The sequence below is a fragment of the Stenella coeruleoalba genome, assembly GCF_951394435.1.
Source record: "Stenella coeruleoalba genome assembly, contig: scaffold_96, whole genome shotgun sequence".
NCBI classification, from domain to species: Eukaryota; Metazoa; Chordata; class Mammalia; order Artiodactyla; family Delphinidae; genus Stenella; species Stenella coeruleoalba.
In genome coordinates this window covers 171,302-748,017 of record NW_027646469.1, presented here as the reverse complement: position 1 = coordinate 748,017, position 576,716 = coordinate 171,302, and the positions used below count along the sequence as shown (strand labels likewise).

At 43.9% G+C, this 576,716-nt stretch overlaps 2 long non-coding RNA genes across 2 annotated transcripts; both read left to right on the top strand.

Moving 5' to 3' along the window:
* The first annotated feature begins 130,124 nt into the window (after positions 1-130,124).
* Positions 130,125-530,892, top strand: LOC307181086. The gene is made up of 3 exons (XR_013825859.1): positions 130,125-130,162; positions 392,839-392,920; positions 530,830-530,892. It is a non-coding gene; the product is annotated as an uncharacterized lncRNA (long non-coding RNA).
* LOC307181085 lies at positions 513,483-519,850 on the top strand. The gene is made up of 3 exons (XR_013825858.1): positions 513,483-513,546; positions 516,622-516,707; positions 519,782-519,850. It is a non-coding gene; the product is annotated as an uncharacterized lncRNA (long non-coding RNA).
* Positions 530,893-576,716: the final 45,824 nt, after the last annotated feature.

Below are 576,716 nucleotides of genomic sequence, written 5' to 3'. Positions count from 1 at the left end.
AGGCCCTAATCTGGTTCCGGGACGGCACCCTGAGCCTTGTGTTATTTCCACTTCCTGGTGGGAAATGAGAGTTAAATTTGCACGTCCAGACACCTCCAGCTAGTCTCTCATTGGTTCTCGCTATTCCTGTTCATCTTCCGCAGAAATTGCAAACTGGGCAAAACAGGAGGTTAAAGGCGCTGACTCTCCAAGTGGGGAGAGTGTTAGTAAAGCGTCTGGAATGTTGCACCCGAGTTCCAGGGGAGGAAAACTGAGACATATTTGAACACGTCTCCCGTTCACACGGTTGATCATACTCTGGGTTCCACATGCATGTTTTAGCTGAAGGAAGAATACCTTAAACCTGGAGAGTTGAGACCCGTGTAATGGGTACCATGCAATATGACTTCAAAGGGTCTTCATTTGCTCACCGAACCTCTCCAATCCTATCACTGCTGCGTTTATGTCCCTGTACACACGCTTGATTCTCTTTTGGAGACATAGCAATCCATAGGTTTTAAGATACTTACTAGTCAGGTACATTCTGAGGCGTTTAATATGGGGTGTTGAGTCCATTTCGTTGAGCAAGGAGTAGCTCTTGTCTATTCCATATTTGGCTTAAGGAACTTTATCTGTGCTCATTTCAATCTCTGGTTTTATGCAGCACCCCAACTCACCTTTCCCCTTAAGCAAGCATAAGTTGGTTTTCTAAATTTGAGACCCTGTTCTGTTCTGTAATTCAGTTCCTGTGTAGCCAAGTTTACATTCCGTGTATTACTGATATCTTATGATGTTTCTTTTTCTGTGTGATTTATTTCAGTTAGAATCATCATACCTGAATCCACTCATTGTGCTGCTAACGGCCTGATGACATAGATTTCATTGCTGAGTGATATTGCTTTGTAAGTAAATACCACAACTTCTTTATTCATTTTTCACTTTCTGTGATATTGAACTTGTACGGTAAACGAGGTTCTTGTAAACAGAGGCGTCCCAAACTTTGGGGTGGCTGTGTCTTTTTGATTTTAATTTCCCTAAGCTATAGGACCATAAGTGGAAGTGCCCTAGGCTCTGTTGCTTTGTTTTTTAGATGTTTCAGGAAACACCATACACTTCTCCCGAGTGTCTGTTGGCAATTTACATCCCGCCCATCAGCATAACAAGGCTCCCCGTTCTCAATGGCCTGTCCTGCCTTTCTGGATTTTACACTTTTTTCAGATGGCCCTTTTGACCTGGGGGAAGTGAGACTTCATTGTAGTGCAGATTTCCTTTGCAAGCTTGCTTGGTTGGCCAAAAAGGGCGTATGCGTTTTTTCCTGAATATATTCAGGAAAATACGCATACGCTCTTTTTGGCCAAGTGCATCATTGTGGACGTTCTGCCTCTTTTCCTATGCTTTCAATGCAATTCCAGTCTACCTCCTGAAATCGGTTTCCTGCAATTCTGCCCCGCTTTCAAGTCCTCTTGGCAGCCTTACTTCAGTATATTTTTGGACGATAGCTGTCATTTATAACTCTGCAGGTTTGTGAATTACAGTGCCCCTGAGCTCCTTTCTTCAACTCGCTTTCTTTTGAGCTGGCTACAACACCGCAGGATGGCTTCAGGCCCTAATCTGGTTCTGGCACGGCACCCTGAGCCTTGTGTTATTTCCTCTTCCTGGTGGGAAATAAGAGTTAAATTTGCACGTCCAGACACCTCCAGCTAGTCTCTCATTGATTCTCCCTATTCCTGTTCATGTTCCGCAGAAATTGCAAACTGGGCCAAACAGGAGGTTAAAGGCGCTGACTCTCCAAGTGGGGAGAGTGTTAGTAAAGCGTCTGGAATGTTGCACCCGAGTACCAGGGGAGGAAAACTGAGACATATTTAAACACGTCTCCCGTTCACACGGTTGATCATACTCTGGGTTCCTCATGCATGTTTTAGCTGAAGGAAGAATACCTTAAAACTGGAGAGTTGAGACCCGTGTAATGGGTACCATGCAATATGACTTCAAAGGGTCTTCATTTGCTCACCGAACCTCTCCAATCCTATCACTGCTGCGTTTATGTCCCTGTACGCACGCTTGATTCTCTTTTGGAGACATAGCAATCCATAGGTTTTAAGATACTTACTAGTCAGGTACATTCTTAGGCGTTTAATATGGGGTGTTGAGTCCATTTCGTTGAGCAAGGAGTACCTCTTGTCTATTCCATATTTGGCTTAAGGAACTTTATCTGTGCTCATTTCAATCTCTGGTTTTATGCAGCATCCCAACTCACCTTTACCCTTAAGGAAGCATAAGTTGGTTTTCTAAATTTGAGACACTTTTCTGTTCTGTAATTCAGTCCCTGTGTATCCAAGTTTACATTCCGTGTATTACTGATATCGTATGATGTTTCTTTTTCTGTGTGACTTATTTCAGTTAGAATCATCATACCTGAATCCACTCATTGTGCTACTAACGGCCTGATGACATAGATTTCATTGCTGAGTGATACTGCATTGTACGTATGTAGCACAAGTTCTTTATCCATTTTTCACTTTCTGTGATATTGAACTTGTACGGTAAACGAGGTTCTTGTAAACAGAGGCGTCCCAAACTTTGGGGTGGCTGTGTCTTTTTGATTTTAATTTCCCTAAGCTATAGGACCATAAGTGGAAGTGTCCTAGGCTCTGTTGCTTTGTTTTTTAGATGTTTCAGGAAACACCATACACTTCTCCGGAGTGTCTGTTGGCAATTAACATCCCGCCCATCAGCATAACAAGGCTCCCAGTTCTCCATGGCCTGTCCTGCCTTTCTGGATTTTACACTTTTTTCAGATGGCCCTTTTGACCGGGGGGAAGTGAGACTTCATTGTAGTGCAGATTTCCTTTGCAAGCTTGCTTGGTTGGCCAAAAAGGGCGTATGCGTTTTTTCCTGAATATATTCAGGAAAAAACACATACGCCCTTTTAGGCCAAGTACATCATTGTGGACGTTCTGCCTCTTTTCCTATGCTTTCAATGCAATTCCAGTCTACCTCCTGAAATCGGTTTCCTGCAATTCTGCCCCGCTTTCAAGTCCTCTTGGCAGCCTTACTTCAGTCTATTTTTGGACGATAGCTGTCATTTATAACTCTGCAGGTTTGTGAATTACAGTGCCGCTGAGCTCCTTTCTTCAACTCGCTTGCTTGTGACCTGGCCGCAACACCGCAGGATGGCTTCAGGCCCTAATCTGGTTCCAGTACGGCACGCTCAGCATTTGGTTAATTCCTCTTCCTGGTGGGAAATGAGAGTTAAATTTGCCCGTCCAGACACCTCCAGCTAGTCTCTCATTGGTTCTCGCTATTCCTGTTCATCTTCCGCAGAAATTGCAAACTGGGACAAACAGGAGGTTAAAGGGACTGACTCTCCAAGTCGGGAGAGTGTTAGTAAAGCGTCTGGAATGTTGCACCCGAGTACCGGGGTATGAAAGCTGAGACATATTTGAACACGTCTCCTGATCACATGGTTGATCATACTCTAGGTTCCACATGCATGTTTTAGCTGAAGGAAGAATACCTTAAACCTGGGTAGTTGAAACCCGTGGAATGGGTCCCATGCAATATGACTTCAAAGGGTCTTCATTTGCTCACCGAACCTCTGCAATCCTATCACTGCTGCGTTTATGCCCCTGTACACATGCTTGATTCTCTTTTGGAGACATAGCAATCCATAGGTTTTAAGATACTTACTAGTCAGGTACATTCTTAGGCGTTTAATATGGGGTGTTGAGTCCATTTCATTGAGCAAGGAGTAGCTCTTGTCTATTCCATATTTGGCTTAAGGAACTTTATCTGTGCTCATTTCAATCTCTGGTTTTATGCAGCACCCCAACTCACCTTTCCCCTTAAGCAAGCATAAGTTGGTTTTCTAAATTTGAGACCCTGTTCTGTTTTGGAATTCAGTTCCTGTGTAGCCAAGTTTACATGCCGTGTATTAGTGATATCTTATGATGTTTCTTTTTCTGTGTGACTTATTTCAGTTAGAATCATCGTACCTGAATCCACTCATTATGCTGCTAGGGGCCTGATGACATAGATTTCATTGCTGAGTGATACTGCATTGTACGTAAGTACCACAAGTTCTTTATCCATTTTTCACTTTCTGTGATATTGAACTTGTACGGTAAACGAGTTTCTTGTAAACAGAGGCGTCCCAAACTTTGGGGTGGCTGTGTCTTTTTGATTTTAATTTCCCTAAGCTATAGGACCATAAGTGGAAGTTTCCTAGGCTCTGTTGCTTTGTTTTTTAGATGTTTCAGGAAACACCATACACTTCTCCCGAGTGTCTGTTGGCAATTTACATCCCGCCCATCAGCATAACAAGGCTCCCAGTTCTCCATGGCCTATCCTGCCTTTCTGGATTTTACACTTTTTTCAGATGGCCCTTTTGACCGGGGGGAAGTGAGACTTCATTGTAGTGCAGATTTCCTTTGCAAGCTTGCTTGGTTGGCCAAAAAGGGCGTATGCGTTTTTTCCTGAATATATTCAGGAAAAAACGCATACGCCCTTTTTGGCCAAGTGCATCATTGTGGACGTTCTGCCTCTTTTCCTATGCTTTCAATGCAATTCCAGTCTACCTCCTGAAATCGGTTTCCTGCAATTCTGCCCCGCTTTCAAGTCCTCTTGGCAGCCTTACTTCAGTCTATTTTTGGACGATAGCTGTCATTTATAACTCTGCAGGTTTGTGAATTACAGTGCCCCTGAGCTCCTTTCTTCAACTCGCTTGCTTGTGACCTGGCCGCAACACCGCAGGATGGCTTCAGGCCCTAATCTGGTTCCAGTACGGCACGCTGAGCCTTTGGTAAATTCCTCTTCCTGGTGGGAAATGAGAGTTAAATTTGCCCGTCCAGACACCTCCAGCTAGTCTCTCATTGGTTCTCCCTATTCCTGTTCATCTTCCGCAGAAATTGCAAACTGGGCCAAACAGGAGGTTAAAGGGACTGACTCTCCAAGTCGGGAGAGTGTTAGTAAAGCGTCTGGAATGTTGCACCCGAGTACCGGGGTACGAAAGCTGAGACATATTTGAACACGTCTCCCGATCACATGGTTGATCATACTCTAGGTTCCACATGCATGTTTTAGCTGAAGGAAGAATACCTTAAACCTGGGTAGTTGAAACCCGTGGAAAGGGTACCATGCAATATGACTTCAAAGGGTCTTCATTTGCTCACCGAACCTCTGCAATCCTATCACTGCTGCGTTTATGCCCCTGTACACATGCTTGATTCTCTTTTGGAGACATAGCAATCCATAGGTTTTAAGATACTTACTAGTCAGGTACATTCTTAGGCGTTTAATATGGGGTGTTGAGTCCATTTCATTGAGCAAGGAGTAGCTCTTGTCTATTCCATATTTGGCTTAAGGAACTTTATCTGTGCTCATTTCAATCTCTGGTTTTATGCAGCACCCCAACTCACCTTTCCCCTTAAGCAAGCATAAGTTGGTTTTCTAAATTTGAGACCCTGTTCTGTTTTGGAATTCAGTTCCTGTGTAGCCAAGTTTACATTCCGTGTATTAGTGATATCTTATGATGTTTCTTTTTCTGTGTGACTTATTTCAGTTAGAATCATCATACCTGAATCCACTCATTATGCTGCTACGGGCCTGATGACATAGATTTCATTGCTGAGTGATACTGCATTGTACGTATGTAGCACAAGTTCTTTATCCATTTTTCACTTTCTGTGATATTGAACTTGTACGGTAAACGAGGTTCTTGTAAACAGAGGCGTCCCAAACTTTGGGGTGGCTGTGTCTTTTTGATTTTAATTTCCCTAAGCTATAGGACCATAAGTGGAAGTGTCCTAGGCTCTGTTGCTTTGTTTTTTAGATGTTTCAGGAAACACCATACACTTCTCCGGAGTGTCTGTTGGCAATTAACATCCCGCCCATCAGCATAACAAGGCTCCCAGTTCTCCATGGCCTGTCCTGCCTTTCTGGATTTTACACTTTTTTCAGATGGCCCTTTTGACCGGGGGGAAGTGAGACTTCATTGTAGTGCAGATTTCCTTTGCAAGCTTGCTTGGTTGGCCAAAAAGGGCGTATGCGTTTTTTCCTGAATATATTCAGGAAAAAACGCATACGCCCTTTTTGGCCAAGTGCATCATTGTGGACGTTCTGCCTCTTTTCCTATGCTTTCAATGCAATTCCAGTCTACCTCCTGAAATCGGTTTCCTGCAATTCTGCCCCGCTTTCAAGTCCTCTTGGCAGCCTTACTTCAGTCTATTTTTGGACGATAGCTGTCATTTATAACTCTGCAGGTTTGTGAATTACAGTGCCCCTGAGCTCCTTTCTTCAACTCGCTTTCTTGTGACCTGGCCGCAACACCGCAGGATGGCTATAGGCTCTAATCTGGTTCCGGCTCGGCACACTGAGCCTTTGGTTAATTCCTCTTCCTGGTGGGAAATGAGAGTTAAATTTGCCCGTCCAGACACCTCCAGCTAGTCTCTCATTGGTTCTCCCTATTCCTGTTCATCTTCCGCAGAAATTGCAAACTGGGGCCAAACAGGAGGTTAAAGGGACTGACTCTCCAAGTCGGGAGAGTGTTAGTAAAGCGTCTGGAATGTTGCACCCGAGTACCAGGGGAGGAAAACTGAGACATATTTGAACACGTATCCCGTTCACATGGTTGATCATACTCTGGGTTCCACATGCATGTTTTAGCTGAAGGAAGAATACCTTAATCCTGGAGAGTTGAGACCCGTGTAATGGGTACCATGCAATATGACTTCAAAGGGTCTTCATTTGCTCACCGAACCTCTCCAATCCTATCACTGCTGCGTTTATGTCCCTGTACACACGCTTGATTCTCTTTTGGAGACATAGCAATCCATAGGTTTTAAGATACTTACTAGTCAGGTACATTCTTAGGCGTTTAATATGGGGTGTTGAGTCCATTTCGTTGAGCAAGGAGTAGCTCTTGTCTATTCCATATTTGGCTTAAGGAATTTTATCTGTTCTCATTTCAATCTCTGGTTTTATGCAACACCCCAACTCACCTTTCCCCTTAAGCAAGCATAAGTTGGTTTTCTAAATTTGAGACCCTGTTCTGTTCTGTAATTCAGTTCCTGTGTAGCCAAGTTTACATTCCGTGTATTACTGATATCTTATGATGTTTCTTTTTCTGTGTGACTTATTTCAGTTAGAATCATCGTACCTGAATCCACTCATTGTGCTGCTAAGGGCCTGATGACATTGATTTCATTGCTGAGTGATATTGCTTTGTAAGTAAATACCACAACTTCTTTATCCATTTTTCACTTTCTACGATGTTGAACTTGTACTGTAAACGAGGTTCTTGTAAACAGAGGCGTCCCAAACATTGGGGTGGCTGTGTCTTTTTGATTTTAATTTCCCTAAGCTATAGGACCATAAGTGGAAGTGCCCTAGGCTCTGTTGCTTTGTTTTTTAGATGTTTCAGGAAACACCATACACTTCTCCCGAGTGTCTGTTGGCAATTTACATCCCGCCCATCAGCATAAAAAGGCTCCCAGTTCTCCATGGCCTGTCCTGCCTTTCTGGATTTTACACTTTTTTCAGATGGCCCTTTTGACCGGGGGGAAGTGAGACTTCATTGTTGTGCAGATTTCCTTTGCAAGCTTGCTTGGTTGGCCAAAAAGGGCGTATGCGTTTTTTCTGAATATATTCAGGAAAAAACGCATACGCCCTTTTTGGCCAAGTGCATCACTGTGGACGTTCTGCCTCTTTTCCTATGCTTTCAATGCAATTCCAGTCTACCTCCTGAAATCGGTTTCCTGCAATTGTGCCCCGCTTTCAAGTCCTCTTGGCAGCCTTACTTCAGTATATTTTTGGACGATAGCTGTCATTTATAACTCTGCAGGCTTGTGAATTACAGTGCCTCTGAGCTCCTTTCTTCAACTCGCCTTCTTGTGACCTGGCCGCAACACCGCAGGATGGTTTCAGGCCCTAATCTGGTTCCGGCACGGCACGCTGAGCCTTTGATTATTTCCTTTCCCTGGTGGGAAATGAGAGTTACATTTGCCCGTCCAGACACCTCCAGCTAGTCTCTCATTGGTTCTCCCTATTCCTGTTCATCTTCCGCAGAAATTGCAAACTGGGCCAAACAGGAGTTTAAAGGCGCTGACTCTCCAAGTGGGGAGAGTGTTAGTAAAGCATCTGGAATGTTTCACCCGAGTACCAGGGGAGGAAAACTGAGACATATTTGAACACGTCTCCCGTTCACACAGTTGATCATACTCTGGGTTCCACATGCATGTTTTAGCTGAAGGAAGAATACCTTAAACCTGGAGAGTTGAGTCCTCTGTAATGGGTACCATGCAATATGACTTCAAAGGGTCTTCATTTGTTCACTGAACCTCTGCAATCCTATCACTGCTGCGTTTATGCCCCTGTACACATGCTTGATTCTCTTTCGGAAACATAGCAATCCATAGGTTTTAAGATACTTACTAGTCAGGTACATTCTTAGGCGTTTAATATGGGGTGTTGTGTCCATTTCGTTGAGCAAGGAGTAGCTCTGGTCTATTCCATATTTGGCTTAAGGAACTTTATCTGTGCTCATTTCAATCTCTGGTTCTATGCAGCACCCCAACTCACCTTTCCCCTTAAGCAAGCATAAGTTGGTTTTCTAAATTTGAGACCCTGTTCTGTTCTGTAATTCAGTTCCTGTGTAGCCAAGTTTACATTCCGTGTATTAGTGATATCTTATGATGTTTCTTTTTCTGTGTGACTTATTTCAGTTAGAATCATCGTACCTGAATCCACTCATTATGCTGCTATGGGCCTGATGACATAGATTTCATTGCTGAGTGATACTGCATTGTACGTAAGTAGCACAAGTTCTTTATCCATTTTTCCCTTTCTGCGATATTGAACTTGTACTGTAAACGAGGTTCTTGTAAACAGAGGCATCCCAATCTTTGGGTGGCTGTGTCTTTTTGATTTTAATTTCCCTAAGCTATAGGACCATAAGTGGAAGTGCCCTTGGCTCTGTTGCTTTGTTTTTTAGATGTTTCAGGAAACACCATACACTTCTCCCGAGTGTCTGTTTGCAATGTACATCCCGCCCATCAGCATAACAAGGCTCCCAGTTCTCCATGGCCTGTCCTGCCTTTCTGGATTTTACACTTTTTTCAGATGGCCCTTTTGACCGGGGGGAAGTGAGACTTCATTGTAGTGCAGATTTCCTTTGCAAGCTTGCTTGGTTGGCCAAAAAGGGCGTATGCGTTTTTTCCTGAATATATTCAGGAAAAAACGCATACGCCCTTTTTGGCCAAGTGCATCATTGTGGACGTTCTGCCTCTTTTCCTATGCTTTCAATGCAATTCCAGTCTACCTCCTGAAATCGGTTTCCTGCAATTCTGCCCCGCTTTCAAGTCCTCTTGGCAGCCTTACTTCAGTATATTTTTGGACGATAGCTGTCATTTATAACTCTGCAGGTTTGTGAATTACAGTGCCCCTGAGCTCCTTTCTTCAACTCGCTTTCTTGTGAGCTGGCCGCAAACCGCAGGATGGCTTCAGGCCCTAATCTGGTTCCGGCACGGCACGCTGAGCCTTTGGTTAATTCCTCTTCCTGGTGGGAAATGAGAGTTAAATTTGCCCGTCCAGACACCTCCAGCTAGTCTCTCATTGGTTCTCGTTATTCCTGTTCATCTTCCGCAGAAATTGCAAACTGGGCCAAACAGGAGGTTAAAGGGACTGACTCTCCAAGTGGGGAGAGTGTTAGTAAAGCGTCTGGAATGTTGCACCCGAGTACCAGGGTACGAAAACTGAGACATATTTGAACACGTCTCCCGATCACATGGTTGATCATACTCTAGGTTCCACATGCATGTTTTAGCTGAAGGAAGAATACCTTAAACATGGGTAGTTGAAACCCGTGGAATGGGTACCATGCAATATGACTTCAAAGGGTCTTCATTTGCTCACCGAACCTCTGCAATCCTATCACTGCTGCGTTTATGCCCCTGTACACATGCTTGATTCTCTTTTGGAGACATAGCAATCCATAGGTTTTAAGATACTTACTAGTCAGGTACATTCTTAGGCGTTTAATATGGGGTGTTGAGTCCATTTCATTGAGCAAGGAGTAGCTCTTGTCTATTCCATATTTGGCTTAAGGAACTTTATCTGTGCTCATTTCAATCTCTGGTTTTATGCAGCACCCCAACTCACCTTTACCCTTAAGCAAGCATAAGTTGGTTTTCTAAATTTGAGACCCTGTTCTGTTTTGGAATTCAGTTCCTGTGTAGCCAAGTTTACATTCCGTGTATTAGTGATATCTTATGATGTTTCTTTTTCTGTGTGACTTATTTCAGTTAGAATCATCGTACCTGAATCCACTCATTATGCTGCTACGGGCCTGATGACATAGATTTCATTGCTGAGTGATACTGCATTGTACGTATGTAGCACAAGTTCTTTATCCATTTTTCACTTTCTGTGATATTGAACTTGTACGGTAAACGAGGTTCTTGTAAACAGAGGCGTCCCAAACTTTGGGGTGGCTGTGTCTTTTTGATTTTAATTTCCCTAAGCTATAGGACCATAAGTGGAAGTGCCCTAGGCTCTGTTGCTTTGTTTTTTAGATGTTTCAGGAAACACCATACACTTCTCCGGAGTGTCTGTTGGCAATTAACATCCCGCCCATCAGCATAACAAGGCTCCCAGTTCTCCATGGCCTGTCCTGCCTTTCTGGATTTTACACTTTTTTCAGATGGCCCTTTTGACCGGGGGGAAGTGAGACTTCATTGTAGTGCAGATTTCCTTTGCAAGCTTGCTTGGTTGGCCAAAAAGGGCGTATGCGTTTTTTCCTGAATATATTCAGGAAAAAACACATACGCCCTTTTAGGCCAAGTACATCATTGTGGACGTTCTGCCTCTTTTCCTATGCTTTCAATGCAATTCCAGTCTACCTCCTGAAATCGGTTTCCTGCAATTCTGCCCCGCTTTCAAGTCCTCTTGGCAGCCTTACTTCAGTCTATTTTTGGACGATAGCTGTCATTTATAACTCTGCAGGTTTGTGAATTACAGTGCCGCTGAGCTCCTTTCTTCAACTCGCTTGCTTGTGACCTGGCCGCAACACCGCAGGATGGCTTCAGGCCCTAATCTGGTTCCAGTACGGCACGCTCAGCCTTTGGTTAATTCCTCTTCCTGGTGGGAAATGAGAGTTAAATTTGCCCGTCCAGACACCTCCAGCTAGTCTCTCATTGGTTCTCGCTATTCCTGTTCATCTTCCGCAGAAATTGCAAACTGGGACAAACAGGAGGTTAAAGGGACTGACTCTCCAAGTCGGGAGAGTGTTAGTAAAGCGTCTGGAATGTTGCACCCGAGTACCGGGGTATGAAAGCTGAGACATATTTGAACACGTCTCCTTATCACATGGTTGATCATACTCTAGGTTCCACATGCATGTTTTAGCTGAAGGAAGAATACCTTAAACCTGGGTAGTTGAAACCCGTGGAATGGGTCCCATGCAATATGACTTCAAAGGGTCTTCATTTGCTCACCGAACCTCTGCAATCCTATCACTGCTGCGTTTATGCCCCTGTACACATGCTTGATTCTCTTTTGGAGACATAGCAATCCATAGGTTTTAAGATACTTACTAGTCAGGTACATTCTTAGGCGTTTAATATGGGGTGTTGAGTCCATTTCATTGAGCAAGGAGTAGCTCTTGTCTATTCCATATTTGGCTTAAGGAACTTTATCTGTGCTCATTTCAATCTCTGGTTTTATGCAGCACCCCAACTCACCTTTCCCCTTAAGCAAGCATAAGTTGGTTTTCTAAATTTGAGACCCTGTTCTGTTTTGGAATTCAGTTCCTGTGTAGCCAAGTTTACATTCCGTGTATTAGTGATATCTTATGATGTTTCTTTTTCTGTGTGACTTATTTCAGTTAGAATCATCGTACCTGAATCCACTCATTATGCTGCTAGGGGTCTGATGACATAGATTTCATTGCTGAGTGATACTGCATTGTACGTAAGTACCACAAGTTCTTTATCCATTTTTCACTTTCTGTGATATTGAACTTGTACGGTAAACGAGGTTCTTGTAAACAGAGGCGTCCCAAACTTTGGGGTGGCTGTGTCTTTTTGATTTTAATTTCCCTAAGCTATAGGACCATAAGTGGAAGTTTCCTAGGCTCTGTTGCTTTGTTTTTTAGATGTTTCAGGAAACACCATACACTTCTCCCGAGTGTCTGTTGGCAATTTACATCCCGCCCATCAGCATAACAAGGCTCCCAGTTCTCCATGGCCTATCCTGCCTTTCTGGATTTTACACTTTTTTCAGATGGCCCTTTTGACCGGGGGGAAGTGAGACTTCATTGTAGTGCAGATTTCCTTTGCAAGCTTGCTTGGTTGGCCAAAAAGGGCGTATGCGTTTTTTCCTGAATATATTCAGGAAAAAACGCATACGCCCTTTTTGGCCAAGTGCATCATTGTGGACGTTCTGCCTCTTTTCCTATGCTTTCAATGCAATTCCAATCTACCTCCTGAAATCGGTTTCTTGCAGTTCTGCCCCGCTTTCAAGTCCTCTTGGCAGCCTTACCTCAGTATATTTTTGGACGATAGCTGTCATTTATAACTCTGCAGGTTTGTGAATTACAGTGCCCCTGAGCTCCTTTCTTCAACTCGCTTTCTTGTGAGCTGGCCGCAAACCGCAGGATGGCTTCAGGCCCTAATCTGGTTCCGGCACGGCACGCTGAGCCTTTGGTTAATTCCTCTTCCTGGTGGGAAATGAGAGTTAAATTTGCCCGTCCAGACACCTCCAGCTAGTCTCTCATTGGTTCTCGTTATTCCTGTTCATCTTCCGCAGAAATTGCAAACTGGGCCAAACAGGAGGTTAAAGGGACTGACTCTCCAAGTCGGGAGAGTGTTAGTAAAGCGTCTGGAATGTTGCACCCGAGTACCAGGGTACGAAAACTGAGACATATTTGAACACGTCTCCCGATCACATGGTTGATCATACTCTAGGTTCCACATGCATGTTTTAGCTGAAGGAAGAATACCTTAAACATGGGTAGTTGAAACCCGTGGAATGGGTACCATGCAATATGACTTCAAAGGGTCTTCATTTGCTCACCGAACCTCTGCAATCCTATCACTGCTGCGTTTATGCCCCTGTACACATGCTTGATTCTCTTTTGGAGACATAGCAATCCATAGGTTTTAAGATACTTACTAGTCAGGTACATTCTTAGGCGTTTAATATGGGGTGTTGAGTCCATTTCATTGAGCAAGGAGTAGCTCTTGTCTATTCCATATTTGGCTTAAGGAACTTTATCTGTGCTCATTTCAATCTCTGGTTTTATGCAGCACCCCAACTCACCTTTCCCCTTAAGCAAGCATAAGTTGGTTTTCTAAATTTGAGACCCTGTTCTGTTTTGGAATTCAGTTCCTGTGTAGCCAAGTTTACATTCCGTGTATTAGTGATATCTTATGATGTTTCTTTTTCTGTGTGACTTATTTCAGTTAGAATCATCATACCTGAATCCACTCATTATGCTGCTACGGGCCTGATGACATAGATTTCATTGCTGAGTGATACTGCATTGTACGTATGTAGCACAAGTTCTTTAACCATTTTTCACTTTCTGTGATATTGAACTTGTACGGTAAACGAGGTTCTTGTAAACAGAGGCGTCCCAAACTTTGGGGTGGCTGTGTCTTTTTGATTTTAATTTCCCTAAGCTATAGGACCATAAGTGGAAGTGCCCTAGGCTCTGTTGCTTTGTTTTTTAGATGTTTCAGGAAACACCATACACTTCTCCCGAGTGTCTGTTGGCAATTTACATCCCGCCCATCAGCATAACAAGGCTCCCCGTTCTCCATGGCCTGTCCTGCCTTTCTGGATTTTACACTTTTTTCAGATGGCCCTTTTGACCGGGGGGAAGTGAGACTTCATTGTAGTGCAGATTTCCTTTGCAAGCTTGCTTGGTTGGCCAAAAAGGGCGTATGCGTTTTTTCCTGAATATATTCAGGAAAAAACGCATACGCCCTTTTTGGCCAAGTGCATCATTGTGGACGTTCTGCCTCTTTTCCTATGCTTTCAATGCAATTCCAGTCTACCTCCTGAAATCGGTTTCCTGCAATTCTGCCCCGCTTTCAAGTCCTCTTGGCAGCCTTACTTCAGTCTATTTTTGGACGATAGCTGTCATTTATAACTCTGCAGGTTTGTGAATTACAGTGCCCCTGAGCTCCTTTCTTCAACTCGCTTTCTTGTGACCTGGCCGCAACACCGCAGGATGGCTATAGGCTCTAATCTGGTTCCGGCTCGGCACACTGAGCCTTTGGTTAATTCCTCTTCCTGGTGGGAAATGAGAGTTAAATTTGCCCGTCCAGACACCTCCAGCTAGTCTCTCATTGGTTCTCCCTATTCCTGTTCATCTTCCGCAGAAATTGCAAACTGGGGCCAAACAGGAGGTTAAAGGGACTGACTCTCCCAGTCGGGAGAGTGTTAGTAAAGCGTCTGGAATGTTGCACCCGAGTACCAGGGGAGGAAAACTGAGACATATTTGAACACGTATCCCGTTCACATGGTTGATCATACTCTGGGTTCCACATGCATGTTTTAGCTGAAGGAAGAATACCTTAATCCTGGAGAGTTGAGACCCGTGTAATGGGTACCATGCAATATGACTTCAAAGGGTCTTCATTTGCTCACCGAACCTCTCCAATCCTATCACTGCTGCGTTTATGTCCCTGTACACACGCTTGATTCTCTTTTGGAGACATAGCAATCCATAGGTTTTAAGATACTTACTAGTCAGGTACATTCTTAGGCGTTTAATATGGGGTGTTGAGTCCATTTCGTTGAGCAAGGAGTAGCTCTTGTCTATTCCATATTTGGCTTAAGGAATTTTATCTGTGCTCATTTCAATCTCTGGTTTTATGCAACACCCCAACTCACCTTTCCCCTTAAGCAAGCATAAGTTGGTTTTCTAAATTTGAGACCCTGTTCTGTTCTGTAATTCAGTTCCTGTGTAGCCAAGTTTACATTCCGTGTATTACTGATATCTTATGATGTTTCTTTTTCTGTGTGACTTATTTCAGTTAGAATCATCGTACCTGAATCCACTCATTGTGCTGCTAAGGGCCTGATGACATTGATTTCATTGCTGAGTGATATTGCTTTGTAAGTAAATACCACAACTTCTTTATCCATTTTTCACTTTCTACGATGTTGAACTTGTACTGTAAACGAGGTTCTTGTAAACAGAGGCGTCCCAAACATTGGGGTGGCTGTGTCTTTTTGATTTTAATTTCCCTAAGCTATAGGACCATAAGTGGAAGTGCCCTAGGCTCTGTTGCTTTGTTTTTTAGATGTTTCAGGAAACACCATACACTTCTCCCGAGTGTCTGTTGGCAATTTACATCCCGCCCATCAGCATAAAAAGGCTCCCAGTTCTCCATGGCCTGTCCTGCCTTTCTGGATTTTACACTTTTTTCAGATGGCCCTTTTGACCGGGGGGAAGTGAGACTTCATTGTTGTGCAGATTTCCTTTGCAAGCTTGCTTGGTTGGCCAAAAAGGGCGTATGCGTTTTTTCTGAATATATTCAGGAAAAAACGCATACGCCCTTTTTGGCCAAGTGCATCACTGTGGACGTTCTGCCTCTTTTCCTATGCTTTCAATGCAATTCCAGTCTACCTCCTGAAATCGGTTTCCTGCAATTGTGCCCCGCTTTCAAGTCCTCTTGGCAGCCTTACTTCAGTATATTTTTGGACGATAGCTGTCATTTATAACTCTGCAGGCTTGTGAATTACAGTGCCTCTGAGCTCCTTTCTTCAACTCGCCTTCTTGTGACCTGGCCGCAACACCGCAGGATGGTTTCAGGCCCTAATCTGGTTCCGGCACGGCACGCTGAGCCTTTGGTTATTTCCTTTTCCTGGTGGGAAATGAGAGTTAAATTTGCCCGTCCAGACACCTCCAGCTAGTCTCTCATTGGTTCTCCCTATTCCTGTTCATCTTCCGCAGAAATTGCAAACTGGGCCAAACAGGAGTTTAAAGGCGCTGACTCTCCAAGTGGGGAGAGTGTTAGTAAAGCATCTGGAATGTTTCACCCGAGTACCAGGGGAGGAAAACTGAGACATATTTGAACACGTCTCCCGTTCACACAGTTGATCATACTCTGGGTTCCACATGCATGTTTTAGCTGAAGGAAGAATACCTTAAGCCTGGAGAGTTGAGACCTCTGTAATGGGTACCATGCAATATGACTTCAAAGGGTCTTCATTTGTTCACTGAACCTCTGCAATCCTATCACTGCTGCGTTTATGCCCCTGTACACATGCTTGATTCTCTTTCGGAAACATAGCAATCCATAGGTTTTAAGATACTTACTAGTCAGGTACATTCTTAGGCGTTTAATATGGGGTGTTGTGTCCATTTCGTTGAGCAAGGAGTAGCTCTGGTCTATTCCATATTTGGCTTAAGGAACTTTATCTGTGCTCATTTCAATCTCTGGTTCTATGCAGCACCCCAACTCACCTTTCCCCTTAAGCAAGCATAAGTTGGTTTTCTAAATTTGAGACCCTGTTCTGTTCTGTAATTCAGTTCCTGTGTAGCCAAGTTTACATTCCGTGTATTAGTGATATCTTATGATGTTTCTTTTTCTGTGTGACTTATTTCAGTTAGAATCATCGTACCTGAATCCACTCATTATGCTGCTATGGGCCTGATGACATAGATTTCATTGCTGAGTGATCCTGCATTGTACGTAAGTAGCACAAGTTCTTTATCCATTTTTCCCTTTCTGCGATATTGAACTTGTACTGTAAACGAGGTTCTTGTAAACAGAGGCATCCCAATCTTTGGGTGGCTGTGTCTTTTTGATTTTAATTTCCCTAAGCTATAGGACCATAAGTGGAAGTGCCCTTGGCTCTGTTGCTTTGTTTTTTAGATGTTTCAGGAAACACCATACACTTCTCCCGAGTGTCTGTTTGCAATGTACATCCCGCCCATCAGCATAACAAGGCTCCCAGTTCTCCATGGCCTGTCCTGCCTTTCTGGATTTTACACTTTTTTCAGATGGCCCTTTTGACCGGGGGGAAGTGAGACTTCATTGTAGTGCAGATTTCCTTTGCAAGCTTGCTTGGTTGGCCAAAAAGGGCGTAAGCGTTTTTTCCTGAATATATTCAGGAAAAAACGCATACGCCCTTTTTGGCCAAGTGCATCATTGTGGACGTTCTGCCTCTTTTCCTATGCTTTCAATGCAATTCCAGTCTACCTCCTGAAATCGGTTTCCTGCAATTCTGCCCCGCTTTCAAGTCCTCTTGGCAGCCTTACTTCAGTATATTTTTGGACGATAGCTGTCATTTATAACTCTGCAGGTTTGTGAATTACAGTGCCCCTGAGCTCCTTTCTTCAACTCGCTTTCTTGTGAGCTGGCCGCAAACCGCAGGATGGCTTCAGGCCCTAATCTGGTTCCGGCACGGCACGCTGAGCCTTTGGTTAATTCCTCTTCCTGGTGGGAAATGAGAGTTAAATTTCCCGTCCAGACACCTCCAGCTAGTCTCTCATTGGTTCTCGTTATTCCTGTTCATCTTCCGCAGAAATTGCAAACTGGGCCAAACAGGAGGTTAAAGGGACTGACTCTCCAAGTGGGGAGAGTGTTAGTAAAGCGTCTGGAATGTTGCACCCGAGTACCAGGGTACGAAAACTGAGACATATTTGAACACGTCTCCCGATCACATGGTTGATCATACTCTAGGTTCCACATGCATGTTTTAGCTGAAGGAAGAATACCTTAAACATGGGTAGTTGAAACCCGTGGAATGGGTACCATGCAATATGACTTCAAAGGGTCTTCATTTGCTCACCGAACCTCTGCAATCCTATCACTGCTGCGTTTATGCCCCTGTACACATGCTTGATTCCATTTTGGAGACATAGCAATCCATAGGTTTTAAGATACTTACTAGTCAGGTACATTCTTAGGCGTTTAATATGGGGTGTTGAGTCCATTTCATTGAGCAAGGAGTAGCTCTTGTCTATTCCATATTTGGCTTAAGGAACTTTATCTGTGCTCATTTCAATCTCTGGTTTTATGCAGCACCCCAACTCACCTTTACCCTTAAGCAAGCATAAGTTGGTTTTCTAAATTTGAGACCCTGTTCTGTTTTGGAATTCAGTTCCTGTGTAGCCAAGTTTACATTCCGTGTATTAGTGATATCTTATGATGTTTCTTTTTCTGTGTGACTTATTTCAGTTAGAATCATCGTACCTGAATCCACTCATTATGCTGCTACGGGCCTGATGACATAGATTTCATTGCTGAGTGATACTGCATTGTACGTATGTAGCACAAGTTCTTTATCCATTTTTCACTTTCTGTGATATTGAACTTGTACGGTAAACGAGGTTCTTGTAAACAGAGGCGTCCCAAACTTTGGGGTGGCTGTGTCTTTTTGATTTTAATTTCCCTAAGCTATAGGACCATAAGTGGAAGTGCCCTAGGCTCTGTTGCTTTGTTTTTTAGATGTTTCAGGAAACACCATACACTTCTCCGGAGTGTCTGTTGGCAATTAACATCCCGCCCATCAGCATAACAAGGCTCCCAGTTCTCCATGGCCTGTCCTGCCTTTCTGGATTTTACACTTTTTTCAGATGGCCCTTTTGACCGGGGGGAAGTGAGACTTCATTGTAGTGCAGATTTCCTTTGCAAGCTTGCTTGGTTGGCCAAAAAGGGCGTATGCGTTTTTTCCTGAATATATTCAGGAAAAAACACATACGCACTTTTAGGCCAAGTACATCATTGTGGACGTTCTGCCTCTTTTCCTATGCTTTCAATGCAATTCCAGTCTACCTCCTGAAATCGGTTTCCTGCAATTCTGCCCCGCTTTCAAGTCCTCTTGGCAGCCTTACTTCAGTCTATTTTTGGACGATAGCTGTCATTTATAACTCTGCAGGTTTGTGAATTACAGTGCCGCTGAGCTCCTTTCTTCAACTCGCTTGCTTGTGACCTGGCCGCAACACCGCAGGATGGCTTCAGGCCCTAATCTGGTTCCAGTACGGCACGCTCAGCCTTTGGTTAATTCCTCTTCCTGGTGGGAAATGAGAGTTAAATTTGCCCGTCCAGACACCTCCAGCTAGTCTCTCATTGGTTCTCGCTATTCCTGTTCATCTTCCGCAGAAATTGCAAACTGGGACAAACAGGAGGTTAAAGGGACTGACTCTCCAAGTCGGGAGAGTGTTAGTAAAGCGTCTGGAATGTTGCACCCGAGTACCGGGGTATGAAAGCTGAGACATATTTGAACACGTCTCCTGATCACATGGTTGATCATACTCTAGGTTCCACATGCATGTTTTAGCTGAAGGAAGAATACCTTAAACCTGGGTAGTTGAAACCCGTGGAATGGGTCCCATGCAATATGACTTCAAAGGGTCTTCATTTGCTCACCGAACCTCTGCAATCCTATCACTGCTGCGTTTATGCCCCTGTACACATGCTTGATTCTCTTTTGGAGACATAGCAATCCATAGGTTTTAAGATACTTACTAGTCAGGTACATTCTTAGGCGTTTAATATGGGGTGTTGAGTCCATTTCATTGAGCAAGGAGTAGCTCTTGTCTATTCCATATTTGGCTTAAGGAACTTTATCTGTGCTCATTTCAATCTCTGGTTTTATGCAGCACCCCAACTCACCTTTACCCTTAAGCAAGCATAAGTTGGTTTTCTAAATTTGAGACCCTGTTCTGTTTTGGAATTCAGTTCCTGTGTAGCCAAGTTTACATTCCGTGTATTAGTGATATCTTATGATGTTTCTTTTTCTGTGTGACTTATTTCAGTTAGAATCATCGTACCTGAATCCACTCATTATGCTGCTAGGGGTCTGATGACATAGATTTCATTGCTGAGTGATACTGCATTGTACGTAAGTACCACAAGTTCTTTATCCATTTTTCACTTTCTGTGATATTGAACTTGTACGGTAAACGAGGTTCTTGTAAACAGAGGCGTCCCAAACTTTGGGGTGGCTGTGTCTTTTTGATTTTAATTTCCCTAAGCTATAGGACCATAAGTGGAAGTTTCCTAGGCTCTGTTGCTTTGTTTTTTAGATGTTTCAGGAAACACCATACACTTCTCCCGAGTGTCTGTTGGCAATTTACATCCCGCCCATCAGCATAACAAGGCTCCCAGTTCTCCATGGCCTATCCTGCCTTTCTGGATTTTACACTTTTTTCAGATGGCCCTTTTGACCGGGGGGAAGTGAGACTTCATTGTAGTGCAGATTTCCTTTGCAAGCTTGCTTGGTTGGCCAAAAAGGGCGTATGCGTTTTTTCCTGAATATATTCAGGAAAAAACGCATACGCCCTTTTTGGCCAAGTGCATCATTGTGGACGTTCTGCCTCTTTTCCTATGCTTTCAATGCAATTCCAATCTACCTCCTGAAATCGGTTTCTTGCAATTCTGCCCCGCTTTCAAGTCCTCTTGGCAGCCTTACTTCAGTATATTTTTGGACAATAGCTGTCATTTATAACTCTGCAAGTTTGTGAATTACAGTGCCCCTGAGCTCCGTTCTTTAACTCGCTTTCTTTTGAGCTGGCTGCAACACCGCAGGATGGCTTCAGGCCCTAATCTGGTTCCGGGACGGCACCCTGAGCCTTGTGTTATTTCCACTTCCTGGTGGGAAATGAGAGTTAAATTTGCACGTCCAGACACCTCCAGCTAGTCTCTCATTGGTTCTCGCTATTCCTGTTCATCTTCCGCAGAAATTGCAAACTGGGCAAAACAGGAGGTTAAAGGCGCTGACTCTCCAAGTGGGGAGAGTGTTAGTAAAGCGTCTGGAATGTTGCACCCGAGTTCCAGGGGAGGAAAACTGAGACATATTTGAACACGTCTCCCGTTCACACGGTTGATCATACTCTGGGTTCCACATGCATGTTTTAGCTGAAGGAAGAATACCTTAAACCTGGAGAGTTGAGACCCGTGTAATGGGTACCATGCAATATGACTTCAAAGGGTCTTCATTTGCTCACCGAACCTCTCCAATCCTATCACTGCTGCGTTTATGTCCCTGTACACACGCTTGATTCTCTTTTGGAGACATAGCAATCCATAGGTTTTAAGATACTTACTAGTCAGGTACATTCTGAGGCGTTTAATATGGGGTGTTGAGTCCATTTCGTTGAGCAAGGAGTAGCTCTTGTCTATTCCATATTTGGCTTAAGGAACTTTATCTGTGCTCATTTCAATCTCTGGTTTTATGCAGCACCCCAACTCACCTTTCCCCTTAAGCAAGCATAAGTTGGTTTTCTAAATTTGAGACCCTGTTCTGTTCTGTAATTCAGTTCCTGTGTAGCCAAGTTTACATTCCGTGTATTACTGATATCTTATGATGTTTCTTTTTCTGTGTGATTTATTTCAGTTAGAATCATCATACCTGAATCCACTCATTGTGCTGCTAACGGCCTGATGACATAGATTTCATTGCTGAGTGATATTGCTTTGTAAGTAAATACCACAACTTCTTTATTCATTTTTCACTTTCTGTGATATTGAACTTGTACGGTAAACGAGGTTCTTGTAAACAGAGGCGTCCCAAACTTTGGGGTGGCTGTGTCTTTTTGATTTTAATTTCCCTAAGCTATAGGACCATAAGTGGAAGTGCCCTAGGCTCTGTTGCTTTGTTTTTTAGATGTTTCAGGAAACACCATACACTTCTCCCGAGTGTCTGTTGGCAATTTACATCCCGCCCATCAGCATAACAAGGCTCCCCGTTCTCAATGGCCTGTCCTGCCTTTCTGGATTTTACACTTTTTTCAGATGGCCCTTTTGACCTGGGGGAAGTGAGACTTCATTGTAGTGCAGATTTCCTTTGCAAGCTTGCTTGGTTGGCCAAAAAGGGCGTATGCGTTTTTTCCTGAATATATTCAGGAAAATACGCATACGCTCTTTTTGGCCAAGTGCATCATTGTGGACGTTCTGCCTCTTTTCCTATGCTTTCAATGCAATTCCAGTCTACCTCCTGAAATCGGTTTCCTGCAATTCTGCCCCGCTTTCAAGTCCTCTTGGCAGCCTTACTTCAGTATATTTTTGGACGATAGCTGTCATTTATAACTCTGCAGGTTTGTGAATTACAGTGCCCCTGAGCTCCTTTCTTCAACTCGCTTTCTTTTGAGCTGGCTACAACACCGCAGGATGGCTTCAGGCCCTAATCTGGTTCTGGCACGGCACCCTGAGCCTTGTGTTATTTCCTCTTCCTGGTGGGAAATAAGAGTTAAATTTGCACGTCCAGACACCTCCAGCTAGTCTCTCATTGATTCTCCCTATTCCTGTTCATGTTCCGCAGAAATTGCAAACTGGGCCAAACAGGAGGTTAAAGGCGCTGACTCTCCAAGTGGGGAGAGTGTTAGTAAAGCGTCTGGAATGTTGCACCCGAGTACCAGGGGAGGAAAACTGAGACATATTTAAACACGTCTCCCGTTCACACGGTTGATCATACTCTGGGTTCCTCATGCATGTTTTAGCTGAAGGAAGAATACCTTAAAACTGGAGAGTTGAGACCCGTGTAATGGGTACCATGCAATATGACTTCAAAGGGTCTTCATTTGCTCACCGAACCTCTCCAATCCTATCACTGCTGCGTTTATGTCCCTGTACGCACGCTTGATTCTCTTTTGGAGACATAGCAATCCATAGGTTTTAAGATACTTACTAGTCAGGTACATTCTTAGGCGTTTAATATGGGGTGTTGAGTCCATTTCGTTGAGCAAGGAGTAGCTCTTGTCTATTCCATATTTGGCTTAAGGAACTTTATCTGTGCTCATTTCAATCTCTGGTTTTATGCAGCACCCCAACTCACCTTTCCCCTTAAGCAAGCATAAGTTGGTTTTCTAAATTTGAGACCCTGTTCTGTTCTGTAATTCAGTTCCTGTGTAGCCAAGTTTACATTCCGTGTATTACTGATATCTAATGATGTTTCTTTTTCTGTGTGACTTATTTCAGTTAGAATCATCATACCTGAATCCACTCATTGTGCTGCTAAGGGCCTGATGACATAGATTTCATTGCTGAGTGATATTGCTTTGTAAGTAAATACCACACACTCTTTATCCATTTTTCACTTTCTGCGATGTTGAACTTGTACTGTAAACGAGGTTCTTGTAAACAGAGGCGTTCCAAACTTTGGGGTGGCTGTGTCTTTTTTATTTTAATTTCCCTAAGCTATAGGACCATAAGTGGAAGTGCCCTAGGCTCTGTTGCTTTGTTTTTTAGATGTTTCAGGAAACACCATACACTTCTCCCGAGTGTCTGTTGGCAATTTACATCCCGCCCATCAGCATAACAAGGCTCCCAGTTCTCCATGGCCTGTCCTGCCTTTCTGGATTTTACACTTTTTTCAGATGGCCCTTTTGACCGGGGGGAAGTGAGACTTCATTGTAGTGCAGATTTCCTTTGCAAGCTTGCTTGGTTGGCCAAAAAGGGCGTATGCGTTTTTTCCTGAATATATTCAGGAAAAAACGCATACGCCCTTTTTGGCCAAGTGCATCATTGTGGACGTTCTGCCTCTTTTCCTATGCTTTCAATGCAATTCCAGTCTACCTCCTGAAATCGGTTTCCTGCAATTCTGCCCCGCTTTCAAGTCCTCTTGGTAGCCTTACTTCAGTATATTTTTGGACGATAGCTGTCATTTATAACTCTGCAGGTTTGTGAATTACAGTGCCCCTGAGCTCCTTTCTTCTACTCGCTTTTTTGTGAGCTGGCCGCAACACCGCAGGATGGCTTCAGGCCCTAATCTGGTTCCGGCACGGCATGCTGAGCCTTTGGTTAATTCCTCTTCCTGGTGGGAAATGAGAGTTAAATTGGCCCGTCCAGACACCTCCAGTTAGTCTCTCATTGGTTCTCGCTATTCCTGTTCATCTTCCGCAGAAATTGCAAACTGGGCCAAACAGGAGGTTAAAGGGACTGACTCTCCAAGTGGGGAGAGTGTTAGTAAAGCGTCTGGAATGTTGCACACGAGTACCAGGGTACGAATACTGAGACATATTTGAACACGTGTCCCGATCACACGGTTAATCATACTCTAAGTTCCACATGCATGTTTTAGCTGAAGGAAGAATACCTTAAACCTTGGTAGTTGAAACCCGTGGAATGGGTACCATGCAATATGACTTCAAAGGGTCTTCATTTGCTCACCGAACCTCTCCAATCCTATCACTGCTGCGTTTATGTCCCTGTACACACGCTTGATTCTCTTTCGGAGACATAGCAATCCATAGGTTTTAAGATACTTACTAGTCAGGTACATTCTTAGGCGTTTAATATGGGGTGTTGAGTCCATTTCGTTGAGCAAGGAGTAGCTCTTGTCTATTCCATATTTGGCTTAAGGAACTTTATCTGTGCTCATTTCAATCTCTGGTTTTATGCAGCACCCCAACTCCCCTTTCCCCTTAAGAAAGCATAAGTTGATTTTCTAAATTTGAGACTCTGTTCTGTTTTGGAATTCAGTTCCTGTGTAGCCTAGTTTACATTCCGTGTATTAGTGATATCTTATGATGTTTCTTTTTCTGTGTGACTTATTTCAGTTAGAATCATTGTACCTGAATCCACTCATTATGCTGCTAAGGGCCTCATGACGTAGATTTCATTGCTGAGTGATACTGCATTGTACGTAAGTAGCACAAGTTCTTTATCCATTTTTCACTTTCTGTGATATTGAACTTGTACGGTAAACGAGGTTCTTGTAAACAGAGGCGTCCCAAACTTTGGGGTGGCTGTGTCTTTTTGATTTTAATTTCCCTAAGCTATAGGACCATAAGTGGAAGTGCCCTAGGCTCTGTTGCTTTGTTTTTTAGATGTTTCAGGAAACACCATACACTTCTCCCGAGTGTCTGTGGGCAATTTACATCCCACCCATCAGCATAACAAGGCTCCCAGTTCTCCATGGCCTGTCCTGCCTTTCTGGATTTTACACTTTTTTCAGATGGCCCTTTTGACCGGGGGGAAGTGAGACTTCATTGTAGTGCAGATTTCCTTTGCAAGCTTGCTTGCTTGGCCAAAAAGGGCGTATGCGTTTTTTCCTGAATATATTCAGGAAAAAACGCATACGCCCTTTTTGGCCAAGTGCATCATTGTGGACGTTCTGCCTCTTTTCCTATGCTTTCAATGCAATTCCAGTTTACCTCCTGAAATCGGTTTCCTGCAATTCTGCCCCGCTTTCAAGTCCTCTTGGCAGCCTTACTTCAGTCTATTTTTGGACGATAGCTGTCATTTATAACTCTGCATGTTTGTCAATTACAGTGCCCCTGAGCTCCTTTCTTCAACTCGCTTTTTTTGAGCTGGCCGCAACACCGCAGGATGGCTTCAGGCCCTAATCTGGTTCCGGCACGGCACGCTGAGCCTTTGGTTATTTCCTCTTCCTGGTGGGAAATGAGAGTTAAATTTGCCCGTCCAGACACCTCCAGCTAGTCTCTCATTGGTTCTCCCTATTCCTGTTCATCTTCTGCAGAAATTGCAAACTGGGCAAAACAGGAGGTTTAAGGCGCTGACTCTCCAAGTGGGGAGAGTGTTAGTAAAGCGTCTGGAATGTTGCACCCGAGTACCAGGGGAGGAAAACTGAGACATATTTGAACACGTCTCCCGTTCACACGGTTGATCATACTCTGGGTTCCACATGCATGTTTTAGCTGAAGGAAGAATACCTTAAACATGGAGAGTTGAGACCCGTGTAATGGGTACCATGCAATATGACTTCAAAGGGTCTTCATTTGCTCACCGAACCTCTCCAATCCTATCACTGCTGCGTTTATGTCCCTGTACACACGCTTGATTCTCTTTTGGAGACATAGCAATCCATAGGTTTTAAGATACTTACTAGTCAGGTACATTCTTAGGCGTTTAATATGGGGTGTTGAGTCCATTTCGTTGAGCAAGGAGTAGCTCTTGTCTATTCCATATTTGGCTTAAGGAACTTTATCTGTGCTCATTTCAACCTCTGGTTTTATGCAGCACCCCAACTCCCCTTTCCCCTTTAGCAAGCATAAGTTGGTTTTCTAAATTTGAGACCCTGTTCTGTTCTGTAATTCAGTTCCTGTGTAGCCAAGTTTACATTCCGTGTATTACTGATATCTTATGATGTTTCTTTTTCTGTGTGACTTATTTCAGTTAGAATCATCATACCTGAATCCACTCATTGTGCTGCTAAGGGCCTGATGACATAGATTTCATTGCTGAGTGATATTGCTTTGTAAGTAAATACCACAAACTCTTTATCCATTTTTCACTTTCTGCGATGTTGAACTTGTACTGTAAACGAGGTTCTTGTAAACAGAGCCGTTCCAAACTTTGGGGTGGCTGTGTCTTTTTGATTTTAATTTCCCTAAGCTATAGGACCATAAGTGGAAGTGCCCTAGGCTCTGTTGCTTTGTTTTTTAGATGTTTCAGGAAACACCATACACTTCTCCCGAGTGTCTGTTGGCAATTTACATCCCGCCCATCAGCATAACAAGGCTTCCAGTTCTCCATGGCGTGTCCTGCCTTTCTGGATTTTACACTTTTTTCAGATGGCCCTTTTGACCGGGGGGAAGTGAGACTTCATTGTAGTGCAGATTTCCTTTGCAAGCTTGCTTGGTTGGCCAAAAAGGGCGTATGCGTTTTTTCCTGAATATATTCAGGAAAAAACGCATACGCCCTTTTTGGCCAAGTGCATCATTGTGGACGTTCTGCCTCTTTTCCTATGCTTTCAATGCAATTCCAGTCTACCTCCTGAAATCGGTTTCCTGCAATTCTGCCCCGCTTTCAAGTCCTCTTGGCAGCCTTACTTCAGTCTATTTTTGGACGATAGCTGTCATTTATAACTCTGCATGTTTGTGAATTACAGTGCCCCTGAGCTCCTTTCTTCTACTCGCTTTCTTTTGAGCTGGCCGCAACACCGCAGGATGGCTTCAGGCCCTAATCTGGTTCCGGCACGGCACGCTGAGCCTTTGGTTAATTCCTCTTCCTGGTGGGAAATGAGAGTTAAATTTGCCCGTCCAGACACCTCCAGTTAGTCTCTCATTGGTTCTCGCTATTCCTGTTCATCTTCCGCAGAAATTGCAAACTGGGCAAAACAGGAGGTTAAAGGCGCTGACTCTCCAAGTGGGGAGAGTGTTAGTAAAGCGTCTGGAATGTTGCACCCGAGTACCAGGGGAGGAAAACTGAGACATATTTGAACTCGTCTCCCGTTCACATGGTTGATCATACTCTGGGTTCCACATGCATGTTTTAGCTGAAGGAAGAATACCTTAAACCTGGAGAGTTGAGACCCGTGTAATGGGTACCATGCAATATGACTTCAAAGGGTCTTCATTTGCTCACCGAACCTCTCCAATCCTATCACTGCTGCGTTTATGCCCCTGTACACACGCTTGATTCTCTTTTGGAGACATAGCAATCCATAGGTTTTAAGATACTTACTAGTCAGGTACATTCTTAGGCGTTTAATATGCGGTGTTGAGTCCATTTCGTTGAGCAAGGAGTAGCTCTTGTCTATTCTATATTTGGCTTAAGGAACTTTATCTGTGCTCATTTCAATCTCTGGTTTTATGCAGCACCCCAACTCACCTTTCCCCTTAAGCAAGCATAAGTTGGTTTTCTAAATTTGAGACCCTGTTCTGTTTTGGAATTCAGTTCCTGTGTAGCCAAGTTTACATTCCGTGTATTAGTGATATCTTATGATGTTTCTTTTTCTGTGTGATTTATTTCAGTTAGAATCATCGTACCTGAATCCACTCATTATGCTGCTACGGGCCTGATGACATAGATTTCATTGCTGAGTGATACTGCATTGTACGTAAGTAGCACAAGTTCTTTATCCATTTTTCACTTTCTGTGATATTGAACTTGTACGGTAAACGAGGTTCTTGTAAACAGAGGCGTCCCAAACTTTGGGGTGGCTGTGTCTTTTTGATTTTAATTTCCCTAAGCTATAGGACCATAAGTGGAAGTGCCCTAGGCTCTGTTGCTTTGTTTTTTAGATGTTTCAGGAAACACCATACACTTCTCCCGAGTGTCTGTTGGCAATTTACATCCCGCCCATCAGCATAACAAGGCTCCCAGTTCTCCATGGCCTGTCCTGCCTTTCTGGATTTTACACTTTTTTCAGATGGCCCTTTTGACCGGGGGGAAGTGAGAGTTCATTGTAGTGCAGATTTCCTTTGCAAGTTTGCTTGGTTGGCCAAAAAGGGCGTATGCGTTTTTTCCTGAATATATTCAGGAAAAAACGCATACGCCCTTTTTGGCCAAGTGCATCATTGTGGACGTTCAGCCTCTTTTCCTATGCTTTCAATGCAATTCCAGTCTACCTCCTGAAATCGGTTTCCTGCAATTCTGCCCTGCTTTCAAGTCCTCTTGGCAGCCTTACTTCAGTCTATTTTTGGACGATAGCTGTCATTTATAACTCTGCATATTTGTGAATTACAGTGCCCCTGAGCTCCTTTCTTCAACTCGCTTTCTTTTGAGCTGGCCGCAACACCGCAGGATGGCTTCAGGCCCTAATCTGGTTCCGGCATGGCACGCTGAGCCTTTGGTTATTTCCTCTTCCTGGTGGGAAATGAGAGTTAAATTTGCCCGTCCAGACACCTCCAGCTAGTCTCTCATTGGTTCTCCTATTCCTGTTCATCTTCCGCAGAAATTGCAAACTGGGCAAAACAGGAGGTTAAAGGCCCTGACTCTCCAAGTGGGGAGAGTGTTAGTAAAGCGTCTGGAATGTTGCACCCGAGTACCAGGGGAGGAAAACTGAGACATATTTGAACACGTCTCCCGTTCACACGGTTGATCATACTCTGGGTTCCACATGCATGTTTTAGCTGAAGGAAGAATACCTTAAACATGGAGAGTTGAGACCCGTGTAATGGGTACCATGCAATATGACTTCAAAGGGTCTTCATTTGCTCACCGAACCTCTCCAATCCTATCACTGCTGCGTTTATGTCCCTGTACGCACGCTTGATTCTCTTTTGGAGACATAGCAATCCATAGGTTTTAAGATACTCACTAGTCAGGTACATTCTTAGGCGTTTAATATGGGGTGTTGAGTCCATTTCGTTGAGCAAGGAGTAGCTCTTGTCTATTCCATATTTGGCTTAAGGAATTTTATCTGTGCTCATTTCAATCTCTGGTTTTATGCAGCACCCCAACTCACCTTTCCCCTTAAGCAAGCATAAGTTGGTTATCTAAATTTGAGACCCTGTTCTGTTCTGTAATTCAGTTCCTATGTAGCCAAGTTTACATTCCGTCTATTACTGATATCTTATGATGTTTCTTTTTCTGTGTGACTTATTTCAGTTAGAATCATCATACCTGAATCCACTCATTGTGCTGCTAAGGGCCTGATGACATAGATTTCATTGCTGAGTGATATTGCTTTGTAAGTAAATACCACAACTTCTTTATCCATTTTTCACTTTCTGCGATGTTGAACTTGTACTGTAAACGAGGTTCTTGTAAACAGAGCCGTTTCAAAGTTTGGGGTGGCTGTGTCTTTTTGATTTTAATTTCCCTAAGCTATAGGACCATAAGTGGAAGTGCCCTAGGCTCTGTTGCTTTGTTTTTTAGATGTTTCAGGAAACACCATACACTTCTCCCGAGTGTCTGTTGGCAATTTACATCCCGCCCATCAGCATAACAAGGCTTCCAGTTCTCCATGGCGTGTCCTGCCTTTCTGGATTTTACACTTTTTTCACATGGCCCTTTTGACCGGGGGGAAGTGAGACTTCATTGTAGTGCAGATTTCCTTTGCAAGCTTGCTTGGTTGGCCAAAAAGGGCGTATGCGTTTTTTCCTGAATATATTCAGGAAAAAACGCATACGCCCTTTTTGGCCAAGTGCATCATTGTGGACGTTCTGCCTCTTTTCCTATGCTTTCAATGCAATTCCAGTCTACCTCCTGAAATCGGTTTCCTGCAATTCTGCCCCGCTTTCAAGTCCTCTTGGCAGCCTTACTTCAGTCTATTTTTGGACGATAGCTGTCATTTATAACTCTGCAGGTTTGTGAATTACAGTGCCCCTGAGCTCCTTTCTTCTACTCGCTTTCTTTTGAGCTGGCCGCAACACCGCAGGATGGCTTCAGGCCCTAATCTGGTTCCGGCACGGCACGCTGAGCCTTTGGTTAATTCCTCTTCCTGGTGGGAAATGAGAGTTAAATTTGTCCGTCCAGACACCTCCAGTTAGTCTCTCATTGGTTCTCGCTATTCTTGTTCGTCTTCCGCAGAAATTGCAAACTGGGCAAAACAGGAGGTTAAAGGGACTGACTCTCCAAGTCGGGAGAGTGTTAGTAAAGCGTCTGGAATGTTGCACCCGAGTACCAGGGGAGGAAAACTGAGACATATTTGAACACGTCTCCCGTTCACACGGTTGATCATACTCTGGGTTCCACATGCATGTTTTAGCTGAAGGAAGAATACCTTAAACCTGGAGAGTTGAGACCTGTGGAATGGGTACCATGCAATATGACTTCAAAGGGTCTTCATTTGCTCACCGAACCTCTCCAATCCTATCACTGCTGCGTTTATGTCCCTGTTCGCACGTTTGATTCTCTTTTGGAGACATAGCAATCCATAGGTTTTAAGATACTCAGTAGTCAGGTACATTATTAGGCGTTTAATATGCAGTGTTGAGTCCATTTCGTTGAGCAAGGAGTAGCTCTTGTCTATTCCATATTTGGCTTAAGGAACTTTATCTGTGCTCATTTCAATCTCTGGTTTTATGCAGCACCCCAACTCAACTTTCCCCTTAAGCAAGCATAAGTTGGTTTTCTAAATTTGAGACCCTGTTCTGTTTTGGAATTCAGTTCCTGTGTAGCCAAGTTTACATTCCGTGTATTACTGATATCTTATGATGTTTCTTTTTCTGTGTGACTTATTTCAGTTAGAATCATCATACCTGAATCCACTCATTGTGCTGCTAAGGGCCTGATGACATAGATTTCATTGCTGAGTGATATTGCTTTGTAAGTAAATACCACAAACTCTTTATGCATTTTTCACTTTCTGCGATGTTGAACTTGTACTGTAAACGAGGTTCTTGTAAACAGAGCCGTTCCAAACTTTGGGTTGGCTGTGTCTTTTTGATTTTAATTTCCCTAAGCTATAGGACCATAAGTGGAAGTGCCCTAGGCTCTGTTGCTTTGTTTTTTAGATGTTTCAGGAAACACCATACACTTCTCCCGAGTGTCTGTTGGCAATTTACATCCCGCCCATCAGCATAAGAAGGCTACCAGTTCTCCATGGCCTGTCCTGCCTTTCTGGATTTTACACTTTTTTCAGATGGCCCTTTTGACCGGGGGGAAGTGAGACTTCATTGTAGTGCAGATTTCCTTTGCAAGCTTGCTTGTTTGGCCAAAAAGGGCGTATGCGTTTTTTCCTGAATATATTCAGGAAAAAACGCATACGCCCTTTTTGGCCAAGTGCATCATTGTGGACGTTCTGCCTCTTTTCCTATGCTTTCAATGCAATTCCAGTCTACCTCCTGAAATCGGTTTCCTGCAATTCTGTCCCGCTTTCAAGTCCTCTTGGTAGCCTTACTTCAGTATATTTTTGTACGATAGCTGTCATTTATAACTCTGCATGTTTGTGAATTACAGTGCCCCTGAGCTCCTTTCTTCAACTCGCTTTCTTTTGAGCTGGCCGCAACACCGCAGGATGGCTTCAGGCCCTAATCTGGTTCCGGCACGGCACGCTGAGCCTTTGGTTATTTCCTCTTCCTGGTGGGAAATGAGAGTTAAATTTGCACGTCCAGACACCTCCAGCTAGTCTCTCATTGGTTCTCCCTATTCCTGTTCATCTTCCGCAGAAATTGCAAACTGGGCAAAACAGGAGGTTAAAGGCACTGACTCTCCAAGTGGGGAGAGTGTTAGTAAAGCGTCTGGAATGTTGCACCCGAGTACCAGGGGAGGAAAACTGAGACATATTTGAACACGTCTCCCGTTCACACGGTTGATCATACTCTGGGTTCCACATGCATGTTTTAGCTGAAGGAAGAATACCTTAAACCTGGAGAGTTGAGACCTGTGGAATGGGTACCATGCAATATGACTTCAAAGGGTCTTCATTTGCTCACCGAACCTCTCCAATCCTATCACTGCTGCGTTTATGTCCCTGTACACACGCTTGATTCTCTTTTGGAGACGTAGCAATCCATAGGTTTTAAGATACTTACTAGTCAGGTACATTCTTAGGCGTTTAATATGGGGTGTTGAGTCCATTTCATTGAGCAAGGAGTAGCTCTTGTCTATTCCATATTTGGCTTAAGGAACTTTATCTGTGCTCATTTCAATCTCTGGTTTTATGCAGCACCCCAACTCACCTTTCCCCTTAAGCAAGCATAAGTTGGTTTTCTAAATTTGAGACTCTGTTCTGTTTTGGAATTCAGTTCCTGTGTAGCCTAGTTTACATTCCGTGTATTAGTGATATCTTATGATGTTTCTTTTTCTGTGTGACTTATTTCAGTTAGAATCATCGTACCTGAATCCACTCATTATGCTGCTACGGGCCTGATGACATAGATTTCATTGCTGAGTGATACTGCATTGTACGTAAGTAGCACAAGTTCTTTATCCATTTTTCACTTTCTGTGATATTGAACTTGTACGGTAAACGAGGTTCTTGTAAACAGAGGCGTCCCAAACTTTGGGGTGGCTGTGTCTTTTTGATTTTAATTTCCCTAAGCTATAGGACCATAAGTGGAAGTGCCCTAGGCTCTGTTGCTTTGCTTTTTAGATGTTTCAGGAAACACCATACACTTCTCCCGAGTGTCTGTTGGCAATTTACATCCCGCCCATCAGCATAACAAGGCTCCCCGTTCTCCATGGCCTGTCCTGCCTTTCTGGATTTTACACTTTTTTCAGATGGCCCTTTTGACCGGGGGGAAGTGAGACTTCATTGTAGTGCAGATTTCCTTTGCAAGCTTGCTTGGTTGGCCAAAAAGGGCGTATGCGTTTTTTCCTGAATATATTCAGGAAGAAACGCATACGCCCTTTTTGGGCAAGTGCATCATTGTGGACGTTCTGCCTCTTTTCCTATGCTTTCAATGCAATTCCAGTCTACCTCCTGAAATCGGTTTCCTGCAATTCTGCCCCGCTTTCAAGTCCTCTTGGCAGCCTTACTTCAGTCTATTTTTGGACGATAGCTGTCATTTATAACTCTGCAGGTTTGTGAATTACAGTGCCCCTGAGCTCCTTTCTTCTACTCGCTTTTTTGTGAGCTGGCCGCAACACCGCAGGATGGCTTCAGGCCCTAATCTGGTTCCGGCACGGCACGCTGAGCCTTTGGTTATTTCCTCTTCCTGGTGGGAAATGAGAGTTAAATTTGCCCGTCCAGACACCTCCAGCTAGTCTCTCATTGGTTCTCGCTATTCCTGTTCATCTTCCGCAGAAATTGCAAACTGGGCAAAACAGGAGGTTAAAGGCGCTGACTCTCCAAGTGGGGAGAGTGTTAGTAAAGCGTCTGGAATGTTGCACCCGAGTACCAGGGGAGGAAAACTGAGACATATTTGAACACGTCTCCCGTTCACACGGTTGATCATACTCTGGGTCCACATGCATGTTTTAGCTGAAGGAAGAATACCTTAAACCTGGAGAGTTGAGACCTGTGGAATGGGTACCATGCAATATGACTTCAAAGGGTCTTCATTTGCTCACCGAACCTCTCCAATCCTATCACTGCTGCGTTTATGTCCCTGTACGCACGCTTGATTCTCTTTTGGAGACATAGCAATCCATAGGTTTTAAGATACTTACTAGTCAGGTACATTCTTAGGCGTTTAATATGGGGTGTTGAGTCCATTTCGTTGAGCAAGGAGTAGCTCTTGTCTATTCCATATTTGGCTTAAGGAATTTTATCTGTGCTCATTTCAATCTCGGGTTGTATGCAGCACCCCAACTCACCTTTCCCCTTAAGCAAGCATAAGTTGGTTTTCTAAATTTGAGACCCTGTTCTGTTCTGTAATTCAGTTCCTGTGTAGCCAAGTTTACATTCCGTGTATTACTGATATCTTATGATGTTTCTTTTTCTGTGTGACTTATTTCAGTTAGAATCATCATACCTGAATCCACTCATTGTGCTGCTAACGGCCTGATGACATAGATTTCATTGCTGAGTGATATTGCTTTGTAAGTAAATACCACAACTTCTTTATCCATTTTTCACTTTCTGCGATGTTGAACTTGTACTGTAAACGAGGTTCTTGTAAACAGAGCCGTTCCAAACTTTGGGGTGGCTGTGTCTTTTTGATTTTAATTTCCCTAAGCTATAGGACCATAAGTGGAAGTGCCCTAGGCTCTGTTGCTTTGTATTTTAGATGTTTCAGGAAACACCATACACTTCTCCCGAGTGTCTGTTGGCAATTTACATCCCGCCCATCAGCATAACAAGGCTCCCAGTTCTCCATGGCCTGTCCTGCCTTTCTGGATTTTACACTTTTTTCAGATGGCCCTTTTGACCGGGGGGAAGTGAGACTTCATTGTAGTGCAGATTTCCTTTGCAAGCTTGCTTGCTTGGCCAAAAAGGGCGTATGCGTTTTTTCCTGAATATATTCAGGAAAAAACGCATACGCCCTTTTTGGCCAAGTGCATCATTGTGGACGTTCTGCCTCTTTTCCTATGCTTTCAATGCAATTCCAGTCTACCTCCTGAAATCGGTTTCCTGCAATTCTGCCCCGTTTTCAAGTCCTCTTGGCAGCCTTACTTCAGTATATTTTTGGACGATAGCTGTCATTTATAACTCTGCAGGTTTGTGAATTACAGTGCCCCTGATCTCCTTTCTTCAACTCGCCTTCTTGTGAGCTGGCCGCAACACCGCAGGATGGCTTCAGGCCCTAATCTGGTTCCGGCACAGCACGCTGAGCCATTGGTTATTTCCTCTTCCTGGTGGGAAATGAGAGTTAAATTTGCCCGTCCAGACACCTCCAGCTAGTCTCTCATTGGTTCTCCCTATCCCTGTTCATCTTCTGCAGAAATTGCAAACTGGGCCAAACAGGAGGTTAAAGGCGCTGACTCTCCAAGTGGGGAGAGTGTTAGTAAAGCGTCTGGAATGTTGCACCCGAGTACCAGGGGAGGAAAACTGAGACATATTTGAACACGTCTCCCGTTCACACGGTTGATCATACTCTGGGTTCCACATGCATGTTTTAGCTGAAGGAAGAATACCTTAAACCTTGGTAGTTGACACCCGTGGAATGGGTACCATGCAATATGACTTCAAAGGGTCTTCATTTGCTCACCGAACCTCTCCAATCCTATCACTGCTGCGTTTATGCCCCTGTACACATGCTTGATTCTCTTTCGGAGACATAGCAATCCATAGGTTTTAAGATACTTACTAGTCAGGTACATTCTTAGGCGTTTAATATGGGGTGTTGAGTCCATTTCGTTGAGCAAGGAGTAGCTCTTGTCTATTCCATATTTGGCTTAAGGAACTTTATCTGTGCTCATTTCAATCTCTGGTTTTATGCAGCACCCCAACTCACCTTTCCCCTTAAGCAAGCATAAGTTGGTTTTCTAAATTTGAGACTCTGTTCTGTTCTGTAATTCAGTTCCTGTGTAGCCTAGTTTACATTCCGTGTATTAGTGATATCTTATGATGTTTCTTTTTCTGTGTGACTTATTTCAGTTAGAATCATCGTACCTGAATCCACTCATTATGCTGCTACGGGCCTGATGACATAGATTTCATTGCTGAGTGATACTGCATTGTACGTAAGTAGCACAAGTTCTTTATCCATTTTTCACTTTCTGTGATATTGAACTTGTACGGTAAACGAGGTTCTTGTAAACAGAGGCGTCCCAAACTTTGGGGTGGCTGTGTCTTTTTGATTTTAATTTCCCTAAGCTATAGGACCATAAGTGGAAGTGCCCTAGGCTCTGTTGCTTTGTTTTTTAGATGTTTCAGGAAACACCATACACTTCTCCCGAGTGTCTGTTGGCAATTTACATCCCGCCCATCAGCATAACAAGGCTCCCCGTTCTCCATGGCCTGTCCTGCCTTTCTGGATTTTACACTTTTTTCAGATGGCCCTTTTGACCGGGGGGAAGTGAGACTTCATTGTAGTGCAGATTTCCTTTGCAAGCTTGCTTGGTTGGCCAAAAAGGGCGTATGCGTTTTTTCCTGAATATATTCAGGAAAAAACGCATACGCCCTTTTTGGCCAAGTGCATCATTGTGGACGTTCTGCCTCTTTTCCTATGCTTTCAATGCAATTCCAGTCTACCTCCTGAAATCGGTTTCCTGCAATTCTGCCCCGCTTTCAAGTCCTCTTGGCAGCCTTACTTCAGTATATTTTTGGACGATAGCTGTCATTTATAACTCTGCATGTTTGTCAATTACAGTGCCCCTGAGCTCCTTTCTTCAACTCGCTTTTTTTGAGCTGGCCGCAACACCGCAGGATGGCTTCAGGCCCTAATCTGGTTCCGGCACGGCACGCTGAGCCTTTGGTTATTTCCTCTTCCTGGTGGGAAATGAGAGTTAAATTTGCCCGTCCAGACACCTCCAGCTAGTCTCTCATTGGTTCTCCCTATTCCTGTTCATCTTCCGCAGAAATTGCAAACTGGGCAAAACAGGAGGTTAAAGGCGCTGACTCTCCAAGTGGGGAGAGTGTTAGTAAAGCGTCTGGAATGTTGCACCCGAGTACCAGGGGAGGAAAACTGAGACATATTTGAACACGTCTCCCGTTCACACGGTTGATCATACTCTGGGTTCCACATGCATGTTTTAGCTGAAGGAAGAATACCTTAAACCTGGAGAGTTGAGACCCGTGTAATGGGTACCATGCAATATGACTTCAAAGGGTCTTCATTTGCTCACCGAACCTCTCCAATCCTATCACTGCTGCGTTTATGCCCCTGTACACATGCTTGATTCTCTTTCGGAGACATAGCAATCGATAGGTTTTAAGATACTTACTAGTCAGGTACATTCTTAGGCGTTTAATATGGGGTGTTGAGTCCATTTCGTTGAGCAAGGAGTAGCTCTTGTCTATTCCATATTTGGCTTAAGGAACTTTATCTGTGCTCATTTCAATCTCTGGTTTTATGCAGCACCCCAACTCACCTTTCCCCTTAAGCAAGCATAAGTTGGTTTTCTAAATTTGAGACTCTGTTCTGTTTTGGAATTCAGTTCCTGTGTAGCCTAGTTTACATTCCGTGGATTAGTGATATCTTATGATGTTTCTTTTTCTGTGTGACTTATTTCAGTTAGAATCATCATACCTGAATCCACTCATTGTGCTGCTAAGGGCCTGATGACATAGATTTCATTGCTGAGTGATATTGCTTTGTAAGTAAATACCACAAACTCTTTATCCATTTTTCACTTTCTGCGATGTTGAACTTGTACTGTAAACGAGGTTCTTGTAAACAGAGCCGTTCCAAACTTTGGGGTGGCTGTGTCTTTTTGATTTTAATTTCCCTAAGCTATAGGACCATAAGTGGAAGTGCCCTAGGCTCTGTTGCTTTGTTTTTTAGATGTTTCAGGAAACACCATACACTTCTCCCGAGTGTCTGTTGGCAATTTACATCCCGCCCATCAGCATAACAAGGCTCCCAGTTCTCCATGGCCTGTCCTGCCTTTCTGGATTTTACACTTTTTTCAGATGGCCCTTTTGACCGGGGGGAAGTGAGACTTCATTGTAGTGCAGATTTCCTTTGCAAGCTTGCTTGGTTGGCCAAAAAGGGCGTATGCGTTTTTTCCTGAATATATTCAGGAAAAAACGCATACGCCCTTTTTGGCCAAGTGCATCATTGTGGACGTTCTGCCTCTTTTCCTATGCTTTCAATGCAATTCCAGTCTACCTCCTGAAATCGGTTTCCTGCAATTCTGCCCCGCTTTCAAGTCCTCTTGGTAGCCTGACTTCAGTCTATTTTTGGACGATAGCTGTCATTTATAACTCTGCAGGTTTGTGAATTACAGTGCCCCTGAGCTCCTTTCTTCTACTCGCTTTTTTGTGAGCTGGCCGCAACACCGCAGGATGGCTTCAGGCCCTAATCTGGTTCCGGCACGGCACGCTGAGCCTTTGGTTATTTCCTCTTCCTGGTGGGAAATGAGAGTTAAATTTGCCCGTCCAGACACCTCCAGCTAGTCTCTCATTGGTTCTCGCTATTCCTGTTCATCTTCCGCAGAAATTGCAAACTGGGCCAAACAGGAGGTTAAAGGCGCTGACTCTCCAAGTGGGGAGAGTGTTAGTAAAGAGTCTGGAATGTTGCACCCGAGTACCAGGGGAGGAAAACTGAGACATATTTGAACACGTCTCCCGTTCACACGGTTGATCATACTCTCGGTTCCACATGCATGTTTTAGCTGAAGGAAGAATACCTTAAACCTGGAGAGTTGAGACCCGTGTAATGGGTACCATGCAATATGACTTCAAAGGGTCTTCATTTGCTCACCGAACCTCTCCAATCCTATCACTGCTGCGTTTATGCCCCTGTACACACGCTTGATTCTGTTTTGGAGACGTAGCAATCCATAGGTTTTAAGATACTTACTAGTCAGGTACATTCTTAGGCGTTTAATATGGGGTGTTGAGTCCATTTCGTTGAGCAAGGAGTAGCTCTTGTCTATTCCATATTTGGCTTAAGGAACTTTATCTGTGCTCATTTCAATCTCGGGTTGTATGCAGCACCCCAACTCACCTTTCCCCTTTAGCAAGCATAAGTTGGTTTTCTAAATTTGAGACCCTGTTCTGTTCTGTAATTCAGTTCCTGTGTAGCCAAGTTTACATTCCGTGTATTACTGATATCTTATGATGTTTCATTTTCTGTGTGACTTATTTCAGTTAGAATCATCATACCTGAATCCACTCATTGTGCTGCTAACGGCCTGATGACATAGATTTCATTGCTGAGTGATATTGCTTTGTAAGTAAATACCACAACTTCTTTATCCATTTTTCACTTTCTGCGATGTTGAACTTGTACTGTAAACGAGGTTCTTGTAAACAGAGCCGTTCCAAACTTTGGGGTGGCTGTGTCTTTTTGATTTTAATTTCCCTAAGCTATAGGACCATAAGTGGAAGTGCCCTAGGCTCTGTTGCTTTGTATTTTAGATGTTTCAGGAAACACCATACACTTCTCCCGAGTGTCTGTTGGCAATTTACATCCCGCCCATCAGCATAACAAGGCTCCCAGTTCTCCATGGCCTGTCCTGCCTTTCTGGATTTTACACTTTTTTCAGATGGCCCTTTTGACCGGGGGGAAGTGAGACTTCATTGTAGTGCAGATTTCCTTTGCAAGCTTGCTTGGTTGGCCAAAAAGGGCGTATGCGTTTTTTCCTGAATATATTCAGGAAAAAACGCATACGCCCTTTTTGGCCAAGTGCATCATTGTGGACGTTCTGCCTCTTTTCCTATGCTTTCAATGCAATTCCAGTCTACCTCCTGAAATCGGTTTCCTGCAATTCTGCCCCGTTTTCAAGTCCTCTTGGCAGCCTTACTTCAGTATATTTTTGGACGATAGCTGTCATTTATAACTCTGCAGGTTTGTGAATTACAGTGCCCCTGATCTCCTTTCTTCAACTCGCCTTCTTGTGAGCTGGCCGCAACACCGCAGGATGGCTTCAGGCCCTAATCTGGTTCCGGCACGGCACGCTGAGCCATTGGTTATTTCCTCTTCCTGGTGGGAAATGAGAGTTAAATTTGCCCGTCCAGACACCTCCAGCTAGTCTCTCATTGGTTCTCCCTATCCCTGTTCATCTTCCGCAGAAATTGCAAACTGGGCCAAACAGGAGGTTAAAGGCGCTGACTCTCCAAGTGGGGAGAGTGTTAGTAAAGCGTCTGGAATGTTGCACCCGAGTACCAGGGGAGGAAAACTGAGACATATTTGAACACGTCTCCCGTTCACACGGTTGATCATACTCTGGGTTCCACATGCATGTTTTAGCTGAAGGAAGAATACCTTAAACCTTGGTAGTTGACACCCGTGGAATGGGTACCATGCAATATGACTTCAAAGGGTCTTCATTTGCTCACCGAACCTCTCCAATCCTATCACTGCTGCGTTTATGCCCCTGTACACATGCTTGATTCTCTTTCGGAGACATAGCAATCCATAGGTTTTAAGATACTTACTAGTCAGGTACATTCTTAGGCGTTTAATATGGGGTGTTGAGTCCATTTCGTTGAGCAAGGAGTAGCTCTTGTCTATTCCATATTTGGCTTAAGGAACTTTATCTGTGCTCATTTCAATCTCTGGTTTTATGCAGCACCCCAACTCACCTTTCCCCTTAAGCAAGCATAAGTTGGTTTTCTAAATTTGAGACTCTGTTCTGTTTTGGAATTCAGTTCCTGTGTAGCCAAGTTTACATTCCGTGTATTACTGATATCTTATGATGTTTCTTTTTCTGTGTGACTTATTTCAGTTAGAATCATTGTACCTGAATCCACTCATTATGCTGCTAAGGGCCTGATGACGTAGATTTCATTGCTGAGTGATACTGCATTGTACGTAAGTAGCACAAGTTCTTTATCCATTTTTCACTTTCTGTGATATTGAACTTGTACGGTAAACGAGGTTCTTGTAAACAGAGGCGTCCCAAACTTTGGGGTGGCTGTGTCTTTTTGATTTTAATTTCCCTAAGCTATAGGACCATAAGTGGAAGTGCCCTAGGCTCTGTTGCTTTGTTTTTTAGATGTTTCAGGAAACACCATACACTTCTCCCGAGTGTCTGTGGGCAATTTACATCCCGCCCATCAGCATAACAAGGCTCCCAGTTCTCCATGGCCTGTCCTGCCTTTCTGGATTTTACACTTTTTTCAGATGGCCCTTTTGACCGGGGGGAAGTGAGACTTCATTGTAGTGCAGATTTCCTTTGCAAGCTTGCTTGCTTGGCCAAAAAGGGCGTATGCGTTTTTTCCTGAATATATTCAGGAAAAAACGCATACGCCCTTTTTGGCCAAGTGCATCATTGTGGACGTTCTGCCTCTTTTCCTATGCTTTCAATGCAATTCCAGTTTACCTCCTGAAATCGGTTTCCTGCAATTCTGCCCCGCTTTCAAGTCCTCTTGGCAGCCTTACTTCAGTCTATTTTTGGACGATAGCTGTCATTTATAACTCTGCATGTTTGTCAATTACAGTGCCCCTGAGCTCCTTTCTTCAACTCGCTTTTTTTGAGCTGGCCGCAACACCGCAGGATGGCTTCAGGCCCTAATCTGGTTCCGGCACGGCACGCTGAGCCTTTGGTTATTTCCTCTTCCTGGTGGGAAATGAGAGTTAAATTTGCCCGTCCAGACACCTCCAGCTAGTCTCTCATTGGTTCTCCCTATTCCTGTTCATCTTCTGCAGAAATTGCAAACTGGGCAAAACAGGAGGTTTAAGGCGCTGACTCTCCAAGTGGGGAGAGTGTTAGTAAAGCGTCTGGAATGTTGCACCCGAGTACCAGGGGAGGAAAACTGAGACATATTTGAACACGTCTCCCGTTCACACGGTTGATCATACTCTGGGTTCCACATGCATGTTTTAGCTGAAGGAAGAATACCTTAAACCTGGAGAGTTGAGACCCGTGTAATGGGTACCATGCAATATGACTTCAAAGGGTCTTCATTTGCTCACCGAACCTCTCCAATCCTATCACTGCTGCGTTTATGTCCCTGTACACACGCTTGATTCTCTTTTGAAGACATAGCAATCCATAGGTTTTAAGATACTTACTAGTCAGGTACATTCTTAGGCGTTTAATATGGGGTGTTGAGTCCATTTCGTTGAGCAAGGAGTAGCTCTTGTCTATTCCATATTTGGCTTAAGGAACTTTATCTGTGCTCATTTCAATCTCTGGTTTTATGCAGCACCCCAACTCACCTTTCCCCTTAAGCAAGCATAAGTTGGTTTTCTAAATTTGAGACTCTGTTCTGTTTTGGAATTCAGTTCCTGTGTAGCCTAGTTTACATTCCGTGTATTAGTGATATCTTATGATGTTTCTTTTTCTGTGTGACTTATTTCAGTTAGAATCATCATACCTGAATCCACTCATTGTGCTGCTAACGGCCTGATGACATAGATTTCATTGCTGAGTGATATTGCTTTGTAAGTAAATACCACAAACTCTTTATCCATTTTTCACTTTCTGCGATGTTGAACTTGTACTGTAAACGAGGTTCTTGTAAACAGAGCCGTTCCAAACTTTGGGGTGGCTGTGTCTTTTTGATTTTAATTTCCCTAAGCTATAGGACCATAAGTGGAAGTGCCCTAGGCTCTGTTGCTTTGTTTTTTAGATGTTTCAGGAAACACCATACACTTCTCCCGAGTGTCTGTTGGCAATTTACATCCCGCCCATCAGCATAACAAGGCTCCCAGTTCTCCATGGCCTGTCCTGCCTTTCTGGATTTTACACTTTTTTCAGATGGCCCTTTTGACCGGGGGGAAGTGAGACTTCATTGTAGTGCAGATTTCCTTTGCAAGCTTGCTTGGTTGGCCAAAAAGGGCGTATGCGTTTTTTCCTGAATATATTCAGGAAAAAACGCATACGCCCTTTTTGGCCAAGTGCATCATTGTGGACGTTCTGCCTCTTTTCCTATGCTTTCAATGCAATTCCAGTCTACCTCCTGAAATCGGTTTCCTGCAATTCTGCCCCGTTTTCAAGTCCTCTTGGCAGCCTTACTTCAGTATATTTTTGGACGATAGCTGTCATTTATAACTCTGCAGGTTTGTGAATTACAGTGCCCCTGATCTCCTTTCTTCAACTCGCCTTCTTGTGAGCTGGCCGCAACACCGCAGGATGGCTTCAGGCCCTAATCTGGTTCCGGCACGGCACGCTGAGCCATTGGTTATTTCCTCTTCCTGGTGGGAAATGAGAGTTAAATTTGCCCGTCCAGACACCTCCAGCTAGTCTCTCATTGGTTCTCCCTATCCCTGTTCATCTTCCGCAGAAATTGCAAACTGGGCCAAACAGGAGGTTAAAGGCGCTGACTCTCCAAGTGGGGAGAGTGTTAGTAAAGCGTCTGGAATGTTGCACCCGAGTACCAGGGGAGGAAAACTGAGACATATTTGAACACGTCTCCCGTTCACACGGTTGATCATACTCTGGGTTCCACATGCATGTTTTAGCTGAAGGAAGAATACCTTAAACCTTGGTAGTTGACACCCGTGGAATGGGTACCATGCAATATGACTTCAAAGGGTCTTCATTTGCTCACCGAACCTCTCCAATCCTATCACTGCTGCGTTTATGCCCCTGTACACATGCTTGATTCTCTTTCGGAGACATAGCAATCCATAGGTTTTAAGATACTTACTAGTCAGGTACATTCTTAGGCGTTTAATATGGGGTGTTGAGTCCATTTCGTTGAGCAAGGAGTAGCTCTTGTCTATTCCATATTTGGCTTAAGGAACTTTATCTGTGCTCATTTCAATCTCTGGTTTTATGCAGCACCCCAACTCACCTTTCCCCTTAAGCAAGCATAAGTTGGTTTTCTAAATTTGAGACTCTGTTCTGTTTTGGAATTCAGTTCCTGTGTAGCCTAGTTTACATTCCGTGTATTAGTGATATCTTATGATGTTTCTTTTTCTGTGTGACTTATTTCAGTTAGAATCATCGTACCTGAATCCACTCATTATGCTGCTACAGGCCTGATGACATAGATTTCATTGCTGAGTGATACTGCATTGTACGTAAGTAGCACAAGTTCTTTATCCATTTTTCACTTTCTGTGATATTGAACTTGTACGGTAAACGAGGTTCTTGTAAACAGAGGCGTCCCAAACTTTGGGGTGGCTGTGTCTTTTTGATTTTAATTTCCCTAAGCTATAGGACCATAAGTGGAAGTGCCCTAGGCTCTGTTGCTTTGTTTTCTAGATGTTTCAGGAAACACCATACACTTCTCCCGAGTGTCTGTTGGCAATTTACATCCCGCCCATCAGCATAACAAGGCTCCCCGTTCTCCATGGCCTGTCCTGCCTTTCTGGATTTTACACTTTTTTCAGATGACCCTTTTGACCGGGGGGAAGTGAGACTTCATTGTAGTGCAGATTTCCTTTGCAAGCTTGCTTGGTTGGCCAAAAAGGGCGTATGCGTTTTTTCCTGAATATATTCAGGAAAAAACGCATACGCCCTTTTTGGCCAAGTGCATCATTGTGGACGTTCTGCCTCTTTTCCTATGCTTTCAATGCAATTCCAGTTTACCTCCTGAAATCGGTTTCCTGCAATTCTGCCCCGCTTTCAAGTCCTCTTGGCAGCCTTACTTCAGTATATTTTTGGACGATAGCTGTCATTTATAACTCTGCATGTTTGTCAATTACAGTGCCCCTGAGCTCCTTTCTTCAACTCGCTTTTTTTGAGCTGGCCGCAACACCGCAGGATGGCTTCAGGCCCTAATCTGGTTCCGGCACGGCACGCTGAGCCTTTGGTTATTTCCTCTTCCTGGTGGGAAATGAGAGTTAAATTTGCCCGTCCAGAAACCTCCAGCTAGTCTCTCATTGGTTCTCGCTATTCCTGTTCATCTTCCGCAGAAATTGCAAACTGGGCAAAACAGGAGGTTAAAGGCGCTGACTCTCCAAGTGGGGAGAGTGTTAGTAAAGCGTCTGGAATGTTGCACCCGAGTACCAGGGGAGGAAAACTGAGACATATTTGAACACGTCTCCCGTTCACACGGTTGATCATACTCTGGGTTCCACATGCATGTTTTAGCTGAAGGAAGAATACCTTAAACCTGGAGAGTTGAGACCCGTGTAATGGGTACCATGCAATATGACTTCAAAGGGTCTTCATTTGCTCACCGAACCTCTCCAATCCTATCACTGCTGCGTTTATGCCCCTGTACACATGCTTGATTCTCTTTCGGAGACATAGCAATCCATAGGTTTTAAGATACTTACTAGTCAGGTACATTCTTAGGCGTTTAATATGGGGTGTTGAGTCCATTTCGTTGAGCAAGGAGTAGCTCTTGTCTATTCCATATTTGGCTTAAGGAACTTTATCTGTGCTCATTTCAATCTCTGGTTTTATGCAGCACCCCAACTCACCTTTCCCCTTAAGCAAGCATAAGTTGGTTTTCTAAATTTGAGACTCTGTTCTGTTTTGGAATTCAGTTCCTGTGTAGCCTAGTTTACATTCCGTGTATTAGTGATATCTTATGATGTTTCTTTTTCTGTGTGACTTATTTCAGTTAGAATCATCGTACCTGAATCCACTCATTATGCTGCTAAGGGCCTGATGACATAGATTTCATTGCTGAGTGATACTGCATTGTACGTAAGTAGCACAAGTTCTTTATCCATTTTTCACTTTCTGTGATATTGAACTTGTACGGTAAACGAGGTTCTTGTAAACAGAGGCGTCCCAAACTTTGGGGTGGCTGTGTCTTTTTGATTTTAATTTCCCTAAGCTATAGGACCATAAGTGGAAGTGCCCTAGGCTCTGTTGCTTTGTTTTTTAGATGTTTCAGGAAACACCATACACTTCTCCCGAGTGTCTGTTGGCAATTTACATCCCGCCCATCAGCATAACAAGGCTCCCCGTTCTCCATGGCCTGTCCTGCCTTTCTGGATTTTACACTTTTTTCAGATGGCCCTTTTGACCGGGGGGAAGTGAGACTTCATTGTAGTGCAGATTTCCTTTGCAAGCTTGCTTGGTTGGCCAAAAAGGGCGTATGCGTTTTTTCCTGAATATATTCAGGAAAAAACGCATACGCCCTTTTTGGCCAAGTGCATCATTGTGGACGTTCTGCCTCTTTTCCTATGCTTTCAATGCAATTCCAGTCTACCTCCTGAAATCGGTTTCCTGCAATTCTGCCCCGCTTTCAAGTCCTCTTGGCAGCCTTACTTCAGTCTATTTTTGGACGATAGCTGTCATTTATAACTCTGCAGGTTTGTGAATTACAGTGCCCCTGAGCTCCTTTCTTCAACTCGCTTTCTTTTGAGCTGGCCGCAACACCGCAGGATGGCTTCAGGCCCTAATCTGGTTCCGGCACGGCACGCTGAGCCTTTGGTTATTTCCTCTTCCTGGTGGGAAATGAGAGTTAAATTTGCCCGTCCAGACACCTCCAGCTAGTCTCTCATTGGTTCTCCCTATTCCTGTTCATCTTCCGCAGAAATTGCAAACTGGGCCAAACAGGAGGTTAAAGGCGCTGACTCTCCAAGTGGGGAGAGTGTTAGTAAAGCGTCTGGAATGTTGCACCCGAGTACCAGGGGAGGAAAACTGAGACATATTTGAACTCGTCTCCCGTTCACATGGTTGATCATACTCTGGGTTCCACATGCATGTTTTAGCTGAAGGAAGAATACCTTAAACCTGGAGAGTTGAGACCCGTGGAATGGGTACCATGCAATATGACTTCAAAGGGTCTTCATTTGCTCACCGAACCTCTCCAATCCTATCACTGCTGCGTTTATGTCCCTGTACGCACGCTTGATTCTCTTTTGGAGACATAGCAATCCATAGGTTTTAAGATACTTACTAGTCAGGTACATTCTTAGGCGTTTAATATGGGGTGTTGAGTCCATTTCGTTGAGCAAGGAGTAGCTCTTGTCTATTCCATATTTGGCTTAAGGAATTTTATCTGTGCTCATTTCAATCTCGGGTTGTATGCAGCACCCCAACTCACCTTTCCCCTTAAGCAAGCATAAGTTGGTTTTCTAAATTTGAGACCCTGTTCTGTTCTGTAATTCAGTTCCTGTGTAGCCAAGTTTACATTCCGTGTATTACTGATATCTTATGATGTTTCTTTTTCTGTGTGACTTATTTCAGTTAGAATCATCATACCTGAATCCACTCATTGTGCTGCTAACGGCCTGATGACATAGATTTCATTGCTGAGTGATATTGCTTTGTAAGTAAATACCACAACTTCTTTATCCATTTTTCACTTTCTGCGATGTTGAACTTGTACTGTAAACGAGGTTCTTGTAAACAGAGCCGTTCCAAACTTTGGGGTGGCTGTGTCTTTTTGATTTTAATTTCCCTAAGCTATAGGACCATAAGTGGAAGTGCCCTAGGCTCTGTTGCTTTGTATTTTAGATGTTTCAGGAAACACCATACACTTCTCCCGAGTGTCTGTTGGCAATTTACATCCCGCCCATCAGCATAACAAGGCTCCCAGTTCTCCATGGCCTGTCCTGCCTTTCTGGATTTTACACTTTTTTCAGATGGCCCTTTTGACCGGGGGAAGTGAGACTTCATTGTAGTGCAGATTTCCTTTGCAAGCTTGCTTGGTTGGCCAAAAAGGGCGTATGCGTTTTTTCCTGAATATATTCAGGAAAAAACGCATACGCCCTTTTTGGCCAAGTGCATCATTGTGGACGTTCTGCCTCTTTTCCTATGCTTTCAATGCAATTCCAGTCTACCTCCTGAAATCGGTTTCCTGCAATTCTGCCCCGCTTTCAAGTCCTCTTGGCAGCCTTACTTCAGTCTATTTTTGGACGATAGCTGTCATTTATAACTCTGCATGTTTGTCAATTACAGTGCCCCTGAGCTCCTTTCTTCAACTCGCTTTTTTTGAGCTGGCCGCAACACCGCAGGATGGCTTCAGGCCCTAATCTGGTTCCGGCACGGCACGCTGAGCCTTTGGTTATTTCCTCTTCCTGGTGGGAAATGAGAGTTAAATTTGCCCGTCCAGACACCTCCAGCTAGTCTCTCATTGGTTCTCGCTATTCCTGTTCATCTTCTGCAGAAATTGCAAACTGGGCAAAACAGGAGGTTAAAGGCGCTGACTCTCCAAGTGGGGAGAGTGTTAGTAAAGCGTCTGGAATGTTGCACCCGAGTACCAGGGGAGGAAAACTGAGACATATTTGAACACGTCTCCCGTTCACACGGTTGATCATACTCTGGGTTCCACATGCATGTTTTAGCTGAAGGAAGAATACCTTAAACCTGGAGAGTTGAGACCCGTGTAATGGGTACCATGCAATATGACTTCAAAGGGTCTTCATTTGCTCACCGAACCTCTCCAATCCTATCACTGCTGCGTTTATGCCCCTGTACACATGCTTCATTCTCTTTCGGAGACATAGCAATCCATAGGTTTTAAGATACTTACTAGTCAGGTACATTCTTAGGCGTTTAATATGGGGTGTTGAGTCCATTTCGTTGAGCAAGGAGTAGCTCTTGTCTATTCCATATTTGGCTTAAGGAACTTTATCTGTGCTCATTTCAATCTCTGGTTTTATGCAGCACCCCAACTCACCTTTCCCCTTAAGCAAGCATAAGTTGGTTTTCTAAATTTGAGACTCTGTTCTGTTTTGGAATTCAGTTCCTGTGTAGCCTAGTTTACATTCCGTGTATTAGTGATATCTTATGATGTTTCTTTTTCTGTGTGACTTATTTCAGTTAGAATCATCGTACCTGAATCCACTCATTATGCTGCTAAGGGCCTGATGACATAGATTTCATTGCTGAGTGATACTGCATTGTACGTAAGTAGCACAAGTTCTTTATCCATTTTTCACTTTCTGTGATATTGAACTTGTACGGTAAACGAGGTTCTTGTAAACAGAGGCGTCCCAAACTTTGGGGTGGCTGTGTCTTTTTGATTTTAATTTCCCTAAGCTATAGGACCATAAGTGGAAGTGCCCTAGGCTCTGTTGCTTTGTTTTTTAGATGTTTCAGGAAACACCATACACTTCTCCCGAGTGTCTGTTGGCAATTTACATCCCGCCCATCAGCATAACAAGGCTCCCCGTTCTCCATGGCCTGTCCTGCCTTTCTGGATTTTACACTTTTTTCAGATGGCCCTTTTGACCGGGGGGAAGTGAGACTTCATTGTAGTGCAGATTTCCTTTGCAAGCTTGCTTGGTTGGCCAAAAAGGGCGTATGCGTTTTTTCCTGAATATATTCAGGAAAAAACGCATACGCCCTTTTTGGCCAAGTGCATCATTGTGGACGTTCTGCCTCTTTTCCTATGCTTTCAATGCAATTCCAGTCTACCTCCTGAAATCGGTTTCCTGCAATTCTGCCCTGCTTTCAAGTCCTCTTGGCAGCCTTACTTCAGTCTATTTTTGGACGATAGCTGTCATTTATAACTCTGCAGGTTTGTGAATTACAGTGCCCCTGAGCTCCTTTCTTCAACTCGCTTTCTTTTGAGCTGGCCGCAACACCGCAGGATGGCTTCAGGCCCTAATCTGGTTCCGGCACGGCACGCTGAGCCTTTGGTTATTTCCTCTTCCTGGTGGGAAATGAGAGTTAAATTTGCCCGTCCAGACACCTCCAGCTAGTCTCTCATTGGTTCTCCCTATTCCTGTTCATCTTCCGCAGAAATTGCAAACTGGGCCAAACAGGAGGTTAAAGGCGCTGACTCTCCAAGTGGGGAGAGTGTTAGTAAAGCGTCTGGAATGTTGCACCCGAGTACCAGGGGAGGAAAACTGAGACATATTTGAACTCGTCTCCCGTTCACATGGTTGATCATACTCTGGGTTCCACATGCATGTTTTAGCTGAAGGAAGAATACCTTAAACCTGGAGAGTTGAGACCCGTGTAATGGGTACCATGCAATATGACTTCAAAGGGTCTTCATTTGCTCACCGAACCTCTCCAATCCTATCACTGCTGCGTTTATGTCCCTGTACGCACGCTTGATTCTCTTTTGGAGACATAGCAATCCATAGGTTTTAAGATACTTACTAGTCAGGTACATTCTTAGGCGTTTAATATGGGGTGTTGAGTCCATTTCGTTGAGCAAGGAGTAGCTCTTGTCTATTCCATATTTGGCTTAAGGAATTTTATCTGTGCTCATTTCAATCTCGGGTTGTATGCAGCACCCCAACTCACCTTTCCCCTTAAGCAAGCATAAGTTGGTTTTCTAAATTTGAGACCCTGTTCTGTTCTGTAATTCAGTTCCTGTGTAGCCAAGTTTACATTCCGTGTATTACTGATATCTTATGATGTTTCTTTTTCTGTGTGACTTATTTCAGTTAGAATCATCATACCTGAATCCACTCATTGTGCTGCTAACGGCCTGATGACATAGATTTCATTGCTGAGTGACATTGCTTTGTAAGTAAATACCACAACTTCTTTATCCATTTTTCACTTTCTGCGATGTTGAACTTGTACTGTAAACGAGGTTCTTGTAAACAGAGCCGTTCCAAACTTTGGGGTGGCTGTGTCTTTTTGATTTTAATTTCCCTAAGCTATAGGACCATAAGTGGAAGTGCCCTAGGCTCTGTTGCTTTGTATTTTAGATGTTTCAGGAAACACCATACACTTCTCCCGAGTGTCTGTTGGCAATTTACATCCCGCCCATCAGCATAACAAGGCTCCCAGTTCTCCATGGCCTGTCCTGCCTTTCTGGATTTTACACTTTTTTCAGATGGCCCTTTTGACCTGGGGGAAGTGAGACTTCATTGTAGTGCAGATTTCTTTTGCAAGCTTGCTTGGTTGGCCAAAAAGTGCGTATGCGTTTTTTCCTGAATATATTCAGGAAAAAACGCATACGCCCTTTTTGGCCAAGTGCATCATTGTGGACGTTCTGCCTCTTTTCCTATGCTTTCAATGCAATTCCAGTCTACCTCCTGAAATCGGTTTCCTGCAATTCTGCCCTGCTTTCAAGTCCTCTTGGCAGCCTTACTTCAGTATATTTTTGGACGATAGCTGTCATTTATAACTCTGCAGGTTTGTGAATTACAGTGCCCCTGAGCTCCTTTCTTCAACTCCCTTTCTTTTGAGCTGGCCGCAACACCGCAGGATGGCTTCAGGCCCTAATCTGGTTCCGACACGGCACGCTGAGCCATTGGTTATTTCCTCTTCCTGGTGGGAAATGAGAGTTAAATTTGCCCGTCCAGACACCTCTAGCTAGTCTCTCATTGGTTCTCCCTATCCCTGTTCATCTTCCGCAGAAATTGCAAACTGGGCCAAACAGGAGGTTAAAGGCGCTGACTCTCCAAGTGGGGAGAGTGTTAGTAAAGCGTCTGGAATGTTGCACCCGAGTACCAGGGGAGGAAAACTGAGACATATTTGAACACGTCTCCCGTTCACACGGTTGATCATACTCTGGGTTCCACATGCATGTTTTAGCTGAAGGAAGAATACCTTAAACCTGGAGAGTTGAGACCCGTGTAATGGGTACCATGCAATATGACTTCAAAGGGTCTTCATTTGCTCACCGAACCTCTCCAATCCTATCACTGCTGCGTTTATGTCCCTGTACACACGCTTGATTCTCTTTTGGAGACATAGCAATCCATAGGTTTTAAGATACTTACTAGTCAGGTACATTCTTAGGCGTTTAATATGGGGTGTTGAGTCCATTTCGTTGAGCAAGGAGTAGCTCTTGTCTATTCCATATTTGGCTTAAGGAACTTTATCTGTGCTCATTTCAATCTCTGGTTTTATGCAGCACCCCAACTCACCTTTCCCCTTAAGCAAGCATAAGTTGGTTTTCTAAATTTGAGACTCTGTTCTGTTTTGGAATTCAGTTCCTGTGTAGCCTAGTTTACATTCCGTGTATTAGTGATATCTTATGATGTTTCTTTTTCTGTGTGACTTATTTCAGTTAGAATCATCATACCTGAATCCACTCATTGTGCTGCTAAGGGCCTGATGACATAGATTTCATTGCTGAGTGATATTGCTTTGTAAGTAAATACCACAAACTCTTTATCCATTTTTCACTTTCTGCGATGTTGAACTTCTACTGTAAACGAGGTTCTTGTAAACAGAGCCGTTCCAAACTTTGGGGTGGCTGTGTCTTTTTGATTTTAATTTCCCTAAGCTATAGGACCATAAGTGGAAGTGCCCTAGGCTCTGTTGCTTTGTTTTTTAGATGTTTCAGGAAACACCATACACTTCTCCCGAGTGTCTGTTGGCAATTTACATCCCGCCCATCAGCATAACAAGGCTCCCAGTTCTCCATGGCCTGTCCTGCCTTTCTGGATTTTACACTTTTTTCAGATGGCCCTTTTGACCGGGGGGAAGTGAGACTTCATTGTAGTGCAGATTTCCTTTGCAAGCTTGCTTGGTTGGCCAAAAAGGGCGTATGCGTTTTTTCCTGTATATATTCAGGAAAAAACGCATACGCCCTTTTTGGCCAAGTGCATCATTGTGGACGTTCTGCCTCTTTTCCTATGCTTTCAATGCAATTCCAGTCTACCTCCTGAAATCGGTTTCCTGCAATTCTGCCCCGCTTTCAAGTCCTCTTGGTAGCCTGACTTCAGTCTATTTTTGGACGATAGCTGTCATTTATAACTCTGCAGGTTTGTGAATTACAGTGCCCCTGAGCTCCTTTCTTCTACTCGTTTTTTTGTGAGCTGGCCGCAACACCGCAGGATGGCTTCAGGCCCTAATCTGGTTCCGGCACGGCACGCTGAGCCTTTGGTTATTTCCTCTTCCTGGTGGGAAATGAGAGTTAAATTTGCCCGTCCAGACACCTCCAGCTAGTCTCTCATTGGTTCTCGCTATTCCTGTTCATCTTCCGCAGAAATTGCAAACTGGGCCAAACAGGAGGTTAAAGGCGCTGACTCTCCAAGTGGGGAGAGTGTTAGTAAAGAGTCTGGAATGTTGCACCCGAGTACCAGGGGAGGAAAACTGAGACATATTTGAACACGTCTCCCGTTCACACGGTTGATCATACTCTCGGTTCCACATGCATGTTTTAGCTGAAGGAAGAATACCTTAAACCTGGAGAGTTGAGACCTGTGGAATGGGTACCATGCAATATGACTTCAAAGGGTCTTCATTTGCTCACCGAACCTCTCCAATCCTATCACTGCTGCGTTTATGCCCCTGTACACACGCTTGATTCTCTTTTGGAGACGTAGCAATCCATAGGTTTTAAGATACTTACTAGTCAGGTACATTCTTAGGCGTTTAATATGGGGTGTTGAGTCCATTTCGTTGAGCAAGGAGTAGCTCTTGTCTATTCCATATTTGGCTTAAGGAACTTTATCTGTGCTCATTTCAATCTCTGGTTTTATGCAGCACCCCAACTCCCCTTTCCCCTTAAGCAAGCATAAGTTGGTTTTCTAAATTTGAGACCCTGTTCTGTTCTGTAATTCAGTTCCTGTGTAGCCAAGTTTACATTCCGTGTATTACTGATATCTTATGATGTTTCTTTTTCTGTGTGACTTATTTCAGTTAGAATCATCATACCTGAATCCACTCATTGTGCTGCTAAGGGCCTGATGACATAGATTTCACTGCTGAGTGATATTGCTTTGTAAGTAAATACCACCACTTCTTTATCCATTTTTCACTTTCTGCGATGTTGAACTTGTACTGTAAACGAGGTTCTTGTAAACAGAGGCATCCCAAACTTTGGGGTGGCTGTGTCTTTTTGATTTTAATTTCCCTAAGCTATAGGACCATAAGTGGAAGTGCCCTAGGCTCTGTTGCTTTGTTTTTTAGATGTTTCAGGAAACACCATACACTTCTCCCGAGTGTCTGTTGGCAATTTACATCCCGCCCATCAGCATAACAAGGCTCCCAGTTCTCCATGGCCTGTCCTGCCTTTCTGGATTTTACACTTTTTTCACATGGCCCTTTTGACCAGGGGGAAGTGAGAATTCATTGTAGTGCAGATTTCCTTTGCAAGCTTGCTTGGTTGTCCAAAAAGGGCGTATGCGTTTTTTCCTGAATATATTCAGGAAGAAACGCATACGCCCTTTTTGGCCAAGTGCATCATTGTGGACGTTCTGCCTCTTTTCCTATGCTTTCAATGCAATTCCAGTCTACCTCCTGAAATCGGTTTCCTGCAATTCTGCCCCGCTTTCAAGTCCTCTTGGCAGCCTTACTTCAGTCTATTTTTGGACGATAGCTGTCATTTATAACTCTGCAGGTTTGTGAATTACAGTGCCCCTGAGCTCCTTTCTTCTACTCGCTTTTTTGTGAGCTGGCCGCAACACCGCAGGATGGCTTCAGGCCCTAATCTGGTTCCGGCACGGCACGCTGAGCCTTTGGTTATTTCCTCTTCCTGGTGGGAAATGAGAGTTAAATTTGCCCGTCCAGACACCTCCAGCTAGTCTCTCATTGGTTCTCGCTATTCCTGTTCATCTTCCGCAGAAATTGCAAACTGGGCAAAACAGGAGGTTAAAGGCGCTGACTCTCCAAGTGGGGAGAGTGTTAGTAAAGCATCTGGAATGTTGCACCCGAGTACCAGGGGAGGAAAACTGAGACATATTTGAACACGTCTCCCGTTCACACGGTTGATCATACTCGGGTTCCACATGCATGTTTTACCTGAAGGAAGAATACCTTAAACCTGGAGGGTTGAGACCCGTGTAATGGGTACCATGCAATATGACTTCAAAGGGTCTTCATTTGCTCACCGAACCTCTCCAATCCTATCACTGCTGCGTTTATGCCCCTGTACACACGCTTGATTCTCTTTTGGAGACATAGCAATCCATAGGTTTTAAGATACTTACTAGTCAGGTACATTCTTAGGCGTTTAATATGCGGTGTTGAGTCCATTTCGTTGAGCAAGGAGTAGCTCTTGTCTATTCCATATTTGGCTTAAGGAACTTTATCTGTGCTCATTTCAATCTCTGGTTTTATGCAGCACCCCAACTCACCTTTTCCCTTAAGCAAGCATAAGTTGGTTTTCTAAATTTGAGACCCTGTTCTGTTCTGTAATTCAGTTCCTGTGTAGCCAAGTTTACATTCCGTGTATTACTGATATCTTATGATGTTTCTTTTTCTGTGTGACTTATTTCAGTTAGAATCATCATACCTGAATCCACTCATTGTGCTGCTAAGGGCCTGATGACATAGATTTCATTGCTGAGTGATATTGCTTTGTAAGTAAATACCACCACTTCTTTATCCATTTTTCACTTTCTGCGATGTTGAACTTGTACTGTAAACGAGGTTCTTGTAAACAGAGGCATCCCAAACTTTGGGGTGGCTGTGTTTTTTTGATTTTAATTTCCCTAAGCTTTAGGACCATAAGTGGAAGTGCCCTAGGCTCTGTTGCTTTGTTTTTTAGATGTTTCAGGAAACACCATACACTTCTCCCGAGTGTCTGTTGGCAATTTACATCCCGCCCATCAGCATAACAAGGCTCCCAGTTCTCCATGGCCTGTCCTGCCTTTCTGGATTTTACACTTTTTTCAGATGGCCCTTTTGACTGTGGGGAAGTGAGACTTCATTGTAGTGCAGATTTCCTTTGCAAGCTTGCTTGGTTGGCCAAAAAGGGCGTATGCGTTTTTTCCTGAATATATTCAGGAAAAAACGCATACGCCCTTTTTGGCCAAGTGCATCATTGTGGACGTTCTGCCTCTTTTCCTATGCTTTCAATGCAATTCCAGTCTACCTCCTGAAATCGGTTTCCTGCAATTCTGCCCCGCTTTCAAGTCCTCTTGGCAGCCTTACTTCAGTATATTTTTGGACGATAGCTGTCATTTATAACTCTGCAGGTTTGTGAATTACAGTGCCCCTGAGCTCCTTTCTTCAACTCGCTTTCTTTTGAGCTGGCTACAACACCGCAGGATGGCTTCAGGCCCTAATCTGGTTCCGGGACGGCACCCTGAGCCTTGTGTTATTTCCTCTTCCTGGTGGGAAATGAGAGTTAAATTTGCCCGTCCAGACACCTCCAGCTAGTCTCTCATTGGTTCTCCCTATTCCTGTTCATCTTCCGCAGAAATTGCAAACTGGGCCAAACAGGAGGTTAAAGGCGCTGACTCTCCAAGTGGGGAGAGTGTTAGTAAAGCGTCTGGAATGTTGCACCCGAGTACCAGGGGAGGAAAACTGAGACATATTTGAACACGTCTCCCGTTCACACGGTTGATCATACTCGGGTTCCACATGCATGTTTTACCTGAAGGAAGAATACCTTAAACCTGGAGGGTTGAGACCCGTGGAATGGGTACCATGCAATATGACTTCAAAGGGTCTTCATTTGCTCACCGAACCTCTCCAATCCTATCACTGCTGCGTTTATGCCCCTGTACACACGCTTGATTCTCTTTTGGAGACATAGCAATCCATAGGTTTTAAGATACTTACTAGTCAGGTACATTCTTAGGCGTTTAATATGCGGTGTTGAGTCCATTTCGTTGAGCAAGGAGTAGCTCTTGTCTATTCCATATTTGGCTTAAGGAACTTTATCTGTGCTCATTTCAATCTCTGGTTTTATGCAGCACCCCAACTCACCTTTTCCCTTAAGCAAGCATAAGTTGGTTTTCTAAATTTGAGACCCTGTTCTGTTCTGTAATTCAGTTCCTGTGTAGCCAAGTTTACATTCCGTGTATTACTGATATCTTATGATGTTTCTTTTTCTGTGTGACTTATTTCAGTTAGAATCATCATACCTGAATCCACTCATTGTGCTGCTAAGGGCCTGATGACATAGATTTCATTGCTGAGTGATATTGCTTTGTAAGTAAATACCACCACTTCTTTATCCATTTTTCACTTTCTGCGATGTTGAACTTGTACTGTAAACGAGGTTCTTGTAAACAGAGGCATCCCAAACTTTGGGGTGGCTGTGTTTTTTTGATTTTAATTTCCCTAAGCTATAGGACCATAAGTGGAAGTGCCCTAGGCTCTGTTGCTTTGTTTTTTAGATGTTTCAGGAAACACCATACACTTCTCCCGAGTGTCTGTTGGCAATTTACATCCCGCCCATCAGCATAACAAGGCTCCCAGTTCTCCATGGCCTGTCCTGCCTTTCTGGATTTTACACTTTTTTCAGATGGCCCTTTTGACTGGGGGGAAGTGAGACTTCATTGTAGTGCAGATTTCCTTTGCAAGCTTGCTTGGTTGGCCAAAAAGGGCGTATGCGTTTTTTCCTGAATATATTCAGGAAAAAACGCATACGCCCTTTTTGGCCAAGTGCATCATTGTGGACGTTCTGCCTCTTTTCCTATGCTTTCAATGCAATTCCAATCTACCTCCTGAAATCGGTTTCCTGCAATTCTGCCCCGCTTTCAAGTCCTCTTGGCAGCCTTACTTCAGTCTATTTTTGGACGATAGCTGTCATTTATAACTCTGCAGGTTTGTGAATTACAGTGCCCCTGAGCTCCTTTCTTCTACTCGCTTTTTTGTGAGCTGGCCGCAACACCGCAGGATGGCTTCAGGCCCTAATCTTGTTCCGGGACGGCACCCTGAGCCTTGTGTTATTTCCTCTTCCTGGTGGGAAATGAGAGTTAAATTTGCCCGTCCAGACACCTCCAGCTAGTCTCTCATTGGTTCTCCCTATTCCTGTTCATCTTCCGCAGAAATTGCAAACTGGGTCAAACAGGAGGTTAAAGGCACTGACTCTCCAAGTGGGGAGAGTGTTAGTAAAGCGTCTGGAATGTTGCACCCGAGTACCAGGGGAGGAAAACTGAGACATATTTGAACACGTCTCCCGTTCACACGGTTGATCATACTCTGGGTTCCACATGCATGTTTTAGCTGAAGGAAGAATACCTTAAACCTGGAGAGTTGAGACCCGTGGAATGGGTACCATGCAATATGACTTCAAAGGGTCTTCATTTGCTCACCGAACCTCTCCAGTCCTATCACTGCTGCGTTTATGTCCCTGTACGCACGCTTGATTCTCTTTTGGAGACATAGCAATCCATAGGTTTTAAGATACTTACTAGTCAGGTACATTCTTAGGCGTTTAATATGGGGTGTTGAGTCCATTTCGTTGAGCAAGGAGTAGCTCTTGTCTATTCCATATTTGGCTTAAGTAATTTTATCTGTGCTCATTTCAATCTCTGGTTTTATGCAGCACCCCAACTCACCTTTTCCCTTAAGCAAGCATAAGTTGGTTTTCTAAATTTGAGACCCTGTTCTGTTTTGGAATTCAGTTCCTGTGTAGCCAAGTTTACATTCCGTGTATTACTGATATCTTATGATGTTTCTTTTTCTGTGTGACTTATTTCAGGTAGAATCATCATACCTGAATCCACTCATTGTGCTGCTACGGGCCTGATGACATAGATTTCATTGCTGAGTGATATTGCTTTGTAAGTAAATACCACAACTTCTTTATCCATTTTTCACTTTCTGCGATGTTGAACTTGTACTGTAAACGAGGTTCTTGTAAACAGAGCCGTTCCAAACTTTGGGGTGGCTGTGTCTTTTTGATTTTAATTTCCCTAAGCTATAGGACTATAAGTGGAAGTGCCCTAGGCTCTGTTGCTTTGTTTTTTAGATGTTTCAGGAAACACCATACACTTCTCCCGAGTGTCTGTTGGCAATTTACATCCCGCCCATCAGCATAACAAGGCTCCCAGTTCTCCATGGCCTGTCCTGCCTTTCTGGATTTTACACTTTTTTCAGATGGCCCTTTTGACCGGGGGGAAGTGAGACTTCATTGTAGTGCAGATTTCCTTTGCAAGCTTGCTTGGTTGGCCAAAAAGGGCGTATGCGTTTTTTCCTGAATATATTCAGGAAAAAACGCATACGCCCTTTTTGGCCAAGTGCATCATTGTGGACGTTCTGCCTCTTTTCCTATGCTTTCAATGCAATTCCAGTCTACCTCCTGAAATCGGTTTCCTGCAATTCTGCCCCGCTTTCAAGTCCTCTTGGCAGCCTTACTTCAGTCTATTTTTGGACGATAGCTGTCATTTATAACTCTGCAGGTTTGTGAATTACAGTGCCCCTGAGCTCCTTTCTTCAACTCGCTTTCTTGTAAGCTGGCCGCAACACCGCAGGATGGCTTCAGGCCCTAATCTGGTTCCGGCACGGCACGCTGAGCCTTTGGTTATTTCCTCTTCCTGGTGGGAAATGAGAGTTAAATTTGCCCGTCCAGACACCTCCAGCTAGTCTCTCATTGGTTCTCCCTATTCCTGTTCATCTTCCGCAGAAATTGCAAACTGGGCCAAACAGGAGGTTAAAGGCGCTGACTCTCCAAGTGGGGAGAGTGGTAGTAAAGCGTCTGGAATGTTGCACCCGAGTACCAGGGGTGGAAAACTGAGACATATTTGAACTCGTCTCCCGTTCACATGGTTGATCATACTCTGGGTTCCACATGCATGTTTTAGCTGAAGGAAGAATACCTTAAACCTGGAGATTTGAGACCCGTGGAATGGCTACCATGCAATATGACTTCAAAGGGTCTTCATTTGCTCACCGAACCTCTCCAATCCTATCACTGCTGCGTTTATGTCCCTGTACGCACGCTTGATTCTCTTTTGGAGACATAGCAATCCATAGGTTTTAAGATACTTACTAGTCAGGTACATTCTTAGGCGTTTAATATGCGGTGTTGAGTCCATTTCGTTGAGCAAGGAGTAGCTCTTGTCTATTCCATATTTGGCTTAAGGAATTTTATCTGTGCTCATTTCAATCTCTGGTTTTATGCAGCACCCCAACTCACCTTTCCCCTTAAGCAAGCATAAGTTGGTTTTCTAAATTTGAGACCCTGTTCTGTTCTGTAATTCAGTTCCTGTGTAGCCAAGTTTACATTCCGTGTATTACTGATATCTTATGATGTTTCTTTTTCTGTGTGACTTATTTCAGTTAGAATCATCATACCCGAATCCACTCATTGTGCTGCTAAGGGCCTGATGACATAGATTTCATTGCTGAGTGATATTGCTTTGTAAGTAAATACCACAACTTCTTTATCAATTTTTCACTTTCTGCGATGTTGAACTTGTACTGTAAACGAGGTTCTTGTAAACAGAGCCGTTCCAAACTTTGGGGTGGCTGTGTCTTTTTGATTTTAATTTCCCTAAGCTATAGGACCATAAGTGGAAGTGCCCTAGGCTCTGTTGCTTTCTTTTTTAGATGTTTCAGGAAACACCATACACTTCTCCCGAGTGTCTGTTGGCAATTTACATCCCGCCCATCAGCATAACAAGGCTCCCAGTTCTCCATGGCCTGTCCTGCCTTTCTGGATTTTACACTTTTTTCAGATGGCCCTTTTGACCGGGGGGAAGTGAGACTTCATTGTAGTGCAGATTTCCTTTGCAAGCTTGCTTGGTTGGCCAAAAAGGGCGTATGCGTTTTTTCCTGAATATATTCAGGAAAAAACGCATACGCCCTTTTTGGCCAAGTGCATCATTGTGGACGTTCTTCCTCTTTTCCTATGCTTTCAATGCAATTCCAGTCTACCTCCTGAAATCGGTTTCTTGCAATTCTGCCCCGCTTTCAAGTCCTCTTGGCAGCCTTACTTCAGTCTATTTTTGGACGATAGCTGTCATTTATAACTCTGCAGGTTTGTGAATTACAGTGCCCCTGAGCTCCTTTCTTCTACTCGCTTTTTTGTGAGCTGGCCGCAACACCGCAGGATGGCTTCAGGCCCTAATCTGGTTCCGGCACGGCACGCTGAGCCTTTGGTTATTTCCTCTTCCTGGTGGGAAATGAGAGTTAAATTTGCCCGTCCAGACACCTCCAGCTAGTCTCTCATTGGTTCTCGCTATTCCTGTTCATCTTCCACAGAAATTGCAAACTGGGCAAAACAGGAGGTTAAAGGCGCTGACTCTCCAAGTGGGGAGAGTGTTAGTAAAGCGTCTGGAATGTTGCACCCGAGTACCAGGGGAGGAAAACTGAAACATATTTGAACACGTCTCCCGTTCACACGGTTGATCATACTCTGGGTTCCACATGCATGTTTTAGCTGAAGGAAGAATACCTTAAACCTGGAGGGTTCAGACCCGTGTAATGGGTACCATGCAATATGACTTCAAAGGGTCTTCATTTGCTCACCGAACCTCTCCAATCCTATCACTGCTGCGTTTATGCCCCTGTACACACGCTTGATTCTCTTTTGGAGACATAGCAATCCATAGGTTTTAAGATACTTACTAGTCAGGTACATTCTTAGGCGTTTAATATGCGGTGTTGAGTCCATTTCGTTGAGCAAGGAGTAGCTCTTGTCTATTCCATATTTGGCTTAAGGAACTTTATCTGTGCTCATTTCAATCTCTGGTTTTATGCAGCACCCCAACTCACCTTTTCCCTTAAGCAAGCATAAGTTGGTTTTCTAAATTTGAGACCCTGTTCTGTTCTGTAATTCAGTTCCTGTGTAGCCAAGTTTACATTCCGTGTATTACTGATATCTTATGATGTTTCTTTTTCTGTGTGACTTATTTCAGTTAGAATCATCATACCTGAATCCACTCATTGTGCTGCTAAGGGCCTGATGACATAGATTTCATTGCTGAGTGATATTGCTTTGTAAGTAAATACCACCACTTCTTTATCCATTTTTCACTTTCTGCGATGTTGAACTTGTACTGTAAACGAGGTTCTTGTAAACAGAGGCATCCCAAACTTTGGGGTGGCTGTGTTTTTTTGATTTTAATTTCCCTAAGCTTTAGGACCATAAGTGGAAGTGCCCTAGGCTCTGTTGCTTTGTTTTTTAGATGTTTCAGGAAACACCATACACTTCTCCCGAGTGTCTGTTGGCAATTTACATCCCGCCCATCAGCATAACAAGGCTCCCAGTTCTCCATGGCCTGTCCTGCCTTTCTGGATTTTACACTTTTTTCAGATGGCCCTTTTGACTGTGGGGAAGTGAGACTTCATTGTAGTGCAGATTTCCTTTGCAAGCTTGCTTGGTTGGCCAAAAAGGGCGTATGCGTTTTTTCCTGAATATATTCAGGAAAAAACGCATACGCCCTTTTTGGCCAAGTGCATCATTGTGGACGTTCTGCCTCTTTTCCTATGCTTTCAATGCAATTCCAGTCTACCTCCTGAAATCGGTTTCCTGCAATTCTGCCCCGCTTTCAAGTCCTCTTGGCAGCCTTACTTCAGTATATTTTTGGACGATAGCTGTCATTTATAACTCTGCAGGTTTGTGAATTACAGTGCCCCTGAGCTCCTTTCTTCAACTCGCTTTCTTTTGAGCTGGCTACAACACCGCAGGATGGCTTCAGGCCCTAATCTGGTTCCGGGACGGCACCCTGAGCCTTGTGTTATTTCCTCTTCCTGGTGGGAAATGAGAGTTAAATTTGCCCGTCCAGACACCTCCAGCTAGTCTCTCATTGGTTCTCCCTATTCCTGTTCATCTTCCGCAGAAATTGCAAACTGGGCCAAACAGGAGGTTAAAGGCGCTGACTCTCCAAGTGGGGAGAGTGTTAGTAAAGCGTCTGGAATGTTGCACCCGAGTACCAGGGGAGGAAAACTGAGACATATTTGAACACGTCTCCCGTTCACACGGTTGATCATACTCGGGTTCCACATGCATGTTTTACCTGAAGGAAGAATACCTTAAACCTGGAGGGTTGAGACCCGTGGAATGGGTACCATGCAATATGACTTCAAAGGGTCTTCATTTGCTCACCGAACCTCTCCAATCCTATCACTGCTGCGTTTATGCCCCTGTACACACGCTTGATTCTCTTTTGGAGACATAGCAATCCATAGGTTTTAAGATACTTACTAGTCAGGTACATTCTTAGGCGTTTAATATGCGGTGTTGAGTCCATTTCGTTGAGCAAGGAGTAGCTCTTGTCTATTCCATATTTGGCTTAAGGAACTTTATCTGTGCTCATTTCAATCTCTGGTTTTATGCAGCACCCCAACTCACCTTTTCCCTTAAGCAAGCATAAGTTGGTTTTCTAAATTTGAGACCCTGTTCTGTTCTGTAATTCAGTTCCTGTGTAGCCAAGTTTACATTCCGTGTATTACTGATATCTTATGATGTTTCTTTTTCTGTGTGACTTATTTCAGTTAGAATCATCATACCTGAATCCACTCATTGTGCTGCTAAGGGCCTGATGACATAGATTTCATTGCTGAGTGATATTGCTTTGTAAGTAAATACCACCACTTCTTTATCCATTTTTCACTTTCTGCGATGTTGAACTTGTACTGTAAACGAGGTTCTTGTAAACAGAGGCATCCCAAACTTTGGGGTGGCTGTGTTTTTTTGATTTTAATTTCCCTAAGCTATAGGACCATAAGTGGAAGTGCCCTAGGCTCTGTTGCTTTGTTTTTTAGATGTTTCAGGAAACACCATACACTTCTCCCGAGTGTCTGTTGGCAATTTACATCCCGCCCATCAGCATAACAAGGCTCCCAGTTCTCCATGGCCTGTCCTGCCTTTCTGGATTTTACACTTTTTTCAGATGGCCCTTTTGACTGGGGGGAAGTGAGACTTCATTGTAGTGCAGATTTCCTTTGCAAGCTTGCTTGGTTGGCCAAAAAGGGCGTATGCGTTTTTTCCTGAATATATTCAGGAAAAAACGCATACGCCCTTTTTGGCCAAGTGCATCATTGTGGACGTTCTGCCTCTTTTCCTATGCTTTCAATGCAATTCCAATCTACCTCCTGAAATCGGTTTCCTGCAATTCTGCCCCGCTTTCAAGTCCTCTTGGCAGCCTTACTTCAGTCTATTTTTGGACGATAGCTGTCATTTATAACTCTGCAGGTTTGTGAATTACAGTGCCCCTGAGCTCCTTTCTTCTACTCGCTTTTTTGTGAGCTGGCCGCAACACCGCAGGATGGCTTCAGGCCCTAATCTTGTTCCGGGACGGCACCCTGAGCCTTGTGTTATTTCCTCTTCCTGGTGGGAAATGAGAGTTAAATTTGCCCGTCCAGACACCTCCAGCTAGTCTCTCATTGGTTCTCCCTATTCCTGTTCATCTTCCGCAGAAATTGCAAACTGGGTCAAACAGGAGGTTAAAGGCACTGACTCTCCAAGTGGGGAGAGTGTTAGTAAAGCGTCTGGAATGTTGCACCCGAGTACCAGGGGAGGAAAACTGAGACATATTTGAACACGTCTCCCGTTCACACGGTTGATCATACTCTGGGTTCCACATGCATGTTTTAGCTGAAGGAAGAATACCTTAAACCTGGAGAGTTGAGACCCGTGGAATGGGTACCATGCAATATGACTTCAAAGGGTCTTCATTTGCTCACCGAACCTCTCCAGTCCTATCACTGCTGCGTTTATGTCCCTGTACGCACGCTTGATTCTCTTTTGGAGACATAGCAATCCATAGGTTTTAAGATACTTACTAGTCAGGTACATTCTTAGGCGTTTAATATGGGGTGTTGAGTCCATTTCGTTGAGCAAGGAGTAGCTCTTGTCTATTCCATATTTGGCTTAAGTAATTTTATCTGTGCTCATTTCAATCTCTGGTTTTATGCAGCACCCCAACTCACCTTTTCCCTTAAGCAAGCATAAGTTGGTTTTCTAAATTTGAGACCCTGTTCTGTTTTGGAATTCAGTTCCTGTGTAGCCAAGTTTACATTCCGTGTATTACTGATATCTTATGATGTTTCTTTTTCTGTGTGACTTATTTCAGGTAGAATCATCATACCTGAATCCACTCATTGTGCTGCTACGGGCCTGATGACATAGATTTCATTGCTGAGTGATATTGCTTTGTAAGTAAATACCACAACTTCTTTATCCATTTTTCACTTTCTGCGATGTTGAACTTGTACTGTAAACGAGGTTCTTGTAAACAGAGCCGTTCCAAACTTTGGGGTGGCTGTGTCTTTTTGATTTTAATTTCCCTAAGCTATAGGACTATAAGTGGAAGTGCCCTAGGCTCTGTTGCTTTGTTTTTTAGATGTTTCAGGAAACACCATACACTTCTCCCGAGTGTCTGTTGGCAATTTACATCCCGCCCATCAGCATAACAAGGCTCCCAGTTCTCCATGGCCTGTCCTGCCTTTCTGGATTTTACACTTTTTTCAGATGGCCCTTTTGACCGGGGGGAAGTGAGACTTCATTGTAGTGCAGATTTCCTTTGCAAGCTTGCTTGGTTGGCCAAAAAGGGCGTATGCGTTTTTTCCTGAATATATTCAGGAAAAAACGCATACGCCCTTTTTGGCCAAGTGCATCATTGTGGACGTTCTGCCTCTTTTCCTATGCTTTCAATGCAATTCCAGTCTACCTCCTGAAATCGGTTTCCTGCAATTCTGCCCCGCTTTCAAGTCCTCTTGGCAGCCTTACTTCAGTCTATTTTTGGACGATAGCTGTCATTTATAACTCTGCAGGTTTGTGAATTACAGTGCCCCTGAGCTCCTTTCTTCAACTCGCTTTCTTGTAAGCTGGCCGCAACACCGCAGGATGGCTTCAGGCCCTAATCTGGTTCCGGCACGGCACGCTGAGCCTTTGGTTATTTCCTCTTCCTGGTGGGAAATGAGAGTTAAATTTGCCCGTCCAGACACCTCCAGCTAGTCTCTCATTGGTTCTCCCTATTCCTGTTCATCTTCCGCAGAAATTGCAAACTGGGCCAAACAGGAGGTTAAAGGCGCTGACTCTCCAAGTGGGGAGAGTGGTAGTAAAGCGTCTGGAATGTTGCACCCGAGTACCAGGGGTGGAAAACTGAGACATATTTGAACTCGTCTCCCGTTCACATGGTTGATCATACTCTGGGTTCCACATGCATGTTTTAGCTGAAGGAAGAATACCTTAAACCTGGAGATTTGAGACCCGTGGAATGGCTACCATGCAATATGACTTCAAAGGGTCTTCATTTGCTCACCGAACCTCTCCAATCCTATCACTGCTGCGTTTATGTCCCTGTACGCACGCTTGATTCTCTTTTGGAGACATAGCAATCCATAGGTTTTAAGATACTTACTAGTCAGGTACATTCTTAGGCGTTTAATATGCGGTGTTGAGTCCATTTCGTTGAGCAAGGAGTAGCTCTTGTCTATTCCATATTTGGCTTAAGGAATTTTATCTGTGCTCATTTCAATCTCTGGTTTTATGCAGCACCCCAACTCACCTTTCCCCTTAAGCAAGCATAAGTTGGTTTTCTAAATTTGAGACCCTGTTCTGTTCTGTAATTCAGTTCCTGTGTAGCCAAGTTTACATTCCGTGTATTACTGATATCTTATGATGTTTCTTTTTCTGTGTGACTTATTTCAGTTAGAATCATCATACCCGAATCCACTCATTGTGCTGCTAAGGGCCTGATGACATAGATTTCATTGCTGAGTGATATTGCTTTGTAAGTAAATACCACAACTTCTTTATCAATTTTTCACTTTCTGCGATGTTGAACTTGTACTGTAAACGAGGTTCTTGTAAACAGAGCCGTTCCAAACTTTGGGGTGGCTGTGTCTTTTTGATTTTAATTTCCCTAAGCTATAGGACCATAAGTGGAAGTGCCCTAGGCTCTGTTGCTTTCTTTTTTAGATGTTTCAGGAAACACCATACACTTCTCCCGAGTGTCTGTTGGCAATTTACATCCCGCCCATCAGCATAACAAGGCTCCCAGTTCTCCATGGCCTGTCCTGCCTTTCTGGATTTTACACTTTTTTCAGATGGCCCTTTTGACCGGGGGGAAGTGAGACTTCATTGTAGTGCAGATTTCCTTTGCAAGCTTGCTTGGTTGGCCAAAAAGGGCGTATGCGTTTTTTCCTGAATATATTCAGGAAAAAACGCATACGCCCTTTTTGGCCAAGTGCATCATTGTGGACGTTCTTCCTCTTTTCCTATGCTTTCAATGCAATTCCAGTCTACCTCCTGAAATCGGTTTCTTGCAATTCTGCCCCGCTTTCAAGTCCTCTTGGCAGCCTTACTTCAGTCTATTTTTGGACGATAGCTGTCATTTATAACTCTGCAGGTTTGTGAATTACAGTGCCCCTGAGCTCCTTTCTTCTACTCGCTTTTTTGTGAGCTGGCCGCAACACCGCAGGATGGCTTCAGGCCCTAATCTGGTTCCGGCACGGCACGCTGAGCCTTTGGTTATTTCCTCTTCCTGGTGGGAAATGAGAGTTAAATTTGCCCGTCCAGACACCTCCAGCTAGTCTCTCATTGGTTCTCGCTATTCCTGTTCATCTTCCACAGAAATTGCAAACTGGGCAAAACAGGAGGTTAAAGGCGCTGACTCTCCAAGTGGGGAGAGTGTTAGTAAAGCGTCTGGAATGTTGCACCCGAGTACCAGGGGAGGAAAACTGAAACATATTTGAACACGTCTCCCGTTCACACGGTTGATCATACTCTGGGTTCCACATGCATGTTTTAGCTGAAGGAAGAATACCTTAAACCTGGAGGGTTCAGACCCGTGTAATGGGTACCATGCAATATGACTTCAAAGGGTCTTCATTTGCTCACCGAACCTCTCCAATCCTATCACTGCTGCGTTTATGCCCCTGTACACACGCTTGATTCTCTTTTGGAGACATAGCAATCCATAGGTTTTAAGATACTTACTAGTCAGGTACATTCTTAGGCGTTTAATATGCGGTGTTGAGTCCATTTCGTTGAGCAAGGAGTAGCTCTTGTCTATTCCATATTTGGCTTAAGGAACTTTATCTGTGCTCATTTCAATCTCTGGTTTTATGCAGCACCCCAACTCACCTTTTCCCTTAAGCAAGCATAAGTTGGTTTTCTAAATTTGAGACCCTGTTCTGTTCTGTAATTCAGTTCCTGTGTAGCCAAGTTTACATTCCGTGTATTACTGATATCTTATGATGTTTCTTTTTCTGTGTGACTTATTTCAGTTAGAATCATCATACCTGAATCCACTCATTGTGCTGCTAAGGGCCTGATGACATAGATTTCATTGCTGAGTGATATTGCTTTGTAAGTAAATACCACAAACTCTTTATCCATTTTTCACTTTCTGCGATGTTGAACTTGTACTGTAAACGAGGTTCTTGTAAACAGAGGCATCCCAAACTTTGGGGTGGGTGTGTTTTTTTGATTTTAATTTCCCTAAGCTATAGGACCATAAGTGGAAGTGCCCTAGGCTCTGTTGCTTTGTTTTTTAGATGTTTCAGGAAACACCATACACTTCTCCCGAGTGTCTGTTGGCAATTTACATCCCGCCCATCAGCATAACAAGGCTCCCAGTTCTCCATGGCCTGTCCTGCCTTTCTGGATTTTACACTTTTTTCAGATGGCCCTTTTGACTGGGGGGAAGTGAGACTTCATTGTTGTGCAGATTTCCTTTGCAAGCTTGCTTGGTTGGCCAAAAAGGGCGTATGCATTTTTTCCTGAATATATTCAGGAAAAAACGCATACGCCCTTTTTGGCCAAGTGCATCATTGTGGACGTTCTGCCTCTTTTCCTATGCTTTCAATGCAATTCCAGTCTACCTCCTGAAATCGGTTTCCTGCAATTCTGCCCCGCTTTCAAGTCCTCTTGGCAGCCTTACTTCAGTATATTTTTGGACGATAGCTGTCATTTATAACTCTGCAGGTTTGTGAATTACAGTGCCCCTGAGCTCCTTTCTTCAACTCGCTTTCTTTTGAGCTGGCTACAACACCGCAGGATGGCTTCAGGCCCTAATCTGGTTCCGGGACGGCACCCTGAGCCTTGTGTTATTTCCTCTTCCTGGTGGGAAATGAGAGTTAAATTTGCCCGTCCAGACACCTCCAGCTAGTCTCTCATTGGTTCTCCCTATTCCTGTTCATCTTCCGCCTAAATTGCAAACTGGGTCAAACAGGAGGTTAAAGGCGCTGACTCTCCAAGTGGGGAGAGTGTTAGTAAAGCGTCTGGAATGTTGCACCCGAGTACCAGGGGAGGAAAACTGAGACATATTTGAACACGTCTCCCGTTCACACGGTTGATCATACTCTGGGTTCCACATGCATGTTTTAGCTGAAGGAAGAATACCTTAAACCTGGAGAGTTGAGACCCGTGGAATGGGTACCATGCAATATGACTTCAAAGGGTCTTCATTTGCTCACCGAACCTCTCCAGTCCTATCACTGCTGCGTTTATGTCCCTGTACGCACGCTTGATTCTCTTTTGGAGACATAGCAATCCATAGGTTTTAAGATACTTACTAGTCAGGTACATTCTTAGGCGTTTAATATGGGGTGTTGAGTCCATTTCGTTGAGCAAGGAGTAGCTCTTGTCTATTCCATATTTGGCTTAAGTAATTTTATCTGTGCTCATTTCAATCTCTGGTTTTATGCAGCACCCCAACTCACCTTTTCCCTTAAGCAAGCATAAGTTGGTTTTCTAAATTTGAGACCCTGTTCTGTTTTGGAATTCAGTTCCTGTGTAGCCAAGTTTACATTCCGTGTATTACTGATATCTTATGATGTTTCTTTTTCTGTGTGACTTATTTCAGGTAGAATCATCATACCTGAATCCACTCATTGTGCTGCTACGGGCCTGATGACATAGATTTCATTGCTGAGTGATATTGCTTTGTAAGTAAATACCACAACTTCTTTATCCATTTTCACTTTCTGCGATGTTGAACTTGTACTGTAAACAAGGTTCTTGTAAACAGAGCCGTTCCAAACTTTGGGGTGGCTGTGTCTTTTTGATTTTAATTTCCCTAAGCTATAGGACCATAAGTGGAAGTGCCCTAGGCTCTGTTGCTTTGTTTTTTAGATGTTTCAGGAAACACCATACACTTCTCCCGAGTGTCTGTTGGCAATTTACATCCCGCCCATCAGCATAACAAGGCTCCCAGTTCTCCATGGCCTGTCCTGCCTTTCTGGATTTTACACTTTTTTCAGATGGCCCTTTTGACCAGGGGGAAGTGAGACTTCATTGTAGTGCAGATTTCCTTTGCAAGCTTGCTTGGTTGGCCAAAAAGGGCGTATGCGTTTTTTCCTGAATATATTCAGGAAAAAACGCATACGCCCTTTTTGGCCAAGTGCATCATTGTGGACGTTCTGCCTCTTTTCCTATGCTTTCAATGCAATTCCAGTCTACCTCCTGAAATCGGTTTCCTGCAATTCTGCCCCGCTTTCAAGTCCTCTTGGCAGCCTTACTTCAGTCTATTTTTGGACGATAGCTGTCATTTATAACTCTGCAGGTTTGTGAATTACAGTGCCCCTGAGCTCCTTTCTTCTACTCGCTTTTTTGTGAGCTGGCCGCAACACCGCAGGATGGCTTCAGGCCCTAATCTGGTTCCGGCACGGCACGCTGAGCCTTTGGTTATTTCCTCTTCCTGGTGGGAAATGAGAGTTAAATTTGCCCGTCCAGACACCTCCAGCTAGTCTCTCATTGGTTCTCCCTATTCCTGTTCATCTTCCGCAGAAATTGCAAACTGGGCCAAACAGGAGGTTAAAGGCGCTGACTCTCCAAGTGGGGAGAGTGTTAGTAAAGAGTCTGGAATGTTGCACCCGAGTACCAGGGGTGGAAAACTGAGACATATTTGAACTCGTCTCCCGTTCACATGGTTGATCATACTCTGGGTTCCACATGCATGTTTTAGCTGAAGGAAGAATACCTTAAACCTGGAGATTTGAGACCCGTGGAATGGCTACCATGCAATATGACTTCAAAGGGTCTTCATTTGCTCACCGAACCTCTCCAATCCTATCACTGCTGCGTTTATGTCCCTGTACGCACGCTTGATTCTCTTTTGGAGACATAGCAATCCATAGGTTTTAAGATACTTACTAGTCAGGTACATTCTTAGGCGTTTAATATGGGGTGTTGAGTCCATTTCGTTGAGCAAGGAGTAGCTCTTGTCTATTCCATATTTGGCTTAAGGAATTTTATCTGTGCTCATTTCAATCTCTGGTTTTATGCAGCACCCCAACTCACCTTTCCCCTTAAGCAAGCATAAGTTGGTTTTCTAAATTTGAGACCCTGTTCTGTTCTGTAATTCAGTTCCTGTGTAGCCAAGTTTACATTCCATGTATTACTGATATCTTATGATGTTTCTTTTTCTGTGTGACTTATTTCAGTTAGAATCATCATAGCCGAATCCACTCATTGTGCTGCTAAGGGCCTGATGACATAGATTTCATTGCTGAGTGATATTGCTTTGTAAGTAAATACCACAACTACTTTATCAATTTTTCACTTTCTGCGATGTTGAACTTGTACTGTAAACGAGGTTCTTGTAAACAGAGCCGTTCCAAACTTTGGGGTGGCTGTGTCTTTTTGATTTTAATTTCCCTAAGCTATAGGACCATAAGTGGAAGTGCCCTAGGCTCTGTTGCTTTCTTTTTTAGATGTTTCAGGAAACACCATACACTTCTCCCGAGTGTCTGTTGGCAATTTACATCCCGCCCATCAGCATAACAAGGCTCCCAGTTCTCCATGGCCTGTCCTGCCTTTCTGGATTTTACACTTTTTTCAGATGGCCCTTTTGACCGGGGGCAAGTGAGACTTCATTGTAGTGCAGATTTCCTTTGCAAGCTTGCTTGGTTGGCCAAAAAGGGCGTATGCGTTTTTTCCTGAATATATTCAGGAAAAAACGCATACGCCCTTTTTGGCCAAGTGCATCATTGTGGACGTTCTTCCTCTTTTCCTATGCTTTCAATGCAATTCCAGTCTACCTCCTGAAATCGGTTTCCTGCAATTCTGCCCCGCTTTCAAGTCCTCTTGGCAGCCTTACTTCAGTCTATTTTTGGACGATAGCTGTCATTTATAACTCTGCAGGTTTGTGAATTACAGTGCCCCTGAGCTCCTTTCTTCTACTCGCTTTTTTGTGAGCTGGCCGCAACACCGCAGGATGGCTTCAGGCCCTAATCTGGTTCCGGCACGGCACGCTGAGCCTTTGGTTATTTCCTCTTCCTGGTGGGAAATGAGAGTTAAATTTGCCCGTCCAGACACCTCCAGCTAGTCTCTCATTGGTTCTCGCTATTCCTGTTCATCTTCCACAGAAATTGCAAACTGGGCAAAACAGGAGGTTAAAGGCGCTGACTCTCCAAGTGGGGAGAGTGTTAGTAAAGCGTCTGGAATGTTGCACCCGAGTACCAGGGGAGGAAAACTGAAACATATTTGAACACGTCTCCCGTTCACACGGTTGATCATACTCTGGGTTCCACATGCATGTTTTAGCTGAAGGAAGAATACCTTAAACCTGGAGGGTTCAGACCCGTGTAATGGGTACCATGCAATATGACTTCAAAGGGTCTTCATTTGCTCACCGAACCTCTCCAATCCTATCACTGCTGCGTTTATGCCCCTGTACACACGCTTGATTCTCTTTTGGAGACATAGCAATCCATAGGTTTTAAGATACTTACTAGTCAGGTACATTCTTAGGCGTTTAATATGCGGTGTTGAGTCCATTTCGTTGAGCAAGGAGTAGCTCTTGTCTATTCCATATTTGGCTTAAGGAACTTTATCTGTGCTCATTTCAATCTCTGGTTTTATGCAGCACCCCAACTCACCTTTTCCCTTAAGCAAGCATAAGTTGGTTTTCTAAATTTGAGACCCTGTTCTGTTCTGTAATTCAGTTCCTGTGTAGCCAAGTTTACATTCCGTGTATTACTGATATCTTATGATGTTTCTTTTTCTGTGTGACTTATTTCAGTTAGAATCATCATACCTGAATCCACTCATTGTGCTGCTAAGGGCCTGATGACATAGATTTCATTGCTGAGTGATATTGCTTTGTAAGTAAATACCACAAACTCTTTATCCATTTTTCACTTTCTGCGATGTTGAACTTGTACTGTAAACGAGGTTCTTGTAAACAGAGGCATCCCAAACTTTGGGGTGGGTGTGTTTTTTTGATTTTAATTTCCCTAAGCTATAGGACCATAAGTGGAAGTGCCCTAGGCTCTGTTGCTTTGTTTTTTAGATGTTTCAGGAAACACCATACACTTCTCCCGAGTGTCTGTTGGCAATTTACATCCCGCCCATCAGCATAACAAGGCTCCCAGTTCTCCATGGCCTGTCCTGCCTTTCTGGATTTTACACTTTTTTCAGATGGCCCTTTTGACTGGGGGGAAGTGAGACTTCATTGTAGTGCAGATTTCCTTTGCAAGCTTGCTTGGTTGGCCAAAAAGGGCGTATGCGTTTTTTCCTGAATATATTCAGGAAAAAACGCATACGCCCTTTTTGGCCAAGTGCATCATTGTGGACGTTCTGCCTCTTTTCCTATGCTTTCAATGCAATTCCAGTCTACCTCCTGAAATCGGTTTCCTGCAATTCTGCCCCGCTTTCAAGTCCTCTTGGCAGCCTTACTTCAGTATATTTTTGGACGATAGCTGTCATTTATAACTCTGCAGGTTTGTGAATTACAGTGCCCCTGAGCTCCTTTCTTCAACTCGCTTTCTTTTGAGCTGGCTACAACACCGCAGGATGGCTTCAGGCCCTAATCTGGTTCCGGGACGGCACCCTGAGCCTTGTGTTATTTCCTCTTCCTGGTGGGAAATGAGAGTTAAATTTGCCCGTCCAGACACCTCCAGCTAGTCTCTCATTGGTTCTCCCTATTCCTGTTCATCTTCCGCCTAAATTGCAAACTGGGTCAAACAGGAGGTTAAAGGCGCTGACTCTCCAAGTGGGGAGAGTGTTAGTAAAGCGTCTGGAATGTTGCACCCGAGTACCAGGGGAGGAAAACTGAGACATATTTGAACACGTCTCCCGTTCCCACGGTTGATCATACTCTGGGTTCCACATGCATGTTTTAGCTGAAGGAAGAATACCTTAAACCTGGAGAGTTGAGACCCGTGGAATGGGTACCATGCAATATGACTTCAAAGGGTCTTCATTTGCTCACCGAACCTCTCCAGTCCTATCACTGCTGCGTTTATGTCCCTGTACGCACGCTTGATTCTCTTTTGGAGACATAGCAATCCATAGGTTTTAAGATACTTACTAGTCAGGTACATTCTTAGGCGTTTAATATGGGGTGTTGAGTCCATTTCGTTGAGCAAGGAGTAGCTCTTGTCTATTCCATATTTGGCTTAAGTAATTTTATCTGTGCTCATTTCAATCTCTGGTTTTATGCAGCACCCCAACTCACCTTTTCCCTTAAGCAAGCATAAGTTGGTTTTCTAAATTTGAGACCCTGTTCTGTTTTGGAATTCAGTTCCTGTGTAGCCAAGTTTACATTCCGTGTATTACTGATATCTTATGATGTTTCTTTTTCTGTGTGACTTATTTCAGGTAGAATCATCATACCTGAATCCACTCATTGTGCTGCTACGGGCCTGATGACATAGATTTCATTGCTGAGTGATATTGCTTTGTAAGTAAATACCACAACTTCTTTATCCATTTTTCACTTTCTGCGATGTTGAACTTGTACTGTAAACGAGGTTCTTGTAAACAGAGCCGTTCCAAACTTTGGGGTGGCTGTGTCTTTTTGATTTTAATTTCCCTAAGCTATAGGACCATAAGTGGAAGTGCCCTAGGCTCTGTTGCTTTGTTTTTTAGATGTTTCAGGAAACACCATACACTTCTCCCGAGTGTCTGTTGGCAATTTACATCCCGCCCATCAGCATAACAAGGCTCCCAGTTCTCCATGGCCTGTCCTGCCTTTCTGGATTTTACACTTTTTTCAGATGGCCCTTTTGACCAGGGGGAAGTGAGACTTCATTGTAGTGCAGATTTCCTTTGCAAGCTTGCTTGGTTGGCCAAAAAGGGCGTATGCGTTTTTTCCTGAATATATTCAGGAAAAAACGCATACGCCCTTTTTGGCCAAGTGCATCATTGTGGACGTTCTGCCTCTTTTCCTATGCTTTCAATGCAATTCCAGTCTACCTCCTGAAATCGGTTTCCTGCAATTCTGCCCCGCTTTCAAGTCCTCTTGGCAGCCTTACTTCAGTCTATTTTTGGACGATAGCTGTCATTTATAACTCTGCAGGTTTGTGAATTACAGTGCCCCTGAGCTCCTTTCTTCTACTCGCTTTTTTGTGAGCTGGCCGCAACACCGCAGGATGGCTTCAGGCCCTAATCTGGTTCCGGCACGGCACGCTGAGCCTTTGGTTATTTCCTCTTCCTGGTGGGAAATGAGAGTTAAATTTGCCCGTCCAGACACCTCCAGCTAGTCTCTCATTGGTTCTCCCTATTCCTGTTCATCTTCCGCAGAAATTGCAAAGTGGGCCAAACAGGAGGTTAAAGGCGCTGACTCTCCAAGTGGGGAGAGTGTTAGTAAAGAGTCTGGAATGTTGCACCCGAGTACCAGGGGTGGAAAACTGAGACATATTTGAACTCGTCTCCCGTTCACATGGTTGATCATACTCTGGGTTCCACATGCATGTTTTAGCTGAAGGAAGAATACCTTAAACCTGGAGATTTGAGACCCGTGGAATGGCTACCATGCAATATGACTTCAAAGGGTCTTCATTTGCTCACCGAACCTCTCCAATCCTATCACTGCTGCGTTTATGTCCCTGTACGCACGCTTGATTCTCTTTTGGAGACATAGCAATCCATAGGTTTTAAGATACTTACTAGTCAGGTACATTCTTAGGCGTTTAATATGGGGTGTTGAGTCCATTTCGTTGAGCAAGGAGTAGCTCTTGTCTATTCCATATTTGGCTTAAGGAATTTTATCTGTGCTCATTTCAATCTCTGGTTTTATGCAGCACCCCAACTCACCTTTCCCCTTAAGCAAGCATAAGTTGGTTTTCTAAATTTGAGACCCTGTTCTGTTCTGTAATTCAGTTCCTGTGTAGCCAAGTTTACATTCCATGTATTACTGATATCTTATGATGTTTCTTTTTCTGTGTGACTTATTTCAGTTAGAATCATCATAGCCGAATCCACTCATTGTGCTGCTAAGGGCCTGATGACATAGATTTCATTGCTGAGTGATATTGCTTTGTAAGTAAATACCACAACTTCTTTATCAATTTTTCACTTTCTGCGATGTTGAACTTGTACTGTAAACGAGGTTCTTGTAAACAGAGCCGTTCCAAACTTTGGGGTGGCTGTGTCTTTTTGATTTTAATTTCCCTAAGCTATAGGACCATAAGTGGAAGTGCCCTAGGCTCTGTTGCTTTCTTTTTTAGATGTTTCAGGAAACACCATACACTTCTCCCGAGTGTCTGTTGGCAATTTACATCCCGCCCATCAGCATAACAAGGCTCCCAGTTCTCCATGGCCTGTCCTGCCTTTCTGGATTTTACACTTTTTTCAGATGGCCCTTTTGACCGGGGGCAAGTGAGACTTCATTGTAGTGCAGATTTCCTTTGCAAGCTTGCTTGGTTGGCCAAAAAGGGCGTATGCGTTTTTTCCTGAATATATTCAGGAAAAAACGCATACGCCCTTTTTGGCCAAGTGCATCATTGTGGACGTTCTTCCTCTTTTCCTATGCTTTCAATGCAATTCCAGTCTACCTCCTGAAATCGGTTTCCTGCAATTCTGCCCCGCTTTCAAGTCCTCTTGGCAGCCTTACTTCAGTCTATTTTTGGACGATAGCTGTCATTTATAACTCTGCAGGTTTGTGAATTACAGTGCCCCTGAGCTCCTTTCTTCTACTCGCTTTTTTGTGAGCTGGCCGCAACACCGCAGGATGGCTTCAGGCCCTAATCTGGTGCCGGCACGGCACGCTGAGCCTTTGGTTATTTCCTCTTCCTGGTGGGAAATGAGAGTTAAATTTGCCCGTCCAGACACCTCCAGCTAGTCTCTCATTGGTTCTCCCTATTCCTGTTCATCTTCCACAGAAATTGCAAACTGGGTCAAACAGGAGGTTAAAGGCGCTGACTCTCCAAGTGGGGAGAGTGTTAGTAAAGCGTCTGGAATGTTGCACCCGAGTACCAGGGGAGGAAAACTGAGACATATTTGAACACGTCTCCCGTTCACACGGTTGATCATACTCTGGGTTCCACATGCATGTTTTAGCTGAAGGAAGAATACCTTAAACCTGGAGAGTTGAGACCCGTGGAATGGGTACCATGCAATATGACTTCAAAGGGTCTTCATTTGCTCACCGAACCTCTCCAGTCCTATCACTGCTGCGTTTATGTCCCTGTACGCACGCTTGATTCTCTTTTGGAGACATAGCAATCCATAGGTTTTAAGATACTTACTAGTCAGGTACATTCTTAGGCGTTTAATATGGGGTGTTGAGTCCATTTCGTTGAGCAAGGAGTAGCTCTTGTCTATTCCATATTTGGCTTAAGTAATTTTATCTGTGCTCATTTCAATCTCTGGTTTTATGCAGCACCCCAACTCACCTTTTCCCTTAAGCAAGCATAAGTTGGTTTTCTAAATTTGAGACCCTGTTCTGTTTTGGAATTCAGTTCCTGTGTAGCCAAGTTTACATTCCGTGTATTACTGATATCTTATGATGTTTCTTTTTCTGTGTGACTTATTTCAGGTAGAATCATCATACCTGAATCCACTCATTGTGCTGCTACGGGCCTGATGACATAGATTTCATTGCTGAGTGATATTGCTTTGTAAGTAAATACCACAACTTCTTTATCCATTTTTCACTTTCTGCGATGTTGAACTTGTACTGTAAACGAGGTTCTTGTAAACAGAGCCGTTCCAAACTTTGGGGTGGCTGTGTCTTTTTGATTTTAATTTCCCTAAGCTATAGGACCATAAGTGGAAGTGCCCTAGGCTCTGTTGCTTTGTTTTTTAGATGTTTCAGGAAACACCATACACTTCTCCCGAGTGTCTGTTGGCAATTTACATCCCGCCCATCAGCATAACAAGGCTCCCAGTTCTCCATGGCCTGTCCTGCCTTTCTGGATTTTACACTTTTTTCAGATGGCCCTTTTGACCGGGGGGAAGTGAGACTTCATTGTAGTGCAGATTTCCTTTGCAAGCTTGCTTGGTTGGCCAAAAAGGGCGTATGCGTTTTTTCCTGAATATATTCAGGAAAAAACGCATACGCCCTTTTTGGCCAAGTGCATCATTGTGGACGTTCTGCCTCTTTTCCTATGCTCTCAATGCAATTCCAGTCTACCTCCTGAAATCGGTTTCCTGCAATTCTGCCCCGCTTTCAAGTCCTCTTGGCAGCCTTACTTCAGTCTATTTTTGGACGATAGCTGTCATTTATAACTCTGCAGGTTTGTGAATTACAGTGCCCCTGAGCTCGTTTCTTCAACTCGCTTTTTTGTGAGCTGGCCGCAACACCGCAGGATGGCTTCAGGCCCTAATCTGGTTCCGGCACGGCACGCTGAGCCTTTGGTTATTTCCTCTTCCTGGTGGGAAATGAGAGTTAAATTTGCCCGTCCAGACACCTCCGGCTAGTCTCTCATTGGTTCTCGCTATTCCTGTTCATCTTCCGCAGAAATTGCAAACTGGGCCAAACAGGAGGTTAAAGGCGCTGACTCTCCAAGTGGGGAGAGTGTTAGTAAAGCATCTGGAATGTTGCACCCGAGTACCAGGGGAGGAAAACTGAGACATATTTGAACTCGTCTCCCGTTCACATGGTTGATCATACTCTGGGTTCCACATGCATGTTTTAGCTGAAGGAAGAATACCTTAAACCTGGAGAGTTGAGACCCGTGGAATGGGTACCATGCAATATGACTTCAAAGGGTCTTCATTTGCTCACCGAACCTCTCCAATCCTATCACTGCTGCGTTTATGCCCCTGTACACACGCTTGATTCTCTTTTGGAGACATAGCAATCCATAGGTTTTAAGATACTTACTAGTCAGGTACATTCTTAGGCGTTTAATATGCTGTGTTGAGTCCATTTCGTTGAGCAAGGAGTAGCTCTTGTGTATTCCATATTTGGCTTAAGGAACTTTATCTGTGCTCATTTCAATCTCTGGTTTTATGCAGCACCCCAACTCACCTTTCCCCTTAAGCAAGCATAAGTTGGTTTTCTAAATTTGAGACCCTGTTCTGTTCTGTAATTCAGTTCCTGTGTAGCCAAGTTTACATTCCGTGTATTACTGATATCTTATGATGTTTCTTTTTCTGTGTGACTTATTTCAGTTAGAATCATCATACCTGAATCCACTCATTGTGCTGCTAAGGGCCTGATGACATAGATTTCATTGCTGAGTGATACTGCATTGTACGTAAGTAGCACAAGTTCTTTATCCATTTTTCACTTTCTGTGATGTTGAACTTGTACGGTAAACGAGGTTCTAGTAAACAGAGCGGTTCCAAACTTTGGGGTGGCTGTGTCTTTTTGATTTTAATTTCCCTAAGCTATAGGACCATAAGTGGAAGTGCCCTAGGCTCTGTTGCTTTGTTTTTTAGATGTTTCAGGAAACACCATACACTTCTCCGGAGTGTCTGTTGGCAATTTACATCCCGCCCATCAGCATAACAAGGCTCCCAGTTCTCCATGGCCTGTCCTGCCTTTCTGGATTTTACACTTTTTTCAGATGGCCCTTTTGACTGGGGGGAAGTGAGACTTCATTGTAGTGCAGGTTTCCTTTGCAAGCTTGCTTGGTTGGCCAAAAAGGGCGTATGCGTTTTTTCCTGAATATATTCAGGAAAAAACGCATACGCCCTTTTTGGCCAAGTGCATCATTGTGGACGTTCTGCCTCTTTTCCTATGCTTTCAATGCAATTCCAGTCTACCTCCTGAAATCGGTTTCCTGCAATTCTGCCCCGCTTTCAAGTCCTCTTGGCAGCCTTACTTCAGTATATTTTTGGACGATAGCTGTCATTTATAACTCTGCATGTTTGTGAATTACAGTGCCCCTGAGCTCCTTTCTTCAACTCGCTTTCTTTTCAGCTGTCTGCAACACCACAGGATGGCTTCAGGCCCTAATCTGGTTCCAGGATGGCACCCTGAGCCTTGTGTTATTTCCTCTTCCTGGTGGGAAATGAGAGTTAAATTTGCCCGTCCAGACACCTCCAGCTAGTCTCTCATTGGTTCTCCCTATTCCTGTTCATCTTCCGCAGAAATTGCAAACTGGGCCAAACAGGAGGTTAAAGGCGCTGACTCTCCAAGTGGGGAGAGTGTTAGTAAAGCGTCTGGAATGTTGCACCCGAGTACCAGGGGAGGAAAGCTGAGACATATTTGAACACGTCTCCCGTTCACACGGTTGATCATACTCTGGGTTCCACATGCATGTTTTAGCTGAAGGAAGAATACCTTAAACCTGGAGAGTTGAGACCCGTGGAATGGGTACGATGCAATATGACTTCAAAGGGTCTTCATTTGCTCACCGAACCTCTCCAATCCTATCACTGCTGCGTTTATGCCCCTGTACACACGCTTGATTCTCTTTTGGAGACATAGCAATCCATAGGTTTTAAGATACTTACTAGTCAGGTACATTCTTAGGCGTTTAATATGCGGTGTTGAGTCCATTTCGTTGAGCAAGGAGTAGCTCTTGTCTATTCCATATTTGGCTTAAGGAACGTTATCTGTGCTCATTTCAATCTCTGGTTTTATGCAGCACCCCAACTCACCTTTCCCCTTAAGCAAGCATAAGTTGGTTTTCTAAATTTGAGACCCTGTTCTGTTCTGTAATTCAGTTCCTGTGTAGCCAAGTTTACATTCCGTGTATTACTGATATCTTATGATGTTTCTTTTTCTGTGTGACTTATTTCAGTTAGAATCATCATACCTGAATCCACTCATTGTGCTGCTAAGGGCCTGATGACATAGATTTCATTGCTGAGTGATATTGCTTTGTAAGTAAATACCACAAACTCTTTATCCATTTTTCACTTTCTGCGATGTTGAACTTGTACTGTAAACGAGGTTCTTGTAAACAGAGGCATCCCAAACTTTGGGGTGGGTGTGTTTTTTTGATTTTAATTTACCTAAGCTATAGGACCATAAGTGGAAGTGCCCTAGGCTCTGTTGCTTTGTTTTTTAGATGTTTCAGGAAACACCATACACTTCTCCCGAGTGTCTGTTGGCAATTTACATCCCGCCCATCAGCATAACAAGGCTCCCAGTTCTCCATGGCCTGTCCTGCCTTTCTGGATTTTACACTTTTTTCAGATGGCCCTTTTGACTGGGGGGAAGTGAGACTTCATTGTAGTGCAGATTTCCTTTGCAAGCTTGCTTGGTTGGCCAAAAAGGGCGTATGCGTTTTTTCCTGAATATATTCAGGAAAAAACGCATACGCCCTTTTTGGCCAAGTGCATCATTGTGGACGTTCTGCCTCTTTTCCTATGCTTTCAATGCAATTCCAGTCTACCTCCTGAAATCGGTTTCCTGCAATTCTGCCCCGCTTTCAAGTCCTCTTGGCAGCCTTACTTCAGTATATTTTTGGACGATAGCTGTCATTTATAACTCTGCAGGTTTGTGAATTACAGTGCCCCTGAGCTCCTTTCTTCAACTCGCTTTCTTTTGAGCTGGCTACAACACCGCAGGATGGCTTCAGGCCCTAATCTGGTTCCGGGACGGCACCCTGAGCCTTGTGTTATTTCCTCTTCCTGGTGGGAAATGAGAGTTAAATTTGCCCGTCCAGACACCTCCAGCTAGTCTCTCATTGGTTCTCCCTATTCCTGTTCATCTTCCGCCTAAATTGCAAACTGGGTCAAACAGGAGGTTAAAGGCGCTGACTCTCCAAGTGGGGAGAGTGTTAGTAAAGCATCTGGAATGTTGCACCCGAGTACCAGGGGAGGAAAACTGAGACATATTTGAACACGTCTCCCGTTCACACGGTTGATCATACTCTGGGTTCCACATGCATGTTTTAGCTGAAGGAAGAATACCTTAAACCTGGAGAGTTGAGACCCGTGGAATGGGTACCATGCAATATGACTTCAAAGGGTCTTCATTTGCTCACCGAACCTCTCCAGTCCTATCACTGCTGCGTTTATGTCCCTGTACGCACGCTTGATTCTCTTTTGGAGACATAGCAATCCATAGGTTTTAAGATACTTACTAGTCAGGTACATTCTTAGGCGTTTAATATGGGGTGTTGAGTCCATTTCGTTGAGCAAGGAGTAGCTCTTGTCTATTCCATATTTGGCTTAGGTAATTTTATCTGTGCTCATTTCAATCTCTGGTTTTATGCAGCACCCCAACTCACCTTTTCCCTTAAGCAAGCATAAGTTGGTTTTCTAAATTTGAGACCCTGTTCTGTTTTGGAATTCAGTTCCTGTGTAGCCAAGTTTACATTCCGTGTATTACTGATATCTTATGATGTTTCTTTTTCTGTGTGACTTATTTCAGGTAGAATCATCATACCTGAATCCACTCATTGTGCTGCTACGGGCCTGATGACATAGATTTCATTGCTGAGTGATATTGCTTTGTAAGTAAATACCACAACTTCTTTATCCATTTTTCACTTTCTGCGATGTTGAACTTGTACTGTAAACGAGGTTCTTGTAAACAGAGCCGTTCCAAACTTTGGGGTGGCTGTGTCTTTTTGATTTTAATTTCCCTAAGCTATAGGACCATAAGTGGAAGTGCCCTAGGCTCTGTTGCTTTGTTTTTTAGATGTTTCAGGAAACACCATACACTTCTCCCGAGTGTCTGTTGGCAATTTACATCCCGCCCATCAGCATAACAAGGCTCCCAGTTCTCCATGGCCTGTCCTGCCTTTCTGGATTTTACACTTTTTTCAGATGGCCCTTTTGACCGGGGGGAAGTGAGACTTCATTGTAGTGCAGATTTCCTTTGCAAGCTTGCTTGGTTGGCCAAAAAGGGCGTATGCGTTTTTTCCTGAATATATTCAGGAAAAAACGCATACGCCCTTTTTGGCCAAGTGCATCATTGTGGACGTTCTGCCTCTTTTCCTATGCTCTCAATGCAATTCCAGTCTACCTCCTGAAATCGGTTTCCTGCAATTCTGCCCCGCTTTCAAGTCCTCTTGGCAGCCTTACTTCAGTCTATTTTTGGACGATAGCTGTCATTTATAACTCTGCAGGTTTGTGAATTACAGTGCCCCTGAGCTCGTTTCTTCAACTCGCTTTTTTGTGAGCTGGCCGCAACACCGCAGGATGGCTTCAGGCCCTAATCTGGTTCCGGCACGGCACGCTGAGCCTTTGGTTATTTCCTCTTCCTGGTGGGAAATGAGAGTTAAATTTGCCCGTCCAGACACCTCCGGCTAGTCTCTCATTGGTTCTCGCTATTCCTGTTCATCTTCCGCAGAAATTGCAAACTGGGCCAAACAGGAGGTTAAAGGCGCTGACTCTCCAAGTGGGGAGAGTGTTAGTAAAGCATCTGGAATGTTGCACCCGAGTACCAGGGGAGGAAAACTGAGACATATTTGAACTCGTCTCCCGTTCACATGGTTGATCATACTCTGGGTTCCACATGCATGTTTTAGCTGAAGGAAGAATACCTTAAACCTGGAGAGTTGAGACCCGTGGAATGGGTACCATGCAATATGACTTCAAAGGGTCTTCATTTGCTCACCGAACCTCTCCAATCCTATCACTGCTGCGTTTATGCCCCTGTACACACGCTTGATTCTCTTTTGGAGACATAGCAATCCATAGGTTTTAAGATACTTACTAGTCAGGTACATTCTTAGGCGTTTAATATGCTGTGTTGAGTCCATTTCGTTGAGCAAGGAGTAGCTCTTGTGTATTCCATATTTGGCTTAAGGAACTTTATCTGTGCTCATTTCAATCTCTGGTTTTATGCAGCACCCCAACTCACCTTTCCCCTTAAGCAAGCATAAGTTGGTTTTCTAAATTTGAGACCCTGTTCTGTTCTGTAATTCAGTTCCTGTGTAGCCAAGTTTACATTCCGTGTATTACTGATATCTTATGATGTTTCTTTTTCTGTGTGACTTATTTCAGTTAGAATCATCATACCTGAATCCACTCATTGTGCTGCTAAGGGCCTGATGACATAGATTTCATTGCTGAGTGATACTGCATTGTACGTAAGTAGCACAAGTTCTTTATCCATTTTTCACTTTCTGTGATGTTGAACTTGTACGGTAAACGAGGTTCTTGTAAACAGAGCGGTTCCAAACTTTGGGGTGGCTGTGTCTTTTTGATTTTAATTTCCCTAAGCTATAGGACCATAAGTGGAAGTGCCCTAGGCTCTGTTGCTTTGTTTTTTAGATGTTTCAGGAAACACCATACACTTCTCCGGAGTGTCTGTTGGCAATTTACATCCCGCCCATCAGCATAACAAGGCTCCCAGTTCTCCATGGCCTGTCCTGCCTTTCTGGATTTTACACTTTTTTCAGATGGCCCTTTTGACTGGGGGGAAGTGAGACTTCATTGTAGTGCAGGTTTCCTTTGCAAGCTTGCTTGGTTGGCCAAAAAGGGCGTATGCGTTTTTTCCTGAATATATTCAGGAAAAAACGCATACGCCCTTTTTGGCCAAGTGCATCATTGTGGACGTTCTGCCTCTTTTCCTATGCTTTCAATGCAATTCCAGTCTACCTCCTGAAATCGGTTTCCTGCAATTCTGCCCCGCTTTCAAGTCCTCTTGGCAGCCTTACTTCAGTATATTTTTGGACGATAGCTGTCATTTATAACTCTGCATGTTTGTGAATTACAGTGCCCCTGAGCTCCTTTCTTCAACTCGCTTTCTTTTCAGCTGGCTGCAACACCACAGGATGGCTTCAGGCCCTAATCTGGTTCCAGGATGGCACCCTGAGCCTTGTGTTATTTCCTCTTCCTGGTGGGAAATGAGAGTTAAATTTGCCCGTCCAGACACCTCCAGCTAGTCTCTCATTGGTTCTCCCTATTCCTGTTCATCTTCCGCAGAAATTGCAAACTGGGCCAAACAGGAGGTTAAAGGCGCTGACTCTCCAAGTGGGGAGAGTGTTAGTAAAGCGTCTGGAATGTTGCACCCGAGTACCAGGGGAGGAAAGCTGAGACATATTTGAACACGTCTCCCGTTCACACGGTTGATCATACTCTGGGTTCCACATGCATGTTTTAGCTGAAGGAAGAATACCTTAAACCTGGAGAGTTGAGACCCGTGGAATGGGTACGATGCAATATGACTTCAAAGGGTCTTCATTTGCTCACCGAACCTCTCCAATCCTATCACTGCTGCGTTTATGCCCCTGTACACACGCTTGATTCTCTTTTGGAGACATAGCAATCCATAGGTTTTAAGATACTTACTAGTCAGGTACATTCTTAGGCGTTTAATATGCGGTGTTGAGTCCATTTCGTTGAGCAAGGAGTAGCTCTTGTCTATTCCATATTTGGCTTAAGGAACGTTATCTGTGCTCATTTCAATCTCTGGTTTTATGCAGCACCCCAACTCACCTTTCCCCTTAAGCAAGCATAAGTTGGTTTTCTAAATTTGAGACCCTGTTCTGTTCTGTAATTCAGTTCCTGTGTAGCCAAGTTTACATTCCGTGTATTACTGATATCTTATGATGTTTCTTTTTCTGTGTGACTTATTTCAGTTAGAATCATCATACCTGAATCCACTCATTGTGCTGCTAAGGGCCTGATGACATAGATTTCATTGCTGAGTGATACTGCATTGTACGTAAGTAGCACAAGTTCTTTATCCATTTTTCACTTTCTGTGATGTTGAACTTGTACGGTAAACGAGGTTCTTGTAAACAGAGCGGTTCCAAACTTTGGGGTGGCTGTGTCTTTTTGATTTTAATTTCCCTAAGCTATAGGACCATAAGTGGAAGTGCCCTAGGCTCTGTTGCTTTGTTTTTTAGATGTTTCAGGAAACACCATACACTTCTCCAGAGTGTCTGTTGGCAATTTACATCCCACCCATCAGCATAACAAGGCTCCCCGTTCTCCATGGCCTGTCCTGCCTTTCTGGATTTTACACTTTTTTCAGATGGCCCTTTTGACCGGGGGGAAGTGAGACTTCATTGTAGTGCAGATTTCCTTTGCAAGCTTGCTTGGTTGGCCAAAAAGGGCGTATGCGTTTTTTCCTGAATATATTCAGGAAAAAACGCATACGCCCTTTTTGGCCAAGTGCATCATTGTGGACGTTCTGCCTCTTTTCCTATGCTTTCAATGCAATTCCAGTCTACCTCCTGAAATCGGTTTCCTGCAATTCTGCCCCGCTTTCAAGTCCTCTTGGCAGCCTTACTTCAGTCTATTTTTGGACGATAGCTGTCATTTATAACTCTGCAGGTTTGTGAATTACAGTGCCCCTGAGCTCCTTTCTTCAACTCGCTTTCTTTTGAGCTGGCTGCAACACCGCAGGATGGCTTCAGGCCCTAATCTGGTTCCGGGATGGCACCCTGAGCCTTGTGTTATTTCCTCTTCCTGGTGGGAAATGAAAGTTAAATTTGCACGTCCAGACACCTCCAGCTAGTCTCTCATTGGTTCTCCCTATTCCTGTTCATCTTCCGCAGAAATTGCAAACTGGGCCAAACAGGAGGTTAAAGGCGCTGACTCTCCAAGTGGGGAGAGTGTTAGTAAAGCGTCTGGAATGTTGCACCCGAGTACCAGGGGAGGAAAACTGAGACATATTTGAACACGTCTCCCGTTCACATGGTTGATCATACTCTGGGTTCCACATGCATGTTTTAGCTGAAGGAAGAATACCTTAAACCTGGAGAGTTGAGACCCGTGTAATGGGTACCATGCAATATGACTTCAAAGGGTTTTCATTTGCTCACCGAACCTCTCCAATCCTATCACTGCTGCGTTTATGCCCCTGTACACACGCTTGATTCTCTTTTGGAGACATAGCAATCCATAGGTTTTAAGATACTTACTAGTCAGGTACATTCTTAGGCGTTTAATATGCGGTGTTGAGTCCATTTCGTTGAGCAAGGAGTAGCTCTTGTCTATTCCATATTTGGCTTAAGGAACGTTATCTGTGCTCATTTCAATCTCTGGTTTTATGCAGCACCCCAACTCACCTTTCCCCTTAAGCAAGCATAAGTTGGTTTTCTAAATTTGAGACCCTGTTCTGTTCTGTAATTCAGTTCCTGTGTAGCCAAGTTTACATTCCGTGTATTACTGATATCTTATGATGTTTCTTTTTCTGTGTGACTTATTTCAGTTAGAATCATCATACCTGAATCCACTCATTGTGCTGCTAAGGGCCTGATGACATAGATTTCATTGCTGAGTGATACTGCATTGTACGTAAGTAGCACAAGTTCTTTATCCATTTTTCACTTTCTGTGATGTTGAACTTGTACGGTAAACGAGGTTCTTGTAAACAGAGCGGTTCCAAACTTTGGGGTGGCTGTGTCTTTTTGATTTTAATTTCCCTAAGCTATAGGACCATAAGTGGAAGTGCCCTAGGCTCTGTTGCTTTGTTTTTTAGATGTTTCAGGAAACACCATACACTTCTCCAGAGTGTCTGTTGGCAATTTACAACCCACCCATCAGCATAACAAGGCTCCCAGTTCTCCATGGCCTGTCCTGCCTTTCTGGATTTTACACTTTTTTCAGATGGCCCTTTTGACCGGGGGGAAGTGAGACTTCATTGTAGTGCAGATTTCCTTTGCAAGCTTGCTTGGTTGGCCAAAAAGGGCGTATGCGTTTTTTCCTGAATATATTCAGGAAAAAACGCATACGCCCTTTTTGGCCAAGTGCATCATTGTGGACGTTCTGCCTCTTTTCCTATGCTTTCAATGCAATTCCAGTCTACCTCCTGAAATCGGTTTCATGCAATTCTGCCCCGCTTTCAAGTCCTCTTGGCAGCCTTACTTCAGTCTATTTTTGGACGATAGCTGTCATTTATAACTCTGCAGGTTTGTGAATTACAGTGCCCCTGAGCTCCTTTCTTCAACTCGCTTTCTTTTGAGCTGGCTGCAACACCGCAGGATGGCTTCAGGCCCTAATCTGGTTCCGGGATGGCACCCTGAGCCTTGTGTTATTTCCTCTTCCTGGTGGGAAATGAGAGTTAAATTTGCACGTCCAGACACCTCCAGCTAGTCTCTCATTGGTTCTCCCTATTCCTGTTCATCTACCGCAGAAATTGCAAACTGGGCCAAACAGGAGGTTAAAGGCGCTGACTCTCCAAGTGGGGAGAGTGTTAGTAAAGCGTCTGGAATGTTGCACCCGAGTACCAGGGGAGGAAAACTGAGACATATTTGAACACATCTCCCGTTCACATGGTTGATCATACTCTGGGTTCCACATGCATGTTTTAGCTGAAGGAAGAATACCTTAAACCTGGAGAGTTGAGACCCGTGTAATGGGTACCATGCAATATGACTTTAAAGGGTCTTCATTTGCTCACCGAACCTCTCCAATCCTATCACTGCTGCGTTTATGTCCCTGTACGCATGCTTGATTCTCTTTTGGAGACATAGCAATCCATAGGTTTTAAGATACTTACTAGTCAGGTACATTCTTAGGCGTTTAATATGGGGTGTTGAGTCCATTTCGTTGAGCAAGGAGTAGCTCTTGTCTATTCCATATTTGGCTTAAGGAATTTTATCTGTGCTCATTTCAATCTCTGGTTTTATGCAGCACCCCAACTCACCTTTACCCTTAAGCAAGCATAAGTTGGTTTTCTACATTTGAGACCCTGTTCTGTTCTGTAATTCAGTTCCTGTGTAGCCAAGTTTACATTCCATGTATTACTGATATCTTATGATGTTTCTTTTTCTGTGTGACTTATTTCAGTTACAATCAGCATACCTGAATCCACTCATTGTGCTGCTACGGGCCTGATGACATAGATTTCATTGCTGAGTGATATTGCTTTGTAAGTAAATACCACAACTTCTTTATCCATTTTTCACTTTCTGCGATGTTGAACTTGTACTGTAAACGAGGTTCTTGTAAACAGAGCCGTTCCAAACTTTGGGGTGGCTGTGTCTTTTTGATTTTAATTTCCCTAAGCTATAGGACCATAAGTGGAAGTGCCCTAGGCTCTGTTGCTTTGTGTTTTAGATGTTTCAGGAAACACCATACACTTCTCCCGAGTGTCTGTTGGCAATTTACATCCCGCCCATCAGCATAACAAGGCTCCCAGTTCTCCATGGCCTGTCCTGCCTTTCTGGATTTTACACTTTTTTCAGATGGCCCTTTTGACCGGGGGGAAGTGAGACTTCATTGTAGTGCAGATTTCCTTTGCAAGCTTGCTTGGTTGGCCAAAAAGGGCGTATGCGTTTTTTCCTGAATATATTCAGGAAAAAACGCATACGCCCTTTTTGGCCAAGTGCATCATTGTGGACGTTCTGCCTCTTTTCCTATGCTTTCAATGCAATTCCAGTCTACCTCCTGAAATCGGTTTCCTGCAATTCTGCCCCGCTTTCAAGTCCTCTTGGCAGCCTTACTTCAGTCTATTTTTGGACGATAGCTGTCATTTATAACTCTTCAGGTTTGTGAATTACAGTGCCCCTGAGCTCCTTTCTTCTACTCGCTTTTTTGTGAGCTGGCCGCAACACCGCTGGATGCCTTCAGGCCCTAATCTGGTTCCGGCACGGCACGCTGAGCCTTTGGTTATTTCCTCTTCCTGGTGGGAAATGAGAGTTAAATTTGCCCGTCCAGACACCTCCAGCTAGTCTCTCATTGGTTCTCCCTATTCCTGTTCATCTTCCGCAGAAATTGCAAACTGGGCCAAACAGGAGGTTAAAGGCGCTGACTCTCCAAGTGGAGAGAGTGTTAGTAAAGCGACTGGAATGTTGCACCCGAGTACCAGGGGAGGAAAACTGAGACATATTTGAACTCGTCTCCCGTTCACATGGTTGATCATACTCTGGGTTCCACATGCATGTTTTAGCTGAAGGAAGAATACCTTAAACCTGGAGAGTTGAGACCCGTGGAATGGGTACGATGCAATATGACTTCAAAGGGTCTTCATTTGCTCACCGAACCTCTCCAATCCTATCACTGCTGCGTTTATGCCCCTGTACACACGCTTGATTCTCTTTTGGAGACATAGCAATCCATAGGTTTTAAGATACTTACTAGTCAGGTACATTCTTAGGCGTTTAATATGCGGTGTTGAGTCCATTTCGTTGAGCAAGGAGTAGCTCTTGTCTATTCCATATTTGGCTTAAGGAACGTTATCTGTGCTCATTTCAATCTCTGGTTTTATGCAGCACCCCAACTCACCTTTCCCCTTAAGCAAGCATAAGTTGGTTTTCTAAATTTGAGACCCTGTTCTGTTCTGTAATTCAGTTCCTGTGTAGCCAAGTTTACATTCCGTGTATTACTGATATCTTATGATGTTTCTTTTTCTGTGTGACTTATTTCAGTTAGAATCATCATACCTGAATCCACTCATTGTGCTGCTAAGGGCCTGATGACATAGATTTCATTGCTGAGTGATACTGCATTGTACGTAAGTAGCACAAGTTCTTTATCCATTTTTCACTTTCTGTGATGTTGAACTTGTACGGTAAACGAGGTTCTTGTAAACAGAGCGGTTCCAAACTTTGGGGTGGCTGTGTCTTTTTGATTTTAATTTCCCTAAGCTATAGGACCATAAGTGGAAGTGCCCTAGGCTCTGTTGCTTTGTTTTTTAGATGTTTCAGGAAACACCATACACTTCTCCCGAGTGTCTGTTGGCAATTTACATCCCGCCCATCAGCATAACAAGGCTCCCAGTTCTCCATGGCCTGTCCTGCCTTTCTGGATTTTACACTTTTTTCAGATTGCCCTTTTGACCGGGGGGAAGTGAGACTTCATTGTAGTGCAGATTTCCTTTGCAAGCTTGCTTGGTTGGCCAAAAAGGGCGTATGCGTTTTTTCCTGAATATATTCAGGAAAAAACGCATATGCCCTTTTTGGCCAAGTGCATCATTTTGGACGTTCTGCCTCTTTTCCTATGCTTTCAATGCAATTCCAGTCTACCTCCTGAAATCGGTTTCCTGCAATTCTGCCCCGCTTTCAAGTCTTCTTGGCAGCCTTACTTCAGTCTATTTTTGGATGATAGCTGTCATTTATAACTCTGCATGTTTGTGAATTACAGTGCCCCTGAGCTCTTTCTTCAACTCGCTTTCTTTTGAGCTGGCTGCAACACCGCAGGATGGCTTCAGGCCCTAATCTGGTTCCGGGATGGCACCCTGAGCCTTGTGTTATTTCCTCTTCCTGGTGGGAAATGAGAGTTAAATTTGCACGTCCAGACACCTCCAGCTAGTCTCTCATTGGCTCTCCCTATTCCTGTTCATCTTCCGCAGAAATTGCAAACTGGGCCAAACAGGAGGTTAAAGGCTCTGACTCTCCAAGTGGGGAGAGTGTTAGTAAAGCGTCTGGAATGTTGCACCCGAGTACCAGGGGAGGAAAACTGAGACATATTTGAACACGTCTCCCGTTCACACGGTTGATCATACTCTGGGATCCACATGCATGTTTTAGCTGAAGGAAGAATACCTTAAACCTGGAGAGTTGAGACCCGTGTAATGGGTACCATGCAATATGACTTCAAAGGGTCTTCATTTGCTCACCGAACCTCTCCAATCCTATTACTGCGGCGTTTATGTCCCTGTACGCACGCTTGATTCTCTTTTGGAGACATAGCAATCCATAGGTTTTAAGATACTTACTAGTCAGGTACATTCTTAGGCGTTTAATATGGGGTGTTGAGTCCATTTCGTTGAGCAAGGAGTAGCTCTTGTCTATTCCATATTTGGCTTAAGGAATTTTATCTGTGCTCATTTCAATCTCTGGTTTTATGCAGCACCCCAACTCACCTTTACCCTTAAGCAAGCATAAGTTGGTTTTCTAAATTTGAGACCCTGTTCTGTTCTGTAATTCAGTTCCTGTGTAGCCAAGTTTACATTCCGTGTATTACTGATATCTTATGATGTTTCTTTTTCTGTGTGACTTATTTCAGTTAGAATCATCATACCTGAATTCACTCATTGTGCTGCTACGGTCCTGATGACATAGATTTCATTGCTGAGTGATATTGCTTTGTAAGTAAATACCACAACTTCTTTATCCATTTTTCACTTTCTGCGATGTTGAAGTTGTACGGTAAACGAGGTTCTTGTAAACAGAGCCGTTCCAAACTTTGGGGTGGCTGTGTCTTTTTGATTATAATTTCCCTAAGCTATAGGACCATAAGTGGAAGTGCCCTAGGCTCTGTTCCTTTGTTTTTTAGATGTTTCAGGAAACACCATACACTTCTCCCGAGTGTCTGTTGGCAATTTACATCCCGCCCATCAGCATAACAAGGCTTCCAGTTCTCCATGGCCTGTCCTGCCTTTCTGGATTTTACACTTTTTTCAGATGGCCCTTTTGACCGGGGGGAAGTGAGACTTCATTGTAGTGCAGATTTCCTTTGCAAGCTTGCTTGGTTGGCCAAAAAGGGCGTATGCGTTTTTTCCTGAATATATTCAGGAAAAAACGCATACGCCCTTTTTGGCCAAGTGCATCATTGTGGACGTTCTGCCTCTTTTCCTATGCTTTCAATGCAATTCCAGTCTACCTCCTGAAATCGGTTTCCTGCAATTCTGCCCCGCTTTCAAGTCCTCTTGGCAGCCTTACTTCAGTCTATTTTTGGACGATAGCTGTCATTTATAACTCTGCAGGTTTGTGAATTACAGTGTCCCTGAGCTCCTTTCTTCAACTCGCTTTCTTTTGAGCTGGCTGCAACACCGCAGGATGGCTTCAGGCCCTAATCTGGTTCCGGGATGGCACCCTGAGCCTTGTGTTATTTCCTCTTCCTGGTGGGAAATGAGAGTTAAATTTGCACGTCCAGACACCTCCAGCTAGTCTCTCATTGGTTCTCCCTATTCCTGTTCATCTTCCGCAGAAATTGCAAACTGGGCCAAACAGGAGGTTAAAGGCGCTGACTCTCCAAGTGGAGAGAGTGTTAGTAAAGCGACTGGAATGTTGCACCCGAGTACCAGGGGAGGAAAACTGAGACATATTTGAACTCGTCTCCCGTTCACATGGTTGATCATACTCTGGGTTCCACATGCATGTTTTAGCTGAAGGAAGAATACCTTAAACCTGGAGAGTTGAGACCCGTGGAATGGGTACCATGCAATATGACTTCAAAGGGTCTTCATTTGCTCACCGAACCTCTCCAATCCTATCACTGCTGCGTTTATGCCCCTGTACACACGCTTGATTCTCTTTTGGAGACATAGCAATCCATAGGTTTTAAGATACTTACTAGTCAGGTACATTCTTAGGCGTTTAATATGCGGTGTTGAGTCCATTTCGTTGAGCAAGGAGTAGCTCTTGTCTATTCCATATTTGGCTTAAGGAACTTTATCTGTGCTCATTTCAATCTCTGGTTTTATGCAGCACCCCAACTCACCTTTACCCGTAAGCAAGCATAAGTTGGTTTTCTAAATTTGAGACCCTGTTCTGTTCTGTAATTCAGTTCCTGTGTAGCCAAGTTTACATTCCGTGTATTACTGATATCTTATGATGTTTCTTTTTCTGTGTGACTTATTTCAGTTAGAATCATCATACCTGAATCCACTCATTGTGCTGCTACGGGCCTGATGACATAGATTTCATTGCTGAGTGATATTGCTTTGTAAGTAAATACCACAACTTCTTTATCCATTTTTCACTTTCTGCGATGTTGAACTTGTACTGTAAACGAGGTTCTTGTAAACAGAGCCGTTCCAAACTTTGGGGTGGCTGTGTCTTTTTGATTTTAATTTCCCTAAGCTATAGGACCATAAGTGGAAGTGCCCTAGGCTCTGTTGCTTTGTTTTTTAGATGTTTCAGGAAACACCATACACTTCTCCCGAGTGTCTGTTGGCAATTTACATCCCGCCCATCAGCATAACAAGGCTCCCAGTTCTCCATGGCCTGTCCTGCCTTTCTGGATTTTACACTTTTTTCAGATGGCCCTTTTGACCAGGGGGAAGTGAGACTTCATTGTAGTGCAGATTTCCTTTGCAAGCTTGCTTGGTTGGCCAAAAAGGGCGTATGCGTTTTTTCCTGAATATATTCAGGAAAAAACGCATACGCCCTTTTTGGCCAAGTGCATCATTGTGGACGTTCTGCCTCTTTTCCTATGCTTTCAATGAAATTCCAGTCTACCTCCTGAAATCGGTTTCCTGCAATTCTGCCCCGCTTTCAAGTCCTCTTGGCAGCTTTACTTCAGTATATTTTTGGACGATAGCTGTCATTTATAACTCTGCAGGTTTGTGAATTACAGTGCCCCTGAGCTCCTTTCTTCTACTCGCTTTTTAGTGAGCTGGCCGCAACACCGCAGGATGGCTTCAGGCCCTAATCTGGTTCCGGCACGGCACGTTGAGCCTTTGGTTAATTCCTCTTCCTGGTGGGAAATGAGAGTTAAAATTGCCCGTCCAGACACCTCCAGCTAGTCTCTCATTGGTTCTCCCTATTCCTGTTCATCTTCCGCAGAAATTGCAAACTGGGCAAAACAGGAGGTTAAAGGGACTGACTCTCCAAGTGGGGAGAGTGTTAGTAAAGCATCTGGAATGTTGCACCCGAGTACCAGGGTACGAAAACTAAGACATATTTGAACTCGTCTCCCGTTCACATGGTTGATCATACTCTGGGTTCCACATGCATGTTTTAACTGAAGGAAGAATACCTTAAACCTGGGTAGTTGAAACCCGTGGAATGGGTACCATGAAATATGACTTCAAAGGGTCTTCATTTGCTCACCGAACCTCTCCAATCCTATCACTGCTGCATTTATGCCCGTGTACACACGCTTGATTCTCTTTTGGAGACATAGCAATCCATGGGTTTTAAGATACTTACTAGTCAGGTACCTTCTTAGGCGTTTAATATGGGGTGTTGAGTCCATTTCGTTGAGCAAGGAGTAGCTCTTGTCTATTCCATATTTGGCTTAAGGAACTTTATCTGTGCTCATTTCAATCTCTGGTTTTATGCAGCACCCCAACTCACCTTTCCCCTTAAGCAAGCATAAGTTGGTTTTCTAAGTTTGAGACCCTGTTCTGTTCTGTAATTCAGTTCCTGTGTAGCCAAGTTTACATTCCGTGTATTAGTGATATCTTATGATGTTTCTTTTTCTGTGTGACTTATTTCAGTTAGAATCATCGTACATGAATCCACTCATTATGCTGCTACGGGCCTGAGGACATAGATTTCATTGCTGAGTGATACTGCATTGTACGTAAGTACCACAAGTTATTTATCCATTTTTCACTTTCTGTGATATTGAACTTGTACGGTAAACAAGGTTCTTGTAAACAGAGGCGTCCCAAACTTTGGGGTGGCTGTGTCTTTTTGATGTTAATTTCCCTAAGCTATAGGACCATAAGTGGAAGTGCCCTAGGCTCTGTTGCTTTGTTGTTTAGATGTTTCAGGAAACACCATACACTTCTCCTGAGTGTCTGTTGGCAATTTACATCCCGCCCATCAGCATAACAACGCTCCCAGTTCTCCATGGCCTGTCCTGCCTTCCTGGATTTTACACATTTTCCAGATGGCCCTTTTGACCGGGGGGAAGTGAGACTTCATTGTAGTGCAGATTTCCTTTGCAAGTTTTCTTGTTTGGCCAAAAAGTACGTATGCGTTTTTTCCTGAATATATTCAGGAAAAAACGCATACGCCCTTTTTGGCCAAGTGCATCATTGTGGACGTTCTGCCTCTTTTCCTATGCTTTCAATGCAATTCCAGTCTACCTCCTGAAATCGGTTTCCTGCAATTCTGCCCCGCTTTCAAGTCCTCTTGGCAGCCTTACTTCAGTATATTTTTGGACGATAGCTGTCATTTATAACTCTGCATGTTTGTGAATTACAGTGCCCCTGAGCTCCTTTCTTCAACTCGCTTTCTTGTGACCTGGCCGCAACACCGCAGGATGCCTTCAGGCCCTAATCTGGTTCTGGCACGGCACGCTGAGCCTTTGGTTAATTCCTCTTCCTGGTGGGAAATGAGAGTTAAATTTGCCCGTCCAGACACCTCCAGCTAGTCTCTCATTGGTTCTCGCTATTCCTGTTCATCTTTCGCAGAAATTGCAAACTGGGCCAAACAGGAGGTTAAAGGGACTGACTCTCCAAGTCGGGAGAGTGTTAGTAAAGCGTCTGGAATGTTGCACCCGAGTACCAGGGGAGGAAAACTGAGACGTATTTGAACTCGTCTCCCGTTCACATGGTTGATCATACTCTGGGTTCCACATGCATGTTTTAGCTGAAGGAACAATACCTTAAACCTGGAGAGTTGAGACCCGTGTAATGGGTACCATGCAATATGACTTCAAAGGGTCTTCATTTGCTCACCGAACCTCTCCAATCCTATCACTGCTGCGTTTATGACCCTGTACACACGCTTGATTCTCTTTTGGAGACATAGCAATCCATAGGTTTTAAGATACTTACTAGTCAGGTACATTCTTAGGCGTCTAATATGCGGTGTTGAGTCCATTTCGTTGAGCAAGGAGTAGATCTTGTCTATTCCATATTTGGCTTAAGGAACTTTATCTGTGCTCATTACAATCTCTGGTTTTATGCAGCACCCCAACTCACCTTTCCCCTTAAGCAAGCATAAGTTGGTTTTCTAAATTTGAGACCCTGTTCTGTTTTGGAATTCAGTTCCTGTGTAGCCAAGTTTACATTCCGTGTATGACTGATATCTTATGATGTTTCTTTTTCTGTGTGACTTATTTCAGTTAGAATCATCATACCTGAATCCACTCATTGTGCTGCTAAGGGCCTGATGACATAGATTTCATTGCTGAGTGATATTGCTTTGTAAGTAAATACCACAACTTCTTTATCCATTTTTCACTTTCTGCGATGTTGAACTTGTACTGTAAACGAGGTTCTTGTAAACAGAGCCGTTCCAAACTTTGGGGTGGCTGTGTCTTTTTGATTTTAATTTCCCTAAGCTATAGGACCATAAGTGGAAGTGCCCTAGGCTCTGTTGCTTTGTTTTTTAGATGTTTCAGGAAACACCATACACTTCTCCCAAGTGTCTGTTGGCAATTTACATCCTGCCCATCAGCATAACAAGGCTCCCAGTTCTCCATGGCCTGTCCTGCCCTTCTGGATTTTACACTTTTTTCAGATGGCCCTTTTGACCGGGGGGAAGTGAGACTTCATTGTAGTGCAGATTTCCTTTGCAAGCTTGCTTGGTTGGCCAAAAAGTGCGTATGCGTTTTTTCCTGAATATATTCAGGAAAAAACGCATACGCCCTTTTTGGCCAAGTGCATCATTGTGGACGTTCTGCCTCTTTTCCTATGCTTTCAATGCAATTCCAGTCTACCTCCTGAAATCGGTTTCCTGCAATTCTGCCCCGCTTTCAAGTCCTCTTGGCAGCCTTACTTCAGTATATTTTTGGACGATAGCTGTCATTTATAACTCTGCAGGTTTGTGAATTACAGTGCCCCTGAGCTCTTTTCTTCAACTCGCTTTCTTTTGTGCTGGCCGCAGCACCGCAGGATGTCTTCAGGCCCTAATCTGGTTTCGGCACGGCACGCTGAGCCTTTGGTTATTTCCTCTTCCTGGTGGGAAATGAGAGTTAAATTTGCCCGTCCAGACACCTCCAGCTAGTCTCTCATTGGTTCTCCCTATTCCTGTTCATCTTCCGCAGAAATTGCAAACTGGGCCAAACAGGAGGTTAAAGGCGCTGACTGTCCAAGTGGGGAGAGTGTTAGTAAAGCGTCTGGAATGTTGCACCCGAGTACCAGGGGAGGAAAACTGAGACATATTTGAACACGTCTCCCGTTCACACGGTTGATCATACTCTGGGTTCCACATGCATGTTCTAGCTGAAGGAAGAATACCTTAAACCTGGAGAGTTGAGACCCGTGTAATGGGTACCATGCAGTATGACTTCAAAGGGTCTTCATTTGCTCACCGAACCTCTCCAATCCTATCACTGCTGCGTTTATGCCCCTGTACACAAGCTTGATTCTCTTTCGGAGACATAGCAATCCCTAGGTTTTAAGATACTTACTAGTCAGGTACATTCTTAGGCGTTAAATATGGGGTGTTGAGTCCATTTCGTTGAGCAAGGAGTAGCTCTTGTCTATTCCATATTTGGCTTAAGGAACTTTATCTGTGCTCATTTCAATCTCTGGTTTTATGCAGCACCCCAACTCACCTTTCCCCTTAAGCAAACATAAGTTGGTTTTCTAAATTTGAGACCCTGTTCTGTTTTGGAATTCAGTTCCTGTGTAGCCAAGTTTACATTCCGTGTATTAGTGATATCTTATGATGTTTCTTTTTCTGTGTGACTTATTTCAGTTAGAATCATCGTACGTGAATCCACTCACTATGTTGCTACGGGCCTGATGACATAGATTTCATTGCTGAGTGATACTGCATTGTACGTAAGTACCACAAGTTCTTTATCCATTTTTCACTTTCTGTGATATTGAACTTGTACGGTAAACGAGGTTCTTGTAAACAGAGGCGTCCCAAACTTTGGGGTGGCTGTGTCTTTTTGATTTTAATTTCCCTAAGCTATAGGACCATAAGTGGAAGTGCCCTAGGCTCTGTTGCTTCGTTTTTTAGATGTTTCAGGAAACACCATACACTTCTCCCGAGTGTCTGTTGTCAATTTACATCCCGCCCATCAGCATAACAAGTCTCACAGTTCCATGGCCTGTCCTGCCTTTCTGGATTGTACACTTTTTTCAGATGGCCCTTTTGACCGGGGGGAAGTGAGACTTCATTGTAGTGCAGATTTCCTTTGCAAGCTTGCTTGCTTGGCCAAAAAGTGCGTATGCGTTTTTTCCTGAATATATTCAGGAAAAAACGCATACGCCCTTTTTGGCCAAGTGCATCATTGTGGACGTTGTGCCTCTTTTCCTATGATTTCAATGCAATTCCAGTCTACCACCTGAAATCGGTTTCCTGTAATTCTGCCCCGCTTTCAAGTCCTCTTGGCAGCCTTACTTCAGTATATTTTTGGACGATAGCTGTCATTTATAACTCTGCAGGTTTGTGAATTACAGTGCCCCTGAGCTCCTTTCTTCAACTCGCTTTCTTTTGAGCTGGCCGCAACACCACAGGATGGCTTCAGGCCCTAATCTGGTTCCGGCACGGCACGCTGAGCCTTTGGTTATTTCCTCTTCCTGGTGGGAAATGAGAGTTAAATTTGCCCGTCCAGACACCTCCAGCTAGTCTCTCATTGGTTGTCCCTATTCCTGTTCATCTTCCGCAGAAATTGCAAACTGGGCCAAACAGGAGGTTAAAGGGACTGACTCTCCAAGTCGGGAGAGTGTTAGTAAAGCGTCTGGAATGTTGCACCCGAGTACCAGGGGAGGAAAACTGAGACGTATTTGAACTCGTCTCCCGTTCACATGGTTGATCATACTCTGGGTTCCACATGCATGTTTTAGCTGAAGGAACAATACCTTAAACCTGGAGAGTTGAGACCCGTGTAATGGGTACCATGCAATATGACTTCAAAGGGTCTTCATTTGCTCACCGAACCTCTCCAATCCTATCACTGCTGCGTTTATGACCCTGTACACACGCTTGATTCTCTTTTGGAGACATAGCAATCCATAGGTTTTAAGATACTTACTAGTCAGGTACATTCTTAGGCGTCTAATATGCGGTGTTGAGTCCATTTCGTTGAGCAAGGAGTAGATCTTGTCTATTCCATATTTGGCTTAAGGAACTTATCTGTGCTCATTACAATCTCTGGTTTTATGCAGCACCCCAACTCACCTTTCCCCTTAAGCAAGCATAAGTTGGTTTTCTAAATTTGAGACCCTGTTCTGTTTTGGAATTCAGTTCCTGTGTAGCCAAGTTTACATTCCGTGTATGACTGATATCTTATGATGTTTCTTTTTCTGTGTGACTTATTTCAGTTAGAATCATCATACCTGAATCCACTCATTGTGCTGCTAAGGGCCTGATGACATAGATTTCATTGCTGAGTGATATTGCTTTGTAAGTAAATACCACAACTTCTTTATCCATTTTTCACTTTCTGCGATGTTGAACTTGTGCTGTAAACGAGGTTCTTGTAAACAGAGGCGTCCCAAACTTTGTGGTGGCTGAGTCTTTTTGATTTTAATTTCCCTAAGCTATAGGACCATAAGTGGAAGTGCCCTAGGCTCTGTTGCTTTGTTTTTTAGATGTTTCAGGAAACACCATACACTTCTCCCGAGTGTCTGTTGGCAATTTACATCCCGCCCATCAGCATAACAAGGCTCCCAGTTCTCCATGGCCTGTCCTGCCTTTCTGGATTTTACACTTTTTTCAGATGGCCCTTTTGACCAGGGGGAAGTGAGACTTCATTGTAGTGCAGATTTCCTTTGCAAGCTTGCTTGGTTGGCCAAAAAGTGCGTATGCGTTTTTTCCTGAATATATTCAGGAAAAAACGCATACGCCCTTTTTGGCCAAGTGCATCATTGTGGACGTTCTGCCTCTTTTCCTATGCTTTCAATGCAATTCCAGTCTACCTCCTGAAATCGGTTTCCTGCAATTCTGCCCCGCTTTCAAGTCCTCTTGGCAGCCTTACTTCAGTATATTTTTGGACGATAGCTGTCATTTATAACTCTGCAGGTTTGTGAATTACAGTGCCCCTGAGCTCTTTTCTTCAACTCGCTTTCTTTTGTGCTGGCCGCAGCACCGCAGGATGTCTTCAGGCCCTAATCTGGTTTCGGCACGGCACGCTGAGCCTTTGGTTATTTCCTCTTCCTGGTGGGAAATGAGAGTTAAATTTGCCCGTCCAGACACCTCCAGCTAGTCTCTCATTGGTTCTCCCTATTCCTGTTCATCTTCCGCAGAAATTGCAAACTGGGCCAAACAGGAGGTTAAAGGCGCTGACTGTCCAAGTGGGGAGAGTGTTAGTAAAGCGTCTGGAATGTTGCACCCGAGTACCAGGGGAGGAAAACTGAGACATATTTGAACACGTCTCCCGTTCACACGGTTGATCATACTCTGGGTTCCACATGCATGTTCTAGCTGAAGGAAGAATACCTTAAACCTGGAGAGTTGAGACCCGTGTAATGGGTACCATGCAGTATGACTTCAAAGGGTCTTCATTTGCTCACCGAACCTCTCCAATCCTATCACTGCTGCGTTTATGCCCCTGTACACAAGCTTGATTCTCTTTCGGAGACATAGCAATCCCTAGGTTTTAAGATACTTACTAGTCAGGTACATTCTTAGGCGTTAAATATGGGGTGTTGAGTCCATTTCGTTGAGCAAGGAGTAGCTCTTGTCTATTCCATATTTGGCTTAAGGAACTTTATCTGTGCTCATTTCAATCTCTGGTTTTATGCAGCACCCCAACTCACCTTTCCCCTTAAGCAAACATAAGTTGGTTTTCTAAATTTGAGACCCTGTTCTGTTTTGGAATTCAGTTCCTGTGTAGCCAAGTTTACATTCCGTGTATTAGTGATATCTTATGATGTTTCTTTTTCTGTGTGACTTATTTCAGTTAGAATCATCGTACGTGAATCCACTCACTATGTTGCTACGGGCCTGATGACATAGATTTCATTGCTGAGTGATACTGCATTGTACGTAAGTACCACAAGTTCTTTATCCATTTTTCACTTTCTGTGATATTGAACTTGTACGGTAAACGAGGTTCTTGTAAACAGAGGCGTCCCAAACTTTGGGGTGGCTGTGTCTTTTTGATTTTAATTTCCCTAAGCTATAGGACCATAAGTGGAAGTGCCCTAGGCTCTGTTGCTTCGTTTTTTAGATGTTTCAGGAAACACCATACACTTCTCCCGAGTGTCTGTTGTCAATTTACATCCCGCCCATCAGCATAACAAGTCTCACAGTTCCATGGCCTGTCCTGCCTTTCTGGATTGTACACTTTTTTCAGATGGCCCTTTTGACCGGGGGGAAGTGAGACTTCATTGTAGTGCAGATTTCCTTTGCAAGCTTGCTTGCTTGGCCAAAAAGGGCGTATGCGTTTTTTCCTGAATATATTCAGGAAAAAACGCATACGCCCTTTTTGGCCAAGTGCATCATTGTGGACGTTGTGCCTCTTTTCCTATGATTTCAATGCAATTCCAGTCTACCACCTGAAATCGGTTTCCTGTAATTCTGCCCCGCTTTCAAGTCCTCTTGGCAGCCTTACTTCAGTATATTTTTGGACGATAGCTGTCATTTATAACTCTGCAGGTTTGTGAATTACAGTGCCCCTGAGCTCCTTTCTTCAACTCGCTTTCTTTTGAGCTGGCCGCAACACCACAGGATGGCTTCAGGCCCTAATCTGGTTCCGGCACGGCACGCTGAGCCTTTGGTTATTTCCTCTTCCTGGTGGGAAATGAGAGTTAAATTTGCCCGTCCAGACACCTCCAGCTAGTCTCTCATTGGTTGTCCCTATTCCTGTTCATCTTCCGCAGAAATTGCAAACTGGGCCAAACAGGAGGTTAAAGGCACTGACTCTCCAACTGGGGAGAGTGTTAGTAAAGCGTCTGGAATGTTGCACCCGAGTACCAGGGGAGGAAAACTGAGACATATTTGAACACGTCTCCCGTTCACACGGTTGATCATACTCTGGGTTCCACATGCATGTTTTAGCTGAAGGAAGAATACCTGAAACCTGGAGAGTTGAGACCCGTGTAATGGGTACCATGCAATATGACTTCAAAGGGTCTTCATTTGCTCACCGAACCTCTCCAATCCTATCTCTGCTGCGTTTATGCCCCTGTACTCACGCTTGATTCTCTTTTGGAGACATAGCAATCCATAGGTTTTAAGATATTTACTAGTCAGGTACATTCTTAGGCGTTTAATATGGGGTGTTGAGTCCATTTCGTTGAGCAAGGAGTAGTTCTTGTCTATTCTATATTTGGCTTAAGGAACTTTATCTGTGCTCATTTCAATCTCGGGTTTTATGCAGCACCCCAACTCACCTTTACCTTTAAGCAAGCATAAGTTGGTTTTCTAAATTTGAGACCCTGTTCTGTTCTGTAATTCAGTTCCTGTGTAGCCAAGTTTACATTCCGTGTATTACTGATATCTTATGATGTTTCTTTTTCTGTGTGACTTATTTCAGTTAGAATCATCATACCTGAATCCACTCATTGTGCTGCTAAGGGCCTGATGACATAGATTTCATTGCTGAGTGATATTGCTTTGTAAGTAAATACCACAACTTCTTTATCCATTTTTCACTTTCTGCGATGTTGAACTTGTACTGTAAACGAGGTTCTTGTAAACAGAGGCGTCCCAAACTTTGTGGTGGCTGAGTCTTTTTGATTTTAATTTCCCTAAGCTATAGGACCATAAGTGGAAGTGCCCTAGGCTCTGTTGCTTTGTTTTTTAGATGTTTCAGGAAACACCATACACTTCTCCCGAGTGTCTGTTGGCAATTTACATCCCGCCCATCAGCATAACAAGGCTCCCAGTTCTCCATGGCCTGTCCTGCCTTTCTGGATTTTACACTTTTTTCAGATGGCCCTTTTGACCAGGGGGAAGTGAGACTTCATTGTAGTGCAGATTTCCTTTGCAAGCTTGCTTGCTTGGCCAAAAAGTGCGTATGCGTTTTTTCCTGAATATATTCAGGAAAAAACGCATACGCCCTTTTTGGCCAAGTGCATCATTGTGGACGTTCTGCCTCTTTTCCTATGCTTTCAATGCAATTCCAGTCTACCTCCTGAAATCGGTTTCCTGCAATTCTGCCCCGCTTTCAAGTCCTCTTGGCAGCCTTACTTCAGTATATTTTTGGACGATAGCTGTCATTTATAACTCTGCAGGTTTGTGAATTACAGTGCCCCTGAGCTCCTTTCTTCAACTCGCTTTCTTTTGAGCTGGCCGCAACACCACAGGATGGCTTCAGGCCCTAATCTGGTTCCGGCACGGCACGCTGAGCCTTTGGTTATTTCCTCTTCCTGGTGGGAAATGAGAGTTAAATTTGCCCGTCCAGACACCTCCAGCTAGTCTCTCATTGGTTCTCCCTATTCCTGTTCATCTTCCGCAGAAATTGCAAACTGGGCCAAACAGGAGGTTAAAGGCACTGACTCTCCAACTGGGGAGAGTGTTAGTAAAGCGTCTGGAATGTTGCACCCGAGTACCAGGGGAGGAAAACTGAGACATATTTGAACACGTCTCCCGTTCACACGGTTGATCATACTCTGGGTTCCACATGCATGTTTTAGCTGAAGGAAGAATACCTGAAACCTGGAGAGTTGAGACCCGTGTAATGGGTACCATGCAATATGACTTCAAAGGGTCTTCATTTGCTCACCGAACCTCTCCAATCCTATCACTGCTGCGTTTATGCCCCTGTACTCACGCTTGATTCTCTTTTGGAGACATAGCAATCCATAGGTTTTAAGATATTTACTAGTCAGGTACATTCTTAGGCGTTTAATATACGGTGTTGAGTCCATTTCGTTGAGCAAGGAGTAGCTCTTGTCTATTCTATATTTGGCTTAAGGAACTTTATCTGTGCTCATTTCAATCTCTGGTTTTATGCAGCACCCCAACTCACCTTTACCTTTAAGCAAGCATAAGTTGGTTTTCTAAATTTGAGACCCTGTTCTGTTCTGTAATTCAGTTCCTGTGTAGCCAAGTTTACATTCTGTGTATTAGTGATATCTTATGATGTTTCTTTTTCTGTGTGACTTATTTCAGTTAGAATCATCGTACCTGAATCCACTAATTATGCTGCTACGGGCCTGAGGACATAGATTTCATTGCTGAGTGATACTGCATTGTACATAAGTACCACAAGTCCTTTATCCATTTTTCACTTTCTGTGATATTGAACTTGTACGGTAAACGAGGTTCTTGTAAACAGAGGCGTCCCAAACTTTGGGGTGGCTGTGTCTTTTTGATTTTAATTTCCCTAAGCTATAGGACCATAAGTGGAAGTGCCCTAGGCTCTGTTGCTTTGTTTTTTAGATGTTTCAGGAAACACCATACACTTCTCCCGAGTGTCTGTTGGCAATTTACATCCCGCCCATCAGCATAACAAGGCTCCCAGTTCTCCATGGCCTGTCCGGACTTTCTGGATTTTACACTTTTTTCAGATGGCCCTTTTGACCGGGGGGAAGTGAGACTTCATTGTAGTGCAGATTTCCTTTGCAAGTTTGCTTGTTTGGCCAAAAAGGGCGTATGCGTTTTTTCCTGAATATATTCAGGAAAAAACGCATACGCCCTTTTTGGCCAAGTGCATCATTGTGGACGTTCTGCCTCTTTTCCTATGCTTTCAATGCAATTCCAGTCTACCTCCTGAAATCGGTTTCCTGCAATTCTGCCCCGCTTTCAAGTCCTCTTGGCAGCCTTACTTCAGTATATTTTTGGACGATAGCTGTCATTTATAACTCTGCAGGTTTCTGAATTACAGTGCCCCTGAGCTCCTTTCTTCAACTCGCTTTCTTGTGACCTGGCCGCAACACCGCAGGATGGCTTCAGGCCCTAATCTGGTTTCGGCACGGCACGTTGAGCCTTTGGTTATTCCTCTTCCTGGTGGGAAATGAGAGTTAAATTTGCCCGTCCAGACACCTCCAGATAGTCTCTAATTGGTTCTCGCTATTCCTGTTCATCTTCCGCAGAAATTGCAAACTGCGCCAAACAGGAGGTTAAAGGGACTGACTCTCCAAGTCGGGAGAGTGTTAGTAAAGCGTCTGGAATGTTGAACCCGAGTACCAGGGTACGAAAACTGAGACATATTTGAACACGTCTCCCGATCACATGGTTGATCATACTCTAGGTTCCACATGCATGTTTTAGCTGAAGGAAGAATACCTTAAACCTGGGTAGTTGAAACCCGTGGAATGGGTACCATGCAATATGACTTCAAAGGGTCTTCATTTGCTCACCGAACCTCTCCAATTCTATCACTGCTGCGTTTATGCCCCTGTACACACGCTTGATTCTCTTTTGGAGACATAGCAATCCATAGGTTTTAAGATATTTACTAGTCAGGTACATTCTTAGGCGTTTAATATGCGGTGTTGAGTCCATTTCGTCGAGCAAGGTGTAGCTCCTGTCTATTCTATATTTGGCTTAAGGAACTTTATCTGTGCTCATTTCAATCTCTGGTTTTATGCAGCACCCCAACTCACCTTTACCTTTAAGCAAGCATAAGATGGTTTTCTAAATTTGAGACCCTGTTCTGTTCTGTAATTCAGTTCCTGTGTAGCCAAGTTTACATTCCGTGTATTAGTGATATCTTATGATGTTTCTTTTTCTGTGTGACTTATTTCAGTTAGAATCATCGTACCTGAATCCACTCATTATGCTGCTACGGGCCTGATGACATAGATTTCATTTCTGAGTGATACTGCGTTGTACGTAAGTACCACAAGTTCTTTATCCATTTTTCACTTTCTGTGATATTGAACTTGTACGGTAAACGAGGTTCTTGTAAACAGAGGCGTCCCAAACATTGGGGTGGCTGTGTCTTTTTGATTTTAATTTCCCTAAGCTATAGGACCATAAGTGGAAGTGCCCTAGGCTCTGTTGCTTTGTTTTCTAGATGTTTCAGGAAACACCATACACTTCTCCTGAGTGTCTGTTGGCAATTTACATCCTGCCCATCAGCATAACAAGGCTCCCAGTTCTCCATGGCCTGTCCTGCCTTTCTGGATTTTACACTTTTTTCAGATGGCCCTTTTGACCGGGGGGATGTGAGACTTCATTGTAGTGCACATTTCCACTGCAAGCTTGCTTGGTTGGCCAAAAAGGGCGTATGCGTTGTTTCCTGAATATATTCAGGAAAAAACGCATACGCCCTTTTTGGCCAAGTGCATCATTGTGGACGTTCTGCCTCTTTTCCTATGCTTTCAATGCAATTCCAGTCTACCTCCTGAAATCGGTTTCCTGCAATTCTGCCCCGCTTTCAAGTCCTCTTGGCAGCCTTACTTTAGTATATTTTTGGACGATAGCTGTCATTTATAACTCTACAGGTTTGTGAATTACAGTGCCCCTGAGCTCCTTTCTTCAACTCCCTTTCTTTTGAGCTGGCCGCAACACCGAAGGATGGCTTCAGGCCCTAATCTGGTTCCGGCACGGCACGCTGAGCCTTTGGTTATTTCCTCTTCCTGGTGGGAAATGAGAGTTAAATTTGCCCGTCCAGACACCTCCAGCTAGTCTCTCATTGGTTCTCGCTATTCCTGTTCATGTTCCGCAGAAATTGCAAACTGGGCCAAACAGGAGGTTAAAGGCGCTGACTCTCCAAGTGGGGAGAGTGTTAGTAAAGCGTCTGGAATGTTGCACCCGAGTACCAGAGGGGGAAAACTGAGACATATTTGAACACGTCTCCCGTTCACATGGTTGATCATACTCTGGGTTCCACATGCATGTTTTTGCTGAAGGAAGAATACCTTAAACCTGGAGACTTGAGACCCGTGTAATGGGTACCATGCAGTATGACTTCAAAGGGTCTTCATTTGCTCACCGAACCTCTCCAATCCTATCACTGCTGCGTTTATGCCCCTGTACACACGCTTGATTCTCTTTTGGAGACATAGCAATCCATAGGTTTTAAGATACATACTAGTCAGGTACGTTCTTAGGCGTTTAATATGGGGTGTTGAGTCCATTTCGTTGAGCAAGGAGTAGCTCTCGTCTATTCCATATTTGGCTTAAGGAACTTTATCTGTGCTCATTTCAATCTCTGGTTTTATGCAGCACCCCAACTCACCTTTCCCCTTAAGCAAGCATAAGTTGGTTTTCTAAATTTGAGACACTGTTCTGTTCTGTAGTTCAGTTCCTGTGTAGCCAAGTTTACATTCCGTGTATTAGTGATATCTTATGATGTTTCTTTTTCTGTGTGACTTATTTCAGTTACAATCAGCATACCTGAATCCACTCATTATGCTGCTATGGGCCTGATGACATAGATTTCATTGCTGAGTGATACTGCATTGTACGTAAGTACCACAAGTTCCTTATCCATTTTTCACTTTCTGTGATATTGAAGTTGTACGGTAAACGAGGTTCTTGTAAACAGAGGCATCCCAAACTTTGGGGTGGGTGTGTTTTTTTGATTTTAATTTCCCTAAGCTATAGGACCATAAGTGGAAGTGCCCTAGGCTCTGTTGCTTTGTTTTTTAGATGTTTCAGGAAACACCATACACTTCTCCCGAGTGTCTGTTGGCAATTTACATCCCGCCCATCAGCATAACAAGGCTCCCAGTTCTCCATGGCCTGTCCTGCCTTTCTGGATTTTACACTTTTTTCAGATGGCCCTTTTGACCTGGGGGAAGTGAGACTTCATTGTAGTGCAGATTTCCTTTGCAAGCTTCCTTGGTTGGCCAAAAAGTGCGTATGCGTTTTTTCCTGAATATATTCAGGAAAAAACGCATACGCCCTTTTTGGCCAAGTGCATCATTGTGGACGTTCTGCCTCTTTTCCTATGCTTTCAATGCAATTCCAGTCTACCTCCTGAAATCGGTTTCCTGCAATTCTGACCCGCTTTCAAGTCCTCTTGGCAGCCTTACTTCAGTCTATTTTTGGACGATAGCTGTCATTTATAACTCTGCAGGTTTTATAACTCTGCTGTCATTTATAACTCGCTTTCTTTTGAGCTGGCCGCAACACCGCATGATGGCTTCAGGCCCTAATCTGGTTCCGGCACGGCACGCTGAGCCTTTGGTTATTTCCTCTTCCTGGTGGGAAATGAGAGTTAAATTTGCCCGTCCAGACACCTCCAGCTAGTCTCTCATTGGTTCTCGCTATTCCTGTTCATGTTCCGCAGAAATTGCAAACTGGGCCAAACAGGAGGTTAAAGGCGCTGACTCTCCAAGTGGGGAGAGTGTTAGTAAAGCGTCTGGAATGTTGCACCCGAGTACCAGGGGAGGAAAACTGAGACATATTTGAACACGTCTCCCGTTCACATGCTTAAGCAAGCATAAGTTGGTTTTCTCAATTTGAGATCCTGTTCTGTTTTGGAATTCAGTTCCTGTGTAGCCAAGTTTACATTCCGTTTATTAGTGATATCTTATGATGTTTCTTTTTCTGTGTGACTTATTTCAGTTAGAATCATCATACCTGAATCCACTCATTATGCTGCTATGGGCCTGATGACATAGATTTCATTGCTGAGTGATACTGCATTGTACGTAAGTACCACAAGTTCTTTATCCATTTTTCACTTTCTGTGATATTGAAGTTGTACGGTAAATGAGGTTCTTGTAAACAGAGGCGTCCCAAACTTTGGGTTGGCTGTGTCTTTTTGATTTTAATTTCCCTAAGCTATAGGACCATAAGTGGAAGTGCCCTAGGCTCTGTTGCTTTGTTTTTTAGATGTTTCAGGAAACACCATACACTTCTCCGGAGTGTCTGTTGGCAATTTACATCCCGCCCATCAGCATAACAAGGCTCCCAGTTCTCCATGGCCTGTCCTGCCTTTCTGGATTTTACACTTTTTTCAGATGGCCCTTTTGACCAGGGGGAAGTGAGACTTCATTGTAGTGCAGATTTCCTTTGCAAGCTTGCTTGCTTGGCCAAAAAGTGCGTAAGCGTTTTTTCCTGAATATATTCAGGAAAAAACGCATACGCCCTTTTTGGCCAAGTGCATCATTGTGGACGTTCTGCCTCTTTTCCTATGCTTTCAATGCAATTCCAGTCTACCTCCTGAAATCGGTTTCCTGCAATTCTGCCCCGCTTTCAAGTCCTCTTGGCAGCCTTACTTCAGTCTATTTTTGGACGATAGCTGTCATTTATAACTCTGCAGGTTTGTGAATTACAGTGCCCCTGAGCTCCTTTCTTCAACTCGCTTTCTTTTGTGCTGGCCGCAGCACCGCAGGATGTCTTCAGGCCCTAATCTGGTTTCGGCACGGCACGCTGAGCCTTTGGTTATTTCCTCTTCCTGGTGGGAAATGAGAGTTAAATTTGCCCGTCCAGACACCTCCAGCTAGTCTCTCATTGGTTCTCCCTATTCCTGTTCATCTTCCGCAGAAATTGCAAACTGGGCCAAACAGGAGGTTAAAGGCGCTGACTGTCCAAGTGGGGAGAGTGTTAGTAAAGCGTCTGGAATGTTGCACCCGAGTACCAGGGGAGGAAAACTGAGACATATATGAACACGTCTCCCGTTCACACGGTTGATCATACTCTGGGTTCCACATGCATGTTCTAGCTGAAGGAAGAATACCTTAAACCTGGAGAGTTGAGACCCGTGTAATGGGTACCATGCAGTATGACTTCAAAGGGTCTTCATTTGCTCACCGAACCTCTCCAATCCTATCACTGCTGCGTTTATGCCCCTGTACACAAGCTTGATTCTCTTTCGGAGACATAGCAATCCCTAGGTTTTAAGATACTTACTAGTCAGGTACATTCTTAGGCGTTTAATATGGGGTGTTGAGTCCATTTCGTTGAGCAAGGAGTAGCTCTTGTCTATTCCATATTTGGCTTAAGGAACTTTATCTGTGCTCATTTCAATCTCTGGTTTTATGCAGCACCCCAACTCACCTTTCCCCTTAAGCAAACATAAGTTGGTTTTCTAAATTTGAGACCCTGTTCTGTTTTGGAATTCAGTTCCTGTGTAGCCAAGTTTACATTCCGTGTATTAGTGATATCTTATGATGTTTCTTTTTCTGTGTGACTTATTTCAGTTAGAATCATCGTACCTGAATCCACTCACTATGCTGCTACGGGCCTGAAGACATAGATTTCATTGCTGAGTGATACTGCATTGTACGTAAGTACCACAAGTTCTTTATCCATTTTTCACTTTCTGTGATATTGAACTTGTACGGTAAACGAGGTTCTTGTAAACAGAGGCGTCCCAAACTTTGGGGTGGCTGTGTCTTTTTGATTTTAATTTCCCTAAGCTATAGGACCATAAGTGGAAGTGCCCTAGGCTCTGTTGCTTCGTTTTTTAGATGTTTCAGGAAACACCATACACTTCTCCCGAGTGTCTGTTGACAATTTACATCCCGCCCATCAGCATAACAAGTCTCACAGTTCCATGGCCTGTCCTGCCTTTCTGGATTGTACACTTTTTTCAGATGGCCCTTTTGACCGGGGGGAAGTGAGACTTCATTGTAGTGCAGATTTCCTTTGCAAGCTTGCTTGCTTGGCCAAAAAGGGCGTATGCGTTTTTTCCTGAATATATTCAGGAAAAAACGCATACGCCCTTTTTGGCCAAGTGCATCATTGTGGACCTTGTGCCTCTTTTCCTATGATTTCAATGCAATTCCAGTCTACCACCTGAAATCGGTTTCCTGCAATTCTGCCCCGCTTTCAAGTCCTCTTGGCAGCCTTACTTCAGTATATTTTTGGACGATAGCTGTCATTTATAACTCTGCAGGTTTGTGAATTACAGTGCCCCTGAGCTCCTTTCTTCAACTCGCTTTCTTTTGAGCTGGCCGCAACACCACAGGATGGCTTCAGGCCCTAATCTGGTTCCGGCACGGCACGCTGAGCCTTTGGTTATTTCCTCTTCCTGGTGGGAAATGAGAGTTAAATTTGCCCATCCAGACACCTCCAGCTAGTCTCTCATTGGTTCTCCCTATTCCTGTTCATCTTCCGCAGAAATTGAAAACTGGGCCAAACAGGAGGTTAAAGGCACTGACTCTCCAACTGGGGAGAGTGTTAGTAAAGCGTCTGGAAAGTTGCACCCGAGTACCAGGGGAGGAAAACTGAGACATATTTGAACACGTCTCCCGTTCACACGGTTGATCATACTCTGGGTTCCACATGCATGTTTTAGCTGAAGGAAGAATACCTGAAACCTGGAGAGTTGAGACCCGTGTAATGGGTACCATGCAATATGACTTCAAAGGGTCTTCATTTGCTCACCGAACCTCTCCAATCCTATCACTGCTGCGTTTATGCCCCTGTATTCACGCTTGATTCTCTTTTGGAGACATAGCAATCCATAGGTTTTAAGATATTTACTAGTCAGGTACATTCTTAGGCGTTTAATATACGGTGTTGAGTCCATTTCGTTGAGCAAGGAGTAGCTCTTGTCTATTCTATATTTGGCTTAAGGAACTTTATCTGTGCTCATTTCAATCTCTGGTTTTATGCAGCACCCCAACTCACCTTTACCTTTAAGCAAGCATAAGTTGGTTTTCTAAATTTGAGACCCTGTTCTGTTCTGTAATTCAGTTCCTGTGTAGCCAAGTTTACATTCTGTGTATTAGTGATATCTTATGATGTTTCTTTTTCTGTGTGACTTATTTCAGTTACAATCAGCATACCTGAATCCACTCATTATGCTGCTATGGGCCTGATGACATAGATTTCATTGCTGAGTGATACTGCATTGTACGTAAGTACCACAAGTTCCTTATCCATTTTTCACTTTCTGTGATATTGAAGTTGTACGGTAAATGAGGTTCTTGTAAACAGAAGCGTCCCAAACTTTGGGGTGGCTGTGTCTTTTTGATTTTAATTTCCCTAAGCTATAGGACCATAAGTGGAAGTGCCCTAGGCTCTGTTGCTTTGTTTTTTAGATGTTTCAGGAAACACCATACACTTCTCCCGAGTGTCTGTTGGCAATTTACATCCCGCCCATCAGCATAACAAGGCTCCCAGTTCTCCATGGCCTGTCCTGCCTTTCTGGATTTTACACTTTTTTCAGATGGCCCTTTTGACCTGGGGGAAGTGAGACTTCATTGTAGTGCAGATTTCCTTTGCAAGCTTCCTTGGTTGGCCAAAAAGGGCGTATGCGTTTTTTCCTGAATATATTCAGGAAAAAACGCATACGCCCTTTTTGGCCAAGTGCATCATTGTGGACGTTCTGCCTCTTTTCCTATGCTTTCAATGCAATTCCAGTCTACCTCCTGAAATCGGTTTCCTGCAATTCTGACCCGCTTTCAAGTCCTCTTGGCAGCCTTACTTCAGTCTATTTTTGGACGATAGCTGTCATTTATAACTCTGCAGGTTTTATAACTCTGCTGTCATTTATAACTCGCTTTCTTTTGAGCTGGCCGCAACACCGCATGATGGCTTCAGGCCCTAATCTGGTTCCGGCACGGCACGCTGAGCCTTTGGTTATTTCCTCTTCCTGGTGGGAAATGAGAGTTAAATTTGCCCGTCCAGACACCTCCAGCTAGTCTCTCATTGGTTCTCGCTATTCCTGTTCATGTTCCGCAGAAATTGCAAACTGGGCCAAACAGGAGGTTAAAGGCGCTGACTCTCCAAGTGGGGAGAGTGTTAGTAAAGCGTCTGGAATGTTGCACCCGAGTACCAGGGGAGGAAAACTGAGACATATTTGAACACGTCTCCCGTTCACATGCTTAAGCAAGCATAAGTTGGTTTTCTCAATTTGAGATCCTGTTCTGTTTTGGAATTCAGTTCCTGTGTAGCCAAGTTTACATTCCGTTTATTAGTGATATCTTATGATGTTTCTTTTTCTGTGTGACTTATTTCAGTTAGAATCATCATACCTGAATCCACTCATTATGCTGCTATGGGCCTGATGACATAGATTTCATTGCTGAGTGATACTGCATTGTACGTAAGTACCACAAGTTCTTTATCCATTTTTCACTTTCTGTGATATTGAAGTTGTACGGTAAATGAGGTTCTTGTAAACAGAGGCGTCCCAAACTTTGGGTTGGCTGTGTCTTTTTGATTTTAATTTCCCTAAGCTATAGGACCATAAGTGGAAGTGCCCTAGGCTCTGTTGCTTTGTTTTTTAGATGTTTCAGGAAACACCATACACTTCTCCCGAGTGTCTGTTGGCAATTTACATCCCGCCCATCAGCATAACAAGGCTCCCAGTTCTCCAGGGCCTGTCCTGCCTTTCTGGATTTTACACTTTTTTCAGATGGCCCTTTTGACCTGGGGGAAGTGAGACTTCATTGTAGTGCAGATTTCCTTTGCAAGCTTGCTTGGTTGGCCAAAAAGGGCGTATGCGTTTTTTCCTGAATATATTTCCTGGCCAAGTGCATCATTGTGGACGTTCTGCCTCTTTTCCTATGCTTTCAATGCAATTCCAGTCTACCTCCTGAAATCGGTTTCCTGCAATTCTGCCCTGCTTTCAAGTCCTCTTGGCAGCCTTACTTCAGTCTATTTTTGGACGATAGCTGTCATTTATAACTCTGCAGGTTTGTGAATTACAGTGCCCCTGAGCTCCTTTCTTCAACTCGCTTTCTTTTGAGCTGGCCGCAACACCGCATGATGGCTTCAGGCCCTAATCTGGTTCCGGCACGGCACGGGGAGCCTTTGGTTATTTCCTCTTCCTGGTGGGAAATGAGAGTTAAATTTGCCCGTCCAGACACCTCCAGCTAGTCTCTCATTGGTTCTCGCTATTCCTGTTCATGTTCCGCAGAAATTGCAAACTGGGCCAAACAGGAGGTTAAAGGCGCTGACTCTCCAAGTGGGGAGAGTGTTAGTAAAGCGTCTGGAATGTTGCACCCGAGTACCAGGGGAGGAAAACTGAGACATATTTGAACACGTCTCCCGTTCACATGGTTGATCGTACTCTGGGTTCCACATGCATGTTTTTGCTGAAGGAAGAATACCTTAAACCTGGAGAGTTGAGACCCGTGTAATGGGTACCATGCAATATGACTTCAAAGGGTCTTCATTTGCTCACCGAACCTCTCCAATCCTATCACTGCTGCGTTTATGCCCCTGTACACACACTTGATTCTCTTTTGGAGACATAGCAATCCATAGGTTTTAAGATACTTACTAGTCAGGTACATTCTTAGGCGTTTAATATGGGGTGTTGAGTCCATTTCGTTGAGCAAGGAGTAGCTCTTGTCTATTCCATATTTGGCTTAAGGAACTTTATCTGTGCTCATTTCAATCTCTGGTTTTATGCAGCACCCCAACTCACCTTTCCGCTTTAGCAAGCATAAGTTGGTTTTCTAAATTTGAGACCCTGTTCTGTTCTGTAGTTCAGTTCCTGTGTAGCCAAGTTTACATTCCGTGTATTAGTGATATCTTATGATGTTTCTTTTTCTGTGTGACTTATTTCAGTTACAATCAGCATACCTGAATCCACTCATTATGCTGCTATGGGCCTGATGACATAGATTTCATTGCTGAGTGATACTGCATTGTACGTAAGTACCACAAGTTCTTTATCCATTTTTCACTTTCTGTGATATTGAATTTGTACGGTAAATGAGGTTCTTGTAAACAGAAGTGTCCCAAACTTTGGGGTGGCTGTGTCTTTTTTATTTTAATTTCCCTAAGCTATAGGACCATAAGTGGAAGTGCCCTAGGCTCTGTTGCTTTGTTTTTTAGATGTTTCAGGAAACACCATACACTTCTCCCCAGTGGTTGTTGGCAATTTACATCCCGCCCATCAGCATAACAAGGCTCCCAGTTCTCCAGGGCCTGTCCTGCCTTTCTGGATTTTACACTTTTTTCAGATGGCCCTTTTGACCAGGGGGAAGTGAGACTTCATTGTAGTGCAGATTTCCTTTGCAAGCTTGCTTGGTTGGCCAAAAAGGGCGTATGCGTTTTTTCCTGAATATATTCAGGAAAAAACGCATACGCCCTTTTTGGCCAAGTGCATCATTGTGGACGTTCTGCCTCTTTTCCTATGCTTTCAATGCAATTCCAGTCTACCTCCTGAAATCGGTTTCCTGCAATTCTGCCCCGCTTTCAAGTCCTCTTGGCAGCCTTACTTCAATATATTTTTGGACGATAGCTGTCATTTATAACTCTTCAGGTTTGTGAATTACAGTGCCCCTGAGCTCCTTTCTTCAACTCGCTTTCTTTTGAGCTGGCCGCAACACTGCAGGATAGCTTCAGGCCCTAATCTGGTGCCGGCACGGCATGCTGAGGCTTTGGTTATTTCCTCTTCCTGGTGGGAAATGAGAGTTAAATTTGCCCGTCCAGACACCTCCAGCTAGTCTCTCATTGGTTCTCCCTATTCCTGTTCATCTTCCGCAGAAATTGCAAACTGGGCCAAACAGGAGGTTAAAGGCGCTGACTCTCCAAGTGGGGAGAGTGTTAGTAAAGCGTCTGGAATGTTGCACCCGAGTACCAGGGGAGGAATACTGAGACATATTTGAACACGTCTCCCGTTCACACAGTTGATCATACTCTGGGTTCCACATGTATGTTTTAGCTGAAGGAAGAATACCTTAAACCTGGAGAGTTGAGACACGTGGAATGGGTACCATGCAATATGACTTCAAAGGGTCTTCATTTGCTCACCGAGCCTCTCCAATCCTATCACTGCTGCATTTATGCCCCTGTACACACGCTTGATTCTCTTTGGAGACATAGCAATCCATAGGTTTTAAGATACTTACAAGTCAGGTACATTCTTAGGCGTTTAATATGCGGTGTTGAGTCCATTTCGTTGAGCAAGGAGTAGCACTTGTCTATTCCATATTTGGCTTAAGGAACTTTATCTGTGCTCATTTCAATCTCTGGTTTTATGCAGCACCCCAACTCACCTTTCCCCTTAAGCAAGCATAAGTTGGTTTTCTCAATTTGAGACCCTGTTCTGTTCTGTAATTCAGTTCCTGTGTAGCCAAGTTTACATTCCGTGTATTACTGATATCTTATGATGTTTCTTTTTCTGTGTGACTTATTTCAGTTAGAATCATCATACCTGAATCCACTCATTGTGCTGCTAAGGGCCTGATGACATAGATTTCATTGCTGAGTGATATTGCTTTGTAAGTAAATACCACATGTTCTTTATCCATTTTTCACTTTCTGCGATGTTGAACTTGTACTGTAAACGAGGTTCTTGTAAACGGAGGCGTCCCAAACTTTGAGGTGTCTGTGTCTTTTTGATTTTAATTTCCCTAAGCTATAGGACCATAAGTGGAAGTGCCCTAGGCTCTGTTGCTTTGTTTTTTAGATGTTTCAGGAAACACCATACACTTCTCCCGAGTGTCTGTTGGCAATTTACATCCCACCCATCAGCATAACAAGGCTCCCAGTTCTCCATGGCCTGTCCTGCCTTTCTGGATTTTACACTTTTTTCAGATGGTCCTTTTGACCGGGGGGAAGTGAGACTTCATTGTAGTGCAGATTTCCTTTGCAAGCTTCCTTGGTTGGCCAAAAAGGGCGTATGCGTTTTTTCCTGAATATATTCAGGAAAAAACGCATACGCCCTTTTTGGCCAAGTGCATCATTGTGGACGTTCTGCCTCTTTTCCTATGCTTTCAATGCAATTCCAGTCTACCTCCTGAAATCGGTTTCCTGCAATTCTGCCCTGCTTTCAAGTCCTCTTGGCAGCCTTACTTCAGTCTATTTTTGGACGATAGCTGTCATTTATAACTCTGCAGGTTTGTGAATTACAGTGTCCCTGAGCTCCTTTCTTCAACTCGCTTTTTTTGAGCTGGCCGCAACACCGCATGATGGCTTCAGGCCCTAATCTGGTTCCGGCACGGCACGCTGAGCCTTTGGTTATTTCCTCTTCCTGGTGGGAAATGAGAGTTAAATTTGCCCGTCCAGACACCTCCAGCTAGTCTCTCATTGGTTCTCGCTATTCCTGTTCATGTTCCGCAGAAATTGCAAACTGGGCCAAACAGGAGGTTAAAGGCGCTGACTCTCCAAGTGGGGAGAGTGTTAGTAAAGCGTCTGGAATGTTGCACCCGAGTACCAGGGGAGGAAAACTGAGACATATTTGAACACGTCTCCCGTTCACATGGTTGATCATACTCTGGGTTCCACATGCATGTTTTTGCTGAAGGAAGAATACCTTAAACCTGGATTCTTGAGACCCGTGTAATGGGTACCATGCAATATGACTTCAAAGGGTCTTCATTTGCTCACCGAACCTCTCCAATCCTATCACTGCTGCGTTTATGCCCCTGTACACACATTTGATTCTCTTTTGGAGACATAGCAATCCATAGGTTTTAAGATACTTACTAGTCAGGTACATTCTTAGGCATTTAATATGGGGTGTTGAGTCCATTTCGTTGAGCAAGGAGTAGCTCTCGTCTATTCCATATTTGGCTTAAGGAACTTTATCTGTGCTCATTTCAATCTCTGGTTTTATGCAGCACCCCAACTCACCTTTACCCTTAAGCAAGCAGAAGTTGGTTTTCTAAATTTGAGAACCTGTTCTGTTTTGGAATTCAGTTCCTGTGTAGCCAAGTTTACATTCCGTGTATTACTGATATCTTATGATGTTTCTTTTTCTGTGTGACTTATTTCAGTTAGAATCATTGTACCTGAATCCACTCATTATGCTGCTATGGGCCTGATGACATAGATTTCATTGCTGAGTGATACTGCATTGTACGTAAGTACCACAAGTTCTTTATCCATTTTTCACTTTCTGTGATATTGAACTTGTACGGTAAACGAGGTTCTTGTAAACAGAGGCGCCCCAAACTTTGGAGTGGCTGTGTCTTTTTGATTTTAATTTCCCTAAGCTATAGGACCCTAAGTGGAAGTGCCCTAGGCTCTGTTGCTTTGTTTTTTAGATGTTTCAGGAAACACCATACACTTCTCCCGAGTGTCTGTTGGCAATTTACATCCCGCCCATCAGCATAACAAGGCTCCCAGTTCTCCATGGCCTGTCCTGCCTTTCTGGATTTTACACTTTTTTCAGATGGCCCTTTTGACCGGGTGGAAGTGAGACTTCATTGTAGTGCAGATTTCCTTTGCAAGCTTGCTTGGTTGGCCAAAAAGGGCGTATGCGTTTTTTCCTGAATATATTCAGGAAAAAACGCATACGCCCTTTTTGGCCAAGTGCATCACTGTGGACGTTCTGCCTCTTTTCCTATGCTTTCAATGCAATTCCAGTCTACCTCCTGAAATCCGTTTCCTGCAATTCTGCCCCGCTTTCAAGTCCTCTTGGCAGCCTTACTTCAATATATTTTTGGACGATAGCTGTCATTTATAACTCTGCAGGTTTGTGAATTACAGTGCCCCTGAGCTCCTTTCTTCAACTCGCCTTCTTGTGACCTGGCCGCAACACCGCAGGATGGCTTCAGACCCTAATCTGGTTCCGGCACGGCACGCTGAGCCTTTGATTATTTCCTTTTCCTGGTGTGAAATGAGAGTTAAATTTGCCCGTCCAGACACCTCCAGCTAGTCTCTCATTGGTTCTCGCTATTCCTGTTCATCTTCCGCAGAAATTGCAAACTGGCCCAAACAGGAGGTTAAAGGCGCTGACTCTCCAAGTGGGGAGAGTGTTAGTAAAGCGTCTGGAATGTTGCACCCGAGTACCAGGTGAGGAAAACTGAGACATATTTGAACACGTCTCCCGTTCACACAGTTGATCATACTCTGGGTTCCACATGCATGTTTTAGCTGAAGGAAGAATATATTAAACCTGGAGAGTTGAGACCCGTGTAATGGGTACCATGCAATATGACTTCAAAGGGTCTTCATTTGCTCACCGAACCTCTGCAATCCTATCACTGCTGCGTTTATGCCCCTGTACACATGATTGATTCTCTTTCGGAGACATAGCAATCCATAGGTTTTAAGATACTTACTAGTCAGTTACATTCTTAGGCGTTTAATATGGGGTGTTGAGTCCATTTCGCTGAGCAAGGAGTAGCTCTTGTCTATTCCATATTTGGCTTAAGGAACTTTATCTGTGCTCATTTCAATCTCTGGTTTTATGCAGCACCCCAACTCACCTTTCCCCTTAAGCAAGCATAAGTTGGTTTTCTAAATTTGAGACCCTGTTCTGTTTTGGAATTCAGTTCCTGTGTAGCCAAGTTTACATTCCGTGTATTAGTGATATCTTATGATGTTTCTTTTTCTGTGTGACTTATTTCAGTTAGAATCATCATACCTGAATCCACTCATTGTGCTGCTAAGGGCCTGATGACATAGATTTCATTGCTGAGTGATATTGCATTGTACGTAAGTACCACAACTTCTTTATCCATTTTTCACTTTCTGCGATATTGAACTTGTACCGTATATGAGGTTCTTGTAAACAGAGCCATCCCAAACTTTGGGGTGGCTGTGTGTTTTTGATTTTAATTTCCCTAAACTCTAGGACCATAAGTGGAAGTGCCCTAGGCTCTGTTGCTTTGTTTTTTAGATGTTTCAGGAAACACCATACACTTCTCCAGAGTGGCTGTTGGCAATTTACATCCCGCCCATCAGCATTAGAAGGCTCCCAGTTCTCCATGGCCTGTCGTGCCTTTCTGGATTTTACACTTTTTTCAGATGGCCCTTTTGACCAGGGGAAAGTCAGACTTCATTGTAGTGCAGATTTCCTTTGCAAGCTTGCTTGGTTGGCCAAAAAGTGTGTATGCGTTTTTTCCTGACTGTATTCAGGAAAAAACACATACACCCTTTTTGGCCAAGTGTATCATTGTCGAGGTTCTGACTCTCTTCATATGTTTTCAATGCAATTCCAGTGTATCTCCTGAAATCGGTTTCCTGCAATTCTGCCTTGCTTTCAGTGCTTCTTCATAGCCTTACCTCAATATATTTTTTGAAAATAGTTGGCCTTTATAACTCTGCATGTTTTTGAATTGCAGTGGCCCTTAGCTCCATTTTTCAGCTCTTATTTTTGTGATCTTGCCCCATAACCACAGGATTCCTTGAAGCTGTATTCTTCTTCTGGGGCACCTTGCTGTGCCTTTGGTTAATTCTTCTTACTGTTGTGAAATTAGAGTGACATGTGCCCATTGAAACCGCTACAGCTAGTTTCTCACTGGTTCCCCCTATTCCCATTCATCCTCCGCACTAACTGCAGATTGTGCGATACCAGAACTTAAAGGCATTGACTCTCCATGTGGGGATGTTGTTAGTAAAGCGGCTGGAATGTCGATCCGGAGCCCCAGGAGAGGAAAAATGAGGTGTGTTTTAGAAGCCTTTCCCGATCATATGGTATACCAGTCGCTGGGTTTCCCAAGCATGGTTTAGCTGTAGGAAGATTCCCTTCAACCTGGAGTGTTGGGACCCTTGGCATGAGTAGCATGAAGTATTGCATTAAACTTTCGGCAGTTGCTCACCAAAGCTCACCAATCCTGTCAGCCCCAAGTGTCCAGCCTTATGTCTTATCCAGCTGTGGGTTTATATGTGGTCAATCCAGGTTGCATCACAGCCCCTGAGCGAATTTTGTAAGAATTTTTCTCTCTTTCATTGTTTCAGCGTTTTGTTTTTAAAATTTATTTCTATAATGGGGTTTAGCTCATTTTCACTGCTGTGTTTGTGCCGCTCTGCACACACTTGATTCCCTTATGGAGATATATCAATACATGGGTTTTAAGATTCTTATTACTCAGATATATTTCTCTGCGGTGTATAGGGTGTGTTGAGGCCAGTTCATTGAGCAAGGTGTAGATCTTGTCTAATACCTATTTGGTTTATTGAACGGTATCTGTGCTAATTTCAAACTCTGGTTTTATGCATCACCCCACCTCTCCTTTCCCCTTAAGCTGACATAAGTGTGTTTTCTAAATGTGAGACACTGTTCTGTTCTGTAATTCATTTCTTGTGCAGCCATATTTACCCTCCCTCTATAAGTGATATCTTATGATATGTTTCTTTTTCTGTTTGACTTATTTCAAGTAGTATTATCGGACCTAAATCCACTCTTTATCCTTCTACTAGCCTTATTACATTGATTTCATGGTGAAGAGATATTCCATTGTACATAAGTACCACATCTTCTTTATCCATTGTTCTCTTTCCTGGGATATTTAAGGTGTACTGAAGTTGAGGTTCTTGTAAACAGAGTAGCCCTAAACTGTGGTGTGCTTGTGTCTCGTTGATTTTTAGACTTCCCTAGATACACTCCCATGATTGGAAGTGTCCTATGCTCTGTAGCTCTGTTTTTTAGATGATTTAGGAACCACCATACACTTCTCCAGAGTGGCTCTCGGCAGTTCACACACTGCCCATCAGCGTATAAAGGCTCCCTGTTCTCCATGGCCTGTCCTGCATTTCTGGTTTTTACAATTTTTTAGGATGGCCCTTTTGACCGGTGGGAAATGAGACTTCTTTGTTGTGCACATTTGCATTGCTTGCTTGCTTCGTTGCCCATAAAGTGCTATGCGTTTTTTCCTGGATATAATCAGGAAAAAACGCATACGCCCTTTTGGGCCAACTGCATCATTGTCGAAATTCTGCCGCTTTTCATGTGCGTTAAAGACGAGTCCAATCTATCTCTTGAAATCTGTTTCTTGCAATTCTGTCTTGCATTCAGATCCTCTTCTTTGCCTTACCTCAACATATTTTTGGACGTTAGTTTTCATTTATAACTCTGCAGGTTTGTGAATTGCAGTGACCCTGAGCTCCATTTTTTAAGTTGTTCTTTTGTGAGCTGGCCTCAAACCCGCAGGATTGCTTCAGGCCCTATTTTGGCTCCGGCGAGGCAGGCTGAGTCTTTCTTTAATTCTTATTCTTAATGGGAAATTAGAGTGATATGTGCCCGTCCAAACCTCTACAACTATTCTCTCATTGGTTCCCCCTCTTCCCGTTCATCCTCCTCACAATTTGCAAAATGTGTGAAACAGAAGTTTAAATGTGCTGATTCTCCAAGTGGGGAGATTCTTAGTAGTGTGGCTGGAATGTTGAACAGGAGCACCAGGAGAGGATAAATGAGGTGCATTTTAGACACATCTCCCGATCACGTGGTGTACAGTCCTCTGGGTTTTCCATGCATGTTTTAGCTATAGGAAGATCCCTTGAACCTGCAGATTTGGGACCCATTGAATGGGTACCAGGTAGTATTACTTTAAAGGGTGTGCATTTCCTCACCCAACCTCACATTTCTCTTAGTGCAAACAGTTTCCAGCCTTATGTCTCATCCTGCTGTGGGTCTAGATGTGTTCAATCCATGTTGCATCACCGTCCCTGAGGAAAAGTTGTAAGAGGTTTTCTCTGTCTCTCTGTCGTTTATTTTTTTCAATTTATTACTATATTGGTTACAGCTGATTTTCAAAGCTCTGTTTCTTGCTGCTGTACATCCACTTGATTCACGTACAGAGAGACATCAATAAATTCTTTTTCAGATTCTTACCAGTCGTATATATTCTTTTCCGGTGACTTGAGTGTGCTGAGTGCAGTTCTTTTAGCTACCGTGTAGGCCTTGTTGATTATCAGTTTGGTATTTGGAATGGTATCTTCGCTAATTTCAACCTCCTGGATGATGCCTCACCCCTCCCCACCTTTCCCGTTTAGCAGCCTTATGTGTGTTTTCTACATATTTGACTATGTTTTTGTTTTGTAATTTATTTCATGTGTAGCCATTTTGGATTCCACCTTTAAGTGATATCTTATGATATGTGTCTTTTTCTTTTTGAATTCTGTCACTTAGAATGATCATACGTAACTCCTCCGGAGTTGTTACAACTGGCCATATTTCATTGATTTCCAGGCTGAATAGTATTCCACTCTACCTAAGTACCACATCTCTATCCATTTTTTCCCTCCAGAGACATTTAAGTTATATCCTAGTCGAGGATCTTTTAAACAGAGAGGGGGTAAACATTGGGGTGCCTGTGTCCTCTCGATTTTTGTTTTTCCCAAGATATACGCCCATGAGTGCAAGTGCCCTATGCTCTGTAGCTCATTTTTTAGATGCTTTAGTAAACACAATGCACTTCTCCAGAATGGCCGTTGGCAATATACATTTCCACTATAAGTCTCACAGGGCTCCCTCTTCTCGTTGCCCTGTCCTGCATTTCTGTTGTTTACGCTGTATGAGGATGGCTCTTCTGACTGATGCGAAGTGATATCTTTTGTAGTATTGACTTCCAGTGCCCACCTGTTTGGTTGGCTAAAAAAGTGTATGCCCTTTTCTTGAATATATACAGAAAAAAACGTATACACCCTTTTTGGCCAACTGCAATGTTGGCAATGTTCAGCTCCTTTTCTTGTGCTTAATGGCGAGTCCTTTCTACCTCCTCAAATCCCTTTCCTGCCATTCTCCCTTGCTTACAAGTCCTTTTCTCTGACTTTCCTCAAGACATTTTTCAGTGATGGATATTTTCAACTCTGCAGTTTTGTGAATTTTACTGCCCCTGAGTTCCATTGTTCAACTTGTGTTTATGGGAACTGGCCACAAAGCAGCGGGATTTCCTCAAGCCCTATATTGTTTCCATGGGCAACCCTAGCCTTTGGTCAATTCGTCTTCCTGATTGGAAATTAGAGTGACATGTGCCTGTCTGAACACCTAGGACTTGTCTCTCATTGTTCCTCATCCTTCCGCTTCATCCTCTGGACAAATTCCAAACTGTACGCAACAGGATGTTGACAGTGCTGACATCTCCAAGTGGGGAGACTGTTAGTAAAGACGCTGGAGGGGTGAACCCGAGCACCAGGAGATGAGGAGATGAGATGCCTTTTCCAAACTCTTCCCGATCAGACGGTATACCATCCTCTGGGTGTGACAGACATGTTTTAGCAGTAGGAAGAGTCCCATTCATGTAAGGAGAACACCAGGGCTTTTTCAAAATCAGTGTCTCCCCGAAACCCAAACTGGGGAAGTTTTAAGCTACGGCTACACATATGTTCATTAAGGGCCTTGGGAAGTAGGCAGAGTCCAAACTTTAGATGATTGAAGTCTTCAGGGTCAGAAGCACTCACCACCAGCTTCCCTTAGGTTACACTTTAACTGTCATTGATAGATGATGTCAATAAAAATATCTATTCTTTTTCAGATTATTTCCCCTTATAGGTTATTGCAAAATGTTGAGTGTAGTTCCCTGTGCTATACAGTAGTTCCTTGTTGATGATCTATTTTATACATAGCAGTGTGTATGTGTTAATCCCAAACTGTTAATTTATCCCTCCTCCCACCTTTCCCCTTTGGTAATAATAAATTATAAGATTTTATACTTCTCAGAAATGGGGGAGCTGAAAGAGAGGTATCATTTTCAATGGAAAAGCATTTAAAACAAGATTGAAGGTTTAACCAAGATTATTAGATGTACATCCTTGGAAAGAAATCACTTCATTTCTCTAATATTGACCTGACAAATAAGACAAACCTTTTCACTGAACTTGCTTATAATAAAGTGATCGAAATATCAAATGGAAGTGTTAGAAACATCTTATTTTACCCGAGCCTTATACACTGTTCTATGTTAACTACAGTTTGGCTCACACATCTGTTCATTGAGGTTACAATAGTCTCAATTTCTGTTACTGATCCTCCAGAGTGGACCCCAACAAGTGTCCCCCTGCCCAGTGTCATTGGGGCCAACAGATCGAGACTGAGTTTGGTTCACAAGCAAAGGAAACTTTATATTTTGATCAGAGAATGGAGAGGTGAGAGCATGCACTACCCCGTGGGCTGTGGGCTGGGCTGCTGTGTAGAGATCCTGTCAGAGTCAGTGGGAGGGAGGGAGGCGGCGGAGCTCTCGAGGGCCGGGTTGGCTGTAGCTCAGGCTCTATATCGTGGAGTCTGCACTGGGCCCCAGGAGCTGAGGTGTCGACCCAGCCATTCTGCACTAGGAAATCTGGTCTGAAGTGCTGGGTGTGGAACCTCTGCATGTGGGACCCTAGGAGCACGTGAAATTAGACAAAGCACAAAGGATAAAAAAGGTTAGACTTGACTTTATTGCCCAGATTCTATTTTTATCTCCCAGGGATTTTTAATGGGCTTTGCTGGGGACAAACCCCTCCTCTGCCTTTTGTCCCGTTCCTCATTCTTGGAGTGCTGAGGGTGCAGACCCTTCTTCTGTAACTGCTGAGTGCTGAGTTGGGAGCCCTCATACCCTGGGGCGAGGGTCAGAGCTTCTCCCCAGCAGCCTCCCGGTGACATTGATTGTCCCCAGGACCCCTGCCTCCCTGCTCGTCCACCTGAGCACCAGCATTGGAAGTGTTCTAGATTCTAATGACCTTTAAGGGTCCAGGAAAGAGATGTGCAGAGACGCTGTGGGGGCCGGTTTCACCCCGCCCCACATTTGTTCGGCCACCTTAGGCTGACCATTTCTGCCAGCCTAGATGCTCTGACCAGTAGTCTGCGCTTTCTTCAATTAGGCCCCTGAATTAACGTACAAACAGCACCAGGTGTCAGAGCCCTGCCCGCTCAACTCCCAGACAGTCCAGGGTCAGTGGTGATCAAGGACCATGATGGCCACTGAGTCAACAGCCTTTTGAAGTAAACAGGAGTCCAGCCGGTCTTATTGGCCACCATCATCACGGTGTCTGTAGGCTTTTCTATGGTGACAGTGTGATATACGGTTCCCCCGCCAAGATTATTAGCTCCCCTCTGGGTGCAGTAAGTCCTGCAAGCAGTAGTCTACTCTTTTGGGACACACTCTTGTTGTTTTATGAGAGAAACTCCAGGTCAAGTGATGTTCACACGAGTCGTCATGGTGCCCTGTTGCCCCCGGTTATCTCTCTGGATGTTGGAGTTGGAGGGCCTCCTCACTCAAGGTCGGTGTGCCCACGGAGCGAACCCTGCAACTTCAGGGCATGGTTGGTGGTTAGGATCACCACGTGGGGTCCTTTTCCCTTAGGAGGGAGGTGGCCTTTTGGGCTGCTGATTTCCAGGTTTTTAGATACCACCAGTATCTTGGCCAGATGTGGCAGTGGGCCAAGCCCCTTGGTGACCGTAGTTTATCCTACCTGGATGGCATTCTTGCATTGTTCCATTTCAAGTGGTCCCAGTTTTTGCACTAATTCTCCAATGGCGATTCACCTTTCACTGGGAATGTAAAGGTCAAAGGGTTTAGCTAAATTAGGGAGTTCCAGGGCAAGGGTCTGAATTGACTGCTCTTTCCATTCTTGAAAGGCCACTTCTGGATTCTATTCAAAAGGATCATCATCTTTTCCTTTCAGTGTTTCATATAGAGGCCCAGCTAGTAGACTGTAGTTAGGGATCCAGAAGCAGCAAACCCTGGCCTCCCCAGGAACCCCTAAGCTGTCTTCTAGTTGTAGAAAGGGGTAAGGCTGAAAATGGTTTCTTCCCTTTCCTGGGATGGGCTTCTCTGACCTTCTGTGAGAATGAAGCCCAGGCAGGTCACTGCAGTCTGTGATATTTGAGCTTTTTCTTGGACAACTTCTATCCTTTATTGGCTTGGTAGTTCAGAGGCCTCCTTAGTAGGGCTGGCGATCAGAATGTCGTCTGCATATTGAAGGAGGGTTTCATTTCCAGAGGTAGAACTTTTAGGTCTTTAGCTAAGCTTTCCCCAAAGATGGTGTGGGAATTTTTGCACCCTTGGGGCCGAACGGCCCGGAAGTATTGTTTTAGTTGTATGTTGAGTCCTGCCACTCACAAGCCAAAATTTCTTGTGACTCTGGGACTAATGGAATACAAAAGAAGGCATCATTGAAGACTAATACAGAATACCATGTCCTGGTGGTTGGTAGAATGACCAGCAGGGTGTAGGAATTAGGAGCAACTGGAGGTATATCCTCGGTGGCTTCACTGACTGTCCTGACATCCTTTACCAGGTCCCCAGCAGCCCATGGGGCTCTCGTGGTCAGACCAATCCCAGAATATGGAGCTCACCTGGGCAGGTACCCCACCCCCACCCCAACCCACGGGGCTCTCGTGGTCAGGCCCCTCCCAGGATACAGAGCTACCCTTGCAGGTACCGTGGCAGGGCTGGGCACACAGGAACCGTGCACATAGCCCTCATTGCAGAGCACCCCCAGCTCACCTGTCGCTCAGAGCTGACACAGAGCACCTCAGAGCAGGACTTGAACTAACAAACAGCAGCTGTGACAGGTCTGTGACCCTGGGCATCACTCCGTGAGGCCTCCCTCCACCTGGTCTTCCAGAGACTTCCACTGCACCCGGGGCACCAGGCCTCTGTCTCCAACCACCACCCACCCCTCCTCTCCCTGACTCCTGGGTTCCTCTCATTAGGAGAGGGTTTTCTTGAAGTTGTCTCCCACTCATGGGCCAGATAAAATGATTAGAAAACAAGCCAAAGCTGCAGCCCCTTGTCTATCCTGACTCTCAGGAGCCCACACCTGTTTCTTGGACCTGGCCGGTTCAGCAAGTTCCATTTTCTGCAACTGTGAGCCCCTGAGGGGTGATGATTGGCTGACCTGGGCAGCCTTACCGTGCCGGCCAGCCCTCCCCAGGTGTGCCTGGGTTGAGATCAATATAAATACCACTCCAGGCAGCAAGAGCCCCTGCAGCCGTGCCTGACGCCATTTTCTCTGCCCTGTCAGCAGTCTCGGGGCTGGGCTGGTGGGAGGGAGTGAGAGGCCACGGCTTTGTGGATGGCCCAGTGTGAGTGGGGCTCTGCTGAACTTTCTGCAGCAGTTGCCAGGCTGCCACCTGCTAAAGAGGAGGATGTGTCACCCATACCTGCTGCTGGAATTTCTCCCTGGGCAGAGGTGAGGAAGGAAAAAAGCAGTGGGGGCAGGGACAGGACGGGTATCTCAGGCAGGGAAATGGAAATCTTCCAGAAGAGCACCCAGGGCCAGGACCATCCTGGCTGGCCTGCAGGCACCAAGTCGGCCGGCATGCTGTCACTCGTGTGGCTCTATGGCCCTTCCTCTAGGCTTTCAAGTCCTTGTATATATTCAGGTGTTTTACCTGGGATGGGTGGGAATAGTTCAGCAGCAACTGGCCTGGGGCTCAGCTCACGTTTACTCACAGATGCCTCCGCACGGTGCCCCAGCTTTGCAATGAGGACGCTTGTTGCGTGGGGGCTGCTGGCTGAATGGGAGACGATTCCCCACCACTGACCAACTTCAGAATTGTTTACAACTGGAGCAAGTGCCCTGATACGGTTTTCCTCTGTGTAACTGGTGGGTTCTGTGTTTTTTTTCTCTTTTTCGTTTTTGGTTCAAGGTAGATTTTATTCCTCTTTTTTGTATTTACAGATATAAGCATGGAAATAATTTATTCATATGAATACATGTATGTGCAGGGAATAATTGTTTTTTCTGTTTTATTTTTTAAATTTTATTTCTTTTTAATTTTGAATTTTATTTTATATTTTTATACAGCAGGTTCTTATTGGTTATCTATTTTATACATATAAATGTATACATGCCAATCCCAGTCTCTCAACTCCTCCCACCACCACCCCCCCAACAGCTTTCCCCCCTTGTTGTCCATACGTTTGTTGTCTACATCTGTTGCTCTATTTATGCCTTGCAAAATGGTTAATCTGTACAGTTTTTCTAGGTTCCACATATATGCATGAATATACAAGATTTGTTTTTCTCTTTCTGACTTACTTCACTCTGTATGACAGTCTCTAGATCCATCGACGTCTCTACAAATGACCCAATTTCATTCCTTTTCATGGCTTAGTAATATTCCATTTTATATATGTACCACAGCTTTATGCATTCGTCTGTCTGTGGGCATTTAGGTTGCTTCCATTACCTCGATATTGTAAATAGTGATGCAGTGAACATTGCGGTGAATGACTCTTTTTGATTTATGGTTTTGTCTGGGTATATGTCCAGTACTGGGATTGCTGTATCATATGGTAATCTATTGTTAGTTTCATAAGAAATTCCATATTGTTCTCCATAATGACTGTATCAATTTATATTCCCAACAATAGTGGAAGAGGGTTCCTTTTCTCCACACCCTTTCCAGCATTTTTTGTTTGTAGTTTTTCTATGATGCCTATTCTACCAGGTGTGAGGTGATACCTCATTGTTGAATCCATTTCGTTGAGCAAGGGGTAGGTCTTGTCTATTACATATTTGGCTTACGGAACTTTATCTGTGCTCATTTCAATCTCTGGTTTTATGCAGCACCCCAACTCACCTTTCCCCTTAAGCAAGCATAAGTTGGTTTTCTAAATTTGAGACCCTGTTCTCTTTTGGAATTCAGTTCCTCTGTAGCCAAGTTTACATTCCGTGTATTAGTGATATCTTATAATGTTTCTTTTTCTGCGTGACTTATTTCAGTTAGAATCATCGTACCTGAATCCACTCATTACGCTGCTACGGGCCTGATGACATAGATTTCATTGCTGAGTGATACTGCCTTGTACGTAAGTACCACAAGTTCTTTATCCATTTTTCACTTTCTGTGATATTGAACTTGTACGGTAAACGAGATTCTTGTAAACAGAGGCGTCCCAAATTTTGGGGTGGCTGTGTCTTTTTGATTTTAATTTCCCTAAGCTATAGAACCATAAGTGGAAGTGCCCTAGGCTCTGTTGCTTTGTTTTTTAGATGTTTCAGGAAACACCATACACTTCTCCCGAGTGTCTGTTGGCAATTTACATCCCGCCCATCAGCATAACAAGGCTCCCAGTTCTCCATGGCCTGTCCTGCCTTTCTGGGTTTTACACTTTTTTCAGATGGCCCTTTTGACCAGGGGGAAGTGAGACTTCATTGTAGTGCAGATTTCCTTTGCAAGTTTGCTTGGTTGGCCAAAAAGGGCGTATGCGTTTTTTCCTGAATATATTCTGGAAAAAACGCATACGCCCTTTTTGGCCAGTGCATCATTCTGGACGTTCTGCCTCTTTTCCTATGCTTTCAATGCAATTCCAGTCTACCTCCTGAAATCGGTTTCCTGCAATTCTGCCCCGCTTTCAAGTCCTCTTGGCAGCCTTACTTCAGTATATTTTTGGATGATACCTGTTATTTATAACTCTGCAGGTTTGTGAATTACAGTGCCCCTGAGCTCCTTTCTTCAACTCGCTTTCTTGTGACCTGGCCGCAACACCGCAGGATGGCTTCAGGCCCTAATCTGGTTCCGGTACGGCACGCTGAGCCTTTGGTTAATTCCTCTTCCTGGTGAGAAATGAGAGTTAAATTTGCCCGTCCAGACACCTCCAGATAGTCTCTCATTGGTTCTCCCTATTCCTGTTCATCTTCCGCAGAAATTGCAAACTGGGCCAAACAGGAGGTTAAAGGCGCTGACTCTCCAAGTGGGGAGAGTGTTAGTAAAGCGTCTGGAATGTTGCACCCAAGTACCAGGGTACGAAAACTGAGACATATTTGAACACGTCTCCCGATCACATGGTTGATCATACTCTAGGTTCCACATGCATGTTTTAGCTGAAGGAAGAATACCTTAAACCTGGAGACTTGAGACCCGTGGAATGGGTACCATGCAATATGACTTCAAAGGGTCTTCATTTGCTCACCGAACCTCTCCAATCCTATCACTGCTGCGTTCATGCCCCTGTACACACGCTTGATTCTCTTTTGGAGACATAGCAATCCATAGATTTTAAGATACTTACTAATCAGGTACATTCTTAGGCGTTTAATATGGGGTGTTGAGTCCATTTCGTTGAGCAAGGAGTAGCTCTTGTCTATTCCATATTTGGCTTAAGGAACTTTATCTGTGCTCATTTCAATCTCTGGTTTTATGCAGCACCCTAACTCACCTTTCCCCTTAAGCAAGGATAAGTTGGTTTTCTCAATTTGAGACCCTGTTCTGTTTTGGAATTCAGTTCTTCTGTAGCCAAGTTTACATTATGTGTATTAGTGATATCTTATGATGTTTCTTTTTCTGTGTGACTTATTTCAGTTAGAATCATCGTACCTGAATCCACTCATTGTGCTGCTACGGGCCTGATGACAGATTTCATTGCTGAGTGATACTGCATTGTACTTAAGTACCACAACTTCTTTATCCATTTTTCACTTTCTGCGATATTGCAGTTGTACCGTAAACGAGGTTCTTGTAAACAGAGGCGTCCCAAACTTTGGGGTGGCTGTGTCTTTTTGATTTTAATTTCCCAAAGCTATAGGACCATAAGTGGAAGTGCCCTAGGCTCTGTTGCTTTGTTTTTTAGATGTTTCAGGAAACACCATACACTTCTCCGGAGTGGCTGTTGGCAATTTACATCCCGCCCATCAGCATAACAAGGCTCCCAGTTCTCCATGGCCTGTCCTGCCTTTCTGGATTTTACACTTTTTTCAGATGGCCCTTTTGACCGGGGGGAAGTGAGACTTCATTGTAGTGCAGATTTCCTCTGCAAGCTTGCTTGGTTGGCCAAGAACGGCGTATGCGTTTTTTCCTGAATATATTCAGGAAAAAACGCATACGCCCTTTTTGGCCAAGTGCATCATTGTGGACGTTCTGCCTCTTTTCCTATGCTTTCAATGCAATTCCAGTGTACCTCCTGAAATCGGTTTCCTGCAATTCTGCCCCGCTTTCAAGTCCTCTTGGCAGCCTTACTTCAGTCAATTTTTGGACGATAGCTGTCATTTATAACTCTGCAGGTTTGTGAATTACAGTGCCCCTGAGCTCCTTTCTTCAACTCGCTTTCTTTTGAGCTGGCCGCAACACCGCAGGATGGCTTCAGGCCCTAATCTGGTTCCGGCACGGCACGCTGAGCCTTTGGTTATTTCCTCTTCCTGGTGGGAAATGAGAGTTAAATATGCTCGTCCAGACACCTCCAGCTAGTCTCTCATTGGTTCTTCCTATTCCTGTTCATCTTCCGCAGAAATTGCAAACTGGGCCAAACAGGAGGTTAAAGGGACTGACTCTCCAAGTCGGGAGAGTGTTAGTAAAGCGTCTGGAATGTTGCACCCGAATACCAGGGGAGGAATACTGAGACATATTTAACACGTCTCCCGTTCACACGGTTGATCATACTCTGGGTTCCACATGCATGTTTTAGCTGAAGGAAGAATACCTTAAACCTGGAGAGTTGAGACCCGTGTAATGGGTACCATGCAATATGACTTCAAAGGGTCTTCATTTGGTCACCGAAGCTCTCCAATCCTATCACTGCTGTGTTTATGCCCCTGTACACACGCTTGATTCTCTTTTGGAGACATAGCAATCCATAGGTTTTAAGATACTTACTAGTCAGGTACATTCTTAGGCGTTTAATATGGGGTGTTGAGTCCATTTCGTTGAGCAAGGAGTAGCTCTTGTCTATTCCATATTTGGCTTAAGGAACTTTATCTGTGCTCATTTCAATCTCTGGTTTTATGCAGCACCCCAACTCACCTTTCCCCTTAAGCAAGCATAAGTTGGTTTTCAAAATTTGAGACCCTGTTCTGTTCTGTAATTCAGTTCCTGTGTAGCCAAGTTTACATTCCGTGTATTACTGATATCTTATGATGTTTCTTTTTCTGTGTGACTTATTTCAGTTAGAATCATCGTACCTGAATCCACTCATTGTGCTGCTAAGGGCCTGATGACATAGATTTCATTGCTGAGTGATATTGCTTTGTAAGTAAATACCACAAATTGTTTATGCATTTTTCACTTTTTGTGCTATTGAACTTGTATGGTAAACGAGGTTCTTGTAAACAGACGCGTCCCAAACATTGGGGTGGCTGTGTCTTTTTGATTTTAATTTCCCTAAGCTATAGGCCCATAAGTGGAAGTGCCCTAGGCTCTGTTGCTTTGTTTTTTAGATGTTTCAGGAAACACCATACACTTCTCCCGAGTGTCTGTTCGCAATTTACATCCCGCCCATCAGCATAACAAGGCTCCCAGTTCTCCATGGCCTGTCCTGCCTTTCTGGATTTTACACTTTTTTCAGATGGCCCTTTTGACCGGGGGAAAGTGAAACTTCATTGTAGTGCAGATTTCCTTTGCAAGCTTGCTTGGTTGGCCAAAAAGGGCGTATGCGTTTTTTCCTGAATTTATTCAGGAAAAAACGCATACGCCCTTTTTGGCCAAGTGCATCATTGTGGACCTTCTGCCTCTTTTCCTATGCTTTCAGTGCAATTCCAGTCTACCTCCTGAAATCGGTTTCCTGCAATTCTGCCCCGCTTTCAAGTCCTCTTGGCAGCCTTACTTCAGTGTATTTTTGGACGATAGCTGTCATTTATAACTCTGCATGTTTGTGAATTACAGTGCCCCTGAGCTCCTTTCTTCAACTCGCTTTCTTGTGAGCTGGCCGCAACACCTCAGGATGGCTTCAGGCCCTAATCTGGTTCTGGCACGGCATGCTGAGCCTTTGGTTATTTCCTCTTCCTGGTGGGAAATGAGAGTTAAATTTGCCCGTCCAGACACCTCCAGCTAGTCTCTCATTGGTTCTCCCTATTCCTGTTCATCTTCCGCAGAAATTGCAAACTGGGCCAAACAGGAGGTTAAAGGGACTGACTCTCCAAGTCGGGAGAGTGTTAGTAAAGCGTCTGGAATGTTGCACCCGAGTACCAGGTTACGAAAACTGAGACATATTTGAACATGTCTCCCGATCACATGGTTGATCATACTCTAGGTTCCACATGCATGTTTTAGCTGAAGGAAGAATACCTTAAACCTGGGTAGTTGAAACACGTGGAATGGGTACCATGCAATTTGACTTCAAAGGGTCTTCATTTGCTCACCGAACCTCTCCAGTCCTATCACTGCTGCGTTTATGCCCCTGTACACATGCTTGATTCTCTTTCGGAGACATAGCAATCCATAGGTTTTAAGATACTTACTAGTCAGGTACATTCTTAGGCGTTTAATATGCGGTGTTGAGTCCATTTCGTTGAGCAAGGAGTAGCTCTTGTCTATTCCATATTTGGCTTAAGGAACTTTATCTGTGCTCATTTCAATCTCTGGTTTTATGCAGCACCCCAACTCACCTTTCCCCTTAAGCAAGCATAAGTTGGTTTTCTAAATTTGAGACCCTGTTCTGTTCTGTAATTCAGTTCCTGTGTAGCCAAGTTTACATTCCGTGTATTACTGATATCTTATGATGTTTCTTTTTCTGTGTGACTTATTTCAGTTAGAATCATCATACCTGAATCCACTCATTGTGCTTCTAAGGGCCTGATGACATAGATTTCATTGCTGAGTGATATTGCTTTTTAAGTAAATACCACAACTTCTTTATCCATTTTTCACTTTCTGCGATGTTGAACTTGTACTGTAAACGAGGTTCTTGTAAACAGAGCCGTTCCAAACTTTGGGGTGGCTGTGTCTTTTTCATTTTAATTTCCCTAAGCTATAGGCCCATAAGTTGAAGTGCCCTAGGCTCTGTTGCTTTGTTTTTTAGATGTTTCAGGAAACACCATACACTTCTCCCGAGTGTCTGTTGGCAATTTACATCCCGCCCATCAGCATAACAGGGCTCCCAGTTCTCCATGGCCTGTCCTGCCTTTCTGGATTTTACACTTTTTTCAGATGACCATTTTGACCGGGGGGAAGTGAGACTTCATTGTAGTGCAGATTTCCTTTGCAAGCTTGCTTGGTTGGCCAAAAAGGGCGTATGCGTTTTTTCCTGAATATATTCAGGAAAAAACGCATACGCCCTTTTTGGCCAAGTGCATCATTGTGGACGTTCTGCCTCTTTTCCTATGCTTTCAATGCAATTCCAGTCTACCTCCTGAAATCGGTTTCCTGCAATTCTGCCCCACTTTCAAGTCCTCTTGGCAGCCTTACTTCAGTATATTTTTGGACGATAGCTGTCATTATTAACTCTGCAGGTTTGTGAATTACAGTGCCCCTGAGCTCCTTTCTTCAACTCGCTTTCTTTTGAGCTGGCTGCAACACCGCAGGATGGCTTCAGGCCCTAATCTGGTTCCGGCATGGCACGCTGAGCCTTTGGTTAATTCCTCTTCCTGGTGGGAAATGAGAGTTAAATTAGCCTGTTCAGACACCTCCAGCTACTCTCTCATTGGTTCTCCCTATTCCTGTTCATCTTCCGCAGAAATTGCAAACTGGGCCCAACAGGAGGTTAAAGGCACTGACTCTCCAAGTGGGGAGAGTGTTATTAAAGCGTCTGGAATGTTGCACCCGAGTACCAGGGGAGGAATACTGAGACATATTTGAACACGTCTCCCGTTCACATGGTTGATCATACTCTGGGTTCCACATGCATGTTCTAGCTGAAGGAAGAATACCATAAACCTGGAAAGTTGAGACCCTTCTAATGGGTACCATGCAATATGACTTCAAAGGGTCTTCATTTGCTCACCGAACCTCTCCAATCCTATCACTGCTGCGTTTATGCCCCTGTACACATGCTTGATTCTCTTTTGGAGACATAGCAATCCCTAGGTTTTAAGATACTTACTAGTCAGGTACATTCTTAGGTGTTTAACATGCGGTGTTGAGTCCCTTTCATTGAGCAAGGAGTAGCTCTTGTCTATTCCATATTTGGCTTAAGGAACTTTATCTGTGCTCATTTCAATCTCTGGTTTTATGCAGCACCCCAACTCACCTTTCCCCTTAAGCAAGCATAAGTTGGTTTCCTAAATTTGAGACCCTGTTCTGTTTTGGAATTCAGTTCCTGTGTAGCCAAGTTTACATTCCGTGTATTACTGATATCTTATGATGTTTCTTTTTCTGTGTGACTTATTTCAGTTAGAATCATCATACCTGAATCCACTCATTGTGCTGCTAAGGGCCTGATGACATAGATTTCATTGCTGAGTGATTTTGCTTTGTACGTAAATACCACAACTGCTTTATCCATTTTTCACTTTCTGCGATATTGAACTTGTACGGTAAACGAGGTTCTTGTAAACAGAGGCGTCCCAAACTTTGGGGTGGCTGTATCTTTTTGATTTTAATTTCCCTAAGGTATAGGACCATAGTGGAAGTGCCCTAGGCTCTGTTGCTTTGTTTTTTAGATGTTTCAGGAAACACCATACACTTCTCCCTAGTATCTGTTGGCAATTTACATCCCACCCATCAGCATAACAAGGCTCCCAGTTCTCCATGGCCTGTCCTGCCTTTCTGGATTTTACACTTTTTTCAGATGGCCCTTTTGACCAGGGGGAAGTGAGACTTCATTGTAGTGCAGATTTCCTTTGCAAGCTTGCTTGGTTGGCCAAAAAGGGCGTATGCGTTTTTTCCTGAATATATTCAGGAAAAAACGCATACGCCCTTTTTGGCCAAGTGCATCATTGTGGACGTTCTGCCTCTTTTCCTATGCTTTCAATGCAATTCCAGTCTACCTCCTGAAATCGGTTTCCTGCAATTCTGCCCTGCTTTCAAGTCCTCTTGGCAGCCTTACTTCAGTCTATTTTTGGACGATAGCTGTCATTTATAACTCTGCAGGTTTGTGAATTACAGTGCCCCTGAGCTCCTTTCTTCAACTCGCTTTCTTGTGAGCTGGCCGCAACACCGCAAGATGGCTTCAGGCCCTAATCTGGTTCCGGCACGGCACGCTGAGCCTTTGGTTATTTCCTCTTCCCGGTGGGCAATGAGAGTTAAATTTGCCCGTCCAGACACCTCCAGCTAGTCTCTCATTGGTTCTCCCTATTCCTGTTCATCTTCCGCAGAAATTGCAAACTGGGCCAAACAGGAGGTTAAAGGGACTGACTCTCCAAGTCCGGAGAGAGTTAGTAAAGCGTCTGGAATGTTGCACCCGAGTACCAGGGTACGAAAACTGAGACATATTTGAACACGTCTCCCGATCACATGGTTGATCATACTCTAGGTTCCACATGCATGTTTTAGCTGAAGGAAGAATACCTAAATCCTGGGTAGTTGAAACCCGTGGAATGGGTACCATGCAATATGACTTCAAAGGGTCTTCATTTGCTCACCGAACCTCTCCAATCCTATCACTGCTGCGTTTATGCCCCTGTACACACGCTTGATTCTCTTTCGGAGACATAGCAATCCATAGGTTTTAAGATACTTACTAGTCAGGTACATTCTTAGGCTTTTAATATAGGGTGTTGAGTCCATTTCGTTGAGCAAGGAGTAGCACTTGTCTATTCCATATTTGGCTTAAGGAACTTTATCTGTGCTCATTTCAATCTCTGGTTTTATGCAGCACCCCAACTCACCTTTCCCCTTAAGCAAGCACAAGTTGGTTTTCTAAATTTGAGACCCTGTTCTGTTTTGGAATTCTGTTCCTGTGTAGCCAACTTTACATTTCCTGTATTAGTGATATCTTATGATGTTTCTTTTTCTGTGTGACTTATTTCAGTTAGAATCATCGTACCTGAATGCACTCATTATGCTGCTACGGGCCTGATGACATAGATTTCATTGCTGAGTGATACTGCATTGTACGTAAGTACCACAAGTTCTTTATCCATTTTTCACTTTCTGTGATATTGAACTTGTACTGTATACCAGGTTCTTGTAAAGAGAGGCGTCCCAAACTTTGGGGTGGCTGTGTCTTTTTGATTTTAATTTCCCTAAGCTATAGGACCATAAGTGGAAGTGCCCTAGGCTCTGTTGCTTTGTTTTTTAGATGTTTCTGGAAACACCATACACTTCTCCCGAGTGTCTGTTGGCAATTTACATCCCGCCCATCAGCATAACAAGGCTCCAAATTCTCCATGGCCTGTCCTGCCTTTCTGGATTTTACACGTTTTTCAGATGGCTCTTTTGACCTAGGGGAAGTGAGACTTCATTGTAGTGCAGATTTCCTTTGCAAGCTTGCTTGCTTGGCCAAAAAGGGCGTATGCGTTTTTTCCTGAATATATTCAGGAAAAAACGCATACGCCCTTTTTGGCCAAGTGCATCATTGTGGAGGTTCTCCAACTTTTCCTATGCTTTCAATGCAATTCCAGTCTACCTCCTGAAATCGGTTTCCTGCAATTCTGCCCCGCTTTCAAGTCCTCTTGGCAGCCTTACTTCAGTCTATTTTTGGACGATAGCTGTCATTTATAACTCTGCAGGTTTGTGAATTACAGTGCCCCTGAGCTCCTTTCTGCAACTCGCTTTCTTTTGAGCTGGCCGCAACACCTCAGGATGGCTTCAGGCCCTAATCTGATTCCGGCACGGCACACTGAGCCTTTGGTTATTTCCTCTTCCTGGTGGGAAATGAGAGTTAAATTTGCCCGTCCAGACACCTCCAGCTAGTCTCTCATTGGTTCTCCCTATTCCTGTTCATCTTCCGCAGAAATTGCAAACTGGGCCAAACAGGAGGTTAAAGGGACTGACTCTCCAAGTCGGGAGAGTGTTAGTAAAGCGTCTGGAATGTTGCACCCGAGTACCAGGCTACGAAAACTGAGACATATTTGAACACATCTCCCGATCACATGGTTGATCATACTCTAGGTTACACATGCATGTTTTAGCTGAAGGAAGAATACCTTAAACCTGGGTAGTTGAAACCCGTGGAATGGGTACCATGCAATATGAATTCAAAGGGTCTTCATTTGCTCACCGAACCTCTCCAATCCTATCACTGCTGCGTTTATGCCCCTGTACACACGCTTGATTCTCTTTCGGAGACATAGCAATCCATAGGTTTTAAGATACTTACTAGTCAGGTACATTCTTAGGCTTTTAATATAGGGTGTTGAGTCCATTTCGTTGAGCAAGGAGTAGCACTTGTCTATTCCATATTTGGCTTAAGGAACTTTATCTGTGCTCATTTCAATCTCTGGTTTTATGCAGCACCCCAACTCACCTTTCCCCTTAAGCAAGCACAAGTTGGTTTTCTAAATTTGAGACCCTGTTCTGTTTTGGAATTCTGTTCCTGTGTAGCCAACTTTACATTTCCTGTATTAATGATATCTTATGATGTTTCTTTTTCTGTGTGACTTATTTCAGTTAGAATCATCGTACCTGAATGCACTCATTATGCTGCTACGGGCCTGATGACATAGATTTCATTGCTGAGTGATACTGCATTGTACGTAAGTACCACAAGTTCTTTATCCATTTTTCACTTTCTGTGATATTGAACTTGTACTGTATACCAGGTTCTTGTAAACAGAGGCATCCCAAACTTTGGGGTGGCTGTGTCTTTTTGATTTTAATTTCCCTAAGCTATAGGACCATAAGTGGAAGTGCCCTAGGCTCTGTTGCTTTGTTTTTTAGATGTTTCTGGAAACACCATACACTTCTCCCGAGTGTCTGTTGGCAATTTACATCCCGCCCATCAGCATAACAAGGCTCCAAATTCTCCATGGCCTGTCCTGCCTTTCTGGATTTTACACGTTTTTCAGATGGCTCTTTTGACCTAGTGGAAGTGAGACTTCATTGTAGTGCAGATTTCCTTTGCAAGCTTGCTTGCTTGGCCAAAAAGGGCGTATGCGTTTTTTCCTGAATATATTCAGGAAAAAACGCATACGCCCTTTTTGGCCAAGTGCATCATTGTGGAGGTTCTCCAACTTTTCCTATGCTTTCAATGCAATTCCAGTCTACCTCCTGAAATCGGTTTCCTGCAATTCTGCCCCGCTTTCAAGTCCTCTTGGCAGCCTTACTTCAGTCTATTTTTGGACGATAGCTGTCATTTATAACTCTGCAGGTTTGTGAATTACAGTGCCCCTGAGCTCCTTTCTGCAAGTCGCTTTCTTTTGAGCTGGCCGCAACACCTCAGGATGGCTTCAGGCCCTAATCTGGTTCCGGCACGGCACACTGAGCCTTTGGTTATTTCCTCTTCCTGGTGGGAAATGAGAGTTAAATTTGCCCGTCCAGACACCTCCAGCTAGTCTCTCATTGGTTCTCCCTATTCCTGTTCATCTTCCGCAGAAATTGCAAACTGGGCCAAACAGGAGGTTAAAGGGACTGACTCTCCAAGTCGGGAGAGTGTTAGTAAAGCGTCTGGAACGTTGCACCCGAGTACCAGGCTACGAAAACTGAGACATATTTGAACACGTCTCCCGATCACATGGTTGATCATACTCTAGGTTCCACATGCATGTTTTAGCTGAAGAAAGAATACCTTAAACCTGGGTAGTTGAAACCCGTGGAATGGGTACCATGCAATATGAATTCAAAGGGTCTTCATTTGCTCACCGAACCTCTCCAGTCCTATCACTGCTGCGTTTATGCCCCTGTACACATGCTTGATTCTCTTTCGGAGACATAGCAATCCATAGGTTTTAAGATACTTACTAGTCAGGTACATTCTTCGGCGTTTAATATGCGGTGTTGTGTCCATTTCGTTGAGCAAGGAGTAGCTCTTGTCTATTCCATATTTGGCTTAAGGAACTTTATCTGTGCTCATTTCAATCTCTGGTTTTATGCAGCACCCCAACTCACCTTTCCCCTTAAGCAAGCATAAGTTGGTTTTCTAAATTTGAGACCCTGTTCTGTTCTGTAATTCAGTTCCTGTGTAGCCAAGTTTACATTCCGTGTATTACTGATATCTTATGATGTTTCTTTTTCTGTGTGACTTATTTCAGTTAGAATCATCATACCTGAATCCACTCATTGTGCTGCTAAGGGCCTGATGACATAGATTTCATTGCTGAGTGATATTGCTTTGTATGTAAATACCACAACTTCTTTATCCATTTTTCACTTTCTGCGATGTTGAACTTGTACTGTAAACGAGGTTCTTGTAAACAGAGCCGTTCCAAACTTTGGGGTGGCTGTGTCTTTTTGATTTTAATTTCCCTAAGCTATAGGCCCATAAGTGGAAGTGCCCTATGCTCTGTTGCTTTGTTTTTTAGATGTTTCAGGAAACACCATACACTTCTCCTGAGTGTCTGTTGGCAATTTACATCCCGCCCATCAGCATAACAAGGCTCCCAGTTCTCCATGGCCTGTCCTGCCTTTCTGGATTTTACACTTTTTTCAGATGGCCCTTTTGACCGGGGGGAAGTGAGACTTCATTGTAGTGCAGATTTCCTTTGCAAGCTTGCTTGCTTGGCCAAAAAGGGCGTATGCGTTTTTTCCTGAATATATTCAGGAAAAAACGCATACGCCCTTTTTGGCCAAGTGCATCACTGTGGACGTTCTGCCTCTTTTCCTATGCTTTCAATGCAATTCCAGTCTACCTCCTGAAATTGGTTTCCTGCAATTCTGCCCCGCTTTCAAGTCCTCTTGGCAGCCTTACTTCAGTCTATTTTTGGACGATAGCTGTCATTTATAACTCTGCAGGTTTGTGAATTACAGTGCCCCTGAGCTCCGTTCTTCAACTCGCTTTATTTTGAGCTGGCCGCAACACCGCAGGATGGCTTCAGGCCCTAATCTGGTTCCGGCACGGCACGCTGAGCCTTTGGTTATTTCCTCTTCCTGGTGGGAAATGAGAGTTAAATTTGCCCATCTAGACACCTCTAGCTAGTCTCTCATTGGTTCTCCCTATTCCTGTTCATCTTCCGCAGAAATTGCAAACTGGGCCAAACAGGAGGTTAAAGGGACTGACTCTGCAAGTCAGGAGAGTGTTAGTAAAGCGTCTGGAATGTTGCACCCGAGTACCAGGCTACGAAAACTGAGACATATTTGAACACGTCTCCCGATCACATGGTTGATCATACTCTAGGTTCCACATGCATGTTTTAGCTGAAGGAAGAATACCTTAAACCTGGGTAGTTGAAACCCGTGGAATGGGTACCATGCAATATGACTTCAAAGGGTCTTCATTTGCTCACCGAACCTCTCCAGTCCTATCACTGCTGCGTTTATGCCCCTGTACACATGCTTGATTCTCTTTCGGAGACATAGCAATCCATAGGTTTTAAGATACTTACTAGTCAGGTACATTCTTCGGCGTTTAATATGCGGTGTTGTGTCCATTTCGTTGAGCAAGGAGTAGCTCTTGTCTATTCCATATTTGGCTTAAGGAACTTTATCTGTGCTCATTTCAATCTCTGGTTTTATGCAGCACCCGAACTCACCTTTCCCCTTAAGCAAGCATAAGTTGGTTTTCTAAATTTGAGACCCTGTTCTGTTCTGTAATTCAGTTCCTGTGTAGCCAAGTTTACATTCCGTGTATTACTGATATCTTATGATGTTTCTTTTTCTGTGTGACTTATTTCAGTTAGAATCATCATACCTTAATCCACTCATTGTGCTGCTAAGGGCCTGATGACATAGATTTCATTGCTGAGTGATATTGCTTTGTAAGTAAATACCACAACTTCTTTATCCATTTTTCACTTTCTGCAATGTTGAACTTGTACTGTAAACGAGGTTCTTGTAAACAGAGCCGTTCCAAACTTTGGGGTGGCTGTGTCTTTTTGATTTTAATTTCCCTAAGCTATAGGCCAATAAGTGGAAGTGCCCTATGCTCTGTTGCTTTGTTTTTTAGATGTTTCAGGAAACACCATACACTTCTCCCGAGTGTCTGTTGGCAATTTACATCCCGCCCATCAGCATAACAAGGCTCCCAGTTCTCCATGGCCTGTCCTGCCTTTCTGGATTTTACACTTTTTTCAGATGGCCCTTTTGACCGGGGGGAAGTGAGACTTCATTGTAGTGCAGATTTCCTTTGCAAGCTTGCTTGGTTGGCCAAAAAGGGCGTATGCGTTTTTTCCTGAATATATTCAGGAAAAAACGCATACGCCCTTTTTGGCCAAGTGCATCACTGTGGACGTTCTGCCTCTTTTCCTATGCTTTCAATGCAATTCCAGTGTACCTCCTGAAATTGGTTTCCTGCAATTCTGCCCCGCTTTCAAGTCCTCATGGCAGCCTTACTTCAGTATATTTTTGGACGATAGCTGTCATTTATAACTCTGCAGGTTTGTGAATTACACTGCCCCTGAGCTCCTTTCTTCAACTCGCTTTGTTTTGAGCTGGCCGCAACACCGCAGGATGGCTTCAGGCCCTAATCTGGTTCCGGCACGGCACGCTGAGCCTTTGGTTATTTCCTCTTCCTGGTGGGAAATGAGAGTTAAATTTGCCCGTCCAGACACCTCCAGCTAGTCTCTCATTGGTTCTCCCTATTCCTGTTCATCTTCCGCAGAAATTGCAAACTGGGCCAAACAGGAGGTTAAAGGGACTGACTCTGCAAGTCAGGAGAGTGTTAGTAAAGCGTCTGGAATGTTGCACCCGAGTACCAGGGGAGAAAAACTGAGACATATTTGAACACGTCTCCCGATCACATGGTTGACCATACTGTCGGTTCCACATGCATGTTTTAGCTGAAGGAAGAATACCTTAAACCTGGGTAGTTGAAACCCGTGGAATGGTTACCATGCAATATGACTTCAAAGGGTCTTCATTTGCTCACCGAACCTCTCCAATCCTATCACTGCTGCGTTTATGCCCCTGTACACACGCTTGATTCTCTTTCAGAGAGATAGCAATCCATAGGTTTTAAGATACTTACTAGTCAGGTACATTCTTAGGCGTTTAATATGGGGTGTTGAGTCCATTTCGTTGAGCAAGGAGTAGCTCTTGTCTATTCCATATTTGGCTTAAGGAACTTTATCTGTGCTCATTTTAATCTCTGGTTTTATGCAGCACCCCAACTCACCTTTCCCCTTAAGCAAGCATAAGTTGGTTTTCTCAATTTGAGACCCTGTTCTGTTCTGTAATTCAGTTCCTGTGTAGCCAAGTTTACATTCCGTGTATTACTGATATCTTATGATGTTTCTTTTTCTGTGTGACTTATTTCAGTTAGAATCATCGTACCTGAATCCACTCATTGTGCTGCTAAGGGCCTGATGACATAGATTTCATTGCTGAGTGATATTGCTTTGTAAGTAAATACCACAAATTGTTTATCCATTTTTCACTTTCTGTGCTATTGAACTTGTATGGTAAATGAGGTTCTTGTAAACAGAGGCGTCCCAAACATTGGGGTGGCTGTGTCTTTTTGATTTTAATTTCCCTAAGCTATAGGCCCATAAGTGGAAGTGCCCTAGGCTCTGTTGCTTTGTTTTTTAGATGTTTCAGGAAACACCATACACTTCTCCCGAGTGTCTGTTCGCAATTTACATCCCGCCCATCAGCATAACAAGGCTCCCAGTTCTCCATGGCCTGTCCTGCCTTTCTGGATTTTACACTTTTTTCAGATGGCCCTTTTGACCGGGGGAAAGTGAAACTTCATTGTAGTGCAGATTTCCTTTATAAGCTTGCTTGGTTGGCCAAAAAGGGCGTATGCGTTTTTTCCTGAATTTATTCAGGAAAAAACGCATACGCCCTTTTTGGCCAAGTGCATCATTGTGGACCTTCTGCCTCTTTTCCTATGCTTTCAATGCAATTCCAGTCTACCTCCTGAAATCGGTTTCCTGCAATTCTGCCCTGCTTTCAAGTCCTCTTGGCAGCCTTACTTCAGTGTATTTTTGGACGATAGCTGTCATTTATAACTCTGCAGGTTTGTGAATTACAGTGCCCCTGAGCTCCTTTCTTCAACTCGCTTTCTTGTGAGCTGGCCGCAACACCTCAGGATGGCTTCAGGCCCTAATCTGGTTCTGGCACGGCATGCTGAGCCTTTGGTTATTTCCTCTTCCTGGTGGGAAATGAGAGTTAAATTTGCCCGTCCAGACACCTCCAGCTAGTCTCTCATTGGTTCTCCCTATTCCTGTTCATCTTCCGCAGAAATTGCAAACTGGGCCAAACAGGAGGTTAAAGGCTCTGACTCTCCAAGTGGGGAGAGTGTTAGTAAAGCGTCTGGAATGTTGCACCCGAGTACCAGGTTACGAAAACTGAGACATATTTGAACATGTCTCCCGATCACATGGTTGATCATACTCTAGGTTCCACATGCATGTTTTAGCTGAAGGAAGAATACCTTAAACCTGGGTAGTTGAAACACGTGGAATGGGTACCATGCAATTTGACTTCAAAGGGTCTTCATTTGCTCACCGAACCTCTCCAGTCCTATCACTGCTGCGTTTATGCCCCTGTACACATGCTTGATTCTCTTTCGGAGACATAGCAATCCATAGGTTTTAAGATACTTACTAGTCAGGTACATTCTTAGGCGTTTAATATGCGGTGTTGAGTCCATTTCGTTGAGCAAGGAGTAGCTCTTGTCTATTCCATATTTGGCTTAAGGAACTTTATCTGTGCTCATTTCAATCTCTGGTTTTATGCAGCACCCCAACTCACCTTTCCCCTTAAGCAAGCATAAGTTGGTTTTCTAAATTTGAGACCCTGTTCTGTTCTGTAATTCAGTTCCTGTGTAGCCAAGTTTACATTCCGTGTATTACTGATATCTTATGATGTTTCTTTTTCTGTGTGACTTATTTCAGTTAGAATCATCATACCTGAATCCACTCATTGTGCTTCTAAGGGCCTGATGACATAGATTTCATTGCTGAGTGATATTGCTTTTTAAGTAAATACCACAACTTCTTTATCCATTTTTCACTTTCTGCGATGTTGAACTTGTACTGTAAACGAGGTTCTTGTAAACAGAGCCGTTCCAAACTTTGGGGTGGCTGTGTCTTTTTGATTTTAATTTCCCTAAGCTATAGGCCCATAAGTGGAAGTGCCCTAGGCTCTGTTGCTTTGTTTTTTAGATGTTTCAGGAAACACCATACACTTCTCCCGAGTGTCTGTTGGCAATTTACATCCCGCCCATCAGCATAACAGGGCTCCCAGTTCTCCATGGCCTGTCCTGCCTTTCTGGATTTTACACTTTTTTCAGATGACCATTTTGACCGGGGGGAAGTGAGACTTCATTGTAGTGCAGATTTCATTTGCAAGCTTGCTTGGTTGGCCAAAAAGGGCGTATGCGTTTTTTCCTGAATATATTCAGGAAAAAACGCATACGCCCTTTTTGGCCAAGTGCATCATTGTGGACGTTCTGCCTCTTTTCCTATGCTTTCAATGCAATTCCAGTCTACCTCCTGAAATCGGTTTCCTGCAATTCTGCCCCACTTTCAAGTCCTCTTGGCAGCCTTACTTCAGTATATTTTTGGACGATAGCTGTCATTATTAACTCTGCAGGTTTGTGAATTACAGTGCCCCTGAGCTCCTTTCTTCAACTCGCTTTCTTTTGAGCTGGCTGCAACACCGCAGGATGGCTTCAGGCCCTAATCTGGTTCCGGCATGGCACGCTGAGCCTTTGGTTAATTCCTCTTCCTGGTGGGAAATGAGAGTTAAATTAGCCTGTTCAGACACCTCCAGCTACTCTCTCATTGGTTCTCCCTATTCCTGTTCATCTTCCGCAGAAATTGCAAACTGGGCCCAACAGGAGATTAAAGGCACTGACTCTCCAAGTGGGGAGAGTGTTATTAAAGCGTCTGGAATGTTGCACCCGAGTACCAGGGGAGGAATACTGAGACATATTTGAACACGTCTCCCATTCACATGGTTGATCATACTCTGGGTTCCACATGCATGTTCTAGCTGAAGGAAGAATACCATAAACCTGGAAAGTTGAGACCCTTCTAATGGGTACCATGCAATATGACTTCAAAGGGTCTTCATTTGCTCACCGAACCTCTCCAATCCTATCACTGCTGCGTTTATGCCCCTGTACACATGCTTGATTCTCTTTTGGAGACATAGCAATCCCTAGGTTTTAAGATACTTACTAGTCAGGTACATTCTTAGGTGTTTAACATGCGGTGTTGAGTCCCTTTCATTGAGCAAGGAGTAGCTCTTGTCTATTCCATATTTGGCTTAAGGAACTTTATCTGTGCTCATTTCAATCTCTGGTTTTATGCAGCACCCCAACTCACCTTTCCCCTTAAGCAAGCATAAGTTGGTTTCCTAAATTTGAGACCCTGTTCTGTTTTGGAATTCAGTTCCTGTGTAGCCAAGTTTACATTCCGTGTATTACTGATATCTTATGATGTTTCTTTTTCTGTGTGACTTATTTCAGTTAGAATCATCATACCTGAATCCACTCATTGTGCTGCTAAGGGCCTGATGACATAGATTTCATTGCTGAGTGATTTTGCTTTGTACGTAAATACCACAACTGCTTTATCCATTTTTCACTTTCTGCGATATTGAACTTGTACGGTAAACGAGGTTCTTGTAAACAGAGGCGTCCCAAACTTTGGGGTGGCTGTGTCTTTTTGATTTTAATTTCCCTAAGGTATAGGACCATAGTGGAAGTGCCCTAGGCTCTGTTGCTTTGTTTTTTAGATGTTTCAGGAAACACCATACACTTCTCCCTAGTATCTGTTGGCAATTTTCATCCCACCCATCAGCATAACAAGGCTCCCAGTTCTCCATGGCCTGTCCTGCCTTTCTGGATTTTACACTTTTTTCAGATGGCCCTTTTGACCAGGGGGAAGTGAGACTTCATTGTAGTGCAGATTTCCTTTGCAAGCTTGCTTGGTTGGCCAAAAAGGGCGTATGCGTTTTTTCCTGAATATATTCAGGAAAAAACGCATACGCCCTTTTTGGCCAAGTGCATCATTGTGGACGTTCTGCCTCTTTTCCTATGCTTTCAATGCAATTCCAGTCTACCTCCTGAAATCGGTTTCCTGCAATTCTGCCCCGCTTTCAAGTCCTCTTGGCAGCCTTACTTCAGTCTATTTTTGGTCGATAGCTGTCATTTATAACTCTGCAGGTTTGTGAATTACAGTGCCCCTGAGCTCCTTTCTTCAACTCGCTTTCTTGTGAGCTGGCCGCAACACCGCAAGATGGCTTCAGGCCCTAATCTGGTTCCGGCACGGCACGCTGAGCCTTTGGTTATTTCCTCTTCCCGGTGGGCAATGAGAGTTAAATTTGCCCGTCCAGACACCTCCAGCTAGTCTCTCATTGGTTCTCCCTATTCCTGTTCATCTTCCGCAGAAATTGCAAACTGGGCCAAACAGGAGGTTAAAGGGACTGACTCTCCAAGTCCGGAGAGAGTTAGTAAAGCGTCTGGAATGTTGCACCCGAGTACCAGGGTACGAAAACTGAGACATATTTGAACACGTCTCCCGATCACATGGTTGATCATACTCTAGGTTCCACATGCATGTTTTAGCTGAAGGAAGAATACCTAAATCCTGGGTAGTTGAAACCCGTGGAATGGGTACCATGCAATATGACTTCAAAGGGTCTTCATTTGCTCACCGAACCTCTCCAATCCTATCACTGCTGCGTTTATGCCCCTGTACACACGCTTGATTCTCTTTCGGAGACATAGCAATCCATAGGTTTTAAGATACTTACTAGTCAGGTACATTCTTAGGCTTTTAATATAGGGTGTTGAGTCCATTTCGTTGAGCAAGGAGTAGCACTTGTCTATTCCATATTTGGCTTAAGGAACTTTATCTGTGCTCATTTCAATCTCTGGTTTTATGCAGCACCCCAACTCACCTTTCCCCTTAAGCAAGCACAAGTTGGTTTTCTAAATTTGAGACCCTGTTCTGTTTTGGAATTCTGTTCCTGTGTAGCCAAGTTTACATTTCTTGTATTAGTGATATCTTATGATGTTTCTTTTTCTGTGTGACTTATTTCAGTTAGAATCATCGTACCTGAATGCACTCATTATGCTGCTACGGGCCTGATGACATAGATTTCATTGCTGAGTGATACTGCATTGTACGTAAGTACCACAAGTTCTTTATCCATTTTTCACTTTCTGTGATATTGAACTTGTACTGTATACCAGGTTCTTGTAAACAGAGGCGTCCCAAACTTTGGGGTGGCTGTGTCTTTTTGATTTTAATTTCCCTAAGCTATAGGACCATAAGTGGAAGTGCCCTAGGCTCTGTTGCTTTGTTTTTTAGATGTTTCTGGAAACACCATACACTTCTCCCGAGTGTCTGTTGGCAATTTACATCCCGCCCATCAGCATAACAAGGCTCCAAATTCTCCATGGCCTGTCCTGCCTTTCTGGATTTTACACGTTTTTCAGATGGCTCTTTTGACCTAGGGGAAGTGAGACTTCATTGTAGTGCAGATTTCCTTTGCAAGCTTGCTTGCTTGGCCAAAAAGGGCGTATGCGTTTTTTCCTGAATATATTCAGGAAAAAACGCATACGCCCTTTTTGGCCAAGTGCATCATTGTGGAGGTTCTCCAACTTTTCCTATGCTTTCAATGCAATTCCAGTCTACCTCCTGAAATCGGTTTCCTGCAATTCTGCCCCGCTTTCAAGTCCTCTTGGCAGCCTTACTTCAGTCTATTTTTGGACGATAGCTGTCATTTATAACTCTGCAGGTTTGTGAATTACAGTGCCCCTGAGCTCCTTTCTGCAACTCGCTTTCTTTTGAGCTGGCCGCAACACCTCAGGATGGCTTCAGGCCCTAATCTGATTCCGGCACGGCACACTGAGCCTTTGGTTATTTCCTCTTCCTGGTGGGAAATGAGAGTTAAATTTGCCCGTCCAGACACCTCCAGCTAGTCTCTCATTGGTTCTCCCTATTCCTGTTCATCTTCCGCAGAAATTGCAAACTGGGCCAAACAGGAGGTTGAAGGGACTGACTCTCCAAGTCGGGAGAGTGTTAGTAAAGCGTCTGGAATGTTGCACCCGAGTACCAGGCTACGAAAACTGAGACATATTTGAACACGTCTCCCGATCACATGGTTGATCATACTCTAGGTTCCACATGCATGTTTTAGCTGAAGGAAGAATACCTTAAACCTGGGTAGTTGAAACCCGTGGAATGGGTACCATGCAATATGAATTCAAAGGGTCTTCATTTGCTCACCGAACCTCTCCAATCCTATCACTGCTGCGTTTATGCCCCTGTACACACGCTTGATTCTCTTTCGGAGACATAGCAATCCATAGGTTTTAAGATACTTACTAGTCAGGTACATTCTTAGGCTTTTAATATAGGGTGTTGAGTCCATTTCGTTGAGCAAGGAGTAGCACTTGTCTATTCCATATTTGGCTTAAGGAACTTTATCTGTGCTCATTTCAATCTCTGGTTTTATTCAGCACCCCAACTCACCTTTCCCCTTAAGCAAGCACAAGTTGGTTTTCTAAATTTGAGACCCTGTTCTGTTTTGGAATTCTGTTCCTGTGTAGCCAACTTTACATTTCCTGTATTAGTGATATCTTATGATGTTTCTTTTTCTGTGTGACTTATTTCAGTTAGAATCATCGTACCTGAATGCACTCATTATGCTGCTACGGGCCTGATGACATAGATTTCATTGCTGAGTGATACTGCATTGTACGTAAGTAGCACAAGTTCTTTATCCATTTTTCACTTTCTGTGATATTGAACTTGTACTGTATACCAGGTTCTTGTAAACAGAGGCGTCCCAAACTTTGGGGTGGCTGTGTCTTTTTGATTTTAATTTCCCTAAGCTATAGGACCATAAGTGGAAGTGCCCTAGGCTCTGTTGCTTTGTTTTTTAGATGTTTCTGGAAACACCATACACTTCTCCCGAGTGTCTGTTGGCAATTTACATCCCGCCCATCAGCATAACAAGGCTCCAAATTCTCCATGGCCTGTCCTGCCTTTCTGGATTTACACGTTTTTCAGATGGCTCTTTTGACCTAGTGGAAGTGAGACTTCATTGTAGTGCAGATTTCCTTTGCAAGCTTGCTTGCTTGGCCAAAAAGGGCGTATGCGTTTTTTCCTGAATATATTCAGGAAAAAACGCATACGCCCTTTTTGGCCAAGTGCATCATTGTGGAGGTTCTCCAACTTTTCCTATGCTTTCAATGCAATTCCAGTCTACCTCCTGAAATCGGTTTCCTGCAATTCTGCCCCGCTTTCAAGTCCTCTTGGCAGCCTTACTTCAGTCTATTTTTGGACGATAGCTGTCATTTATAACTCTGCAGGTTTGTGAATTACAGTGCCCCTGAGCTCCTTTCTGCAACTCGCTTTCTTTTGAGCTGGCCGCAACACCTCAGGATGGCTTCAGGCCCTAATCTGGTTCCGGCACGGCACACTGAGCCTTTGGTTATTTCCTCTTCCTGGTGGGAAATGTGAGTTAAATTTGCCCGTCCAGACACCTCCAGCTAGTCTCTCATTGGTTCTCCCTATTCCTGTTCATCTTCCGCAGAAATTGCAAACTGGGCCAAACAGGAGGTTAAAGGGACTGACTCTCCAAGTCGGGAGAGTGTTAGTAAAGCGTCTGGAATGTTGCACCCGAGTACCAGGCTACGAAAACTGAGACATATTTGAACACGTCTCCCGATCACATGGTTGATCATACTCTAGGTTCCACATGCATGTTTTAGCTGAAGGAAGAATACCTTAAACCTGGGTAGTTGAAACCCGTGGAATGGGTACCATGCAATATGAATTCAAAGGGTCTTCATTTGCTCACCGAACCTCTCCAGTCCTATCACTGCTGCGTTTATGCCCCTGTACACATGCTTGATTCTCTTTCGGAGACATAGCAATCCATAGGTTTTAAGATACTTACTAGTCAGGTACATTCTTCGGCGTTTAATATGCGGTGTTGTGTCCATTTCGTTGAGCAAGGAGTAGCTCTTGTCTATTCCATATTTGGCTTAAGGAACTTTATCTGTGCTCATTTCAATCTCTGGTTTTATGCAGCACCCGAACTCACCTTTCCCCTTAAGCAAGCATAAGTTGGTTTTCTAAATTTGAGACCCTGTTCTGTTGTGTAATTCAGTTCCTGTGTAGCCAAGTTTACATTCCGTGTATTACTGATATCTTATGATGTTTCTTTTTCTGTGTGACTTATTTCAGTTAGAATCATCATACCTGAATCCACTCATTGTGCTGCTAAGGGCCTGATGACATAGATTTCATTGCTGAGTGATATTGCTTTGTATGTAAATACCACAACTTCTTTATCCATTTTTCACTTTCTGCGATGTTGAACTTGTACTGTAAACGAGGTTCTTGTAAACAGAGCCGTTCCAAACTTTGGGGTGGCTGTGTCTTTTTGATTTTAATTTCCCTAAGCTATAGGCCCATAAGTGGAAGTGCCCTATGCTCTGTTGCTTTGTTTTTTAGATGTTTCAGGAAACACCATACACTTCTCCTGAGTGTCTGTTGGCAATTTACATCCCGCCCATCAGCATAACAAGGCTCCCAGTTCTCCATGGCCTGTCCTGACTTTCTGGATTTTACACTTTTTTCAGATGGCCCTTTTGACCGGGGGGAAGTGAGACTTCATTGTAGTGCAGATTTCCTTTGCAAGCTTGCTTGCTTGGCCAAAAAGGGCGTATGCGTTTTTTCCTGAATATATTCAGGAAAAAACGCATACGCCCTTTTTGGCCAAGTGCATCACTGTGGACGTTCTGCCTCTTTTCCTATGCTTTCAATGCAATTCCAGTGTACCTCCTGAAATTGGTTTCCTGCAATTCTGCCCCGCTTTCAAGTCCTCATGGCAGCCTTACTTCAGTATATTTTTGGACGATAGCTGTCATTTATAACTCTGCAGGTTTGTGAATTACACTGCCCCTGAGCTCCTTTCTTCAACTCGCTTTGTTTTGAGCTGGCCGCAACACCGCAGGATGGCTTCAGGCCCTAATCTGGTTCCGGCACGGCACGCTGAGCCTTTGGTTATTTCCTCTTCCTGGTGGGAAATGAGAGTTAAATTTGCCCGTCCAGACACCTCCAGCTAGTCTCTCATTGGTTCTCCCTATTCCTGTTCATCTTCCGCAGAAATTGCAAACTGGGCCAAACAGGAGGTTAAAGGGACTGACTCTGCAAGTCAGGAGAGTGTTAGTAAAGCGTCTGGAATGTTGCACCCGAGTACCAGGGGAGAAAAACTGAGACATATTTGAACACGTCTCCCGATCACATGGTTGACCATACTGTCGGTTCCACATGCATGTTTTAGCTGAAGGAAGAATACCTTAAACCTGGGTAGTTGAAACCCGTGGAATGGTTACCATGCAATATGACTTCAAAGGGTCTTCATTTGCTCACCGAACCTCTCCAATCCTATCACTGCTGCGTTTATGCCCCTGTACAAACGCTTGATTCTCTTTCAGAGAGATAGCAATCCATAGGTTTTAAGATACTTACTAGTCAGGTACATTCTTAGGCGTTTAATATGGGGTGTTGAGTCCATTTCGTTGAGCAAGGAGTAGCTCTTGTCTATTCCATATTTGGCTTAAGGAACTTTATCTGTGCTCATTTTAATCTCTGGTTTTATGCAGCACCCCAACTCACCTTTCCCCTTAAGCAAGCATAAGTTGGTTTTCTATATTTGAGACCCTTTTCTGTTCTGTAATTCAGTTCCTGTGTAGCCAAGTTTACATTCCGTGTATTACTGATATCTTATGATGTTTCTTTTTCTGTGTGACTTATTTCAGTTAGAATCATCATACCTGAATCCACTCATTGTGCTGCTAAGGGCCTGATGACATTGATTTCATTGCTGAGTGATATTGCTTTGTAAGTAAATACCACAACTTCTTTATCCATTTTTCACTTTCTGTAATATTGAACTTGTATGGTAAACGAGGTTCTCGTAAACAGAGGCGTCCCAAACTTTGGGGTGGCTGTGTCTTTTTAATATTAATTTCCCTAAGCTATAGGACCATAAGTGGAAGTGCCCTAGGCTCTGTTGCTTTGTTTTTTAGATGTTTCAGGAAACACCATACACTTCTCCTGAGTGTCTGTTGGCAATTTACATCCCGCCCATCAGCATAACAAGGCTCCCAGTTCTCCATGGCCTGTCCTGCCTTTCTGGATTTTACACTTTTTTCAGATGGCCCTTTTGACAGGGGGGAAGTGAGACTTCATTGTAGTGCAGATTTCCTTTGCAAGCTTGCTTGGTTGGCCAAAAAGGGCGTATGCGTTTTTTCCTGAATATATTCAGGAAAAAACGCATACGCCCTTTTTGGCCAAGTGCATCATTGTGGACGTTCTGCCTCTTTTCCTATGCTTTCAATGCAATTCCAGTCTACCTCCTGAAATTGGTTTCCTGCAATTCTTGCCCGCTTTCAAGTCCTCTTGGCAGCCTTACTTCAGTATATTTTTGGACGATAGCTGTCATTTATAACTCTGCAGGTTTGTGAATTACAGTGCCCCTGAGCTCCTTTCTTCAACTCGCTTTCTTTTGAGCTGGCTGCAACACCGCAGGATGGCTTCAGGCCCTAATCTGGTTCCGGCACGGCACGCTGAGCCTTTGGTTAATTCCTCTTCCTGGTGGGAAATGAGAGTTAAATTTGCCCGTTCAGACACCACCAGCTACTCTCTCATTGGTTCTCCCTATTCCTGTTCATCTTCCGCAGAAATTGCAAACTGGGCCAAACAGGAGGTTAAAGGCACTGACTCTCCAAGTGGGGAGACTGTTATTAAAGCATCTGGAATGTTGCACCCGAGTACCAGGGGAGGAATACTGAGACATATTTGAACACGTCTCCCGTTCACATGGTTGATCATACTCTGGGTTCCACATGCATGTTCTAGCTGAAGGAAGAATACCTTAAACCTGGAGAGTTGAGACCCGTGTAAGGGTACCATGCAATATGACTTCAAAGGGTCTTCATTTGCTCACCGAACCTCTCCAATCCTATCACTGCTGCGTTTATGCCCCTGTACACACGCTTGATTCTCTTTTGTAGACATAGCAATCCATAGGTTTTAAGATACTTACTAGTCAGGTACATTCTTAGGCGTTTAATATGCGGTGTTGAGTCCATTTTGTTGAGCAAGGAGTAGCTCTTGTCTATTCCATATTTGGCTTAAGGAACTTTATCTGTGCTCATTTCAATCTCTGGTTTTATGCAACACCCCAACTCACCTTTCCCCTTAAGCAAGTATAAGTTGGTTTTCTAAATTTGAGACCCTGTTCTGTTCTGTGATTCAGTTCCTGTGTAGCCAAGTTTACATTCCGTGTATTAGTGATATCTTATGATGTTTCTTTTTCTGTGTGACTTATTTCAGTTAGAATCATCATACCTGAATCCACTCATTGTGCTGCTAAGGGCCTGATGACATAGATTTCATTGCTGAGTGATATTGCTTTGTAAGTAAATACCACAACTTCTTTATCCATTTTTCACTTTCTGCGATGTTGAACTTGTACTGTAAACGAGGTTCTTGTAAACAGAGGCGTTCCAAACTTTGGGGTGGCTGTGTCTTTTTGATTTTAATTTCCCTAAGCTATAGGACCATAAGTGGAAGTGCCCTAGGCTCTGTTGCTTTGTTTTTTAGATGTTTCAGGAAACACCATACACTTCTCCCAAGTGTGTGTTGGCAATTTACATCCCGCCCATCAGCATAACAAGGCTCCCAGTTCTCCATGGCCTGTCCTGCCTTTCTGGATTTTACACTTTTTTCAGATGGCCCTTTTGACCGGAGGGAAGTGAGACTTCATTGTAGTGCAGATTTCCATTGCAAGCTTGCTTGGTTGGCCAAAAAGGGCGTATGCGTTTTTTCCTGAATATATTCAGGAAAAAACGCATACGCCCTTTTTGGCCAAGTGCATCATTGTGGACGTTCTGCCTCTTTTCCTATGCTTTCAATGCAATTCCAGTCTACCTCCTGAAATCGGTTTCCTGCAATTCTGCGCTGCGTTCAAGTCCTCTTGGCAGCCTTACTTCAGTCTATTTTTGGACGATAGCTGTCATTTATAACTCTGCAGGTTTGTGAATTACAGTGCCCCTGAGCTCCTTTCTTCAACTCGCTTTCTTTTGAGCTGGCCGCAACACCGCAGGATGGCTTCAGGCCCTAATCTGGTTCCGGCACGGCACGCTGAGCCTTTGGTTATTTCCTCTTCCTGGTGGGAAATAAGAGTTAAATTTGCCCGTCCAGACACCTCCAGCTAGTCTCTCATTGGTTCTCCCTATTCCTGTTCATCTTCCGCAGAAATTGCAAACTGGGCCAAACAGGAGGTTAAAGGGACTGACTCTCCAAGTCGGGAGAGTGTTAGTAAAGCGTCTGGAATGTTGCACCCGAGTACCAGGGTACGAAAACTGAGACATATTTGAACACGTCTCCCGATCACATGGTTGATCATACTCTCGGTTCCATATGCATGTTTTAGCTGAAGGAAGAATACCTTAAACCTGGGTAGTTGAAACCCGTGGAATGGGTACCATGCAATATGACTTCAAAGGGTCTTCATTTGCTCACCGAACCTCTCCAATCCTATCACTGCTGCGTTTATGCCCCTGTACACATGCTTGATTCTCTTTCGGAGACATAGCAATCCATAGGTTTTAAGATACTTACTAGTCAGGTACACTCTTACGCGTTTAATATGGGGTGTTGAGTCCATTTCGTTGAGCAAGGAGTAGCCCTTGTCTATTCCATATTTGGCTTAAGGAACTTTATCTGTGCTCATTTCAATCTCTGGTTTTATGCAGCACCCCAACTCACCTTTCCCCTTAAGCAAGCATAAGTTGGTTTTCTAAATTTGAGACCCTGTTCTGTTTTGGAATTCAGTTCCTGTGTAGCCAAGTTTACATTCCGTGTATTAGTGATATCTTATGATGTTTCTTTTTCTGTGTGACTTATTTCAGTTAGAATCATCGTACCTGAATCTACTCATTATGCTGCGAAGGGCCTGATGACATAGATTTCATTGCTGAGTGATACTGCATTGTACGTAAGTACCACAAGTTCTTTATCCATTTTTCACTTTCTGTGATATTGAACTTGTACGGTAAACGAGGTTCTCGTAAACAGAGGCGTCCCAAACTTTGGGGTGGCTGTGTCTTTTTAATATTAATTTCCCTAAGCTATAGGACCATAAGTGGAAGTGCCCTAGGCTCTGTTGCTTTGTTTTTTAGATGTTTCAGGAAACACCATACACTACTCCTTAGTGTCTGTTGGCAATTTACATCCCGCCCATCAGCATAACAAGGCTTCCAGTTCTCCATGGCCTGTCCTGCGTTTCTGGATTTTACACTTTTTTCAGATGGCCCTTTTGACCGGGGGGAAGTGAGACTTCATTGTAGTGCAGATTTCCTTTGCAAGCTTGCTTGGTTGGCCAAAAAGGGCGTATGCGTTTTTTCCTGAATATATTCAGGAAAAAACGCATACGCCTTTTTTGGCCAAGTGCATCATTGTGGACGTTCTGCCTCTTTTCCTATGCTTTCAATGCAATTCCAGTCTACCTCCTGAAATCGGTTTCCTGCAATTCTGGCCCGCTTTCAAGTCCTCTTGGCAGCCTTACTTCAGTATATTTTTGGACGATAGCTGTCATTATTAACTCTGCAGGTTTGTGAATTACAGTGCCCCTGAGCTCCTTTCTTCAACTCGCTTTCTTTTGAGCTGGCTGCAACACCGCAGGATGGCTTCAGGCCCTAATCTGGTTCCGGCACGGCACGCTGAGCCTTTGGTTAATTCCTCTTCCTGGTGGGAAATGAGAGTTAAATTTGCCCGTCCAGACACCTCCAGCTAGTCTCTCATTGGTTCTCGCTATTCCTGTTCATCTTCCACAGAAATTGCAAACTGGGCCAAACAGGAGTTTAAAGGAACTGACTCTCCAAGTCGGGAGAGTGTTAGTAAAGCGTCTGGAATGTTGCACCCGAGTACCAGGGTACGAAAACTGAGACATATTTGAACAGGTCTCCCGATCACATGGTTGATCATACTCTAGGTTCCACATGCATGTTTTAGCTGAAGGAAGAATACCTTAAACCTGGAGAGTTGAGACCCGTGTAATGGGTACCATGCAATATGACTTCAAAGGGTCTTCATTTGCTCACCGAACCTCTCCAATCCTATCACTGCTGCGTTTATGCCCCTGTACACATGCTTGATTCTCTTTCGGAGACATAGCAATCCATAGGTTTTAAGATACTTACTAGTCAGGTACATTCTTAGGCGTTTAATATGCGGTGTTGAGTCCATTTCGTTGAGCAAGGAGTAGCTCTTGTCTATTCCATATTTGGCTTAAGGAACTTTATCTGTGCTCATTTTAATCTCTGGTTCTATGCAGCACCCCAACTCACCTTTCCCCTTAAGCAAGCATAAGTTGGTTTTCTAAATTTGAGACCCTGTTCTGTTCTGTAATTCAGTTCCTGTGTAGCCAAGTTTACATTCCGTGTATTACTGATATCTTATGATGTTTCTTTTTCTGTGTGACTTATTTCAGTTAGAATCATCATACCTGAATCCACTCATTGTGCTGCTAAGGGCCTGATGACATAGATTTCATTGCTGAGTGATATTGCTTTGTAAGTAAATACCACAACTTCTTTATGCATTTTTCACTTTCTGCAATGTTGAACTTGTACTGTAAACGAGGTTCTTGTAAACAGAGGCGTCCCAAACTTTGGGGTGGCTGTGTCTTTTTGATTTTAATTTCCCTAAGCTATAGGACCATAAGTGGAAGTGCCTTAGGCTCTGTTGCTTTGTTTTTTAGATGTTTCAGGAAACACCATACACTTCTCCCGAGTGTCTGTTGGCAATTTACATCCCGCCCATCAGCATAACAAGGCTCCCAGTTCTCCATGGCCTGTCCTGCCTTTCTGGATTTTACACTTTTTTCAGATGGCCCTTTTGACCGGGGGGAAGTGAGACTTCATTGTAGTGCAGATTTCCTTTGCAAGCTTGCTTGGTTGGCCAAAAAGTGCGTATGCGTTTTTTCCTGAATATATTCAGGAAAAAACGCATACGCCCTTTTTGGCCAAGTGCATCATTGTGGACGTTCTGCCTCTTTTCCTATGCTTTCAATGCAATTCCAGTCTACCTCCTGAAATCGGTTTCCTGCAATTCTGCCCTGCTTTCAAGTCTTCTTGGCAGCCTTACTTCAGTCTATTTTTGGACGATAGCTGTCATTTATAACTCTGCAGGTTTGTGAATTACAGTGCCCCTGAGCTCCTTTCTTCTACTCGCTTTTTTGTGAGCTGGCCGCAACACCGCTGGATGGCTTCAGGCCGTAATCTGGTTCCGGCACGGCACGCTGAGCCTTTGGTTATTTCCTCTTCCTGGTGGGAAATGAGAGTTAAATTTGCCCGTCCAGACACCTCCAGCTATTCTCTCATTGGTTCTCCCTATTCCTGTTCATCTTCCGCAGAAATTGCAAACTGGGCCAAACAGGAGGTTAAAGGCGCTGACTCTCCAAGTGGGGAGAGTGTTAGTAAAGCGTCTGGAATGTTGCACCCGACTACCAGGGGAGGAAAACTGAGACATATTTGAACACGTCTCCCGTTCACACGGTTGATCATACTCTGGGTTCCACATGCATGTTTTAGCTGAAGGAAGAATACCTTAAACCTGGAGCGTTGAGTCCCGTGTAATGGGTACCATGCAATATGACTTCAAAGGGTCTTCATTTGCTCACCGAACCTCTCCAATCCTATCACTGCTGCGTTTATGTCCCTGTACGCACGCTTGATTCTCTTTTGGAGACATAGCAATCCATAGGTTTTAAGATACTTACTAGTCAGGTACATTCTTAGGCGTTTAATATGGGGTGTTGAGTCCATTTCGTTGAGCAAGGAGTAGCTCTTGTCTATTCCATATTTGGCTTAAGGAATTTTATCTGTGCTCATTTCAATCTCTGGTTTTATGCAGCACCCCAACTCACCTTTACCCTTAAGCAAGCATAAGTTGGTTTTCTAAATTTGAGACCCTGTTCTGTTCTGTAATTCAGTTCCTGTGTAGCCAAGTTTACATTCCGTGTATTACTGATATCTTATGATGTTTCTTTTTCTGTGTGACTTATTTCAGTTAGAATCATCATACCTGAATCCACTCATTGTGCTGCTACGGGCCTGATGACATAGATTTCATTGCTGAGTCATATTGCTTTGTAAGTAAATACCACAACTTCTTTATCCATTTTTCACTTTCTGCGATGTTGAACTTGTACTGTAAACGAGGTTCTTGTAAACAGAGCCGTTCCAAACTTTGGGGTGGCTGTGTCTTTTTGATTTTAATTTCCCTAAGCTATAGGACCATAAGTGGAAGTGCCCTAGGCTCTGTTGCTTTGTTTTTTAGATGTTTCAGGAAACACCATACACTTCTCCCGAGTGTCTGTTGGCAATTTACATCCCGCCCATCAGCATAACAAGGCTCCCAGTTCTCCATGGCCTGTCCTGCCTTTCTGGATTTTACACTTTTTTCAGATGGCCCTTTTGACCGGGGGGAAGTGAGACTTCATTGTAGTGCAGATTTCCTTTGCAAGCTTGCTTGGTTGGCCAAAAAGGGCGTATGCGTTTTTTCCTGAATATATTCAGGAAAAAACGCATACGCCCTTTTTGGCCAAGTGCATCATTGTGGACGTTCTGCCTCTTTTCCTATGCTTTCAATGCAATTCCAGTCTACCTCCTGAAATCGGTTTCCTGCAATTCTGCCCCGCTTTCAAGTCCTCTTGGCAGCCTTACTTCAGTATATTTTTGGACGATAGCTGTCATTTATAACTCTGCAGGTTTGTGAATTACAGTGCCCCTGAGCTCCTTTCTTCAACTCGCTTTCTTTTTAGCTGGTCGCAACACCGCAGGATGGCTTCAGGCCCTAATCTGGTTCCGGCACGGCACGCTGAGCCTTTGGTTATTTCCTCTTCCTGGTGGGAAATGAGAGTTAAATTTGCCCGTCCAGACACCTCCAGCTAGTCTCTCATTGGTTCTCCCTATTCCTGTTCATCTTCCGCAGAAATTGCAAACTGGGCCAAACAGGACGTTAAAGGCCCTGACTCTCCAAGTGGGGAGAGTGTTAGTAAAGCGTCTGGAATGTTGCACCCGAGTACCAGGGGAGGAAAACTGAGACATATTTGAACACGTCTCCCGTTCACACGGTTGATCATACTCTGGGTTCCACATGCATGTTTTAGCTGAAGGAAGAATACCTTAAACCTGGAGAGTTGAGACCCTTGTAATGGGTACCATGCAATATGACTTCAAAGGGTCTTCATTTGCTCACCGAACCTCTCCAATCCTATCACTGCTGCGTTTATGCCCCTGTACACACGCTTGATTCTCTTTTGGAGACATAGCAATCCATAGGTTTTAAGATACTTACTAGTCAGGTACATTCTTAGGCATTTAATATGGGGTATTGAGTCCATTTCATTGAGCAAGGTGTAGCTCTTGTCTATTCCATATTTGGCTTAAGGAACTTTATCTGTGCTCATTTCAATCTCTGGTTTTATGCAGCACCCCAACTCACCTTTCCCCTTAAGCAAGCACAAGTTGGTTTTCTAAATTTGAGACACTGTTCTGTTTTGGAATTCAGTTCCTGTGTAGCCAAGTTTACATTCCGTGTATTAGTGATATCTTATGATGTTTCTTTTTCTGTGTGACTTATTTCAGTTAGAATCATCATACCTGAATCCACTCATTATGCTGCTACGGGCCTGATGACATAGATTTCATTGCTGAGTGATATTGCATTGTACGTAAGTACCACAAGTTCTTTATCCATTTTTCACTTTCTGTGATATTGAACTTGTACGGTAAAGGAGGTTCTTGTAAACAGAGGCGTCCCAAACTTTGGGGTGGCTGTGTCTTTTTGATTTTAATTTCCCTAAGCTATAGGACCATAAGTGGAAGTGCCCTAGGCTCTGCTGCTTTTTTTTTTAGATGTTTCAGGAAACACCATACACTTCTCCCGAGTGTCTGTTGGCAATTTACATCCCGCCCATCAGCATAACAAGGCTCCCAGTTCTCCATGGCCTGTTGTGCCTTTCTGGATTTTACACTTTTTTCAGATGGCCCTTTTGACCGGGGGGAAGTGAGACTTCATTGTAGTGCAGATTTCCTTTGCAAGTTTGCTTGGTTGGCCAAAAAGTGCGTATGCGTTTTTTCCTGAATATATTCAGGAAAAAACGCATATGCCCTTTTTGGCCAAGTGCATCATTGTGGACGTTCTGCCTCTTTTCCTATGCTTTCAATGCAATTCCAGTCTACCTCCTGAAATCGGTTTCCTGCAATTCTGCCCCGCTTTCAAGTCCTCTTGGCAGCCTTACTTCAGTCTATTTTTGGACGATAGCTGTCATTTATAACTCTGCAGGTTTGTGAATTACAGTGCCCCTGAGCTCCTTTCTTCAACTTGCTTTCTTTTGTGCTGGCCGCAGCACCGCAGGATGGCTTCAGGCCCTAATCTGGTTCCGGCACGGCATGCTGAGCCTTTGGTTATTTCCTCTTCCTGGTGGGAAATGAGAGTTAAATTTGCCCGTCCAGACACCTCCAGCTAGTCTCTCATTGGTTCTCCCTATTCCTGTTCATCTTCCGCAGAAATTGCAAACTGGGCCAAACAGGAGGTTAAAGGCGCTGACTCTCCAAGTGGGGAGAGTGTTAGTAAAGCGTCTGGAATGTTGCACCCGAGTACCAGGGCAGGAAAACTGAGACATATTTGAACTCGACTCCCGTTCACATGGTTGATCATACTCTGGGTTCCACATGCATGTTTTAGCTGAAGGAAGAATACCTTAAACCTGGGTAGTTGAAACCCGTGGAATAGGTACCATGCAATATGACTTCAAAGGGTCTTCATTTGCTCACCGAACTTCTCCCATCCTATCACTGCTGCGTTTATGCCCCTGTACACATGCTTGATTCTCTTTCGGAGACATAGCAATCCATAGGTTTTAAGATACTTCCTAGTCAGTTACATTCTTAGGCGTTTAATATGCGGTGTTGAGTCCATTTCGTTGAGCAAGGAGTAGCTCTTGTCTATTCCATATTTGGCTTAAGGAACTTTATCTGTGCTCATTTCAATCTCTGGTTTTATGCAGCACCCCAACTCACCTTTCCCCTTAAGCAAGCATAAGTTGGTTTTCTAAGTTTGAGACCCTGTTCTGTTCTGTAATTCAGTTCCTGTGTAGCCAAGTTTACATTCCGTGTATTACTGATATCTTATGATGTTTCTTTTTCTGTGTGACTTATTTCAGTTAGAATCATCGTACATGAATCCACTCATTATGCTGCTACGGGCCTGAGGACATAGATTTCATTGCTGAGTGATACTGCATTGTACGTAAGTACCACAAGTTCTTTATCCATTTTTCACTTTCTGCGATGTTGAACTTGTACTGTAAACGAGGTTCTTGTAAACAGAGCCGTTCCAAACTTTGGGGTGGCTGTGTCTTTTTGATTTTAATTTCCCTAAGCTATAGGACCATAAGTGGAAGTGCCCTAGGCTCTGTTGCTTTGTTTTCTAGATGTTTCAGGAAACACCATACACTTCTCCCGAGTGTCTGTTGGCAATTTACATCCCGCCCATCAGCATAACAAGGCTCCCAGTTCTCCATGGCCTGTTGTGCCTTTCTGGATTTTACACTTTTTTCAGATGGCCCTTTTGACCGGGGGGAAGTGAGACTTCATTGTAGTGCAGATTTCCTTTGCAAGCTTGCTTGGTTGGCCAAAAAGGGCGTATGCGTTTTTTCCTGAATATATTCAGGAAAAAACGCATACGCCCTTTTTGGCCAAGTGCATCATTGTGGACGTTCTGCCTCTTTTCCTATGCTTTCAATGCAATTCCAGTCTACCTCCTGAAATCGGTTTCCTGCAATTCTGCCCCGCTTTCAAGTCCTCTTGGCAGCCTTACTTCAGTATATTTTTGGACGATAGCTGTCATTTATAACTCTGCAGGTTTGTGAATTACAGTGCCCCTGAGCTCCTTTCTTCAACTCGCTTTCTTTTTAGCTGGTCGCAACACCGCAGGATGGCTTCAGGCCCTAATCTGGTTCCGGCACGGCACGCTGAGCCTTTGGTTATTTCCTCTTCCTGGTGGGAAATGAGAGTTAAATTTGCCCGTCCAGACACCTCCAGCTAGTCTCTCATTGGTTCTCCCTATTCCTGTTCATCTTCCGCAGAAATTGCAAACTGGGCCAAACAGGACGTTAAAGGCCCTGACTCTCCAAGTGGGGAGAGTGTTAGTAAAGCGTCTGGAATGTTGCACCCGAGTACCAGGGGAGGAAAACTGAGACATATTTGAACACGTCTCCCGTTCACACGGTTGATCATACTCTGGGTTCCACATGCATGTTTTAGCTGAAGGAAGAATACCTTAAACCTGGAGAGTTGAGACCCTTGTAATGGGTACCATGCAATATGACTTCAAAGGGTCTTCATTTGCTCACCGAACCTCTCCAATCCTATCACTGCTGCGTTTATGCCCCTGTACACACGCTTGATTCTCTTTTGGAGACATAGCAATCCATAGGTTTTAAGATACTTACTAGTCAGGTACATTCTTAGGCATTTAATATGGGGTATTGAGTCCATTTCATTGAGCAAGGTGTAGCTCTTGTCTATTCCATATTTGGCTTAAGGAACTTTATCTGTGCTCATTTCAATCTCTGGTTTTATGCAGCACCCCAACTCACCTTTCCCCTTAAGCAAGCACAAGTTGGTTTTCTAAATTTGAGACACTGTTCTGTTTTGGAATTCAGTTCCTGTGTAGCCAAGTTTACATTCCGTGTATTAGTGATATCTTATGATGTTTCTTTTTCTGTGTGACTTATTTCAGTTAGAATCATCATACCTGAATCCACTCATTATGCTGCTACGGGCCTGATGACATAGATTTCATTGCTGAGTGATATTGCATTGTACGTAAGTACCACAAGTTCTTTATCCATTTTTCACTTTCTGTGATATTGAACTTGTACGGTAAAGGAGGTTCTTGTAAACAGAGGCGTCCCAAACTTTGGGGTGGCTGTGTCTTTTTGATTTTAATTTCCCTAAGCTATAGGACCATAAGTGGAAGTGCCCTAGGCTCTGCTGCTTTTTTTTTTAGATGTTTCAGGAAACACCATACACTTCTCCCGAGTGTCTGTTGGCAATTTACATCCCGCCCATCAGCATAACAAGGCTCCCAGTTCTCCATGGCCTGTTGTGCCTTTCTGGATTTTACACTTTTTTCAGATGGCCCTTTTGACCGGGGGGAAGTGAGACTTCATTGTAGTGCAGATTTCCTTTGCAAGTTTGCTTGGTTGGCCAAAAAGTGCGTATGCGTTTTTTCCTGAATATATTCAGGAAAAAACGCATATGCCCTTTTTGGCCAAGTGCATCATTGTGGACGTTCTGCCTCTTTTCCTATGCTTTCAATGCAATTCCAGTCTACCTCCTGAAATCGGTTTCCTGCAATTCTGCCCCGCTTTCAAGTCCTCTTGGCAGCCTTACTTCAGTCTATTTTTGGACGATAGCTGTCATTTATAACTCTGCAGGTTTGTGAATTACAGTGCCCCTGAGCTCCTTTCTTCAACTTGCTTTCTTTTGTGCTGGCCGCAGCACCGCAGGATGGCTTCAGGCCCTAATCTGGTTCCGGCACGGCATGCTGAGCCTTTGGTTATTTCCTCTTCCTGGTGGGAAATGAGAGTTAAATTTGCCCGTCCAGACACCTCCAGCTAGTCTCTCATTGGTTCTCCCTATTCCTGTTCATCTTCCGCAGAAATTGCAAACTGGGCCAAACAGGAGGTTAAAGGCGCTGACTCTCCAAGTGGGGAGAGTGTTAGTAAAGCGTCTGGAATGTTGCACCCGAGTACCAGGGCAGGAAAACTGAGACATATTTGAACTCGACTCCCGTTCACATGGTTGATCATACTCTGGGTTCCACATGCATGTTTTAGCTGAAGGAAGAATACCTTAAACCTGGGTAGTTGAAACCCGTGGAATAGGTACCATGCAATATGACTTCAAAGGGTCTTCATTTGCTCACCGAACTTCTCCCATCCTATCACTGCTGCGTTTATGCCCCTGTACACATGCTTGATTCTCTTTCGGAGACATAGCAATCCATAGGTTTTAAGATACTTCCTAGTCAGTTACATTCTTAGGCGTTTAATATGCGGTGTTGAGTCCATTTCGTTGAGCAAGGAGTAGCTCTTGTCTATTCCATATTTGGCTTAAGGAACTTTATCTGTGCTCATTTCAATCTCTGGTTTTATGCAGCACCCCAACTCACCTTTCCCCTTAAGCAAGCATAAGTTGGTTTTCTAAGTTTGAGACCCTGTTCTGTTCTGTAATTCAGTTCCTGTGTAGCCAAGTTTACATTCCGTGTATTACTGATATCTTATGATGTTTCTTTTTCTGTGTGACTTATTTCAGTTAGAATCATCGTACATGAATCCACTCATTATGCTGCTACGGGCCTGAGGACATAGATTTCATTGCTGAGTGATACTGCATTGTACGTAAGTACCACAAGTTCTTTATCCATTTTTCACTTTCTGCGATGTTGAACTTGTACTGTAAACGAGGTTCTTGTAAACAGAGCCGTTCCAAACTTTGGGGTGGCTGTGTCTTTTTGATTTTAATTTCCCTAAGCTATAGGACCATAAGTGGAAGTGCCCTAGGCTCTGTTGCTTTGTTTTCTAGATGTTTCAGGAAACACCATACACTTCTCCCGAGTGTCTGTTGGCAATTTACATCCCGCCCATCAGCATAACAAGGCTCCCAGTTCTCCATGGCCTGTCGTGCCTTTCTGGATTTTACACTTTTTTCAGATGGCCCTTTTGACCGGGGGGAAGTGAGACTTCATTGTAGTGCAGATTTCCTTTGCAAGCTTGCTTGGTTGGCCAAAAAGGGCGTATGCGTTTTTTCCTGAATATATTCAGGAAAAAACGCATACGCCCTTTTTGGCCAAGTGCATCATTGTGGACGTTCTGCCTCTTTTCCTATGCTTTCAATGCAATTCCAGTCTACCTCCTGAAATCGGTTTCCTGCAATTCTGCCCCGCTTTCAAGTCCTCTTGGCAGCCTTACTTCAGTATATTTTTGGACGATAGCTGTCATTTATAACTCTGCAGGTTTGTGAATTACAGTGCCCCTGAGCTCCTTTCTTCAACTTGCTTTCTTTTGTGCTGGCCGCAGCACCGCAGGATGGCTTCAGGCCCTAATCTGGTTCCGGCACGGCACATTGAGCCTTTGGTTATTCCTCTTCCTGGTGGGAAATGAGAGTTAAATTTGCCCGTCCAGACACCTCCAGCTAGTCTCTCATTGGTTCTCGCTATTCCTGTTCATCTTCCGCAGAAATTGCAAACTGGGCCAAACAGGAGGTTAAAGGGACTGACTCTCCAAGTCGGGAGAGTGTTAGTAAAGCGTCTGGAATGTTGCACCCAAGTACCAGGGTACGAAAACTGAGACATATTTGAACACGTCTCCCGATCACATGGTTGATCATACTCTAGGTTCCACATGCATGTTTTAGCTGAAGGAAGAATACCTTAAACCTGGGTAGTTGAAACCCGTGGAATGGGTACCATGCAATATTACTTCAAAGGGTCTTCATTTGCTCACCGAACCTCTCCAATTCTATCACTGCTGCGTTTATGCCCCTGTACACATGCTTGATTCTCTTTTGGAACATAGCAATCCATAGGTTTTAAGATATTTACTAGTCAGGTACATTCTTAGGCGTTTAATATGCGGTGTTGAGTCATTTCGTCGAGCAAGGTGTAGCTCTTGTCTATTCTATATTTGGCTTAAGGAACTTTATCTGTGCTCATTTCAATCTCTGGTTTTATGCAGCACCCCAACTCACCTTTCCCCTTAAGCAAGCATAAGTTGGTTTTCTAAATTTGAGACCCTGTTCTGTTCTGTAATTCAGTTCCTGTGTAGCCAAGTTTACATTCCGTGTATTAGTGATATCTTATGATGTTTCTTTTTCTCTGTGACTTATTTCAGTTAGAATCATCGTACCTGAACCCACTCATTATGCTGCTACGGGCCTGAGGACATAGATTTCATTGCTGAGTGATACTGCATTGTACGTAAGTACCACAAGTTCTTTATCCATTTTTCACTTTCTGTGATATTGAACTTGTACGGTAAACGAGGTTCTTGTAAACAGAGGCGTCCCAAACTTTGGGGTGGCTGTGTCTTTTTGATTTTAATTTCCCTAAGCTATAGGACCAGAAGTGGAAGTGCCCTAGGCTCTGTTGCTTTGTTTTCTAGATGTTTCAGGAAACAGCATACACTTCTCCCGAGTGTCTGTTGGCAATTTACATCCCGCCCATCAGCATAACAAGGCTCCCAGTTCTCCATGGCCTGTCCTGCCTTTCTGGATTTTACACTTTTTTCAGATGGCCCTTTTGACCGGGGGGAAGTAAGACTTCATTGTAGTGCAGATTTCCTTTGCAAGTTTGCTTGGTTGGCCAAAAAGGGCGTATGCGTTTTTTCCTGAATATATTCAGGAAAAAACGCATACGCCCTTTTTGGCCAAGTGCATCATTGTGGACGTTCTGCCTCTTTTCGTATGCTTTCAATGCAATTCCAGTCTACCTCCTGAAATCGGTTTCCTGCAATTCTGCCCCGCTTTCAAGTCCTCTTGGCAGCCTTACTTCAGTATATTTTTGGACGATAGCTGTCATTTATAACTCTGCAGGTTTGTGAATTACAGTGCCCCTGAGCTCCATTCTTCAACTCGCTTTCTTGTGAGCTGGCCGCAACACCGCAGGATGGCTTCAGGCCCTAATCTGGTTCCGGCACGGCACGCTGAGCCTTTGGTTATTCCTCTTCCTGGTGGGAAATGAGAGTTAAATTTGCCCGTCCAGACACCTCCAGCTAGTCTCTCATTGGTTCTCCCTATTCCTGTTCATCTTCCGCAGAAATTGCAAACTGGGCCAAACAGGAGGTTAAAGGCGCTGACTCTCCAAGTGGGGAGAGTGTTAGTAAAGCGTCTGGAATGTTGCACCCGAGTACCAGGGGAGGAAAACTGAGACATATTTGAACACGTCTCCCGTTCACACGGTTGATCATACTCTGGGTTCCACATGCATGTTTTAGCTGAAGGAAGAATACCTTAAACCTGGAGAGTTGAGAACCGTGTAATGGGTACCATGCAATATGACTTCAAAGGGTCTTCATTTGCTCACCGAACCTCTCCAATCCTATCACTGCTGCGTTTATGCCCCTGTACACATGCTTCATTCTCTTTCGGAGACATAGCAATCCATAGGTTTTAAGATACTTACTAGTCAGGTATATTCTTAGGCGTTTAAGATGCGGTGTTGAGTCCATTTCGTTGAGCAAGGAGTAGCTCTTGTCTATTCCATATTTGGCTTAAGGAAATTTATCTGTGCTCATTTCAATCTCTGGTTTTATGCAGCACCCCAACTCACCTTTCCCCTTAAAGCAAGCATAAGTTGGTTTTCTAAATTTGAGACCCTGTTCTGTTCTGTAATTCAGTTCCTGTGTAGCCAAGTTTACATTCCGTGTATTAGTGATATCTTATGATGTTTCTTTTTCTGTGTGACTTATTTCAGTTAGAATCATCGTACCTGAATCCACTCATTATGCTGCTACGGGCCTGAGGACATAGATTTCATTGCTGAGTGATACTGCATTGTACGTAAGTACCACAAGTTCTTTATCCATTTTTCACTTTCTGTGATATTGAACTTGTACGGTAAACGAGGTTCTTGTAAACAGAGGCGTCCCAAACTTTGGGTGGCTGTGTCTTTTTGATTTTAATTTCCCTAAGCTATAGGACCATAAGTGGAAGTGCCCTAGGCTCTGTTGCTTTGTTTTCTAGATGTTTCAGGAAACACCATACACTTCTCCCGAGTGTCTGTTGGCAATTTACATCCCGCCCATCAGCATAACAAGGCTCCCAGTTCTCCATGGCCTGTCCTGCCTTTCTGGATTTTACACTTTTTTCAGATGGCCCTTTTGACCGGGGGGAAGTGAGACTTCATTGTAGTGCAGATTTCCTTTGCAAGTTTGCTTGTTTGGCCAAAAAGGGCGTATGCGTTTTTTCCTGAATATATTCAGGAAAAAACGCATACGCCCTTTTTGGCCAAGTGCATCATTGTGGACGTTCTGCCTCTTTTCCTATGCTTTCAATGCAATTCCAGTCTACCTCCTGAAATCGGTTTCCTGCAATTCTGCCCCGCTTTCAAGTCCTCTTGGCAGCCTTACTTCAGTCTATTTTTGGACGATAGCTGTCATTTATAACTCTGCAGGTTTGTGAATTACAGTGCCCCTGAGCTCCTTTCTTCAACTCGCTTTCTTTTGTGCTGGCCGCAGCACCGCAGGATGGCTTCAGGCCCTAATCTGGTTCCTGCACGGCACGCTGAGTCTTTGGTTATTTCCTCCTCCTGGTGGGAAATGAGAGTTAAATTTGCCCGTCCAGACACCTCCAGCTAGTCTCTCATTGGTGCTCCCTATTCCTGTTCATCTTCCGCAGAAATTGCAAACTGGGCCAAACAGGAGGTTAAAGGCGCTGACTCTCCAAGTGGGGAGAGTGTTAGTAAAGCATCTGGAATGTTGCACCCGAGTACCAGGGGAGGAAAACTGAGACATATTTGAACACGTCTCCCGTTCACACGGTTGATCATACTCTGGGTTCCACATGCATGTTTTAGCTGAAGGAAGAATACCTTAAACCTGGAGAGTTGAGACCCGTGGAATGGGTACCATGCAGTATGACTTCAAAGGGTCTTCATTTGCTCACCGAACCTCTCCAATCCTATCACTGCTGTGTTTATGCCCCTGTACACACACTTGATTCTCTTTTGGAGACATAGCAATCCATAGGTTTTAATATACTTACTAGTCAGGTACATTCTTAGGCGTTTAATATGCGGTGTTGAGTCCATTTCGTTGAGCAAGGAGTAGCTCTTGTCTATTCCATATTTGGCTTAAGGAACTTTATCTGTGCTCATTTCAATCTCTGGTTTTATGCAGCACCCCAACTCACCTTTCCCCTTAAGCAAGCATAAGTTGGTTTTCTAAATTTGAGACCCTGTTCTGTTCTGTAATTCAGTTCCTGTGTAGCCAAGTTTACATTCCGTGTATTAGTGATATCTTATGATGTTTCTTTTTCTGTGTGACTTATTTCAGTTAGAATCATCATACCTGAATCCACTCACTATGCTGCTACGGGCCTGATGACATAGATTTCATTGCTGAGTGATACTGCATTGTACGTAAGTACCACAAGTTCTTTATCCATTTTTCACTTTCTGTGATATTGAACTTGTACGGTAAACGAGGTTCTTGTAAACAGAGGCGTCCCAAACTTTGGGGTGGCTGTGTCTTTTTGATTTTAATTTCCCTAAGCTATAGGACCATAAGTGGAAGTTCCCTAGGCTCTGTTGCTTCGTTTTTTAGATGTTTCAGGAAACACCATACACTTCTCCCGAGTGTCTGTTGACAATTTACATCCCGCCCATCAGCATAACAAGTCTCACAGTTCCATGGCCTGTCCTGCCTTTCTGGATTGTACACTTTTTTCAGATGGCCCTTTTGACCGGGGGGAAGTGAGACTTCATTGTAGTGCAGATTTCCTTTGCAAGCTTGCTTGCTTGGCCAAAAAGGGCGTATGCGTTTTTTCCTGAATATATTCAGGAAAAAACGCATACGCCCTTTTTGGCCAAGTGCATCATTGTGGACGTTGTGCCTCTTTTCCTATGCTTTCAATGCAATTCCAGTCTACCACCTGAAATCGGTTTCCTGCAATTCTGCCCCGCTTTCAAGTCCTCTTGGCAGCCTTACTTCAGTATATTTTTGGACGATAGCTGTCATTTATAACTCTGCAGGTTTGTGAATTACAGTGCCCCTGAGCTCCTTTCTTCAACTCGCTTTCTTTTGAGCTGGCCGCAACACCGCAGGATGGCTTCAGGTCCTAATCTGGTTCCGGCACGGCACGCTGAGCCTTTGGTTATTTCCTCTTCCTGGTGGGAAATGAGAGTTAAATTTGCCCGTCCAGACACCTCCAGCTAGTCTCTCATTCGTTCTCCCTATTCCTGTTCATCTTCCGCAGAAATTGCAAACTGGGCCAAACAGGAGGTTAAAGGCACTGACTCTCCAACTGGGGAGAGTGTTAGTAAAGCGTCTGGAATGTTGCACCCGAGTACCAGGGGAGGAAAACTGAGACATATTTGAACACGTCTCCCGTTCACACGGTTGATCATACTCTGGGTTCCACATGCATGTTTTAGCTGAAGGAAGAATACCTTAAACCTGGAGAGTTGAGACCCGTGTAATGGGTACCATGCAATATGACTTCAAAGGGTCTTCATTTGCTCACCGAACCTCTCCAATCCTATCACTGCTGCGTTTATGCACCTGTACACATGCTTGATTCTCTTTTGGAGACATAGCAATCCATAGGTTTTAAGATACTTACTAGTCAGGTACATTCTTGGGCCTTTAATATGCGGTGTTGAGTCCATTTCGTTGAGCAAGGAGTAGCTCTTGTCTATTCCATATTTGGCTTAAGGAACTTTATCTGTGCTCATTTCAATCTCTGGTTTTATGCAGCACCCCAACTCACCTTTCCCCTTAAGCAAGCATAAGTTGGTTTTCTAAATTTGAGTCCCTGTTCTGTTCTGTAATTCAGTTCCTGTGTAGCCAAGTTTACATTCCGTGTATTACTGATATCTTATGATGTTTCTTTTTCTGTGTGACTTATTTCAGTTAGAATCATCATACCTGAATACACTCATTGTGCTGCTAAGGGCCTGATGACATAGATTTCATTGCTGAGTGATATTGCTTTGTAAAGAAATACCACAACTTCTGTATCCATTTTTCACTTTCTGCGATGTTAAACTTGTACTGTAAACGAGGTTCTTGTAAACAGAGCCGTTCCAAACTTTGGGGTGGCTGTGTCTTTTTGATTTTAATTTCCCTAAGCTATAGGACCATAAGTGGAAGTGCCCTAGGCTCTGTTGCTTTGTTTTCTAGATGTTTCAGGAAACACCATACACTTCTCCCGAGTGGTTGTTGGCAATTTACATCCCGCCCATCAGCATAACAAGTCTCCCAGTTCTCCATGGCCTGTCCTGCCTTTCTGGATTTTACACTTTTTTCAGATGGCCCTTTTGACCGGGGGGAAGTGAGACTTCATTGTAGTGCAGATTTCCTTTGCAAGCTTGCTTGGTTGGCCAAAAAGTGCGTATGCGTTTTTTCCTGAATATATTCAGGAAAAAACGCATACGCCCTTTTTGGCCAAGTGCATCATTGTGGACGTTCTGCCTCTTTTCCTATGCTTTCAATGCAATTCCAGTCTACCTCCTGAAATCGGTTTCCTGCTATTCTGCCCCGCTTTCAAGTCCTCTTGGCAGCCTTACTTCAGTATATTTTTGGACGATAGCTGTCATTTATAACTCTGCAGGTTTGTGAATTACAGTGCCCCTGAGCTCCTTTCTTCAACTTGCTTTCTTTTGTGCTGGCCGCAGCACCGCAGGATGGCTTCAGGCCCTAATCTGGTTCCGGCACGGCACATTGAGCCTTTGGTTATTCCTCTTCCTGGTGGGAAATGAGAGTTAAATTTGCCCGTCCAGACACCTCCAGATAGTCTCTCATTGGTTCTCGCTATTCCTGTTCATCTTCCGCAGAAATTGCAAACTGGGCCAAACAGGAGGTTAAAGGGACTGACTCTCCAAGTCGGGAGAGTGTTAGTAAAGCGTCTGGAATGTTGCACCCGAGTACCAGGGTACGAAAACTGAGACATATTTGAACACGTCTCCCGTTCACACGGTTGATCATACTCTGGGTTCCACATGCATGTTTTAGCTGAAGGAAGAATACCTTAAACCTGGAGAGTTGAGAACCGTGTAATGGGTACCATGCAATATGACTTCAAAGGGTCTTCATTTGCTCACCGAACCTCTCCAATCCTATCACTGCTGCGTTTATGCCCCTGTATACATGCTTCATTCTCTTTTGGAGACATAGCAATCCATAGGTTTTAAGATACTTACTAGTCAGGTATATTCTTAGGCGTTTAAGATGCGGTGTTGAGTCCATTTCGTTGAGCAAGGAGTAGCTCTTGTCTATTCCATATTTGGCTTAAGGAAATTTATCTGTGCTCATTTCAATCTCTGGTTTTATGCAGCACCCCAACTCACCTTTACCCTTAAGCAAGCATAAGTTGGTTTTCTAAATTTGAGACCCTGTTCTGTTCTGTAATTCAGTTCCTGTGTAGCCAAGTTTACATTCCGTGTATTAGTGATATCTTATGATGTTTCTTTTTCTGTGTGACTTATTTCAGTTAGAATCATCGTACCTGAATCCACTCATTATGCTGCTACGGGCCTGAGGACATAGATTTCATTGCTGAGTGATACTGCATTGTACGTAAGTACCACAAGTTCTTTATCCATTTTTCACTTTCTGTGATATTGAACTTGTACGGTAAACGAGGTTCTTGTAAACAGAGGCGTCCCAAACTTTGGGGTGGCTGTGTCTTTTTGATTTTAATTTCCCTAAGCTATAGGACCAGAAGTGGAAGTGCCCTAGGCTCTGTTGCTTTGTTTTCTAGATGTTTCAGGAAACAGCATACACTTCTCCCGAGTGTCTGTTGGCAATTTACATCCCGCCCATCAGCATAACAAGGCTCCCAGTTCTCCATGGCCTGTCCTGCCTTTCTGGATTTTACACTTTTTTCAGATGGCCCTTTTGACCGGGGGGAAGTGAGAATTCATTGTAGTGCAGATTTCCTTTGCAAGTTTGCTTGTTTGGCCAAAAAGGGCGTATGCGTTTTTTCCTGAATATATTCAGGAAAAAACGCATACGCCCTTTTTGGCCAAGTGCATCATTGTGGACGTTCTGCCTCTTTTCCTATGTTTTCAATGCAATTCCAGTCTACCTCCTGAAATCGGTTTCCTGCAATTCTGCCCCGCTTTCAAGTCCTCTTGGCAGCCTTACTTCAGTCTATTTTTGGACGATAGCTGTCATTTATAACTCTGCAGGTTTGTGAATTACAGTGCCCCTGAGCTCCTTTCTTCAACTCGCTTTCTTGTGAGCTGGCCGCAACACCGCAAGATGGCTTCAGGCCCTAATCTGGTTCCGGGATGGCACCCTGAGCCTTGTGTTATTTCCTCTTCCTGGTGGGAAATGAGAGTTAAATTTGCACGTCCAGACACCTCCAGCTAGTCTCTCATTGGTTCTCCCTATTCCTGTTCATCTTCCACAGAAATTGCAAACTGGGCCAAACAGGAGGTTAAAGGCTCTGACTCTCCAAGTGGGGAGAGTGTTAGTAAAGCGTCTGGAATGTTGCACCCGAGTACCAGGGGAGGAAAACTGAGACATATTTGAACACGTCTCCCGTTCACACGGTTGATCATACTCTGGGTTCCACATGCATGTTTTAGCTGAAGGAAGAATACCTTAAACCTGGAGAGTTGAGACCCGTGGAATGGGTACCATGCAATATGACTTCAAAGGGTCTTCATTTGCTCACCGAACCTCTCCAATCCTATCACTGCTGCGTTTATGTCCCTGTACGCACGCTTGATTCTCTTTTGGAGACATAGCAATCCATAGGTTTTAAGATACTTACTAGTCAGGTACATTCTTAGGCATTTAATATGGGGTGTTGAGTCCATTTCGTTGAGCAAGGAGTAGCTCTTGTCTATTCCATATTTGGCTTAAGGAATTTTATCTGTGCTCATTTCAATCTCTGGTTTTATGCAGCACCCCAACTCACCTTTACCCTTAAGCAAGCGTAAGTTGGTTTTCTAAATTTGAGACCTTGTTCTGTTCTGTAATTCAGTTCCTGTGTAGCCTAGTTTACATTCCGTGTATTACTGATATCTTATGATGTTTCTTTTTCTGTGTGACTTATTTCAGTTAGAATCATCATACCTGAATCCACTCATTGTGCTGCTAAGGGCCTGATGTCATAGATTTCATTGCTGAGTGATACTGCATTGTCCGTAAGTAGCACAAGTTCTTTATCCATTTTTCACTTTCTGTGATGTTGAACTTGTACGGTAAACGAGGTTCTTGTAAACAGAGCCGTTCCAAACTTTGGGGTGGCTGTGTCTTTTTGATTTTAATTTCCCTAAGCTATAGGACCAGAAGTGGAAGTGCCCTAGGCTCTGTTGCTTTGTTTTTTAGATGTTTCAGGAAACACCATACACTTCTCCCGAGTGTCTGTTGGCAATTTACATCCCGCCCATCAGCATAACAAGGCTCCCAGTTCTCCAGGGCCTGTCCTGCCTTTCTGGATTTTACACTTTTTTCAGATGGCCCTTTTGACCGGGGGGAAGTGAGACTTCATTGTAGTGCAGATTTCCTTTGCAAGCTTGCTTGGTTGGCCAAAAAGGGCGTATGCGTTTTTTCCTGAATATATTCAGGTAAAAACGCATACGCCCTTTTTGGCCAAGTGCATCATTGTGGACGTTCTGCCTCTTTTCCTATGCTTTCAATGCAATTCCAGTCTACCTCCTGAAATCGGTTTCCTGCAATTCTGCCCCGCTTTCAAGTCCTCTTGGCAGCCTTACTTCAGTCTATTTTTGGACGATAGCTGTCATTTATAACTCTGCAGGTTTGTGAATTACAGTGCCCCTGAGCTCCTTTCTTAAACTCGCTTTCTTTTGAGCTGGCTGCAACACCGAAGGATGGCTTCAGGCCCTAATCTGGTTCCGGGATGGCACCCTGAGCCTTGTGTTATTTCCTCTTCCTGGTGGGAAATGAGAGTTAAATTTGCCCGTCCAGACACCTCCAGCTAGTCTCTCATTGGTTCTCCCTATTCCTGTTCATCTTCCGCAGAAATTGCAAACTGGGCCAAACAGGAGGTTAAAGGCGCTGACTCTCCAAGTGGGGAGAGTGTTAGTAAAGCATCTGGAATGTTGCACCCGAGTACCAGGGTACGAAAACTGAGACATATTTGAACACGTCTCCCGTTCACACGGTTGATCATACTCTGGGTTCCACATGCATGTTTTAGCTGAAGGAAGAATACCTTAAACCTGGAGAGTTGAGACCCGTGTAATGGGTACCATGCAATATGACTTCAAAGGGTCTTCATTTGCTCACCGAACCTCTCCAATCCTATCACTGCTGCGTTTAGGTCCCTGTACGCACGCTTGATTCTCTTTTGGAGACGTAGCAATCCATAGGTTTTAAGATACTTACTAGTCAGGTACATTCTTAGGCGTTTAATATGGGGTGTTGAGTCCATTTCGTTGAGCAAGGAGTAGCTCTTGTCTATTCCATATTTGGCTTAAGGAATTTTATCTGTGCTCATTTCAATCTCTGGTTTTATGCAGCACCCCAACTCACCTTTCCCCTTAAGCAAGCATAAGTTGGTTTTCTATATTTGAGACCCTGTTCTGTTCTGTAATTCAGTTCCTGTGTAGCCAAGTTTACATTCCGTGTGTTAGTGATATCTTATGATGTTTCTTTTTCTGTGTGACTTATTTCATTTAGAATCATCATACCTGAATCCACTCATTGTGCTGCTAAGGGCCTGATGACAGATTTCATTGCTAAGTGATACTGCATTGTACTTAAGTACCACAACTTCTTTATCCATTTTTCACTTTCTGCGATGTTGAACTTGTACGGTAAACGAGGTTCTTGTAAACAGAGCCGTTCCAAACTTTGGGGTGGCTGTGTCTTTTTGATTTTAATTTCCCTAAGCTATAGGACCATAAGTGGAAGTGCCCTAGGCTCTGTTGCTTTGTTTTTTAGATGTTTCAGGAAACACCATACACTTCTCCCGAGTGTCTGTTGGCAATTTACATCCCGCCCATCAGCATAAAAAGGCTCCCAGTTCTCCATGGCCTGTCCTGCCTTTCTGGATTTTACACTTTTTTCAGATGGCCCTTTTGACCGGGGGGAAGTGAGACTTCATTGTAGTGCAGATTTCCTTTGCAAGCTTGCTTGGTTGGCCAAAAAGGGCGTATGCGTTTTTTCCTGAATATATTCAGGAAAAAACGCATACGCCCTTTTTGGCCAAGTGCATCATTGTGGACATTCTGCCTCTTTTCCTATGCTTTCAATGCAATTCCAGTCTACCTCCTGAAATCGGTTTCCTGCAATTCTGCCCCGCTTTCAAGTCCCGTTGGCAGCCTTAGTTCAGTATATTTTTGGATGATAGCTGTCATTTATAACTCTGCAGGTTTGTGAATTACAGTGCCCCTGAGCTCCTTTCTTCAACCCGCTTTCTTGTGACCAGTCCGCAACACCGCAGGATGGCTTCAGGCCCTAATCTGGTTCCGGCACGGCACGCTGAGCCTTTGGTTATTTCCTCTTCCTGGTGGGAAATGAGAGTTAAAATTGCCCGTCCAGACACCTCCAGCTAGTCTCTCATTGGTTCTCGCTATTCCTGTTCATCTTCCGCAGAAATTGCAAACTGGGCCAAACAGGAGGTTAAAGGGACTGACTCTCCAAGTCGGGAGAGTGTTAGTAAAGCGTCTGGAATGTTGCACCCGAGTACCAGGGGAGGAAAACTGAGACATATTTGAACACGTCTCCCGTTCACACGGTTGATCATACTCTGGGTTCCACATGCATGTTTTAGCTGAAGGAAGAATACCTTAAACCTGGAGAGTTGAGACCCTTGTAATGGGTACCATGCAATATGACTTCAAAGGGTCTTCATTTGCTCACCGAACCTCTCCAATCCTATCACTGCTGCGTTTATGCCCCTGTACACACGCTTGATTCTCTTTTGGAGACATAGCAATCCATAGGTTTTAAGATACTTACTAGTCAGGTACATTCTTAGGCATTTAATATGGGGTATTGAGTCCATTTCATTGAGCAAGGTGTAGCTCTTGTCTATTCCATATTTGGCTTAAGGAACTTTATCTGTGCTCATTTCAATCTCTGGTTTTATGCAGCACCCCAACTCACCTTTCCCCTTAAGCAAGCACAAGTTGGTTTTCTAAATTTGAGACACTGTTCTGTTTTGGAATTCAGTTCCTGTGTAGCCAAGTTTACATTCCGTGTATTAGTGATATCTTATGATGTTTCTTTTTCTGTGTGACTTATTTCAGTTAGAATCATCATACCTGAATCCACTCATTATGCTGCTACGGGCCTGATGACATAGATTTCATTGCTGAGTGATATTGCATTGTACGTAAGTACCACAAGTTCTTTATCCATTTTTCACTTTCTGTGATATTGAACTTGTACTGTAAAGGAGGTTCTTGTAAACAGAGGCGTCCCAAACTTTGGGGTGGCTGTGTCTTTTTGATTTTAATTTCCCTAAGCTATAGGACCATAAGTGGAAGTGCCCTAGGCTCTGCTGCTTTTTTTTTTAGATGTTTCAGGAAACACCATACACTTCTCCCGAGTGTCTGTTGGCAATTTACATCCCGCCCATCAGCATAACAAGGCTCCCAGTTCTCCATGGCCTGTTGTGCCTTTCTGGATTTTACACTTTTTTCAGATGGCCCTTTTGACCGGGGGGAAGTGAGACTTCATTGTAGTGCAGATTTCCTTTGCAAGTTTGCTTGGTTGGCCAAAAAGTGCGTATGCGTTTTTTCCTGAATATATTCAGGAAAAAACGCATATGCCCTTTTTGGCCAAGTGCATCATTGTGGACGTTCTGCCTCTTTTCCTATGCTTTCAATGCAATTCCAGTCTACCTCCTGAAATCGGTTTCCTGCAATTCTGCCCCGCTTTCAAGTCCTCTTGGCAGCCTTACTTCAGTCTATTTTTGGACGATAGCTGTCATTTATAACTCTGCAGGTTTGTGAATTACAGTGCCCCTGAGCTCCTTTCTTCAACTTGCTTTCTTTTGTGCTGGCCGCAGCACCGCAGGATGGCTTCAGGCCCTAATCTGGTTCCGGCACGGCATGCTGAGCCTTTGGTTATTTCCTCTTCCTGGTGGGAAATGAGAGTTAAATTTGCCCGTCCAGACACCTCCAGCTAGTCTCTCATTGGTTCTCCCTATTCCTGTTCATCTTCCGCAGAAATTGCAAACTGGGCCAAACAGGAGGTTAAAGGCGCTGACTCTCCAAGTGGGGAGAGTGTTAGTAAAGCGTCTGGAATGTTGCACCCGAGTACCAGGGCAGGAAAACTGAGACATATTTGAACTCGACTCCCGTTCACATGGTTGATCATACTCTGGGTTCCACATGCATGTTTTAGCTGAAGGAAGAATACCTTAAACCTGGGTAGTTGAAACCCGTGGAATAGGTACCATGCAATATGACTTCAAAGGGTCTTCATTTGCTCACCGAACTTCTCCCATCCTATCACTGCTGCGTTTATGCCCCTGTACACATGCTTGATTCTCTTTCGGAGACATAGCAATCCATAGGTTTTAAGATACTTCCTAGTCAGTTACATTCTTAGGCGTTTAATATGCGGTGTTGAGTCCATTTCGTTGAGCAAGGAGTAGCTCTTGTCTATTCCATATTTGGCTTAAGGAACTTTATCTGTGCTCATTTCAATCTCTGGTTTTATGCAGCACCCCAACTCACCTTTCCCCTTAAGCAAGCATAAGTTGGTTTTCTAAGTTTGAGACCCTGTTCTGTTCTGTAATTCAGTTCCTGTGTAGCCAAGTTTACATTCCGTGTATTACTGATATCTTATGATGTTTCTTTTTCTGTGTGACTTATTTCAGTTAGAATCATCGTACATGAATCCACTCATTATGCTGCTACGGGCCTGAGGACATAGATTTCATTGCTGAGTGATACTGCATTGTACGTAAGTACCACAAGTTCTTTATCCATTTTTCACTTTCTGCGATGTTGAACTTGTACTGTAAACGAGGTTCTTGTAAACAGAGCCGTTCCAAACTTTGGGGTGGCTGTGTCTTTTTGATTTTAATTTCCCTAAGCTATAGGACCATAAGTGGAAGTGCCCTAGGCTCTGTTGCTTTGTTTTCTAGATGTTTCAGGAAACACCATACACTTCTCCCGAGTGTCTGTTGGCAATTTACATCCCGCCCATCAGCATAACAAGGCTCCCAGTTCTCCATGGCCTGTCGTGCCTTTCTGGATTTTACACTTTTTTCAGATGGCCCTTTTGACCGGGGGGAAGTGAGACTTCATTGTAGTGCAGATTTCCTTTGCAAGCTTGCTTGGTTGGCCAAAAAGGGCGTATGCGTTTTTTCCTGAATATATTCAGGAAAAAACGCATACGCCCTTTTTGGCCAAGTGCATCATTGTGGACGTTCTGCCTCTTTTCCTATGCTTTCAATGCAATTCCAGTCTACCACCTGAAATCGGTTTCCTGCAATTCTGCCCCGCTTTCAAGTCCTCTTGGCAGCCTTACTTCAGTATATTTTTGGACGATAGCTGTCATTTATAACTCTGCAGGTTTGTGAATTACAGTGCCCCTGAGCTCCTTTCTTCAACTTGCTTTCTTTTGTGCTGGCCGCAGCACCGCAGGATGGCTTCAGGCCCTAATCTGGTTCCGGCACGGCACATTGAGCCTTTGGTTATTCCTCTTCCTGGTGGGAAATGAGAGTTAAATTTGCCCGTCCAGACACCTCCAGCTAGTCTCTCATTGGTTCTCGCTATTCCTGTTCATCTTCCGCAGAAATTGCAAACTGGGCCAAACAGGAGGTGAAAGGGACTGACTCTCCAAGTCGGGAGAGTGTTAGTAAAGCGTCTGGAATGTTGCACCCAAGTACCAGGGTACGAAAACTGAGACATATTTGAACACGTCTCCCGATCACATGGTTGATCATACTCTAGGTTCCACATGCATGTTTTAGCTGAAGGAAGAATACCTTAAACCTGGGTAGTTGAAACCCGTGGAATGGGTACCATGCAATATTACTTCAAAGGGTCTTCATTTGCTCACCGAACCTCTCCAGTTCTATCACTGCTGCGTTTATGCCCCTGTACACATGCTTGATTCTCTTTTGGAACATAGCAATCCATAGGTTTTAAGATATTTACTAGTCAGGTACATTCTTAGGCGTTTAATATGCGGTGTTGAGTCATTTCGTCGAGCAAGGTGTAGCTCTTGTCTATTCTATATTTGGCTTAAGGAACTTTATCTGTGCTCATTTCAATCTCTGGTTTTATGCAGCACCCCAACTCACCTTTCCCCTTAAGCAAGCATAAGTTGGTTTTCTAAATTTGAGACCCTGTTCTGTTCTGTAATTCAGTTCCTGTGTAGCCAAGTTTACATTCCGTGTATTAGTGATATCTTATGATGTTTCTTTTTCTCTGTGACTTATTTCAGTTAGAATCATCGTACCTGAACCCACTCATTATGCTGCTACGGGCCTGAGGACATAGATTTCATTGCTGAGTGATACTGCATTGTACGTAAGTACCACAAGTTCTTTATCCATTTTTCACTTTCTGTGATATTGAACTTGTACGGTAAACGAGGTTCTTGTAAACAGAGGCGTCCCAAACTTTGGGGTGGCTGTGTCTTTTTGATTTTAATTTCCCTAAGCTATAGGACCAGAAGTGGAAGTGCCCTAGGCTCTGTTGCTTTGTTTTCTAGATGTTTCAGGAAACAGCATACACTTCTCCCGAGTGTCTGTTGGCAATTTACATCCCGCCCATCAGCATAACAAGGCTCCCAGTTCTCCATGGCCTGTCCTGCCTTTCTGGATTTTACACTTTTTTCAGATGGCCCTTTTGACCGGGGGGAAGTAAGACTTCATTGTAGTGCAGATTTCCTTTGCAAGTTTGCTTGGTTGGCCAAAAAGGGCGTATGCGTTTTTTCCTGAATATATTCAGGAAAAAACGCATACGCCCTTTTTGGCCAAGTGCATCATTGTGGACGTTCTGCCTCTTTTCCTATGCTTTCAATGCAATTCCAGTCTACCTCCTGAAATCGGTTTCCTGCAATTCTGCCCCGCTTTCAAGTCCTCTTGGCAGCCTTACTTCAGTATATTTTTGGACGATAGCTGTCATTTATAACTCTGCAGGTTTGTGAATTACAGTGCCCCTGAGCTCCATTCTTCAACTCGCTTTCTTGTGAGCTGGCCGCAACACCGCAGGATGGCTTCAGGCCCTAATCTGGTTCCGGCACGGCACGCTGAGCCTTTGGTTATTCCTCTTCCTGGTGGGAAATGAGAGTTAAATTTGCCCGTCCAGACACCTCCAGCTAGTCTCTCATTGGTTCTCCCTATTCCTGTTCATCTTCCGCAGAAATTGCAAACTGGGCCAAACAGGAGGTTAAAGGCGCTGACTCTCCAAGTGGGGAGAGTGTTAGTAAAGCGTCTGGAATGTTGCACCCGAGTACCAGGGGAGGAAAACTGAGACATATTTGAACACGTCTCCCGTTCACACGGTTGATCATACTCTGGGTTCCACATGCATGTTTTAGCTGAAGGAAGAATACCTTAAACCTGGAGAGTTGAGAACCGTGTAATGGGTACCATGCAATATGACTTCAAAGGGTCTTCATTTGCTCACCGAACCTCTCCAATCCTATCACTGCTGCGTTTATGCCCCTGTACACATGCTTCATTCTCTTTCGGAGACATAGCAATCCATAGGTTTTAAGATACTTACTAGTCAGGTATATTCTTAGGCGTTTAAGATGCGGTGTTGAGTCCATTTCGTTGAGCAAGGAGTAGCTCTTGTCTATTCCATATTTGGCTTAAGGAAATTTATCTGTGCTCATTTCAATCTCTGGTTTTATGCAGCACCCCAACTCACCTTTCCCCTTAAGCAAGCATAAGTTGGTTTTCTAAATTTGAGACCCTGTTCTGTTCTGTAATTCAGTTCCTGTGTAGCCAAGTTTACATTCCGTGTATTAGTGATATCTTATGATGTTTCTTTTTCTGTGTGACTTATTTCAGTTAGAATCATCGTACATGAATCCACTCATTATGCTGCTACGGGCCTGAGGACATAGATTTCATTGCTGAGTGATACTGCATTGTACGTAAGTACCACAAGTTCTTTATCCATTTTTCACTTTCTGTGATATTGAACTTGTACGGTAAACGAGGTTCTTGTAAACAGAGGCGTCCCAAACTTTGGGGTGGCTGTGTCTTTTTGATTTTAATTTCCCTAAGCTATAGGACCAGAAGTGGAAGTGCCCTAGGCTCTGTTGCTTTGTTTTCTAGATGTTTCAGGAAACACCATACACTTCTCCCGAGTGTCTGTTGGCAATTTACATCCCGCCCATCAGCATAACAAGGCTCCCAGTTCTCCATGGCCTGTCCTGCCTTTCTGGATTTTACACTTTTTTCAGATGGCCCTTTTGACCGGGGGGAAGTGAGACTTCATTGTAGTGCAGATTTCCTTTGCAAGTTTGCTTGTTTGGCCAAAAAGGGCGTATGCGTTTTTTCCTGAATATATTCAGGAAAAAACGCATACGCCCTTTTTGGCCAAGTGCATCATTGTGGACGTTCTGCCTCTTTTCCTATGCTTTCAATGCAATTCCAGTCTACCTCCTGAAATCGGTTTCCTGCAATTCTGCCCCGCTTTCAAGTCCTCTTGGCAGCCTTACTTCAGTCTATTTTTGGACGATAGCTGTCATTTATAACTCTGCAGGTTTGTGAATTACAGTGCCCCTGAGCTCCTTTCTTCAACTCGCTTTCTTTTGTGCTGGCCGCAGCACCGCAGGATGGCTTCAGGCCCTAATCTGGTTCCTGCACGGCACGCTGAGTCTTTGGTTATTTCCTCCTCCTGGTGGGAAATGAGAGTTAAATTTGCCCGTCCAGACACCTCCAGCTAGTCTCTCATTGGTGCTCCCTATTCCTGTTCATCTTCCGCAGAAATTGCAAACTGGGCCAAACAGGAGGTTAAAGGCGCTGACTCTCCAAGTGGGGAGAGTGTTAGTAAAGCATCTGGAATGTTGCACCCGAGTACCAAGGGAGGAAAACTGAGACATATTTGAACACGTCTCCCGTTCACACGGTTGATCATACTCTGGGTTCCACATGCATGTTTTAGCTGAAGGAAGAATACCTTAAACCTGGAGAGTTGAGACCCGTGGAATGGGTACCATGCAGTATGACTTCAAAGGGTCTTCATTTGCTCACCGAACCTCTCCAATCCTATCACTGCTGTGTTTATGCCCCTGTACACACACTTGATTCTCTTTTGGAGACATAGCAATCCATAGGTTTTAATATACTTACTAGTCAGGTACATTCTTAGGCGTTTAATATGCGGTGTTGAGTCCATTTCGTTGAGCAAGGAGTAGCTCTTGTCTATTCCATATTTGGCTTAAGGAACTTTATCTGTGCTCATTTCAATCTCTGGTTTTATGCAGCACCCCAACTCACCTTTCCCCTTAAGCAAGCATAAGTTGGTTTTCTAAATTTGAGACACTGTTCTGTTTTGGAATTCAGTTCCTGTGTAGCCAAGTTTACATTCCGTGTATTAGTGATATCTTATGATGTTTCTTTTTCTGTGTGACTTATTTCAGTTAGAATCATCGTACCTGAATCCACTCACTATGCTGCTACGGGCCTGATGACATAGATTTCATTGCTGAGTGATACTGCATTGTACGTAAGTACCACAAGTTCTTTATCCATTTTTCACTTTCTGTGATATTGAACTTGTACGGTAAACGAGGTTCTTGTAAACAGAGGCGTCCCAAACTTTGGGGTGGCTGTGTCTTTTTGATTTTAATTTCCCTAAGCTATAGGACCATAAGTGGAAGTTCCCTAGGCTCTGTTGCTTCGTTTTTTAGATGTTTCAGGAAACACCATACACTTCTCCCGAGTGTCTGTTGACAATTTACATCCCGCCCATCAGCATAACAAGTCTCACAGTTCCATGGCCTGTCCTGCCTTTCTGGATTGTACACTTTTTTCAGATGGCCCTTTTGACCGGGGGGAAGTGAGACTTCATTGTAGTGCAGATTTCCTTTGCAAGCTTGCTTGCTTGGCCAAAAAGGGCGTATGCGTTTTTTCCTGAATATATTCAGGAAAAAACGCATACGCCCTTTTTGGCCAAGTGCATCATTGTGGACGTTGTGCCTCTTTTCCTATGCTTTCAATGCAATTCCAGTCTACCACCTGAAATCGGTTTCCTGCAATTCTGCCCCGCTTTCAAGTCCTCTTGGCAGCCTTACTTCAGTATATTTTTGGACGATAGCTGTCATTTATAACTCTGCAGGTTTGTGAATTACAGTGCCCCTGAGCTCCTTTCTTCAACTCGCTTTCTTTTGAGCTGGCCGCAACACCGCAGGATGGCTTCAGGTCCTAATCTGGTTCCGGCACGGCACGCTGAGCCTTTGGTTATTTCCTCTTCCTGGTGGGAAATGAGAGTTAAATTTGCCCGTCCAGACACCTCCAGCTAGTCTCTCATTGGTTCTCCCTATTCCTGTTCATCTTCCGCAGAAATTGCAAACTGGGCCAAACAGGAGGTTAAAGGCACTGACTCTCCAACTGGGGAGAGTGTTAGTAAAGCGTCTGGAATGTTGCACCCGAGTACCAGGGGAGGAAAACTGAGACATATTTGAACACGTCTCCCGTTCACACGGTTGATCATACTCTGGGTTCCACATGCATGTTTTAGCTGAAGGAAGAATACCTTAAACCTGGAGAGTTGAGACCCGTGTAATGGGTACCATGCAATATGACTTCAAAGGGTCTTCATTTGCTCACCGAACCTCTCCAATCCTATCACTGCTGCGTTTATGCACCTGTACACATGCTTGATTCTCTTTTGGAGACATAGCAATCCATAGGTTTTAAGATACTTACTAGTCAGGTACATTCTTGGGCCTTTAATATGCGGTGTTGAGTCCATTTCGTTGAGCAAGGAGTAGCTCTTGTCTATTCCATATTTGGCTTAAGGAACTTTATCTGTGCTCATTTCAATCTCTGGTTTTATGCAGCACCCCAACTCACCTTTCCCCTTAAGCAAGCATAAGTTGGTTTTCTAAATTTGAGTCCCTGTTCTGTTCTGTAATTCAGTTCCTGTGTAGCCAAGTTTACATTCCGTGTATTACTGATATCTTATGATGTTTCTTTTTCTGTGTGACTTATTTCAGTTAGAATCATCATACCTGAATCCACTCATTGTGCTGCTAAGGGCCTGATGACATAGATTTCATTGCTGAGTGATATTGCTTTGTAAAGAAATACCACAACTTCTGTATCCATTTTTCACTTTCTGCGATGTTAAACTTGTACTGTAAACGAGGTTCTTGTAAACAGAGCCGTTCCAAACTTTGGGGTGGCTGTGTCTTTTTGATTTTAATTTCCCTAAGCTATAGGACCATAAGTGGAAGTGCCCTAGGCTCTGTTGCTTTGTTTTCTAGATGTTTCAGGAAACACCATACACTTCTCCCCAGTGTCTGTTGGCAATTTACATCCCGCCCATCAGCATAACAAGGCTCCCAGTTCTCCATGGCCTGTCCTGCCTTTCTGGATTTTACACTTTTTTCAGATGGCCCTTTTGACCGGGGGGAAGTGAGACTTCATTGTAGTGCAGATTTCCTTTGCAAGCTTGCTTGGTTGGCCAAAAAGTGCGTATGCGTTTTTTCCTGAATATATTCAGGAAAAAACGCATACGCCCTTTTTGGCCAAGTGCATCATTGTGGACGTTCTGCCTCTTTTCCTATGCTTTCAATGCAATTCCAGTCTACCTCCTGAAATCGGTTTCCTGCTATTCTGCCCCGCTTTCAAGTCCTCTTGGCAGCCTTACTTCAGTCTATTTTTGGACGATAGCTGTCATTTATAACTCTGCAGGTTTGTGAATTACAGTGCCCCTGAGCTCCTTTCTTCAACTTGCTTTCTTTTGTGCTGGCCGCAGCACCGCAGGATGGCTTCAGGCCCTAATCTGGTTCCGGCACGGCACATTGAGCCTTTGGTTATTCCTCTTCCTGGTGGGAAATGAGAGTTAAATTTGCCCGTCCAGACACCTCCAGATAGTCTCTCATTGGTTCTCGCTATTCCTGTTCATCTTCCGCAGAAATTGCAAACTGGGCCAAACAGGAGGTTAAAGGGACTGACTCTCCAAGTCGGGAGAGTGTTAGTAAAGCGTCTGGAATGTTGCACCCGAGTACCAGGGTACGAAAACTGAGACATATTTGAACACGTCTCCCGTTCACACGGTTGATCATACTCTGGGTTCCACATGCATGTTTTAGCTGAAGGAAGAATACCTTAAACCTGGAGAGTTGAGAACCGTGTAATGGGTACCATGCAATATGACTTCAAAGGGTCTTCATTTGCTCACCGAACATCTCCAATCCTATCACTGCTGCGTTTATGCCCCTGTATACATGCTTCATTCTCTTTTGGAGACATAGCAATCCATAGGTTTTAAGATACTTACTAGTCAGGTATATTCTTAGGCGTTTAAGATGCGGTGTTGAGTCCATTTCGTTGAGCAAGGAGTAGCTCTTGTCTATTCCATATTTGGCTTAAGGAAATTTATCTGTGCTCATTTCAATCTCTGGTTTTATGCAGCACCCCAACTCACCTTTCCCCTTAAGCAAGCATAAGTTGGTTTTCTAAATTTGAGACCCTGTTCTGTTCTGTAATTCAGTTCCTGTGTAGCCAAGTTTACATTCCGTGTATTAGTGATATCTTATGATGTTTCTTTTTCTGTGTGACTTATTTCAGTTAGAATCATCGTACCTGAATCCACTCATTATGCTGCTACGGGCCTGAGGACATAGATTTCATTGCTGAGTGATACTGCATTGTACGTAAGTACCACAAGTTCTTTATCCATTTTTCACTTTCTGTGATATTGAACTTGTACGGTAAACGAGGTTCTTGTAAACAGAGGCGTCCCAAACTTTGGGGTGGCTGTGTCTTTTTGATTTTAATTTCCCTAAGCTATAGGACCAGAAGTGGAAGTGCCCTAGGCTCTGTTGCTTTGTTTTCTAGATGTTTCAGGAAACAGCATACACTTCTCCCGAGTGTCTGTTGGCAATTTACATCCCGCCCATCAGCATAACAAGGCTCCCAGTTCTCCATGGCCTGTCCTGCCTTTCTGGATTTTACACTTTTTTCAGATGGCCCTTTTGACCGGGGGGAAGTGAGAATTCATTGTAGTGCAGATTTCCTTTGCAAGTTTGCTTGTTTGGCCAAAAAGGGCGTATGCGTTTTTTCCTGAATATATTCAGGAAAAAACGCATACGCCCTTTTTGGCCAAGTGCATCATTGTGGACGTTCTGCCTCTTTTCCTATGCTTTCAATGCAATTCCAGTCTACCTCCTGAAATCGGTTTCCTGCAATTCTGCCCCGCTTTCAAGTCCTCTTGGCAGCCTTACTTCAGTCTATTTTTGGACGATAGCTGTCATTTATAACTCTGCAGGTTTGTGAATTACAGTGCCCCTGAGCTCCTTTCTTCAACTCGCTTTCTTGTGAGCTGGCCGCAACACCGCAAGATGGCTTCAGGCCCTAATCTGGTTCCGGGATGGCACCCTGAGCCTTGTGTTATTTCCTCTTCCTGGTGGGAAATGAGAGTTAAATTTGCACGTCCAGACACCTCCAGCTAGTCTCTCATTGGTTCTCCCTATTCCTGTTCATCTTCCACAGAAATTGCAAACTGGGCCAAACAGGAGGTTAAAGGCTCTGACTCTCCAAGTGGGGAGAGTGTTAGTAAAGCGTCTGGAATGTTGCACCCGAGTACCAGGGGAGGAAAACTGAGACATATTTGAACACGTCTCCCGTTCACACGGTTGATCATACTCTGGGTTCCACATGCATGTTTTAGCTGAAGGAAGAATACCTTAAACCTGGAGAGTTGAGACCCGTGGAATGGGTACCATGCAATATGACTTCAAAGGGTCTTCATTTGCTCACCGAACCTCTCCAATCCTATCACTGCTGCGTTTATGTCCCTGTACGCACGCTTGATTCTCTTTTGGAGACATAGCAATCCATAGGTTTTAAGATACTTACTAGTCAGGTACATTCTTAGGCATTTAATATGGGGTGTTGAGTCCATTTCGTTGAGCAAGGAGTAGCTCTTGTCTATTCCATATTTGGCTTAAGGAATTTTATCTGTGCTCATTTCAATCTCTGGTTTTATGCAGCACCCCAACTCACCTTTACCCTTAAGCAAGCATAAGTTGGTTTTCTAAATTTGAGACCTTGTTCTGTTCTGTAATTCAGTTCCTGTGTAGCCAAGTTTACATTCCGTGTATTACTGATATCTTATGATGTTTCTTTTTCTGTGTGACTTATTTCAGTTAGAATCATCATACCTGAATCCACTCATTGTGCTGCTAAGGGCCTGATGTCATAGATTTCATTGCTGAGTGATACTGCATTGTCCGTAAGTAGCACAAGTTCTTTATCCATTTTTCACTTTCTGTGATGTTGAACTTGTACGGTAAACGAGGTTCTTGTAAACAGAGCCGTTCCAAACTTTGGGGTGGCTGTGTCTTTTTGATTTTAATTTCCCTAAGCTATAGGACCAGAAGTGGAAGTGCCCTAGGCTCTGTTGCTTTGTTTTTTAGATGTTTCAGGAAACACCATACACTTCTCCCGAGTGTCTGTTGGCAATTTACATCCCGCCCATCAGCATAACAAGGCTCCCAGTTCTCCAGGGCCTGTCCTGCCTTTCTGGATTTTACACTTTTTTCAGATGGCCCTTTTGACCGGGGGGAAGTGAGACTTCATTGTAGTGCAGATTTCCTTTGCAAGCTTGCTTGGTTGGCCAAAAAGGGCGTATGCGTTTTTTCCTGAATATATTCAGGTAAAAACGCATACGCCCTTTTTGGCCAAGTGCATCATTGTGGACGTTCTGCCTCTTTTCCTATGCTTTCAATGCAATTCCAGTCTACCTCCTGAAATCGGTTTCCTGCAATTCTGCCCCGCTTTCAAGTCCTCTTGGCAGCCTTACTTCAGTCTATTTTTGGACGATAGCTGTCATTTATAACTCTGCAGGTTTGTGAATTACAGTGCCCCTGAGCTCCTTTCTTAAACTCGCTTTCTTTTGAGCTGGCTGCAACACCGAAGGATGGCTTCAGGCCCTAATCTGGTTCCGGGATGGCACCCTGAGCCTTGTGTTATTTCCTCTTCCTGGTGGGAAATGAGAGTTAAATTTGCCCGTCCAGACACCTCCAGCTAGTCTCTCATTGGTTCTCCCTATTCCTGTTCATCTTCCGCAGAAATTGCAAACTGGGCCAAACAGGAGGTTAAAGGCGCTGACTCTCCAAGTGGGGAGAGTGTTAGTAAAGCATCTGGAATGTTGCACCCGAGTACCAGGGTACGAAAACTGAGACATATTTGAACACGTCTCCCGTTCACACGGTTGATCATACTCTGGGTTCCACATGCATGTTTTAGCTGAAGGAAGAATACCTTAAACCTGGAGAGTTGAGACCCGTGTAATGGGTACCATGCAATATGACTTCAAAGGGTCTTCATTTGCTCACCGAACCTCTCCAATCCTATCACTGCTGCGTTTAGGTCCCTGTACGCACGCTTGATTCTCTTTTGGAGACGTAGCAATCCATAGGTTTTAAGATACTTACTAGTCAGGTACATTCTTAGGCGTTTAATATGGGGTGTTGAGTCCATTTCGTTGAGCAAGGAGTAGCTCTTGTCTATTCCATATTTGGCTTAAGGAATTTTATCTGTGCTCATTTCAATCTCTGGTTTTATGCAGCACCCCAACTCACCTTTCCCCTTAAGCAAGCATAAGTTGGTTTTCTATATTTGAGACCCTGTTCTGTTCTGTAATTCAGTTCCTGTGTAGCCAAGTTTACATTCCGTGTATTAGTGATATCTTATGATGTTTCTTTTTCTGTGTGACTTATTTCATTTAGAATCATCATACCTGAATCCACTCATTGTGCTGCTAAGGGCCTGATGACAGATTTCATTGCTAAGTGATACTGCATTGTACTTAAGTACCACAACTTCTTTATCCATTTTTCACTTTCTGCGATGTTGAACTTGTACGGTAAACGAGGTTCTTGTAAACAGAGCCGTTCCAAACTTTGGGGTGGCTGTGTCTTTTTGATTTTAATTTCCCTAAGCTATAGGACCATAAGTGGAAGTGCCCTAGGCTCTGTTGCTTTGTTTTTTAGATGTTTCAGGAAACACCATACACTTCTCCCGAGTGTCTGTTGGCAATTTACATCCCGCCCATCAGCATAAAAAGGCTCCCAGTTCTCCATGGCCTGTCCTGCCTTTCTGGATTTTACACTTTTTTCAGATGGCCCTTTTGACCGGGGGGAAGTGAGACTTCATTGTAGTGCAGATTTCCTTTGCAAGCTTGCTTGGTTGGCCAAAAAGGGCGTATGCGTTTTTTCCTGAATATATTCAGGAAAAAACGCATACGCCCTTTTTGGCCAAGTGCATCATTGTGGACGTTCTGCCTCTTTTCCTATGCTTTCAATGCAATTCCAGTCTACCTCCTGAAATCGGTTTCCTGCAATTCTGCCCCGCTTTCAAGTCCCGTTGGCAGCCTTAGTTCAGTATATTTTTGGATGATAGCTGTCATTTATAACTCTGCAGGTTTGTGAATTACAGTGCCCCTGAGCTCCTTTCTTCAACCCGCTTTCTTGTGACCAGTCCGCAACACCGCAGGATGGCTTCAGGCCCTAATCTGGTTCCGGCACGGCACGCTGAGCCTTTGGTTAATTCCTCTTCCTGGTGGGAAATGAGAGTTAAAATTGCCCGTCCAGACACCTCCAGCTAGTCTCTCATTGGTTCTCGCTATTCCTGTTCATCTTCCGCAGAAATTGCAAACTGGGCCAAACAGGAGGTTAAAGGGACTGACTCTCCAAGTCGGGAGAGTGTTAGTAAAGCGTCTGGAATGTTGCACCCGAGTACCAGGGTACGAAAACTGAGACATATTTGAACACGTCTCCCGATCACATGGTTGATCATACTCTAGGTTCCACATGCATGTTTTAGCTGAAGGAAGAATATCTTAAACCTGGGTAGTTGAAACCCGTGGAATAGGTACCATGCAATATGACTTCAAAGGGTCTTCATTTGCTCAACGAACCTCTCCCATCCTATCACTGCTGCGTTTATGCCCCTGTACACATGCTTCATTCTCTTTCGGAGACATAGCAATCCATAGGTTTTAAGATACTTCCTAGTCAGGTACATTCTTAGGCGTTTAATATGCGGTGTTGAGTCCATTTCGTTGAGCAAGGAGTAGCTCTTGTCTATTCCATATTTGGCTTAAGGAAATTTATCTGTGCTCCTTTCAATCTCTGGTTTTATGCAGCACCCCAACTCACCTTTCCCCTTAAGCAAGCATAAGTTGGTTTTCTAAATTTGAGACCCTGTTCTGTTCTGTAATTCAGTTCCTGTGAGGCCAAGTTTACATTCCGTGTATTACTGATATCTTATGATATTTCTTTTTCTGTGTGACTTATTTCAGTTAGAATCATCGTACCTGAATCCACTCATTATGCTGCTACGGGCCTGATGACATAGATTTCATTGCTGAGTGATACTGCATTGTACGTAAGTACCACAAGTTCTTTATCCATTTTTCACTTTCTGTGATATTGAACTTGTACGGTAAACGAGGTTCTTGTAAACAGAGGCGTCCCAAACTTTGGGGTGGCTGTGTCTTTTTGATTTTAATTTCCCTAAGCTATAGGACCATAAGTAGAAGTGCCCTAGGCTCTGTTGCTTTGTTTTTAGATGTTTCAGGAAACACCATACACTTCTCCCGAGTGTCTGTTGGCAATTTACATCCCGCCCATCAGCATAACAAGGCTCCCAGTTCTCCATGGCCTGTCCTGCCTTTCTGGATTTTACACTTTTTTCAGATGGCCCTTTGACCAGGGGAAGTGAGACTTCATTGTAGTGCAGATTTCCTTTGCAAGCCTGCTTGGTTGGCCAAAAAGGGCGTATGCGTTTTTTCCTGAATATATTCAGGAAAAAACGCATACGCCCTTTTTGGCCAAGTGTATCATTGTGCACGTTCTGCCTCTTTTCCTATGTTTTCAATGCAATTCCAGTCTACCTCCTGAAATCGGTTTCCTGCAATTCTGCCCCGCTTTCAAGTCCCCTTGGCAGCCTTAGTTCAGTATATTTTTGGATGATAGCTGTCATTTATAACTCTGCAGGTTTGTGAATTACAGTGCCCCTGAGCTCCTTTCTTCAACTCGCTTTCTTGTGACCAGGCCGCAACACCGCAGGATGGCTTCAGGCCCTAATCTGGTTCCGGCACGGCACGCTGAGCCTTTGGTTAATTCCTCTTCCTGGTGGGAAATGAGAGTTAAAATTGCCCGTCCAGACACCTCCAGCTAGTCTCTCATTGGTTCTCGCTATTCCTGTTCATCTTCCGCAGAAATTGCAAACTGGGCCAAACAGGAGGTTAAAGGGACTGACTCTCCAAGTCGGGAGAGTGTTAGTAAAGCGTCTGGAATGTTGCACCCGAGTACCAGGGTACGAAAACTGAGACATATTTGAACACGTCTCCCGATCACATGGTTGATCATACTCTAGGTTCCACATGCATGTTTTAGCTGAAGGAAGAATATCTTAAACCTGGGTAGTTGAAACCCATGGAATAGGTACCATGCAATATGACTTCAAAGGGTCTTCATTTGCTCACCGAACCTCTCCCATCCTATCACTGCTGCGTTTATGCCCCTGTACACATGCTTGATTCTCTTTCGGAGACATAGCAATACATAGGTTTTAAGATACTTCCTAGTCAGGTACATTCTTAGGCGTTTAATATGCGGTGTTGAGTCCATTTCGTTGAGCAAGGAGTAGCTCTTGTCTATTCCATATTTGGCTTAAGGAACTTTATCTGTGCTCATTTCAATCTCTGGTTTTATGCAGCACCCCAACTCACCTTTCCCCTTAAGCAAGCATAAGTTGGTTTTCTAAATTTGAGACCCTGTTCTGTTTTGGAATGCAGTTCCTGTGTAGCCTAGTTTACATTCCGTGTATTACTGATATCTTATGATGTTTCTTTTTCTGTGTGACTTATTTCAGTGAGAATCATCATACCTGAATCCACTCATTGTGCTGCTAAGGGCCTGATGACACAGATTTCATTGCTGAGTGATATTGCTTTGTAAGTAAATACCACAACTTCTTTATCCATTTTTCACTTTCTGCGATGTTGAACTTGTACTGTAAACGAGGTTCTTGTAAACAGAGCCGTTCCAAACTTTGGGGTGGCTGTGTCTTTTTGATTTTAATTTCCCTAAGCTATAGGACCATAAGTGGAAGTGCCCTAGGTTCTGTTGCTTTGTTTTTTAGATGTTTCAGGAAACACCATACACTTCTCCTGAGTGGTTGTTGGCAATTTACATCCCGCCCATCAGCATAACAAGGCTCCCAGTTCTCCATGGCCTGTCCTGCCTTTCTGGATTTTACACTTTTTTCAGATGGCCCTTTTGACCGGGGGGAAGTGAGACTTCATTGTAGTGCAGATTTCCTTTGCAAGCTTGCTTGGTTGGCCAAAAAGGGCGTATGCGTTTTTTCCTGAATATATTCAGGAAAAAACGCATACGCCCTTTTTGGCCAAGTGCATCATTGTGGACGTTCTGCCTCTTTTCCTATGCTTTCAATGCAATTCCAGTCTACCTCCTGAAATCGGTTTCCTGCAATTCTGCCCCGCTTTCAAGTCCTCTTGGCAGCCTTACTTCAGTCTATTTTTGGACGATAGCTGTCATTTATAACTCTGCAGGTTTGTGAATTACAGTGCCCCTGAGCTGCTTTCTTCAACTCGCTTTCTTGTGACCTGGCCACAACACCGCAGGATGGCTTCAGGCCCTAATCTGGTTCCGGCCCGGCATGCTGAGCCTTTGGTTAATTCCTCTTCCTGGTGGGAAATGAGAGTTAAATTTGCCCGTCCAGAAACTTCCAGCTAGCCTCTCATTGGTTCTCGCTATTCCTGTTCATCTTCCACAGAAATTGCAAACTGTGCCAAACAGGAGGTTAAAGGCGCTGACTCTCCAAGTGGGGAGAGTGTTAGTAAAGCGTCTGGAATGTTGCACCGGAGTACCAGGGGAGGAAAACTGAGACATATTTGAACACGTCTCCCGTTCACATGGTTGATCATACTCTGGGTTCCACATGCGTGTTTTAGCTGAAGGAAGAATACCTAAAACCTGGGTAGTTGAAACCCGTGGAATGGGTACCATGCAATATGACTTCAAAGGGTCTTCATTTGCTCACCAAACCTCTCCAATCCTATCACTGCTGCGTTTATTCCCCTGTACACACGTTTGATTCTCTTGTGGAGACATAGCAATCCATAGGTTTTAAGATACTTACTAGTCAGGTACATTCTTAGGCGTTTAATATGGGGTTTTGAGTCCATTTCGTTGAGCAAGGAGTAGCTCTTGTCTATTCCATATTTGGCTTAAGGAACTTTATCTGTGCTCATTTCAATCTCTGGTTTTATGCAGCACCCCAACTCACCTTTCCCCTTAAGCAAGCATAAGTTGGTTTTCTAAATATGAGACCCTGTTCTGTTTTGGAATGCAGTTCCTGTGTAGCCTAGTTTACCTTCCGTGTATTAGTGATATCTTATGATGTTTCTTTTTCTGTGTGACTTATTTCAGTTAGAATCATCGTACCTAAATCCACTCATTATGCTGTTACGGGCCTGATGACATAGATTTCATTGCTGAGTGATACTGCATTGTACGTAAGTACCACAAGTTCTTTATCCATTTTTCACTTTCTGTGATATTGAACTTGTACGGTAAACGAGGTTCTTGTAAACGGAGGCGTCCCAAACTTTGGGGTGGCTGTGTCTTTTTGATTTTAATTTCCCTAAGCTGTAGGACCATAAGTGGAAGTGCCCTAGGCTCTGTTGCTTTGTTTTTTAGATGTTTCAGGAAACACCATACACTTCTCCTGAGTGTATGTTGGCAATTTACATCCCGCCCATCAGCATAACAAGGCTCCCAGTTCTCCATGGCCTGTCCTGCCTTTCTGGATTTTACACTTTTTTCAGATGGCCCTTTTGACCGGGGGGAAGTGAGACTTCATTGTAGTGCAGATTTCGTTTGCAAGTTTGCTTGGTTGGCCAAAAAGGGTGTATCCGTTTTTTCCTGAATATATTCAGGAAAAAACGCATACGCCCTTTTTGGCCAAGTGCATCATTGTGGACGTTCTGCCTCTTTTCCTATGCTTTCAATGCAATTCCAGTCTACCTCCTGAAATCGGTTTCCTGCAATTCTGCCCCGTTTTCAAGTCCTCTTGGCAGCCTTACTTCAGTATATTTTTGGACGATAGCTGTCATTTATAACTCTGCAGGTTTGTGAATTACAGTGCCCCTGAGCTCCTTTCTTCAACTCGCTTTCTTGTGACCTGGCCGCAACACCGCAGGATGTCTTCATGCCCTAATCTGGTTCTGGCACGGCACGCTGAGCCTTTGTTTAATTCCTCTTCCTGGTGGGAAATGAGAGTTAAATTTGCCCATCCAGACACCTCCAGCTAGTCTCTCATTGGTTCTCGCTATTCCTGTTAATCTTCCACAGAAATTGCAAACTGTGCCAAACAGGAGGTTAAAGGGACTGACTCTCCAAGTGGGGAGAGTGTTAGTAAAGCGTCTGGAATATGGCACCCGAGTACCAGGGTACGGAAACTGAGACATATTTGAACACGTCTCCCGATCACATGGTTGATCATACTCTAGGTTCCACATGCATGTTTTAGCTGAAGGAAGAATACCTTAAACCTGGGTAGTTGAAACCCGTGGAATGGGTACCATGCAATATGACTTCAAAGGGTCTTCATTTGCTCACGAACCTCTCCAATCCTATCACTGCTGCGTTTATGCCCCTGTTCACATGCTTGATTCTCTTTCGGAGACATAGCAATCCATAGGTTTTAAGATACTTACTAGTCAGGTACATTCTTAGGCGTTTAATATGCGGTGTTGAGTCCATTTCGTTGAGCAAGGAGTAGCTCTTGTCTATTCCATATTTGGCTTAAGGAACTTTATCTGTGCTCCTTTCAATCTCTGGTTTTATGCAGCACCCCAACTCACCTTTCCCCTTAAGCAAGCATAAGTTGGTTTTCTAAATTTGAGACCCTGTTCTGTTCTGTAATTCAGTTCCTGTGTAGCCAAGTTTCCATTCCGTGTATTACTGATATCTTATGATGTTTCTTTTTCTGTGTGACTTATTTCAGTTAGAATCATCATACCTGAATCCACTCATTGTGCTGCTAAGGGCCTGATGACATAGATTTCATTGCTGAGTGATATTGCTTTGTAAGTAAATACCACAACTTCTTTATCCATTTTTCACTTTCTGCGATGTTGAACTTGTACTGTAAACGAGGTTCTTGTAAACAGAGCCGTTCCAAACTTTGGGGTGGCTGTGTCTTTTTGATTTTAATTTCCCTAAGCTATAGGACCATAAGTGGAAGTGCCCTAGGCTCTGTTGCTTTGTTTTTTAGATGTTTCAGGAAACACCATACACTTCTCCCAAGTGTCTGTTGGCAATTTACATCCTGCCCATGAGCATAACAAGGCTCCCAGTTCTCCATGGCCTGTCCTGCCTTTCTGGATTTTACACTTTTTTCAGATGGCCCTTTTGACCGGGGGGAAGTGAGACTTCATTGTAGTGCAGATTTCCTTTGCAAGCTTGCTTGGTTGGCCAAAAAGGGCGTATGCGTTTTTTCCTGAATATATTCAGGAAAAAACGCATACGCCCTTTTTGGCCAAGTGCATCATTGTGGACGTTCTGCCTCTTTTCCTATGCTTTCAATGCAATTCCAGTCTACCTCCTGAAATCGGTTTCCTGCAATTCTGCCCCGCATTCAAGTCCTCTTTGCAGCCTTACTTCAGTCTATTTTTGGACGATAGCTGTCATTTATAACTCTGCAGGTTTGTGAATTACAGTGCCCCTGAGCTCCTTTCTTCAACTCGAGTTCTTGTGACCTGGCCACAACACCGCAGGATGGCTTCAGGCCCTAATCTGGTTCCGGCCCGGCATGCTGAGCCTTTGGTTAATTCCTCTTCCTGGTGGGAAATGAGAGTTAAATTTGCCCGTCCAGACACTTCCAGCTAGCCTCTCATTGGTTCTCGCTATTCCTGTTCATCTTCCGCAGAAATTGCAAACTGTGCCAAACAGGAGGTTAAAGGCGCTGACTCTCCAAGTGGGGAGAGTGTTAGTAAAGCGTCTGGAATGTTGCACCCGAGTACCAGGGGAGGAAAACTGAGACATATTTGAACACGTCTCCCGTTCACATGGTTGATCATACTCTGGGTTCCACATGCATGTTTTAGCTGAAGGAAAAATACCTTAAACCTGGAGAGTTGAGACCCGTGTAATGGGTACCATGCAATATGACTTCAAAGGGTCTTCATTTGCTCACCGAACCTCTGCAATCCTATCACTGCTGCGTTTATGCCCCTGTACACACGCTTGATTCTCTTTTGGAGACATAGCAATCCATAGGTTTTAAGATACTTACTAGTCAGGTACATTCTTAGGCGTTTAATATGGGGTTTTGAGTCCATTTCGTTGAGCAAGGAGTAGCTCTTGTCTATTCCATATTTGGCTTAAGGAACTTTATCTGTGCTCATTTCAATCTCTGGTTTTATGCAGCACCCCAACTCACCTTTCCCCTTAAGCAAGCATAAGTTGCTTTTCTAAATTTGAGACCCTGTTCTGTTTTGGAATGCAGTTCCTGTGTAGCCAAGTTTACATTCCGTGTATTAGTGATATCTTATGATGTTTCTTTTTCTGTGTGACTTATTTCAGTTAGAATCATAGTACCTGAACCCACTCATTATGCTGCTACGGGCCTGATGACATAGATTTCATTGCTGAGTGATACTGCATTGTACGTAAGTACCACAAGTTCTTTATCCATTTTTCACTTTCTGTGATATTGAACTTGTACGGTAAACGAGGTTCTTGTAAACGGAGGCGTCCCAAACTTTGGGGTGGCTGTGTCTTTTTGATTTTAATTTCCCTAAGCTATAGGACCATAAGTGGAAGTGCCCTAGGCTCTGTTGCTTTGTTTTTTAGATGTTTCAGGAAACACCATACACTTCTCCTGAGTGTCTGTTGGCAATTTACATCCCGCCCATCAGCATAACAAGGCTCCCAGTTCTCCATGGCCTGTCCTGCCTTTCTGGATTTTACACTTTTTTCAGATGGCCCTTTTGACCGGGGGGAAGTGAGACTTCATTGTAGTGCAGATTTCCATTGCAAGCTTGCTTGGTTGGCCAAAAAGGGCGTATGCGTTTTTTCCTGAATATATTCAGGAAAAAACGCATACGCCCTTTTTGGCCAAGTGCATCATTGTGGACGTTCTGCCTCTTTTCCTATGCTTTCAATGCAATTCCAGTCTACCTCCTGAAATCGGTTTCCTGCAATTCTGCCCCGCTTTCAAGTCCTCTTGGCAGCCTTACTTCAGTCTATTTTTGGACGATAGCTGTCATTTATAACTCTGCAGGTTTGTGAATTACAGTGCCCCTGAGCTCCTTTCTTCAACTCGCTTTCTTGTGAGCTGGCCGCAACACCGCAGGATGGCTTCAGGCCCTAATCTGGTTCCGGTATGGCACGCTGAGCCTTTGGTTATTTCCTCTTCCTGGTGGGAAATGAGAGTTAAATTTGCCCGTCCAGACACCTCCAGCTAGCCTCTCATTGGTTCTCGCTATTCCTGTTCATCTTCCGCAGAAATTGCAAACTGGGCCAAACAGGAGGTTAAAGGCGCTGACTCTCCAAGTGGGGAGAGTGTTAGTAAAGCGTCTGGAATGTTGCACCCGAGTACCAGGGGAGGAAAACTGAGACATATTTGAACACGTCTCCCGATCACATGGTTGATCATACTCTCGGTTCCACATGCATGTTTTAGCTGAAGGAAGAATACCTAAAACCTGGGTAGTTGAAACCCGTGGAATGGGTACCATGCAATATGACTTCAAAGGGTCTTCATTTGCTCACCGAACCTCTCCAATCCTATCACTGCTGCGTTTATGCCCCTGTACACATGCTTGATTCTCTTTTGGAGACATAGCAATCCCTAGGTTTTAAGATACTTACTACTCAGGTACATTCTTAGGAGTTTAATATGCGGTGTTGAGTCCATTTCGTTGAGCAAGGAGTAGCTCTTGTCTATTCCATATTTGGCTTAAGGAACTTTATCTGTGCTCATTTCAATCTCTGGTTTTATGCAGCACCCCAACTCACCTTTCCCCTTAAGCAAGCATAAGTTGGTTTTCTAAATTTGAGACCCTGTTCTGTTCTGTAATTCAGTTCCTGTGTAGCCAAGTTTACATTCCGTGTATTAGTGATATCTTATGATGTTTCTTTTTCTGTGTGACTTATTTCAGTTAGAATCATCATACCTGAATCCACTCATTGTGCTGCTAAGGGCCTGATGACAGATTTCATTGCTAAGTGATACTGCATTGTACTTAAGTACCACAACTTCTTTATCCATTTTTCACTTTCTGCGATGTTGAACTTGTACGGTAAACGAGGTTCTTGTAAACAGAGCCGTTCCAAACTTTGGGGTGGCTGTGTCTTTTTGATTTTAATTTCCCTAAGCTATAGGACCATAAGTGGAAGTGCCCTAGACTCTGTTGCTTTGTTTTTTAGATGTTTCAGTAAACACCATACACTTCTCCCGAGTGTCTGTTGGCAATTTACATCCCGCCCATCAGCATAACAAGGCTCCCAGTTCTCCATGGCCTGTCCTGCCTTTCTGGATTTTACACTTTTTTTCAGATGGCCCTTTTGACCGGGGGGAAGTGAGACTTCATTGTAGTGCAGATTTCCTTTGCAAGCTTGCTTGGTTGGCCAAAAAGGGCGTATGCGTTTTTTCCTGAATATATTCAGGAAAAAACGCATACGCCCTTTTTGGCCAAGTGCATCATTGTGGACGTTCTGCCTCTTTTCCTATGCTTTCAATGCAATTCCAGTCTACCTCCTGAAATCGGTTTCCTGCAATTCTGTCCCGCTTTCAAGTCCTCATGGCAGCCTTACTTCAGTCTATTTTTGGACGATAGCTCTCATTTATAACTCTGCAGGTTTGTGAATTACAGTGCCCCTGAGCTCCTTTCTTCTACTCGCTTTCTTGTGAGCTGGCCACAACACCGCAGGATGGCTTCAGGCCCTAATCTGGTTCCGGCACGGCACGCTGAGCCTTTGGTTAATTCCTCTTCCTGGTGGGAAATGAGAGTTAAAATTGCCCGTCCAGACACCTCCAGCTAGTCTCTCATTGGTTCTCCCTATTCCTGTTCATCTTCCGCAGAAATTGCAAACTGGGCCAAACAGGAGGTTAAAGGGACTGACTCTCCAAGTGGGGAGAGTGTTAGTAAAGCGTCTGGAATGTTGCACCCGAGTACCAGGGTACGAAAACTGAGACATATTTGAACACGTCTCCCGATCACATGGTTGATCATACTGTAGGTTCCACATGCATGTTTTAGCTGAAGGAAGAATACCTTAAACCTGGGTAGTTGAAACCCGTGGAATGGGTACCATGCAATATGACTTCAAAGGGTCTTCATTTGCTCACGAACCTCTCCAATCCTATCACTGCTGCGTTTATGCCCCTGTACACATGCTTGATTCTCTTTCGGAGACATAGCAATCCATAGGTTTTAAGATACTTACTAGTCAGGTACATTCTTAGGCGTTTAATATGCGGTGTTGAGTCCATTTCGTTGAGCAAGGAGTAGCTCTTGTCTATTCCATATTTGGCTTAAGGAACTTTATCTGTGCTCCTTTCAATCTCTGGTTTTATGCAGCACCCCAACTCACCTTTCCCCTTAAGCAAGCATAAGTTGGTTTTCTAAATTTGAGACCCTGTTCTGTTCTGTAATTCAGTTCCTGTGTAGCCAAGTTTCCATTCCGTGTATTACTGATATCTTATGATGTTTCTTTTTCTGTGTGACTTATTTCAGTTAGAATCATCATACCTGAATCCACTCATTGTGCTGCTAAGGGCCTGATGACATAGATTTCATTGCTGAGTGATATTGCTTTGTAAGTAAATACCACAACTTCTTTATCCATTTTTCACTTTCTGCGATGTTGAACTTGTACTGTAAACGAGGTTCTTGTAAACAGAGCCGTTCCAAACTTTGGGGTGGCTGTGTCTTTTTGATTTTAATTTCCCTAAGCTATAGGACCATAAGTGGAAGTGCCCTAGGCTCTGTTGCTTTGTTTTTTAGATGTTTCAGGAAACACCATACACTTCTCCCAAGTGTCTGTTGGCAATTTACATCCTGCCCATCAGCATAACAAGGCTCCCAGTTCTCCATGGCCTGTCCTGCCTTTCTGGATTTTACACTTTTTTCAGATGGCCCTTTTGACCGGGGGGAAGTGAGACTTCATTGTAGTGCAGATTTCCTTTGCAAGCTTGCTTGGTTGGCCAAAAAGGGCGTATGCGTTTTTTCCTGAATATATTCAGGAAAAAACGCATACGCCCTTTTTGGCCAAGTGCATCATTGTGGACGTTCTGCCTCTTTTCCTATGCTTTCAATGCAATTCCAGTCTACCTCCTGAAATCGGTTTCCTGCAATTCTGCCCCGCTTTCAAGTCCTCTTGGCAGCCTTACTTCAGTCTATTTTTGGACGATAGCTGTCATTTATAACTCTGCAGGTTTGTGAATTACAGTGCCCCTGAGCTCCTTTCTTCAACTCGCTTTCTTGTGAGCTGGCCACAACACCGCAGGATGGCTTCAGGCCCTAATCTGGTTCCGGCCCGGCATGCTGAGCCTTTGGTTAATTCCTCTTCCTGGTGGGAAATGAGAGTTAAATTTGCCCGTCCAGACACTTCCAGCTAGCCTCTCATTGGTTCTCGCTATTCCTGTTCATCTTCCGCAGAAATTGCAAACTGTGCCAAACAGGAGGTTAAAGGCGCTGACTCTCCAAGTGGGGAGAGTGTTAGTAAAGCGTCTGGAATGTGGCACCCGATTACCAGGGTACGAAAACTGAGACATATTTGAACACGTCTCCCGATCACATGGTTGATCATACTCTAGGTTCCACATGCATGTTTTAGCTGAAGGAAGAATACCTTAAACCTGGGTAGTTGAAACCCGTGGAATGGGTACCATGCAATATGACTTCAAAGGGTCTTCATTTGCTCACGAACCTCTCCAATCCTATCACTGCTGCGTTTATGCCCCTGTACACATGCTTGATTCTCTTTCGGAGACATAGCAATCCATAGGTTTTAAGATACTTACTAGTCAGGTACATTCTTAGGCGTTTAATATGCGGTGTTGAGTCCATTTCGTTGAGCAAGGAGTAGCTCTTGTCTATTCCATATTTGGCTTAAGGAACTTTATCTGTGCTCCTTTCAATCTCTGGTTTTATGCAGCACCCCAACTCACCTTTCCCCTTAAGCAAGCATAAGTTGGTTTTCTAAATTTGAGACCCTGTTCTGTTCTGTAATTCAGTTCCTGTGTAGCCAAGTTTCCATTCCGTGTATTACTGATATCTTATGATGTTTCTTTTTCTGTGTGACTTATTTCAGTTAGAATCATCATACCTGAATCCACTCATTGTGCTGCTAAGGGCCTGATGACATAGATTTCATTGCTGAGTGATATTGCTTTGTAAGTAAATACCACAACTTCTTTATCCATTTTTCACTTTCTGCGATGTTGAACTTGTACTGTAAACGAAGTTCTTGTAACAGAGCCGTTCCAAACTTTGGGGTGGCTGTGTCTTTTTGATTTTAATTTCCCTAAGCTATAGGACCATAAGTGGAAGTGCCCTAGGTTCTGTTGCTTTGTTTTTTAGATGTTTCAGGAAACACCATACACTTCTCCCGAGTGTCTGTTGGCAATTTACATCCCGCCCATCAGCATAACAAGGCTCCCAGTTCTCCATGGCCTGTCCTGCCTTTCTGGATTTTACACTTTTTTCAGATGGCCCTTTTGACCGGGGGGAAGTGAGACTTCATTGTAGTGCAGATTTCCTTTGCAAGCTTGCTTGGTTGGCCAAAAAGGGCGTATGCGTTTTTTCCTGAATATATTCAGGAAAAAACGCATACGCCCTTTTTGGCCAAGTGCATCATTGTGGACGTTCTGCCTCTTTTCCTATGCTTTCAATGCAATTCCAGTCTACCTCCTGAAATCGGTTTCCTGCAATTCTGCCCCGCTTTCAAGTCCTCTTGGCAGCCTTACTTCAGTCTATTTTTGGACGATAGCTGTCATTTATAACTCTGCAGGTTTGTGAATTACAGTGCCCCTGAGCTCCTTTCTTCAAATCGAGTTCTTGTGACCTGGCCACAACACCGCAGGATGGCTTCAGGCCCTAATCTGGTTCCGGCCCGGCATGCTGAGCCTTTGGTTAATTCCTCTTCCTGGTGGGAAATGAGAGTTAAATTTGCCCGTCCAGACACTTCCAGCTAGCCTCTCATTGGTTCTCGCTATTCCTGTTCATCTTCCGCAGAAATTGCAAACTGTGCCAAACAGGAGGTTAAAGGCGCTGACTCTCCAAGTGGGGAGAGTGTTAGTAAAGCGTCTGCAATGTTGCACCGGAGTACCAGGGGAGGAAAACTGAGACATATTTGAACACGTCTCCCGTTCACATGGTTGATCATACTCTGGGTTCCACATGCGTGTTTTAGCTGAAGGAAGAATACCTAAAACCTGGGTAGTTGAAACCCGTGGAATGGGTACCATGCAATATGACTTCAAAGGGTCTTCATTTGCTCACCAAACCTCTCCAATCCTATCACTGCTGCGTTTATTCCCCTGTACACACGTTTGATTCTCTTGTGGAGACATAGCAATCCATAGGTTTTAAGATACTTACTAGTCAGGTACATTCTTAGGCGTTTAATATGGGGTTTTGAGTCCATTTCGTTGAGCAAGGAGTAGCTCTTGTCTATTCCATATTTGGCTTAAGGAACTTTATCTGTGCTCATTTCAATCTCTGGTTTTATGCAGCACCCCAACTCACCTTTCCCCTTAAGCAAGCATAAGTTGGTTTTCTAAATTTGAGACCCTGTTCTGTTTTGGAATGCAGTTCCTGTGTAGCCTAGTTTACATTCCGTGTATTAGTGATATCTTATGATGTTTCTTTTTCTGTGTGACTTATTTCAGTTAGAATCATCGTACCTAAATCCACTCATTATGCTGTTACGGGCCTGATGACATAGATTTCATTGCTGAGTGATACTGCATTGTACGTAAGTACCACAAGTTCTTTATCCATTTTTCACTTTCTGTGATATTGAACTTGTACGGTAAACGAGGTTCTTGTAAACGGAGGCGTCCCAAACTTTGGGGTGGCTGTGTCTTTTTGATTTTAATTTCCCTAAGCTGTAGGACCATAAGTGGAAGTGCCCTAGGCTCTGTTGCTTTGTTTTTTAGATGTTTCAGGAAACACCATACACTTCTCCTGAGTGTCTGTTGGCAATTTACATCCCGCCCATCAGCATAACAAGGCTCCCAGTTCTCCATGGCCTGTCCTGCCTTTCTGGATTTTACACTTTTTTCAGATGGCCTTTTTGACCGGGGGGAAGTGAGACTTCATTGTAGTGCAGATTTCCTTTGCAAGTTTGCTTGGTTGGCCAAAAAGGGTGTATCCGTTTTTTCCTGAATATATTCAGGAAAAAACGCATACGCCCTTTTTGGCCAAGTGCATCATTGTGGACGTTCTGCCTCTTTTCCTATGCTTTCAATGCAATTCCAGTCTACCTCCTGAAATCGGTTTCCTGCAATTCTGCCCCGTTTTCAAGTCCTCTTGGCAGCCTTACTTCAGTATATTTTTGGACGATAGCTGTCATTTATAACTCTGCAGGTTTGTGAATTACAGTGCCCCTGAGCTCCTTTCTTCAACTCGCTTTCTTGTGACCTGGCCGCAACACCGCAGGATGTCTTCATGCCCTAATCTGGTTCTGGCACGGCACGCTGAGCCTTTGTTTAATTCCTCTTCCTGGTGGGAAATGAGAGTTAAATTTGCCCATCCAGACACCTCCAGCTAGTCTCTCATTGGTTCTCGCTATTCCTGTTAATCTTCCACAGAAATTGCAAACTGTGCCAAACAGGAGGTTAAAGGGACTGACTCTCCAAGTGGGGAGAGTGTTAGTAAAGCGTCTGGAATATGGCACCCGAGTACCAGGGTACGAAAACTGAGACATATTTGAACACGTCTCCCGATCACATGGTTGATCATACTCTAGGTTCCACATGCATGTTTTAGCTGAAGGAAGAATACCTTAAACCTGGGTAGTTGAAACCCGTGGAATGGGTACCATGCAATATGACTTCAAAGGGTCTTCATTTGCTCACGAACCTCTCCAATCCTATCACTGCTGCGTTTATGCCCCTGTACACATGCTTGATTCTCTTTCGGAGACATAGCAATCCATAGGTTTTAAGATACTTACTAGTCAGGTACATTCTTAGGCGTTTAATATGCGGTGTTGAGTCCATTTCGTTGAGCAAGGAGTAGCTCTTGTCTATTCCATATTTGGCTTAAGGAACTTTATCTGTGCTCCTTTCAATCTCTGGTTCTATGCAGCACCCCAACTCACCTTTCCCCTTAAGCAAGCATAAGTTGGTTTTCTCAATTTGAGACCCTGTTCTGTTCTGTAATTCAGTTCCTGTGTAGCCAAGTTTCCATTCCGTGTATTACTGATATCTTATGATGTTTCTTTTTCTGTGTGACTTATTTCAGTTAGAATCATCATACCTGAATCCACTCATTGTGCTGCTAAGGGCCTGATGACATAGATTTCATTGGTGAGTGATATTGCTTTGTAAGTAAATACCACAACTTCTTTATCCATTTTTCACTTTCTGCGATGTTGAACTTGTACTGTAAACGAGGTTCTTGTAAACAGAGCCGTTCCAAACTTTGGGGTGGCTGTGTCTTTTTGATTTTAATTTCCCTAAGCTATAGGACCATAAGTGGAAGTGCCCTAGGCTCTGTTGCTTTGTTTTTTAGATGTTTCAGGAAACACCATACACTTCTCCCAAGTGTCTGTTGGCAATTTACATCCTGCCCATCAGCATAACAAGGCTCCCAGTTCTCCATGGCCTGTCCTGCCCTTCTGGATTTTACACTTTTTTCAGATGGCCCTTTTGACCGGGGGGAAGTGAGACTTCATTGTAGTGCAGATTTCCTTTGCAAGCTTGCTTGGTTGGCCAAAAAGGGCGTATGCGTTTTTTCCTGAATATATTCAGGAAAAAACGCATACGCCCTTTTTGGCCAAGTGCATCATTGTGGACGTTCTGCCTCTTTTCCTATGCTTTCAATGCAATTCCAGTCTACCTCCTGAAATCGGTTTCCTGCAATTCTGCCCCGCTTTCAAGTCCTCTTGGCAGCCTTACTTCAGTCTATTTTTGGACGATAGCTGTCATTTATAACTCTGCAGGTTTGTGAATTACAGTGCCCCTGAGCTCCTTTCTTCAACTCGCTTTCTTGTGAGCTGGCCACAACACCGCAGGATGGCTTCAGGCCCTAATCTGGTTCCGGCCCGGCATGCTGAGCCTTTGGTTAATTCCTCTTCCTGGTGGGAAATGAGAGTTAAATTTGCCCGTCCAGACACTTCCAGCTAGCCTCTCATTGGTTCTCGCTATTCCTGTTCATCTTCCGCAGAAATTGCAAACTGTGCCAAACAGGAGGTTAAAGGCGCTGACTCTCCAAGTGGGGAGAGTGTTAGTAAAGCGTCTGGAATGTTGCACCCGAGTACCAGGGGAGGAAAACTGAGACATATTTGAACACGTCTCCCGTTCACATGGTTGATCATACTCTGGGTTCCACATGCATGTTTTAGCTGAAGGAAAAATACCTTAAACCTGGAGAGTTGAGACCCGTGTAATGGGTACCATGCAATATGACTTCAAAGGGTCTTCATTTGCTCACCGAACCTCTGCAATCCTATCACTGCTGCGTTTATGCCCCTGTACACACGCTTGATTCTCTTTTGGAGACATAGCAATCCATAGGTTTTAAGATACTTACTAGTCAGGTACATTCTTAGGCGTTTAATATGGGGTTTTGAGTCCATTTCGTTGAGCAAGGAGTAGCTCTTGTCTATTCCATATTTGGCTTAAGGAACTTTATCTGTGCTCATTTCAATCTCTGGTTTTATGCAGCACCCCAACTCACCTTTCCCCTTAAGCAAGCATAAGTTGGTTTTCTAAATTTGAGACCCTGTTCTGTTTTGGAATGCAGTTCCTGTGTAGCCAAGTTTACATTCCGTGTATTAGTGATATCTTATGATGTTTCTTTTTCTGTGTGACTTATTTCAGTTAGAATCATAGTACCTGAACCCACTCATTATGCTGCTACGGGCCTGATGACATAGATTTCATTGCTGAGTGATACTGCATTGTACCTAAGTACCACAAGTTCTTTATCCATTTTTCACTTTCTGTGATATTGAACTTGTACGGTAAACGAGGTTCTTGTAAACGGAGGCGTCCCAAACTTTGGGGTGGCTGTGTCTTTTTGATTTTAATTTCCCTAAGCTATAGGACCATAAGTGGAAGTGCTCTAGGCTCTGTTGCTTTGTTTTTTAGATGTTTCAGGAAACACCATACACTTCTCCTGAGTGTCTGTTGGCAATTTACATCCCGCCCATCAGCATAACAAGGCTCCCAGTTCTCCATGGCCTGTCCTGCCTTTCTGGATTTTACACTTTTTTCAGATGGCCCTTTTGACCGGGGGGAAGTGAGACTTCATTGTAGTGCAGATTTCCATTGCAAGCTTGCTTGGTTGGCCAAAAAGGGCGTATGCGTTTTTTCCTGAATATATTCAGGAAAAAACGCATACGCCCTTTTTGGCCAAGTGCATCATTGTGGACGTTCTGCCTCTTTTCCTATGCTTTCAATGCAATTCCAGTCTACCTCCTGAAATCGGTTTCCTGCAATTCTGCCCCGCTTTCAAGTCCTCTTGGCAGCCTTACTTCAGTCTATTTTTGGACGATAGCTGTCATTTATAACTCTGCAGGTTTGTGAATTACAGTGCCCCTGAGCTCCTTTCTTCAACTCGCTTTCTTGTGAGCTGGCCGCAACACCGCAGGATGGCTTCAGGCCCTAATCTGGTTCCGGTATGGCACGCTGAGCCTTTGGTTATTTCCTCTTCCTGGTGGGAAATGAGAGTTAAATTTGCCCGTCCAGACACCTCCAGCTAGCCTCTCATTGGTTCTCGCTATTCCTGTTCATCTTCCGCAGAAATTGCAAACTGGGCCAAACAGGAGGTTAAAGGCGCTGACTCTCCAAGTGGGGAGAGTGTTAGTAAAGCGTCTGGAATGTTGCACCCGAGTACCAGGGGAGGAAAACTGAGACATATTTGAACACGTCTCCCGATCACATGGTTGATCATACTCTCGGTTCCACATGCATGTTTTAGCTGAAGGAAGAATACCTAAAACCTGGGTAGTTGAAACCCGTGGAATGGGTACCATGCAATATGACTTCAAAGGGTCTTCATTTGCTCACCGAACCTCTCCAATCCTATCACTGCTGCGTTTATGCCCCTGTACACATGCTTGATTCTCTTTTGGAGACATAGCAATCCCTAGGTTTTAAGATACTTACTACTCAGGTACATTCTTAGGAGTTTAATATGCGGTGTTGAGTCCATTTCGTTGAGCAAGGAGTAGCTCTTGTCTATTCCATATTTGGCTTAAGGAACTTTATCTGTGCTCATTTCAATCTCTGGTTTTATGCAGCACCCCAACTCACCTTTCCCCTTAAGCAAGCATAAGTTGGTTTTCTAAATTTGAGACCCTGTTCTGTTCTGTAATTCAGTTCCTGTGTAGCCAAGTTTACATTCCGTGTATTAGTGATATCTTATGATGTTTCTTTTTCTGTGTGACTTATTTCAGTTAGAATCATCATACCTGAATCCACTCATTGTGCTGCTAAGGGCCTGATGACACACATTTCATTGCTGAGTGATATTGCTTTGTAAGTAAATATCACAAGTTCATTATCCATTTTTCACTTTCTGTGATGTTGAACTTGTACTGTAAACGAGGTTCTTGTAAACAGAGCCGTTCGAAACTTTGGGGTGGCTGTGTCTTTTTGATTTTAATTTCCCTAAGCTATAGGACCAGAAGTGGAAGTGCCCTAGGTTCTGTTGCTTTGTTTTTTAGATGTTTCAGGAAACACCATACACTTCTCCCGAGTGTCTGTTGGCAATTTACATCCCGCCCATCAGCATAACAAGGCTCCCAGTTCTCCATGGCCTGTCCTGCCTTTCTGGATTTTACACTTTTTTCAGATGGCCCTTTTGACCGGGGGGAAGTGAGACTTCATTGTAGTGCAGATTTCCTTTGCAAGCTTGCTTGGTTGGCCAAAAAGGGCGTATGCGTTTTTTCCTGAATATATTCAGGAAAAAACGCATACGCCCTTTTTGGCCAAGTGCATCATTGTGGACGTTCTGCCTCTTTTCCTATGCTTTCAATGCAATTCCAGTCTACCTCCTGAAATCGGTTTCCTGCAATTCTGCCCCGCTTTCAAGTCCTCTTGGCAGCCTTACTTCAGTCTATTTTTGGACGATAGCTGTCATTTATAACTCTGCAGGTTTGTGAATTACAGTGCCCCTGAGCTCCTTTCTTCAACTCGCTTTGTTGTGAGCTGGCCGCAACACCGCAGGATGGCTTCAGGCCCTAATCTGGTTCTGGCCCGGCATGCTGAGCCTTTGGTTAATTACTCTTCCTGGTGGGAAATGAGAGTTAAATTTGCCCGTCCAGACACCTCCAGCTAGTCTCTCATTGGTTCTCGCTATTCCTGTTCATCTTCCGCAGAAATTGCAAACTGGGCCAAACAGGAGGTTAAAGGGACTGACTCTCCAAGTCGGGAGAGTGTTAGTAAAGCGTCTGGAATGTTGCACCCGAGTACCAGGGTACGAAAACTGAGACATATTTGAACACGTCTCCCGATCACATGGTTGATCATACTCTAGGTTCCACATGCATGTTTTAGCTGAAGGAAGAATACCTTAAACCTGGGTGGTTGAAACCCGTGGAATGGGTACCATGCAATATGACTTCAAAGGGTCTTCATTTGCTCACGAACCTCTCCAATCCTATCACTGCTGCGTTTATGTCCCTGTACACATGCTTGATTCTCTTTCAGAGACATAGCAATCCATAGGTTTTAAGATACTTACTAGTCAGGTACCTTCTTAGGCGTTTAATATGCGGTGTTGAGTCCATTTCGTTGAGCAAGGAGTAGCTCTTGTCTATTCCATATTTGACTTAAGGAACTTTATCTGTGCTCATTTCAATCTCTGGTGTTATGCAGCACCCGAACTCACCTTTCCCCTTAAGCAAGCATAAGTTGGTTTTCTAAATTTGAGACCCTGTTCTGTTCTGTAAATCAGTTCCTGTGTAGCAAAGTTTACATTCCGTGTATTACTGATATCTTATGATGTTTCTTTTTCTGTGTGACTTATTTCAGTTAGAATCATCATATCTGAATCCACTCATTGTGCTGCTAAGGGCCTGATGACATAGATTTCATTGCTGAGTGATATTGCTTTGTAAGTAAATACCACAAGTTCTTTATCCATTTTTCACTTTCTGCGATGTTGAACTTGTACTGTAAACGAGGTTCTTGTAAACAGAGCCGTTCGAAACTTTGGGGTGGCTGTGTCTTTTTGATTTTAATTTCCCTAAGCTATAGGACCATAAGTGGAAGTGCCCTAGGTTCTGTTGCTTTGTTTTTTAGATGTTTCAGGAAACACCATACACTTCTCCCGAGTGGTTGTTGGCAATTTACATCCCGCCCATCAGCATAACAAGGCTCCCAGTTCTCCATGGCCTGTCCTGCCTTTCTGGATTTTACACTTTTTTCAGATGGCCCTTTTGACCGGGAGGAAGTGAGACTTCATTGTAGTGCAGATTTCCTTTGCAAGCTTGCTTGGTTGGCCAAAAAGTGCGTATGCGTTTTTTCCTGAATATATTCAGGAAAAAACGCATACGCCCTTTTTGGCCAAGTGCATCATTGTGGACGTTCTGCCTCTTTTCCTATGCTTTCAATGCAATTCCAGTCTACCTCCTGAAATCGGTTTCCTGCAATTCTGCCCCGCTTTCAAGTCCTCTTGGCAGCCTTACTTCAGTCTATTTTTGGACGATAGCTGTCATTTATAACTCTGCAGGTTTGTGAATTACAGTGCCCCTGAGCTCCTTTCTTCAACTCGCTTTCTTGTGAGCTGGCCGCAACACCGCAGGATGGCTTCATGCCCTAATCTGGTTCCGGCACGGCACGCTGAGCCGTTGGTTATTTCCTCTTCCTGGTGGGAAACGAGAGTTAAATTTGCCCGTCCAGACACCTCCAGCTAGTCTCTCATTGGTTCTCGCTATTCCTGTTCATCTTCCGCAGAAATTGCAAACTGGGCCAAACAGGAGGTTAAAGGCACTGACTCTCCAAGTGGGGAGAGTGTTAGTAAAGCGTCTGGAATGTTGCACCCGAGTACCAGGGGAGGAAAACTGAGACATATTTGAACACGTCTCCCGTTCACATGGTTGATCATACTTGGGTTCCACATGCATGTTTTAGCTGAAGGAAGAATACCTTAAACCTGGAGAGTTAAGACCCGTGTAATGGGTACCATGCAATATGACTTCAAAGGGTCTTCATTTGCTCACCGAACCTCTGCAATCCTATCACTGCTGCGTTTATGCCCCTGTACACATGCTTGATTCTCTTTTGGAAACATAGCAATCCATAGGTTTTAAGATACTTACTAGTCAGGTACATTCTTAGGCGTTTAATATGCAGTGTTGAGTCCATTTCGTTGAGCAAGGAGTAGCTCTTGTCTATTCCATATTTGGCTTAAGGAACTTTATCTGTGCTCATTTCAATCTCTGGTTTTATGAAGCACCCCAACTCACCTTTAGCCTTAAGCAAGCATAAGTTGGTTTTCTAAATTTGAGACCCTGTTCTGTTCTGTAATTCAGTTCCTGTGTAGCCAAGTTTCCATTCCGTGTATTACTGATATCTTATGATGTTTCTTTTTCTGTGTGACTTATTTCAGTTAGAATCATCATATCTGAATCCACTCAAGGTGCTGCTAAGGGCCTGATGACACAGATTTCATTGCTGAGTGATATTGCTTTGTAAGTAAATACCACAAGTTCTTTATCCATTTTTCACTTTCTGTGATGTTGAACTTGTACGGTAAACGAGGTTCTTGTAAACGGAGGCGTCCCAAACTTTGGGGTGGCTGTGTCTTTTTGATTTTAATTTCCCTAAGCTATAGGACCATAAGTGGAAGTGCCCTAGGCTCTGTTGCTTTGTTTTTTAGATGTTTCAGGAAACACCATACACTACTCCTTAGTGTCTGTTGGCAATTTACATCCCGCCCATCAGCATAACAAGGCTCCCAGTTCTCCATGGCCTGTCCTGCCTTTCTGGATTTTACACTTTTTTCAGATGGCCCTTTTGACCGGGGAGAAGTGAGACTTCATTGTAGTGCAGATTTCCTTTGCAAGCTTGCTTGGTTGGCCAAAAAGGGCGTATGCGTTTTTTCCTGAATATATTCAGGAAAAAACGCATACGCCCTTTTTGGCCAAGTGCATCATTGTGGACGTTCTGTCTCTTTTCCTATGCTTTCAATGCAATTCCAGTCTACCTCCTGAAATCGGTTTCCTGCAATTCTGCGCCGCTTTCAAGTCCTCTTGGCAGCCTTACTTCAGTCTATTTTTGGACGATAGCTGTCATTTATAACTCTGCAGGTTTGTGAATTACAGTGCCCCTGAGCTCCTTTCTTCAACTCGCTTTCTTGTGACCTGGCCGCAACACCGCAGGATGGCTTCAGGCCCTAATCTGGTTCTGGCACGGCACGCTGAGCCTTTGGTTATTTCCTCTTCCTGGTGGGAAATGAGAGTTAAATTTGCCCATCCAGACACCTCCAGCTAGCCTCTCATTGGTTCTCGCTATTCCTGTTCATCTTCCGCAGAAATTGCAAACTGGGCCAAACAGGAGGTTAAAGGCGCTGAGTCTCCAAGTGGGGAGAGTGTTAGTAAAGCATCTGGAATGTTGCACCCGAGTACCAGGGGAGGAAATCTGAGACATATTTGAACACATCTCCCGATCACATGGTTGATCATACTCTGGGTTCCACATGCATGTTTTAGCTGAAGGAAGAATACCTAAAACCTGGGTAGTTGAAACCCGTGGAATGGGTACCATGCAATATGACTTCAAAGGGTCTTCATTTGCTCACCGAACCTCTCCAGTCCTATCACTGCTGCCTTTATGCCCCTGTACACATGCTTGATTCTCTTTCGGAGACATAGCAATCCCTAGGTTTTAAGATACTTACTAGTCAGGTACATTCTTAGGAGTTTAATATGCGGTGTTGAGTCCATTTCGTTGAGCAAGGAGTAGCTCTTGTCTATTCCATATTTGGCTTAAGGAACTTTATCTGTGCTCATTTCAATCTCTGGTTTTATGCAGCACCCCAACTCACCTTTCCCCTTAAGCAAGCTTAAGTTGGTTTTCTAAATTTGAGACCCTGTTCTGTTCTGTAATTCAGTTCCTGTGTAGCCATGTTTACATTCCGTGTATTACTGATATCTTATGATGTTTCTTTTTCTGTGTGACTTATTTCAGTTAGAATTATCATACCTGAATCCACTCATTGTGCTGCTAAGGGCCTGATGACACAGATTTCATTGCTGAGTGATATTGCTTTGTAAGTAAATACCACAACTTCTTTATCCATTTTTCACTTTCTGTGATGTTGAACTTGTACTGTAAACGAGGTTTTTGTAAACAGAGCCGTTCGAAACTTTGGGGTGGCTGTGTCTTTTTGATTTTAATTTCCCTAAGCTATAGGACCATAAGTGGAAGTGCCCTAGGTTCTGTTGCTTTGTTTTTTAGATGTTTCAGGAAACACCATACACTTCTCCCGAGTGGTTGTTGGCAATTTACATCCCGCCCATCAGCATAACAAGGCTCCCAGTTCTCCATGGCCTGTCCTGCCTTTCTGGATTTTACACTTTTTTCAGATGGCCCTTTTGACCGGGGGGAAGTGAGACTTCATTGTAGTGCAGATTTCCTTTGCAAGCTTGCTTGGTTGGCCAAAAAGGGCGTATGCGTTTTTTCCTGAATATATTCAGGAAAAAACGCATACGCCCTTTTTGGCCAAGTGCATCATTGTGGACGTTCTGCCTCTTTTCCTATGCTTTCAATGCAATTCCAGTCTACCTCCTGAAATCGGTTTCCTGCAATTCTGCCCCGCTTTCAAGTCCTCCTGGCAGCCTTACTTCAGTCTATTTTTGGACGATAGCTGTCATTTATAACTCTGCAGGTTTGTGAATTACAGTGCCCCTGAGCTCCTTTCTTCAACTCGCTTTCTTGTGAGCTGGCCGCGACACCGCAGGATGGCTTCAGGCCCTAATCTGGTTCCGGCCCGGCATGCTGAGCCTTTGGTTAATTCCTCTTCCTGGTGGGAAATGAGAGTTAAATTTGCCCGTCCAGACACCTCCAGCTAGCCTCTCATTGGTTCTCGCTATTCCTGTTCATCTTCCGCAGAAATTGCAAACTGGGCCAAACAGGAGGTTAAAGGGACTGACTCTCCTATTCGGGAGAGTGTTAGTAAAGCGTCTGGAATGTTGCACCCGAGTACCAGGGGAGGAAAACTGAGACATATTTGAACACGTCTCCCGTTCACATGGTTGATCATACTCTGGGTTCCACATGCATGTTTTAGCTGAAGGAAGAATACCTTAAACCTGGAGAGTTGAGACCCGTGTAATGGGTACCATGCAATATGACTTCAAAGGGTCTTCATTTGCTCACGAACCTCTGCAATCCTACCACTGCTGCGTTTATGCCCCTGTACACACGCTTGATTCTCTTTTGGGACATAGCAATCCATAGGTTTTAAGATACTTACTAGTCAGGTACATTCTTAGGCGTTTAATATGGGGTTTTGAGTCCATTTCGTTGAGCAAGGAGTAGCTCTTGTCTATTCCATATTTGGCTTAAGGAACTTTATCTGTGCTCATTTCAATCTCTGGTTTTATGCAGCACCCCAACTCACCTTTCCCCTTAAGCAAGCATAAGTTGGTTTTCTAAATTTGTGACCCTGTTCTGTTTTGGAATTCAGTTCCTGTGTAGCCAAGTTTACATTCCGTGTATTAGTGATATCTTATGATGTTTCTTTTTCTGTGTGACTTATTTCAGTTAGAATCATCGTACCTGAATCCACTCATTATGCTGCTACGGGCCTGATGACATAGATTTCATTGCTGAGTGATACTGCATTGTACCTAAGTACCACAAGTTCTTTATCCATTTTTCACTTTCTGTGATATTGAACTTGTACGGTAAACGAGGTTCTTGTAAACGGAGGCGTCCCAAACTTTGGGGTGGCTGTGTCTTTTTGATTTTAATTTCCCTAAGCTATAGGACCATAAGTGGAAGTGCCCTAGGCTCTGTTGCTTTGTTTTTTAGATGTTTCAGGAAACACCATACACTTCTCCTGAGTGTCTGTTGGCAATTTACATCCCGCCCATCAGCATAACAAGGCTCCCAGTTCTCCATGGCCTGTCCTGCCTTTCTGGATTTTACACTTTTTTCAGATGGCCCTTTTGACCGGGGAGAAGTGAGACTTCATTGTAGTGCAGATTTCTTTTGCAAGTTTGCTTGGTTGGCCAAAAAGGGCGTATGCGTTTTTTCCTGAATATATTCAGGAAAAAACGCATACGCCCTTTTTGGCCAAGTGCATCATTGTGGACGTTCTGCCTCTTTTCCTATGCTTTCAATGCAATTCCAGTCTACCTCCTGAAATCGGTTTCCTGCAATTCTGCCCCGCTTTCAAGTCCTCTTGGCAGCCTTACTTCAGTCTATTTTTGGACGATAGCTGTCATTTATAACTCTGCAGGTTTGTGAATTACAGTGCCCCTGAGCTCCTTTCTTCAACTCGCTTTCTTGTGACCTGGCCGCAACACCGCAGGATGGCTTCAGGCCCTAATCTGGTTCCGGCACGGCACGCTGAGCCTTTGGTTATTTCCTCTTCCTGGTGGGAAATGAGAGTTAAATTTGCCCGTCCAGACACCTCCAGCTAGTCTCACATTGGTTCTCGCTATTCCTGTTCATCTTCCGCAGAAATTGCAAACTGGGCCAAACAGGAGGTTAAAGGCGCTGACTCTTCAAGTGGGGAGACTGTTAGTAAAGCATCTGGAATGTTGCACCCGAGTACCAGGGTACGAAAACTGAGACATATTTGAACACGTCTCCCGTTCACATGGTTGATCATACTTGGGTTCCACATGCATGTTTTAGCTGAAGGAAGAATACCTTAAACCTGGGTAGTTGAAACCCGTGGAATGGGTACCATGCAATATGACTTCAAAGGGTCTTCATTTGCTCACCGAACCTCTCCAATCCTATCACTGCTGCGTTTATGCCCCTGTACACATGCTTGATTCTCTTTCGGGGACATAGCAATCCATAGGTTTTAAGATACTTCCTAGTCAGGTACATTCTTAGGCGTTTAATATGCGGTGTTGAGTCCATTTCGTTGAGCAAGGAGTAGCTCTTGTCTATTCCATATTTGACTTAAGGAACTTTATCTGTGCTCATTTCAATCTCTGGTTTTATGCAGCACCCCAACTCACCTTTCCCCTTAAGCAAGCATAAGTTGGTTTTCTAAATTTGAGACCCTGTTCTGTTCTGTAATTCAGTTCCTGTGTAGCCAAGTTTACATTCCGTGTATTACTGATATCTTATGATGTTTCTTTTTCTGTGTGACTTATTTCAGTTAGAATCATCATACCTGAATCCACTCATTGTGCTGCTAAGGGCCTGATGACACAGATTTCATTGCTGAGTGATATTGCTTTGTAAGTAAATACCACAACTTCTTTATCCATTTTTCACTTTCTGTGATGTTGAACTTGTACTGTAAACGAGGTTCTTGTAAACAGAGCCGTTCGAAATTTTGGGGTGGCTGTGTCTTTTTGATTTTAATTTCCCTAAGCTATAGGACCATAAGTGGAAGTGCCCTAGGTTCTGTTGCTTTGTTTTTTAGATGTTTCAGGAAACACCATACACTTCTCCCGAGTGGTTGTTGGCAATTTACATCCCGCCCATCAGCATAACAAGGCTCCCAGTTCTCCATGGCCTGTCCTGCCTTTCTGGATTTTACACTTTTTTCAGATGGCCCTTTTGACCGGGGGGAAGTGAGACTTCATTGTAGTGCAGATTTCCTTTGCAAGCTTGCTTGGTTGGCCAAAAAGGGCGTATGCGTTTTTTCCTGAATATATTCAGGAAAAAACGCATACGCCCTTTTTGGCCAAGTGCATCATTGTGGACGTTCTGCCTCTTTTCCTATGCTTTCAATGCAATTCCAGTCTACCTCCTGAAATCGGTTTCCTGCAATTCTGCCCCGCTTTCAAGTCCTCCTGGCAGCCTTACTTCAGTCTATTTTTGGATGATAGCTGTCATTTATAACTCTGCAGGTTTGTGAATTACAGTGCCCCTGAGCTCCTTTCTTCAACTCGCTTTCTTGTGAGCTGGCCGCGACACCGCAGGATGGCTTCAGGCCCTAATCTGGTTCCGGCCCGGCATGCTGAGCCTTTGGTTAATTCCTCTTCCTGGTGGGAAATGAGAGTTAAATTTGCCCGTCCAGACACCTCCAGCTAGCCTCTCATTGGTTCTCGCTATTCCTGTTCATCTTCCGCAGAAATTGCAAACTGGGCCAAACAGGAGGTTAAAGGGACTGACTCTCCAAGTGGGGAGAGTGTTAGTAAAGCGTCTGGAATGTTGCACCCGAGTACCAGGGGAGGAAAACTGAGACATATTTGAACACGTCTCCCGATCACATGGTTGATCATACTCTGGGTTCCACATGCATGTTTTAGCTGAAGGAAGAATACCTTAAACCTGGAGAGTTGAGACCCGTGTAATGGGTACCATGCAATATGACTTCAAAGGGTCTTCATTTGCTCACGAACCTCTGCAATCCTACCACTGCTGCGTTTATGCCCCTGTACACACGCTTGATTCTCTTTTGGGACATAGCAATCCATAGGTTTTAAGATACTTACTAGTCAGGTACATTCTTAGGCGTTTAATATGGGGTTTTGAGTCCATTTCGTTGAGCAAGGAGTAGCTCTTGTCTATTCCATATTTGGCTTAAGGAACTTTATCTGTGCTCATTTCAATCTCTGGTTTTATGCAGCACCCCAACTCACCTTTCCCCTTAAGCAAGCATAAGTTGGTTTTCTAAATTTGAGACCCTGTTCTGTTTTGGAATGCAGTTCCTGTGTAGCCAAGTTTACATTCCGTGTATTAGTGATATCTTATGATGTTTCTTTTTCTGTGTGACTTATTTCAGTTAGAATCATCGTACCTGAATCCACTCATTATGCTGCTACGGGCCTGATGACATAGATTTCATTGCTGAGTGATACTGCATTGTACCTAAGTACCACAAGTTCTTTATCCATTTTTCACTTTCTGTGATATAGAACTTGTACGGTAAACGAGGTTCTTGTAAACGGAGGCGTCCCAAACTTTGGGGTGGCTGTGTCTTTTTGATTTTAATTTCCCTAAGCTATAGGACCATAAGTGGAAGTGCCCTAGGCTCTGTTGCTTTGTTTTTTAGATGTTTCAGGAAACACCATACACTTCTCCTGAGTGTCTGTTGGCAATTTACATTCCGCCCATCAGCATAACAAGGCTCCCAGTTCTCCATGGCCTGTCCTGCCTTTCTGGATTTTACACTTTTTTCAGATGGCCCTTTTGACCGGGGAGAAGTGAGACTTCATTGTAGTGCAGATTTCTTTTGCAAGTTTGCTTGGTTGGCCAAAAAGGGCGTATGCGTTTTTTCCTGAATATATTCAGGAAAAAACGCATACGCCCTTTTTGGCCAAGTGCATCATTGTGGACGTTCTGCCTCTTTTCCTATGCTTTCAATGCAATTCCAGTCTACCTCCTGAAATCGGTTTCCTGCAATTCTGCCCCGCTTTCAAGTCCTCTTGGCAGCCTTACTTCAGTCTATTTTTGGACGATAGCTGTCATTTATAACTCTGCAGGTTTGTTAATTACAGTGCCCCTGAGCTCCTTTCTTCAACTCGCTTTCTTGTGAGCTGGCCGCAACACCGCAGGATGGCTTCAGGCCCTAATCTGGTTCCGGCACGGCACGCTGAGCCTTTGGTTATTTCCTCTTCCTGGTGGGAAATGAGAGTTAAATTTGCCCGTCCAGACACCTCCAGCTAGTCTCACATTGGTTCTCGCTATTCCTGTTCATCTTCCGCAGAAATTGCAAACTGGGCCAAACAGGAGGTTAAAGGCGCTGACTCTTCAAGTGGGGAGACTGTTAGTAAAGCGTCTGGAATGTTGCACCCGAGTACCAGGGTACGAAAACTGAGACATATTTGAACACGTCTCCCGTTCACATGGTTGATCATACTTGGGTTCCACATGCATGTTTTAGCTGAAGGAAGAATACCTTAAACCTGGGTAGTTGAAACCCGTGGAATGGGTACCATGCAATATGACTTCAAAGGGTCTTCATTTGCTCACCGAACCTCTCCAATCCTATCATTGCTGCGTTTATGCCCCTGTACACATGCTTGATTCTCTTTCGGGGACATAGCAATCCATAGGTTTTAAGATACTTACTAGTCAGGTACATTCTTAGGCGTTTAATATGCGGTGTTGAGTCCATTTCGTTGAGCAAGGAGTAGCTCTTGTCTATTCCATATTTGACTTAAGGAACTTTATCTGTGCTCATTTCAATCTCTGGTTTTATGCAGCACCCCAACTCACCTTTCCCCTTAAGCAAGCATAAGTTGGTTTTCTAAATTTGAGTCCCTGTTCTGTTCTGTAATTCAGTTCCTGTGTAGCCAAGTTTACATTCCGTGTATTACTGATATCTTATGATGTTTCTTTTTCTGTGTGACTTATTTCAGTTAGAATCATCATACCTGAATCCACTCATTGTGCTGCTAAGGGCCTGATGACACAGATTTCATTGCTGAGTGATATTGCTTTGTAAGTAAATACCACAACTTCTTTATCCATTTTTCACTTTCTGCGATGTTGAACTTGTACTGTAAACGAGGTTCTTGTAAACAGAGCCGTTCCAAACTTTGGGGTGGCTGTGTCTTTTTGATTTTAATTTCCCTAAGCTATAGGACCATAAGTGGAAGTGCCCTAGGTTCTGTTGCTTTGTTTTTTAGATGTTTCAGGAAACACCATACACTTCTCCCGAGTGGTTGTTGGCAATTTACATCCCGCCCATCAGCATAACAAGGCTCCCAGTTCTCCATGGCCTGTCCTGCCTTTCTGGGTTTTACACTTTTTTCAGATGTCCCTTTTGACCGGGGGGAAGTGAGACTTCATTGTAGTGCAGATTTCCTTTGCAAGCTTGCTTGGTTGGCCAAAAAGGGCGTATGCGTTTTTTCCTGAATATATTCAGGAAAAAACGCATACGCCCCTTTTGGCCAAGTGCATCATTGTGGACGTTCTGCCTCTTTTCTTATGCTTTCAATGCAATTCCAGTCTACCTCCTGAAATCGGTTTCCTGCAATTCTGCCCCGCTTTCAAGTCCTCTTGGCAGCCTTACTTCAGTCTATTTTTGGACGATAGCTGTCATTTATAACTCTGCAGGTTTGTGAATTACAGTGCCCCTGAGCTCCTTTCTTCAACTCGCTTTCTTGTGAGCTGGCCGCGACACCGCAGGATGGCTTCAGGCCCTAATCTGGTTCCGGCCCGGCATGCTGAGCCTTTGGTTATTTCCTCTTCCTGGTGGGAAATGAGAGTTAAATTTGCCCGTCCAGACACCTCCAGCTAGCCTCTCATTGGTTCTCGCTATTCCTGTTCATCTTCCGCAGAAATTGCAAACTGGGCCAAACAGGAGGTTAAAGGCGCTGACTCTCCAAGTGGGGAGAGTGTTAGTAAAGCATCTGGAATGTTTCAACCGAGTACCAGGGGAGGAAAACTGAGACATATTTGAACACGTCTCCCGATCACATGGTTGATCATACTCTGGGTTCCACATGCATGTTTTAGCTGAAGGAAGAATACCTAAAACCTGGGTAGTTGAAACCCGTGGAATGGGTACCATGCAATATGACTTCAAAGGGTCTTCATTTGCTCACCGAACCTCTCCAATCCTATCACTGCTGCGTTTATGCCCCTGTACACATGCTTGATTCTCTTTCGGAGACATAGCAATCCCTAGGTTTTAAGATACTTACTAGTCAGGTACATTCTTAGGAGTTTAATATGCGGTGTTGAGTCCATTTCGTTGAGCAAGGAGTAGCTCTTGTCTATTCCATATTTGGCTTAAGGAACTTTATCTGTGCTCATTTCAATCTCTGGTTTTATGCAGCACCCCAACTCACCTTTCCCCTTAAGCAAGCGTAAGTTGGTTTTCTAAATTTGAGACCCTGTTCTGTTCTGTAATTCAGTTCCTGTGTAGCCAAGTTTACATTCAGTGTATTACTGATATCTTATGATGTTTCTTTTTCTGTGTGACTTATTTCAGTTAGAATCATCATACCTGAATCCACTCATTGTGCTGCTAAGGGCCTGATGACATAGATTTCATTGCTGAGTGATATTGCTTTGTAAGTAAATACCACAACTTCTTTATCCATTTTTCACTTTCTGCGATGTTGAACTTGTACTGTAAACGAGGTTCTTGTAAACAGAGCCGTTCCAAACTTTGGGGTGGCTGTGTCTTTTTGATTTTAATTTCCCTAAGCTATAGGACCATAAGTGGAAGTGCCCTAGGTTCTGTTGCTTTGTTTTTTAGATGTTTCAGGAAACACCATACACTTCTCCCGAGTGGTTGTTGGCAATTTACATCCCGCCCATCAGCATAACAAGGCTCCCAGTTCTCCATGGCCTGTCCTGCCTTTCTGGATTTTACACTTTTTTCAGATGGCCCTTTTGACCGGGGGGAAGTGAGACTTCATTGTAGTGCAGATTTCCTTTGCAAGCTTGCTTGGTTGGCCAAAAAGGGCGTATGCGTTTTTTCCTGAATATATTCAGGAAAAAACGCATACGCCCCTTTTGGCCAAGTGCATCATTGTGGACGTTCTGCCTCTTTTCCTATGCTTTCAATGCAATTCCAGTCTACCTCCTGAAATCGGTTTCCTGCAATTCTGCCCCGCTTTCAAGTCCTCTTGGCAGCCTTACTTCAGTCTATTTTTGGACGATAGCTGTCATTTATAACTCTGCAGGTTTGTGAATTACAGTGCCCCTGAGCTCCTTTCTTCAACTCGCTTTCTTGTGAGCTGGCCGCGACACCGCAGGATGGCTTCAGGCCCTAATCTGGTTCCGGCCCGGCATGCTGAGCCTTTGGTTATTTCCTCTTCCTGGTGGGAAATGAGAGTTAAATTTGCCCGTCCAGACACCTCCAGCTAGCCTCTCATTGGTTCTCGCTATTCCTGTTCATCTTCCGCAGAAATTGCAAACTGGGCCAAACAGGATGTTAAAGGCGCTGACTCTCCAAGTGGGGAGAGTGTTAGTAAAGCATCTGGAATGTTTCAACCGAGTACCAGGGGAGGAAAACTGAGACATATTTGAACACGTCTCCCGATCACATGGTTGATCATACTCTGGGTTCCACATGCATGTTTTAGCTGAAGGAAGAATACCTAAAACCTGGGTAGTTGAAACCCGTGGAATGGGTACCATGCAATATGACTTCAAAGGGTCTTCATTTGCTCACCGAACCTCTCCAATCCTATCACTGCTGCGTTTATGCCCCTGTACACATGCTTGATTCTCTTTCGGAGACATAGCAATCCCTAGGTTTTAAGATACTTACTAGTCAGGTACATTCTTAGGAGTTTAATATGCGGTGTTGAGTCCATTTCGTTGAGCAAGGAGTAGCTCTTGTCTATTCCATATTTGGCTTAAGGAACTTTATCTGTGCTCATTTCAATCTCTGGTTTTATGCAGCACCCCAACTCACCTTTCCCCTTAAGCAAGCATAAGTTGGTTTTCTAAATTTGAGACCCTGTTCTGTTCTGTAATTCAGTTCCTGTGTAGCCAAGTTTACATTCCGTGTATTAGTGATATCTTATGATGTTTCTTTTTCTGTGTGACTTATTTCAGTTAGAATCATCGTACCTGAATCCACTCATTATGCTGCTACGGGCCTGATGACATAGATTTCATTGCTGAGTGATACTGCATTGTACCTAAGTACCACAAGTTCTTTATCCATTTTTCACTTTCTGTGATATTGAACTTGTACGGTAAACGAGGTTCTTGTAAACGGAGGCGTCCCAAACTTTGGGGTGGCTGTGTCTTTTTGATTTTAATTTCCCTAAGCTATAGGACCATAAGTGGAAGTGCCCTAGGCTCTGTTGCTTTGTTTTTTAGAGGTTTCAGGAAACACCATACACTTCTCCTGAGTGTCTGTTGGCAATTTACATCCCGCCCATCAGCATAACAAGGCTCCCAGTTCTCCATGGCCTGTCCTGCCTTTCTGGATTTTACACTTTTTTCAGATGGCCCTTTTGACCGGGGAGAAGTGAGACTTCATTGTAGTGCAGATTTCTTTTGCAAGTTTGCTTGGTTGGCCAAAAAGGGCGTATGCGTTTTTTCCTGAATATATTCAGGAAAAAACGCATACGCCCTTTTTGGCCAAGTGCATCATTGTGGACGTTCTGCCTCTTTTCCTATGCTTTCAATGCAATTCCAGTCTACCTCCTGAAATCAGTTTCCTGCAATTCTGCCCCGCTTTCAAGTCCTCTTGGCAGCCTTACTTCAGTCTATTTTTGGACGATAGCTGTCATTTATAACTCTGCAGGTTTGTGAATTACAGTGCCCCTGAGCTCCTTTCTTCAACTCGCTTTCTTGTGAGCTGGCCGCGACACCGCAGGATGGCTTCAGGCCCTAATCTGGTTCCGGCCCGGCATGCTGAGCCTTTGGTTATTTCCTCTTCCTGGTGGGAAATGAGAGTTAAATTTGCCCGTCCAGACACCTCCAGCTAGCCTCTCATTGGTTCTCGCTATTCCTGTTCATCTTCCGCAGAAATTGCAAACTGGGCCAAACAGGATGTTAAAGGCGCTGACTCTCCAAGTGGGGAGAGTGTTAGTAAAGCATCTGGAATGTTTCAACCGAGTACCAGGGGAGGAAAACTGAGACATATTTGAACACGTCTCCCGATCACATGGTTGATCATACTCTGGGTTCCACATGCATGTTTTAGCTGAAGGAAGAATACCTAAAACCTGGGTAGTTGAAACCCGTGGAATGGGTACCATGCAATATGACTTCAAAGGGTCTTCATTTGCTCACCGAACCTCTCCAATCCTATCACTGCTGCGTTTATGCCCCTGTACACATGCTTGATTCTCTTTCGGAGACATAGCAATCCCTAGGTTTTAAGATACTTACTAGTCAGGTACATTCTTAGGAGTTTAATATGCGGTGTTGAGTCCATTTCGTTGAGCAAGGAGTAGCTCTTGTCTATTCCATATTTGGCTTAAGGAACTTTATCTGTGCTCATTTCAATCTCTGGTTTTATGCAGCACCCCAACTCACCTTTCCCCTTAAGCAAGCATAAGTTGGTTTTCTAAATTTGAGACCCTGTTCTGTTCTGTAATTCAGTTCCTGTGTAGCCAAGTTTACATTCCGTGTATTAGTGATATCTTATGATGTTTCTTTTTCTGTGTGACTTATTTCAGTTAGAATCATCGTACCTGAATCCACTCATTATGCTGCTACGGGCCTGATGACATAGATTTCATTGCTGAGTGATACTGCATTGTACCTAAGTACCACAAGTTCTTTATCCATTTTTCACTTTCTGTGATATTGAACTTGTACGGTAAACGAGGTTCTTGTAAACGGAGGCGTCCCAAACTTTGGGGTGGCTGTGTCTTTTTGATTTTAATTTCCCTAAGCTATAGGACCATAAGTGGAAGTGCCCTAGGCTCTGTTGCTTTGTTTTTTAGATGTTTCAGGAAACACCATACACTTCTCCTGAGTGTCTGTTGGCAATTTACATCCCGCCCATCAGCATAACAAGGCTCCCAGTTCTCCATGGCCTGTCCTGCCTTTCTGGATTTTACACTTTTTTCAGATGGCCCTTTTGACCGAGGAGAAGTGAGACTTCATTGTAGTGCAGATTTCTTTTGCAAGTTTGCTTGGTTGGCCAAAAAGGGCGTATGCGTTTTTTCCTGAATATATTCAGGAAAAAACGCATACGCCCTTTTTGGCCAAGTGCATCATTGTGGACGTTCTGCCTCTTTTCCTATGCTTTCAATGCAATTCCAGTCTACCTCCTGAAATCGGTTTCCTGCAATTCTGCCCCGCTTTCAAGTCCTCTTGGCAGCCTTACTTCAGTCTATTTTTGGACGATAGCTGTCATTTATAACTCTGCAGGTTTGTGAATTACAGTGCCCCTGAGCTCCTTTCTTCAACTCGCTTTCTTGTGAGCTGGCCGCAACACCGCAGGATGGCTTCAGGCCCTAATCTGGTTCCGGCACGGCACGCTGAGCCTTTGGTTATTTCCTCTTCCTGGTGGGAAATGAGAGTTAAATTTGCCCGTCCAGACACCTCCAGCTAGTCTCACATTGGTCCTCGCTATTCCTGTTCATCTTCCGCAGAAATTGCAAACTGGGCCATACAGGAGGTTAAAGGCGCTGACTCTTCAAGTGGGGAGACTGTTAGTAAAGCGTCTGGAATGTTGCACCCGAGTACCAGGGTACGAAAACTGAGACATATTTGAACACGTCTCCCGTTCACATGGTTGATCATACTTGGGTTCCACATGCATGTTTTAGCTGAAGGAAGAATACCTTAAACCTGGGTAGTTGAAACCCGTGGAATGGGTACCATGCAATATGACTTCAAAGGGTCTTCATTTGCTCACCGAACCTCTCCAATCCTATCACTGCTGCGTTTATGCCCCTGTACACATGCTTGATTCTCTTTCGGGGACATAGCAATCCATAGGTTTTAAGATACTTACTAGTCAGGTACATTCTTAGGCGTTTAATATGCGGTGTTGAGTCCATTTCGTTGAGCAAGGAGTAGCTCTTGTCTATTCCATATTTGACTTAAGGAACTTTATCTGTGCTCATTTCAATCTCTGGTTTTATGCAGCACCCCAACTCACCTTTCCCCTTAAGCAAGCATAAGTTGGTTTTCTAAATTTGAGTCCCTGTTCTGTTCTGTAATTCAGTTCCTGTGTAGCCAAGTTTACATTCCGTGTATTACTGATATCTTATGATGTTTCTTTTTCTGTGTGACTTATTTCAGTTAGAATCATCATACCTGAATCCACTCATTGTGCTGCTAAGGGCCTGATGACACAGATTTCATTGCTGAGTGATATTGCTTTGTAAGTAAATACCACAACTTCTTTATCCATTTTTCACTTTCTGCGATGTTGAACTTGTACTGTAAACGAGGTTCTTGTAAACAGAGCCGTTCCAAACTTTGGGGTGGCTGTGTCTTTTTGATTTTAATTTCCCTAAGCTATAGGACCATAAGTGGAAGTGCCCTAGGTTCTGTTGCTTTGTTTTTTAGATGTTTCAGGAAACACCATACACTTCTCCCGAGTGGTTGTTGGCAATTTACATCCCGCCCATCAGCATAACAAGGCTCCCAGTTCTCCATGGCCTGTCCTGCCTTTCTGGGTTTTACACTTTTTTCAGATGTCCCTTTTGACCGGGGGGAAGTGAGACTTCATTGTAGTGCAGATTTCCTTTGCAAGCTTGCTTGGTTGGCCAAAAAGGGCGTATGCGTTTTTTCCTGAATATATTCAGGAAAAAACGCATACGCCCCTTTTGGCCAAGTGCATCATTGTGGACGTTCTGCCTCTTTTCTTATGCTTTCAATGCAATTCCAGTCTACCTCCTGAAATCGGTTTCCTGCAATTCTGCCCCGCTTTCAAGTCCTCTTGGCAGCCTTACTTCAGTCTATTTTTGGACGATAGCTGTCATTTATAACTCTGCAGGTTTGTGAATTACAGTGCCCCTGAGCTCCTTTCTTCAACTCGCTTTCTTGTGAGCTGGCCGCGACACCGCAGGATGGCTTCAGGCCCTAATCTGGTTCCGGCCCGGCATGCTGAGCCTTTGGTTATTTCCTCTTCCTGGTGGGAAATGAGAGTTAAATTTGCCCGTCCAGACACCTCCAGCTAGCCTCTCATTGGTTCTCGCTATTCCTGTTCATCTTCCGCAGAAATTGCAAACTGGGCCAAACAGGAGGTTAAAGGCGCTGACTCTCCAAGTGGGGAGAGTGTTAGTAAAGCATCTGGAATGTTTCAACCGAGTACCAGGGGAGGAAAACTGAGACATATTTGAACACGTCTCCCGATCACATGGTTGATCATACTCTGGGTTCCACATGCATGTTTTAGCTGAAGGAAGAATACCTAAAACCTGGGTAGTTGAAACCCGTGGAATGGGTACCATGCAATATGACTTCAAAGGGTCTTCATTTGCTCACCGAACCTCTCCAATCCTATCACTGCTGCGTTTATGCCCCTGTACACATGCTTGATTCTCTTTCGGAGACATAGCAATCCCTAGGTTTTAAGATACTTACTAGTCAGGTACATTCTTAGGAGTTTAATATGCGGTGTTGAGTCCATTTCGTTGAGCAAGGAGTAGCTCTTGTCTATTCCATATTTGGCTTAAGGAACTTTATCTGTGCTCATTTCAATCTCTGGTTTTATGCAGCACCCCAACTCACCTTTCCCCTTAAGCAAGCATAAGTTGGTTTTCTAAATTTGAGACCCTGTTCTGTTCTGTAATTCAGTTCCTGTGTAGCCAAGTTTACATTCCGTGTATTACTGATATCTTATGATGTTTCTTTTTCTGTGTGACTTATTTCAGTTAGAATCATCATACCTGAATCCACTCATTGTGCTGCTAAGGGCCTGATGACACAGATTTCATTGCTGAGTGATATTGCTTTGTAAGTAAATACCACAACTTCTTTATCCATTTTTCACTTTCTGCGATGTTGAACTTGTACTGTAAACGAGGTTCTTGTAAACAGAGCCGTTCCAAACTTTGGGGTGGCTGTGTCTTTTTGATTTTAATTTCCCTAAGCTATAGGACCATAAGTGGAAGTGCCCTAGGTTCTGTTGCTTTGTTTTTTAGATGTTTCAGGAAACACCATACACTTCTCCCGAGTGGTTGTTGGCAATTTACATCCCGCCCATCAGCATAACAAGGCTCCCAGTTCTCCATGGCCTGTCCTGCCTTTCTGGATTTTACACTTTTTTCAGATGGCCCTTTTGACCGGGGGGAAGTGAGACTTCATTGTAGTGCAGATTTCCTTTGCAAGCTTGCTTGGTTGGCCAAAAAGGGCGTATGCGTTTTTTCCTGAATATATTCAGGAAAAAACGCATACGCCCCTTTTGGCCAAGTGCATCATTGTGGACGTTCTGCCTCTTTTCCTATGCTTTCAATGCAATTCCAGTCTACCTCCTGAAATCGGTTTCCTGCAATTCTGCCCCGCTTTCAAGTCCTCTTGGCAGCCTTACTTCAGTCTATTTTTGGACGATAGCTGTCATTTATAACTCTGCAGGTTTGTGAATTACAGTGCCCCTGAGCTCCTTTCTTCAACTCGCTTTCTTGTGAGCTGGCCGCGACACCGCAGGATGGCTTCAGGCCCTAATCTGGTTCCGGCCCGGCATGCTGAGCCTTTGGTTATTTCCTCTTCCTGGTGGGAAATGAGAGTTAAATTTGCCCGTCCAGACACCTCCAGCTAGCCTCTCATTGGTTCTCGCTATTCCTGTTCATCTTCCGCAGAAATTGCAAACTGGGCCAAACAGGATGTTAAAGGCGCTGACTCTCCAAGTGGGGAGAGTGTTAGTAAAGCATCTGGAATGTTTCAACCGAGTACCAGGGGAGGAAAACTGAGACATATTTGAACACGTCTCCCGATCACATGGTTGATCATACTCTGGGTTCCACATGCATGTTTTAGCTGAAGGAAGAATACCTAAAACCTGGGTAGTTGAAACCCGTGGAATGGGTACCATGCAATATGACTTCAAAGGGTCTTCATTTGCTCACCGAACCTCTCCAATCCTATCACTGCTGCGTTTATGCCCCTGTACACATGCTTGATTCTCTTTCGGAGACATAGCAAACCCTAGGTTTTAAGATACTTACTAGTCAGGTACATTCTTAGGAGTTTAATATGTGGTGTTGAGTCCATTTCGTTGAGCAAGGAGTAGCTCTTGTCTATTCCATATTTGGCTTAAGGAACTTTATCTGTGCTCATTTCAATCTCTGGTTTTATGCAGCACCCCAACTCACCTTTCCCCTTAAGCAAGCATAAGTTGGTTTTCTAAATTTGAGACCCTGTTCTGTTCTGTAATTCAGTTCCTGTGTAGCCAAGTTTACATTCCGTGTATTAGTGATATCTTATGATGTTTCTTTTTCTGTGTGACTTATTTCAGTTAGAATCATCGTACCTGAATCCACTCATTATGCTGCTACGGGCCTGATGACATAGATTTCATTGCTGAGTGATACTGCATTGTACCTAAGTACCACAAGTTCTTTATCCATTTTTCACTTTCTGTGATATTGAACTTGTACGGTAAACGAGGTTCTTGTAAACGGAGGCGTCCCAAACTTTGGGGTGGCTGTGTCTTTTTGATTTTAATTTCCCTAAGCTATAGGACCATAAGTGGAAGTGCCCTAGGCTCTGTTGCTTTGTTTTTTAGATGTTTCAGGAAACACCATACACTTCTCCTGAGTGTCTGTTGGCAATTTACATCCCGCCCATCAGCATAACAAGGCTCCCAGTTCTCCATGGCCTGTCCTGCCTTTCTGGATTTTACACTTTTTTCAGATGGCCCTTTTGACCGAGGAGAAGTGAGACTTCATTGTAGTGCAGATTTCTTTTGCAAGTTTGCTTGGTTGGCCAAAAAGGGCGTATGCGTTTTTTCCTGAATATATTCAGGAAAAAACGCATACGCCCTTTTTGGCCAAGTGCATCATTGTGGACGTTCTGCCTCTTTTCCTATGCTTTCAATGCAATTCCAGTCTACCTCCTGAAATCGGTTTCCTGCAATTCTGCCCCGCTTTCAAGTCCTCTTGGCAGCCTTACTTCAGTCTATTTTTGGACGATAGCTGTCATTTATAACTCTGCAGGTTTGTGAATTACAGTGCCCCTGAGCTCCTTTCTTCAACTCGCTTTCTTGTGAGCTGGCCGCAACACCGCAGGATGGCTTCAGGCCCTAATCTGGTTCCGGCACGGCACGCTGAGCCTTTGGTTATTTCCTCTTCCTGGTGGGAAATGAGAGTTAAATTTGCCCGTCTAGACACCTCCAGCTAGTCTCACATTGGTCCTCGCTATTCCTGTTCATCTTCCGCAGAAATTGCAAACTGGGCCATACAGGAGGTTAAAGGCGCTGACTCTTCAAGTGGGGAGACTGTTAGTAAAGCGTCTGGAATGTTGCACCCGAGTACCAGGGTACGAAAACTGAGACATATTTGAACACGTCTCCCGTTCACATGGTTGATCATACTTGGGTTCCACATGCATGTTTTAGCTGAAGGAAGAATACCTTAAACCTGGGTAGTTGAAACCCGTGGAATGGGTACCATGCAATATGACTTCAAAGGGTCTTCATTTGCTCACCGAACCTCTCCAATCCTATCACTGCTGCGTTTATGCCCCTGTACACATGCTTGATTCTCTTTCGGGGACATAGCAATCCATAGGTTTTAAGATACTTACTAGTCAGGTACATTCTTAGGCGTTTAATATGCGGTGTTGAGTCCATTTCGTTGAGCAAGGAGTAGCTCTTGTCTATTCCATATTTGACTTAAGGAACTTTATCTGTGCTCATTTCAATCTCTGGTTTTATGCAGCACCCCAACTCACCTTTCCCCTTAAGCAAGCATAAGTTGGTTTTCTAAATTTGAGTCCCTGTTCTGTTCTGTAATTCAGTTCCTGTGTAGCCAAGTTTACATTCCGTGTATTACTGATATCTTATGACGTTTCTTTTTCTGTGTGACTTATTTCAGTTAGAATCATCATACCTGAATCCACTCATTGTGCTGCTAAGAGCCTGATGACACAGATTTCATTGCTGAGTGATATTGCTTTGTAAGTAAATACCACAACTTCTTTATCCATTTTTCACTTTCTGTGATGTTGAACTTGTACTGTAAACGAGGTTCTTGTAAACAGAGCCGTTCGAAACTTTGGGGTGGCTGTGTCTTTTTGATTTTAATTTCCCTAAGCTATAGGACCATAAGTGGAAGTGCCCTAGGTTCTGTTGCTTTGTTTTTTAGATGTTTCAGGAAACACCATACACTTCTCCCGAGTGGTTGTTGGCAATTTACATCCCGCCCATCAGCATAACAAGGCTCCCAGTTCTCCATGGCCTGTCCTGCCTTTCTGGATTTTACACTTTTTTCAGATGGCCCTTTTGACCGGGGGGAAGTGAGACTTCATTGTAGTGCAGATTTCCTTTGCAAGCTTGCTTGGTTGGCCAAAAAGGGCGTATGCGTTTTTTCCTGAATATATTCAGGAAAAAACGCATACGCCCTTTTTGGCCAAGTGCATCATTGTGGACGTTCTGCCTCTTTTCCTATGCTTTCAATGCAATTCCAGTCTACCTCCTGAAATCGGTTTCCTGCAATTCTGCCCCACTTTCAAGTCCTCCTAGCAGCCTTACTTCAGTCTATTTTTGGACGATAGCTGTCATTTATAACTCTGCAGGTTTGTGAATTACAGTGCCCCTGAGCTCCTTTCTTCAACTCGCTTTCTTGTGAGCTGGCCGTGACACCGCAGGATGGCTTCAGGCCCTAATCTGGTTCCGGCCCGGCATGCTGAGCCTTTGGTTAATTCCTCTTCCTGGTGGGAAATGAGAGTTAAATTTGCCCATCCAGACACCTCCAGCTAGCCTCTCATTGGTTCTCGCTATTCCTGTTCATCTTCCGCAGAAATTGCAAACTGGGCCAAACAGGAGGTTAAAGGGACTGACTCTCCTATTCGGGAGAGTGTTAGTAAAGCGTCTGGAATGTTGCACCCGAGTACCAGGGGAGGAAAACTGAGACATATTTGAACAAGTCTCCCGTTCACATGGTTGATCATACTCTGGGTTCCACATGCATGTTTTAGCTGAAGGAAGAATACCTAAAACCTGGGTAGTTGAAACCCGTGTAATGGGTACCATGCAATATGACTTCAAAGGGTCTTCATTTGCTCACGAACCTCTGCAATCCTACCACTGCTGCGTTTATGCCCCTGTACACACGCTTGATTCTCTTTTGGGACATAGCAATCCATAGGTTTTAAGATACTTACTAGTCAGGTACATTCTTAGGCGTTTAATATGGGGTTTTGAGTCCATTTCGTTGAGCAAGGAGTAGCTCTTGTCTATTCCATATTTGGCTTAAGGAACTTTATCTGTGCTCATTTCAATCTCTGGTTTTATGCAGCACCCCAACTCACCTTTCCCCTTAAGCAAGCATAAGTTGGTTTTCTAAATTTGAGACCCTGTTCTGTTTTGGAATGCAGTTCCTGTGTAGCCAAGTTTACATTCCGTGTATTAGTGATATCTTATGATGTTTCTTTTTATGTGTGACTTATTTCAGTTAGAATCATCGTACCTGAATCCACTCATTATGCTGCTACGGGCCTGATGACATAGATTTCATTGCTGAGTGATACTGCATTGTACCTAAGTACCACAAGTTCTTTATCCATTTTTCACTTTCTGTGATATTGAACTTGTACGGTAAACGAGGTTCTTGTAAACGGAGGCGTCCCAAACTTTGGGGTGGCTGTGTCTTTTTGATTTTAATTTCCCTAAGCTATAGGACCATAAGAGGAAGTGCCCTAGGTTCTGTTGCTTTGTTTTTTAGATGTTTCAGGAAACACCATACACTTCTCCCGAGTGGTTGTTGGCAATTTACATCCCGCCCTTCAGCATAACAAGGCTCCCATTTCTCCATGGCCTGTCCTGCCTTTCTGGATTTTACACTTTTTTCAGATGGCCCTTTTGACCGGGGGGAAGTGAGACTTCATTGTAGTGCAGATTTCCTTTGCAAGCTTGCTTGGTTGGCCAAAAAGGGCGTATGCGTTTTTTCCTGAATATATTCAGGAAAAAACGCATACGCCCTTTTTGTCCAAGTGCATCATTGTGGACGTTCTGCCTCTTTTCCTATGCTTTCAATGCAATTCCAGTCTACCTCCTGAAATCGGTTTCCTGCAATTCTGCCCCGCTTTCAAGTCCTCTTGGCAGCCTTACTTCAGTCTATTTTTGGACGATAGCTGTCATTTATAACTCTGCAGGTTTGTGAATTACAGTGCCCCTGAGCTCCTTTCTTCAACTCGCTTTCTTTTGAGCTGGCCGCAACACTGCAGGATGGCTTCATGCCCTAATCTGGTTCCGGTACGGCACGCTGAGCCTTTGGTTATTTCCTCTTCCTGGTGGGAAATGAGAGTTAAATTTGCCCGTCCAGACACCTCCAGCTAGCCTCTCTTTGGTTCTCGCTATTCCTGTTCATCTTCCGCAGAAATTGCAAACTGGGCCAAACAGGAGGTTAAAGGCGCTGACTCTCCAAGTGGGGAGACTGTTAGTAAAGCGTCTGGAATGTTGCACCCGAGTACCAGGGGAGGAAAACTGAGACATATTTGAACACGTCTCCCGATCACATGGTTGATCATACTCTGGGTTCCACATGCATGTTTTAGCTGAAGGAAGAATACATAAAACCTGTGTAGTTGAAACCCGTGGAATGGGTACCATGCAATATGACTTCAAAGGGACTTCATTTGCTCACCGAACCTCTCCAATCCTATCACTGCTGCGTTTATGCTCCTGTACACATGCTTGATTCTCTTTCGGAGACATAGCAATCCATAGGTTTTAAGATACTTACTAGTCAGGTACATTCTTAGGCGTTTAATATGCGGTGTTGAGTCCAATTCGTTGAGCAAGGAGTAGCTCTTGTCTATTCCATATTTGGCTTAAGGAAGTTTATCTGTGCTCATTTCAATCTCTGGTTTTATGCAGCACCCCAACTCATCTTTACCCTTAAGCAAGCATAAGTTGGTTTTCTAAATTTGAGACCCTGTTCTGTTCTGTAATTCAGTTCCTGTGTAGCCAAGTTTACATTCCGTGTATTACTGATATCTTATGATGTTTCTTTTTCTGTGTGACTTATTTCAGTTAGAATCATCATACCTGAATCCACTCATTGTGCTGCTAAGGGCCTGATGACACAGATTTCATTGCTGAGTGATATTGCTTTGTAAGTAAATACCACAACTTCTTTATCCATTTTTCACTTTCTGCGATGTTGAACTTGTACTGTAAACGAGGTTCTTGTAAACAGAGCCGTTCCAAACTTTGGGGTGGCTGTGTCTTTTTGATTTTAATTTCCCTAAGCTATAGGACCATAAGTGGAAGTGCCCTAGGTTCTGTTGCTTTGTTTTTTAGATGTTTCAGGAAACACCATACACTTCTCCTGAGTGGTTGTTGGCAATTTACATCCCGCCCATCAGCATAACAAGGCTCCCAGTTCTCCATGGCCTGTCCTGCCTTTCTGGATTTTACACTTTTTTCAGATGGCCCTTTTGACCGGGGGGAAGTGAGACTTCATTGTAGTGCAGATTTCCTTTGCAAGCTTGCTTGGTTGGCCAAAAAGGGCGTATGCGTTTTTTCCTGAATATATTCAGGAAAAAACGCATACACCCCTTTTGGCCAAGTGCATCATTGTGGACGTTCTGCCTCTTTTCCTATGCTTTCAATGCAATTCCAGTCTACCTCCTGAAATCGGTTTCCTGCAATTCTGCCCCGCTTTCAAGTCCTCTTGGCAGCCTTACTTCAGTCTATTTTTGGACGATAGCTGTCATTTATAACTCTGCAGGTTTGTGAATTACAGTGCCCCTGAGCTCCTTTCTTCAACTCGCTTTCTTGTGAGCTGGCCGCCACACCGCAGGATGGCTTCAGGCCCTAATCTGGTTCCGGCCCGGCATGCTGAGCCTTTGGTTATTTCCTCTTCCTGGTGGGAAATGAGAGTTAAATTTGCCCGTCCAGACACCTCCAGCTAGCCTCTCATTGGTTCTCGCTATTCCTGTTCATCTTCCGCAGAAATTGCAAACTGGGCCAAACAGGATGTTAAAGGCGCTGACTCTCCAAGTGGGGAGAGTGTTAGTAAAGCATCTGGAATGTTTCAACCGAGTACCAGGGGAGGAAAACTGAGACATATTTGAACACGTCTCCCGATCACATGGTTGATCATACTCTGGGTTCCACATGCATGTTTTAGCTGAAGGAAGAATACCTAAAACCTGGGTAGTTGAAACCCGTGGAATGGGTACCATGCAATATGACTTCAAAGGGTCTTCATTTGCTCACCGAACCTCTCCAATCCTATCACTGCTGCGTTTATGCCCCTGTACACATGCTTGATTCTCTTTCGGAGACATAGCAATCCCTAGGTTTTAAGATACTTACTAGTCAGGTACATTCTTAGGCGTTTAATATGCGGTGTTGAGTCCATTTCGTTGAGCAAGGAGTAGCTCTTGTCTATTCCATATTTGGCTTAAGGAACTTTATCTGTGCTCATTTCAATCTCTGGTTTTATGCAGCACCCCAACTCACCTTTCCCCTTAAGCAAGCATAAGTTGGTTTTCTAAATTTGAGTCCCTGTTCTGTTCTGTAATTCAGTTCCTGTGTAGCCAAGTTTACATTCCGTGTATTACTGATATCTTATGACGTTTCTTTTTCTGTGTGACTTATTTCAGTTAGAATCATCATACCTGAATCCACTCATTGTGCTGCTAAGGGCCTGATGACACAGATTTCATTGCTGAGTGATATTGCTTTGTAAGTAAATACCACAACTTCGTTATCCATTTTTCACTTTCTGTGATGTTGAACTTGTACTGTAAACGAGGTTCTTGTAAACAGAGCCGTTCCAAACTTTGGGGTGGCTGTGTCTTTTTGATTTTAATTTCCCTAAGCTATAGGACCATAAGTGGAAGTGCCCTAGGTTCTGTTGCTTTGTTTTTTAGATGTTTCAGGAAACACCATACACTTCTCCCGAGTGTCTGTTGGCAATTTACATCCCGCCCATCAGCATAACAAGGCTCCCAGTTCTCCATGGCCTGTCCTGCCTTTCTGGATTTTACACTTTTTTCAGATGGCCCTTTTGACCGGGGGGAAGTGAGACTTCATTGTAGTGCAGATTTCCTTTGCAAGCTTGCTTGGTTGGCCAAAAAGTGCGTATGCGTTTTTTCCTGAATATATTCAGGAAAAAACGCATACGCCCTTTTTGGCCAAGTGCATCATTGTGGACGTTCTGCCTCTTTTCCTATGCTTTCAATGCAATTCCAGTCTACCTCCTGAAATCGGTTTCCTGCAATTCTGCCCCGCTTTCAAGTCCTCCTGGCAGCCTTACTTCAGTCTATTTTTGGACGATAGCTGTCATTTATAACTCTGCAGGTTTGTGAATTACAGTGCCCCTGAGCTCCTTTCTTCAACTCGCTTTCTTGTGAGCTGGCCGTGACACCGCAGGATGGCTTCAGGCCCTAATCTGGTTCCGGCCCGGCATGCTGAGCCTTTGGTTAATTCCTCTTCCTGGTGGGAAATGAGAGTTAAATTTGCCCGTCCAGACACCTCCAGCTAGCCTCTCATTGGTTCTCGCTATTCCTGTTCATCTTCCGCAGAAATTGCAAACTGGGCCAAACAGGAGGTTAAAGGGACTGACTCTCCAAGTCGGGAGAGTGTTAGTAAAGCGTCTGGAATGTTGCACCCGAGTACCAGGGGAGGAAAACGGAGACATATTTTAACACGTCTCCCGTTCACATGGTTGATCATACTTGGGTTCCTCATGCATGTTTTAGCTGAAGGAAGAATACCTAAAACCTGGGTAGTTGAAACCCGTGGAATGGGTACCATGCAATATGACTTCAAAGCGTCTTCATTTGCTCACCGAACCTCTCCAATCCTATCACTGCTGCGTTTATGCCCCTGTACACATGCTTGATTCTCTTTCGGAGACATAGCAATCCCTAGGTTTTAAGATACTTACTAGTCAGGTACATTCTTAGGAGTTTAATATGCGGTGTTGAGTCCATTTCGTTGAGCAAGGAGTAGCTCTTGTCTATTCCATATTTGACTTAAGGAACTTTATCTGTGCTCATTTCAATCTCTGGTTTTATGCAGCACCCCAACTCACCTTTACCCTTAAGCAAGCATAAGTTGGTTTTCTAAATTTGAGTCCCTGTTCTGTTCTGTAATTCAGTTCCTGTGTAGCCAAGTTTACATTCCGTGTATTACTGATATCTTATGATGTTTCTTTTTCTGTGTGACTTATTTCAGTTAGAATCATCATACCTGAATCCACTCATTGTGCTGCTAAGGGCCTGATGACACAGATTTCATTGCTGAGTGATATTGCTTTGTAAGTAAATACCACAACTTCTTTATCCATTTTTCACTTTCTGCGATGTTGAACTTGTACTGTAAATGAGGTTCTTGTAAACAGAGCCGTTCCAAACTTTGGGGTGGCTGTGTCTTTTTGATTTTAATTTCCCTAAGCTATAGGACCATAAGTGGAAGTGCCCTAGGTTCTGTTGCTTTGTTTTTTAGATGTTTCAGGAAACACCATACACTTCTCCGGAGTGTCTGTTGGCAATTTACATCCCGCCCATCAGCATAACAAGGCTCCCAGTTCTCCATGGCCTGTCCTGCCTTTCTGGATTTTACACTTTTTTCAGATGGCCCTTTTGACCAGGTGGAAGTGAGACTTCATTGTAGTGCAGATTTCCTTTGCAAGCTTGCTTGGTTGGCCAGAAAGTGCATATGCGTTTTTTCCTGAATATATTTAGGAAAAAACGCATACGCCCTTTTTGGCCAAGTGCATCATTGTCGAGTTTCTGACTCTCTTCATATGCTTTCAATGCAATTCCAGTCTACCTCCTGAAATCGGTTTCTTGCAATTCTGCCTTGCTTTCAATGCCTCTTCATAGCCTTACCTCAATATATTTTTTAAAAATAGTTGGCCTTTATAACTCTGCACGTTTTTGAATTGCAGTGGCCCTTAGCTCCATTTTTTAGCTCTTATTTTTGTGGTCTTGCCCCATAACCACAGGATTCCTTGAAGCCCTATTTTTCTTCTGTGGCACCTTGCTGTGCCTTTGGTTAATTCTTCTTACTGATGTGATATTAGAGTGACATGTGCCCATTGAAACCGCTACAGCTAGTTTCTCACTTGTTCCCCCTATTCCCATTCATCCTCTGCACTAACTGCAGACTGTGCGATACCAGAACTTAAAGGCATTGACTCCATGTGGGGATGTTGTTAGTAAAGCGGCTGGAATGTCGATCCGGAGCCCCAGGAGAGGAAAAATGAGGTGCGTTTTAGAAACCTTTCCCAATCATATGGTATACCAGTCGCTGGGTTTCCCAAGCATGGTTTAGCTGTAGGAAGATTCCCTTCAACCTGGAGTGTTGGGACCCTTGGAATGAGTAGCATGAAGTATTGCATTAAACTTTCGGCAGTTGCTCACCAAAGCTCACCAATCCTCTCAGCCCCAAGTGTCCAGCCTTATGTCTTATCCAGCTGTGGGTTTATATGTGGTCAATCCAGGTTGCATCACAGCCCCTGAGCGAATTTTGTAAGAATTTTTCTCTCTTTCATTGTTTCAGCGTTTTGTTTTTAAAATTTATTTCTATAATGGGGTTTAGCTCCTTTTCACTGCTGTGTTTGTGCCGCTCTGCACACACTTGATTCCCTTATGGAGATATATCAATACATGGGTTTTAAGATTCTTATTCCTCAGATATATTTCTCTGCGGTGTATAGGGTGTGTTGAGGCCTGTTCATTGAGCAAGGTGTAGATCTTGTCTAATACCTATTTGGTTTATTGAACGGTATCTGTGCTAATTTCAAACTCTGGTTTTATGCATCACCCCACCTCTCCTTTCCCCTTAAGCTGACATAAGTGTGTTTTCTAAATGTGAGACACTGTTCTGTTCTGTAATTCATTTCTTGTGCAGCCATATTTACCCTCCCTCTATAAGTGATATCTTATGATATGTTTCTTTTTCTGTTTGACTTATTTCAAGTAGTATTATCGGACCTAAATCCACTCTTTATCCTTCTACTAGCCTTATTACATTGATTTCATGGTGAAGAGATATTCCATTGTACATAAGTACCACATCTTCTTTATCCATTGTTCTCTTTCCTGGGGTATTTAAGGTGTACTGAAGTTGAGGTTCTTGTAAACAGAGTAGCCCTAAACTGTGGTGTGCTTGTGTCTTGTTGATTTTTAGACTTCCCTAGATATACTCCCATGATTGGAAGTGTCCTATGCTCTGTAGCTCTGTTTTTTAGATGATTTAGGAACCACCATACACTTCTCCAGAGTGGCTCTCGGCAGTTCACACACTGCCCATCAGCGTATAAAGGCTCCCTGTTCTCCATGGCCTGTCCTGCATTTCTGGTTTTTACAATTTTTTAGGATGGCCCTTTTGACCGGGGGGAAGTGAGACTTCTTTGTTGTGCACATTTGCATTGCTTGCTTGCTTCGTTGCCCATAAAGTGTGTATGCGTTTTTTCCTGGATATAATCAGGAAAAAACGCATACGCCCTTTTGGGCCAACTGCATCATTGTCGAAATTCTGCCGCTTTTCATGTGCGTTAAAGACGAGTCCAATCTATCTCTTGAAATCTGTTTCTTGCAATTCTGTCTTGCATTCAGATCCTCTTCTTTGCCTTACCTCAACATATTTTTGGACGTTAGTTTTCATTTATAACTCTGCAGGTTTGTGAATTGCAGTGACCCTGAGCTCCATTTTTTAAGTTGCTCTTTTGTGAGCTGGCCTCAAACCCGCAGGATTGCTTCAGGCCCTATTTTGGCTCCGGCGAGGCAGGCTGAGCCTTTCTTTAATTCTTATTCTTAATGGGAAATTAGAGTGATATGTGCCCGTCCAAACCCCAACAACTCTTCTCTCATTGGTTCCCCCTCTTCCCGTTCATCCTCCTCACAATTTGCAAAATGTGTGAAACAGAAGTTTAAATGTGCTGATTCTCCAAGTGGGGAGATTCTAAGTAGCGTGGCTGGAATGGTGAACAGGAGCACCAGGAGAGGATAAATGAGGTGCATTTTAGACACATCTCCCGATCACATGGTGTACAGTCCTCTGGGTTTTCCATGCATGTTTTAGCTGTAGGAAGATCCCTTGAACCTGCAGATTTGGGACCCATTGAATGGGTACCAGGTAGTATTACTTTAAAGGGTGTGCATTTCCTCACCCAACCTCACATTTCTCTTAGCGCAAACAGTTTCCAGCCTTATGTCTCATCCTGCTGTGGGTCTAGATGTGTTCAATCCATGTTGCATCACCGTCCCTGAGGAAAAGTTGTAAGAGGTTTTCTCTGTCTCTCTGTCGTTTATTTTTTTCAATTTATTACTATATTGGTTACAGCTGATTTTCAAAGCTCTGTTTCTTGCTGCTGTACATCCACTTGATTCACGTACAGAGAGACATCAATAAATTCTTTTTCAGATTCTTACCAGTCGTATATATTCTTTTCCGGTGACTTGAGTGTGCTGAGTGCAGTTCTTTTAGCTACCGTGTAGGCCTTGTTGATTATCAGTTTGGTATTTGGAATGGTATCTTTGCTAATTTCAACCTCCTGGATGATGCCTCACCCCTCCCCACTTTTCCCGTTTAGCAGCCTTATGCGTGTTTTCTACATATTTGACTATGTTTTTGTTTTGTAATTTATTTCATGTGTAGCCATTTTGGATTCCACCTTTAAGTGATATCTTATGATATGTGTCTTTTTCTTTTTGAATTCTGTCACTTAGAATGATCATACGTAACTCCTCCGGAGTTGTTACAACTGGCCATATTTCATTGATTTCCAGGCTGAATAATATTCCACTCTACCTAAGTACCACATCTCTATCCATTTTTTCCCTCCAGAGACATTTGAGTTATATCCTAGTCGAGGATCTTTTAAACAGAGAGGGGGTAAACATTGGGGTGCCTGTGTCCTCTCGATTTTTGTTTTTCCCAAGATATACGCCCATGAGTGCAAGTGCCCTATGCTCTGTAGCTCATTTTTTAGATGCTTTAGTAAACACAATACACTTCTCCAGAATGGCCGTTGGCAATATACATTTCCACTATAAGTCTCACAGGGCTCCCTCTTCTCGTTGCCCTGTCCTGCATTTCTGTTGTTTACACTTTATGAGGATGGCTCTTCTGACTGATGCGAAGTGATATCTTTTGTAGTATTGACTTCCAGTGCCCACCTGTTTGGTTGGCTAAAAAAGTGTATGCCCTTTTCTTGAATATATACAGAAAAGAACGCATACACCCTTTTTGGCCAACTGCAATGTTGGCAATGTTCAGCTCCTTTTCTTGTGCTTAATGGCGAGTCCTTTCTACCTCCTCAAATCCCTTTCCTGCCATTCTCCCTTGCTTACAAGTCCTTTTCTCTGACTTTCCTCAAGACATTTTTCAGTGATGGATATTTTCAACTCTGCAGTTTTGTGAATTTTACTGCCCCTGAGTTCCATTGTTCAACTCGTGTTTATGGGAACTGGCCACAAAGCAGTGGGATTTCCTCAAGCCCTATACTGTTTCCATGGGCAACCCTAGCCTTTGGTCAATTCGTCTTCCTGATTGGAAATTAGAGTGACATGTGCCTGTCTGAACACCTAGGACTTGTCTCTCATTGTTCCTCATCCTTCCGCTTCATCCTCTGGACAAATTCCAAACTGTACGCAACAGGATGTTGACAGTGCTGACATCTCCAAGTGGGGAGACTGTTAGTAAAGACGCTGGAGGGGTGAACCCGAGCACCAGGAGATGAGGAGATGAGATGCCTTTTCCAAACTCTTCCCGATCAGACGGTATACCATCCTCTGGGTGTGACAGACATGTTTTAGCAGTAGGAAGAGTCCCATTCATGTAAGGAGAACACCAGGGCTTTTTCAAAATCAGTGTCTCCCCGAAACCCAAACTGGGGAAGTTTTTAAGCTACAGCTACACATATGTTCGTTAAGGGCCTTGGGAAGTAGGCAGAGTCCAAACTTTAGATGATTGAAGTCTTCAGGGTCAGAAGCACTCACCACCAGCTTCCCTTAGGCTACACTTTAACTGTCATTGATAGATGATGTCAATAAAAATATCTATTCTTTTTCAGATTATTTCCCCTTATAGGTTATTGCAAAATGTTGAGTGTAGTTCCCTGTGCTATACAGTAGTTCCTTGTTGATGATCTATTTTATACATAGCAGTGTGTATGTGTTCATTCCAAACTGTTAATTTATCCCTCCTCCCACCTTTCCCCTTTGGTAATAATAAATTATAAGATTTTATACTTCTCAGAAATGGGGGAGCTGAAAGAGAGGTATCATTTTCAATGGAAAAGCATTTAAAACAAGATTGAAGGTTTAACCAAGATTATTAGATGTACATCCTTGGAAAGAAATCACTTCGTTTCTCTAATATTGACCTGACAAATAAGACAAACCTTTTCACTGAACTTGCTTATAAAAAGTGATGGAAATATCAAATGGAAGTGTTAAAAACATCTTATTTTACCCGAGCCTTATACACTGTTCTATGTTAACTACAGTTTGGCTCACACATCTGTTCATTGAGGTTACAATAGTCTCAATTTCTGTTACTGATCCTCCAGAGTGGACCCCAACAAGTGTCCCCCTGCCCAGTGTCATTGGGGCCAACAGATCGAGACTGAGTTTGGTTCACAAGCAAAGGAAACTTTATATTTTGATCAGAGAATGGAGAGGTGAGAGCATGCACTACCCCGTGGGCTGTGGGCTGGGCTGCTGTGTAGAGATCCTGTCAGAGTCAGTGGGAGGGAGGGAGGTGGCGGAGCTCTCGAGGGCCGGGTTGGCTGTAGCTCAGGCTCTATATCGTGGAGTCTGCACTGGGCCCCAGGAGCTGAGGTGTCGACCCAGCCATTCTGCACTAGGAAATCTGGTCTGAAGTGCCGGGTGTGGAACCTCTGCATGCGGGACCCTAGGAGCACGTGAAATTAGACAAAGCACAAAGGATAAAAAAGGTTAGACTTGACTTTATTGCCCAGATTCTATTTTTATCTCCCAGGGATTTTTAATGGGCTTTGCTGGGGACAAACCCCTCCTCTGCCTTTTGTCCCGTTCCTCATTCTTGGAGTGCTGAGGGTGCAGACCCTTCTTCTGTAACTGCTGAGTGCTGAGTTGGGAGCCCTCATACCCTGGGGCGAGGGTCAGAGCTTCTCCCCAGCAGCCTCCCGGTGACGTTGATTGTCCCCAGGACCCCTGCCTCCCTGCTCGTCCACCTGAGCACCAGCATTGGAAGTGTTATAGATTCTAATGACCTTTAAGGGTCCAGGAAAGAGATGTGCAGAGACGCTGTGGGGGCCGGTTTCACCCTGCCCCACATTTGTTCGGCCACCTTAGGCTGACCATCTCTGCCAGCCTAGATGCTCTGACCAGTAGTCTGCGCTTTCTTCAATTAGGCCCCTGAATTAACGTACAAACAGCACCAGGTGTCAGAGCCCTGCCCGCTCAAATCCCAGACAGTCCAGGGTCAGTGGTGATCAAGGACCATGATGGCTACTGAGTCAACAGCCTTTTGAAGTAAACAGGAGTCCAGCCGGTCTTATTGGCCACCATCATCACAGTGTCTGTAGGCTTTTCTATGGTGACAGTGTGGTATACTGTTCCCCCGCCAAGATTATTAGCTCCCCTCTGGGTGCAGTAAGTCCTGCAAGCAGTAGTCTACTCTTTTGGGACACACTCTTGTTGTTTTATGAGAGAAACTCCAGGTCAAGTGATGTTCACACGAGTCGTCATGGTGCCCTGTTGCCCCCGGTTATCTCTCTGGATGTTGGAGTTGGAGGGCCTCCTCACTCGAGGTCGGTGTGCCCACGGAGCGAACCCTGCAACTTCAGGGCATGGTTGGTGGTTAGGATCACCACGTGGGGTCCTTTTCCCTTAGGAGGGAGGTGGCCTTTTGGGCTGCTGATTTCCAGGTTTTTAGATACCGCCAGTATCTTGGCCAGATGTGGCAGTGGGCCAAGCCCCTTAGTGATCGTAGTTTATCCTACCTGGATGGCATTCTTGCATTGTTCCATTTCAAGTGGTCCCAGTTTTTGCACTAATTCTCCAATGGCGATTCACCTTTCACCGGGAATGTAAAGGTCAAAGGGTTTAGCTAAATTAGGGAGTTCCAGGGCAAGGGTCTGAATTGACTGCTCTTTCCATTCTTGAAAGGCCACTTCTGGATTCTATTCAAAAGGATCATCATCTTTTCCTTTCAGTGTTTCATATAGAGGCCCAGCTAGTAGACTGTAGTTAGGGATCCAGAAGCAGCAAACCCTGGCCTCCCCAGGAACCCCTAAGCTGTCTTCTAGTTGTAGAAAGGGGTAAGGCTGAAAATGGTTTCTTCCCTTTCCTGGGATGGGCTTCTCTGACCTTCTGTGAGAATGAAGCCCAGGCAGGTCACCGCAGTCTGTGATATTTGAGCTTTTTCTTGGACAACTTCTATCCTTTATTGGCTTGGTAGTTCAGAGGCCTCCTTAGTAGGGCTGGTGATCAGAATGTCGTCTGCATATTGAAGGAGGGTTTCCTTTTCCAGAGGTAGAACTTTTAGGTCTTTAGCTAAGCTTTCCCCAAAGATGGTGTGGGAATTTTTGCACCCTTGGGGCCAGACGGCCCGGAAGTATTGTTTTAGTTGTATGTTGAGTCCTGCCACTCACAAGCCAAAATTTCTTGTGACTCTGGGACTAATGGAATACAAAAGAAGGCATCATTGAAGACTAATACAGAATACCATGTCCTGGTGGTTGGTAGAATGACCAGCAGGGTGTAGGAATTAGGAGCAACTGGAGGTATATCCTCGGTGGCTTCACTGACTGTCCTGACATCCTTTACCAGGTCCCCAGCAGCCCATGGGGCTCTCGTGGTCAGACCAATCCCAGAATATGGAGCTCACCTGGGCAGGTACCCCACCCCCACCCCAGCCCACGGGGCTCTCGTGGTCAGGCCCCTCCCAGGATACAGAGCTACCCTTGCAGGTACCGTGGCAGGGCTGGGCACACAGGAACCGTGCACATAACCCTCATTGCAGAGCACCCCCAGCTCACCTGTCGCTCAGAGCTGACACAGAGCACCTCAGAGCAGGACTTGAACTAACAAACAGCAGCTGCGACAGGTCTGTGACCCTGGGCATCACTCCGTGAGGCCTCCCTCCACCTGGTCTTCCAGAGACTTCCACTGCACCCGGGGCACCAGGCCTCTGTCTCCAACCACCACCCACCCCTCCTCTCCCTGACTCCTGGGTTCCTCTCATTAGGAGAGGGTTTTCTTGAAGTTGTCTCCCACTCATGGGCCAGATAAAATGATTAGAAAACAAGCCAAAGCTGCAGCCCCTTGTCTATCCTGACTCTCAGGAGCCCACACCTGTTCCTTGGACCTGGCCGGTTCAGCAAGTTCCATTTTCTGCAACTGTGAGCCCCTGAGGGGTGATGATTGGCTGACCTGGGCAGCCTTACCGTGCCGGCCAGCCCTCCCCAGGTGTGCCTGGGTTGAGATCAATATAAATACCACTCCAGGCAGCAAGAGCCCCTGCAGCCGTGCCTGACGCCATTTTCTCTGCCCTGTCAGCAGTCTCGGGGCTGGGCTGGTGGGAGGGAGTGAGAGGCCACGGCTTTGTGGGTGGCCCAGTGTGAGTGGGGCTCTGCTGGACTTTCTGCAGCAGTTGCCAGGCTGCCACCTGCTAAAGAAGAGGATGTGTCACCCATACCTGCTGCTGGAATTTCTCCCTGGGCAGAGGTGAGGAAGGAAAAATGCAGTGGGGGCAGGGACAGGACGGGTATCTCAGGCAGGGAAATGGAAATCTTCCAGAAGAGCACCCAGGGCCAGGACCATCCTGGCTGGCTGCAGGCACCAAGTCGGCCGGCATGCTGTCACTCGTGTGGCTCTATGGCCCTTCCTCTAGGCTTTCAAGTCCTTGTATATATTCAGGTGTTTTACCTGGGACGGGTGGGAATAGTTCAGCAGCAACTGGCCTGGGGCTCAGCTCACGTTTACTCACAGATGCCTCGGCATGGTGCCCCAGCTTTGCAATGAGGACGCTTGTTGCGTGGGGGCTGCTGGCTGAATGGGAGACGATTCCCCACCACTGACCAACTTCAGAATTGTTTACAACTGGAGCAAGTGCCCTGATACGGTTTTCCTCTGTGTAACTGGTGGGTTCTGTGTTTTTTTTCTCTTTTTCGTTTTTGGTTCAAGGTAGATTTTATTCCTCTTTTTTGTATTTACAGATATAAGCATGGAAATAATTTATTCATATAAATACATGTATGTGCAGGGAATAATTGTTTTTTCTGTTTTATTTTTTAAATTTTATTTCTTTTTAATTTTGAATTTTATTTTATATTTTTATACAGCAGTTTCTTATTGGTTATCTATTTTATACATATAAATGTATACATGCCAATCCCAGTCTCTCAACTCCTCCCACCACCACCCCCCAACAGCTTTCCCCCCTTGTTGTCCATACGTTTGTTGTCTACATCTGTTGCTCTATTTATGCCTTGCAAAATGGTTAATCTGTACAGTTTTTCTAGGTTCCACATATATGCATGAATATACAAGATTTGTTTTTCTCTTTCTGACTTACTTCACTCTGTATGACAGTCTCTAGATCCATCGACGTCTCTACAAATGACCCAATTTCATTCCTTTTCATGGCTTAGTAATATTCCATTTTATATATGTACCACAGCTTTATGCATTCGTTTGTCTGTGGGCATTTAGGTTGCTTCCATTACCTCGATATTGTAAATAGTGATGCAATGAACATTGCGGTGAATGACTCTTTTTGATTTATGGTTTTGTCTGGGTATATGTCCAGTACTGGGATTGCTGTATCATATGGTAATTCTATTGTTAGTTTCTTAAGAAATTCCATATTGTTCTCCATAATGACTGTATCAATTTATATTCCCAACAATAGTGGGAGAGGGTTCCTTTTCTCCACACCCTTTCCAGCAATTTTTGTTTGTAGATTTTCAATGATGCCTATTCTACCAGGTGTGAGGTGATACCTCATTGTTGAATCCATTTCGTTGAGCAAGGGGTAGCTCTGGTCTATTACATATTTGGCTTATGGAACGGTATCTGTGCTAATTTCAAACTCTGCTTTTATGCAGCACCCCAACTCACCTTCCCCCTTAAGCAGGCATAAGTTGGTTTTCTAAACTTGAGACCCTGTTCTGTTTTGTAATTCAGTTCATGTGTAGCCAAGTTCACATTCCGTGTATTAGTGATACCTTATGATGTTTCTTTTTCTGTGTGACTTATTTCACTTAGAATCATCGTGCCTCAATCCACTCATTATGCTGGTACGGGCCTGGTGACATAGATTTCATTGCTGAGTGGTATTCTGTTGTACATAAGTACCGCAACTTCTTTATCCATTATTTGCTCTCTGGGATATTTAACTTGTGCCGTAGAAGAGATTCCTGTAAAAAGAGCCGTCCCAAATTTTGGGGTTGCTGTGTCTTTTTGATATTAATTTCCCTAAGCTATAGGACCATAAGTGGAAGTGCCCTAGGCTCTGTTGCTTTGTTTTTTAGATGTTTCAGGAAACACCATACACTTCTCCCGAGTGTCTGTTGGCAATTTACATCCCGCCCATCAGCATAACAAGGCTCCCAGTTCTCCATGGCCTGTCCTGCCTTTCTGGATTTTACACTTCATTCTGATGGCCCTTTTGACCGGGGGAAGTGAGACTTCATTGTAGTGCAGATTTCCTTTCCAAGCTTGCTTGGTTGGCCAAAAAGGGCATATGCGTTTTTTCCTGAATATATTCAGGAAAAAACGCATATGCCCTTTTGGCAAAGTGCATCATTGTGGACGTTCTGCCTCTTTTCCTACGCTTTCAATGCAATTCCAGTCTACCTCCTGAAATCGGTATCCTGCAATTCTGCCCCGCTTTCAAGTCCTCTTGGCAGCCTTACTTCAGTCTATTTTTGGACGATAGCTGTCATTTATAACTCTGCAGGTTTGTGAATTACAGAGCCCCTGAGCTCCTTTCTTCAACTCACTTTCTTGTGAGCTGGCCGCAACACCGCAGGATGGCTTCAGGCCCTAATCTGTTTCCGGCATGGCACGCTGAGCCTTTGGTTAATTACTCTTCCTAGTGGGAAATGAGAGTTAAATTTGCCCGTTCAGACACCTCCAGCTAGTCTCTCATTGGTTCTCGCTATTCCTGTTCATCTTCCGCAGAAATTGCAAACTGGGCCAAACAGGAGGTTAAAGGCACTGACTGTCCAAGTCGGGAGAGTGTTAGTAAAGCGTCTGGAATGTTGCACCCGAGTACCAGGGGAGGAAAACTGAGACATATTTGAACACGTCTCCCGATCACACGGTTGATCATACTCTGGGTTCCACATGCATGTTTTAGCTGAAGGAAGAATACCTTAAAGCTGGAGAGTTGAGACCCGTGGAATGGGTACCATGCAGTATGACTTCAAAGGGTCTTCATTTGCTCACCGAACCTCTCCAATCTTATCACTGCTCTGTTTATGCCCCAGTACACACGCTTGATTCTCTTTCGGAGAAATAGCAATCCCTAGGTTTTAAGATACTTACTAGTCAGGTACATTCTTAGGAGTTTAATATGGGGTGTTGAGTCCATTTCGTTGAGCAAGGAGTAGCTCTTGTCTATTCCATATTTGGCTTAAGGAACTTTATCTGTGCTCATTTCAATCTCTGGTTTTATGGAGCACCCCATCTCACCTTTCCCGTTAAGCAAGCAGAAGTTGATTTTCTAAATTTGAGACCCTGTTCTGTTCTGTAATTCAGTTCCTCTGTAGCCAAGTTTACATTCCGTGTATTACTGATATCTTATGATGTTTCTTTTTCTGTGTGACTTATTTCAGTTAGAAACATCGTACCTGAATCCACTCTATGCTGCTACGGGCCTGATGACAAAGATTTCATTGCTGAGTGATACTGCATTGTACGTAAGTACCACAACTTCTTTATCCATTTTTCACTTTCTGCGATATTGAACTTTTACAGTAAACGAGGTTCTTGTAAACAGAGGCGTCCCAAACTTTGGGTGGCTGTGTCTTTTTGATTTTAATTTCCCTAAGCTATAGGACCATAAGTGGAAGTGCCCTAGGCTCTGTTGCTTTGTTTTTTAGAGGTTTCAGGAAACACCATACACTTCTCCCGAGTGGTTGTTGGCAATTTACATCACGCCCATCAGCATAACAAGGCTCCCAGTTCTCCATTGCCTGTCCTGCCTTTCTGGATTTTACACTTTTTTCAGATGGCCCTTTTGACTGGGGGGAAGTGGGACTTCATTGTAGTGCAGATTTCCTTTGCAAGTTTGCTTGGTTGGCCAAAAAGGGCGTATGCGTTTTTTTCTGAATATATTCAGGAAAAAACACATACGCCCTTTTTGGCCAAGTGCATCATTGTGGACGTTCTGCCTCTTTTCCTATGCTTTCAATGCAATTCCAGTCTACCTCCTGAAATCGGTTTCCTGCAATTCTGCCCCGCTTTCTAGTTCTCTTGGCAGCCTTAGTTCAGTATATTTTTGGACAATAGCTGTCATTTATAACTCTGCATGTTTGAGAATTACAGTGCCCCTGAGCTCCTTTCTTCAACTCGCTTTCTTGTGACCTGGCCGCAACACCGCAGGATGGCTTCAGGCCCTAATCTAGTTCTGGCATGGCACGCTGAGCCTTTGGTTAATTCCTCTTCCTGGAGGGAAATGAGAGTTAAATTTGCCCGTCCAGACACCTCCAGCTAGTCTCTCATTGGTTCTCGCTATTCCTGTTCATCTTCCGCAGAAATTGCAAACTGGGCCAAACAGGAGGTTAAAGGGACTGACTCTCCAAGTCGGGAGAGTGTTAGTAAAGCGTCTGGAATGTTGCACCCGAGTACCAGGGTACGAAAACTGAGACATATTTGAACACGTCTCCCGATCACATGGTTGATCATACTCTAGGTTCCACATGCATGTTTTAGCTGAAGGAAGAATACCTTAAACCTGGGTAGTTGAAACCCGTGGAATGGGTACCATGCAATATGACTTCAATGGGTCTTCATTTGCTCACCAAACCTCTGCAATCCTATCACTGCTGCGTTTATGCCCCTGTACACATGCTTGATTCTCTTTCGGAGACATAGCAATCCATAGGTTTTAAGATATTTACTAGTCAGGTACATTCTTAGGCGTTTAATATGCGGTGTTGAGTCCATTTCGTTGAGCAAGGAGTAGCTCTTGTCTATTCCATATTTGGCTTAAGGAACTTTATCTGTGCTCATTTCAATCTCTGGTTTTATGCAGCACCCCAACTCACCTTTCCCCTTAAGCAAGCATAAGTTGGTTTTCTAAATTTGAGACCCTGTTCTGTTCTGTAATTCAGTTCCTCTGTAGCCAAGTTTCCATTCCGTGTATTACTGATATCTTATGATGTTTCTTTTTCTGTGTGACTTATTTCAGTTAGAATCATCATACCTGAATCCACTCATTGTGCTGCTAAGGGCCTGATGACACAGATTTCATTGCTGAGTGATATTGCTTTGTAAGTAAATACCACAACTTCTTTATCCATTTTTCACTTTCTGCGATGTTGAACTTGTACTGTAAACGAGGTTCTTGTAAACAGAGCCGTTCCAAACTTTGGGGTGGCTGTGTCTTTTTGATTTTAATTTCCCTAAGCTATAGGACCATAAGTGGAAGTGCCCTAGGCTCTGTTGCTTTGTTTTTTAGATGTTTCAGGAAACACCATACACTTCTCCCCAGTGGTTGTTGGCAATTTACATCCCGCCCATCAGCATAACAAGGCTCCCAGTTCTCCATGGCCTGTCCTGCCTTTCTGGATTTTACACGTTTTTCAGATGGCCCTTTTGACCGGGGGGAAGTGAGACTTCATTGTAGTGCAGATTTCCTTTGCAAGCTTGCTTGGTTGGCCAAAAAGGGCGTATGCGTTTTTTCCTGAATATATTCAGGAAAAAACGCATACGCCCCTTTTGGCCAAGTGCATCATTGTGGACGTTCTGCCTCTTTTCCTATGCTTTCAATGCAATTCCAGTCTACCTCCTGAAATCGGTTTCCTGCAATTCTGCCCCGCTTTCAAGTCCTCTTGGCAGCCTTACTTCAGTCTATTTTTGGACGATAGCTGTCATTTATAACTCTGCAGGTTTGTGAATTACAGTGCCCCTGAGCTCCTTTCTTCAACTCGCTTTCTTGTGACCTGGCCGCAACACCGCAGGATGGCTTCAGGCCCTAATCTGGTTCTGGCACGGCACGCTGAGCCTTTGGTTATTTCCTCCTTCTGGTGGGAAATGAGAGTTAAATTTGCCCGTCCAGACACCTCCAGCTAGCCTCTCATTGGTTCTCGCTATTCCTGTTCATCTTCCGCAGAAATTGCAAACTGTGCCAAACAGGAGGTTAAAGGCGCTGACTCTCCAAGTGGGGAGAGTGTTAGTAAAGCGTCTGGAATGTTGCACCCGAGTACCAGGGGAGGAAAACTGAGACATATTTGAACACGTCTCCCGATCACATGGTGGATCATACTCTGGGTTCCACATGCATGTTTTAGCTGAAGGAAGAATACCTAAAACCTGGGTAGTTGAAACCCGTGTAATGGGTACCATGCAATATGACTTCAAAGGGTCTTCATTTGCTCACCGAACCTCTCCAATCCTATCACTGCTGCGTTTATGCCCCTGTACACATGCTTGATTCTCTTTCGGAGACATAGCAATCTATAGGTTTTAAGATACTTACTAGTCAGGTACATTCTTAGGCCTTTTATATGCGGTGTTGAGTCCATTTCGTTGAGCAAGGAGTAGCTCTTGTCTATTCCATATTTGGCTTAAGGAACTTTATCTGTGCTCATTTCAATCTCTGGTTTTATGCAGCACCCCAACTCACCTTTCCCCTTAAGCAAGCATAAGTTGGTTTTCTAAATTTGAGACCCTGTTCTGTTCTGTAATTCAGTTCCTGTGTAGCCAAGTTTCCATTCCGTGTATTACTGATATCTTATGATGTTTCTTTTTCTGTGTGACTTATTTCAGTTAGAATCATCATACCTGAATCCACTCATTGTGCTGCTAAGGGCCTGATGACACAGATTTCATTGCTGAGTGATATTGCTTTGTAAGTAAATACCACAACTTCTTTATCCATTTTTCACTTTCTGCGATGTTGAACTTGTACTGTAAACGAGGTTCTTGTAAACAGAGCCGTTCCAAACTTTGGGGTGGCTGTGTCTTTTTGATTTTAATTTCCCTAAGCTATAGGACCATAAGTGGAAGTGCCCTAGGTTCTGTTGCTTTGTTTTTTAGATGTTTCAGGAAACACCATACACTTCTCCCGAGTGGTTGTTGGCAATTTACATCCCGCCCATCAGCATAACAAGGCTCCCAGTTCTCCATGGCCTGTCCTGCCTTTCTGGATTTTACACTTTTTTCAGATGGCCCTTTTGACCGGGGGGAAGTGAGACTTCATTGTAGTGCAGATTTCCTTTGCAAGCTTGCTTGGTTGGCCAAAAGGGGCGTATGCGTTTTTTCCTGAATATATTCAGGAAAAAACGCATACGCCCTTTTTGTCCAAGTGCATCATTGTGGACGTTCTGCCTCTTTTCCTATGCTTTCAATGCAATTCCAGTCTACCTCCTGAAATCGGTTTCCTGCAATTCTGCCCCGCTTTCAAGTCCTCTTGGCAGCCTTACTTCAGTCTATTTTTGGACGATAGCTGTCATTTATAACTCTGCAGGTTTGTGAATTACAGTGCCCCTGAGCTCCTTTCTTCAACTCGCTTTCTTTTGAGCTGGCCGCAACACCGCAGGATGGCTTCAGGCCCTAATCTGGTTCCGGTACGGCACGCTGAGCCTTTGGTTATTTCCTCCTCCTGGTGGGAAATGAGAGTTAAATTTGCCCGTCCAGACACCTCCAGCTAGCCTCTCATTGGTTCTCGCTATTCCTGTTCATCTTCCGCAGAAATTGCAAACTGTGCCAAACAGGAGGTTAAAGGCGCTGACTCTCCAAGTGGGGAGAGTGTTAGTAAAGCGTCTGGAATGTTGCACCCGAGTACCAGGGGAGGAAAACTGAGACATATTTGAACACGTCTCCCGATCACATGGTGGATCATACTCTGGGTTCCACATGCATGTTTTAGCTGAAGGAAGAATACCTAAAACCTGGGTAGTTGAAACCCGTGTAATGGGTACCATGCAATATTACTTCAAAGGGTCTTCATTTGCTCACCGAACCTCTCCAATCCTATCACTGCTGCGTTTATGCCCCTGTACACATGCTTGATTCTCTTTCGGAGACATAGCAATCTATAGGTTTTAAGATACTTACTAGTCAGGTACATTCTTAGGCGTTTTATATGCGGTGTTGAGTCCATTTCGTTGAGCAAGGAGTAGCTCTTGTCTATTCCATATTTGGCTTAAGGAACTTTATCTGTGCTCATTTCAATCTCTGGTTTTATGCAGCACCCCAACTCACCTTTCCCCTTAAGCAAGCATAAGTTGGTTTTCTAAATTTGAGACCCTGTTCTGTTCTGTAATTCAGTTCCTGTGTAGCCAAGTTTCCATTCCGTGTATTACTGATATCTTATGATGTTTCTTTTTCTGTGTGACTTATTTCAGTTAGAATCATCATACCTGAATCCACTCATTGTGCTGCTAAGGGCCTGATGACACAGATTTCATTGCTGAGTGATATTGCTTTGTAAGTAAATACCACAACTTCTTTATCCATTTTTCACTTTCTGCGATGTTGAACTTGTACTGTAAACGAGGTTCTTGTAAACAGAGCCGTTCCAAACTTTCGGGTGGCTGTGTCTTTTTGATTTTAATTTCCCTAAGCTATAGGACCATAAGTGGAAGTGCCCTAGGTTCTGTTGCTTTGTTTTTTAGATGTTTCAGGAAACACCATACACTTCTCCCGAGTGGTTGTTGGCAATTTACATCCCGCCCATCAGCATAACAAGGCTCCCAGTTCTCCATGGCCTGTCCTGCCTTTCTGGATTTTACACTTTTTTCAGATGGCCCTTTTGACCGGGGGGAAGTGAGACTTCATTGTAGTGCAGATTTCCTTTGCAAGCTTGCTTGGTTGGCCAAAAGGGGCGTATGCGTTTTTTCCTGAATATATTCAGGAAAAAACGCATACGCCCTTTTTGTCCAAGTGCATCATTGTGGACGTTCTGCCTCTTTTCCTATGCTTTCAATGCAATTCCAGTCTACCTCCTGAAATCGGTTTCCTGCAATTCTGCCCCGCTTTCAAGTCCTCTTGGCAGCCTTACTTCAGTCTATTTTTGGACGATAGCTGTCATTTATAACTCTGCAGGTTTGTGAATTACAGTGCCCCTGAGCTCCTTTCTTCAACTCGCTTTCTTTTGAGCTGGCCGCAACACCGCAGGATGGCTTCAGGCCCTAATCTGGTTCCGGTACGGCACGCTGAGCCTTTGGTTATTTCCTCCTCCTGGTGGGAAATGAGAGTTAAATTTGCCCGTCCAGACACCTCCAGCTAGCCTCTCATTGGTTCTCGCTATTCCTGTTCATCTTCCGCAGAAATTGCAAACTGTGCCAAACAGGAGGTTAAAGGCGCTGACTCTCCAAGTGGGGAGAGTGTTAGTAAAGCATCCGGAATGTTGCACCCGAGTACCAGGGGAGGAAAACTGAGACATATTTGAACACGTCTCCCAATCACATGGTTGATCATGCTCTGGGTTCCACATGCATGTTTTAGCTGAAGGAAGAATACCTAAAACCTGGATAGTTGAAACCCGTGGAATGGGTACCATGCAATATGACTTCAAAGGGTCTTCATTTGCTCACCGAACCTCTCCAATCCTATCACTGCTGCGTTTATGCTCCTGTACACATGCTTGATTCTCTTTCGGAGACATAGCAATCCATAGGTTTTAAGATACTTACTAGTCAGGTACATTCTTAGGCGTTTAATATGCGGTGTTGAGACCATTTCGTTGAGCAAGGAGTAGCTCTTGTCTATTCCATATTTGGCTTAAGGAACTTTATCTGTGCTCATTTCAATCTCTGGTTTTATGCAGCAACCCAACTCACCTTTCCCCTTAAGCAAGCATAAGTTGGTTTTCTAAATTTGAGAACCTGTTCTGTTCTGTAATTCAGTTCCTGTGTAGCCAAGTTTCCATTCCGTGTATTACTGATATCTTATGATGTTTCTTTTTCTGTGTGACTTATTTCAGTTAGAATCATCATACCTGAATCCACTCATTGTGCTGCTAAGGGCCTGATGACACAGATTTCATTGCTGAGTGATATTGCTTTGTAAGTAAATACCACAAATTCTTTATCCATTTTTCACTTTCTGGGATGTTGAAGTTGTACTGTAAACGAGGTTCTTGTAAACAGAGCCGTCCCAAACTTTGGGGTGGCTGTGTCTTTTTGATTTTAATTTCCCTAAGCTATAGGACCATAAGTGGAAGTGCCCTAGGTTCTGTTGCTTTGTTTTTTAGATGTTTCAGGAAACACCATACACTTCTCCCGAGTGGTTGTTGGCAATTTACATCCCACCCATCAGCATAACAAGGCTCCCAGTTCTCCATGGCCTGTCCTGCCTTTCTGGATTTTACACTTTTTTCAGATGGCCCTTTTGACCTGGGGGAAGTGAGACTTCATTGTAGTGCAGATTTCCTTTGCAAGCTTGCTTGGTTGGCCAAAAAGGGCGTATGCGTTTTTTCCTGAATATATTCAGGAAAAAACGCATACGCCCTTTTTGGCCAAGTGCATCATTGTGGACGTTCTGCCTCTTTTCCTATGCTTTCAATGCAATTTCAATCTACCTCCTGAAATCGGTTTCCTGCAATTCTGCCCCGCTTTCAAGTCCTCTTGGCAGCCTTACTTCAGTCTATTTTTGGACGATAGCTGTCATTTATAACTCTGCAGGTTTGTGAATTACAGTGCCCCTGAGCTCCTTTCTTCAACTCGCTTTCTTTTGAGCTGGCCGCAACACCGCAGGATGGCTTCAGGCCCTAATCTGGTTCCGGTACGGCACGCTGAGCCTTTGGTTATTTCCTCTTCCTGGTGGGAAATGAGAGTTAAATTTGCCCGTCCAGACACCTCCAGCTAGCCTCTCATTGGTTCTCGCTATTCCTGTTCATCTTCCGCAGAAATTGCAAACTGGGCCAAACAGGAGGTTAAAGGCGCTGACTCTCCAAGTGGGGAGAGTGTTAGTAAAGCGTCTGGAATGTTGCACCCGAGTACCAGGGGAGGAAAACTGAGACATATTTGAACACGTCTCCCGATCACATGCTTGATCATACTCTGGGTTCCACATGCGTGTTTTAGCTGAAGGAAGAATACCTAAAACCTGGGTAGTTGAAACCCGTGGAATGGGTACCATGCAATATGACTTCAAAGGGTCTTCATTTGCTCACCAAACCTCTCCAATCCTATCACTGCTGCGTTTATTCCCCTGTACACACGTTAGATTCTCTTGTGGAGACATAGCAATCCATAGGTTTTAAGATACTTACTAGTCAGGTACATTCTTAGGCGTTTAATATGGGGTTTTGAGTCCATTTCGTTGAGCAAGGAGTAGCTCTTGTCTATTCCATATTTGGCTTAAGGAACTTTATCTGTGCTCATTTCAATCTCTGGTTTTATGCAGCACCCCAACTCACCTTTCCCCTTAAGCAAGCATAAGTTGGTTATCTAAATTTGAGACCCTGTTCTGTTTTGGAATGCAGTTCCTGTGTAGCCAAGTTTACATTCCGTGTATTAGTGATATCTTATGATGTTTCTTTTTCTGTGTGACTTATTTCAGTTAGAATCATCGTACCTAAATCCACTCATTATGCTGTTACGGGCCTGATGACATAGATTTCATTGCTGAGTGATACTGCATTGTACGTAAGTACCACAAGTTCTTTATCCATTTTTCACTTTCTGTGATATTGAACTTGTACGGTAAACGAGGTTCTTGTAAACGGAGGCGTCCCAAACTTTGGGGTGGCTGTGTCTTTTTGATTTTAATTTCCCTAAGCTATAGGACCATAAGTGGAAGTGCCCTAGGCTCTGTTGCTTTGTTTTTTAGATGTTTCAGGAAACACCATACACTTCTCCTGAGTGTCTGTTGGCAATTTACATCCCGCTCATCAGCATAACAAGGCTCCCAGTTCTCCATGGCCTGTCCTGCCTTTCTGGATTTTACACTTTTTTCAGATGGCCCTTTTGACCGGGGGGAAGTGAGACTTCATTGTAGTGCAGATTTCCTTTGCAAGTTTGCTTGGTTGGCCAAAAAGGGTGTATCCGTTTTTTCCTGAATATATTCAGGAAAAAACGCATACGCCCTTTTTGGCCAAGTGCATCATTGTGGACGTTCTGCCTCTTTTCCTATGCTTTCAATGCAATTCCAGTCTACCTCCTGAAATCGGTTTCCTGCAATTCTGCCCCGCTTTCAAGTCCTCTTGGCAGCCTTACTTCAGTCTATTTTTGGACGATAGCTGTCATTTATAACTCTGCAGGTTTCTGAATTACAGTGTCCCTGAGCTCCTTTCTTCAACTCGCTTTCTTGTGAGCTGGCCGCAACACCGCAGGATGGCTTCAGGCCCTAATCTGGTTCCGGTATGGCACGCTGAGCCTTTGGTTATTTCCTCTTCCTGGTGGGAAATGAGAGTTAAATTTGCCCGTCCAGACACCTCCAGCTAGCCTCTCATTGGTTCCCGCTATTCCTGTTCATCTTCCGCAGAAATTGCAAACTGGGCCAAACAGGAGGTTAAAGGCGCTGACTCTCCAAGTGGGGAGAGTGTTAGTAAAGCGTCTGGAATGTTGCACCCGAGTACCAGGGGAGGAAAACTGAGACATATTTGAACACGTCTCCCGATCACATGGTTGATCATACTCTCGGTTCCACATGCATGTTTTAGCTGAAGGAAGAATACCTAAAACCTGGGTAGTTGAAACCCGTGGAATGGGTACCATGCAATATGACTTCAAAGGGTCTTCATTTGCTCACCGAACCTCTCCAATCCTATCACTGCTGCGTTTATGCCCCTGTACACATGCTTGATTCTCTTTCAGAGACATAGCAATCCATAGCTTTTAAGATACTTACTAGTCAGGTACCTTCTTAGGCGTTTAATATGCGGTGTTGAGTCCATTTCGTTGAGCAAGGAGTAGCTCTTGTCTATTCCATATTTGACTTAAGGAACTTTATCTGTGCTCATTTCAATCTCTGGTTTTATGCAGCACCCCAACTCACCTTTACCCTTAAGCAAGCATAAGTTGGTTTTCTAAATATGAGACCCTGTTCTGTTCTGTAATTCAGTTCCTCTGTAGCCAAGTTTACATTCTGTGTATTACTGATATCTTATGATGTTTCTTTTTCTGTGTGACTTATTTCAGTAAGAATCATCATACCTGAATCCACTCATTGTAATGCTAAGGGCCTGATGACATAGATTTCATTGCTGAGTGATATTGCTTTGTAAGTAAATACCACATCTTCTTTATCCATTTTTCACTTTCTGCGATGTTGAACTTGTACTGGAAACGAGGTTCTTGTAAACAGAGGCGTCCCAAACTTTGGGGTGGCTGTGTCTTTTTGATTTTAATTTCCCTAAGCTATAGGACCATAAGTGGCAGTGCTCTAGGCTCTGTTGCTTTGTTTTTTAGATGTTTCAGGAAACACCATACACTTCTCCCGAGTGGTTGTTGGCAATTTACATCCCGCCCATCAGCATAACAAGGCTCCCAGTTCTCCATGGCCTGTCCTGCCTTTCTGGATTTTACACTTTTTTCAGATGGCCCTTTTGACCGGGGGGAAGTGAGACTTCATTGTAGTGCAGATTTCCTTTGCAAGCTTGCTTGGTTGGCCAAAAAGGGCGTATGCGTTTTTTCCTGAATATATTCAGGAAAAAACGCATACGCCCTTTTTGGCCAAGTGCATCATTGTGGACGTTCTGCCTCTTTTCCTATGCTTTCAATGCAATTCCAGTCTACCTCCTGAAATCGGTTTCCTGCAATTCTGCCCCGCTTTCAAGTCCTCTTGGCAGCCTTACTTCAGTCTATTTTTGGACGATAGCTGTCATTTATAACTCTGCAGGTTTGTGAATTACAGTGCCCCTGAGCTCCTTTCTTCAACTCGCTTTCTTGTGACCTGGCCGCAACACCGCAGGATGGCTTCAGGCCCTAATCTGGTTCCGGCACGGCACGCTGAGCCTTTGGTTATTTCCTCTTCCTGGTGGGAAATGAGAGTTAAATTTGCCCGTCCAAACACCTCCAGCTAGTCTCTCATTGGTTCTCGCTATTCCTCTTCATCTTCCGCAGAAATTGCAAAACTGGGCCAAACAGGAGGTTAAAGGCGCTGACTCTCCAAGTGGGGAGAGTGTTAGTAAAGCGTCTGGAATGTTGCACCCGAGTACCAGGGGAGGAAAACTGAGACATATTTGAACACGTCTCCCGTTCACATGGTTGATCATACTTGGGTTCCACATGCATGTTTTAGCTGAAGGAAGAATACCTTAAACCTGGAGAGTTAAGACCCGTGTAATGGGTACCATGCAATATGACTTCAAAGGGTCTTCATTTGCTCACCGAACCTCTCCAATCCTATCACTGCTGCGTTTATGCCCCTGTACACATGCTTGATTCTCTTTCGGAGACATAGCAATCCATAGGTTTTAAGATACTTACTAGTCAGGTACATTCTTAGGCGTTTAATATGGGGTTTTGAGTCCATTTCGTTGAGCAAGGAGTAGCTCTTGTCTATTCCATATTTGGCTTAAGGAACTTTATCTGTGCTCATTTCAATCTCTGGTTTTATGCAGCACCCCAACTCACCTTTCCCCTTAAGCAAGCATAAGTTGGTTATCTAAATTTGAGACCCTGTTCTGTTTTGGAATGCAGTTCCTGTGTAGCCAAGTTTACATTCCGTGTATTAGTGATATCTTATGATGTTTCTTTTTCTGTGTGACTTATTTCAGTTAGAATCATCGTACCTAAATCCACTCATTATGCTGTTACGGGCCTGATGACATAGATTTCATTGCTGAGTGATACTGCATTGTACGTAAGTACCACAAGTTCTTTATCCATTTTTCACTTTCTGTGATATTGAACTTGTACGGTAAACGAGGTTCTTGTAAACGGAGGCGTCCCAAACTTTGGGGTGGCTGTGTCTTTTTGATTTTAATTTCCCTAAGCTATAGGACCATAAGTGGAAGTGCCCTAGGCTCTGTTGCTTTGTTTTTTAGATGTTTCAGGAAACACCATACACTTCTCCTGAGTGTCTGTTGGCAATTTACATCCCGCTCATCAGCATAACAAGGCTCCCAGTTCTCCATGGCCTGTCCTGCCTTTCTGGATTTTACACTTTTTTCAGATGGCCCTTTTGACCGGGGGGAAGTGAGACTTCATTGTAGTGCAGATTTCCTTTGCAAGTTTGCTTGGTTGGCCAAAAAGGGTGTATCCGTTTTTTCCTGAATATATTCAGGAAAAAACGCATACGCCCTTTTTGGCCAAGTGCATCATTGTGGACGTTCTGCCTCTTTTCCTATGCTTTCAATGCAATTCCAGTCTACCTCCTGAAATCGGTTTCCTGCAATTCTGCCCCGCTTTCAAGTCCTCTTGGCAGCCTTACTTCAGTCTATTTTTGGACGATAGCTGTCATTTATAACTCTGCAGGTTTCTGAATTACAGTGTCCCTGAGCTCCTTTCTTCAACTCGCTTTCTTGTGAGCTGGCCGCAACACCGCAGGATGGCTTCAGGCCCTAATCTGGTTCCGGTATGGCACGCTGAGCCTTTGGTTATTTCCTCTTCCTGGTGGGAAATGAGAGTTAAATTTGCCCGTCCAGACACCTCCAGCTAGCCTCTCATTGGTTCCCGCTATTCCTGTTCATCTTCCGCAGAAATTGCAAACTGGGCCAAACAGGAGGTTAAAGGCGCTGACTCTCCAAGTGGGGAGAGTGTTAGTAAAGCGTCTGGAATGTTGCACCCGAGTACCAGGGGAGGAAAACTGAGACATATTTGAACACGTCTCCCGATCACATGGTTGATCATACTCTCGGTTCCACATGCATGTTTTAGCTGAAGGAAGAATACCTAAAACCTGGGTAGTTGAAACCCGTGGAATGGGTACCATGCAATATGACTTCAAAGGGTCTTCATTTGCTCACCGAACCTCTCCAATCCTATCACTGCTGCGTTTATGCCCCTGTACACATGCTTGATTCTCTTTCAGAGACATAGCAATCCATAGCTTTTAAGATACTTACTAGTCAGGTACCTTCTTAGGCGTTTAATATGCGGTGTTGAGTCCATTTCGTTGAGCAAGGAGTAGCTCTTGTCTATTCCATATTTGACTTAAGGAACTTTATCTGTGCTCATTTCAATCTCTGGTTTTATGCAGCACCCCAACTCACCTTTACCCTTAAGCAAGCATAAGTTGGTTTTCTAAATATGAGACCCTGTTCTGTTCTGTAATTCAGTTCCTCTGTAGCCAAGTTTACATTCTGTGTATTACTGATATCTTATGATGTTTCTTTTTCTGTGTGACTTATTTCAGTAAGAATCATCATACCTGAATCCACTCATTGTAATGCTAAGGGCCTGATGACATAGATTTCATTGCTGAGTGATATTGCTTTGTAAGTAAATACCACATCTTCTTTATCCATTTTTCACTTTCTGCGATGTTGAACTTGTACTGGAAACGAGGTTCTTGTAAACAGAGGCGTCCCAAACTTTGGGGTGGCTGTGTCTTTTTGATTTTAATTTCCCTAAGCTATAGGACCATAAGTGGCAGTGCTCTAGGCTCTGTTGCTTTGTTTTTTAGATGTTTCAGGAAACACCATACACTTCTCCCGAGTGGTTGTTGGCAATTTACATCCCGCCCATCAGCATAACAAGGCTCCCAGTTCTCCATGGCCTGTCCTGCCTTTCTGGATTTTACACTTTTTTCAGATGGCCCTTTTGACCGGGGGGAAGTGAGACTTCATTGTAGTGCAGATTTCCTTTGCAAGCTTGCTTGGTTGGCCAAAAAGGGCGTATGCGTTTTTTCCTGAATATATTCAGGAAAAAACGCATACGCCCTTTTTGGCCAAGTGCATCATTGTGGACGTTCTGCCTCTTTTCCTATGCTTTCAATGCAATTCCAGTCTACCTCCTGAAATCGGTTTCCTGCAATTCTGCCCCGCTTTCAAGTCCTCTTGGCAGCCTTACTTCAGTCTATTTTTGGACGATAGCTGTCATTTATAACTCTGCAGGTTTGTGAATTACAGTGCCCCTGAGCTCCTTTCTTCAACTCGCTTTCTTGTGACCTGGCCGCAACACCGCAGGATGGCTTCAGGCCCTAATCTGGTTCCGGCACGGCACGCTGAGCCTTTGGTTATTTCCTCTTCCTGGTGGGAAATGAGAGTTAAATTTGCCCGTCCAAACACCTCCAGCTAGTCTCTCATTGGTTCTCGCTATTCCTCTTCATCTTCCGCAGAAATTGCAAAACTGGGCCAAACAGGAGGTTAAAGGCGCTGACTCTCCAAGTGGGGAGAGTGTTAGTAAAGCGTCTGGAATGTTGCACCCAAGTACCAGGGGAGGAAAACTGAGACATATTTGAACACGTCTCCCGTTCACATGGTTGATCATACTTGGGTTCCACATGCATGTTTTAGCTGAAGGAAGAATACCTTAAACCTGGAGAGTTAAGACCCGTGTAATGGGTACCATGCAATATGACTTCAAAGGGTCTTCATTTGCTCACCGAACCTCTCCAATCCTATCACTGCTGCGTTTATGCCCCTGTACACATGCTTGATTCTCTTTCGGAGACATAGCAATCCATAGGTTTTAAGATACTTACTAGTCAGGTACATTCTTAGGCGTTTAATATGCGGTGTTGAGTCCATTTCGTTGAGCAAGGAGTAGCTCTTGTCTATTCCATATTTGGCTTAAGGAACTTTATCTGTGCTCATTTCAATCTCTGGTTTTATGCAGCACCCCAACTCACCTTTCCCCTTAAGCAAGCATAAGTTGGTTTTCTAAATTTGAGTCACTGTTCTGTTCTGTAATTCAGTTCCTGTGTAGCCAAGTTTACATTCCGTGTATTACTGATATCTTATGATGTTTCTTTTTCTGTGTGACTTATTTCAGTTAGAATCATCATACCTGAATCCACTCATTGTGATGCTAAGGGCCTGATGACATAGATTTCATTGCTGAGTGATATTGCTTTGTAAGTAAATACCACATCTTCTTTATCCATTTTTCACTTTCTGCGATGTTGAACTTGTACTGGAAACGAGGTTCTTGTAAACAGAGGCGTCCCAAACTTTGGGGTGGCTGTGTCTTTTTGATTTTAATTTCCCTAAGCTATAGGACCATAAGTGGCAGTGCTCTAGGCTCTGTTGCTTTGTTTTTTAGATGTTTCAGGAAACACCATACACTTCTCCCGAGTGGTTGTTGGCAATTTACATCCCGCCCATCAGCATAACAAGGCTCCCAGTTCTCCATGGCCTGTCCTGCCTTTCTGGATTTTACACTTTTTTCAGATGGCCCTTTTGACCGGGGGGAAGTGAGACTTCATTGTAGTGCAGATTTCCTTTGCAAGCTTGCTTGGTTGGCCAAAAAGGGCGTATGCGTTTTTTCCTGAATATATTCAGGAAAAAACGCATACGCCCTTTTTGGCCAAGTGCATCATTGTGGACGTTCTGCCTCTTTTCCTATGCTTTCAATGCAATTTCAGTCTACCTCCTGAAATCGGTTTCCTGCAATTCTGCCCCGCTTTCAAGTCCTCTTGGCAGCCTTACTTCAGTCTATTTTTGGACGATAGCTGTCATTTATAACTCTGCAGGTTTGTGAATTACAGTGCCCCTGAACTCCTTTCTTCAACTCGCTTTCTTTTGAGCTGGCCGCAACACCGCAGGATGGCTTCAGGCCCTAATCTGGTTCCGGTACGGCACGCTGAGCCTTTGGTTATTTCCTCTTCCTGTTGGGAAATGAGAGTTAAATTTGCCCGTCCAGACACCTCCAGCTAGCCTCTCATTGGTTCTCCCTATTCCTGTTCATCTTCCGCAGAAATTGCAAACTGTGCCAAACAGGAGGTTAAAGGCGCTGACTCTCCAAGTGGGGAGAGTGTTAGTAAAGCGTCTGGAATGTTGCACCCGAGTACCAGGGGAGGAAAACTGAGACATATTTGAACACGTCTCCCGTTCACATGGTTGATCATACTTGGGTTCCACATGCATGTTTTAGCTGAAGGAAGAATACCTTAAACCTGTAGAGTTAAGACCCGTGTAATGGGTACCATGCAATATGACTTCAAAGGGTCTTCATTTGCTCACCGAACGTCTCCAATCCTATCACTGCTGCGTTTATGCCCCTGTACACATGCTTGATTCTCTTTCGGAGACATAGCAATCCATAGGTTTTAAGATACTTACTAGTCAGGTACATTCTTAGGCGTTTAATATGCGGTGTTGAGTCCATTTCGTTGAGCAAGGAGTAGCTCTTGTCTATTCCATATTTGACTTAAGGAACTTTATCTGTGCTCATTTCAATCTCTGGTTTTATGCAGCACCCCAACTCACCTTTACCCTTAAGCAAGCATAGTTGGTTTTCTAAATTTGAGACCCTGTTCTGTTCTGTAATTCAGTTCCTGTGTAGCCAAGTTTACATTCCGTGTATTACTGATATCTTATGATGTTTCTTTTTCTGTGTGACTTACTTCAGTTAGAATCATCATACCTGAATCCACTCATTGTGCTGCTAAGGGCCTGATGACACAGATTTCATTGCTGAGTGATATTGCTTTGTAAGTAAATACCACAACTTCTTTATCCATTTTTCACTTTCTGCGATGTTGAACTTGTACTGTAAACGAGGTTCTTGTAACAGAGCCGTTCCAAACTTTGGGGTGGCTGTGTCTTTTTGATTTTAATTTCCCTAAGCTATAGGACCATAAGTGGAAGTGCCCTAGGTTCTGTTGCTTTGTTTTTTAGATGTTTCAGGAAACACGATACACTTCTCCCGAGTGTCTGTTGGCAATTTACATCCCGCCCATCAGCATAACAAGGCTCCCAGTTCTCCATGGCCTGTCCTGCCTTTCTGGATTTTACACTTTTTTCAGATGGCCCTTTTGACTGGGGGGAAGTGAGACTTCATTGTAGTGCAGATTTCCTTTGCAAGCTTGCTTGGTTGGCCAAAAAGGGCGTATGCGTTTTTTCCTGAATATATTCAGGAAAAAACGCATACGCCCTTTTTGGCCAAGTGCATCATTGTGGACGTTCTGCCTCTTTTCCTATGCTTTCAATGCAATTCCAGTCTACCTCCTGAAATCGGTTTCCTGCAATTCTGCCCCGCTTTCAAGTCCTCTTCGCAGCCTTACTTCAGTCTATTTTTGGACGATAGCTGTCATTTATAACTCTGCAGGTTTGTGAATTACAGTGCCCCTGAGCTCCTTTCTTCAACTCGCTTTCTTGTGACCTGGCCGCAACACCGCAGGATGGCTTCAGGCCCTAATCTGGTTCTGGCCCGGCACGCTGAGCCTTTGGTTAATTCCTCTTCCTGGTGGGAAATGAGAGTTAAATTTGCCCGTCCAGACACCTCCAGCTAGCCTCTCATTGGTTCCCGCTATTCCTGTTCATCTTCCGCAGAAATTGCAAACTGGGCAAAACAGGAGGTTAAAGGGACTGACTCTCCAAGTGGGGAGAGTGTTAGTAAAGCATCTGGAATGTTGCACCCGAGTACCAGGGTACGAAAACTGAGACATATTTGAACACGTCTCCCGATCACATGGTTGATCATACTCTAGGTTCCACATGTATGTTTTAGCTGAAGGAAGAATACCTTAAACCTGGGTAGTTGAAACCCGTGGAATGGGTACCATGCAATATGACTTCAAAGGGTCTTCATTTGCTCACCGAACCTCTCCAATCCTATCACTGCTGCGTTTATGCCCCTGTACACATGCTTGATTCTCTTTCGGAGACATAGCAATCCATAGGTTTTAAGATACTTACAAGTCAGGTACATTCTTAGGCGTTTAATATGCGGTGTTGAGTCCATTTCGTTGAGCAAGGAGTAGCTCTTGTCTATTCCATATTTGACTTAAGGAACTTTATCTGTGCTCATTTCAATCTCTGGTTTTATGCAGCACCCCAACTCACCTTTCCCCTTAAGCAAGCATAAGTTGGTTTTCTAAATTTGAGACCCTGTTCTGTTCTGTAATTCAGTTCCTGTGTAGCCAAGTTTCCATTCCGTGTATTACTGATATCTTATGATGTTTCTTTTTCTGTGTGACTTATTTCAGTTAGAATCATCATACCTGAATCCACTCATTGTGCTGCTAAGGGCCTGATGACATAGATTTCATTGCTGAGTGATATTGCTTTGTAAGTGAATACCACAACTTCTTTATCCATTTTTCACTTTCTGCGATGTTGAACTTGTACTGTAAACGAGGTTCTTGTAAACAGAGGCGTCCCAAACTTTGGGGTGGCTGTGTCTTTTTGATTTTAATTTCCCTAAGCTATAGGACCATAAGTGGCAGTGCTCTAGGCTCTGTTGCTTTGTTTTTTAGATGTTTCAGGAAACACCATACACTTCTCCCGAGTGTCTGTGGCAATTTACATCCCACCCATCAGCATAACAAGGCTCCCAGTTCTCCATGGCCTGTCCTGCCTTTCTGGATTTTACACTTTTTTCAGATGGCCCTTTTGACCGGGAGGAAGTGAGACTTCATTGTAGTGCAGATTTCCTTTGCAAGCTTGCTTGGTTGGCCAAAAAGGGCGTATGCGTTTTTTCCTGAATATATTCAGGAAAAAACGCATACGCCCTTTTTGGCCAAGTGCATCATTGTGGACGTTCTGCCTCTTTTCCTGTGCTTTCAATGCAATTCCAGTCTACCTCCTGAAATCGGTTTCCTGCAATTCTGCCCCGCTTTCAAGTCCTCTTGGCAGCCTTACTTCAGTCTATTTTTGGACGATAGCTGTCATTTATAACTCTGCAGGTTTGAGAATTACAGTGCCCCTGAGCTCCTTTCTTCAACTTGCTTTCTCGTGACCTGGCCGCAACACCGCTGGATGGCTTCAGGCCCTAATCTGGTTCCGGCACGGCACGCTGAGCCTTTGGTTAATTCCTCTTCCTGGTGGGAAATGAGAGTTAAATTTGCCCGTCCAGACACCTCCAGCTAGTCTCTCATTGGTTCTCACTATTCCTGTTCATCTTCCGCAGAAATTGCAAACTGGGCCAAACAGGAGGTTAAAGGGACTGACTCTCCAAGTGGGGAGAGTGTTAGTAAAGCGTCTGGAATGTTGCACCCGAGTACCAGGGGAGGAAAACTGAGACATATTTGAACACGTCTCCCGTTCACATGGTTGATCATACTTGGGTTCCACATGCATGTTTTAGCTGAAGGAAGAATACCTTAAACCTGGAGAGTTAAGACCCGTGTAATGGGTACAATGCAATATGACTTCAAAGGGTCTTCATTTGCTCACCGAACCTCTCCAATCCTATCACTGCTGCGTTTATGCCCCTGTACACATGCTTGATTCTCTTTCGGAGACATAGCAATCCATAGGTTTTAAGATACTTACTAGTCAGGTACATTCTTAGGCGTTTAATATGCGGTGTTGAGTCCATTTCGTTGAGCAAGGAGTAGCTCTTGTCTATTCCATATTTGACTTAAGGAACTTTATCTGTGCTCATTTCAATCTCTGGTTTTATGCAGCACCCCAACTCACCTTTACCCTTAAGCAAGCATAGTTGGTTTTCTAAATTTGAGACCCTGTTCTGTTCTGTAATTCAGTTCCTGTGTAGCCAAGTTTACATTCCGTGTATTACTGATATCTTATGATGTTTCTTTTTCTGTGTGACTTACTTCAGTTAGAATCATCATACCTGAATCCACTCATTGTGCTGCTAAGGGCCTGATGACACAGATTTCATTGCTGAGTGATATTGCTTTGTAAGTAAATACCACAACTTCTTTATCCATTTTTCACTTTCTGCGATGTTGAACTTGTACTGTAAACGAGGTTCTTGTAACAGAGCCGTTCCAAACTTTGGGGTGGCTGTGTCTTTTTGATTTTAATTTCCCTAAGCTATAGGACCATAAGTGGAAGTGCCCTAGGTTCTGTTGCTTTGTTTTTTAGATGTTTCAGGAAACACCATACACTTCTCCCGAGTGTCTGTTGGCAATTTACATCCCGCCCATCAGCATAACAAGGCTCCCAGTTCTCCATGGCCTGTCCTGCCTTTCTGGATTTTACACTTTTTTCAGATGGCCCTTTTGACCGGGGGGAAGTGAGACTTCATTGTAGTGCAGATTTCCTTTGCAAGCTTGCTTGGTTGGCCAAAAAGGGCGTATGCGTTTTTTCCTGAATATATTCAGGAAAAAACGCATACGCCCTTTTTGGCCAAGTGCATCATTGTGGACGTTCTGCCTCTTTTCCTATGCTTTCAATGCAATTCCAGTCTACCTCCTGAAATCGGTTTCCTGCAATTCTGCCCCGCTTTCAAGTCCTCTTGGCAGCCTTACTTCAGTCTATTTTTGGACGATAGCTGTCATTTATAACTCTGCAGGTTTGAGAATTACAGTGCCCCTGAGCTCCTTTCTTCAACTTGCTTTCTCGTGACCTGGCTGCAACACCGCAGGATGGCTTCAGGCCCTAATCTGGTTCCGGCACGGCACGCTGAGCCTTTGGTTAATTCCTCTTCCTGGTGGGAAATGAGAGTTAAATTTGCCCGTCCAGACACCTCCAGCTAGTCTCTCATTGGTTCTCACTATTCCTGTTCATCTTCCGCAGAAATTGCAAACTGGGCCAAACAGGAGGTTAAAGGGACTGACTCTCCAAGTGGGGAGAGTGTTAGTAAAGCGTCTGGAATGTTGCACCCGAGTACCAGGGGAGGAAAACTGAGACATATTTGAACACGTCTCCCGTTCACATGGTTGATCATACTTGGGTTCCACATGCATGTTTTAGCTGAAGGAAGAATACCTTAAACCTGGAGAGTTAAGACCCGTGTAATGGGTACCATGCAATATGACTTCAAAGGGTCTTCATTTGCTCACCGAACCTCTCCAATCCTATCACTGCTGCGTTTATGCCCCTGTACACATGCTTGATTCTCTTTCGGAGACATAGCAATCCATAGGTTTTAAGATACTTACTAGTCAGGTACATTCTTAGGCGTTTAATATGCGGTGTTGAGTCCATTTCGTTGAGCAAGGAGTAGCTCTTGTCTATTCCATATTTGACTTAAGGAACTTTATCTGTGCTCATTTCAATCTCTGGTTTTATGCAGCACCCCAACTCACCTTTCCCCTTAAGCAAGCATAAGTTGGTTTTCTAAATTTGAGACCCTGTTCTGTTCTGTAATTCAGTTCCTGTGTAGCCAAGTTTCCATTCCGTGTATTACTGATATCTTATGATGTTTCTTTTTCTGTGTGACTTATTTCAGTTAGAATCATCATACCTGAATCCACTCATTGTGCTGCTAAGGGCCTGATGACATAGATTTCATTGCTGAGTGATATTGCTTTGTAAGTGAATACCACAACTTCTTTATCCATTTTTCACTTTCTGCGATGTTGAACTTGTACTGTAAACGAGGTTCTTGTAAACAGAGCCGTTCCAAACTTTGGGGTGGCTGTGTCTTTTTGATTTTAATTTCCCTAAGCTATAGGACCATAAGTGGAAGTGCCCTAGGTTCTGTTGCTTTGTTTTTTAGATGTTTCAGGAAACACCATACACTTCTCCCGAGTGGTTGTTGGCAATTTACATCCCGCCCATCAGCATAACAAGGCTCCCAGTTCTCCATGGCCTGTCCTGCCTTTCTGGATTTTACACTTTTTTCAGATGGCCCTTTTGACCGGGGGGAAGTGAGACTTCATTGTAGTGCAGATTTCCTTTGCAAGCTTGCTTGGTTGGCCAAAAAGGGCGTATGCGTTTTTTCCTGAATATATTCAGGAAAAAACGCATACGCCCTTTTTGGCCAAGTGCATCATTGTGGACGTTCTGCCTCTTTTCCTATGCTTTCAATGCAATTCCAGTCTACCTCCTGAAATCGGTTTCCTGCAATTCTGCCCCGCTTTCAAGTCCTCTTGGCAGCCTTACTTCAGTCTATTTTTGGACGATAGCTGTCATTTATAACTCTGCAGGTTTGAGAATTACAGTGCCCCTGAGCTCCTTTCTTCAACTTGCTTTCTCGTGACCTGGCTGCAACACCGCAGGATGGCTTCAGGCCCTAATCTGGTTCCGGCACGGCACGCTGAGCCTTTGGTTAATTCCTCTTCCTGGTGGGAAATGAGAGTTAAATTTGCCCGTCCAGACACCTCCAGCTAGTCTCTCATTGGTTCTCACTATTCCTGTTCATCTTCCGCAGAAATTGCAAACTGGGCCAAACAGGAGGTTAAAGGGACTGACTCTCCAAGTGGGGAGAGTGTTAGTAAAGCGTCTGGAATGTTGCACCCGAGTACCAGGGGAGGAAAACTGAGACATATTTGAACACGTCTCCCGTTCACATGGTTGATCATACTTGGGTTCCACATGCATGTTTTAGCTGAAGGAAGAATACCTTAAACCTGGAGAGTTAAGACCCGTGTAATGGGTACCATGCAATATGACTTCAAAGGGTCTTCATTTGCTCACCGAACCTCTCCAATCCTATCACTGCTGCGTTTATGCCCCTGTACACATGCTTGATTCTCTTTCGGAGACATAGCAATCCATAGGTTTTAAGATACTTACTAGTCAGGTACATTCTTAGGCGTTTAATATGCGGTGTTGAGTCCATTTCGTTGAGCAAGGAGTAGCTCTTGTCTATTCCATATTTGACTTAAGGAACTTTATCTGTGCTCATTTCAATCTCTGGTTTTATGCAGCACCCCAACTCACCTTTACCCTTAAGCAAGCATAGTTGGTTTTCTAAATTTGAGACCCTGTTCTGTTCTGTAATTCAGTTCCTGTGTAGCCAAGTTTACATTCCGTGTATTACTGATATCTTATGATGTTTCTTTTTCTGTGTGACTTACTTCAGTTAGAATCATCATACCTGAATCCACTCATTGTGCTGCTAAGGGCCTGATGACACAGATTTCATTGCTGAGTGATATTGCTTTGTAAGTAAATACCACAACTTCTTTATCCATTTTTCACTTTCTGCGATGTTGAACTTGTACTGTAAACGAGGTTCTTGTAACAGAGCCGTTCCAAACTTTGGGGTGGCTGTGTCTTTTTGATTTTAATTTCCCTAAGCTATAGGACCATAAGTGGAAGTGCCCTAGGTTCTGTTGCTTTGTTTTTTAGATGTTTCAGGAAACACCATACACTTCTCCCGAGTGTCTGTTGGCAATTTACATCCCGCCCATCAGCATAACAAGGCTCCCAGTTCTCCATGGCCTGTCCTGCCTTTCTGGATTTTACACTTTTTTCAGATGGCCCTTTTGACCGGGGGGAAGTGAGACTTCATTGTAGTGCAGATTTCCTTTGCAAGCTTGCTTGGTTGGCCAAAAAGGGCGTATGCGTTTTTTCCTGAATATATTCAGGAAAAAACGCATACGCCCTTTTTGGCCAAGTGCATCATTGTGGACGTTCTGCCTCTTTTCCTATGCTTTCAATGCAATTCCAGTCTACCTCCTGAAATCGGTTTCCTGCAATTCTGCCCCGCTTTCAAGTCCTCTTGGCAGCCTTACTTCAGTCTATTTTTGGACGATAGCTGTCATTTATAACTCTGCAGGTTTTTGAATTACAGTGCCCCTGAGCTCCTTTCTTCAACTCGCTTTCTTGTGACCTGGCCGCAACACCGCAGGATGGCTTCAGGCCCTAATCTGGTTCCGGTACGGCATGCTGAGCCTTTGGTTATTTCCTCTTCCTGGTGGGAAATGAGAGTTAAATTTGCCCGTCCAGACACCTCCAGCTAGCCTCTCATTGGTTCTCGCTATTCCTGTTCATCTTCCGCAGAAATTGCAAACTGGGCCAAACAGGAGGTTAAAGGCGCTGACTCTCCAAGTGGGGAGAGTGTTAGTAAAGCATCTGGAATGTTGCACCCGAGTACCAGGGGAGGAAAACTGAGACATATTTGAACACGTCTCCCGTTCACATGGTTGATCATACTTGGGTTCCACATGCATGTTTTAGCTGAAGGAAGAATACCTTAAACCTGGGTAGTTGAAACCCGTGGAATGGGTACCATGCAATGTGACTTCAAAGGGTCTTCATTTGCTCACCGAACCTCTCCAATCCTATCACTGCTGCGTTTATGCCCCTGTACACATGCTTGATTCTCTTTCGGAGACATAGCAATCCATAGGTTTTAAGATACTTACAAGTCAGGTACATTCTTAGGCGTTTAATATGGGGTGTTGAGTCCATTTCGTTGAGCAAGGAGTAGCTCTTGTCTATTCCATATTTGGCTTAAGGAACTTTATCTGTGCTCATTTCAATCTCTGGTTTTATGCAGCACCCCAACTCACCTTTACCCTTAAGCAAGAATAAGTTGGTTTTCTAAATTTGAGACCCTGTTCTGTTCTGTAATTCAGTTCCTGTGTAGCCAAGTTTACATTCCGTGTATTACTGATATCTTATGATGTTTCTTTTTCTGTGTGACTTATTTCAGTGAGAATCATCATACCTGAATCCACTCATTGTGCTGCTAAGGGCCTGATGACACAGATTTCATTGCTGAGTGATATTGCTTTGTAAGTAAATACCACAACTTCTTTATCCATTTTTCACTTTCTGCGATGTTGAACTTGTACTGTAAACGAGGTTCTTGTAAACAGAGCCGTTCCAAACTTTGGGGTGGCTGTGTCTTTTTGATTTTAATTTCCCTAAGCTATAGGACCATAAGTGGAAGTGCCCTAGGTTCTGTTGCTTTGTTTTTTAGATGTTTCAGGAAACACCATACACTTCTCCCGAGTGGTTGTTGGCAATTTACATCCCGCCCATCAGCATAACAAGGCTCCCAGTTCTCCATGGCCTGTCCTGCCTTTCTGGATTTTACACTTTTTTCAGATGGCCCTTTTGACCGGGGGGAAGTGAGACTTCATTGTAGTGCAGATTTCCTTTGCAAGCTTGCTTGGTTGGCCAAAAAGGGCGTATGCGTTTTTTCCTGAATATATTCAGGAAAAAACGCATACGCCCTTTTTGGCCAAGTGCATCATTGTGGACGTTCTGCCTCTTTTCCTATGCTTTCAATGCAATTCCAGTCTACCTCCTGAAATCGGTTTCCTGCAATTCTGCCCCGCTTTCAAGTCCTCTTGGCAGCCTTACTTCAGTCTATTTTTGGACGATAGCTGTCATTTATAACTCTGCAGGTTTGTGAATTACAGTGCCCCTGAGCTCCTTTTTTCTACTCGCTTTTTTGTGAGCTGGCCGCAACACCGCTGGATGCCTTCAGGCCCTAATCTGGTTCCGGCACGGCACACTGAGCCTTTGGTTAATTCCTCTTCCTGGTGGGAAATGAGAGTTAAATTTGCCAGTCCAGACACCTCCAGCTAGTCTCTCATTGGTTCTCCCTATTCCTGTTCATCTTCCGCAGAAATTGCAAACTGGGCCAAACAGGAGGTTAAAGGCGCTGACTCTCCAAGTGGGGAGAGTGTTATTAAAGCGTCTGGAATGTTGCACCCGAGTACCAGGGGAGGAAAACTGAGACGTATTTGAACTCGTCTCCCGTTCACATGGTTGATCATACTCTGGGTTCCACATGCCTGTTTTAGCTGAAGGAACAATACCTTAAACCTGGAGAGTTGAGACCCGTGTAATGGGTACCATGCAATATGACTTCAAAGGGTCTTCATTTGCTCACCGAACCTCTCCAATCCTATCACTGCTGCGTTTATGCCCCTGTACACACGCTTGATTCTCTTTTGGAGACATAGCAATCCATAGGTTTTAAGATACTTACTAGTCAGGTACATTCTTAGGCGTTTAATATGCGGTGTTGAGTCCATTTCGTTGAGCAAGGAGTAGCTCTTGTCTATTCCATATTTGGCTTAAGGAACTTTATCTGTGCTCATTACAATCTCTGGTTTTATGCAGCACCCCAACTCACCTTTCCCCTTAAGCAAGCATAAGTTGGTTTTCTAAATTTGAGACCCTGTTCTGTTCTGTAATTCAGTTCCTGTGTAGCCAAGTTTACATTCCGTGTATTACTGATATCTTATGATGTTTCTTTTTCTGTGTGACTTATTTCAGTTAGAATCATCATACCTGAATCCACTCATTGTGCTGCTACGGGCCTGATGACATAGATTTCATTGCTGAGTGATATTGCTTTGTAAGTAAATACCACAACTTCTTTATCCATTTTTCACTTTCTGCGATGTTGAACTTGTACTGTAAACGATGTTCTTGTAAACAGAGCCGTTCCAAAGTTTGGGGTGGCTGTGTCTTTTTGATTTTAATTTCCCTAAGCTATAGGACCATAAGTGGAAGTGCCCTAGGCTCTGTTGCTTTGTTTTCTAGATGTTTCAGGAAACAGCATACACTTCTCCCGAGTGTCTGTTGGCAATTTACATCCCGCCCATCAGCATAACAAGGCTCCCAGTTCTCCATGGCCTGTCCTGCCTTTCTGGATTTTACACTTTTTTCAGATGGCCCTTTTGACCGGGGGGAAGTGAGACTTCATTGTAGTGCAGATTTCCTTTGCAAGCTTGCTTGGTTGGCCAAAAAGGGCGTATGCGTTTTTTCCTGAATATATTCAGGAAAAAACGCATACGCCCTTTTTGGCCAAGTGCATCATTGTGGACGTTCTGCCTCTTTTCCTATGCTTTCAATGCAATTCCAGTCTACCTCCTGAAATCGGTTTCCTGCAATTCTGCCCCGCTTTCAAGTCCTCTTGGCAGCCTTACTTCAGTCTATTTTTGGACGATAGCTGTCATTTATAACTCTGCAGGTTTGTGAATTACAGTGCCCCTGAGCTCCTTTCTTCTACTCGCTTTTTTGTGAGCTGGCCGCAACACCGCAGGATGGCTTCAGGCCCTAATCTGGTTCCGGCACGGCACGGTGAGCCTTTGGTTAATTCCTCTTCCTGGTGGGAAATGAGAGTTAAAATTGCCCGTCCAGACACCTCCAGCTAGTCTCTCATTGGTTCTCCCTATTCCTGTTCATCTTCCGCAGAAATTGCAAACTGGGCCAAACAGGAGGTTAAAGGGACTGACTCTCCAAGTGGGGAGAGTGTTAGTAAAGCGTCTGGAATGTTGCACCCGAGTACCAGTGTACGAAAACTGAGACATATTTGAACACGTCTCCCGCTCACATGGTTGATCATACTGTAGGTTCCACATGCATGTTTTAACTGAAGGAAGAATACCTTAAACCTGGGTAGTTGAAACCCGTGGAATGGGTACCATGAAATATGACTTCAAAGGGTCTTCATTTGCTCACCGAACCTCTCCAATCCTATCACTGCTGCGTTTATGCCCCTGTACACATGCTTGATTCTCTTTCGGAGACATAGCAATCCATAGGTTTTAAGATACTTACTAGTCAGGTACATTCTTAGGCGTTTAATATGCGGTGTTGAGTCCATTTCGTTGAGCAAGGAGTAGCTCTTGTCTATTCCATATTTGACTTAAGGAACTTTATCTGTGCTCATTTCAATCTCTGGTTTTATGCAGCACCCCAACTCACCTTTCCCCTTAAGCAAGCATAAGTTGGTTTTCTAAATTTGAGACCCTGTTCTGTTCTGTAATTCAGTTCCTGTGTAGCCAAGTTTCCATTCCGTGTATTACTGATATCTTATGATGTTTCTTTTTCTGTGTGACTTATTTCAGTTAGAATCATCATACCTGAATCCACTCATTGTGCTGCTAAGGGCCTGATGACATAGATTTCATTGCTGAGTGATATTGCTTTGTAAGTGAATACCACAACTTCTTTATCCATTTTTCACTTTCTGCGATGTTGAACTTGTACTGTAAACGAGGTTCTTGTAAACAGAGCCGTTCCAAACTTTGGGGTGGCTGTGTCTTTTTGATTTTAATTTCCCTAAGCTATAGGACCATAAGTGGAAGTGCCCTAGGTTCTGTTGCTTTGTTTTTTAGATGTTTCAGGAAACACCATACACTTCTCCCGAGTGGTTGTTGGCAATTTACATCCCGCCCATCAGCATAACAAGGCTCCCAGTTCTCCATGGCCTGTCCTGCCTTTCTGGATTTTACACTTTTTTCAGATGGCCCTTTTGACCGGGGGGAAGTGAGACTTCATTGTAGTGCAGATTTCCTTTGCAAGCTTGCTTGGTTGGCCAAAAAGGGCGTATGCGTTTTTTCCTGAATATATTCAGGAAAAAACGCATACGCCCTTTTTGGCCAAGTGCATCATTGTGGACGTTCTGCCTCTTTTCCTATGCTTTCAATGCAATTCCAGTCTACCTCCTGAAATCGGTTTCCTGCAATTCTGCCCCGCTTTCAAGTCCTCTTGGCAGCCTTACTTCAGTCTATTTTTGGACGATAGCTGTCATTTATAACTCTGCAGGTTTGAGAATTACAGTGCCCCTGAGCTCCTTTCTTCAACTTGCTTTCTCGTGACCTGGCTGCAACACCGCAGGATGGCTTCAGGCCCTAATCTGGTTCCGGCACGGCACGCTGAGCCTTTGGTTAATTCCTCTTCCTGGTGGGAAATGAGAGTTAAATTTGCCCGTCCAGACACCTCCAGCTAGTCTCTCATTGGTTCTCACTATTCCTGTTCATCTTCCGCAGAAATTGCAAACTGGGCCAAACAGGAGGTTAAAGGGACTGACTCTCCAAGTGGGGAGAGTGTTAGTAAAGCGTCTGGAATGTTGCACCCGAGTACCAGGGGAGGAAAACTGAGACATATTTGAACACGTCTCCCGTTCACATGGTTGATCATACTTGGGTTCCACATGCATGTTTTAGCTGAAGGAAGAATACCTTAAACCTGGAGAGTTAAGACCCGTGTAATGGGTACCATGCAATATGACTTCAAAGGGTCTTCATTTGCTCACCGAACCTCTCCAATCCTATCACTGCTGCGTTTATGCCCCTGTACACATGCTTGATTCTCTTTCGGAGACATAGCAATCCATAGGTTTTAAGATACTTACTAGTCAGGTACATTCTTAGGCGTTTAATATGCGGTGTTGAGTCCATTTCGTTGAGCAAGGAGTAGCTCTTGTCTATTCCATATTTGACTTAAGGAACTTTATCTGTGCTCATTTCAATCTCTGGTTTTATGCAGCACCCCAACTCACCTTTACCCTTAAGCAAGCATAGTTGGTTTTCTAAATTTGAGACCCTGTTCTGTTCTGTAATTCAGTTCCTGTGTAGCCAAGTTTACATTCCGTGTATTACTGATATCTTATGATGTTTCTTTTTCTGTGTGACTTACTTCAGTTAGAATCATCATACCTGAATCCACTCATTGTGCTGCTAAGGGCCTGATGACACAGATTTCATTGCTGAGTGATATTGCTTTGTAAGTAAATACCACAACTTCTTTATCCATTTTTCACTTTCTGCGATGTTGAACTTGTACTGTAAACGAGGTTCTTGTAACAGAGCCGTTCCAAACTTTGGGGTGGCTGTGTCTTTTTGATTTTAATTTCCCTAAGCTATAGGACCATAAGTGGAAGTGCCCTAGGTTCTGTTGCTTTGTTTTTTAGATGTTTCAGGAAACACCATACACTTCTCCCGAGTGTCTGTTGGCAATTTACATCCCGCCCATCAGCATAACAAGGCTCCCAGTTCTCCATGGCCTGTCCTGCCTTTCTGGATTTTACACTTTTTTCAGATGGCCCTTTTGACCGGGGGGAAGTGAGACTTCATTGTAGTGCAGATTTCCTTTGCAAGCTTGCTTGGTTGGCCAAAAAGGGCGTATGCGTTTTTTCCTGAATATATTCAGGAAAAAACGCATACGCCCTTTTTGGCCAAGTGCATCATTGTGGACGTTCTGCCTCTTTTCCTATGCTTTCAATGCAATTCCAGTCTACCTCCTGAAATCGGTTTCCTGCAATTCTGCCCCGCTTTCAAGTCCTCTTGGCAGCCTTACTTCAGTCTATTTTTGGACGATAGCTGTCATTTATAACTCTGCAGGTTTTTGAATTACAGTGCCCCTGAGCTCCTTTCTTCAACTCGCTTTCTTGTGACCTGGCCGCAACACCGCAGGATGGCTTCAGGCCCTAATCTGGTTCCGGTACGGCATGCTGAGCCTTTGGTTATTTCCTCTTCCTGGTGGGAAATGAGAGTTAAATTTGCCCGTCCAGACACCTCCAGCTAGCCTCTCATTGGTTCTCGCTATTCCTGTTCATCTTCCGCAGAAATTGCAAACTGGGCCAAACAGGAGGTTAAAGGCGCTGACTCTCCAAGTGGGGAGAGTGTTAGTAAAGCATCTGGAATGTTGCACCCGAGTACCAGGGGAGGAAAACTGAGACATATTTGAACACGTCTCCCGTTCACATGGTTGATCATACTTGGGTTCCACATGCATGTTTTAGCTGAAGGAAGAATACCTTAAACCTGGGTAGTTGAAACCCGTGGAATGGGTACCATGCAATGTGACTTCAAAGGGTCTTCATTTGCTCACCGAACCTCTCCAATCCTATCACTGCTGCGTTTATGCCCCTGTACACATGCTTGATTCTCTTTCGGAGACATAGCAATCCATAGGTTTTAAGATACTTACAAGTCAGGTACATTCTTAGGCGTTTAATATGGGGTGTTGAGTCCATTTCGTTGAGCAAGGAGTAGCTCTTGTCTATTCCATATTTGGCTTAAGGAACTTTATCTGTGCTCATTTCAATCTCTGGTTTTATGCAGCACCCCAACTCACCTTTCCCCTTAGGCAAGAATAAGTTGGTTTTCTAAATTTGAGACCCTGTTCTGTTCTGTAATTCAGTTCCTGTGTAGCCAAGTTTACATTCCGTGTATTACTGATATTTTATGATGTTTCTTTTTCTGTGTGACTTATTTCAGTGAGAATCATCATACCTGAATCCACTCATTGTGCTGCTAAGGGCCTGATGACACAGATTTCATTGCTGAGTGATATTGCTTTGTAAGTAAATACCACAACTTCTTTATCCATTTTTCACTTTCTGCGATGTTGAACTTGTACTGTAAACGAGGTTCTTGTAAACAGAGCCGTTCCAAACTTTGGGGTGGCTGTGTCTTTTTGATTTTAATTTCCCTAAGCTATAGGACCATAAGTGGAAGTGCCCTAGGTTCTGTTGCTTTGTTTTTTAGATGTTTCAGGAAACACCATACACTTCTCCCGAGTGGTTGTTGGCAATTTACAACCCGCCCATCAGCATAACAAGGCTCCCAGTTCTCCATGGCCTGTCCTGCCTTTCTGGATTTTACACTTTTTTCAGATGGCCCTTTTGACCGGGGGGAAGTGAGACTTCATTGTAGTGCAGATTTCCTTTGCAAGCTTGCTTGGTTGGCCAAAAAGGGCGTATGCGTTTTTTCCTGAATATATTCAGGAAAAAACGCATACGCCCTTTTTGGCCAAGTGCATCATTGTGGACGTTCTGCCTCTTTTCCTATGCTTTCAATGCAATTCCAGTCTACCTCCTGAAATCGGTTTCCTGCAATTCTGCCCCGCTTTCAAGTCCTCTTGGCAGCCTTACTTCAGTCTATTTTTGGACGATAGCTGTCATTTATAACTCTGCAGGTTTGTGAATTACAGTGCCCCTGAGCTCCTTTTTTCTACTCGCTTTTTTGTGAGCTGGCCGCAACACCGCTGGATGCCTTCAGGCCCTAATCTGGTTCCGGCACGGCACACTGAGCCTTTGGTTAATTCCTCTTCCTGGTGGGAAATGAGAGTTAAATTTGCCAGTCCAGACACCTCCAGCTAGTCTCTCATTGGTTCTCCCTATTCCTGTTCATCTTCCGCAGAAATTGCAAACTGGGCCAAACAGGAGGTTAAAGGCGCTGACTCTCCAAGTGGGGAGAGTGTTATTAAAGCGTCTGGAATGTTGCACCCGAGTACCAGGGGAGGAAAACTGAGACGTATTTGAACTCGTCTCCCGTTCACATGGTTGATCATACTCTGGGTTCCACATGCCTGTTTTAGCTGAAGGAACAATACCTTAAACCTGGAGAGTTGAGACCCGTGTAATGGGTACCATGCAATATGACTTCAAAGGGTCTTCATTTGCTCACCGAACCTCTCCAATCCTATCACTGCTGCGTTTATGCCCCTGTACACACGCTTGATTCTCTTTTGGAGACATAGCAATCCATAGGTTTTAAGATACTTACTAGTCAGGTACATTCTTAGGCGTTTAATATGCGGTGTTGAGTCCATTTCGTTGAGCAAGGAGTAGCTCTTGTCTATTCCATATTTGGCTTAAGGAACTTTATCTGTGCTCATTACAATCTCTGGTTTTATGCAGCACCCCAACTCACCTTTCCCCTTAAGCAAGCATAAGTTGGTTTTCTAAATTTGAGACCCTGTTCTGTTCTGTAATTCAGTTCCTGTGTAGCCAAGTTTACATTCCGTGTATTACTGATATCTTATGATGTTTCTTTTTCTGTGTGACTTATTTCAGTTAGAATCATCATACCTGAATCCACTCATTGTGCTGCTACGGGCCTGATGACATAGATTTCATTGCTGAGTGATATTGCTTTGTAAGTAAATACCACAACTTCTTTATCCATTTTTCACTTTCTGCGATGTTGAACTTGTACTGTAAACGATGTTCTTGTAAACAGAGCCGTTCCAAAGTTTGGGGTGGCTGTGTCTTTTTGATTTTAATTTCCCTAAGCTATAGGACCATAAGTGGAAGTGCCCTAGGCTCTGTTGCTTTGTTTTTTAGATGTTTCAGGAAACACCATACACTTCTCCCGAGTGTCTGTTGGCAATTTACATCCCGCCCATCAGCATAACAAGGCTCCCAGTTCTCCATGGCCTGTCCTGCCTTTCTGGATTTTACACTTTTTTCAGATGGCCCTTTTGACCGGGGGGAAGTGAGACTTCATTGTAGTGCAGATTTCCTTTGCAAGCTTGCTTGGTTGGCCAAAAAGGGCGTATGCGTTTTTTCCTGAATATATTCAGGAAAAAACGCATACGCCGTTTTTGGCCAAGTGCATCATTGTGGACGTTCTGCCTCTTTTCCTATGCTTTCAATGCAATTCCAGTCTACCTCCTGAAATCGGTTTCCTGCAATTCTGCCCCGCTTTCAAGTCCTCTTGGCAGCCTTACTTCAGTCTATTTTTGGACGATAGCTGTCATTTATAACTCTGCAGGTTTGTGAATTACAGTGCCCCTGAGCTCCTTTCTTCTACTCGCTTTTTTGTGAGCTGGCCGCAACACCGCAGGATGGCTTCAGGCCCTAATCTGGTTCCGGCACGGCACGGTGAGCCTTTGGTTAATTCCTCTTCCTGGTGGGAAATGAGAGTTAAAATTGCCCGTCCATACACCTCCAGCTAGTCTCTCATTGGTTCTCCCTATTCCTGTTCATCTTCCGCAGAAATTGCAAACTGGGCCAAACAGGAGGTTAAAGGGACTGACTCTCCAAGTGGGGAGAGTGTTAGTAAAGCGTCTGGAATGTTGCACCCGAGTACCAGGGTACGAAAACTGAGACATATTTGAACACGTCTCCCGCTCACATGGTTGATCATACTGTAGGTTCCACATGCATGTTTTAACTGAAGGAAGAATACCTTAAACCTGGGTAGTTGAAACCCGTGGAATGGGTACCATGAAATATGACTTCAAAGGGTCTTCATTTGCTCACCGAACCTCTCCAATCCTATCACTGCTGCGTTTATGCCCCTGTACACATGCTTGATTCTCTTTCGGAGACATAGCAATCCATAGGTTTTAAGATACTTACTAGTCAGGTACATTCTTAGGCATTTAATATGCGGTGTTGAGTCCATTTCGTTGAGCAAGGAGTAGCTCTTGTCTATTCCATATTTGGCTTAAGGAACTTTATCTGTGCTCATTTCAATCTCTGGTTTTATGCAGCACCCCAACTCACCTTTCCCCTTAAGCAAGCATAAGTTGGTTTTCTCAATTTGAGACCCTGTTCTGTTCTGTAATTCAGTTCCTGTGTAGCCAAGTTTACATTCCGTGTATTACTGATATCTTATGATGTTTCTTTTTCTGTGTGACTTATTTCAGTTAGAATCATCATACCTGAATCCACTCATTGTGCTGCTAAGGGCCTGATGACATAGATTTCATTGCTGAGTGATATTGCTTTGTAAGTAAATACCACAACTTCTTTATGCATTTTTCACTTTCTGCGATGTTGAACTTGTACTGTAAACGAGGTTCTTGTAAACAGAGGCGTCCCAAACTGTGGGGTGGCTGTGTCTTTTTGATTTTAATTTCCCTAAGCTATAGGACCATAAGTGGAAGTGTCCTAGGCTCTGTTGCTTTGTTTTTTAGATGTTTCAGGAAACACCATACACTTCTCCCGAGTGTCTGTTGGCAATTTACATCCCGCCCATCAGCATAACAAGGCTCCCAGTTCTCCATGGCCTGTCCTGCCTTTCTGGATTTTACACTTTTTTCAGATGGCCCTTTTGACCGGGGGGAAGTGAGACTTCATTGTAGTGCAGATTTCCTTTGCAAGCTTGCTTGGTTGGCCAAAAAGTGCGTATGCGTTTTTTCCTGAATATATTCAGGAAAAAACGCATACGCCCTTTTTGGCCAAGTGCATCATTGTGGACGTTCTGCCTCTTTTCCTATGCTTTCAATGCAATTCCAGTCTACCTCCTGAAATCGGTTTCCTGCAATTCTGCCCCGCTTTCAAGTCCTCTTGGCAGCCTTACTTCAGTATATTTTTGGACGATAGCTGTCATTTATAACTCTGCAGTTTTGTGAATTACAGTCTCCCTGAGCTCCTTTTTTCTACTCGCTTTTTTGTGAGCTGGCCGCAACACCGCTGGATGCCTTCAGGCCCTAATCTGGTTCCGGCACGGCACACTGAGCCTTTGGTTAATTCCTCTTCCTGGTGGGAAATGAGAGTTAAATTTGCCCGTCCAGACACCTCCAGCTAGTCTCTCATTGGTTCTCCCTATTCCTGTTCATATTCCGCAGAAATTGCAAACTGGGCCAAACAGGAGGTTAAAGGCGCTGACTCTCCAAGTGGAGAGAGTGTTTGTAAAGCGACTGGAATGTTGCACCCGAGTACCAGGGGAGGAAAACTGAGACATATTTGAACTCGTCTCCCATTCACATGGTTGATCATACTCTGGGTTCCACATGCATGTTTTAGCTGAAGGAAGAATACCTTAAACCTGGAGAGTTGAGACCCGTCTAATGGGTACCATGCAATATGACTTCAAAGGGTCTTCATTTGCTCACCGAACCTCTCCAATCCTATCACTGCTGCGTTTATGCCCCTGTACACACGCTTGATTCTCTTTTGGAGACATAGCAATCCATAGGTTTTAAGTTACTTACTAGTCAGGTACATTCTTAGGCGTTTAATATGCGGTGTTGAGTCCAGTTCGTTGAGCAAGGAGTAGCTCTTGTCTATTCCATATTTGGCTTAAGGAACTTTATCTGTGCTCATTTCAATCTCTGGTTTTATGCAGCACCCCAACTCACCTTTCCCCTTAAGCAAGCATAAGTTGGTTTTCTAAATTTGAGACCCTGTTCTGTTCTGTAATTCATTTCCTGTGTAGCCAAGTTTACATTCCGTGTATTACTGATATCTTATGATGTTTCTTTTTCTGTGTGACTTATTTCAGTTAGAATCATCATACCTGAATCCACTCATTGTGCTGCTAAGGGCCTGATGACATAGATTTCATTGCTGAGTGATACTGCATTGTACGTAAGTAGCACAAGTTCTTTATCCATTTTTCACTTTCTGTGATGTTTAACTTGTACGGTAAACGAGGTTCTTGTAAACAGAGCAGTTCCAAACTTTGGGGTGGCTGTGTCTTTTTGATTTTAATTTCCCTAAGCTATAGGACCATAAGTGGAAGTGCCCTAGGCTCTGTTGCTTTGTTTTTTAGATGTTTCAGGAAACACCATACACTTCTCCTGAGTGTCTGTTGGCAATTTACATCCCGCCCATCAGCATAACAAGGCTCCCAGTTCTCCATGGCCTGTCCTGCCTTTCTGGATTTTACACTTTTTTCCGATTGCCCTTTTGACTGGGGGGAAGTGAGACTTCATTGTAGTGCAGATTTCCTTTGCAAGTTTGCTTGGTTGGCCAAAAAGGGCGTATGCGTTTTTTCCTGAATATATTCAGGAAAAAACGCATACGCCCTTTTTGGCCAAGTGCATCATTGTGGACGTTCTGCCTCTTTTCCTATGCTTTCAATGCAATTCCAGTCTACCTCCTGAAATCGGTTTCCTGCAATTCTGCCCCGCTTTCAAGTCCTCTTGGCAGCCTTACTTCAGTCTATTTTTGGACGATAGCTGTCATTTATAACTCTGCAGGTTTGTGAATTACAGTGTCCCTGAGCTCCTTTTTTCTACTCGCTTTTTTGTGAGCTGGCCGCAACACCGCTGGATGGCTTCAGGCCCTAATCTGGTTCCGGCACGGCACACTGAGCCTTTGGTTAATTCCTCTTCCTGGTGGGAAATGAGAGTTAAATTTGCCCGTCCAGACACCTCCAGCTAGTCTCTCATTGGTTCTCGCTATTCCTTTTCATCTTCCGCAGAAATTGCAAACTGGGCCAAACAGGAGGTTAAAGGCGCTGACTCTCCAAGTGGGGAGAGTGTTAGTAAAGCGTCTGGAATGTTGCACCCGAGTACCAGGGGAGGAAAACTGAGACGTATTTGAACTCGTCTCCCGTTCACATGGTTGATCATACTCTGGGTTCCACATGCATGTTTTAGCTGAAGGAAGAATACCTTAAACCTGGAGAGTTGAGACCCGTGTAATGGGTACCATGCAATATGACTTCAAAGGGTCTTCATTTGCTCACCGAACCTCTCCAATCCTATCACTGCTGCGTTTATGCCCCTGTACACACGCTTGATTCTCTTTTGGAGACATAGCAATCCATAGGTTTTAAGATACTTACTAGTCAGGTACATTCTTAGGTGTTTAATATGCGGTGTTGAGTCCATTTCGTTGAGCAAGGAGTAGCTCTTGTCTATTCCATATTTGGCTTAAGGAACTTTATCTGTGCTCATTACAATCTCTGGTTTTATGCAGCACCCCAACTCACCTTTCCCCTTAAGCAAGCATAAGTTGGTTTTCTAAATTTGAGACCCTGTTCTGTTCTGTAATTCAGTTCCTGTGTAGCCAAGTTTACATTCCGTGTATTACTGATATCTTATGATGTTTCTTTTTCTGTGTGACTTATTTCAGTTAGAATCATCATACCTGAATCCACTCATTGTGCTGCTAAGGGCCTGATGACATAGATTTCATTGCTGAGTGATACTGCATTGTACGTAAGTAGCACAAGTTCTTTATCCATTTTTCACTTTCTGTGATGTTGAACTTGTACGGTAAACGAGGTTCTTGTAAACAGAGCGGTTCCAAACTTTGGGGTGGCTGTGTCTTTTTGATTTTAATTTCCCTAAGCTATAGGACCATAAGTGGAAGTGCCCTAGGCTCTGTTGCTTTGTTTTTTAGATGTTTCAGGAAACACCATACACTTCTCCCGAGTGTCTGTTGGCAATTTACATCCCGCCCATCAGCATAACAAGGCTCCCAGTTCTCCAGGGCCTGTCCTGCCTTTCTGGATTTTACACTTTTTTCAGATGGCCCTTTTGACCGGGAGGAAGTGAGACTTCATTGTAGTGCAGATTTCCTTTGCAAGCTTGCTTGGTTGGCCAAAAAGGGCGTATGCGTTTTTTCCTGAATATATTCAGGAAAAAACGCATACGCCCTTTTTGGCCAAGTGCATCATTGTGGACGTTCTGCCTCTTTTCCTATGCTTTCAATGCAATTCCAGTCTACCACCTGAAATCGGTTTCCTGCAATTCTGCCCCGCTTTCAAGTCCTCTTGGCAGCCTTACTTCAGTATATTTTTGGACGATAGCTGTCATTTATAACTCTGCAGGTTTGTGAATTACAGTGCCCCTGAGCTCCTTTCTTCAACTCGCTTTCTTTTGAGCTGGCCGCAACACCGCAGGATGGCTTCAGGCCCTAATCTGGTTCCGGCACGGCACGCTGAGCCTTTGGTTATTTCCTCTTCCTGGTGGGAAATGAGAGTTAAATTTGCCCGTCCAGACACCTCCAGCTAGTCTCTCATTGGTTCTCCCTATTCCTGTTCATCTTCCGCAGAAATTGCAAACTGGGCCAAACAGGAGGTTAAAGGCACTGACTCTCCAACTGGGGAGATTGTTAGTAAAGCGTCTGGAATGTTGCACCCGAGTACCAGGGGAGGAAAACTGAGACATATTTGAACACGTCTCCCGTTCACACGGTTGATCATACTCTGGGTTCCACATGCATGTTTTAGCTGAAGGAAGAATACCTTAAACCTGGAGAGTTGAGACCCGTGTAATGGGTACCATGCAATATGACTTCAAAGGGTCTTCATTTGCTCACCGAACCTCTCCAATCCTATCACTGCTGCGTTTATGCACCTGTACACATGCTTGATTCTCTTTTGGAGACATAGCAATCCATAGGTTTTAAGATACTTACTAGTCAGGTACATTCTTAGGCCTTTAATATGCGGTGTTGAGTCAATTTCGTTGAGCAAGGAGTAGCTCTTGTCTATTCCATATTTGGCTTAAGGAACTTTATCTGTGCTCATTTCAATCTCTGGTTTTATGCAGCACCCCAACTCACCTTTCCCCTTAAGCAAGCATAAGTTGGTTTTCTAAATTTGAGTCCCTGTTCTGTTCTGTAATTCAGTTCCTGTGTAGCCAAGGTTACATTCCGTGTATTACTGATATCTTATGATGTTTCTTTTTCTGTGTGACTTATTTCAGTTAGAATCATCATACCTGAATCCACTCATTGTGCTGCTAAGGGCCTGATGACATAGATTTCATTGCTGAGTGATATTGCTCTGTAAAGAAATACCACAACTTCTGTATCCATTTTTCACTTTCTGCGATGTTAAACTTGTACTGTAAACGAGGTTCTTGTAAACAGAGCCGTTCCAAACTTTGGGATGGCTGTGTCTTGTTGATTTTAATTTCCCTAAGCTATAGGACCATAAGTGGAAGTGCCCTAGGCTCTGTTGCTTTGTTTTCTAGATGTTTCAGGAAACACCATACACTTCTCCCGAGTGTCTGTTGGCAATTTACATCCCGCCCATCAGCATAACAAGGCTCCCAGTTCTCCATGGCCTGTCCTGCCTTTCTGGATTTTACACTTTTTTCAAATGGCCCTTTTGACCGGGGGGATATGAGACTTCATTGTAGTGCACATTTCCTTTGCAAGCTTGCTTGGTTGGCCAAAAAGGGCGTATGCGTTTTTTTCTGAATATATTCAGGAAAAAACGCATATGCCCTTTTTGGCCAAGTGCATCATTGTGGACGTTCTGCCTCTTTTCCTATGCTTTCAATGCAATTCCAGTCTACCTCCTGAAATCGGTTTCCTGCAATTCTGCCCCGCTTTCAAGTCCTCTTGGCAGCCTTACTTTAGTATATTTTTGGACGATAGCTGTCATTTATAACTCTACAGGTTTGTGAATTACAGTGCCCCTGAGCTCCTTTCTTCAACTCGCTTTCTTGTGAGCTGGCCGCAACACCGAAGGATGGCTTCAGGCCCTAATCTGGTTCCCGAACGGCACGCTGAGCCTTTGGTTATTTCCTCTTCCTGGTGGGAAATGAGGGTTAAATTTGCCCGTCCAGACACCTCCAGCTAGTCTCTCATTGGTTCTCCCTATTCCTGTTCATCTTCCGCAGAAATTGCAAACTGGGCCAAACAGGAGGTTAAAGGGACTGACTCTCCAAGAGGGGAGAGTGTTAGTAAAGCGTCTGGAATGTTGCACCCGAGTACCAGGGCAGAAAAACTGAGACATATTTGAACACTTCTGCCGTTCACACGGTTGATCATACTCTGGGTTCCACATGCATGTTTTAGCTGAAGGAAGAATACCTTAAACCTGGAGAGTTGAGACCCGTGGAATGGGTACCATGCAATATGACTTCAAAGGGTCTTCATTTGTTCACCGAACCTCTGCAATCCTATCACTGCTGTGTTTATGCCCCTGTACACATGCTTGATTCTCTTTTGGAGACATAGCAATCCATAGGTTTTAAGATACTTACTAGTCAGGTACATTCTTAGGCGTTTAATATGGGGTGTTGAGTCCATTTCGTTGAGCAAGGAGTAGCTCTTGTCTATTCCATATTTGGCTTAAGGAACTTTATCTGTGCTCATTTCAATCTCTGGTTTTATGCAGCACCCCAACTCACCTTTCCCCTTAAGCAAGCATAAGTTGGTTTTCTCAATTTGAGACCCTGTTCTGTTTTGGAATTCAGTTCCTGTGTAGCCAAGTTTACATTCCGTGTATTAGTGATATCTTATGATGTTTCTTTTTCTGTGTGACTTATTTCAGTTACAATCAGCATACCTGAATCCACTCATTATGCTGCTATGGGCCTGATGATATAGATTTCATTGCTGAGTGATACTGCATTGTACGTAAGTACCACAAGTTCTTTATCCATTTTTCACTTTCTGTGATATTGAAGTTGTACGGTAAATGAGGTTCTTGTAAACAGAGGCGTCCCAAACTTTGGGGTGGCTGTGTCTTTTTGATTTTAATTTCCCTAAGCTATAGGACCATAAGTGGAAGTGCCCTAGGCTCTGTTGCTTTGTTTTTTAGATGTTTCAGGAAACACCATACACTTCTCCCGAGTGTCTGTTGGCAATTTACATCCCGCCCATCAGCATAACAAGGCTCCCAGTTCTCCATGGCCTGTCCTGCCTTTCTGGATTTTACACTTTTTTCAGATGGCCCTTTTGACCGGGGGGAAGTGAGACTTCATTGTAGTGCAGATTTCCATTGCAAGCTTGCTTGGTTGGCCAAAAAGGGCGTATGCGTTTTTTCCTGAATATATTCAGGAAAAAACGCATACGCCCTTTTTGGCCAAGTGCATCATTGTGGACGTTCTGCCTCTTTTCCTATGCTTTCAATGCAATTCCAGTCTACCTCCTGAAATCGGTTTCCTGCAATTCTGCCCCGCTTTCAAGTCCTCTTGGCAGCCTTACTTCAGTCTATTTTTGGACGATAGCTGTCATTTATAACTCTGCAGGTTTGTGAATTACAGTGTCCCTGAGCTCCTTTCTTCAACTCGCTTTCTTTTGAGCTGGCCGCAACACCGCATGATGGCTTCAGGCCCTAATCTGGTTCCGGCACGGCACGCTGAGCCTTTGGTTATTTCCTCTTCCTGGTGGGAAATGAGAGTTAAATTTGCCCGTCCAGACACCTCCAGCTAGTCTCTCATTGGTTCTCGCTATTCCTGTTCATGTTCCGCAGAAATTGCAAACTGGGCCAAACAGGAGGTTAAAGGCGCTGACTCACCAAGTGGGGAGAGTGTTAGTAAAGCGTCTGGAATGTTGCACCCGAGTACCAGGGGAGGAAAACTGAGACATATTTGAACACGTCTCCCGTTCACACGGTTGATCATACTCTGGGTTCCACATGCATGTTTTAGCTGAAGGAAGAATACCTTAATCCTGGAGACTTGTGACCCGTGGAATGGGTACCATGCAATATGACTTCAAAGGGTCTTCATTTGCTCACCGAACCTCTCCAATCCTATCACTGCTGCGTTTATGCCCCTGTACACACGCTTGATTCTCTTTTGGAGACATAGCAATCCATAGGTTTTAAGATACTTACTAGTCAGGTACATTCTTAGGCATTTAATATGGGGTGTTGAGTCCATTTCGTTGAGCAAGGAGTAGCTCTCGTCTATTCCATATTTGGCTTAAGGAACTTTATCTGTGCTCATTTCAATCTCTGGTTTTATGCAGCACCCCAACTCACCTTTCCCCTTAAGCAAGCATAAGTTGGTTTTCTAAATTTGAGACCCTGTTCTGTTTTGGAATTCAGTTCCTGTGTAGCCAAGTTTACATTCCGTGTATTAGTGATATCTTATGATGTTTCTTTTTCTGTGTGAATTATTTCAGTTATAATCATCGTACCTGAATCCACTCATTATGCTGCTACGGGCCTGATGACATAGATTTCATTGCTGAGTGATACTGCATTGTACGTAAGTACCACAAGTTCTTTATCCATTTTTCACTTTCTGTGATATTGAACTTGTACGGTAAACGAGGTTCTTGTAAACAGAGGTGCCCCAAACTTTGGGGTGGCTGTGTCTTTTTGATTTTAATTTCCCTAAGCTATAGGACCCTAAGTGGAAGTGCCATAGGCTCTGTTGCTTTGTTTTTTAGATGTTTCAGGAAACACCATACACTTCTCCAGAGTGGCTGTTGGCAATTTACATCCCGCCCATCAGCATTAGAAGGCTCCCAGTTCTCCATGGCCTGTCGTGCCTTTATGGATTTTACACTTTTTTCAGATGGCCCTTTTGACCAGGGGAAAGTGAGACTTCATTGTAGTGCAGATTTCCTTTGCAAGCTTGCTTGGTTGGCCAAAAAGTGTGTATGCGTTTTTTCCTGACTGTATTCAGGAAAAAACACATACACCCTTTTTGGCCAAGTGTATCATTGTCGAGGTTCTGACTCTCTTCATATGTTTTCAATGCAATTCCAGTGTATCTCCTGAAATCGGTTTCCTGCAATTCTGCCTTGCTTTCAGTGCTTCTTCATAGCCTTACCTCAATATATTTTTTGAAAATAGTTGGCCTTTATAACTCTGCAGGTTTTTGAATTGCAGTGGCCCTTAGCTCCATTTTTCAGCTCTTATTTTTGTGATTTGCCCCATAACCACAGGATTCCTTGAAGCTGTATTCTTCTTCTGGGGCACCTTGCTGTGCCTTTGGTTAATTCTTCTTACTGTTGTGAAATTAGAGTGACATGTGCCCATTGAAACCGCTACAGCTAGTTTCTCACTGGTTCCCCCTATTCCCATTCATCCTCCGCACTAACTGCAGATTGTGCGATACCAGAACTTAAAGGCATTGACTCTCCATGTGGGGATGTTGTTAGTAAAGCGGCTGGAATGTCGATCCGGAGCCCCAGGAGAGGAAAAATGAGGTGTGTTTTAGAAGCCTTTCCGGATCATATGGTATACCAGTCGCTGGGTTTCCCAAGCATGGTTTAGCTGTAGGAAGATTCCCTTCAACCTGGAGTGTTGGGACCCTTGGCATGAGTAGCATGAAGTATTGCATTAAACTTTCGGCAGTTGCTCACCAAAGCTCACCAATCCTCTCAACCCCAAGTGTCCAGCCTTATGTCTTATCCAGCTGTGGGTTTATATGTGGTCAATCCAGGTTGCATCACAGCCCCTGAGCGAATTTTGTAAGAATTTTTCTCTCTTTCATTGTTTCAGCGTTTTGTTTTTAAAATTTATTTCTATAATGGGGTTTAGCTCATTTTCACTGCTGTGTTTGTGCCGCTTTGCACACACTTGATTCCCTTATGGAGATATATCAATACATGGGTTTTAAGATTCTTATTACTCAGATATATTTCTCTGCGGTGTATAGGGTGTGTTGAGGCCAGTTCATTGAGCAAGGTGTAGATCTTGTCTAATACCTATTTGGTTTATTGAACGGTATCTGTGCTAATTTCAAACTCTGGTTTTATGCATCACCCCACCTCTCCTTTCCCCTTAAGCTGACATAAGTGTGTTTTCTAAATGTGAGACACTGTTCTGTTCTGTAATTCATTTCTTGTGCAGCCATATTTACCCTCCCTCTATAAGTGATATCTTATGATATGTTTCTTTTTCTGTTTGACTTATTTCAAGTAGTATTATCGGACCTAAATCCACTCTTTATCCTTCTACTAGCCTTATTACATTGATTTCATGGTGAAGAGATATTCCATTGTACATAAGTACCACATCTTCTTTATCCATTGTTCTCTTTCCTGGGATATTTAAGGTGTACTGAAGTTGAGGTTCTTGTAAACAGAGTAGCCCTAAACTGTGGTGTGCTTGTGTCTTGTTGATTTTTAGACTTCCCTAGATATACTCCCATGATTGGAAGTGTCCTATGCTCTGTAGCTCTGTTTTTTAGATGATTTAGGAACCACCATACACTTCTCCAGAGTGGCTCTCGGCAGTTCACACACTGCCCATCAGCGTATAAAGGCTCCCTGTTCTCCATGGCCTGTCCTGCATTTCTGGTTTTTACAATTTTTTAGGATGGCCCTTTTGACCGGTGGGAAATGAGACTTCTTTGTTGTGCACATTTGCATTGCTTGCTTGCTTCGTTGCCCATAAAGTGCTATGCGTTTTTTCCTGGATATAATCAGGAAAAAACGCATACGCCCTTTTGGGCCAACTGCATCATTGTCGAAATTCTGCCGCTTTTCATGTGCGTTAAAGACGAGTCCAATCTATCTCTTGAAATCTGTTTCTTGCAATTCTGTCTTGCATTCAGATCCTCTTCTTTGCCTTACCTCAACATATTTTTGGACGTTAGTTTTCATTTATAACTCTGCAGGTTTGTGAATTGCAGTGACCCTGAGCTCCATTTTTTAAGTTGTTCTTTTGTGAGCTGGCCTCAAACCCGCAGGATTGCTTCAGGCCCTATTTTGGCTCCGGCGAGGCAGGCTGAGTCTTTCTTTAATTCTTATTCTTAATGGGAAATTAGAGTGATATGTGCCCGTCCAAACCCCTACAACTATTCTCTCATTGGTTCCCCCTCTTCCCGTTCATCCTCCTCACAATTTGCAAAATGTGTGAAACAGAAGTTTAAATGTGCTGATTCTCCAAGTGGGGAGATTCTTAGTAGTGTGGCTGGAATGTTGAACAGGAGCACCAGGAGAGGATAAATGAGGTGCATTTTAGACACATCTCCCGATCACGTGGTGTACAGTCCTCTGGGTTTTCCATGCATGTTTTAGCTATAGGAAGATCCCTTGAACCTGCAGATTTGGGACCCATTGAATGGGTACCAGGTAGTATTACTTTAAAGGGTGTGCATTTCCTCACCCAACCTCACATTTCTCTTAGCGCAAACAGTTTCCAGCCTTATGTCTCATCCTGCTGTGGGTCTAGATGTGTTCAATCCATGTTGCATCACCGTCCCTGAGGAAAAGTTGTAAGAGGTTTTCTCTGTCTCTCTGTCGTTTATTTTTTTCAATTTATTACTATATTGGTTACAGCTGATTTTCAAAGCTCTGTTTCTTGCTGCTGTACATCCACTTGATTCACGTACAGAGAGACATCAATAAATTCTTTTTCAGATTCTTACCAGTCGTATATATTCTTTTCCGGTGACTTGAGTGTGCTGAGTGCAGTTCTTTTAGCTACCGTGTAGGCCTTGTTGATTATCAGTTTGGTATTTGGAATGGTATCTTCGCTAATTTCAACCTCCTGGATGATGCCTCACCCCTCCCCACCTTTCCCGTTTAGCAGCCTTATGTGTGTTTTCTACATATTTGACTATGTTTTTGTTTTGTAATTTATTTCATGTGTAGCCATTTTGGATTCCACCTTTAAGTGATATCTTATGATATGTGTCTTTTTCTTTTTGAATTCTGTCACTTAGAATGATCATACGTAACTCCTCCGGAGTTGTTACAACTGGCCATATTTCATTGATTTCCAGGCTGAATAGTATTCCACTCTACCTAAGTACCACATCTCTATCCATTTTTTCCCTCCAGAGACATTTAAGTTATATCCTAGTCGAGGATCTTTTAAACAGAGAGGGGGTAAACATTGGGGTGCCTGTGTCCTCTCGATTTTTGTTTTTCCCAAGATATACGCCCATGAGTGCAAGTGCCCTATGCTCTGTAGCTCATTTTTTAGATGCTTTAGTAAACACAATGCACTTCTCCAGAATGGCCGTTGGCAATATACATTTCCACTATAAGTCTCACAGGGCTCCCTCTTCTCGTTGCCCTGTCCTGCATTTCTGTTGTTTACGCTTTATGAGGATGGCTCTTCTGACTGATGCGAAGTGATATCTTTTGTAGTATTGACTTCCAGTGCCCACCTGTTTGGTTGGCTAAAAAAGTGTATGCCCTTTTCTTGAATATATACAGAAAAAAACGTATACACCCTTTTTGGCCAACTGCAATGTTGGCAATGTTCAGCTCCTTTTCTTGTGCTTAATGGCGAGTCCTTTCTACCTCCTCAAATCCCTTTCCTGCCATTCTCCCTTGCTTACAAGTCCTTTTCTCTGACTTTCCTCAAGACATTTTTCAGTGATGGATATTTTCAACTCTGCAGTTTTGTGAATTTTACTGCCCCTGAGTTCCATTGTTCAACTTGTGTTTATGGGAACTGGCCACAAAGCAGCGGGATTTCCTCAAGCCCTATATTGTTTCCATGGGCAACCCTAGCCTTTGGTCAAATCGTCTTCCTGATTGGAAATTAGAGTGACATGTGCCTGTCTGAACACCTAGGACTTGTCTCTCATTGTTCCTCATCCTTCCGCTTCATCCTCTGGACAAATTCCAAACTGTACGCAACAGGATGTTGACAGTGCTGACATCTCCAAGTGGGGAGACTGTTAGTAAAGACGCTGGAGGGGTGAACCCGAGCACCAGGAGATGAGGAGATGAGATGCCTTTTCCAAACTCTTCCCGATCAGACGGTATACCATCCTCTGGGTGTGACAGACATGTTTTAGCAGTAGGAAGAGTCCCATTCATGTAAGGAGAACACCAGGGCTTTTTCAAAATCAGTGTCTCCCCGAAACCCAAACTGGGGAAGTTTTTAAGCTACGGCTACACATATGTTCATTAAGGGCCTTGGGAAGTAGGCAGAGTCCAAACTTTAGATGATTGAAGTCTTCAGGGTCAGAAGCACTCACCACCAGCTTCCCTTAGGTTACACTTTAACTGTCATTGATAGATGATGTCAATAAAAATATCTATTCTTTTTCAGATTATTTCCCCTTATAGGTTATTGCAAAATGTTGAGTGTAGTTCCCTGTGCTATACAGTAGTTCCTTGTTGATGATCTATTTTATACATAGCAGTGTGTATGTGTTAATCCCAAACTGTTAATTTATCCCTCCTCCCACCTTTCCCCTTTGGTAATAATAAATTATAAGATTTTATACTTCTCAGAAATGGGGGAGCTGAAAGAGAGGTATCATTTTCAATGGAAAAGCATTTAAAACAAGATTGAAGGTTTAACCAAGATTATTAGATGTACATCGTTGGAAAGAAATCACTTCATTTCTCTAATATTGACCTGACAAATAAGACAAACCTTTTCACTGAACTTGCTTATAATAAAGTGATCGAAATATCAAATGGAAGTGTTAGAAACATCTTATTTTACCCGAGCCTTATACACTGTTCTATGTTAACTACAGTTTGGCTCACACATCTGTTCATTGAGGTTACAATAGTCTCAATTTCTGTTACTGATCCTCCAGAGTGGACCCCAACAAGTGTCCCCCTGCCCAGTGTCATTGGGGCCAACAGATCGAGACTGAGTTTGGTTCACAAGCAAAGGAAACTTTATATTTTGATCAGAGAATGGAGAGGTGAGAGCATGCACTACCCCGTGGGCTGTGGGCTGGGCTGCTGTGTAGAGATCCTGTCAGAGTCAGTGGGAGGGAGGGAGGCGGCGGAGCTCTCGAGGGCCGGGTTGGCTGTAGCTCAGGCTCTATATCGTGGAGTCTGCACTGGGCCCCAGGAGCTGAGGTGTCGACCCAGCCATTCTGCACTAGGAAATCTGGTCTGAAGTGCCAGGTGTGGAACCTCTGCATGCGGGACCCTAGGAGCACGTGAAATTAGACAAAGCACAAAGGATAAAAAAGGTTAGACTTGACTTTATTGCCCAGATTCTATTTTTATCTCCCAGGGATTTTTAATGGGCTTTGCTGGGGACAAACCCCTCCGCCTTTTGTCCCGTTCCTCATTCTTGGAGTGCTGAGGGTGCAGACCCTTCTTCTGTAACTGCTGAGTGCTGAGTTGGGAGCCCTCATACCCTGGGGCGAGGGTCAGAGCTTCTCCCCAGCAGCCTCCCGGTGACGTTGATTGTCCCCAGGACCCCTGCCTCCCTGCTCGTCCACCTGAGCACCAGCATTGGAAGTGTTCTAGATTCTAATGACCTTTAAGGGTCCAGGAAAGAGATGTGCAGAGACGCTGTGGGGGCCGGTTTCACCCCGCCCCACATTTGTTCGGCCACCTTAGGCTGACCGTTTCTGCCAGCCTAGATGCTCTGACCAGTAGTCTGCGCTTTCTTCAATTAGGCCCCTGAATTAACGTACAAACAGCACCAGGTGTCAGAGCCCTGCCCGCTCAACTCCCAGACAGTCCAGGGTCAGTGGTGATCAAGGACCATGATGGCCACTGAGTCAACAGCCTTTTGAAGTAAACAGGAGTCCAGCCGGTCTTATTGGCCACCATCATCACGGTGTCTGTAGGCTTTTCTATGGTGACAGTGTGATATACGGTTCCCCCGCCAAGATTATTAGCTCCCCTCTGGGTGCAGTAAGTCCTGCAAGCAGTAGTCTACTCTTTTGGGACACACTCTTGTTGTTTTATGAGAGAAACTCCAGGTCAAGTGATGTTCACACGAGTCGTCATGGTGCCCTGTTGCCCCCGGTTATCTCTCTGGATGTTGGAGTTGGAGGGCCTCCTCACTCAAGGTCGGTGTGCCCACGGAGCGAACCCTGCAACTTCAGGGCATGGTTGGTGGTTAGGATCACCACGTGGGGTCCTTTTCCCTTAGGAGGGAGGTGGCCTTTTGGGCTGCTGATTTCCAGGTTTTTAGATACCGCCAGTATCTTGGCCAGATGTGGCAGTGGGCCAAGCCCCTTGGTGACCGTAGTTTATCCTACCTGGATGGCATTCTTGCATTGTTCCATTTCAAGTGGTCCCAGTTTTTGCACTAATTCTCCAATGGCGATTCACCTTTCACTGGGAATGTAAAGGTCAAAGGGTTTAGCTAAATTAGGGAGTTCCAGGGCAAGGGTCTGAATTGACTGCTCTTTCCATTCTTGAAAGGCCACTTCTGGATTCTATTCAAAAGGATCATCATCTTTTCCTTTCAGTGTTTCATATAGAGGCCCAGCTAGTAGACTGTAGTTAGGGATCCAGAAGCAGCAAACCCTGGCCTCCCCAGGAACCCCTAAGCTGTCTTCTAGTTTTAGAAAGGGGTAAGGCTGAAAATGGTTTCTTCCCTTTCCTGGGATGGGCTTCTCTGACCTTCTGTGAGAATGAAGCCCAGGCAGGTCACTGCAGTCTGTGATATTTGAGCTTTTTCTTGGACAACTTCTATCCTTTATTGGCTTGGTAGTTCAGAGGCCTCCTTAGTAGGGCTGGCGATCAGAATGTCGTCTGCATATTGAAGGAGGGTTTCATTTCCAGAGGTAGAACTTTTAGGTCTTTAGCTAAGCTTTCCCCAAAGATGGTGTGGGAATTTTTGCACCCTTGGGGCCGAACGGCCCGGAAGTATTGTTTTAGTTGTATGTTGAGTCCTGCCACTCACAAGCCAAAATTTCTTGTGACTCTGGGACTAATGGAATACAAAAGAAGGCATCATTGAAGACTAATACAGAATACCATGTCCTGGTGGTTGGTAGAATGACCAGCAGGGTGTAGGAATTAGGAGCAACTGGAGGTATATCCTCGGTGGCTTCACTGACTGTCCTGACATCCTTTACCAGGTCCCCAGCAGCCCATGGGGCTCTCGTGGTCAGACCAATCCCAGAATATGGAGCTCACCTGGGCAGGTACCCCACCCCCACCCCAACCCACGGGGCTCTCGTGGTCAGGCCCCTCCCAGGATACAGAGCTACCCTTGCAGGTACCGTGGCAGGGCTGGGCACACAGGAACCGTGCACATAGCCCTCATTGCAGAGCACCCCCAGCTCACCTGTCGCTCAGAGCTGACACAGAGCACCTCAGAGCAGGACTTGAACTAACAAACAGCAGCTGTGACAGGTCTGTGACCCTGGGCATCACTCCGTGAGGCCTCCCTCCACCTGGTCTTCCAGAGACTTCCACTGCACCCGGGGCACCAGGCCTCTGTCTCCAACCACCACCCACCCCTCCTCTCCCTGACTCCTGGGTTCCTCTCATTAGGAGAGGGTTTTCTTGAAGTTGTCTCCCACTCATGGGCCAGATAAAATGATTAGAAAACAAGCCAAAGCTGCAGCCCCTTGTCTATCCTGACTCTCAGGAGCCCACACCTGTTCCTTGGACCTGGCCGGTTCAGCAAGTTCCATTTTCTGCAACTGTGAGCCCCTGAGGGGTGATGATTGGCTGACCTGGGCAGCCTTACCGTGCCGGCCAGCCCTCCCCAGGTGTGCCTGGGTTGAGATCAATATAAATACCACTCCAGGCAGCAAGAGCCCCTGCAGCCGTGCCTGACGCCATTTTCTCTGCCCTGTCAGCAGTCTCGGGGCTGGGCTGGTGGGAGGGAGTGAGAGGCCACGGCTTTGTGGGTGGCCCAGTGTGAGTGGGGCTCTGCTGAACTTTCTGCAGCAGTTGCCAGGCTGCCACCTGCTAAAGAGGAGGATGTGTCACCCATACCTGCTGCTGGAATTTCTCCCTGGGCAGAGGTGAGGAAGGAAAAAAGCAGTGGGGGCAGGGACAGGACGGGTATCTCAGGCAGGGAAATGGAAATCTTCCAGAAGAGCACCCAGGGCCAGGACCATCCTGGCTGGCCTGCAGGCACCAAGTCGGCCGGCATGCTGTCACTCGTGTGGCTCTATGGCCCTTCCTCTAGGCTGTCAAGTCCTTGTATATATTCAGGTGTTTTACCTGGGATGGGTGGGAATAGTTCAGCAGCAACTGGCCTGGGGCTCAGCTCACGTTTACTCACAGATGCCTCCGCACGGTGCCCCAGCTTTGCAATGAGGACGCTTGTTGCATGGGGGCTGCTGGCTGAATGGGAGACGATTCCCCACCACTGACCAACTTCAGAATTGTTTACAACTGGAGCAAGTGCCCTGATACGGTTTTCCTCTGTGTAACTGGTGGGTTCTGTGTTTTTTTTCTCTTTTTCGTTTTTGGTTCAAGGTAGATTTTATTCCTCTTTTTTGTATTTACAGATATAAGCATGGAAATAATTTATTCATATGAATACATGTATGTGCAGGGAATAATTGTTTTTTCTGTTTTATTTTTTAAATTTTATTTCTTTTTAATTTTGAATTTTATTTTATATTTTTATACAGCAGGTTCTTATTGGTTATCTATTTTATACATATAAATGTATACATGCCAATCCCAGTCTCTCAACTCCTCCCACCACCACCCCCCCAACAGCTTTCCCCCCTTGTTGTCCATACGTTTGTTGTCTACATCTGTTGCTCTATTTATGCCTTGCAAAATGGTTAATCTGTACAGTTTTTCTAGGTTCCACATATATGCATGAATATACAAGATTTGTTTTTCTCTTTCTGACTTACTTCACTCTGTATGACAGTCTCTAGATCCATCGACGTCTCTACAAATGACCCAATTTCATTCCTTTTCATGGCTTAGTAATATTCCATTTTATATATGTACCACAGCTTTATGCATTCGTCTGTCTGTGGGCATTTAGGTTGCTTCCATTACCTCGATATTGTAAATAGTGATGCAATGAACATTGCGGTGAATGACTCTTTTTGATTTATGGTTTTGTCTGGGTATATGTCCAGTACTGGGATTGCTGTATCATATGGTAATCTATTGTTAGTTTCTTAAGAAATTCCATATTGTTCTCCATAATGACTGTATCAATTTATATTCCCAACAATAGTGGAAGAGGGTTCCTTTTCTCCACACCTTTTCAGGCATTTTTTGTTTGTAGTTTTTCTATGATGCCTATTCTACCAGGTGTGAGGTGATACCTCATTGTTGAATCCATTTCGTTGAGCAAGGGGTAGGTCTTGTCTATTACATATTTGGCTTACGGAACTTTATCTGTGCTCATTTCAATCTCTGGTTTTATGCAGCACCCCAACTCACCTTTCCCCTTAAGCAAGCATAAGTTGGTTTTCTAAATTTGAGACCCTGTTCTGTTTTGGAATTCAGTTCTTCTGTAGCCAAGTTTACATTCCGTGTATTAGTGATATCTTATGATGTTTCTTTTTCTGCGTGACTTATTTCAGTTAGAATCATCATACCTGAATCCACTCATTACGCTGCTACGGGCCTGATGACATAGATTTCATTGCTGAGTGATACTGCCTTGTACGTAAGTACCACAAGTTCTTTATCCATTTTTCACTTTCTGTGATATTGAACTTGTACGGTAAATGAGGTTCTTGTAAACAGAGGCGTCCCAAACTTTGGGATGGCTGTGTCTTGTTGATTTTAATTTCCCTAAGCTATAGGACCATAAGTGGAAGTGCCCTAGGCTCTGTTGCTTTGTTTTCTAGATGTTTCAGGAAACACCATACACTTCTCCCGAGTGTCTGTTGGCAATTTACATCCCGCCCATCAGCATAACAAGGCTCCCAGTTCTCCATGGCCTGTCCTGCCTTTCTGGATTTTACACTTTTTTCAAATGGCCCTTTTGACCGGGGGGATATGAGACTTCATTGTAGTGCACATTTCCTTTGCAAGCTTGCTTGGTTGGCCAAAAAGGGCGTATGCGTTTTTTTCTGAATATATTCAGGAAAAAACGCATATGCCCTTTTTGGCCAAGTGCATCATTGTGGACGTTCTGCCTCTTTTCCTATGCTTTCAATGCAATTCCAGTCTACCTCCTGAAATCGGTTTCCTGCAATTCTGCCCCGCTTTCAAGTCCTCTTGGCAGCCTTACTTTAGTATATTTTTGGACGATAGCTGTCATTTATAACTCTACAGGTTTGTGAATTACAGTGCCCCTGAGCTCCTTTCTTCAACTCGCTTTCTTGTGAGCTGGCCGCAACACCGAAGGATGGCTTCAGGCCCTAATCTGGTTCCCGAACGGCACGCTGAGCCTTTGGTTATTTCCTCTTCCTGGTGGGAAATGAGGGTTAAATTTGCCCGTCCAGACACCTCCAGCTAGTCTCTCATTGGTTCTCCCTATTCCTGTTCATCTTCCGCAGAAATTGCAAACTGGGCCAAACAGGAGGTTAAAGGGACTGACTCTCCAAGAGGGGAGAGTGTTAGTAAAGCGTCTGGAATGTTGCACCCGAGTACCAGGGCAGAAAAACTGAGACATATTTGAACACTTCTGCCGTTCACACGGTTGATCATACTCTGGGTTCCACATGCATGTTTTAGCTGAAGGAAGAATACCTTAAACCTGGAGAGTTGAGACCCGTGGAATGGGTACCATGCAATATGACTTCAAAGGGTCTTCATTTGTTCACCGAACCTCTGCAATCCTATCACTGCTGTGTTTATGCCCCTGTACACATGCTTGATTCTCTTTTGGAGACATAGCAATCCATAGGTTTTAAGATACTTACTAGTCAGGTACATTCTTAGGCGTTTAATATGGGGTGTTGAGTCCATTTCGTTGAGCAAGGAGTAGCTCTTGTCTATTCCATATTTGGCTTAAGGAACTTTATCTGTGCTCATTTCAATCTCTGGTTTTATGCAGCACCCCAACTCACCTTTCCCCTTAAGCAAGCATAAGTTGGTTTTCTCAATTTGAGACCCTGTTCTGTTTTGGAATTCAGTTCCTGTGTAGCCAAGTTTACATTCCGTGTATTAGTGATATCTTATGATGTTTCTTTTTCTGTGTGAATTATTTCAGTTATAATCATCGTACCTGAATCCACTCATTATGCTGCTACGGGCCTGATGACATAGATTTCATTGTTGAGTGTTACTGCATTGTACGTAAGTACCACAAGTTCTTTATCCATTTTTCACTTTCTGTGATATTGAACTTGTACGGTAAACGAGGTTCTTGTAAACAGAGGCGCCCCAAACTTTGGGGTGGCTGTGTCTTTTTGATTTTAATTTCCCTAAGCTATAGGACCCTAAGTGGAAGTGCCATAGGCTCTGTTGCTTTGTTTTTTAGATGTTTCAGGAAACACCATACACTTCTCCAGAGTGGCTGTTGGCAATTTACATCCCGCCCATCAGCATTAGAAGGCTCCCAGTTCTCCATGGCCTGTCGTGCCTTTATGGATTTTACACTTTTTTCAGATGGCCCTTTTGACCAGGGGAAAGTGAGACTTCATTGTAGTGCAGATTTCCTTTGCAAGCTTGCTTGGTTGGCCAAAAAGTGTGTATGCGTTTTTTCCTGACTGTATTCAGGAAAAAACACATACACCCTTTTTGGCCAAGTGTATCATTGTCGAGGTTCTGACTCTCTTCATATGTTTTCAATGCAATTCCAGTGTATCTCCTGAAATCGGTTTCCTGCAATTCTGCCTTGCTTTCAGTGCTTCTTCATAGCCTTACCTCAATATATTTTTTGAAAATAGTTGGCCTTTATAACTCTGCAGGTTTTTGAATTGCAGTGGCCCTTAGCTCCATTTTTCAGCTCTTATTTTTGTGATTTGCCCCATAACCACAGGATTCCTTGAAGCTGTATTCTTCTTCTGGGGCACCTTGCTGTGCCTTTGGTTAATTCTTCTTACTGTTGTGAAATTAGAGTGACATGTGCCCATTGAAACCGCTACAGCTAGTTTCTCACTGGTTCCCCCTATTCCCATTCATCCTCCGCACTAACTGCAGATTGTGCGATACCAGAACTTAAAGGCATTGACTCTCCATGTGGGGATGTTGTTAGTAAAGCGGCTGGAATGTCGATCCGGAGCCCCAGGAGAGGAAAAATGAGGTGTGTTTTAGAAGCCTTTCCGGATCATATGGTATACCAGTCGCTGGGTTTCCCAAGCATGGTTTAGCTGTAGGAAGATTCCCTTCAACCTGGAGTGTTGGGACCCTTGGCATGAGTAGCATGAAGTATTGCATTAAACTTTCGGCAGTTGCTCACCAAAGCTCACCAATCCTCTCAACCCCAAGTGTCCAGCCTTATGTCTTATCCAGCTGTGGGTTTATATGTGGTCAATCCAGGTTGCATCACAGCCCCTGAGCGAATTTTGTAAGAATTTTTCTCTCTTTCATTGTTTCAGCGTTTTGTTTTTAAAATTTATTTCTATAATGGGGTTTAGCTCATTTTCACTGCTGTGTTTGTGCCGCTTTGCACACACTTGATTCCCTTATGGAGATATATCAATACATGGGTTTTAAGATTCTTATTACTCAGATATATTTCTCTGCGGTGTATAGGGTGTGTTGAGGCCAGTTCATTGAGCAAGGTGTAGATCTTGTCTAATACCTATTTGGTTTATTGAACGGTATCTGTGCTAATTTCAAACTCTGGTTTTATGCATCACCCCACCTCTCCTTTCCCCTTAAGCTGACATAAGTGTGTTTTCTAAATGTGAGACACTGTTCTGTTCTGTAATTCATTTCTTGTGCAGCCATATTTACCCTCCCTCTATAAGTGATATCTTATGATATGTTTCTTTTTCTGTTTGACTTATTTCAAGTAGTATTATCGGACCTAAATCCACTCTTTATCCTTCTACTAGCCTTATTACATTGATTTCATGGTGAAGAGATATTCCATTGTACATAAGTACCACATCTTCTTTATCCATTGTTCTCTTTCCTGGGATATTTAAGGTGTACTGAAGTTGAGGTTCTTGTAAACAGAGTAGCCCTAAACTGTGGTGTGCTTGTGTCTCGTTGATTTTTAGACTTCCCTAGATACACTCCCATGATTGGAAGTGTCCTATGCTCTGTAGCTCTGTTTTTTAGATGATTTAGGAACCACCATACACTTCTCCAGAGTGGCTCTCGGCAGTTCACACACTGCCCATCAGCGTATAAAGGCTCCCTGTTCTCCATGGCCTGTCCTGCATTTCTGGTTTTTACAATTTTTTAGGATGGCCCTTTTGACCGGTGGGAAATGAGACTTCTTTGTTGTGCACATTTGCATTGCTTGCTTGCTTCGTTGCCCATAAAGTGCTATGCGTTTTTTCCTGGATATAATCAGGAAAAAACGCATACGCCCTTTTGGGCCAACTGCATCATTGTCGAAATTCTGCCGCTTTTCATGTGCGTTAAAGACGAGTCCAATCTATCTCTTGAAATCTGTTTCTTGCAATTCTGTCTTGCATTCAGATCCTCTTCTTTGCCTTACCTCAACATATTTTTGGACGTTAGTTTTCATTTATAACTCTGCAGGTTTGTGAATTGCAGTGACCCTGAGCTCCATTTTTTAAGTTGTTCTTTTGTGAGCTGGCCTCAAACCCGCAGGATTGCTTCAGGCCCTATTTTGGCTCCGGCGAGGCAGGCTGAGTCTTTCTTTAATTCTTATTCTTAATGGGAAATTAGAGTGATATGTGCCCGTCCAAACCCCTACAACTATTCTCTCATTGGTTCCCCCTCTTCCCGTTCATCCTCCTCACAATTTGCAAAATGTGTGAAACAGAAGTTTAAATGTGCTGATTCTCCAAGTGGGGAGATTCTTAGTAGTGTGGCTGGAATGTTGAACAGGAGCACCAGGAGAGGATAAATGAGGTGCATTTTAGACACATCTCCCGATCACGTGGTGTACAGTCCTCTGGGTTTTCCATGCATGTTTTAGCTATAGGAAGATCCCTTGAACCTGCAGATTTGGGACCCATTGAATGGGTACCAGGTAGTATTACTTTAAAGGGTGTGCATTTCCTCACCCAACCTCACATTTCTCTTAGCGCAAACAGTTTCCAGCCTTATGTCTCATCCTGCTGTGGGTCTAGATGTGTTCAATCCATGTTGCATCACCGTCCCTGAGGAAAAGTTGTAAGAGGTTTTCTCTGTCTCTCTGTCGTTTATTTTTTTCAATTTATTACTATATTGGTTACAGCTGATTTTCAAAGCTCTGTTTCTTGCTGCTGTACATCCACTTGATTCACGTACAGAGAGACATCAATAAATTCTTTTTCAGATTCTTACCAGTCGTATATATTCTTTTCCGGTGACTTGAGTGTGCTGAGTGCAGTTCTTTTAGCTACCGTGTAGGCCTTGTTGATTATCAGTTTGGTATTTGGAATGGTATCTTCGCTAATTTCAACCTCCTGGATGATGCCTCACCCCTCCCCACCTTTCCCGTTTAGCAGCCTTATGTGTGTTTTCTACATATTTGACTATGTTTTTGTTTTGTAATTTATTTCATGTGTAGCCATTTTGGATTCCACCTTTAAGTGATATCTTATGATATGTGTCTTTTTCTTTTTGAATTCTGTCACTTAGAATGATCATACGTAACTCCTCCGGAGTTGTTACAACTGGCCATATTTCATTGATTTCCAGGCTGAATAGTATTCCACTCTACCTAAGTACCACATCTCTATCCATTTTTTCCCTCCAGAGACATTTAAGTTATATCCTAGTCGAGGATCTTTTAAACAGAGAGGGGGTAAACATTGGGGTGCCTGTGTCCTCTCGATTTTTGTTTTTCCCAAGATATACGCCCATGAGTGCAAGTGCCCTATGCTCTGTAGCTCATTTTTTAGATGCTTTAGTAAACACAATGCACTTCTCCAGAATGGCCGTTGGCAATATACATTTCCACTATAAGTCTCACAGGGCTCCCTCTTCTCGTTGCCCTGTCCTGCATTTCTGTTGTTTACGCTTTATGAGGATGGCTCTTCTGACTGATGCGAAGTGATATCTTTTGTAGTATTGACTTCCAGTGCCCACCTGTTTGGTTGGCTAAAAAAGTGTATGCCCTTTTCTTGAATATATACAGAAAAAAACGTATACACCCTTTTTGGCCAACTGCAATGTTGGCAATGTTCAGCTCCTTTTCTTGTGCTTAATGGCGAGTCCTTTCTACCTCCTCAAATCCCTTTCCTGCCATTCTCCCTTGCTTACAAGTCCTTTTCTCTGACTTTCCTCAAGACATTTTTCAGTGATGGATATTTTCAACTCTGCAGTTTTGTGAATTTTACTGCCCCTGAGTTCCATTGTTCAACTTGTGTTTATGGGAACTGGCCACAAAGCAGCGGGATTTCCTCAAGCCCTATATTGTTTCCATGGGCAACCCTAGCCTTTGGTCAAATCGTCTTCCTGATTGGAAATTAGAGTGACATGTGCCTGTCTGAACACCTAGGACTTGTCTCTCATTGTTCCTCATCCTTCCGCTTCATCCTCTGGACAAATTCCAAACTGTACGCAACAGGATGTTGACAGTGCTGACATCTCCAAGTGGGGAGACTGTTAGTAAAGACGCTGGAGGGGTGAACCCGAGCACCAGGAGATGAGGAGATGAGATGCCTTTTCCAAACTCTTCCCGATCAGACGGTATACCATCCTCTGGGTGTGACAGACATGTTTTAGCAGTAGGAAGAGTCCCATTCATGTAAGGAGAACACCAGGGCTTTTTCAAAATCAGTGTCTCCCCGAAACCCAAACTGGGGAAGTTTTTAAGCTACGGCTACACATATGTTCATTAAGGGCCTTGGGAAGTAGGCAGAGTCCAAACTTTAGATGATTGAAGTCTTCAGGGTCAGAAGCACTCACCACCAGCTTCCCTTAGGTTACACTTTAACTGTCATTGATAGATGATGTCAATAAAAATATCTATTCTTTTTCAGATTATTTCCCCTTATAGGTTATTGCAAAATGTTGAGTGTAGTTCCCTGTGCTATACAGTAGTTCCTTGTTGATGATCTATTTTATACATAGCAGTGTGTATGTGTTAATCCCAAACTGTTAATTTATCCCTCCTCCCACCTTTCCCCTTTGGTAATAATAAATTATAAGATTTTATACTTCTCAGAAATGGGGGAGCTGAAAGAGAGGTATCATTTTCAATGGAAAAGCATTTAAAACAAGATTGAAGGTTTAACCAAGATTATTAGATGTACATCGTTGGAAAGAAATCACTTCATTTCTCTAATATTGACCTGACAAATAAGACAAACCTTTTCACTGAACTTGCTTATAATAAAGTGATCGAAATATCAAATGGAAGTGTTAGAAACATCTTATTTTACCCGAGCCTTATACACTGTTCTATGTTAACTACAGTTTGGCTCACACATCTGTTCATTGAGGTTACAATAGTCTCAATTTCTGTTACTGATCCTCCAGAGTGGACCCCAACAAGTGTCCCCCTGCCCAGTGTCATTGGGGCCAACAGATCGAGACTGAGTTTGGTTCACAAGCAAAGGAAACTTTATATTTTGATCAGAGAATGGAGAGGTGAGAGCATGCACTACCCCGTGGGCTGTGGGCTGGGCTGCTGTGTAGAGATCCTGTCAGAGTCAGTGGGAGGGAGGGAGGCGGCGGAGCTCTCGAGGGCCGGGTTGGCTGTAGCTCAGGCTCTATATCGTGGAGTCTGCACTGGGCCCCAGGAGCTGAGGTGTCGACCCAGCCATTCTGCACTAGGAAATCTGGTCTGAAGTGCCAGGTGTGGAACCTCTGCATGCGGGACCCTAGGAGCACGTGAAATTAGACAAAGCACAAAGGATAAAAAAGGTTAGACTTGACTTTATTGCCCAGATTCTATTTTTATCTCCCAGGGATTTTTAATGGGCTTTGCTGGGGACAAACCCCTCCGCCTTTTGTCCCGTTCCTCATTCTTGGAGTGCTGAGGGTGCAGACCCTTCTTCTGTAACTGCTGAGTGCTGAGTTGGGAGCCCTCATACCCTGGGGCGAGGGTCAGAGCTTCTCCCCAGCAGCCTCCCGGTGACGTTGATTGTCCCCAGGACCCCTGCCTCCCTGCTCGTCCACCTGAGCACCAGCATTGGAAGTGTTCTAGATTCTAATGACCTTTAAGGGTCCAGGAAAGAGATGTGCAGAGACGCTGTGGGGGCCGGTTTCACCCCGCCCCACATTTGTTCGGCCACCTTAGGCTGACCGTTTCTGCCAGCCTAGATGCTCTGACCAGTAGTCTGCGCTTTCTTCAATTAGGCCCCTGAATTAACGTACAAACAGCACCAGGTGTCAGAGCCCTGCCCGCTCAACTCCCAGACAGTCCAGGGTCAGTGGTGATCAAGGACCATGATGGCCACTGAGTCAACAGCCTTTTGAAGTAAACAGGAGTCCAGCCGGTCTTATTGGCCACCATCATCACGGTGTCTGTAGGCTTTTCTATGGTGACAGTGTGATATACGGTTCCCCCGCCAAGATTATTAGCTCCCCTCTGGGTGCAGTAAGTCCTGCAAGCAGTAGTCTACTCTTTTGGGACACACTCTTGTTGTTTTATGAGAGAAACTCCAGGTCAAGTGATGTTCACACGAGTCGTCATGGTGCCCTGTTGCCCCCGGTTATCTCTCTGGATGTTGGAGTTGGAGGGCCTCCTCACTCAAGGTCGGTGTGCCCACGGAGCGAACCCTGCAACTTCAGGGCATGGTTGGTGGTTAGGATCACCACGTGGGGTCCTTTTCCCTTAGGAGGGAGGTGGCCTTTTGGGCTGCTGATTTCCAGGTTTTTAGATACCGCCAGTATCTTGGCCAGATGTGGCAGTGGGCCAAGCCCCTTGGTGACCGTAGTTTATCCTACCTGGATGGCATTCTTGCATTGTTCCATTTCAAGTGGTCCCAGTTTTTGCACTAATTCTCCAATGGCGATTCACCTTTCACTGGGAATGTAAAGGTCAAAGGGTTTAGCTAAATTAGGGAGTTCCAGGGCAAGGGTCTGAATTGACTGCTCTTTCCATTCTTGAAAGGCCACTTCTGGATTCTATTCAAAAGGATCATCATCTTTTCCTTTCAGTGTTTCATATAGAGGCCCAGCTAGTAGACTGTAGTTAGGGATCCAGAAGCAGCAAACCCTGGCCTCCCCAGGAACCCCTAAGCTGTCTTCTAGTTTTAGAAAGGGGTAAGGCTGAAAATGGTTTCTTCCCTTTCCTGGGATGGGCTTCTCTGACCTTCTGTGAGAATGAAGCCCAGGCAGGTCACTGCAGTCTGTGATATTTGAGCTTTTTCTTGGACAACTTCTATCCTTTATTGGCTTGGTAGTTCAGAGGCCTCCTTAGTAGGGCTGGCGATCAGAATGTCGTCTGCATATTGAAGGAGGGTTTCATTTCCAGAGGTAGAACTTTTAGGTCTTTAGCTAAGCTTTCCCCAAAGATGGTGTGGGAATTTTTGCACCCTTGGGGCCGAACGGCCCGGAAGTATTGTTTTAGTTGTATGTTGAGTCCTGCCACTCACAAGCCAAAATTTCTTGTGACTCTGGGACTAATGGAATACAAAAGAAGGCATCATTGAAGACTAATACAGAATACCATGTCCTGGTGGTTGGTAGAATGACCAGCAGGGTGTAGGAATTAGGAGCAACTGGAGGTATATCCTCGGTGGCTTCACTGACTGTCCTGACATCCTTTACCAGGTCCCCAGCAGCCCATGGGGCTCTCGTGGTCAGACCAATCCCAGAATATGGAGCTCACCTGGGCAGGTACCCCACCCCCACCCCAACCCACGGGGCTCTCGTGGTCAGGCCCCTCCCAGGATACAGAGCTACCCTTGCAGGTACCGTGGCAGGGCTGGGCACACAGGAACCGTGCACATAGCCCTCATTGCAGAGCACCCCCAGCTCACCTGTCGCTCAGAGCTGACACAGAGCACCTCAGAGCAGGACTTGAACTAACAAACAGCAGCTGTGACAGGTCTGTGACCCTGGGCATCACTCCGTGAGGCCTCCCTCCACCTGGTCTTCCAGAGACTTCCACTGCACCCGGGGCACCAGGCCTCTGTCTCCAACCACCACCCACCCCTCCTCTCCCTGACTCCTGGGTTCCTCTCATTAGGAGAGGGTTTTCTTGAAGTTGTCTCCCACTCATGGGCCAGATAAAATGATTAGAAAACAAGCCAAAGCTGCAGCCCCTTGTCTATCCTGACTCTCAGGAGCCCACACCTGTTCCTTGGACCTGGCCGGTTCAGCAAGTTCCATTTTCTGCAACTGTGAGCCCCTGAGGGGTGATGATTGGCTGACCTGGGCAGCCTTACCGTGCCGGCCAGCCCTCCCCAGGTGTGCCTGGGTTGAGATCAATATAAATACCACTCCAGGCAGCAAGAGCCCCTGCAGCCGTGCCTGACGCCATTTTCTCTGCCCTGTCAGCAGTCTCGGGGCTGGGCTGGTGGGAGGGAGTGAGAGGCCACGGCTTTGTGGGTGGCCCAGTGTGAGTGGGGCTCTGCTGAACTTTCTGCAGCAGTTGCCAGGCTGCCACCTGCTAAAGAGGAGGATGTGTCACCCATACCTGCTGCTGGAATTTCTCCCTGGGCAGAGGTGAGGAAGGAAAAAAGCAGTGGGGGCAGGGACAGGACGGGTATCTCAGGCAGGGAAATGGAAATCTTCCAGAAGAGCACCCAGGGCCAGGACCATCCTGGCTGGCCTGCAGGCACCAAGTCGGCCGGCATGCTGTCACTCGTGTGGCTCTATGGCCCTTCCTCTAGGCTGTCAAGTCCTTGTATATATTCAGGTGTTTTACCTGGGATGGGTGGGAATAGTTCAGCAGCAACTGGCCTGGGGCTCAGCTCACGTTTACTCACAGATGCCTCCGCACGGTGCCCCAGCTTTGCAATGAGGACGCTTGTTGCATGGGGGCTGCTGGCTGAATGGGAGACGATTCCCCACCACTGACCAACTTCAGAATTGTTTACAACTGGAGCAAGTGCCCTGATACGGTTTTCCTCTGTGTAACTGGTGGGTTCTGTGTTTTTTTTCTCTTTTTCGTTTTTGGTTCAAGGTAGATTTTATTCCTCTTTTTTGTATTTACAGATATAAGCATGGAAATAATTTATTCATATGAATACATGTATGTGCAGGGAATAATTGTTTTTTCTGTTTTATTTTTTAAATTTTATTTCTTTTTAATTTTGAATTTTATTTTATATTTTTATACAGCAGGTTCTTATTGGTTATCTATTTTATACATATAAATGTATACATGCCAATCCCAGTCTCTCAACTCCTCCCACCACCACCCCCCCAACAGCTTTCCCCCCTTGTTGTCCATACGTTTGTTGTCTACATCTGTTGCTCTATTTATGCCTTGCAAAATGGTTAATCTGTACAGTTTTTCTAGGTTCCACATATATGCATGAATATACAAGATTTGTTTTTCTCTTTCTGACTTACTTCACTCTGTATGACAGTCTCTAGATCCATCGACGTCTCTACAAATGACCCAATTTCATTCCTTTTCATGGCTTAGTAATATTCCATTTTATATATGTACCACAGCTTTATGCATTCGTCTGTCTGTGGGCATTTAGGTTGCTTCCATTACCTCGATATTGTAAATAGTGATGCAATGAACATTGCGGTGAATGACTCTTTTTGATTTATGGTTTTGTCTGGGTATATGTCCAGTACTGGGATTGCTGTATCATATGGTAATCTATTGTTAGTTTCTTAAGAAATTCCATATTGTTCTCCATAATGACTGTATCAATTTATATTCCCAACAATAGTGGAAGAGGGTTCCTTTTCTCCACACCTTTTCCAGCATTTTTTGTTTGTAGTTTTTCTATGATGCCTATTCTACCAGGTGTGAGGTGATACCTCATTGTTGAATCCATTTCGTTGAGCAAGGGGTAGGTCTTGTCTATTACATATTTGGCTTACGGAACTTTATCTGTGCTCATTTCAATCTCTGGTTTTATGCAGCACCCCAACTCACCTTTCCCCTTAAGCAAGCATAAGTTGGTTTTCTAAATTTGAGACCCTGTTCTGTTTTGGAATTCAGTTCCTCTGTAGCCAAGTTTACATTCCGTGTATTAGTGATATCTTATGATGTTTCTTTTTCTGCGTGACTTATTTCAGTTAGAATCATCATACCTGAATCCACTCATTACGCTGCTACGGGCCTGATGACATAGATTTCATTGCTGAGTGATACTGCCTTGTACGTAAGTACCACAAGTTCTTTATCCATTTTTCACTTTCTGTGATATTGAACTTGTACGGTAAATGAGGTTCTTGTAAACAGAGGCGACCCAAATTTTGGGGTGGCTGTGTCTTTTTGATTTTAATTTCCCTAAGCTATAGAACCATAAGTGGAAGTGCCCTAGGCTCTGTTGCTTTGTTTTTTAGATGTTTCAGGAAACACCATACACTTCTCCCGAGTGTCTGTTGGCAATTTACATCCCGCCCATCAGCATAACAAGGCTCCCAGTTCTCCATGGCCTGTCCTGCCTTTCTGGGTTTTACACTTTTTTCAGATGGCCCTTTTGACCAGGGGGAAGTGAGACTTCATTGTAGTGCAGATTTCCTTTGCAAGTTTGCTTGGTTGGCCAAAAAGGGCGTATACGTTTTTTCCTGAATATATTCTGGAAAAAACGCATATGCCCTTTTTGGCCAGTGCATCATTCTGGACGTTCTGCCTCTTTTCCTATGCTTTCAATGCAATTCCAGTCTACCTCCTGAAATCGGTTTCCTGCAATTCTGCCCCGCTTTCAAGTCCTCTTGGCAGCCTTACTTCAGTATATTTTTGGATGATAGCTGTCATTTATAACTCTGCAGGTTTGTGAATTACAGTGCCCCTGAGCTCCTTTCTTAAACTCGCTTTCTTGTGACCTGGCCGCAACACCGCAGGATGGCTTCAGGCCCTAATCTGGTTCCGGTACGGCATGCTGAGCCTTTGGTTAATTCCTCTTCCTGGTGGGAAATGAGAGTTATATTTGCCCGTCCAGACACCTCCAGCTAGTCTCTCATTGGTTCTCCCTATTCCTGTTCATCTTCCGCAGAAATTTCAAACTGGGCCAAACAGGAGGTTAAAGGCGCTGACTCTCCAAGTGGGGAGAGTGTTAGTAAAGCGTCTGGAATGTTGCACCCAAGTACCAGGGTACGAAAACTGAGACATATTTGAACACGTCTCCCGATCACATGGTTGATCATACTCTAGGTTCCACATGCATGTTTTAGCTGAAGGAAGAATACCTTAAACCTTGAGAGTTGAGACCCGTGGAATGGGTACCATGCAATATGACTTCAAAGGGTATTCATTTGCTCACCGAACCTCTCAAATCCTATCACTGCTGCGTTTATGCCCCTGTACACACGCTTGATTCTCTTTTGGAGACATAGCAATCCATAGATTTTAAGATACTTACTAATCAGGTACATTCTTAGGCGTTTAATATGGGGTGTTGAGTCCATTTCGTTGAGCAAGGAGTAGCTCTTGTCTATTCCATATTTGGCTTAAGGAACTTTATCTGTGCTCATTTCAATCTCTGGTTTTATGCAGCACCCCAACTCACCTTTCCCCTTAAGCAAGCATAAGTTGGTTTTCTCAATTTGAGACCCTGTTCTGTTTTGGAATTCAGTTCTTCTGTAGCCAAGTTTACATTCCGTGTATTAGTGATATCTTATGATGTTTCTTTTTCTGTGTGACTTATTTCAGTTAGAATCATCGTACCTGAATCCACTCATTGTGCTGCTAAGGGCCTGATGACATAGATTTCATTGCTGAGTGATATTGCTTTGTAAGTAAATACCACAACTTCTTTATCCATTTTTCACTTTCTGCGATGTTGAACTTGTACGGTAAACGAGGTTCTTGTAAACAGAGCGGTTCCAAACTTTGGGGTGGCTGTGTCTTTTTGATTTTAATTTCCCTAAGCTATAGGACCATAAGTGGAAGTGCCCTAGGCTCTGTTGCTTTGTTTTTTAGATGTTTCAGGAAACACCATACACTTCTCCCGAGTGTCTGTTGGCAATTTACATCCCGCCCATCAGCATAACAAGGCTCCCAGTTCTCCATGGCCTGTCCTGCCTTTCTGGATTTTACACTTTTTTCAGATGGCCCTTTTGACCGGGGGGAAGTGAGACTTCATTGTAGTGCAGATTTCCTTTGCAAGCTTGCTTGGTTGGCCAAAAAGGGCGTATGCGTTTTTTCCTGAATATATTCAGGAAAAAACGCATACGCCCTTTTTGGCCAAGTGCATCATTGTGGACGTTCTGCCTCTTTTCCTATGCTTTCAATGCAATTCCAGTCTACCTCCTGAAATCGGTTTCCTGCAATTCTGCCCCGCTTTCAAGTCCTCTTGGCAGCCTTACTTCAGTCTATTTTTGGACGATAGCTGTCATTTATAACTCTGCAGGTTTGTGAATTACAGTGCCCCTGAGCCCCTTTCTTCAACTCGCTTTCTTGTGAGCTGGCCGCAACACCGCAAGATGGCTTCAGGCCCTAATCTGGTTCCGGGATGGCACCCTGAGCCTTTGGTTATTTCCTCTTCCTGGTGGGAAATGAGAGTTAAATTTGCACGTCCAGACACCTCCAGCTAGTCTCTCATTGGTTCTCCCTATTCCTGTTCATCTTCCACAGAAATTGCAAACTGGGCCCAACAGGAGGTTAAAGGCTCTGACTCTCCAAGTGGGGAGAGTGTTAGTAAAGCGTCTGGAATGTTGCACCCGAGTACCAGGGGAGGAAAACTGAGACATATTTGAACACGTCTCCCGTTCACACGGTTGATCATACTCTGGGTTCCACATGCATGTTTTAGCTGAAGGAAGAATACCTTAAACCTGGAGAGTTGAGACCCGTGTAATGGGTACCATGCAATATGACTTCAAAGGGTCTTCATTTGCTCACCGAACCTCTCCAATCCTATCACTGCTGCGTTTATGTCCCTGTACGCACGCTTGATTCTCTTTTGGAGACATAGCAATCCATAGGTTTTAAGATACTTACTAGTCAGGTACATTCTTAGGCATTTAATATGGGGTGTTGAGTCCATTTCGTTGAGCAAGGAGTAGCTCTTGTCTATTCCATATTTGACTTAAGGAATTTTATCTGTGCTCATTTCAATCTCTGGTTTTATGCAGCACCCCAACTCACCTTTCCCCTTAAGCAAGCATAAGTTGGTTTTCTAAATTTGAGACCCTGTTCTGTTCTGTAATTCAGTTCCTGTGTAGCCAAGTTTACATTCCGTGTATTACTGATATCTTATGATGTTTCTTTTTCTGTGTGACTTATTTCAGTTAGAATCATCATACCTGAATCCACTCATTGTGCTGCTAAGGGCCTGATGACAGATTTCATTGCTAAGTGATACTGCATTGTACTTAAGTACCACAACTTCTTTATCCATTTTTCACTTTCTGCGATGTTGAACTTGTACGGTAAACGAGGTTCTTGTAAACAGAGCGGTTCCAAACTTTGGGGTGGCTGTGTCTTTTTGATTTTAATTTCCCTAAGCTATAGGACCATAAGTGGAAGTGCCCTAGGCTCTGTTGCTTTGTTTTTTAGATGTTTCAGGAAACACCATACACTTCTCCCGAGTGTCTGTTGGCAATTTACATCCCGCCCATCAGCATAACAAGGCTCCCAGTTCTCCATGGCCTGTCCTGCCTTTCTGGATTTTACACTTTTTTCAGATGGCCCTTTTGACCGGGGGGAAGTGAGACTTCATTGTAGTGCAGATTTCCTTTGCAAGCTTGCTTGGTTGGCCAAAAAGGGCGTATGCGTTTTTTCCTGAATATATTCAGGAAAAAACGCATACGCCCTTTTTGGCCAAGTGCATCATTGTGGACGTTCTGCCTCTTTTCCTATGCTTTCAATGCAATTCCAGTCTACCTCCTGAAATCGGTTTCCTGCAATTCTGCCCCGCTTTCAAGTCCTCTTGGCAGCCTTACTTCAGTCTATTTTTGGACGATAGCTGTCATTTATAACTCTGCAGGTTTGTGAATTACAGTGCCCCTGAGCCCCTTTCTTCAACTCGCTTTCTTGTGAGCTGGCCGCAACACTGCAAGATGGCTTCAGGCCCTAATCTGGTTCCGGGATGGCACCCTGAGCCTTTGGTTATTTCCTCTTCCTGGTGGGAAATGAGAGTTAAATTTGCACGTCCAGACACCTCCAGCTAGTCTCTCATTGGTTCTCCCTATTCCTGTTCATCTTCCACAGAAATTGCAAACTGGGCCAAACAGGAGGTTAAAGGCTCTGACTCTCCAAGTGGGGAGAGTGTTAGTAAAGCGTCTGGAATGTTGCACCCGAGTACCAGGGGAGGAAAACTGAGACATATTTGAACACGTCTCCCGTTCACACGGTTGATCATACTCTGGGTTCCACATGCATGTTTTAGCTGAAGGAAGAATACCTTAAACCTGGAGAGTTGAGACCCGTGTAATGGGTACCATGCAATATGACTTCAAAGGGTCTTCATTTGCTCACCGAACCTCTCCAATCCTATCACTGCTGCGTTTATGTCCCTGTACGCACGCTTGATTCTCTTTTGGAGACATAGCAATCCATAGGTTTTAAGATACTTACTAGTCAGGTACATTCTTAGGCATTTAATATGGGGTGTTGAGTCCATTTCGTTGAGCAAGGAGTAGCTCTTGTCTATTCCATATTTGACTTAAGGAATTTTATCTGTGCTCATTTCAATCTCTGGTTTTATGCAGCACCCCAACTCACCTTTCCCCTTAAGCAAGCATAAGTTGGTTTTCTAAATTTGAGACCCTGTTCTCTTCTGTAATTCAGTTCCTGTGTAGCCAAGTTTACATTCCGTGTATTACTGATATCTTATGATGTTTCTTTTTCTGTGTGACTTATTTCAGTTAGAATCATCATACCTGAATCCACTCATTGTGCTGCTAAGGGCCTGATGACAGATTTCATTGCTAAGTGATACTGCATTGTACTTAAGTACCACAACTTCTTTATCCATTTTTCACTTTCTGCGATGTTGAACTTGTACGGTAAACGAGGTTCTTGTAAACAGAGCGGTTCCAAACTTTGGGGTGGCTGTGTCTTTTTGATTTTAATTTCCCTAAGCTATAGGACCATAAGTGGAAGTGCCCTAGGCTCTGTTGCTTTGTTTTTTAGATGTTTCAGGAAACACCATACACTTCTCCCGAGTGTCTGTTGGCAATTTACATCCCGCCCATCAGCATAACAAGGCTCCCAGTTCTCCATGGCCTGTCCTGCCTTTCTGGATTTTACACTTTTTTCAGATGGCCCTTTTGACCGGGGGGAAGTGAGACTTCATTGTAGTGCAGATTTCCTTTGCAAGCTTGCTTGGTTGGCCAAAAAGGGCGTATGCGTTTTTTCCTGAATATATTCAGGAAAAAACGCATACGCCCTTTTTGGCCAAGTGCATCATTGTGGACGTTCTGCCTCTTTTCCTATGCTTTCAATGCAATTCCAGTCTACCTCCTGAAATCGGTTTCCTGCAATTCTGTCCCGCTTTCAAGTCCTCATGGCAGCCTTACTTCAGTCTATTTTTGGACGATAGCTCTCATTTATAACTCTGCAGGTTTGTGAATTACAGTGCCCCTGAGCTCCTTTCTTCTACTCGCTTTCTTGTGAGCTGGCCACAACTCCGCAGGATGGCTTCAGGCCCTAATCTGGTTCCGGCACGGCACGCTGAGCCTTTGGTTAATTCCTCTTCCTGGTGGGAAATGAGAGTTAAAATTGCCCGTCCAGACACCTCCAGCTAGTCTCTCATTGGTTCTCCCTATTCCTGTTCATCTTCCGCAGAAATTGCAAACTGGGCCAAACAGGAGGTTAAAGGGACTGACTCTCCAAGTGGGGAGAGTGTTAGTAAAGCGTCTGGAATGTTGCACCCGAGTACCAGGGTACGAAAACTGAGACATATTTGAACACGTCTCCCGATCACATGGTTGATCATACTGTAGGTTCCACATGCATGTTTTAACTGAAGGAAGAATACCTTAAACCTGGAGAGTTGAGATCCGTGTAATGGGTACCATGCAATATGACTTCAAAGGGTCTTCATTTGCTCACCGAACCTCTCCAATCCTATCACTGCTGCGTTTATGCCCCTGTACGCACGCTTGATTCTCTTTTGGAGACATAGCAATCCATAGGTTTTAAGATACTTACTAGTCAGGTACATTCTTAGGCGTTTAATATGGGGTGTTGAGTCCATTTCGTTGAGCAAGGAGTAGCTCTTGTCTATTCCATATTTGGCTTAAGGAACTTTATCTGTGCTCATTTCAATCTCTGGTTTTATGCAGCACCCCAACTCACCTTTCCCCTTAAGCAAGCATAAGTTGGTTTTCTAAATTTGAGACCCTGTTCTGTTTTGGAATTCAGTTCCTGTGTAGCCAAGTTTACATTCCGTGTATTAGTGATATCTTATGATGTTTCTTTTTCTGTGTGACTTATTTCAGTTAGAATCATCGTACCTGAATCCACTCATTATTCTGCTACGGGCCTGATGACATAGATTTCATTGCTGAGTGATACTGCATTGTACGTAAGTACCACAAGTTCTTTATCCATTTTTCACTTTCTGTGATATTGAACTTGTACTGTAAACGAGGTTCTTGTTAACAGAGGCGTCCCAAACTTTGGGGTGGCTGTGTCTTTTTGATTTTAATTTCCCTAAGCTATAGGACCATAAGTGGAAGTGCCCTAGGCTCTGTTGCTTTGTTTTTAGATGTTTCAGGAAACACCATACACTTCTCCCGAGTGTCTGTTGGCAATTTACATCCCGCCCATCAGCATAACAAGGCTCCCAGTTCTCCATGGCCTGTCCTGCCTTTCTGGATTTTACACTTTTTTCAGATGGCCCTTTTGACTGGGGGGAAGTGAGACTTCATTGTAGTGCAGATTTCCTTTGCAAGCTTGCTTGGTTGGCCAAAAAGGGCGTATGCGTTTTTTCCTGAATATATTCAGGAAAAAACGCATACGCCCTTTTTGGCCAAGTGTATCATTGTGCACGTTCTGCCTCTTTTCCTATGTTTTCAATGCAATTCCAGTCTACCTCCTGAAATCGGTTTCCTGCAATTCTGCCCCGCTTTCAAGTCCCCTTGGCAGCCTTAGTTCAGTATATTTTTGGATGATAGCTGTCATTTATAACTCTGCAGGTTTGTGAATTACAGTGCCCCTGAGCTCCTTTCTTCAACTCGCTTTCTTGTGACCAGGCCGCAACACCGCAGGATGGCTTCAGGCCCTAATCTGGTTCCGGCATGGCACGCTGAGCCTTTGGTTAATTCCTCTTCCTGGTGGGAAATGAGAGTTAAAATTGCCCGTCCAGACACCTCCAGCTAGTCTCTCATTGGTTCTCGCTATTCCTGTTCATCTTCCGCAGAAATTGCAAACTGGGCCAAACAGGAGGTTAAAGGGACTGACTCTCCAAGTCGGGAGAGTGTTAGTAAAGCGTCTGGAATGTTGCACCCGAGTACCAGGGTACGAAAACTGAGACATATTTGAACACGTCTCCCGATCACATGGTTGATCATACTCTAGGTTCCACATGCATGTTTTAGCTGAAGGAAGAATATCTTAAACCTGGGTAGTTGAAACCCGTGGAATGGGTACCATGCAATATGACTTCAAAGGGTCTTCATTTGCTCACCGAACCTCTCCCATCCTATCACTGCTGCGTTTATGCCCCTGTACACATGCTTGATTCTCTTTCGGAGACATAGCAATACATAGGTTTTAAGATACTTCCTAGTCAGGTACATTCTTAGGCGTTTAATATGCGGTGTTGAGTCCATTTCGTTGAGCAAGGAGTAGCTCTTGTCTATTCCATATTTGGCTTAAGGAACTTTATCTGTGCTCATTTCAATCTCTGGTTTTATGCAGCACCCCAACTCACCTTTCCCCTTAAGCAAGCATAAGTTGGTTTTCTAAATTTGAGACCCTGTTCTGTTCTGTAATTCAGTTCCTGTGTAGCCAAGTTTACATTCCGTGTATTACTGATATCTTATGATGTTTCTTTTTCTGTGTGACTTATTTCAGTTAGAATCATCGTACCTGAATCCACTCATTATGCTGCTACGGGCCTGATGACATAGATTTCATTGCTGAGTGATACTGCATTGTACGTAAGTACCACAAGTTCTTTATCCATTTTTCACTTTCTGTGATATTGAACTTGTACGGTAAACGAGGTTCTTGTAAACAGAGGCGTCCCAAACTTTGGGGTGGCTGTGTCTTTTTGATTTTAATTTCCCTAAGCTATAGGACCATAAGTAGAAGTGCCCTAGGCTCTGTTGCTTTGTTTTTAGATGTTTCAGGAAACACCATACACTTCTCCCGAGTGTCTGTTGGCAATTTACATCCCGCCCATCAGCATAACAAGGCTCCCAGTTCTCCATGGCCTGTCCTGCCTTTCTGGATTTTACACTTTTTTCAGATGGCCCTTTTGACCAGGGGAAGTGAGACTTCATTGTAGTGCAGATTTCCTTTGCAAGCCTGCTTGGTTGGCCAAAAAGGGCGTATGCGTTTTTTCCTGAATATATTCAGGAAAAAACGCATACGCCCTTTTTGGCCAAGTGTATCATTGTGCACGTTCTGCCTCTTTTCCTATGTTTTCAATGCAATTCCAGTCTACCTCCTGAAATCGGTTTCCTGCAATTCTGCCCCGCTTTCAAGTCCCCTTGGCAGCCTTAGTTCAGTATATTTTTGGATGATAGCTGTCATTTATAACTCTGCAGGTTTGTGAATTACAGTGCCCCTGAGCTCCTTTCTTCAACTCGCTTTCTTGTGACCAGGCCGCAACACCGCAGGATGGCTTCAGGCCCTAATCTGGTTCCGGCACGGCACGCTGAGCCTTTGGTTAATTCCTCTTCCTGGTGGGAAATGAGAGTTAAAATTGCCCGTCCAGACACCTCCAGCTAGTCTCTCATTGGTTCTCGCTATTCCTGTTCATCTTCCGCAGAAATTGCAAACTGGGCCAAACAGGAGGTTAAAGGGACTGACTCTCCAAGTCGGGAGAGTGTTAGTAAAGCGTCTGGAATGTTGCACCCGAGTACCAGGGTACGAAAACTGAGACATATTTGAACACGTCTCCTGATCACATGGTTGATCATACTCTAGGTTCCACATGCATGTTTTAGCTGAAGGAAGAATATCTTAAACCTGGGTAGTTGAAACCCGTGGAATAGGTACCATGCAATATGACTTCAAAGGGTCTTCATTTGCTCACCGAACCTCTCCCATCCTATCACTGCTGCGTTTATGCCCCTGTACACATGCTTGATTCTCTTTCGGAGACATAGCAATACATAGGTTTTAAGATACTTCCTAGTCAGGTACATTCTTAGGTGTTTAATATGCGGTGTTGAGTCCATTTCGTTGAGCAAGGAGTAGCTCTTGTCTATTCCATATTTGGCTTAAGGAACTTTATCTGTGCTCATTTCAATCTCTGGTTTTATGCAGCACCCCAACTCACCTTTCCCCTTAAGCAAGCATAAGTTGGTTTTCTAAATTTGAGACCCTGTTCTGTTTTGGAATGCAGTTCCTGTGTAGCCTAGTTTACATTCCGTGTATTAGTGATATCTTATGATGTTTCTTTTTCTGTGTGACTTATTTCAGTTAGAATCATCGTACCTAAATCCACTCATTATGCTGTTATGGGCCTGATGACATAGATTTCATTGCTGAGTGATACTGCATTGTACGTAAGTACCACAAGTTCTTTATCCATTTTTCACTTTCTGTGATATTGAACTTGTACGGTAAACGAGGTTCTTGTAAACAGAGGCGTCCCAAACTTTGGGGTGGCTGTGTCTTTTTGATTTTAATTTCCCTAAGCTGTAGGACCATAAGTGGAAGTGCCCTAGGCTCTGTTGCTTTGTTTTTTAGATGTTTCAGGAAACACCATACACTTCTCCTGAGTGTCTGTTGGCAATTTACATCCCGCTCATCAGCATAACAAGGCTCCCAGTTCTCCATGGCCTGTCCTGCCTTTCTGGATTTTACACTTTTTTCAGATGGCCCTTTTGACCGGGGGGAAGTGAGACTTCATTGTAGTGCAGATTTCCTTTGCAAGTTTGCTTGGTTGGCCAAAAAGGGTGTATCCGTTTTTTCCTGAATATATTCAGGAAAAAACGCATACGCCCTTTTTGGCCAAGTGCATCATTGTGGACGTTCTGCCTCTTTTCCTATGCTTTCAATGCAATTCCAGTCTACCTCCTGAAATCGGTTTCCTGCAATTCTGCCCCGCTTTCAAGTCCTCTTGGCAGCCTTACTTCAGTCTATTTTTGGACGATAGCTGTCATTTATAACTCTGCAGGTTTGAGAATTACAGTGCCCCTGAGCTTCTTTCTTCAACTTGCTTTCTCGTGACCTGGCTGCAACACCGCAGGATGGCTTCAGGCCCTAATCTGGTTCCGGCACGGCACGCTGAGCCTTTGGTTAATTCCTCTTCCTGGTGGGAAATGAGAGTTAAATTTGCCCGTCCAGACACCTCCAGCTAGTCTCTCATTGGTTCTCGCTATTCCTGTTCATCTTCCGCAGAAATTGCAAACTGGGCCAAACAGGAGTTTAAAGGGACTGACTCTCCAAGTCGGGAGAGTGTTAGTAAAGCGTCTGGAATGTTGCACCCGAGTACCAGGGTACGAAAACTGAGACATATTTGAACACGTCTCCCGTTCACATGGTTGATCATACTTGGCTTCCACATGCATGTTTTAGCTGAAGGAAGAATACCTTAAACCTGGGTAGTTGAAACCCGTGGAATGGGTACCATGCAATATGACTTCAAAGGGTCTTCATTTGCTCATGAACCTCTCCAATCCTATCACTGCTGCGTTTATGCCCCTGTACACATGCTTGATTCTCTTTCGGAGACATAGCAATCCATAGGTTTTAAGATACTTACTAGTCAGGTACATTCTTAGGAGTTTAATATGCGGTGTTGAGTCCATTTCGTTGAGCAAGGAGTAGCTCTTGTCTATTCCATATTTGGCTTAAGGAACTTTATCTGTGCTCCTTTCAATCTCTGGTTTTATGCAGCACCCCAACTCACCTTTCCCCTTAAGCAAGCATAAGTTGGTTTTCTAAATTTGAGACCCTGTTCTGTTCTGTAATTCAGTTCCTGTGTAGCCAAGTTTACATTCCGTGTATTACTGATATCTTATGATGTTTCTTTTTCTGTGTGACTTATTTCAGTTAGAATCATCATACCTGAATCCACTCATTGTGCTGCTAAGGGCCTGATGACATAGATTTCATTGCTGAGTGATATTGCTTTGTAAGTAAATACCACAACTTCTTTATCCATTTTTCACTTTCTGCGATGTTGAACTTGTACTGTAAACGAGGTTCTTGTAAACAGAGCCGTTCCAAACTTTGGGGTGGCTGTGTCTTTTTGATTTTAATTTCCCTAAGCTATAGGACCATAAGTGGAAGTGCCCTAGGCTCTGTTGCTTTGTTTTTTAGATGTTTCAGGAAACACCATACACTTCTCCTGAGTGTCTGTTGGCAATTTACATCCCGCCCATCAGCATAACAAGGCTCCCAGTTCTCCATGGCCTGTCCTGCCTTTCTGGATTTTACACTTTTTTCAGATGGCCCTTTTGACCGGGGGGAAGTGAGACTTCATTGTAGTGCAGATTTCCATTGCAAGCTTGCTTGGTTGGCCAAAAAGGGCGTATGCGTTTTTTCCTGAATATATTCAGGAAAAAACGCATACGCCCTTTTTGGCCAAGTGCATCATTGTGGACGTTCTGCCTCTTTTCCTATGCTTTCAATGCAATTCCAGTCTACCTCCTGAAATCGGTTTCCTGCAATTCTGCCCCGTTTTCAAGTCCTCTTGGCAGCCTTACTTCAGTCTATTTTTGGACGATAGCTGTCATTTATAACTCTGCAGGTTTGTGAATTACAGTGCCCCTGAGCTCCTTTCTTCAACTCGCTTTCTTGTGACCTGGCCGCAACACCGCAGGATGTCTTCAGGCCCTAATCTGGTTCTGGCACGGCACGCTGAGCCTTTGTTTAATTCCTCTTCCTGGTGGGAAATGAGAGTTAAATTTGCCCATCCAGACACCTCCAGCTAGTCTCTCATTGGTTCTCGCTATTCCTGTTAATCTTCCACAGAAATTGCAAACTGTGCCAAACAGGAGGTTAAAGGGACTGACTCTCCAAGTGGGGAGAGTGTTAGTAAAGCGTCTGGAATGTGGCACCCGAGTACCAGGGTACGAAAACTGAGACATATTTGAACACGTCTCCCGATCACATGGTTGATCATACTCTAGGTTCCACATGCATGTTTTAGCTGAAGGAAGAATACCTTAAACCTGGGTAGTTGAAACCCGTGGAATGGGTACCATGCAATATGACTTCAAAGGGTCTTCATTTGCTCACGAACCTCTCCAATCCTATCACTGCTGCGTTAATGCCCCTGTACACATGCTTGATTCTCTTTCGGAGACATAGCAATCCATAGGTTTTAAGATACTTACTAGTCAGGTACATTCTTAGGAGTTTAATATGCGGTGTTGAGTCCATTTCGTTGAGCAAGGAGTAGCTCTTGTCTATTCCATATTTGGCTTAAGGAACTTTATCTGTGCTCCTTTCAATCTCTGGTTTTATGCAGCACCCCAACTCACCTTTCCCCTTAAGCAAGCATAAGTTGGTTTTCTAAATTTGAGACCCTGTTCTGTTCTGTAATTCAGTTCCTGTGTAGCCAAGTTTCCATTCCGTGTATTACTGATATCTTATGATGTTTCTTTTTCTGTGTGACTTATTTCAGTTAGAATCATCATACCTGAATCCACTCATTGTGCTGCTAAGGGCCTGATGACATAGATTTCATTGCTGAGTGATATTGCTTTGTAAGTAAATACCACAACTTCTTTATCCATTTTTCACTTTCTGCGATGTTGAACTTGTACTGTAAACGAGGTTCTTGTAAACAGAGCCGTTCCAAACTTTGGGGTGGCTGTGTCTTTTTGATTTTAATTTCCCTAAGCTATAGGACCATAAGTGGAAGTGCCCTAGGCTCTGTTGCTTTGTTTTTTAGATGTTTTAGGAAACACCATACACTTCTCCCAAGTGTCTGTTGGCAATTTACATCCTGCCCATCAGCATAAAAAGGCTCCCAGTTCTCCATGGCCTGTCCTGCCTTTCTGGATTTTACACTTTTTTCAGATGGCCCTTTTGACCGGGGGGAAGTGAGACTTCATTGTAGTGCAGATTTCCTTTGCAAGCTTGCTTGGTTGGCCAAAAAGGGCGTATGCGTTTTTTCCTGAATATATTCAGGAAAAAACGCATACGCCCTTTTTGGCCAAGTGCATCATTGTGGACGTTCTGCCTCTTTTCCTATGCTTTCAATGCAATTCCAGTCTACCTCCGGAAATCGGTTTCCTGCAATTCTGCCCCGCTTTCAAGTCCTCTTGGCAGCCTTACTTCAGTCTATTTTTGGACGATAGCTGTCATTTATAACTCTGCAGGTTTTTGAATTACAGTGCCCCTGAGCTCCTTTCTTCAACTCGCTTTCTTGTGACCTGGCCGCAACACCGCAGGATGGCTTCAGGCCCTAATCTGGTTCCGGCCCGGCATGCTGAGCCTTTGGTTAATTCCTCTTCCTGGTGGGAAATGAGAGTTAAATTTGCCCGTCCAGACACTTCCAGCTAGCCTCTCATTGGTTCTCGCTATTCCTGTTCATCTTCCGCAGAAATTGCAAACTGTGCCAAAAAGGAGGTTAAAGGCGCTGACTCTCCAAGTGGGGAGAGTGTTAGTAAAGCATCTGGAATGTTGCACCCGAGTACCAGGGGAGGAAAACTGAGACATATTTGAACACGTCTCCCGTTCACATGGTTGATCATACTCTGGGTTCCACATGCATGTTTTAGCTGAAGGAAAAATACCTTAAACCTGGAGAGTTGAGACCCGTGTAATGGGTACCATGCAATATGACTTCAAAGGGTCTTCATTTGCTCACCGAACCTCTCCAATCCTATCACTGCTGCGTTTATGCCCCTGTACACACGCTTGATTCTCTTTTGGAGACATAGCAATCCATAGGTTTTAAGATACTTACTAGTCAGGTACATTCTTAGGCGTTTAATATGGGGTTTTGAGTCCATTTCGTTGAGCAAGGAGTAGCTCTTGTCTATTCCATATTTGGCTTAAGGAACTTTATCTGTGCTCATTTCAATCTCTGGTTTTATGCCGCACCCCAACTCACCTTTCCCCTTAAGCAAGCATAAGTTGGTTTTCTAAATTTGAGACCCTGTTCTGTTTTGGAATGCAGTTCCTGTGTAGCCAAGTTTACATTCCGTGTATTAGTGATATCTTATGATGTTTCTTTTTCTGTGTGACTTATTTCAGTTAGAATCATAGTACCTGAACCCACTCATTATGCTGCTACGGGCCTGATGACATAGATTTCATTGCTGAGTGATACTGCATTGTACGTAAGTACCACAAGTTCTTTATCCATTTTTCACTTTCTGTGATATTGAACTTGTACGGTAAACGAGGTTCTTGTAAACGGAGGCGTCCCAAACTTTGGGGTGGCTGTGTCTTTTTGATTTTAATTTCCCTAAGCTATAGGACCATAAGTGGAAGTGCCCTAGGCTCTGTTGCTTTGTTTTTTAGATGTTTCAGGAAACACCATACACTTCTCCTGAGTGTCTGTTGGCAATTTACATCCCGCCCATCAGCATAACAAGGCTCCCAGTTCTCCATGGCCTGTCCTGCCTTTCTGGATTTTACACTTTTTTCAGATGGCCCTTTTGACCGGGGGGAAGTGAGACTTCATTGTAGTGCAGATTTCCATTGCAAGCTTGCTTGGTTGGCCAAAAAGTGCGTATGCGTTTTTTCCTGAATATATTCAGGAAAAAACGCATACGCCCTTTTTGGCCAAGTGCATCATTGTGGACGTTCTGCCTCTTTTCCTATGCTTTCAATGCAATTCCAGTCTACCTCCTGAAATCGGTTTCCTGCAATTCTGCCCCGCTTTCAAGTCCTCTTGGCAGCCTTACTTCAGTCTATTTTTGGACGATAGCTGTCATTTATAACTCTGCAGGTTTGTGAATTACAGTGCCCCTGAGCTCCTTTCTTCAACTCGCTTTCTTGTGAGCTGGCCGCAACACCGCAGGATGTCTTCAGGCCCTAATCTGGTTCCGGTATGGCACGCTGAGCCTTTGGTTATTTCCTCTTCCTGGTGGGAAATGAGAGTTAAATTTGCCCGTCCAGACACCTCCAGCTAGCCTCTCATTGGTTCTCGCTATTCCTGTTCATCTTCCGCAGAAATTGCAAACTGGGCCAAACAGGAGGTTAAAGGCGCTGACTCTCCAAGTGGGGAGAGTGTTAGTAAAGCGTCTGGAATGTTGCACCCGAGTACCAGGGGAGGAAAACTGAGACATATTTGAACACGTCTCCCGATCACATGGTTGATCATACTCTCGGTTCCACATGCATGTTTTAGCTGAAGGAAGAATACCTAAAACCTGGGTAGTTGAAACCCGTGGAATGGGTACCATGCAATATGACTTCAAAGGGTCTTCATTTGCTCACCGAACCTCTCCAATCCTATCACTGCTGCGTTTATGCCCCTGTACACATGCTTGATTCTCTTTCGGAGACATAGCAATCCCTAGGTTTTAAGATACTTACTACTCAGGTACATTCTTAGGAGTTTAATATGCGGTGTTGAGTCCATTTCGTTGAGCAAGGAGTAGCTCTTGTCTATTCCATATTTGGCTTAAGGAACTTTATCTGTGCTCATTTCAATCTCTGGTTTTATGCAGCACCCCAACTCACCTTTCCCCTTAAGCAAGCATAAGTTGGTTTTCTAAATTTGAGACCCTGTTCTGTTCTGTAATTCAGTTCCTGTGTAGCCAAGTTTCCATTCCGTGTATTACTGATATCTTATGATGTTTCTTTTTCTGTGTGACTTATTTCAGTTAGAATCATCATACCTGAATCCACTCATTGTGCTGCTAAGGGCCTGATGACATAGATTTCATTGCTGAGTGATATTGCTTTGTAAGTGAATACCACAACTTCTTTATCCATTTTTCACTTTCTGCGATGTTGAACTTGTACTGTAAACAAGGTTCTTGTAAACAGAGCCGTTCCAAACTTTGGGGTGGCTGTGTCTTTTTGATTTTAATTTCCCTAAGCTATAGGACCATAAGTGGCAGTGCCCTAGGCTCTGTTGCTTTGTTTTTTAGATGTTTCAGGAAACACCATACACTTCTCCCGAGTGTCTGTTGGCAATTTACATCCCGCCCATCAGCATAACAAGGCTCTCAGTTCTCCATGGCCTGTCCTGCCTTTCTGGATTTTACACTTTTTTCAGATGGCCCTTTTGACCGGGGGGAAGTGAGACTTCATTGTAGTGCAGATTTCCTTTGCAAGCTTGCTTGGTTGGCCAAAAAGGGCGTATGCGTTTTTTCCTGAATATATTCAGGAAAAAACGCATACGCCCTTTTTGGCCAAGTGCATCATTGTGGACGTTCTGCCTCTTTTCCTATGCTTTCAATGCAATTCCAGTCTACCTCCTGAAATCGGTTTCCTGCAATTCTGCCCCGCTTCCAAGTCCTCTTGGCAGCCTTACTTCAGTCTATTTTTGGACGATAGCTGTCATTTATAAGTCTGCAGGTTTGTGAATTACAGTGCCCCTGAGCTCCTTTCTTCAACTCGCTTTGTTGTGAGCTGGCCGCAACACCGCAGGATGGCTTCAGGCCCTAATCTGGTTCTGGCCCGGCATGCTGAGCCTTTGGTTAATTCCTCTTCCTGGTGGGAAATGAGAGTTAAATTTGCCCGTCCAGACACCTCCAGCTAGTCTCTCATTGGTTCTCGCTATTCCTGTTCATCTTCCGCAGAAATTGCAAACTGGGCCAAACAGGAGGTTAAGGGGACTGACTCTCCAAGTCGGGAGAGTGTTAGTAAAGCGTCTGGAATGTTGCACCCGAGTACCAGGGTACGAAAACTGAGACATATTTGAACACGTCTCCCGATCACATGGTTGATCATACTCTAGGTTCCACATGCATGTTTTAGCTGAAGGAAGAATACCTTAAACCTGGGTGGTTGAAACCCGTGGAATGGGTACCATGCAATATGACTTCAAAGGGTCTTCATTTGCTCACGAACCTCTGCAATCCTACCACTGCTGCGTTTATGTCCCTGTACACATGCTTGATTCTCTTTCAGAGACATAGCAATCCATAGGTTTTAAGATACTTACTAGTCAGGTACCTTCTTAGGTGTTTAATATGCGGTGTTGAGTCCATTTCGTTGAGCAAGGTGTAGCTCTTGTCTATTCCATATTTGACTTAAGGAACTTTATCTGTGCTCATTTCAATCTCTGGTTTTATGCAGCACCCCAACTCACCTTTCCCCTTAAGCAAGCATAAGTTGGTTTTCTAAATTTGAGACCCTGTTCTGTTCTGTAATTCAGTTCCTGTGTAGCCAAGTTTACATTCCGTGTATTACTGATATCTTATGATGTTTCTTTTTCTGTGTGACTTATTTCAGTTAGAATCATCATACCTGAATCCACTCATTGTGCTGCTAAGGGCCTGATGACACAGATTTCATTGCTGAGTGATATTGCTTTGTAAGTAAATACCACAAGTTCTTTATCCATTTTTCACTTTCTGCGATGTTGAACTTGTACTGTAAGGGAGGTTCTTGTAAACGGAGCCGTTTCAAACTTTGGGGTGGCTGTGTCTTTTTGATTTTAATTTCCCTAAGCTATAGGACCATAAGTGGAAGTGCCCTACGTTCTGTTGCTTTGTTTTTTAGATGTTTCAGGAAACACCATACACTTCTCCCGAGTGGTTGTTGGCAATTTACATCCCGCCCATCAGCATAACAAGGCTCCCATTTCTCCATGGCCTGTCCTGCCTTTCTGGATTTTACACTTTTTTCAGATGGCCCTTTTGACCGGGGGGAAGTGAGACTTCATTGTAGTGCAGATTTCCTTTGCAAGCTTGCTTGGTTGGCCAAAAAGGGCGTATGCGTTTTTTCCTGAATATATTCAGGAAAAAACGCATACGCCCTTTTTGGCCAAGTGCATCATTGTGGACGTTCTGCCTCTTTTCCTATGCTTTCAATGCAATTCCAGTCTACCTCCTGAAATCGGTTTCCTGCAATTCTGCCCCGCTTTCAAGTCCTCTTGGCAGCCTTACTTCAGTCTATTTTGGACGATAGCTGTCATTTATAACTCTGCAGGTTTGTGAATTACAGTGCCCCTGAGCTCCTTTCTTCAACTCGCTTTCTTTTGAGCTGCCCGCAACACCGCAGGATGGCTTCATGCCCTAATCTGGTTCCGGTACGGTACGCTGAGCCTTTGGTTATTTCCTCTTCCTTGTGGGAAATGAGAGTTAAATTTGCCCGTCCAGACACCTCCAGCTAGTCTCTCATTGGTTCTCGCTATTCCTGTTCATCTTCCGCAGAAATTGCAAACTGGGCCAAACAGGAGGTTAAAGGGACTGACTCTCCAAGTCGGGAGAGTGTTAGTAAAGCGTCTGGAATGTTGCACCCGAGTACCAGGGTACGAAAACTGAGACATATTTGAACACGTCTCCCGATCACATGGTTGATCATACTCTAGGTTCCACATGCATGTTTTAGCTGAAGAAAGAATATCTTAAACCTGGGTAGTTGAAACCCGTGGAATAGGTACCATGCAATATGACTTCAAAGGGTCTTCATTTGCTCACCGAACCTCTCCCATCCTATCACTGCTGCGTTTATGCCCCTGTACACATGCTTGATTCTCTTTCGGAGACATAGCAATACATAGGTTTTAAGATACTTCCTAGTCAGGTACATTCTTAGGTGTTTAATATGCGGTGTTGAGTCCATTTCGTTGAGCAAGGAGTAGCTCTTGTCTATTCCATATTTGGCTTAAGGAACTTTATCTGTGCTCATTTCAATCTCTGGTTTTATGCAGCACCCCAACTCACCTTTCCCCTTAAGCAAGCATAAGTTGGTTTTCTAAATTTGAGACCCTGTTCTGTTTTGGAATGCAGTTCCTGTGTAGCCTAGTTTACATTCCGTGTATTAGTGATATCTTATGATGTTTCTTTTTCTGTGTGACTTATTTCAGTTAGAATCATCGTACCTAAATCCACTCATTATGCTGTTATGGGCCTGATGACATAGATTTCATTGCTGAGTGATACTGCATTGTACGTAAGTACCACAAGTTCTTTATCCATTTTTCACTTTCTGTGATATTGAACTTGTACGGTAAACGAGGTTCTTGTAAACAGAGGCGTCCCAAACTTTGGGGTGGCTGTGTCTTTTTGATTTTAATTTCCCTAAGCTGTAGGGCCATAAGTGGAAGTGCCCTAGGCTCTGTTGCTTTGTTTTTTAGATGTTTCAGGAAACACCATACACTTCTCCTGAGTGTCTGTTGGCAATTTACATCCCGCTCATCAGCATAACAAGGCTCCCAGTTCTCCATGGCCTGTCCTGCCTTTCTGGATTTTACACTTTTTTCAGATGGCCCTTTTGACCGGGGGGAAGTGAGACTTCATTGTAGTGCAGATTTCCTTTGCAAGTTTGCTTGGTTGGCCAAAAAGGGTGTATCCGTTTTTTCCTGAATATATTCAGGAAAAAACGCATACGCCCTTTTTGGCCAAGTGCATCATTGTGGACGTTCTGCCTCTTTTCCTATGCTTTCAATGCAATTCCAGTCTACCTCCTGAAATCGGTTTCCTGCAATTCTGCCCCGCTTTCAAGTCCTCTTGGCAGCCTTACTTCAGTCTATTTTTGGACGATAGCTGTCATTTATAACTCTGCAGGTTTGAGAATTACAGTGCCCCTGAGCTCCTTTCTTCAACTTGCTTTCTCGTGACCTGGCTGCAACACCGCAGGATGGCTTCAGGCCCTAATCTGGTTCCGGCACGGCACGCTGAGCCTTTGGTTAATTCCTCTTCCTGGTGGGAAATGAGAGTTAAATTTGCCCGTCCAGACACCTCCAGCTAGTCTCTCATTGGTTCTCGCTATTCCTGTTCATCTTCCGCAGAAATTGCAAACTGGGCCAAACAGGAGTTTAAAGGGACTGACTCTCCAAGTCGGGAGAGTGTTAGTAAAGCGTCTGGAATGTTGCACCCGAGTACCAGGGTACGAAAACTGAGACATATTTGAACACGTCTCCCGATCACATGGTTGATCATACTCTAGGTTCCACATGCATGTTTTAGCTGAAGGAAGAATACCTTAAACCTGGGTGGTTGAAACCCGTGGAATGGGTACCATGCAATATGACTTCAAAGGGTCTTCATTTGCTCACGAACCTCTGCAATCCTACCACTGCTGCGTTTATGTCCCTGTACACATGCTTGATTCTCTTTCAGAGACATAGCAATCCATAGGTTTTAAGATACTTACTAGTCAGGTACCTTCTTAGGTGTTTAATATGCGGTGTTGAGTCCATTTCGTTGAGCAAGGAGTAGCTCTTGTCTATTCCATATTTGACTTAAGGAACTTTATCTGTGCTCATTTCAATCTCTGGTTTTATGCAGCACCCCAACTCACCTTTCCCCTTAAGCAAGCATAAGTTGGTTTTCTAAATTTGAGACCCTGTTCTGTTCTGTAATTCAGTTCCTGTGTAGCCAAGTTTACATTCCGTGTATTACTGATATCTTATGATGTTTCTTTTTCTGTGTGACTTATTTCAGTTAGAATCATCATACCTGAATCCACTCATTGTGCTGCTAAGGGCCTGATGACACAGATTTCATTGCTGAGTGATATTGCTTTGTAAGTAAATACCACAAGTTCTTTATCCATTTTTCACTTTCTGCGATGTTGAACTTGTACTGTAAGGGAGGTTCTTGTAAACGGAGCCGTTTCAAACTTTGGGGTGGCTGTGTCTTTTTGATTTTAATTTCCCTAAGCTATAGGACCATAAGTGGAAGTGCCCTACGTTCTGTTGCTTTGTTTTTTAGATGTTTCAGGAAACACCATACACTTCTCCCGAGTGGTTGTTGGCAATTTACATCCCGCCCATCAGCATAACAAGGCTCCCATTTCTCCATGGCCTGTCCTGCCTTTCTGGATTTTACACTTTTTTCAGATGGCCCTTTTGACCGGGGGGAAGTGAGACTTCATTGTAGTGCAGATTTCCTTTGCAAGCTTGCTTGGTTGGCCAAAAAGGGCGTATGCGTTTTTTCCTGAATATATTCAGGAAAAAACGCATACGCCCTTTTTGGCCAAGTGCATCATTGTGGACGTTCTGCCTCTTTTCCTATGCTTTCAATGCAATTCCAGTCTACCTCCTGAAATCGGTTTCCTGCAATTCTGCCCCGCTTTCAAGTCCTCTTGGCAGCCTTACTTCAGTCTATTTTGGACGATAGCTGTCATTTATAACTCTGCAGGTTTGTGAATTACAGTGCCCCTGAGCTCCTTTCTTCAACTCGCTTTCTTTTGAGCTGCCCGCAACACCGCAGGATGGCTTCATGCCCTAATCTGGTTCCGGTACGGTACGCTGAGCCTTTGGTTATTTCCTCTTCCTGGTGGGAAATGAGAGTTAAATTTGCCCGTCCAGACACCTCCAGCTAGTCTCTCATTGGTTCTCGCTATTCCTGTTCATCTTCCGCAGAAATTGCAAACTGGGCCAAACAGGAGGTTAAAGGGACTGACTCTCCAAGTCGGGAGAGTGTTAGTAAAGCGTCTGGAATGTTGCACCCGAGTACCAGGGTACGAAAACTGAGACATATTTGAACACGTCTCCCGATCACATGGTTGATCATACTCTAGGTTCCACATGCATGTTTTAGCTGAAGGAAGAATATCTTAAACCTGGGTAGTTGAAACCCGTGGAATAGGTACCATGCAATATGACTTCAAAGGGTCTTCATTTGCTCACCGAACCTCTCCCATCCTATCACTGCTGCGTTTATGCCCCTGTACACATGCTTGATTCTCTTTCGGAGACATAGCAATACATAGGTTTTAAGATACTTCCTAGTCAGGTACATTCTTAGGTGTTTAATATGCGGTGTTGAGTCCATTTCGTTGAGCAAGGAGTAGCTCTTGTCTATTCCATATTTGGCTTAAGGAACTTTATCTGTGCTCATTTCAATCTCTGGTTTTATGCAGCACCCCAACTCACCTTTCCCCTTAAGCAAGCATAAGTTGGTTTTCTAAATTTGAGACCCTGTTCTGTTTTGGAATGCAGTTCCTGTGTAGCCTAGTTTACATTCCGTGTATTAGTGATATCTTATGATGTTTCTTTTTCTGTGTGACTTATTTCAGTTAGAATCATCGTACCTAAATCCACTCATTATGCTGTTATGGGCCTGATGACATAGATTTCATTGCTGAGTGATACTGCATTGTACGTAAGTACCACAAGTTCTTTATCCATTTTTCACTTTCTGTGATATTGAACTTGTACGGTAAACGAGGTTCTTGTAAACAGAGGCGTCCCAAACTTTGGGGTGGCTGTGTCTTTTTGATTTTAATTTCCCTAAGCTGTAGGACCATAAGTGGAAGTGCCCTAGGCTCTGTTGCTTTGTTTTTTAGATGTTTCAGGAAACACCATACACTTCTCCTGAGTGTCTGTTGGCAATTTACATCCCGCTCATCAGCATAACAAGGCTCCCAGTTCTCCATGGCCTGTCCTGCCTTTCTGGATTTTACACTTTTTTCAGATGGCCCTTTTGACCGGGGGGAAGTGAGACTTCATTGTAGTGCAGATTTCCTTTGCAAGTTTGCTTGGTTGGCCAAAAAGGGTGTATCCGTTTTTTCCTGAATATATTCAGGAAAAAACGCATACGCCCTTTTTGGCCAAGTGCATCATTGTGGACGTTCTGCCTCTTTTCCTATGCTTTCAATGCAATTCCAGTCTACCTCCTGAAATCGGTTTCCTGCAATTCTGCCCCGCTTTCAAGTCCTCTTGGCAGCCTTACTTCAGTCTATTTTTGGACGATAGCTGTCATTTATAACTCTGCAGGTTTGAGAATTACAGTGCCCCTGAGCTCCTTTCTTCAACTTGCTTTCTCGTGACCTGGCTGCAACACCGCAGGATGGCTTCAGGCCCTAATCTGGTTCCGGCACGGCAAGCTGAGCCTTTGGTTAATTCCTCTTCCTGGTGGGAAATGAGAGTTAAATTTGCCCGTCCAGACACCTCCAGCTAGTCTCTCATTGGTTCTCGCTATTCCTGTTCATCTTCCGCAGAAATTGCAAACTGGGCCAAACAGGAGTTTAAAGGGACTGACTCTCCAAGTCGGGAGAGTGTTAGTAAAGCGTCTGGAATGTTGCACCCGAGTACCAGGGTACGAAAACTGAGACATATTTGAACACGTCTCCCGTTCACATGGTTGATCATACTTGGGTTCCACATGCATGTTTTAGCTGAAGGAAGAATACCTTAAACCTGGGTAGTTGAAACCCGTGGAATGGGTACCATGCAATATGACTTCAAAGGGTCTTCATTTGCTCATGAACCTCTCCAATCCTATCACTGCTGCGTTTATGCCCCTGTACACATGCTTGATTCTCTTTCGGAGACATAGCAATCCATAGGTTTTAAGATACTTACTAGTCAGGTACATTCTTAGGAGTTTAATATGCGGTGTTGAGTCCATTTCGTTGAGCAAGGAGTAGCTCTTGTCTATTCCATATTTGGCTTAAGGAACTTTATCTGTGCTCCTTTCAATCTCTGGTTTTATGCAGCACCCCAACTCACCTTTCCCCTTAAGCAAGCATAAGTTGGTTTTCTAAATTTGAGACCCTGTTCTGTTCTGTAATTCAGTTCCTGTGTAGCCAAGTTTCCATTCCGTGTATTACTGATATCTTATGATGTTTCTTTTTCTGTGTGACTTATTTCAGTTAGAATCATCATACCTGAATCCACTCATTGTGCTGCTAAGGGCCTGATGACATAGATTTCATTGCTGAGTGATATTGCTTTGTAAGTAAATACCACAACTTCTTTATCCATTTTTCACTTTCTGCGATGTTGAACTTGTACTGTAAACGAGGTTCTTGTAAACAGAGCCGTTCCAAACTTTGGGGTGGCTGTGTCTTTTTGATTTTAATTTCCCTAAGCTATAGGACCATAAGTGGAAGTGCCCTAGGCTCTGTTGCTTTGTTTTTTAGATGTTTCAGGAAACACCATACACTTCTCCTGAGTGTCTGTTGGCAATTTACATCCCGCCCATCAGCATAACAAGGCTCCCAGTTCTCCATGGCCTGTCCTGCCTTTCTGGATTTTACACTTTTTTCAGATGGCCCTTTTGACCGGGGGGAAGTGAGACTTCTTTGTAGTGCAGATTTCCATTGCAAGCTTGCTTGGTTGGCCAAAAAGGGCGTATGCGTTTTTTCCTGAATATATTCAGGAAAAAACGCATACGCCCTTTTTGGCCAAGTGCATCATTGTGGACGTTCTGCCTCTTTTCCTATGCTTTCAATGCAATTCCAGTCTACCTCCTGAAATCGGTTTCCTGCAATTCTGCCCCGTTTTCAAGTCCTCTTGGCAGCCTTACTTCAGTATATTTTTGGACGATAGCTGTCATTTATAACTCTGCAGGTTTGTGAATTACAGTGCCCCTGAGCTCCTTTCTTCAACTCGCTTTCTTGTGACCTGGCCGCAACACCGCAGGATGTCTTCAGGCCCTAATCTGGTTCTGGCACGGCACGCTGAGCCTTTGTTTAATTCCTCTTCCTGGTGGGAAATGAGAGTTAAATTTGCCCATCCAGACACCTCCAGCTAGTCTCTCATTGGTTCTCGCTATTCCTGTTAATCTTCCACAGAAATTGCAAACTGTGCCAAACAGGAGGTTAAAGGGACTGACTCTCCAAGTGGGGAGAGTGTTAGTAAAGCGTCTGGAATGTGGCACCCGAGTACCAGGGTACGAAAACTGAGACATATTTGAACACGTCTCCCGATCACATGGTTGATCATACTCTAGGTTCCACATGCATGTTTTAGCTGAAGGAAGAATACCTTAAACCTGGGTAGTTGAAACCCGTGGAATGGGTACCATGCAATATGACTTCAAAGGGTCTTCATTTGCTCACGAACCTCTCCAATCCTATCACTGCTGCGTTAATGCCCCTGTACACATGCTTGATTCTCTTTCGGAGACATAGCAATCCATAGGTTTTAAGATACTTACTAGTCAGGTACATTCTTAGGAGTTTAATATGCGGTGTTGAGTCCATTTCGTTGAGCAAGGAGTAGCTCTTGTCTATTCCATATTTGGCTTAAGGAACTTTATCTGTGCTCCTTTCAATCTCTGGTTTTATGCAGCACCCCAACTCACCTTTCCCCTTAAGCAAGCATAAGTTGGTTTTCTAAATTTGAGACCCTGTTCTGTTCTGTAATTCAGTTCCTGTGTAGCCAAGTTTCCATTCCGTGTATTACTGATATCTTATGATGTTTCTTTTTCTGTGTGACTTATTTCAGTTAGAATCATCATACCTGAATCCACTCATTGTGCTGCTAAGGGCCTGATGACATAGATTTCATTGCTGAGTGATATTGCTTTGTAAGTAAATACCACAACTTCTTTATCCATTTTTCACTTTCTGCGATGTTGAACTTGTACTGTAAACGAGGTTCTTGTAAACAGAGCCGTTCCAAACTTTGGGGTGGCTGTGTCTTTTTGATTTTAATTTCCCTAAGCTATAGGACCATAAGTGGAAGTGCCCTAGGCTCTGTTGCTTTGTTTTTTAGATGTTTCAGGAAACACCATACACTTCTCCCAAGTGTCTGTAGGCAATTTACATCCTGCCCATCAGCATAAAAAGGCTCCCAGTTCTCCATGGCCTGTCCTGCCTTTCTGGATTTTACACTTTTTTCAGATGGCCCTTTTGACCGGGGGGAAGTGAGACTTCATTGTAGTGCAGATTTCCTTTGCAAGCTTGCTTGGTTGGCCAAAAAGGGCGTATGCGTTTTTTCCTGAATATATTCAGGAAAAAACGCATACGCCCTTTTTGGCCAAGTGCATCATTGTGGACGTTCTGCCTCTTTTCCTATGCTTTCAATGCAATTCCAGTCTACCTCCGGAAATCGGTTTCCTGCAATTCTGCCCCGCTTTCAAGTCCTCTTGGCAGCCTTACTTCAGTCTATTTTTGGACGATAGCTGTCATTTATAACTCTGCAGGTTTTTGAATTACAGTGCCCCTGAGCTCCTTTCTTCAACTCGCTTTCTTGTGACCTGGCCGCAACACCGCAGGATGGCTTCAGGCCCTAATCTGGTTCCGGCCCGGCATGCTGAGCCTTTGGTTAATTCCTCTTCCTGGTGGGAAATGAGAGTTAAATTTGCCCGTCCAGACACTTCCAGCTAGCCTCTCATTGGTTCTCGCTATTCCTGTTCATCTTCCGCAGAAATTGCAAACTGTGCCAAAAAGGAGGTTAAAGGCGCTGACTCTCCAAGTGGGGAGAGTGTTAGTAAAGCGTCTGGAATGTTGCACCCGAGTACCAGGGGAGGAAAACTGAGACATATTTGAACACGTCTCCCGTTCACATGGTTGATCATACTCTGGGTTCCACATGCATGTTTTACCTGAAGGAAAAATACCTTAAACCTGGAGAGTTGAGACCCGTGTAATGGGTACCATGCAATATGACTTCAAAGGGTCTTCATTTGCTCACCGAACCTCTCCAATCCTATCACTGCTGCGTTTATGCCCCTGTACACACGCTTGATTCTCTTTTGGAGACATAGCAATCCATAGGTTTTAAGATACTTACTAGTCAGGTACATTCTTAGGCGTTTAATATGGGGTTTTGAGTCCATTTCGTTGAGCAAGGAGTAGCTCTTGTCTATTCCATATTTGGCTTAAGGAACTTTATCTGTGCTCATTTCAATCTCTGGTTTTATGCCGCACCCCAACTCACCTTTCCCCTTAAGCAAGCATAAGTTGGTTTTCTAAATTTGAGACCCTGTTCTGTTTTGGAATGCAGTTCCTGTGTAGCCAAGTTTACATTCCGTGTATTAGTGATATCTTATGATGTTTCTTTTTCTGTGTGACTTATTTCAGTTAGAATCATAGTACCTGAACCCACTCATTATGCTGCTACGGGCCTGATGACATAGATTTCATTGCTGAGTGATACTGCATTGTACGTAAGTACCACAAGTTCTTTATCCATTTTTCACTTTCTGTGATATTGAACTTGTACGGTAAACGAGGTTCTTGTAAACGGAGGCGTCCCAAACTTTGGGGTGGCTGTGTCTTTTTGATTTTAATTTCCCTAAGCTATAGGACCATAAGTGGAAGTGCCCTAGGCTCTGTTGCTTTGTTTTTTAGATGTTTCAGGAAACACCATACACTTCTCCTGAGTGTCTGTTGGCAATTTACATCCCGCCCATCAGCATAACAAGGCTCCCAGTTCTCCATGGCCTGTCCTGCCTTTCTGGATTTTACACTTTTTTCAGATGGCCCTTTTGACCGGGGGGAAGTGAGACTTCATTGTAGTGCAGATTTCCATTGCAAGCTTGCTTGGTTGGCCAAAAAGTGCGTATGCGTTTTTTCCTGAATATATTCAGGAAAAAACGCATACGCCCTTTTTGGCCAAGTGCATCATTGTGGACGTTCTGCCTCTTTTCCTATGCTTTCAATGCAATTCCAGTCTACCTCCTGAAATCGGTTTCCTGCAATTCTGCCCCGCTTTCAAGTCCTCTTGGCAGCCTTACTTCAGTCTATTTTTGGATGATAGCTGTCATTTATAACTCTGCAGGTTTGTGAATTACAGTGCCCCTGAGCTCCTTTCTTCAACTCGCTTTCTTGTGAGCTGGCCGCAACACCGCAGGATGTCTTCAGGCCCTAATCTGGTTCCGGTATGGCACGCTGAGCCTTTGGTTATTTCCTCTTCCTGGTGGGAAATGAGAGTTAAATTTGCCCGTCCAGACACCTCCAGCTAGCCTCTCATTGGTTCTCGCTATTCCTGTTCATCTTCCGCAGAAATTGCAAACTGGGCCAAACAGGAGGTTAAAGGCGCTGACTCTCCAAGTGGGGAGAGTGTTAGTAAAGCGTCTGGAATGTTGCACCCGAGTACCAGGGGAGGAAAACTGAGACATATTTGAACACGTCTCCCGATCACATGGTTGATCATACTCTCGGTTCCACATGCATGTTTTAGCTGAAGGAAGAATACCTAAAACCTGGGTAGTTGAAACCCGTGGAATGGGTACCATGCAATATGACTTCAAAGGGTCTTCATTTGCTCACCGAACCTCTCCAATCCTATCACTGCTGCGTTTATGCCCCTGTACACATGCTTGATTCTCTTTCGGAGACATAGCAATCCCTAGGTTTTAAGATACTTACTACTCAGGTACATTCTTAGGAGTTTAATATGCGGTGTTGAGTCCATTTCGTTGAGCAAGGAGTAGCTCTTGTCTATTCCATATTTGGCTTAAGGAACTTTATCTGTGCTCATTTCAATCTCTGGTTTTATGCAGCACCCCAACTCACCTTTCCCCTTAAGCAAGCATAAGTTGGTTTTCTAAATTTGAGACCCTGTTCTGTTCTGTAATTCAGTTCCTGTGTAGCCAAGTTTCCATTCCGTGTATTACTGATATCTTATGATGTTTCTTTTTCTGTGTGACTTATTTCAGTTAGAATCATCATACCTGAATCCACTCATTGTGCTGCTAAGGGCCTGATGACATAGATTTCATTGCTGAGTGATATTGCTTTGTAAGTGAATACCACAACTTCTTTATCCATTTTTCACTTTCTGCGATGTTGAACTTGTACTGTAAACAAGGTTCTTGTAAACAGAGCCGTTCCAAACTTTGGGGTGGCTGTGTCTTTTTGATTTTAATTTCCCTAAGCTATAGGACCATAAGTGGCAGTGCCCTAGGCTCTGTTGCTTTGTTTTTTAGATGTTTCAGGAAACACCATACACTTCTCCCGAGTGTCTGTTGGCAATTTACATCCCGCCCATCAGCATAACAAGGCTCTCAGTTCTCCATGGCCTGTCCTGCCTTTCTGGATTTTACACTTTTTTCAGATGGCCCTTTTGACCGGGGGGAAGTGAGACTTCATTGTAGTGCAGATTTCCTTTGCAAGCTTGCTTGGTTGGCCAAAAAGGGCGTATGCGTTTTTTCCTGAATATATTCAGGAAAAAACGCATACGCCCTTTTTGGCCAAGTGCATCATTGTGGACGTTCTGCCTCTTTTCCTATGCTTTCAATGCAATTCCAGTCTACCTCCTGAAATCGGTTTCCTGCAATTCTGCCCCGCTTCCAAGTCCTCTTGGCAGCCTTACTTCAGTCTATTTTTGGACGATAGCTGTCATTTATAAGTCTGCAGGTTTGTGAATTACAGTGCCCCTGAGCTCCTTTCTTCAACTCGCTTTGTTGTGAGCTGGCCGCAACACCGCAGGATGGCTTCAGGCCCTAATCTGGTTCTGGCCCGGCATGCTGAGCCTTTGGTTAATTCCTCTTCCTGGTGGGAAATGAGAGTTAAATTTGCCCGTCCAGACACCTCCAGCTAGTCTCTCATTGGTTCTCGCTATTCCTGTTCATCTTCCGCAGAAATTGCAAACTGGGCCAAACAGGAGGTTAAGGGGACTGACTCTCCAAGTCGGGAGAGTGTTAGTAAAGCGTCTGGAATGTTGCACCCGAGTACCAGGGTACGAAAACTGAGACATATTTGAACACGTCTCCCGATCACATGGTTGATCATACTCTAGGTTCCACATGCATGTTTTAGCTGAAGGAAGAATACCTTAAACCTGGGTGGTTGAAACCCGTGGAATGGGTACCATGCAATATGACTTCAAAGGGTCTTCATTTGCTCACGAACCTCTGCAATCCTACCACTGCTGCGTTTATGTCCCTGTACACATGCTTGATTCTCTTTCAGAGACATAGCAATCCATAGGTTTTAAGATACTTACTAGTCAGGTACCTTCTTAGGTGTTTAATATGCGGTGTTGAGTCCATTTCGTTGAGCAAGGAGTAGCTCTTGTCTATTCCATATTTGGCTTAAGGAACTTTATCTGTGCTCATTTCAATCTCTGGTTTTATGCAGCACCCCAACTCACCTTTCCCCTTAAGCAAGCATAAGTTGGTTTTCTAAATTTGAGACCCTGTTCTGTTCTGTAATTCAGTTCCTGTGTAGCCAAGTTTACATTCCGTGTATTACTGATATCTTATGATGTTTCTTTTTCTGTGTGACTTATTTCAGTTAGAATCATCATACCTGAATCCACTCATTGTGCTGCTAAGGGCATGATGACACAGATTTCATTGCTGAGTGATATTGCTTTGTAAGTAAATACCACAAGTTCTTTATCCATTTTTCACTTTCTGCGATGTTGAACTTGTACTGTAAGGGAGGTTCTTGTAAACGGAGCCGTTTCAAACTTTGGGGTGGCTGTGTCTTTTTGATTTTAATTTCCCTAAGCTATAGGACCATAAGTGGAAGTGCCCTACGTTCTGTTGCTTTGTTTTTTAGATGTTTCAGGAAACACCATACACTTCTCCCGAGTGGTTGTTGGCAATTTACATCCCGCCCATCAGCATAACAAGGCTCCCATTTCTCCATGGCCTGTCCTGCCTTTCTGGATTTTACACTTTTTTCAGATGGCCCTTTTGACCGGGGGGAAGTGAGACTTCATTGTAGTGCAGATTTCCTTTGCAAGCTTGCTTGGTTGGCCAAAAAGGGCGTATGCGTTTTTTCCTGAATATATTCAGGAAAAAACGCATACGCCCTTTTTGGCCAAGTGCATCATTGTGGACGTTCTGCCTCTTTTCCTATGCTTTCAATGCAATTCCAGTCTACCTCCTGAAATTGGTTTCCTGCAATTCTGCCCCGCTTTCAAGTCCTCTTGGCAGCCTTACTTCAGTCTATTTTGGACGATAGCTGTCATTTATAACTCTGCAGGTTTGTGAATTACAGTGCCCCTGAGCTCCTTTCTTCAACTCGCTTTCTTTTGAGCTGCCCGCAACACCGCAGGATGGCTTCATGCCCTAATCTGGTTCCGGTACGGTACGCTGAGCCTTTGGTTATTTCCTCTTCCTGGTGGGAAATGAGAGTTAAATTTGCCCGTCCAGACACCTCCAGCTAGCCTCTCATTGGTTCTCGCTATTCCTGTTCATCTTCCGCAGAAATTGCAAACTGGGCCAAACAGGAGGTTAAAGGTGCTGACTCTCCAAGTGGGGAGAGTGTTAGTAAAGCGTCTGGAATTTTGAATCCGAGTACCAGGGGAGGAAAACTGAGACATATTTGAACACGTCTCCCGATCACATGGTTGATCATACTCTGGGTTCCACATGCATGTTTTAGCTGAAGGAAGAATACCTAAAACCTGGGTAGTTGAAACCCGTGGAATGGGTACCATGCAATATGACTTCAAAGGGTCTTCATTTGCTCACGAACCTCTCCAATCCTATCACTGCTGCGTTTATGCCCCTATACACATGCTTGATTCTCTTTCGGAGACATAGCAATCCATAGGTTTTAAGATACTTACTAGTCAGGTACATTCTTAGGCGTTTAATATGCGGTGTTGAGTCCATTTCGTTGAGCAAGGAGTAGCTCTTGTCTATTCCATATTTGGCTTAAGGAACTTTATCTGTGCTCATTTCAATCTCTGGTTTTATGAAGCACCCCAACTCACCTTTACCCTTAAGCAAGCATAAGTTGGTTTTCTAAATTTGAGACCCTGTTCTGTTCTGTAATTCAGTTCCTGTGTAGCCAAGTTTCCATTCCGTGTATTACTGATATCTTATGATGTTTCTTTTTCTGTGTGACTTATTTCAGTTAGAATCATCATATCTGAATCCACTCATTGTGCTGCTAAGGGCCTGATGACACAGATTTCATTGCTGAGTGATATTGCTTTGTAAGTAAATACCACAAGTTCTTTATCCATTTTTCACTTTCTGTGATGTTGAACTTGTACGGTAAACGAGGTTCTTGTAAACGGAGGCGTCCCAAACTTTGGGGTGGCTGTGTCTTTTTGATTTTAATTTCCCTAAGCTATAGGACCATAAGTGGAAGTGCCCTAGGCTCTGTTGCTTTGTTTTTTAGATGTTTCAGGAAACACCATACACTTCTCCTGAGTGTCTGTTGGCAATTTACATCCCGCCCATCAGCATAACAAGGCTCCCAGTTCTCCATGGCCTGTCCTGCCTTTCTGGATTTTACACTTTTTTCAGATGGCCCTTTTGACTGGGGAGAAGTGAGACTTCATTGTAGTGCAGATTTCCTTTGCAAGCTTGCTTGGTTGGCCAAAAAGTGCGTATGCGTTTTTTCCTGAATATATTCAGGAAAAAACGCATACGCCCTTTTAGGCCAAGTGCATCATTGTGGACGTTCTGTCTCTTTTCCTATGCTTTCAATGCAATTCCAGTCTACCTCCTGAAATCAGTTTCCTGCAATTCTGCCCCGCTTTCAAGTCCTCTTGGCAGCCTTACTTCAGTCTATTTTTGGACGATAGCTGTCATTTATAACTCTGCAGGTTTGTGAATTACAGTGTCCCTGAGCTCCTTTCTTCAACTCGCTTTCTTGTGACCTGGCCGCAACACCGCAGGATGGCTTCAGGCCCTAATCTGGTTCCGGCACGGCACGCTGAGCCTTTGGTTATTTCCTCTTCCTGGTGGGAAATGAGAGTTAAATTTGCCCGTCCAGAAACCTCCAGCTAGCCTCTCATTGGTTCTCGCTATTCCTGTTCATCTTCCGCAGAAATTGCAAACTGGGCCAAACAGGAGGTTAAAGGCGCTGAGTCTCCAAGTGGGGAGAGTGTTAGTAAAGCATCTGGAATGTTGCACCCGAGTACCAGGGGAGGAAAACTGAGATATATTTGAACACATCTCCCGATCACATGGTTGATCATACTCTGGGTTCCACATGCATGTTTTAGCTGAAGGAAGAATACCTAAAACCTGGGTAGTTGAAACCCGTGGAATGGGTACCATGCAATATGACTTCAAAGGGTCTTCATTTGCTCACCGAACCTCTCCAGTCCTATCACTGCTGCCTTTATGCCCCTGTACACATGCTTGATTCTCTTCCGGAGACATAGCAATCCCTAGGTTTTAAGATACTTACTAGTCAGGTACATTCTTAGGAGTTTAATATGCGGTGTTGAGTCCATTTCGTTGAGCAAGGAGTAGCTCTTGTCTATTCCATATTTGGCTTAAGGAACTTTATCTGTGCTCATTTCAATCTCTGGTTTTATGCAGCACCCCAACTCACCTTTCCCCTTAAGCAAGCTTAAGTTGTTTTTCTAAATTTGAGACCCTGTTCTGTTCTGTAATTCAGTTCCTGTGTAGCCAAGTTTACATTCCGTGTATTACTGATATCTTATGATGTTTCTTCTTCTGTGTGACTTATTTCAGTTAGAATCATCATACCTGAATCCACTCATTGTGCTGCTAAGGGCCTGATGACACAGATTTCATTGCTGAGTGATATTGCTTTGTAAGTAAATACCACAACTTCTTTATCCATTTTTCACTTTCTGTGATGTTGAACTTGTACTGTAAACGAGGTTCTTGTAAACAGAGCCGTTCGAAACTTTGGGGTGGCTGTGTCTTTTTGATTTTAATTTCCCTAAGCTATAGGACCATAAGTGGAAGTGCCCTAGGTTCTGTTGCTTTGTTTTTTAGATGTTTCAGGAAACACCATACACTTCTCCCGAGTGGTTGTTGGCAATTTACATCCCGCCCATCAGCATAACAAGGCTCCCAGTTCTCCATGGCCTGTCCTGCCTTTCTGGATTTTACACTTTTTTCAGATGGCCCTTTTGACCGGGGGGAAGTGAGACTTCATTGTAGTGCAGATTTCCTTTGCAAGCTTGCTTGGTTGGCCAAAAAGGGCGTATGCGTTTTTTCCTGAATATATTCAGGAAAAAACGCATACGCCCTTTTTGGCCAAGTGCATCATTGTGGACGTTCTGCCTCTTTTCCTATGCTTTCAATGCAATTCCAGTCTACCTCCTGAAACTGTTTCCTGCAATTCTGCCCCGCTTTCAAGTCCTCCTGGCAGCCTTACTTCAGTCTATTTTTGGATGATAGCTGTCATTTATAACTCTGAAGGTTTGTGAATTACAGTGCCCCTGAGCTCCTTTCTTCCACTCGCTTTCTTGTGACCTGGCCGCGACACCGCAGGATGGCTTCAGGCCCTAATCTGGTTCCGGCCCGGCATGCTGAGCCTTTGGTTAATTCCTCTTCCTGGTGGGAAATGAGAGTTAAATTTGCCCGTCCAGACACCTCCAGCTAGCCTCTCATTGGTTCTCGCTATTCCTGTTCATCTTCCGCAGAAATTGCAAACTGGGCCAAACAGGAGGTTAAAGGGACTGACTCTCCTATTCGGGAGAGTGTTAGTAAAGCGTCTGGAATGTTGCACCCGAGTACCAGGGGAGGAAAACTGAGACATATTTGAACACGTCTCCCGATCACATGGTTGATCATACTCTGGGTTCCACATGCATGTTTTAGCTGAAGGAAGAATACCTTAAACCTGGAGAGTTGAGACCCGTGTAATGGGTACCATGCAATATGACTTCAAAGGGTCTTCATTTGCTCACGAACCTCTGCAATCCTACCACTGCTGCGTTTATGCCCCTGTACACACGCTTGATTCTCTTTTGGGACATAGCAATCCATAGGTTTTAAGATACTTACTAGTCAGGTACATTCTTAGGCGTTTAATATGGGGTTTTGAGTCCATTTCGTTGAGCAAGGAGTAGCTCTTGTCTATTCCATATTTGGCTTAAGGAACTTTATCTGTGCTCATTTCAATCTCTGGTTTTATGCAGCACCCCAACTCACCTTTCCCCTTAAGCAAGCATAAGTTGGTTTTCTAAATTTGAGACCCTGTTCTGTTTTGGAATGCAGTTCCTGTGTAGCCAAGTTTACATTCCGTGTATTAGTGATATCTTATGATGTTTCTTTTTATGTGTGACTTATTTCAGTTAGAATCATCGTACCTGAATCCACTCATTATGCTGCTACGGGCCTGATGACATAGATTTCATTGCTGAGTGATACTGCATTGTACCTAAGTACCACAAGTTCTTTATCCATTTTTCACTTTCTGTGATATTGAACTTGTACGGTAAACGAGGTTCTTGTAAACGGAGGCGTCCCAAACTTTGGGGTGGCTGTGTCTTTTTGATTTTAATTTCCCTAAGCTATAGGACCATAAGTGGAAGTGCCCTAGGCTCTGTTGCTTTGTTTTTTAGATGTTTCAGGAAACACCATACACTTCTCCTGAGTGTCTGTTGGCAATTTACATTCCGCCCATCAGCATAACAAGGCTCCCAGTTCTCCATGGCCTGTCCTACCTTTCTGGATTTTACACTTTTTTCAGATGGCCCTTTTGACCGGGGAGAAGTGAGACTTCATTGTAGTGCAGATTTCTTTTGCAAGTTTGCTTGGTTGGCCAAAAAGGGCGTATGCGTTTTTTCCTGAATATATTCAGGAAAAAACGCATACGCCCTTTTTGGCCAAGTGCATCATTGTGGACGTTCTGCCTCTTTTCCTATGCTTTCAATGCAATTCCAGTCTACCTCCTGAAATCGGTTTCCTGCAATTCTGCCCCGCTTTCAAGTCCTCTTGGCAGCCTTACTTCAGTCTATTTTTGGATGATAGCTGTCATTTATAACTCTGCAGGTTTGTTAATTACAGTGCCCCTGAGCTCCTTTCTTCAACTCGCTTTCTTGTGAGCTGGCCGCAACACCGCAGGATGGCTTCAGGCCCTAATCTGGTTCCGGCACGGCACGCTGAGCCTTTGGTTATTTCCTCTTCCTGGTGGGAAATGAGAGTTAAATTTGCCCGTCCAGACACCTCCAGCTAGCCTCTCATTGGTTCTCGCTATTCCTGTTCATCTTCCGCAGAAATTGCAAACTGGGCCAAACAGGAGGTTAAAGGCGCTGAGTCTCCAAGTGGGGAGAGTGTTAGTAAAGCATCTGGAATGTTGCACCCGAGTACCAGGGGAGGAAAACTGAGACATATTTGAACACATCTCCCGATCACATGGTTGATCATACTCTGGGTTCCACATGCATGTTTTAGCTGAAGGAAGAATACCTAAAACCTGGGTAGTTGAAACCCGTGGAATGGGTACCATGCAATATGACTTCAAAGGGTCTTCATTTGCTCACCGAACCTCTCCAGTCCTATCACTGCTGCCTTTATGCCCCTGTACACATGCTTGATTCTCTTTCGGAGACATAGCAATCCCTAGGTTTTAAGATACTTACTAGTCAGGTACATTCTTAGGAGTTTAATATGCGGTGTTGAGTCCATTTCGTTGAGCAAGGAGTAGCTCTTGTCTATTCCATATTTGGCTTAAGGAACTTTATCTGTGCTCATTTCAATCTCTGGTTTTATGCAGCACCCCAACTCACCTTTCCCCTTAAGCAAGCTTAAGTTGGTTTTCTAAATTTGAGACCCTGTTCTGTTCTGTAATTCAGTTCCTGTGTAGCCAAGTTTACATTCCGTGTATTACTGATATCTTATGATGTTTCTTTTTCTGTGTGACTTATTTCAGTTAGAATCATCATACCTGAATCCACTCATTGTGCTGCTAAGGGCCTGATGACACAGATTTCATTGCTGAGTGATATTGCTTTGTAAGTAAATACCACAACTTCTTTATCCATTTTTCACTTTCTGTGATGTTGAACTTGTACTGTAAACGAGGTTCTTGTAAACAGAGCCGTTCGAAACTTTGGGGTGGCTGTGTCTTTTTGATTTTAATTTCCCTAAGCTATAGGACCATAAGTGGAAGTGCCCTAGGTTCTGTTGCTTTGTTTTTTAGATGTTTCAGGAAACACCATACACTTCTCCCGAGTGGTTGTTGGCAATTTACATCCCGCCCATCAGCATAACAAGGCTCCCAGTTCTCCATGGCCTGTCCTGCCTTTCTGGATTTTACACTTTTTTCAGATGGCCCTTTTGACCGGGGGGAAGTGAGACTTCATTGTAGTGCAGATTTCCTTTGCAAGCTTGCTTGGTTGGCCAAAAAGGGCGTATGCGTTTTTTCCTGAATATATTCAGGAAAAAACGCATACGCCCTTTTTGGCCAAGTGCATCATTGTGGACGTTCTGCCTCTTTTCCTATGCTTTCAATGCAATTCCAGTCTACCTCCTGAAATCGGTTTCCTGCAATTCTGCCCCGCTTTCAAGTCCTCCTGGCAGCCTTACTTCAGTCTATTTTTGGATGATAGCTGTCATTTATAACTCTGAAGGTTTGTGAATTACAGTGCCCCTGAGCTCCTTTCTTCCACTCGCTTTCTTGTGAGCTGGCCGCGACACCGCAGGATGGCTTCAGGCCCTAATCTGGTTCCGGCCCGGCATGCTGAGCCTTTGGTTAATTCCTCTTCCTGGTGGGAAATGAGAGTTAAATTTGCCCGTCCAGACACCTCCAGCTAGCCTCTCATTGGTTCTCGCTATTCCTGTTCATCTTCCGCAGAAATTGCAAACTGGGCCAAACAGGAGGTTAAAGGGACTGACTCTCCTATTCGGGAGAGTGTTAGTAAAGCGTCTGGAATGTTGCACCCGAGTACCAGGGGAGGAAAACTGGACATATTTGAACACGTCTCCCGTTCACATGGTTGATCATACTCTGGGTTCCACATGCATGTTTTAGCTGAAGGAAGAATACCTTAAACCTGGAGAGTTGAGACCCGTGTAATGGGTACCATGCAATATGACTTCAAAGGGTCTTCATTTGCTCACGAACCTCTGCAATCCTACCACTGCTGCGTTTATGCCCCTGTACACACGCTTGATTCTCTTTTGGGACATAGCAATCCATAGGTTTTAAGATACTTACTAGTCAGGTACATTCTTAGGCGTTTAATATGGGGTTTTGAGTCCATTTCGTTGAGCAAGGAGTAGCTCTTGTCTATTCCATATTTGGCTTAAGGAACTTTATCTGTGCTCATTTCAATCTCTGGTTTTATGCAGCACCCCAACTCACCTTTCCCCTTAAGCAAGCATAAGTTGGTTTTCTAAATTTGAGACCCTGTTCTGTTTTGGAATGCAGTTCCTGTGTAGCCAAGTTTACATTCCGTGTATTAGTGATATCTTATGATGTTTCTTTTTATGTGTGACTTATTTCAGTTAGAATCATCGTACCTGAATCCACTCATTATGCTGCTACGGGCCTGATGACATAGATTTCATTGCTGAGTGATACTGCATTGTACCTAAGTACCACAAGTTCTTTATCCATTTTTCACTTTCTGCGATGTTGAACTTGTACGGTAAACGAGGTTCTTGTAAACGGAGGCGTCCCAAACTTTGGGGTGGCTGTGTCTTTTTGATTTTAATTTCCCTAAGCTATAGGACCATAAGTGGAAGTGCCCTAGGCTCTGTTGCTTTGTTTTTTAGATGTTTCAGGAAACACCATACACTTCTCCTGAGTGTCTGTTGGCAATTTACATTCCGCCCATCAGCATAACAAGGCTCCCAGTTCTCCATGGCCTGTCCTGCCTTTCTGGATTTTACACTTTTTTCAGATGGCCCTTTTGACCGGGGAGAAGTGAGACTTCATTGTAGTGCAGATTTCTTTTGCAAGTTTGCTTGGTTGGCCAAAAAGGGCGTATGCGTTTTTTCCTGAATATATTCAGGAAAAAACGCATACGCCCTTTTTGGCCAAGTGCATCATTGTGGACGTTCTGCCTCTTTTCCTATGCTTTCAATGCAATTCCAGTCTACCTCCTGAAATCGGTTTCCTGCAATTCTGCCCCGCTTTCAAGTCCTCTTGGCAGCCTTACTTCAGTCTATTTTTGGATGATAGCTGTCATTTATAACTCTGCAGGTTTGTTAATTACAGTGCCCCTGAGCTCCTTTCTTCAACTCGCTTTCTTGTGAGCTGGCCGCAACACCGCAGGATGGCTTCAGGCCCTAATCTGGTTCCGGCACGGCACGCTGAGCCTTTGGTTATTTCCTCTTCCTGGTGGGAAATGAGAGTTAAATTTGCCCGTCCAGACACCTCCAGCTAGCCTCTCATTGGTTCTCGCTATTCCTGTTCATCTTCCGCAGAAATTGCAAACTGGGCCAAACAGGAGGTTAAAGGCGCTGAGTCTCCAAGTGGGGAGAGTGTTAGTAAAGCATCTGGAATGTTGCACCCGAGTACCAGGGGAGGAAAACTGAGACATATTTGAACACATCTCCCGATCACATGGTTGATCATACTCTGGGTTCCACATGCATGTTTTAGCTGAAGGAAGAATACCTAAAACCTGGGTAGTTGAAACCCGTGGAATGGGTACCATGCAATATGACTTCAAAGGGTCTTCATTTGCTCACCGAACCTCTCCAGTCCTATCACTGCTGCCTTTATGCCCCTGTACACATGCTTGATTCTCTTTCGGAGACATAGCAATCCCTAGGTTTTAAGATACTTACTAGTCAGGTACATTCTTAGGAGTTTAATATGCGGTGTTGAGTCCATTTCGTTGAGCAAGGAGTAGCTCTTGTCTATTCCATATTTGGCTTAAGGAACTTTATCTGTGCTCATTTCAATCTCTGGTTTTATGCAGCACCCCAACTCACCTTTCCCCTTAAGCAAGCTTAAGTTGGTTTTCTAAATTTGAGACCCTGTTCTGTTCTGTAATTCAGTTCCTGTGTAGCCAAGTTTACATTCCGTGTATTACTGATATCTTATGATGTTTCTTTTTCTGTGTGACTTATTTCAGTTAGAATCATCATACCTGAATCCACTCATTGTGCTGCTAAGGGCCTGATGACACAGATTTCATTGCTGAGTGATATTGCTTTGTAAGTAAATACCACAACTTCTTTATCCATTTTTCACTTTCTGTGATGTTGAACTTGTACTGTAAACGAGGTTCTTGTAAACAGAGCCGTTCGAAACTTTGGGGTGGCTGTGTCTTTTTGATTTTAATTTCCCTAAGCTATAGGACCATAAGTGGAAGTGCCCTAGGTTCTGTTGCTTTGTTTTTTAGATGTTTCAGGAAACACCATACACTTCTCCCGAGTGGTTGTTGGCAATTTACATCCCGCCCATCAGCATAACAAGGCTCCCAGTTCTCCATGGCCTGTCCTGCCTTTCTGGATTTTACACTTTTTTCAGATGGCCCTTTTGACCGGGGGGAAGTGAGACTTCATTGTAGTGCAGATTTCCTTTGCAAGCTTGCTTGGTTGGCCAAAAAGGGCGTATGCGTTTTTTCCTGAATATATTCAGGAAAAAACGCATACGCCCTTTTTGGACAAGTGCATCATTGTGGACGTTCTGCCTCTTTTCCTATGCTTTCAATGCAATTCCAGTCTACCTCCTGAAATCGGTTTCCTGCAATTCTGCCCCGCTTTCAAGTCCTCCTGGCAGCCTTACTTCAGTCTATTTTTGGATGATAGCTGTCATTTATAACTCTGAAGGTTTGTGAATTACAGTGCCCCTGAGCTCCTTTCTTCCACTCGCTTTCTTGTGAGCTGGCCGCGACACCGCAGGATGGCTTCAGGCCCTAATCTGGTTCCGGCCCGGCATGCTGAGCCTTTGGTTAATTCCTCTTCCTGGTGGGAAATGAGAGTTAAATTTGCCCGTCCAGACACCTCCAGCTAGCCTCTCATTGGTTCTCGCTATTCCTGTTCATCTTCCGCAGAAATTGCAAACTGGGCCAAACAGGAGGTTAAAGGGACTGACTCTCCTATTCGGGAGAGTGTTAGTAAAGCGTCTGGAATGTTGCACCCGAGTACCAGGGGAGGAAAACTGAGACATATTTGAACACGTCTCCCGTTCACATGGTTGATCATACTCTGGGTTCCACATGCATGTTTTAGCTGAAGGAAGAATACCTTAAACCTGGAGAGTTGAGACCCGTGTAATGGGTACCATGCAATATGACTTCAAAGGGTCTTCATTTGCTCACGAACCTCTGCAATCCTACCACTGCTGCGTTTATGCCCCTGTACACACGCTTGATTCTCTTTTGGGACATAGCAATCCATAGGTTTTAAGATACTTACTAGTCAGGTACATTCTTAGGCGTTTAATATGGGGTTTTGAGTCCATTTCGTTGAGCAAGGAGTAGCTCTTGTCTATTCCATATTTGGCTTAAGGAACTTTATCTGTGCTCATTTCAATCTCTGGTTTTATGCAGCACCCCAACTCACCTTTCCCCTTAAGCAAGCATAAGTTGGTTTTCTAAATTTGAGACCCTGTTCTGTTTTGGAATGCAGTTCCTGTGTAGCCAAGTTTACATTCCGTGTATTAGTGATATCTTATGATGTTTCTTTTTATGTGTGACTTATTTCAGGTAGAATCATCGTACCTGAATCCACTCATTATGCTGCTACGGGCCTGATGACATAGATTTCATTGCTGAGTGATACTGCATTGTACCTAAGTACCACAAGTTCTTTATCCATTTTTCACTTTCTGCGATGTTGAACTTGTACGGTAAACGAGGTTCTTGTAAACGGAGGCGTCCCAAACTTTGGGGTGGCTGTGTCTTTTTGATTTTAATTTCCCTAAGCTATAGGACCATAAGTGGAAGTGCCCTAGGCTCTGTTGCTTTGTTTTTTAGATGTTTCAGGAAACACCATACACTTCTCCTGAGTGTCTGTTGGCAATTTACATTCCGCCCATCAGCATAACAAGGCTCCCAGTTCTCCATGGCCTGTCCTGCCTTTCTGGATTTTACACTTTTTTCAGATGACCCTTTTGACCGGGGAGAAGTGAGACTTCATTGTAGTGCAGATTTCTTTTGCAAGTTTGCTTGGTTGGCCAAAAAGGGCGTATGCGTTTTTTCCTGAATATATTCAGGAAAAAACGCATACGCCCTTTTTGGCCAAGTGCATCATTGTGGACGTTCTGCCTCTTTTCCTATGCTTTCAATGCAATTCCAGTCTACCTCCTGAAATCGGTTTCCTGCAATTCTGCCCCGCTTTCAAGTCCTCTTGGCAGCCTTACTTCAGTCTATTTTTGGACGATAGCTGTCATTTATAACTCTGCAGGTTTGTTAATTACAGTGCCCCTGAGCTCCTTTCTTCAACTCGCTTTCTTGTGAGCTGGCCGCAACACCGCAGGATGGCTTCAGGCCCTAATCTGGTTCCGGCACGGCACGCTGAGCCTTTGGTTATTTCCTCTTCCTGGTGGGAAATGAGAGTTAAATTTGCCCGTCCAGACACCTCCAGCTAGCCTCTCATTGGTTCTCGCTATTCCTGTTCATCTTCCGCAGAAATTGCAAACTGGGCCAAACAGGAGGTTAAAGGCGCTGAGTCTCCAAGTGGGGAGAGTGTTAGTAAAGCATCTGGAATGTTGCACCCGAGTACCAGGGGAGGAAAACTGAGACATATTTGAACACATCTCCCGATCACATGGTTGATCATACTCTGGGTTCCACATGCATGTTTTAGCTGAAGGAAGAATACCTAAAACCTGGGTAGTTGAAACCCGTGGAATGGGTACCATGCAATATGACTTCAAAGGGTCTTCATTTGCTCACCGAACCTCTCCAGTCCTATCACTGCTGCCTTTATGCCCCTGTACACATGCTTGATTCTCTTTCGGAGACATAGCAATCCCTAGGTTTTAAGATACTTACTAGTCAGGTACATTCTTAGGAGTTTAATATGCGGTGTTGAGTCCATTTCGTTGAGCAAGGAGTAGCTCTTGTCTATTCCATATTTGGCTTAAGGAACTTTATCTGTGCTCGTTTCAATCTCTGGTTTTATGCAGCACCCCAACTCACCTTTCCCCTTAAGCAAGCTTAAGTTGGTTTTCTAAATTTGAGACCCTGTTCTGTTCTGTAATTCAGTTCCTGTGTAGCCAAGTTTACATTCCGTGTATTACTGATATCTTATGATGTTTCTTTTTCTGTGTGACTTATTTCAGTTAGAATCATCATACCTGAATCCACTCATTGTGCTGCTAAGGGCCTGATGACACAGATTTCATTGCTGAGTGATATTGCTTTGTAAGTAAATACCACAACTTCTTTATCCATTTTTCACTTTCTGTGATGTTGAACTTGTACTGTAAACGAGGTTCTTGTAAACAGAGCCGTTCGAAACTTTGGGGTGGCTGTGTCTTTTTGATTTTAATTTCCCTAAGCTATAGGACCATAAGTGGAAGTGCCCTAGGTTCTGTTGCTTTGTTTTTTAGATGTTTCAGGAAACACCATACACTTCTCCCGAGTGGTTGTTGGCAATTTACATCCCGCCCATCAGCATAACAAGGCTCCCAGTTCTCCATGGCCTGTCCTGCCTTTCTGGATTTTACACTTTTTTCAGATGGCCCTTTTGACCGGGGGGAAGTGAGACTTCATTGCAGTGCAGATTTCCTTTGCAAGCTTGCTTGGTTGGCCAAAAAGGGCGTATGCGTTTTTTCCTGAATATATTCAGGAAAAAACGCATACGCCCTTTTTGGCCAAGTGCATCATTGTGGACGTTCTGCCTCTTTTCCTATGCTTTCAATGCAATTCCAGTCTACCTCCTGAAATCGGTTTCCTGCAATTCTGCCCCGCTTTCAAGTCCTCCTGGCAGCCTTACTTCAGTCTATTTTTGGATGATAGCTGTCATTTATAACTCTGAAGGTTTGTGAATTACAGTGCCCCTGAGCTCCTTTCTTCCACTCGCTTTCTTGTGAGCTGGCCGCGACACCGCAGGATGGCTTCAGGCCCTAATCTGGTTCCGGCCCGGCATGCTGAGCCTTTGGTTAATTCCTCTTCCTGGTGGGAAATGAGAGTTAAATTTGCCCGTCCAGACACCTCCAGCTAGCCTCTCATTGGTTCTCGCTATTCCTGTTCATCTTCCGCAGAAATTGCAAACTGGGCCAAACAGGAGGTTAAAGGGACTGACTCTCCTATTCGGGAGAGTGTTAGTAAAGCGTCTGGAATGTTGCACCCGAGTACCAGGGGAGGAAAACTGAGACATATTTGAACACGTCTCCCGTTCATATGGTTGATCATACTCTGGGTTCCACATGCATGTTTATCTTAAGGAAGAATACCTTAAACCTGGAGAGTTGAGACCCGTGTAATGGGTACCATGCAATATGACTTCAAAGGGTCTTCATTTGCTCACGAACCTCTGCAATCCTACCACTGCTGCGTTTATGCCCCTGTACACACGCTTGATTCTCTTTTGGGACATAGCAATCCATAGGTTTTAAGATACTTACTAGTCAGGTACATTCTTAGGCGTTTAATATGGGGTTTTGAGTCCATTTCGTTGAGCAAGGAGTAGCTCTTGTCTATTCCATATTTGGCTTAAGGAACTTTATCTGTGCTCATTTCAATCTCTGGTTTTATGCAGCACCCCAACTCACCTTTCCCCTTAAGCAAGCATAAGTTGGTTTTCTAAATTTGAGACCCTGTTCTGTTTTGGAATGCAGTTCCTGTGTAGCCAAGTTTACATTCCGTGTATTAGTGATATCTTATGATGTTTCTTTTTATGTGTGACTTATTTCAGTTAGAATCATCGTACCTGAATCCACTCATTATGCTGCTACGGGCATGATGACATAGATTTCATTGCTGAGTGATACTGCATTGTACCTAAGTACCACAAGTTCTTTATCCATTTTTCACTTTCTGCGATGTTGAACTTGTACGGTAAACGAGGTTCTTGTAAACGGAGGCGTCCCAAACTTTGGGGTGGCTGTGTCTTTTTGATTTTAATTTCCCTAAGCTATAGGACCATAAGTGGAAGTGCCCTAGGCTCTGTTGCTTTGTTTTTTAGATGTTTCAGGAAACACCATACACTTCTCCTGAGTGTCTGTTGGCAACTTACATTCCGCCCATCAGCATAACAAGGCTCCCAGTTCTCCATGGCCTGTCCTGCCTTTCTGGATTTTACACTTTTTTCAGATGGCCCTTTTGACCGGGGAGAAGTGAGACTTCATTGTAGTGCAGATTTCTTTTGCAAGTTTGCTTGGTTGGCCAAAAAGGGCGTATGCGTTTTTTCCTGAATATATTCAGGAAAAAACGCATACGCCCTTTTTGGCCAAGTGCATCATTGTGGACGTTCTGCCTCTTTTCCTATGCTTTCAATGCAATTCCAGTCTACCTCCTGAAATCGGTTTCCTGCAATTCTGCCCCGCTTTCAAGTCCTCTTGGCAGCCTTACTTCAGTCTATTTTTGGACGATAGCTGTCATTTATAACTCTGCAGGTTTGTTAATTACAGTGCCCCTGAGCTCCTTTCTTCAACTCGCTTTCTTGTGAGCTGGCCGCAACACCGCAGGATGGCTTCAGGCCCTAATCTGGTTCCGGCACGGCACGCTGAGCCTTTGGTTATTTCCTCTTCCTGGTGGGAAATGAGAGTTAAATTTGCCCGTCCAGACACCTCCAGCTAGCCTCTCATTGGTTCTCGCTATTCCTGTTCATCTTCCGCAGAAATTGCAAACTGGGCCAAACAGGAGGTTAAAGGCGCTGAGTCTCCAAGTGGGGAGAGTGTTAGTAAAGCATCTGGAATGTTGCACCCGAGTACCAGGGGAGGAAAACTGAGACATATTTGAACACATCTCCCGATCACATGGTTGATCATACTCTGGGTTCCACATGCATGTTTTAGCTGAAGGAAGAATACCTAAAACCTGGGTAGTTGAAACCCGTGGAATGGGTACCATGCAATATGACTTCAAAGGGTCTTCATTTGCTCACCGAACCTCTCCAGTCCTATCACTGCTGCCTTTATGCCCCTGTACACATGCTTGATTCTCTTTCGGAGACATAGCAATCCCTAGGTTTTAAGATACTTACTAGTCAGGTACATTCTTAGGAGTTTAATATGCGGTGTTGAGTCCATTTCGTTGAGCAAGGAGTAGCTCTTGTCTATTCCATATTTGGCTTAAGGAACTTTATCTGTGCTCATTTCAATCTCTGGTTTTATGCAGCACCCCAACTCACCTTTCCCCTTAAGCAAGCTTAAGTTGGTTTTCTAAATTTGAGACCCTGTTCTGTTCTGTAATTCAGTTCCTGTGTAGCCAAGTTTACATTCCGTGTATTACTGATATCTTATGATGTTTCTTTTTCTGTGTGACTTATTTCAGTTAGAATCATCATACCTGAATCCACTCATTGTGCTGCTAAGGGCCTGATGACACAGATTTCATTGCTGAGTGATATTGCTTTGTAAGTAAATACCACAACTTCTTTATCCATTTTTCACTTTCTGTGATGTTGAACTTGTACTGTAAATGAGGTTCTTGTAAACAGAGCCGTTCGAAACTTTGGGGTGGCTGTGTCTTTTTGATTTTAATTTCCCTAAGCTATAGGACCATAAGTGGAAGTGCCCTAGGTTCTGTTGCTTTGTTTTTTAGATGTTTCAGGAAACACCATACACTTCTCCCGAGTGGTTGTTGGCAATTTACATCCCGCCCATCAGCATAACAAGGCTCCCAGTTCTCCATGGCCTGTCCTGCCTTTCTGGATTTTACACTTTTTTCAGATGGCCCTTTTGACCGGGGGGAAGTGAGACTTCATTGTAGTGCAGATTTCCTTTGCAAGCTTGCTTGGTTGGCCAAAAAGGGCGTATGCGTTTTTTCCTGAATATATTCAGGAAAAAACGCATACGCCCTTTTTGGCCAAGTGCATCATTGTGGACGTTCTGCCTCTTTTCCTATGCTTTCAATGCAATTCCAGTCTACCTCCTGAAATCGGTTTCCTGCAATTCTGCCCCGCTTTCAAGTCCTCCTGGCAGCCTTACTTCAGTCTATTTTTGGATGATAGCTGTCATTTATAACTCTGAAGGTTTGTGAATTACAGTGCCCCTGAGCTCCTTTCTTCCACTCGCTTTCTTGTGAGCTGGCCGCGACACCGCAGGATGGCTTCAGGCCCTAATCTGGTTCCGGCCCGGCATGCTGAGCCTTTGGTTAATTCCTCTTCCTGGTGGGAAATGAGAGTTAAATTTGCCCGTCCAGACACCTCCAGCTAGCCTCTCATTGGTTCTCGCTATTCCTGTTCATCTTCCGCAGAAATTGCAAACTGGGCCAAACAGGAGGTTAAAGGGACTGACTCTCCTATTCGGGAGAGTGTTAGTAAAGCGTCTGGAATGTTGCACCCGAGTACCAGGAGAGGAAAACTGAGACATATTTGAACACGTCTCCCGTTCACATGGTTGATCATACTCTGGGTTCCACATGCATGTTTTAGCTGAAGGAAGAATACCTTAAACCTGGAGAGTTGAGACCCGTGGAATGGGTACCATGCAATATGACTTCAAATGGTCTTCATTTGCTCACGAACCTCTGCAATCCTACCACTGCTGCGTTTATGCCCCTGTACACACGCTTGATTCTCTTTTGGGACATAGCAATCCATAGGTTTTAAGATACTTACTAGTCAGGTACATTCTTAGGCGTTTAATATGGGGTTTTGAGTCCATTTCGTTGAGCAAGGAGTAGCTCTTGTCTATTCCATATTTGGCTTAAGGAACTTTATCTGTGCTCATTTCAATCTCTGGTTTTATGCAGCACCCCAACTCACCTTTCCCCTTAAGCAAGCATAAGTTGGTTTTCTAAATTTGAGACCCTGTTCTGTTTTGGAATGCAGTTCCTGTGTAGCCAAGTTTACATTCCGTGTATTAGTGATATCTTATGATGTTTCTTTTTATGTGTGACTTATTTCAGTTAGAATCATCGTACCTGAATCCACTCATTATGCTGCTACGGGCCTGATGACATAGATTTCATTGCTGAGTGATACTGCATTGTACCTAAGTACCACAAGTTCTTTATCCATTTTTCACTTTCTGCGATGTTGAACTTGTACGGTAAACGAGGTTCTTGTAAACGGAGGCGTCCCAAACTTTGGGGTGGCTGTGTCTTTTTGATTTTAATTTCCCTAAGCTATAGGACCATAAGTGGAAGTGCCCTAGGCTCTGTTGCTTTGTTTTTTAGATGTTTCAGGAAACACCATACACTTCTCCTGAGTGTCTGTTGGCAATTTACATTCCGCCCATCAGCATAACAAGGCTCCCAGTTCTCCATGGCCTGTCCTGCCTTTCTGGATTTTACACTTTTTTCAGATGGCCCTTTTGACCGGGGAGAAGTGAGACTTCATTGTAGTGCAGATTTCTTTTGCAAGTTTGCTTGGTTGGCCAAAAAGGGCGTATGCGTTTTTTCCTGAATATATTCAGGAAAAAACGCATACGCCCTTTTTGGCCAAGTGCATCATTGTGGACGTTCTGCCTCTTTTCCTATGCTTTCAATGCAATTCCAGTCTACCTCCTGAAATCGGTTTCCTGCAATTCTGCCCCGCTTTCAAGTCCTCTTGGCAGCCTTACTTCAGTCTATTTTTGGACGATAGCTGTCATTTATAACTCTGCAGGTTTGTTAATTACAGTGCCCCTGAGCTCCTTTCTTCAACTCGCTTTCTTGTGAGCTGGCCGCAACACCGCAGGATGGCTTCAGGCCCTAATCTGGTTCCGGCACGGCACGCTGAGCCTTTGGTTATTTCCTCTTCCTGGTGGGAAATGAGAGTTAAATTTGCCCGTCCAGACACCTCCAGCTAGTCTCTCATTGGTTCTCGCTATTCCTGTTCATCTTCCGCAGAAATTGCAAACTGGGCCAAACAGGAGGTTAAAGGCGCTGACTCTTCAAGTGGGGAGACTGTTAGTAAAGCGTCTGGAATGTTGCACCCGAGTACCAGGGTACGAAAACTGAGACATATTTGAACACGTCTCCCGTTCACATGGTTGATCATACTTGGGTTCCACATGCATGTTTTAGCTGAAGGAAGAATACCTTAAACCTGGGTAGTTGAAACCCGTGGAATGGGTACCATGCAATATGACTTCAAAGGGTCTTCATTTGCTCACCGAACCTCTCCAATCCTATCACTGCTGCGTTTATGCCCCTGTACACATGCTTGATTCTCTTTCGGGGACATAGCAATCCATAGGTTTTAAGATACTTACTAGTCAGGTACATTCTTAGGCGTTTAATATGCGGTGTTGAGTCCATTTCGTTGAGCAAGGAGTAGCTCTTGTCTATTCCATATTTGACTTAAGGAACTTTATCTGTGCTCATTTCAATCTCTGGTTTTATGCAGCACCCCAACTCACCTTTCCCCTTAAGCAAGCATAAGTTGGTTTTCTAAATTTGAGACCCTGTTCTGTTCTGTAATTCAGTTCCTGTGTAGCCAAGTTTACATTCCGTGTATTACTGATATCTTATGATGTTTCTTTTTCTGTGTGACTTATTTCAGTTAGAATCATCATACCTGAATCCACTCATTGTGCTGCTAAGGGCCTGATGACACAGATTTCATTGCTGAGTGATATTGCTTTGTAAGTAAATACCACAACTTCTTTATCCATTTTTCACTTTCTGCGATGTTGACCTTGTACTGTAAACGAGGTTCTTGTAAACAGAGCCGTTCCAAACTTTGGGGTGGCTGTGTCTTTTTGATTTTAATTTCCCTAAGCTATAGGACCATAAGTGGAAGTGCCCTAGGTTCTGTTGCTTTGTTTTTTAGATGTTTCAGGAAACACCATACACTTCTCCCGAGTGGTTGTTGGCAATTTACATCCCGCCCATCAGCATAACAAGGCTCCCAGTTCTCCATGGCCTGTCCTGCCTTTCTGGATTTTACACTTTTTTCAGATGGCCCTTTTGACCGGGGGGAAGTGAGACTTCATTGTAGTGCAGATTTCCTTTGCAAGCTTGCTTGGTTGGCCAAAAAGGGCGTATGCGTTTTTTCCTGAATATATTCAGGAAAAAAAGCATACGCCCTTTTTGGCCAAGTGCATCATTGTGGACGTTCTGCCTCTTTTCCTATGCTTTCAATGCAATTCCAGTCTACCTCCTGAAATCGGTTTCCTGCAATTCTGCCCCGCTTTCAAGTCCTCTTGGCAGCCTTACTTCAGTCTATTTTTGGACGATAGCTGTCATTTATAACTCTGCAGGTTTGTGAATTACAGTGCCCCTGAGCTCCTTTCTTCAACTCGCTTTCTTGTGAGCTGGCCGCGACACCGCAGGATGGCTTCAGGCCCTAATCTGGTTCCGGCCCGGCATGCTGAGCCTTTGGTTATTTCCTCTTCCTGGTGGGAAATGAGAGTTAAATTTGCCCGTCCAGACACCTCCAGCTAGCCTCTCATTGGTTCTCGCTATTCCTGTTCATCTTCCGCAGAAATTGCAAACTGGGCCAAACAGGATGTTAAAGGCGCTGACTCTCCAAGTGGGGAGAGTGTTAGTAAAGCATCTGGAATGTTTCAACCGAGTACCAGGGGAGGAAAACTGAGACATATTTGAACACGTCTCCCGATCACATGGTTGATCATACTCTGGGTTCCACATGCATGTTTTAGCTGAAGGAAGAATACCTAAAACCTGGGTAGTTGAAACCCGTGGAATGGGTACCATGCAATATGACTTCAAAGGGTCTTCATTTGCTCACCGAACCTCTCCAATCCTATCACTGCTGCGTTTATGCCCCTGTACACATGCTTGATTCTCTTTCGGAGACATAGCAATCCCTAGGTTTTAAGATACTTACTAGTCAGGTACATTCTTAGGAGTTTAATATGCGGTGTTGAGTCCATTTCGTTGAGCAAGGAGTAGCTCTTGTCTATTCCATATTTGGCTTAAGGAACTTTATCTGTGCTCATTTCAATCTCTGGTTTTATGCAGCACCCCAACTCACCTTTATCCTTAAGCAAGCATAAGTTGGTTTTCTAAATTTGAGACCCTGTTCTGTTCTGTAATTCAGTTCCTGTGTAGCCAAGTTTACATTCCGTGTATTAGTGATATCTTATGATGTTTCTTTTTCTGTGTGACTTATTTCAGTTAGAATCATCGTACCTGAATCCACTCATTATGCTGCTACGGGCCTGATGACATAGATTTCATTGCTGAGTGATACTGCATTGTACCTAAGTACCACAAGTTCTTTATCCATTTTTCACTTTCTGTGATATTGAACTTGTACGGTAAACGAGGTTCTTGTAAACGGAGGCGTCCCAAACTTTGGGGTGGCTGTGTCTTTTTGATTTTAATTTCCCTAAGCTATAGGACCATAAGTGGAAGTGCCCTAGGCTCTGTTGCTTTGTTTTTTAGATGTTTCAGGAAACACCATACACTTCTCCTGAGTGTCTGTTGGCAATTTACATCCCGCCCATCAGCATAACAAGGCTCCCAGTTCTCCATGGCCTGTCCTGCCTTTCTGGATTTTACACTTTTTTCAGATGGCCCTTTTGACCGGGGAGAAGTGAGACTTCATTGTAGTGCAGATTTCTTTTGCAAGTTTGCTTGGTTGGCCAAAAAGGGCGTATGCGTTTTTTCCTGAATATATTCAGGAAAAAACGCATACGCCCTTTTTGGCCAAGTGCATCATTGTGGACGTTGTGCCTCTTTTCCTATGCTTTCAATGCAATTCCAATCTACCTCCTGAAATCGGTTTCCTGCAATTCTGCCCCGCTTTCAAGTCCTCTTGGCAGCCTTACTTCAGTCTATTTTTGGACGATAGCTGTCATTTATAACTCTGCAGGTTTGTTAATTACAGTGCCCCTGAGCTCCTTTCTTCAACTCGCTTTCTTGTGAGCTGGCCGCAACACCGCAGGATGGCTTCTGGCCCTAATCTGGTTCCGGCACGGCACGCTGAGCCTTTGGTTATTTCCTCTTCCTGGTGGGAAATGAGAGTTAAATTTGCCCGTCCAGACACCTCCAGCTAGTCTCACATTGGTTCTCGCTATTCCTGTTCATCTTCCGCAGAAATTGCAAACTGGGCCATACAGGAGGTTAAAGGCGCTAACTCTTCAAGTGGGGAGACTGTTAGTAAAGCGTCTGGAATGTTGCACCCGAGTACCAGGGTACGAAAACTGAGACATATTTGAACACGTCTCCCGTTCACATGGTTGATCATACTTGGGTTCCACATGCATGTTTTAGCTGAAGGAAGAATACCTTAAACCTGGGTAGTTGAAACCCGTGGAATGGGTACCATGCAATATGACTTCAAAGGGTCTTCATTTGCTCACCGAACCTCTCCAATCCTATCACTGCTGCGTTTATTCCCCTGTACACATGCTTGATTCTCTTTCGGGGACATAGCAATCCATAGGTTTTAAGATACTTACTAGTCAGGTACATTCTTAGGCGTTTAATATGCGGTGTTGAGTCCATTTCGTTGAGCAAGGAGTAGCTCTTGTCTATTCCATATTTGACTTAAGGAACTTTATCTGTGCTCATTTCAATCTCTGGTTTTATGCAGCACCCCAACTCACCTTTCCCCTTAAGCAAGCATAAGTTGGTTTTCTAAATTTGAGTCCCTGTTCTGTTCTGTAATTCAGTTCCTGTGTAGCCAAGTTTACATTCCGTGTATTACTGATATCTTATGACGTTTCTTTTTCTGTGTGACTTATTTCAGTTAGAATCATCATACCTGAATCCACTCATTGTGCTGCTAAGGGCCTGATGACACAGATTTCATTGCTGAGTGATATTGCTTTGTAAGTAAATACCACAACTTCTTTATCCATTTTTCACTTTCTGTGATGTTGAACTTGTACTGTAAACGAGGTTCTTGTAAACAGAGCCGTTCGAAACTTTGGGGTGGCTGTGTCTTTTTGATTTTAATTTCCCTAAGCTATAGGACCATAAGTGGAAGTGCCCTAAGTTCTGTTGCTTTGTTTTTTAGATGTTTCAGGAAACACCATACACTTCTCCCGAGTGGTTGTTGGCAATTTACATCCCGCCCATCAGCATAACAAGGCTCCCAGTTCTCCATGGCCTGTCCTGCCTTTCTGGATTTTACACTTTTTTCAGATGGCCCTTTTGACCGGGGGGAAGTGAGACTTCATTGTAGTGCAGATTTCCTTTGCAAGCTTGCTTGGTTGGCCAAAAAGGGCGTATGCGTTTTTTCCTGAATATATTCAGGAAAAAACGCATACGCCCTTTTTGGCCAAGTGCATCATTGTGGACGTTCTGCCTCTTTTCCTATGCTTTCAATGCAATTCCAGTCTACCTCCTGAAATCGGTTTCCTGCAATTCTGCCCCGCTTTCAAGTCCTCCTGGCAGCCTTACTTCAGTCTATTTTTGGACGATAGCTGTCATTTATAACTCTGCAGGTTTGTGAATTACAGTGCCCCTGAGCTCCTTTCTTCAACTCGCTTTCTTGTGAGCTGGCCGTGACACCGCAGGATGGCTTCAGGCCCTAATCTGGTTCCGGCCAGGCATGCTGAGCCTTTGGTTAATTCCTCTTCCTGGTGGGAAATGAGAGTTAAATTTGCCCGTCCAGACACCTCCAGCTAGCCTCTCATTGGTTCTCGCTATTCCTGTTCATCTTCCGCAGAAATTGCAAACTGGGCCAAACAGGATGTTAAAGGCGCTGACTCTCCAAGTGGGGAGAGTGTTAGTAAAGCGTCTGGAATGTTGCACCCGAGTACCAGGGGAGGAAAACTGAGACATATTTGAACACGTCTCCCGTTCACATGGTTGATCATACTTGGGTTCCACATGCATGTTTTAGCTGAAGGAAGAATACCTTAAACCAGGAGAGTTAAGACCCGTGTAATGGGTACCATGCAATATGACTTCAAAGGGTCTTCATTTGCTCACCGAACCTCTCCAATCCTATCACTGCTGCGTTTATGCCCCTGTACACATGCTTGATTCTCTTTCAGAGACATAGCAATCCATAGGTTTTAAGATACTTACTAGTCAGGTACATTCTTAGGCGTTTAATATGCGGTGTTGAGTCCATTTCATTGAGCAAGGAGTAGCTCTTGTCTATTCCATATTTGACTTAAGGAACTTTATCTGTGCTCATTTCAATCTCTGGTTTTATGCAGCACCCCAACTCACCTTTACCCTTAAGCAAGCATAAGTTGGTTTTCTAAATTTGAGACCCTGTTCTGTTCTGTAATTCAGTTCCTGTGTAGCCAAGTTTACATTCTGTGTATTACTGATATCTTATGATGTTTCTTTTTCTGTGTGACTTATTTCAGTTAGAATCATCATACCTGAATCCACTCATTGTGCTGCTAAGTGCCTGATGACACAGATTTCATTGCTGAGTGATATTGCTTTGTAAGTAAATACCACAACTTCTTTATCCATTTTTCACTTTCTGCGATGTTGAACTTGTACTGTAAACGAGGTTCTTGTAAACAGAGCCGTTCCAAACTTTGGGGTGGCTGTGTCTTTTTGATTTTAATTTCCCTAAGCTATAGGACCATAAGTGGAAGTGCCCTAGGTTCTGTTGCTTTGTTTTTTAGATGTTTCCGGAAACACCATACACTTCTCCCGAGTGGTTGTTGACAATTTACGTCCCGCCCTTCAGCATAACAATGCTCCCAGTTCTCCATGGCCTGTCCTGCCTTTCTGGATTTTACACTTTTTTCAGATGGCCCTTTTGACCGGGGGGAAGTGAGACTTCATTGTAGTGCAGATTTCCTTTGCAAGCTTGCTTGGTTGGCCAAAAAGGGCGTATGCGTTTTTTCCTGAATATATTCAGGAAAAAACGCATACGCCCTTTTTGGCCAAGTGCATCATTGTGGACGTTCTGCCTCTTTTCCTATGCTTTCAATGCAATTCCAGTCTACCTCCTGAAATCGGTTTCCTGCAATTCTGCCCCGCTTTCAAGTCCTCTTGGCAGCCTTACTTCAGTCTATTTTTGGACGATAGCTGTCATTTATAACTCTGCAGGTTTGTGAATTACAGTGCCCCTGAGCTCCTTTCTTCAACTCGCTTTCTTGTGACCTGGCCGCAATACCGCAGGATGGCTTCAGGCCCTAATCTGGTTCCGGCACGGCACGCTGAGCCGTTGGTTATTTCCTCTTCTTGGTGGGAAATGAGAGTTAAATTTGCCCGTCCAGACACCTCCAGCTAGCCTCTCATTGGTTCTCGCTATTCCTGTTCATCCTCCGCAGAAATTGCAAACTGGGCCAAACAGCAGGTTAAAGGCGCTGACTCTTCAAGTGGGGAGAGTGTTAGTAAAGCGTCTGGAATGTTGCACCCGAGTACCAGGGGAGGAAAACTGAGACATATTTGAACACGTCTCCCGATCACATGGTTGATCATACTCTGGGTTCCACATGCATGTTTTAGCTGAAGGAAGAATACCTAAAACCTGGGTAGGTGAAACCCGTGGAATGGGTACCATGCAATATGACTTCAAAGGGTCTTCATTTGCTCACCGAACCTCTCCAATCCTATCACTGCTGCGTTTATATCCCTGTACACATGCTTGATTCTCTTTCGGAGACATAGCAATCCCTAGGTTTTAAGATACTTACTAGTCAGGTACATTCTTAGTAGTTTAATATGCGGTGTTGAGTCCATTTCGTTGAGCAAGGAGTAGCTCTTGTCTATTCCATATTTGACTTAAGGAACTTTATCTGTGCTCATTTCAATCTCTGGTTTTATGCAGCACCCCAACTCACCTTTCCCCTTAAGCAAGCATAAGTTGGTTTTCTAAATTTGAGACCCTGTTCTGTTCTGTAATTCAGTTCCTGTGTAGCCAAGTTTACATTCCGTGTATTACTGATACCTTATGAAGTTTCTTTTTCTGTGTGACTTATTTCAGTTAGAATCATCATACCTGAATCCACTCATTGTGCTGCTAAGGGCCTGATGACACAGATTTCATTGCTGAGTGATATTACTTTGTAAGTAAATACCACAACTTCTTTATCCATTTTTCACTTTCTGCGATGTTGAACTTGTACTGTAAACGAGGTTCTTGTAAACAGAGCCGTTCCAAACTTTGGGGTGGCTGTGTCTTTTTGGTTTTAATTTCCCTAAGCTATAGGACCATAAGTGGAAGTGCCCTAGGTTCTGTTGCTTTGTTTTTTAGATGTTTCAGGAAACACCATACACTTCTCTCGAGTGGTTGTTGGCAATTTACATCCCGCCCATCAGCATAACAAGGCTCCCAGTTCTCCATGGCCTGTCCTGCCTTTCTGGATTTTACACTTTTTTCAGATGGCCCTTTTGACCGGGGGGAAGTGAGACTTCATTGTAGTGCAGATTTCCTTTGCAAGCTTGCTTGGTTGGCCAAAAAGGGCGTATGCGTTTTTTCCTGAATATATTCAGGAAAAAACGCATACGCCCTTTTTGGCCAAGTGCATCATTGTGGACGTTCTGCCTCTTTTCCTATGCTTTCAATGCAATTCCAGTCTACCTCCTGAAATCGGTTTCCTGCAATTCTGCCCCGCTTTCAAGTCCTCTTGGCAGCCTTACTTCAGTCTATTTTTGGACGATAGCTGTCATTTATAACTCTGCAGGTTTGTGAATTACAGTGCCCCTGAGCTCCTTTCTTCAACTCGCTTTCTTGTGAGCTGGCCGCAACACCGCAGGATGGCTTCAGGCCCTAATCTGGTTCTGGCCTGGCATGCTGAGCCTTTGGTTAATTCCTCTTACTGGTGGGAAATGAGAGTTAAATTTGCCCGTCCAGACACCTCCAGCTAGCCTCTCATTGGTTCTCGCTATTCCTGTTCATCTTCCGCAGAAATTGCAAACTGGGCCAAACAGGAGGTTAAAGGGACTGACTCTCCAAGTCGGGAGAGTGTTAGTAAAGCGTCTGGAATGTTGCACCCGAGTACCAGGGGAGGAAAACGGAGACATATTTTAACACGTCTCCCGTTCACATGGTTGATCATACTTGGGTTCCTCATGCATGTTTTAGCTGAAGGAAGAATACCTAAAACCTGGGTAGTTGAAACCCGTGTAATGGGTACCATGCAATATGACTTCAAAGGGTCTTCATTTGCTCACCGAACCTCTCCAATCCTATCACTGCTGCGTTTATGCCCCTGTACACATGCTTGATTCTCTTTCGGAGACATAGCAATCCCTAGGTTTTAAGATACTTACTAGTCAGGTACATTCTTAGGAGTTTAATATGCGGTGTTGAGTCCATTTCGTTGAGCAAGGAGTAGCTCTTGTCTATTCCATATTTGACTTAAGGAACTTTATCTGTGCTCATTTCAATCTCTGGTTTTATGCAGCACCCCAACTCACCTTTACCCTTAAGCAAGCATAAGTTGGTTTTCTAAATTTGAGTCCCTGTTCTGTTCTGTAATTCAGTTCCTGTGTAGCCAAGTTTACATTCCGTGTATTACTGATATCTTATGATGTTTCTTTTTCTGTGTGACTTATTTCAGTTAGAATCATCATACCTGAATCCACTCATTGTGCTGCTAAGGGCCTGATGACACAGATTTCATTGCTGAGTGATATTGCTTTGTAAGTAAATACCACAACTTCTTTATCCATTTTTCACTTTCTGCGATGTTGAACTTGTACTGTAAATGAGGTTCTTGTAAACAGAGCCGTTCCAAACTTTGGGGTGGCTGTGTCTTTTTGATTTTAATTTCCCTAAGCTATAGGACCATAAGTGGAAGTGCCCTAGGTTCTGTTGCTTTGTTTTTTAGATGTTTCAGGAAACACCATACACTTCTCCGGAGTGTCTGTTGGCAATTTACATCCCGCCCATCAGCATAACAAGGCTCCCAGTTCTCCATGGCCTGTCCTGCCTTTCTGGATTTTACACTTTTTTCAGATGGCCCTTTTGACCAGGTGGAAGTGAGACTTCATTGTAGTGCAGATTTCCTTTGCAAGCTTGCTTGGTTGGCCAGAAAGTGCATATGCGTTTTTTCCTGAATATATTTAGGAAAAAACGCATACGCCCTTTTTGGCCAAGTGCATCATTGTCGAGTTTCTGACTCTCTTCATATGCTTTCAATGCAATTCCAGTCTACCTCCTGAAATCGGTTTCCTGCAATTCTGCCTTGCTTTCAATGCCTCTTCATAGCCTTACCTCAATATATTTTTTAAAAATAGTTGGCCTTTATAACTCTGCACGTTTTTGAATTGCAGTGGCCCTTAGCTCCATTTTTTAGCTCTTATTTTTGTGGTCTTGCCCCATAACCACAGGATTCCTTGAAGCCCTATTTTTCTTCTGTGGCACCTTGCTGTGCCTTTGGTTAATTCTTCTTACTGATGTGATATTAGAGTGACATGTGCCCATTGAAACCGCTACAGCTAGTTTCTCACTTGTTCCCCCTATTCCCATTCATCCTCTGCACTAACTGCAGACTGTGCGATACCAGAACTTAAAGGCATTGACTCCATGTGGGGATGTTGTTAGTAAAGCGGCTGGAATGTCGATCCGGAGCCCCAGGAGAGGAAAAATGAGGTGCGTTTTAGAAACCTTTCCCAATCATATGGTATACCAGTCGCTGGGTTTCCCAAGCATGGTTTAGCTGTAGGAAGATTCCCTTCAACCTGGAGTGTTGGGACCCTTGGAATGAGTAGCATGAAGTATTGCATTAAACTTTTGGCAGTTGCTCACCAAAGCTCACCAATCCTCTCAGCCCCAAGTGTCCAGCCTTATGTCTTATCCAGCTGTGGGTTTATATGTGGTCAATCCAGGTTGCATCACAGCCCCTGAGCGAATTTTGTAAGAATTTTTCTCTCTTTCATTGTTTCAGCGTTTTGTTTTTAAAATTTATTTCTATAATGGGGTTTAGCTCCTTTTCACTGCTGTGTTTGTGCCGCTCTGCACACACTTGATTCCCTTATGGAGATATATCAATACATGGGTTTTAAGATTCTTATTCCTCAGATATATTTCTCTGCGGTGTATAGGGTGTGTTGAGGCCTGTTCATTGAGCAAGGTGTAGATCTTGTCTAATACCTATTTGGTTTATTGAACGGTATCTGTGCTAATTTCAAACTCTGGTTTTATGCATCACCCCACCTCTCCTTTCCCCTTAAGCTGACATAAGTGTGTTTTCTAAATGTGAGACACTGTTCTGTTCTGTAATTCATTTCTTGTGCAGCCATATTTACCCTCCCTCTATAAGTGATATCTTATGATATGTTTCTTTTTCTGTTTGACTTATTTCAAGTAGTATTATCGGACCTAAATCCACTCTTTATCCTTCTACTAGCCTTATTACATTGATTTCATGGTGAAGAGATATTCCATTGTACATAAGTACCACATCTTCTTTATCCATTGTTCTCTTTCCTGGGGTATTTAAGGTGTACTGAAGTTGAGGTTCTTGTAAACAGAGTAGCCCTAAACTGTGGTGTGCTTGTGTCTTGTTGATTTTTAGACTTCCCTAGATATACTCCCATGATTGGAAGTGTCCTATGCTCTGTAGCTCTGTTTTTTAGATGATTTAGGAACCACCATACACTTCTCCAGAGTGGCTCTCGGCAGTTCACACACTGCCCATCAGCGTATAAAGGCTCCCTGTTCTCCATGGCCTGTCCTGCATTTCTGGTTTTTACAATTTTTTAGGATGGCCCTTTTGACCGGGGGGAAGTGAGACTTCTTTGTTGTGCACATTTGCATTGCTTGCTTGCTTCGTTGCCCATAAAGTGTGTATGCGTTTTTTCCTGGATATAATCAGGAAAAAACGCATACGCCCTTTTGGGCCAACTGCATCATTGTCGAAATTCTGCCGCTTTTCATGTGCGTTAAAGACGAGTCCAATCTATCTCTTGAAATCTGTTTCTTGCAATTCTGTCTTGCATTCAGATCCTCTTCTTTGCCTTACCTCAACATATTTTTGGACGTTAGTTTTCATTTATAACTCTGCAGGTTTGTGAATTGCAGTGACCCTGAGCTCCATTTTTTAAGTTGCTCTTTTGTGAGCTGGCCTCAAACCCGCAGGATTGCTTCAGGCCCTATTTTGGCTCCGGCGAGGCAGGCTGAGCCTTTCTTTAATTCTTATTCTTAATGGGAAATTAGAGTGATATGTGCCCGTCCAAACCCCAACAACTCTTCTCTCATTGGTTCCCCCTCTTCCCGTTCATCCTCCTCACAATTTGCAAAATGTGTGAAACAGAAGTTTAAATGTGCTGATTCTCCAAGTGGGGAGATTCTAAGTAGCGTGGCTGGAATGGTGAACAGGAGCACCAGGAGAGGATAAATGAGGTGCATTTTAGACACATCTCCCGATCACATGGTGTACAGTCCTCTGGGTTTTCCATGCATGTTTTAGCTGTAGGAAGATCCCTTGAACCTGCAGATTTGGGACCCATTGAATGGGTACCAGGTAGTATTACTTTAAAGGGTGTGCATTTCCTCACCCAACCTCACATTTCTCTTAGCGCAAACAGTTTCCAGCCTTATGTCTCATCCTGCTGTGGGTCTAGATGTGTTCAATCCATGTTGCATCACCGTCCCTGAGGAAAAGTTGTAAGAGGTTTTCTCTGTCTCTCTGTCGTTTATTTTTTTCAATTTATTACTATATTGGTTACAGCTGATTTTCAAAGCTCTGTTTCTTGCTGCTGTACATCCACTTGATTCACGTACAGAGAGACATCAATAAATTCTTTTTCAGATTCTTACCAGTCGTATATATTCTTTTCCGGTGACTTGAGTGTGCTGAGTGCAGTTCTTTTAGCTACCGTGTAGGCCTTGTTGATTATCAGTTTGGTATTTGGAATGGTATCTTTGCTAATTTCAACCTCCTGGATGATGCCTCACCCCTCCCCACTTTTCCCGTTTAGCAGCCTTATGCGTGTTTTCTACATATTTGACTATGTTTTTGTTTTGTAATTTATTTCATGTGTAGCCATTTTGGATTCCACCTTTAAGTGATATCTTATGATATGTGTCTTTTTCTTTTTGAATTCTGTCACTTAGAATGATCATACGTAACTCCTCCGGAGTTGTTACAACTGGCCATATTTCATTGATTTCCAGGCTGAATAATATTCCACTCTACCTAAGTACCACATCTCTATCCATTTTTTCCCTCCAGAGACATTTGAGTTATATCCTAGTCGAGGATCTTTTAAACAGAGAGGGGGTAAACATTGGGGTGCCTGTGTCCTCTCGATTTTTGTTTTTCCCAAGATATACGCCCATGAGTGCAAGTGCCCTATGCTCTGTAGCTCATTTTTTAGATGCTTTAGTAAACACAATACACTTCTCCAGAATGGCCGTTGGCAATATACATTTCCACTATAAGTCTCACAGGGCTCCCTCTTCTCGTTGCCCTGTCCTGCATTTCTGTTGTTTACGCTTTATGAGGATGGCTCTTCTGACTGATGCGAAGTGATATCTTTTGTAGTATTGACTTCCAGTGCCCACCTGTTTGGTTGGCTAAAAAAGTGTATGCCCTTTTCTTGAATATATACAGAAAAGAACGCATACACCCTTTTTGGCCAACTGCAATGTTGGCAATGTTCAGCTCCTTTTCTTGTGCTTAATGGCGAGTCCTTTCTACCTCCTCAAATCCCTTTCCTGCCATTCTCCCTTGCTTACAAGTCCTTTTCTCTGACTTTCCTCAAGACATTTTTCAGTGATGGATATTTTCAACTCTGCAGTTTTGTGAATTTTACTGCCCCTGAGTTCCATTGTTCAACTCGTGTTTATGGGAACTGGCCACAAAGCAGTGGGATTTCCTCAAGCCCTATACTGTTTCCATGGGCAACCCTAGCCTTTGGTCAATTCGTCTTCCTGATTGGAAATTAGAGTGACATGTGCCTGTCTGAACACCTAGGACTTGTCTCTCATTGTTCCTCATCCTTCCGCTTCATCCTCTGGACAAATTCCAAACTGTACGCAACAGGATGTTGACAGTGCTGACATCTCCAAGTGGGGAGACTGTTAGTAAAGACGCTGGAGGGGTGAACCCGAGCACCAGGAGATGAGGAGATGAGATGCCTTTTCCAAACTCTTCCCGATCAGACGGTATACCATCCTCTGGGTGTGACAGACATGTTTTAGCAGTAGGAAGAGTCCCATTCATGTAAGGAGAACACCAGGGCTTTTTCAAAATCAGTGTCTCCCCGAAACCCAAACTGGGGAAGTTTTTAAGCTACAGCTACACATATGTTCGTTAAGGGCCTTGGGAAGTAGGCAGAGTCCAAACTTTAGATGATTGAAGTCTTCAGGGTCAGAAGCACTCACCACCAGCTTCCCTTAGGCTACACTTTAACTGTCATTGATAGATGATGTCAATAAAAATATCTATTCTTTTTCAGATTATTTCCCCTTATAGGTTATTGCAAAATGTTGAGTGTAGTTCCCTGTGCTATACAGTAGTTCCTTGTTGATGATCTATTTTATACATAGCAGTGTGTATGTGTTCATTCCAAACTGTTAATTTATCCCTCCTCCCACCTTTCCCCTTTGGTAATAATAAATTATAAGATTTTATACTTCTCAGAAATGGGGGAGCTGAAAGAGAGGTATCATTTTCAATGGAAAAGCATTTAAAACAAGATTGAAGGTTTAACCAAGATTATTAGATGTACATCCTTGGAAAGAAATCACTTCGTTTCTCTAATATTGACCTGACAAATAAGACAAACCTTTTCACTGAACTTGCTTATAAAAAGTGATGGAAATATCAAATGGAAGTGTTAAAAACATCTTATTTTACCCGAGCCTTATACACTGTTCTATGTTAACTACAGTTTGGCTCACACATCTGTTCATTGAGGTTACAATAGTCTCAATTTCTGTTACTGATCCTCCAGAGTGGACCCCAACAAGTGTCCCCCTGCCCAGTGTCATTGGGGCCAACAGATCGAGACTGAGTTTGGTTCACAAGCAAAGGAAACTTTATATTTTGATCAGAGAATGGAGAGGTGAGAGCATGCACTACCCCGTGGGCTGTGGGCTGGGCTGCTGTGTAGAGATCCTGTCAGAGTCAGTGGGAGGGAGGGAGGTGGCGGAGCTCTCGAGGGCCGGGTTGGCTGTAGCTCAGGCTCTATATCGTGGAGTCTGCACTGGGCCCCAGGAGCTGAGGTGTCGACCCAGCCATTCTGCACTAGGAAATCTGGTCTGAAGTGCCGGGTGTGGAACCTCTGCATGCGGGACCCTAGGAGCACGTGAAATTAGACAAAGCACAAAGGATAAAAAAGGTTAGACTTGACTTTATTGCCCAGATTCTATTTTTATCTCCCAGGGATTTTTAATGGGCTTTGCTGGGGACAAACCCCTCCTCTGCCTTTTGTCCCGTTCCTCATTCTTGGAGTGCTGAGGGTGCAGACCCTTCTTCTGTAACTGCTGAGTGCTGAGTTGGGAGCCCTCATACCCTGGGGCGAGGGTCAGAGCTTCTCCCCAGCAGCCTCCCGGTGACGTTGATTGTCCCCAGGACCCCTGCCTCCCTGCTCGTCCACCTGAGCACCAGCATTGGAAGTGTTATAGATTCTAATGACCTTTAAGGGTCCAGGAAAGAGATGTGCAGAGACGCTGTGGGGGCCGGTTTCACCCCGCCCCACATTTGTTCGGCCACCTTAGGCTGACCATCTCTGCCAGCCTAGATGCTCTGACCAGTAGTCTGCGCTTTCTTCAATTAGGCCCCTGAATTAACGTACAAACAGCACCAGGTGTCAGAGCCCTGCCCGCTCAAATCCCAGACAGTCCAGGGTCAGTGGTGATCAAGGACCATGATGGCTACTGAGTCAACAGCCTTTTGAAGTAAACAGGAGTCCAGCCGGTCTTATTGGCCACCATCATCACAGTGTCTGTAGGCTTTTCTATGGTGACAGTGTGGTATACTGTTCCCCCGCCAAGATTATTAGCTCCCCTCTGGGTGCAGTAAGTCCTGCAAGCAGTAGTCTACTCTTTTGGGACACACTCTTGTTGTTTTATGAGAGAAACTCCAGGTCAAGTGATGTTCACACGAGTCGTCATGGTGCCCTGTTGCCCCCGGTTATCTCTCTGGATGTTGGAGTTGGAGGGCCTCCTCACTCGAGGTCGGTGTGCCCACGGAGCGAACCCTGCAACTTCAGGGCATGGTTGGTGGTTAGGATCACCACGTGGGGTCCTTTTCCCTTAGGAGGGAGGTGGCCTTTTGGGCTGCTGATTTCCAGGTTTTTAGATACCGCCAGTATCTTGGCCAGATGTGGCAGTGGGCCAAGCCCCTTAGTGACCGTAGTTTATCCTACCTGGATGGCATTCTTGCATTGTTCCATTTCAAGTGGTCCCAGTTTTTGCACTAATTCTCCAATGGCGATTCACCTTTCACCGGGAATGTAAAGGTCAAAGGGTTTAGCTAAATTAGGGAGTTCCAGGGCAAGGGTCTGAATTGACTGCTCTTTCCATTCTTGAAAGGCCACTTCTGGATTCTATTCAAAAGGATCATCATCTTTTCCTTTCAGTGTTTCATATAGAGGCCCAGCTAGTAGACTGTAGTTAGGGATCCAGAAGCAGCAAACCCTGGCCTCCCCAGGAACCCCTAAGCTGTCTTCTAGTTTTAGAAAGGGGTAAGGCTGAAAATGGTTTCTTCCCTTTCCTGGGATGGGCTTCTCTGACCTTCTGTGAGAATGAAGCCCAGGCAGGTCACCGCAGTCTGTGATATTTGAGCTTTTTCTTGGACAACTTCTATCCTTTATTGGCTTGGTAGTTCAGAGGCCTCCTTAGTAGGGCTGGCGATCAGAATGTCGTCTGCATATTGAAGGAGGGTTTCCTTTTCCAGAGGTAGAACTTTTAGGTCTTTAGCTAAGCTTTCCCCAAAGATGGTGTGGGAATTTTTGCACCCTTGGGGCCAGACGGCCCGGAAGTATTGTTTTAGTTGTATGTTGAGTCCTGCCACTCACAAGCCAAAATTTCTTGTGACTCTGGGACTAATGGAATACAAAAGAAGGCATCATTGAAGACTAATACAGAATACCATGTCCTGGTGGTTGGTAGAATGACCAGCAGGGTGTAGGAATTAGGAGCAACTGGAGGTATATCCTCGGTGGCTTCACTGACTGTCCTGACATCCTTTACCAGGTCCCCAGCAGCCCATGGGGCTCTCGTGGTCAGACCAATCCCAGAATATGGAGCTCACCTGGGCAGGTACCCCACCCCCACCCCAGCCCACGGGGCTCTCGTGGTCAGGCCCCTCCCAGGATACAGAGCTACCCTTGCAGGTACCGTGGCAGGGCTGGGCACACAGGAACCGTGCACATAGCCCTCATTGCAGAGCACCCCCAGCTCACCTGTCGCTCAGAGCTGACACAGAGCACCTCAGAGCAGGACTTGAACTAACAAACAGCAGCTGCGACAGGTCTGTGACCCTGGGCATCACTCCGTGAGGCCTCCCTCCACCTGGTCTTCCAGAGACTTCCACTGCACCCGGGGCACCAGGCCTCTGTCTCCAACCACCACCCACCCCTCCTCTCCCTGACTCCTGGGTTCCTCTCATTAGGAGAGGGTTTTCTTGAAGTTGTCTCCCACTCATGGGCCAGATAAAATGATTAGAAAACAAGCCAAAGCTGCAGCCCCTTGTCTATCCTGACTCTCAGGAGCCCACACCTGTTCCTTGGACCTGGCCGGTTCAGCAAGTTCCATTTTCTGCAACTGTGAGCCCCTGAGGGGTGATGATTGGCTGACCTGGGCAGCCTTACTGTGCCGGCCAGCCCTCCCCAGGTGTGCCTGGGTTGAGATCAATATAAATACCACTCCAGGCAGCAAGAGCCCCTGCAGCCGTGCCTGACGCCATTTTCTCTGCCCTGTCAGCAGTCTCGGGGCTGGGCTGGTGGGAGGGAGTGAGAGGCCACGGCTTTGTGGGTGGCCCAGTGTGAGTGGGGCTCTGCTGGACTTTCTGCAGCAGTTGCCAGGCTGCCACCTGCTAAAGAAGAGGATGTGTCACCCATACCTGCTGCTGGAATTTCTCCCTGGGCAGAGGTGAGGAAGGAAAAAAGCAGTGGGGGCAGGGACAGGACGGGTATCTCAGGCAGGGAAATGGAAATCTTCCAGAAGAGCACCCAGGGCCAGGACCATCCTGGCTGGCTGCAGGCACCAAGTCGGCCGGCATGCTGTCACTCGTGTGGCTCTATGGCCCTTCCTCTAGGCTTTCAAGTCCTTGTATATATTCAGGTGTTTTACCTGGGACGGGTGGGAATAGTTCAGCAGCAACTGGCCTGGGGCTCAGCTCACGTTTACTCACAGATGCCTCGGCATGGTGCCCCAGCTTTGCAATGAGGACGCTTGTTGCGTGGGGGCTGCTGGCTGAATGGGAGACGATTCCCCACCACTGACCAACTTCAGAATTGTTTACAACTGGAGCAAGTGCCCTGATACGGTTTTCCTCTGTGTAACTGGTGGGTTCTGTGTTTTTTTTCTCTTTTTCGTTTTTGGTTCAAGGTAGATTTTATTCCTCTTTTTTGTATTTACAGATATAAGCATGGAAATAATTTATTCATATAAATACATGTATGTGCAGGGAATAATTGTTTTTTCTGTTTTATTTTTTAAATTTTATTTCTTTTTAATTTTGAATTTTATTTTATATTTTTATACAGCAGTTTCTTATTGGTTATCTATTTTATACATATAAATGTATACATGCCAATCCCAGTCTCTCAACTCCTCCCACCACCACCCCCCAACAGCTTTCCCCCCTTGTTGTCCATACGTTTGTTGTCTACATCTGTTGCTCTATTTATGCCTTGCAAAATGGTTAATCTGTACAGTTTTTCTAGGTTCCACATATATGCATGAATATACAAGATTTGTTTTTCTCTTTCTGACTTACTTCACTCTGTATGACAGTCTCTAGATCCATCGACGTCTCTACAAATGACCCAATTTCATTCCTTTTCATGGCTTAGTAATATTCCATTTTATATATGTACCACAGCTTTATGCATTCGTCTGTCTGTGGGCATTTAGGTTGCTTCCATTACCTCGATATTGTAAATAGTGATGCAATGAACATTGCGGTGAATGACTCTTTTTGATTTATGGTTTTGTCTGGGTATATGTCCAGTACTGGGATTGCTGTATCATATGGTAATTCTATTGTTAGTTTCTTAAGAAATTCCATATTGTTCTCCATAATGACTGTATCAATTTATATTCCCAACAATAGTGGGAGAGGGTTCCTTTTCTCCACACCCTTTCCAGCATTTTTTGTTTGTAGATTTTCAATGATGCCTATTCTACCAGGTGTGAGGTGATACCTCATTGTTGAATCCATTTCGTTGAGCAAGGGGTAGCTCTGGTCTATTACATATTTGGCTTATGGAACGGTATCTGTGCTAATTTCAAACTCTGCTTTTATGCAGCACCCCAACTCACCTTCCCCCTTAAGCAGGCATAAGTTGGTTTTCTAAACTTGAGACCCTGTTCTGTTTTGTAATTCAGTTCATGTGTAGCCAAGTTCACATTCCGTGTATTAGTGATACCTTATGATGTTTCTTTTTCTGTGTGACTTATTTCACTTAGAATCATCGTGCCTCAATCCACTCATTATGCTGGTACGGGCCTGGTGACATAGATTTCATTGCTGAGTGGTATTCTGTTGTACATAAGTACCGCAACTTCTTTATCCATTATTTGCTCTCTGGGATATTTAACTTGTGCCGTAGAAGAGATTCCTGTAAAAAGAGCCGTCCCAAATTTTGGGGTTGCTGTGTCTTTTTGATATTAATTTCCCTAAGCTATAGGACCATAAGTGGAAGTGCCCTAGGCTCTGTTGCTTTGTTTTTTAGATGTTTCAGGAAACACCATACACTTCTCCCCAGTGTCTGTTGGCAATTTACATCCCGCCCATCAGCATAACAAGGCTCCCAGTTCTCCATGGCCTGTCCTGCCTTTCTGGATTTTACACTTCATTCTGATGGCCCTTTTGACCGGGGGAAGTGAGACTTCATTGTAGTGCAGATTTCCTTTGCAAGCTTGCTTGGTTGGCCAAAAAGGGCGTATGCGTTTTTTCCTGAATATATTCAGGAAAAAACGCATATGCCCTTTTGGCAAAGTGCATCATTGTGGACGTTCTGCCTCTTTTCCTACGCTTTCAATGCAATTCCAGTCTACCTCCTGAAATCGGTATCCTGCAATTCTGCCCCGCTTTCAAGTCCTCTTGGCAGCCTTACTTCAGTCTATTTTTGGACGATAGCTGTCATTTATAACTCTGCAGGTTTGTGAATTACAGAGCCCCTGAGCTCCTTTCTTCAACTCACTTTCTTGTGAGCTGGCCGCAACACCGCAGGATGGCTTCAGGCCCTAATCTGTTTCCGGCATGGCACGCTGAGCCTTTGGTTAATTCCTCTTCCTAGTGGGAAATGAGAGTTAAATTTGCCCGTTCAGACACCTCCAGCTAGTCTCTCATTGGTTCTCGCTATTCCTGTTCATCTTCCGCAGAAATTGCAAACTGGGCCAAACAGGAGGTTAAAGGCACGGACTGTCCAAGTCGGGAGAGTGTTAGTAAAGCATCTGGAATGTTTCAACCGAGTACCAGGGGAGGAAAACTGAGACATATTTGAACACGTCTCCCGATCACACGGTTGATCATACTCTGGGTTCCACATGCATGTTTTAGCTGAAGGAAGAATACCTTAAAGCTGGAGAGTTGAGACCCGTGGAATGGGTACCATGCAGTATGACTTCAAAGGGTCTTCATTTGCTTACCGAACGTCTGCAATCCTATCACTGCTCCGTTTATGCCCCTGTACACATGCTTGATTCTCTTTCGGAGACATAGCAATCCATAGGTTTTAAGTTACTTACTAGTCAGGTACATTCTTAGGCGTTTAATATGGGGTGTTGAGTCCATTTCGTTGAGCAAGGAGTAGCTCTTGTCTATTCCATATTTGGCGTAAGGAACTTTATCTGTGCTCATTTCAATCTCTGGTTTTATGCAGCACCCGAACTCACCTTTACCCTTAAGCAAGCATAAGTTGGTTTTCTAAATTTGAGACCCTGTTCTGTTCTGTAATTCAGTTCCTGTGTAGCCAAGTTTACATTCCGTGTATTACTGATATCTTATGATGTTTCTTTTTCTGTGTGACTTATTTCAGTTAGAATCATCATACCTGAATCCACTCATTGTGCTGCTAAGGGCCTGATGACATAGATTTCATTGCTGAGTGATATTGCTTTGTAAGTAAATACCACAACTTCTTTATCCATTTTTCACTTTCTGAGATGTTGAACTTGTACTGTAAACGAGGTTCTTGTAAACAGAGCCGTTCCAAACTTTGGGGTGGCTGTGTCTTTTTGATTTTAATTTCCCTAAGCTATAGGACCATAAGTGGAAGTGCCCTAGGCTCTGTTGCTTTGTTTTTTAGATGTTTCAGGAAACACCATACACTTCTCCCGAGTGGTTGTTGGCAATTTACATCCCGCCCATCAGCATAACAAGGCTCCCAGTTCTCCATGGCCTGTCCTGCCTTTCTGGATGTTACACTTTTTTCAGATGGCCCTTTTGACCGGGGGGAAGTGAGACTTCATTGTAGTGCAGATTTCCTTTGCAAGCTTGCTTGGTTGGCCAAAAAGGGCGTATGCGTTTTTTCCTGAATATATTCAGGAAAAAACGCATACGCCCTTTTTGGCCAAGTGCATCATTGTGGACGTTCTGCCTCTTTTCCTATGCTTTCAATGCAATTCCAGTCTACCTCCTGAAATCGGTTTCCTGCAATTCTGCCCCGCTTTCAAGTCGTCTTGGCAGCCTTACTTCAGTCTATTTTTGGACGATAGCTGTCATTTATAACTCTGCAGGTTTGTGAATTACAGTGCCCCTGAGCTCCTTTCTTCAACTCGCTTTCTTGTGAGCTGGCCACAACACCGCAGGATGGCTTCAGGCCCTAATCTGGTTCCGGCACGGCACGCTGAGCCTTTGGTTAATTCCTCTTCCTGGTGGGAAATGAGAGTTAAATTTGCCCGTCCAGACACCTCCAGCTAGTCTCTCATTGGTTCTCACTATTCCTGTTCATCTTCCGCAGAAATTGCAAACTGGGCCAAACAGGAGGTTAAAGGCGCTGACTCTCCAAGTAGGGAGAGTGTTAGTAAAGCGTCTGGAATGTTGCACCCGAGTACCAGGGTACGAAAACTGAGACATATTTGAACACGTCTCCCGTTCACATGGTTGATCATACTTGGGTTCCACATGCATGTTTTAGCTGAAGGAAGAATACCTTAAACCTGGAGAGTTGAGACCCGTGTAATTGGTACCATGCAATATGACTTCAAAGGGTCTTCATTTGCTCACCGAACCTCTCCAATCCTATCACTGCTGCGTTTATGCCCCTGTACACATGCTTGATTCTCTTTTGGAGAGATAGCAATCTATAGGTTTTAAGATACTTACTAGTCAGGTACATTCTTAGGCGTTTAATATGCGGTTTTGAGTCCATTTCGTTGAGCAAGGAGTAGCTCTTGTCTATTCCATATTTGGCTTAAGGAACTTTATCTGTGCTCATTTCAATCTCTGGTTTTATGCAGCACCCCAACTCACCTTTACCCTTAAGCAAGCATAAGTTGGTTTTCTAAATTTGAGACCCTGTTCTGTTCTGTAATTCAGTTCCTGTGTAGCCAAGTTTACATTCCGTGTATTAGTGATATCTTATGATGTTTCTTTTTATGTGTGACTTATTTCAGTTAGAATCATCATACCTGAATCCACTCATTGTGCTGCTAAGGTCCTGATGACACAGATTTCATTGCTGAGTGATATTGCTTTGTAAGTAAATACCACAACTTCTTTATCCATTTTTCACTTTCTGCGATGTTGAACTTGTACTGTAAACGAGGTTCTTGTAAACAGAGCCGTTCCAAACTTTGGGGTGGCTGTGTCTTTTTGATTTTAATTTCCCTAAGCTGTAGGACCATAAGTGGAAGTGCCCTAGGCTCTGTTGCTTTGTTTTTTAGATGTTTCAGGAAACACCATACACTTCTCCCGAGTGGTTGTTGGCAATTTACATCCCGCCCATCAGCATAACAAGGCTCCCAGTTCTCCATGGCCTGTCCTGCCTTTCTGGATTTTACACTTTTTTCAGATGGCCCTTTTGACCGGGGGGAAGTGAGACTTCATTGTAGTGCAGATTTCCTTTGCAAGCTTGCTTGGTTGGCCAAAAAGGGCGTATGCGTTTTTTCCTGAATATATTCAGGAAAAAACGCATACGCCCTTTTTGGCCAAGTGCATCATTGTGGACGTTCTGCCTCTTTTCCTATGCTTTCAATGCAATTCCAGTCTACCTCCTGAAATCGGTTTCCTGCAATTCTGCCCCGCTTTCAAGTCCTCTTGGCAGCCTTACTTCAGTCTATTTTTGGACGATAGCTGTCATTTATAACTCTGCAGGTTTGTGAATTACAGTGCCCCTGAGCTCCTTTCTTCAACTCGCTTTCTTTTGAGCTGGCCGCAACACCGCAGGATGGCTTCAGGCCCTAATCTGGTTCCGGCACAGCACGCTGAGCCTTTGGTTAATTCCTCTTCCTGGTGGGAAATGAGAGTTAAATTTGCCCGTCCAGACACCTCCAGCTAGTCTCTCATTGGTTCTCGCTATTCCTGTTCATCTTCCGCAAAAATTGCAAACTGGGCCAAACAGGAGGTTAAAGGGACTGACTCTCCAAGTCGGGAGAGTGTTAGTAAAGCGTCTGGAATGTTGCACCCTAGTACCAGGGTACGAAAACTGAGACATATTTGAACACGTCTCCCGATCACATGGTTGATCATACTCTAGGTTCCACATGCATGTTTTAGCTGAAGGAAGAATACCTTAAACCTGGGTAGTTGAAACCCGTGGAATGGGTACCATGCAATATGACTTCAAAGGGTCTTCATTTGCTCACCAAACCTCTGCAATCCTATCACTGCTGCGTTTATGCCCCTGTACACATGCTTGATTCTCTTTCGGAGAAATAGCAATCCATAGGTTTTAAGATATTTACTAGTCAGGTACATTCTTAGGCGTTTAATATGCGGTGTTGAGTCCATTTCGTTGAGCAAGGAGTAGCTCTTGTCTATTCCATATTTGGCTTAAGGAACTTTATCTGTGCTCATTTCAATCTCTGGTTTTATGCAGCACCCCAACTCACCTTTCCCCTTAAGCAAGTATAAGTTGGTTTTCTAAATTTGAGACCCTGTTCTGTTCTGTAATTCAGTTCCTGTGTAGCCAAGTTTCCATTCCGTGTATTACTGATATCTTATGATGTTTCTTTTTCTGTGTGACTTATTTCAGTTAGAATCATCATACCTGAATCCACTCATTGTGCTGCTAAGGGCCTGATGACACAGATTTCATTGCTGAGTGATATTGCTTTGTAAGTAAATACCACAACTTCTTTATCCATTTTTCACTTTCTGCGATGTTGAACTTGTACTGTAAACGAGGTTCTTGTAAACAGAGCCGTTCCAAACTTTGGGGTGGCTGTGTCTTTTTGATTTTAATTTCCCTAAGCTATAGGACCATAAGTGGAAGTGCCCTAGGTTCTGTTGCTTTGTTTTTTAGATGTTTCAGGAAACACCATACACTTCTCCCGAGTGGTTGTTGGCAATTTACATCCCGCCCATCAGCATAACAAGGCTCCCAGTTCTCCATGGCCTGTCCTGCCTTTCTGGATTTTACACGTTTTTCAGATGGCCCTTTTGACCGGGGGGAAGTGAGACTTCATTGTAGTGCAGATTTCCTTTGCAAGCTTGCTTGGTTGGCCAAAAAGGGCGTATGCGTTTTTTCCTGACTATATTCAGGAAAAAACGCATACGCCCTTTTTGGCCAAGTGCATCATTGTGGACGTTCTGCCTCTTTTCCTATGCTTTCAATGCAATTCCAGTCTACCTCCTGAAATCGGTTTCCTGCAATTCTGCCCCGCTTTCAAGTCCTCTTGGCAGCCTTACTTCAGTCTATTTTTGGACGATAGCTGTCATTTATAACTCTGCAGGTTTGTGAATTACAGTGCCCCTGAGCTCCTTTCTTCAACTCGCTTTCTTGTGAGCTGGCCGCAACACCGCAGGATGCCCTCAGGCCCTAATCTGGTTCCGGTATGGCACGCTGAGCCTTTGGTTATTTCCTCTTCCTGGTGGGAAATGAGAGTTAAATTTGCCCGTCCAGACACCTCCAGCTAGCCTCTCATTGGTTCTCGCTATTCCTGTTCATCTTCCGCAGAAATTGCAAACTGGGCCAAACAGGAGGTTAAAGGCGCTGACTCTCCAAGTGGGGAGAGTGTTAGTAAAGCGTCTGGAATGTTGCACCCGAGTACCAGGGGAGGAAAACTGAGACATATTTGAACACGTCTCCCGATCACATGGTTGATCATACTCTCGGTTCCACATGCATGTTTTAGCTGAAGGAAGAATACCTAAAACCTGGGTAGTTGAAACCCGTGGAATGGGTACCATGCAATATGACTTCAAAGGGTCTTCATTTGCTCACCGAACCTCTCCAATCCTATCACTGCTGCGTTTATGCCCCTGTACACATGCTTGATTCTCTTTCGGAGACATAGCAATCCCCAGGTTTTAAGATACTTACTACTTAGGTACATTCTTAGGAGTTTAATATGCGGTGTTGAGTCCATTTCGTTGAGCAAGGAGTAGCTCTTGTCTATTCCATATTTGGCTTAAGGAACTTTATCTGTGCTCATTTCAATCTCTGGTTTTATGCAGCACCCCAACTCACCTTTCCCCTTAAGCAAGCATAAGTTGGTTTTCTAAATTTGAGACCCTGTTCTGTTCTGTAATTCAGTTCCTGTGTAGCCAAGTTTACATTCCGTGTATTACTGATATCTTATGATGTTTCTTTTTCTGTGTGACTTATTTCAGTTAGAATCATCATACCTGAATCCACTCATTGTGCTGCTAAGGGCCTGATGACACAGATTTCATTGCTGAGTGATATTGCTTTGTAAGTAAATACCACAAGTTTTTTATCCATTTTTCACTTTCTGTGATATTGAACTTGTACGGTAAACGAGGTTCTTGTAAACGGAGGCGTCCCAAACTTTGGGGTGGCTGTGTCTTTTTGATTTTAATTTCCCTAAGCTATAGGACCACAAGTGGAAGTGCCCTAGGCTCTGTTGCTTTGTTTTTTAGATGTTTCAGGAAACACCATACACTTCTCCTGAGTGTCTGTTGGCAATTTACATCCCGCTCATCAGCATAACAAGGCTCCCAGTTCTCCATGGCCTGTCCTGCCTTTCTGGATTTTACACTTTTTTCAGATGGCCCTTTTGACCGGGGGGAAGTGAGACTTCATTGTAGTGCAGATTTCCTTTGCAAGTTTGCTTGGTTGGCCAAAAAGGGTGTATCCGTTTTTTCCTGAATATATTCAGGAAAAAACGCATACGCCCTTTTTGGCCAAGTGCATCATTGTGGACGTTCTGCCTCTTTTCCTATGCTTTCAATGCAATTCCAGTCTACCTCCTGAAATCGGTTTCCTGCAATTCTGCCCCGCTTTCAAGTCCTCTTGGCAGCCTTACTTCAGTATATTTTTGGACGATAGCTGTCATTTATAACTCTGCAGGTTTGTGAATTACAGTGCCCCTGAGCTCCTTTCTTCAACTCGCTTTCCTGTGACCTGGCCGCAACACCGCAGGATGTCTTCAGGCCCTAATCTGGTTCTGGCACTGTACGCTGAGCCTTTGTTTAATTCCTCTTCCTGGTGGGAAATGAGAGTTAAATTTGCCCATCCAGACACCTCCAGCTAGTCTCTCATTGGTTCTCGCTATTCCTGTTCATCTTCCACAGAAATTGCAAACTGTGCCAAACAGGAGGTTAAAGGGACTGACTCTCCAAGTGGGGAGAGTGTTAGTAAAGCGTCTGGAATGTGGCACCCGAGTACCAGGGTACGAAAACTGAGACATATTTGAACACGTCTCCCGATCACATGGTTGATCATACTCTAGGTTCCACATGCATGTTTTAGCTGAAGGAAGAATACCTTAAACCTGGGTAGTTGAAACCCGTGGAATGGGTACCATGCAATATGACTTCAAAGGGTCTTCATTTGCTCACCGAACCTCTCCAATCCTATCACTGCTGCGTTTATGCCCCTGTACACATGCTTGATTCTCTTTCGGAGACATAGCAATCCATAGGTTTTAAGATACTTACAAGTCAGGTACATTCTTAGGCGTTTAATATGCGGTGTTGAGTCCATTTCGTTGAGCAAGGAGTAGCTCTTGTCTATTCCATATTTGGCTTAAGGAACTTTATCTGTGCTCATTTCAATCTCTGGTTTTATGCAGCACCCCAACTCACCTTTACCCTTAAGCAAGCATAAGTTGTTTTTCTAAATTTGAGACCCTGTTCTGTTCTGTAATTCAGTTCCTGTGTAGCCAAGTTTCCATTCCGTGTATTACTGATATCTTATGATGTTTCTTTTTCTGTGTGACTTATTTCAGTTAGAATCATCATACCTGAATCCACTCATTGTGCTGCTAAGGGCCTGATGACATAGATTTCATTGCTGAGTGATATTGCTTTGTAAGTGAATACCACAACTTCTTTATCCATTTTTCACTTTCTGCGATGTTGAACTTGTACTGTAAACGAGGTTCTTGTAAACAGAGCCGTTCCAAACTTTGGGGTGGCTGTGTGTTTTTGATTTTAATTTCCCTAAGCTATAGGACCATAAGTGGCAGTGCCCTAGGCTCTGTTGCTATGTTTTTTAGATGTTTCAGGAAACACCATACACTTCTCCCGAGTGTCTGTTGGCAATTTACATCCCGCCCATCAGCATAACAAGGCTCCCAGTTCTCCATGGCCTGTCCTGCCTTTCTGGATTTTACACTTTTTTCAGATGGCCCTTTTGACCGGGGGGAAGTGAGACTTCATTGTAGTGCAGATTTCCTTTGCAAGCTTGCTTGGTTGGCCAAAAAGGGCGTATGCGTTTTTTCCTGAATATATTCAGGAAAAAACGCATACGCCCTTTTTGGCCAAGTGCATCATTGTGGACGTTCTGCCTCTTTTCCTATGCTTTCAATGCAATTCCAGTCTACCTCCTGAAATCGGTTTCCTGCAATTCTGCCCCGCTTTCAAGTCCTCTTGGCAGCCTTACTTCAGTCTATTTTTGGACGATAGCTGTCATTTATAACTCTGCAGGTTTGTGAATTACAGTGCCCCTGAGCTCCTTTCTTCAACTCGCTTTCTTGTGAGCTGGCCGCAACACCGCAGGATGCCTTCAGGCCCTAATCTGGTTCCGGTATGGCACGCTGAGCCTTTGGTTATTTCCTCTTCCTGGTGGGAAATGAGAGTTAAATTTGCCCGTCCAGACACCACCAGCTAGCCTCTCATTGGTTCTCGCTATTCCTGTTCATCTCCCGCAGAAATTGCAAACTGGGCCAAACAGGAGGTTAAAGGCGCTGACTCTCCAAGTGGGGAGAGTGTTAGTAAAGCGTCTGGAATGTTGCACCCGAGTACCAGGGGAGGAAAACTCAGACATATTTGAACACGTCTCCCGATCACATGGTTGATCATACTCTCGGTTCCACATGCATGTTTTAGCTGAAGGAAGAATACCTAAAACCTGGGTAGTTGAAACCCGTGGAATGGGTACCATGCAATATGACTTCAAAGGGTCTTCATTTGCTCACCGAACCTCTCCAATCCTATCACTGCTGCGTTTATGCCCCTGTACACATGCTTGATTCTCTTTCGGAGACATAGCAATCCCCAGGTTTTAAGATACTTACTACTTAGGTACATTCTTAGGAGTTTAATATGCGGTGTTGAGTCCATTTCGTTGAGCAAGGAGTAGCTCTTGTCTATTCCATATTTGGCTTAAGGAACTTTATCTGTGCTCATTTCAATCTCTGGTTTTATGCAGCACCCCAACTCACCTTTCCCCTTAAGCAAGCATAAGTTGGTTTTCTAAATTTGAGACCCTGTTCTGTTCTGTAATTCAGTTCCTGTGTAGCCAAGTTTACATTCCGTGTATTACTGATATCTTATGATGTTTCTTTTTCTGTGTGACTTATTTCAGTTAGAATCATCATACCTGAATCCACTCATTGTGCTGCTAAGGGCCTGATGACACAGATTTCATTGCTGAGTGATATTGCTTTGTAAGTAAATACCACAAGTTTTTTATCCATTTTTCACTTTCTGCGATGTTGAACTTGTACTGTAAACGAGGTTCTTGTAAACAGAGCCGTTCCAAACTTTGGGGTGGCTGTGTCTTTTTGATTTTAATTTCCCTAAGCTATAGGACCATAAGTGGAAGTGCCCTAGGTTCTGTTGCTTTGTTTTTTAGATGTTTCAGGAAACACCATACACTTCTCCCGAGTGGTTGTTGGCAATTTACATCCCGCCCATCAGCATAACAAGTCTCCCAGTTCTCCATGGCCTGTCCTGCCTTTCTGGATTTTACACTTTTTTCAGATGGCCCTTTTGACCGGGGGGAAGTGAGACTTCATTGTAGTGCAGATTTCCTTTGCAAGCTTGCTTGGTTGGCCAAAAAGGGCGTATGCGTTTTTTCCTGAATATATTCAGGAAAAAACGCATACGCCCTTTTTGGCCAAGTGCATCATTGTGGACGTTCTGCCTCTTTTCCTATGCTTTCAATGCAATTCCAGTCTACCTCCTGAAATCGGTTTCCTGCAATTCTGCCCCGCTTTCAAGTCCTCTTGGCAGCCTTACTTCAGTCTATTTTTGGACGATAGCTGTCATTTATAACTCTGCAGGTTTGAGAATTACAGTGCCCCTGAGCTCCTTTCTTCAACTCGCTTTCTTGTGACCTGGCCGCAACACCGCAGGATGGCTTCATGCCCTAATCTGGTTCCGGCATGGCACGCTGAGCCGTTGGTTATTTCCTCTTCCTGGTGGGAAATGAGAGTTAAATTTGCCCGTCCAGACACCTCCAGCTAGTCTCTCATTGGTTCTCGCTATTCCTGTTCATCTTCCGCAGAAATTGCAAACTGGGCCAAACAGGAGGTTAAAGGCACTGACTCTCCAAGTGGGGAGAGTGTTAGTAAAGCGTCTGGAATGTTGCACCCGAGTACCAGGGGAGGAAAACTGAGACATATTTGAACACGTCTCCTGTTCACATGGTTGATCATACTTGGGTTCCACATGCATGTTTTAGCTGAAGGAAGAATACCTTAAACCTGGAGAGTTAAGACCCGTGTAATGGGTACAATGCAATATGACTTCAAAGGGTCTTCATTTGCTCACCGAACCTCTCCAATCCTATCACTGCTGCGTTTATGCCCCTGTACACATGCTTGATTCTCTTTCAGAGACATAGCAATCCATAGCTTTTAAGATACTTACTAGTCAGTACCTTCTTAGGCGTTTAATATGCGGTGTTGAGTCCATTTCGTTGAGCAAGGAGTAGCTCTTGTCTATTCCATATTTGACTTAAGGAACTTTATCTGTGCTCATTTCAATCTCTGGTTTTATGCAGCACCCCAACTCACCTTTACCCTTAAGCAAGCATAAGTTGGTTTTCTAAATTTGAGACCCTGTTCTGTTCTGTAATTCAGTTCCTCTGTAGCCAAGTTTACATTCTGTGTATTACTGATATCTTATGATGTTTCTTTTTCTGTGTGACTTATTTCAGTTAGAATCATCATACCTGAATCCACTCATTGTGCTGCTAAGTGCCTGATGACACAGATTTCATTGCTGAGTGATATTGCTTTGTAAGTAAATACCACAACTTCTTTATCCATTTTTCACTTTCTGCGATGTTGAACTTGTACTTTAAAGGAGGTTCTTGTAAACGGAGCCGTTTCAAACTTTGGGGTGGCTGTGTCTTTTTGATTTTAATTTCCCTAAGCTATAGGACCATAAGTGGAAGTGCCCTAGGTTCTGTTGCTTTGTTTTTTAGATGTTTCAGGAAACACCATACACTTCTCCTGAGTGGTTGTTGGCAATTTACATCCCGCCCTTCAGCATAACAAGGCTCCCAGTTCTCCATGGCCTGTCCTGCCTTTCTGGATTTTACACTTTTTTCAGATGGCCCTTTTGACCGGGGGGAAGTGAGACTTCATTGTAGTGCAGATTTCCTTTGCAAGCTTGCTTGGTTGGCCAAAAAGGGCGTATGCGTTTTTTCCTGAATATATTCAGGAAAAAACGCATACGCCCTTTTTGGCCAAGTGCATCATTGTGGACGTTCTGCCTCTTTTCCTATGCTTTCAATGCAATTCCAGTCTACCTCCTGAAATCGGTTTTCTGCAATTCTGCCCCGCTTTCAAGTCCTCTTGGCAGCCTTACTTCAGTCTATTTTTGGACGATAGCTGTCATTTATAACTCTGCAGGTTTGTGAATTACAGTGCCCCTGAGCTCCTTTCTTCAACTCGCTTTCTTTTGAGCTGGCCGCAACACCGCAGGATGGCTTCATGCCCTAATCTGGTTCCGGTACGGCACGCTGAGCCTTTGGTTATTTCCTCTTCCTGGTGGGAAATGAGAGTTAAATTTGCCCGTCCAGACACCTCCAGCTAGCCTCTCATTGGTTCTCGCTATTCCTGTTCATCTTCCGCAGAAATTGCAAACTGGGCCAAACAGGAGGTTAAAGGCGCTGACTCTCCAAGTGGGGAGACTGTTAGTAAAGCGTCTGGAATGTTGCACCCGAGTACCAGGGGAGGAAAACTGAGACATATTTGAACACGTCTCCCGATCACATGGTTGATCATACTCTGGGTTCCACATGCATGTTTTAGCTGAAGGAAGAATACCTAAAACATGGGTAGTTGAAACCCGTGAATGGGTACCGTGCAATATGACTTCAAAGGGTCTTCATTTGCTCACTGAACCTCTCCAATCCTATCACTGCTGCGTTTATGCCCCTGTACACATGCTTGATTCTCTTTCGGAGACATAGCAATCCATAGGTTTTAAGATACTTACTAGTCAGGTACATTCTTAGGCGTTTAATATGCGGTGTTGAGTCCATTTCGTTGAGCAAGGAGTAGCTCTTGTCTATTCCATATTTGGCTTAAGGAAGTTTATCTGTGCTCATTTCAATCTCTGGTTTTATGCAGCACCCCAACTCACCTTTACCCTTAAGCAAGCATAAGTTGGTTTTCTAAATTTGAGACCCTGTTCTGTTCTGTAATTCAGTTCCTGTGTAGCCAAGTTTACATTCCGTGTATTACTGATATCTTATGATGTTTCTTTTTCTGTGTGACTTATTTCAGTTAGAATCATCATACCTGAATCCACTCATTGTGCTGCTAAGGGCCTGATGACACAGATTTCATTGCTGAGTGATATTGCTTTGTAAGTAAATACCACAACTTCTTTATCCATTTTTCACTTTCTGCGATGTTGAACTTGTACTGTAAACGAGGTTCTTGTAAACAGAGCCGTTCCAAACTTTGGGGTGGCTGTGTCTTTTTGATTTTAATTTCCCTAAGCTATAGGACCATAAGTGGAAGTGCCCAAGGTTCTGTTGCTTTGTTTTTTAGATGTTTCAGGAAACACCATACACTTCTCCCGAGTGGTTGTTGGCCATTTACATCCCGCCCATCAGCATAACAAGGCTCCCAGTTCTCCATGGCCTGTCCTGCCTTTCTGGATTTTACACTTTTTTCAGATGGCCCTTTTGACCAGTGGGAAGTGAGACTTCATTGTAGTGCAGATTTCCTTTGCAAGCTTGCTTGGTTGGCCAAAAAGGGTGTATGCGTTTTTTCCTGAATATATTCAGGAAAAAACGCATACGCCCTTTTTGGCCAAGTGCATCATTGTGGACGTTCTGCCTCTTTTCCTATGTTTTCAATGCAATTCCAGTCTACCTCCTGAAATCGGTTTCCTGCAATTCTGCCCCGCTTTCAAGTCCTCTTGGCAGCCTTACTTCAGTCTATTTTTGGACGATAGCTGTCATTTATAACTCTGCAGGTTTGTGAATTACAGTGCCCCTGAGCTCCTTTCTTCAACTCGCTTTCTTGTGACCTGGCCGCAACACCGCAGGATGGCTTCAGGCCCTAATCTGGTTCCGGCACGGCACGCTGAGCCTTTGGTTAATTCCTCTTCCTGGTGGGAAATGAGAGTTAAATTTGCCCGTCCAGACACCTCCAGCTAGTCTCTCATTGGTTCTCGCTATTCCTGTTCATCTTCCGCAGAAATTGCAAACTGGGCCAAACAGGAGGTTAAAGGCGCTGACTCTCCAAGTGGGGAGAGTGTTAGTAAAGCGTCTGGAATGTTGCACCCGAGTACCAGGGGAGGGAAACTGAGACATATTTGAACACGTCTCCCGATCACATGGTTGATCATACTCTGGGTTCCACATGCATGTTTTAGCTGAAGGAAGAATACCTAAAACCTGGGTAGTTGAAACCCGTGGAATGGGTATCATGCAATATGACTTCAAAGGGCCTTCATTTGCTCACCGAACCTCTCCAATCCTATCACTGCTGCGTTTATGTCCCTGTACACATGCTTGATTCTCTTTCGGAGACATAGCAATCCATAGGTTTTAAGATACTTACTAGTCAGGTACATTCTTAGGAGTTTAATATGCGGTGTTGAGTCCATTTCGTTGAGCAAGGAGTAGCTCTTGTCTATTCCATATTTGGCTTAAGGAACTTTATCTGTGCTCATTTCAATCTCTGGTTTTATGCAGCACCCCAACTCACCTTTCCCCTTAAGCAAGCATAAGTTGGTTTTCTAAATTTGAGACCCTGTTCTGTTTTGGAATGCAGTTCCTGTGTAGCCAAGTTTACATTCCGTGTATTAGTGATATCTTATGATGTTTCTTTTTCTGTGTGACTTATTTCACTTAGAATCATCGTACCTGAATCCACTCATTATGCTGCTACGGGCCTGATGACATAGATTTCATTGCTGAGTGATACTGCATTGTACGTAAGTACCAAAAGTTCTTTATCCATTTTTCACTTTCTGTGATGTTGAACTTGTACGGTAAACGAGGTTCTTGTAAACGGAGGCGTCCCAAACTTTGGGGTGGCTCTGTCTTTTTGATTTTAATTTCCCTAAGCTATAGGACCATAAGTGGAAGTGTCCTAGGCTCTGTTGCTTTGTTTTTTAGATGTTTCAGGAAACACCATACACTTCTCCTGAGTGTCTGTTGGCAATTTACATCCCGCCCATCAGCATAACAAGGCTCCCAGTTCTCCATGGCCTATCCTGCCTTTCTGGATTTTACACTTTTTTCAGATGGCCCTTTTGACCGGGGGGAAGTGAGACTTCATTGTAGTGCAGATTTCCTTTGCAAGCTTGCTTGGTTGGCCAAAAAGGGCGTATGCGTTTTTTCCTGAATATATTCAGGAAAAAACGCATACGCCCTTTTTGGCCAAGTGCATCATTGTGGACGTTCTGCCTCTTTTCCTATGCTTTCAATGCAATTCCAGTCTACCTCCTGAAATCGGTTTCCTGCAATTCTGCCCCGCTTTCAAGTCCTCTTGGCAGCCTTACTTCAGTCTATTTTTGGACGATAGCTGTCATTTATAACTCTGCAGGTTTGTGAATTACAGTGCCCCTGAGCTCCTTTCTTCAACTCGCTTTCTTGTGAGCTGGCCGCAACACCGCAGGATGGCTTCAGGCCCTAATCTGGTTCCGGCCCGGCATGCTGAGCCTTTGGTTAATTCCTCTTCCTGGTGGGAAATGAGAGTTAAATTTGCCCGTCCAGACACCTCCAGCTAGCCTCTCATTGGTTCTCGCTATTCCTGTTCATCTTCCGCAGAAATTGCAAACTGGGCCAAACAGGAGGTTAAAGGGACTGACTCTCCTATTCGGGAGAGTGTTAGTAAAGCGTCTGGAATGTTGCACCCGAGTACCAGGGGAGGAAAACTGAGACATATTTGAACACGTCTCCCGTTCACATGGTTGATCATACTCTGGGTTCCACATGCATGTTTTAGCTGAAGGAAGAATACCTTAAACCTGGAGAGTTGAGACCCGTGTAATGGGTACAATGCAATATGACTTCAAAGGGTCTTCATTTGCTCACGAACCTCTGCAATCCTACCACTGCTGCGTTTATGCCCCTGTACACACGCTTGATTCTCTTTTGGGACATAGCAATCCATAGGTTTTAAGATACTTACTAGTCAGGTACATTCTTAGGCGTTTAATATGGAGTTTTGAGTCCATTTCGTTGAGCAAGGAGTAGCTCTTGTCTATTCCATATTTGGCTTAAGGAAGTTTATCTGTGCTCATTTCAATCTCTGGTTTTATGCAGCACCCCAACTCACCTTTCCCCTTAAGCAAGCATAAGTTGGTTTTCTAAATTTGAGACCCTGTTCTGTTCTGTAATTCAGTTCCTCTGTAGCCAAGTTTCCATTCCGTGTATTACTGATATCTTATGATGTTTCTTTTTCTGTGTGACTTATTTCAGTTAGAATCATCATACCTGAATCCAGTCATTGTGCTGCTAAGGGCCTGATGACATAGATTTCATTGCTGAGTGATATTGCTTTGTAAGTGAATACCACAACTTCTTTATCCATTTTTCACTTTCTGCGATGTTGAACTTGTACTGTAAACGAGGTTCTTGTAAACAGAGCCGTTCCAAACTTTGGGGTGGCTGTGTCTTTTTGATTTTAATTTCCCTAAGCTATAGGCCCATAAGTGGAAGTGCCCTAGGCTCTGTTGCTTTGTTTTTTAGATGTTTCAGGAAACACCATGCACTTCTCCCGAGTGGTTGTTGGCAATTTACATCCCACCCATCAGCATAACAAGGCTCCCAGTTCTCCATGGCCTGTCCTGCCTTTCTGGATTTTACACTTTTTTCAGATGGCCCTTTTGACCGGGGGGAAGTGAGACTTCATTGTAGTGCAGATTTCCTTTGCAAGCTTGCTTGGTTGGCCAAAAAGGGCGTATGCGTTTTTTCCTGAATATATTCAGGAAAAAACGCATACGCCCTTTTTGGCCAAGTGCATCATTGTGGACGTTCTGCCTCTTTTCCTATGCTTTCAATGCAATTCCAGTCTACCTCCTGAAATCGGTTTCCTGCAATTCTGCCCCGCTTTCAAGTCCTCTTGGCAGCCTTACTTCAGTCTATTTTTGGACGATAGCTGTCATTTATAACTCTGCAGGTTTGTGAATTACAGTGCCCCTGAGCTCCTTTCTTCAACTCGCTTTCTTTTGAGCTGGCCGCAACACCGCAGGATGGCTTCAGGCCCTAATCTGGTTCCGGCATGGCACGCTGAGCCTTTGGTTAATTCCTCTTCCTGGTGGGAAATGAGAGTTAAATTTGCCCGTCCAGACACCTCCAGCTAGTCTCTCATTGGTTCTCGCTAATCCTGTTCATCTTCCGCAGAAATTGCAAACTGTGCCAAACAGGAGTTTAAAGGGCCTGTCTCTCGAAGTCAGGAGAGTGTTAGTAAAGCGTCTGGAATGTTGCACCCGAGTACCAGGGGAGGAAAACTGAGACATATTTGAACACGTCTCCCGTTCACATGGTTGATCATACTTGGGTTCCACATGCATGTTTTAGCTGAAGGAAGAATACCTTAAACCTGGAGAGTTAAGACCCGTGTAATGGGTACCATGCAATATGACTTCAAAGGGTCTTCATTTGCTCACCGAACCTCTCCAATCCTATCACTGCTGCGTTTATGCCCCTGTACACATGCTTGATTCTCTTTCGGAGACATAGCAATCCATAGGTTTTAAGATACTTACTAGTCAGGTACATTCTTAGGCGTTTAATATGCGGTGTTGAGTCCATTTCGTTGAGCAAGGAGTAGCTCTTGTCTATTCCATATTTGACTTAAGGAACTTTATCTGTGCTCATTTCAATCTCTGGTTTTATGCAGCACCCCAACTCACCTTTCCCCTTAAGCAAGCATAAGTTGGTTTTCTAAATTTGAGACTCTGTTCTGTTCTGTAATTCAGTTCCTGTGTAGCCAAGTTTCCATTCCGTGTATTACTGATATCTTATGATGTTTCTTTTTCTGTGTGACTTATTTCAGTTTGAATCATCATACCTGAATCCACTCATTGTGATGCTAAGGGCCTGATGACATAGATTTCATTGCTGAGTGATATTGCTTTGTAAGTAAATACCACAACTTCTTTATCCATTTTTCACTTTCTGCGATGTTGAACTTGTACTGTAAACGAAGTTCTTGTAAACAGAGGCGTCCCAAACTTTGGGGTGGCTGTGTCTTTTTGATTTTAATTTCCCTAAGCTATAGGACCATAAGTGGCAGTGCCCTAGGCTCTGTTGCTTTGTTTTTTAGATGTTTCAGGAAACACCATACACTTCTCCCGAGTGTCTGTTGTCAATTTTCATCCCGCCCATCAGCATAACAAGGCTCCCAGTTCTCCATGGCCTGTCCTGCCTTTCTGGATTTTACACTTTTTTCAGATGGCCCTTTTGACCGGGGGGAAGTGAGACTTCATTGTAGTGCAGATTTCCTTTGCAAGCTTGCTTGGTTGGCCAAAAAGGGCGTATGCGTTTTTTCCTGAATATATTCAGGAAAAAACGCATACGCCCTTTTTGGCCAAGTGCATCATTGTGGACGTTCTGCCTCTTTTCCTATGCTTTCAGTGCAATTCCAGTCTACCTCCTGAAATCGGTTTCCTGCAATTCTGCCCCGCTTTCAAGTCCTCTTGGCAGCCTTACTTCAGTCTATTTTTGGACGATAGCTGTCATTTATAACTCTGCAGGTTTGTGAATTACAGTGCCCCTGAGCTCCTTTCTTCAACTCGCTTTCTTGTGACCTGGCCGCAACACCGCAGGCTGGCTTCAGGCCCTAATCTGGTTCCGGCACGGCACGCTGAGCCTTTGGTTATTTCCTCTTCCTGGTGGGAAATGAGAGTTAAATTTGCCCGTCCAGACACCTCCAGCTAGTCTCTCATTGGTTCTCGCTATTTCTGTTCATCTTCCGCAGAAATTGCAAACTGGGCCAAACAGGAGGTTAAAGGCGCTGACTCTCCAAGTGGGGAGAGTGTTAGTAAAGCATCTGGAATGTTGCACCCGAGTACCAGGGAAGGAAAACTGAGACATATTTGAACACGTCTCCCGTTCACATGGTTGATCATACTTGGGTTCCACATGCATGTTTTAGCTGAAGGAAGAATACCTTAAACGTGGAGAGTTGAGACCCGTGGAATGGGTACCATGCAATATGACTTCAAAGGGTCTTCATTTGCTCACCGAACCTCTCCAATCCTATCACTGCTGCGTTTATGCCCCTGTACACATGCTTGATTCTCTTTCGGAGACATAGCAATCCATAGGTTTTAAGATACTTACTAGTCAGGTACATTCTTAGGCGTTTAATATGCGGTGTTGAGTCCATTTCGTTGAGCAAGGAGTAGCTCTTGTCTATTCCATATTTGACTTAAGGAACTTTATCTGTGCTCATTTCAATCTCTGGTTTATGCAGCACCCCAACTCACCTTTACCCTTAAGCAAGCATAAGTTGGTTTTCTAAATTTGAGACCCTGTTCTGTTCTGTAATTCAGTTCCTGTGTAGCCAAGTTTACATTCCGTGTATTACTGATATCTTATGATGTTTCTTTTTCTGTGTGACTTACTTCAGTTACAATCATCATACCTGAATCCACTCATTGTGCTGCTAAGGGCCTGATGACACAGATTTCATTGCTGAGTGATATTGCTTTGTAAGTAAATACCACAACTTCTTTCCATTTTTCACTTTCTGCGATGTTGAACTTGTACTGTAAACGAGGTTCTTGTAAACAGAGCCGTTCCAAACTTTGGGGTGGCTGTGTCTTTTTGATTTTAATTTCCCTAAGCTATAGGCCCATAAGTGGAAGTGCCCTAGGCTCTGTTGCTTTGTTTTTTAGACGTTTCAGGAAACACCATACACTTCTCCCGAGTGGTTGTTGGCAATTTACATCCCGCCCATCAGCATAACAAGGCTCCCAGTTCTCCATGGCCTGTCCTGCCTTTCTGGATTTTACACTTTTTTCAGATGGCCCTTTTGACCGGGGGGAAGTGAGACTTCATTGTAGTGCAGATTTCCTTTGCAAGCTTGCTTGGTTGGCCAAAAAGGGCGTATGCGTTTTTTCCTGAATATATTCAGGAAAAAACGCATACGCCCTTTTTGGCCAAGTGCATCATTGTGGACGTTCTGCCTCTTTTCCTATGCTTTCAATGCAATTCCAGTCTACCTCCTGAAATCGGTTTCCTGCAATTCTGCCCCGCTTTCAAGTCCTCTTGGCAGCCTTACTTCAGTCTATTTTTGGACGATAGCTGTCATTTATAACTCTGCAGGTTTGTGAATTACAGTGCCCCTGAGCTCCTTTCTTCAACTTGCTTTCTTGTGACCTGGCCGCAACACCGCAGGATTGCTTCAGGCCCTAATCTGGTTCCGGCACGGCACGCTGAGCCTTTGGTTATTTCCTCTTCCTGGTGGGAAATGAGAGTTAAATTTGCCCGTGCAAACACCTCCAGCTAGTCTCTCATTGGTTCTCGCTATTCCTGTTCATCTTCCGCAGAAATTGCAAAACTGGGCCAAACAGGAGGTTAAAGGCGCTGACTCTCCAAGTGGGGAGAGTGTTAGTAAAGCGTCTGGAATGTTGCACCCGAGTACCAGGGGAGGAAAACTGAGACATATTTGAACACGTCTCCCGTTCACATGGTTGATCATTCTTGGGTTCCACATGCATGTTTTAGCTGAAGGAAGAATACCTTAAACCTGGAGAGTTAAGACCCGTGTAATGGGTACCATGCAATATGACTTCAAAGGGTCTTCATTTGCTCACCGAACCTCTCCAATCCTATCACTGCTGCGTTTATGCCCCTGTACACATGCTTGATTCTCTTTCGGAGACATAGCAATCCATAGGTTTTAAGATACTTACTAGTCAGGTACATTCTTAGGCGTTTAATATGCGGTGTTGAGTCCATTTCGTTGAGCAAGGAGTAGCTCTTGTCTATTCCATATTTGGCTTAAGGAACTTTATCTGTGCTCATTTCAATCTCTGGTTTTATGCAGCACCCCAACTCACCTTTCCCCTTAAGCAAGCATAAGTTGGTTTTCTAAATTTGAGTCCCTGTTCTGTTCTGTAATTCAGTTCCTGTGTAGCCAAGTTTACATTCCCTGTATTACTGATATCTTATGATGTTTCTTTTTCTGTGTGACTTATTTCAGTTAGAATCATCATACCTGAATCCACTCATTGTGATGCTAAGGGCCTGATGACATAGATTTCATTGCTGAGTGATATTGCTTTGTAAGTAAATACCACAACTTCTTTATCCATTTTTCACTTTCTGCGATGTTGAACTTGTACTGGAAACGAGGTTCTTGTAAACAGAGGCGTCCCAAACTTTGGGGTGGCTGTGTCTTTTTGATTTTAATTTCCCTAAGCTATAGGACCATAAGTGGAAGTGCCCTAGGTTCTGTTGCTTTGTTTTTTAGATGTTTCAGGAAACACCATACACTTCTCCCGAGTGGTTGTTGGCAATTTACATCCCACCCATCAGCATAACAAGGCTCCCAGTTCTCCATGGCCTGTCCTGCCTTTCTGGATTTTACACTTTTTTCAGATGGCCCTTTTGACCGGGGGGAAGTGAGACTTCATTGTAGTGCAGATTTCCTTTGCAAGCTTGCTTGGTTGGCCAAAAAGGGCGTATGCGTTTTTCCCTGAATATATTCAGGAAAAAACACATACGCCCTTTTTGTCCAAGTGCATCATTGTGGACGTTCTGCCTCTTTTCCTATGCTTTCAATGCAATTTCAGTCTACCTCCTGAAATCGGTTTCCTGCAATTCTGCCCCGCTTTCAAGTCCTCTTGGCAGCCTTACTTCAGTCTATTTTTGGACGATAGCTGTCATTTATAACTCTGCAGGTTTGTGAATTACAGTGCCCCTGAGCTCCTTTCTTCAACTCGCTTTCTTTTGAGCTGGCCGCAAAACCGCAGGATGGCTTCAGGCCCTAATCTGGTTCCGGTACGGCACGCTGAGCCTTTGGTTATTTCCTCTTCCTGTTGGGAAATGAGAGTTAAATTTGCCCGTCCAGACACCTCCAGCTAGCCTCTCATTGGTTCTCGCTATTCCTGTTCATCTTCCGCAGAAATTGCAAACTGTGCCAAACAGGAGGTTAAAGGCGCTGACTCTCCAAGTGGGGAGAGTGTTAGTAAAGCATCTGGAATGTTGCACCCGAGTACCAGGGGAGGAAAACTGAGACATATTTGAACACGTCTCCCGATCACATGGTTGATCATACTCTGGGTTCCACATGCCTGTTTTAGCTGAAGGAAGAATACCTAAAACCTGGGTAATTGAAACCCGTGGAAAGGGTACCATGCAATATGACTTCAAAGGGTCTTCATTTGCTCACCGAACCTCTCCAATCCTATCACTGCTGCGTTTATGCCCCTGTACACATGCTTGATTCTCTTTCGGAGACATAGCAATCCATAGGTTTTAAGATACTTACTAGTCAGGTACATTCTTAGGCGTTTAATATGCGGTGTTGAGTCCATTTCGTTGAGCAAGGAGTGGCTCTTGTCTATTCCATATTTGGCTTAAGGAAGTTTATCTGTGCTCATTTCAATCTCTGGTTTTATGCAGCAACCCAACTCACCTTTCCCCTTAAGCAAGCATAAGTTGGTTTTCTAAATTTGAGAACCTGTTCTGTTTTGGAATTCAGTTCCTGTGTAGCCAAGTTTACATTCCGTGTATTAGTGTTATCTTATGATGTTTCTTTTTCTGTGTGACTTATTTCAGTTAGAATCATCGTACCTGAATCTACTCATTATGCTGCTACGTGCCTGATGACATAGATTTCATTGCTGAGTGATACTGCATTGTACGTAAGTACCACAAGTTCTTTATCCATTTTTCACTTTCTGCGATGTTGAACTTGTACTGTAAACGAGGTTCTTGTAAACAGAGCCGTTCCAAACTTTGGGGTGGCTGTGTCTTTTTGATTTTAATTTCCCTAAGCTATAGGACCATAAGTGGCAGTGCCCTAGGCTCTGTTGCTTTGTTTTTTAGATGTTTCAGGAAACACCATACACTTCTCCCAAGTGTCTGTTGGCAATTTACATCCCGCCCATCAGCATAACAAGGCTCCCAGTTCTCCATGGCCTGTCCTGCCTTTCTGGATTTTACACTTTTTTCAGATGGCCCTTTTGACCAGGGGGAAGTGAGACTTCATTGTAGTGCAGATTTCCTTTGCAAGCTTGCTTGGTTGGCCAAAAATGGCGTATGCGTTTTTTCCTGAATATATTCAGGAAAAAACGCATACGCCCTTTTTGGCCAAGTGCATCATTGTGGACGTTCTGCCTCTTTTCCTATGCTTTCAATGCAATTCCAGTCTACCTCCTGAAATCGGTTTCCTGCAATTCTGCCCCGCTTTCAAGTCCTCTTGGCAGCCTTACTTCAGTCTATTTTTGGACGATAGCTGTCATTTATAACTCTGCAGGTTTGTGAATTACAGTGCCCCTGAGCTCCTTTCTTCAACTCGCTTTCTTTTGAGCTGGCCGCAACACCGCATGATGGCTTCAGGCCCTAATCTGGTTCCGGCACGGCACGCTGAGCCTTTGGTTAATTCCTCTTCCTGGTGGGAAATGAGAGTTAAATTTGCCCGTCCAGACACCTCCAGCTAGTCTCTCATTGGTTCTCGCTATTCCTGTTCATCTTCCGCAGAAATTGCAAACTGGGCCAAACAGGAGTTTAAAGGGACTGACTCTCCAAGTCGGGAGAGTGTTAGTAAAGCGTCTGGAATGTTGCACCCGAGTACCAGGGGAGGAAAACTGAGACATATTTGAACACGTCTCCCGTTCACATGGTTGATCATACTTGGGTTCCACATGCATGTTTTAGCTGAAGGAAGAATACCTTAAACCTGGAGAGTTAAGACCCGTGTAATGGGTACCATGTAATATGACTTCAAAGGGTCTTCATTTGCTCACCGAACCTCTCCAATCCTATCACTGCTGCGTTTATGCCCCTGTACACATGCTTGATTCTCTTTCGGAGACATAGCAATCCATAGGTTTTAAGATACTTACTAGTCAGGTACATTCTTAGGCGTTTAATATGCGGTGTTGAGTCCATTTCGTTGAGCAAGGAGTAGCTCTTGTCTATTCCATATTTGACTTAAGGAACTTTATCTGTGCTCATTTCAATCTCTGGTTTTATGCAGCACCCCAACTCACCTTTCCCCTTAAGCAAGCATAAGTTGGTTTTCCAAATTTGAGACCCTGTTCTGTTCTGTAATTCAGTTCCTGTGTAGCCAAGTTTACATTCCGTGTATTACTGATATCTTATGATGTTTCTTTTTCTGTGTGACTTATTTCAGTTAGAATCATCATACCTGAATCCACTCATTGTGATGCTAAGGGCCTGATGACATAGATTTCATTGCTGAGTGATATTGCTTTGTAAATAAATACCACAACTTCTTTATCCATTTTTCACTTTCTGCGATGTTGAACTTGTACTGTAAACGAGGTTCTTGTAAACAGAGGCGTCCCAAACTTTGAGGTGGCTGTGTCTTTTTGATTTTAATTTCCCTAAGCTATAGGACCATAAGTGGCAGTGCCCTAGGCTCTGTTGCTTTGTTTTTTAGATGTTTCAGGAAACACCATACACTTCTCCCGAGTGTCTGTTGGCAATTTACATCCCGCCCATCAGCATAACAAGGCTCCCAGTTCTCCATGGCCTGTCCTGCCTTTCTGGATTTTACACTTTTTTCAGATGGCCCTTTTGACCGGGGGGAAGTGAGACTTCATTGTAGTGCAGATTTCCTTTGCAAGCTTGCTTGGTTGGCCAAAAAGGGCGTATGCGTTTTTTCCTGAATATATTTAGGAAAAAACGCATACGCCCTTTTTGGCCAAGTGCATCATTGTGGACGTTCTGCCTCTTTTCCTATGCTTTCAATGCAATTCCAGTCTACCTCCTGAAATCGGTTTCCTGCAATTCTGCCCCGCTTTCAAGTCCTCTTGGCAGCCTTACTTCAGTCTATTTTTGGACGATAGCTGTCATTTATAACTCTGCAGGTTTGTGAATTACAGTGCCCCTGAGCTCCTTTCTTCAACTCGCATTCTTGTGACCTGGCCGCAACACCGCAGGATGGCTTCAGGCCCTAATCTGGATCCGGCCCGGCATGCTGAGCCTTTGGTTAATTCCTCTTCCTGGTGGGAAATGAGAGTTAAATTTGCCCGTCCAGACACCTCCAGCTAGCCTCTCATTGGTTCTCGCTATTCCTGTTCATCTTCCGCAGAAATTGCAAACTGGGCCAAACAGGAGGTTAAAGGGACTGACTCTCCAAGTGGGGAGAGTGTTAGTTAAGCGTCTGGAATGTTGCACCCGAGTACCAGGGGAGGAAAACTGAGACATATTTGAACACGTCTCCCGTTCACATGGTTGATCATACTTGGGTTCCACATGCATGTTTTAGCTGAAGGAAGAATACCTTAAACCTGGAGAGTTAAGACCCGTGTAATGGGTACCATGCAATATGACTTCAAAGGGTCTTCATTTGCTCACCGAACCTCTCCAGTCCTATCACTGCTGCCTTTATGCCCCTGTACACATGCTTGATTCTCTTTCGGAGACATAGCAATCCCTAGGTTTTAAGATACTTACTAGTCAGGTACATTCTTAGGAGTTTAATATGCGGTGTTGAGTCCATTTCGTTGAGCAAGGAGTAGCTCTTGTCTATTCCATATTTGACTTAAGGAACTTTATCTGTGCTCATTTCAATCTCTGGTTTTATGCAGCACCCCAACTCACCTTTACCCTTAAGCAAGCATAAGTTGGTTTTCTAAATTTGAGACCCTGTTCTGTTCTGTAATTCAGTTCCTGTGTAGCCAAGTTTACATTCCGTGTATTACTGATATCTTATGATGTTTCTTTTTCTGTGTGACTTATTTCAGTTAGAATCATCATACCTGAATCCACTCATTGTGATGCTAAGGGCCTGATGACATAGATTTCATTGCTGAGTGATATTGCTTTGTAAGTAAATACCACAACTTCTTTATCCATTTTTCACTTTCTGCGATGTTGAACTTGTACTGTAAACGAGGTTCTTGTAAACAGAGGCGTCCCAAACTTTGGGGTGGCTGTGTCTTTTTGATTTTAATTTCCCTAAGCTATAAGACCATAAGTGGAAGTGCCCTAGGCTCTGTTGCTTTGTTTTTTAGATGTTTCAGGAAACACCATACACTTCTCCCCAGTGTCTGTTGGCAATTTACATCCCGCCCATCAGCATAACAAGGCTCCCAGTTCTCCATGGCCTGTCCTGCCTTTCTGGATTTTACACTTTTTTCAGATGGCCCTTTTGACCGGGAGGAAGTGAGACTTCATTGTAGTGCAGATTTCCTTTGCAAGCTTGCTTGGTTGGCCAAAAAGGGCGTATGCGTTTTTTCCTGAATATATTCAGGAAAAAACGCATACGTCCTTTTTGGCCAAGTGCATCATTGTGGACGTTCTGCCTCTTTTCCTATGCTTTCAATGCAATTCCAGTCTACCTCCTGAAATCGGTTTCCTGCAATTCTGCCCCGCTTTCAAGTCCTCTTGGCAGCCTTACTTCAGTCTATTTTTGGACGATAGCTGTCATTTATAACTCTGCAGGTTTGAGAATTACAGTGCCCCTGAGCTCCTTTCTTCAACTTGCTTTCTCGTGACCTGGCCGCAACACCGCAGGATGGCTTCAGGCCCTAATCTGGTTCCGGCACGGCACGCTGAGCCTTTGGTTAATTCCTCTTCCTGGTGGGAAATGAGAGTTAAATTTGCCCGTCCAGACACCTCCAGCTAGTCTCTCATTGGTTCTCACTATTCCTGTTCATCTTCCGCAGAAATTGCAAACTGGGCCAAACAGGAGGTTAAAGGGACTGACTCTCCAAGTCAGAAGAGTGTTAGGAAAGCGTCTGGAATGTTGCACCCGAGTACCAGGGGAGGAAAACTGAGACATATTTGAACACGTCTCCCGTTCACATGGTTGATCATACTTGGGTTCCACATGCATGTTTTAGCTGAAGGAAGAATACCTTAAACCTGGAGAGTTAAGACCTGTGTAATGGGTACCATGCAATATGACTTCAAAGGGTCTTCATTTGCTCACCGAACCTCTCCAATCCTATCACTGCTGCGTTTATGCCCCTGTACACATGCTTGATTCTCTTTCGGAGACATAGCAATCCATAGGTTTTAAGATACTTACTAGTCAGGTACATTCTTAGGCGTTTAATATGCGGTGTTGAGTCCATTTCGTTGAGCAAGGAGTAGCTCTTGTCTATTCCATATTTGACTTAAGGAACTTTATCTGTGCTCATTTCAATCTCTGGTTTTATGCAGCACCCCAACTCACCTTTACCCTTAAGCAAGCATAGTTGGTTTTCTAAATTTGAGACCCTGTTCTGTTCTGTAATTCAGTTCCTGTGTAGCCAAGTTTACATTCCGTGTATTACTGATATCTTATGATGTTTCTTTTTCTGTGTGACTTACTTCAGTTAGAATCATCATACCTGAATCCACTCATTGTGCTGCTAAGGGCCTGATGACACAGATTTCATTGCTGAGTGATATTGCTTTGTAAGTAAATACCACAACTTCTTTATCCATTTTTCACTTTCTGCGATGTTGAACTTGTACTGTAAAGGAAGTTCTTGTAACAGAGCCGTTCCAAACTTTGGGGTGGCTGTGTCTTTTTGATTTTAATTTCCCTAAGCTATAGGACCATAAGTGGCAGTGCCCTAGGCTCTGTTGCTTTGTTTTTTAGATGTTTCAGGAAACACCATACACTTCTCCCGAGTGTCTGTTGGCAATTTACATCCCGCCCATCAGCATAACAAGGCTCCCAGTTCTCCATGGCCTGTCCTGCCTTTCTGGATTTTACACTTTTTTCAGATGGCCCTTTTGACCGGGGGGAAGTGAGACTTCATTGTAGTGCAGATTTCCTTTGCAAGCTTGCTTGGTTGGCCAAAAAGGGCGTATGCGTTTTTTCCTGAATATATTCAGGAAAAAACGCATACGCCCTTTTTGGCCAAGTGCATCATTGTGGACGTTCTGCCTCTTTTCCTATGCTTTCAATGCAATTCCAGTCTACCTCCTGAAATCGGTTTCCTGCAATTCTGCCCCGCTTTCAAGTCCTCTTGGCAGCCTTACTTCAGTCTATTTTTGGACGATAGCTGTCATTTATAACTCTGCAGGTTTGTGAATTACAGTGCCCCTGAGCTCCTTTCTTCAACTCGCTTTCTTGTGACCTGGCCGCAACACCGCAGGATGGCTTCAGGCCCTAATCTGGTTCTGGCCCGGCACGCTGAGCCTTTGGTTAATTCCTCTTCCTGGTGGGAAATGAGAGTTAAATTTGCCCGTCCAGACACCTCCAGCTAGCCTCTCATTGGTTCTCGCTATTCCTGTTCATCTTCCGCAGAAATTGCAAACTGGGCCAAACAGGAGGTTAAAGGGACTGACTCTCCAAGTGGGGAGAGTGTTAGTAAAGCGTCTGGAATGTTGCACCCGAGTACCAGGGGAGGAAAACTGAGACATATTTGAACACGTCTCCCGATCACATGGTTGATCATACTCTAGGTTCCACATGCATGTTTTAGCTGAAGGAAGAATACCTTAAACCTGGGTAGTTGAAACCCGTGGAATGGGTACCATGCAATATGACTTCAAAGGGTCTTCATTTGCTCACCGAACCTCTCCAATCCTATCACTGCTGCGTTTATGCCCCTGTACACATGCTTGATTCTCTTTCGGAGACATAGCAATCCATAGGTTTTAAGATACTTACAAGTCAGGTACATTCTTAGGCGTTTAATATGCGGTGTTGAGTCCATTTCGTTGAGCAAGGAGTAGCTCTTGTCTATTCCATATTTGACTTAAGGAACTTTATCTGTGCTCATTTCAATCTCTGGTTTTATGCAGCACCCCAACTCACCTTTCCCCTTAAGCAAGCATAAGTTGGTTTTCTAAATTTGAGACCCTGTTCTGTTCTGTAATTCAGTTCCTGTGTAGCCAAGTTTCCATTCCGTGTATTACTGATATCTTATGATGTTTCTTTTTCTGTGTGACTTATTTCAGTTAGAATCATCATACCTGAATCCACTCATTGTGCTGCTAAGGGCCTGATGACATAGATTTCATTGCTGAGTGATATTGCTTTGTAAGTGAATACCACAACTTCTTTATCCATTTTTCACTTTCTGCGATGTTGAACTTGTACTGTAAACGAGGTTCTTGTAAACAGAGCCGTTCCAAACTTTGGGGTGGCTGTGTCTTTTTGATTTTAATTTCCCTAAGCTATAGGACCATAAGTGGAAGTGCCCTAGGTTCTGTTGCTTTGTTTTTTAGATGTTTCAGGAAACACCATACACTTCTCCCGAGTGGTTGTTGGCAATTTACATCCCGCCCATCAGCATAACAAGGCTCCCAGTTCTCCATGGCCTGTCCTGCCTTTCTGGATTTTACACTTTTTTCAGATGGCCCTTTTGACCGGGGGGAAGTGAGACTTCATTGTAGTGCAGATTTCCTTTGCAAGCTTGCTTGGTTGGCCAAAAAGGGCGTATGCGTTTTTTCCTGAATATATTCAGGAAAAAACGCATACGCCCTTTTTGGCCAAGTGCATCATTGTGGACGTTCTGCCTCTTTTCCTATGCTTTCAATGCAATTCCAGTCTACCTCCTGAAATCGGTTTCCTGCAATTCTGCCCCGCTTTCAAGTCCTCTTGGCAGCCTTACTTCAGTATATTTTTGGACGATAGCTGTCATTTATAACTCTGCAGGTTTGAGAATTACAGTGCCCCTGAGCTCCTTTCTTCAACTTGCTTTCTCGTGACCTGGCCGCAACACCGCAGGATGGCTTCAGGCCCTAATCTGGTTCTGGCACGGCACGCTGAGCCTTTGGTTAATTCCTCTTCCTGGTGGGAAATGAGAGTTAAATTTGCCCGTCCAGACACCTCCAGCTAGTCTCTCATTGGTTCTCACTATTCCTGTTCATCTTCCGCAGAAATTGCAAACTGGGCCAAACAGGAGGTTCAAGGGACTGACTCTCCAAGTGGGGAGAGTGTTAGTTAAGCGTCTGGAATGTTGCACCCGAGTACCAGGGGAGGAAAACTGAGACATATTTGAACACGTCTCCCGATCACATGGTTGATCATACTCTAGGTTCCACATGCATGTTTTAGCTGAAGGAAGAATACCTTAAACCTGGGTAGTTGAAACCCGTGGAATGGGTACCATGCAATATGACTTCAAAGGGTCTTCATTTGCTCACCGAACCTCTCCAATCCTATCACTGCTGCGTTTATGCCCCTGTACACATGCTTGATTCTCTTTCGGAGACATAGCAATCCATAGGTTTTAAGATACTTACAAGTCAGGTACATTCTTAGGCGTTTAATATGCGGTGTTGAGTCCATTTCGTTGAGCAAGGAGTAGCTCTTGTCTATTCCATATTTGGCTTAAGGAACTTTATCTGTGCTCATTTCAATCTCTGGTTTTATGCAGCACCCCAACTCACCTTTCCCCTTAAGCAAGCATAAGTTGGTTTTCTAAATTTGAGTCCCTGTTCTGTTCTGTAATTCAGTTCCTGTGTAGCCAAGTTTACATTCCGTGTATTACTGATATCTTATGATGTTTCTTTTTCTGTGTGACTTATTTCAGTTAGAATCATCATACCTGAATCCACTCATTGTGATGCTAAGGGCCTGATGACATAGATTTCATTGCTGAGTGATATTGCTTTGTAAGTAAATACCACAACTTCTTTATCCATTTTTCACTTTCTGCGATGTTGAACTTGTACTGTAAACGAGGTTCTTGTAAACAGAGGCGTCCCAAACTTTGGGGTGGCTGTGTCTTTTTGATTTTAATTTCCCTAAGCTATAGGACCATAAGTGGCAGTGCTTTAGGCTCTGTTGCTTTGTTTTTTAGATGTTTCAGGAAACACCATACACTTCTCCCGAGTGGTTGTTGGCAATTTACATCCCGCCCATCAGCATAACAAGGCTCCCAGTTCTCCATGGCCTGTCCTGCCTTTCTGGATTTTACACTTTTTTCAGATGGCCCTTTTGACCGGGGGGAAGTGAGACTTCATTGTAGTGCAGATTTCCTTTGCAAGCTTGCTTGGTTGGCCAAAAAGGGCGTATGCGTTTTTTCCTGAATATATTCAGGAAAAAACGCATACGCCCTTTTTGGCCAAGTGCATCATTGTGGACGTTCTGCCTCTTTTCCTATGCTTTCAATGCAATTTCAGTCTACCTCCTGAAATCGGTTTCCTGCAATTCTGCCCCGCTTTCAAGTCCTCTTGGGAGCCTTACTTCAGTCTATTTTTGGACGATAGCTGTCATTTATAACTCTGCAGGTTTGTGAATTACAGTGCCCCTGAGCTCCTTTCTTCAACTCGCTTTCTTTTGAGCTGGCCGCAACACCGCAGGATGGCTTCAGGCCCTAATCTGGTTCCGGTACGGCACGCTGAGCCTTTGGTTATTTCCTCTTCCTGTTGGGAAATGAGAGTTAAATTTGCCCGTCCAGACACCTCCAGCTAGCCTCTCATTGTTTCTCGCTATTCCTGTTCATCTTCCGCAGAAATTGCATACTGTGCCAAACAGGAGGTTAAAGGCGCTGACTCTCCAAGTGGGGAGAGTGTTAGTAAAGCGTCTGGAATGTTGCACCCGAGTACCAGGGGAGGAAAACTGAGACATATTTGAACACGTCTCCCGATCACACGGTTGATCATACTCTGGGTTCCACATGCATGTTTTAGCTGAAGGAAGAATACCTAAAACCTGGGTAATTGAAACCCGTGGAATGTGTACCATGCAATATGACTTCAAAGGGTCTTCATTTGCTCACCGAACCTCTCCAATCCTATCACTGCTGCGTTTATGCCCCTGTACACATGCTTGATTCTCTTTCGGAGACATAGCAATCCATAGGTTTTAAGATACTTACTAGTCAGGTACATTCTTAGGCGTTTAATATGCGGTGTTGAGTCCATTTCGTTGAGCAAGGAGTAGCTCTTGTCTATTCCATATTTGACTTAAGGAACTTTATCTGTGCTCATTTCAATCTCTGGTTTTATGCAGCACCCCAACTCACCTTTACCCTTAAGCAAGCATAAGTTGGTTTTCTAAATTTGAGACCCTGTTCTGTTCTGTAATTCAGTTCCTGTGTAGCCAAGTTTACATTCCGTGTATTAGTGATATCTTATGATGTTTCTTTTTCTGTGTGACTTATTTCAGTTAGAATCATCATACCTGAATCCACTCATTGTGATGCTAAGGGCCTGATGACATAGATTTCATTGCTGAGTGATATTGCTTTGTAAGTAAATACCACAACTTCTTTTTCCATTTTTCACTTTCTGCGATGTTGAACTTGTACTGTAAACGAGGTTCTTGTAAACAGAGGCATCCCAAACTTTGGGGTGGCTGTGTCTTTTTGATTTTAATTTCCCTAAGCTATAGGACCATAAGTGGCAGTGCCCTAGGCTCTGTTGCTTTGTTTTTTAGATGTTTCAGGAAACACCATACACTTCTCCCGAGTGTCTGTTGGCAATTTACATCCCGCACATCAGCATAACAAGGCTCCCAGTTCTCCATGGCCTGTCCTGCCTTTCTGGATTTTACACTTTTTTCAGATGGCCCTTTTGACCGGGAGGAAGTGAGACTTCATTGTAGTGCAGATTTCCTTTGCAAGCTTGCTTGGTTGGCCAAAAAGGGCGTATGCGTTTTTTCCTGAATATATTCAGGAAAAAACGCATACGCCCTTTTTGGCCAAGTGCATCATTGTGGACGTTCTGCCTCTTTTCCTATGCTTTCAATGCAATTCCAGTCTACCTCCTGAAATCGGTTTCCTGCAATTCTGCCCCGCTTTCAAGTCCTCTTGGCAGCCTTACTTCAGTCTATTTTTGGACGATAGCTGTCATTTATAACTCTGCAGGTTTGAGAATTACAGTGCCCCTGAGCTCCTTTCTTCAACTTGCTTTCTCGTGACCTGGCCGCAACACCGCAGGATGGCTTCAGGCCCTAATCTGGTTCCGGCACGGCACGCTGAGCCTTTGGTTAATTCCTCTTCCTGGTGGGAAATGAGAGTTAAATTTGCCCGTCCAGACACCTCCAGCTAGTCTCTCATTGGTTCTCACTATTCCTGTTCATCTTCCGCAGAAATTGCAAACTGGGCCAAACAGGAGGTTAAAGGGACTGACTCTCCAAGTGGGGAGAGTGTTAGTAAAGCGTCTGGAATGTTGCACCCGAGTACCAGGGGAGGAAAACTGAGACATATTTGAACACGTCTCCCGATCACATGGTTGATCATACTCTCGGTTCCACATGCATGTTTTAGCTGAAGGAAGAATACCTAAAACATGGGTAGTTGAAACCCGTGAATGGGTACCGTGCAATATGACTTCAAAGGGTCTTCATTTGCTCACCGAACCTCTCCAATCCTATCACTGCTGCGTTTATGCCCCTGTACACATGCTTGATTCTCTTTCGGAGACATAGCAATCCATAGGTTTTAAGATACTTACTAGTCAGGTACATTCTTAGGCGTTTAATATGCGGTGTTGAGTCCATTTCGTTGAGCAAGGAGTAGCTCTTGTCTATTCCATATTTGGCTTAAGGAACTTTATCTGTGCTCATTTCAATCTCTGGTTTTATGCAGCACCCCAACTCACCTTTCCCCTTAAGCAAGCATAAGTTGGTTTTCTAAATTTGAGTCCCTGTTCTGTTCTGTAATTCAGTTCCTGTGTAGCCAAGTTTACATTCCGTGTATTACTGATATCTTATGATGTTTCTTTTTCTGTGTGACTTATTTCAGTTAGAATCATCATACCTGAATCCACTCATTGTGATGCTAAGGGCCTGATGACATAGATTTCATTGCTGAGTGATATTGCTTTGTAAGTAAATACCACATCTTCTTTATCCATTTTTCACTTTCTGCGATGTTGAACTTGTACTGGAAACGAGGTTCTTGTAAACAGAGGCGTCCCAAACTTTGGGGTGGCTGTGTCTTTTTGATTTTAATTTCCCTAAGCTATAGGACCATAAGTGGCAGTGCTCTAGGCTCTGTTGCTTTGTTTTTTAGATGTTTCAGGAAACACCATACACTTCTCCCGAGTGTCTGTTGGCAATTTACATCCCGCCCATCAGCATAACAAGGCTCCCAGTTCTCCATGGCCTGTCCTGCCTTTCTGGATTTTACACTTTTTTCAGATGGCCCTTTTGACCGGGGGGAAGTGAGACTTCATTGTAGTGCAGATTTCCTTTGCAAGCTTGCTTGGTTGGCCAAAAAGGGCGTATGCGTTTTTTCCTGAATATATTCAGGAAAAAACGCATACGCCCTTTTTGGCCAAGTGCATCATTGTGGACGTTCTGCCTCTTTTCCTATGCTTTCAATGCAATTCCAGTCTACCTCCTGAAATCGGTTTCCTGCAATTCTGCCCCGCTTTCAAGTCCTCTTGGCAGCCTTACTTCAGTCTATTTTTGGACGATAGCTGTCATTTATAACTCTGCAGGTTTGTGAATTACAGTGCCCCTGAGCTCCTTTCTTCAACTCGCTTTCTTGTGACCTGGCCGCAACACCGCAGGATGGCTTCAGGCCCTAATCTGGTTCCGGTACGGCACGCTGAGCCTTTGGTTATTTCCTCTTCCTGGTGGGAAATGAGAGTTAAATTTGCCCGTCCAGACACCTCCAGCTAGCCTCTCATTTGTTCTCGCTATTCCTGTTCATCTTCCGCAGAAATTGCAAACTGGGCCAAACAGGAGGTTAAAGGCGCTGACTCTCCAAGTGGGGAGAGTGTTAGTAAAGCGTCTGGAATGTTGCACCCGAGTACCAGGGGAGGAAAACTGAGACATATTTGAACACGTCTCCCGTTCACATGGTTGATCATACTTGGGTTCCACATGCATGTTTTAGCTGAAGGAAGAATACCTTAAACCTGGGTAGTTGAAACCCGTGGAATGGGTACCATGCAATATGACTTCAAAGGGTCTTCATTTGCTCACCGAACCTCTCCAATCCTATCACTGCTGCGTTTATGCCCCTGTACACATGCTTGATTCTCTTTCGTAGACATAGCAATCCATAGGTTTTACGATACTTACTAGTCAGGTACATTCTTATGCGTTTAATATGCGGTGTTGAGTCCATTTCGTTGAGCAAGGAGTAGCTCTTGTCTATTCCATATTTGGCTTAAGGAACTTTATCTGTGCTCATTTCAGTCTCTGGTTTTATGCTGCACCCCAACTCACCTTTACCCTTAAGCAAGAATAAGTTGGTTTTCTAAATTTGAGACCCTGTTCTGTTCTGTAATTCAGTTCCTGTGTAGCCAAGTTTCCATTCCGTGTATTACTGATATCTTATGATGTTTCTTTTTCTGTGTGACTTATTTCAGTTAGAATCATCATACCTGAATCCACTCATTGTGCTGCTAAGGGCCTGATGACACAGATTTCATTGCTGAGTGATATTGCTTTGTAAGTAAATACCACAACTTCTTTATCCATTTTTCACTTTCTGCGATGTTGAACTTGTACTGTAAACGAGGTTCTTGTAAACAGAGCCGTTCCAAACTTTGGGGTGGCTGTGTCTTTTTGATTTTAATTTCCCTAAGCTATAGGACCATAAGTGGAAGTGCCCTAGGTTCTGTTGCTTTGTTTTTTAGATGTTTCAGGAAACACCATACACATCTCCCGAGTGGTTGTTGGCAATTTACATCCCGCCCATCAGCATAACAAGGCTCCCAGTTCTCCATGGCCTGTCCTGCCTTTCTGGATTTTACACTTTTTTCAGATGGCCCTTTTGACCGGGGGGAAGTGAGACTTCATTGTAGTGCAGATTTCCTTTGCAAGCTTGCTTGGTTGGCCAAAAAGGGCGTATGCGTTTTTTATTCCTGTTCATCTTCCGCAGAAATTGCAAACTGGGCCAAACAGTAGGTTAAAGGCGCTGACTCTCCAAGTGAGGAGAGTGTTAGTAAAGCGTCTGGAATGTTGCACCCGAGTAGCAGGGGAGGAAAACTGAGACATATTTGAACACGTCTCCCGTTCACATGGTTGATCATACTTGGGTTCCACATGCATGTTTTAGCTGAAGGAAGAATACCTTAAACCTGGAGAGTTGAGACCCGTGGAATGGGTACCATGCAATATGACTTCAAAGGGTCTTCATTTGCTCACTGAACCTCTCTAATCCTATCACTGCTGCGTTTATGCCCCTGTACACATGCTTGATTCTCTTTTGGAGACATAGCAATCCATAGGTTTTAAGATACTTACTAGTCAGGTACATTCTTAGGCGTTTAATATGCGGTGTTGAGTCCATTTCGTTGAGCAAGGAGTAGCTCTTGTCTATTCCATATTTGACTTAAGGAACTTTATCTGTGCTCATTTCAATCTCTGGTTTTATGCAGCACCCCAACTCACCTTTACCCTTAAGCAAGCATAAGTTGGTTTTCTAAATTTGAGACCCTGTTCTGTTCTGTAATTCAGTTCCTGTGTAGCCAAGTTTACATTCCGTGTATTACTGATATCTTATGATGTTTCTTTTTCTGTGTGACTTATTTCAGTTAGAATCATCATACCTGAATCCACTCATTGTGCTGCTAAGGGCCTGATGACATAGATTTCATTGCTGAGGGATATTGCTTTGTAAGTAAATACCACAACTTCTTTATCCATTTTTCACTTTCTGCGATGTTGAACTTGTACTGGAAACGAGGTTCTTGTAAACAGAGGCGTCCCAAACTTTGGGGTGGCTGTGTCTTTTTGATTTTAATTTCCCTAAGCTATAAGACCATAAGTGGCAGTGCCCTAGGCTCTGTTGCTTTGTTTTTTAGATGTTTCAGGAAACACCATACACTTCTCCCGAGTGTCTGTTGGCAATTTACATCCCGCCCATCAGCATAACAAGGCTCCCAGTTCTCCATGGCCTGTCCTGCCTTTCTGGATTTTACACTTTTTTCAGATGGCCCTTTTGACCGGGGGGAAGTGAGACTTCATTGTAGTGCAGATTTCCTTTGCAAGCTTGCTTGGTTGGCCAAAAAGGGCGTATGCGTTTTTTCCTGAATATATTCAGGAAAAAACACATACGCCCTTTTTGGCCAAGTGCATCATTGTGGACGTTCTGCCTCTTTTCCTATGCTTTCAATGCAATTCCAGTCTACCTCCTGAAATCGGTTTCCTGCAATTCTGCCCCGCTTTCAAGTCCTCTTGGCAGCCTTACTTCAGTCTATTTTTGGACGATAGCTGTCATTTATAACTCTGCAGGTTTGTGAATTACAGTGCCCCTGAGCTCCTTTCTTCAACTCGCTTTCTTGTGACCTGGCCGCAACACCGCAGGATGGCTTCAGGCCCTAATCTGGTTCCGGTACAGCACGCTGAGCCTTTGGTTATTTCCTCTTCCTGGTGGGAAATGAGAGTTAAATTTGCCCGTCCAGACACCTCCAGCTAGCCTCTCATTTGTTCTCGCTATTCCTGTTCATCTTCCGCAGAAATTGCAAACTGGGCCAAACAGGAGGTTAAAGGCGCTGACTCTCCAAGTGGGGAGAGTGTTAGTAAAGCGTCTGGAATGTTGCACCCGAGTACCAGGGGAGGAAAACTGAGACATATTTGAACACGTCTCCCGTTCACATGGTTGATCATACTTGGGTTCCACATGCATGTTTTAGCTGAAGGAAGAATACCTTAAACCTGGAGAGTTGAGACCCGTGGAATGGGTACCATGCAATATGACTTCAAAGGGTCTTCATTTGCTCACCGAACCTCTCCAATCCTATCACTGCTGAGTTTATGCCCCTGTACACATGCTTGATTCTCTTTTGGAGACATAGCAATCCATAGGTTTTACGATACTTACTAGTCAGGTACATTCTTAGGCGTTTAATATGCGGTGTTGAGTCCATTTCGTTGAACAAGGAGTAGCTCTTGTCTATTCCATATTTGACTTAAGGAACTTTATCTGTGCTCATTTCAATCTCTGGTTTTATGCAGCACCCCAACTCACCTTTACCCTTAAGCAAGCATAAGTTGGTTTTCTAAATTTGAGACCCTGTTTTGTTCTGTAATTCAGTTCCTGTGTAGCCAAGTTTATATTCCGTGTATTACTGATATCTTATGATGTTTCTTTTTCTGTGTGACTTATTTCAGTTAGAATCATCATACCTGAATCCACTCATTGTGATGCTAAGGGCCTGATGACATAGATTTCATTGCTGAGTGATATTGCTTTGTAAGTAAATACCACAACTTCTTTATCCATTTTTCACTTTCTGCGATGTTGAACTTGTACTGTAAACGAGGTTCTTGTAAACAGAGGCGTCCCAAACTTTGGGGTGGCTGTGTCTTTTTGATTTTAATTTCCCTAAGCTATAAGACCATAAGTGGCAGTGCACTAGGCTCTGTTGCTTTGTTTTTTAGATGTTTCAGGAAACACCATACACTTCTCCCGAGTGTCTGTTGGCAATTTACATCCCGCCCATCAGCATAACAAGGCTCCCAGTTCTCCATGGCCTGTCCTGCCTTTCTGGATTTTACACTTTTTTCAGATGCCCTTTTGACCGGGGGGAAGTGAGACTTCATTGTAGTGCAGATTTCCTTTGCAAGCTTGCTTGGTTGGCCAAAAAGGGCGTATGCGTTTTTTCCTGAATATATTCAGGAAAAAACGCATACGCCCTTTTTGGCCAAGTGCATCATTGTGGACGTTCTGCCTCTTTTCCTATGCTTTCAATGCAATTCCAGTCTACCTCCTGAAATCGGTTTCCTGCAATTCTGCCCCGCTTTCAAGTCCTCTTGGCAGCCTTACTTCAGTCTATTTTTGGACGATAGCTGTCATTTATAACTCTGCAGGTTTGTGAATTACAGTGCCCCTGAGCTCCGTTCTTCAACTCGCTTTCTTTTGAGCTGGCCGCAACACCGCAGGATGGCTTCAGGCCCTAATCTGGTTCCGGCACGGCACGCTGAGCCTTTGTTTAATTCCTCTTCCTGGTGGGAAATGAGAGTTAAATTTGCCCGTCCAGACACCTCCAGCTAGTCTCTCATTGGTTCTCGCTATTCCTGTTCATCTTCCGCAGAAATTGCAAACTGGGCCAAACAGGAGTTTAAAGGGACTGACTCTCCAAGTCGGGAGAGTGTTAGTAAAGCGTCTGGAATGTTGCACCCGAGTACCAGGGGAGGAAAACTGAGACATATTTGAACACGTCTCCCATTCACATGGTTGATCATACTTGGGTTCCACATGCATGTTTTAGCTGAAGGAAGAATACCTTAAACCTGGAGAGTTGAGACCCGTGTAATGGGTACCATGCAATATGACTTCAAAGGGTCTTCATTTGCTCACCGAACCTCTCCAATCCTATCACTGCAGCGTTTATGCCCCTGTACACATGCTTGATTCTCTTTCGGAGACATAGCAATCCATAGGTTTTAAGATACTTACTAGTCAGGCACATTCTTAGGCATTTAATATGCGGTGTTGAGTCCATTTCGTTGAGCAAGGAGTAGCTCTTGTCTATTCCATATTTGACTTAAGGAACTTTATCTGTGCTCATTTCAATCTCTGGTTTTATGCAGCACCCCAACTCACCTTTACCCTTAAGCAAGCATAGTTGGTTTTCTAAATTTGAGACCCTGTTCTGTTCTGTAATTCAGTTCCTGTGTAGCCAAGTTTACATTCCGTGTATTACTGATATCTTATGATGTTTCTTTTTCTGTGTGACTTACTTCAGTTAGAATCATCATACCTGAATCCACTCATTGTGCTGCTAAGGGCCTGATGACATAGATTTCATTGCTGAGTGATATTGCTTTGTAAGTAAATACCACAACTTCTTTATCCATTTTTCACTTTCTGCGATGTTGAACTTGTACTGTAAACGAGGTTCTTGTAAACAGAGGCGTCCCAAACTTTAGGGTGGCTGTGTCTTTTTGATTTTAATTTCCCTAAGCTATAGGACCATAAGTGGCAGTGCCCTAGGCTCTGTTGCTTTGTTTTTTAGATGTTTCAGGAAACACCATACACTTCTCCCGAGTGTCTGTTGGCAATTTACATCCCGCCCATCAGCATAACAAGGCTCCCAGTTCTCCATGGCCTGTCCTGCCTTTCTGGATTTTACACTTTTTTCAGATGGCCCTTTTGACCGGGGGGAAGTGAGACTTCATTGTAGTGCAGATTTCCTTTGCAAGCTTGCTTGGTTGGCCAAAAAGGGCGTATGCGTTTTTTCCTGAATATATTCAGGAAAAAACGCATACGCCCTTTTTGGCCAAGTGCATCATTGTGGACGTTCTGCCTCTTTTCCTATGCTTTCAATGCAATTCCAGTCTACCTCCTGAAATCGGTTTCCTGCAATTCTGCCCCGCTTTCAAGTCCTCTTGGCAGCCTTACTTCAGTCTATTTTTGGACGATAGCTGTCATTTATAACTCTGCAGGTTTGTGAATTACAGTGCCCCTGAGCTCCTTTCTTCAACTCGCTTTCTTGTGACCTGGCCGCAACACCGCAGGATGGCTTCAGGCCCTAATCTGGTTCCGGCACGGCACGCTGAGCCTTTGGTTATTTCCTCTTCCTGGTGGGAAATGAGAGTTAAATTTGCCCGTCCAGACACCTCCAGCTAGCCTCTCATTTGTTCTCGCTATTCCTGTTCATCTTCCGCAGAAATTGCAAACTGGGCCAAACAGGAGGTTAAAGGCGCTGACTCTCCAAGTGGGGAGAGTGTTAGTAAAGCGTCTGGAATGTTGCACCCGAGTACCAGGGGAGGAAAACTGAGACATATTTGAACACGTCTCCCGTTCACATGGTTGATCATACTTGGGTTCCACATGCATGTTTTAGCTGAAGGAAGAATACCTAAAACCTGGGTAATTGAAACCCGTGGAATGGGTACCATGCAATATGACTTCAAAGGGTCTTCATTTGCTCACCGAACCTCTCCAATCCTATCACTGCTGCGTTTATGCCCCTGTACACATGCTTGATTCTCTTTCGGAGACATAGCAATCCATAGGTTTTAAGATACTTACTAGTCAGGTACATTCTTAGGCGTTTAATATGCGGTGTTGAGTCCATTTCGTTGAGCAAGGAGTGGCTCTTGTCTATTCCATATTTGGCTTAAGGAACTTTATCTGTGCTCATTTCAATCTCTGGTTTTATGCAGCACCCCAACTCACCTTTACCCTTAAGCAAGCATAAGTTGGTTTTCTAAATTTGAGACCCTGTTCTGTTCTGTAATTCAGTTCCTGTGTAGCCAAGTTTCCATTCCGTGTATTACTGATATCTTATGATGTTTCTTTTTCTGTGTGACTTATTTCAGTTAGAATCATCATACCTGAATCCACTCATTGTGATGCTAAGGGCCTGATGACATAGATTTCATTGCTGAGTGATATTGCTTTGTAAGTGAATACCACAACTTCTTTATCCATTTTTCACTTTCTGCGATGTTGAACTTGTACTGTAAACGAGGTTCTTGTAAACAGAGCCGTTCCAAACTTTGGGGTGGCTGTGTCTTTTTGATTTTAATTTCCCTAAGCTATAGGACCATAAGTGGAAGTGCCCTAGGTTCTGTTGCTTTGTTTTTTAGATGTTTCAGGAAACACCATACACTTCTTCCGAGTGGTTGTTGGCAATTTACATCCCGCCCATCAGCATAACAAGGCTCCCTGTTCTCCATGGCCTGTCCTGCCTTTCTGGATTTTACACTTTTTTCAGATGGCCCTTTTGACCGGGGGGAAGTGAGACTTCATTGTAGTGCAGATTTCCTTTGCAAGCTTGCTTGGTTGGCCAAAAAGGGCGTATGCGTTTTTTCCTGAATATATTCAGGAAAAAACGCATACGCCCTTTTTGGCCAAGTGCATCATTGTGGACGTTCTGCCTCTTTTCCTATGCTTTCAATGCAATTCCAGTCTACCTCCTGAAATCGGTTTCCTGCAATTCTGCCCCGCTTTCAAGTCCTCTTGGCAGCCTTACTTCAGTCTATTTTTGGACGATACCTGTCATTTATAACTCTGCAGGTTTGTGAATTACAGTGCCCCTGAGCTCCTTTCTTCAACTCGCTTTCTTTTGAGCTGGCCGCAACACCGCAGGATGACTTCAGGCCCTAATCTGGTTCCGGTACGGCACGCTGAGCCTTTGGTTATTTCCTCTTCCTGGTGGGAAATGAGAGTTAAATTTGCCCGTCCAGACACCTCCAGCTAGCCTCTCATTGGTTCTCACTATTCCTGTTCATCTTCCGCAGAAATTGCAAACTGGGCCAAACAGGAGGTTAAAGGGACTGACTCTCCAAGTGGGGAGAGTTTTAGTAAAGCGTCTGGAATGTTGCACCCGAGTACCAGGGGAGGAAAACTGAGACATATTTGAACACGTCTCCCGATCACATGGTTGATCATACTCTAGGTTCCACATGCATGTTTTAGCTGAAGGAAGAATACCTTAAACCTGGGTAGTTGAAACCCGTGGAATGGGTACCATGCAATATGACTTCAAAGGGTCTTCATTTGCTCACCGAACCTCTCCAATCCTATCACTGCTGCGTTTATGCCCCTGTACACATGCTTGATTCTCTTTCGGAGACATAGCAATCCATAGGTTTTAAGATACTTACTAGTCAGGTACATTCTTAGGCGTTTAATATGCGGTGTTGAGTCCATTTCGTTGAGCAAGGAGTGGCTCTTGTCTATTCCATATTTGGCTTAAGGAACTTTATCTGTGCTCATTTCAATCTCTGGTTTTATGCAGCAACCCAACTCACCTTTCCCCTTAAGCAAGCATAAGTTGGTTTTCTAAATTTGAGAACCTGTTCTGTTTTGGAATTCAGTTCCTGTGTAGCCAAGTTTACATTCCATGTATTAGTGATATCTTATGATGTTTCTTTTTCTGTGTGACTTATTTCAGTTAGAATCATCGTACCTGAATCTACTCATTATGCTGCTACGTGCCTGATGACATAGATTTCATTGCTGAGTGATACTGCATTGTACGTAAGTACCACAAGTTCTTTATCCATTTTTCACTTTCTGTGATGTTGAACTTGTACTGTAAACGAGGTTCTTGTAAACAGAGCCGTTCCAAACTTTGGGGTGGCTGTGTCTTTTTGATTTTAATTTCCCTAAGCTATAGGACCATAAGTGGCAGTGCCCTAGGCTCTGTTGCTTTGTTTTTTAGATGTTTCAGGAAACACCATACACTTCTCCCAAGTGTCTGTTGGCAATTTACATCCCGCCCATCAGCATAACAAGGCTCCCAGTTCTCAATGGCCTGTACTGCCTTTCTGGATTTTACACTTTTTTCAGATGGCCCTTTTGACCAGGGGGAAGTGAGACTTCATTGTAGTGCAGATTTCCTTTGCAAGCTTGCTTGTTTGGCCAAAAAGGGCGTATGCGTTTTTTCCTGAATATATTCAGGAAAAAACGCATACGCCCTTTTTGGCCAAGTGCATCATTGTGGACGTTCTGCCTCTTTTCCTATGCTTTCAATGCAATTCCAGTCTACCTCCTGAAATCGGTTTCCTGCAATTCTGCCCCGCTTTCAAGTCCTCTTGGCAGCCTTACTTCAGTCTATTTTTGGACGATAGCTGTCATTTATAACTCTGCAGGTTTGTGAATTACAGTGCCCCTGAGCTCCTTTCTTCAACTCGCTTTCTTGTGACCTGGCCGCAACACCGCAGGATGGCTTCAGGCCCTAATCTGGATCCGGCCCGGCATGCTGAGCCTTTGGTTATTTCCTCTTCCTGGTGGGAAATGAGAGTTAAATTTGCCCGTCCAGACACCTCCAGCTAGCCTCTCATTGGTTCTCGCTATTCCTGTTCATCTTCCGCAGAAATTGCAAACTGGGCCAAACAGGAGGTTAAAGGCGCTGACTCTCCAAGTGGGGAGAGTGTTAGTAAAGCGTCTGGAATGTTGCACCCGAGTACCAGGGGAGGAAAACTGAGACATATTTGAACACGTCTCCCGATCACATGGTTGATCATACGCTAGGTTCCACATGCATGTTTTAGCTGAAGGAAGAATACCTTAAACCTGGGTAGTTGAAACCCGTGGAATGGGTACCATGCAATATGACTTCAAAGGGTCTTCATTTGCTCACCGAACCTCTCCAATCCTATCACTGCTGCGTTTATGCCCCTGTACACATGCTTGATTCTCTTTCGGAGACATAGCAATCCATAGGTTTTAAGATACTTACAAGTCAGGTACATTCTTAGGCGTTTAATATGCGGTGTTGAGTCCATTTCGTTGAGCAAGGAGTAGCTCTTGTCTATTCCATATTTGACTTAAGGAACTTTATCTGTGCTCATTTCAATCTCTGGTTTTATGCAGCACCCCAACTCACCTTTCCCCTTAAGCAAGCATAAGTTGGTTTTCTAAATTTGAGACCCTGTTCTGTTCTGTAATTCAGTTCCTGTGTAGCCAAGTTTCCATTCCGTGTATTACTGATATCTTATGATGTTTCTTTTTCTGTGTGACTTATTTCAGTTAGAATCATCATACCTGAATCCACTCATTGTGCTGCTAAGGGCCTGATGACATAGATTTCATTGCTGAGTGATATTGCTTTGTAAGTGAATACCACAACTTCTTTATCCATTTTTCACTTTCTGCGATGTTGAACTTGTACTGTAAACGAGGTTCTTGTAAACAGAGCCGTTCCAAACTTTGGGGTGGCTGTGTCTTTTTGATTTTAATTTCCCTAAGCTATAGGACCATAAGTGGAAGTGCCCTAGGCTCTGTTGCTTTGTTTTTTAGATGTTTCAGGAAACACCATACACTTCTCCCGAGTGGTTGTTGGCAATTTACATCCCGCCCATCAGCATAACAAGGCTCCCAGTTCTCAATGGCCTGTTGCCTTTCTGGATTTTACACTTTTTTCAGATGGCCCTTTTGACCGGGGGGAAGTGAGACTTCATTGTAGTGCAGATTTCCTTTGCAAGCTTGCTTGGTTGGCCAAAAAGGGCGTATGCGTTTTTTCCTGAATATATTCAGGAAAAAACGCATACGCCCTTTTTGGCCAAGTGCATCATTGTGGACGTTCTGCCTCTTTTCCTATGCTTTCAATGCAATTCCAGTCTACCTCCTGAAATCGGTTTCCTGCAATTCTGCCCCGCTTTCAAGTCCTCTTGGCAGCCTTACTTCAGTCTATTTTTGGACGATAGCTGTCATTTATAACTCTGCAGGTTTGTGAATTACAGTGCCCCTGAGCTCCTTTCTTCAACTCGCTTTCTTGTGACCTGGCCGCAACACCACAGGATGGCTTCAGGCCCTAAACTGTTTCCGGCCCGGCATGCTGAGCCTTTGGTTAATTCCTCTTCCTGGTGGGAAATGAGAGTTAAATTTTCCCGACCAGACACCTCCAGCTAGCCTCTCATTGGTTCTCGCTATTCCTGTTCATCTTCCGCAGAAATTGCAAACTGGGCCAAACAGGAGGTTAAAGGCGCTGACTCTCCAAGTGGGGAGAGTGTTAGTAAAGCGTCTGGAATGTTGCACCCGAGTACCAGGGGAGGAAAACTGAGACATATTTGAACACGTCTCCCGATCACATGGTTGATCATACTCTAGGTTCCACATGCATGTTTTAGCTGAAGGAAGAATACCTTAAACCTGGGTAGTTGAAACCCGTGGAATGGGTACCATGCAATATGACTTCAAAGGGTCTTCATTTGCTCACCGAACCTCTCCAATCCTATCACTGCTGCGTTTATGCCCCTGTACACATGCTTGATTCTCTTTCGGAGACATAGCAATCCATAGGTTTTAAGATACTTACTAGTCAGGTACATTCTTAGGCGTTTAATATGCGGTGTTGAGTCCATTTCGTTGAGCAAGGAGTACCTCTTGTCTATTCCATATTTGGCTTAAGGAACTTTATCTGTGCTCATTTCAATCTCTGGTTTTATGCAGCACCCCAACTCACCTTTACCCTTAAGCAAGCATAAGTTGGTTTTCTAAATTTGAGACCCTGTTCTGTTCTGTAATTCAGTTCCTCTGGAGCCAAGTTTCCATTCCGTGTATTACTGATATCTTATGATGATTCTTTTTCTGTGTGACTTATTTCAGTTAGAATCATCATACCTGAATCCACTCATTGTGCTGCTAAGGGCCTGATGACATAGATTTCATTGCTGAGTGATATTGCTTTGTAAGTGAATACCACAACTTCTTTATCCATTTTTCACTTTCTGCGATGTTGAACTTGTACTGTAAACGAGGTTCTTGTAAACAGAGCCGTTCCAAACTTTGGGGTGGCTGTGTCTTTTTGATTTTAATTTCCCTAAGCTATAGGACCATAAGTGGAAGTGCCCTAGGCTCTGTTGCTTTGTTTTTTAGATGTTTCAGGAAACACCATACACATCTCCCGAGTGGTTGTTGGCAATTTACATCCCGCCCATCAGCATAACAAGGCTCCCAGTTCTCAATGGCCTGTTGCCTTTCTGGATTTTACACTTTTTTCAGATGGCCCTTTTGACCGGGGGGAAGTGAGACTTCATTGTAGTGCAGATTTCCTTTGCAAGCTTGCTTGGTTGGCCAAAAAGGGCGTATGCGTTTTTTCCTGAATATATTCAGGAAAAAACGCATACGCCCTTTTTGGCCAAGTGCATCATTGTGGACGTTCTGCCTCTTTTCCTATGCTTTCAATGCAATTCCAGTCTACCTCCTGAAATCGGTTTCCTGCAATTCTGCCCCGCTTTCAAGTCCTCTTGGCAGCCTTACTTCAGTATATTTTTGGACGATAGCTGTCATTTATAACTCTGCAGGTTTGAGAATTACAGTGCCCCTGAGCTCCTTTCTTCAACTTGCTTTCTCGTGACCTGGCCGCAACACCGCAGGATGGCTTCAGGCCCTAATCTGGTTCTGGCACGGCACGCTGAGCCTTTGGTTAATTCCTCTTCCTGGTGGGAAATGAGAGTTAAATTTGCCCGTCCAGACAACTCCAGCTAGTCTCTCATTGGTTCTCACTATTCCTGTTCATCTTCCGCAGAAATTGCAAACTGGGCCAAACAGGAGGTTAAAGGGACTGACTCTCCAAGTGGGGAGAGTGTTAGTTAAGCGTCTGGAATGTTGCACCCGAGTACCAGGGGAGGAAAACTGAGACATATTTGAACACGTCTCCCGATCACATGGTTGATCATACTCTAGGTTCCACATGCATGTTTTAGCTGAAGGAAGAATACCTTAAACCTGGGTAGTTGAAACCCGTGGAATGGGTACCATGCAATATGACTTCAAAGGGTCTTCATTTGCTCACCGAACCTCTCCAATCCTATCACTGCAGCGTTTATGCCCCTGTACACATGCTTGATTCTCTTTCGGAGACATAGCAATCCATAGGTTTTAAGATACTTACTAGTCAGGCACATTCTTAGGCATTTAATATGCGGTGTTGAGTCCATTTCGTTGAGCAAGGAGTAGCTCTTGTCTATTCCATATTTGACTTAAGGAACTTTATCTGTGCTCATTTCAATCTCTGGTTTTATGCAGCACCCCAACTCACCTTTACCCTTAAGCAAGCATAGTTGGTTTTCTAAATTTGAGACCCTGTTCTGTTCTGTAATTCAGTTCCTGTGTAGCCAAGTTTACATTCCGTGTATTACTGATATCTTATGATGTTTCTTTTTCTGTGTGACTTACTTCAGTTAGAATCATCATACCTGAATCCACTCATTGTGCTGCTAAGGGCCTGATGACATAGATTTCATTGCTGAGTGATATTGCTTTGTAAGTAAATACCACAACTTCTTTATCCATTTTTCACTTTCTGCGATGTTGAACTTGTACTGTAAACGAGGTTCTTGTAAACAGAGGCGTCCCAAACTTTAGGGTGGCTGTGTCTTTTTGATTTTAATTTCCCTAAGCTATAGGACCATAAGTGGCAGTGCCCTAGGCTCTGTTGCTTTGTTTTTTAGATGTTTCAGGAAACACCATACACTTCTCCCGAGTGTCTGTTGGCAATTTACATCCCGCCCATCAGCATAACAAGGCTCCCAGTTCTCCATGGCCTGTCCTGCCTTTCTGGATTTTACACTTTTTTCAGATGGCCCTTTTGACCAGGGGGAAGTGAGACTTCATTGTAGTGCAGATTTCCTTTGCAAGCTTGCTTGGTTGGCCAAAAAGGGCGTATGCGTTTTTTCCTGAATATATTCAGGAAAAAACGCATACGCCCTTTTTGGCCAAGTGCATCATTGTGGACGTTCTGCCTCTTTTCCTATGCTTTCAATGCAATTCCAGTCTACCTCCTGAAATCGGTTTCCTGCAATTCTGCCCCGCTTTCAAGTCCTCTTGGCAGCCTTACTTCAGTCTATTTTTGGACGATAGCTGTCATTTATAACTCTGCAGGTTTGTGAATTACAGTGCCCCTGAGCTCCTTTCTTCAACTCGCTTTCTTGTGACCTGGCCGCAACACCGCAGGATGGCTTCAGGCCCTAATCTGGTTCCGGCACGGCACGCTGAGCCTTTGGTTATTTCCTCTTCCTGGTGGGAAATGAGAGTTAAATTTGCCCGTCCAGACACCTCCAGCTAGCCTCTCATTTGTTCTCGCTATTCCTGTTCATCTTCCGCAGAAATTGCAAACTGGGCCAAACAGGAGGTTAAAGGCGCTGACTCTCCAAGTGGGGAGAGTGTTAGTAAAGCGTCTGGAATGTTGCACCCGAGTACCAGGGGAGGAAAACTGAGACATATTTGAACACGTCTCCCGTTCACATGGTTGATCATACTTGGGTTCCACATGCATGTTTTAGCTGAAGGAAGAATACCTAAAACCTGGGTAATTGAAACCCGTGGAATGGGTACCATGCAATATGACTTCAAAGGGTCTTCATTTGCTCACCGAACCTCTCCAATCCTATCACTGCTGCGTTTATGCCCCTGTACACTGCTTGATTCTCTTTCGGAGACATAGCAATCCATAGGTTTTAAGATACTTACTAGTCAGGTACATTCTTAGGCGTTTAATATGCGGTGTTGAGTCCATTTCGTTGAGCAAGGAGTGGCTCTTGTCTATTCCATATTTGGCTTAAGGAACTTTATCTGTGCTCATTTCAATCTCTGGTTTTATGCAGCACCCCAACTCACCTTTACCCTTAAGCAAGCATAAGTTGGTTTTCTAAATTTGAGACCCTGTTCTGTTCTGTAATTCAGTTCCTGTGTAGCCAAGTTTCCATTCCGTGTATTACTGATATCTTATGATGTTTCTTTTTCTGTGTGACTTATTTCAGTTAGAATCATCATACCTGAATCCACTCATTGTGATGCTAAGGGCCTGATGACATAGATTTCATTGCTGAGTGATATTGCTTTGTAAGTGAATACCACAACTTCTTTATCCATTTTTCACTTTCTGCGATGTTGAACTTGTACTGTAAACGAGGTTCTTGTAAACAGAGCCGTTCCAAACTTTGGGGTGGCTGTGTCTTTTTGATTTTAATTTCCCTAAGCTATAGGACCATAAGTGGAAGTGCCCTAGGTTCTGTTGCTTTGTTTTTTAGATGTTTCAGGAAACACCATACACTTCTTCCGAGTGGTTGTTGGCAATTTACATCCCGCCCATCAGCATAACAAGGCTCCCTGTTCTCCATGGCCTGTCCTGCCTTTCTGGATTTTACACTTTTTTCAGATGGCCCTTTTGACCGGGGGGAAGTGAGACTTCATTGTAGTGCAGATTTCCTTTGCAAGCTTGCTTGGTTGGCCAAAAAGGGCGTATGCGTTTTTTCCTGAATATATTCAGGAAAAAACGCATACGCCCTTTTTGGCCAAGTGCATCATTGTGGACGTTCTGCCTCTTTTCCTATGCTTTCAATGCAATTCCAGTCTACCTCCTGAAATCGGTTTCCTGCAATTCTGCCCCGCTTTCAAGTCCTCTTGGCAGCCTTACTTCAGTCTATTTTTGGACGATACCTGTCATTTATAACTCTGCAGGTTTGTGAATTACAGTGCCCCTGAGCTCCTTTCTTCAACTCGCTTTCTTTTGAGCTGGCCGCAACACCGCAGGATGACTTCAGGCCCTAATCTGGTTCCGGTACGGCACGCTGAGCCTTTGGTTATTTCCTCTTCCTGGTGGGAAATGAGAGTTAAATTTGCCCGTCCAGACACCTCCAGCTAGCCTCTCATTGGTTCTCACTATTCCTGTTCATCTTCCGCAGAAATTGCAAACTGGGCCAAACAGGAGGTTAAAGGGACTGACTCTCCAAGTGGGGAGAGTTTTAGTAAAGCGTCTGGAATGTTGCACCCGAGTACCAGGGGAGGAAAACTGAGACATATTTGAACACGTCTCCCGATCACATGGTTGATCATACTCTAGGTTCCACATGCATGTTTTAGCTGAAGGAAGAATACCTTAAACCTGGGTAGTTGAAACCCGTGGAATGGGTACCATGCAATATGACTTCAAAGGGTCTTCATTTGCTCACCGAACCTCTCCAATCCTATCACTGCTGCGTTTATGCCCCTGTACACATGCTTGATTCTCTTTCGGAGACATAGCAATCCATAGGTTTTAAGATACTTACTAGTCAGGTACATTCTTAGGCGTTTAATATGCGGTGTTGAGTCCATTTCGTTGAGCAAGGAGTGGCTCTTGTCTATTCCATATTTGGCTTAAGGAACTTTATCTGTGCTCATTTCAATCTCTGGTTTTATGCAGCAACCCAACTCACCTTTCCCCTTAAGCAAGCATAAGTTGGTTTTCTAAATTTGAGAACCTGTTCTGTTTTGGAATTCAGTTCCTGTGTAGCCAAGTTTACATTCCATGTATTAGTGATATCTTATGATGTTTCTTTTTCTGTGTGACTTATTTCAGTTAGAATCATCGTACCTGAATCTACTCATTATGCTGCTACGTGCCTGATGACATAGATTTCATTGCTGAGTGATACTGCATTGTACGTAAGTACCACAAGTTCTTTATCCATTTTTCACTTTCTGTGATGTTGAACTTGTACTGTAAACGAGGTTCTTGTAAACAGAGCCGTTCCAAACTTTGGGGTGGCTGTGTCTTTTTGATTTTAATTTCCCTAAGCTATAGGACCATAAGTGGCAGTGCCCTAGGCTCTGTTGCTTTGTTTTTTAGATGTTGGAAACACCATACACTTCTCCTGAGTGGTTGTTGGCAATTTACATCCCGCCCATCAGCATAACAAGGCTCCCAGTTCTCCATGGCCTGTCCTGCCTTTCTGGATTTTACACTTTTTTCAGATGGCCCTTTTGACCGGGGGGAAGTGAGACTTCATTGTAGTGCAGATTTCCTTTGCAAGCTTGCTTGGTTGGCCAAAAAGGGCGTATGCGTTTTTTCCTGAATATATTCAGGAAAAAACGCATACGCCCTTTTTGGCCAAGTGCATCATTGTGGACGTTCTGCCTCTTTTCCTATGCTTTCAATGCAATTTCAGTCTACCTCCTGAAATCGGTTTCCTGCAATTCTGCCCCGCTTTCAAGTCCTCTTGGCAGCCTTACTTCAGTCTATTTTTGGACGATAGCTGTCATTTATAACTCTGCAGGTTTGTGAATTACAGTGCCCCTGAGCTCCTTTCTTCAACTCGCTTTCTTTTGAGCTGGCCGCAACACCGCAGGATGGCTTCAGGCCCTAATCTGGTTCCGGTACGGCACGCTGAGCCTTTGGTTATTTCCTCTTCCTGTTGGGAAATGAGAGTTAAATTTGCCCGTCCAGACACCTCCAGCTAGCCTCTCATTGGTTCTCGCTATTCCTGTTCATCTTCCGCAGAAATTGCAAACTGTGCCAAACAGGAGGTTAAAGGCGCTGACTCTCCATGTGGGGAGAGTGTTAGTAAAGCGTCTGGAATGTTGCACCAGAGTACCAGGGGAGGAAAACTGAGACATATTTGAACACGTCTCCCGATCACATGGTTGATCATACTCTGGGTTCCACATGCCTGTTTTAGCTGAAGGAAGAATACCTAAAGCCTGGGTAATTGAAACCCGTGGAATGGGTACCATGCAATATGACTTCAAAGGGTCTTCATTTGCTCACCGAACCTCTCCAATCCTATCACTGCTGCGTTTATGCCCCTGTACACATGCTTGATTCTCTTTCGGAGACATAGCAATCCATAGGTTTTAAGATACTTACTAGTCAGGTACATTCTTAGGCGTTTAATATGCGGTGTTGAGTCCATTTCGTTGAGCAAGGAGTGGCTCTTGTCTATTCCATATTTGGCTGAAGGAACTTTATCTGTGCTCATTTCAATCTCTGGTTTTATGCAGCAACCCAACTCACCTTTCCCCTTAAGCAAGCATAAGTTGGTTTTCTAAATTTGAGACCCTGTTCTGTTCTGTAATTCAGTTCCTGTGTAGCCAAGTTTACATTCCGTGTATTACTGATATCTTATGATGTTTCTTTTTCTGTGTGACTTACTTCAGTTAGAATCATCATACCTGAATCCACTCATTGTGATGCTAAGGGCCTGATGACATAGATTTCATTGCTGAGTGATATTGCTTTGTAAGTAAATACAACAACTTCTTTATCCATTTTTCACTTTCTGCGATGTTGAACTTGTACTGTAAACGAGGTTCTTGTAAACAGAGGCGTCCCAAACTTTGGGGTGGCTGTGTCTTTTTGATTTTAATTTCCCTAAGCTATAGGACCATATGTGGCAGTGCCCTAGGCTGTGTTGCTTTGTTTTTTAGATGTTTCAGGACACACCATACACTTCTCCCGAGTGTCTGTTGGCAATTTACATCCCGCCCATCAGCATAACAAGGCTCCCAGTTCTCCATGGCCTGTCCTGCCTTTCTGGATTTTACACTTTTTTCAGATTGCCCTTTTGACCGGGGGGAAGTGAGACTTCATTGTAGTGCAGATTTCCTTTGCAAGCTTGCTTGGTTGGCCAAAAAGGGCGTATGCGTTTTTTCCTGAATATATTCAGGAAAAATCGCATACGCCCTTTTTGGCCAAGTGCATCATTGTGGACGTTCTGCCTCTTTTCCTATGCTTTCAATGCAATTCCAGTCTACCTCCTGAAATCGGTTTCCTGCAATTCTGCCCCGATTTCAAGTCCTCTTGGCAGCCTTACTTCAGTCTATTTTTGGACGATAGCTGTCATTTATAACTCTGCAGGTTTGTGAATTACAGTGCCCCTGAGCTCCTTTCTTCAACTCGCTTTCTTTTGAGCTGGCCGCAACACCGCAGGATGACTTCAGGCCCTAATCTGGTTCCGGTACGGCACGCTGAGCCTTTGGTTATTTCCTCTTCCTGGTGGGAAATGAGAGTTAAATTTGCCCGTCCAGACACCTCCAGCTAGCCTCTCATTGGTTCTCACTATTCCTGTTCATCTTCCGCAGAAATTGCAAACTGGGCCAAACAGGAGGTTAAAGGGACTGACTCTCCAAGTGGGGAGAGTTTTAGTAAAGCGTCTGGAATGTTGCACCCGAGTACCAGGGGAGGAAAACTGAGACATATTTGAACACGTCTCCCGATCACATGGTTGATCATACTCTAGGTTCCACATGCATGTTTTAGCTGAAGGAAGAATACCTTAAACCTGGGTAGTTGAAACCCGTGGAATGGGTACCATGCAATATGACTTCAAAGGGTCTTCATTTGCTCACCGAACCTCTCCAATCCTATCACTGCTGCGTTTATGCCCCTGTACACATGCTTGATTCTCTTTCGGAGACATAGCAATCCATAGGTTTTAAGATACTTACTAGTCAGGTACATTCTTAGGCGTTTAATATGCGGTGTTGAGTCCATTTCGTTGAGCAAGGAGTGGCTCTTGTCTATTCCATATTTGGCTTAAGGAACTTTATCTGTGCTCATTTCAATCTCTGGTTTTATGCAGCACCCCAACTCACCTTTCCCCTTAAGCAAGCATAAGTTGGTTTTCTAAATTTGAGAACCTGTTCTGTTTTGGAATTCAGTTCCTGTGTAGCCAAGTTTACATTCCGTGTATTACTGATATCTTATGATGTTTCTTTTTCTGTGTGACTTACTTCAGTTAGAATCATCATACCTGAATCCACTCATTGTGCTGCTAAGGGCCTGATGACACAGATTTCATTGCTGAGTGATATTGCTTCGTAACTAAATACCACAACTTCTTTATCCATTTTTCACTTTCTGCGATGTTGAACTTGTACTGTAAACGAGGTTCTTGTAAACAGAGCTGTTCCAAACTTTGGGGTGGCTGTGTCTTTTTGATTTTAATTTCCCTAAGCTATAGGACCATAAGTGGAAGTGCCCTAGGTTCTGTTGCTTTGTTTTTTAGATGTTTCAGGAAACACCATACACTTCTCCCGAGTGGTTGTTGGCAATTTACATCCCGCCCATCAGCATAACAAGGCTCCCAGTTCTCCATGGCCTGTCCTGCCTTTCTGGATTTTACACTTTTTTCAGATGGCCCTTTTGACCGGGGGGAAGTGAGACTTCATTGTAGTGCAGATTTCCTTTGCAAGCTTGCTTGGTTGGCCAAAAAGGGCGTATGCGTTTTTTCCTGAATATATTCAGGAAAAAACGCATACGCCCTTTTTGGCCAAGTGCATCATTGTGGACGTTCTGCCTCTTTTCCTATGCTTTCAATGCAATTCCAGTCTACCTCCTGAAATCGGTTTCCTGCAATTCTGCCCCGCTTTCAAGTCCTCTTGGCAGCCTTACTTCAGTCTATTTTTGGACGATAGCTGTCATTTATAACTCTGCAGGTTTGTGAATTACAGTGCCCCTGAGCTCCTTTCTTCAACTCTCTTTCTTGTGACCTGGCCGCAACACCGCAGGATGGCTTCAGGCCCTAATCTGGTTCCGGTACGGCACGCTGAGCCTTTGGTTATTTCCTCTTCCTGGTGAGAAATGAGAGTTAAATTTGCCCGTCCAGACACCTCCAGCTAGCCTCTCATTGGTTCTCGCTATTCCTGTTCATCTTCCGCAGAAATTGCAAACTGGGCCAAACAGGAGGTTAAAGGCGCTGACTCTCCAAGTGGGGAGAGTGTTAGTAAAGCGTCTGGAATGTTGCACCCGAGTACCAGGGGAGGAAAACTGAGACATATTTGAACACGTCTCCCGTTCACATGGTTGATCATACTTGGGTTCCACATGCATGTTTTAGCTGAAGGAAGAATACCTTAAACCTGGAGAGTTGAGACCCGTGTAATGGGTACCATGCAATATGACTTCAAAGGGTCTTCATTTGCTCACCGAACCTCTCCAATCCTATCACTGCAGCGTTTATGCCCCTGTACACATGCTTGATTCTCTTTCGGAGACATAGCAATCCATAGGTTTTAAGATACTTACTAGTCAGGCACATTCTTAGGCATTTAATATGCGGTGTTGAGTCCATTTCGTTGAGCAAGGAGTAGCTCTTGTCTATTCCATATTTGACTTAAGGAACTTTATCTGTGCTCATTTCAATCTCTGGTTTTATGCAGCACCCCAACTCACCTTTACCCTTAAGCAAGCATAGTTGGTTTTCTAAATTTGAGACCCTGTTCTGTTCTGTAATTCAGTTCCTGTGTAGCCAAGTTTACATTCCGTGTATTACTGATATCTTATGATGTTTCTTTTTCTGTGTGACTTACTTCAGTTAGAATCATCATACCTGAATCCACTCATTGTGCTGCTAAGGGCCTGATGACACAGATTTCATTGCTGAGTGATATTGCTTTGTAAGTAAATACCACAACTTCTTTATCCATTTTTCACTTTCTGCGATGTTGAACTTGTACTGTAAACGAGGTTCTTGTAAACAGAGGCGTCCCAAACTTTAGGGTGGCTGTGTCTTTTTGATTTTAATTTCCCTAAGCTATAGGACCATAAGTGGCAGTGCCCTAGGCTCTGTTGCTTTGTTTTTTAGATGTTTCAGGAAACACCATACACTTCTCCCGAGTGTCTGTTGGCAATTTACATCCCGCCCATCAGCATAACAAGGCTCCCAGTTCTCCATGGCCTGTCCTGCCTTTCTGGATTTTACACTTTTTTCAGATGGCCCTTTTGACCGGGGGGAAGTGAGACTTCATTGTAGTGCAGATTTCCTTTGCAAGCTTGCTTGGTTGGCCAAAAAGGGCGTATGCGTTTTTTCCTGAATATATTCAGGAAAAAACGCATACGCCCTTTTTGGCCAAGTGCATCATTGTGGACGTTCTGCCTCTTTTCCTATGCTTTCAATGCAATTCCAGTCTACCTCCTGAAATCGGTTTCCTGCAATTCTGCCCCGCTTTCAAGTCCTCTTGGCAGCCTTACTTCAGTCTATTTTTGGACGATAGCTGTCATTTATAACTCTGCAGGTTTGTGAATTACAGTGCCCCTGAGCTCCTTTCTTCAACTCGCTTTCTTGTGACCTGGCCGCAACACCGCAGGATGGCTTCAGGCCCTAATCTGGTTCCGGTACGGCACGCTGAGCCTTTGGTTATTTCCTCTTCCTGGTGGGAAATGAGAGTTAAATTTGCCCGTCCAGACACCTCCAGCTAGCCTCTCATTGGTTCTCACTATTCCTGTTCATCTTCCGCAGAAATTGCAAACTGGGCCAAACAGGAGGTTAAAGGGACTGACTCTCCAAGTGGGGAGAGTTTTAGTAAAGCGTCTGGAATGTTGCACCCGAGTACCAGGGGAGGAAAACTGAGACATATTTAATCACGTCTCCCGATCACATGGTTGATCATACTCTAGGTTCCACATGCATGTTTTAGCTGAAGGAAGAATACCTTAAACCTGGGTAGTTGAAACCCGTGGAATGGGTACCATGCAATATGACTTCAAAGGGTCTTCATTTGCTCACCGAACCTCTCCAATCCTATCACTGCTGCGTTTATGCCCCTGTACACATGCTTGATTCTCTTTCGGAGACATAGCAATCCATAGGTTTTAAGATACTTACTAGTCAGGTTCATTCTTAGGCGTTTAATATGCGGTGTTGAGTCCATTTCGTTGAGCAAGGAGTGGCTCTTGTCTATTCCATATTTGGCTTAAGGAACTTTATCTGTGCTCATTTCAATCTCTGGTTTTATGCAGCAACCCAACTCACCTTTCCCCTTAAGCAAGCATAAGTTGGTTTTCTAAATTTGAGAACCTGTTCTGTTTTGGAATTCAGTTCCTGTGTAGCCAAGTTTACATTCCGTGTATTACTGATATCTTATGATGTTTCTTTTTCTGTGTGACTTATTTCAGTTAGAATCATCGTACCTGAATCTACTCATTATGCTGCTACGTGCCTGATGACATAGATTTCATTGCTGAGAGATACTGCATTGTACGTAAGTACCACAAGTTCTTTATCCATTTTTCACTTTCTGTGATGTTGAACTTGTACTGTAAACGAGGTTCTTGTAAACAGAGCCGTTCCAAACTTTGGGGTGGCTGTGTCTTTTTGATTTTAATTTCCCTAAGCTATAGGACCATAAGTGGCAGTGCCCTAGGCTCTGTTGCTTTGTTTTTTAGATGTTTCAGGAAACACCATACACTTCTCCCGAGTGTCTGTTGGCAATTTACATCCCGCCCATCAGCATAACAAGGCTCCCAGTTCTCCATGGCCTGTCCTGCCTTTCTGGATTTTACACTTTTTTCAGATGGCCCTTTTGACCGGGGGGAAGTGAGACTTCATTGTAGTGCAGATTTCCTTTGCAAGCTTGCTTGTTTGGCCAAAAAGGGCGTATGCGTTTTTTCCTGAATATATTCAGGAAAAAAGGCATACGCCCTTTTTGGCCAAGTGCATCATTGTGGACGTTCTGCCTCTTTTCCTATGCTTTCAATGCAATTCCAGTCTACCTCCTGAAATCGGTTTCCTGCAATTCTGCCCTGCTTTCAAGTCCTCTTGGCAGCCTTACTTCAGTCTATTTTTGGACGATAGCTGTCATTTATAACTCTGCAGGTTTGTGAATTACAGTGCCCCTGAGCTCCTTTCTTCAACTCGCTTTCTTGTGACCTGGCCGCAACACCGCAGGATGGCTTCAGGCCCTAATCTGTATCCGGCCCGGCATGCTGAGCCTTTGGTTATTTCCTCTTCCTGGTGGGAAATGAGAGTTAAATTTGCCCGTCCAGACACCTCCAGCTAGCCTCTCATTGGTTCTCGCTATTCCTGTTCATCTTCCGCAGAAATTGCAAACTGGGCCAAACAGGAGGTTAAAGGCGCTGACTCTCCAAGTGGGGAGAGTGTTAGTAAAGCGTCTGGAATGTTGCACCCGAGTACCAGGGGAGGAAAACTGAGACATATTTGAACACGTCTCCCGATCACATGGTTGATCATACGCTAGGTTCCACATGCATGTTTTAGCTGAAGGAAGAATACCTTAAACCTGGGTAGTTGAAACCCGTGGAATGGGTACCATGCAATATGACTTCAAAGGGTCTTCATTTGCTCACCGAACCTCTCCAATCCTATCACTGCTGCGTTTATGCCCCTGTACACATGCTTGATTCTCTTTCGGAGACATAGCAATCCATAGGTTTTAAGATACTTACAAGTCAGGTACATTCTTAGGCGTTTAATATGCGGTGTTGAGTCCATTTCGTTGAGCAAGGAGTAGCTCTTGTCTATTCCATATTTGACTTAAGGAACTTTATCTGTGCTCATTTCAATCTCTGGTTTTATGCAGCACCCCAACTCACCTTTACCCTTAAGCAAGCATAAGTTGGTTTTCTAAATTTGAGACCCTGTTCTGTTCTGTAATTCAGTTCCTGTGTAGCCAAGTTTACATTCCGTGTATTACTGATATCTTATGATGTTTCTTTTTCTGTGTGACTTACTTCAGTTAGAATCATCATACCTGAATCCACTCATTGTGCTGCTAAGGGCCTGATGACACAGATTTCATTGCTGAGTGATATTGCTTTGTAACTAAATACCACAACTTCTTTATCCATTTTTCACTTTCTGCGATGTTGAACTTGTACTGTAAACGAGGTTCTTGTAAACAGAGCCGTTCCAAACTTTGGGGTGGCTGTGTCTTTTTGATTTTAATTTCCCTAAGCTATAGGACCATAAGTGGAAGTGCCCTAGGTTCTGTTGCTTTGTTTTTTAGATGTTTCAGGAAACACCATACACTTCTCCCGAGTGGTTGTTGGCAATTTACATCCCGCCCATCAGCATAACAAGGCTCCCAGTTCTCCATGGCCTGTCCTGCCTTTCTGGATTTTACACTTTTTTCAGATGGCCCTTTTGACCGGGGGGAAGTGAGACTTCATTGTAGTGCAGATTTCCTTTGCAAGCTTGCTTGGTTGGCCAAAAAGGGCGTATGCGTTTTTTCCTGAATATATTCAGGAAAAAACGCATACGCCCTTTTTGGCCAAGTGCATCATTGTGGACGTTCTGCCTCTTTTCCTATGCTTTCAATGCAATTCCAGTCTACCTCCTGAAATCGGTTTCCTGCAATTCTGCTCCGCTTTCAAGTCCTCTTGGCAGCCTTACTTCAGTCTATTTTTGGACGATAGCTGTCATTTATAACTCTGCAGGTTTTTGAATTACAGTGCCCCTGAGCTCCTTTCTTCAACTCGCTTTCTTGTGACCTGGCCGCAACACCGCAGGATGGCTTCAGGCCCTAATCTGGTTCCGGTACGGCACGCTGAGCCTTTGGTTATTTCCTCTTCCTGGTGGGAAATGAGAGTTAAATTTGCCCGTCCAGACACCTCCAGCTAGCCTCTCATTGGTTCTCGCTATTCCTGTTCATCTTCCGCAGAAATTGCAAACTGGGCCAAACAGGAGGTTAAAGGCGCTGACTCTCCAAGTGGGGAGAGTGTTAGTAAAGCGTCTGGAATGTTGCACCCGAGTACCAGGGGAGGAAAACTGAGACATATTTGAACACGTCTCCCGTTCACATGGTTGATCATACTTGGGTTCCACATGCATGTTTTAGCTGAAGGAAGAATACCTTAAACCTGGAGAGTTGAGACCCGTGGAATGGGTACCATGCAATATGACTTCAAAGGGTCTTCATTTGCTCACCGAACCTCTCCAATCCTATCACTGCTGCGTTTATGCCCCTGTACACATGCTTGATTCTCTTTCGGAGACATAGCAATCCATAGGTTTTAAGATACTTACTAGTCAGGCACATTCTTAGGCGTTTAATATGCGGTGTTGAGTCCATTTCGTTGAGCAAGGAGTAGCTCTTGTCTATTCCATATTTGACTTAAGGAACTTTATCTGTGCTCATTTCAATCTCTGGTTTTATGCAGCACCCCAACTCACCTTTACCCTTAAGCAAGCATAGTTGGTTTTCTAAATTTGAGACCCTGTTCTGTTCTGTAATTCAGTTCCTGTGTAGCCAAGTTTACATTCCGTGTATTACTGAAATCTTATGATGTTTCTTTTTCTGTGTGACTTACTTCAGTTAGAATCATCATACCTGAATCCACTCATTGTGCTGCTAAGGGCCTGATGACACAGATTTCATTGCTGAGTGATATTGCTTTGTAAGTAAATACCACAACTTCTTTATCCATTTTTCACTTTCTGCGATGTTGAACTTGTACTGTAAACGAGGTTCTTGTAAACAGAGGCGTCCCAAACTTTAGGGTGGCTGTGTCTTTTTGATTTTAATTTCCCTAAGCTATAGGACCATAAGTGGCAGTGCCCTAGGCTCTGTTGCTTTGTTTTTTAGATGTTTCAGGAAACACCATACACTTCTCCCGAGTGTCTGTTGGCAATTTACATCCCGCCCATCAGCATAACAAGGCTCCCAGTTCTCCATGGCCTGTCCTGCCTTTCTGGATTTTACACTTTTTTCAGATGGCCCTTTTGACCGGGGGGAAGTGAGACTTCATTGTAGTGCAGATTTCCTTTGCAAGCTTGCTTGGTTGGCCAAAAAGGGCGTATGCGTTTTTTCCTGAATATATTCAGGAAAAAACGCATACGCCCTTTTTGGCCAAGTGCATCATTGTGGACGTTCTGCCTCTTTTCCTATGCTTTCAATGCAATTCCAGTCTACCTCCTGAAATCGGTTTCCTGCAATTCTGCCCCGCTTTCAAGTCCTCTTGGCAGCCTTACTTCAGTCTATTTTTGGACGATAGCTGTCATTTATAACTCTGCAGGTTTGTGAATTACAGTGCCCCTGAGCTCCTTTCTTCAACTCGCTTTCTTGTGACCTGGCCGCAACACCGCAGGATGGCTTCAGGCCCTAATCTGGTTCCGGCACGGCACGCTGAGCCTTTGGTTATTTCCTCTTCCTGGTGGGAAATGAGAGTTAAATTTGCCCGTCCAGACACCTCCAGCTAGCCTCTCATTGGTTCTCGCTATTCCTGTTCATCTTCCGCAGAAATTGCAAACTGGGCCAAACAGGAGGTTAAAGGCGCTGACTCTCCAAGTGGGGAGAGTGTTAGTAAAGCGTCTGGAATGTTGCACCCGAGTACCAGGGGAGGAAAACTGAGACATATTTGAACACCTCTTCCGATCACATGGTTGATCATACGCTAGGTTCCACATGCCTGTTTTAGCTGAAGGAAGAATACCTAAAACCTGGGTAATTGAAACCCGTGGAATGGGTACCATGCAATATGACTTCAAAGGGTCTTCATTTGATCACCGAACCTCTCCAATCCTATCACTGCTGCGTTTATGCCCCTGTACACATGCTTGATTCTCTTTCGGAGACATAGCAATCCATAGGTTTTAAGATACTTACTAGTCAGGTTCATTCTTAGGCGTTTAATATGCGGTGTTGAGTCCATTTCGTTGAGCAAGGAGTGGCTCTTGTCTATTCCATATTTGGCTTAAGGAACTTTATCTGTGCTCATTTCAATCTCTGGTTTTATGCAGCACCCCAACTCACCTTTAACCTTATGCAAGCATAAGTTGGTTTTCTAAATTTGAGACCCTGTTCTGTTCTGTAATTCAGTTCCTCTGTAGCCAAGTTTCCATTCCGTGTATTACTGATATCTTATGATGTTTCTTTTTCTGTGTGACTTATTTCAGTTAGAATCATCATACCTGAATCCACTCATTGTGATGCTAAGGGCCTGATGACATAGATTTCATTGCTGAGTGATATTGCTTTGTAAGTGAATACCACAACTTCTTTATCCATTTTTCACTTTCTGCGATGTTGAACTTGTACTGTAAACGAGGTTCTTGTAAACAGAGCCGTTCCAAACTTTGGGGTGGCTGTGTCTTTTTGATTTTAATTTCCCTAAGGTATAGGACCATAAGTGGAAGTGCCCTAGGCTCTGTTGCTTTGTTTTTTAGATGTTTCAGGAAACACCATACACTTCTTCCGAGTGGTTGTTGGCAATTTACATCCCGCCCATCAGCATAACAAGGCTCCCTGTTCTCCATGGCCTGTCCTGCCTTTCTGGATTTTACACTTTTTTCAGATGGCCCTTTTGACCGGGGGGAAGTGAGACTTCATTGTAGTGCAGATTTCCTTTGCAAGCTTGCTTGGTTGGCCAAAAAGGGCGTATGCGTTTTTTCCTGAATATATTCAGGAAAAAACGCATACGCCCTTTTTGGCCAAGTGCATCATTGTGGACGTTCTGCCTCTTTTCCTATGCTTTCAATGCAATTCCAGTCTACCTCCTGAAATCGGTTTCCTGCAATTCTGCCCCGCTTTCAAGTCCTCTTGGCAGCCTTACTTCAGTCTATTTTTGGACGATAGCTGTCATTTATAACTCTGCAGGTTTGTGAATTACAGTGCCCCTGAGCTCCTTTCTTCAACTCGCTTTCTTGTGACCTGGCCGCAACACCGCAGGATGGCTTCAGGCCCTAATCTGGTTCCGGCACGGCACGCTGAGCCTTTGGTTATTTCCTCTTCCTGGTGGGAAATGAGAGTTAAATTTGCCCGTCCAGACACCTCCAGCTAGCCTCTCATTGGTTCTCGCTATTCCTGTTCATCTTCCGCAGAAATTGCAAACTGGGCCAAACAGGAGGTTAAAGGCGCTGACTCTCCAAGTGGGGAGAGTGTTAGTAAAGCGTCTGGAATGTTGCACCCGAGTACCAGGGGAGGAAAACTGAGACATATTTGAACACGTCTCCCGATCACATGGTTGATCATACTCTGGGTTCCACATGCCTGTTTTAGCTGAAGGAAGAATACCTAAAACCTGGGTAATTGAAACCCGTGGAATGGGTACCATGCAATATGACTTCAAAGGGTCTTCATTTGCTCACCGAACCTCTCCAATCCTATCACTGCTGCGTTTATGCCCCTGTACACATGCTTGATTCTCTTTCGGAGACATAGCAATCCATAGGTTTTAAGATACTTACTAGTCAGGTACATTCTTAGGCGTTTAATATGCGGTGTTGAGTCCATTTCGTTGAGCAAGGAGTAGCTCTTGTCTATTCCATATTTGCTTAAGGAACTTTATCTGTGCTCATTTCAATCTCTGGTTTTATGCAGCACCCCAACTCACCTTTACCCTTAAGCAAGCATAAGTTGGTTTTCTAAATTTGAGACCCTGTTCTGTTCTGTAATTCAGTTCCTGTGTAGCCAAGTTTACATTCCGTGTATTAGTGATATCTTATGATGTTTCTTTTTCTGTGTGACTTATTTCAGTTAGAATCATCATACCTGAATCCACTCATTGTGATGCTAAGGGCCTGATGACATAGATTTCATTGCTGAGTGATATTGCTTTGTAAGTAAATACCACAACTTCTTTATCCATTTTTCACTTTCTGCGATGTTGAACTTGTACTGTAAACGAGGTTCTTGTAAACAGAGGCATCCCAAACTTTGGGGTGGCTGTGTCTTTTTGATTTTAATTTCCCTAAGCTATAGGACCATAAGTGGCAGTGCCCTAGGCTCTGTTGCTTTGTTTTTTAGATGTTTCAGGAAACACCATACACTTCTCCCGAGTGTCTGTTGGCAATTTACATCCCGCCCATCAGCATAACAAGGCTCCCAGTTCTCCATGGCCTGTCCTGCCTTTCTGGATTTTACACTTTTTTCAGATGGCCCTTTTGACCGGGAGGAAGTGAGACTTCATTGTAGTGCAGATTTCCTTTGCAAGCTTGCTTGGTTGGCCAAAAAGGGCGTATGCGTTTTTTCCTGAATATATTCAGGAAAAAACGCATACGCCCTTTTTGGCCAAGTGCATCATTGTGGACGTTCTGCCTCTTTTCCTATGCTTTCAATGCAATTCCAGTCTACCTCCTGAAATCGGTTTCCTGCAATTCTGCCCCGCTTTCAAGTCCTCTTGGCAGCCTTACTTCAGTCTATTTTTGGACGATAGCTGTCATTTATAACTCTGCAGGTTTTTGAATTACAGTGCCCCTGAGCTCCTTTCTTCAACTTGCTTTCTCGTGACCTGGCCGCAACACCGCAGGATGGCTTCAGGCCCTAATCTGGTTCCGGCACGGCACGCTGAGCCTTTGGTTAATTCCTCTTCCTGGTGGGAAATGAGAGTTAAATTTGCCCGTCCAGACACCTCCAGCTAGTCTCTCATTGGTTCTCACTATTCCTGTTCATCTTCCGCAGAAATTGCAAACTGGGCCAAACAGGAGGTTAAAGGGACTGACTCTCCAAGTGGGGAGAGTGTTAGTAAAGCGTCTGGAATGTTGCACCCGAGTACCAGGGGAGGAAAACTGAGACATATTTGAACACGTCTCCCGTTCACATGGTTGATCATACTTGGGTTCCACATGCATGTTTTAGCTGAAGGAAGAATACCTTAAACCTGGAGAGTTAAGACCCGTGTAATGGGTACCATGCAATATGACTTCAAAGGGTCTTCATTTGCTCACCGAACCTCTCCAATCCTATCACTGCTGCGTTTATGCCCCTGTACACATGCTTGATTCTCTTTCGGAGACATAGCAATCCATAGGTTTTAAGATACTTACTAGTCAGGTACATTCTTAGGCGTTTAATATGCGGTGTTGAGTCCATTTCGTTGAGCAAGGTGTAGCTCTTGTCTATTCCATATTTGACTTAAGGAACTTTATCTGTGCTCATTTCAATCTCTGGTTTTATGCAGCACCCCAACTCACCTTTCCCCTTAAGCAAGCATAAGTTGGTTTTCTAAATTTGAGACCCTGTTCTGTTCTGTAATTCAGTTCCTGTGTAGCCAAGTTTACATTCCGTGTATTAGTGATATCTTATGATGTTTCTTTTTCTGTGTGACTTATTTCAGTTAGAATCATCATACCTGAATCCACTCATTGTGATGCTAAGGGCCTGATGACATAGATTTCATTGCTGAGTGATATTGCTTTGTAAGTAAATACCACAACTTCTTTATCCATTTTTCACTTTCTGCGATGTTGAACTTGTACTGTAAACGAGGTTCTTGTAAACAGAGCCGTTCCAAACATTGGGGTGGCTGTGTCTTTTTGATTTTAATTTCCCTAAGGTATAGGACCATAAGTGGAAGTGCCCTAGGTTCTGTTGCTTTGTTTTTTAGATGTTTCAGGAAACACCATACACTTCTCCCGAGTGGTTGTTCGCAATTTACATCCCGCCCATCAGCATAACAAGGCTCCCTGTTCTCCATGGCCTGTCCTGCCTTTCTGGATTTTACACTTTTTTCAGATAGCCCTTTTGACCGGGGGGAAGTGAGACTTCATTGTAGTGCAGATTTCCTTTGCAAGCTTGCTTGGTTGGCCAAAAAGGGCGTATGCGTTTTTTCCTGAATATATTCAGGAAAAAACGCATACGCCCTTTTTGGCCAAGTGCATCATTGTGGACGTTCTGCCTCTTTTCCTATGCTTTCAATGCAATTCCAGTCTACCTCCTGAAATCGGTTTCCTGCAATTCTGCCCCGCTTTCAAGTCCTCTTGGCAGCCTTACTTCAGTCTATTTTTGGACGATACCTGTCATTTATAACTCTGCAGGTTTGTGAATTACAGTGCCCCTGAGCTCCTTTCTTCAACTCGCTTTCTTTTGAGCTGGCCGCAACACCGCAGGATGACTTCAGGCCCTAATCTGGTTCCGGTACGGCACGCTGAGCCTTTGGTTATTTCCTCTTCCTGGTGGGAAATGAGAGTTAAATTTGCCCGTCCAGACACCTCCAGCTAGCCTCTCATTGGTTCTCACTATTCCTGTTCATCTTCCGCAGAAATTGCAAACTGGGCCAAACAGGAGGTTAAAGGGACTGACTCTCCAAGTGGGGAGAGTGTTAGTAAAGCGTCTGGAATGTTGCACCCGAGTACCAGGGGAGGAAAACTGAGACATATTTGAACACGTCTCCCGATCACATGGTTGATCATACTCTAGGTTCCACATGCATGTTTTAGCTGAAGGAAGAATACCTTAAACCTGGGTGGTTGAAACCCGTGGAATGGGTACCATGCAATATGACTTCAAAGGGTCTTCATTTGCTCACCGAACCTCTCCAATCCTATCACTGCTGCGTTTATTCCCCTGTACACATGCTTGATTCTCTTTTGGAGACATAGCAATCCATAGGTTTTAAGATACTTACTAGTCAGGTACATTCTTAGGCGTTTAATATGCGGTGTTGAGTCCATTTCGTTGAGCAAGGAGTAGCTCTTGTCTATTCCATATTTGGCTTAAGGAACTTTATCTGTGCTCATTTCAATCTCTGGTTTTATGCAGCACCCCAACTCACCTTTACCCTGAAGCAAGCATAAGTTGGTTTTCTAAATTTGAGACCCTGTTCTGTTCTGTAATTCAGTTCCTCTGTAGCCAAGTTTACATTCCGTGTATTACTGATATCTTATGATGTTTCTTTTTCTGTGTGACTTATTTCAGTTAGAATCATCATACCTGAATCCACTCATTGTGCTGCTAAGGGCCTGATGACATAGATTTCATTGCTGAGTGATATTGCTTTGTAAGTGAATACCACAACTTCTTTATCCATTTTTCACTTTCTGCGATGTTGAACTTGTACTGTAAACGAGGTTCTTGTAAACAGAGCCGTTCCAAACTTTGGGGTGGCTGTGTCTTTTTGATTTTAATTTGCCTAAGCTATAGGACCATAAGTGGAAGTGCCCTAGGCTCTGTTGCTTTGTTTTTTAGATGTTTCAGGAAACACCATACACTTCTCCCGAGTGTCTGTTGGCAATTTACATCCCGCCCATCAGCATAACAAGGCTCCCAGTTCTCAGTGGCCTGTTGCCTTTCTGGATTTTACACTTTTTTCAGATGGCCCTTTTGACCGGGGGGAAGTGAGACTTCATTGTAGTGCAGATTTCCTTTGCAAGCTTGCTTGGTTGGCCAAAAAGGGCGTATGCGTTTTTTCCTGAATATATTCAGGAAAAAACGCATACGCCCTTTTTGGCCAAGTGCATCATTGTGGACGTTCTGCCTCTTTTCCTATGCTTTCAATGCAATTCCAGTCTACCTCCTGAAATCGGTTTCCTGCAATTCTGCCCCGCTTTCAAGTCCTCTTGGCAGCCTTACTTCAGTCTATTTTTGGACGATAGCTGTCATTTATAACTCTGCAGGTTTGTGAATTACAGTGCCCCTGAGCTCCTTTCTTCAACTCGCTTTCTTGTGACCTGGCCGCAACACCGCAGGATGGCTTCAGGCCCTAAACTGTTTCCGGCCCGGCATGCTGAGCCTTCGGTTAATTCCTCTTCCTGGTGGGAAATGAGAGTTAAATTTGCCCAGCCAGACACCTCCAGCTAGCCTCTCATTGGTTCTCGCTATTCCTGTTCATCTTCCGCAGAAATTGCAAACTGGGCCAAACAGGAGGTTAAAGGCGCTGACTCTCCAAGTGGGGAGAGTGTTAGTAAAGCGTCTGGAATGTTGCACCCGAGTACCAGGGGAGGAAAACTGAGACATATTTGAACACGTCTCCCGATCACATGGTTGATCATACTCTAGGTTCCACATGCATGTTTTAGCTGAAGGAAGAATACCTTAAACCTGGGTAGTTGAAAACCGTGGAATGGGTACCATGCAATATGACTTCAAAGGGTCTTCATTTGCTCACCGAACCTCTCCAATCCTATCACTGCTGCGTTTATGCCCCTGTACACATGCTTGATTCTCTTTTGGAGACATAGCAATCCATAGGTTTTAAGATACTTACTAGTCAGGTACATTCTTAGGCGTTTAATATGGGGTGTTGAGTCCATTTCGTTGAGCAAGGAGTAGCTCTTGTCTATTCCATATTTGGCTTAAGGAACTTTATCTGTGCTCATTTCAATCTCTGGTTTTATGCAGCACCCCAACTCACCTTTACCCTTAAGTAAGAATAAGTTGGTTTTCTAAATTTGAGACCCTGTTCTGTTCTGTAATTCAGTTCCTGTGTAGCCAAGTTTACATTCCGTGTATTACTGATATCTTATGATGTTTCTTTTTCTGTGTGACTTATTTCAGTTAGAATCATCATACCTGAATCCACTCATTGTGCTGCTAAGGGCCTGATGACACAGATTTCATGCTGAGTGATATTGCTTTGTAAGTAAATACCACAACTTCTTTATCCATTTTTCACTTTCTGCGATGTTGAACTTGTACTGTAAACGAGGTTCTTGTAAACAGAGCCGTCCCAAACTTTGGGGTGGCTGTGTCTTTTTGATTTTAATTTCCCTAAGCTATAGGACCATAAGTGGCACTGCCCTAGGTTCTGTTGCTTTCTTTTTTAGATGTTTCAGGAAACACCATACACTTCTCCCGAGTGGTTGTTGGCAATTTACATCCCGCCCATCAGCATAACAAGGCTCCCAGTTCTCCATGGCCTGTCCTGCCTTTCTGGATTTTACACTTTTTTCAGATGGCCCTTTTGACCGGGGGGAAGTGAGACTTCATTGTAGTGCAGATTTCCTTTGCAAGCTTGCTTGGTTGGCCAAAAAGGGCGTATGCGTTTTTTCCTGAATATATTCAGGAAAAAACGCATACGCCCTTTTTGGCCAAGTGCATCATTGTGGACGTTCTGCCTCTTTTCCTATGCTTTCAATGCAATTCCAGTCTACCTCCTGAAATCGGTTTCCTGCAATTCTGCCCCGCTTTCAAGTCCTCTTGGCAGCCTTACTTCAGTCTATTTTTGGACGATAGCTGTCATTTATAACTCTGCAGGTTTTTGAATTACCGTGCCCCTGAGCTCCTTTCTTCAACTTGCTTTCTCGTGACCTGGCCGCAACACCGCAGGATGGCTTCAGGCCCTAATCTGGTTCCGGCACGGCACGCTGAGCCTTTGGTTAATTCCTCTTCCTGGTGGGAAATGAGAGTTAAATTTGCCCGTCCAGACACCTCCAGCTAGTCTCTCATTGGTTCTCACTATTCCTGTTCATCTTCCGCAGAAATTGCAAACTGGGCCAAACAGGAGGTTAAAGGGACTGACTCTCCAAGTGGGGAGAGTGTTAGTAAAGCGTCTGGAATGTTGCACCCGAGTACCAGGGGAGGAAAACTGAGACATATTTGAACACGTCTCCCGTTCACATGGTTGATCATACTTGGGTTCCACATGCATGTTTTAGCTGAAGGAAGAATACCTTAAACCTGGAGAGTTAAGACCCGTGTAATGGGTACCATGCAATATGACTTCAAAGGGTCTTCATTTGCTCACCGAACCTCTCCAATCCTATCACTGCTGCGTTTATGCCCCTGTACACATGCTTGATTCTCTTTCGGAGACATAGCAATCCATAGGTTTTAAGATACTTACTAGTCAGGTACATTCTTAGGCGTTTAATATGCGGTGTTGAGTCCATTTCGTTGAGCAAGGAGTAGCTCTTGTCTATTCCATATTTGACTTAAGGAACTTTATCTGTGCTCATTTCAATCTCTGGTTTTATGCAGCACCCCAACTCACCTTTACCCTTATGCAAGCATAGTTGGTTTTCTAAATTTGAGACCCTGTTCTGTTCTGTAATTCAGTTCCTGTGTAGCCAAGTTTACATTCCGTGTATTACTGATATCTTATGATGTTTCTTTTTCTGTGTGACTTACTTCAGTTAGAATCACCATACCTGAATCCACTCATTGTGCTGCTAAGGGCCTGATGACACAGAATTCATTGCTGAGTGATATTGCTTTGTAACTAAATACCACAACTTCTTTATCCATTTTTCACTTTCTGCGATGTTGAACTTGTACTGTAAACGAGGTTCTTGTAAACAGAGCCGTTCCAAACATTGGGGTGGCTGTGTCTTTTTGATTTTAATTTCCCTAAGGTATAGGACCATAAGTGGAAGTGCCCTAGGTTCTGTTGCTTTGTTTTTTAGATGTTTCAGGAAACACCATACACTTCTCCCGAGTGGTTGTTGGCAATTTACATCCCGCCCATCAGCATAACAAGGCTCCCTGTTCTCCATGGCCTGTCCTGCCTTTCTGGATTTTACACTTTTTTCAGATGGCCCTTTTGACCGGGGGGAAGTGAGACTTCATTGTAGTGCAGATTTCCTTTGCAAGCTTGCTTGGTTGGCCAAAAAGGGCGTATGCGTTTTTTCCTGAATATATTCAGGAAAAAACGCATACGCCCTTTTTGGCCAAGTGCATCATTGTGGACGTTCTGCCTCTTTTCCTATGCTTTCAATGCAATTCCAGTCTACCTCCTGAAATCGGTTTCCTGCAATTCTGCCCCGCTTTCAAGTCCTCTTGGCAGCCTTACTTCAGTCTATTTTTGGACGATACCTGTCATTTATAACTCTGCAGGTTTGTGAATTACAGTGCCCCTGAGCTCCTTTCTTCAACTCGCTTTCTTTTGAGCTGGCCGCAACACCGCAGGATGACTTCAGGCCCTAATCTGGTTCCGGTACGGCACGCTGAGCCTTTGGTTATTTCCTCTTCCTGGTGGGAAATGAGAGTTAAATTTGCCCGTCCAGACACCTCCAGCTAGCCTCTCATTGGTTCTCACTATTCCTGTTCATCTTCCGCAGAAATTGCAAACTGGGCCAAACAGGAGGTTAAAGGGACTGACTCTCCAAGTGGGGAGAGTGTTAGTAAAGCGTCTGGAATGTTGCACCCGAGTACCAGGGTACGAAAACTGAGACATATTTGAACACGTCTCCCGATCACATGGTTGATCATACTTGGGTTCCACATGCATGTTTTAGCTGAAGGAAGAATACCTTAAACCTGGAGAGTTGAGACCCGTGGAATGGGTACCATGCAATATGACTTCAAAGGGTCTTCATTTGCTCACCGAACCTCTCCAATCCTATCACTGCTGCGTTTATGCCCCTGTACACATGCTTGATTCTCTTTCGGAGACATAGCAATCCATAGGTTTTAAGATACTTACTAGTCAGGCACATTCTTAGGCGTTTAATATGCGGTGTTGAGTCCATTTCGTTGAGCAAGGTGTAGCTCTTGTCTATTCCATATTTGACTTAAGGAACTTTATCTGTGCTCATTTCAATCTCTGGTTTTATGCAGCACTCCAACTCACCTTTACCCTTAAGCAAGAATAAGTTGGTTTTCTAAATTTGAGACCCTGTTCTGTTCTGTAATTCAGTTCCTGTGTAGCCAAGTTTACATTCCGTGTATTACTGATATCTTATGATGTTTCTTTTTCTGTGTGACTTACTTCAGTTAGAATCATCATACCTGAATCCACTCATTGTGCTGCTAAGGGCCTGATGACACAGATTTCATTGCTGAGTGATATTGCTTTGTAAGTAAATACCACAAGTTCTTTATCCATTTTTCACTTTCTGCGATGTTGAACTTGTACTGTAAACGAGGTTCTTGTAAACAGAGCCGTTCCAAACTTTGGGGTGGCTGTGTCTTTTTGATTTTAATTTCCCTAAGCTCTAGGACCATAAGTGGAAGTGCCCTAGGTTCTGTTGCTTTGTTTTTTAGATGTTTCAGGAAACACCATACACTTCTCCCGACTGTCTGTTGGCAATTTACATCCTGCCCATCAGCATAACAAGGCTCCCAGTTCTCTATGGCCTGTCCTGCCTTTCTGGATTTTACACTTTTTTCAGATGGCCCTTTTGACCGGGGGGAAGTGAGACTTCATTGTAGTGCAGATTTCCTTTGCAAGCTTGCTTGGTTGGCCAAAAACGGCGTATGCGTTTTTTATTCCTGTTCATCTTCCGCAGAAATTGCAAACTGGGCCAAACAGGAGGTTAATGGCGCTGACTCTCCAAGTGAGGAGAGTGTTAGTAAAGCCTCTGGAATGTTGCACCCGAGTACCAGGGGAGGAAAACTGAGACATATTTGAACACGTCTCCCGTTCACATGGTTGATCATACTTGGGTTCCACATGCATGTTTTAGCTGAAGGAAGAATACCTTAAACCTGGAGAGTTGAGACCCGTGGAATGGGTACCATGCAATATGACTTCAAAGGGTCTTCATTTGCTCACCGAACCTCTCCAATCCTATCACTGCTGCGTTTATGCCCCTGTACACATGCTTGATTCTCTTTCGGAGACATAGCAATCCATAGGTTTTACGATACTTACTAGTCAGGTACATTCTTAGGCGTTTAATATGCGGTGTTGAGTCCATTTCGTTGAGCAAGGAGTAGCTCTTGTCTATTCCATATTTGACTTAAGGAACTTTATCTGTGCTCATTTCAATCTCTGGTTTTATGCAGCACCCCAACTCACCTTTACCCTTAAGCAAGCATAAGTTGGTTTTCTAAATTTGAGACCCTGTTCTGTTCTGTAATTCAGTTCCTGTGTAGCCAAGTTTACATTCCGTGTATTACTGATATCTTATGATGTTTCATTTTCTGTGTGACTTATTTCAGTTAGAATCATCATACCTGAATCCACTCATTGTGATGCTAAGGGCCTGATGACATAGATTTCATTGCTGAGTGATATTGCTTTGTAAGTAAATACCACAACTTCTTTATCCATTTTTCACTTTCTGCGATGTTGAACTTGTACTGTAAACGAGGTTCTTGTAAACAGAGGCGTCCCAAACTTTGGGGTGGCTGTGTCTTTTTGATTTTAATTTCCCTAAGCTATAAGACCATAAGTGGCAGTGCCGTAGGCTCTGTTGCTTTGTTTTTTAGATGTTTCAGGAAACACCATACACTTCTCCCGAGTGGTTGTTGGCAATTTACATCCCGCCCATCAGCATAACAAGGCTCCCAGTTCTCCATGGCCTGTCCTGCCTTTCTGGATTTTACACTTTTTTCAGATGGCCCTTTTGACCGGGGGGAAGTGAGACTTCATTGTAGTGCAGATTTCCTTTGCAAGCTTGCTTGGTTGGCCAAAAAGGGCGTATGCGTTTTTTCCTGAATATATTCAGGAAAAAACGCATACGCCCTTTTTGGCCAAGTGCATCATTGTGGACGTTCTGCCTCTTTTCCTATGCTTTCAATGCAATTCCAGTCTACCTCCTGAAATCGGTTTCCTGCAATTCTGCCCCGCTTTCAAGTCCTCTTGGCAGCCTTACTTCAGTCTATTTTTGGACGATAGCTGTCATTTATAACCCTGCAGGTTTGTGAATTACAGTGCCCCTGAGCTCCTTTCTTCAACTCGCTTTCTTGTGACCTGGCTGCAACACCGCAGGATGGCTTCAGGCCCTAATCTGGGACCGGTACGGCACGCTGAGCCTTTGGTTATTTCCTCTTCCTGGTGGGAAATGAGAGTTAAATTTGCCCGTCCAGACACCTCCAGCTAGCCTCTCATTGGTTCTCGTTATTCCTGTTCATCTTCCGCAGAAATTGCAAACTGGGCCAAACAGGAGGTTAAAGGCGCTGACTCTCCAAGTGGGGAGAGTGTTAGTAAAGCGTCTGGAATGTTGCACCCGAGTACCAGGGGAGGAAAACTGAGACATATTTGAACACGTCTCCCGTTCACATGGTTGATCATACTTGGGTTCCACATGCATGTTTTAGCTGAAGGAAGAATACCTTAAAACTGGAGTGTTGAGACCCGTGGAATGGGTACCATGCAATATGACTTCAAAGGGTCTTCATTTGCTCACCGAACCTCTCCAATCCTATCACTGCTGCGTTTATGCCCCTGTACACATGCTTGATTCTCTTTTGGAGACATAGCAATCCATAGGTTTTACGATACTTACTAGTCAGGTACATTCTTAGGCGTTTAATATGCGGTGTTGAGTCCATTTCGTTGAGCAAGGAGTAGCTCTTGTCTATTCCATATTTGACTTAAGGAACTTTATCTGTGCTCATTTCAATCTCTGGTTTTATGCAGCACCCCAACTCACCTTTACCCTTAAGCAAGCATAAGTTGGTTTTCTAAATTTGAGACCCTGTTCTGTTCTGTAATTCAGTTCCTGTGTAGCCAAGTTTACATTCCGTGTATTACTGATATCTTATGATGTTTCTTTTTCTGTGTGACTTACTTCAGTTAGAATCATCATACCTGAATCCACTCATTGTGCTGCTAAGGGCCTGATGACACAGATTTCATTGCTGAGTGATATTGCTTTGTAAGTAAATACCACAAGTTCTTTATCCATTTTTCACTTTCTGCGATGTTGAACTTGTACTGTAAACGAGGTTCTTGTAAACAGAGCCGTTCCAAACTTTGGGGTGGCTGTGTCTTTTTGATTTTAATTTCCCTAAGCTCTAGGACCATAAGTGGAAGTGCCCTAGGTTCTGTTGCTTTGTTTTTTAGATGTTTCAGGAAACACCATACACTTCTCCCGACTGTCTGTTGGCAATTTACATCCCGCCCATCAGCATAACAAGGCTCCCAGTTCTCTATGGCCTGTCCTGCCTTTCTGGATTTTACACTTTTTTCAGATGGCCCTTTTGACCGGGGGGAAGTGAGACTTCATTGTAGTGCAGATTTCCTTTGCAAGCTTGCTTGGTTGGCCAAAAACGGCGTATGCGTTTTTTATTCCTGTTCATCTTCCGCAGAAATTGCAAACTGGGCCAAACAGGAGGTTAATGGCGCTGACTCTCCAAGTGAGGAGAGTGTTAGTAAAGCCTCTGGAATGTTGCACCCGAGTACCAGGGGAGGAAAACTGAGACATATTTGAACACGTCTCCCGTTCACATGGTTGATCATACTTGGGTTCCACATGCATGTTTTAGCTGAAGGAAGAATACCTTAAACCTGGAGAGTTGAGACCCGTGGAATGGGTACCATGCAATATGACTTCAAAGGGTCTTCATTTGCTCACCGAACCTCTCCAATCCTATCACTGCTGCGTTTATGCCCCTGTACACATGCTTGATTCTCTTTCGGAGACATAGCAATCCATAGGTTTTACGATACTTACTAGTCAGGTACATTCTTAGGCGTTTAATATGCGGTGTTGAGTCCATTTCGTTGAGCAAGGAGTAGCTCTTGTCTATTCCATATTTGACTTAAGGAACTTTATCTGTGCTCATTTCAATCTCTGGTTTTATGCAGCACCCCAACTCACCTTTACCCTTAAGCAAGAATAAGTTGGTTTTCTAAATTTGAGACCCTGTTCTGTTCTGTAATTCAGTTCCTGTGTAGCCAAGTTTACATTCCGTGTATTACTGATATCTTATGATGTTTCATTTTCTGTGTGACTTATTTCAGTTAGAATCATCATACCTGAATCCACTCATTGTGATGCTAAGGGCCTGATGACATAGATTTCATTGCTGAGTGATATTGCTTTGTAAGTAAATACCACAACTTCTTTATCCATTTTTCACTTTCTGCGATGTTGAACTTGTACTGTAAACGAGGTTCTTGTAAACAGAGGCGTCCCAAACTTTGGGGTGGCTGTGTCTTTTTGATTTTAATTTCCCTAAGCTATAAGACCATAAGTGGCAGTGCCGTAGGCTCTGTTGCTTTGTTTTTTAGATGTTTCAGGAAACACCATACACTTCTCCCGAGTGGTTGTTGGCAATTTACATCCCGCCCATCAGCATAACAAGGCTCCCAGTTCTCCATGGCCTGTCCTGCCTTTCTGGATTTTACACTTTTTTCAGATGGCCCTTTTGACCGGGGGGAAGTGAGACTTCATTGTAGTGCAGATTTCCTTTGCAAGCTTGCTTGGTTGGCCAAAAAGGGCGTATGCGTTTTTTCCTGAATATATTCAGGAAAAAACGCATACGCCCTTTTTGGCCAAGTGCATCATTGTGGACGTTCTGCCTCTTTTCCTATGCTTTCAATGCAATTCCAGTCTACCTCCTGAAATCGGTTTCCTGCAATTCTGCCCCGCTTTCAAGTCCTCTTGGCAGCCTTACTTCAGTCTATTTTTGGACGATAGCTGTCATTTATAACCCTGCAGGTTTGTGAATTACAGTGCCCCTGAGCTCCTTTCTTCAACTCGCTTTCTTGTGACCTGGCTGCAACACCGCAGGATGGCTTCAGGCCCTAATCTGGGACCGGTACGGCACGCTGAGCCTTTAGTTATTTCCTCTTCCTGGTGGGAAATGAGAGTTAAATTTGCCCGTCCAGACACCTCCAGCTAGCCTCTCATTGGTTCTCGTTATTCCTGTTCATCTTCCGCAGAAATTGCAAACTGGGCCAAACAGGAGGTTAAAGGCGCTGACTCTCCAAGTGGGGAGAGTGTTAGTAAAGCGTCTGGAATGTTGCACCCGAGTACCAGGGGAGGAAAACTGAGACATATTTGAACACGTCTCCCGTTCACATGGTTGATCATACTTGGGTTCCACATGCATGTTTTAGCTGAAGGAAGAATACCTTAAACCTGGAGTGTTGAGACCCGTGGAATGGGTACCATGCAATATGACTTCAAAGGGTCTTCATTTGCTCACCGAACCTCTCCAATCCTATCACTGCTGCGTTTATGCCCCTGTACACATGCTTGATTCTCTTTTGGAGACATAGCAATCCATAGGTTTTACGATACTTACTAGTCAGGTACATTCTTAGGCGTTTAATATGCGGTGTTGAGTCCATTTCGTTGAGCAAGGAGTAGCTCTTGTCTATTCCATATTTGACTTAAGGAACTTTATCTGTGCTCATTTCAATCTCTGGTTTTATGCAGCACCCCAACTCACCTTTCCCCTTAAGCAAGCATAAGTTGGTTTTCTAAATTTGAGACCCTGTTCTGTTCTGTAATTCAGTTCCTGTGTAGCCAAGTTTACATTCCGTGTATTACTGATATCTTATGATGTTTCTTTTTCTGTGTGACTTATTTCAGTTAGAATCATCATACCTGAATCCACTCATTGTGCTGCTAAGGGCCTGATGACATAGATTTCATTGCTGAGTGATATTGCTTTGTAAGTAAATACCACAACTTCTTTATCCATTTTTCACTTTCTGCGATGTTGAACTTGTACTGTAAACGAGGTTCTTGTAAACAGAGGCGTTCCAAACTTTGGGGTGGCTGTGTCTTTTTGATTTTAATTTCCCTAAGCTATAAGACCATAAGTGGCAGTGCCCTAGGCTCTGTTGCTTTGTTTTTTAGATGTTTCAGGAAACACCATACACTTCTCCCGAGTGTCTGTTGGCAATTTACATCCCGCCCATCAGCATAACAAGGCTCCCAGTTCTCCATGGCCGGTCCTGCCTTTCTGGATTTTACACTTTTTTCAGATGGCCCTTTTGACCGGGGGGAAGTGAGACTTCATTGTAGTGCAGATTTCCTTTGCAAGCTTGCTTGGTTGGCCAAAAAGGGCGTGTGCGTTTTTTCCTGAATATATTCAGGAAAAAACGCATACGCCCTTTTTGGCCAAGTGCATCATTGTGGACGTTCTGCCTCTTTTCCTATGCTTTCAATGCAATTCCAGTCTACCTCCTGAAATCGGTTTCCTGCAATTCTGCCCCGCTTTCAAGTCCTCTTGGCAGCCTTACTTCAGTCTATTTTTGGACGATAGCTGTCATTTATAACTCTGCAGGTTTGTGAATTACAGTGCCCCTGAGCTCCTTTCTTCAACTCGCTTTCTTGTGACCTGGCCGCAACACCGCAGGATGGCTTCAGGCCCTAATCTGGTTCCGCCCCGGCATGCTGAGCCTTTGGTTAATTCCTCTTCCTGGTGGGAAATGAGAGTTAAATTTGCCCGTCCAGACACCTCCAGCTAGCCTCTCATTGGTTCTCGCTATTCCTGTTCATCTTCCACAGAAATTGCAAACTGGGCCAAACAGGAGGTTAAAGGGACTGACTCTCCAAGTGGGGAGAGTGTTAGTAAAGCGTCTGGAATGTTGCACCCGAGTACCAGGGGAGGAAAACTGAGACATATTTGAACACGTCTCCCGATCACATGGTTGATCATACTCTAGGTTCCACATGCATGTTTTAGCTGAAGGAAGAATACCTTAAACCTGGGTAGTTGAAACCCGTGGAATGGGTACCATGCAATATGACTTCAAAGGGTCTTCATTTGCTCACCGAACCTCTCCAATCCTATCACTGCTGCGTTTATGCCCCTGTACACATGCTTTATTCTCTTTCGGAGACATAGCAATCCATAGGTTTTAAGATACTTACTAGTCAGGTACATTCTTAGGCGTTTAATATGCGGTGTTGAGTCCATTTCGTTGAGCAAGGAGTAGCTCTTGTCTATTCCATATTTGGCTTAAGGAACTTTATCTGTGCTCATTTCAGTCTCTGGTTTTATGCTGCACCCTAACTCACCTTTACCCTTAAGCAAGAATAAGTTGGTTTTCTAAATTTGAGAACCTGTTCTGTTCTGTAATTCAGTTCCTGTGTAGCCAAGTTTACATTCCGTGTATTACTGATATCTTATGATGTTTCTTTTTCTGTGTGACTTATTTCAGTTAGAATCATCATACCTGAATCCACTCATTGTGCTGCTAAGGGCCTGATGACATAGATTTCATTGCTGAGTGATATTGCTTTGTAAGTGAATACCACAACTTCTTTATCCATTTTTCACTTTCTGCGATGTTGAACTTGTACTGTAAACGAGGTTCTTGTAAACAGAGCCGTTCCAAACTTTGGGGTGGCTGTGTCTTTTTTATTTTAATTTCCCTAAGCTATAGGACCATAAGTGGAAGTGCCCTAGGTTCTGTTGCTTTGTTTTTTAGATGTTTCAGGAAACACCATACACTTCTCCCGAGTGGTTGTTGGCAATTTACATCCCGCCCATCAGCATAACAGGGCTCCCAGTTCTCCATGGCCTGTTCTGCCTTTCTGGATTTTACACTTTTTTCAGATGGCCCTTTTGACCGGGGGGAAGTGAGACTTCATTGTAGTGCAGATTTCCTTTGCAAGCTTGCTTGGTTGGCCAAAAAGGGCGTATGCGTTTTTTCCTGAATATATTCAGGAAAAAACGCATACGCCCTTTTTGGCCATGTGCATCATTGTGGACGTTCTGCCTCTTTTCCTATGCTTTCAATGCAATTCCAGTCTACCTCCTGAAATCGGTTTCCTGCAATTCTGCCCCGCTTTCAAGTCCTCTTGGCAACCTTACTTCAGTCTATTTTTGGACGATAGCTGTCATTTATAACTCTGCAGGTTTGAGAATTACAGTGCCCCTGAGCTCCTTTCTTCAACTTGCTTTCTTGTGACCTGGCCGCAACACCGCAGGATGGCTTCAGGCCCTAATCTGGTTCCGGCACGGCACGCTGAGCCTTTGGTTATTTCCTCTTCCTCGTGGGAAATGAGAGTTAAATTTGCCCGTCCAGACACCTGCAGCTAGTGTCTCATTGGTTCTCGCTATTCCTGTTCATCTTCCGCAGAAATTGCATACTGGGCCAAACAGGAGGTTAAAGGCGCTGACTCTCCAAGTGGGGAGAGTGTTAGTAAAGCGTCTAGAATGTTGCACCCGAGTACCAGGGGAGGAAAACTGAGACATATTTGAACACATCTCCCGTTCACATGGTTGATCATACTTGGGTTCCACATGCATGTTTTAGCTGAAGGAAGAATACCTTAAACCTGGAGAGTTGAGACCCGTGGAATGGGTACCATGCAATATGACTTCAAAGGGTCTTCATTTGCTCACCGAACCTCTCCAATCCTATCACTGCTGCGTTTATGCCCCTGTACACATGCTTGATTCTCTTTCGGAGACATAGCAATCCATAGGTTTTAAGATACTTACTAGTCAGGTACATTCTTAGGCGTTTAATATGGGGTGTTGAGTCCATTTCGTTGAGCAAGGAGTAGCTCTTGTCTATTCCATATTTGACTTAAGGAACTTTATCTGTGCTCATTTCAATCTCTGTTTTATGCAGCACCCCAACTCACCTTTACCCTTAAGCATGCATAAGTTGGTTTTCTAAATTTGAGACCCTGTTCTGTTCTGTAATTCAGTTCCTGTGTAGCCAAGTTTACATTCCGTGTATTACTGATATCTTATGATGTTTCTTTTTCTGTGTGACTTATTTCAGTTAGAATCATCATACCTGAATCCACTCATTGTGCTGCTAAGGGCCTGATGACATAGATTTCATTGCTGAGTGATATTGATTTGTAAGTGAATACCACAACTTCTTTATCCATTTTTCACTTTCTGCGATGTTGAACTTGTACTGTAAACGAGGTTCTTGTAAACAGAGCCGTTCCAAACTTTGGGGTGGCTGTGTCTTTTTGATTTTAATTTCCCTAAGCTATAGGACCATAAGTGGAAGTGCCCTAGGTTCTGTTGCTTTGTTTTTTAGATGTTTCAGGAAACACCATACACTTCTCCCGAGTGGTTGTTGGCAATTTACATCCCGCCCATCAGCATAACAAGGCTCCCAGTTCTCCATGGCCTGTCCTGCCTTTCTGGATTTTACACTTTTTTCAGATGGCCCTTTTGACCAGGGGGAAGTGAGACTTCATTGTAGTGCAGATTTCCTTTGCAAGCTTGCTTGGTTGGCCAAAAAGGGCGTATGCGTTTTTTATTCCTGTTCATCTTCCGCAGAAATTGCAAACTGGGCCAAACAGTAGGTTAAAGGCGCTGTCTCTCCAAGTGAGGAGAGTGTTAGTAAAGTGTCTGGAATGTTGCAACCGAGTACCAGGGGAGGAAAACTGAGACATATTTGAACACGTCTCCCGTTCACATGGTTGATCATACTGGGGTTCCACATGCATGTTTTAGCTGAAGGAAGAATACCTTAAACCTGGAGAGTTGAGACCCGTGGAATGGGTACCATGCAATATGACTTCAAAGGGTCTTCATTTGCTCACCGAACCTCTCTAATCCTATCACTGCTGCGTTTATGCCCCTGTACACATGCTTGATTCTCTTTTGGAGACATAGCAATCCATAGGTTTTAAGATACTTACTAGTCAGGTACATTCTTAGGCGTTTAATATGCGGTGTTGAGTCCATTTCGTTGAGCAAGGAGTAGCTCTTGTCTATTCCATATTTGACTTAAGGAACTTTATCTGTGCTCATTTCAATCTCTGGTTTTATGCAGCACCCCAACTCACCTTTCCCCTTAAGCAAGCATAAGTTGGTTTTCTAAATTTGAGACCCTGTTCTGTTCTGTAATTCAGTTCCTGTGTAGCCAAGTTTACATTCCGTGTATTACTGATATCTTATGATGTTTCTTTTTCTGTGTGACTTATTTCAGTTAGAATCATCATACCTGAATCCACTCATTGTGCTGCTAAGGGCCTGATGACATAGATTTCATTGCTGAGGGATATTGCTTTGTAAGTAAATACCACAACTTCTTTATCCATTTTTCACTTTCTGCGATGTTGAACTTGTACTGTAAACGAGGTTCTTGTAAACAGAGGCGTCCCAAACTTTGGGGTGGCTGTGTCTTTTTGATTTTAATTTCCCTAAGCTATAAGACCATAAGTGGCAGGGCCCTAGGCTCTGTTGCTTTGTTTTGTAGATGTTTCAGGAAACACCATACACTTCTCCCGAGTGTCTGTTGGCAATTTACATCCCACCCATCAGCATAACAAGGCTCCCAGTTCTCCATGGCCTGTCCTGCCTTTCTGGATTTTACACTTTTTTCAGATGGCCCTTTTGACCGGGGGGAAGTGAGACTTCATTGTAGTGCAGATTTCCTTTGCAAGCTTGCTTGGTTGGCCAAAAAGGGCGTATGCGTTTTTTCCTGAATATATTCAGGAAAAAACGCATACGCCCTTTTTGGCCAAGTGCATCATTGTGGACGTTCTGCCTCTTTTCCTATGCTTTCAATGCAATTCCAGTCTACCTCCTGAAATCGGTTTCCTGCAATTCTTCCCCGCTTTCAAGTCCTCTTGGCAGCCTTACTTCAGTCTATTTTTGGACGATAGCTGTCATTTATAACTCTGCAGGTTTGTGAATTACAGTGCCCCTGAGCTCCTTTCTTCAACTCGCTTTCTTGTGACCTGGCCGCAACACCGCAGGATGGCTTCAGGCCCTAATCTGGTTCCGGTACAGCACGCTGAGCCTTTGGTTATTTCCTCTTCCTGGTGGGAAATGAGAGTTAAATTTGCCCGTCCAGACACCTCCAGCTAGCCTCTCATTTGTTCTCGCTATTCCTGTTCATCTTCCGCAGAAATTGCAAACTGGGCCAAACAGGAGGTTAAAGGCGCTGACTCTCCAAGTGGGGAGAGTGTTAGTAAAGCGTCTGGAATGTTGCACCCGAGTACCAGGGGAGGAAAACTGAGACATATTTGAACACGTCTCCCGTTCACATGGTTGATCATACTTGGGTTCCACATGCATGTTTTAGCTGAAGGAAGAATACCTTAAACCTGGAGAGTTGAGACCCGTGGAATGGGTACCATGCAATATGACTTCAAAGGGTCTTCATTTGCTCACCGAACCTCTCCAATCCTATCACTGCTGCGTTTATGCCCCTGTACACATGCTTGATTCTCTTTTGGAGACATAGCAATCCATAGGTTTTACGATACTTATTAGTCAGGTACATTCTTAGGCGTTTAATATGCGGTGTTGAGTCCATTTCGTTGAGCAAGGAGTAGCTCTTGTCTATTCCATATTTGACTTAAGGAACTTTATCTGTGCTCATTTCAATCTCTGGTTTTATGCAGCACCCCAACTCACCTTTACCCTTAAGCAAGCATAAGTTGGTTTTCTAAATTTGAGACCCTGTTCTGTTCTGTAATTCAGTTCCTGTGTAGCCAAGTTTACATTCCGTGTATTACTGATATCTTATGATGTTTCTTTTTCTGTGTGACTTATTTCAGTTAGAATCATCATACCTGAATCCACTCATTGTGATGCTAAGGGCCTGATGACATAGATTTCATTGCTGAGTGATATTGCTTTGTAAGTAAATACCACAACTTCTTTATCCATTTTTCACTTTCTGCGATGTTGAACTTGTACTGTAAACGAGGTTCTTGTAAACAGAGGCGTCCCAAACTTTGGGGTGGCTGTGTCTTTTTGATTTTAATTTCCCTAAGCTATAAGACCATAAGTGGCAGTGCCCTAGGCTCTGTTGCTTTGTTTTTTAGATGTTTCAGGAAACACCATACACTTCTCCTGAGTGTCTGTTGGCAATTTACATCCCGCCCATCAGCATAACAAGGCTCCCAGTTCTCCATGGCCTGTCCTGCCTTTCTGGATTTTACACTTTTTTCAGATGGCCCTTTTGACTGGGGGGAAGTGAGACTTCATTGTAGTGCAGATTTCCTTTGCAAGCTTGCTTGGTTGGCCAAAAAGGGCGTATGCGTTTTTTCCTGAATATATTCAGGAAAAAACGCATACGCCCTTTTTGGCCAAGTGCATCATTGTGGACGTTCTGCCTCTTTTCCTATGCTTTCAATGCAATTCCAGTCTACCTCCTGAAATCGGTTTCCTGCAATTCTGCCCCGCTTTCAAGTCCTCTTGGCAGCCTTACTTCAGTCTATTTTTGGACGATAGCTGTCATTTATAACTCTGCAGGTTTGTGAATTACAGTGCCCCTGAGCTCCTTTCTTCAACTCGCTTTCTTGTGACCTGGCCGCAACACCGCAGGATGGCTTCAGGCCCTAATCTGGTTCCGGCACGGCATGCTGAGCCTTTGGTTAATTCCTCTTCCTGGTGGGAAATGAGAGTTAAATTTGCCCGTCCAGACACCTCCAGCTAGCCTCTCATTTGTTTTCGCTATTCCTGTTCATCTTCCGCAGAAATTGCAACCTGGGCCAAACAGGAGGTTAAAGGCGCTGACTCTCCAAGTGGGGAGAGTGTTAGTAAAGCGTCTGGAATGTTGCACCCGAGTACCAGGGGAGGAAAACTGAGACATATTTGAACACGTCTCCCGATCACATGGTTGATCATACTCTAGGTTCCACATGCATGTTTTAGCTGAAGGAAGAATACCTTAAACCTGGGTAGTTGAAACCCGTGGAATGGGTACCATGCAATATGACTTCAAAGGGTCTTCATTTGCTCACCGAACCTCTCCAATCCTATCACTGCTGCGTTTATGCCCCTGTACACATGCTTGATTCTCTTTCGGAGACATAGCAATCCATAGGTTTTAAGATACTTACTAGTCAGGTACATTCTTAGGCGTTTAATATGCGGTGTTGAGTCCATTTCGTTGAGCAAGGAGTAGCTCTTGTCTATTCCATATTTGGCTTAAGGAACTTTATCTGTGCTCATTTCAGTCTCTGGTTTTATGCTGCACCCCAACTCACCTTTACCCTTAAGCAAGAATAAGTTGGTTTTCTAAATTTGAGACCCTGTTCTGTTCTGTAATTCAGTTCCTGTGTAGCCAAGTTTACATTCCGTGTATTACTGATATCTTATGATGTTTCTTTTTCTGTGTGACTTATTTCAGTTAGAATCATCATACCTGAATCCACTCATTGTGCTGCTAAGGGCCTGATGACACAGATTTCATTGCTGAGTGATATTGCTTTGTAAGTAAATACCACAACTTCTTTATCCATTTTTCACTTTCTGCGATGTTGAACTTGTACTGTAAACGAGGTTCTTGTAAACAGAGCCGTTCCAAACTTTGGGGTGGCTGTGTCTTTTTGATTTTAATTTCCCTAAGCTATAGGACCATAAGTGGAAGTGCCCTAGGTTCTGTTGCTTTGTTTTTTAGATGTTTCAGGAAACACCATACACTTCTCCGAAGTGGTTGTTGGCAATTTACATCCCGCCCATCAGCATAACAAGGCTCCTAGTTCTCCATGGCCTGTCCTGCCTTTCTGGATTTTACACTTTTTTCAGATGGCCCTTTTGACCGGGGGGAAGTGAGACTTCATTGTAGTGCAGATTTCCTTTGCAAGCTTGCTTGGTTGGCCAAAAAGGGCGTATGCGTTTTTTCCTGAATATATTCAGGAAAAAACGCATACGCCCTTTTTGGCCAAGTGCATCATTGTGGACGTTCTGCCTCTTTTCCTATGCTTTCAATGCAATTCCAGTCTACCTCCTGAAATTGGTTTCCTGCAATTCTGCCCCACTTTCAAGTCCTCTTGGCAGCCTTACTTCAGTCTATTTTTGGACGATAGCTGTCATTTATAACTCTGCAGGTTTGTGAATTACAGTGCCCCTGAGCTCCTTTCTTCAACTCGCTTTCTTGTGACCTGGCCGCAACACCGCAGGATGGCTTCAGGCCCTAATCTGGTTCCGGCACGGCACGCTGAGCCTTGGGATATTTCCTCTTCCTGGTGGGAAATGAGAGTTAAATTTGCCCGTCCAGACACCTCCAGCTAGTCTCTCATTGGTTCTCGCTATTTCTGTTCATCTTCCGCAGAAATTGCAAACTGGGCCAAACAGGAGGTTAAAGGCACTGACTCTCCAAGTGGGGAGAGTGTTAGTAAAGCGTCTGGAATGTTGCACCCGAGTACCAGGGGAGGAAAACTGAGACATATTTGAACACGTCTCCCGTTCACATGGTTGATCATACTTGGGTTCCACATGCATGTTTTAGCTGAAGGAAGAATACCTTAAACCTGGAGAGTTGAGACCCGTGGAATGGGTACCATGCAATATGACTTCAAAGGGTCTTCATTTGCTCACCGAACCTCTCCAATCCTATCACTGCTGCGTTTATGCCCCTGTACACACGCTTGATTCTCTTTCGGAGACATAGCAATCCATAGGTTTTAAGATACTTACTAGTCAGGTACATTCTTAGGCGTTTAATATGCGGTGTTGAGTCCATTTCGTTGAGCAAGGAGTGGCTCTTGTCTATTCCATATTTGACTTAAGGAACTTTATCTGTGCTCATTTCAATCTCTGGTTTATGCAGCACCCCAACTCACCTTTACCCTTAAGCAAGCATAAGTTGGTTTTCTAAATTTGAGACCCTGTTCTGTTCTGTAATTCAGTTCCTGTGTAGCCAAGTTTACATTCCGTGTATTACTGATATCTTATGATGTTTCTTTTTCTGTGTGACTTACTTCAGTTAGAATCATCATACCTGAATCCACTCATTGTGCTGGTAAGGGCCTGATGACACAGATTTCATTGCTGAGTGATATTGCTTTGTAAGTAAATACCACAACTTCTTTATCCATTTTTCACTTTCTGCGATGTTGAACTTGTACTGTAAACGAGGTTCTTGTAAACAGAGCCGTTCCAAACTTTGGGGTGGCTGTGTCTTTTTGATTTTAATTTGCCTAAGCTATAGGACCATAAGTGGCAGTGCCCTAGGCTCTGTTGCTTTGTTTTCTAGATGTTTCAGGAAACACCATACACTTCTCCCGAGTGTCTGTTGGCAATTTACATCCCGCCCATCAGCATAACAAGGCTCCCAGTTCTCCATGGCCTGTCCTGCCTTTCTGGATTTTACACTTTTTTCAGATGGCCCTTTTGACCAGGGGGAAGTGAGACTTCATTGTAGTGCAGATTTCCTTTGCTTGCTTGCTTGGTTGGCCAAAAACGGCGTATGCGTTTTTTCCTGAATATATTCAGGAAAAAACGCATACGCCCTTTTTGGCCAAGTGCATCATTGTGGACGTTCTGCCTCTTTTCCTATGCTTTCAATGCAATTCCAGTCTACCTCCTGATATCGGTTTCCTGCAATTCTGCCCCGCTTTCAAGTCCTCTTGGCAGCCTTACTTCAGTCTATTTTTGGACGATAGCTGTCATTTATAACTCTGCAGGTTTGTGAATTACACTGCCCCTGAGCTCCTTTCTTCAACTCGCTTTCTTTTGAGCTGGCCGCAACACCGCAGGATGGCTTCAGGCCCTAATCTGGTTCCGGCACGGCACGCTGAGCCTTTGGTTAATTCCTCTTCCTGGTGGGAAATGAGAGTTAAATTTGCCCGTCCAGACACCTCCAGCTAGTCTGTCATTGGTTCTCGCTATTCCTGTTCATCTTCCGCAGAAATTGCAAACTGTGCCAAACAGGAGTGTAAAGGGCCTGACTCTCCAAGTCAGGAGAGTGTTAGTAAAGCGTCTGGAATGTTGCACCCGAGTACCAGGGGAGGAAAACTGAGACATATTTGAACACGTCTCCCGTTCACATGGTTGATCATACTTGGGTTCCACATGCATGTTTTAGCTGAAGGAAGAATACCTTAAACCTGGAGAGTTAAGACCCGTGTAATGGGTACCATGCAATATGACTTCAAAGGGTCTTCATTTGCTCACCGAACCTCTCCAATCCTATCACTGCTGCGTTTATGCCCCTGTACACATGCTTGATTCTCTTTCGGAGACATAGCAATCCATAGGTTTTAAGATACTTACTAGTCAGGTACATTCTTAGGCGTTTAATATGCGGTGTTGAGTCCATTTCGTTGAGCAAGGAGTAGCTCTTGTCTATTCCATATTTGACTTAAGGAAATTTATCTGTGCTCATTTCAATCTCTGGTTTATGCAGCACCCCAACTCACCTTTACCCTTAAGGAAGCATAAGTTGGTTTTCTAAATTTGAGACCCTGTTCTGTTCTGTAATTCAGTTCCTGTGTAGCCAAGTTTACATTCCGTGTATTACTGATATCTTATGATGTTTCTTTTTCTGTGTGACTTACTTCAGTTAGAATCATCATACCTGAATCCACTCATTGTGCTGCTAATGGCCTGATGACACAGATTTCATTGCTGAGTGATATTGCTTTGTAAGTAAATACCACAACTTCTTTCCATTTTTCACTTTCTGCGATGTTGAACTTGTACTGGAAACGAGGTTCTTGTAAACAGAGCCGTTCCAAACTTTGGGGTGGCTGTGTCTTTTTGATTTTAATTTCCCTAAGCTATAGGACCATAAGTGGAAGTGCCCTAGGCTCTGTTGCTTTGTTTCTTAGATGTTTCAGGAAACACCATACACTTCTCCTGAGTGTCTGTTGGCAATTTACATCCCGCCCATCAGCATAACAAGGCTCCCAGTTCTCCATGGCCTGTCCTGCCTTTCTGGATTTTACACTTTTTTCAGATGGCCCTTTTGACTGGGGGGAAGTGAGACTTCATTGTAGTGCAGATTTCCTTTGCAAGCTTGCTTGGTTGGCCAAAAAGGGCGTATGCGTTTTTTCCTGAATATATTCAGGAAAAAACGCATACGCCCTTTTTGGCCAAGTGCATCATTGTGGACGTTCTGCCTCTTTTCCTATGCTTTCAATGCAATTCCAGTCTACCTCCTGAAATCGGTTTCCTGCAATTCTGCCCCGCTTTCAAGTCCTCTTGGCAGCCTTACTTCAGTCTATTTTTGGACGATAGCTGTCATTTATAACTCTGCAGGTTTGTGAATTACAGTGCCCCTGAGCTCCTTTCTTCAACTCGCTTTCTTGTGACCTGGCCGCAACACCGCAGGATGGCTTCAGGCCCTAATCTGGTTCCGGCACGGCATGCTGAGCCTTTGGTTAATTCCTCTTCCTGGTGGGAAATGAGAGTTAAATTTGCCCGTCCGGACACCTCCAGCTAGCCTCTCATTTGTTCTCGCTATTCCTGTTCATCTTCCGCAGAAATTGCAAACTGGGCCAAACAGGAGGTTAAAGGCGCTGACTCTCCAAGTGGGGAGAGTGTTAGTAAAGCGTCTGGAATGTTGCACCCGAGTACCAGGGGAGGAAAACTGAGACATATTTGAACACGTCTCCCGATCACATGGTTGATCATACTCTAGGTTCCACATGCATGTTTTAGCTGAAGGAAGAATACCTTAAACCTGGGTAGTTGAAACCCGTGGAATGGGTACCATGCAATATGACTTCAAAGGGTCTTCATTTGCTCACCGAACCTCTCCAATCCTATCACTGCTGCGTTTATGCCCCTGTACACATGCTTGATTCTCTTTCGGAGACATAGCAATCCATAGGTTTTAAGATACTTACTAGTCAGGTACATTCTTAGGCGTTTAATATGCGGTGTTGAGTCCATTTCGTTGAGCAAGGAGTAGCTCTTGTCTATTCCATATTTGGCTTAAGGAACTTTATCTGTGCTCATTTCAGTCTCTGGTTTTATGCTGCACCCCAACTCACCTTTACCCTTAAGCAAGAATAAGTTGGTTTTCTAAATTTGAGACCCTGTTCTGTTCTGTAATTCAGTTCCTGTGTAGCCAAGTTTACATTCCGTGTATTACTGATATCTTATGATGTTTCTTTTTCTGTGTGACTTATTTCAGTTAGAATCATCATACCTGAATCCACTCATTGTGCTGCTAAGGGCCTGATGACACAGATTTCATTGCTGAGTGATATTGCTTTGTAAGTAAATACCACAACTTCTTTATCCATTTTTCACTTTCTGCGATGTTGAACTTGTACTGTAAACGAGGTTCTTGTAAACAGAGCCGTTCCAAACTTTGGGGTGGCTGTGTCTTTTTGATTTTAATTTCCCTAAGCTATAGGACCATAAGTGGAAGTGCCCTAGGTTCTGTTGCTTTGTTTTTTAGATGTTTCAGGAAACACCATACATTTCTCCGGAGTGGTTGTTGGCAATTTACATCCCGCCCATCAGCATAACAAGGCTCCTAGTTCTCCATGGCCTGTCCTGCCTTTCTGGATTTTACACTTTTTTCAGATGGCCCTTTTGACCGGGGGGAAGTGAGACTTCATTGTAGTGCAGATTTCCTTTGCAAGCTTGCTTGGTTGGCCAAAAAGGGCGTATGCGTTTTTTCCTGAATATATTCAGGAAAAAACGCATACGCCCTTTTTGGCCAAGTGCATCATTGTGGACGTTCTGCCTCTTTTCCTATGCTTTCAATGCAATTCCAGTCTACCTCCTGAAATTGGTTTCCTGCAATTCTGCCCCACTTTCAAGTCCTCTTGGCAGCCTTACTTCAGTCTATTTTTGGACGATAGCTGTCATTTATAACTCTGCAGGTTTGTGAATTACAGTGCCCCTGAGCTCCTTTCTTCAACTCGCTTTCTTGTGACCTGGCCGCAACACCGCAGGATGGCTTCAGGCCCTAATCTGGTTCCGGCACGGCACGCTGAGCCTTTGGTTATTTCCTCTTCCTGGTGGGAAATGAGAGTTAAATTTGCCCGTCCAGACACCTCCAGCTAGTCTCTCATTGGTTCTCGCTATTTCTGTTCATCTTCCGCAGAAATTGCAAACTGGGCCAAACAGGAGGTTAAAGGCACTGACTCTCCAAGTGGGGAGAGTGTTAGTAAAGCGTCTGGAATGTTGCACCCGAGTACCAGGGGAGGAAAACTGAGACATATTTGAACACGTCTCCCGTTCACATGGTTGATCATACTTGGGTTCCACATGCATGTTTTAGCTGAAGGAAGAATACCTTAAACCTGGAGAGTTGAGACCCGTGGAATGGGTACCATGCAATATGACTTCAAAGGGTCTTCATTTGCTCACCGAACCTCTCCAATCCTATCACTGCTGCGTTTATGCCCCTGTACACACGCTTGATTCTCTTTCGGAGACATAGCAATCCATAGGTTTTAAGATACTTACTAGTCAGGTACATTCTTAGGCGTTTAATATGCGGTGTTGAGTCCATTTCGTTGAGCAAGGAGTGGCTCTTGTCTATTCCATATTTGACTTAAGGAACTTTATCTGTGCTCATTTCAATCTCTGGTTTATGCAGCACCCCAACTCACCTTTACCCTTAAGCAAGCATAAGTTGGTTTTCTAAATTTGAGACCCTGTTCTGTTCTGTAATTCAGTTCCTGTGTAGCCAAGTTTACATTCCGTGTATTACTGATATCTTATGATGTTTCTTTTTCTGTGTGACTTACTTCAGTTAGAATCATCATACCTGAATCCACTCATTGTGCTGGTAAGGGCCTGATGACACAGATTTCATTGCTGAGTGATATTGCTTTGTAAGTAAATACCACAACTTCTTTATCCATTTTTCACTTTCTGCGATGTTGAACTTGTACTGTAAACGAGGTTCTTGTAAACAGAGCCGTTCCAAACTTTGGGGTGGCTGTGTCTTTTTGATTTTAATTTGCCTAAGCTATAGGACCATAAGTGGCAGTGCCCTAGGCTCTGTTGCTTTGTTTTTTAGATGTTTCAGGAAACACCATACACTTCTCCCGAGTGTCTGTTGGCAATTTACATCCCGCCCATCAGCATAACAAGGCTCCCAGTTCTCCATGGCCTGTCCTGCCTTTCTGGATTTTACACTTTTTTCAGATGGCCCTTTTGACCAGGGGGAAGTGAGACTTCATTGTAGTGCAGATTTCCTTTGCTTGCTTGCTTGGTTGGCCAAAAAGGGCGTATGCGTTTTTTCCTGAATATATTCAGGAAAAAACGCATACGCCCTTTTTGGCCAAGTGCATCATTGTGGACGTTCTGCCTCTTTTCCTATGCTTTCAATGCAATTCCAGTCTACCTCCTGATATCGGTTTCCTGCAATTCTGCCCCGCTTTCAAGTCCTCTTGGCAGCCTTACTTCAGTCTATTTTTGGACGATAGCTGTCATTTATAACTCTGCAGGTTTGTGAATTACACTGCCCCTGAGCTCCTTTCTTCAACTCGCTTTCTTTTGAGCTGGCCGCAACACCGCAGGATGGCTTCAGGCCCTAATCTGGTTCCGGCACGGCACGCTGAGCCTTTGGTTAATTCCTCTTCCTGGTGGGAAATGAGAGTTAAATTTGCCCGTCCAGACACCTCCAGCTACTCTCTCATTGGTTCTCGCTATTCCTGTTCATCTTCCGCAGAAATTGCAAACTGTGCCAAACAGGAGTGTAAAGGGCCTGACTCTCCAAGTCAGGAGAGTGTTAGTAAAGCGTCTGGAATGTTGCACCCGAGTACCAGGGGAGGAAAACTGAGACATATTTGAACACGTCTCCCGTTCACATGGTTGATCATACTTGGGTTCCACATGCATGTTTTAGCTGAAGGAAGAATACCTTAAACCTGGAGAGTTAAGACCCGTGTAATGGGTACCATGCAATATGACTTCAAAGGGTCTTCATTTGCTCACCGAACCTCTCCAATCCTATCACTGCTGCGTTTATGCCCCTGTACACATGCTTGATTCTCTTTCGGAGACATAGCAATCCATAGGTTTTAAGATACTTACTAGTCAGGTACATTCTTAGGCGTTTAATATGCGGTGTTGAGTCCATTTCGTTGAGCAAGGAGTAGCTCTTGTCTATTCCATATTTGACTTAAGGAAATTTATCTGTGCTCATTTCAATCTCTGGTTTATGCAGCACCCCAACTCACCTTTACCCTTAAGGAAGCATAAGTTGGTTTTCTAAATTTGAGACCCTGTTCTGTTCTGTAATTCAGTTCCTGTGTAGCCAAGTTTACATTCCGTGTATTACTGATATCTTATGATGTTTCTTTTTCTGTGTGACTTACTTCAGTTAGAATCATCATACCTGAATCCACTCATTGTGCTGCTAATGGCCTGATGACACAGATTTCATTGCTGAGTGATATTGCTTTGTAAGTAAATACCACAACTTCTTTCCATTTTTCACTTTCTGCGATGTTGAACTTGTACTGGAAACGAGGTTCTTGTAAACAGAGCCGTTCCAAACTTTGGGGTGGCTGTGTCTTTTTGATTTTAATTTCCCTAAGCTATAGGCCCATAAGTGGAAGTGCCCTAGGTTCTGTTGCTTTGTTTTTTAGATGTTTCAGGAAACACCATACACTTCTCCTGAGTGGTTGTTGGCAATTTACATCCCGCCCATCAGCATAACAAGGCTCCCAGTTCTCCATGGCCTGTCCTGCCTTTCTGGATTTTACACTTTTTTCAGATGGCCCTTTTGACCGGGGGGAAGTGAGACTTCATTGTAGTGCAGATTTCCTTTGCAAGCTTGCTTGGTTGGCCAAAAAGGGCGTATGCGTTTTTTCCTGAATATATTCAGGAAAAAACGCATACGCCCTTTTTGGCCAAGTGCATCATTGTGGACGTTCTGCCTCTTTTCCTATGCTTTCAATGCAATTTCAGTCTACCTCCTGAAATCGGTTTCCTGCAATTCTGCCCCGCTTTCAAGTCCTCTTGGCAGCCTTACTTCAGTCTATTTTTGGACGATAGCTGTCATTTATAACTCTGCAGGTTTGTGAATTACAGTGCCCCTGAGCTCCTTTCTTCAACTCGCTTTCTTTTGAGCTGGCCGCAACACCGCAGGATGGCTTCAGGCCCTAATCTGGTTCCGGTACGGCACGCTGAGCCTTTGGTTATTTCCTCTTCCTGTTGGGAAATGAGAGTTAAATTTGCCCGTCCAGACACCTCCAGCTAGCCTCTCATTGGTTCTCGCTATTCCTGTTCATCTTCCGCAGAAATTGCAAACTGTGCCAAACAGGAGGTTAAAGGCGCTGACTCTCCAAGTGGGGAGAGTGTTAGTAAAGCGTCTGGAATGTTGCACCCGAGTACCAGGGGAGGAAAACTGAGACATATTTGAACACGTCTCCCGATCACATGGTTGATCATACTCTGGGTTCCACATGCCTGTTTTAGCTGAAGGAAGAATACCTAAAGCCTGGGTAATTGAAACCCGTGGAATGGGTACCATGCAATATGACTTCAAAGGGTCTTCATTTGCTCACCGAACCTCTCCAATCCTATCACTGCTGCGTTTATGCCCCTGTACACATGCTTGATTCTCTTTCGGAGACATAGCAATCCATAGGTTTTAAGATACTTACTAGTCAGGTACATTCTTAGGCGTTTAATATGCGGTGTTGAGTCCATTTCGTTGAGCAAGGAGTGGCTCTTGTCTATTCCATATTTGGCTGAAGGAACTTTATCTGTGCTCATTTCAATCTCTGGTTTTATGCAGCAACCCAACTCACCTTTCCCCTTAAGCAAGCATAAGTTGGTTTTCTAAATTTGAGAACCTGTTCTGTTTTGGAATTCAGTTCCTGTGTAGCCAAGTTTACATTCCGTGTATTAGTGATATCTTATGATGTTTCTTTTTCTGTGTGACTTATTTCAGTTAGAATCATCGTACCTGAATCTACTCATTATGCTGCTACGTGCCTGATGACATAGATTTCATTGCTGAGTGATACTGCATTGTACGTAAGTACCACAAGTTCTTTATCCATTTTTCACTTTCTGTGATGTTGAACTTGTACTGTAAACGAGGTTCTTGTAAACAGAGCCGTTCCAAACTTTGGGGTGGCTGTGTCTTTTTGATTTTAATTTCCCTAAACTATAGGACCATAAGTGGAAGTGCCCTAGGTTCTGTTGCTTTGTTTTTTAGATGTTTCAGGAAACACCATACACTTCTCCCAAGTGTCCGTTGGCAATTTACATCCCGCCCATCAGCATAACAAGGCTCCCAGTTCTCCATGGCCTGTCCTGCCTTTCTGGATTTTACACTTTTTTCAGATGGCCCTTTTGACCAGGGGGAAGTGAGACTTCATTGTAGTGCAGATTTCCTTTGCAAGCTTGCTTGGTTGGCCAAAAAGGGCGTATGCGTTTTTTCCTGAATATATTCAGGAAAAAACGCATACGCCCTTTTTGGCCAAGTGCATCATTGTGGACGTTCTGCCTCTTTTCCTATGCTTTCAATGCAATTCCAGTCTACCTCCTGAAATCGGTTTCCTGCAATTCTGCCCCGCTTTCAAGTCCTCTTGGCAGCCTTACTTCAGTCTATTTTTGGACGATAGCTGTCATTTATAACTCTGCAGGTTTGTGAATTACAGTGCCCCTGAGCTCCGTTCTTCAACTCGCTTTCTTTTGAGCTGGCCGCAACACCGCATGATGGCTTCAGGCCCTAATCTGGTTCCGGCACGGCACGCTGAGCCTTTGGTTAATTCCTCTTCCTGGTGGGAAATGAGAGTTAAATTTGCCCGTCCAGACACCTCCAGCTAGTCTCTCATTGGTTCTCGCTATTCCTGTTCATCTTCCGCAGAAATTGCAAACTGGGCCAAACAGGAGTTTAAAGGGACTGACTCTCCAAGTCGGGAGAGTGTTAGTAAAGCGTCTGGAATGTTGCACCCGAGTACCAGGGGAGGAAAACTGAGACATATTTGAACACGTCTCCCGTTCACATGGTTGATCATACTTGGGTTCCACATGCATGTTTTAGCTGAAGGAAGAATACCTTAAACCTGGAGAGTTAAGACCCGTGTAATGGGTACCATGTAATATGAATTCAAAGGGTCTTCATTTGCTCACCGAACCTCTCCAATCCTATCACTGCTGCGTTTATGACCCTGTACACATGCTTGATTCTCTTTCGGAGACATAGCAATCCATAGGTTTTAAGACACTTACTAGTCAGGTACATTCTTAGGCGTTTAATATGCGGTGTTGAGTCCATTTCGTTGAGCAAGGAGTAGCTCTTGTCTATTCCATATTTGACTTAAGGAACTTTATCTGTGCTCATTTCAATCTCTGGTTTTATGCAGCACCCCAACTCACCTTTACCCTTAAGCAAGCATAAGTTGGTTTTCTAAATTTGAGACCCTGTTCTGTTCTGTAATTCAGTTACTGTGTAGCCAAGTTTACATTCCATGTATTACTGATATCTTATGATGTTTCTTTTTCTGTGTGACTTATTTCAGTTAGAATCATCATACCTGAATCCACTCATTGTGATGCTAAGGGCCTGATGACATAGATTTCATTGCTGAGTGATATTGCTTTGTAAGTAAATACCACAACTTCTTTATCCATTTTTCACTTTCTGCGATGTTGAACTTGTACTGTAAACGAGGTTCTTGTAAACAGAGGCGTCCCAAACTTTGGGGTGGCTGTGTCTTTTTGATTTTAATTTCCCTAAGCTATAGGACCATATGTGGCAGTGCCCTAGGCTCTGTTGCTTTGTTTTTTAGATGTTTCAGGACACACCATACACTTCTCCCGAGTGTCTGTTGGCAATTTACATCCCGCCCATCAGCATAACAAGGCTCCCAGTTCTCCATGGCCTGTCCTGCCTTTCTGGATTTTACACTTTTTTCAGATGGCCCTTTTGACCGGGGGGAAGTGAGACTTCATTGAAGTGCAGATTTCCTTTGCAAGCTTGCTTGGTTGGTCAAAAAGGGCGTATGCGTTTTTTCCTGAATATATTCAGGAAAAAACGCATACGCCCTTTTTGGCCAAGTGCATCATTGTGGACGTTCTGCCTCTTTTCCTATGCTTTCAATGCAATTCCAGTCTACCTCCTGAAATCGGTTTCCTGCAATTCTGCCCCGATTTCAAGTCCTCTTGCCAGCCTTACTTCAGTCTATTTTTGGACGATAGCTGTCATTTATAACTCTGCAGGTTTGTGAATTACAGTGCCCCTGAGCTCCTTTCTTCAACTCGCTTTCTTTTGAGCTGGCCGCAACACCGCAGGATGACTTCAGGCCCTAATCTGGTTCCGGTACGGCACGCTGAGCCTTTGGTTATTTCCTCTTCCTGGTGGGAAATGAGAGTTAAATTTGCCCGTCCAGACACCTCCAGCTAGCCTCTCATTGGTTCTCACTATTCCTGTTCATCTTCCGCAGAAATTGCAAACTGGGCCAAACAGGAGGTTAAAGGGACTGACTCTCCAAGTGGGGAGAGTTTTAGTAAAGCGTCTGGAATGTTGCACCCGAGTACCAGGGGAGGAAAACTGAGACATATTTGAACACGTCTCCCGATCACATGGTTGATCATACTCTAGGTTCCACATGCATGTTTTAGCTGAAGGAAGAATACCTTAAACCTGGGTAGTTGAAACCCGTGGAATGGGTACCATGCAATATGACTTCAAAGGGTCTTCATTTGCTCACCGAACCTCTCCAATCCTATCACTGCTGCGTTTATGCCCCTGTACACATGCTTGATTCTCTTTCGGAGACATAGCAATCCATAGGTTTTAAGATACTTACTAGTCAGGTACATTCTTAGGCGTTTAATATGCGGTGTTGAGTCCATTTCGTTGAGCAAGGAGTGGCTCTTGTCTATTCCATATTTGGCTTAAGGAACTTTATCTGTGCTCATTTCAGTCTCTGGTTTTATGCAGCAACCCAACTCACCTTTCCCCTTAAGCAAGCATAAGTTGGTTTTCTAAATTTGAGAACCTGTTCTGTTTTGGAATTCAGTTCCTGTGTAGCCAAGTTTACATTCCGTGTATTAGTGATATCTTATGATGTTTCTTTTTCTGTGTGACTTATTTCAGTTAGAATCATCGTACCTGAATCTACTCATTATGCTGCTACGTGCCTGATGACATAGATTTCATTGCTGAGTGATACTGCATTGTACGTAAGTACCACAAGTTCTTTATCCATTTTTCACTTTCTGTGATGTTGAACTTGTACTGTAAACGAGGTTCTTGTAAACAGAGCCGTTCCAAACTTTGGGGTGGCTGTGTCTTTTTGATTTTAATTTCCCTAAGCTATAGGACCATAAGTGGCAGTGCCCTAGGCTCTGTTGCTTTGTTTTTTAGATGTTTCAGGAAACACCATACACTTCTCCCGAGTGTCTTTTGGCAATTTACATCCCGCCCATCAGCATAACAAGGCTCCCAGTTCTCCATGGCCTGTCCTGCCTTTCTGGATTTTACACTTTTTTCAGATGGCCCTTTTGACCGGGGGGAAGTGAGACTTCATTGTAGTGCAGATTTCCTTTGCAAGCTTGCTTGGTTGGCCAAAAAGGGCGTATGCGTTTTTTCCTGAATATATTCAGGAAAAAACGCATACGCCCTTTTTGGCCAAGTGCATCATTGTGGACGTTCTGCCTCTTTTCCTATGCTTTCAATGCAATTCCAGTCTACCTCCTGAAATCGGTTTCCTGCAATTCTGCCCCGCTTTCAAGTCCTCTTGGCAGCCTTACTTCAGTCTATTTTTGGACGATAGCTGTCATTTATAACTCTGCAGGTTTGTGAATTACAGTGCCCCTGAGCTCCTTTCTTCAACTCGCTTTCTTGTGACCTGGCCGCAACACCGCAGGATGGCTTCAGGCCCTAATCTGGATCCGGCCCGGCATGCTGAGCCTTTGGTTATTTCCTCTTCCTGGTGGGAAATGAGAGTTAAATTTGCCCGTCCAGACACCTCCAGCTAGCCTCTCATTGGTTCTCACTATTCCTGTTCATCTTCCGCAGAAATTGCAAAGTGGGCCAAACAGGAGGTTAAAGGCGCTGACTCTCCAAGTGGGGAGAGTGTTAGTAAAGCGTCTGGAATGTTGCACCCGAGTACCAGGGGAAGAAAACTGAGACATATTTGAACACGTCTCCCGATCACATGGTTGATCATACGCTAGGTTCCACATGCATGTTTTAGCTGAAGGAAGAATACCTTAAACCTGGGTAGTTGAAACCCGTGGAATGGGTACCATGCAATATGACTTCAAAGGGTCTTCATTTGCTCACCGAACCTCTCCAATCCTATCACTGCTGCGTTTATGCCCCTGTACACATGCTTGATTCTCTTTCGGAGACATAGCAATCCATAGGTTTTAAGATACTTACAAGTCAGGTACATTCTTAGGCGTTTAGTATGCGGTGTTGAGTCCATTTCGTTGAGCAAGGAGTAGCTCTTGTCTATTCCATATTTGACTTAAGGAACTTTATCTGTGCTCATTTCAATCTCTGGTTTTATGCAGCACCCCAACTCACCTTTACCCTTAAGCAAGCATAAGTTGGTTTTCTAAATTTGAGACCCTGTTCTGTTCTGTAATTCAGTTCCTGTGTAGCCAAGTTTACATTCCGTGTATTACTGATATCTTATGATGTTTCTTTTTCTGTGTGACTTACTTCAGTTAGAATCATCATACCTGAATCCACTCATTGTGCTGCTAAGGGCCTGATGACACAGATTTCATTGCTGAGTGATATTGCTTTGTAACTAAATACCACAACTTCTTTATCCATTTTTCACTTTCTGCGATGTTGAACTTGTACTGTAAACGAGGTTCTTGTAAACAGAGGCGTCCCAAACTTTAGGGTGGCTGTGTCTTTTTGATTTTAATTTCCCTAAGCTATAGGACCATAAGTGGCAGTGCCCTAGGCTCTGTTGCTTTGTTTTTTAGATGTTTCAGGAAACACCATACACTTCTCCCCAGTGTCTGTTGGCAATTTACATCCCGCCCATCAGCATAACAAGGCTCCCAGTTCTCCATGGCCTGTCCTTCCTTTCTGGATTTTACACTTTTTTCAGATGGCCCTTTTGACCGGGGGGAAGTTAGACTTCATTGTAGTGCAGATTTCCTTTGCAAGCTTGCTTGGTTGGCCAAAAAGGGCGTATGCGTTTTTTCCTGAATATATTCAGGAAAAATCGCATACGCCCTTTTTGGCCAAGTGCATCATTGTGGACGTTCTGCCTCTTTTCCTATGCTTTCAATGCAATTCCAGTCTACCTCCTGAAATCGGTTTCCTGCAATTCTGCCCCGCTTTCAAGTCCTCTTGGCAGCCTTACTTCAGTCTATTTTTGGACGATAGCTGTCATTTATAACTCTGCAGGTTTGTGAATTACAGTGCCCCTGAGCTCCTTTCTTCAACTCGCTTTCTTGTGACCTGGCCGCAACACCGCAGGATGGCTTCAGGCCCTAATCTGGTTCCGGCACGGCACGCTGAGCCTTTGGTTATTTCCTCTTCCTGGTGGGAAATGAGAGTTAAATTTGCCCGTCCAGACACCTCCAGCTAGCCTCTCATTGGTTCTCGCTATTCCTGTTCATCTTCCGCAGAAATTGCAAACTGGGCCAAACAGGAGGTTAAAGGCGCTGACTCTCCAAGTGGGGAGAGTGTTAGTAAAGCGTCTGGAATGTTGCACCCGAGTACCAGGGGAGGAAAACTGAGACATATTTGAACACGTCTCCAGATCACATGGTTGATCATACTCTGGGTTCCACATGCCTGTTTTAGCTGAAGGAAGAATACCTAAAACCTGGGTAATTGAAACCCGTGGAATGGGTACCATGCAATATGACTTCAAAGGGTCTTCATTTGCTCACCGAACCTCTCCAATCCTATCACTGCTGCGTTTATGCCCCTGTACACATGCTTGATTCTCTTTCGGAGACATAGCAATCCATAGGTTTTAAGATACTTACTAGTCAGGTACATTCTTAGGCGTTTAATATGCGGTGTTGAGTCCATTTCGTTGAGCAAGGAGTGGCTCTTGTCTATTCCATATTTGGCTTAAGGAACTTTATCTGTGCTCATTTCAATCTCTGGTTTTATGCAGCACCCCAACTCAACTTTACCCTTAAGCAAGCATAAGTTGGTTTTCTAAATTTGAGACCCTGTTCTGTTCTGTAATTCAGTTCCTCTGTAGCCAAGTTTCCATTCCGTGTATTACTGATATCTTATGATGTTTCTTTTTCTGTGTGACTTATTTCAGTTAGAATCATCATACCTGAATCCACTCATTGTGATGCTAAGGGCCTGATGACATAGATTTCATTGCTGAGTGATATTGCTTTGTAAGTGAATACCACAACTTCTTTATCCATTTTTCACTTTCTGCGATGTTGAACTTGTACTGTAAACGAGGTTCTTGTAAACAGAGCCGTTCCAAACTTTGGGGTGGCTGTGTCTTTTTGATTTTAATTTCCCTAAGCTATAGGACCATAAGTGGAAGTGCCCTAGGCTCTGTTGCTTTGTTTTTTAGATGTTTCAGGAAACACCATACACTTCTTCCGAGTGGTTGTTGGCAATTTACATCCCGCCCATCAGCATAACAAGGCTCCCTGTTCTCCATGGCCTGTCCTGCCTTTCTGGATTTTACACTTTTTTCAGATGGCCCTTTTGACCGGGGGGAAGTGAGACTTCATTGTAGTGCAGATTTCCTTTGCAAGCTTGCTTGGTTGGCCAAAAAGGGCGTATGCGTTTTTTCCTGAATATATTCAGGAAAAAACGCATACGCCCTTTTTGGCCAAGTGCATCATTGTGGACGTTCTGCCTCTTTTCCTATGCTTTCAATGCAATTCCAGTCTACCTCCTGAAATCGGTTTCCTGCAATTCTGCCCCAATTTCAAGTCCTCTTGCCAGCCTTACTTCAGTCTATTTTTGGACGATAGCTGTCATTTATAACTCTGCAGGTTTGTGAATTACAGTGCCCCTGAGCTCCTTTCTTCAACTCGCTTTCTTTTGAGCTGGCCGCAACACCGCAGGATGACTTCAGGCCCTAATCTGGTTCCGGTACGGCACGCTGAGCCTTTGGTTATTTCCTCTTCCTGGTGGGAAATGAGAGTTAAATTTGCCCGTCCAGACACCTCCAGCTAGCCTCTCATTGGTTCTCACTATTCCTGTTCATCTTCCGCAGAAATTGCAAACTGGGCCAAACAGGAGGTTAAAGGGACTGACTCTCCAAGTGGGGAGAGTTTTAGTAAAGCGTCTGGAATGTTGCACCCGAGTACCAGGGGAGGAAAACTGAGACATATTTGAACACGTCTCCCGATCACATGGTTGATCATACTCTAGGTTCCACATGCATGTTTTAGCTGAAGGAAGAATACCATAAACCTGGGTAGTTGAAACCCGTGGAATGGGTACAATGCAATATGACTTCAAAGGGTATTCATTTGCTCACCGAACCTCTCCAATCCTATCACTGCTGCGTTTATGCCCCTGTACACATGCTTGATTCTCTATCGGAGACATAGCAATCCATAGGTTTTAAGATACTTACTAGTCAGGTACATTCTTAGGCGTTTAATATGCGGTGTTGAGTCCATTTCGTTGAGCAAGGAGTGGCTCTTGTCTATTCCATATTTGGCTTAAGGAACTTTATCTGTGCTCATTTCAATCTCTGGTTTTATGCAGCAACCCAACTCACCTTTCCCCTTAAGCAAGCATAAGTTGGTTTTCTAAATTTGAGAACCTGTTCTGTTTTGGAATTCAGTTCCTGTGTAGCCAAGTTTACATTCCGTGTATTAGTGATATCTTATGATGTTTCTTTTTCTGTGTGACTTATTTCAGTTAGAATCATCGTACCTGAATCTACTCATTATGCTGCTACGTGCCTGATGACATAGATTTCATTGCTGAGTGATACTGCATTGTACGTAAGTACCACAAGTTCTTTATCCATTTTTCACTTTCTGTGATGTTGAACTTGTACTGTAAACGAGGTTCTTGTAAACAGAGCCGTTCCAAACTTTGGGGTGGCTGTGTCTTTTTGATTTTAATTTCCCTAAACTATAGGACCATAAGTGGCAGTGCCCTAGGCTCTGTTGCTTTGTTTTTTAGATGTTTCAGGAAACACCATACACTTCTCCCGAGTGTCTGTTGGCAATTTACATCCCGCCCATCAGCATAACAAGGCTCCCAGTTCTCCATGGCCTGTCCTGCCTTTCTGGATTTTACACTTTTTTCAGATGGCCCTTTTGACCGGGGGGAAGTGAGACTTCATTGTAGTGCAGATTTCCTTTGCAAGCTTGCTTGTTTGGCCAAAAAGGGCGTATGCGTTTTTTCCTGAATATATTCAGGAAAAAAGGCATACGCCCTTTTTGGCCAAGTGCATCATTGTGGACGTTCTGCCTCTTTTCCTATGCTTTCAATGCAATTCCAGTCTACCTCCTGAAATCGGTTTCCTGCAATTCTGCCCCGCTTTCAAGTCCTCTTGGCAGCCTTACTTCAGTCTATTTTTGGACGATAGCTGTCATTTATAACTCTGCAGGTTTGTGAATTACAGTGCCCCTGAGCTCCTTTCTTCAACTCGCTTTCTTGTGACCTGGCCGCAACACCGCAGGATGGCTTCAGGCCCTAATCTGGATCCGGCCCGGCATGCTGAGCCTTTGGTTATTTCCTCTTCCTGGTGGGAAATGAGAGTTAAATTTGCCCGTCCAGACACCTCCAGCTAGCCTCTCATTGGTTCTCGCTATTCCTGTTCATCTTCCGCAGAAATTGCAAACTGGGCCAAACAGGAGGTTAAAGGCGCTGACTCTCCAAGTGGGGAGAGTGTTAGTAAAGCGTCTGGAATGTTGCACCCGAGTACCAGGGGAGGAAAACTGAGACATATTTGAACACGTCTCCTGATCACATGGTTGATCATACGCTAGGTTCCACATGCATGTTTTAGCTGAAGGAAGAATACCTTAAACCTGGGTAGTTGAAACCCGTGGAATGGGTACCATGCAATATGACTTCAAAGGGTCTTCATTTGCTCACCGAACCTCTCCAATCCTATCACTGCTGCGTTTATGCCCCTGTACACATGCTTGATTCTCTTTCGGAGACATAGCAATCCATAGGTTTTAAGATACTTACAAGTCAGGTACATTCTTAGGCGTTTAATATGCGGTGTTGAGTCCATTTCGTTGAGCAAGGAGTAGCTCTTGTCTATTCCATATTTGACTTAAGGAACTTTATCTGTGCTCATTTCAATCTCTGGTTTTATGCAGCACCCCAACTCACCTTTACCCTTAAGCAAGCATAAGTTGGTTTTCTAAATTTGAGACCCTGTTCTGTTCTGTAATTCAGTTCCTGTGTAGCCAAGTTTACATTCCGTGTATTACTGATATCTTATGATGTTTCTTTTTCTGTGTGACTTACTTCAGTTAGAATCATCATACCTGAATCCACTCATTGTGCTGCTAAGGGCCTGATGACACAGATTTCATTGCTGAGTGATATTGCTTTGTAACTAAATACCACAACTTCTTTATCCATTTTTCACTTTCTGCGATGTTGAACTTGTACTGTAAACGAGGTTCTTGTAAACAGAGCCGTTCCAAACTTTGGGGTGGCTGTGTCTTTTTGATTTTAATTTCCCTAAGCTATAGGACCATAAGTGGAAGTGCCCTAGGTTCTGTTGCTTTGTTTTTTAGATGTTTCAGGAAACACCATACACTTCTCCCGAGTGGTTGTTGGCAATTTACATCCCGCCCATCAGCATAACAAGGCTCCCAGTTCTCCATGGCCTGTCCTGCCTTTCTGGATTTTACACTTTTTTCAGATGGCCCTTTTGACCGGGGGGAAGTGAGACTTCATTGTAGTGCAGATTTCCTTTGCAAGCTTGCTTGGTTGGCCAAAAAGGGCGTATGCGTTTTTTCCTGAATATATTCAGGAAAAAACGCATACGCCCTTTTTGGCCAAGTGCATCATTGTGGACGTTCTGCCTCTTTTCCTATGCTTTCAATGCAATTCCAGTCTACCTCCTGAAATCGGTTTCCTGCAATTCTGCCCCGCTTTCAAGTCCTCTTGGCAGCCTTACTTCAGTCTATTTTTGGACGATAGCTGTCATTTATAACTCTGCAGGTTTTTGAATTACAGTGCCCCTGAGCTCCTTTCTTCAAGTCGCTTTCTTGTGACCTGGCCGCAACACCGCAGGATGGCTTCAGGCCCTAATCTGGTTCCGGTACGGCACGCTGAGCCTTTGGTTATTTCCTCTTCCTGGTGGGAAATGAGAGTTAAATTTGCCCGTCCAGACACCTCCAGCTAGCCTCTCATTGGTTCTCGCTATTCCTGTTCATCTTCCGCAGAAATTGCAAACTGGGCCAAACAGGAGGTTAAAGGCGCTGACTCTCCAAGTGGGGAGAGTGTTAGTAAAGCGTCTGGAATGTTGCACCCGAGTACCAGGGGAGGAAAACTGAGACATATTTGAACACGTCTCCCGTTCACATGGTTGATCATACTTGGGTTCCACATGCATGTTTTAGCTGAAGGAAGAATACCTTAAACCTGGAGAGTTGAGACCCGTGTAATGGGTACCATGCAATATGACTTCAAAGGGTCTTCATTTGCTCACCGAACCTCTCCAATCCTATCACTGCAGCGTTTATGCCCCTGTACACATGCTTGATTCTCTTTCGGAGACATAGCAATCCATAGGTTTTAAGATACTTACTAGTCAGGCACATTCTTAGGCGTTTAATATGCGGTGTTGAGTCCATTTCGTTGAGCAAGGAGTAGCTCTTGTCTATTCCATATTTGACTTAAGGAACTTTATCTGTGCTCATTTCAATCTCTGGTTTTATGCAGCACCCCAACTCACCTTTCCCCTTAAGCAAGCATAGTTGGTTTTCTAAATTTGAGACCCTGTTCTGTTCTGTAATTCAGTTCCTGTGTAGCCAAGTTTACATTCCGTGTATTACTGATATCTTATGATGTTTCTTTTTCTGTGTGACTTACTTCAGTTAGAATCATCATACCTGAATCCACTCATTGTGATGCTAAGGGCCTGATGACACAGATTTCATTGCTGAGTGATATTGCTTTGTAAGTAAATACCACAACTTCTTTATCCATTTTTCACTTTCTGCGATGTTGAACTTGTACTGTAAAGGAGGTTCTTGTAAACAGAGGCGTCCCAAACTTTAGGGTGGCTGTGTCTTTTTGATTTTAATTTCCCTAAGCTATAGGACCATAAGTGGCAGTGCCCTAGGCTCTGTTGCTTTGTTTTTTAGATGTTTCAGGAAACACCATACACTTCTCCCGAGTGTCTGTTGGCAATTTACATCCCGCCCATCAGCATAACAAGGCTCCCAGTTCTCCATGGCCTGTCCTGCCTTTCTGGATTTTACACTTTTTTCAGATGGCCCTTTTGACCGGGGGGAAGTGAGACTTCATTGTAGTGCAGATTTCCTTTGCAAGCTTGCTTGGTTGGCCAAAAAGGGCGTATGCGTTTTTTCCTGAATATATTCAGGAAAAAACGCATACGCCCTTTTTGGCCAAGTGCATCATTGTGGACGTTCTGCCTCTTTTCCTATGCTTTCAATGCAATTCCAGTCTACCTCCTGAAATCGGTTTCCTGCAATTCTGCCCCGCTTTCAAGTCCTCTTGGCAGCCTTACTTCAGTCTATTTTTGGACGATAGCTGTCATTTATAACTCTGCAGGTTTGTGAATTACAGTGCCCCTGAGCTCCTTTCTTCAACTTGCTTTCTTTTGAGCTGGCCGCAACACCGCAGGATGGCTTCAGGCCCTAATCTGGTTACGGTACGGCACGCTGAGCCTTTGGTTATTTCCTCTTCCTGGTGGGAAATGAGAGTTAAATTTGCCCGTCCAGACACCTCCAGCTACCCTCTCATTGGTTCTCGCTATTCCTGTTCATCTTCCGCAGAAATTGCAAAGTGGGCCAAACAGGAGGTTAAAGGCGCTGACTCTCCAAGTGGGGAGAGTGTTAGTAAAGCGTCTGGAATGTTGCACCCGAGTACCAGGGGAGGAAAACTGAGACATATTTGAACACGTCTCCCGTTCACATGGTTGATCATACTTGGGTTCCACATGCATGTTTTAGCTGAAGGAAGAATACCTTAAACCTGGAGAGTTAAGACCCGTGAAATGGGTACCATGCAATATGACTTCAAAGGGTCTTCATTTGCTCACCGAACCTCTCCAATCCTATCACTGCTGCGTTTATGCCCCTGTACACATGCTTGATTCTCTTTTGGAGACATAGCAATCCATAGGTTTTACGATACTTACTAGTCAGGTACATTCTTAGGCGTTTAATATGCGGTGTTGAGTCCATTTCGTTGAGCAAGGAGTAGCTCTTGTCTATTCCATATTTGACTTAAGGAACTTTATCTGTGCTCATTTCAATCTCTGGTTTTATGCAGCACCCCAACTCACCTTTACCCTTAAGCAAGCATAAGTTGGTTTTCTAAATTTGAGACCCTGTTCTGTTCTGTAATTCAGTTCCTGTGTAGCCAAGTTTACATTCCGTGTATTACTGATATCTTATGATGTTTCTTTTTCTGTGTGACTTATTTCAGTTAGAATCATCATACCTGAATCCACTCATTGTGATGCTAAGGGCCTGATGACATAGATTTCATTGCTGAGTGATATTGCTTTGTAAGTAAATACAACAACTTCTTTATCCATTTTTCACTTTCTGCGATGTTGAACTTGTACTGTAAACGAGGTTCTTGTAAACAGAGGCGTCCCAAACTTTGGGGTGGCTGTGTCTTTTTGATTTTAATTTCCCTAAGCTATAGGACCATAAGTGGCAGTGCCCTAGGCTCTGTTGCTTTGTTTTTTAGATGTTTCAGGAAACACCATACACTTCTCCCGAGTGTCTGTTGGCAATTTACATCCCGCCCATCAGCATAACAAGGCTCCCAGTTCTCCATGGCCTGTCCTGCCTTTCTGGATTTTACACTTTTTTCAGATGGCCCTTTTGACCGGGGGGAAGTGAGACTTCATTGTAGTGCAGATTTCCTTTGCAAGCTTGCTTGGTTGGCCAAAAAGGGCGTATGCGTTTTTTCCTGAATATATTCAGGAAAAAACGCATACGCCCTTTTTGGCCAAGTGCATCATTGTGGACGTTCTGCCTCTTTTCCTATGCTTTCAATGCAATTCCAGTCTACCTCCTGAAATCGGTTTCCTGCAATTCTGCCCCGCTTTCAAGTCCTCTTGGCAGCCTTACTTCAGTCTATTTTTGGACGATAGCTGTCATTTATAACTCTGCAGGTTTGTGAATTACAGTGCCCCTGAGCTCCTTTCTTCAACTTGCTTTCTTTTGAGCTGGCCGCAACACCGCAGGATGGCTTCAGGCCCTAATCTGGTTCCGGTACGGCACGCTGAGCCTTTGGTTATTTCCTCTTCCTGGTGGGAAATGAGAGTTAAATTTGCCCGTCCAGACACCTCCAGCTAGCCTCTCATTGGTTCTCGCTATTCCTGTTCATCTTCCGCAGAAATTGCAAAGTGGGCCAAACAGGAGGTTAAAGGCGCTGACTCTCCAAGTGGGGAGAGTGTTAGTAAAGCGTCTGGAATGTTGCACCCGAGTACCAGGGGAGGAAAACTGAGACATATTTGAACACGTCTCCCGTTCACATGGTTGATCATACTTGGGTTCCACATGCATGTTTTAGCTGAAGGAAGAATACCTTAAACCTGGAGAGTTAAGACCCGTGAAATGGGTACCATGCAATATGACTTCAAAGGGTCTTCATTTGCTCACCGAACCTCTCCAATCCTATCACTGCTGCGTTTATGCCCCTGTACACATGCTTGATTCTCTTTTGGAGACATAGCAATCCATAGGTTTTACGATACTTACTAGTCAGGTACATTCTTAGGCGTTTAATATGCGGTGTTGAGTCCATTTCGTTGAGCAAGGAGTAGCTCTTGTCTATTCCATATTTGACTTAAGGAACTTTATCTGTGCTCATTTCAATCTCTGGTTTTATGCAGCACCCCAACTCACCTTTACCCTTAAGCAAGCATAAGTTGGTTTTCTAAATTTGAGACCCTGTTCTGTTCTGTAATTCAGTTCCTGTGTAGCCAAGTTTACATTCCGTGTATTACTGATATCTTATGATGTTTCTTTTTCTGTGTGACTTATTTCAGTTAGAATCATCATACCTGAATCCACTCATTGTGATGCTAAGGGCCTGATGACATAGATTTCATTGCTGAGTGATATTGCTTTGTAAGTAAATACAACAACTTCTTTATCCATTTTTCACTTTCTGCGATGTTGAACTTGTACTGTAAACGAGGTTCTTGTAAACAGAGGCGTCCCAAACTTTGGGGTGGCTGTGTCTTTTTGATTTTAATTTCCCTAAGCTATAGGACCATAAGTGGCAGTGCCCTAGGCTCTGTTGCTTTGTTTTTTAGATGTTTCAGGAAACACCATACACTTCTCCCGAGTGTCTGTTGGCAATTTACATCCCGCCCATCAGCATAACAAGGCTCCCAGTTCTCCATGGCCTGTCCTGCCTTTCTGGATTTTACACTTTTTTCAGATGGCCCTTTTGACCGGGGGGAAGTGAGACTTCATTGTAGTGCAGATTTCCTTTGCAAGCTTGCTTGGTTGGCCAAAAAGGGCGTATGCGTTTTTTCCTGAATATATTCAGGAAAAAACGCATACGCCCTTTTTGGCCAAGTGCATCATTGTGGACGTTCTGCCTCTTTTCCTATGCTTTCAATGCAATTCCAGTCTACCTCCTGAAATCGGTTTCCTGCAATTCTGCCCCGCTTTCAAGTCCTCTTGGCAGCCTTACTTCAGTCTATTTTTGGACGATAGCTGTCATTTATAACTCTGCAGGTTTGTGAATTACAGTGCCCCTGAGCTCCTTTCTTCAACTTGCTTTCTTTTGAGCTGGCCGCAACACCGCAGGATGGCTTCAGGCCCTAATCTGGTTCCGGTATGGCACGCTGAGCCTTTGGTTATTTCCTCTTCCTGGTGGGAAATGAGAGTTAAATTTGCCCGTCCAGACACCTCCAGCTAGCCTCTCATTGGTTCTCGCTATTCCTGTTCATCTTCCGCAGAAATTGCAAAGTGGGCCAAACAGGAGGTTAAAGGCGCTGACTCTCCAAGTGGGGAGAGTGTTAGTAAAGCGTCTGGAATGTTGCACCCGAGTACCAGGGGAGGAAAACTGAGACATATTTGAACACGTCTCCCGTTCACATGGTTGATCATACTTGGGTTCCACATGCATGTTTTAGCTGAAGGAAGAATACCTTAAACCTGGAGAGTTAAGACCCGTGAAATGGGTACCATGCAATATGACTTCAAAGGGTCTTCATTTGCTCACCGAACCTCTCCAATCCTATCACTGCTGCGTTTATGCCCCTGTACACATGCTTGATTCTCTTTTGGAGACATAGCAATCCATAGGTTTTACGATACTTACTAGTCAGGTACATTCTTAGGCGTTTAATATGCGGTGTTGAGTCCATTTCGTTGAGCAAGGAGTAGCTCTTGTGTATTCCATATTTGACTTAAGGAACTTTATCTGTGCTCATTTCAATCTCTGGTTTTATGCAGCACCCCAACTCACCTTTACCCTTAAGCAAGCATAAGTTGGTTTTCTAAATTTGAGACCCTGTTCTGTTCTGTAATTCAGTTCCTGTGTAGCCAAGTTTACATTCCGTGTATTACTGATATCTTATGATGTTTCTTTTTCTGTGTGACTTATTTCAGTTAGAATCATCATACCTGAATCCACTCATTGTGATGCTAAGGGCCTGATGACATAGATTTCATTGCTGAGTGATATTGCTTTGTAAGTAAATACAACAACTTCTTTATCCATTTTTCACTTTCTGCGATGTTGAACTTGTACTGTAAACGAGGTTCTTGTAAACAGAGGCGTCCCAAACTTTGGGGTGGCTGTGTCTTTTTGATTTTAATTTCCCTAAGCTATAGGACCATAAGTGGCAGTGCCCTAGGCTCTGTTGCTTTGTTTTTTAGATGTTTCAGGAAACACCATACACTTCTCCCGAGTGTCTGTTGGCAATTTACATCCCGCCCATCAGCATAACAAGGCTCCCAGTTCTCCATGGCCTGTCCTGCCTTCCTGGATTTTACACTTTTTTCAGATGGCCCTTTTGACCGGGGGGAAGTGAGACTTCATTGTAGTGCAGATTTCCTTTGCAAGCTTGCTTGGTTGGCCAAAAAGGGCGTATGCGTTTTTTCCTGAATATATTCAGGAAAAAACGCATACGCCCTTTTTGGCCAAGTGCATCATTGTGGACGTTCTGCCTCTTTTCCTATGCTTTCAATGCAATTCCAGTCTACCTCCTGAAATCGGTTTCCTGCAATTCTGCCCCGCTTTCAAGTCCTCTTGGCAGCCTTACTTCAGTCTATTTTTGGACGATAGCTGTCATTTATAACTCTGCAGGTTTGTGAATTACAGTGCCCCTGAGCTCCTTTCTTCAACTCGCTTTCTTGTGACCTGGCCGCAACACCGCAGGATGGCTTCAGGCCCTAATCTGGTTCCGGCACGGCACGCTGAGCCTTTGGTTATTTCCTCTTCCTGGTGGGAAATGAGAGTTAAATTTGCCCGTCCAAACACCTCCAGCTAGTCTCTCATTGGTTCTCGCTATTCCTGTTCATCTTCCGCAGAAATTGCAAACTGGGCCAAACCGGAGGTTAAAGGCGCTGACTCTCTAAGTGGGGAGAGTGTTAGTAAAGCGTCTGGAATGTTGCACCCGAGTACCAGGGGAGGAAAACTGAGACATATTTGAACACGTCTCCCGTTCACATGGTTGATCATACTTGGGTTCCACATGCATGTTTTAGCTGAAGGAAGAATACCTTAAACCTGGAGAGTTAAGACCCGTGTAATGGGTACCATGCAATATGACTTCAAAGGGTCTTCATTTGCTCACCGAACCTCTCCAATCCTATCACTGCTGCGTTTATGCCCCTGTACACATGCTTGATTCTCTTTCGGAGACATAGCAATCCATAGGTTTTAAGATACTTACTAGTCAGGCACATTCTTAGGCGTTTAATATGCGGTGTTGAGTCCATTTCGTTGAGCAAGGAGTAGCTCTTGTCTATTCCATATTTGACTTAAGGAACTTTATCTGTGCTCATTTCAATCTCTGGTTTTATGCAGCACCCCAACTCACCTTTACCCTTAAGCAAGCATAGTTGGTTTTCTAAATTTGAGACCCTGTTCTCTTCTGTAATTCAGTTCCTGTGTAGCCAAGTTTACATTCCGTGTATTACTGATATCTTATGATGTTTCTTTTTCTGTGTGACTTACTTCAGTTAGAATCATCATACCTGAATCCACTCATTGTGATGCTAAGGGCCTGATGACACAGATTTCATTGCTGAGTGATATTGCTTTGTAAGTAAATACCACAACTTCTTTATCCATTTTTCACTTTCTGTGATGTTGAACTTGTACTGTAAACGAGGTTCTTGTAAACAGAGCCGTTCCAAACTTTGGGGTGGCTGTGTCTTTTTGATTTTAATTTCCCTAAGCTATAGGACCATAAGTGGAAGTGCCCTAGGTTCTGTTGCTTTGTTTTTTAGATGTTTCAGGAAACACCATACACTTCTCCCCAGTGGTTTTTGGCAATTTACATCCCGCCCATCAGCATAACAAGGCTCCCAGTTCTCCATGGCCTGTCCTGCCTTTCTGGATTTTACACTTTTTTCAGATGGCCCTTTTGACCGGGGGGAAGTGAGACTTCATTGTAGTGCAGATTTCCTTTGCAAGCTTGCTTGGTTGGCCAAAAAGGGCGTATGCGTTTTTTATTCCTGTTCATCTTCCGCAGAAATTGCAAACTGGGCCAAACAGGAGGTTAAAGGCGCTGACTCTCCAAGTGGGGAGAGTGTTAGTAAAGCGTCTGGAATGTTGCACCCGAGTACCAGGGGAGGAAAACTGAGACATATTTGAACACGTCTCCCGTTCACATGGTTGATCATACTTGGGTTCCACATGCATGTTTTAGCTGAAGGAAGAATACCTTAAACCTGGAGAGTTAAGACCCGTGTAATGGGTACCATGCAATATGACTTCAAAGGGTCTTCATTTGCTCACCGAACCTCTCCAATCCTATCACTGCTGCGTTTATGCCCCTGTACACATGCTTGATTCTCTTTTGGAGACATAGCAATCCATAGGTTTTAAGATACTTACTAGTCAGGTACATTCTTAGGCGTTTAATATGCTGTGTTGAGTCCATTTCGTTGAGCAAGGAGTAGCTCTTGTCTATTCCATATTTGACTTAAGGAACTTTATCTGTGCTCATTTCAATCTCTGGTTTTATGCAGCACCCCAACTCACCTTTACCCTTAAGCAAGCATAAGTTGGTTTTCTAAATTTGAGACCCTGTTCTGTTCTGTAATTCAGTTCCTGTGTAGCCAAGTTTACATTCCGTGTATTACTGATATCTTATGATGTTTCTTTTTCTGTGTGACTTATTTCAGTTAGAATCATCATACCTGAATCCACTCATTGTGATGCTAAGGGCCTGATGACATAGATTTCATTGCTGAGTGATATTGCTTTGTAAGTAAATACCACAACTTCTTTATCCATTTTTCACTTTCTGCGATGTTGAACTTGTACTGTAAACGAGGTTCTTGTAAACAGAGCCGTTCCAAACTTTGGGGTGGCTGTGTCTTTTTGATTTTAATTTCCCTAAGCTATAGGACCATAAGTGGAAGTGCCCTAGGTTCTGTTGCTTTGTTTTTTAGATGTTTCAGGATACACCATACACTTCTCCCGAGTGTCTGTTGGCAATTTACATCCCGCCCATCAGCATAACAAGGCTCCCAGTTCTCCATGGCCTGTCCTGCCTTTCTGGATTTTACACTTTTTTCAGATGGCCCTTTTGACCGGGGGGAAGTGAGACTTCATTGTAGTGCAGATTTCCTTTGCAAGCTTGCTTGGTTGGCCAAAAAGGGCGTATGCGTTTTTTCCTGAATATATTCAGGAAAAAACGCATACGCCCTTTTTGGCCAAGTGCATCATTGTGGACGTTCTGCCTCTTTTCCTATGCTTTCAATGCAATTCCAGTCTACCTCCTGAAATCGGTTTCCTGCAATTCTGCCCCGCTTTCAAGTCCTCTTGGCAGCCTTACTTCAGTCTATTTTTGGACGATAGCTGTCATTTATAACTCTGCAGGTTTGTGAATTACAGTGCCCCTGAGCTCCTTTCTTCAACTCGCTTTCTTGTGACCTGGCCGCAACACCGCAGGATGGCTTCAGGCCCTAATCTGGTTCCGGCACGGCACGCTGAGCCTTTGGTTATTTCCTCTTCCTGGTGGGAAATGAGAGTTAAATTTGCCCGTCCAAACACCTCCAGCTAGTCTCTCATTGGTTCTCGCTATTCCTGTTCATCTTCCGCAGAAATTGCAAACTGGGCCAAACCGGAGGTTAAAGGCGCTGACTCTCTAAGTGGGGAGAGTGTTAGTAAAGCGTCTGGAATGTTGCACCCGAGTACCAGGGGAGGAAAACTGAGACATATTTGAACACGTCTCCCGTTCACATGGTTGATCATACTTGGGTTCCACATGCATGTTTTAGCTGAAGGAAGAATACCTTAAACCTGGAGAGTTAAGACCCGTGTAATGGGTACCATGCAATATGACTTCAAAGGGTCTTCATTTGCTCACCGAACCTCTCCAATCCTATCACTGCTGCGTTTATGCCCCTGTACACATGCTTGATTCTCTTTCGGAGACATAGCAATCCATAGGTTTTAAGATACTTACTAGTCAGGCACATTCTTAGGCGTTTAATATGCGGTGTTGAGTCCATTTCGTTGAGCAAGGAGTAGCTCTTGTCTATTCCATATTTGACTTAAGGAACTTTATCTGTGCTCATTTCAATCTCTGGTTTTATGCAGCACCCCAACTCACCTTTACCCTTAAGCAAGCATAGTTGGTTTTCTAAATTTGAGACCCTGTTCTCTTCTGTAATTCAGTTCCTGTGTAGCCAAGTTTACATTCCGTGTATTACTGATATCTTATGATGTTTCTTTTTCTGTGTGACTTACTTCAGTTAGAATCATCATACCTGAATCCACTCATTGTGATGCTAAGGGCCTGATGACACAGATTTCATTGCTGAGTGATATTGCTTTGTAAGTAAATACCACAACTTCTTTATCCATTTTTCACTTTCTGTGATGTTGAACTTGTACTGTAAACGAGGTTCTTGTAAACAGAGCCGTTCCAAACTTTGGGGTGGCTGTGTCTTTTTGATTTTAATTTCCCTAAGCTATAGGACCATAAGTGGAAGTGCCCTAGGTTCTGTTGCTTTGTTTTTTAGATGTTTCAGGATACACCATACACTTCTCCCGAGTGTCTGTTGGCAATTTACATCCCGCCCATCAGCATAACAAGGCTCCCAGTTCTCCATGGCCTGTCCTGCCTTTCTGGATTTTACACGTTTTTCAGATGGCCCTTTTGACCGGGGGGAAGTGAGACTTCATTGTAGTGCAGATTTCCTTTGCAAGCTTGCTTGGTTGGCCAAAAAGGGCGTATGCGTTTTTTATTCCTGTTCATCTTCCGCAGAAATTGCAAACTGGGCCAAACAGGAGGTTAAAGGCGCTGACTCTCCAAGTGGGGAGAGTGTTAGTAAAGCGTCTGGAATGTTGCACCCGAGTACCAGGGGAGGAAAACTGAGACATATTTGAACACGTCTCCCGTTCACATGGTTGATCATACTTGGGTTCCACATGCATGTTTTAGCTGAAGGAAGAATACCTTAAACCTGGAGAGTTAAGACCCGTGTAATGGGTACCATGCAATATGACTTCAAAGGGTCTTCATTTGCTCACCGAACCTCTCCAATCCTATCACTGCTGCGTTTATGCCCCTGTACACATGCTTGATTCTCTTTTGGAGACATAGCAATCCATAGGTTTTAAGATACTTACTAGTCAGGTACATTCTTAGGCGTTTAATATGCTGTGTTGAGTCCATTTCGTTGAGCAAGGAGTAGCTCTTGTCTATTCCATATTTGACTTAAGGAACTTTATCTGTGCTCATTTCAATCTCTGGTTTTATGCAGCACCCCAACTCACCTTTACCCTTAAGCAAGCATAAGTTGGTTTTCTAAATTTGAGACCCTGTTCTGTTCTGTAATTCAGTTCCTGTGTAGCCAAGTTTACATTCCGTGTATTACTGATATCTTATGATGTTTCTTTTTCTGTGTGACTTATTTCAGTTAGAATCATCATACCTGAATCCACTCATTGTGATGCTAAGGGCCTGATGACATAGATTTCATTGCTGAGTGATATTGCTTTGTAAGTAAATACCACAACTTCTTTATCCATTTTTCACTTTTTGCGATGTTGAACTTGTACTGTAAACGAGGTTCTTGTAAACAGAGCCGTTCCAAACTTTGGGGTGGCTGTGTCTTTTTGATTTTAATTTCCCTAAGCTATAGGACCATAAGTGGAAGTGCCCTAGGTTCTGTTGCTTTGTTTTTTAGATGTTTCAGGATACACCATACACTTCTCCCGAGTGTCTGTTGGCAATTTACATCCCGCCCATCAGCATAACAAGGCTCCCAGTTCTCCATGGCCTGTCCTGCCTTTCTGGATTTTACACTTTTTTCAGATGGCCCTTTTGACCGGGGGGAAGTGAGACTTCATTGTAGTGCAGATTTCCTTTGCAAGCTTGCTTGGTTGGCCAAAAAGGGCGTATGCGTTTTTTCCTGAATATATTCAGGAAAAAACGCATACGCCCTTTTTGGCCAAGTGCATCATTGTGGACGTTCTGCCTCTTTTCCTATGCTTTCAATGCAATTCCAGTCTACCTCCTGAAATCGGTTTCCTGCAATTCTGCCCCGCTTTCAAGTCCTCTTGGCAGCCTTACTTCAGTCTATTTTTGGACGATAGCTGTCATTTATAACTCTGCAGGTTTGTGAATTACAGTGCCCCTGAGCTCCTTTCTTCAACTCGCTTTCTTGTGACCTGGCCGCAACACCGCAGGATGGCTTCAGGCCCTAATCTGGTTCCGGCACGGCACGCTGAGCCTTTGGTTATTTCCTCTTCCTGGTGGGAAATGAGAGTTAAATTTGCCCGTCCAAACACCTCCAGCTAGTCTCTCATTGGTTCTCGCTATTCCTGTTCATCTTCCGCAGAAATTGCAAACTGGGCCAAACCGGAGGTTAAAGGCGCTGACTCTCTAAGTGGGGAGAGTGTTAGTAAAGCGTCTGGAATGTTGCACCCGAGTACCAGGGGAGGAAAACTGAGACATATTTGAACACGTCTCCCGTTCACATGGTTGATCATACTTGGGTTCCACATGCATGTTTTAGCTGAAGGAAGAATACCTTAAACCTGGAGAGTTAAGACCCGTGTAATGGGTACCATGCAATATGACTTCAAAGGGTCTTCATTTGCTCACCGAACCTCTCCAATCCTATCACTGCTGCGTTTATGCCCCTGTACACATGCTTGATTCTCTTTCGGAGACATAGCAATCCATAGGTTTTAAGATACTTACTAGTCAGGCACATTCTTAGGCGTTTAATATGCGGTGTTGAGTCCATTTCGTTGAGCAAGGAGTAGCTCTTGTCTATTCCATATTTGACTTAAGGAACTTTATCTGTGCTCATTTCAATCTCTGGTTTTATGCAGCACCCCAACTCACCTTTACCCTTAAGCAAGCATAGTTGGTTTTCTAAATTTGAGACCCTGTTCTCTTCTGTAATTCAGTTCCTGTGTAGCCAAGTTTACATTCCGTGTATTACTGATATCTTATGATGTTTCTTTTTCTGTGTGACTTACTTCAGTTAGAATCATCATACCTGAATCCACTCATTGTGATGCTAAGGGCCTGATGACACAGATTTCATTGCTGAGTGATATTGCTTTGTAAGTAAATACCACAACTTCTTTATCCATTTTTCACTTTCTGTGATGTTGAACTTGTACTGTAAACGAGGTTCTTGTAAACAGAGCCGTTCCAAACTTTGGGGTGGCTGTGTCTTTTTGATTTTAATTTCCCTAAGCTATAGGACCATAAGTGGAAGTGCCCTAGGCTCTGTTGCTTTGTTTTTTAGATGTTTCAGGAAACACCATACACTTCTCCCCAGTGGTTTTTGGCAATTTACATCCCGCCCATCAGCATAACAAGGCTCCCAGTTCTCCATGGCCTGTCCTGCCTTTCTGGATTTTACACTTTTTTCAGATGGCCCTTTTGACCGGGGGGAAGTGAGACTTCATTGTAGTGCAGATTTCCTTTGCAAGCTTGCTTGGTTGGCCAAAAAGGGCGTATGCATTTTTTATTCCTGTTCATCTTCCGCAGAAATTGCAAACTGGGCCAAACAGGAGGTTAAAGGCGCTGACTCTCCAAGTGGGGAGAGTGTTAGTAAAGCGTCTGGAATGTTGCACCCGAGTACCAGGGGAGGAAAACTGAGACATATTTGAACACGTCTCCCGTTCACATGGTTGATCATACTTGGGTTCCACATGCATGTTTTAGCTGAAGGAAGAATACCTTAAACCTGGAGAGTTAAGACCCGTGTAATGGGTACCATGCAATATGACTTCAAAGGGTCTTCATTTGCTCACCGAACCTCTCCAATCCTATCACTGCTGCGTTTATGCCCCTGTACACATGCTTGATTCTCTTTTGGAGACATAGCAATCCATAGGTTTTAAGATACTTACTAGTCAGGTACATTCTTAGGCGTTTAATATGCTGTGTTGAGTCCATTTCGTTGAGCAAGGAGTAGCTCTTGTCTATTCCATATTTGACTTAAGGAACTTTATCTGTGCTCATTTCAATCTCTGGTTTTATGCAGCACCCCAACTCACCTTTACCCTTAAGCAAGCATAAGTTGGTTTTCTAAATTTGAGACCCTGTTCTGTTCTGTAATTCAGTTCCTGTGTAGCCAAGTTTACATTCCGTGTATTACTGATATCTTATGATGTTTCTTTTTCTGTGTGACTTATTTCAGTTAGAATCATCATACCTGAATCCACTCATTGTGATGCTAAGGGCCTGATGACATAGATTTCATTGCTGAGTGATATTGCTTTGTAAGTAAATACCACAACTTCTTTATCCATTTTTCACTTTCTGCGATGTTGAACTTGTACTGTAAACGAGGTTCTTGTAAACAGAGCCGTTCCAAACTTTGGGGTGGCTGTGTCTTTTTGATTTTAATTTCCCTAAGCTATAGGACCATAAGTGGAAGTGCCGTAGGCTCTGTTGCTTTGTTTTTTAGATGTTTCAGGATACACCATACACTTCTCCCGAGTGTCTGTTGGCAATTTACATCCCGCCCATCAGCATAACAAGGCTCCCAGTTCTCCATGGCCTGTCCTGCCTTTCTGGATTTTACACTTTTTTCAGATGGCCCTTTTGACCGGGGGGAAGTGAGACTTCATTGTAGTGCAGATTTCCTTTGCAAGCTTGCTTGGTTGGCCAAAAAGGGCGTATGCGTTTTTTCCTGAATATATTCAGGAAAAAACGCATACGCCCTTTTTGGCCAAGTGCATCATTGTGGACATTCTGCCTCTTTTCCTATGCTTTCAATGCAATTCCAGTCTACCTCCTGAAATCGGTTTCCTGCAATTCTGCCCCGCTTTCAAGTCCTCTTGGCAGCCTTACTTCAGTCTATTTTTGGATGATAGCTGTCATTTATAACTCTGCATGTTTGTGAATTACAGTGCCCCTGAGCTCCTTTCTTCAACTCGCTTTCTTGTGACCTGGCCGCAACACCGCAGGATGGCTTCAGGCCCTAATCTGGTTCCGGCACGGCACGCTGAGCCTTTGGTTATTTCCTCTTCCTGGTGGGAAATGAGAGTTAAATTTGCCCGTCCAAACACCTCCAGCTAGTCTCTCATTGGTTCTCGCTATTCCTGTTCATCTTCCGCAGAAATTGCAAACTGGGCCAAACAGGAGGTTAAAGGCGCTGACTCTCCAAGTGGGGAGAGTGTTAGTAAAGCGTCTGGAATGTTCCACCCGAGTACCAAGGGAGGAAAACTGAGACATATTTGAACACGTCTCCCGATCACATGGTTGATCATACTCTGGGTTCCACATGCATGTTTTAGCTGAAGGAAGAATACCTAAAACCTGGGTAATTGAAACCCGTGGAATGGGTACCATGCAATATGACTTCAAAGGGTCTTCATTTGCTCACCGAACCTCTCCAATCCTATCACTGCTGCGTTTATGCCCCTGTACACATGCTTGATTCTCTTTCGGAGACATAGCAATCCATAGGTTTTAAGATACTTACTAGTCAGGCACATTCTTAGGCGTTTAATATGCGGTGTTGAGTCCATTTCGTTGAGCAAGGAGTAGCTCTTGTCTATTCCATATTTGACTTAAGGAACTTTATCTGTGCTCATTTCAATCTCTGGTTTTATGCAGCACCCCAACTCACCTTTACCCTTAAGCAAGCATAGTTGGTTTTCTAAATTTGAGACCCTGTTCTGTTCTGTAATTCAGTTCCTGTGTAGCCAAGTTTACATTCCGTGTATTACTGATATCTTATGATGTTTCTTTTTCTGTGTGACTTACTTCAGTTAGAATCATCATACCTGAATCCACTCATTGTGCTGCTAAGGGCCTGATGACACAGATTTCATTGCTGAGTGATATTGCTTGTAAGTAAATACCACAACTTCTTTATCCATTTTTCACTTTCTGCGATGTTGAACTTGTACTGTAAACGAGATTCTTGTAAACAGAGCTGTTCCAAACTTTGGGGTGGCTGTGTCTTTTTGATTTTAATTTCCCTAAGCTATAGGACCATAAGTGGCAGTGCCCTAGGTTCTGTTGCTTTGTTTTTTAGATGTTTCAGGAAACACCATACACTTCTCCCGAGTGGTTGTTGGCAATTTACATCCCGCCCATCAGCATAACAAGGCTCCCAGTTCTCCATGGCCTGTCCTGCCTTTTTGGATTTTACACTTTTTCAGATGGCCCTTTTGACCGGGGGGAAGTGAGACTTCATTGTAGTGCAGATTTCCTTTGCAAGCTTGCTTGGTTGGCCAAAAATGGCGTATGCGTTTTTTCCTGAATATATTCAGGAAAAAACGCATACGCCCTTTTTGGCCAAGTGCATCATTGTGGACGTTCTGCCTCTTTTCCTATGCTTTCAATGCAATTCCAGTCTACCTCCTGAAATCGGTTTCCTGCAATTCTGCCCCGCTTTCAAGTCCTCTTGGCAGCCTTACTTCAGTCTATTTTTGGACGATAGCTGTCATTTATAACTCTGCAGGTTTGTGAATTACAGTGCCCCTGAGCTCCTTTCTTCAACTCGCTTTCTTGTGACCTGGCCGCAACACCGCAGGATGGCTTCAGGCCCTAATCTGGTTCCGGCACGGCACGCTGAGCCTTTGGTTATTTCCTCTTCCTGGTGGGAAATGAGAGTTAAATTTGCCCGTCCAAACACCTCCAGCTAGTCTCTCATTGGTTCTCGCTATTCCTGTTCATCTTCCGCAGAAATTGCAAACTGGGCCAAACAGGAGGTTAAAGGCGCTGACTCTCCAAGTGGGGAGAGTGTTAGTAAAGCGTCTGGAATGTTCCACCCGAGTACCAAGGGAGGAAAACTGAGACATATTTGAACACGTCTCCCGATCACATGGTTGATCATACTCTGGGTTCCACATGCATGTTTTAGCTGAAGGAAGAATACCTAAAACCTGGGTAATTGAAACCCGTGGAATGGGTACCATGCAATATGACTTCAAAGGGTCTTCATTTGCTCACCGAACCTCTCCAATCCTATCACTGCTGCGTTTATGCCCCTGTACACATGCTTGATTCTCTTTCGGAGACATAGCAATCCATAGGTTTTAAGATACTTACTAGTCAGGCACATTCTTAGGCGTTTAATATGCGGTGTTGAGTCCATTTCGTTGAGCAAGGAGTAGCTCTTGTCTATTCCATATTTGACTTAAGGAACTTTATCTGTGCTCATTTCAATCTCTGGTTTTATGCAGCACCCCAACTCACCTTTACCCTTAAGCAAGCATAGTTGGTTTTCTAAATTTGAGACCCTGTTCTGTTCTGTAATTCAGTTCCTGTGTAGCCAAGTTTACATTCCGTGTATTACTGATATCTTATGATGTTTCTTTTTCTGTGTGACTTACTTCAGTTAGAATCATCATACCTGAAACCACTCATTGTGCTGCTAAGGGCCTGATGACACAGATTTCATTGCTGAGTGATATTGCTTGTAAGTAAATACCACAACTTCTTTATCCATTTTTCACTTTCTGCGATGTTGAACTTGTACTGTAAACGAGATTCTTGTAAACAGAGCCGTTCCAAACTTTGGGGTGGCTGTGTCTTTTTGATTTTAATTTCCCTAAGCTATAGGACCATAAGTGGCAGTGCCCTAGGTTCTGTTGCTTTGTTTTTTAGATGTTTCAGGAAACACCATACACTTCTCCCGAGTGGTTGTTGGCAATTTACATCCCGCCCATCAGCATAACAAGGCTCCCAGTTCTCCATGGCCTGTCCTGCCTTTTTGGATTTTACACTTTTTCAAATGGCCCTTTTGACCGGGGGGAAGTGAGACTTCATTGTAGTGCAGATTTCCTTTGCAAGCTTGCTTGGTTGGCCAAAAAGGGCGTATGCGTTTTTTCCTGAATATATTCAGGAAAAAACGCATACGCCCTTTTTGGCCAAGTGCATCATTGTGGACGTTCTGCCTCTTTTCCTATGCTTTCAATGCAATTCCAGTCTACCTCCTGAAATCGGTTTCCTGCAATTCTGCCCCGCTTTCAAGTCCTCTTGGCAGCCTTACTTCAGTCTATTTTTGGACGATAGCTGTCATTTATAACTCTGCAGGTTTGTGAATTACAGTGCCCCTGAGCTCCTTTCTTCAACTCGCTTTCTTTTGAGCTGGCCGCAACACCGCAGGATGGCTTCAGGCCCTAATCTGGTTCCGGTACGGCACGCTGAGCCTTTGGTTATTTCCTCTTCCTGGTGGGAAATGAGAGTTAAATTTGCCCGTCCAGACACCTCCAGCTAGCCTCTCATTGGTTCTCGCTATTCCTGTTCATCTTCCGCAGAAATTGCAAACTGTGCCAAACAGGAGGTTAAAGGCGCTGACTCTCCAAGTGGGGAGAGTGTTAGTAAAGCGTCTGGAATGTTGCACCCGAGTACCAGGGGAGGAAAACTGAGACATATTTGAACACGTCTCCCGTTCACATGGTTGATCATACTTGGGTTCCACATGCATGTTTTAGCTGAAGGAAGAATACCTTAAACCTGGAGAGTTAAGACCCGTGTAATGGGTACCATGCAATATGACTTCAAAGGGTCTTCATTTGCTCACCGAACCTCTCCAATCCTATCACTGCTGCGTTTATGCCCCTGTACACATGCTTGATTCTCTTTCGGAGACATAGCAATCCATAGGTTTTAAGATACTTACTAGTCAGGCACATTCTTAGGCGTTTAATATGCGGTGTTGAGTCCATTTCGTTGAGCAAGGAGTAGCTCTTGTCTATTCCATATTTGACTTAAGGAACTTTATCTGTGCTCATTTCAATCTCTGGTTTTATGCAGCACCCCAACTCACCTTTACCCTTAAGCAAGCATAGTTGGTTTTCTAAATTTGAGACCCTGTTCTCTTCTGTAATTCAGTTCCTGTGTAGCCAAGTTTACATTCCGTGTATTACTGATATCTTATGATGTTTCTTTTTCTGTGTGACTTACTTCAGTTAGAATCATCATACCTGAATCCACTCATTGTGATGCTAAGGGCCTGATGACACAGATTTCATTGCTGAGTGATATTGCTTTGTAAGTAAATACCACAACTTCTTTATCCATTTTTCACTTTCTGTGATGTTGAACTTGTACTGTAAACGAGGTTCTTGTAAACAGAGCCGTTCCAAACTTTGGGGTGGCTGTGTCTTTTTGATTTTAATTTCCCTAAGCTATAGGACCATAAGTGGAAGTGCCCTAGGTTCTGTTGCTTTGTTTTTTAGATGTTTCAGGATACACCATACACTTCTCCCGAGTGTCTGTTGGCAATTTACATCCCGCCCATCAGCATAACAAGGCTCCCAGTTCTCCATGGCCTGTCCTGCCTTTCTGGATTTTACACTTTTTTCAGATGGCCCTTTTGACCGGGGGGAAGTGAGACTTCATTGTAGTGCAGATTTCCTTTGCAAGCTTGCTTGGTTGGCCAAAAAGGGCGTATGCGTTTTTTATTCCTGTTCATCTTCCGCAGAAATTGCAAACTGGGCCAAACAGGAGGTTAAAGGCGCTGACTCTCCAAGTGGGGAGAGTGTTAGTAAAGCGTCTGGAATGTTGCACCCGAGTACCAGGGGAGGAAAACTGAGACATATTTGAACACGTCTCCCGTTCACATGGTTGATCATACTTGGGTTCCACATGCATGTTTTAGCTGAAGGAAGAATACCTTAAACCTGGAGAGTTAAGACCCGTGTAATGGGTACCATGCAATATGACTTCAAAGGGTCTTCATTTGCTCACCGAACCTCTCCAATCCTATCACTGCTGCGTTTATGCCCCTGTACACATGCTTGATTCTCTTTTGGAGACATAGCAATCCATAGGTTTTAAGATACTTACTAGTCAGGTACATTCTTAGGCGTTTAATATGCTGTGTTGAGTCCATTTCGTTGAGCAAGGAGTAGCTCTTGTCTATTCCATATTTGACTTAAGGAACTTTATCTGTGCTCATTTCAATCTCTGGTTTTATGCAGCACCCCAACTCACCTTTACCCTTAAGCAAGCATAAGTTGGTTTTCTAAATTTGAGACCCTGTTCTGTTCTGTAATTCAGTTCCTGTGTAGCCAAGTTTACATTCCGTGTATTACTGATATCTTATGATGTTTCTTTTTCTGTGTGACTTATTTCAGTTAGAATCATCATACCTGAATCCACTCATTGTGATGCTAAGGGCCTGATGACATAGATTTCATTGCTGAGTGATATTGCTTTGTAAGTAAATACCACAACTTCTTTATCCATTTTTCACTTTCTGCGATGTTGAACTTGTACTGTAAACGAGGTTCTTGTAAACAGAGCCGTTCCAAACTTTGGGGTGGCTGTGTCTTTTTGATTTTAATTTCCCTAAGCTATAGGACCATAAGTGGAAGTGCCCTAGGTTCTGTTGCTTTGTTTTTTAGATGTTTCAGGATACACCATACACTTCTCCCGAGTGTCTGTTGGCAATTTACATCCCGCCCATCAGCATAACAAGGCTCCCAGTTCTCCATGGCCTGTCCTGCCTTTCTGGATTTTACACTTTTTTCAGATGGCCCTTTTGACCGGGGGGAAGTGAGACTTCATTGTAGTGCAGATTTCCTTTGCAAGCTTGCTTGGTTGGCCAAAAAGGGCGTATGCGTTTTTTCCTGAATATATTCAGGAAAAAACGCATACGCCCTTTTTGGCCAAGTGCATCATTGTGGACGTTCTGCCTCTTTTCCTATGCTTTCAATGCAATTCCAGTCTACCTCCTGAAATCGGTTTCCTGCAATTCTGCCCCGCTTTCAAGTCCTCTTGGCAGCCTTACTTCAGTCTATTTTTGGACGATAGCTGTCATTTATAACTCTGCAGGTTTGTGAATTACAGTGCCCCTGAGCTCCTTTCTTCAACTCGCTTTCTTGTGACCTGGCCGCAACACCGCAGGATGGCTTCAGGCCCTAATCTGGTTCCGGCACGGCACGCTGAGCCTTTGGTTATTTCCTCTTCCTGGTGGGAAATGAGAGTTAAATTTGCCCGTCCAAACACCTCCAGCTAGTCTCTCATTGGTTCTCGCTATTCCTGTTCATCTTCCGCAGAAATTGCAAACTGGGCCAAACCGGAGGTTAAAGGCGCTGACTCTCTAAGTGGGGAGAGTGTTAGTAAAGCGTCTGGAATGTTGCACCCGAGTACCAGGGGAGGAAAACTGAGACATATTTGAACACGTCTCCCGTTCACATGGTTGATCATACTTGGGTTCCACATGCATGTTTTAGCTGAAGGAAGAATACCTTAAACCTGGAGAGTTAAGACCCGTGTAATGGGTACCATGCAATATGACTTCAAAGGGTCTTCATTTGCTCACCGAACCTCTCCAATCCTATCACTGCTGCGTTTATGCCCCTGTACACATGCTTGATTCTCTTTCAGAGACATAGCAATCCATAGGTTTTAAGATACTTACTAGTCAGGCACATTCTTAGGCGTTTAATATGCGGTGTTGAGTCCATTTCGTTGAGCAAGGAGTAGCTCTTGTCTATTCCACATTTGACTTAAGGAACTTTATCTGTGCTCATTTCAATCTCTGGTTTTATGCAGCACCCCAACTCACCTTTACCCTTAAGCAAGCATAGTTGGTTTTCTAAATTTGAGACCCTGTTCTCTTCTGTAATTCAGTTCCTGTGTAGCCAAGTTTACATTCCGTGTATTACTGATATCTTATGATGTTTCTTTTTCTGTGTGACTTACTTCAGTTAGAATCATCATACCTGAATCCACTCATTGTGATGCTAAGGGCCTGATGACACAGATTTCATTGCTGAGTGATATTGCTTTGTAAGTAAATACCACAACTTCTTTATCCATTTTTCACTTTCTGTGATGTTGAACTTGTACTGTAAACGAGGTTCTTGTAAACAGAGCCGTTCCAAACTTTGGGGTGGCTGTGTCTTTTTGATTTTAATTTCCCTAAGCTATAGGACCATAAGTGGAAGTGCCCTAGGTTCTGTTGCTTTGTTTTTTAGATGTTTCAGGAAACACCATACACTTCTCCCGAGTGGTTTTTGGCAATTTACATCCCGCCCATCAGCATAACAAGGCTCCCAGTTCTCCATGGCCTGTCCTGCCTTTCTGGATTTTACACTTTTTTCAGATGGCCCTTTTGACCGGGGGGAAGTGAGACTTCATTGTAGTGCAGATTTCCTTTGCAAGCTTGCTTGGTTGGCCAAAAAGGGCGTATGCGTTTTTTATTCCTGTTCATCTTCCGCAGAAATTGCAAACTGGGCCAAACAGGAGGTTAAAGGCGCTGACTCTCCAAGTGGGGAGAGTGTTCGTAAAGCGTCTGGAATGTTGCACCCGAGTACCAGGGGAGGAAAACTGAGACATATTTGAACACGTCTCCCGTTCACATGGTTGATCATACTTGGGTTCCACATGCATGTTTTAGCTGAAGGAAGAATACCTTAAACCTGGAGAGTTAAGACCCGTGTAATGGGTACCATGCAATATGACTTCAAAGGGTCTTCATTTGCTCACCGAACCTCTCCAATCCTATCACTGCTGCGTTTATGCCCCTGTACACATGCTTGATTCTCTTTTGGAGACATAGCAATCCATAGGTTTTAAGATACTTACTAGTCAGGTACATTCTTAGGCGTTTAATATGCTGTGTTGAGTCCATTTCGTTGAGCAAGGAGTAGCTCTTGTCTATTCCATATTTGACTTAAGGAACTTTATCTGTGCTCATTTCAATCTCTGGTTTTATGCAGCACCCCAACTCACCTTTACCCTTAAGCAAGCATAAGTTGGTTTTCTAAATTTGAGACCCTGTTCTGTTCTGTAATTCAGTTCCTGTGTAGCCAAGTTTACATTCCGTGTATTACTGATATCTTATGATGTTTCTTTTTCTGTGTGACTTATTTCAGTTAGAATCATCATACCTGAATCCACTCATTGTGCTGCTAAGGGCCTGATGACATAGATTTCATTGCTGAGTGATATTGCTTTGTAAGTAAATACCACAACTTCTTTATCCATTTTTCACTTTCTGCGATGTTGAACTTGTACTGTAAACGAGGTTCTTGTAAACAGAGCCGTTCCAAACTTTGGGGTGGCTGTGTCTTTTTGATTTTAATTTCCCTAAGCTATAGGACCATAAGTGGAAGTGCCCTAGGTTCTGTTGCTTTGTTTTTTAGATGTTTCAGGATACACCATACACTTCTCCCGAGTGTCTGTTGGCAATTTACATCCCGCCCATCAGCATAACAAGGCTCCCAGTTCTCCATGGCCTGTCCTGCCTTTCTGGATTTTACACTTTTTTCAGATGGCCCTTTTGACCGGGGGGAAGTGAGACTTTATTGTAGTGCAGATTTCCTTTGCAAGCTTGCTTGGTTGGCCAAAAAGGGCGTATGCGTTTTTTCCTGAATATATTCAGGAAAAAACGCATACGCCCTTTTTGGCCAAGTGCATCATTGTGGACGTTCTGCCTCTTTTCCTATGCTTTCAATGCAATTCCAGTCTACCTCCTGAAATCGGTTTCCTGCAATTCTGCCCCGCTTTCAAGTCCTCTTGGCAGCCTTACTTCAGTCTATTTTTGGACGATAGCTGTCATTTATAACTCTGCATGTTTGTGAATTACAGTGCCCCTGAGCTCCTTTCTTCAACTCGCTTTCTTGTGACCTGGCCGCAACACCGCAGGATGGCTTCAGGCCCTAATCTGGTTCCGGCACGGCACGCTGAGCCTTTGGTTATTTCCTCTTCCTGGTGGGAAATGAGAGTTAAATTTGCCCGTCCAAACACCTCCAGCTAGTCTCTCATTGGTTCTCGCTATTCCTGTTCATCTTCCGCAGAAATTGCAAACTGGGCCAAACAGGAGGTTAAAGTCGCTGACTCTCCAAGTGGGGAGAGTGTTAGTAAAGCGTCTGCAATGTTGCACCCGAGTACCAAGGGAGGAAAACTGAGACATATTTGAACACGTCTCCCGATCACATGGTTGATCATACTCTGGGTTCCACATGCATGTTTTAGCTGAAGGAAGAATACCTAAAACCTGGGTAATTGAAACCCGTGGAATGGGTACCATGCAATATGACTTCAAAGGGTCTTCATTTGCTCACTGAACCTCTCCAATCCTATCACTGCTGCGTTTATGCCCCTGTACACATGCTTGATTCTCTTTCGGAGACATAGCAATCCATAGGTTTTAAGATACTTACTAGTCAGGCACATTCTTAGGCGTTTAATATGCGGTGTTGAGTCCATTTCGTTGAGCAAGGAGTAGCTCTTGTCTATTCCATATTTGACTTAAGGAACTTTATCTGTGCTCATTTCAATCTCTGGTTTTATGCAGCACCCCAACTCACCTTTACCCTTAAGCAAGCATAGTTGGTTTTCTAAATTTGAGACCCTGTTCTCTTCTGTAATTCAGTTCCTGTGTAGCCAAGTTTACATTCCGTGTATTACTGATATCTTATGATGTTTCTTTTTCTGTGTGACTTACTTCAGTTAGAATCATCATACCTGAATCCACTCATTGTGCTGCTAAGGGCCTGATGACACAGATTTCATTGCTGAGTGATATTGCTTTGTAAGTAAATACCACAACTTCTTTATCCATTTTTCACTTTCTGCGATGTTGAACTTGTACTGTAAACGAGATTCTTGTAAACAGAGCCGTTCCAAACTTTGGGGTGGCTGTGTCTTTTTGATTTTAATTTCCCTAAGCTATAGGACCATAAGTGGCAGTGCCCTAGGTTCTGTTGCTTTGTTTTTTAGATGTTTCAGGAAACACCATACACTTCTCCCGAGTGGTTGTTGGCAATTTACATCCCGCCCATCAGCATAACAAGGCTCCCAGTTCTCCATGGCCTGTCCTGCCTTTTTGGATTTTACACTTTTTCAGATGGCCCTTTTGACCGGGGGGAAGTGAGACTTCATTGTAGTGCAGATTTCCTTTGCAAGCTTGCTTGGTTGGCCAAAAAGGGCGTATGCGTTTTTTCCTGAATATATTCAGGAAAAAACGCATACGCCCTTTTTGGCCAAGTGCATCATTGTGGACGTTCTGCCTCTTTTCCTATGCTTTCAATGCAATTCCAGTCTACCTCCTGAAATCGGTTTCCTGCAATTCTGCCCCGCTTTCAAGTCCTCTTGGCAGCCTTACTTCAGTCTATTTTTGGACGATAGCTGTCATTTATAACTCTGCAGGTTTGTGAATTACAGTGCCCCTGAGCTCCTTTCTTCAACTCGCTTTCTTTTGAGCTGGCCGCAACACCGCAGGATGGCTTCAGGCCCTAATCTGGTTCCGGTACGGCACGCTGAGCCTTTGGTTATTTCCTCTTCCTGGTGGGAAATGAGAGTTAAATTTGCCCGTCCAGACACCTCCAGCTAGCCTCTCATTGGTTCTCGCTATTCCTGTTCATCTTCCGCAGAAATTGCAAACTGTGCCAAACAGGAGGTTAAAGGCGCTGACTCTCCAAGTGGGGAGAGTGTTAGTAAAGCGTCTGGAATGTTGCACCCGAGTACCAGGGGAGGAAAACTGAGACATATTTGAACACGTCTCCCGTTCACATGGTTGATCATACTTGGGTTCCACATGCATGTTTTAGCTGAAGGAAGAATACCTTAAACCTGGAGAGTTAAGACCCGTGTAATGGGTACCATGCAATATGACTTCAAAGGGTCTTCATTTGCTCACCGAACCTCTCCAATCCTATCACTGCTGCGTTTATGCCCCTGTACACATGCTTGATTCTCTTTCGGAGACATAGCAATCCATAGGTTTTAAGATACTTACTAGTCAGGCACATTCTTAGGCGTTTAATATGCGGTGTTGAGTCCATTTCGTTGAGCAAGGAGTAGCTCTTGTCTATTCCATATTTGACTTAAGGAACTTTATCTGTGCTCATTTCAATCTCTGGTTTTATGCAGCACCCCAACTCACCTTTACCCTTAAGCAAGCATAGTTGGTTTTCTAAATTTGAGACCCTGTTCTCTTCTGTAATTCAGTTCCTGTGTAGCCAAGTTTACATTCCGTGTATTACTGATATCTTATGATGTTTCTTTTTCTGTGTGACTTACTTCAGTTAGAATCATCATACCTGAATCCACTCATTGTGATGCTAAGGGCCTGATGACACAGATTTCATTGCTGAGTGATATTGCTTTGTAAGTAAATACCACAACTTCTTTATCCATTTTTCACTTTCTGTGATGTTGAACTTGTACTGTAAACGAGGTTCTTGTAAACAGAGCCGTTCCAAACTTTGGGGTGGCTGTGTCTTTTTGATTTTAATTTCCCTAAGCTATAGGACCATAAGTGGAAGTGCCCTAGGTTCTGTTGCTTTGTTTTTTAGATGTTTCAGGATACACCATACACTTCTCCCGAGTGTCTGTTGGCAATTTACATCCCGCCCATCAGCATAACAAGGCTCCCAGTTCTCCATGGCCTGTCCTGCCTTTCTGGATTTTACACTTTTTTCAGATGGCCCTTTTGACCGGGGGGAAGTGAGACTTCATTGTAGTGCAGATTTCCTTTGCAAGCTTGCTTGGTTGGCCAAAAAGGGCATATGCGTTTTTTATTCCTGTTCATCTTCCGCAGAAATTGCAAACTGGGCCAAACAGGAGGTTAAAGGCGCTGACTCTCCAAGTGGGGAGAGTGTTAGTAAAGCGTCTGGAATGTTGCACCCGAGTACCAGGGGAGGAAAACTGAGACATATTTGAACACGTCTCCCGTTCACATGGTTGATCATACTTGGGTTCCACATGCATGTTTTAGCTGAAGGAAGAATACCTTAAACCTGGAGAGTTAAGACCCGTGTAATGGGTACCATGCAATATGACTTCAAAGGGTCTTCATTTGCTCACCGAACCTCTCCAATCCTATCACTGCTGCGTTTATGCCCCTGTACACATGCTTGATTCTCTTTTGGAGACATAGCAATCCATAGGTTTTAAGATACTTACTAGTCAGGTACATTCTTAGGCGTTTAATATGCTGTGTTGAGTCCATTTCGTTGAGCAAGGAGTAGCTCTTGTCTATTCCATATTTGACTTAAGGAACTTTATCTGTGCTCATTTCAATCTCTGGTTTTATGCAGCACCCCAACTCACCTTTACCCTTAAGCAAGCATAAGTTGGTTTTCTAAATTTGAGACCCTGTTCTGTTCTGTAATTCAGTTCCTGTGTAGCCAAGTTTACATTCCGTGTATTACTGATATCTTATGATGTTTCTTTTTCTGTGTGACTTATTTCAGTTAGAATCATCATACCTGAATCCACTCATTGTGATGCTAAGGGCCTGATGACATAGATTTCATTGCTGAGTGATATTGCTTTGTAAGTAAATACCACAACTTCTTTATCCATTTTTCACTTTCTGCGATGTTGAACTTGTACTGTAAACGAGGTTCTTGTAAACAGAGCCGTTCGTAACTTTGGGGTGGCTGTGTCTTTTTGATTTTAATTTCCCTAAGCTATAGGACCATAAGTGGCAGTGCCCTAGGTTCTGTTGCTTTGTTTTTTAGATGTTTCAGGATACACCATACACTTCTCCCGAGTGTCTGTTGGCAATTTACATCCCGCCCATCAGCATAACAAGGCTCCCAGTTCTCCATGGCCTGTCCTGCCTTTCTGGATTTTACACTTTTTTCAGATGGCCCTTTTGACCGGGGGGAAGTGAGACTTCATTGTAGTGCAGATTTCCTTTGCAAGCTTGCTTGGTTGGCCAAAAAGGGCGTATGCGTTTTTTCCTGAATATATTCAGGAAAAAACGCATACGCCCTTTTTGGCCAAGTGCATCATTGTGGACGTTCTGCCTCTTTTCCTATGCTTTCAATGCAATTCCAGTCTACCTCCTGAAATCGGTTTCCTGCAATTCTGCCCCGCTTTCAGGTCCTCTTGGCAGCCTTACTTCAGTCTATTTTTGGACGATAGCTGTCATTTATAACTCTGCAGGTTTGTGAATTACATTGCCCCTGAGCTCCTTTCTTCAACTCGCTTTCTTGTGACCTGGCTGCAACACCGCAGGATGGCTTCAGGCCCTAATCTGGTTCCGGCACGGCACGCTGAGCCTTTGGTTATTTCCTCTTCCTGGTGGGAAATGAGAGTTAAATTTGCCCGTCCAAACACCTCCAGCTAGTCTCTCATTGGTTCTCGCTATTCCTGTTCATCTTCCGCAGAAATTGCAAACTGGGCCAAACCGGAGGTTAAAGGCGCTGACTCTCTAAGTGGGGAGAGTGTTAGTAAAGCGTCTGGAATGTTGCACCCGAGTACCAGGGGAGGAAAACTGAGACATATTTGAACACGTCTCCCGTTCACATGGTTGATCATACTTGGGTTCCACATGCATGTTTTAGCTGAAGGAAGAATACCTTAAACCTGGAGAGTTAAGACCCGTGTAATGGGTACCATGCAATATGACTTCAAAGGGTCTTCATTTGCTCACCGAACCTCCCCAATCCTATCACTGCTGCGTTTATGCCCCTGTACACATGCTTGATTCTCTTTTGGAGACATAGCAATCCATAGGTTTTAAGATACTTACTAGTCAGGTACATTCTTAGGCGTTTAATATGCTGTGTTGAGTCCATTTCGTTGAGCAAGGAGTAGCTCTTGTCTATTCCATATTTGACTTAAGGAACTTTATCTGTGCTCATTTCAATCTCTGGTTTTATGCAGCACCCCAACTCACCTTTACCCTTAAGCAAGCATAGTTGGTTTTCTAAATTTGAGACCCTGTTCTGTTCTGTAATTCAGTTCCTGTGTAGCCAAGTTTACATTCCGTGTATTACTGATATCTTATGATGTTTCTTTTTCTGTGTGACTTACTTCAGTTAGAATCATCATACCTGAATCCACTCATTGTGCTGCTAAGGGCCTGATGACACAGATTTCATTGCTGAGTGATATTGCTTTGTAAGTAAATACCACAACTTCTTTATCCATTTTTCACTTTCTGCGATGTTGAACTTGTACTGTAAACGAGATTCTTGTAAACAGAGCCGTTCCAAACTTTGGGGTGGCTGTGTCTTTTTGATTTTAATTTCCCTAAGCTATAGGACCATAAGTGGCAGTGCCCTAGGTTCTGTTGCTTTGTTTTTTAGATGTTTCAGGAAACACCATACACTTCTCCCGAGTGGTTGTTGGCAATTTACATCCCGCCCATCAGCATAACAAGGCTCCCAGTTCTCCATGGCCTGTCCTGCCTTTTTGGATTTTACACTTTTTCAGATGGCCCTTTTGACCGGGGGGAAGTGAGACTTCATTGTAGTGCAGATTTCCTTTGCAAGCTTGCTTGGTTGGCCAAAAAGGGCGTATGCGTTTTTTCCTGAATATATTCAGGAAAAAACGCATACGCCCTTTTTGGCCAAGTGCATCATTGTGGACGTTCTGCCTCTTTTCCTATGCTTTCAATGCAATTCCAGTCTACCTCCTGAAATCGGTTTCCTGCAATTCTGCCCCGCTTTCAAGTCCTCTTGGCAGCCTTACTTCAGTCTATTTTTGGACGATAGCTGTCATTTATAACTCTGCAGGTTTGTGAATTACAGTGCCCCTGAGCTCCTTTCTTCAACTCGCTTTCTTTTGAGCTGGCCGCAACACCGCAGGATGGCTTCAGGCCCTAATCTGGTTCCGGTACGGCACGCTGAGCCTTTGGTTATTTCCTCTTCCTGGTGGGAAATGAGAGTTAAATTTGCCCGTCCAGACACCTCCAGCTAGCCTCTCATTGGTTCTCGCTATTCCTGTTCATCTTCCGCAGAAATTGCAAAGTGGGCCAAACAGGAGGTTAAAGGCGCTGACTCTCCAAGTGGGGAGAGTGTTAGTAAAGCGTCTGGAATGTTGCACCCGAGTACCAGGGGAGGAAAACTGAGACATATTTGAACACGTCTCCCGTTCACATGGTTGATCATACTTGGGTTCCACATGCATGTTTTAGCTGAAGGAAGAATACCTTAAACCTGGAGAGTTAAGACCCGTGTAATGGGTACCATGCAATATGACTTCCAAGGGTCTTCATTTGCTCACCGAACCTCTCCAATCCTATCACTGCTGCGTTTATGCCCCTGTACACATGCTTGATTCTCTTTCGGAGACATAGCAATCCATAGGTTTTAAGATACTTACTAGTCAGGCACATTCTTAGGCGTTTAATATGCGGTGTTGAGTCCATTTCGTTGAGCAAGGAGTAGCTCTTGTCTATTCCATATTTGACTTAAGGAACTTTATCTGTGCTCATTTCAATCTCTGGTTTTATGCAGCACCCCAACTCACCTTTACCCTTAAGCAAGCATAAGTTGGTTTTCTAAATTTGAGACCCTGTTCTGTTCTGTAATTCATTTCCTGTGTAGCCAAGTTTACATTCCGTGTATTACTGATATCTTATGATGTTTCTTTTTCTGTGTGACTTATTTCAGTTAGAATCATCATACCTGAATCCACTCATTGTGATGCTAAGGGCCTGATGACATAGATTTCATTGCTGAGTGATATTGCTTTGTAAGTACATACAACAACTTCTTTATCCATTTTTCACTTTCTGCGATGTTGAGCTTGTACTGTAAACGAGGTTCTTGTAAACAGAGGCGTCCCAAACTTTGGGGTGGCTGTGTCTTTTTGATTTTAATTTCCCTAAGCTATAGGACCATAAGTGGCAGTGCCCTAGGCTCTGTTGCTTTGTTTTTTAGATGTTTCAGGAAACACCATACACTTCTCCCGAGTGTCTGTTGGCAATTTACATCCCGCCCATCAGCATAACAAGGCTCCCAGTTCTCCATGGCCTGTCCTGCCTTTCTGGATTTTACACTTTTTTCAGATGGCCCTTTTGACCGGGGGGAAGTGAGACTTCATTGTAGTGCAGATTTCCTTTGCAAGCTTGCTTGGTTGGCCAAAAAGGGCGTATGCGTTTTTTCCTGAATATATTCAGGAAAAAACGCATACGCCCTTTTTGGCCAAGTGCATCATTGTGGACGTTCTGCCTCTTTTCCTATGCTTTCAATGCAATTCCAGTCTACCTCCTGAAATCGGTTTCCTGCAATTCTGCCCCGCTTTCAAGTCCTCTTGGCAGCCTTACTTCAGTCTATTTTTGGACGATAGCTGTCATTTATAACTCTGCAGGTTTGAGAATTACAGTGCCCCTGAGCTCCTTTCTTCAACTCGCTTTCTTGTGACCTGGCCGCAACACCGCAGGATGGCTTCAGGCCCTAATCTGGTTCCGGCACGGCACGCTGAGCCTTTGGTTATTTCCTCTTCCTGGTGGGAAATGAGAGTTAAATTTGCCCGTCCAAACACCTCCAGCTAGTCTCTCATTGGTTCTCGCTATTCCTGTTCATCTTCCGCAGAAATTGCAAACTGGGCCAAACCGGAGGTTAAAGGCGCTGACTCTCTACGTGGGGAGAGTGTTAGTAAAGCGTCTGGAATGTTGCACCCGAGTACCAGGGGAGGAAAACTGAGACATATTTGAACACGTCTCCCGTTCACATGGTTGATCATACTTGGGTTCCACATGCATGTTTTAGCTGAAGGAAGAATACCTTAAACCTGGAGAGTTAAGACCCGTGTAATGGGTACCATGCAATATGACTTCAAAGGGTCTTCATTTGCTCACCGAACCTCTCCAATCCTATCACTGCTGCGTTTATGCCCCTGTACACATGCTTGATTCTCTTTCGGAGACATAGCAATCCATAGGTTTTAAGATACTTACTAGTCAGGCACATTCTTAGGCGTTTAATATGCGGTGTTGAGTCCATTTCGTTGAGCAAGGAGTAGCTCTTGTCTATTCCATATTTGACTTAAGGAACTTTATCTGTGCTCATTTCAATCTCTGGTTTTATGCAGCACCCCAACTCACCTTTACCCTTAAGCAAGCATAGTTGGTTTTCTAAATTTGAGACCCTGTTCTGTTCTGTAATTCAGTTCCTGTGTAGCCAAGTTTACATTCCGTGTATTACTGATATTTTATGATGTTTCTTTTTCTGTGTGACTTATTTCAGTTAGAATCATCATACCTGAATCCACTCATTGTGATGCTAAGGGCCTGATGACATAGATTTCATTGCTGAGTGATATTGCTTTGTAAGTAAATACCACAACTTCTTTATCCATTTTTCACTTTCTGCGATGTTGAACTTGTACTGTAAACGAGGTTCTTGTAAACAGAGCCGTTCCAAACTTTGGGGTGGCTGTGTCTTTTTGATTTTAATTTCCCTAAGCTATAGGACCATAAGTGGAAGTGCCCTAGGTTCTGTTGCTTTGTTTTTTAGATGTTTCAGGAAACACCATACACTTCTCCCGAGTGGTTGTTGGCAATTTACATCCCGCCCATCAGCATAACAAGGCTCCCAGTTCTCCATGGCCTGTCCTGCCTTTCTGGATTTTACACTTTTTTCAGATGGCCCTTTTGACTGGGGGGAAGTGAGACTTCATTGTAGTGCAGATTTCCTTTGCAAGCTTGCTTGGTTGGCCAAAAAGGGCGTATGCGTTTTTTCCTGAATATATTCAGGAAAAAACGCATACGCCCTTTTTGGCCAAGTGCATCATTGTGGACGTTCTGCCTCTTTTCCTATGCTTTCAATGCAATTCCAGTCTACCTCCTGAAATCGGTTTCCTGCAATTCTGCCCCGCTTTCAAGTCCTCTTGGCAGCCTTACTTCAGTCTATTTTTGGACGATAGCTGTCATTTATAACTCTGCAGGTTTGTGAATTACATTGCCCCTGAGCTCCTTTCTTCAACTCGCTTTCTTTTGAGCTGGCCGCAACACCGCAGGATGACTTCAGGACCTAATCTGTTTCCGGTACGGCACGCTGAGCCTTTGGTTATTTCCTCTTCCTGTTGGGAAATGAGAGTTAAATTTGCCCGTCCAGACACCTCCAGCTAGCCTCTCATTGGTTCTCGCTATTCCTGTTCATCTTCCGCAGAAATTGCAAACTGTGCCAAACAGGAGGTTAAAGGCGCTGACTCTCCAAGTGGGGAGAGTGTTAGTAAAGCGTCTGGAATGTTGCACCCGAGTACCAAGGGAGGAAAACTGAGACATATTTGAACACGTCTCCCGATCACATGGTTGATCATACTCTGGGTTCCACATGCATGTTTTAGCTGAAGGAAGAATACCTAAAACCTGGGTAATTGAAACCCGTGGAATGGGTACCATGCAATATGACTTCAAAGGGTCTTCATTTGCTCACCGAACCTCTCCAATCCTATCACTGCTGCGTTTATGCCCCTGTACACATGCTTGATTCTCTTTCGGAGACATAGCAATCCATAGGTTTAAAATACTTACTAGTCAGGTACATTTTAGGCGTTTAATATGCGGTGTTGAGTCCATTTCGTTGAGCAAGGAGTGGCTCTTGTCTATTCCATATTTGGCTTAAGGAACTTTATCTGTGCTCATTTCAATCTCTGGTTTTATGCAGCAACCCAACTCACCTTTCCCCTTAAGCAAGCATAAGTTGGTTTTCTAAATTTGAGAACCTGTTCTGTTTTGGAATTCAGTTCCTGTGTAGCCAAGTTTACATTCCGTGTATTAGTGATATCTTATGATGTTTCTTTTTCTGTGTGACTTATTTCAGTTAGAATCATCGTATCTGAATCTACTGATTATGCTGCTACGTGCCTGATGACATAGATTTCATTGCTGAGTGATACTGCATTGTACGTAAGTACCACAAGTTCTTTATCCATTTTTCACTTTCTGCGATGTTGAACTTGTACGGTAAAAGAGGTTCTTGTAAACAGAGCCGTTCCAAACTTTGGGGTGGCTGTGTCTTTTTGATTTTAATTTCCCTAAGCTATAGGACCATAAGTGGAAGTGCCCTAGGCTCTGTTGCTTTGTTTTCTAGATGTTTCAGGAAACACCATACACTTCTCCCAACTGTCTGTTGGCAATTTACATCCCGCCCATCAGCATAACAAGGCTCCCAGTTCTCAATGGCCTGTACTGCCTTTCTGGATTTTACACTTTTTTCAGATGGCCCTTTTGACCAGGGGGAAGTGAGACTTCATTGTAGTGCAGATTTCCTTTGCAAGCTTGCTTGGTTGGCCAAAAAGGGCGTATGCGTTTTTTCCTGAATATATTCAGGAAAAAACGCATACGCCCTTTTTGGCCAAGTGCATCATTGTGGACGTTCTGCCTCTTTTCCTATGCTTTCAATGCAATTCCAGTCTACCTCCTGAAATCGGTTTCCTGCAATTCTGCCCCGCATTCAAGTCCTCTTGGCAGCCTTACTTCAGTCTATTTTTGGACGATAGCTGTCATTTATAACTCTGCAGGTTTGTGAATTACAGTGCCCCTGAGCTCCTTTCTTCAACTCGCTTTCTTTTGAGCTGGCCACAACACCGCAGGATGGCTTCAGGCCCTAATCTGGTTCCGGCACGGCACGCTGAGCCTTTGGTTAATTCCTCTTCCTGGTGGGAAATGAGAGTTAAATTTGCCCGTCCAGACACCTCCAGCTAGTCTCTCATTGGTTCTCGCTATTCCTGTTCATCTTCCGCAGAAATTGCAAACTGGGCCAAACAGGAGTTTAAAGGGACTGACTCTCCAAGTCGGAAGAGTGTTAGTAAAGCGTCTGGAATGTTGCACCCGAGTACCAGGGGAGGAAAACTGAGACATATTTGAACACGTCTCCCGTTCACATGGTTGATCATACTTGGGTTCCACATGCATGTTTTAGCTGAAGGAAGAATACCTTAAACCTGGAGAGTTAAGACCCGTGTAATGGGTACCATGCAATATGACTTCAAAGGGTCTTCATTTGCTCACCGAACCTCTCCAATCCTATCACTGCTGCGTTTATGCCCCTGTACACATGCTTGATTCTCTTTCGGAGACATAGCAATCCATAGGTTTTAAGATACTTACTAGTCAGGTACATTCTTAGGTGTTTAATATGCGGTGTTGAGTCCATTTCGTTGAGCAAGGAGTAGCTCTTGTCTATTCCATATTTGACTTAAGGAACTTTATCTGTGCTCATTTCAATCTCTGGTTTTATGCAGCACCCCAACTCACCTTTACCCTTAAGCAAGCATAAGTTGGTTTTCTAAATTTGAGACCCTGTTCTGTTCTGTAATTCAGTTCCTGTGTAGGCAAGTTTACATTCCGTGTATTACTGATATCTTATGATGTTTCTTTTTCTGTGTGACTTATTTCAGTTAGAATCATCATACCTGAATCCACTCATTGTGATGCTAAGGGCCTGATGACATAGATTTCATTGCTGAGTGATATTGCTTTTTAAGTAAATACCACAACTTCTTTATCCATTTTTCACTTTCTGCGATGTTGAACTTGTACTGTAAACGAGGTTCTTGTAAACAGAGGCGTCCCAAACTTTGGGGTGGCTGTGTCTTTTTGATTTTAATTTCCCTAAGCTATAAGACCATAAGTGGCAGTGCCCTAGGCTCTGTTGCTTTGTTTTTTAGATGTTTCAGGAAACACCATACACTTCTCCGGAGTGTCTGTTGGCAATTTACATCCCGCCCATCAGCATAACAAGGCTCCCAGTTCTCCATGGCCTGTCCTGCCTTTCTGGATTTTACACTTTTTTCAGATGGCCCTTTTGACCGGGGGGAAGTGAGACTTCATTGTAGTGCAGATTTCCTTTGCAAGCTTGCTTGGTTGGCCAAAAAGGGCGTATGCGTTTTTTCCTGAATATATTCAGGAAAAAACGCATACGCCCTTTTTGGCCAAGTGCATCATTGTGGACGTTCTGCCTCTTTTCCTATGCTTTCAATGCAATTCCAGTCTACCTCCTGAAATCGGTTTCCTGCAATTCTGCCCCGCTTTCAAGTCCTCTTGGCAGCCTTACTTCAGTCTATTTTTGGACGATAGCTGTCATTTATAACTCTGCAGGTTTGTGAATTACAGTGCCCCTGAGCTCCTTTCTTCAACTCGCTTTCTTGTGAGCTGGCCGCAACACCGCAGGATGGCTTCAGGCCCTAATCTGGTTCCGGCACGGCACGCTGAGCCTTTGGTTATTTCCTCTTCCTGGTGGGAAATGAGAGTTAAATTTGCCCGTCCAAACACCTCCAGCTAGTCTCTCATTGGTTCTCGCTATTCCTGTTCATCTTCCGCAGAAATTGCAAACTGGGCCAAACAGGAGGTTAAAGGGACTGACTCTCCAAGTGGGGAGAGTGTTAGTAAAGCGTCTGGAATGTTGCACCCGAGTACCAAGGGAGGAAAACTGAGACATATTTGAACACGTGTCCCGATCACATGGTTGATCATACTCTGGGTTCCACATGCATGTTTTAGCTGAAGGAAGAATACCTAAAACCTGGGTAATTGAAACCCGTGGAATGGGTACCATGCAATATGACTTCAAAGGGTCTTCATTTGCTCACCGAACCTCTCCAATCCTATCACTGCTGCGTTTATGCCGCTGTACACATGCTTGATTCTCTTTCGGAGACATAGCAATCCATAGGTTTAAAATACTTACTAGTCAGGTACATTTTAGGTGTTTAATATGCGGTGTTGAGTCCATTTCGTTGAGCAAGGAGTGGCTCTTGTCTATTCCATATTTGGCTTAAGGAACTTTATCTGTGCTCATTTCAATCTCTGGTTTTATGCAGCAACCCAACTCACCTTTCCCCTTAAGCAAGCATAAGTTGGTTTTCTAAATTTGAGAACCTGTTCTGTTTTGGAATTCAGTTCCTGTGTAGCCAAGTTTACATTCCGTGTATTAGTGATATCTTATGATGTTTCTTTTTCTGTGTGACTTATTTCAGTTAGAATCATCGTATCTGAATCTACTCATTATGCTGCTACGTGCCTGATGACATAGATTTCATTGCTGAGTGATACTGCATTGTACGTAAGTACCACAAGTTCTTTATCCATTTTTCACTTTCTGCGATGTTGAACTTGTACGGTAAAGAGGTTCTTGTAAACAGAGCCGTTCCAAACTTTGGGGTGGCTGTGTCTTTTTGATTTTAATTTCCCTAAGCTATAGGACCATAAGTGGAAGTGCCCTAGGCTCTGTTGCTTTGTTTTCTAGATGTTTCAGGAAACACCATACACTTCTCCCAAGTGTCTGTTGGCAATTTACATCCCGCCCATCAGCATAACAAGGCTCCCAGTTCTCAATGGCCTGTACTGCCTTTCTGGATTTTACACTTTTTTCAGATGGCCCTTTTGACCAGGGGGAAGTGAGACTTCATTGTAGTGCAGATTTCCTTTGCAAGCTTGCTTGGTTGGCCAAAAAGGGCGTATGCGTTTTTTCCTGAATATATTCAGGAAAAAACGCATACGCCCTTTTTGGCCAAGTGCATCATTGTGGACGTTCTGCCTCTTTTCCTATGCTTTCAATGCAATTCCAGTCTACCTCCTGAAATCGGTTTCCTGCAATTCTGCCCCGCATTGAAGTCCTCTTGGCAGCCTTACTTCAGTCTATTTTTGGACGATAGCTGTCATTTATAACTCTGCAGGTTTGTGAATTACAGTGCCCCTGAGCTCCTTTCTTCAACTCGCTTTCTTTTGAGCTGGCCGCAACACCGCAGGATGGCTTCAGGCCCTAATCTGGTTCCGGCACGGCACACTGAGCCTTTGGTTAATTCCTCTTCCTGGTGGGAAATGAGAGTTAAATTTGCCCGTCCAGACACCTCCAGCTAGTCTCTCATTGGTTCTCGCTATTCCTGTTCATCTTCCGCAGAAATTGCAAACTGGGCCAAACAGGAGTTTAAAGGGACTGACTCTCCAAGTCGGAAGAGTGTTAGTAAAGCGTCTGGAATGTTGCACCCGAGTACCAGGGGAGGAAAACTGAGACATATTTGAACACGTCTCCCGTTCACATGGTTGATCATACTTGGGTTCCACATGCATGTTTTAGCTGAAGGAAGAATACCTTAAACCTGGAGAGTTAAGACCCGTGTAATGGGTACCATGCAATATGACTTCAAAGGGTCTTCATTTGCTCACCGAACCTCTCCAATCCTATCACTGCTGCGTTTATGCCCCTGTACACATGCTTGATTCTCTTTCGGAGACATAGCAATCCATAGGTTTTAAGATACTTACTAGTCAGGTACATTCTTAGGCGTTTAATATGCGGTGTTGAGTCCATTTCGTTGAGCAAGGAGTAGCTCTTGTCTATTCCATATTTGACTTAAGGAACTTTATCTGTGCTCATTTCAATCTCTGGTTTTATGCAGCACCCCAACTCACCTTTACCCTTAAGCAAGCATAAGTTGGTTTTCTAAATTTGAGACCCTGTTCTGTTCTGTAATTCAGTTCCTGTGTAGCCAAGTTTACATTCCGTGTATTACTGATATCTTATGATGTTTCTTTTTCTGTGTGACTTATTTCAGTTAGAATCATCATACCTGAATCCACTCATTGTGATGCTAAGGGCCTGATGACATAGATTTCATTGCTGAGTGATATTGCTTTGTAAGTAAATACCACAACTTCTTTATCCATTTTTCACTTTCTGCGATGTTGAACTTGTACTGTAAACGAGGTTCTTGTAAACAGAGGCGTCCCAAACTTTGGTGTGGCTGTGTCTTTTTGATTTTAATTTCCCTAAGCTATAGGACCATAAGTGGCAGTGCCCTAGGCTCTGTTGCTTTGTTTTTTAGATGTTTCAGGAAACACCATACACTTCTCCCGAGTGTCTGTTGGCAATTTACATCCCGCCCATCAGCATAACAAGGCTCCCAGTTCTCCATGGCCTGTCCTGCCTTTCTGGATTTTACACTTTTTTCAGATGGCCCTTTTGACCGGGGGAAAGTGAGACTTCATTGTAGTGCAGATTTCCTTTGCAAGCTTGCTTGGTTGGCCAAAAAGGGCGTATGCGTTTTTTCCTGAATATATTCAGGAAAAAACGCATACGCCCTTTTTGGCCAAGTGCATCATTGTGGACGTTCTGCCTCTTTTCCTATGCTTTCAATGCAATTCCAGTCTACCTCCTGAAATCGGTTTCCTGCAATTCTGCCCCGCTTTCAAGTCCTCTTGGCAGCCTTACTTCAGTCTATTTTTGGACGATAGCTGTCATTTATAACTCTGCAGGTTTGTGAATTACAGTGCCCCTGAGCTCCTTTCTTCAACTCGGTTTCTTGTGACCTGGCCGCAACACCGCAGGATGGCTTCAGGCCCTAATCTGGTTCCGGCCCGGCAAGCTGAGCCTTTGGTTAATTCCTCTTCCTGGTGGGAAATGAGAGTTAAATTTGCCCGTCCAGACACCTCCAGCTAGCCTCTCATTGGTTCTCGCTATTCCTGTTCATCTTCCGCAGAAATTGCAAACTGGGCCAAACAGGAGGTTAAAGGGACTGACTCTCCAAGTGGGGAGAGTGTTAGTAAAGCGTCTGGAATGTTGCACCCGAGTACCAGGGGAGGAAAACTGAGACATATTTGAACACGTCTCCCGTTCACATGGTTGATCATACTTGGGTTCCACATGCATGTTTTAGCTGAAGGAAGAATACCTTAAACCTGGAGAGTTAAGACCCGTGGAATGGGTACCATGCAATATGACTTCAAAGGGTCTTCATTTGCTCACCGAACGTCTCCAATCCTATCACTGCTGCGTTTATGCCCCTGTACACATGCTTGATTCTCTTTCGGAGACATAGCAATCCATAGGTTTTAAGATACTTACTAGTCAGGTACATTCTTAGGCGTTTAATATGCGGTGTTGAGTCCATTTCGTTGAGCAAGGAGTAGCTCTTGTCTATTCCATATTTGACTTAAGGAACCTTATCTGTGCTCATTTCAATCTCTGGTTTTATGCAGCACCCCAACTCACCTTTACCCTTAAGCAAGCATAAGTTGGTTTTCTAAATTTGAGACCCTGTTCTGTTCTGTAATTCAGTTCCTGTGTAGCCAAGTTTACATTCCGTGTATTACTGATATCTTATGATGTTTCTTTTTCTGTGTGACTTATTTCAGTTAGAATCATCATACCTGAATCTACTCATTGTGATGCTAAGGGCCTGATGACATAGATTTCATTGCTGAGTGATATTGCTTTGTAAGTAAATACAAAAACTTCTTTATCCATTTTTCACTTTCTGCGATGTTGAACTTGTACTGTAAACGAGGTTCTTGTAAACAGAGGCGTCCCAAACTTTGGGGTGGCTGTGTCTTTTTGATTTTAATTTCCCTAAGCTATAGGACCATAAGTGGCAGTGCCCTAGGCTCTGTTGCTTTGTTTTTTAGATGTTTCAGGAAACACCATACACTTCTCCCGAGTGTCTCTTGGCAATTTACATCCCGCCCATCAGCATAACAAGGCTCCCAGTTCTCCATGGCCTGTCCTGCCTTTCTGGATTTTACACTTTTTTCAGATGGCCCTTTTGACCAGGGGGAAGTGAGACTTCATTGTAGTGCAGATTTCCTTTGCAAGCTTGCTTGGTTGGCCAAAAAGGGCGTATGCGTTTTTTCCTGAATATATTCAGGAAAAAACGCATACGCCCTTTTTGGCCAAGTGCATCATTGTGGACGTTCTGCCTCTTTTCCTATGCTTTCAATGCAATTCCAGTCTACCTCCTGAAATCGGTTTCCTGCAATTCTGCCCCGCTTTCAAGTCCTCTTGGCAGCCTTACTTCAGTCTATTTTTGGACGATAGCTGTCATTTATAACTCTGCAGGTTTGTGAATTACAGTGCCCCTGAGCTCCTTTCTTCAACTCGCTTTCTTTTGAGCTGGCCGCAACACCGCAGGATGGCCTCAGGCCCTAATCTGGTTCCGGTACGGCACGCTGAGCCTTTGGTTATTTCCTCTTCCTGGTGGGAAATGAGAGTTAAATTTGCCCGTCCAGACACCTCCAGCTAGCCTCTCTTTGGTTCTCGCTATTCCTGTTCATCTTCCGCAGAAATTGCAAACTGGGCCAAACAGGAGGTTAAAGGCGCTGACTCTCCAAGTGGGGAGAGTGTTAGTAAAGCATCTGGAATGTTGCACCCGAGTACCAGGGGAGGAAAACTGAGACATATTTGAACACGTCTCCCGTTCACATGGTTGATCATACTTGGGTTCCACATGCATGTTTTAGCTGAAGGAAGAATACCTTAAACCTGGAGAGTTGAGACCCGTGTAATGGGTACCATGCAATGTGACTTCAAAGGGTCTTCATTTGCTCACCAAACCTCTCCAATCCTATCACTGCTGCGTTTATGCCCCTGTACACATGCTTGATTCTCTTTCGGAGACATAGCAATCCATAGGTTTTAAGATACTTACTAGTCAGGTACATTCTTAGGCGTTTAATATGCGGTGTTGAGTCCATTTCGTTGAGCAAGGAGTAGCTCTTGTCTATTCCATATTTGACTTAAGGAACTTTATCTGTGCTCATTTCAATCTCTGGTTTTATGCAGCACCCCAACTCACCTTTCCCCTTAAGCAAGCATAAGTTGGTTTTCTAAATTTGAGACCCTGTTCTGTTCTGTAATTCAGTTCCTGTGTAGCCAAGTTTACATTCCGTGTATTACTGATATCTTATGATGTTTCTTTTTCTGTGTGACTTATTTCAGTTAGAATCATCATACCTGAATCCACTCATTGTGCTGCTAAGGGCCTGATGACACAGATTTCATTGCTGAGTGATATTGCTTTGTAAGTAAATACCACAACTTCTTTATCCATTTTTCACTTTCTGCGATGTTGAACTTGTACTGTAAACGAGGTTCTTGTAAACAGAGCTGTTCGAAACTTTGGGGTGTCTGTGTCTTTTTGATTTTAAATTCCCTAAGCTATAGGACCATAAGTGGAAGTGCCCTAGGCTCTGTTGCTTTGTTGTTTAGATGTTTCAGGAAACACCATACACTTCTCCCGAGTGGTTGTTGGCAATTTACATCCCACCCTTCAGCATAACAAGGCTCCCAGTTCTCCATGGCCTGTCCTGCCTTTCTGGATTTTACACTTTTTTCAGATGGCCCTTTTGACCGGGGGGAAGTGAGACTTCATTGTAGTGCAGATTTCCTTTGCAAGCTTGCTTGGTTGGCCAAAAAGGGCGTATGCGTTTTTTCCTGAATATATTCAGGAAAAAACGCATACGCCCTTTTTGGCCAAGTGCATCATTGTGGACGTTCTGCCTCTTTTCCTATGCTTTCAATGCAATTCCAGTCTACCTCCTGAAATCGGTTTCCTGCAATTCTGCCCCACTTTCAAGTCCTCTTGGCAGCCTTACTTCAGTCTATTTTTGGACGATAGCTGTCATTTATAACTCTGCAGGTTTGTGAATTACAGTGCCCCTGAGCTCCTTTCTTCAACTTGCTTTTTTGTGACCTGGCCGCAACACCGCAGGATGGCTTCAGGCCCTAATCTGGTTCTGGCACGGCACGCTGAGCCTTTGGTTATTTCCTCTTCCTGGTGGGAAATGAGAGTTAAATTTGCCCGTCCAGACACCTCCAGCTAGTCTCTCATTGGTTCTCGCTATTCCTGTTCATCTTCCGCAGAAATTGCAAACTGGGCCAAACAGGAGGTTAAAGGCGTTGACTCTCCAAGTGGGGAGAGTGTTAGTAAAGCGTCTGGAATGTTGCACCCGAGTACCAGCGTACGAAAACTGAGACATATTTGAACACGTCTCCCGTTCACACGGTTGATCATACTCTAGGTTCCACATGCATGTTTTAGCTGAAGGAAGAATACCTTAAACCTGGGTAGTTGAAACCCGTGGAATGCGTACCATGCAATATGACTTCAAAGGGACTTCATTTGCTCACCGAACGTCTGCAATCCTATCACTGCTGTGTTTATGCCCCTGTACACATGCTTGATTCTCTTTCGGAGACATAGCAATCCATAGGTTTTAAGTTACTTACTAGTCAGGTACATTCTTAGGCGTTTAATATGGGGTGTTGAGTCCATTTCGTTGAGCAAGGAGTAGCTCTTGTCTATTCCATATTTGGCTTAAGGAACTTTATCTGTGCTCATTTCAATCTCTGGTTTTATGCAGCACCTCAACTCACCTTTCCCCTTAAGCAAGCATAAGTTGGTTTTCTAAATTTGAGACCCTGTTTTGTTTTGGAATTCAGTTCCTGTGTAGCCAGTTTACATTCCGTGTATTAGTGATATCTTATGATGTTTCTTTTTCTGTGTGACTTATTTCAGTTAGAATCATCGTACCTGAATCCCCTCCTTATGCCGCTACGGGCCTGATGACATAGATTTCATTGCTGATTGATACTGCATTGTACGTGAGTACCACAACTTCTTTATCCATTTTTCACTTTCTGCGATATTGAACTTGTACGGTAAACGAGGTTTTTGTAAGCAGACACGTCCCAAACATTGGGGTGGCTGTGTCTTTTTGATTTTAATTTCCCTAAGCTATAGGAACATAAGTGGAAGTGCCCTAGGCTCTGTTGCTTTGTTTTTTAGATGTTTCAGGAAACACCATACACTTCTCCCGAGTGGCTGTTGGCAATTTACATCCCGCCCATCAGCATAAGAAGGCTCCCAGTTCTTCATGGCCTGTCCTGCCTTTCTGGATTTTACACTTATTTCAGTTGGCCCCTTTGAGCAGGGGGAATTGAGACTTCATTGTAGTGCAGATTACCTTTTCAGAATGCTTGGTTGGCCAAAAAGGGCGTATGCGTTTTTTCCTGAATATATTCAGGAAAAAACACATACGCCCTTTTTGGCCAAGTGCATCATTGTGGACGTTCTGCCTCTTTTCCTATGCTTGAAATGCAATTCCAGTCTACCTCCTGAAATCGGTTTCCTGCAATTCTGCCCCACTCTCAAGTCCTCTTGGCAGCCTTACTTCAGTCTATTTTTGGACGATAGCTGTCCTTTATAACTCTGCAGGTTTGTGAATTACAGTGCCCCTGAGCTCCTTTCTTCAATTCGCTTTCTTTTGAGCTGGCCGCAACACCGCAGGATGGCTTCAGGCCCTAATCTGGTTCCGGCACGGCACGCTGAGCCTTTGGTTAATTCCTCTTCCTGGTGGGAAATGAGAATTAAATTTGCCCGTCCAGACACCTCCAGCTAGTCTCTCATTGGTTCTCGCTATTCCTGTTCATCTTCCGCAGAAATTGCAAACTGGGCCAAACAGGAGTTTAAAGGGACTGACTCTCCAAGTCGGGAGAGTGTTAGTAAAGCGTCTGGAATGTTGCACTCGAGTACCAGGGTACGAAAACTGAGACATATTTGAACACGTCTCCCGATCACATGGTTGATCATACTCTAGGTTCCACATGCATGTTTTAGCTGAAGGAAGAATACCTAAAACCTGGGTAGTTGAAACCCGTGGAATGGGTACCATGCAATATGACTTCAAAGGGTCTTCATTTGCTCACCGAACTTCTCCAATCCTATCACTGCTGCGTTTATGCCCCTGTACACATGCTTGATTCTCTTTCGGAGACATAGCAATCCATAGGTTTTAAGATACTTACTAGTCAGGTACATTCTTAGGCGTTTAATATGCGGTGTTGAGTCCATTTCGTTGAGCAAGGAGTAGCTCTTGTCTATTCCATATTTGGCTTAAGGAACTTTATCTGTGCTCATTTCAATCTCTGGTTTTATGCAGCACCCCAACTCACCTTTACCCTTAAGCAAGCATAAGTTGGTTTTCTAAATCTGAGACACTGTTCTGTTCTGTAATTCAGTTCCTGTGTAGCCAAGTTTACATTCCGTGTATTACTGATATCTTATGATGTTTCTTTTTCTGTGTGACTTACTTCAGTTAGAATCATCATACCTGAATCCACTCATTGTGCTGCTAAGGGCCTGATGACATAGAATTCATTGCTGAGTGATATTGCTTTGTAAGTGAATACCACAACTTCTTTATCCATTTTTCACTTTCTGCGATGTTGAACTTGTACTGTAAACGAGGTTCTTGTAAACAGAGCCGTTCCAAACTTTGGGGTGGCTGTGTCTTTTTGATTTTAATTTCCCTAAGCTATAGGACCATAAGTGGAAGTGCCCTAGGCTCTGTTGCTTTGTTTTTTAGATGTTTCAGGAAACACCATACACTTCTCCCGAGTGTCTGTTGGCAATTTACATCCCGCCCATCAGCATAACAAGGCTCACAGTTCTCAATGGCCTGTTGCCTTTCTGGATTTTACACTGTTTTCAGATGGCCCTTTTGACCGGGGGGAAGTGAGACTTCATTGTAGTGCAGATTTCCTTTGAAAGCTTGCTTGGTTGGCCAAAAAGAGCGTATGCGTTTTTTCCTGAATATATTCAGGAAAAAACACATACGCCCTTTTTGGCCAAGTGCATCATTGTGGACGTTCTGCCTCTTTTCCTATGCTTTCAATGCAATTCCAGTCTACCTCCTGAAATCGGTTCCCTGCAATTCTGCCCCGCTTTCAAGTCCTCTTGGCAGCCTTACTTCAGTCTATTTTTGGACGATAGCTGTCATTTATAACTCTGCAGGTTTGTGAATTACAGTGCCCCTGAGCTCCTTTCTTCAACTCGCTTTCTTGTGAGCTGGCCGCAACACCGCAGGATGGCTTCAGGCCCTAATCTGGTTCCGGTACGGCATGCTGAGCCTTTGGTTATTTCCTCTTCCTGGTGGGAAATGAGAGTTAAATTTGCCCGTCCAGACACCTCCAGCTAGCCTCTCATTGGTTCTCACTATTCCTGTTCATCTTCCGCAGAAATTGCAAACTGGGCCAAACAGGAGGTTAAAGGGAATGACTCTCCATGTCGGGAGAGTGTTAGTAAAGTGTCTGGAATGTTGCACCCGTGTACCAGGGGAGGAAAACTGAGACATATTTGAACACGTCTCCCGTTCACATGGTTGATCATACTCTGGGTTCCACATGCATGTTTTAGCTGAAGGAAGAATACCTTAAACCTGGAGAGTTGAGACCCGTGGAATGGGTACCATGCAATATGACTTCAAAGGGTCTTCATTTGCTCACCGAACCTCTCCAATCCTATCACTGCTGCGTTTATGCCCCTGTACACATGCTTGATTCTCTTTCTGAGACATATCAATGCATAGGTTTTAAGATACTTACTAGTCAGGTACATTCTTAGGCGTTTAATATGCGATGTTGAGTCCATTTCGTTGAGCAAGGAGTAGCTCTTGTCTATTCCATATTTGACTTAAGGAACTTTATCTGTGCTCATTTCAATCTCTGGTTTTATGCAGCACCCCAACTCACCTTTACCCTTAAGCAAGCATAAGTTGGTTTTCTAAATTTGAGACCCTGTTCTGTTCTGTAATTCAGTTCCTGTGTAGCCAAGTTTACATTCCGTGTATTACTGATATCTTATGATGTTTCTTTTTCTGTGTGACTTACTTCAGTTAGAATCATCATACCTGAATCCACTCATTGTGCTGCTAAGGGCCTGATGACATAGATTTCATTGCTGAGTGATATTGCTTTGTAAGTAAATACCACAACTTCTTTATCCATTTTTCACTTTCTGCGATGTTGAACTTGTACTGTAAACGAGGTTCTTGTAAACAGAGCCGTTCCAAACTTTGGGGTGGCTGTGTCTTTTTGATTTTAATTTCCCTAAGCTATAGGACCATAAGTGGAAGTGCCCTAGGTTCTGTTGCTTTGTTTTTTAGATGTTTCAGGAAACACCATACACTTCTCCCGAGTGGTTGTTGGCAATTTACATCCCGCCCATCAGCATAACAAGGCTCCCAGTTCTCCATGGCCTGTCCTGCCTTTCTGGATTTTACACTTTTTTCAGATGGCCCTTTTGACCGGGGGGAAGTGAGACTTCATTGTAGTGCAGATTTCCTTTGCAAGCTTGCTTGGTTGGCCAAAAAGGGCGTATGCGTTTTTTCCTGAATATATTCAGGAAAAAACGCATACGCCCTTTTTGGCCAAGTGCATCATTGTGGACGTTCTGCCTCTTTTCCTATGCTTTCAATGCAATTCCAGTCTACCTCCTGAAATCGGTTTCGTGCAATTCTGCCCCGCTTTCAAGTCCTCTTGGCAGCCTTACTTCAGTCTATTTTTGGACGATAGCTGTCATTTATAACTATGCAGGTTTGTGAATTACAGTGCCCCTGAGCTCCTTTCTTCAACTCGCTTTCTTGTGACCTGGCCGCAACACCGCAGGATGGCTTCAGGCCCTAATCTGGTTCCGGCACGGCACGCTGAGCCTTTGGTTATTTCCTCCTCCTGGTGGGAAATGAGAGTTAAATTTGCCCGTCCAGACACCTCCAGCTAGCCTCTCTTTGGTTCTCGCTATTCCTGTTCATCTTCCGCAGAAATTGCAAACTGGGCCAAACAGGAGGTTAAAGGCGCTGACTCTCCAAGTGGGGAGAGTGTTAGTAAAGCATCTGGAATGTTGCACCCGAGTACCAGGGGAGGAAAACTGAGACATATTTGAACACGTCTCCCGTTCACATGGTTGATCATACTTGGGTTCCACATGCATGTTTTAGCTGAAGGAAGAATACCTTAAACCTGGAGAGTTGAGACCCGTGTAATGGGTACCATGCAATATGACTTCAAAGGGTCTTCATTTGCTCACCAAACCTCTCCAATCCTATCACTGCTGCGTTTATGCCCCTGTACACATGCTTGATTCTCTTTCGGAGACATAGCAATCCATAGGTTTTAAGATACTTACTAGTCAGGTACATTCTTAGGCGTTTAATATGCGGTGTTGAGTCCATTTCGTTGAGCAAGGAGTAGCTCTTGTCTATTCCATATTTGACTTAAGGAACTTTATCTGTGCTCATTTCAATCTCTGGTTTTATGCAGCACCCCAACTCACCTTTCCCCTTAAGCAAGCATAAGTTGGTTTTCTAAATTTGAGACCCTGTTCTGTTCTGTAATTCAGTTCCTGTGTAGCCAAGTTTACATTCCGTGTATTACTGATATCTTATGATGTTTCTTTTTCTGTGTGACTTATTTCAGTTAGAATCATCATACCTGAATCCACTCATTGTGCTGCTAAGGGCCTGATGACACAGATTTCATTGTTGAGTGATATTGCTTTGTAAGTAAATACCACAACTTCTTTATCCATTTTTCACTTTCTGCGATGTTGAACTTGTACTGTAAACGAGGTTCTTGTAAGCAGAGCTGTTCGAAACTTTGGGGTGTCTGTGTCTTTTTGATTTTAAATTCCCTAAGCTATAGGACCATAAGTGGAAGTCCCCTAGGCTCTGTTGCTTTGTTTTTTAGATGTTTCAGGAAACACCATACACTTCTCCCGAGTGGTTGTTTGCAATTTACATCCCAACCTTCAGCATAACAAGGCTCCCAGTTCTCCATGGCCTGTCCTGCCTTTCTGGATTTTACACTTTTTTCAGATGCCCCTTTTGACTGGGGGGTAGTGAGACTTCATTGTAGTGCAGATTTCCTTTGCAAGCTTGCTTGGTTGGCCAAAAAGTGCATATGCGTGTTTTCCTGAATATATTCAGGAAAAAACGCATACGCCCTTTTTGTCCAAGTGCATCATTGTGGACGTTCTGCCTCTTTTCCTATGCTTGAAATGCAATTCCTGTCTACCTCCTGAAATCGGTTTCCTGCAATTCTGCCCCGATTTCAAGTCCTCTTGGCAGCCTTACTTCAGTATATTTTTGGACGATAGCTGTCATTTATAACTCTGCGGGTTTGTGAATTACAGTGCCCCTGAGCTCCTTTCTTCAACTCCCTTTCTTGTGAGCTGGCCGCAACACCGCAGGATGTCTTCAGGCCCTAATGTGGTTCCGGCATGGCACGCTGAGCCTTTGGTTAATTCCTCTTCCTGGTGGGAAATGAGAGTTAAATTTGCCCGTTCAGACACCTCCAGGTAGTCTCTCATTGGTTCTCGCTATTCCTGTTCATCTTCCGCAGAAATTGCAAACTGGGGCAAACAGGAGGTTAAAGGCACTGACTCTCCAAGTAGGGAGAGTGTTAGTAAAGCATCTGGAATGTTGCACCCGAGTACCAGGGGAGGAAAACTGAGACATATTTGAACACGTCTCCCTTTCACATCGTTGATCATACTCTGGGTTCCACATGCATGTTTTAGCTGAAGAAAGAATACCTTAAACCTGGAGAGTTGAGACCTGTGTAATGGGAACCATGCAATATGACTTCAAAGGGTCTTCATTTGCTCACCGAACCTCTCCAATCCTATCACTGCTGCGTTTATGCCCCTGTACACATGCTTGATTCTCTTTTGGAGACATAGCAATCCATAGGTTTTAAGATACTTACTAGTCAGGTACATTCTTAGGCGTTTTATATGGGGTGTTGAGTCCATTTCGTTGAGCAAGGAGTAGCTCTTGTCTATTCCATATTTGGCTTAAGGAACTTTATCTGTGCTCATTTCAATCTCTGGTTTTATGCAGCACCCCAACTCACCTTCCCCGTTAAGCAAGCGTAAGTTGGTTTTCTAAACTTGAGACACTGTTCTGTTTTGTAATTCTGTTCATGTGTAGCCAAGTTCACATTCTGTGTATTAGTGATACCTTATGATGTTTCTTTTCTGTGTGACTTATTTCAGTTCGAATCATCATACCTGAATCCACTCATTATGCTGCTACGGGCCTGATGACATAGATTTCATTGCTGAGTGATATTGCATTGTACGTAAGTACCACAAGTTCTTTATCCATTTTTCACTTTCTGCAATATTGAACTTGTACCGTAAACGAGGTTCTTGTAAACAGAGCCGTCCCAAACTTTCGGGTGGCTGTGTCTTTTTGATTTTAATTTCCCTAAGCTATAGGACCATAAGTGGAAGTGCCCTAGGCTCTGTTGCTTTGTTTTTTAGATGTTTCAGGAAACACCATACTCTTCTCCAGAGTGGCTGTTGGCAATTTACATCCCGCCCATCAGCATAAGAAGGCTCCCAGTTCTCCATGGCCTGTCATGCCTTTATGGATTTTACACTTTTTTCAGATGGCCGTTTTGACCAGGTGGAAGTGAGACTTCATTGTAGTGCAAATTTCCTTTGCAAGCTTGCTTCGTTGGCCAAAAAGTGCGTATGCGTTTTTTCCTGAATATATTCAGGAAAAAACACATACGCCCTTTTTGGGCAAGTGCATCATTGTTGAGTTTCTGACTCTCTTCATATGTTTTCAGTGCAATTCCAGTCTACCTCCTGAAATCGGTTTCCTGCAATTCTGCCTTGCTTTCAATGCCTCTTCATAGCCTTACCTCAATATATTTTTAAAAAATTGTTGGCCTTTATAACTCTGCAGGTTTTTGAATTGCAGTGGCCCTTAGCTCCATTTTTTAGCTCTTATTTTTGTGGTCTTGCCCCGTAACCACAGGATTCCTTGAAGCCCTATTTTTCTTCTGGGGCACCTTGCTGTCCCTTTGGTTAATTCTTCTTACTGATGTGATATTAGAGTGACATGTGCCCATTGAAACCGCTACAGCTAGTTTCTCACTGGTTCCCCCTATTCCCATTCATCCTCTGCACTAACTGCAGACTGTGCGATACCAGAACTTAAAGGCATTGACTCCATGTGGGGATGTTGTTAGTAAAGCGGCTGGAATGTCGATCCGGAGCCCCAGGAGAGGAAAAATGAGGTGCGTTTTAGAAACCTTTCCCGATCATATGGTATACCAGTCGCTGGGTTTCCCAAGCATGGTTTAGCTGTAGGAAGATTCCCTTCAACCTGGAGTGTTGGGACCCTTGGACTGAGTAGCATGAAGTATTGCATTAAACTTTCGGCAGTTGCTCACCAAAGCTCACCAATCCTGTCAGCCCCAAGTGTCCAGCCTTATGTCTTATCCAGCTGTGGGTTTATTTGTGGTCAATCCAGGTTGCATCACAGCCCCTGAGCGAATTTTGTAAGAATTTTTCTCTCTTTCATTGTTTCAGCGTTTTGTTTTTAAAATTTATTTCTATAATGGGGTTTAGCTCATTTTCACTGCTGTGTTTGTGCCGCTCTGCACACACTTGATTCCCTTATGGAGATATATCAATACATGGGTTTTAAGATTCTTATTACTCAGATATATTTCTCTGCGGTGTATAGGGTGTGTTGAGGCCAGTTCATTGAGCAAGGTGTAGATCTTGTCTAATACCTATTTGGTTTATTGAACGGTATCTGTGCTAATTTCAAACTCTGGTTTTATGCATCACCCCACCTCTCCTTTCCCCTTAAGCTGACATAAGTGTGTTTTCTAAATGTGAGACACTGTTCTGTTCTGTAATTCATTTCTTGTGCAGCCATATTTACCCTCCCTCTATAAGTGATATCTTATGATATGTTTCTTTTTCTGTTTGACTTATTTCAAGTAGTATTATCGGACCTAAATCCACTCTTTATCCTTCTACTAGCCTTATTACATTGATTTCATGGTGAAGAGATATTCCATTGTACATAAGTACCACATCTTCTTTATCCATTGTTCTCTTTCCTGGGGTATTTAAGGTGTACTGAAGTTGAGGTTCTTGTAAACAGAGTAGCCCTAAACTGTGGTGTGCTTGTGTCTTGTTGATTTTTAGACTTCCCTAGATATACTCCCATGATTGGAAGTGTCCTATGCTCTGTAGCTCTGTTTTTTAGATGATTTAGGAACCACCATACACTTCTCCAGAGTGGCTCTCGGCAGTTCACACACTGCCCATCAGCGTATAAAGGCTCCCTGTTCTCCATGGCCTGTCCTGCATTTCTGGTTTTTACAATTTTTTAGGATGGCCTTTTTGACCGGGGGGAAGTGAGACTTCTTTGTTGTGCACATTTGCATTGCTTGCTTGCTTCGTTGCCCATAAAGTGCGTATGCGTTTTTTCCTGGATATAATCAGGAAAAAACGCATACGCCCTTTTGGGCCAACTGCATCATTGTCGAAATTCTGCCGCTTTTCATGTGCGTTAAAGACGAGTCCAATCTATCTCTTGAAATCTGTTTCTTGCAATTCTGTCTTGCATTCAGATCCTCTTCTTTGCCTTACCTCAACATATTTTTGGACGTTAGTTTTCATTTATAACTCTGCAGGTTTGTGAATTGCAGTGACCCTGAGCTCCATTTTTTAAGTTGCTCTTTTGTGAGTTGGCCTCAAACCCGCAGGATTGCTTCAGGCCCTATTTTGGCTCCGGCGAGGCAGGCTGAGTCTTTCTTTAATTCTTATTCTTAATGGGAAATTAGAGTGATATGTGCCCGTCCAAACCCCTACAACTCTTCTCTCATTGGTTCCCCCTCTTCCCGTTCATCCTCCTCACAATTTGCAAAATGTGTGAAACAGAAGTTTAAATGTGCTGATTCTCCAAGTGGGGAGATTCTAAGTAGCGTGGCTGGAATGGTGAACAGGAGCACCAGGAGAGGATAAATGAGGTGCATTTTAGACACATCTCCCGATCACATGGTGTACAGTCCTCTGGGTTTTCCATGCATGTTTTAGCTGTAGGAAGATCCCTTGAACCTGCAGATTTGGGACCCATTGAATGGGTACCAGGTAGTATTACTTTAAAGGGTGTGCATTTCCTCACCCAACCTCACATTTCTCTTAGCGCAAACAGTTTCCAGCCTTATGTCTCATCCTGCTGTGGGTCTAGATGTGTTCAATCCATGTTGCATCACCGTCCCTGAGGAAAAGTTGTAAGAGGTTTTCTCTGTCTCTCTGTCGTTTATTTTTTTCAATTTATTACTATATTGGTTACAGCTGATTTTCAAAGCTCTGTTTCTTGCTGCTGTACATCCACTTGATTCACGTACAGAGAGACATCAATAAATTCTTTTTCAGATTCTTACCAGTCGTATATATTCTTTTCCGGTGACTTGAGTGTGCTGAGTGCAGTTCTTTTAGCTACCGTGTAGGCCTTGTTGATTATCAGTTTGGTATTTGGAATGGTATCTTTGCTAATTTCAACCTCCTGGATGATGCCTCACCCCTCCCCACCTTTCCCGTTTAGCAGCCTTATGCGTGTTTTCTACATATTTGACTATGTTTTTGTTTTGTAATTTATTTCATGTGTAGCCATTTTGGATTCCACCTTTAAGTGATATCTTATGATATGTGTCTTTTTCTTTTTGAATTCTGTCACTTAGAATGATCATACGTAACTCCTCCGGAGTTGTTACAACTGGCCATATTTCATTGATTTCCAGGCTGAATAATATTCCACTCTACCTAAGTACCACATCTCTATCCATTTTTTCCCTCCAGAGACATTTAAGTTATATCCTAGTCGAGGATCTTTTAAACAGAGAGGGGGTAAACATTGGGGTGCCTGTGTCCTCTCGATTTTTGTTTTTCCCAAGATATACGCCCATGAGTGCAAGTGCCCTATGCTCTGTAGCTCATTTTTTAGATGCTTTAGTAAACACAATACACTTCTCCAGAATGGCCGTTGGCAATATACATTTCCACTATAAGTCTCACAGGGCTCCCTCTTCTCGTTGCCCTGTCCTGCATTTCTGTTGTTTACGCTTTATGAGGATGGCTCTTCTGACTGATGCGAAGTGATATCTTTTGTAGTATTGACTTCCAGTGCCCACCTGTTTGGTTGGCTAAAAAAGTGTATGCCCTTTTCTTGAATATATACAGAAAAGAACGCATACACCCTTTTTGGCCAACTGCAATGTTGGCAATGTTCAGCTCCTTTTCTTGTGCTTAATGGCGAGTCCTTTCTACCTCCTCAAATCCCTTTCCTGCCATTCTCCCTTGCTTACAAGTCCTTTTCTCTGACTTTCCTCAAGACATTTTTCAGTGATGGATATTTTCAACTCTGCAGTTTTGTGAATTTTACTGCCCCTGAGTTCCATTGTTCAACTCGTGTTTATGGGAACTGGCCACAAAGCAGCGGGATTTCCTCAAGCCCTATACTGTTTCCATGGGCAACCCTAGCTTTTGGTCAATTCGTCTTCCTGATTGGAAATTAGAGTGACATGTGCCTGTCTGAACACCTAGGACTTGTCTCTCATTGTTCCTCATCCTTCCGCTTCATCCTCTGGACAAATTCCAAACTGTACGCAACAGGATGTTGACAGTGCTGACATCTCCAAGTGGGGAGACTGTTAGTAAAGACGCTGGAGGGGTGAACCCGAGCACCAGGAGATGAGGAGATGAGATGCCTTTTCCAAACTCTTCCCGATCAGACGGTATACCATCCTCTGGGTGTGACAGACATGTTTTAGCAGTAGGAAGAGTCCCATTCATGTAAGGAGAACACCAGGGCTTTTTCAAAATCAGTGTCTCCCCGAAACCCAAACTGGGGAAGTTTTTAAGCTACGGCTACACATATGTTCATTAAGGGCCTTGGGAAGTAGGCAGAGTCCAAACTTTAGATGATTGAAGTCTTCAGGGTCAGAAGCACTCACCACCAGCTTCCCTTAGGCTACACTTTAACTGTCATTGATAGATGATGTCAATAAAAATATCTATTCTTTTTCAGATTATTTCCCCTTATAGGTTATTGCAAAATGTTGAGTGTAGTTCCCTGTGCTATACAGTAGTTCCTTGTTGATGATCTATTTTATACATAGCAGTGTGTATGTGTTCATTCCAAACTGTTAATTTATCCCTCCTCCCACCTTTCCCCTTTGGTAATAATAAATTATAAGATTTTATACTTCTCAGAAATGGGGGAGCTGAAAGAGAGGTATCATTTTCAATGGAAAAGCATTTAAAACAAGATTGAAGGTTTAACCAAGATTATTAGCTGTACATCCTTGGAAAGAAATCACTTCGTTTCTCTAATATTGACCTGACAAATAAGACAAACCTTTTCACTGAACTTGCTTATAAAAAGTGATGGAAATATCAAATGGAAGTGTTAAAAACATCTTATTTTACCCGAGCCTTATACACTGTTCTATGTTAACTACAGTTTGGCTCACACATCTGTTCATTGAGGTTACAATAGTCTCAATTTCTGTTACTGATCCTCCAGAGTGGACCCCAACAAGTGTCCCCCTGCCCAGTGTCATTGGGGCCAACAGATCGAGACTGAGTTTGGTTCACAAGCAAAGGAAACTTTATATTTTGATCAGAGAATGGAGAGGTGAGAGCATGCACTACCCCGTGGGCTGTGGGCTGGGCTGCTGTGTAGAGATCCTGTCAGAGTCAGTGGGAGGGAGGGAGGCGGCGGAGCTCTCGAGGGCCGGGTTGGCTGTAGCTCAGGCTCTATATCGTGGAGTCTGCACTGGGCCCCAGGAGCTGAGGTGTCGACCCAGCCATTCTGCACTAGGAAATCTGGTCTGAAGTGCCGGGTGTGGAACCTCTGCATGCGGGACCCTAGGAGCACGTGAAATTAGACAAAGCACAAAGGATAAAAAAGGTTAGACTTGACTTTATTGCCCAGATTCTATTTTTATCTCCCAGGGATTTTTAATGGGCTTTGCTGGGGACAAACCCCTCCTCTGCCTTTTGTCCCGTTCCTCATTCTTGGAGTGCTGAGGGTGCAGACCCTTCTTCTGTAACTGCTGAGTGCTGAGTTGGGAGCCCTCATACCCTGGGGCGAGGGTCAGAGCTTCTCCCCAGCAGCCTCCCGGTGACATTCATTGTCCCCAGGACCCCTGCCTCCCTGCTCGTCCACCTGAGCACCAGCATTGGAAGTGTTATAGATTCTAATGACCTTTAAGGGTCCAGGAAAGAGATGTGCAGAGACGCTGTGGGGGCCGGTTTCACCCCGCCCCACATTTGTTCGGCCACCTTAGGCTGACCGTCTCTGCCAGCCTAGATGCTCTGACCAGTAGTCTGCGCTTTCTTCAGTTAGGCCCCTGAATTAACGTACAAACAGCACCAGGTGTCAGAGCCCTGCCCGCTCAACTCCCAGACAGTCCAGGGTCAGTGGTGATCAAGGACCATGATGGCTACTTAGTCAACAGCCTTTTGAAGTAAACAGGAGTCCAGCCGATCTTATTGGCCACCATCATCACGGTGTCTGTAGGCTTTTCTATGGTGACAGTGTGGTATACTGTTCCCCCACCAAGATTATTAGCTCCCCTCTGGGTGCAGTAAGTCCTGCAAGCAGTAGTCTACTCTTTTGGGACACACTCTTGTTGTTTTATGAGAGAAACTCCAGGTCAAGTGATGTTCACACGAGTCGTCATGGTGCCCTGTTGCCCCCGGTTATCTCTCTGGATGTTGGAGTTGGAGGGCCTCCTCACTCGAGGTCAGTGTGCCCACGGAGCGAACCCTGCAACTTCAGGGCATGGTTGGTGGTTAGGATCACCACGTGGGGTCCTTTTCCCTTAGGAGGGAGGTGGCCTTTTGGGCTGCTGATTTCCAGGTTTTTAGATACCGCCAGTATCTTGGCCAGATGTGGCAGTGGGCCAAGCCCCTTAGTGACCGTAGTTTATCCTACCTGGATGGCATTCTTGCATTGTTCCATTTCAAGTGGTCCCAGTTTTTGCACTAATTCTCCAATGGCGATTCACCTTTCACCGGGAATGTAAAGGTCAAAGGGTTTAGCTAAATTAGGGAGTTCCAGGGCAAGGGTCTGAATTGACTGCTCTTTCCATTCTTGAAAGGCCACTTCTGGATTCTATTCAAAAGGATCATCATCTTTTCCTTTCAGTGTTTCATATAGAGGCCCAGCTAGTAGACTGTAGTTAGGGATCCAGAAGCAGCAAACCCTGGCCTCCCCAGGAACCCCTAAGCTGTCTTCTAGTTTTAGAAAGGGGTAAGGCTGAAAATGGTTTCTTCCCTTTCCTGGGATGGGCTTCTCTGACCTTCTGTGAGAATGAAGCCCAGGCAGGTCACCGCAGTCTGTGATATTTGAGCTTTTTCTTGGACAACTTCTATCCTTTATTGGCTTGGTAGTTCAGAGGCCTCCTTAGTAGGGCTGGTGATCAGAATGTCGTCTGCATATTGAAGGAGGGTTTCCTTTTCCAGAGGTAGAACTTTTAGGTCTTTAGCTAAGCTTTCCCCAAAGATGGTGTGGGAATTTTTGCACCCTTGGGGCCAGACGGCCCGGAAGTATTGTTTTAGTTGTATGTTGAGTCCTGCCACTCACAAGCCAAAATTTCTTGTGACTCTGGGACTAATGGAATACAAAAGAAGGCATCATTGAAGACTAATACAGAATACCATGTCCTGGTGGTTGGTAGAATGACCAGCAGGGTGTAGGAATTAGGAGCAACTGGAGGTATATCCTCGGTGGCTTCACTGACTGTCCTGACATCCTTTACCAGGTCCCCAGCAGCCCATGGGGTTCTCGTGGTCAGACCAATCCCAGAATATGGAGCTCACCTGGGCAGGTACCCCACCCCCACCCCAGCCCACGGGGCTCTCGTGGTCAGGCCCCTCCCAGGATACAGAGCTACCCTTGCAGGTACCGTGGCAGGGCTGGGCACACAGGAACCGTGCACATAGCCCTCATTGCAGAGCACCCCCAGCTCACCTGTCGCTCAGAGCTGACACAGAGCACCTCAGAGCAGGACTTGAACTAACAAACAGCAGCTGCGACAGGTCTGTGACCCTGGGCATCACTCCGTGAGGCCTCCCTCCACCTGGTCTTCCAGAGACTTCCACTGCACCCGGGGCACCAGGCCTCTGTCTCCAACCACCACCCACCCCTCCTCTCCCTGACTCCTGGGTTCCTCTCATTAGGAGAGGGTTTTCTTGAAGTTGTCTCCCACTCATGGGCCAGATAAAATGATTAGAAAACAAGCCAAAGCTGCAGCCCCTTGTCTATCCTGACTCTCAGGAGCCCACACCTGTTCCTTGGACCTGGCCGGTTCAGCAAGTTCCATTTTCTGCAACTGTGAGCCCCTGAGGGGTGATGATTGGCTGACCTGGGCAGCCTTACCGTGCCGGCCAGCCCTCCCCAGGTGTGCCTGGGTTGAGATCAATATAAATACCACTCCAGGCAGCAAGAGCCCCTGCAGCCGTGCCTGACGCCATTTTCTCTGCCCTGTCAGCAGTCTCGGGGCTGGGCTGGTGGGAGGGAGTGAGAGGCCACGGCTTTGTGGGTGGCCCAGTGTGAGTGGGGCTCTGCTGGACTTTCTGCAGCAGTTGCCAGGCTGCCACCTGCTAAAGAAGAGGATGTGTCACCCATACCTGCTGCTGGAATTTCTCCCTGGGCAGAGGTGAGGAAGGAAAAAAGCAGTGGGGGCAGGGACAGGACGGGTATCTCAGGCAGGGAAATGGAAATCTTCCAGAAGAGCACCCAGGGCCAGGACCATCCTGGCTGGCCTGCAGGCACCAAGTCGGCCGGCATGCTGTCACTCGTGTGGCTCTATGGCCCTTCCTCTAGGCTTTCAAGTCCTTGTATATATTCAGGTGTTTTACCTGGGACGGGTGGGAATAGTTCAGCAGCAACTGGCCTGGGGCTCAGCTCACGTTTACTCACAGATGCCTCGGCACGGTGCCCCAGCTTTGCAATGAGGACGCTTGTTGCGTGGGGGCTGCTGGCTGAATGGGAGACGATTCCCCACCACTGACCAACTTCAGAATTGTTTACAACTGGAGCAAGTGCCCTGATACGGTTTTCCTCTGTGTAACTGGTGGGTTCTGTGTTTTTTTTCTCTTTTTCGTTTTTGGTTCAAGGTAGATTTTATTCCTCTTTTTTGTATTTACAGATATAAGCATGGAAATAATTTATTCATATAAATACATGTATGTGCAGGGAATAATTGTTTTTTCTGTTTTATTTTTTAAATTTTATTTCTTTTTAATTTTGAATTTTATTTTATATTTTTATACAGCAGGTTCTTATTGGTTATCTATTTTATACATATAAATGTATACATGCCAATCCCAGTCTCTCAACTCCTCCCACCACCACCCCCCAACAGCTTTCCCCCCTTGTTGTCCATACGTTTGTTGTCTACATCTGTTGCTCTATTTATGCCTTGCAAAATGGTTAATCTGTACAGTTTTTCTAGGTTCCACATATATGCATGAATATACAAGACTTGTTTTTCTCTTTCTGACTTACTTCACTCTGTATGACAGTCTCTAGATCCATCGACGTCTCTACAAATGACCCAATTTCATTCCTTTTCATGGCTTAGTAATATTCCATTTTATATATGTACCACAGCTTTATGCATTCGTCTGTCTGTGGGCATTTAGGTTGCTTCCATTACCTCGATATTGTAAATAGTGATGCAATGAACATTGCGGTGAATGACTCTTTTTGATTTATGGTTTTGTCTGGGTATATGTCCAGTACTGGGATTGCTGTATAATATGGTAATTCTATTGTTAGTTTCTTAAGAAATTCCATATTGTTCTCCATAATGACTGTATCAATTTATATTCCCAACAATAGTGGAAGAGGGTTCCTTTTCTCCACACCCTTTCCAGCATTTTTTGTTTGTAGATTTTCAATGATGCCTATTCTACCAGGTGTGAGGTGATACCTCATTGTTGAATCCATTTCGTTGAGCAAGGGGTAGATCTTGTCTATTACATATTTGGCTTATGGAACGGTATCTGTGCTCATTTCAATCTCTGGTTTTATGCAGCACCCCAACTCACCTTCCCCCTTAAGTAGGCATAAGTTGGTTTTCTAAACTTGAGACCCTGTTCTGTTCTGTAATTCAGTTCCTGTGTAGCCAAGTTTACATTCCGTGTATTACTGATATCTTATGATGTTTCTTTTTCTGTGTGACTTATTTCAGTTAGAATCATCATACCTGAATCCACTCATTGTGCTGCTAAGTGCCTGATGACACAGATTTCATTGCTGAGTGATATTGCTTTGTAAGTAAATACCACAACTTCTTTATCCATTTTTCACTTTCTGCGATGTTGAACTTGTACTGTAAACGAGGTTCTTGTAAACAGAGCCGTTCCAAACTTTGGGGTGGCTGTGTCTTTTTTATTTTAATTTCCCTAAGCTATAGGACCATAAGTGGAAGTGCCCTAGGCTCTGTTGCTTTGTTTTTTAGATGTTTCAGGAAACACCATACACTTCTCCCGAGTGTCTGTTGGCAATTTACATCCCGCCCATCAGCATAACAAGGCTCCCAGTTCTCCATGGCCTGTCCTGCCTTTCTGGATTTTACACTTTTTTCAGATGTCCCTTTTGACCGGGGGGAAGTGAGACTTCATTGTAGTGCAGATTTCCTTTGCAAGCTTGCTTGGTTGGCCAAAAAGGGCGTATGCGTTTTTTCCTGAATATATTCAGGAAAAAACGCATACGCCCTTTTTGGCCAAGTGCATCATTGTGGACGTTCTGCCTCTTTTCCTATGCTTTCAATGCAATTCCAGTCTACCTCCTGAAATCGGTATCCTGCAATTCTGCCCCGCTTTCAAGTCCTCTTGGCAGCCTTACTTCAGTCTATTTTTGGACGATAGCTGTCATTTATAACTCTGCAGGTTCGTGAATTACAGTGCCCCTGAGCTCCTTTCTTCAACTCGCTTTATTTTGAGCTGGCCGCAACACCGCAGGATGGCTTCAGGCCCTAATCTGGTTCCGGTACTGCACGCTGAGCCTTTGGTTATTTCCTCTTCCTGGTGGGAAATGAGAGTTAAATTTGCCCGTCCAGACACCTCCAGCTAGCCTCTCATTGGTTCTCGCTATTCCTGTTCATCTTCCGCAGAAATTGCAAACTGTGCCAAACAGGAGGTTAAAGGGACTGACTCTCCAAGTCGGGAGAGTGTTAGTAAAGCGTCTGGAATGTTGCACCCGAGTACCAGGGGAGGAAAACTGAGACATATTTGAACACGTCTCCCGTTCACATGGTTGATCATACTTGGGTTCCACATGCATGTTTTAGCTGAAGGAAGAATACCTTAAACCTGGAGAGTTGAGACCCGTGTAATGGGTACCATGCAATATGACTTCAAAGGGTCTTCATTTGCTCACCGAACCTCTCCAATCCTATCACTGCTGCGTTTATGCCCCTGTACACATGCTTGATTCTCTTTCGGAGACATAGCAATCCATAGGTTTTAAGATACTTACTAGTCAGGTACATTTTTAGGCGTTTAATATCGGGTTTTGAGTCCATTTCGTTGAGCAAGGAGTAGCTCTTGTCTATTCCATATTTGGCTTAAGGAACTTTATCTGTGCTCATTTCAATCTCTGGTTTTATACAGCACCCCAACTCACCTTTCCACTTAAGCAAGCATAAGTTGGTTTTCTAAATTTGAGACCCTGTTCTGTTTTGGAATGCAGTTCCTGTGTAGCCAAGTTTACATTCCGTGTATTAGTGATATCTTATGATGTTTCTTTTTCTGTGTGACTTATTTCAGTTAGAGTCATCGTACCTGGATCCACTCATTATGCTGCTACGGGCCTGATGACATAGATTTAATTGCTGAGTGATACTGCATTGTACGTAAGTACCACAAATTCTTTATCCATTTTTCACTTTCTGTGATATTGAACTTGTACGGTAAACGAGGTTCTTGTAAACGGAGGCATCCCAAACTTTGGGGTGGCTGTGTCTTTTTTTTTTTTTTTTAACATCTTTATTGGGGTATAATTGCTTTACAATGGTGTGTTAGTTTCTGCTTTATAACAAAGTGAATCAGTCATACATAAACATATGTTCCCATATGTCTTCCCTGTTGCGTCTCCCTCCCTCCCACCCTCCCCATCCCACCCCTCCAGGCTGTCACAAAGCACCGAGCCAATATCCCTGTTCCATGCGGCTGCTTCCCACTAGCTATCTACCTTACTGCGTTTGTTACTATGTATATGCCCATGACTCTCTCTCGCCCTGTCACAGCTCACCCTTCCCCCTCCCCATAACCTCAAGTCCGTTCTCTAAGAGGTCTGCGTCTTTATTCCTGCTTTACCCCTAGGTTCTTCATGACATTTTTTTCTTAAATTCCATATATATGTGTTAGCATACGGTATTTGTCTTTTTCTTTCTGACTTACTTCACTCTGTATGACAGACTCTAGGTCTATCCACCTCATTACAAATAGCTCAATTTCGTTTCTTTTTATGGCTGAGTAATATTCCATTGTATATATGTGCCACATCCTCTTTATCCATTCATCCGATGACGGGCACTTAGGTTGTTTCCATCTCCGGGCTATTGTAAATAGAGCTGCAATGAACATTTTGGTACATGACTCTTTTTGAATTTTGGTTTTCTCAGGGTATATGCCCAGTAGTGGGATTGCTGGGTCATATGGTAGTTCTATTTGTAGTTTTTTAAGGAACCTCCATACTGTTCTCCATAGTGGCTGAACCAATTCACATTCCCACCAGCAGTGCAAGAGTGTTCCCTTTTCTCCACACCCTCTCCAGCATTTATTGTTTCTAGATTTTTTGATGATGGCCATTCTGACTGGTGTGAGATGATATCTCATTGTAGTTTTGATTTGCATTTCTCTAATGATTAATGATGTTGAGCATTCTTTCATGTGTTTGTTGGCAGTCTGTATATCTTCTTTGGAGAAATGTCTATTTAGGTCTTCTGCCCATTTTTGGATTGGGTTGTTTGTTTTCTTGTTATTGAGCTGCATGAGCTGCTTGTAAATTTTGGAGATTAATCCTTTGTCGGTTGCTTCATTTGCAAAAATTTTCTCCCATTCTGAGGGTTGTCTTTTGGTCTTGTTTATGGTTTCCTTTGCTGTGCAAAAGCTTTGAAGTTTCATTAGGTCCCATTTGTTTATTTTTGTTTTTATTTCCATTACTCTAGGAGGTGGGTCAGAAAGGATCTTGCTTTGATTTATGTCATAGAGTGTTCTGCCTATGTTTTCCTCTAAGAGTTTGATAGTTTCTGGCCTTACATTTAGGTCTTTAATCCATTTTGAGCTTATTTTTGTGTATGGTGTTAGGGAGTGATCTAATCTCATACTTTTACATGTACCTGTCCAGTTTTCCCAGCACCACTTATTGAAGAGGTTGTCCTTTCTCCATTGTACATTACTGCCACCTTTATCAAAGATAAGGTGTCCATATGTGCATGGGTTTATCTCTGGGCTTTCTATCCTGTTCCATTGATCTATCTTTCTGTTTTTGTGCCAGTACCATACCGTCTTGATGACTGTAGCTTTGTAGTATAGTCTGAAGTCAGGGAGCCTGATTCCTCCAGTTCCTTCTTTCGTTCTCAAGATTGCTTTGGCTATTCGGGGTCTTTTGTGTTTCCATACAAATTGTGAAATTTTTTGTTCTAGTTCTGTGAAAAATGCCAGTGGTAGTTTGATAGGGATTGCATTGAATCTATAGATTGCTTTGGGTAATAGAGTCATTTTCACAATGTTGATTCTTCCAATCCAAGAACATGGTATATCTCTCCATCTATTTATATCATCTTTAATTTCTTTCATCAGTGTCTTATAATTTTCTGCATACAGGTCTTTTGTCTCCTTAGGTAGGTTTATTCCTAGATATTTTATTCTTTTTGTTGCAATGGTAAATGGGAGTGTTTTCTTGATTTCACTTTCAGATTTTTCATCATTAGTATATAGGAATGCCAGAGATTTCTGTGCATTAATTTTGTATCCTGCCACTTTACCAAATTCATTGATTAGCTCTAGTAGTTTTCTGGTAGCATCTTTAGGGTTCTCTATGTATAGGATCATGTCATCTGCAAACAGTGACAGCTTTACTTCTTCTTTTCCAATTTGGATTCCTTTTATTTCCTTTTCTTCTCTGATTGCTGTGGCTAAAACTTCCAAAACAATGTTGAATAATAGTGGTGAGAGTGGGCAACCTTGTCTTGTTCCTGATCTTAGTGGAAATGCTTTCAGTTTTTCACCATTGAGGATGATGTTTGCTGTGGGCTTGTCATATATGGCCTTTATTATGTTGAGGAAAGTTCCCTCTATGCCTACTTTCTGCAGGGTTTTTATCATAAATGGGTGTTGAATTTTGTCAAAAGCTTTCTCTGCATCTATTGAGATGATCATATGGTTTTTCTCCTTCAATTTGTTAATATGGTTTATCACATTGATAGATTTGCGTATATTGAAGAATCCTTGCATTCCTGGAATAAACCCCACTTGATCATGGTGTATGATCCGTTTAATGTGCTGTTGGATTCTGTTTGCTAGTATTTTGTTGAGGATTTTTGCATCTATGTTCATCAGTGATATTGGCCTGTAGTTTTCTTTCTTTGTGACATCCTTGTCTGGTTTTGGTATCAAGGTGATGGTGGCCTCGTAGAAGGAGTTAGGGAGTGGTCCTCCCTCTGCTATATTTTGGAAGAGTTTGAGAAGGATAGGTGTTAGCTCTTCTCTAAATGTTTGATAGAATTCGCCTGTGAAGCCATCTGGTCCTGGGCTTTTCTTTGTTGGAAGATTTTTAATCACAGTTTCAATTTCAGTGCTTGTGATTGGTCTGTTCATATTTTCTATTTCTTCCTGATTCAGTCTTGGCAGGTTGTGCATTTCTAAGAATTTGTCCATTTCTTCCAGATTGTCCATTTTATTGGCATAGAGTTGCTTGTAGTAATCTCTCATGATCTCTTTTATCTCTGCAGTGTCAGTTGTTACCTCTCCTTTTTCATTTCTAATTCTATTGATTTGAGTCTTCTCCCTTTTTTTCTTGATGAGTCTGGCTAGTGGTTTATCTATTTTGTTTATCTTCTCAAAGAACCAGCTTTTAGTTTTATTGATCTTTGCTATTGTTTCCTTCATTTCTTTTTCATTTATTTCTGATCTGATTTTTATGATTTCTTTCCTTCTGCTAGCTTTGGGGTTTTTTTGTTCTTCTTTCTCTAATTGCTTGAGGTGCAAGGTTAGGTTGTTTATTCGAGATGTTTCCTGCTTCTTAAGGTGGGCTTGTATTGCTATAAACTTCCCCCTTAGAACTGCTTTTGCTGCATCCCACAGGTTTTGGGTCGTTGTGTCTCCATTGTCATTTGTTTCTAGGTATTTTTTGATTTCCTCTTTGATTTCTTCAGTGATCTCTTCATTATTAAGTAGTGTATTGTTTAGCCTCCATGTGTTTGTATTTTTTACAGATCTTTTCCTGTAATTGATATCTAGTCTCATGGCGTTGTGGTCGGAAAAGATACTTGATACAATTTCAATTTTCTTAAATTTACCAAGGCTTGATTTGTGACCTAAGATATGATCTATCCTGGAGAATGTTCCATGAGCACTTGAGAAAAATGTGTATTCTGTTGTTTTTGGATGGAGTGTCCTATAAATATCAATTAAGTCCATCTTGTTTAATGTATCATTTAAAGCTTGTGTTTCCTTATTTATTTTCATTTTGGATGATCTGTCCATGGGTGAAAGTGGGGTGTTTAAGTCCCCTACTATGAATGTGTTACTGTCGATTTCCCCTTTTATGGCTGTTAGTATTTGCCTTATGTATTGAGGTGCTCCTATGTTGGGTGCATAAATATTTACAATTGTTATATCTTCTTCTTGGATCGATCCCTTGATCATTATGTAGTGTCCTTCTTTGTCTCTTTTAATAGTCCTTATTTTAAAGTCTATTTTGTCTGATATGAGAATTGCTACTCCAGCTTTCTTTTGGCTTCCATTTGCATGGAATATCTTTTTCCATCCCCTTACTTTCAGTCTGTATGTGTCTCTAGGTCTGAAGTGGGTCTCTTGTAGACAGCATATATAAGGGTCTTGTTTTTGTATCCATTCAGCTAATCTGTGTCTTTTGGTGGGAGCATTTAGTCCATTTACATTTAAGGTAATTATCGATATGTATGTTCCTATTCCCATTTTCTAAATTGTTTTGGGTTCGTTATTATAGGTCTTTTCCTTCTCTTGTGTTTCTTGCCTAGAGAAGATCCTTTAGCATTTGTTGTAAAGCTGGTTTGGTGGTGCTGAACTCTCTCAGCTTTTGCTTGTCTGTAAAGGTTTTAATTTCTCCATCAAATCTGAATGAGATCCTTGCTGGGTAGAGTAGTCTTGGCTGCATGTTTTTCTCCTTCATCACTTTCAGTATGTCCTGCCACTCCCTTCTGGCTTGTAGGGTTTCTGCTGAGAGATCAGCTGTTAACCTTATGGGGATTCCCTTATGTGTTATTTGTTGTTTTTCCCTTGCTGCTTTTAATATGCTTTCTTTGTATTTAATTTTTGACAGTTTGATTAATATGTGTCTTGGCGTATTTCTCCTTGTATTTATCTTGTATGGGACTCTCTGTGCTTCCTGGACTTGATTAACTATTTCCTTTCCCATATTAGGGAAGTTTTCAACTATAATCTCTTCAAATATTTTCTCAGTCCCTTTCTTTTTCTCTTCTTCTTCTGGAACCCCTATAATTCGAATGTTGGTGCGTTTAATGTTGTCCCAGAGGTCTCTGAGACTGTCCTCAGTTCTTTTCATTCTTTTTTCTTTATTCTGCTCTGCAGTAGTTATTTCCACTATTTTATCTTCCAGGTCACTTATCCGTTCTTCTGCCTCAGTTATTCTGCTATTGATCCCATCTAGAGTACTTTTAATTTCATTTATTGTGTTGTTCATCGTTGCTTGTTTCATCTTTAGTTCTTCTAGGTCCTTGTTAACTGATTCTTGCATTTTGTCCAATCTATTGTCCATTCTATCTCCAAGATTTCGGATCAACCTTACTATCATTATTCTGAATTCTCTTTCAGGTAGACTGCCTATTTCCTCTTCATTTGTTAGGTCTGGTGGGTTTTTATCTTGCTCCTTCATCTGCTGTGTGTTTTTCTGTCTTCTCATTTTGCTTATCTTACTGTGTTTGGGGTCTCGTTTTTGCAGGCTGCAGGTTTGTAGTTCCTCCTGTTTTTGATGTCTGTCTCCAGTGGCTAAGGTTGGTTCAGTGGGTTGTGTAGGCTTCCTGGTGGAGGGGGCTAGTGCCTGTGTTGTGGTGGATGAGGCTGGATCTTGTCTCTCTAGTAGGCAGGTTCACGTCTGGTGGTGTGTTTGGGGGTGTCTGTGGCCTTATTATGATTTTAGGCAGCCTCTCTGCTAATGGGTGGGGTTGTGTTCCTGTTTTGCTAGTTGTTTGGCATAGGTTTTCCAGCCCTGTGGCTTGCTGGTCGTTGAGTGAAGCTGGGTGCTGGTGTTAAGATGGAGGTCTCTGGGAGATTTTCGCCGTTTGATATTATGTGGAGCTGGGAGGTCTCTTGTTGATCAGTGTCCTGAAGTTGGCTGTCCTACCTCAGAGGCACAGCCCTGCCTCCTGGCTGGAGCACCAAAAGCTTTTCATCCACAGGCTCAGGATAAAAGGGAGAAAAAGTAGAGGGAATTAGTAGAAGTATGAGGAAAGAAAGAAGGAAAGGAGGGTAGGAAGGAAGGAAGAAAGAAAGAAAGAAGCAAAGAAGGAAAGAAGGCAAGAAGGAAAGAAAGGAGGGAGGGAGGGAGGGAGGAAGGAAGGAAGGAGGGAAAGAAGGAAAAAAGACAGAAAGAAAGAAGATACAGTAAAAATAAAATAAAGTATAATAAAGTTATTGAATTAAAAACTTCTTATTTAGAAAAAAAAAAAAAGGGACGGAAAGAACCTTAGGACAAATGTTGGAAGCAAAGCTATACAGACAAAATCTTACACAGAAGCATACACATACACCCTCACTAAAAGAGGTAAATGGGGAAGAATCCTAAATCTTGCTGTCAGAGACCACTTCCTCAATTTGGGATGATTCGTTGTCTAAAGGAGGGAAGGAAGGACGGAAAGAAAGAAAGAAAGAACGAAGGTAAAGTATAATAAGGTTATTAAAATTAATTATTAAGAAAAAAAATTAAAAAAAAAAAAACATGGACGGATAGAACCCTAGGACAAATGGTGGAAGCAAGACTATACAGACAAGATCTCACACAGAAGCATACACATACACATTCACAAAAAGAGGAAAGGGGAAAAAATCATAGATCTTGCTCCTAAAGTCCACTTCCTTAATTTGGGATGATTGGTTGTCTATTCAGGTATTCCACAGATGCAGGGTACATCAAGTTGATTGTGGAGCTTTAATCCGCTGCTTCTGAGGCTGCTGGGAGAGATTTCCCTTTCTCTTCTTTGTTCTCACAGCTCCCAGGGCTAAGCTTTGGATTTGGCCCTGCCACTGCGTGTAGATCGCTGGAGGGCGTCTGTTTTTTGCTCAGACAGGATGGGGTTAAAAGAGCCGCTGATTGGGGGCTCCGGCGCACTCAGGCCGGCGGGGACGGAGGGGCACAGAGTGCGGAGCGGGCCTGCGGTGGCAAAGGCCGGCGTGACTTTGCACCAGCCTGAGGCGCGCTGTGCGCTCTCCCGGGGAAGTTGTCTCTGGATCCCGGGAACCCGGCAGTGGCGGGCTGCACAGGCTCCGCGGAGGAGGGGTGTGGAGAGTGACCTGTACTCGCACACAGGCCCCTCGGTGGCGGCAGCAGCAGCCTTAACGTCTCCCGTCCGCCTCTGGGGTCCGCGCTTTTAGCCGCGGCTTGCACCCGTCTCTGGATTCCGCGCTTTCAGCCGCGGCTCGCGCCCGTCTCTGGATTCCGCGCTTTCAGCCGCGGCTCGCGCCCGTCTCTGGTTTCCGCGCTTTCAGCCGCGGCTCGCGCCCGTCTCTGGATTCTGCGCTTTCAGCCGCGGCTCGCGCCCGTCTCTGGATTCTGCGCTTTCAGCCGCGGCTCGCGCCCGTCTCTGGGGTTCGCGCTTTTAGCCGCGGCTCGCACCCGTCTCTGGAGTTCCTTTAAGCAGCGTTCTTAAACCCCTCTCCTCACGCACCAGGAAACAAAGAGGGAAGGAAAAGTCTCCTGCCTCTTCTGCAGGTGCAGGCTTTTCCCCGGACTCCCTCCCGGCTAGCTGTGGTGCACTAACCCCTTCAGGCTATGTTCAAGCCGCCAACCCCAGTCCTCTCCCTGCGCTCCGGCCTCAGCTCGCAGCCCCGCCCGCCCCGGCGGGTGAGCAGACAAGCCTCTCGGGCTGGTGAGTGCCGGTCGGCACCGATCCTCTGTGTGGGAATCTCCCCGCTTTGCCCTCCGCACCCGTTGCTGTGCACTCCTCCGCAGCTTCGAAGCTCCCCCCTCCGCCTCCCGCAGTCTCCGCCCGCGAAGGGGCTTCCTAGAGTGTGGAAACTTTTCCTCCTTCACAGCTCCCTCCCACTGGTGCAGGTGCCGTCCCTATTCTTTTGTCTCTGTTTTTTCTTTTGCCCTACCCAGGTACGTGGGGAGTTTCTTGCCTTTTGGGAGGTCTGAGGTCTTCTGCCAGCCTTCAGTAGGTGTTCTGTAGGAGTTGTTCCACGTGTAGTTGTATTTCTGGTGTATCTGTGGGGAGGAAGGTGATCTCCGCGTCTTACTCTTCCGCCATCTTCCGCCTTCCTCCGGCTGTGTCTTTTTGATTTTAATTTCCCTAAGCTATAGGACCATAAGTGGAAGTGCCCTAGGCTCTGTTGCTTTGTTTTTTAGATGTTTCAGGAAACACCATACACTTCTCCCGAGTGGCTGTTGGCAATTTACATCCCGCCCATCAGCATAACAAGGCTCCCAGTTCTCCATTGCCTGTCCTGCCTTTCTGGATTTTACACTTTTTTCAGATGGCCCTTTTGACCGGGGGGAAGTGAGACTTCATTGTAGTGCAGATTTCCTTTGCAAGTTTGCTTGGTTGGCCAAAAAGGGCGTATGCGTTTTTTCCTGAATATATTCAGGAAAAAACGCATACGCCCTTTTTGGCCAAGTGCATCATTGTGGACGTTCTGCCTCTTTTCCTATGCTTTCAATGCATTTCCAGTCTACCTCCTGAAATCGGTTTCCTGCAATTCTGCCCCGCTTTCTAGTTCTCTTGGCAGCCTTACTTCAGTATATTTTTGGACGATAGCTGTCATTTATAACTCTGCAGGTTTGAGAATTACAGTGCCCCTGAGCTCCTTTCTTCAACTCGCTTTCTTGTGACCTGGCCGCAACACCGCAGGATGGCTTCAGGCCCTAATCTGGTTCCGGCATGGCACGCTGAGCCTTTGGTTAATTCCTCTTCCTGGTGGGAAATGAGAGTTAAATTTGCCCGTCCAGACACCTCCAGCTAGTCTCTCATTGGTTCTCGCTATTCCTGTTCATCTTCCGCAGAAATTGCAAACTGGGCCAAACAGGAGTTTAAAGGGACTGACTGTCCAAGTCGGGAGAGTGTTAGTAAAGCATCTGGAATGTTGCACCCGAGTACCAGCGTACGAAAACTGAGACATATTTGAACACGTCTCCCGTTCACACGGTTGATCATACTCTAGGTTCCACATGCATGTTTTAGCTGAAGGAAGAATACCTTAAACCTGGGTAGTTGAAACCCGTGGAATGCGTACCATGCAATATGACTTCAAAGGGACTTCATTTGCTCACCGAACGTCTGCAATCCTATCACTGCTGTGTTTATGCCCCTGTACACATGCTTGATTCTCTTTCGGAGACATAGCAATCCATAGGTTTTAAGTTACTTACTAGTCAGGTACATTCTTAGGCGTTTAATATGGGGTGTTGAGTCCATTTCGTTGAGCAAGGAGTAGCTCTTGTCTATTCCATATTTGGCTTAAGGAACTTTATCTGTGCTCATTTCAATCTCTGGTTTTATGCAGCACCTCAACTCACCTTTCCCCTTAAGCAAGCATAAGTTGGTTTTCTAAATTTGAGACCCTGTTTTGTTTTGGAATTCAGTTCCTGTGTAGCCAGTTTACATTCCGTGTATTAGTGATATCTTATGATGTTTCTTTTTCTGTGTGACTTATTTCAGTTAGAATCATCGTACCTGAATCCCCTCCTTATGCCGCTACGGGCCTGATGACATAGATTTCATTGCTGATTGATACTGCATTGTACGTGAGTACCACAACTTCTTTATCCATTTTTCACTTTCTGCGATATTGAACTTGTACGGTAAACGAGGTTTTTGTAAGCAGACACGTCCCAAACATTGGGGTGGCTGTGTCTTTTTGATTTTAATTTCCCTAAGCTATAGGACCATAAGTGGAAGTGCCCTAGGCTCTGTTGCTTTGTTTTTTAGATGTTTCAGGAAACACCATACACTTCTCCCGAGTGGCTGTTGGCAATTTACATCCCGCCCATCAGCATAAGAAGGCTCCCAGTTCTTCATGGCCTGTCCTGCCTTTCTGGATTTTACACTTATTTCAGTTGGCCCCTTTGAGCAGGGGGAATTGAGACTTCATTGTAGTGCAGATTACCTTTTCAGAATGCTTGGTTGGCCAAAAAGGGCGTATGCGTTTTTTCCTGAATATATTCAGGAAAAAACACATACGCCCTTTTTGGCCAAGTGCATCATTGTGGACGTTCTGCCTCTTTTCCTATGCTTGAAATGCAATTCCAGTCTACCTCCTGAAATCGGTTTCCTGCAATTCTGCCCCACTCTCAAGTCCTCTTGGCAGCCTTACTTCAGTCTATTTTTGGACGATAGCTGTCCTTTATAACTCTGCAGGTTTGTGAATTACAGTGCCCCTGAGCTCCTTTCTTCAATTCGCTTTCTTTTGAGCTGGCCGCAACACCGCAGGATGGCTTCAGGCCCTAATCTGGTTCCGGCACGGCACGCTGAGCCTTTGGTTAATTCCTCTTCCTGGTGGGAAATGAGAGTTAAATTTGCCCGTCCAGACACCTCCAGCTAGTCTCTCATTGGTTCTCGCTATTCCTGTTCATCTTCCGCAGAAATTGCAAACTGGGCCAAACAGGAGTTTAAAGGGACTGACTCTCCAAGTCGGGAGAGTGTTAGTAAAGCGTCTGGAATGTTGCACTCGAGTACCAGGGTACGAAAACTGAGACATATTTGAACACGTCTCCCGATCACATGGTTGATCATACTCTAGGTTCCACATGCATGTTTTAGCTGAAGGAAGAATACCTAAAACCTGGGTAGTTGAAACCCGTGGAATGGGTACCATGCAATATGACTTCAAAGGGTCTTCATTTGCTCACCGAACTTCTCCAATCCTATCACTGCTGCGTTTATGCCCCTGTACACATGCTTGATTCTCTTTCGGAGACATAGCAATCCATAGGTTTTAAGATACTTACTAGTCAGGTACATTCTTAGGCGTTTAATATGCGGTGTTGAGTCCATTTCGTTGAGCAAGGAGTAGCTCTTGTCTATTCCATATTTGGCTTAAGGAACTTTATCTGTGCTCATTTCAATCTCTGGTTTTATGCAGCACCCCAACTCACCTTTACCCTTAAGCAAGCATAAGTTGGTTTTCTAAATCTGAGACACTGTTCTGTTCTGTAATTCAGTTCCTGTGTAGCCAAGTTTACATTCCGTGTATTACTGATATCTTATGATGTTTCTTTTTCTGTGTGACTTACTTCAGTTAGAATCATCATACCTGAATCCACTCATTGTGCTGCTAAGGGCCTGATGACATAGAATTCATTGCTGAGTGATATTGCTTTGTAAGTGAATACCACAACTTCTTTATCCATTTTTCACTTTCTGCGATGTTGAACTTGTACTGTAAACGAGGTTCTTGTAAACAGAGCCGTTCCAAACTTTGGGGTGTCTGTGTCTTTTTGATTTTAATTTCCCTAAGCTATAGGACCATAAGTGGAAGTGCCCTAGGCTCTGTTGCTTTGTTTTTTAGATGTTTCAGGAAACACCATACACTTCTCCCGAGTGTCTGTTGGCAATTTACATCCCGCCCATCAGCATAACAAGGCTCCCAGTTCTCAATGGCCTGTTGCCTTTCTGGATTTTACACTGTTTTCAGATGGCCCTTTTGACCGGGGGGAAGTGAGACTTCATTGTAGTGCAGATTTCCTTTGAAAGCTTGCTTGGTTGGCCAAAAAGAGCGTATGCGTTTTTTCCTGAATATATTCAGGAAAAAACACATACGCCCTTTTTGGCCAAGTGCATCATTGTGGACGTTCTGCCTCTTTTCCTATGCTTTCAATGCAATTCCAGTCTACCTCCTGAAATCGGTTCCCTGCAATTCTGCCCCGCTTTCAAGTCCTCTTGGCAGCCTTACTTCAGTCTATTTTTGGACGATAGCTGTCATTTATAACTCTGCAGGTTTGTGAATTACAGTGCCCCTGAGCTCCTTTCTTCAACTCGCTTTCTTGTGAGCTGGCCGCAACACCGCAGGATGGCTTCAGGCCCTAATCTGGTTCCGGTACGGCATGCTGAGCCTTTGGTTATTTCCTCTTACTGGTGGGAAATGAGAGTTAAATTTGCCCGTCCAGACACCTCCAGCTAGCCTCTCATTGGTTCTCACTATTCCTGTTCATCTTCCGCAGAAATTGCAAACTGGGCCAAACAGGAGGTTAAAGGGAATGACTCTCCATGTCGGGAGAGTTTTAGTAAAGTGTCTGGAATGTTGCACCCGTGTACCAGGGGAGGAAAACTGAGACATATTTGAACACGTCTCCCGTTCACATGGTTGATCATACTCTGGGTTCCACATGCATGTTTTAGCTGAAGGAAGAATACCTTAAACCTGGAGAGTTGAGACCCGTGGAATGGGTACCATGCAATATGACTTCAAAGGGTCTTCATTTGCTCACCGAACCTCTCCAATCCTATCACTGCTGCGTTTATGCCCCTGTACACATGCTTGATTCTCTTTCGGAGACATATCAATGCATAGGTTTTAAGATACTTACTAGTCAGGTACATTCTTAGGCGTTTAATATGCGATGTTGAGTCCATTTCGTTGAGCAAGGAGTAGCTCTTGTCTATTCCATATTTGACTTAAGGAACTTTATCTGTGCTCATTTCAATCTCTGGTTTTATGCAGCACCCCAACTCACCTTTACCCTTAAGCAAGCATAAGTTGGTTTTCTAAATTTGAGACCCTGTTCTGTTCTGTAATTCAGTTCCTGTGTAGCCAAGTTTACATTCCGTGTATTACTGATATCTTATGATGTTTCTTTTTCTGTGTGACTTACTTCAGTTAGAATCATCATACCTGAATCCACTCATTGTGCTGCTAAGGGCCTGATGACACAGATTTCATTGCTGAGTGATATTGCTTTGTAAGTAAATACCACAACTTCTTTATCCATTTTTCACTTTCTGCGATGTTGAACTTGTACTGTAAACGAGGTTCTTGTAAACAGAGCCGTTCCAAACTTTGGGGTGGCTGTGTCTTTTTGATTTTAATTTCCCTAAGCTATAGGACCATAAGTGGAAGTGCCCTAGGTTCTGTTGCTTTGTTTTTTAGATGTTTCAGGAAACACCATACACTTCTCCCGAGTGGTTGTTGGCAATTTACATCCCGCCCATCAGCATAACAAGGCTCCCAGTTCTCCATGGCCTGTCCTGCCTTTCTGGATTTTACACTTTTTTCAGATGGCCCTTTTGACCGGGGGGAAGTGAGACTTCATTGTAGTGCAGATTTCCTTTGCAAGCTTGCTTGGTTGGCCAAAAAGGGCGTATGCGTTTTTTCCTGAATATATTCAGGAAAAAACGCATACGCCCTTTTTGGCCAAGTGCATCATTGTGGACGTTCTGCCTCTTTTCCTATGCTTTCAATGCAATTCCAGTCTACCTCCTGAAATCGGTTTCGTGCAATTCTGCCCCGCTTTCAAGTCCTCTTGGCAGCCTTACTTCAGTCTATTTTTGGACGATAGCTGTCATTTATAACTATGCAGGTTTGTGAATTACAGTGCCCCTGAGCTCCTTTCTTCAACTCGCTTTCTTGTGACCTGGCCGCAACACCGCAGGATGGCTTCAGGCCCTAATCTGGTTCCGGCACGGCACGCTGAGCCTTTGGTTATTTCCTCCTCCTGGTGGGAAATGAGAGTTAAATTTGCCCGTCCAGACACCTCCAGCTAGCCTCTCATTGGTTCTCGCTATTCCTGTTCTTCTTCCGCAGAAATTGCAAACTGGGCCAAACAGGAGGTTAAAGGGGCTGACTCTCCAAGTGGGGAGAGTGTTAGTAAAGCATCTGGAATGTTGCACCCGAGTACCAGGGGAGGAAAACTGAGACATATTTGAACACGTCTCCCGTTCACATGGTTGATCATACTTGGGTTCCACATGCATGTTTTAGCTGAAGGAAGAATACCTTAAACCTGGAGAGTTGAGACCCGTGTAATGGGTACCATGCAATATGACTTCAAAGGGTCTTCATTTGCTCACCGAACCTCTCCAATCCTATCACTGCTGCGTTTATGCCCCTGTACACATGCTTGATTCTCTTTTGGAGACATAGCAATCCATAGGTTTTACGATACTTACTAGTCAGGTACATTCTTAGGCGTTTAATATGCGGTGTTGAGTCCATTTCGTTGAGCAAGGAGTAGCTCTTGTCTATTCCATATTTGACTTAAGGAACTTTATCTGTGCTCATTTCAATCTCTGGTTTTATGCAGCACCCCAACTCACCCTTACCCTTAAGCAAGCAGAAGTTGGTTTTCTAAATTTGAGACCCTGTTCTGTTCTGTAATTCAGTTCCTGTGTAGCCAAGTTTACATTCCGTGTATTACTGATATCTTATGATGTTTCTTTTTCTGTGTGACTTATTTCAGTTAGAATCATCATACCTGAATCCACTCATTGTGCTGCTAAGGGCCTGATGACATAGATTTCATTGCTGAGTGATATTGCTTTGTAAGTAAATACCACAACTTCTTTATCCATTTTTCACTTTCTGCGATGTTGAACTTGTACTGTAAACGAGGTTCTTGTAAACAGAGGCGTCCCAAACTTTGGGGTGGCTGTGTCTTTTTGATTTTAATTTCCCTAAGCTATAGGACCATAAGTGGAAGTGCCCTAGGCTCTGTTACTTTGTTTTTTAGATGTTTCAGGAAACACCATACACTTCTCCCGAGTGTCTGTTGGCAATTTACATCCCGCCCATCAGCATAACAAGGCTCCCAGTTCTCCATGGCCTGTCCTGCCTTTCTGGATTTTACACTTTTTTCAGATGGCCCTTTTGACCGGGGGGAAGTGAGACTTCATTGTAGTGCAGATTTCCTTTGCAAGCTTGCTTGGTTGGCCAAAAAGGGCGTATGCGTTTTTTCCTGAATATATTCAGGAAAAAACGCATACGCCCTTTTTGGCCAAGTGCATCATTGTGGACGTTCTGCCTCTTTTCCTATGCTTTCAATGCAATTCCAGTCTACCTCCTGAAATTGGTTTCCTGCAATTCTGCCCCGCTTTCAAGTCCTCTTGGCAGCCTTACTTCAGTCTATTTTTGGACGATAGCTGTCATTTATAACTCTGCAGGTTTGTGAATTACAGTGCCCCTGAGCTCCTTTCTTCAACTCGCTTTCTTGTGACCTGGCCGCAACACCGCAGGATGGCTTCAGGCCCTAATCTGTTTCCGGCATGGCACGCTGAGCCTTTGGATAATTCCTCTTCCTGGTGGGAAATGAGAGTTAAATTTGCCCATCCAGACACCTCCAGCTAGTCTCTCATTGGTTCTCGCTATTCCTGTTCATCTTCCGCAGAAATTGCAAACTGGGCCAAACAGGAGGTTAAAGGGACTGACTCTCCAAGTGGGGAGAGTGTTAGTAAAGCGTCTGGAATGCTGCACCCGAGTACCAGGGTACGAAAACTGAGACATATTTGAAAACGACTCCCGATAACATGGTTGATCATACTCTAGGTTCCACATGCATGTTTTAGCTGAAGGAAGAATACCTTAAACCTGGGTAGTTGAAACCCGTGGAATGGGTACCATGCAATATGACTTCAAAGGGTCTTCATTTGCTCACGAACCTCTCCAATCCTATCACTGCTGCGTTTATGCCCCTGTACACATGCTTGATTCTCTTTCGGAGACTTAGCAATCCATAGGTTTTAAGATACTTACAGTCAGGTACATTCTTAGGCGTTTAACATGCGGTGCTGAGTCGATTTCTTTGAGCAAGGAGTAGCTCTTGTCTACTCCATATTTGGCTTAAGGAACTTTATCTGTGCTCATTTCAATCTCTGGTTTTATGCAGCACCCCAACTCACCTTTCCCCTTAAGCAAGCATAAGTTGGTTTTCTAAATTTGAGACCCTGTTCTGTTCTGTAATTCAGTTCCTGTGTAGCCAAGTTTACATTCCGTGTATTACTGATATCTTATGATGTTTCTTTTTCTGTGTGACTTATTTCAGTTAGAATCATCATACCTGAATCCACTCATTGTGCTGCTAAGGGCCTGATGACATAGATTTCATTGCTGAGTGATATTGCTTTGTAAGTAAATACCACAACTTCTTTATCCATTTTTCACTTTCTGCGATGTTGAACTTGTACTGTAAATGAGGTTCTTGTAAACAGAGGCGTCCCAAACTTTGGGGTGGCTGTGTCTTTATGATTTTAATTTCCCTAATCTATAGGACCATAAGTGGCAGTGCCCTAGGCTCTGTTGCTTTGTTTTTTAGATGTTTCAGGAAACACCATACACTTCTCCCGAGTGGTTGTTGGCAATTTACATCCCGCCCATCAGCATAACAAGGCTCCCAGTTCTCCATGGCCTGTCCTGCCTTTCTGGATTCTACACTTTTTTCAGATGTCCCTTTTGACTGGGGGGAAGTGAGACTTCATTGTAGTGCAGATTTCCTTTGCAAGCTTGCTTGGTTGGCCAAAAAGGGCGTATGCGTTTTTTCCTGAATATATTCAGGAAAAAACGCATACGCCCTTTTTGGCCAAGTGCATCATTGTGGACGTTCTGCCTCTTTTCCTATGCTTTCAATGCAATTCCAGTCTGCCTCCTGAAATCGGTTTCCTGCAATTCTGCCCCGCTTTCAAGTCCTCTTGGCAGCCTTACTTCAGTCTATTTTTGGACAATAGCTGTCATTTATAACTCTGCAGGTTTGTGAATTACAGTGCCCCTGAGCTCCTTTCTTCAACTCGCTTTCTTGTGACCTGGCCGCAACACCGCAGGATGGCTTCAGGCCCTAATGTGGTTCCGGCACGGCACGCTGAGCCTTTGGTTATTTCCTCTTCCTGGTGGGAAATGAGAGTTAAATTTGCCCGACCATACACCTCCAGCTAGTCTCTCATTGGTTCTCGCTATTCCTGTTCATCTTCCGCAGAAATTGTAAACTGGGCCAAACAGGAGGTTAAAGGCGCTGACTCTCCAAGTGGGGAGAGTGTTAGTAAAGCGTCTGGAATGTTGCACCCGAGTACCAGGGGAGGAAAATTGAGACATATTTGAACACGTCTCCCGTTCACATGGTTGATCATACTTGGGTTCCACATGCATGTTTTAGCTGAAGGAAGAATACCTTAAACCTGGAGAGTTAAGACCCGTGTAATGGGTACCATGCAATATGACTTCAAAGGGTCTTCATTTGCTCACCGAACCTCTCCAATCCTATCACTGCTGCGTTTATGCCCCTGTACACATGCTTGATTCTCTTTCGGAGACATATCAATCCATAGGTTTTAAGATACTTACTAGTCAGGTACATTCTTAGGCGTTTAATATGCGATGTTGAGTCCATTTCGTTGAGCAAGGAGTAGCTCTTGTCTATTCCATATTTGACTTAAGGAACTTTATCTGTGCTCATTTCAATCTCTGGTTTTATGCAGCACCCCAACTCACCTTTACCCTTAAGCAAGCATAAGTTGGTTTTCTAAATTTGAGACCCTGTTCTGTTCTGTAATTCAGTTCCTGTGTAGCCAAGTTTCCATTCCGTGTATTACTGATATCTTATGATGTTTCTTTTTCTGTGTGACTTACTTCAGTTAGAATCATCGTACCTGAATCCACTCATTATGCTGCTACGGGCCTGATGACATAGATTTCATTGCTGAGTGATACTGCATTGTACGTAAGTACCACAAGTTCTTTATCCATTTTTCACTTTCTGTGATATTGAACTTGTACGGAAAACGAGGTTCTTGTAAACAGAGGCGTCCCAAACTTTGGGGTGGCTGTGTCTTTTTGATTTTAATTTCCCTAAGCTATAGGACCATAAGTGGAAGTGCCCTAGGCTCTGTTCCTTTGTTTTATAGATGTTTCAGGAAACACCATACACTTCTCCTGAGTGTCTGTTGGCAATTTACATCCCGCCCATCAGCATAACAAGGCTCCCAGTTCTCCATGGCCTGTCCTGCCTTTCTGGATTTTACACTTTTTTCAGATGGCCCTTTTGACCGAGGAGAAGTGAGACTTCATTGTAGTGCAGATTTCCTTTGCAAGTTTGCTTGGTTGGCCAAAAAGGGCGTATGCGTTTTTTCCTGAATATATTCAGGAAAAAACGCATACGCCCTTTTTGGCCAAGTGCATCATTGTGGACGTTCTGCCTCTTTTCCTATGCTTTCAATGCAATTCCAGTCTACCTCCTGAAATCGGTTTCCTGCAATTCTGCCCCGCTTTCAAGTCCTCTTGGCAGCCTTACTTCAGTCTATTTTTGGACGATAGCTGTCATTTATAACTCTGCAGGTTTGTGAATTACAGTGCCCCTGAGCTCCTTTCTTCAACTCGCTTTCTTGTGACCTGGCCGCAACACCGCAGGATGGCTTCAGGCCCTAATCTGGTTCCGGTACGGCACGCTGAGCCTTTGGTTATTTCCTCTTCCTGGTGGGAAATGAGAGTTAAATTTGCCCGTCCAGACACCTCCAGCTAGTCTCTCATTGGTTCTCGCTATTCCTGTTCATCTTCCGCAGAAATTGCAAACTGGGCCAAACAGGAGGTTAAAGGGACTGACTCTCCTAGTCGGGAGAGTGTTAGTAAAGCGTCTGGAATGTTGCACCCGAGTACCAGGGGAGGAAAACTGAGACATATTTGAACACGTCTCCCGTTCACATGGTTGAACATACTCTGGGTTCCACATGCATGTTTTAGCTGAAGGAAGAATACCTTAAACCTGGAGAGTTGAGACCCGTGTAATGGGTACCATGCAATATGACTTCAAAGGGTCTTCATTTGCTCACCGAACCTCTCCAATCCTATCACTGCTGCGTTTATGCCCCTGTACACATGCTTGATTCTCTTTTGGAGACATAGCAATCCATAGGTTTTAAGATACTTACTAGTCAGGCACATTCTTAGGCGTTTAATATGCGGTGTTGAGTCCATTTCATTGAGCAAGGAGTAGCTCTTGTCTATTCCATATTTGGCTTAAGGAACTTTATCTGTGCTCATTTCAATCTCTGGTTTTATGCAGCACCCCAACTCACCTTTCCCCTTAAGCAAGCATAAGTTGCTTTTCTAAATATGAGACCCTGTTGTGTTTTGGAATTCAGTTCCTGTGTAGCCAAGTTTACATTCTGTGTATTAGTGATATCTTATGATGTTTCTTTTTCTGTGTGACTTATTTCAGTTAGAATCATCGTACCTGAATCCACTCATTATGCTGCTACGGGCCTGATGACATAGATTTCATTGCTGAGTGATACTGCATTGTACGTAAGTACCACAAGTTCTTTATCCATTTTTCACTTTCTGTGATATTGAACTTGTACGGAAAACGAGGTTCTTGTAAACAGAGGCGTCCCAAACTTTGGGGTGGCTGTGTCTTTTTGATTTTAATTTCCCTAAGCTATAGGACCATAAGTGGCAGTGCCCTAGGCTCTGTTGCTTTGTTTTTTAGATGTTTCAGGAAACACCATACACTTCTCCCGAGTGGTTGTTGGCAATTTACATCCCGCCCATCAGCATAACAAGGCTCCCAGTTCTCCATGGCCTGTCCTGCCTTTCTGGATTTTACACTTTTTTCAGATGGCCCTTTTGACTGGGGGGAAGTGAGACTTCATTGTAGTGCAGATTTCCTTTGCAAGCTTGTTTGGTTGGCCAAAAAGGGCGTATGCGTTTTTTCCTGAATATATTCAGGAAAAAACGCATACGCCCTTTTTGGCCAAGTGCATCATTGTGGACGTTCTGCCTCTTTTCCTATGCTTTCAATGCAATTCCAGTCTGCCTCCTGAAATCGGTTTCCTGCAATTCTGCCCCGCTTTCAAGTCCTCTTGGCAGCCTTACTTCAGTCTATTTTTGGACAATAGCTGTCATTTATAACTCTGCAGGTTTGTGAATTACAGTGCCCCTGAGCTCCTTTCTTCAACTCGCTTTCTTGTGACCTGGCCGCAACACCGCAGGATGGCTTCAGGCCCTAATCTGGTTCCGGCACGGCACGCTGAGCCTTTGGTTATTTCCTCTTCCTGGTGGGAAATGAGAGTTAAATTTGCCCGACCAGACACCTCCAGCTAGTCTCTCATTGGTTCTCGCTATTCCTGTTCATCTTCCGCAGAAATTGCAAACTGGGCCAAACAGGAGGTTAAAGGCGCTGACTCTCCAAGTGGGGAGAGTGTTAGTAAAGCGTCTGGAATGTTGCACCCGAGTACCAGGGGAGGAAAATTGAGACATATTTGAACACGTCTCCCGTTCACATGGTTGATCATACTTGGGTTCCACATGCATGTTTTAGCTGAAGGAAGAATACCTTAAACCTGGAGAGTTAAGACCCGTGTAATGGGTACCATGCAATATGACTTCAAAGGGTCTTCATTTGCTCACCGAACCTCTCCAATCCTATCACTGCTGCGTTTATGCCCCTGTACACATGCTTGATTCTCTTTCGGAGACATAGCAATCCATAGGTTTTAAGATACTTACTAGTCAGGTACATTCTTAGGCGTTTAATATGCGATGTTGAGTCCATTTCGTTGAGCAAGGAGTAGCTCTTGTCTATTCCATATTTGACTTAAGGAACTTTATCTGTGCTCATTTCAATCTCTGGTTTTATGCAGCACCCCAACTCACCTTTACCCTTAAGCAAGCATAAGTTGGTTTTCTAAATTTGAGACCCTGTTCTGTTCTGTAATTCAGTTCCTGTGTAGCCAAGTTTACATTCCGTGTATTACTGATATCTTATGATGTTTCTTTTTCTGTGTGACTTACTTCAGTTAGAATCATCATACCTGAATCCACTCATTGTGCTGCTAAGGGCCTGATGACACAGATTTCATTGCTGAGTGATATTGCTTTGTAAGTAAATACCACAACTTCTTTATCCATTTTTCACTTTCTGCGATGTTGAACTTGTACTGTAATCGAGGTTCTTGTAAACAGAGCCGTTCCAAACTTTGGGGTGGCTGTGTCTTTTTGATTTTAATTTCCCTAAGCTATAGGACCATAAGTGGAAGTGCCCTAGGTTCTGTTGCTTTGTTTTTTAGATGTTTCAGGAAACACCATACACTTCTCCCGAGTGGTTGTTGGCAATTTACATCCCGCCCATCAGCATAACAAGGCTCCCAGTTCTCCATGGCCTGTCCTGCCTTTCTGGATTTTACACTTTTTTCAGATGGCCCTTTTGACCGGGGGGAAGTGAGACTTCATTGTAGTGCAGATTTCCTTTGCAAGCTTGCTTGGTTGGCCAAAAAGGGCGTATGCGTTTTTTCCTGAATATATTCAGGAAAAAACGCATACGCCCTTTTTGGCCAAGTGCATCATTGTGGACGTTCTGCCTCTTTTCCTATGCTTTCAATGCAATTCCAGTCTACCTCCTGAAATCGGTTTCCTGCAATTCTGCCCCGCTTTCAAGTCCTCTTGGCAGCCTTACTTCAGTCTATTTTTGGACGATAGCTGTCATTTATAACTCTGCAGGTTTGTGAATTACAGTGCCCCTGAGCTCCTTTCTTCAACTCGCTTTCTTGTGACCTGGCCGCAACACCGCAGGATGGCTTCAGGCCCTAATCTGGTTCTGGCCCGGCATGCTGAGCCTTTGGTTAATTCTTCTTACTGGTGGGAAATGAGAGTTAAATTTGCCCGTCCAGACACCTCCAGCTAGTCTCTCATTGGTTCTCGCTATTCCTGTTCATCTTCCGCAGAAATTGCAAACTGGGCCAAAAAGGAGGTTAAAGGGACTGACTCTCCAAGTCGGGAGAGTGTTAGTAAAGCGTCTGGAATGTTGCACCCGAGTACCAGGGGAGGAAAACTGAGACATATTTGAACACGTCTCCCGTTCACATGGTTGATCATACTCTAGGTTCCACATGCATGTTTTAGCTGAAGGAAGAATACCTTAAACCTGGAGAGTTGAGACCCGTGTAATGGGTACCATGCAATATGACTTCAAAGGGTCTTCATTTGCTCACCGAACCTCTCCAATCCTATCACTGCTGCGTTTATGCCCCTGTACACACGCTTGATTCTCTTTTGGAGACATAGCAATCCATAGGTTTTAAGATACTTACTAGTCAGGTACATTCTTATTCGTTTAATATGGGGTTTTGAGTCCATTTTGTTGAGCAAGGAGTAGCTCTTGTCTATTCCATATTTGGCTTAAGGAACTTTATCTGTGCTCATTTCAATCTCTGGTTTTATGCAGCACCCCAACTCACCTTTCCCCTTAAGCAACCATAAGTTGGTATTCTAAATTTGAGAACCTGTTCTGTTTTGGAATGCAGTTCCTGTGTAGCCAACTTTACATTCCGTGTATTAGTGATATCTTATGATGTTTCTTTTTCTGTGTCACTTATTTCAGTTAGAATCATCGTACCTGAATCCACTCATTATGCTGCTACGGGCCTGATGACATAGATTTCATTGCTGAGTGATACTGCATTGTACGTAAGTACCACAAGTTCTTTATCCATTTTTCACTTTCTGTGATATTGAACTTGTACGGAAAACGAGGTTCTTGTAAACAGAGGCGTCCCAAACTTTGGGGTGGCTGTGTCTTTTTGATTTTAATTTCCCTAAGCTATAGGACCATAAGTGGAAGTGCCCTAGGCTCTGTTCCTTTGTTTTATAGATGTTTCAGGAAACACCATACACTTCTCCTGAGTGTCTGTTGGCAATTTACATCCCGCCCATCAGCATAACAAGGCTCCCAGTTCTCCATGGCCTGTCCTGCCTTTCTGGATTTTACACTTTTTTCAGATGGCCCTTTTGACCAGGGAGAAGTGAGACTTCATTGTAGTGCAGATTTCCTTTGCAAGTTTGCTTGGTTGGCCAAAAAGGGCGTATGCGTTTTTTCCTGAATATATTCAGGAAAAAACGCATACGCCCTTTTTGGCCAAGTGCATCATTGTGGACGTTCTGCCTCTTTTCCTATGCTTTCAATGCAATTCCAGTCTACCTCCTGAAATCGGTTTCCTGCAATTCTGCCCCGCTTTCAAGTCCTCTTGGCAGCCTTACTTCAGTCTATTTTTGGACGATAGCTGTCATTTATAACTCTGCAGGTTTGTGAATTACAGTGCCCCTGAGCTCCTTTCTTCAACTCGCTTTCTTGTGACCTGGCCGCAACACCGCAGGATGGCTTCAGGCCCTAATCTGGTTCCGGCACGGCACGCTGAGCCTTTGGTTATTTCCTCTTCCTGGTGGGAAATGAGAGTTAAATTTGCCCGTCCAGACACCTCCAGCTAGCCTCTCATTGGTTCTCGCTATTCCTGTTCGTCTTCCGCAGAAATTGCAAACTGGGCCAAACAGGAGGTTAAAGGCACTGACTCTCCAAGTGGGGAGAGTGTTAGTAAAGCGTCTGGAATGTTGCACCCGAGTACCAGGGGAGGAAAACTGAGACATATTTGAACACGTCTCCCGTTCACATGGTTGATCATACTTGGGTTCCACATGCATGTTTTAGCTGAAGGAAGAATACCTTAAACCTGGAGAGTTGAGACCCATGTAATGGGTACCATGCAATATGACTTCAAAGGGTCTTCATTTGCTCACCGAACCTCTCCAATCCTATCACTGCTGCGTTTATGCCCCTGTACACATGCTTGATTCTCTTTTGGAGACATAGCAATCCATAGGTTTTAAGATACTTACTAGTCAGGTACATTCTTAGGCGTTTAATATGCGGTGTTGAGTCCATTTCGTTGAGCAAGGAGTAGCTCTTGTCTATTCCATATTTGGCTTAAGGAACTTTATCTGTGCTCATTTCAATCTCTGGTTTTATGCAGCACCCCAACTCACCTTTACCCTTAAGCAAGCATAAGTTGGTTTTCTAAATTTGAGACCCTGTTCTGTTCTGTAATTCAGTTCCTGTGTAGCCAAGTTTACATTCCATGTATTACTGATATCTTATGATGTTTCTTTTTCTGTGTGACTTATTTCAGTTAGAATCATCATACCTGAATCCACTCATTGTGATGCTATGGGACTGATGACATAGATTTCATTGCTGAGTGATATTGCTTTGTAACTAAATACCACAACTTCTTTATCCATTTTTCACTTTCTGCGATGTTGAGCTTGTACTGTAAATGAGGTTCTTGTATCAGAGGCGTCCCAAACTTTGGGGTGGCTGTGTCTTTTTGATTTTAATTTCCCTAAGCTATAGGACCATAAGTGGCAGTGCCCTAGGCTCTGTTGCTTTGTTTTTTAGATGTTTCAGGAAACACCATACACTTCTCCCGAGTGTCTGTTGGCAATTTACATCCCGCCCATCAGCATAACAAGGCTCCCAGTTCTCCATGGCCTGTCCTGCCTTTCTGGATTTTACACTTTTCTCAGATGGCCCTTTTGACCGGGGGGAAGTGAGACTTCATTGTAGTGCAGATTTCCTTTGCAAGCTTGCTTGGTTGGCCAAAAAGGGCGTATGCGTTTTTTCCTGAATATATTCAGGAAAAAACGCATACGCCCTTTTTGGCCAAGTACATCATTGTGGACGTTCTGCCTCTTTTCCTATGCTTTCAATGCAATTCCAATCTACCTCCTGAAATCGGTTTCCTGCAATTCTGCCCTGCTTTCAAGTCCTCTTGGCAGCCTTACTTCAGTCTATTTTTGGACGATAGCTGTCATTTATAACTCTGCAGGTTTGTGAATTACAGTTCCCCTGAGCTCCTTTCTTCAACTTGCTTTCTTGTGACCTGGCCGCAACACCGCAGGATGGCTTCAGGCCCTAATCTGGTTCCGGCACGGCACGCTGAGCCTTTGGTTATTTCCTCTTCCTGGTGGGAAATGAGAGTTAAATTTGCCCGTCCAGACACCTCCAGCTAGCCTCTCATTGGTTCTCGCTATTCCTGTTCATCTTCCGCAGAAATTGCAAACTGGGCCAAACAGGAGGTTAAAGCACTGACTCTCCAAGTGGGGAGAGTGTTAGTAAAGCGTCTGGAATGTTGCACCCGAGTACCAGGGGAGGAAAACTGAGACATATTTGAACACGTCTCCCGTTCACATGGTTGATCATACTTGGGTTCCACATGCATGTTTTAGCTGAAGGAAGAATACCTTAAACCTGGAGAGTTGAGACCCGTGGAATGGGTACCATGCAATATGACTTCAAAGGGTCTTCATTTGCTCACCGAACCTCTCCAATCCTATCACTGCTGCGTTTATGCCCCTGTACACATGCTTGATTCTCTTTTGGAGACATAGCAATCCATAGGTTTTACGATACTTACTAGTCAGGTACATTCTTAGGCGTTTAATATGCGGTGTTGAGTCCATTTCGTTGAGCAAGGAGTAGCTCTTGTCTATTCCATATTAGACTTTAGGAACTTTATCTGTGTTCATTTCAATCTCTGGTTTTATGCAGCACCCCAACTCACCTTTACCCTTAAGCAAGCATAAATTGGTTTTGTAAATTTGAGACCCTGTTCTGTTCTGTAATTCAGTTCCTGTGTAGCCAAGTTTACATTCCGTGTATTACTGATATCTTATGATGTTTCTTTTTCTGTGTGACTTACTTCAGTTAGAATCATCATACCTGAATCCACTCATTGTGCTGCTAAGGGCCTGATGACACAGATTTCATTGCTGAGTGATATTGCTTTGTAAGTAAATACCACAACTTCTTTATCCATTTTTCACTTTCTGCGATGTTGAACTTGTACTGTAAACAAGGTTCTTGTAAACAGAGCCGTTCCAAACTTTGGGGTGGCTGTGTCTTTTTGATTTTAATTTCCCTAAGCTATAGGACCATAAGTGGAAGTGCCCTAGGCTCTGTTGCTTTGTTTTTTAGATGTTTCAGGAAACACCATACACTTCTCCTGAGTGTCTGTTGGCAATTTACATCCCGCCCATCAGCATAACAAGGCTCCCAGTTCTCCATGGCCTGTCCTGCCTTTCTGGATTTTACACTTTTGTCAGATGGCCCTTTTGACCAGGGAGAAGTGAGACTTCATTGTAGTGCAGATTTCCTTTGCAAGTTTGCTTGGTTGGCCAAAAAGGGCGTATGCGTTTTTTCCTGAATACATTCAGGAAAAAACGCATACGCCCTTTTTGGCCAAGTGCATCATTGTGGACGTTCTGCCTCTTTTCCTATGCTTTCAATGCAATTCCAGTCTACCTCCTGAAATCGGTTTCGTGCAATTCTGCCCCGCTTTCAAGTCCTCTTGGCAGCCTTACTTCAGTATAATTTTGGACGATAGCTGTCATTTATAACTCTGCAGGTTTGTGAATTACAGTGCCCCTGAGCTCCTTTCTTCAACTCGCTTTCTTGTGACCTGGCCGCAACACTGCAGGATGTCTTCAGGCCCTAATCTGGTTCTGGCACGGCACACTGAGCCTTTGGTTAATTCCTCTTCCTGGTGGGAAATGAGAGTTAAATTTGCCCATCCAGACACCTCCAGCTAGTCTCTCATTGGTTCTCGCTATTCCTGTTCATGTTCCACAGAAATTGCAAACTGGGCCAAACAGGAGGTTAAAGGGACTGACTCTCCAAGTGGGGAGAGTGTTAGTAAAGCGTCTGGAATGTTGCACACGAGTACCAGGGTACGAAAACTGAGACATATTTGAACACGTCTCCCGATCACATGGTTGATCATACTCTAGGTTCCACATGCATGTTTTAGCTGAAGGAAGAATACCTTAAACCTGGGTACTTGAAACCCGTGGAATGGGTACCATGCAATATGACTTCAAAGGGTCTTCATTTGCTCACGAACCTCTCCAATCCTATCACTGCTGCGTTTATGCCCCTGTACACATGCTTGATTCTCTTTCGGAGACATAGCAATCCATAGGTTTTAAGATACTTACTAGTAAGGTACATTCTTAGGCGTTTAATATGCGGTGTTGAGTCCATTTCGTTGAGCAAGGAGTAGCTCTTGTCTATTCCATATTTGGCTTAAGGAACTTTATCTGTGCTCATTTCAATCTCTGGTTTTATGCAGCACCCCAACTCACCTTTCCCCTTAAGCAAGCATAAGGTGGTTTTCTAAATTTGAGACCCTGTTCTGTTCTGTAATTCAGTTCCTGTGTAGCCAAGTTTCCATTCCGTGTATTACTGATATCTTATGATGTTTCTTTTTCTGTGTGACTTATTTCAGTTAGAATCATCATACCTGAATCCACTCATTGTGCTGCTAAGGGCCTGATGACACAGATTTCATTGCTGAGTGATACTGCATTGTACGTAAGTACCACAAGTTCTTTATCCATTTTTCACTTTCTGTGATATTGAACTTGTATGGTAAACGAGGTTCTTGTAAACGGAGGCGTCCCAAACTTTGGGGTGGCTGTGTCTTTTTGATTTTAATTTCCCTAAGCTATAGGACCATAATTGGAAGTGCCCTAGGCTCTGTTGCTTTGTTTTTTAGATGTTTCAGGAAACACCATACACTTCTCCTGAGTGTCTGTTAGCAATTTACATCCTGACCATCAGCATAACAAGGCTCCCAGTTCTCCATGGCCTGTCCTGCCTTTCTAGATTTTACACTTTTTTCAGATGGCCCTTTTGACCGGGGAGAAGTGAGACTTCATTGTAGTGCAGATTTCCTTTGCAAGTTTGCTTGGTTGGCCAAAAAGGGCGTATGCGTTTTTTCCTGAATATATTCAGGAAAAAACGCATACGCCCTTTTTGGCCAAGTGCATCATTGTGGACGTTCTGCCTCTTTTCCTATGCTTTCAATGCAATTCCAGTCTACCTCCTGAAATCGGTTTCCTACAATTCTGCCCCGCTTTCAAGTCCTCTTGGCAGCCTTACTTCAGTCTATTTTTGGATGATAGCTGTCATTTATAACTCTGCAGGTTTGTGAATTACAGTGCCCCTGAGCTCCTTTCTTCAACTCGCTTTATTTTGAGCTGGCCGCAACACCGTAGGATGGCTTCAGGCCCTAATCTAGTTCCGGTACGGCACGCTGAGCCTTTGGTTATTTCCTCTTCCTGGTGGGAAATGAGAGTTAAATTTGCCCGTCCAGACACCTCCAGCTAGCCTCTCATTGGTTCTCGCTATTCCTGTTCATCTTCTGCAGAAATTGTAAACTGGGCCAAACAGGAGGTTAAAGGCGCTGACTCTCCAAGTGGGGAGAGTGTTAGTAAAGCGTCTGGAATGTTGCACCCGAGTAGCAGGGGAGGAAAACTGAGACATATTTGAACACGTCTCCCGATCACATGGTTGATCATACTCTGGGTTCCACATGAATGTTTTAGCTGAAGGAAGAATACCTAAAACCTGGGTAGTTGAAACCCGTGGAATGGGTACCATGCAATATGACTTCAAAGGGTCTTCATTTGCTCACCGAACCTCTCCAATCCTATCACTGCTGCGTTTATGCCCCTGTACACATGCTTGATTCTCTTTCGGAGACATAGCAATCTATAGGTTTTAAGATACTTACTAGTCAGGTACATTCTTAGGCGTTTAATATGCGGTGTTGAGTCCATTTCGTTGAGCAACGAGTAGCTCTTGTCTATTCCATATTTGGCTTAAGGAACTTTATCTGTGCTCATTTCAATCTCTGGTTTTATGCAGCACCCCAACTCACCTTTCCCCTTAAGCAAGCATAAGTTGGTTTTCTAAATTTGAGACCCTGTTCTGTTCTGTAATTCAGTTCCTGTGTAGCCAAGTTTCCATTCCGTGTATTACTGATATCTTATGATGTTTCTTTTTCTGTGTGACATATTTCTGTTAGAATCATCATACCTGAATCCACTCATTGTGCTGCTAAGTGCCTGATGACACAGATTTCATTGCTGAGTGATATTGCTTTGTAAGTAAATACCACAACTTCTTTATCCATTTTTCACTTTCTGCGATGTTGAACTTGTACTGTAAATGAGGTTCTTGTAAACAGAGCCGTTCCAAACTTTGGGGTGGATGTGTCTTTTTGATTTTAATTTCCCTAAGCTATAGGACCATAAGTGGAAGTGCCCTAGGTTCTGTTGCTTTGTTTTTTAGATGTTTCCGGAATCACCATACACTTCTCCTGCGTGGTTGTTGGGAATTTACATCCCGCCCATCAGCATAACAAGGCTCCCAGTTCTCCATGGCCTGTCCTGCCTTTCTGGATTTTACACTTTTTTCAGATGGCCCTTTTGACCGGGGGGAAGTGAGACTTCATTGTAGTGCAGATTTCCTTTGCAAGCTTGCTTGGTTGGCCAAAAAGGGCGTATGCGTTTTCTCCTGAATATATTCAGGAAAAAACGCATACGCCCTTTTTGGCCAAGTGCATCATTGTGGACGTTCTGCCTCTTTTCCTATGCTTTCAATGCAATTCCAGTCTACCTCCTGAAATCGGTTTCCTGCAATTCTGCCCCGCTTTCAAGTCCTCCTGGCAGCCTTACTTCAGTATATTTTTGGACGATAGCTGTCATTTATAACTCTGCAGGTTTGTGAATTACAGTGCCCCTGAGCTCCTTTCTTCAACTCGCTTTATTTTGAGCTGGCCGCAACACCGCAGGATGGCTTCAGGCCCTAATCTGGTTCCGGTACTGCATGCTGAGCCTTTGGTTATTTCCTCTTCCTGGTGGGAAATGAGAGTTAAATTTGCCCGTCCAGACACCTCCAGCTAGCCTCTCATTGGTTCTCGCTATTCCTGTTCATCTTCCGCAGAAATTGCAAACTGTGCCAAACAGGAGGTTAAAGGGACTGACTCTCCAAGTCGGGAGAGTGTTAGTAAAGCGTCTGGAATGTTGCACCCGAGTACCAGGGGAGGAAAACTGAGACATATTTGAACACGTCTCCGGTTCACATGGTTGATCATACTTGGGTTACACATGCATGTTTTAGCTGAAGGAAGAATACCTTAAACCTGGAGAGTTGAGACCCGTGAAATGGGTACCATGCAATATGACTTCAAAGGGTCTTCATTTGCTCACCGAACCTCTCCAATCCTATCACTGCTGCGTTTATGCCCCTGTACACATGCTTGATTCTCTTTCGGAGACATAGCAATCCATAGGTTTTAAGATACTTACTAGTCAGGTACATTCTTAGGCGTTTAATATGGGGTTTTGAGTCCATTTCGTTGAGCAAGGAGTAGCTCTTGTCTATTCCATATTTGGCTTAAGGAACTTTATCTGAGCTCATTTCAATCTCTGGTTTTATGCAGCACCCCAATTCACCTTTCCACTTAAGCAAGCATAAGTTGGTTTTCTAAATTTGAGACCCTGTTCTGTTTTGGAATGCAGTTCCTGTGTAGCCAAGTTTACATTCCGTGTATTAGTGATATCTTATGATTTTTCTTTTTCTGTGTCACTTATTTCAGTTAGAATCATCGTACCTGGATCCACTCATTATGCTGCTACGGGCCTGATGACATAGATTTCATTGCTGAGTGATACTGCATTGTACGTAAGTACCACAAGTTCTTTATCCATTTTTCACTTTCTGTGATATTGAACTTGTATGGTAAACGAGGTTCTTGTAAGTGGAGGCGTCCCAAACTTTGGGGTGGCTGTGTCTTTTTGATTTTAATTTCCCTAAGCTATAGGACCATAAGTGGAAGTGCCCTAGGCTCTGTTGCTTTGTTTTTTAGATGTTTCAGGAAACACCATCCACTTCTCCTGAGTGTCTGTTAGCAATTTACATCCTGACCATCAGCATAACAAGGCTCCCAGTTCTCCATGGCCTGTCCTGCCTTTCTGGATTTTACACTTTTTTCAGATGGCCCTTTTGACCGGGGGGAAGTGAGACTTCATTGTAGTGCAGATTTCCTTTGCAAGTTTGCTTGGTTGGCCAAAAAGGGCGTATGCGTTTTTTCCTGAATATATTCAGGAAAAAACGCATACGCCCTTTTTGGCCAAGTGCATCATTGTGGACGTTCTGCCTCTTTTCCTATGCTTTCAATGCAATTCCAGTCTACCTCCTGAAATCGGTTTCCTGCAATTCTGCCCCGCTTTCAAGTCCTCTTGGCAGCCTTACTTCAGTCTATTTTTGGACGATAGCTGTCATTTATAACTCTGCAGGTTTGTGAATTACAGTGCCCCTGAGCTCCTTTCTTCAACTCGCTTTATTTTGAGCTGGCCGCAACACCGCAGGATGGCTTCAGGCCCTAATCTAGTTCCGGTACGGCACGCTGAGCCTTTGGTTATTTCCTCTTCCTGGTTGGAAATGAGAGTTAAATTTGCCCCTCCAGACACCTCCAGCTAGCCTCTCATTGGTTCTCGCTATTCCTGTTCATCTTCCGCAGAAATTGCAAACTGGGCCAAACAGGAGGTTAAAGGCGCTGACTCTCCAAGTGGGGAGAGTGTTAGTAAAGCGTCTGGAATGTTGCACCCGAGTACCAGGGGAGGAAAACTGAGACATATTTGAACACGTCTCCCGATCACATGGTTGATCATACTCTGGGTTCCACATGCATGTTTTAGCTGAAGGAAGAATACCTAAAACCTGGGTAGTTGAAACCCGTGGAATGGGTACCATGCAATATGACTTCAAAGGGTCTTCATTTGCTCACCAAACCTCTCCAATCCTATCACTGCTGCGTTTATGCCCCTGTACACATGCTTGATTCTCTTTCGGAGACATAGCAATCCATAGGTTTTAAGATACTTACTAGTCAGGTACATTCTTAGGCGTTTAATATGCGGTGTTGAGTCCATTTCGTTGAGCAAGGAGTAGCTCTTGTCTATTCCATATTTGGCTTAAGGAACTTTATCTGTGCTCATTTCAATCTCTGGTTTTATGCAGCACCCCAACTCACCTTTCCCCTTAAGCAAGCATAAGTTGGTTTTCTAAATTTGAGACCCTGTTCTGTTCTGTAATTCAGTTCCTGTGTAGCCAAGTTTACATTCCGTGTATTACTGATATCTTATGATGTTTCTTTTTCTGTGTGACTTATTTCAGTTAGAATCATCATGCCTGAATCCACTCATTGTGCTGCTAAGGGCCTGATGACATAGATTTCATTGCTGAGTGATATTGCTTTGTAAGTAAATACCACAACTTCTTTATCCATTTTTCACTTTCTGCGATGTTGAACTTGTACTGTAAACGAGGTTCTTGTAAACAGAGCCGTTCCAAACTTTGGGGTGGCTGTGTCTTTTTGATTTTAATTTCCCTAAGCTATAGGACCATAAGTGGAAGTGCCCTAGGCTCTGTTGCTTTGTTTTTTAGATGTTTCAGGAAACACCATACACTTCTCCCAAGTGTCTGTTGGCAATTTACATCCCGCCCATCAGCATAACAAGGCTCCCAGTTCTCAATGGCCTGTTGCCTTTCTGGATTTTACACTTTTTTCAGATGGCCCTTTTGACCGGGGGGAAGTGAGACTTCATTGTAGTGCAGATTTCCTTTGCAAGCTTGCTTGGTTGGCCAAAAAGGGCGTATGCGTTTTTTCCTGAATATATTCAGGAAAAAACGCATACGCCCTTTTTGGCCAAGTGCATCATTGTGGACGTTCTGCCTCTTTTCCTATGCTTTCAATGCAATTCCAGTCTACCTCCTGAAATCGGTTTCCTGCAATTCTGCCCCGCTTTCAAGTCCTCTTGGCAGCCTTACTTCAGTCTATTTTTGGACGATAGCTGTCATTTATAACTCTGCAGGTTTGTGAATTACAGTGCCCCTGAGCTCCTTTCTTCAACTCGCTTTCTTTTGAGCTGGCCGCAACACCGCAGGATGGCTTCAGGCCCTAATCTGGTTCCGGCACGGCATGCTGAGACTTTGGTTAATTCCTCTTCCTGGTGGGAAATGAGAGTTAAATTTGCCCGTCCAGACACCTCCAGCTAGTCTCTCATTGGTTCTCGCTATTCCTGTTCATCTTCCGCAGAAATTGCAAACTGGGCCAAACAGGAGGTTAAAGGCACTGACTCTCCAAGTGGGGAGAGTGTTAGTAAAGCGTCTGGAATGTTGCACCCGAGTACCAGGGGAGGAAAACTGAGACATATTTGAACACGTCTCCCGATCACATGGTTGATCATACTCTAGGTTCCACATGCATGTTTTAGCTGAAGGAAGAATACCTTAAACCTGGGTAGTTGAAACCCGTGGAATGGGTACCATGCAATATGACTTCAAAGGGTCTTCATTTGCTCACCGAACCTCTCCAATCCTATCACTGCTGCGTTTATGCCCCTGTACACATGCTTGAATCTCTTTTGGAGACATAGCAATCCATAGGTTTTAAGATACTTACTAGTCAGGTACATTCTTAGGCGTTTAATATGGGGTGTTGAGTCCATTTCGTTGAGCAAGGAGTAGCTCTTTTCTATTCCATATTTGGCTTAAGGAACTTTATCTATGCTCATTTCAATCTCTGGTTTTATGCAGCACCCCAACTCACCTTTACCCTTAAGCAAGCATAGTTGGTTTTCTAAATTTGAGACCCTGTTCTGTTCTGTAATTCAGTTCCTGTGTAGCCAAGTTTACATTCCGTGTATTACTGATATCTTATGATGTTTCTTTTTCTGTGTGACTTACTTCAGTTAGAATCATCATACCTGAATCCACTCATTGTGCTGCTAAGGGCCTGATGACACAGATTTCATTGCTGAGTGATATTGCTTTGTAAGTAAATACCACAACTTCTTTATCCATTTTTCACTTTCTGTGATGTTGAACTTGTACTGTAAACGAGGTTCTTGTAAACAGAGCCGTTCCAAACTTTGGGGTGGCTGTGTCTTTTTGATTTTAATTTCCCTAAGCTATAGGACCATAAGTGGAAGTGCCCTAGGTTCTGTTGCTTTGTTTTTTAGATGTTTCAGGAAACACCATACACTTCTCCCGAGTGGTTGTTGGCAATTTACATCCCGCCCATCAGCATAACAAGGCTCCCAGTTCTCCATGGCCTGTCCTGCCTTTCTGGATTTTACACTTTTTTCAGATGGCCCTTTTGACCGGGGGGAAGTGAGACTTCATTGTAGTGCAGATTTCCTTTGCAAGCTTGCTTGGTTGGCCAAAAAGGGCGTATGCGTTTTTTCCTGAATATATTCAGGAAAAAACGCATACGCCCTTTTTGGCCAAGTGCATCATTGTGGACGTTCTGCCTCTTTTCCTATGCTTTCAATGCAATTCCAGTCTACCTCCTGAAATCGGTTTCCTGCAATTCTGCCCCGCTTTCAAGTCCTCTTGGCAGCCTTACTTCAGTCTATTTTTGGACGATAGCTGTCATTTATAACTCTGCAGGTTTGTGAATTACAGTGCCCCTGAGCTCCTTTCTTCAACTCGCTTTCTTTTGAGCTGGCCGCAACACCGCAGGATGACTTCAGGCCCTAATCTGGTTCCGGTACGGCACGCTGAGCCTTTGGTTATTTCCTCTTCCTGGTGGGAAATGAGAGTTAAATTTGCCCGTCCAGACACCTCCAGCTAGCCTCTCATTGGTTCTCGCTATTCCTGTTCATCTTCCGCAGAAATTGCAAACTGTGCCAAACAGGAGGTTAAAGGCGCTGACTCTCCAAGTGGGGAGAGTGTTAGTAAAGCGTCTGGAATGTTGCACCCGAGTACCAAGGGAGGAAAACTGAGACATATTTGAACACGTCTCCCGATCACATGGTTGATCATACTCTGGGTTCCACATGCATGTTTTAGCTGAAGGAAGAATACCTAAAACCTGGGTAATTGAAACCCGTGGAATGGGTACCATGCAATATCACTTCAAAGGGTCTTCATTTGCTCACCGAACCTCTCCAATCCTATCACTGCTGCGTTTATGCCCCTGTACACATGCTTGATTCTCTTTTGGAGACATAGCAATCCA